This window comes from Diorhabda sublineata, chromosome 1 (genome assembly GCF_026230105.1).
Source record: "Diorhabda sublineata isolate icDioSubl1.1 chromosome 1, icDioSubl1.1, whole genome shotgun sequence".
NCBI classification, from domain to species: Eukaryota; Metazoa; Arthropoda; class Insecta; order Coleoptera; family Chrysomelidae; genus Diorhabda; species Diorhabda sublineata.
In genome coordinates this window covers 28,633,661-29,143,913 of record NC_079474.1, presented here as the reverse complement: position 1 = coordinate 29,143,913, position 510,253 = coordinate 28,633,661, and the positions used below count along the sequence as shown (strand labels likewise).

General features: G+C 31.4%; 28 protein-coding genes across 55 annotated transcripts; 15 read left to right on the top strand and 13 right to left on the bottom strand.

The window, feature by feature from the left end:
• Positions 1-23,599: 23,599 nt before the first annotated feature.
• Positions 23,600-63,523, bottom strand: LOC130447461 (Bardet-Biedl syndrome 4 protein). Its single transcript, XM_056784295.1, has 10 exons — positions 63,424-63,523; positions 63,204-63,370; positions 59,216-59,328; positions 55,547-55,641; positions 53,294-53,456; positions 36,473-36,626; positions 32,184-32,306; positions 29,884-30,055; positions 25,816-26,012; positions 23,600-23,848 (listed from the first exon to the last, which is right to left on the bottom strand). The coding sequence occupies exons 1-10, from the start codon at positions 63,464-63,466 to the stop codon at positions 23,714-23,716; spliced, it is 1,362 nt and encodes a 453-aa protein (XP_056640273.1). The 5' UTR covers positions 63,467-63,523; the 3' UTR covers positions 23,600-23,713.
• On the top strand, positions 43,950-44,825 carry LOC130447470 (alpha-soluble NSF attachment protein-like). Its single transcript, XM_056784308.1, has one exon. The coding sequence runs from the start codon at positions 43,950-43,952 to the stop codon at positions 44,823-44,825; it is 876 nt and encodes a 291-aa protein (XP_056640286.1).
• On the top strand, positions 63,458-70,885 carry LOC130447454 (solute carrier family 35 member F5). 2 transcript variants are annotated; one of them, XM_056784273.1, is made up of 8 exons: positions 63,458-63,981; positions 64,614-64,898; positions 65,246-65,431; positions 66,342-66,524; positions 67,764-67,920; positions 68,411-68,570; positions 68,649-68,894; positions 69,074-70,885. In XM_056784273.1, the coding sequence occupies exons 1-8, from the start codon at positions 63,874-63,876 to the stop codon at positions 69,144-69,146; spliced, it is 1,398 nt and encodes a 465-aa protein (XP_056640251.1). In that variant the 5' UTR covers positions 63,458-63,873; the 3' UTR covers positions 69,147-70,885. The 2 variants fall into 2 exon arrangements, with proteins under 2 accessions (XP_056640251.1, XP_056640261.1); XM_056784283.1 differs by having other exon boundaries at positions 63,535-63,981; positions 69,080-70,863.
• A 12,790-nt stretch (positions 70,886-83,675) lies between these two features.
• Positions 83,676-84,624, bottom strand: LOC130452672 (40S ribosomal protein S17). Its single transcript, XM_056792061.1, has 3 exons — positions 84,511-84,624; positions 84,199-84,398; positions 83,676-83,918 (listed from the first exon to the last, which is right to left on the bottom strand). The coding sequence occupies exons 2-3, from the start codon at positions 84,391-84,393 to the stop codon at positions 83,718-83,720; spliced, it is 396 nt and encodes a 131-aa protein (XP_056648039.1). The 5' UTR covers positions 84,394-84,398; positions 84,511-84,624; the 3' UTR covers positions 83,676-83,717.
• A 155-nt stretch (positions 84,625-84,779) lies between these two features.
• LOC130452670 (3-hydroxy-3-methylglutaryl-coenzyme A reductase-like) lies at positions 84,780-92,117 on the top strand. Its single transcript, XM_056792046.1, has 5 exons — positions 84,780-85,204; positions 86,336-87,568; positions 88,062-88,290; positions 89,590-89,891; positions 90,052-92,117. The coding sequence occupies exons 1-5, from the start codon at positions 84,922-84,924 to the stop codon at positions 90,501-90,503; spliced, it is 2,499 nt and encodes an 832-aa protein (XP_056648024.1). The 5' UTR covers positions 84,780-84,921; the 3' UTR covers positions 90,504-92,117.
• A 27,496-nt stretch (positions 92,118-119,613) lies between these two features.
• Positions 119,614-124,939, bottom strand: LOC130444379 (sulfide:quinone oxidoreductase, mitochondrial). The gene is made up of 7 exons (XM_056779478.1): positions 124,632-124,939; positions 123,666-123,805; positions 122,934-123,124; positions 122,143-122,340; positions 121,633-121,842; positions 121,153-121,339; positions 119,614-120,032 (listed from the first exon to the last, which is right to left on the bottom strand). Exons 1-7 carry the CDS (start codon positions 124,715-124,717, stop codon positions 119,704-119,706), a joined length of 1,341 nt encoding a protein of 446 aa, XP_056635456.1. The 5' UTR covers positions 124,718-124,939; the 3' UTR covers positions 119,614-119,703.
• A 398-nt stretch (positions 124,940-125,337) lies between these two features.
• Positions 125,338-126,056, top strand: LOC130444641 (probable 28S ribosomal protein S16, mitochondrial). The gene is made up of 3 exons (XM_056779895.1): positions 125,338-125,572; positions 125,629-125,788; positions 125,844-126,056. The coding sequence occupies exons 1-3, from the start codon at positions 125,456-125,458 to the stop codon at positions 125,948-125,950; spliced, it is 384 nt and encodes a 127-aa protein (XP_056635873.1). The 5' UTR covers positions 125,338-125,455; the 3' UTR covers positions 125,951-126,056.
• Positions 126,057-127,873: 1,817 nt separating this feature from the next.
• LOC130447093 (guanine nucleotide-binding protein G(f) subunit alpha) lies at positions 127,874-144,248 on the top strand. Its single transcript, XM_056783754.1, has 6 exons — positions 127,874-128,196; positions 131,594-131,768; positions 132,987-133,084; positions 136,459-136,791; positions 140,088-140,271; positions 141,021-144,248. Exons 1-6 carry the CDS (start codon positions 128,033-128,035, stop codon positions 141,213-141,215), a joined length of 1,149 nt encoding a protein of 382 aa, XP_056639732.1. The 5' UTR covers positions 127,874-128,032; the 3' UTR covers positions 141,216-144,248.
• Positions 144,220-146,813, bottom strand: LOC130447105 (coatomer subunit zeta-1). The gene is made up of 5 exons (XM_056783765.1): positions 146,708-146,813; positions 146,361-146,606; positions 146,171-146,304; positions 144,511-144,601; positions 144,220-144,308 (listed from the first exon to the last, which is right to left on the bottom strand). Exons 1-5 carry the CDS (start codon positions 146,723-146,725, stop codon positions 144,261-144,263), a joined length of 537 nt encoding a protein of 178 aa, XP_056639743.1. The 5' UTR covers positions 146,726-146,813; the 3' UTR covers positions 144,220-144,260.
• A 1,310-nt stretch (positions 146,814-148,123) lies between these two features.
• Positions 148,124-166,098, top strand: LOC130446336 (uncharacterized). Its single transcript, XM_056782534.1, has 5 exons — positions 148,124-148,633; positions 148,905-149,062; positions 149,111-149,301; positions 149,361-149,588; positions 152,859-166,098. Exons 1-5 carry the CDS (start codon positions 148,347-148,349, stop codon positions 153,312-153,314), a joined length of 1,320 nt encoding a protein of 439 aa, XP_056638512.1. The 5' UTR covers positions 148,124-148,346; the 3' UTR covers positions 153,315-166,098.
• Positions 166,099-170,677: 4,579 nt separating this feature from the next.
• On the top strand, positions 170,678-192,344 carry LOC130451838 (protein lingerer). 14 transcript variants are annotated; one of them, XM_056791200.1, is made up of 15 exons: positions 170,694-170,723; positions 171,537-171,666; positions 173,627-173,814; positions 175,584-176,294; positions 176,390-176,716; positions 177,310-177,606; positions 177,941-178,177; positions 178,955-179,192; positions 179,521-179,736; positions 181,091-181,242; positions 181,671-181,955; positions 183,700-183,948; positions 185,065-185,247; positions 187,632-187,661; positions 190,738-192,344. In XM_056791200.1, exons 2-15 carry the CDS (start codon positions 171,582-171,584, stop codon positions 190,831-190,833), a joined length of 3,294 nt encoding a protein of 1,097 aa, XP_056647178.1. In that variant the 5' UTR covers positions 170,694-170,723; positions 171,537-171,581; the 3' UTR covers positions 190,834-192,344. The 14 variants fall into 14 exon arrangements, with proteins under 14 accessions (XP_056647214.1, XP_056647159.1, XP_056647178.1 ...); XM_056791157.1 differs by having other exon boundaries at positions 170,702-170,723; positions 181,608-181,955; XM_056791228.1 differs by having other exon boundaries at positions 170,713-170,762.
• A 1,098-nt stretch (positions 192,345-193,442) lies between these two features.
• LOC130451830 (ubiquitin carboxyl-terminal hydrolase 34) lies at positions 193,443-218,791 on the bottom strand. Of its 2 annotated transcripts, none has more exons than XM_056791126.1 (41): positions 218,596-218,791; positions 218,399-218,495; positions 217,599-218,095; positions 216,956-217,090; positions 216,615-216,886; positions 216,209-216,427; positions 214,623-214,796; positions 213,864-214,053; positions 213,192-213,425; positions 212,856-213,096; positions 209,620-210,054; positions 209,205-209,453; positions 208,041-208,360; positions 207,742-207,955; positions 207,462-207,669; positions 206,930-207,061; positions 206,634-206,822; positions 206,189-206,489; positions 205,648-206,030; positions 205,073-205,249; positions 204,479-204,799; positions 204,108-204,345; positions 203,776-204,047; positions 203,210-203,723; positions 202,419-202,680; positions 201,869-202,125; positions 201,488-201,812; positions 201,213-201,415; positions 200,656-200,966; positions 199,741-199,996; positions 198,911-199,167; positions 198,568-198,758; positions 198,197-198,374; positions 198,009-198,128; positions 197,589-197,705; positions 197,066-197,300; positions 196,282-196,514; positions 195,990-196,193; positions 195,015-195,152; positions 194,511-194,751; positions 193,443-194,172 (listed from the first exon to the last, which is right to left on the bottom strand). In XM_056791126.1, exons 1-41 carry the CDS (start codon positions 218,636-218,638, stop codon positions 193,913-193,915), a joined length of 9,843 nt encoding a protein of 3,280 aa, XP_056647104.1. In that variant the 5' UTR covers positions 218,639-218,791; the 3' UTR covers positions 193,443-193,912. The 2 variants fall into 2 exon arrangements, with proteins under 2 accessions (XP_056647104.1, XP_056647114.1); XM_056791136.1 differs by having other exon boundaries at positions 209,620-210,033; positions 218,596-218,789.
• Positions 218,792-220,422: 1,631 nt separating this feature from the next.
• On the bottom strand, positions 220,423-223,656 carry LOC130451818 (zinc finger protein-like 1). Its single transcript, XM_056791099.1, has 5 exons — positions 223,390-223,656; positions 223,222-223,333; positions 222,970-223,163; positions 222,161-222,402; positions 220,423-220,715 (listed from the first exon to the last, which is right to left on the bottom strand). The coding sequence occupies exons 1-5, from the start codon at positions 223,489-223,491 to the stop codon at positions 220,520-220,522; spliced, it is 846 nt and encodes a 281-aa protein (XP_056647077.1). The 5' UTR covers positions 223,492-223,656; the 3' UTR covers positions 220,423-220,519.
• A 251-nt stretch (positions 223,657-223,907) lies between these two features.
• LOC130451803 (zinc transporter foi) lies at positions 223,908-254,729 on the top strand. 4 transcript variants are annotated; one of them, XM_056791069.1, is made up of 8 exons: positions 223,908-224,021; positions 233,952-234,100; positions 241,143-241,471; positions 247,438-247,709; positions 250,000-250,388; positions 250,454-250,772; positions 251,767-251,990; positions 252,077-254,729. In XM_056791069.1, exons 2-8 carry the CDS (start codon positions 233,962-233,964, stop codon positions 252,298-252,300), a joined length of 1,896 nt encoding a protein of 631 aa, XP_056647047.1. In that variant the 5' UTR covers positions 223,908-224,021; positions 233,952-233,961; the 3' UTR covers positions 252,301-254,729. The 4 variants fall into 4 exon arrangements, with proteins under 4 accessions (XP_056647047.1, XP_056647066.1, XP_056647056.1 ...); XM_056791088.1 differs by lacking the exon at positions 223,908-224,021 and adding an exon at positions 224,340-224,359; XM_056791078.1 differs by lacking the exon at positions 223,908-224,021 and adding an exon at positions 230,572-230,592.
• LOC130453223 (zinc finger BED domain-containing protein 5-like) lies at positions 253,410-257,487 on the bottom strand. The gene is made up of 3 exons (XM_056792888.1): positions 256,840-257,487; positions 253,554-253,730; positions 253,410-253,478 (listed from the first exon to the last, which is right to left on the bottom strand). Exons 1-3 carry the CDS (start codon positions 257,485-257,487, stop codon positions 253,410-253,412), a joined length of 894 nt encoding a protein of 297 aa, XP_056648866.1.
• A 1,519-nt stretch (positions 257,488-259,006) lies between these two features.
• On the bottom strand, positions 259,007-260,090 carry LOC130443266 (proteasome subunit beta type-6). Its single transcript, XM_056777817.1, has 5 exons — positions 259,936-260,090; positions 259,816-259,883; positions 259,632-259,763; positions 259,302-259,576; positions 259,007-259,182 (listed from the first exon to the last, which is right to left on the bottom strand). The coding sequence occupies exons 1-5, from the start codon at positions 260,008-260,010 to the stop codon at positions 259,055-259,057; spliced, it is 678 nt and encodes a 225-aa protein (XP_056633795.1). The 5' UTR covers positions 260,011-260,090; the 3' UTR covers positions 259,007-259,054.
• A 7-nt stretch (positions 260,091-260,097) lies between these two features.
• Positions 260,098-271,160, top strand: LOC130443250 (ribosome biogenesis protein BMS1 homolog). Its single transcript, XM_056777790.1, has 12 exons — positions 260,098-260,492; positions 260,551-261,399; positions 261,465-261,957; positions 262,039-262,361; positions 262,443-262,636; positions 263,162-263,654; positions 263,798-264,087; positions 264,736-264,871; positions 264,923-265,069; positions 265,180-265,355; positions 266,154-266,309; positions 270,893-271,160. The coding sequence occupies exons 1-12, from the start codon at positions 260,441-260,443 to the stop codon at positions 271,094-271,096; spliced, it is 3,513 nt and encodes a 1,170-aa protein (XP_056633768.1). The 5' UTR covers positions 260,098-260,440; the 3' UTR covers positions 271,097-271,160.
• Positions 266,561-269,929, bottom strand: LOC130443259 (uncharacterized). The gene has a single exon (XM_056777803.1). It carries the CDS (start codon positions 269,831-269,833, stop codon positions 268,232-268,234), a length of 1,602 nt encoding a protein of 533 aa, XP_056633781.1. The 5' UTR covers positions 269,834-269,929; the 3' UTR covers positions 266,561-268,231.
• A 769-nt stretch (positions 271,161-271,929) lies between the features above and the next one.
• LOC130441299 (V-type proton ATPase subunit G) lies at positions 271,930-273,282 on the bottom strand. Its single transcript, XM_056774919.1, has 3 exons — positions 273,089-273,282; positions 272,694-272,893; positions 271,930-272,192 (listed from the first exon to the last, which is right to left on the bottom strand). The coding sequence occupies exons 1-3, from the start codon at positions 273,171-273,173 to the stop codon at positions 272,124-272,126; spliced, it is 354 nt and encodes a 117-aa protein (XP_056630897.1). The 5' UTR covers positions 273,174-273,282; the 3' UTR covers positions 271,930-272,123.
• Positions 273,283-273,511: 229 nt separating this feature from the next.
• Positions 273,512-280,396, top strand: LOC130441565 (dymeclin). The gene is made up of 10 exons (XM_056775298.1): positions 273,512-273,790; positions 274,089-274,235; positions 274,618-274,871; positions 274,925-275,083; positions 276,686-276,883; positions 276,942-277,123; positions 278,519-278,644; positions 278,722-279,021; positions 279,602-279,928; positions 280,054-280,396. Exons 1-10 carry the CDS (start codon positions 273,651-273,653, stop codon positions 280,192-280,194), a joined length of 1,974 nt encoding a protein of 657 aa, XP_056631276.1. The 5' UTR covers positions 273,512-273,650; the 3' UTR covers positions 280,195-280,396.
• Positions 280,397-281,196: 800 nt separating this feature from the next.
• LOC130441573 (mitochondrial GTPase 1) lies at positions 281,197-282,291 on the top strand. The gene has a single exon (XM_056775309.1). The coding sequence runs from the start codon at positions 281,290-281,292 to the stop codon at positions 282,244-282,246; it is 957 nt and encodes a 318-aa protein (XP_056631287.1). The 5' UTR covers positions 281,197-281,289; the 3' UTR covers positions 282,247-282,291.
• Positions 282,292-291,271: 8,980 nt separating this feature from the next.
• On the top strand, positions 291,272-323,060 carry LOC130450052 (phosphoenolpyruvate carboxykinase [GTP]-like). 2 transcript variants are annotated; one of them, XM_056788217.1, is made up of 9 exons: positions 291,272-291,577; positions 307,939-308,056; positions 313,890-314,035; positions 318,458-318,705; positions 318,770-319,098; positions 319,192-319,607; positions 319,668-319,866; positions 320,288-320,573; positions 322,556-323,060. In XM_056788217.1, the coding sequence occupies exons 1-9, from the start codon at positions 291,543-291,545 to the stop codon at positions 322,726-322,728; spliced, it is 1,950 nt and encodes a 649-aa protein (XP_056644195.1). In that variant the 5' UTR covers positions 291,272-291,542; the 3' UTR covers positions 322,729-323,060. The 2 variants fall into 2 exon arrangements, with proteins under 2 accessions (XP_056644195.1, XP_056644192.1); XM_056788214.1 differs by lacking the exon at positions 291,272-291,577 and having other exon boundaries at positions 307,621-308,056.
• A 2,090-nt stretch (positions 323,061-325,150) lies between these two features.
• On the bottom strand, positions 325,151-386,018 carry LOC130443299 (uncharacterized). 6 transcript variants are annotated; one of them, XM_056777878.1, is made up of 7 exons: positions 385,830-386,018; positions 342,013-342,247; positions 338,054-338,279; positions 336,444-336,607; positions 333,334-333,466; positions 328,685-328,804; positions 325,151-325,392 (listed from the first exon to the last, which is right to left on the bottom strand). In XM_056777878.1, the coding sequence occupies exons 2-7, from the start codon at positions 342,238-342,240 to the stop codon at positions 325,307-325,309; spliced, it is 957 nt and encodes a 318-aa protein (XP_056633856.1). In that variant the 5' UTR covers positions 342,241-342,247; positions 385,830-386,018; the 3' UTR covers positions 325,151-325,306. The 6 variants fall into 6 exon arrangements, with proteins under 6 accessions (XP_056633856.1, XP_056633864.1, XP_056633859.1 ...); XM_056777886.1 differs by lacking the exon at positions 385,830-386,018 and adding an exon at positions 368,046-368,095; XM_056777881.1 differs by lacking the exon at positions 385,830-386,018 and adding an exon at positions 367,970-368,060.
• Positions 342,891-459,108, top strand: LOC130443292 (salivary glue protein Sgs-3-like). Its single transcript, XM_056777858.1, has 3 exons — positions 342,891-342,902; positions 452,659-452,742; positions 458,008-459,108. Exons 2-3 carry the CDS (start codon positions 452,697-452,699, stop codon positions 459,024-459,026), a joined length of 1,065 nt encoding a protein of 354 aa, XP_056633836.1. The 5' UTR covers positions 342,891-342,902; positions 452,659-452,696; the 3' UTR covers positions 459,027-459,108.
• Positions 405,624-442,099, bottom strand: LOC130443272 (sodium- and chloride-dependent transporter XTRP3). Of its 3 annotated transcripts, XM_056777847.1 has the most exons (12): positions 441,946-442,099; positions 438,681-439,045; positions 431,009-431,241; positions 426,757-426,978; positions 424,842-424,952; positions 424,156-424,397; positions 420,365-420,509; positions 417,072-417,273; positions 416,629-416,951; positions 415,203-415,403; positions 413,278-413,365; positions 408,026-408,130 (listed from the first exon to the last, which is right to left on the bottom strand). In XM_056777847.1, the coding sequence occupies exons 2-11, from the start codon at positions 438,967-438,969 to the stop codon at positions 413,279-413,281; spliced, it is 2,055 nt and encodes a 684-aa protein (XP_056633825.1). In that variant the 5' UTR covers positions 438,970-439,045; positions 441,946-442,099; the 3' UTR covers positions 408,026-408,130; position 413,278. The 3 variants fall into 3 exon arrangements, with proteins under 3 accessions (XP_056633808.1, XP_056633817.1, XP_056633825.1); XM_056777830.1 differs by lacking the exon at positions 413,278-413,365 and having other exon boundaries at positions 405,624-408,130; XM_056777839.1 differs by lacking the exon at positions 413,278-413,365 and having other exon boundaries at positions 405,624-408,130; positions 438,681-439,034.
• Positions 459,109-461,817: 2,709 nt separating the features above from the next.
• Positions 461,818-472,911, top strand: LOC130449199 (transient receptor potential channel pyrexia-like). 2 transcript variants are annotated; one of them, XM_056786880.1, is made up of 4 exons: positions 461,818-461,893; positions 462,141-462,257; positions 466,006-468,892; positions 472,600-472,911. In XM_056786880.1, exons 2-3 carry the CDS (start codon positions 462,255-462,257, stop codon positions 468,847-468,849), a joined length of 2,847 nt encoding a protein of 948 aa, XP_056642858.1. In that variant the 5' UTR covers positions 461,818-461,893; positions 462,141-462,254; the 3' UTR covers positions 468,850-468,892; positions 472,600-472,911. The 2 variants fall into 2 exon arrangements, with proteins under 2 accessions (XP_056642858.1, XP_056642862.1); XM_056786884.1 differs by lacking the exon at positions 472,600-472,911 and having other exon boundaries at positions 466,006-472,136.
• A 547-nt stretch (positions 472,912-473,458) lies between these two features.
• Positions 473,459-485,034, bottom strand: LOC130452661 (venom serine protease-like). Its single transcript, XM_056792033.1, has 9 exons — positions 484,886-485,034; positions 482,261-482,499; positions 482,064-482,190; positions 480,484-480,611; positions 478,930-479,128; positions 478,519-478,719; positions 475,847-476,017; positions 473,611-473,754; positions 473,459-473,532 (listed from the first exon to the last, which is right to left on the bottom strand). The coding sequence occupies exons 1-9, from the start codon at positions 484,887-484,889 to the stop codon at positions 473,510-473,512; spliced, it is 1,236 nt and encodes a 411-aa protein (XP_056648011.1). The 5' UTR covers positions 484,890-485,034; the 3' UTR covers positions 473,459-473,509.
• Positions 485,035-493,101: 8,067 nt separating this feature from the next.
• LOC130453136 (protein Cep89 homolog) lies at positions 493,102-504,864 on the top strand. The gene is made up of 8 exons (XM_056792774.1): positions 493,102-493,261; positions 495,156-495,564; positions 497,847-498,118; positions 501,283-501,489; positions 501,551-501,731; positions 502,960-503,127; positions 503,204-503,435; positions 504,643-504,864. Exons 1-8 carry the CDS (start codon positions 493,102-493,104, stop codon positions 504,862-504,864), a joined length of 1,851 nt encoding a protein of 616 aa, XP_056648752.1.
• Positions 504,865-510,253: the final 5,389 nt, after the last annotated feature.

The window sequence follows — 510,253 nt, the reverse complement described above, 5'->3', positions numbered from 1 at the left end:
TTACATTTTTACCAGAAACATATCTTTGTCTCTTCATTAAACACAAATAAAATAGTTAATGATGGATGGAAAACATTTGTAAAATAGTTGTATTCATCATCTTATTAATTATAAAAAAGTTATCAATGAGATTTTTAGCGTAATTTTGTGGAATATTTTTTTCTATTTCAGCTATATATAACATCAGAGACGATCGTGGCCATTACGCGGGCGAACAAACCAACTGACGGTCGCTGGCCACAGGTCGCATGAGATTTTATCAAACATGCAAATTTTTTTATGTATTTCTTTGAATAAAATTACTTGGGTCGAATAAATATGCTGAATTATAGATAGTTATTGAAATATGAGAGTATCCTAGTCCCATTTTCCGACATTTTCAGTTTTCTACAACGATGTGAAGAATTTTTTTGAAATATTGAATTTGTTCATAAATAACTAATGAACAAGTGCAGTAAAATGTTGTTTATAGGCAAATTTTAATCATTTTATATTTTTTTGTTTCAGCTTCTCCAGTGGTGTTGTGTTAATTTTTTTTACCGGAACGCGTATATATAATTATATAGACAGGACCGATCCTGGGTAGGCGGCCGCTCTGTGGGGTCTCATGTCCCAAATTTAACGACGGGGGGGGGGGATTTCCCCCAATTTTCGCCAGTCGCCAGGATCGGCCGTGTATACATGAAAACACCAATGGTTTTTATAAAATATTCCAAATAGGATTATGTTCAGGATCTTGTTGAATTTTCCTTAATTTGTTGTCATCTGCTGAACGATTAAACCTTAACCAATTATTTCAATATTTCAATACGTCAGCCAATTCTCGTTATCAAAAATCATCTTTAGTTCCGGAACGACGTTCCGGAGCGTTCCGGCTCGACAACACCACTGAGCTTCTCATTTCATTGGTATAATTCCAAGGAGTAGGCAGATTGAGGCCTTGGAATCAACCAGGAACAAGGGTGATTCGTTGCGTGGAGTAGGCAGATTGAGACCACGGAATCGGATCACTTCTCACCAATGATTGAATAATCACCATATCCCCACCCTTCTCTTGATAATAGTTGCAAAACGGGAGCAGTAACGTTGAGAATTATATATATATATATATATATATATATATATATATATATATATATAAACGGTTTCTTATTGGGAACGTGGCAATGAAACACCAAAGTAAACTAACTTTAATAAATTTTCCGAGCTTTCGATTACTTATGTATTCATCCTCTGGGAAATAACTAATTGAGATTTGTGGTGGCAATAAGTTGTATAAATTCTAGTAAAAAATTTAAATTCATAGAATTCAAAATTTAATATTCGAAGTGACGTTGATAGAAATATTTCTAGTTAGCCTACTTTGGTGTTTCATTGCTACGTTCCCAATAAGAATATGAGAAAACGCTCACGTGGCAATGAAACACCAAAGTGGACTAACTTTATTATATTTTCCAAGCTTTTGAATATTTATTTCATAATCTCGGACTCAAATTATGGTCAAATACAATATAAGAAATTTATATAAAAATAATAACATTTTCACTAACAATAATTAATTAAGATAATCGATGGTTTTGAATTGTATTAATTCTTGTAAATTTTTATTAATTTTTAATTGGTTAGATTATGAATGTCGTCGAATTTTCATAGGTTAGATAAGGATAAGTTATAGTGAATGATGCTCAATATTCATTGATTAAGTAACCAGTGAACGACGACTTTGAGTATGTCGAACAGAGAATCTGTAAATATACTAATTTCATATATAAAGTTTTAAATTCATTTGCTACTGTTTTCGCAACTTGCTATAAAAGTAGTTAAAACAATACTAATCTCATTACTCCAGTTGGTTCGAAATAATCATGTTATGTAAAAGTTTCATAAATACTAGTTGCGACTCGACGAGGCTTGTGATTAATTTGAAAAGAGAAGACCAAAAAATATGATAGCGCGGCTAATTGATAGTATTAAAATTAATAGTATAAAAATCGATGTAAATATTGTATTCAATATAAGGACCAAATAAAAGATTATCGTCCCAGAAGGCTATAATTGTTTCAAGAATATAAGTTTTCCATCCCCTTCTTCGAAGTCGATTGTAGTATCTGTGGATATGGGGTTTAGGTTTTGTATTGTTCAATTCAATTTAAAAAATATAACTTCTCGGTTCACTCTTTATCTACAGTATAACAAAAAAACAATTATATCAAGATAATGATTCAATAACGCAATAAAGAGATTTAGTACATTACGACCTCTTCTAACTATGCAAGTTTGAAGATGTTTGATGATTACTGGATTGGTAATTAGTTGCTGAAAATGTTAGCGTTATTCTCTTTCTAATACAAACTCTTGAAGACTTAGAGTATCCTTACATCCTCGAACTGACAAGGATATATCAACTTTGACACTCTTCTTTTAACAGGCAATAGAACATTATTTTCTATACAATTAATTGGATTCTCAATAAATACGCGTAATAACTCATGTTTAGGTAAATTATGTGTTTAAAGTACAAGGCTCTAAAATTATTCTGGTAGTTTTATATGCTCTCAAGCTCACTGGTCCTGCTAATTTGGACTCCCCTTTTTGATGTTGGGGAGCTGTTGTTCACCATTAGTATCAAAAACTCGACTCATGTATTCGTTTGCGAGAAGTAGCAATCAAGATTTGGCTTATCAAAATCTGTAAAAAATTTATAACAAGAGCTTTTAATGACATTGTAGGATTGCTTAGTATAAAGAGTCTTATATATTTCCACTCGAATATCCGTAGAGGTATGCTTTTTTTGTTACGAATTAAGTACATTGTGAATTGATAAAATACTAATCAAAAGTGAATTAAAAATCTTATGATGCAAAACTTTTGATATAAACTTGTACATTTTTTATCATGTAATATCAAATAAATGAATAGACAGGTAACTTTTATTTCTTATAATAATCCATATGATGATCCAAAAACGTAATTTGATTATTGAGGAACCTTCTTCTTCTCCAAAATTTTCTGTTAAGAGTTAACATTATTGTCTCCCTATCATTACAGTACCCTACTCGTAGGGCTCTGAAACCATATCAATACAATTCTAAGTTTTCTTGTTATTGTTATTAAGCTTTGTAATCTCACTAGTTGCCATATTCCTGGAGTTCTGCTTTTTTCGGTTTTTATAACTTGTAGGCACCTTCTCTAATAATCTAATTCCACCGTTCATGTTTTGTCTTTTATTATTGTTGTTATTGGACATATTTCTACCCAATATAAGGTGATGGTCCTCCAAGAATAGAAGTTTGAGGCCTAATACTTTATATTTCACTAAATTAATTCACTACCTAGTCATAGAGCTTCACAAATTATTAACTAGCTGTTGAGGGTTACATATTTCATTTTTACCGTAATATCGTGTCAGCTTTATTTTGTTTTCATTAAAAGTCTGGTTGTTAATAACGGGAACGACAACATAGCGAAAATAACAACATGCCTCTCCTAAAATCATGTAAACGCAAAAAATTTTAGTAAACCCATTACATGGCGATTCTCCCAAATAGCGGCATTTTAAGGAGATATCGTGAAGACATCGGCGTTGTGAGGAAACTGGATTCTTCCATAGGCGACCTGGAACAGGCAGAAGGCGATTTATAACCGCTCGTGATGATTGCTATTGTTTCAACAACATTAAGAAATCGTCACCTTAATGCCGTTCAAGGACAACGACAGCTCGTGAGATGCGAGGAGTGACTAACCCCTAAACATCTGCGATTGATCCAAAACTTATTCCAGCTCACCGGTAAATACGTTTGTGTTTTGCACAGGATCATCTGAATTTGACGTTGGAACAATTGGGATCTGTTCTGATTTCAGATAATAACTGTGTTCATATGTAGTGGCTAACATGTTCACAGAAGAAGAATCGTGCAAGATTACATTGCAAAATTTGGTTTTTCGGGTTATGGAGGCGCCAGCATACAGTCCTGGCCTGAATAGAACATTTATAGAATGAGCTAAAAAGAAGATTTTAGCTAGACTAAATTCGATCCCAGAGCTTATTGCTGTAGTAGAAAAGAGTGGTTTAACATCCCACAAGAAAAAATAGCTAACGTGATTAGATATATGCCTAATCGTATGGGAGATGCTGTTAAAACAGAAGTAGGTCATACCCATTATTAAAAAGTTTGAAATTGTTAATGACCCTAATCGTATTAATAATATAAAAGTTTTATTTGCTTAATGAATTAATTTCATTATGTTAAACATAAGAAGTCGAAATAAGTTTTCATAAATTTATACTCACATTAAAGCATATTCAATTGTTTTTCAAACAACATATTTCTTTTGATCTGATGAATAATTAAAAAAATATATAAATAAAGTCAAAAGTTTACAGTGGGACGATTTCTATACAAGCAAGTACAGATTAATTCGAAAAAATTTCCCTATAAATAGTTTTCTTATATAATTCTTTTTGTGTAAATGCAAAATAACATTCATTATTTAGAATTTAATGTTAGACAATTTTATATTTTCAAGTTTTCAACTTATTTCTAGCGTTTGCAACATAACAAACAATCCTATTTCATTTTACAACTCAATTATCTTGGAGTTCTCCGGCAGGCACATCATGCTAGGAACACTCTACTGCGGAGATTGAAACAATAATATTATAATTCTAACACGTATAAACTAGCTATTTACAATGGAAATTGTACAATGACTTCCAGTTATGAAATTGTTTGTATATTCATCATACGATTCAGTTAAAGAAAGGCGATAAACTGCTTTGCGAAAACTATAGGGAAGTTGCATTAAGCTGCAATAATAATCAGATTAGTTAGACTAACCTTAGATAAAACAAAAATTGGAGTGAAATGAAAAGGTTATAATTCTGCAGAATTTCATGTCAAAAAAGACTCCGACAAGGTGACCTGCTCTCCACTGTATTATTTAATATGGTTTTAGAAGTAATTCTCCAAAATTCTAAATTAAAAGCGATGGGACAATCTTCAATAACGAATAAAGATGTTAACCGAAATTGTGAAAAGAGAAAAATTGGAGTATCGAGCCATCATCAAGTACCTGTATTTAAAAGGGTTAAGAGGTAAGTAGATTTACGAAGATATGCTTAATACCCTTGGTTATCAATTTCCTTCGTATGCGACCGTGAAAAATTGGACTGCAAGCTTCAAAAGAGGTAAATTTTCCATTGAAGATGGGGAATAGGGAAGGCCATTTTCTGTGTCAGTCCCCGAAAATATCGATGCAGTTCATGATATGATTTTATCAGACCGTCGAATTGGGCTAAAACGGATATCTGAAGTACTGAATATTTCATACGAATGCGTTCATCATATAGTTCACGTCAAATTGGACATGAGAAAAATTGCTGCAAAATGGATCCCCAAATGTTTGAATGTTGACCAAAAGTGTGCAAGGGTAAAAGCATCGCGTTCGATCTGTGCTCGATTTGAAAACGTTGTAGACTTCTTAAGCCGAATTGTTACTATGAATGAGACTTGGGTACATTTCTACGAATCAGACACAAAATAACAATCGATGGAATGGCGACACTCTGGTTCTCCAAAACCTAAGAAGTTTCGTGTTCAAAAATCTACTGGAAAAGTACTTGCTTTAGATTTTTGAGATTGACATGGAGTAATCATGATTGATTTTTTGGATAAGGGTACAACAATAACTGGAGATTACTATTCGACATTACTGACCACTCTACGGAAACAAATTAAAGAGAAAAGACGCGGAAACCCATTCAAAAGAGTTTTGTTTTTGCAGGACAACACCCTGCAAACAAATCTCATGTTGCCATGAAAAAAATTCGTGATTCAGGGTTTGAATAACTAGAACACCCCCCTTATTCAGCGGATTTGGCTCCTTCTGACTATCATCTCTTTCCTCAACTGAACAAAAGTTTAAAAGGTCGTAAATTTTCTTCCAACGAGGAGGTAATAAAAGCTGTAGAGGTCTGGTTTGTAGAGCAAGAAGAAACATTTTTTTGAAAGGTCTAGAGACGTTGCAGGTTCGCTATAATAAATGTATCCAATTAATAGAAGAATATGTTAAGTAATAAAATATTTTGACATTGAAATTTTGTTTGGTTCTATAAGAGGCTAAGAATTTTTCAATATATCCTCGTACGTGTCAAGAAAAACAGAAATAAAAATATATAAAACGGTAGTAAGCCCACCGCAACATATGCATATGAGACATGGATATTAAAAAAGGCAGATGAAACCATGTTGGAAATATGGGAGAGGAGGATACGAAGATAAATCTACGGAGGAGTACACACAGAAGAGGGCTGGAGGAGAAGAACTAATAAAGAATTGGAAGAACTTTATGGAGAAGCTACAATAAGCCCGTTTATTAAGAGACAGAGAGTGAGATGGTTGGGATATGTTGAGAGAACGGATACCAAAATTAGTACTGCAAAGAAGACCAATAGGGAAAAAGAGAAATGGGCGACCAAGGAAGAGGTGGTATGTGTAATGGAAGACCTAAAAAATAATAATGTTGAGAATTGAAGAGAAAAAGCTGTGAACAGGAAGGAATGAAGAAATATTGTGTGGAAAATGCAAAATAGAGGATTTTGATATATAATATGTAAAACTATGTAATATTGCCATTCTTGCCTTAGGCCTACATGGCCTGTAGAGCATATTGATATAGTTTCAGTTAAATGGCCAATAATATAGAAAAATTCCGTCATAATTCGCTGTTGTTTTATTCTCCAATTACATATAATTACAAACGGAAATGTCCTGTGATAGTTGGCAACATCACCTGCAAGTAACAATGGATTTTCGACAGATTGCTTGTGATTCATTTTTAATAAGTGTCAACTTCAATCTGTGACCTACTTTTGCAGTACTTTCAAAACAATTTTTTTTATAAATCTCAGTGGCATGAATATTCGTCCCGAATCGGTATTTAATTTTGCTTGAGTCGAAAATAGCAACCAAACCAACTCACAACCGTAATTAAAAAGCGAATCGCCCGTAGCGATCATTCAGATTACTTTGGAAATATCCTGTATATAATAAGTAAGCGAGTTATTTCAATGATTGAATTACGTTCTGTTGAGGCACAAGGCCTTTTTTCGCAAGTAAATTGAAAATTTGAAAACTAGTTTCAGTATTAAATTATTGAGTTGGTGAAGCTGCAAAATATTTTATGAAAAACAAAAAGCGTCAATTTAGATGGAATAAATCAGTTAGAGAGAAATACGAATACAGAAATCATTTGAGAACGTCCGAGAAAGAATTTAATAAACTCCTTGTGAAATCTCAGAGCCGTCTAAGGCCCTTTTCTCAAAGGACCCATCAGTGCTGATGATCCCTCCACCCACTGTTTTTCGGTTATGACTGGAGCTATTTTGTAATTGAAAGCTTTCACATGCAGTGTATCATCAGTTGCGGTATATTTTTAAAAATTTTAAATGATACATTTCATTTTTTCACTAGAGAAATCGAAGCTCTGTACGGTCTGGATATTTTAGGTCATGTTATAACTGCTGTACATCTCATCAAAGTGGATGTTCTCTTACATTCTAATAAAGGGTGATCTAAGTGTTTTCGCAATTTTATTTTATTCTTCGTCTCTCTATTATTAACCGATTAATTACGCACACAGCGACAACAGATTGATGATGCGGTCTTGTCAAGAACAAGTTGTCGACTGACCATACGCAAACACGAGAAAACAAGAATTCGTGAGTTTCTAAGAATTTCTATTACATACGCTCTTGGTTATAATGCTCTGAAGTTACGTAGTTTCTCATGTGAATCTAAATAGAGATTTCCTAGAGATTCGAATCTGCACGATACATTCTGTGCGTGATAAATTCGTAAATTGTTTTTTTATTAGATTGATAGATTCAATTCATCTTCTTTGGTTATAGTTGATCTTTTCCTGTATTCCCTGTAGATTATTTCAATAACTGGTTTCATTCTCCTCTAGTGTTTTCGGTATTGTACTATAGCCGATTCCACAAAAGGGTTCAGGTTCTACGGAGGTTTTATCCACAACTACTTTAGCAAATCTGTCTGCTATTTCCTTTATCTCTTGTCTAGCGTGTTCTTTAACACATTATAGTGTAATTTTTTTTGCTCAACTTATTTGAATTGTCTATGCTTGTTTTAGTTTTATAAATACTTGGTGTATTGCCTAAGCTGTCGGTTACAAGGCATCGCACCCTTATTTTGTAGGTTGCAAGTTGAGTGTCCCACAATAGGTTCATGTCCTATCATAGGTACACTCACCTTAACATGATATACTAGCTATACCAAACAGTCATGATCAGCAGCTTATTTGGTGATTGAAAACTGAACAAACAACAGCTCAGAAAAAACTGAACAAGATCCAAAGACTGATCTATCTGGGTATCACAGGAACTATGACAACTTTCCCCACTACCGCTTTAGGAGCGTTGCTGAACTTGTCTTCCCTACCTCTTATAGTGGAGAGAGAGGCATTTAACGACGCTCATAAGCAAATCCAGACAAAAAAATTATAGCCAGAAAATCTCACAGGTTACCTGAGAGCTCTAGAAATGATGAAGCTAGAAAGCTCGACAAATCCATGGACCAAATGCACATCATAATGGGCACATATATCTCATTTGAAGTGGTAATTAATAACCGCCAATCATAGTTCTAAAAAAATCTTAGACATGTTAGAGGACGAAAACTGCAGATTCTCTAGGCAAGCCATGGAAACAGTAGAGCATCTTTTCTGCGAGTTTCCTGCTCATTTCGCTTAAAGGCTTAAGTACCTTGAAGGAGTAGTACCAACATCCCAAAAAATAGCGTATACATATTTTGGAAGCAGAACAATGAGATGTAGAGTCTTAGAAAAAATATCTTCTAGATATGGGTGCAAAATAGCTGTAAAACCAAAACGACTCCCCAATTTATTGATTTTGGGCACGTCCACTCTTTTGTTTTGGAGACATCCGTATGCCATTTGATGGCATTTCTGTTCATTTTTGGTATAATGTTTTAATCTCATTTACTTCTACAGATTAGTTTTGAGGTAAATTTTTTCTCATATCTAAACTTTTCCAGTATATCATCCCGAGGCATGTCATATATGGAAGGATGGAAGTTTTAGAATCACATTTTAGGTATATCGGTTGTACATATGCAGACCAGTCTTTGTATCTTCGAGAAATTGATTCTTGTGATGTTCAGGCAAGTTCCAGTGCTTCAGACCATTGCCACATACTAGATTATTGTTATCACTATAGTAGAGTACATTCACAGTAAAATCTTTGGGTTAGAGTCCTAAATCTTTTCTGCAAAGTTTATGCATACCAAAACGAGAACGAGCAGCTGTTAAAATCTATAATCGAAGAAATAACGTAAATTTATCAAAGGAGCACCAAATCAACTTAACTAGTTTTCTACTAAGCAGCTTAACACTTTTCATTTCAACACAATTATTTCAAGGTAAGTTTACTCAAAGATATATTCTGTGGAACAAGAGAAATGGAGGAAACAATCGAACTCTAATAGTGAAGAACATAAATATTGACGCCTGAATCATTCACTGTATTTTTTACATTATTATTTTTCATATTATTTGGAAAGTACTTTTTCAGATTAAATGCTTATCATTATCATTATTTCAAATGACCAGAATGCAAATATACTCTTCAAAAAGAAGGTATTCACAAATTAACTTCGATGTGAAGACACATTGTTAAACTTGAAAAATCTCGGACTATACACAGGTGTTTCATTCCGAAGATCATATGCAAATATTGTTTTTGGTTAGCGCAATCGGTGACGGAGCTTTAAACCAGTTAGGGGAATAATGAAATTCAACCCCATATTATCATAAAATCATTTTTCCCCATTCAATTTGTTCTCAATTTTATGAAATAATTAATAAAGCTAGCGAAATTCGCCAAATGACACGTCCTGGATTCATTGAGGTCCAAAGGTTATGGTTGTGTTTGGAACAAAAATTCTGTTTATTTTTGTGCTCCTCGGCCGTTTTTAGATTATGAATATTCTGGCATTCATCATAATTTGCATCAAATCAAGATTTTACATTGACTGAAGTCAAAGGAGTAAAAGCATTAAAATGATCTTTGCAACAATACAAACATTTCTTTTTTGTTTTCTCATGTCGCTGAATTCTATCGAGTTTCCTTCTGATAGAGTTTTAACACTTGAAGTAAACAAATACTGGACGTAGCAATTGACGTTATCCAAAATCCATGTATAATAGCTACGTCCACAACAAGCCAAATACTTTAAATATTATTTTAAAAATTATTTGGCCTTTTTTGACAGAATATATATTTGTTATATTGATCTGTCTATCCAAAGAGTGAACAGAAAAAATTCATTCATTTCCCAATTGCTGGAAGTTATATTAATAAAAATATTAACAATTCAATGAAAATAAGATTCTAAACAAAATGAAAACACTCTCAGACGAGCTTTAATTATAATGAAAGACCTTATACTAGCTCTAGTGCCTCTTCACCTCCAGCTCCTGTTGTGATTTAATTTAATGGCGCATATTGATTAATATACTGTTGTACTAATTTTGGTTTCATTCAATTTCAGACAATGAATGTACTTTTTACTTTCGCAGTAATAACCACCTTTGTCATCCTTGTCTTAAAAATTTTTAAAGCTCATTTATTCAAGAAAACATAAAAGAACGTGAAGATTCTTCAATTAATCTTTTTTTGGTCCACTAAAATGTTAATCAATTACCTGCCTTCACACATTGTACATTAGGGTAAGATAGAATCAAAAAACGAGATTGATAGTCCTTATCGTGCTCACATTTGAAAAATTCCGGATAGACCCATTTTTTTATCTTTATAGCACTTTCTATGTAGAATCAATAAGTCTCACAGAATCTTGTTTTTTTGTACTTTCAAAAGACCAAATACGAATAATTTTTGTCTCAAAGATAATATAGGGTAGTTGCTACGATACATTGGATCGATAAATTTCAGTATATTCAAACTCTTGAAAATACCCTCAAAATTTACTTTCGCATGTCGATACGTGAAATGTAATATTTACACACAAAGGGGGTAATTAATTTTAAGTAATATAAAAATTTGTAAAACGTGTTAGGATAATAACATTGGCTATTACATTGTATGACTCGCGTTTCTTTAACATCAGAGTTATAATCCCCCCAAGATGATGGTTTACCTTTTGTATGAATCAGTGTAATTGTAAGTATAGTTGTAGTATACTTAGATGTAGTAGACAACAGATGAAATTAACAAAATAGAACAAAGTAATAATAGAAAGTGAAATAATGGAAAACGATTTAGTACTTTTTAATATTTTACATTCATCCGATGACGAAGATGTAGTGCCACCGTTTCAAATTACACTTATTGCACTGCACTAGCTAAATTGACTCTAGACCCAGTGCAAGCAGTACGGTGGATTGGGTGAACTAGTTCTCTTGCACTGCAACTAAGAACAGCGACACTAGCACTAGTTCTTCTACAAAGAACGCTTTAGTGTACACTTCCTGAACTAGTTCTGCCAGTGCAGCTACCAAGAACAAACTATATAATAGGACTGTTAAAAGTGATGTTTTTTTTTGAGAGTGAAAAAGTGCACAGAATAAAATCCCACAAAATACAAATGTCATACAATATTTTTTGTTTGCTCTATTTTGATTATAAAATACGCGAATTTGAAATGACATTACACTTCAAATGCATTTTAATATTCATATAATTACAACACTGTGCTAAAAACATTTTTATCACTCTTTCACGTAAATTTTTAACACTGTTAGTTATTCTTAAGAGTGGCATTATTAATGTCAGTTGTACAAAAAAATATTTTCATATAGACGAGACTATATAGCTCACACTCGGTGTACGCTAAGCTGGTGCTGCAATGCAAGTAAGACATACATGCAAAGTCCAACTCGTTTGGGTGCCCTGCCACTCGGGTAATACGGCAGACTGACAATGATCATCAAATCCAACAGTCGACCCAGAACCCATTCTTGTTGTAATGGTTACACTAAAAGTATCTCGCAAGACAAACTCTGTGAAGATAGATGGAAAACCCCGAGGTGAGACATCCAGTCTTGTGCGTGTCTGAGTAATCAACTGTTCCAGTTAAACATGCGCGAAATTCCACTAGTGACTGGCCTTCTGACATAACACTCATACTGCAACCATGTCATTGATGAGTGCCCATCACTCACATCTATGAGAAGCAGCAAAGAAGCCTGAGTAGTACTGGAAGGTCATCGGCTTCTAGTAGTGACACGAAAGTCCATGTGCAAATAGTCCCTTATTCCAGCGGTTATCACCGACCTTTGTTGTTTCTTATTGACTTTAAAATCGAGCTATTGAGTCCTTATGTTTTGATGTAATAGTAAAATTTGATTAATATTCGCATCTTCATAGTTTGGTTATTTTAGAAGCTTTTCCATTAGAGTTTTACCCTTTCCTGAAAAACCTTCTATAAATGATATCCAAGTTTATAGTTCCGTATGATTCAGCTTTCTTTCAGAAGACGCAAAGTCAGGGTCAAAACTGTCTTAAACCATATCCGTTTCTAATGCGTATTCCACTTCTTGAAATTATTTGTTAGACGGAAGAAACAGTTATCAAAATTATTTGAAAGTATCCATTATACTATAGAGACAGCAAATTACATAGAATTTTTTGTCTTGTTATGATGAATGTGAGTGATTTTTCTATAGAACGTCCACAAATATAACATAATTATCAGAGGTAGTTCTGAAATATCTACGCTGTAAACGTGTTTTCCTTTTCGATATAATCTACCAAAAAACATTTGACCTTTTTCTCTTCTCGAAATGACCAGGGATTGCGAAGTTGGGTTGTCGCGAAAATAGTAAAAAACAGAGAAAGCTTCCATTTTCTTTTATACAAACAAATGAGACGTATTGAATTACTAAATTTTAAAAATATGTTGGTTGTTGTGTGTATGGAAACTTATGAAACCATATCTTCAAAATCGCAGGTTGATTTTTAACTTTTAATACACATTTAATAACAACTAACAGTATCTAACAACTTGTCGGTGACCGAGTACGTATGCTTGATACAACTGTCTCTCGTTTATTATGCTGAATAAGATATTTATACGAAATATCAAGTACTTCGATGTTACTTATTCGAATGTTGTAGAGACAATGTTTGTTATTAGGTTTGTTCTGTCGTTTATAACGTTAGATATTTGTTAATCAACTCGAATCACACGTTTTTGGCCCACGAAGCCCACAATCGATGTTACTATTTTTAATTACCTTCTGGTTCAATAACCGTTACAACTGTAGACTAGAAGTTATATTAATTGCGATGAAGATGGAAAATGAGAGTTTGAAAAAAAATAGAAATTATTTTTTATCGATTTGCTGAAATTTCTGCTTTACACTCCATAAAAAAGTTATCCAAATTTCCCTATCAGCTTTTTTCAACTATATTTTTTTATTGATTGTCTATGTTTGTTCTAGGCGCACAAATAATTCTGAAAGTACATTTCTTTTATATAAGTGACATGTTTCATTGAAATGTAATGTTTCAATCAAACAGAGTTTTTTTATGAAAGCAATATTTTCGAACAAAAAGATGTTATGCTTATCAATTTTGTGATTAATTGCTTTTCTATCATGTTTATCCACTCACCACATAACGATTCAATAACTGATTATCTCTTTGAAAAACCCAATATTATTTTACAAAGCCGTCTATACTTTACTTATATTTTTACACATTAGAGAATAATGTAAACAAATATCATATTCATTCAATCGCACCCCACAACCCTTTACTTAATATCAATGTCAAAAGCAACCGTACAAATTATAAGATACAACCCCAAGTTAAGTTATTGCAGCATGATTTTGTAAAATGATTAGAATTGACGATTCAGTGAAAATTTGAGAAACAACACTGGGTATGAAAAATAAATATTAACCTATCAAAAACTACATAAAAATGACAGTGGTGAAAGCTTTGGTTACTCAATTAATATACTGATGGGATTGAAAAAAAGCTAAAAAAACAGGACACGAAAGTATTTATTATAATGCACTAAAATCATCAATTGAAATCACGAAGAAAGAAGTTAAACATCAAATACATCGTACGAAAAACGGAAAGGCGCCTGGATCTGCGTAACTGAATAGACAACAGATAAAATACTGAAATGGCGGGTTGTATAGACACTTTAATCCAACAAATACCTTCTAAAAAAAAGGCGATAAAAAATAACTATGTGATAATTACTATGGCATTGCACAGAGTGTACGGTAGGATCATAAAATCAAAGATTGATAAAGGATGCCGAAGAGCAGGCGGAATAACGACTTTAGAATTCAACAACGAATCACTTATAAAACAATTTCTAATAAATAAAAATAAGTCTGATAGAAAAGAGCGAGAAAATCTAGAATGTGGAGAATCATGAATGAGAGGATACATATTATGGAAACCAAACATACAATACTGATTCACTGGTCTGATTCACTATATGAAGACATTCGCAGATATGAGACTACAAAAAAATGTCATCGAATGGAAACGGAGGGAAAATAAGGCGAAAGAAACATAGAGACATAAATGAAGAAATCGAGAAAAGAAGACTTGATGGTGGAGACTAGACGAATAGAAAAGTTTGTTTAATAGACATAGGAAGATACTGAACGTTGTAAAATCGATTGAAATATATACATACTTGTACTAATAAGTGTAAAATAAAGACGGTTGGTGAATCAAGAATAAAAAGTGACAATGAGGAAACAATAAATTTATTGTATAAAAAAAACAAGATGAAATATAGGGTGAATTATGGAGAATGATCGAATCCTAACTAGAGACAGAAAGGTGTGGAAATGGATGGAGAAGGACACAGAACAAATAGGACTCCATAAAAGGCAAAATGATACGCTAAAAATGAGAAAATTGATATATAGAATCCTCTCATCTTGCGTTAATATTCTTACATTTCCTCTCTCCCATATGCCATGCTCCCACACAAATTCTCCGCATGATTTTCAGAGAAAAAATTCTTCGATATTTCAAATATAATTAATGTAATTCAGGTTTCGTAAAAAATCGAATATCGATCTTGTAATCAAAAGAGGAAAAAACCAATAAATAATTTCCATGATTTCTTAATTTCGGCACATTTTTTACAGTTAATTAATGATTATACAATTCCTTAATATACATAACATCATAAAATTAAGAATTGATATTAACGAGTCCGTTAGTGAAACTTTTTATCCTTAAAACGATACCCGGAACAAATTTCAAATTGTAAGGGTGGAAGAAAGTTTTTAAACATTGGGAATCTATTGAAACTTTAGAAGTCGTTTATGTTTAAATTGTTTTCGTTACTATAAACTTGTTATTCAAGTAGATCGAAAGTAAGTTCCTAAAAAGCATAGACCTAATTTTTCCTTTAAAGTTATCATTAGTCACAAAGTTCTTTGAATACGATCAAGATGGCATAACGTTATTTAAATAACATGTTGACTTTCGTGATCCCAGAAGTTTTTCACTTCCGAATTCACAATATACCAAGAAGAATATATGATAAATAAATGATACAAGGAGTACCAAAAAGTTTTGTAACCATCACATAATATAATGTAATATAAGTATCATCAAAAATTCATTCTGTTGAATTATTGTAGCCTCCGGTATGAGTTGAAGGAACGGGAGTTTTTTAATATTAGATATTGCTTTTTTAAACCATCCTAACTGAGAGGAAGTCGATGAATTAATTTCTTTTAGATATCGGAATTGACTACAGTGTCACAATAATTAATTAACGAAAAAAAATAAGAACAAATGTGTACTTGGCGTTCTAATTGGGTTGTTTACTTTCTATTTTTAAAAAGTTTTTGAAAGAAAAATATGAGAAACGATTAGATGACGATAACTTTGGAATGTGAAATATAAGCATAACAATTCTTCTCAAGCCCTGCAAACTGTTTATTTTTCATTGAAGAGAACTTGGAGAAAGGGAGAAATCTTATCGACAGGTAAACGAATAATATATTGACCTACTAACCTAAATAAAATTAAGAAATATATCATTATCGGCAGGTGAAAAAGGCGTGACATAAACTCAAACAACTTTTCCATTATATTCATTCTCAATGTTTTCAATAACTTTATCATAAAAAAGCGAAACCCACTATGCTTATTCAGCAGATACACAAGTAAAGTTTACAAACTATACTAGGAGAATAAATCAATCTCTCAGTACCCCTAACCTGTCCGAAAAAACAAAGGGCATTCCAAATGGAATGAAAGAGGTAATACATGGAAAGAGCAAACTCAGATGCAAATAGAATCAAACTAGAGCTTGAATTGACAAACGGAACACTCACTATAGAAGTAGAGAGAACAAATAAAATATCCATGTTGAAAACAAGTAAAAAAGTCGTACCTATCTTAATTTTAATTTATAAAGGAAAGTTTCCATGAAAAATTTGACGTTTTGACCTGTTGCGGATTTTATCAAAATATTACTTGACATTGACTCGGAAAATTATATTGATTAATATGTAACCTAAAATCCCCGGCAGGAGACTCTTCCTCAGGAAGTGGTATTCGGCCTCAGTTAAATAAATAAAATAAATAAAATAAATAAATAAAAACTGATACTCAGATGGGACGGACAATTAATATTAAATTGAACGCCACCAGCTATTTAACGAACGACGTTAAACATCAATAAAAGCTGGGAAACACCTTCTGAATTAAATTAAAATAAAAATTAGACAATATAAATCTATTCCCGGACACTTCTATCCAAACTAATATTTGTTGCTAAGAACAATAAAACAAGTTTCAGCAACGAATAAATGTATTGAATAAATAATAGCAGTTATAAATTAAGTTATAAATTAAAAACTCAATTGGATTCCAAGATGTTAAAGTTGAGGTTGAGTTCGTAGTCTGGAGACTCCCTAGCTAGCAGCTGTAGAACTGCGGGAAAAAATATAATAAGGAAGGAAACGGGAACACAGAGGGAAATTACGGAAGAAACAACGAGTAAATAGAACAGATTTGAACAAAAGGAGTTTATAGCTAACATATAAAAAAACTAAATTCATATTTTTTAAAATATAAAAAAACAGGAATCTGTTCTATTCTATTCGTTCGGTTCCCCAAATAATAGAAAATACGAATTCACATGAAAACTATCATACAAAATTTGCTTAAAACGAAAGAAAATCCAGAAAGATAACTGACATTTTGGTGAGCACAATAAAAAAAGCAAAAAAAAATTTACCGGCGAATATAATGAGGGAAATCACCACAAGTTTAAAATTTACTTTTGCTTGAAGTTTAGATGGGTAGAGTAAGAATTCGAATCAATTTCGATGTTTTATTAAATTTTTCGATGGAGTGGGAAGTCGATAACAAATCAATTTTTTCAAAAACTCGAAAGCAATAAATCCGAAGTGACTACTATACCACAATACGTGAACAAAGGGATATTCAAAATGTATGAAGAAAAACGTAACAAGCTGAATGACATGCTACAAATAGATAACCTATATCAATGTAACTTCAAAAATTCAATTGATAAAAAAATTCAATTGATATCTTTAACTTATTTTTGATAAATAACAACTGATAAAAAAAATATTGTTGTTAAAACAGATTTCTATTTTGATATATGATAATCCTACTCAAGCAACAGAAATCTGTACTTAGTGACAGTATGAGTCTTTTATCTTTGAAGATACACGCGAGCAAAATGTCACTGTTAATACCACAAGCTATGTAGAGATGTTGGAAAGTTTTTTGAGTCCTTGAAATTTCAAGGAAAATGAATTCTAGAACTTGATTTCAACAATACATTCACACAAAATACTTCATGGTGGTTGTGAAACAAACGTCCCTAGGAAGATTGGTTTCAAAAATATGTGATATTTCTTTTGTGAGAATACTTTAAAGGCAAAATCCTAGGTAATAATTTAAAAAATAGCAGCAACTACATCAGTAGCACTGAAGAAAGTTTTCAATAATTTCCGTTCGTCGTAGATAAGTTCACCATATATAGAAAATAATCTTTAGTTATTACTTCAAAAGTCTTTGGTTTCATTTTAAATATATCTTTTGTATTTATTTTTTAATTATTTTTAATTATACACGTTCTATTGCGCCACCCTGTATTTTAAAATCGATCAGTCATTTCGTAGACAAAAATTCAAATCGCAAGACGGTTATTATATGTTAGAAATCCATCAGTTTCTTTTCTTCGTTCCCTGCATAAGGGAATACATTTATCCCTCCATTAACAGGGAATATACGTTCCAGGCCAAACCGATTAAAGCATAGTCTTCGATTTTGCTGTGTAAAACGAAAAAAAAATCGAATATATGCTTGTTAAATATACTGTGTGTTAATGACTTTTTGAATTTACTTTTCCAAAACTTGTTTTCGAAGAGCAAGGAAAGGATTGCATAGCGGAGTAACAAGACTATTATCAAAGCGACGTTGCCACGTTGTCTACAAAATAATATTTCTCACTAAATAAAATAACATTTGAAGCGTAAACCAGTTTATTATTTTGTGATTCAATGATTTATTTAAATGAAACACTTTCAGAAACTACCAATATTTTTTCCTAATTGGTTTGGTATCACTTGAGCTTTCCTAGTATAATCCTGGATCATCATTCGGAGAGATTATATAATGAAAGGACTTCGTAGTCAAATCTGTAATTAACAATGGCATTTTTTCTCTAATTCTTTAAAGGCGTCCCCATATCGACTCAATTATCTATCAATATTTTGCTCGTTCAATATTTGTGTGCCATTGTAGAATATGATTTTTTATTTGTCTTCCCAATCCAGATCCCAAGCTAATAGCTTTAGGCATGAACGTAATTTCTTCACTTCCTTCTTCATTGGAATCATTGTCTTCGTTTGGTTTCTAAACTATATCATCTTCATCTGCCATTATTTCTTCAATATGTGCTTGAGCAAAAAGCAGAAAAAGCTTTTCCTATTCTACAATGAATGGTTTTGCTTCCAAATAAACTACTGTATGTTTGTCCATGCACTCCTGTATATTAAGGGTATTGTATTATACTGTTGCTTAATTGATAGAATATGCAAATATGCAGCCAAATATAAATTTTTGAATATTTATCAATATTGGCTAAGTATGTCATTAAAAAATCGTATGAAAGCGGGAGATAGGTGTATTGGATCTGATTAGTTAATCCCCAGCCTCCCTCACCACCGCAGACTACAACAACATTTACACTGGTCCGTGTGCACATGAAATCAGTGCACTTGTAGTTCGCGACTATAATAAATTACATTGCCAAGGAATATTTAACGACAATTGACTATTTTAACCTTATTTTAGAAAAAGAAATAAAAATTAGAAGTGTTGAGCATCCGAAATCAAGACTATTAATTACAAATATAAGTACTATATATAAGTATATAATATAAGTACTTTAGAATTTATGTGAAGTTAAGTATCTATGAAGACCCCAAAATATTGAACCGTACGCCACCACTGATCACGCTAATGCTACAAGATTCAAAATTTGGCGAGATTTTCAACGTGGGCAGTATCGACAGTGGCAATTATGTACCTCACGGAAATATTGAAATTATTTCACAGATTTTATTTATATTCGATTGTACTATTTCAGTTGAATTCAGCTATACAATAAAGTTGGTAGATGCTCGATTAAAACAAATTTATTGGTTCAGAAAGTACTTGAAATCTTGTATTGTCAGTCACGAACATTTTTACACATGATGAATTTATTTGAGTGGGCATACAATCAATTTTTTTCTGTTCAAACCATTACACCACACTCTAAAAAGGCTTCGCAATCATAGTCGAATATCAATGTCTCGATAATTATTTTGTTCTATTCTCAGAGCTTAGTAATCAAAGTACGTTCCAAGAGGTATGAGTATGAGCTACGAAATTCCCAAGGGGGTATTGGAATAATGTGCGTAGACAGAAACCTTGGTCAATGGTTTTCTACTTCATCAATACAAGGCACCGTAGCGAAAATCAATGAAAAGTGTGGTCGAATTAGCAGACAGTTCAAAAATTTAACAATGATTCTAAACTAAACTGGAATTGATAAACAATCGCAGGTAGCAAAATGTCGGTTGTTAAAGATAGATCGAAAAAACTTAATAATTCACCATTATTTGAAAACTCACTGGAAATATTTATCAGATCATCGAAAGCAGGATTTGAAATACGATAGAATAAAATCAGGCTCATCTACCAAGATTTGTAGAATAAAAGGCTCCCTTATCAAAATTAATACTTTCCTAGTTATCATTCAACTTTAGAATAATACAAGAAGCTTGTGGATTATGTTTAATCGTCAAATGGATCTAAAAAACTGTCACGAAGCTTCCAAAATAAACTAGTATATGACTGACCGTGAAGTAAGTTAGGTCCTTTTGTAAAAAATACTATGTTTTAATGGAATCTTAGCTTAAATGGATATCAGTCTAATTCAAACATAGTTTCCGTGCTCCACTCCATTTCAATTAATTCGTATTTAACAACACTAATCGAGATAAATAGAGGAAAAGAGCCAAAATACGTTGATGTTCTTTTAATTCCTTGCCAAACGTATTCTTAGAGCTAAGTATTGCATCGGGAATTTCAATCATTCGTGATTAAGTAAACTTATCAGCAAAATACCGATCCACCCGTTCTTCAACACAATATATTAAAAATAAGACTTGATTTACAAAAATATAATTTGGGGATAGTATTCTTAAAACTCATTTTCACCCAACTAATGTTGTTCTAAACAAACCGAATTTACACATTTTCACGTCAAATTATTCCCTTATGAGATTGGTCCCAAAAGAACCTGGCACAACAAATAAACCACAAAAATTTTGACGTAATCTCCTCTCCGTTGTTAGAGAAGCTATTTTTTCTAGGAACACAAAATAATTCGAGTGGACTAAATCTAGCAAATTGTATGCATGAGGTAGCAATTCAAATTGTTGTAATAAACATCGTCAACCTCCTCAAAATAATCATTAACAAGCGTCATTACCTCTTTCATTTAATTCATTAATTTTGTCCATTGAAATAACGGATATGTGAGCTGGTGGATTGTCTTGATGAAACAACACTTTCTTCTTAGCCAAATGCGACAATTTTTGCTTGATTTGTTTGCTCAAACGTTGTAATAAGTTCGCATAATACCCACCGTTGATAGTTTTCTCTTTTTCAAGATAATCAATGAAAATTATCCCATGCGCATCCCAAAAAACCGACGCCATGACCTTGACTGTAGATGGAACGGTTTTTGTCTTCTTTGGACCTTGTTCTTTTTTTTCAGTTTCCACGTTCCATTCATGGTTATGAAACAACGCAAAAATTCGGCTTTATTTGTGTGAAACATTGCCAAACACTCGATGGAAACATCTTCACGACGTTGTTTCAAACTTTAAACATATGCAGTACAGATTATATACTTTCTGATACAATGGTATTTTTCAAGGAACTACCACCATCTCTAGATCAGGCCAGGTACGTCTGAGACCATCATCGTAGTGATATCTCCACCAGAATTTAATTTTGAATACTGTTTATAAAAATATATACTTTATTAATTATTCAAAAATTTAAGGAAGAAAAGTTTTCAACAATGTTGATAGGCTTAAAATAAATTATCTTGGACTGTGGTTTTCTAATTTAAAACAGAAATATCTTTCTTTGAAACTCTCACCAATTTTCATATTCTAAATTGGTTAGTTTAATTGTAAAGTTTCTAGATCCAACCATCTCTTTCTTGCAAACAAACGAACACTATCAAAAACTATATTTTTGCTTACGTCAACTAAATGAAATCTGGAAAAACACTAAATATACGACATGATTTATGAATCCAAAGATCTGATTTTCATACTAAGTTTTACGTACCTGTTTTGTTCCGTTTATCATGGAGACATCACAAGTTGGAATTTTTGGAACCATTGGTGATATTCACAATATTATTGTTAAACATACTGAAGTTGTCTCACTGGTAAATATTGTTATGTCGAAAAATCATCTAACTCGATGAGCAGTAAAGCGTTCTTAAACACATTTTAAGTCCACAAAGTCATAATCCCTTATTACACGGAATCTAATCGCATTAACTCGATCCTGTTGAAATCCATACTAGCAGAGTTTGCTGCTAAGTCCATAATATATACTGATGGATCTAAGACGAGGGTTGGAGTTGGATGTGCAGTATACATTCAGAATACATTTATACGAATCAAATTACCCGCTATTTCTAGCATATATACTGTGGAGCGGTATACTATCTTACAGGGTCTTTCCTGGTTGAAGTCAAATGAAAAAGATGGGGGTGTGATTTTACCTGACTCTAGATTACCATAAAAGAAACTCATCTTGAAAGAATGAAATATCCTATTTTATGTGACATCAAAACTATATTATTAAATTGAGACATTCATTTGTGTTAAAGGACATGCTGGAATACAAGGTAATGAAATAGCTGATCGATTAGCAAAAGATTCAGTATTAAATAGAGTGTTTTGTAACGTATATACAGGAAGAGATGCGATCAATTCAATAAAAGATAAAATGTACGAATCATGGAAGAACTGCCTCACGATCCTCAAATAACAACTATTTTCAAATTCATCATACTTTATCCTCCACCAGAATTATATTTTCAAATATACAACTTCGAAATTTTACTCAGCAAGTATTCTTAGAATGATAACTGATCATGGGAGATATCACGCCCATCTTGCCAGGCTGGGTATTATACAATCATCAGTCTGTACCTGTGATGATAATTCTTGTGCTGATCTCAATCACATTTTTTTCGGATGGAGCAATCATATTCATAAAACAAACAATTTGTTGCAGTTACTTGTTAAACAGAACTACTCCCTACCTCTAAACCTCACACACCTTTTAACTTTAGATTTATTAGTAATTTTTATCAAGGATATTAAAATTAATATTTAAGTAGTATCATTGAAAAATTCTGTGGCTGATGGATTTGCTTCCAAACCATTTTCATTCACACACACTTAAAGACAGGAAGCTTTTAACAGATGATCGGGTTAGAGAAGAAATTGAACAACTTTAGAGCAGAATACCGCTTCACGATGCTTTCAAGATTGAGGAATATAGACTTGACTGGTGTCCAGCTGTGTGCATGTGAGTGAGTAGACTTTACATAAGTTATTTGCAGAGAGTGCACAACTTGGGAGTGGCTCAAAATCAATCCCCAAGCATTGCTAAACGCATCGAAATTTGCTCAATCATCTTGATTTGGCACTTAAAGAATGGAGGATAGTACCGTTTTCAAATTGGTGTAAAATCAACTTTAATGGAGACAGTAAGAACTATTTACACGAAAGTTTATTGAAAAACTAGTGTATTTTGGATATTTCGTGGATTATTCCTGACCATGAGGTGTTTGAGCATGTTCATCCGAACACCAATACGATCAATGAATGGGAGCGGCAATACAAACTAATTTTTTTTAGCAATCAAATATATTTTTATTCCAAAATCGATAAATTTTAACTGATTATATTATATGTGTATAAAATAAAAAATTGTTACACTGAAGATTCGTCTATGAAACTGGAATAAATTATAATTCCAATTACACAAATTTATTTTATTTGTGATTAAAACATTCGGTATTTCATTTTCTCATTCCTCTGTCTCTAATTTCGAATATTCAGCTTGCGTTTTGATATCGCCCTCACAGACTGACACATCACATATTTCTTTGTTCGTATCGTGTAGACTCAAATACGCAATTAGTTGATCTGCCAAATAAATCAACTGAAAAATTGAAAACAAACAGAATTAAATCGAATCGAATACCAACAATTGATAAAGGAAAGTCCTTTATTAAATAGTCTGAATAAATCTACACGAGCAATTTTTTAATATTAAAAATAAAAAATATCTCTTCCAATAAATGTGATATTTTTCAAACAATGCACTATATTGTACTCCTATGATTCACATATACGAGGGCTGATTCGTTAGAGATGTTCCACATGACAATGTCTTTCCAGTATGTTATTTGATACTATAGATGTATCGACCAAATCTTCGTGAAGTAGCGTTGGGGTGAATTCATCTTAACCCATGTATTCAGTCCCCGCTCATTGCTCGAGACGATCCTGAGTTGTGACCTGAAGCTTTTATTGTATATATGCTTCAAAAACTTCAAATATAACGTAATGATAGTCATACCATCTATTTACTTGTCTAATAGTCATCCATTTTCGCAAAAATTCATACCGGCCAGGCGATGAATTTATCAACTAGTCGTTTGTAGATGGGACTAGACAAGTTTAGGAAAGTATTGATGAACGGAACATTACCGTTATTGCTTTATTTTGATAAACGCGATATTGATGATTTTGGAAGTTGAAAAAGTAGATACGCTTCAACAGCGCTAACCTTCTTGGTTTCTATTATGAGTCTATAAATACATAAAGTACATAATAGGTTCAAATGTGAGCCATGTCATTAATACTTATTTGAACTTCATTAAGCTTAATTCCACGAGATGGTTGCTGATTCCTCACCGAACGCTTCCCCAGGTGGTGGATAGGAGAACGCCTTCAAACTATTAGTAGCGTCAGAGAAATTTTGCTTGAGATAAAACCAGCTTTAGGGGGAGGTTGATGTACGAATTTAAACTTTTATCCGACTAGCCCCTGTAAAACGAGGAGGGGTGGTTTAGTGAGGGTGCACGACTTTACTCATAAAGCAAAAGATTTAGATTAGGTTAGATTACATTAGGTTAGGTTAGGTTAGATTACGTTAGATTACGTTAGATTAGGTGCGGTCAGGTAAGGATAGGCTAGATTATGTTAGGTTAGGTTATGTTCGATTACGTTAGGTTAAGTTAGGATAGGTTAGGTTGGATTAGATTAGGTTAGTTTAGGTAGGTTAGGTTAGATTATATTAGGTTAAGTCAGGTTAGGTTGGTTAGTTATTAATAACTTAGTCCATAACATATATAATACAGAAATAAATCTTTTTGATGATTTTTTCGCATTTATATTGTGATTTTTAATAAAAATCTTTGGAGGCATTAACTTAGAAAAGCCTATTTGATTTAACATAAAACAGCCTACAACAGCATCCATCCATTTTGGTGAGCTTACAGCTCTAAAAATACTGCATTCATCGATCTGTAGTCTTCTGATCACACTACATGATATACGGACCTTATTTGATTAGGTTTTGTGTACCTGACTATGTTTGCTCTGTCGTAGAGTATGGTGAGTTAGGCATTGAAGAGACTTTTCTATTCTCCAATTTTTTGATTCCAAATTATATTGACAGGGTAAAAGGCTCAATATCCTTGATGCTTGATATGACTTTGTATATTTTGAATGAAGCAAGCCATATTTCATGAGTTGAAGAGTACTTCGTGATAGAGTAAAAACCTTTTTAATATAAACTTGAGTTATTATTAATGGTTTCATAAGAAAAAACTATTGAATCCTTCGGCTGTTTCCGATTTTTCTCTTTCTCCTTAGAATTTCTTCACTCATACTCATGTTCATAACTGACTACCCTCAAAATTTAAAACAGTCCGTGGTTATCGTGTTCATTTTAAAGCTTTTAGTAGAATTTCATCGTTAAACGTTTTTCAAATATTTAAATATCTCATTAGGTTACCATCTTTTCCATTTCTCATTTCTTACAGTCAAATCCCCCATCAAATATCTCTCAATTGCGAAGTCTTCCTTTTAAAAATATATATTCACACAGAACATACTTACCTCATTTGTATAAACTGTGTTATTCTCCATCAACCTTCCATATCTTTCCATCAAACCTATCGCCTCTTTTTCACTACCAAGTAACACACAACATAATGCCATATTAACAACAATGTAAACATCATCTGGACACAAACTTAATGCTAATCGGAATGCTTTAACAGCATTGTCTGGATCTTTCAATTCCAATAGAGTAACTGGAAAATAAAGTATATCGTTTCTATTTTTCTCTTATGAAATAAGTAGTTAAAAAGTAAGAATTACAGTATTAATTGAGTGAGGGTTTCATCACACAACCATTTAACCCTTGACCCGCAAGTCAAGTTTTGTTCACATGAGTTTTCTCACACATATGACCGCGCACGAACCCTCTGCATAACGATATATTCATAAACGTATTACGAAGTTCTCGACAGTTATGAGTCACCAAACTTTCGACAGACAAGTCTTGAGCAACGTTTACATTGGTATAGTAAATGGATTAGTAGTTTGTACCAATAACTTGCAAGAGAAATACTCATAACCAACGTGAATTTTGAAGATAAGTGGTAAGTTGTATAAGTAATTATACAAGTAGCGAAGACTGGGAAGTAAAAGTCTAGTTACATGTACGAGTATGGTCCTAGAAGTACTTAACCTAACCTAGAGATAGCGGTAGTTCCTTGAAAAATACCACTGTATTAAAAAGTATAAAATTTATATAATACAAATTTGAAGATGCCAAGTAGTTTAGTATTTGTGTAGCAGCTATAAATAGTGAACGATTTCAGTGAATTTGTAAACATGGAAATATCGTTATGTGTTACAATACTTTTATTTGAAAGACATTTGCCCAACCAATATAAAAGCTGAACTAGAATCTACTCTGAGTAATACTGCTCCTTTGTTATAAACAGTAAAATATTGGGTAGCAGAGTTTAAACGAAGTCGTATGTCCTACGAATTCCAGCTTTGCAGTGGTCGAACAAACGAAGTGACGACTCCAGAAATGTTGAAGAAAATTCGTATATGATCGTCGACTGAAAGTGCGCGAACTAGCAGACATAGTACTCTATTCAAAAAGTGAGATACATCGCTTTAAATTGAAAATTTTGACATGAGAAAGCTGTGCGCAAGATGGGTGCCACATTGCTCACAATGAAAAAAAAAGAGCGTCTTGAAGATGTTTCCATCGAATATTTGGCAATATTCCACAGAAATAAAGCAGAATTTTTGCGCTGCTTCATAACAATGAAACGTGGGTTCATCACTTTACACCCGAAACAAAAGAACAATCAAAACAATGGACTGAAAAAGGAAAACCGGATACAAAGAATGCAAAGACCGTTCCATCTGCAGGCAAGGTCATGGTGTCGGTTTTTTGGAATGCGCGTGGGATAATTTTCATTGACTATCTTGAAAAAGGAAAAACTATCAACAACGAGTATTATGCATACTTATTGCAACATTTGAGCGAAGAAATCAAGCAAAAACGGCCGCATTTGGATAAGAAGAAAGTGTTGTTTCATCAAGACAATGCACCAGCTCCCATATCCGTTATTTCAATGGTCAAAATTAATGAATTAAAGCTTGAATTGCTACCTTCTACCCTATTAAAAAGAAATGGCTCGGTGGTCAAAAATTTTCCAACAATGGAGAGGGGATGTTGGCAGTTAATGGCTATTTTGAGGAGCTTGACTATTCTTATTATAAAAGGATATTGTACATCGCTAGGAAAAGTGTATGGTGCTAAAAGGAAATTACGTAGATAATTAAATATATGTTTTACAAAATTTATGTTTTCTTCTGGGACCATTCGCTTACGCCTTTCTACAAAAATTCATACTAGCTAGACGTTAAACTTATCAACGAGTAGGGTGTAGATGAGACTAGACAAGTTTAGGAAAGTATTGATGAACGGATCGGTGCCGCTGTTTCTGTATTTTGAAAACTGTGATATTGATGATATTGGAAGTTGTAAAAGCTGCTGAAAATTTCTGAAACCATTTTCTATTGCTAAAAAATTAAGCAGCAGCAGCATCTACAACAACATTTTTACAAAATAAACAGCCGGACAAGAAACTACAGTAACGGAAAAACCCTACCATACACAGTCAGCGTAAATACCTCAAGGACTCACCTACAGAACACATATTAGTCTAAGAGCTGATCGCCACTTCGACTAAGGTACTTTCACAAGGCTGAAACTTTTTCTATATGTTATTTAATATATTTAAAGTAGAAAAATGAACTTGTGGCTTTATTTAAAAAAATGTATCTTCACAAATCTGGCTTTCGAGTATATTTTAAATTAGACAATTTTGAGTATAAGAAAAAAATTGCAAATAGATGTAATATTTTCTTTAATAGTTAGATTTTGAAGATCGTACCAGCCGTCTTAGCAGCTTTCGATCCATTTTGCAGATACTTGTAACGGAGCAAATCATCTGGCAATTTTTTATACTCAAAATAGTCTGATTAAAAATATATTCGTAAGCCAGATTTGTGAAAATACATTTTTTTAAATAAAAAACAATAGATATTGTTGCAAACGCGCTAATCCTGCCAGAAGTTGATTTTTCTACTTTAAATATATTAAATAACATATAGAAAAATCTCCGACTATATCTTTACCAAAAGTAAACGACTAGAAATTGAATTCAGCAAACACTATTAGTTACTAGGAAGTCAATCATTGCAAGCTAAAAAATCTTTTTTAAATGTGTATTTATTTAGATTAAGTTATATTAGTTCCTAAATTCATCAAAGAAAACAATGAGGAATGATGTTTTTTATATGGGTACTGATTTACTGATTGATTAACATAACAAAAAAATTTTCATTTATTAATACTATATATATTATAATACAATTCAATCTGTCACTGATTTGTTTTCGTTTGTAAAGAAAGGTTCAATAAGGCAGGATTAACGTGGACATTATTCTATGAAATTTCATTCCAGCTAACAAAAAGTTCCTCCAATCAATAAAACAGTTGATGATTATCTTTCTTTATATATTATGAACGATTTCACTTTCAGTGTTATGACACGGCGCGCAGTGATGACAAAAAAGAATACCGTTAGCCCATTTTTCAATGTTTTTTTCTTCGTAAGCAGTTTAGCAAACATTCCAGTATCCCAATGGCCCGATTAAACGAACTTTTCTCGAATTCTGGTTTTGAGGTCGAAGGATTTGTTTTCAATTTTGAATCGTCCATGTCGGTTGTAAATCGTATTCTTTGATCGCACCTCGTATCGAAAAATTAATAAATCAATTGAGCGACACTATGCCAAGTTAATTGAAATTTCAAAAGATGAGTTCATAGTTATAGGGATGAATGTGAATGCTGAAATTATATTGACGAGCATCGCAGATATTGAGTAAATCACCAATTTAAAAATCTTATTACAGAAATATAAATCGTCGGTTTGGACCTAAAAGTCATTTAGTAACAAAATAAATTTTTTTGAGGACAAAAAAACGAGATTACTTTCATTAAAAATAGGAAAATGATAAATCATTCAAAATTTCCATACAATTCCATTTTTTAAATTAAGTTATCTCATTTTTTTGGGTAATTTTATACTTTCGCGGTCCCCTCGTTTTTTTTTGTTCTAGTAAATCGAAAAATCATCCGATTTCGATAAATTTTATTTCAAAATATTCGTTTCTACGGTCTTTTTACGGTACCAAGTGCTCTAACGTTCACAATTCATGTAATGATAAAACTCATCAAGTAACTATGATGAACTTTAACTTTGATGAAGTTTCTCAAAAAGTTAAATAGTGAATTTTCACATTCTCTGATATGTATTTATAGCAGTTATATTCACTTGGTGACTTTTTATACTTATGGGAAATGATGATATCAACACACAATGACTTTTGGAAACAATGGCACTTTCACCTCCAAGCCAACGAAATTTTCAGTCGCTGAATCGGACTTTTTTTAATACTATCAATATGAAACCTAAAAGGTATAAAGATACTTGAATTGCCTGACCAGGCAATGTTGTTATTAAAATAAAAAATTAGTTCAAGTAACATCAATTTATTGAATTTACTGAAAAATATATTTCTACTAACCTCCCAAAATGGTGAAAGAGTCTGCTATATCAGGTCTAAGATTCACAGCAGCGCACGCGTAATTGAAAGCTGATGCCGGCTGTATGGTTGCTAGATGACAGAGGCCTAAATTAAAAAGAACTCTCCAATTCAACGGATCAAGCCATAAAGCTCGTTTTAAGCAACTTATAGCCTAGAAGAGATAAGTAGTAGGGTGTTATTTTTATTAAAATGTATTCGTAATCTCTTATAGTCTATTTTCATGTACAAGACAGTCATAAAACCCAATTTCTACTCCAAAACTTATTCCCTTTGGGTTGGATATGATTTTTTCCTCAAATTTCCATAAATTCACCTCAGCTAACATAAGTTTCTGGTCTGTTACTGGTCTTTTATGAAGACAAGCTGTATAGAATAATAATTTTACAGGCTAATAGCCATGTATATTAAAGATTACATAGCCATATTCATATATTCAGATTCAATAAGTACCTATTTGCCAATAATGATTGGAAATTTTGTTTTATTTTAATTCCAAGTTTTATTTTATTTAGTGAAGAGGTCCAAGACGTGTATTTTTAACAATTTAGTCCAGTTGCAACTTAAAAAGTGCAGTGTGCAGTCTATAGTGCGTTCCATGTAAATATTATGGAAAATTTGGTCCGGGCTACCGAGATTTTCACCTCCGATTTCCATGAACATGCATAGATTCTAATGAAATTTTGACAGCACGTAGGGAATACTTTAAAAATAAAATCTACCCTATGCCAATGTTTGCTTTTGCCCTAGAGTGAGATATGCGCAAAAAGGACATTCGGATCATTCAATTTGTCAATGCTTTTGAATAGATATGGTACTCAAAATTAAAAGAACGTTAGCTGAACTTTATCGTTTTAGTATTATTGAAATAATGAAAAATATGGCATCGCTTCAATTCTATATAGAATAAATCATTTTTGTTTAATCAGATAGCTTTTCGATTCAATTATTATCAAAAAGTTCAAGTCTAAAAATTTCATTCATTAAATGTTTGATGATCAATAAACTTCCATCCTATTTGTAATTAAATAACCCTTCTCTATGATTTTCATTCGCATTCGCGGTATCTTCTACTTTAGTTCGCAATTTTAGAGGAGCATTAATTTCCTTGTGGAGAATAATGTAGTGGTTATCCGTCGTTCCGGAATCTCAGATAAGATGCACAACTTGTGTTAATTAGTTAAAATGCAATTGAAACAGATTTAAATGGAGTGATACTTTAAAAACTCTAATTAAAAGAGCAAGGTGAATCTTAACCTCAAACTTATGCTGAAAATTATTCTTTTATAATTAACAGATAATGTGTGTGATAGAGATATGGACGATTGGCACCAAAAACATTAAACTACTAAGAAGAACCAAGGCAATCAATCATTGATTTAGGTAGAAGTCATTCCAAATGTTTATATCTTAGAAGGTCCAATTGGAACAGCACCTTACCTCAACTTTTTTATACCAATAGGTCGACTGATTTTGCTATAAGAAAGTAAATTGTTAATAATAAGGAAACTAGATAACAGAGCACTGCGAGCGAGTTTCCAGGGAGTAAACGTAGAGGAAAACCAATTCCAAGATGGAAAATATACATGGCGGAGATAGGTAGAAACCCAATTTAGAAGAATGGAATATAACAAAACTGTGGAGGACAAAAATAATATTTTGATACAACCAATAGATAGAATTATTGTAATTGAATCTTACGACATTAATTGTCAGTTACATCCGTATGTCTTTCTATTCTTAAGGATGTAAGACGTGTAGTTCCTTTACTCTTTTCTCAGTAGGTTTGTTGATTGCGTCCAACCAGGTCTTCCTCTACTTATGGTTCTCAATGTTCTGGATTTTAATATCCTTCTTATTATATTTTCCCCACAATATAATAAGGTATGGGAGCTTTTTCAAGAGAGTTCGAACTTCTTATAAAGAGAGAAAAAACTTCAGTATACCAAATACCAATGCTCTTTGTCTCTCTTCCTATAAAACGATTTCACTTTCTATCTTCAATATCAGCTCTATGTATTTCGATTATGACAAGAGAGTGAATATATTATTTTGATAACAATCCAGGACAGTCGTTCTAACACACACTTGTTAGTTTCGAGTACTCTACCCAATAACACAATTGAATGGAAAAACCGTTTAAACTAATTAGAGGAAACTTGAAAGGCACAAAAATTAAAAAATTAAGAGTATACGAAAAATTACATTCGATACAAAAACCTTATATATACCTACTATTATTCGTACAATGTTTTTACATCCAAGTTTACTTTATAACTTACCGCGACATATTTTTGTTTGGCATAAAAACAAACGCCGATATTGTTCCAGAGCGCAATAGAATCCGGTTGATAATGGATGGCCATTTTATATTTTGACAATGCCACGTCGTAGTCCTCGTGTTTCTAAAAAAATGATGAATAAAACTCATATATAAGTGACTAATGTTATATTTCTGAAAACAAAAACTTTGCGTCAAATACAGATGGAATATAATTTGGAAACTTCCTTTTTCATGCTTACAGTGAACGGCCAAATTATGGAATAAAATTATAAGTTTGGAAAAGGTGGAATTTTTGCTAAAATTACGAGAATGTATTGATATCTAGTTAGCCTAAACCAGTTGCATGCATGCAACAAAATATTGCGTTACCATAGCAACCAACAATAACTTATTAGAAGTGTCAGTGTAAAATTTGACGTCAAAATTGTAAACCAGTGTTACGCAATAAAGTAAAAGAAAAAAGATGTCCACTGAAATTCTGAAAATCGAAAAATTGGAGTATCGAGCCATCATCAAGTACCTGTATTTAAAAGGGGTAAGCAGATTTACGATGATATGCTTATTATCCTTGGTGATCAATGTCCTTCGTATGCGACTGTGAAAAATTGGACTGCAAATTTCAAAAGAGGTAAATTTTCCATTGAAGATGATGACCGATCGGGAAGGTCAGTTTCTGTACCAGTCCCCGAAAATATCGATGAAGTTCATGACATGATTTTATCAGACCATCGAATTGGGCTAAAACGAATATCTGAAGCACCGAATATTTCATACGATCGCGTTCACGTCAATTTGGACATGAGAAAAATTGCTGCAAAATAGATTCCCAAATGTTTGAATGTTGACCAAAAGCGTGCAAGGGTAGAAGCATCGCGTTCGATCTGTGCTCGATTTGAAAACGATGTAGACTTCTTAAGCCGAATTGTTACTATGGATGAGACTTGGGTACATTTCTACGATCCGGAAACGAAGCAACAATCGATGGAATGGCAGTACTCTGATTCTCCAAGACCTAAGAAGTTTCGTGTCCAAAAATCTGCTAGAAAAGTTCTTGCTTCAGTTTTTTGGGATTGACATGGAGTAATCATGATTGATTTTTCGGATAAGGGTAGAAGAATAACTGAATATCACTATTCGACATCACTGACCACTCTACGGGAAAAAATTAAAGAGTAAAGACGCGGAAAGCTATCCAAAGGTGTTTTGGCTTTGCAGGACAACGCCCCTGCACACAAATCTCATGTTTCCATGCAAAAAATTCGTGATTTAGGGTTTGAATTATCTCTTTCCTCAACTGAAAAAAAGTTTAAAAGGTCGTAAATTTTCTTCCAACGAGGAGAGGTAATAAAAGCTGTGGAGGTCTGGTTTGCAGAGTAAGAAGAAATATTTTTTTAAAGGTCTAGAGACGTTGCAGGTTCGCTGTAATAAATGTATCCAATTGAGAGGAGAATATGTTAAGTAATAAAATATTTTGACATTGAAATCTTGTGTGGTTCTATAGTAGGCTAAAAATTTTTCAATATATCTTCGTACGAAGAACCTCGATTTTTCTTCTAATATATCTATGTTCTGAATGACATTTTTTAGATCGGCGATGATATGTTGTTAAATGTTTCAGTAGAGAATGAGCCTACTATCTCCCTCCACTTCATAAAATGTTGTGCTTCTACGTCCCATTGCAGGACTAAAGTCTATTGCGACTGCATCCTTCCTCGTCTTCTGTCTTCCTTGATTTTTCATATTTTACAAAAACTAGAGAATCACCCTACATTTCAAGAAGCGTTAACGAAGAAATGTTTTTGACATCAACAAACTGAATAACTTCAACTGTAGATTCGATTCCATCATCTTCAATGCCAAAGTATTATTCAATCAGCTACATTCGAAATTAAAAATGGCAAATACATCAAATAAGTTCCGGAAATTAACAAAGGCATTTCTGCTTGAAAGACCTCATTATTCTGTGGCAATTCACCATAGAATCAATAGACAGGCATAATTTAATTTAGTATGAAGTAAATTGTGTCACTTTGTCCATTAAATTGAAAAATTAATATTTTCTGATAACAATAAAGCTTAAAAAGACGATTTCATTGTGTTAATCTCGACCTTCACGACAAAACTACTCATTTTTATGCCGCCGGCCATTTCTCGTATTCCAATGAAAATTAAGAAAGTCAGTGGTACCAGATATTTCATGCCACTATTTCAATGGGTACCAGATGAATGCAAGCTATACTTTCAATCAAGAGAGAGAAATGCTTCATTGTCAAAAAATTGTTACAATAACAACAAAAGCTTGTAAAAATTGAAAAGCAAACATAAAAATAACGAAATAAAGATACAAATAAAACAAAATTTCAATATAAAGAAGAAAACCACAATAAGTAATAACATTATAGGTTATAGTGATATGTAATAATTAGTATATAAGTCCTTAGCAAAAATTAAACCAGTATGCAGCATGCCCAGAATTGAATATTATTATTAGAATGGAAGTCGTTTACTTTCCAGTAAATACGCCCTCAAATTATTGCGGAATGCGGGAAAAGATGATATCGATTTTAATTCAATTAACAAGTGATTGTGCATTTTTTGCATTGTAAAATATTGAGCCCTCAACTAATTCTGAACGTGGAGTAAGAAGGTAAAAGTCGTGCTCCGCGTTTCTAAGTGTATAGCCGACAACGTCATTTCTGAAATATCTAGCAGCTCTCTTTTATTTGACTCAAATTGAGTCGCAGCACACGTACCCCTGAAGGGTAGGGCATATCGGAGATGCGATTCAATAAGGACATAATAAGGGGATGGATAACTTCAGTTCTTTGGAAACTGATCTCAGCGTAAAACAGGAGAAACTTAATTCCTTAAATAAGGCGGCAATATGTAACTCCCATTTCAAGCCCTAAGAATTTTACAGATTCAACGACGCCATTGTGGTGTCATTGAATAAAAAAGGCAGCGATGTATTTCCATATGATAAAACTTTAGTTTTAGAAACGTTGAGACAAAGAAGATTATGTGATTAGGTCACTAGATATCTAGGGAGTGCCGTGAGATCAGGGTTATTCCAAGAAAAACTAGTGTCGTCTGCAATTTTACCACTGATGACAGACAAGTTGACTTCTGTTTGTAAAGTATGACTTGAACCATAGGTGTTCCCCTGAAACCGTAGTACTGTAATTTGTTAATTAAATTATCTTGATTAACACAATCGAAAGAAAAATCACAAAAAGTTGTTGCAGTGGAGGGATGGCTGTTTAGGCTAAAGTAGACATTTTTTCGGATCCTCTAGTTCACCAATTTTTCTATGATCTTAGATCTTAGATCCCTTATGGTATGAATAAACCTAACTTTCCTGTGTAGGAAATTTTTACGAGCTGAAGGAAATCTTGCTTGTTCTTATTATAAAGATTATAAAGAAAATCCACACTATCAAGGTAGATACTAATTATGTGAGTCTTCAAGATAAATCATTTTCAAATACAATTGTTAAATTTTCATAATTATGGCCAATGAGTCAAACGTACATGAAAAATGAAAAGAATTACTGTCCAAATTGTTGGATCTTTGTGTTACGAGTTCTGAAAAGAAAATGAGCTTTAAAGGTTTTGGAGTTTCCTATAAAGTTGATTATTTCTGTCTTACTAGCTCCAAAATACAGATTTTTCATCAACAATTTCGATTTGCAATACTGTACTTAGTAATATTGAAAACAGTGGCAGAAATGTAACGATTTGAAGCCAATACAGTATTTCTGTGATTATACATACAATCCATCAGAAGCCACTATTACCCCATATGCAGTTCTAAATTGGTTTATCTCTTCATTATTACAAAGGAGAACTAGCTTTTTCCATTCAATAACAAAATCTTTATCACAATAAAAAATTTCATTCATTAAACGATGATTAGATTAAAATAAAAATAATAAATGTTGAAGCAATGTATCAATTATCCCCGATTTGCTCTACTGCGAACAAATATTGACGACAACGTTGATATCTCCTAATAATTAATATTCTGAATGCTCAAATTTATATAACTCTGTGTCAATTATACTTTCATTCATAATTCATCCTTCAAATTGTAATCAAACTCCCATTTCGTCGTCAATCTCGTAAATCCAAAATTAGTTTAATAAGTAAAATACCGGAAAATATGTATCCGTTCCAAATGACAAAGGTCCGTTAATTCTTTCAGAATATTTATAAACGTTTAAAAACCTTCGTAAGGATTAGGAGATACTTTTAGTCGGGAAATTCTAACTAGAAAATTTCAGAATACCTGTATAATACATCCTATCGCCAACAAGGCTTTCGTATGAGTTGGCTCCAATGCCAAAGCTGAACTTAATCTTTCAAAAGAAAATTCGTTCTGACCTATTTTCAAAAAAAGAAGTCCCGATTCAGTTAACATGCTCACGCTGTCTGGACAGGACCTGGAAATAAATAACGGATTTAGAAGAGAATAACTGATGAAATATGATTCGGCGGGTAGATCATTTTATGACAATCCTCTCAATCACGTTGTAATATTTTTACGTTTTTATTTTTGTACACACCTTTCACTCTCCATAACGTTTGCAGTTTTATAAAGCTCTAATAGGTGATCGATAAGTTGATATATTTGAGAGCCAACTGATGATATTTGATTTTGTCAATCGTCACTGTTAGAAAATAGAAGGTTGTAATGAAATTTTTTAGTTTTTTATATAATTATTTTTCAATGTTCGAAAAATAGCTTATTCTTCTTTACTTTGTAACTAACTCTTCACCCATCTGAATAACCAGCTGTCGAATAGTCTGGAAGTACTCTGAAGAACATTCAAGGATCTCGGAGGCTATAAAAGTAGCGAACAGATCTTAAGTACTTTTTCAAGAAAACTGAAGGATATCCACGGAGGAATCCAATTAATTTTCGACAACGATAAGACAATTAATGACCCCAGAACGAGTCACAAAGATTTGATATAGAAAACTGTTCCAGGGGGAATTTTGACGATGTTCCCCCGTGATACTGTTATTTGTCTTCAAGTTTGGTGAAGACACAGCGAGAGAACCTTATGCTTATATGCTTGTGAAGATCCTGTTCGGTAGTATAAAGACATTTCAGTGGACTTGATGTACGGCTACAAGATGCCAATGTAGAGGTCTACAGGTCAGATCACAGTGAAAGTCCAGTTCGGTGATACAGTGCAGACCTTTTGCTTACGGTCGCACGAAAGTTTAGGATGAAAAACCGGGGTGTATAATCGCTGGTTTCCGACGCTATTATCTAGAAGATCAACAGTGGGCTGCTAAAAGATTGGAGGATCACTGTTCGTAAACTTGTTGAACGCATTCCTGAAGCTTCCATATGACACAATGATAATGCACTCAAACATATAATGTGAAACATTGACCAAATCAGGCGTGAAATTCAGAATGCCGGAGAGGACAACTGTCGGAGTGAGTAGTGCTTCTTCACGACAGCGCTCTACCCTACGTCTCCTGTTCAACACAGGGACTCCCTAAAGAAATTTGGGTGGACTATTATGCCTCATTCCCTGTACGGCCCAGACTTCCAAAGTAAACAGCACTATAAGCTTTTCAACAATTCTTCAAAAATATTCATACAGGGCCAAAGAATATCAATAGTATTAGAATGGGAGCTAATCTTTTGGAATCAGTTTGTGATAAGATACGTGATTCATCATTAAATTTCTAAAAAAAAAACAATTCAGGTGAAAATGCATCCAAAGAACAAGCGGTATATATCTAAGGAAGAACAAATGCAAAGCAAATTTTTCTGTACTATGTAATAGTCATTTGTTTTCTTATTTGAGAACAATATTTTTACTGCATGTTAACAAAACTTAAGAGGGTAAACCCTTTCATAGGCTTGCACTTCTCCGTCCCAATAAATTGAAGTTCTGGGCGTCTGCAGGCGAAGTCTACGTTCATGATCCGCGTCTGCCTGTCGAGTAGGTCTAGCAAAAACTGCTATAGACGGAATTATTTACCGTGGTAGTATCGGTAAAATAGATTCAGCTCAGTGAACTCTATGCACTAAATTGACCAAATTTCTGCTCAAATCTAGATCGCCTATAAGTCATATTACTCTATTCAGTATTGAATCGAACATCTTCAGAGAATGCTCCAAATATGCGAACAGTATTCTAAAGGTAGAATAATCTGGACATTATAGAGAATTAAAACTTTTGCGGACTATATAGTTTTTTGGTCTTAAAGAGGGCTCCAAGCTTTTGTGAAACTGCCTTGGTTAAATCGACCACGTGAGTATGCCAGGACATATTGCTTCCAATCTCAATACACAATAAGCGAATTTGTAGTGATGATGATATTTTATGTCCAGTCTTTGTTGCATTAAACTCAGTCAGATTGCTTCCACCCCATTCCAAATTGTTTTCAAGATCGGTATTTATGATGGTGATCGGCGGCAAGATGCCACTGTAGAGGTCTACAGGTCAGATCCTGTTGCTGCCTACGGATTTGGGTAGTAGCCGAGTTTATTGGAGTGGTTGATTTGAAAAACGACACAACTTTTTTTGAATATATTATATCTGGTTTTTATTGACAATAAGGTTATCAACTGTTCATTCCATTTACTCATCCAGTTCACAACCTATTCATCAATATTATTCACCTTCCATGTTTCCACTCCTTCTTTCCTAAACGATTTTTCGTGCGATTTCCATTCGATCTGTGTCTAATAACATTTTAGCTCATGCTTTCATTGTCTATTCGTCGTAGTATTATTAATGTAGCCCATAAAAGGGCTAAAAAATATTTTCATACTTTCAGCATAGATTTAGTTTTCTTACATTATATTAAAGAATGATAATCTGACAAAAAATTTTCATTATAATTCGCAAGTTGAGTGAAAACCGAATAAATTCTATAATAGAAGCCTTTTATTCCACTCATACTTATTGCTTGACACATTTTTCGTATACGGAATAAGCAACATTTCCGGAGAGTGAATCTCATATTCAAAAGACGTCTCTATGTGACCTCTTCGTAAAGAAGTGTTGTCATACATTTTTAAGGAAATTTCTGAACATGTTATTTATAGAATGAATTTGAGTTGAGAAAAATTAGTGTCGTGATGTGAGAAAATCTCTTTCAAACGACGAAAACATTTGTGCTCATTTTTTAATAAAAAATATGAAAATATATAAAAGTAGAGGATAAATCGTAGTCGAATTTTCTCTTACATGAAAGAATAAATCCAAGAGAAGTGAGATTATTTACAAAAATGATTTTGTTACGGTTGAGTTTTGCGTTGAAAAATAGCTACAGAACTTATCAAGGTACAATACATATAATTGTCTGTTGTAATCTTCGACCTCAGATAGTAATTTCTACATTCACTGAATACTTTGTAAATCAAAAATAAAGTATCAATATTTTCTAGCTAGAATTTTTGAGAATTTCGGATTTTACTATATATATATATATATATATATATATATATATATATATATATATATATATATATTGTAATTATTTATTTCTACCTCTATTATTGTATTTATTTTTCTATTGTTGTCGCTAGCACGTTATTTGCCGGGCATGAAACTCATTCTCTCTTTGAGTTCTGGCATAAATAAATAACTTATGGATGTTTTTCCTTTTAATCAATAAAAGTTTTATGTTAAAAGTTAATTGTATTATTTTTAATTCAAATAAAGTTTAATAAAATGTAGTTGAGTACGCCTATGAGTCTAACCTGAAGTTAGCCGTTCCTCTAATTTGATAATTCTACACAGTTCTCTGTTATAAATCGACTCAGATGAATATTCTATTATTTAGATGTACAATATAAGGAAAATACTAAAAAATTATGTCAATTTTATATGATATAATCAAGAAGTTCTATTTCTGTGGAAGGATTACATATGATACATTGAACAAAATTTAATTATACTACACAATTCATATTATTTCTACGGAAAAAGGAATCTTAACCTCACAAATAAGGAATTTTATCCATTGTCAACGTAAGTATAGGTAATATTCCTTTTTTTTTTAAATTATTTTATATTGTTACTATTATTATTATTGGCCAATAATACGTGAAGGAACTGACCTGAGATGATAATATCTTGCAATATCAGATCTAAAACTTGCATTTGCTTCTGTGAATTGTCAGTAACAAATCTTCAACTCATTGGATTTTCTTCAGTCCAGATATTTATCTTCCATTCATCTTTAATAATTCGCAATTATTTTGTATTTTGATTCAAATTTAACTTCTATTTCTTATAACTTTGTACTCCCCATTCTCTTTTTTGCTGATACTCTTTTTCCAAATAATGATCCTCCCTTTTTTTTCCTTAGCAACCATATAATATGACTGACTAGACTTTTGCTCTTGTCTCCTAACGATGTCCTTCACTTTTCAAACACTTGTCAGTTCTTATATTTATGTTTTTAAATAAACTTTTATTTCATTAATAGTTTATGAATTTTCACTATTTTGGGTCATTTTGGCAACAGTTTCATATATTTTTTAAAAAAAATCAATCTTCCACTAAGTTTTATATTAATTTATAATTAATAACATTATTCTATGATACAAATTATGATTTGTACATATGCAATCCTTTTAGAATATATCATTTTTAATAAATAATTCCTTATAAATAAAATAACTATAATTAATTAACTTACAAATATTAATTCAATTTCTTTTATTTTTTTTTATCGATTTTCTGCCTTTAGTTTAATTATTATCTTTAGTAAAACTAATCTCAATAAATTATAAATTTTCATTGCTTTTAGATTTCTGATCATTTCAATATATTTATATATATATATATATATATATATATATATATATATATATGTACAGCTGAGAGTGTCTTTTTTTATTCATGCCGAAATTTCCGCCACTATTTTCTATTTCCATCTTTTTTCTTCACAAATTTCGACAATTGTGTTTTCTCAAGTCCTCTCTTATCGCTTCGTTTCTTATTCGACCTTTTCTTGTGACTCATCTGACTCTGTTTAAGTACTTTATTTCTGCTAATTGAATTTTGCTTTTAAGTGAGTTTGTGAGTATTCAGCTTTTATTAACATGTTCAGAAAATGGTCGATATATACACGTTCATTTTGAATATTCTCTTGTTATTTCTCTTCTTTCCATATAACTTCTGTTTAACGCTCAATAAAGTTTAATTGCCACGCCTATTCTTCCATTCACTTCTTTTAGATTTTTATCGCTTTGTATATCTACACCTAAATATTTGAAACTCTTCACTCATTCCAATAGCATTCATGCTCGTTAATTTTAATTCATGTTTCTGTTTTGTTTCAATTCCCCTTCATTATTAGTGAACAATACTAAATCGTCCAGTTTTCAACTATTTCCATATTTCACTTTTGTTTTCACTTTATGATTAGCGCCGGACTCAGTATTCCCCCTCGTTTTAATCTTTCTTTAGTCGTGCAACCCTCCAATTGGTCCTTATTTTTCCTCCCTAGTTCCTTGTTGTTTTATACATACATTTGACATTGTTCCTCACCTTGATTTCCCTTTGTTGTAAACTATTCAATATTTAATTTCTCGGACGCTGTCATCTTGTTTTTCTTTTTTTATCTGCTGGATAATAAACGGTTGAATTGCAATTTTTTGAGACAGACATTGATTCGGAACGGTTACAACAAATCCCAAATTTCTAGGAGCATCCATAAATTTTCATCTCCAACTCTTCCATCCTCCTCCACTGGTTTGAAAGGTCAACTGTGGGTATCCTTTCCTTACATCTCAGGTGTAACAGACAAAATTTGCAGAATCTCACGGTATTCGCTCAACCTTCAAATCCAATCAGAAACTATCCCATCTAATCAGACAAAGTATCCAATGAACAACATAGAGTGTATGAAATCCTCTGCTTGGATTGCCCGCGTTCCTATATTGGCCAGACAAATCGACGTACTTCCGTTAGAGCCAACGAACACTTGTTGTTGGTTACTAATTCTGACAGTTCCTCCACCCTTGCCCAGCATCATATCCATACTGGACATACAATCGATTTCAATAGAACCACAACTATCGCCCTACTTCGCTCCTTCCAGTCCAGGGTTATTCGAGAAGCTATCGAAATAGAGAAATGTCCAAACCTATCTGAATACAAGGGACGATACCAGAGATTTCCGGCAACTTGGAAACACCTTCATCATCCACTTCGCTCCGGCCAACAACAATATTTCCTCTAAAACCCCCCGAAAAGCCGATACCCACACATTTATTACCCCTCTCGCCAATTATACCACCTATAATTACAAGTTTCAGGGGACTAGCTCCCCAGTTAGCTCAAAACCAGCAGGGAATGTGTTAGTGTCAACAGTGTTCTTGATGGTAAGAATATTATTTTTATTTTCTATTTTAATCATATTATATTTTTCTTTCAGCTTTTCATTTACTTTCAAATTCTGTAGATTCTATTTTAAAACCTCAAATCTTAAAAAACTTTGTATCCTTATAAAATATGGTGGTTTTTAAATAATCTACTGCTGTGAGTTTTTTTGTTATAGCTTCATTTGCTCGCCAGTTAATGTTCTAGATGACTTTTGTTAAGTATGAATGAACATTTTTCTTCAGTTTTTCCTCTTCATTTCTCCATTAGAAAGTGGCTTCATTATCACTAGTGATACGGAAAATATTGGAGATATAAACATAGTCAAGTATTGTTGAGAAGTTGATTGAATTGAAGGTTTCGAAATAGTTGGCAGGTTGGCAATTTCATTAGTTTATAGAAAGCTGTTTCATCTTTGTCGTCCCTGGTGCACAATCTACTTTTAGATCCAACCTCTATAGAATCGAAAAATATTAACGGCTTGTCCAAATGAAACCACTTCCAAAAATGCTTTGCCGATTAATCCACCAAAAACATCACTTTCCGTAGCTCTGTAATCTTCTATCAAAAAGCTGCAATCAATGACTATTGTGGTGGTAAGCTCGAAAAGTTGATCTCAATTTTCTTTAAAATGGTCAATATATTCAAGAAAGAATCCTGAATTTTTAATTCGAGAACAGTTTCACGCAAACATTGGAGTGCTAGCACAAGAGAACTACTATATGATTCTTTGCAGTAATTAGATAAGTCCCTTTGCATATCCAGACTGCTGTGAATCACCAAGAGATGTGAATATAGAATCGACTGCCAACCATTTCCACAGAGTTGCCTCATTAACTTTTGTAGACTTGTGAATTTTTTATTGTCATCACTCTTTTTTACACATTTTAATAATTCCACTGTAAGCACTAAATTTTGATGGCTTTTCGTTTTACGCAAAATTTAAACAGGTTTATATGAAATTTTATAGGAGAAAAGAGTCCGTACTCTTTCGATGTGAATATGATTAAGCAAATCAGGCTCCTGGTAACTCAGACAACAACTAACGGCCGATTTAGGCACTAAACTAACCTTAATAAAATTGTCTGAATAGAACTCAAATCAATTAATTTCATTTCAAAAGAACAGTTTTCACAAAATAAATGGTATATCAACGTAAAATCAACTTTCTGATAAAAGCGACGTTGCTGGATGACTTTTAAACAGATATCTTGAACTGTCTTTATCATATGTCACTTCAAGTCTGATTTAAGATACTGTCAAAAGTCGTGTCATTACAACCTAATTACTGAAATGTTGCTGAACTTTCAATTCATAATAATTCTTGAATAATCTAACTTCGAAAAGTATAAATAATTTAAATGTAAATCAGTAGAAATATTGCGAAATCAACAGATTATGTCTTCAAACACAAAAAAAGCTGAAGAATTGATCGCCGAAGCCGAAAAGAAAGTGACTTCAAGAGGATTATTCAGTTACCTTTTCGGTAGTTCTAAAAAGAAAGATGAAGCATTAGAATGTTACCGAACAGCTGCAATTCTGTTCAAAATGGCGAAAAACTGGAGTGCTGCTGGTAAAGCTTTTGTCGAAGTAGCGAAGTTATCTGCTAAAAACGGAGACCGATACGATGCCGCTATAGGTTATGTTGATGCTGCGAACTGCTATAAAAAAAATGATGTTCTAGACGCTATTAATTGTTTCATAAAAGCTATAGAGATATATACAGAGATGGGACGATTTGCTATAGCAGCCAAACACTATCATACAATTGCAGAATTGTATGAGCGTGAGATCGTCGATCTTGAACTCGCCATGCAGTATTACGAGCAAGCTGCTGATTACTATAGAGGAGAAGATAATAATTCTTCGGCCAATAAATGTCTTTTGAAAGTAGCACAATACGCGGCACATTTTGGAAATTACGAAAAGGCTGTACAAGTATACCAAGAAGTAGCTTATTTAGCACTAGGAAATGCTTTATTACAATACAGTGCAAAAGAATCTCTGTTTAAAGCTGCGCTTTGTCATTTGTGTATCGATGTATTTAATACACAACAAGCGCTAGAAAGTTATGTGAAAAAATGTCCTTCCTTCCATGAATCTCGAGAATATAAATTTTTAACAACTCTTATTCGTCACATTGAAGAAGAAAATGAAGAAGGATTTAGCGTTTCAATAAAAGAGTATGATTCCGTTTCTCGACTTGATCAGTGGCATATATCAATTCTTCTGCGAATTAAGAAGCAACTTTTCGACAGTCCTGATTTACGTTAACGTATTTTCTACAGATGCTATTCGCAAAATATAAAAGAAATTTATTAAACTTTTATAACCACATTACATTTGATATTACATTACGTACGCCTCGAGAACTTTAACTGAATCTAACTGCAAATAATAACGAAGCTTATGTGCCATGTGTTTTTTTTGAAACAACATCTTCCACACTAATTATCACTTGAAATACAAAACTTTTCAATCACCTCATAATAGATACGAGTATGATTATGTTTAAGGTGCATGCAGGTGAAAGCAGATAGAGAGAAATTCTTAGGGCCGCGCGGACTGGTTGCAAGCGGCAGGTTATATGTGACCAATATGCAAGCCCTTTATCATAACAGACGCTCCTTTTGAATTGTAGCCAATGTAGCCTAACCGTTTATTAACAATAGAGTACAAAACAGACCTTGAAACGTCTGGAAATTCCGTAGACAAAGCAGTAATGGTGAATCTGCGGATTTCTTTTAACAAATTACAACAATTCGTTGAAACAGATCATCTGAAACGACAGATTTGCGTGTTTGGCCCCCTTCATCATGCACATCATTACGGTCATCTGTAAACTTTCGACACCATCAGACATGAAGTTTTCCCCTTACATACGACTCATTATCCTATATATTTCTGCACCACTATCGCCTTCAGCCTGTAGAAAACGAATCACATTTCGCAATTCACACTTTACGTATCTGTAGGAGAACACCGACTGACGCCTGAATGTCAACAACGGCGGAGTGTGTGGTGCGAGAGCTTCGCAGTCGCTTACAGCGCATGCCCGCTTTCTTCTGCCCGCGTAGCGTCTGCACGGAGCGATCGGAGGTTAATTTCTTCCATATACTGGAAATAGCTATATAACAGGCCGATTGGTATGTTAAAAATATTCCTAAACCAAGTCACTATCTATGAAGAATTTGAAAAGTACAAGGTGTACAAACAATTTTTTCGCATTCAAAATAGTTTATATTGGAAATTTAGGATAAATTTATGAGATCAACTCCTCGCTATTCATTGTTAAAAACTAAATCACGCTGAATAGAGGAACAACAATAAACAGAACAAGCAGCTAAAACCAGAATGTCCTAGTTACTATTACGCCTATGCGTATACTATTATGCCTATCCCAGCTTCATAACTCAGAAAACCAGCGTGTATTTTGGACGTACCTCATCAATTTCAAACTTACCCTATAAGAACCAAAAAATTCAATGAACTGTTTTTTCTTGACGAATTTTAGAATTCTAGATAACTAGCAGAACTCGACAGACGTTGTTCCGTCTTAACTATAAATATTGAATTCGAATTTTTTATTATTTTTTTCTTGATTAAAATAGTTTTGAGGGTATTCGGACACAACAGACGAGTTATAACTGGCCAAGTGAAAAATATGGATTTTAAAGATTAATTTAACAAACACTTAGCTATAACCAAATGCTAAACACACTGGAAATTGCGAATCGAAAGGTATCGGTATAGCAAGTCGGATGCCAACATCATATTGGTTAGTAAGAGAAATGATCGATTTGTATCTATGCCATTAAATCGTCAGCTATCTTATTTTGAAAATGAAAATTCATTTCGTTGACATCATCGTTTTTTACGGCCAATGTAACTCTTTCACTCAACCATACAGTATCTTTGTAATTTCGAGCAATGTTGGAGAAAACCTTCTTGATGAGCTTGGGCTTTGTTTCCATGAAGTGACCTAAATTGATAGGAAGTATATTTAGTCAATGTGTTAACAGGTTTCCATGAAATTTATGACTTTTAGCATACGTTAAGTTCGTTGACTGTATAATTCTTTGCAGTAATTAGATAAGTCCCTTGGCATATTCAGACTGCTTTGAATCACCAAAAGATGTGAATATAGAATCGACTGCCAAGGGTTTCAACAAAATTGCCTCTTTAAATTTTGTAGATTCTGCTATAAATCTTTTATTTTCATCACTCTTTTTCACACACTTTTAGTATACGTTAAGTTCGTTGACTGGCGTTAATCGTGATATTACTGGTAATGTAGCGAAAATCACCTGCCAATAGAATCCCCACCAAACCGGTTCTGATTATTTCGTAAACCTTGCAACGTGCGGTCTGATACTTCTGAATATTTTTTTGTGTGCCATCGTATACTCATTCCAAACCATTAATTTGCTCTGCGGCAACACTTTGGCTAGTGCAGAATTTCTCGAATGGTTACAAGTTGGTAAGGTAAGTTTCATGTTCAATGGCAACTTCAATGCGGAATGTGCTGTTGAACCGCCTTCAAGCAACTTAGCTGCAATACCTGATCAAATAAATGATATTAAAAACGTTTTCTCTGTTCCACCGGGAGCATCTAAGGAAAAAAATCCGCCTGTTTCATCGTTCACTACTTTCATTAGCGTACCGTAGGCATATTTTTGTTGCTCGTTCAAAATAAGAACGTTTTTTAAAACAGTGTCTTCTAATGCCTCGGAATTATATTGGATTTCGTTGTCATTCCTAATTTTATTAATAATTTGTTGGTATGCATCAAACACATATCTTCAATTAAAATTTATGCTTCATAGTACATTTCTTCGTTGATTTGCAAAATTGTATTTGATGTTCTTAAACCCTAAAGATAGTTAAAAATTCTTGAAGTTTCTAATTTTTCGCTCAATTTTCATAGAATCGTTAAGTTTTAAGCCATCATATTATTTTTTTGGGTGGTTCCCCTTCTATCATAGTCTCTATTGTGATTTTTCATAATATGTTCAAGTACTTTTATTTAGTTCTTCTGGTGGTTTTCATAAAATTCAAGTCCTTCTTCATTCCTTTCAACACTAGTTTGGAGTTTTTTTTCTAGCCAAGAAATCCTTGGTATCACCCATATTTTGATGACTTTCTATATTATCTTTATTACTATGGTTATTGTTCATGATACCTTTTGATACAAAAGTATTGAGCAGCTAACGAAATTAGTTCCGACATGGGAGCTGCGACTTTTTCATAGTTTTTTCACTAGAGTCTGCTTGAATCTTCTCTTCCATTCTTAACAGAATTCCTATAGTTCAAAGATTTCTCTTAAGATGTCTGATATTGAATTTGAGCGGATTAGCCTTATCTAACATATTGAAGGAGATTATAGGCGTTTTTATCTTTAATAATATGCAACACCTCTTTTTTATACATTCATGCAAAAACAAAAGTTTATTGAACTCTAATTAGTGGAAAAACTAGTTCTTCTCGACTTGACTCATCTGCCATTTTACTATAGCTTTTTGTGAAATCATCGTCAATAAATCTGAAAGCTTGAATAGGTAGTAGACTGTCTTTCCTGTCATAAATACGTTTCGTCAACTCTCCTGTATCATTTATAAGTTTTCTCGAACTTTCCTCATCCTCTTATGCACATTGCACTCAAATCAGCTTCGTGAAAATTCCATTTCGTGTCATTTACCTTTAGACCAGTAAACTTGAGTAAAATATGAGTTTTAACAAAGCTTCAATAAATTTTAAAAAAGTTTTCAAATTGAAAGATCGGAATTTTTCAAGTTTTTACGATCTGAATCGTGCACAAGGGAAATCGTCGGAAACTACAAAAATACGATAAAATATGAAATAATGTTATTACAGATGCTATTGAAGAAATAATATTCTGCAATTCTTTTAGAAACGAGTCAAGCTGTCGAAAAGACATTTTATAAATTTAAATAAATAATAATGATAAAAACAAAGCACTAAACCAAAAATCGTAAATAATACCTTTAATCACCACTATGAGCAGCCAAAACCAAACAAGATCTATCATTTAATGCAAATAAGAATACTAAACTAGTGAAATTCTCTATTTTGGTCGCGGTAATGGATATTATAAACGATTATTAATTGATGGACTTTCTTTCTTTCTCTGAAGTGTATTTCGCACTCTTCACCTCGCCGCTACGCAATAACAAGTGCGAAATGTACCTCTTTCCAAACTCGTTATATAATATACTCACATGCATTTTAGAAGGTAAAACTTTATATTTAAATACAAAGAACTGAAAATTAATATCAAGAGGACAAACTTGGTGAGAATTTTTTTTGTCGGAAATGAATCACTCTTTTATATACGTATATTATTCTTTTGTTGCTAAATTGTCTTGATTTTAGATCTTTTCTTTTTCTGTCTGTCTGTCTTTTCTGAAAATTAGTTTTAAAAACAGGTGAAAATTTGACATTATCATCTATTCCAATTTTGGAAACTAATGATCAATCAGAAGAAACCTAAAGTCGGTACAATTTAGGGACAAAAGCGTATAAAAGAATCTAAGAAGTAAGAAACTAATGAAAATATTATTATTACATATCACCTTGTATAGTAAATAGACTAGGTTATCTAGACATCTCGAAACTATCATATAAGATGTACCTTTCGCAAGGATAACGCTATTAAATCAGATTTAAGTGTTTTTTCAGTAATTTATGAAAACAGTATGAAAGTACTTACATTAGTGGTAGGTATGTATATCAAATTTGTTTAATTTATTAATAAGCTAAATAATTCAAATTTTTGTAACTGCGAATATCCTTCACAGACTTCGTTACGTCTAGTTCCTACTCTCTTTCTCTTTGGTTTCTATTGTAGCCCTTATTGATTCATAGATGTACTTCCAGGACTCCTCTGATTCTAACAAGCATTCTATCTCGTTGGCAATATTGAAACTTCGTCCACGTTACTGGTTATACACTTCTTCCCCTCTGAAACAGTGGTACAGTATATGCTCTGCATCGTCTTCTTCAGTGCAGTACGTGCATTTAGGAGTGTCTAATTTGCGCCTGGTTTAAAGGTACCTCCGAAAGCATCCATCGCCTGTGAGTCCTTGTGTTAAGAGATAGTCAGTTTCCCCAGCTTCCCTTCTGTTCACCTAGACTTCGATAATAGGAATTAGTCGGTGGGTCTATCGGCATATGTTCTGTTGTCCCATTTCACTTGCTACCTCTGGATAAGATTTGTTCTTGGGTCAACCTTCGACACTCGTCGTACCTCTCTTTTAATCGCCATAGGAGCCAGTCCTGCCATTACCGCAATTCCTTTGCAGATATAGTCCGCATATATATATTTTACTGATAAGAGACTTGGCTGGACAATGCCAGGTTGTTCGTATAGTTCTTCCAATATCAATTACAGAAGACAGTTATGCAAGGAACAATCAATGTTTCATAAATACGCACGGCACTCATACCAAATTGAGAAATAAAAAATAATGTTTACTACCTGTATAAAATACGGTAAACATCTAAACATCGTCAGTCCAGTGGACTCATCATCTCCACTGTTTACCAATGAAAACATCGAATCGTAAACATAAATGCATTTCTATTCGCTGAAGCCGTATGTACACAATTTCATAGATATATTCCTGCAAGAAAGTCTGCGATAAACATTGGCGTGGCTCGGTCGGTTAATTTAATTTATAAATTTCTTCAAATAAATAGAAATATAGCGTTCTTTAAATAATGGTACCGTCTGGTACCCTGTTTAAGCCAAACGCCTTTACAGGTGGGTACATTTTACTCGTCTATTTACGTTTTATAATTTAACATTCAGTTGGAGCAAAAAAACTAGTTGTAATAATAATTTATTTCCAAGTTCCAAGTAGGACTACAATTAAGTGCACCTGTCTAAATAACGGCGTATACTGCCGTCCAATTTATAATGAATCGATTGCCTTTCAATGAATCGCATAAGATATACATAATTTTAAAAGTATTTATAAAAATATTATATTTATAAAATAAGGTATCTACGCCTATAGTAAATCAAGCAAAATTGTCGGCAAGGATTTTCATACTGTGCAATTAATATTTGAAGAATTATAACTCTTAACTGAACTAAGCAGCTCCAAAACTGTTGAAAAATTAAATAAAAAAGGGGAATACGTATCAGAACAGTACTAAGCTGAGAGATTGAACAGATCAGGGAAAAAAGAAACTTATGCTCTAGCATGAATGTACAAAATATTCTAACAAAATTATTTTCACTTGCATTCGTTGCCAAGTAAACATAAAATAGGAATTTTTACTGAAATGGCTAGGATTATGCTCCCAAAAAGATTGAAAATAGTTGAAACATCAAATTCAGAAATCATCAAAAAAAAAACTTTATAAAAATTTTATAAGCACTAAATATAAAAAAAAACTCGAAATATCTTATATCAGAAACACCAACTTTGCAATCTTAAAATTTCGGTCTTTTGGTATGTGGTAGTAGATAACACTGTATATTCGAAATTAAACAATACGAGGTATTTGTCGTTAAAACACTAAATCAAACCGAATAAAGAAGCAAAAATAAACAGAGCAAGCAAGTGAAGTGGTGAACATATCATTTTTTGATTATGTGGAATTAAAAATAAAATACCAAATGCCTCAAGATTTTTAAAAAAATTGAATGGTATTTCAAAATTTGAAACTGCGGCGTATGAATTCCTGTTATTATAATATGTTGCTCCGATATTATTTTAAAAAATAGATCTCCAGATGTTTATAAAATTTTTATTTTGACACGTTCATCTCTATTTATCCAATATACTATTATTTTGACTTTGATGTATTTATGGTGGTTGCAACTGCTTGTATCGAACCTTTTTGTTCGATTTTCCTTTTTTTGTCTCGAAGATACATTCTGGAAAAATCTATTTGGCGCAAACAAATAAAATAAAATTATTACGAATGGCTGGTTACGCAGATAACAGATTACAGAAAAATGAAAATTTATAGACTTGTTGCCAATATTGGAAGCGACAATTAGTATTTTATTTTATTAAGATTAATGTGTCTCGACTGCTTTGGTCATTGACACATCGCAGGAATTGCAGGTATTAATTACAGTAAATTTAAATCGCTTACAGTAAATCAATGTCTCTCAGGATCGAAAAAAAAAGCTGTCGACGTTTCTCTACACTTTAAAATATCGCAACAGGATGATAACATTAATTGAAAATCAACAAATTGCGTATTCATTTATTGAATTTATAGAATACAAAAAAAACATCCATTTTTATTCTTGATAAGATAAAATATATTTATGTTTCTAAATGTTCTTGATTTTAGGTACCTATCTGCTGTTAAAAAATTAGTTTTTTGGTAATTTTTAAAAGATAAATAAAAATTGACGTTTCAACTTTTCTTTAAGTATTTATCAAAATATGATATAGACATAGACATCATGAACATCAAAATAAGAATAAAATCAAACTAGAACTTTCTTCACGACCACGATTATTCCCGTTCCACTTAGTCCAAATGTTATTTACGAGGCGTTTTGAGATAAATATTAAGGAATGGGAAAACGGATAAAATGAAGCGAGAAGATTTAGGACTTTAATATAATGTGTAATTTATTGAATTTTTTAGTGGAATGCTTAACTGATTCATTGAATTTCTTCCGCGATTATAGTAAAATATTTGGTGGTGCGTCAAAAGAATGCTTCAAAAGTACTTATAATATCCCACACGACATCAAATAATGAGATGGATTCTCATGGTTGCAATCTGCGTTGCAGTCATAACGTCGTAAGTGACGTTCTAGCCGCGAGCACAACGATCTTAGTGAACCAAACAAGAATTTCAGGTGCTGTGAACGCTTAGTGGAATGCACCCCATGTAGTGCTAAAACCATCTGTCATCAGCATCTTGTGCTATACGTGCGTCATATGTCACCATCCATCATCAGACCGTCATTCGGTCCCAACGAACTTGTGCGTCATCTGTCATCAGACTCTTTCATGTCAACTACGTGCCATCAAGGTTACTAGAATAACAGAGGGTTTGTGACATGCGCATGTTTTTGTAAACAAACGATCAGCTGTTAGAACACCAGCTACGTCATTATGTTTACATTTTTGTTTATATTTTTATGTCAAACAGAAGCTCACTAACATTTTGTTCGAGTTATAAGGATGTTTGTTATCTCTTGCTGATCTGGATATACAAACGAATATATTTCTAGCTAACGAATTTATTGAGACTTGTTGCCGTTCTCACAGTTGTGAAGAACCGGTGACGTCACTTGTCTACTGCACATCTTGTTATTGTCACAAACCTTCTATTCTAGTAACCTTGCTTGCCATGAACGCTTTTCTGTATCCGTCTTATATATTCTGTTCTAGATTAGAAATTTTTTAGGGAACATCAGACCTTTTGTTACAAAGTCAACAAGCGGATCTTCACATTATCTAATCATTTTATAATTGTATATGGTATGGAAGTGTAAATTTTTTAATAATCATGTTGTAAATTTCATAGCTGTCATTTTAAGCCAATCAAATGTCTTATCACATAAGTAATAATTTCCTTTGTTTGACAGTATAAAATTTTCGAACCGAATCTCCTACGAATTTGAATTAATCTACGTAAATTTGCGGAAATATTTTAAGCTCTAGGGAATTTATAAATGAACTTTTTCTTATATTTACCTTGTTTTCTCAGAAAATTATAAAAAATAAATTAATACTCACTCTACTGCTGCGTTTGAAACAGCCACAGCTGATTTTATTTCATTTTGTAACATCAATATTTTTATCAAGAGCTCGTAACAAAGTTCATGTTTTCCAACTTGAACCGCCTTCTGAGCATACTCTTGAGCTTTGTGCATATCTCCCAATTTCAATAAGCATTGTCCTGAAAACACACTCGGCTAATTGTTCCCAAAAAATCATATTCATGAAAAGTATATTTGCAAAACATAAATTTCGGTTACTAACTTACTTAAATTAAAGCGACTTTTTTAAGTCACCATTTTCGTTACTTCAACGATCTTAAGTTTAAACTTTCTAAATGCACTTTGGCTTTTACACTTATTGTTTTCGATAAATTACATTCGAAGCCTAATGTAACATTGCAACATTTATTTTAGAGAAACTGACAAAAAATGAATTACTGCAAAAAACTACAGACAACGCTCCAACTACGTTTACGTTTAGATAACATAACTTTTTTAATATGCGAGATACGGAAAATGTACAAGATACCAGAAATTAAATCTTATAGATATTGTCCCCATCACACATGATTATCCTGATTATCCTTCTTGTAACCACTTTGTATATGACCAAAAAAATCTATCTTTCTCCTCTATCGATTGATAAAATTAACTTTACCCATCGAAGCCAAAATATGGCGTTACATGTAGCGCCAAATTTTGAGTTTAGAATTATTTCCTCACCTCGGTAGCTATATACAAAATGGGCATACACCTAACAACACTACTACGAGCCCCCCGGTGCAAATCGGGGCCACTATCGATGGGTTAGTGGGGGAGACCCAAAAATATTTCGAAACTAATTCAATTAATTCACTCAAAATCATAAAAATTTCTAAAAATTATTGCTTCAAGCTCAATATTTAGCGGTTCCTGGACGCCACCCAAAGTGGGGGAAATTTAGTGTTTCCACATCAATTACTAGGTTATGTCAAGACGATTCGCGCTGGCATAGCGACGTCCCAAAATGACGGAGTAACCAAATTTTCCAACCCTATTCAGAACTTTCTCCCACGAATTTCCCTCCATGTATCCCCTCAAATTTCTTCCATGAGATTGTGGTTATTTTCGAATAAAAAAATGGACAACTTCTCGCTAGCTCAAATAATAAAAACGTAGAGTTCAGTTACGCCCTGTAGGGGGCGGAGGGAGTAATTGTCATATTTTTTTTCTGACGGCGTTCACTCGTAGGTATTTTTTTTTGGAGGTCTCATATTCGAGGCTCTTTCTCATTCTCATTCTGAGGGTAAGTTTTGGATACAAAATTTTTTCTCCAAATTCGATTCTCTATCCATCTATTTAGTATTTTCGACAGCTAGCGTATTCAAAAAACCGGTTAGGTTCGTTATTAATGGGAGTTTTTGAAACGGTTCATACTGAACATACTGTTTACACAACCACTACACCAACACTCACAGTCTGACGCGCGTTTCGATAACCAAGTTACTGTCTACAGAAACTGAAGATGATCTAAAACCTATTAACTTAACTTACCTACTCTATACTAATTTTTGCCACCAATAACCCTTCTTAATGGCAATTAATTATTGGATACATTTTCTAACAATTTTATATTATCAATATTTACGTCATGATTGAGACTGGCAGCGTGATCAGAAATACTCTAAATAATACTATGTGCTCTTTAAACCGGACAACAACGGATCTCTTGGTCTGCCCAATATACTTCCCGTCACAATCACTAAATCTAATTTCATATATACTATTCTGACAGTCACAATCATTACATAAATATTAATAATGTAAAATTGTTAGAAAATGCATCAAATAATTAATTGCCATAGCTAAAGAATAAATTTGAAGATTGGCGCCAAGGTGGTTTTCCCGCTGAAATTAACTTTTTGCGGGAGAAATTTTATTAGTGGAAAAATTTAGTATAAAACAGGTAAGTCAAGTAAATAAGTATTAGTTTACCTTCAATCCCTGAAAATGATAACTTTGTTATCGAAACGCGCGTCAGACAGTGTAATTGTGAGTGTTGGTATAGTGGTAGCGTGAACAGTGTATTCAGTATATATTTATCTGACAATAATTTCTAATAATGTTCTTTTTGTGTTTATTCTACTCAAAACTTAAATGAAACTTTTTCTAAAAGTCATAAGTGTGGTTTCTCAAAACATGAGCCAAAAGATGTCGGGAGTTTTTGATACAAGATACGAAGTTATGAAATAATAATAACTAAATAGACTAAAAATTCTCTAATTTTTACCTAGATAATAGTAAACGTGCCAATCCGGATGATTTAAAAAACGTTCAGCTTCCAAATATACTTCCATAGCTAACTTATATCTTTTCATTGCAAATCTATAATGGATACTATATAAATAAACTGTACTTATGTACACTAAAAAGTAAAAAGTGAAGTCGAAAGTTTTCGTTAGGATGGTGAGTTACAGAAATAATATGAAAGTTTTTCTAACTTTTCAGCTCTTAGACCATTTTTTATGTTTTTCTTGACAAACATTCCTGTTTTAGTTCTCTTCTGCTAGAAAATTAGTGATACAAAACAGCTAAAAATTGATATTTCGATCTACCCGTAGCAGCCACAAATTATTTAATTGATAATTTATAAAAAAAATTTATAAAATGGAACTACAAATTTTACTTAAACTATCTTTTTTCTATGTGAACCATTTATAAAAATTCTCTTTTTTGTGTTTAACTCCGTTCTAATTTTGAATTTTTATAATTGAATTTATTGTTATAATCTTCTTATTTATTTATACAGTTTTTTCAAGTACGAAGCGGAGGAGTGAATTTATACACTTTATACACTAAACATTCACATATCTAATTTATTTCACTACAGCACTTGGTTTTTCACTATTCATTATCAGATATTTTGAGATCTCTAGGACCTCGTAAATAAACAAAAAAAGCCTTCGAATAAATTGTTTTTACAAAAACAGATACAACATAATGTAAACAGGTACCAAAAAATATCTGAACTAAAATAATACATGGAATTAGCCGCCGTATAATTAGCGCATTTGCCAAAATCCTCTTACATATATTTCCATAGCACTACCATTAATTTGTTTATATATTTCATTCTCAAATTTGAAGAATATTGGCGATGTAGAGCATCTTTAAAAGATCCAAAGCAGTTCGATAATCGGCAAATGCTGTTATTAGATTAAAAGGCTTACCGTTCGCCTATTAACTGTATCTTTCGGTTCACAGCTGTTTCAAACTTTTATTTCCAATAATGTCTTAACAATACAGGAATTTCAAATTTTGTTGTACTCTATACTATTTAGAAAGAGAGAATGTTAAAAAAACGTGAAGCATAAAATTGGAGACTGTTTTCAACAAATTACGACATATGTAAAGTGGAGCGTAGACATTTTCACATATGAAAACCGACTTATAAGACAGACCTTCAGTATAATCATCGCATTTTGTGAAGAATAGTTTTGTTTCATCACATCAATGATGCGCATACCCAAAATTAACCAAACTGTGTTAGAATAAATTGCCTCATCCACCATATCCACCTGATCTGGCTTCCTCCGACCACACCTTCTGTTCCCAAACAAATGGTGATAGTTGCAACAAATGCCTATTTCGCGAAGCTTGATGGTTTGAAAAAATTGTTGAAAAAGTTCGTTGAACCGTATATGTAAACCGTAAAAACACCCTCTTATGTACGTGAAAAGTTCACAATGGATGCTTTTCATCTCGGAAAACGATCAAAATCCGATTTTACAAAGGACTATTCACTAACTAGCAGGTATGCGTAATTAGAAATTCACATTTCTATACATATTGCTACGAAAAAGTTCGCGAAATAGGTCCTCAAGCCGACCCTGTCCGGCTATTATGGAATTCTAAAATCACGCATCCAACAATTTATTGTTGATTGTATCAAATGAGTTTAAAAACCTAACTATCCAACCAAAGAGTTTTTCAGTAGATAATTCGTTAGAATTTACCTAGAAAGTAAAGAAATTAAAGATGGGGAAATTTTAATCTCCTTTGAGGTCGGTTCCTCACTGCTCCACGGTCTGCGAGATCGTGGGGTATCTCAAGGACTCACTGAACTCTATTAAATTTGGAGCTAATATGATGGAAGAAAGTCTATAATTGACAAAAATACGTATAGAGCAAAATTATTTTCAGCCGATCTCGCAGATCGTGGGGTATCTCAAGGACTCACTGAACTCTATTAAATTTGGAGCTAATATGATGGAAGAATGTCTATAATTGACAAAAATACGTATAGAGCAAAATTATTTCCAGCCGATCTCGCAGAGCTTGGGGTATCTTAAGGACTCACTGAACTCTATTAAATTTGGAGCTAATATGATGGAAGAATGTCTATAATTGACAAAAATATGTATAAAGTACAAAAACGAATTTTACAGACACGAAGAAACAGCTATGAGCAATTTTATCTATCACCGACCGTTGATGAACTGTTCATAAGTCACTTTGAAAAGCAGATTAGTCAAAAGAGTTTTAGTATTTTCCAAGTGGTACATGTGTGTGCACGATAGCAAATTAATGTAGAAGATTTTATTTTAAAACTCAATTCAAAATGGCCATCCATTCTGTTACTTACGTAAGAAAATTAAAAAAAAAAGATTTTTAGATATTTTAGTAATTGAAAATAGTAATAGACTAGAATTTTATGTATTTAGGTGCAGGTATATCCCAGATACTTATTCCTATTTCCTAGTGCATCGTTTCATTCTTCTTCCACTTAACATCGAGAGATACAAGAAAAGAACTTTTATCGGGGATTTGACCCTACTTAATGGTGATGGTAAGAGAATTGTAAATAGAAAAACATACAACCTATTAATCCTGTTTTTACAGAGGGATTGGAAAGAATTTTTGACAAAGTGGACAGACTAAGAGATACATTAATGTTCGATTTAAAGAGCACATAGCACAAATCGAAAAATCGGGTATTGCTGATCACGCTGCTATAAAGATATATAATGTGAAATTTTTAAAAGCATTGTGATTGTTAATTGTGAGAACAGTTTATATAAGGACAAAGGGCCCTATTCATTACAGCCCACTCTATACCTTAATAGTTAAGGAATGAATGTGCAATTTACAGCCCGCTAGAATTGTTGTTCGTGATGAGAAAGTTTAGTATAGGGCAGTTAAGTCATGTTAATAGATTTTAGTTCACTTTCGGTCTCTGAAGATGATAACTTTGTTTCGAAACGCTCATCAAACAGTGTAATTGTGAGTGGTGGTATAGTGGTAGTGTAAGCAGTCGATGTATTTCTTTCAGATTTATTTTCACTATCTTATTGTGTCGTTTCTGACCTGACCTAACTTTGAAGTTCTAGTTATTCTTCTTAAGGCGTCCATTTCCTTCACTATTATTTTTTTCTTTAATTCTTTCAGTCTCTACTAATCATTGCTTTGTAGATTCTCAGTTTTCGTTGCTTTCCTATTTCCTCCTTTTTTAAATCAAACTAAATACAAAAGTTAAAAATTTCAGAAATTATGTGATATTAATATAAACCAAGGACACAAAGGAAAAATATTTCAATCTATCACCCATATTACCGGGTAAATTTATCATTAGAAATGTAATTTAGGGAAAACGTGCTTATAACAAAAAAGTACTCATCGACCAACTGATATCAAAATAAGAAATACAGGAAATCTTGTTGAGCTAAAGCACGATTAAAAAATGATTTTATATTAATTTCGTTACCAAAAATGGTTAGAGCTAAAAATATGAAGTAAACAAAATAACCAGCACAAGAAGAGACATCCAAAATATTACCTAGTAAGGTGAAATTATTTTCTTTCTATTGAATACTCTTTTATAGTTGGTTCTTATTGAATTGAATGAAATTTAGATTAAAAAATAAATGAAACTCATACAGAATATTGTTAATTCTCTTACAGACATTTTGCTACTTCTTTCAAATAATCTGCATTATTGGGATTCAATCTTAAACAAGCTTGAAAAGATTCTAATGCCTCTTGAAACTTTTCTTCTTCACAAAAAATTTCTCCCTGAAACGTAATTTTTTTCGGATGTTAATTACTTGATATTTAGATATTTAGGGAAAAAATCATGTAAAAAAACTTTTCGAAAAATATTGGCGTGATTCTTGGTTTCTAATAATGTTTTAAAGAAAAGATGCTTATGATGAAAAAGTTGAAAAAGTATATAGTGAACATATACGAGAATTGTCCGGAAAAACTAATAAAGACCACACATATTTTTTCAATAATTTTTATTTTCCAGCATAGCTTCTTTTTAAGTCTTTATTTTTTCCTTTGACATTTTCAACTCTTCCAAATAATAGTCCAATTTCTCAAAATAGGTGTGTCCGTAGAAGATAACGTCCTCGTCTGATGAAAATCCCTGCGAAGGAAACTTTAGGATTATTGAATAGAAAAAGTCACGTGGACCAGATCGGGGCCATAAGGTCAACCAAAGCGAAATGCTTTTTGTGAATGTTAACCATGACGATGGAAAACTGCCTAGCTCTGATAGAAAAGCACTTTCTTCTTAGAATGTGATCGCTTTTTGCAATTTCTCCCTTCACCTTATCAATCAATGATGGGAAATCCCTCCTAGGCTTTTTGAAGATAGTTGATTGAACCAATCTAATGACTATCTCAAAAAACTGTCACCAACACTTTTTCGGTTGATGAAACTCTCCAAAATAAATCCAAATATACAGAAAAAGATCGTCTGTCTTCAGGATAGAGACGGGGGTAAAACAAGGAGATTGTCTTCATCCTCATAATAAAATAAAAAAAAGAAAAGAACCATGAATTGTGGAGACAATAATTGGCTACAGAAACCTACAATCGGAAAAATTGACAGATTGACGAGTTAAAACGATCTGTATTTGGCAAAATGCTTCTAGTAAAATCATGAAAATTTCTATGTTTGGGTTTTCGGATACGAATACGAAACTAAAATATTTTCAAAGATAACCGACTTCCGAATCTACCGACTGTAACTTTTATATTTTATATAGAACACCCTGTAAATTAAAACATTTTTGAAATCTACGTAAAATTTTTTTTAAAAAAATTTGACCACTGCAGACCCATAAATTATTTTTTTACGAGGATACTTTAAAGATATGAAAATGTTTTCTGTTCGGTTGCTTTTAGCAGAGTCAGACGTATTTGAGTCCATGTTGAAATATTTTTCATTTTATACAGAATGTGTATAAAAAGTGTTCAAAGTTTAACTTCATAAATATCAATTTTCTTTATTTTTTTAAATAGAACAACCCATTTTTTTTCTGTTTTAATGCATTCAGGGGTAAAAAATAAGGCAAACTCATGTAAACTTTCCTATACCTAAAACTTACCGTTACCTAGATATTAAATGTTTTCTGTAAATTTTTAGAGATGCAGGTGCGGTCTAAAATTTATTTTTACCCGTTGATACAAGCACTAAGAAATAAAAAAGTATTTTTCTTTATCTTGTCAAGGTCTGTAAATAAATCAAATCAAATTGTATTTACTAATCCTATTCCAAATTTTAGTGTTTTCCGAGATATTTGAGGTTTTAAATTTTTAGTAGGTTTTGTAATAACTGACACTTATTTAACTGTCATTAGTCAATTGTTGATACAATTTAAACCAGATCAGCATCTTCAATATTTTATAGAAAACATTTAATATTTGGATAACGGTGAGGTTAGGTATAGGAAAGTATACATGAGTTTGCCTTATTTTGTACCCCTGAAAGTATTTAAATAGAAAAAACCGGGTGATTCTATTTAAAAAAAATAAATAAATTTTATATTTATGTAGTTAAATTTTGAACACTTTTTATACATATCCTGTATAAAAGAAAAATTTTTCAACATAGATTCAAATACGTCTGACCTTACTAAAAGCAACCGAACCAAAACCATTCTCGTATCTTTAAGGGTATTCTCGTAAAAAAATAATTAATAAGGGTCTGCAACGGTCAAATTTGTTTAAAAAAATTTTAGACAAAAGTATACTAAAATTTTACGTAAATGTCAAAAATGTTTTAATATATAGGTTCCATTTAAAATAACAGAACCGGAAGTCGGCCATCTTAGTTAAAAAGATCCGTATCCGAAAATCCAAACGTAAGTATTTTGCCATATACAGTTAGTTTTAACTCGTCGTGGGACACCCTGTATACAGCCGATATAATAACAGCAGCAGATATATTTAAAAAATGGAAGAATAAGTAAACATTAGGATAAAGGCAATAGAAGACCTGGGAATGGAACTAAATATAAAGATATATAAAAGAATGGAAGTCATTCACAAAAGAAAGCACCAATTCTCAATACCTGGGACTCATTTGCACAGAACACGGAAAAATTGATATAGAGAGAGCAAAAAAAGTAATAAAACCAAAGCAAATCTAATATGCTCTAAATAAGACAATTTTCGAAAAAAATAATTAGGTGAAGACATAAAAATAAAAGTATACAACTATACTCACGTTATATATATGGAAGTGAAACTTTAGTAATGCATAAAAAGACAGAAAGTAAAATAGTAGCAGCAGACATGAAGCACCTAAGAAAAATAGCTGGGAAAACGAGAATGGATAGGATGAGGTAACTACAGAAAAGCTCAAACACTAACCAATAAGAAACAAAATATTTAATCTAGTACGGACACATAAAGAAAAGAACGCCACAAAACCTAATAAAAGAAGTTACAAAAGCAAAAAGTTGTAAGAAAAGGAAAGGAAGAAAAAGAAAACCCAGAAGAACTTTGATACAATAAGTAATACAGAAAGGAGGAAGACGAGAGAAAACAATAAAGCAGATGAATGAATTAGCATAAGACCGGAAAGTGTGGAACAAATGGATAAAAGGACAATTAAAAACTAAAATCCCAATACTCTGACGCTCGAAGGGACATGAAGAGCTCTAGAGGACAAGGAAAAGAAAATCAAACTTATTTTGCTTAAGCCGCATCATTAAGTTATAGAAAATATTCAGTCGAATATATTTTATTGACAAAATTGCGTAAGCGCAGCACTCTTCGCGCGAAAAGTTTACGAATGCATAATTATTCAGTCAGTATATGGCAAATAAGTTCTTTTTATACGCCGATGGCCCCTTCTATATCTCTAATTTTAATCCGATGATCGTCCAGTACCACTTGGTGAATTTTTTCGATGATATAACTGGCTGTCGCAACGTTTGACAGGCCTTAAAGCTCATAGTTAATCAAACTGAAACGGCCACATTTGAATACAACTACCCAACATTTTACTATCGTAAATGATTGTGCATAGTCTAACCTCTCTTTCATTTGCGTAAGTGTATTGCCTACTTTTATTTTGCTCACTTATACGTTTATCAAATAAAAACTAAACGTTGAAAATAACTGAAATTTTAGTGAGAATATCTCAATACATGTGCAAATATATTCCCTATGTCATACTGATAAAAGCCAACATCTTTAGCTTGAGTTTGGAAACTTTTCAGACAACCCTCATATTCTAACCCATTTGACTGAAGGCTCAAATACATGAATCATTTTTAAAAAAATCGATTGGTAAAATCAAGCTAATTAATTATACTGTTATAGAATGAAAAATGTGCAAACTTGAACTCGCGTTCATTTGACTGCAACTCGTTCATATATGCATTTTTTAAGAAAAATTTTCAACTCAATATTTATTCACGTTTAATAAATATTAAAAAATAGAAACATAAACAAAATAAAAATTTTCAGTTCATAGGAGACCCAAAAAATATTTGCGACCAATATTAAAGCCAATTTCTGAAAATGCACTGAAAAATATTTGGGTTAAAATTTTGTTTGTTTTGGTTGTTTAAAATATTATTCTGTCGGAAAATTTATATTTTGAATTCAATAATAGTTTGAGAAACCAGTTAGTACAGATATTTGATCACCTGTTTGAAAAGAGCAAATTCATTTCTTCCCTTACTCCTCTCAATTTCTTTTGATATTAAAAATTTACAAGTTTGTATCCCTCCTGTGACATGTTGTAGGTGAATCAACCAATTAAATTTATCCAAAGAATAAAACTCGTCCTCAAAAGGCTTCTTCGCAGGTTTGTCTAAAATATCGATATTCACGTGAAAATATTTTTCATTAATGCCAATTTTTCACCTTCTATTTTCGTAGAAAATGTGAAATGACCATTAGAAATCATCGTTGAAATTTTTATGTCTGTAAATTTAAATGTTGTAATTGTAGTTACCTAGGAAATGAATTGCTTCTAGTACTATTGACATAATTGACAGTTGACAGTAACAAATATTTTAAGAAATAGTTTATTATTAAATTAGATGCTTTTTGATGCAAATTTCGAAATTTTTACATTCTACCATTCAATTAAAAATAATGATAACGTAAAATTAAACTGTTTTATCGCATAAGCTCCATCAAGCGGTTTAATTTTGTTAAAAGCTCTGTTGATATACCAGTGTTTATAAAACGGTGCATTCAAGAATGTTTATTTTATCAATAATGTAGTTGATACGACCACCTACGGAGAATTTTATACAAAATAGTAATGTCAAGAAGTAATAAAAGCTGGAAAGCGTGGAAAAATATAGTATGGAAAATGATGACCCCATGTTAACCAAAAGCCAAAGGCTTGTTTTGGGATTTTTAGTTTTGATTTTAGTTGATGTTATTTGGGTTTCATCTTCAGAGCTTACTAAGGTAAGTAATATGCTTAAATAATGTCCATTGTTTCTGGGCATTTTATTTGAATTCAAACATTCTAATGACAAATACATTTCCTTTATATATATATGTATTTATAACTTTACTATGTACAAAATATTGTGTTAGTTTTTATTAATTTTAAAATATTATTTTTTTCTAAGTAAATCTTACAAAATTCAAAATGTCAATTGAATATTATTACAAAATCAAATAAATCGCTATTATTTGTTTTGATATATGAAATCAAACAATAAAAATAATTTTCAATTGAGTATTTAGTAACAATATAGATTAAAGTAAACAATACAATCCAGCCAACTTGAACAATTCATAGCCAGATTACTTGCATTTCGTTCATATTTGTCTAATTTCTAATTTTTTGGTAATTGAATCTATCAATTATTCCAATTAATATAACTGTCTTCATGAAAGAAGCCAAATATTGCTGTTTTTATTGTTGGCAAATAGGAAAGAACGCGTGAGAGGAGCTGTAATTTCTATAATACTTTCCCAGGTTAATGATGAATCCTTTAATTTTTCCATTAATATTTAGAGCTCTGGACTTGGGTCATTTATTTGCAATTTATTCCCAACCATTCATATTTCATATATTCATATTGTTTCAGTACATCTACAACAATGAAACATTTGATAAACCATTTTTTTGTACATACGTTAAAACATCAATGTTCACTCTGTACTTAATGGGTTTCCTCTTCTGGCCCACTTGGAAAGACAGTTGTTCCAATCCTCCTAATTATGTTTACTTGCAATCCGAAGAAGATGATGATAATTACATCAATGATGTGAGCTGTGGAAGCAGCCTTAGTAATCCTGTCTTTATTCCTGTTAAAACACCAGATAAGGAAAATTGGGAGAGAAGCTCTGGAACAGAAAGTGATGACTCCACAGTGAGTACCTGTATACACAGTATTGTTTTATTCGAAAGGAAATAAAAACTCATTTACCCTATTAGCTTATGTCACTGTACTAAAAATCTTTTTAAAATGTTACATTTATGTTATATTTCTTTATTATATTATCATGACTAATTTTATTTATGCTGATGTCCATTTTTATAATTAACATTAACTTGTTTCAGCTAAACAAATTGCCACATTATTTTGTTTTATGTTTGTCCCTTTTTTCTATATCTAAGTGCCAAAATTAAAGTACCAAATCTTATAAAAAGCTTCTGAAAATGTCTCATTTGAATAAATTTAATTACTTCTTGTTAATTAATTATTTTCTATTATAGGTTCGTTCGGTAAGATTCAATAAGTTAGCTGAAGTAAGGCACATGTCAGAAAATGATGCAACAGAAGCTTTACTTGCTAGGCTTTCATATCAAGCTAGTATGAGAGCTAGCGAAATAGCTAAAAGGGCAGCAATTCGTTTGCCTGTAGTGAGGGTAGCTAAGATTGCTCTCATTTTTTGTTTATTGGTAAGCTCTTCTAGTTTCAATAATTTAACTAATTGTACTATGAAGTTAAATTAATATATCTTATCTTAATGGTAAACTGCTTTGTAATAAAATATTACAGAAAAAAAAATTATGTTAAAAATTTGAATCAACAATTTTTATTTACATTTCAATTATAACTCTATTTTTAACTATTTTGCGATTGCTATTTCAAAATAATATGAACAATAAGCTGATAGCATTTACTAGGCATTTCTTATTAGCATTAGTTAACATAAGTTGTAAAGGACTATGGTTTATTGTATATAGGATGATGGGTATACTTGACCTTGAAAATAATTTACAATTCAATAAGAAAATCGCATTGATTATTTACAAGGATTCTGATAGTCTGGCCTATTCTTTGGTATCATTAGAATTATTTTTATTTAAGATTTCATGAAAAAAGTAGGAAAAGAGCATTTGTTCCTAAAATTAAATAAATGCTCTTTTTTAGTAGCATATTAAATTTTTTTAAATAAACTTCCATTCTCATGCTAATTTTCACTAATATAACACTGATTATTATTGATTAAAAAAATGAATATTTTCTTCATATAGAAACAATGATAAGGAATGTATTTTCAGGAAGTTCCCACAGGAAACATAACCAAATTGATGTTGATAACATTTGTATAAACCTATAAAATTTAATATTCATAACCAATTTTTTTAACAAAGCTATAATATATTATCTTACAGTAGGGAAGCTTAGAGGTTAAATTTCGATTTTTTCAATCGTCATGGAGATCTGTTAAAAGTTATTCGCTAGAAAGAATAGAAACAATCTACTGAAAATATATCAAGAAAAAACAATAAAAATAGTGAAAATATAAATTTTTTTAAACAGAATGTTAAATTCAAAGATAATACCTTACATTAATTTTTTTAGTGGTTTGTAGCCAACTACACATACCAAGTAGCCCTATCAGAAACAGAAGCTGGTATTGTGAATGTTTTGTCATCCACTTCTAGCTTGTTCACACTAGTTCTTGCCTCAATTTTTCCATCAAACAAAAGCGATAAGTTCACGCTATCCAAACTTGTTGCAGTTTGCCTCAGTATTATTGGAATAGTGAGTATTTTTTTATACCATGTTCAAAAAATACTAGAACAACAATTTCTTTGATGTTCATTCAAATAATAAGGTTAATTTCATAATACTCATATTTTTTGTAGAGTAGATTTTTTCCATGTTTTATTACTGAATATTAAATTTAGTTAGCTGCCTCTACCTCTTCATAATACAAAAACATACTCAACTCTTTTATCTGCATTAAGTGTTCAATATTTAGACATTTTGATGCTGTTTGTGATCAAAACCCTATATGAATTCTTCAGTTACCTCCTTTGGTGTATCTTATTAGATTTAGGAAAATTCTCGTGTTTATTAATAGGTAACAGTTCTAAAAATATTCTTTTTATTATTATATTGTACTTAACATTTAACCGAATCCATCCATTTCATACTCTGATTCTTTGTAATATTAATCTGAATCAAAACCACAGCATGCTCAGTTCACAAAAATGAGGAATTGTCAACAATAATAATACTTGCAAAAAAATGGATTCTAAAAACTAAATAAAATGAATTCAAAAAAAAACATTTTTCCTCAATTCCTCTAGATCTAAAGCTTTTTCAAACCCTCGTTGATAAAAATTATGCAATAAATCTAATTATCTTCATATGAAGAAATTATTTTATTATTAAAAGTAGTTTTCAAATAGTTTAGAACGATTTTACAAGAAGCAAATTGCCTCATATCTAATAGGAATTAATAGCATTTTAGGATTGTTTTAATTTAGTAGAACTTCCAAATATTTATACATTACAGCACTTCAGATGTTGAAAGCCCATGGCCTTGGCTAAAAACCCTTTGAGCTCTGTTTTGTCCTTCTTATTGTACTGTTTTTATTATACCTCTCCATCTGTTGCGGTCCTTTGTTTTTTCTCTCCACTCCGTTATTCCCACTCTCCTCAAATCTGATGTTATCTCTCCTATCCGTTTCTTTCTCGACCTGCTCCTTTTTCTAATTCCCTCTTCCTTCATTTCTGCTGTCTTGACAATTTGATTTGTATTCATGTCCCAACCACCTGACTCTTGGGCTATGACTACTTACACCTAGTATTTTTTGGATTACTTTCTTGTACCACACTTCTATTTTTTCAGCACTCTTCTGGGCTAGGACCTAGGACATGCACCCATTTATTTCCTATTAAATTTCCATATTAACCTGTTTCCGTGAGTTTATTTTATTTCAGGTTTAGTTTCTGTTTATTTTCTGCTGTTAAATTTCTTTTTTGTATTTTTAGGTATTAGTAAGCTTCTCAGACCTTGCACTCGAATCTGCCAAGCTGCCATTCGGAGCAGTTTTATCACTATTTAGTGCATTTTTCTATGCTACTTACATTGTGTTTCTCAAAAGAAAAGTGGATCATGAAGATAAAATAGGCATTCCACTATTTTTCGGTATGTAATCTTCATTAAGTTGGATCTATGACTATTACAGTATGTAAAATTAAATTAAAATCAAATCCTTAAGTCTATGGGAGTCTTTTCAGTTTCAAATAAAAAAAGGAATAAATCAAGTCAATTTGTACAGAATTTGTTTACAAAATAACTTAAAAAAACCCTTATTGGTGATACTAATATATTTAAAATCTAAGTAATTGGTTTTTGAAGAAAAATTGATAAGATTCTATTGTCATACAATTTTTCCAACATATTTTTTGACTGTAATCAGATGATTGCAAATTGATTATAATTATTGTAATATGAAAATACAAATATATAATGTGAATCAGTAACATAGAATTTATATAATTGCTGACAAATGTAGACATTCATAATGAATGAAAATAGAAGGTTTCTGGTTTTTTCTTATCTTTGGCTCACTCTCACCTTAAATAACACAAAAATAAGCTGTTAAGATAGAAATAAATGTATATTTTCTTTTCAGGCTTTGTGGGTTTGTTCAACCTCATTCTGCTATGGCCGTTTTTTTTCGTTTTACATTTCAGTAAACTGGAAACGTTTGAATGGCCTACAAGGGAGCAGTTGCTACTGTTATTCTTGAATGGGTTATTAGGAACAGTTATATCGGAAGCACTCTGGTTATGGTAAAACAATTTTCACTAAAATTATAGGAAATTCTAATATTTTCTGGAAAAATTATGTTATTTTCAATTAATTTTTAGGGGCTGCTTTTTAACGTCTTCTCTAATGGCAACTGTTGCCATGAGTCTGACAATACCTATGACAATGTTGGCAGATGTACTTTTAAAAGAAGTACCATACCCAATACTCTTTTATACGGGCACGTTACCTGTCCTTGTCGCCTTTCTAGCTGTTACCATTCTTTCTCATTATGAGAATTGGGACCCCGTATTTGAATTACTACAATGTGCCTATCAACGTATATGCAAAAGGAGTATAATAATTCGGTGAGTTCCAATAATATTTATTAAATCAATCTTAAACTATTATCTTGTCTCTTGATTTTTTAATACATGAAGTTTCCAAGTATTAAGCATAAACTATTATAAAAAAAATTGTAAGAAGGAAGGTAGAATAGATGTTCTTGAAAATTTAATCAATAATCTGTTGTATTAATTTTCTTTAGTTCCAGATTCAAGGAAACTCCTTCTGAACAAACGGAAGCTCTAATAGGCATTAATAGTGAACATGAAGCATAAGAAAATACAAAAAATTGTCAACAACATTTCTAATGAAATTTAGAGTCGATGATAGAACACTTTCATTGCTTGTTTCAAAATAATATATATTATTTATATCTTAATAATTTCATCTTCGCACTCTAATTTCCCTCTGTGATTTTATTTTACTTTCTCGGATAATTACATATGAGTACCACAGGGGAAGAATGATTTGTTTACAAAATAGCTGGTATTCTAGGTAAAGAAAGGGAGTAGACACTAGCGATCTTATTCATTTCTTCTACACAAATCAAATTTAAATCTTGCTATACTGATCGAATTAATTGGGATAATTGAAAATGACCAATTTTTTTTCCAAAACCTTAGCTTTTATCAATTATTTACTGTAATCATATTTAAAAATCTATATATTAGTATAAAATATGTCCCCCCTTTGGCAGAAATGACTTCAACGTGTATTTGAATTGACTCCACTAGTTTAACGCACAAATTCTTAACTTCATTATCACATTTGTTATCATTCTCTCTTTTTCATTGGAATCAATCATAACTAAACGTTTCTTGAGAATTTGTTATAATGTCTCAATTTGATATATGTGGATCCATCAAACACTCATTTATTTTCTGGATTAAAGTCTGGAATAAAAAGTGGTCTCATTTGAAAACATTCTGTGAAATGTATATATAATATAATATTGTGAAACCTAAAACATGTGTAGAAGGATGTTAATATACGTTTTCCTCGGAGAGGTTCACCTTTACATGATTAATATCCTTGTACAAATAAATGTGTTATATTTCTGCAAATCAACATTTCAGAGGCGTCAACAGTCTATGGTGGCATTTTTGTGGACCATACCAAGCATTTGTCAACATTTTTTGAGTTATAAATTGTTTTTTTTTTTGTTTTCTTCCCAGTTTCCAAAAGTGTTATCCTTACAGTTGACAGTCAACACCACAATCCTGCAAATCTATTCAAAGGTCTATGCTTGTCTTTCTTGGATTTAGTTTGTTACATTTTCTTACACTAACTGTGTCATATTTGTATATGTGGATTCATTAAAAGCAATTATTTTTAGGTCATAATATTATTACTATTGACTGTTGCACAGATTCCATCACAACTGAACTAAAGACACTATAAAACGAGTTTTCAATATGCATGGTCACTTCTGCACACTGCCTTTAAATAGATATGACCAGTTTGAGGATCCGAGACAATACCAGCAATCCCAACCTAACACAGATAAGAAAAACATGTTTTTCCCAATGAATTCGAACAGTATAGAAATTCTCTTGTGATAGGAACAAAGACCATCCTTCCCTTGTTCGTTTTCTATATAACATCACTGCATTTTTTGCTATATTCACTTAGTACAAATAATTTTTGTAATGAAAGTACTCGATCATATTCTTGTTTTCACAATACTACTAATAAATTACCAACAATGGTGCTTTAAAAAAAGAACAAACAAATACATGTGATCGTCTATATTATTTTTGTTATAAAATTTAAAAATTCTAATATTAGAATCGTATATATATATAATATTATGTTCCAAGTGTCGAACCTATTTGATTTTATTATGTGCCCCTCTCCTGTTTTAATGTTTTAATCTGAGTTATTAGATAATATTCCACTTGAAACATTCCAACTTTTTGTCATTTATTAAAAATAAAATGTGATTTAACGAAGTATCATTTGTATTTATTGTAAATGTCAGGATATCTCAAAAAAAAACTATAATGATTATATATTTTCCATTTTTATTAATCCATAATCTGGCAACGGCGCTTTTGATTGCATAGAACACCTAACCTTTCATGTTAAAATATGACAATTCAAAAGTGTCTATAGATTTTGTTGAAAATATCAACTATTTATATAAAGAAAGCAAATTTTATCGCTTTGTTATAAAAGTTTTGATGTTTTCTTAAAATCATTTGTAAACTTTCCCTACAGTTGAGAACACTCAAAAATATTCGATAATCGCGTAATCTTATAGATCAGTGTTTCCCAACCTTTTTTCCTGGCGAACCAAAAGAAAGATCTAAAAATATTTGCGAACCCCCTATGTTGTCGTTAATGACAGGTATAAAAGCAAAAAATTTGATAGAGTATATATGTTTCATATTGCAGATTATATTCATCGTCATATATTTCAATAACACGTCAATAAGACTAAAATGATGGCTATAAAAGTTAAAAACAAGATAAATTTCAGAAAACTGGTTCTTATGGAAAAACTCTTAATGCGATATTTGTGGCTGTTTGATAGAACAAAGTAATTCAAACTTGTGCTCAATATCTGACAATTTCATTGAGAATTTCTTAGATCAGTTTCTGCATTTAACCTGTATTTGTTGAAAATCCTTTCTCGCATAGATATCTTCAAAATGGTATGAACTTCAATGACTTTTTTGACAGAATAGGGTATTTGGTATACTGAACCAGAAGTAAATCAAAGATTGATATTTACAAATAGCTTCTAGAGAACTGTCACAAGATAACTCTACTGAACACATTGTTTACACCAAATGATTTATCTTATGTTTACGATAAGTTTACATTATAATAAGTGCTTTATTTAATGCTCTATTTTTCTTTTCCTTATAAGTATAACGTTCGTGTAGTGAACTCAACATGTTCTGGAGTGGACGCCATGCTTCGGAGCGCTTTTAATTTGTGCTAGGTAACGGTAGTGGAACTGGAACGTGAGAAAAGTGACAAAAACTGAGACAGAACAACACCAGAAAGTTGTTAAATAAACTGTGATTGAAAGTTGAGTTGTAGCCTTCTTAGAAGAAAATTATTGAATTTGGTCAAGAGGATGAGAAAATAAATTGGTGCTCAAAGATTTATTCTCCATAATTTTGAATTATAATGTTCGTTTTTATATACATATAAAAGTGAGTGAATCCTGGATATACTTCGTAATTGTAAAAGAAAAACTAGACAAAGTACCACGCATAATGAACACTCGTTAAGTGTAATAAAAATAATTTTGTTTGAATACATTTAATAAAAAACAATTAACCTAACCCCTATTTGAAAAAAAAAACACTTGTCAAAAACTAACAAGTTACATAAATTAAAAACGACTTGCCAACGAACGTTCAACACGTTCCCCATCATTACCGCTCTCTGTAGGTAGCATTCATATTAAGAGTTTCACCTCGGAATGAAAGATAATAAGCTGAAAATTAGTAAACCTTTGTTTTGTCGTTCTAAATATTGTCTCAACAGTTAATATTGCTATCGTATCCGCGTCTTAAGATATTGAAGGTCAAAGGTTTTTGCGAATATCTTGGTTCCTATTGATCAAATGAGATTTGTATTTATTATAAAAATTGTAAAGTATACAATTCTTTGCAACTTTTATTTAAACTTTTTTTCCAAACAACCGATCATTTTTGGGGTAGAACGCGAATAGTGCTCAGAGTATAGTCATATATGGGCTTATGCAAGGTCAAGCACAAGTTATGGTTATCAGTAGGTTGTATAAAGTTAATTATTACTAAACATTATAATTCTTAACCAATGTTCATTATTTATGTACTAATTATTAATTATTTATATTTAACCATAGTATATTATTAATTCTGGATTATATATTTTGAAATAAACAGCAAGGAAATAGATTTTACCTACTACCAATATGTAATATCAAACTTTACGATAGTAATAAGAGTTTCGTAATGAGATACTTTACCGCACTAGTGGAATGAACTCATGAATAAAAAATTAAACCTCATTTATTATAATAATTAAACACAACACAACTGAGATTATAACTATTGTTACTACAGGTAAATAAATATTTATGAAATAGTCCATCAAATAAAAATTAAGCTTTTTGTAGCAATTTTTATTTTTTTAAAATATAAAGTAATAAAGATATTTTTTATATAACCATGTAATTGTTACTAAAACGTCAAAGTTGTTCAAAACGTCTTGGAAGTGACCGAATAAGTGCAATCTTCTTCTAAATTAAACCACATTAAACCGAATCCGATACAATAATATTAATGGATTCATCCGACGAAGAACTTCCCGAAGCCATTTTAAAGGCTGCAAATGAAACTAATTCCTAGCTGTTACCTGCCAAATGACTTAAAACCGTTGCCGTCATCGTCATCTTTATGCCACCTGCAACCGATGCCATCCTCATCGACATCATCTACCTTCCAGTTGAAACAAAATAACTCCACTGGACCGGCAGTTCTTACTACTCTACAGAATACAACAAGTTGTGTTTTCAATATTAATATTTATAATGATTAGTAGTTTTTAGTTAAAGTTTTGTATATTATTACGTTTGTTGGAATAAAATAATTTTTGAAAAATGGGTTGGTATACTTTTTTGTTTATACGGTTGTAAAAAAATAATGTTCCTAACTCATGCGGACAACTGCAGTCGCGTGCGGGAAAGTATCACTTTCCGCACTTGTTAGGAAAATAACTATTTAACACGGTTTTGCTATTATTTGAATAATAAAATGTATTTTGAATTTTAATGTCATTCCAAATTCTCCTATTTTATTATCCAATAAGGCATCGCCCCGCTCATTACACGAACTTATAAATCACTGATAACCCCCGTATTATAAATAACTGTTATAGTAATGACATCAATCAATCATTTATAATCGAAAAAGGGATGAAGTAGGTATATGTCAGTTTTATTTTGGAAGAATTTTACATCTGTTGTACATTTTGATATCTTCTATTTTTTTAAAATATGCTATGCTAATTCAGAGTTGCTGATGTCCAAAACTCTTTATTCTATGAAATCTATTATTTTTTAATATGAAAGAAAGTGAAAACCCAAAAGTTACAGGTAGCTACAATAAGTCAAATTTATATTCATATTATAAATCGTCCGATTTTTAGTGAATGAAGACTATGTAGATTTGAGAAACTATAATATTGATGCACCAAAAAAAACATCAATGTAAGTTAATCTAATTAATAACAACTGATTAGTTAAATAAGGCTTTTGTATGTACAACGAGAAATAATTCAAACTAATATTAATTTGAATTTTGGATCGATCCACTTAGTTCAGATAATTATTCATTCACTTTTCCAAAATTTTATCGCAGTATTTCATCCCATCTAATCTTTAGGGTTAATATTATAAAGTTTCAAATATTTTACAGTAGAAAAAAGAAATCACCTAGAAAGAAAAGTAAATCTCCACTGCGTACCTTCCGCATTAAAAATGAAGGTCCGCGTTCCGAAAAAGAGTAAGTAAAATTGGTAATATATTTGAAATTAGAACTACTGAGATTTAGTTCAAATAATTCCAGGTTAATAAATTGCGGTTTGAGAAACCTGGTTACTTCTTTCAACGTAAATGCTGGTATGTACCAAAACCAAGCGACGCCTAGAAATAAATCATGCTTAAGTGAAAACTCAAAAGTTGATTACAGATCTCGAAGGTAAGTCAATCTATTATCAAAAATTATATATTTACAGTTTATGCAGTGTGTTTATATAAATATGCATATAGTGAGAATACGAAAAGCATATTTATATACAGTATAAAAGTTGGCAACACACGAAAAATGTTGGAAAGAATGTATGGAAACTGGGAGAATTCCTGATATGTGGAGCCAAGCAACTGTAATCCTTATATTCAAGAAAAGAAATAAAGGTCTAGCGTCAAACCATTTATAGACCAATTAGTTTGTTTATAGACTTTTCATCAGTATAAAGCTATGGAGAAGATAGTAGCAAAGAAACTAACAACTTTCATAATTTATAATGACATTGTACCCAAAAGCCAACATGGGCTTATGCCTGGTCGTTCCACAACAACCAATCTTCTGGCATGTCTAAACCAGTGGGCCACTGCTTATGATAATGGAGAAGCTACGGATGTCATATACCTGGATTTTGAAAAGGCATTCAACAAAGTTACTCATAGATGATTGTTACACAAACTAGAGCATCTTGAAATAAGAGGCAATCTTTTGGCCCTAATTTCATCCTTTCTCCAGCTTAGGCAGTTCCAATTGAAAGCGAATAGTACTTTGTCAACCAAGCACGAGGTTCTTGGTGGAGTACCTCAAAGGTCTTCTCTTTATGATCTACATTAGTGATCTTGCTGTAAACATTAAAACAAATATATCATTCTTTGCTGATAATACAAAGATTTTTACAAAGTCTGCTTCTGAGCGGCAGTTACTCCAAGACGACTTGCACACAGTATAGGAATGGACAAACACCTGGAAAATGAAGCTCAATGAAACAGAATGTAGTGTCCTACACATTGGTTTAAACAATCCCAGAAGAGCTTATACACTAAACGGTGAGGAGATTATTATAGTGGTCTTGGAATTATAGTGAACAAAACCTGAAATGGGATGTACATATTAACCAAATAGTCAAGAAAGCCAATTCATTCTCTTATTTGGTACAAATAGCTTTTAAGGATCACTCAGTTGAGATGATAAGACTTCTTTACAAAATCTATATAAGACCAAAGCTTGAATTTGAGCATTCCGTGAGGAATCCATATTTTGTGAAGAATATTAAACTTCTAGAACGAGTTCAGCGAAGGGTAACTAAAATACCTCCTCCGCTGAGAGATTATGCTATGAATATCGCCTAAGAATATTTTCCCTACACATTCTCAGAGAAAATCGCTTTATAAGATACTTAATAGAAACCTATAAAATTCTTCCACATATCTACACTTGTGATTTGGACATTTTCCATGTGTATACAATTCGGCAGTTAAGAAGGCATTCAAGAAAACTATCTAAGGAAAGAAACTGCAAGTTGCCGCGGAAGAACTTTTTGACAAATCGTATAGTGTGTATGTGGAATGGATTAGAAGAAGAGACAGTGACTGCTGCAAATACAAACATTTTCAAGAACAGACTTGATACTGAACACAAAGCTACAAACAATCAAATTGTGCACTACTTTTAGTAGACTGAAAAGTGCGAACAGTATTTTGAAAGACTCTCATATTTAAATTTATAAAACAATAGTTTCATCGGTTTTTTAACCGCCTACTATTGTCAAACAATAATGATAATAATAACTTTTCATAATTAAAATTTCGATATTGTTTCAAATATCTTAAACTTAATTCTTAAACTAAATACATATTTTTTGACAAAACCTCTATGCTAACGTGTTGACATCTGGAATGTTTTCGAAATATAAATCAGTACCATGGCAAGTCATATATCCAACGTTATATTGAGTACGTTCTACTTCACATCCGCACTGCAATTGTCTGTAGTTGCTGAAACTTCCGCTCTACTCACTATAACAGAGCGTGGGCGTTGTAGACAAAAGTTGTAGGTGGAACGCACGCCTTCGCTGTAGAGTCACATATGGCAGCGTGGCAATTTAAAATATTTCGCTTGGACATGGGTAAAATTCAAATCAACATGGATTTCCATGAATTTATGGTTGAATTACTGTCAGGTGTTGATCAAAGCCCATTTTGAAGCTGCAGTATTGTATAGGCTGTAAAGGCGCGACATCATCTATGGACCATAGATACTGAGGATGTTGGAATCGTTACGTGCCTTGAAAGTAACGTACTCCGTACAAGTGTGATCTAGTGACCATAGATAACCTTTGTCTGAGGAGTCAGTATTTTGCCGGATAATAATTGTGAATTATTAAAATTTCTTATGTCATATGACAAAAATCGTTCAAAACAATGGCGGGTAAACGAGTGGAGAGTATAACGTAATATTTTACTCCAATAAAACTATATTTGTAGAATTTTTAAAATAAAAGAAAACGAAATTAATCTGATTTATATTGTACCTGAATAAAGTGGTGTAAAATAGCATTACAGATTTATTTTCTGCAATTAAGTAATTTTAATAGAATTGAAATGATTAGAATATTCTCTCAATGTACAATTTAGTTTCAAAACCCACTAAATTCGGATAAAACCTACAAATAGACAAAAATTTTAGCCCAAAATCCTTCATGTTGAAAGAAATTCTTCAAATCTAGCAGCACTGCTCGTAATTATTTGAGACAGCGCGACCGTTTGACATACTTATGACATAAACTAAATGTATTTCCGGATTTTTCGTAAATTATTCATATTGTTTTATATTTCTCGTAATTTTACGAACGTCGCTGATATTTGAAAAATTAAGATTAAATTAAGAAGAGAAAAAAATTCAAATAAAGGAAACAATAATATATAGTACAAGACATATTTATGAAAAGATAACATGCAGAGTATCACACGATTTTCTGATTTGTTGATCGAGATGGAAAATGCTCGTGATATTTCCGAATTTTTCAAAATTAATTTACGGAGCAAGTGCGAGGAATGATTGACATTTCGTATGACCTCTTCGGAATTACTAACGGAGGTATCAGCTGGCGACATTGTATAGCTCTCGTTACGTTCGCGTGGCGAATTCTGAATCAGTTTAGGTACCGATCGCATGCATACTATCAAAATTGACATTAACGGGGGAAGAAGTCATTGAAAGTGCGCATGCGATCGGTCCCTAAACTGATTCGTAATAAGATCCGCGAACAAAGCTAATATGTGATGTGATAGTTACAATTTGAAATTGTAGACGCTTACATTTACTAATTAATTTTAAAAGCATATCCATATTTAATAAATGTGTATTGGTTTTCTTTTCTTTTAGAGCTTCACTCGGCGTTCATGATGAATGTCTAAGTTTAAAGTCCAAATCAGATTTATCTGTATCCAATAAAAAGATATCAGTTGAGCATGTATGTTCCAGCACCCCTGTTTTTCGCAGGTATAATTCCGTATATAAGTATAATAATTGGACAATAAATTAATTAATGTTATAGCAAAAAAACTAATGTCGTAAATGGAGAACGGGTTGAACCACATAAACATAAATGCACGATGACAAACAAGGACGATGTGGAAAATGCAAAAATTGTTCTTCCTCGTAAACAACGAACTCGTGTCAGATCCAGATCCAAAGATTTTCACATCACCGAGTGAAGTACATCAACTAAAGCAGTGACGTGCTTTTTAATATCTTGATTTAACTGATATAGTTGAAGTAGAATTGAAAAGTATTTCGAAAGATTTAATCTCTTCTGACGAAGCGTTAAAGACTGCGTAAACTTTGCACTGCATATCGTACATAATAAAAAATTAAGTACATAGTAGATAGAAGGTTTTTGAATAGACATTGTTGTTTATTGAACTCTTTATTTTTAAGTTCTAGTTTTAAATATATGTAGCAAAATATTCATTGATTACAAAATAAAACAAAAAATTAATTAGATTGTAGTACCTCAAAGAATTTTTATATCCAAGATCGTGAAACATTCATAATGACATATTTTTAAACTATTTCTTTTAATATAAAAGTTGCTTAATAGGAAATATTCTTTGAATGAATAAAAAGCAAAAGACTGTTCAAAAAACACAATTGATTTCTAGAGAAGGATATACCTTTTAGAATCAGAAACTCCAGAAGCTCTATCGAATCTAAATAATAAAATAATCCAGAGTGAACATATTTTCCCGGAAGGACTCAATCTGTAAATTAAAACCAGCCTCAGCTACAGAACAATATTTTATCATACTCAGAGAAACGCAATTTTAGTGAAATTTCGATTTAAACATAGTCTATACACTCTGGAAGTTCTTGCAAGGACTCGATATGTAGATTAAAACTATCTTCAGCTACTGGAAAATATTTTATCATAAAAAAACCGATTTTAGTGAAATTCCCACAATTAGAACAAATCAAAATAAATATACATATAAAAGAAGTTCAAAAGAAAGCAGTGTTGATTTACATATACCCTAGACACTAGGGAGGTTTTTCTAAGGATGAAAGTGATTTACATTTAATTTCTAGACAATTTATTGATAATAGGAAACACTTGCTAGCAAATAGATTTGTTTATTAAAAACTTATAGCACGTCACTGCAGATTTTCCTCTTTTCCCTCCTTAATTAATAAGGGTTTGTTTTTAGTTCCACACAATGTGTTGTTGATACTCCATATGAAAATGGACGTCAATCGTAAGTATCAAGTAATTTAAAATAATTATCAATTAAATTAATTAAATATAAATTATTATATTTATCCAAATTTCGAGGAATTATTTGATGACTTAGTTAGATCCTCATCGTCGGTCATTTAACTGGTGAACCAGCTCACCACCAGTTACAGAAAACCTGCAACACTGACAATGGACCTTAAAGTGTAAGGAGTCTATGTATATATGACTCATTGGCTCCGCCTTCTTAGTTTTTTGTGGATAAAATAGATAATTTTTTACTACATTGCAGGCTTTTGGGGGAAGGTAATACGCGGATACCATATGTAGTAATTCGCGGAGTAAACTAACCAAATTGAATTGGAAAGGCGCAATATTTTTCATATAAGAAAACGAGGCTACAATAACAAAAGCTTGAGAATCGCTGGGTTAACTTCTATCATTGATAAAATAAATAGAGAATTGGAAACGAGTGTTTATTAACTTTGTTCGTGGGGCTGATTAAAAATCAGTTATGAACCGATCGCATGCGTACTTTCCAATTTGTCATTCGTGGATCACTTAGCTCTGAATTTTTAAGAATTTTCCTAAGTTTGCGGATCCCATCGATTACGTTCACGGTAAATCAACATACTGAATGGGTTCGTAATCAATCATGGGCATTACAGCAATCCTAAATTAGTTACCAACTGATTCGGAATCGATTCTATCAGCGTTGTTCGTGGATCAAGTCCGACTCGTGGCCGATCGCGTACACACTTTCAAATTTATCGTTCGCGATTGGCTCAGTTCTGATTTTTAGTAACAGTTCCGTTCTTGGGGATTACATCGACTCACTTAATTATTAATTACGAATCAGTTATAGCAGATCTCGGGGTTTTGTTGTTGGGTTGCTCATCGTTCGCGTTAATTCAACACCCGCAATATATTCGAAATGCGCATTAGAACAATCCGAAATTGGTTTCAAACTGATTCGGTATCGATTCTAGACTAGAATCGCGGACAAAACTATAGATTTATTTTTAAACTTTGTTAATTTACCTTCTTTTAATTATTATCCACAATAAAGGTGTACAAAAATAATTATTATTTTCAGGAAAGAGCATTTAACTATGTCTGTGGATCCCCGTCTGAAAGAAAAATATTCCATATTGAAAATGCCCTGTTGGAAGAGATCGTGGACTATACCGGTATTTTCTAGAAAAGGGAGCATGCAAAATTATAATAGTACTGACAATTTTGATGCGCAAACGTATTTGTATGACGAAGGCAGTGAATTAGATTCCTTGTTTATAAAAAAGAAAAGTTTCTTTTCTAAGGGTATGTAGGATAATTATTACAAATTGTTGCTGTCATATAATATTTTCAATAACCTTGAAACCTGATTTATGACGTCCTCAACAACTAAATAATATGAAATTTGGCTTTATACTTATTTATTTTAATAGACAATAAATTACACAAAGCACAATTAATTTAGGTATGAATCCATCAATTCATCTGTAAACCACAAGAAAATTAATTAATGAATCGGACAACATCGCGCGTTCACTATACAGTGACGTCATTCGCAATTTTTCTGATCACATGATCCAATGTTGAACTTTAATGAATATCATTCATTATAATCTTGGTTTTCAACAAAAAATGAAAAAAAATTGTTAAGGGTGAATACACACGTTATTACATTCTATGATTTACTAACTTCAAAAAAACATATGTTAAATTCTTCTTTTTCTGTTGACCACAGAATTATAGTTGTTAAGCATTAAACTCATAACAAAAATGGCCGTTTTAGAAATTTCTTAGACTTTTAGGGGTGAATATTAATCAATATACTTGATTAATTAATTTTTCACCATTTTCATATACCCTATTGTGACCTGTGAAATAGATCAGCATAGTAAATGATTGGTTTAAACTAGAGATTAGTTCATAATTTTGCCTCTAGTTAATCTCCAAGTTTACTCTAGGTTGTAAAATTGTGCCTGAATTGTAAAGAGTATTAAAGTGAAACCTAAAATATGATGAGGGTCAAATATTATAGAGAAAATAGGTATCATTTTTGCGAGAAAGGCCTCCCTATTCAATCACATTTTAAATAAATGGAAAATTTAGTTAAATAATAATATTTTAACTGAAGTTAACAAAAGCGAGGCTCGAGAAAAATGTAGCACACTGTTGTCAAATTTTCTTTTAATTTTAATCAACATAATTTCTTTATTTTTTTCCTAAAATAAAATTTAACACCCTAGGAATTATAATAATTGGACATTTAATTTCAGTATTTCCAGTCGAATGCCTAATTGTTTTATCTGTAATGGGCGCTGCTTGTGGAATTCTTTTAGCATCATTACTAATTTACATAATATATGGTAACAATGTACTGCAAGTTTTCTTCAAACCCCGAGAAGTTCCCGAATCTTCAGTTAAATCGTACATTAAATTTATAGGAGGAGGATTAATTTATATTATAACGAAGCTTTTTAGAACTCTAGGAGATATCTTGTCCATACCGGTAAGAACAGTCATGTATATTATAAGCATTACAAGTTTTGTCTTGGTAGATACTGGTAGATGTGTTTCTCTACCCGCTGTACAAAATAACTAAAAAAGGTATCTGTTTAAGTGCTAAAATTAAATACAGAAATTACCCAGACACATTTGAAGATTTAGTTAGTTTTTCATTTATTACAAGATCTACAATTTATATTTCATGTATGTATCACTAGTAAACAATAAATTTCTTATTTCTCACAACTTCTTTATGTCACATCAATAAAATAGTGTCATAAGTCAAAAAATTATAAAATATCTTTTATTGTACGATTAGTTGATGCTAGAAAGCTTCAAAATCTTATCTCATCATTCTCTGCTGCTATTATTAGTTGTTTTGTGGTTTCTGTGTCTTGCTATCAACGCCACATCATCAGCATGATGCCCTTTCTGTTGATACTGGTTCTTCTTATTATGTTTTCCAAAGCTAGATTAAATAGTACCGTTGATATAGGGTCGTATTGTCTTAATCCTTGTTGTTTTTAAAATTTACTTTTCTTGTTATCAATTTTTACTCTGTTGTGTCCTCTAATATCATCTTAACTAGTTGAATTAGTTTGGAATTTCTAGTTCTTGTAATATTCTGAACCCTCCTTGGTACTCTCCTAACAATTTTTCTGCATTTATCTCTAATCTTCTTTTCAAAATTGATGTGAATATTTTGTATTCATATTCCTCTATAATTTTCACACGATGTTTTGTCCCCCTTTTTGTGAATGGATAATATAATTGCTTTTATCAATGCTTACGGCATTTTTTAGGTTTTCCAAATCTAACAAAGTAAATTGAAAATTTCTTCCTGAAGCTGTTCACCCCTATGTTTTATTTGTTCTTATTATCCTTTTGAAATATGGGACAAACTCGTCCAGATTACCATATCACTGGAAACTTACCAGATTTTAATGAGACTATAGATAGGTAATCATATGGTTTTGCAATGTACGGTTTCATAGTAGAAAGACTGGTAAACCACCAGGATGAGATAAAAAGTTTAATTATAATTTTGAGGCCATTTAAAACGTAGATTTACGTCCAGAATTAGACACGTCAAACTTGCTGGTGATGATATAGTAGAAATAAATGACTGTTCCTGAGTAAACTGTAAGGAGCAAAATGGTTAGGTTAGGTTGAATAAAAAAATCTAAGAAAAATAAATGACTGCAGGCGTACAAATGACATTTATAATATTTCTATCGTTAAAATAAGAAAAATGTCTCGTTTGTCTGTCTCGCGGACGTTCGCTTAACAATGAATTTACGCCCCATACTTTAGAACAGACTTTATCTAAGACATGTTTTATTTAACTGTCTTATTGTTACATAAAAAATATCAGATTGCAATCCTATCGCCCGATTGGAGCCGCTTCTGGCAAATTAATTTTGTGTGATAAAAAAATCTGATAATTTGCATAAGTTTTTTAAATAAAAATTATTTGATACAAGTTGCCAAAAATAATTTCACTGTTCACTTTCTATTATTCTAGGTACATTATGCCGAAGAAGATTTCTTTAGGACATAAACATGTATTGCAAGGTATTGTAAAACATGAATTCTTTACAAAAATATTTTTCCAATATTAAAATAATCAACTAAATTATTATTAATAACACATTGAAACAATATTTAAACTCTATTAATCAATTATTTACTAGAAAAATATTAAGATGATCAAAAACCAGTAGCGGCTTCTCAAAAAGGGCAAAGTAGATTAAGATAATGACTGAAAATTTTTAGTTGTTATATCAACAATAATTTTTCCCATATTCATATTATTTATAGACTACATATTTTAGGTCCAGCAAAAGTATGAACCCCAAGACCCTTTTAGGTGGAAAACAGATACTTGGTAGGGCAAATAGTTTTAGTTTTGTCCAAAGTAAGGTTTATCCTATATGGTAAACAACAAAAAGCCCCAAAATATAAAGTACTATTATTAATTATCCCTTATATTTCAAGATTAAATGTCAATAAATAAACATATCTAAAAACACTTTGTATTTATTTTATTTAGTCAATTACGTTATAAAACCTTAAGAACGCCTATTGAATGTATTTGTAGCAGGTTGTGTGAGTTGAAGACCATTAATGTTATTGAAATCCAGCATTTTCAACATTTCCTTGGTGTCTGGATCAACTTCAATAATGTCGTGTTCCAGAGCAGAAACTTCTGGTACATAGTTATCACGTCTTTCACGTTCTTCTTCTTGTAATTTAATAGAAATTCCACGTACCTGTAAAACATAACAAATAACTTACACTGCTTAGTAGTTATTAATTAGGTCAAAATGATTCCTTATACATAAGAATTACTCAAAAAAAAGTTTTCAATCAAAATCAAATTATACATCAAAACCAAAGAAAACCTAACATTTTTCTGTAGGTAAATGTTTTATCAATAAAACCCAAAATATATTAAATAGCTATACTTCAAATAATATTATTCAAATATAAATATATAATAATATTATTCAAATATAAAAAAATTACACAGCATACAGATATATAACTCACTTGAGAATGTCTGAGACGTTTCATCAAATGTGTAACAAATCCGGCAATTTTGTTACGAAGGGGTTTTGTGGGAATAATAGCAATTTCCTCACAAATACGTTTATTGGTGTGGAAATCTAATGTCAGGCGAGTGTAGTACTTTTCAATAATTACTTTAGAAGCTTTTTTCACTGTCTTTGTACGTACACGACCCATGTTTTCTAAAATATTTAAAAATATAAGTAACTGGTCAAATTATATGTATTAATAAAAAGTGTCGCTATTAGGTATCAAATATTCAACATATTCTTTGAAAAATAAATATAAACTTACCAAAAGTTAAAAACTTTGATTAGGAAAACGTGGTCTAAAGAATCGACTCCTTCAAAAAGAAGGAAAGGTGGCGCTGGTGATACATGACAATTGACACATAAGTATGAATACCAACATCTTATTCAATTATTTTGTATGTAACAGCCAAAAGCGGTCACAACATTTAAAAAATGATATAAAAATGGGAAAACAAGTTCTGACTTTACCAAAGAACAAACCCTAATTGGATGAATATACCTAGTAATCTACTGAAAAATTAAATACATTCTAAAGGTTGGCAATGATTTTTCATTCACTTTTTGAACGTCATAGCAGAATCTTATGACAATTGAGTCGATTCTGGTTACATCATTTAATAGTTATACAATTTAAATTTTATATATATTATGTGCATACAGAAAAAATTATTGCATGTTGATAATGTATAAGATATTTTCTTTATATGGAGAATTATGTGCTACGCATCCATGGGAAGTTATTTTTACTATTATAGCATTTACGACATGTTTTTTAACATTGGATAAACCCCATACAATAAAACCTAATACGTTATCTTCATCATGTACTACATGCACCGAAGACCATTTTGTAGCTGCCGATATAGTAGTAATGACAATAATTAGATGTCTTGCTATTCTTTACAGCTATCATCAATTTAGAAATCTGCAGAAATTAGGATCAAAATATATTTTAGGTTAGTATTAAATTCAGAAAAAAATGTTTCGCTCATTAATTTTATAGTGTAGTTAAGTTGTTGAACATAATAATGTATCACTAATTGTTTCTGCTGTTGATTGCTTTTGTACTACTTTGGGGAATTTTATTAATTACCAAAAAATATTCATGTGACATTATGAATACAAAATATTAATTCATACAATATTTTTGAAATTTAAAAAAAAGTGAAAAATTTATGGCATATTCTCTTATAAGAATAATAATTTTATAGTTTTTTATCAGTAACTTATTTATTGAGACGTTTATCTACTTTATGATATCTAAGAAAGATAAATCAAATCCTCAAATGCAACTGCCCAAAGAGTGAAATTGATAATGTCTATTGTACTTACAATTCCTTCCTCAATACTTTCATACCTAGCACTCCAATCAAATAGGTATAAATACATAAATTATAATTACCTATTTTCAATAAATATATATGTGTATATATATATAAATAAATATATATATATATATATATATATATATATATATATATATATATATATATATATATATATATATATATATGTATATAATATAATTTTTAAATTAATTTTTAATAAATACCTATATTAAAACAAAATTAAAATGCTCTGATTGATATTTCCCACATGCATTTTAAAAATGTTTTGAACTTTTCTAAATATATAGAAAATAATTAATCATTGTACAATTAATAATGATTTATCCCAAATAGCAATCAATCTACTATTAAATTCTAACTTTCAATGTAAAATATTCTACTCAGACAAAATATTTTATTTTCAACTTACATTTTATGAAAATAATTATAAGTTTTCTAATAATTTTCTGCAAATTTTCACTTCTTAGATCATTATATTTGATTTTCTTGATAAAAACTCGCGATTTTAGATCATTTGATAAAAAATTAGTTTTAAAGATAACAGGTAAAAACTGTTGTGTCCTTTTAATTTGATCTTTATCTAAACATTTTCATATTTTGATTGAGAACAAATAATTTTTTGCTTACCCAATAATCAGATAAATAAAATAGTTGTCTAATATTTGTATGAAAAGACATTAATTCAGTTATTTTGTCTGGAAGAAAAACAGGATTCTATGAATCACCTTTTTGTTTTAGGTTTTGCTGGACTTTTTGTTGTATTTTCAAGCTTTGTTTTTACATCTGCAGTACTAAATACACTCCACATTGAATTATCAGATTTAAAAGATGCTTTATTCTTCTTTTTATTGATGATTGATATGTCAAAAGCTGCCAAATTGGCTCAATATGCACTCTCTGCATCCAATCAAAGTGAAATTAAAACTAATATATCACGGGGAGTTGCAGTTTTGGGACCTACTATAACTTTGGATACTATTGTAGAAACGTTGGTAATAGGAATGGGTACACTATCTGGTGTTCACCGCTTAGAAATGCTTTCCTATTTTGCTTGTATGTCAGTAATTGTTAATTATGTTATTTTATTATCATTTTATCCAGCATGTCTTGCTCTAATGTTGGATTTAAGTAAAATTACTGATAATTACTTGCAACATGAAGACAGTAATGTACTGGTAGATGAGAAAGATAAATCAAATCCAGCTGCCCAGAGAGTGAAATTGATAATGTCTATTGTACTCACAATAGTTCATATTTACAGTCGTTGGACAATACAAACAGAAAACTTTAATGATGTTAATGGCAACAAGACGGATACCCCTTGTACCGAAAGTAGTTCAATTTATGGGTTTTTATTAAAACAATTTGCATTAAGTGCCGACCATATAGTAATTTTAGTGTTATTAATAACTCTGTTAGTTAAATTTATTTATTTCGAAAATAAGGATGATTTTGAACACAATAATGAATTTATAGTTGATACACATAAAGATAACAGATTGGCAAAAAGGCAAGAAAGAACGATTTCTAGTAGTGTAGAAGTCCAAACTGATGAAGATATTGAAAAAATATTTGAATCTTCAGAACCAAATTCTACTCGAAGTTTACAAGACTGTCTGCAGTTACTGCGAACTGATAAAGCTTATGAGCTTTCTGATAAAGAAATTATCAATCTAGTAGATACTAAACATATTCCTGCATATACCTTAGAAAAAGCACTGAAAAATCCAGCAAGGGGCGTTAAAATTAGGAGACAAATACTTCAAAATATGTTGAAGTATAAAGAATCTATTAATTATTTACCTTATCAGAGTTATGATTACAGCAAGGTAATGGGTGCATGTTGTGAAAATGTAATAGGTTATGTTCCTGTACCTGTGGGGATTGCTGGACCTCTTGTTTTAGACAATAAATGTTTCTACATTCCAATGGCAACAACTGAAGGCTGCTTAGTAGCTAGTACAAATAGAGGTAAGCAGATACATGTTTTTGGTTGTTATTCTATCAGACCTCAATTTTTATATTTGTGTGTATTATTTTTGAAATATTTATTCTTTTTGCCTTTTTATTTTCTAATTTGGAAATATATATATTAAAAATAATTTTAAAAATTCTTTAGTTTGAGTTTAGAAAATATGTAATTGATTGATAGGGTAGAAGACTTATGTGATTTGAAAGAATTAATTAAATTGGCTCTATAGGAATTGAAAACAAAGTATCCTAATGTAATAAAGCATGAAATCTGCAGGGTCAGCTAGTCTTCAATAAAATTGTTTCTTTGTTCGGATAACTAATAGTTTCTTGTTATCATCTTCATACTAATTTTTTATTTTGTCTCATTTAACCTTACAGACTATTTTTGCGTATTTCAATATGTGTTGCAGACTATTGGGAAAAATTACTAATGTAACTATTGATATTTTGTTCAATTTTTAAGTTACATAACCATCTGCTTTGTTTGAAGGCTGTAGGGCAATTGAAAAAAATGGAGTAAAAAGCAGAATAGTAGCTGATGGTATGACTAGAGGACCTGTTATTAGATTTAGATCAATAGTAACTGCCACAGAAGCACTACAATGGTCCAAAAAGGAAGAAAATTTTTTGATTTTGAAGAATGCATTTGATTCAACAAGTAGATATGCTAGACTTCTTAAAACTACCACACATATGGCTGGACGCTATCTTTTTATTAGGTTAGTATAATATTTGGTAAAATATCTGGAATAGATATTAGGACTCAACATTAATTACATGGTCTCAAAATTATAGAAAAACGTGTAAAATAAAAGAAATATGTGAGAAAGTTGTAAAATGGCTATGAACGATGCAGTATTTGGAATAAAGTTGCCAGCTAATCTACAAACCGACTCAGACTTATCAACATGCCTGCTGAAGTCCAGGCAGCAACATTTATGGCAGTGATAGGCTCTGAAGCAATCTAAATATTCAACAGTTTTAACCTTAGCGACGCAGACAAAAACAACTTTCAAATCTTTAAAGACAATATAACGTTTAAAAGATATATATTTTTCCAAATAGTACAAAACGAAGATGAACAATTTAATGAATTTTTAACTAGCATAAAAACTCAAGCATGCAAATGCGAATTTGACAATTTACTTATAAAGTAGACTTGACCAAAGCTATAACAGTTCTAAGGTAGAAATAAAGTAGATAAAGTATTAGCAGTGAGAAATGAGGTGTCAAAATAAACAAAATGAATATTTTGACTGCACAAAACATAAATGCAGAGAATATCCAGCATTTAACAAACCGTGTACAGAGTGCAGTGTACACTTTGCCAATATGTGCCGCACTAAGAAGAAATATCCCAAAAAGAAATATATATTGAATATATTAGAAGAAAACTCAAATAGTTCTGAAAATATAAGTTACAAGTACCAGAGAAGAGAAAGACTGGACAGAAAAAATACAAGTTGGTAAAGTGAAATTCATTGTCAAACTAGATACAGGAGGACAATGCAAAGTGTTACTGAGACACTAAATGAACAAGTCTCAAGCCAGGCCGAACAAAAAATTTAATTAGTTACACAGAAGATAAAATGGGAGTTCTAAGTAAAGCAGAGCTATTTTGTAAGGTAGCTGAAGAAACGATTACACCTATCCTAGAACTAGATACCTGTGAAAAGTTAGAACTTATTGCACAAGTAGAAACATTGAAGAAAAGTGAATGTAAAGATAAGATCTTCAAATGGTTAGGCTGTTATAAAGATTTTGAGTATATTGACCTAATTGAAAACCTAAAACTAGAATTTAAACCGTACAAAAAGAATCCCACTTCTGATACCATGTAACGTTGTAATTATTGTTTTAACTACGATTTTAAAGAAAATAATTAAGTGCCTGGCGTGACATACGAAAACTATATTATAGATAAGATTTTTCTTTGGCGAATTTAAATATCTGTTTATTTAAATTAGTTGTTGAAAGTTCAAAATAAGTTTCCAATATTGGTCGTTAAACATTTTTAGATTTGTAGCTGAAACAGGAGATGCAATGGGCATGAATATGATCTCGAAAGGTACTGAGAAAGCTCTCAGTGCAATGAAATTACACTTTCCAGATATGGAAGTATTGAGTTTAAGTGGAAATGTATGTACTGATAAAAAACCATCTGGGATAAATTGGATAGAAGGCAGAGGAAAATCTGTAGTTTGTGAAGCGATTATTCCCGATCATGTTGTTTCATCTGTTCTGAAAACAACCAGTTCAGCAATGGTTGATTTGAATATTTCAAAAAATTTAATTGGCTCAGCAGTTGCTGGTAGTATAGGTAAGGCTCCACAAACATATTAGTACAAAAACATAGGGCTTGATTAGAACATAGTTATAAAAATTGTTTTTCTTTTAATTTTATTGTTTTTTTTTTATAAATGCTATAACAGTTTATTTCTTTTTTATTGGGATATGGTAATACAGTAAAACTTTTTTAGGTGGTTTTAATGCCCACGCAGCTAATATAGTAACTGCTATCTTTATAGCTACAGGTCAAGATGCTGCACAAAATGTCTCAAGTAGTAATTGTTTGACGATTATGGAACCTTGGGGTGAAAATGGCGAGGATCTATATATATCGTGCACAATGCCTTCCATAGAAATAGGAACTATTGGAGGTGGCACAATCCTACCTGCTCAACAAGCCTCTCTAAAAATATTAGGCGTAGCTGGTCCCAATGAAACTTCACCGGGAGACAATGCCAAACAACTTGCTAGAATAGTATGTGGAACTGTATTAGCGGGAGAATTGTCGTTAATGGCGGCATTAGCTAGTGGACAATTAGTGAAGAGCCATTTGAAGTACAATAGGTCTTACACCAGTAGAGATAATTCAAGTTTAAGTAGAGATCTTTATGGGAGCTCATGTGATTCGACAAAAATAACTTAGATGTGATACTGATTTTATTAAATGATTTATTTTTATTTCAAGCTATTTTATCATTTGTTCTATTTTCAGAGTGATGATAATAAATTGATGGTGCTAATTCATCAACACATAATCTTTACTTTGGGTTTCTGAAGTTAGAAACTTGATTATCGAAATGAGAGAGTAATTGTAAGCGTTAAAATGTAGTGATATTGTCCTTATCGCATTATGTTCTTTTGTATAGTAGAGAATTTCGAGGGTCTTTTGGCCCTAAAGTTATTAGATAACCTATTTTATAGTGGAATGTAAGTAGGTGGCAAATTGGGTAGTTTATTATCGGGTTTTTCCATATAAGGCAATTGTGACTGTTGATGGTGTTCTACCGAATTTTCTCAATGTTAAAGCATTTGAGATAGATGGGTGCCACTTTTATTAATTGAATTGGACTAATATAATTTTTGAAAATGAAATTAATTCATTTTCTAACATATGAGAATAACAGTTATATAAACAGGTCAACTTGTATTCCATTATTATTAAAGTATTTATCAGTTGATTATGTTTTTATGAAATTATGTCAACAAAATTGATGAATTTCGTGTTTATTGATTGTAATTCACTTAATTGCTTAACCTTAATAAGCATTATAGTGCAACATACTATGAGAGTGTAACGATGTATTATAAACCAGTAAAAATCAAATCTTACTGTTACTTGAAAATCATTTACAAATGCGGAAAATTCATCGGTTTGTTTCCTTGGAATTTAAATACAGCAAGTTTCGGAAATATCGTACAAAAAATAATAATAATGTTTCTTGTGCTAATGGGATTGTTTGCTATTAAGTATGCGCACAGTTTTGACAAATCAACGGATACACAAGATATTTTTTTCATCTCTACAATTTTAATAAACATTGAAATTATTCTTTTATCGGTGTTGTTTGGATTACTACATAATAAAATTGCGTGGAAAAGTATTTTCAAAATCATCGATATGGAAAAAACTGATAAATTCACTAAAGATATACGCTATTGGTTTATTTTTGCTTGGATAATTTTGGTAATTGGACGGAATGTGGTATTTTTATTGAGAGCTTTCTCTTGGATTAGATTAGTACAAGAAATTATCATAATTTTTACAAATCTTCAATATGCAGTTGCTCTTACAAGCTTCGTAGAAATCACACGTATAATAACTTATGAACAAACCATTTTGCTATCAGAAATTGGAAAAATATCAATTAATTACAACCCATACATTTTAGTTCATATTAAAAAAGTCAAAAACACTTATAAAGATTTATTTTTCTTGGTTCAAAATGTTAATAACATTTATGGAATTTGGTTTTTCATCTCCCTCGCATCATCATTTATTCTGTTCATGTATGATGTTAATTTATTGATCAACTTAATTGAAAATTCTGGCGAACAGTTAACAGTCGATAAACCGTCAATAATAGCGATTTTGGTTTCATATTCTGTGAGTAAAATATTTTTTAATAAATATGTATCATTATTTCATTAGTTTTAAAATTTACACAAACATGATTCAATTATAAGTTTGTATTAAATTTATAAAACAAATTTACCATAAACGAATAGTTTATACATTAAATCTCCAAGTACCTTGAAACTTTTATTATTTTTCAATTGTTAAAAAAATAGTATTAGTACCTCAACGAACTGTGGTATTACCATATGTACATTATTTGCTTAATTCTATTTTTAAGATATCGCCTCTTTACAAGAGCAACGTGACATCTCATAAAAAAGTTTTTTATTATTTGATATTCAAAACCGCGATATCGTATTTCATTTTCTACAAAACGCGGCATTTTAAAAGTGAATGTTCGAGGAGCTATGAGTGAAAGAGAGTACACCACCGTGGCAAATGGAGTTATCAGTCTTTTTCGATGTGACCATAGATTGACCACATCCTATAGATAGTCAAGTCGAGCTCTCGTTTCAGCTCCATCTCTTGGTTCATTAGCACTACTAAACATACATAAAGCAACAAATTTCTTTCTGCTTTTGGCGGCATACTTCAAATCCAAATTTTAGATTAAAAACTATCATTTTGAGTGATACAATTAAAGGGAATTGTTTCGAAAAATAACTGGACCAAAGGTAGTCTTAAATATACTCTCATTTTTAATTATGTGGAGAATGGAGTTTCAGAAATGAAACAGAAAAATAGACAACCGACAGTTTTTTTTATTACATTTGAAAAAATACAAAATAAACATAGATAAATACATGTACGTACGTATACCATTGAACATCGTAAATCCGGACTTTGAAAACGCGGAATATCTAAAATCCGGACAGATTCGTTCGTACCGCAATATTTAGCTTCTGTTTTTTACACTAGATTGCGACACCATACATAAGGATAACACAAAATCCGAATTTTTTACCTTTTCCCAGTTATAATTTTTTTTAATTTATTGTTTCTTCATTATTACTTTTATTAAAGTTATTTTAACTGCTATTTATAATACCTCTCCCTCGGTTTACATTATTATGTAATTCGATATGGTTTCTCGTTAGCGCGACCATAAATGCATTCAAATGTTCGTATGATCTAAAATCTGGAACCGATCCTTTTCCAGCGATTCCGGATTTACGATGTTGTACTGTATATAAGAGTATCAGATACTTACACTTAGAGAGAGTGTGGATAGAGGTTATGTTCTCTGCGCAAAAGAATCTGCAGGCTGCATTATCTCCTAAGTCTAGCGTCTTTAGGTGTCCGTTGAGGTGACAGTGACTTTGATAAATACATAATCATTATAAAATTACCACCACAGAACATATCAGGGTATGTTCTGTGACTACCACTATACCATTTTTTTATATTTTCTTGAGTGCTTGTTTGCTATTGTAAGCAAGAAATCACCATCTTTTAATCTTTCATCTGCATCTTTCAAAACTCATTAATTTTTTTCACGTAGATAATTGAATAGAATTATATTTATTATAATAACTAACAAGTCAGCTTTTCGAGCGTATTATGGTTATCACAAAAATAAATTTATAGTTGTTACATGTTTTTACCTTTTGATATTCCTACTAGAAGGTCTAGTACTTTCCATTTAAAGTGAACTCAGACACTCAGTAATACTGTGAGTATTTTATACTCAGATAATGACGTCACTATTCAGTGAATAAATATAAAATACTGGCAAATTTGAATTCAAGTGAAATGTAACAAAACGGGGTTTGGAAGAAATATGATAATATTTAAATTATAATAATAATTTAAACAAAACGTAATATTATTTATTAATATAGTAAAACTGAATCTTGTAGAATGTATGTATTTTAATTTAAAATATTCCATACAAACTTAACCAATTAAGATGTAACATATTAAGTAATTATACCTAAGTTTAATAATTTTTATACTTCATACAGGGTTGCCCAAAAAGCAAGAGCGGGAAAATCTTTTTAGAAATAAAGAAACATAAGGTTAAAAAAATAACCTTTAAAACGTACTTTTTGTAAAATGTATTATCTGGACCTTAGTATTAATATATGAATGAATATTAATTTTTTGATCAAATTATTAAAATATAATAATATATGAACGAAAGTTTGGTGTAAATCAACTTGATTGTTTAAAATAAAGATTAAAGTTACTTTGATCAAAACAGTAATTGAAAATAATAAAATAATAGTGTCATGGTAATATAACTTTACATTGTGGCATACATTTTTTGTAACTTTTCATTTAGTTTTTCTAATTTTGTCACTCGTGGAAGTAAAATATGGGACAAATAGCGTCCCGTTTCACTTTGTTGCGGAGCGCGGGACATGTTAGGGAAATACGTTAATTTAGTATTGTTTATAGTCGACAGCCGTCTATTTACTGTTCTAAGTCTCTATGAAGATTTGGGAATAAATCTATTACACTAATAGATCCGTAATGTTACACACAACATTTACTGAAAGACAGTTTAAAAAATTAACAACTAACACTATACATAATCAAAACGACACAACACAACAACAATAACATCAAGAAAAAACTGTAGAACTAAATATTTTTTATCTATGCTGTAAAATGCATACCAGCATTAAATTATTCAGTTTTGTGTCATATATTCGCCAGCTTCATACATATTTATTCTAGCAGATCCATTTAGGGCTCAGATCTTTAACTACAAAAATGATTCAGCCCTGGGCCATCTGTGTGAAACGTATATAAAATAGGTAGTTTGTGCTGTCTAGCCGTAAATAAAATACTTATTGTATATTACATGTTGCCTGGTTTTACATTCTTATGAAAATAAAGTTCAACATTTAGCTAAAATGAAAAATAAAATACAGACCGAAATAAGTCGAAACGTCAATTTTTCACCTGCTTTAAAATATAGTTTTCAATCAGAAGAATCCATACAATTTAGCAACGAAAAGCTAAAATGAATATATAGACGGATATATTTGTGTCCCTTGTATAATATATCTATTATTTCCAAATACTTATGGAAATTAAAAGGCTTTCATATGAATAAATTACTTTGTGTAATGAATTGTGTATTTATTGATTGTACTAAACATAATTGCTTATCTATTATTGTATTGTCAACATTGGTTTCTTGATTGAGAAAATAACACAAGCCATTCGTTTTAATTGAAAATTCTTGACAATCGCGTGCCGTATATCCTAAATTACTACTAAACAGCAAGGTATAAAAAAGGTAACCCAATTCAGAGTATTATGATAAAATAAGAATTCACAATAGAATAATAAAAAAACAATAATATTATTGTATTAAGGTGAGGGTCTTCTATAGAAACGAATTAATATAACTAATGAGTTATTGATTGTTTCTCACCGTATTGCTTTCTTTCTACGAAGTATTATTCGACTTGGTCTTTGTAACTGTGATGATGTATTTCAAGATACCAAACATAAAAAGAGATTCTTTTTATTTAAAAACTATTTACAGATACGCAACTTTTGTTGGTTTGTTCCCCTGGAACTTAAAAAAAGAGAGCATTGGAAACATTGTACAAAAAATAGTGATAATGTCTCTTATCCTTATAGGTTTATTATCGGTTAGATATGCCGCCATATTAGATGAATCAACAGATGTGCCAGATATTGTTATGGTGTCTTTACTTCTATTACATACTGAAATTATACTTTTGTCAATTTTTTATGGATTATTCAATAGTAGAACAAAATGGAAAACTATATTTGAAATACTTGATAAAGAAGAAACTGGAACTCGGGAGCTTTTAAGATTCAAATATCTGAAACACGGGTTGATTATAATTTGCATTATTTGTGGAAATGGATTTACTCTGGCATATCTAACAAAAAAATTCTGCTGGATCCGATTAATACAAGAAACTCTACTTATAATCACAATAACTCAATACGGCGTCGCTGTAATGTGTTTTACAGAAATGACTCATATTTTATTTAACAAACAACATTATTGGTTATCTGAAATTAAAGAATTATCGTTCAATTACAATCCAGATATTCTATTTCACATTAAAAAATTAAAAAATAGCTATAGAGATCAGTTTTACGTGGTTCAGAGGAGTAATGAAATTTTTGGAATTTGGTTTTTCATCTGTATTGCAACTTGTTTTATTGAGTACATGTACGAAGTAAATATGCTGATGAATTTAAATGCGCACAAAAGCCAGGAGATAACAGAATCTAAGCTGCCATCTTTATTATTTTTAATAACGAGCTCTGTAAGTAAAATAGAAAAAATTATAATTAAAATTAATTCGTAACTATTTTGCAATAAATAAAAACAAATATTTATAATTGGATATGGCTTTATTATTTTTCAAAATATTGTATACTAAGATTAATTTACTTTTGCATGTGTTTGAAACCAACTGTCGAAGCATTTTTTTCATCGATTGAAGTACCACCAAAGCATGTGATATGAACGCATCAACCGCTTCTTTGGGTGTAGAAAAACGTTGACCTCGCAATTTATTTTTAATCTGCCAAACAAGGACAGTTCGGCGGATGACACATCGATTTCAACGTTTTTGTTTCACCTATTGGTCATTTGCTTCGAAGTACTTCGAGCGCGACCAACTTTTGTTGGATTTGGCTCGGTTTCAAACACCCATAGATCCAATCATTGTTTACTTTCGGATTCATATGCATAGATCCATTAATTTGTCGCCCATCACGATCTTATAGACGTCTTTTGAATCACCACGATTGAATTTTTTCAGTACAAATCGACTCGAGCTTTTTTTTGGCGGATTGTCAAATTATGCAGTATCCAACGCGAATTAATCTTTTTGATAGCCTAGTGTTGATGTAATATTGAATGTATACGAATGAAACTAATGCTTAAGAATGGCTCAATCTCAGGGTATATCACATGACGATTTTGTAATATCAGTTTACATACAACATCGATATTTTCTGGCACAACAGTCGATTTTGGACGACCTTTACGAAATTCATCCTGTAGCGGAGTGCGATCACGATTAAATTCGGAAAACCAGACCAGCGCAAAAAGTGGCTCGAGATGATGCTTCATCACCAATAGTCGAAGCGCGTTGATCGCCACACTACTGTTGGTTTAATCCACGTCCAAGTCATAGGAAATCATCACACGAAAATGTTTGCGATTTAATTCCATTTTTTTATCAAGATGAATATTTTAAGTATCTGTAAACAACTCAACTAGCACTCGCATGACAACACGTATTGAGTACGTTCACCATTAAAAATGTCAAACTTTATGATAGCAATGACACATTCACATCAGTGTCGCCATATCTCAAAATTTAACACATAACCCTCGTAGACATATTGCAAATTAAAACCATTGGAAGATATTTTATAATAGTATTGAACATTTTATTAGAATGAGATTAGGAACTTACGTGAAATAATTGACATCTAATATACGGCCATGCTTGCATCCTAGTCGCTGCGACACAAACCAGGTCGCAGTGATGTATTGCATTGTTTGTTATGTAGGTGGCCATGCTTGCGACTAGCGACCACGACTGATTTTGGAAACCCTTTAAAGAGTTTCTTATGTCGATGGTCATGTTAACGTTGTATTCGACATTTTAACAGCAACGTATATAATAAACAATTTGAATAATTTTGACATATTTTCATTTTATAATGTTTAAACTTAACAATAAATGTATATAATAATAAAGACTTACTTTAAAGTTACTGCAAGCTTCTTTTCAACTTAACGGCGTTATTAAATCTTGTTGTTTGTCTCTGAAAACCTTCTCTAACATACAAACAAAGTAGGAAAAAACCTTGATTTTTAAGAAGACCAAATAATGTGTGAAACTGTTCACATGTAAGTCTCTTTACGTTAACTGTGCAAAGAATTTACAAAAAGGCGACCTGGACGCAAGCATGATCGTAGACATAGCGATCGTTAAGTGCTCAGTCTAAACTGAACGCATAACCGACAAGCCACGGATAGCATTCGTACGCGCATATGCATTCCCGCACGACAATTTGTCATTTTACTCACTTCAGCAATTTTACGCGCTTTATATTTGTTTGAGAATCAAAACAGTAGACGTTCGAATCCATCGTCAACATGGAGGTCTCTTCGTCTTTGGCAACTGATTTCAGGTCTTATTTTAATTGAAAATTAGTTTTTAAATAGATAAAAATCTTGACGTTTGGACCTATTTGGATCTTCATCAAAATATCAATAGAAACATAAAAAAAGGCCGCGAAGTAAAAAATAGAACAAACGTAGCCGAGCTAAGAATCTGCATTAATCTGTACTCGCTAAAGATCAATTCGTATGCGCAAATGCGGGAATTGAACATCCTTACCTATATATTTATAGTTAGGTTAGGTTAGGTTATAGTAAACAGAACGAGGCATGGCCGATCAAAGTTATGCTAATAATAATTAATATTATTATAAATAGATATCAATATATTCAGAGGATTTGGTAAAACGTTTACACTTCAATATTAATTAATTGCAGCAAATAGTGCTTAAATACAAAATTCTAGCCGATATAGCTCGAGTCTGTTCACTAAAACCTCATATGAAATCACACGTGCATTTGGATACCTCAACAACAATGCTAGTTACCTATCATTTAGTTATTAATTTTATCATCACGTTTGTATGCTTAAAATTTCACTAATCCGATAAGTATTGTTCTAGATCATTACAGTGATAACCGTGATGTCATGCGACAAAGTTGAAAAAGGAGCCATCCGACTAGCAAAAGTATGCAACGTATTGCAAGCTGGTGTTCAAGATCCTATTCTATTCGAAGAGCTCGAAGGATTATCTGTATTTATAAAGGAGCTTCGACCAAAATTCACCGTCTATGGTTTTTTTACTATAAATCAACAAACAATTCCAGTATTCATATCAGCACTTGCTACGTATTTGATTATTTTAGTACAATTTAAAGCACAGACAAATCAGACAATGTAGTTTTGTATATTAGAATCAAGATGGAAAATTTGAAAAATTATGGATTCTCTTTATTCACGAAAAATGTTCAGGATTAACTGAAAACTACATGTTAAAAAATTAATACATTTTCTGAAACGGTATTCTCTCACCTATCTTTAAAAACATCAATGTTAAAAATGTTGCCTAGAAATAAATTGTATCGTCTTAATCGAAAATGAATCGTCTTTTGAAAACGCACTTTTCTTAAAAATACTTATTAACTACAACTTTTACAAGAAATTTGAAAGTATGCACAATTAACAATATAATAAGATTTAGATTAACAGGTTTGCTACTTTACCGGTCCCTGAGGATGTAATTTCTTCAGATGAATCGGATAGTGATGTAAGTACCGATGATGAGAGTGTATCGGAATCTGCAAATGATGATGAAAATGAGTGACATGATATATATGGGAGTTACAATGATGCTGATGAGTTGAAACAATATCAAGACTCGCCTTTATTATATATATATATATATATATATATATATATATATATATATATATATATATATATATATATTCGTAAAATACTACTCCAAAAAATGAAAAAAGAAGAAATTTGTGATACTCGAAACAACACCAAACGGTCCGTTCTAATGTTAAGTAATCACACAATCACTTTTAAATCAACAGGAAATCGAAACTGGCAGGGGGAAACCTATACTTAAACCAAAAGTAATCATTGATTACAATAAAGCAAAAACATGAGTAGATTTTTACGATCAGATGAGCTCTTATTCCGTATCAAGAAAATCTTTGTAACACTTGCTACTATTCCCAAAAGAGTTCTACATATCTTTGTTAAACCGTCCCAGCCAGGAAAGAAAAGGAGAAGACAACGCCAGGGATGCCATAATAAATTAATAAAAACCCATTCCAGCAAAAATGCAAGTAACTTGGTTATAAAAGTAATAAGTTACTGCAATGAATGTCCTGGACAACCAGGAATGTGCTTATCTTGCTTTAATAACTAAATTGTTTTTTTTTCTAACAATATATTTAATTAACAATTTTTTTTATTCCAAAACAGCATTCATACTAATGAACCTTTATGAAGTATTCCATGTTGTTTGACGTTTTTATCTAAATCTGTAAAAAATAGTAAGTTACCTGACACATTAAAAACTCTTAAATACGACAACTGATTACAAAACGGATGATAACAGTAAGTTTTTACACGTTTTTATTTTTAATAATTGATCTTAAACCTTTTATAATTTATATCATAGAACTATAAAAATTGAAAAGCTAATATCGTATTTACCGGGCCCCAAAGACTGGTAACGCACGATGTCCGTGTCAAACCACCGGTCCCAGGGGACCGATAATACATAGTTATATATTTCAGAAACACAGTTAACCTGTTAAAGTCAAATTGAATGCTTGATTCATACAGCCAAAATGAAAACTAAATTAAAATTAACATTAAACTAAACTTTCTTGGTGGTAATTTTTTGGTTTATGCAGTAAATTCAGGATAATTATAAATTAATGGTATGGTTCCTTTTGGTCATACAAATGTTGAAAGCTCCTCACACTATTTATCAGTGTTCCATCGTCTAAAGGATATTGTTTTCACCTATTTTTTATATCAGTTTTAACAACAAAACTTCACCATAATATTATGTTGACTATGTTGATTATGTAGACTAAGTTGAAATTTCTAACAACGTTGGTGATATTCATACCGGATACATTCACAATTATACTGTCTGACGCACATTTCAATAACCAAGTTATCGACTTTAGAGACTGAAGATAAGCATGAAGGAATTAACCTTCAGTCTCTGAAGACGATAACTTAGTTATCGAAACGCGCGTCATACAGTGTAATTATGAGTTGTGTAAACAGTGTAATCAGTACCAATGCAGACTGATCTGACGTATTCTGTGCTCATAACCTCACAAAAGTAAGGAATTAAGCTAAGAAGTTAAAAGTTGGCGAACTCTACCAACAAAAACAAAACTTATAAAAAAACAAAGTCTCACAATTCAGTCTCAAGACTGAAGGTCTTCGTTTATTGTTCCTAAGATAAACTAGGAGTGATATGAATTCAATTCATAATCTGTCCTGAAGGTCAAGGTCAAGGTTGTATATTGTCGCACCTCCTGTTTAATATATACTCTGAAGCCATCTTTCGAGAGTCACTTGAAGAAAGAGACATTGGGATCAAAGTCAATGGAGTCAATGGGTCAACAACATACGTTACGCCGATGATTACAGATAATACAGATGACCTACAACAACTAATTAATATAGTAGGCGGACATAGCCAAAACATGGGATTAAATATCAATATCAAAAAAACTAAATTCATGATTATCACTAGGGAAGCGAATACGTTTAGAAAATCTAGAGTAACATATAATGGAAAACCTATAGAACGGGTAGAAAAATTTAAATATCTAGGAACATGGCTCTATGAGGAAGGGTCGTCGGACGGTGAAATAAAATGCCGAATTGAACAATAAAATTTAAAAATGTATTTACATGTACCGACTTTGATCTTGATCTTAGACTGAGACTTGTGCGGTGCTACGTTTGGTCAGTACTTCTTTACGGGATGGAGGGTTGGACCCTTAAGGTGAAAAACATCAACAAATTAGAAGCATTCGAAATGTGGGTATATAGTAGAATCCTGAAGGTACCATGGACTGCCAAAGTGAGGAATGAAGATATTCTCAGGCGTATCAATAAAGACCGTGAACTCTTTAACATCGTGAAGAAACGAAAGATTGCATATCTTGGCCATATAATGCGAGGCCATAAATATCAATTCCTTCAGCTGATAGTCGAGGGCAAGTTTGAAGATAAGAGAGGATTGGGACGGAAGAGGATGTCATGGTTACGGAACGTGAGGCAGTGGACGAGTATACAAGATATTCAGACATTGATCCATACCGCTAGAGATAGAGAAGCCATGAAAAATGTGGTCGCGAACATCCATTAATGGATAAGCATTAAAAGAAGAAGAAGAATCCTGAAGGACTTTGGCATATCGAATGATTTTGAACAGCAATGTCCATTCAAATATTTGTACAATAACTAAGCAAAATATTTAATGCAAATATACACTGTTAAATCATAGTTTAAAGGATAGTATGTGCGTTTCATTACGTTATTTTGTGACACTATCTGGTAAATAACAGCTATAATATGTTGACAGGATGACGTTAAAATCATAGAGTTAATATTATTAAGATAGAGACTTCACATTGCTACGCTTAACATTCAATGTGGGCAACTTTCATTTCGTTATTTTGTGATGCCATCTAGTAAATAAAAGCTACAATTTATTCTTGGTCCATGTAGCTGAAACTATTAATATTAAAGATAGAGAGAGCGGTAAGAAAGTGGAATTGTACTATTGGAAGATAGAGAAAAAGCATCGGTTTACCACTATTATCTATACTAGATTTTAAGATCAAAACTTGTCATTCTCCTCTTTTGCCTTAACCCCTACTCGAAATTTCGACATCAAGGTAATACAATCAGATTGAGTAGAGAGGAATAGAAAGTTGTATGCCGATGCTCTTTCTTTCTCTATCAGCAGTTAGGGTCCACTTGAACAAGCTACCATACCATATAGCTAACTATATGGCTTAAATTGAATTCATAAAAATATGGAAGCAAAATCATTTAAGCTTCACTTTATCTTTGTTGGTTTCATCAAGTACTGTTGTTGTCTGCTTTTCTCTCATATTCTGAGTTTTAATAAAAATAATATTGTCAAATATGACAGGAAAAAGACGTTTTTCGATAATATTGAAGATATTTGAAAATAATGCTTTTTGTTGTATTAAGAAACTTTCGAAAATTTTAAGTAATATCCATGCAGCTGACTCAACAATTAATGATTAATGTATGAACCCAGAATGAAAAAATTAAAGAGAAATGCAAGAATTAAGAAGCACAATTCTGAAGACAAAATAAAAAATACCAATGAAATGAAAAATTGTTCTACACCACCACCCCTGCCACCTTATGGTGATGAAGAAGGTTGGGAATTGCAGTTCTGCAAATGGTGGGGATGGAATTGGGTTAGAAAAGAAAAAAGATGTGTTAATAAAATAGACCACGAATTTCAATACGATGCTCGATCTTTGAAAGAACAAACTATGAAAAATATGCAAAAAATGCGAGGAGCTGGGTAAGTATTAAACGTATTTTAGGTACATGAAATCTAAATTACCACTACACTACATGCTCACAACTACCCCATCTGCCACTGTTCAGAGATTGAAAGTAAACTGTTTAACAACAAACTTTAATTTAAACGTTGCCTGCGGTGTGGGGGTAGTTTAAACTTTAGTATAATTAGTAACCGAGAATTCCAACATACATTTTACGATATTACCTTGAGTAAATAGTTTTGGTTTTGCTAAAATAGCTGAAGATATGCACATGACATTCGATGAACCCGACGATGCTTATGAAGAAATTATCAACATTGTCGATTTACTTAATTTAATTCTTAAACAATTAAAATTTAGAACCAATTATAGCGGTTTTTTTTATCTTGGAAAAGTTAGTTTATAATTCCGCAAGGATGGTTACTGACAAAAAAATTTGAGTTCAACTGTGATCTAGAAGATCAAACTTTTTTATTTTCGATTTAAGCTAGAGTTTGATACATAGTTGCAATATTAGTTTCTCTCAATATTAGTCGTAAAGTTGTGGCTTAAGACAATAACTTAGTTATCGGAACGCGCGTCAGACATTGTAATTCTAGTGGTGTAGTGATGGTGTAAACAGTGTGTTCAGTATGAATATCACCAACGGTTCCAGAAATGCCAAATTAATAGTCTTATCTGCTATTCGGTTCGTGTAATGTCATGCGTACTATTAGTCTATGTTTATTGATTTCGAATCGTGTCTATTGTGTCTAAGCTATTGTAGATGGATAATTTTACGTTAAGTCATATATTTGTCAAAACCGCCTAGTTTTTGTGGAACTAATTATTGAATTTTAGACCTCATTTTCCACAGTTTTATTGCGAAATGGCTTCTCAAAAAGTTGCTAATTAAAGAAGTGTGAAAATGTTTTTTTCTGTTGTGCTTAATGTATGCAAGCAGCAAATTTAATCCTAAAAGCAAGTATATATTGGAAATTGATGGAAAATATCAGGACTCTGATCAAAGCTCTTCTTACCTAATGAAAAGTAATTACCTCCACATAAAGCTTTGAGTATCTGACTAAAAAACTGGAAAAATACTGAGTTTCCGCTTATCAAGCTTATACATACAGAAAAAATACCAAGCAGCAAAATGTTATTTTCAATTCTTGTATGGAAAATATGACCTTTTTTGGGAAATGGGAGGAAAGCTGAATAAGTATTCATCTGTAAACAGCAAATTCTTGTTCGAAGACTCACCAAACTAGTTCTAAAATAATTTAGTAATTATAACATCTGAAATTCTTCAAAACACGTGGATAGTGTTTGGATACTAACAAGCTTTTATTATAAGCCTCGCATTTCTATTAAACAATCATGTTCGAATCCTAAAATATTATATTAACTAAATTAAAGAAAAATATTGGTGTAGACGTGTTTATATCCATCCATATTTTATATGTATATGTATTTATTATTCCAATAAATAATTACATTTTATGATAATTTTCTTCAGAATGTCTCTTTATGTCGAACAGTTTATAAAATATATTTAAATGTAAGGAGTCGTATATCTTAGCATTATTTTCCCGGTGGGAATGTTTTTAAAACCGTTACACTAGCTACTACAGCGCCACCTTAATTTGATCCCTTTCAACGAAAAGATAATTGATATGAATATCAGAATGGAATCTGTAAATGATAATGTGTAATAAGAGGTTAGTTATAGCCTGCTAGTCGGGACCGTATACTTGAAGCGGCTGTCGAAAGCGTTTATAGATATTTTCTGCGCAATCTCCGGCTATACACAGTTCTTGTATCAGTATTTGCTATCAAAAGACCGTCCCGGAAACGGTTCATAAACGATACCTAAGTTGTTGCAACACAAAACAGAATCGTTCGTGTAACGGTAGATGTTCGAACACGTAATCTCTATTGCGCAGAATCGTCATCGTACCAAGGACGGTTTTTTCATGGGTTGAAACGAACCTATGGTATCAGATTATTTTATTTAGTCACAAATATATGACATGCATTTGTTTCTTATTGCAATCTACGTGATCTATATTGTCAATGTTGAATCTTTTTCTTCTCACGCCTCGCAACATAAAACAATTCTCCGATGCTGAGATTTGTCCACTTTCTTATATTACGGAGCCAGGATTTCTTTTGTCCTGTCGATGCCTTTCTTTCCCTCTACTCAGCACTGCATTATGTTCTGTAGCAACAGGTATTTGTTGTCGTTGCGTAAGATGTGTCCTATGCAAGATGTTTTTCTTTTCTTAATAATTTTCAGCAGCTTTCTTTTGCGACCAATGCGTCTTAGTACTTCGTCGTTGGTGATTCTGTCAGTCCAGGGTAACGTCAGGATGCGTCTATAGAGCCACATCTCATTTGACATGTGGCTCTATGGAGAATGTTTGACATGAATAATTTTATATTGTTATTATAATTTATTCAAATTACATAAAAATATGATTCATATTTGCCCTTAGAGATGTTCCTTTACAACCCAAACACGATAAAAATCGCTATTTCAAGCATATACGTAACCTTTTCCTTAAATTAAAACACACGTCGAGTATTCAAAAGTTTTTTAACACTCATTCGGCTAGACATCGTTGCCAGTGTACTAACTGCAACTACGGAATGAAAGAAAGAACGAACATACCATTTGTTTGTAATAAGAAATGTTACTTAGATGATAAAGGACATAAGCACATTTGTATAAAGGATCAAGCAGATGAAAGTTCTGGAAGTACATCTATAGACTTATGTTCATCGTTGAAGCAAATTTGTTTAGGAAGTAGGTAAGCATTTTTAGTACCACATAGTAGTAGTAGTAACAAATTCTACTTTTTTCATCAAGATAGTTCCCTATTAGAACATCACAATCATTCTATTGCTTCTCTAATAACGAATGATTTTTTTGCTGGTATCTTTTTGGCAACACTGTTTTTGACAGAACACGCGTGAATCGTGACTTGTGTCTTTATCTAAATTGTTCAGTTTGGTTTATAATTTAATCGTGAATCAACTTACGAACGAACAACGCTTGGAAATTATTGAATTTTACTATCAAAATTCATGCTCGGTTAAGAGAGTGCATCGCGCACTTTTTCCAATCTATGGGCAGTTTGGTTGGTCTACTGAGGTAACTATTTGGAAGCTTGTGACTAAATTTCGAACCCAGTTTACACTATTGGACACGATTGGACGCCGTTCGAAACAATTGAGCCTCTGTTACTCCACTACGTGGAAAATTTTGCGAAAGGATTTGGATGTAAAACCTTATAAGATACGGCTGGTGGAAGAATTGAAGCCACACGATCTCCCACAACGTCTAACATTTGGTGAATGGGCGCGGACAAAGTTGGAGGAAGATCCACTTTTTTATCGAAAAATTGTGTTCAGCGACGAAGCTCATTTCTGCTTGAATGGGTACGTCAACAAGCAAAATTGCCGCATCTAGAGTGAAGACCAGCAGAAGTATTGAAAGAGCTACCAATGCATCCCGAAAAAGTCACTGTTTGGTGTGGATTATGGGCCGGTAGCAAAAGCGACGATAGGATATTTTTGCTCAAAATAGAAGAATTGGACATGCCTGACATGTGGTTTCAACAAAACGGTGAACAGTTCATTTCACGTTTGGGGCCCACCAATTGGCCGCCTAGATCGTGTGATTTAACGCCTTTGGGCTATTTTTTGTGGGGCCATGCTAAGGCTAATGCCTACAGGGAGAGAATGTGCCAAAATTGGACCTTGCGCATGTGCTATCTAAAACAGAGCCGCGGCCAACTTTGCATGGAATTATCTTCGAACGTTAAATTATACTGATATTTCTATCGATTCCAATAAAGACCTCATCAATTTTTTAAAATTTTTTGTGGTTTTTTTCAAAATCAAATCCCATATCTCTTAAAAAATCACTGATTATTTAGACACTAATCTTCAGGGACGTTTACCTCCTAATTTGAGGTAAATTTCACTATGCTAACAAAACAATGTTGTTGGGGGTCAAATCTAAAAAATAACGAGTAGAAAAGCAATTCAAAATATAGTTCAGCAAAGTCATTATATAGTTACGTAATTTATAAGAGATAAAACCTAAATGTTCTTTGATAGGCTTATAATATTAACAACCTGTACACTGTAACCAGTTGTTCCACTAAAATCCTTTTAAAATAATGCGATTTTGAAGATTAGTACTTACTAGGAACATAATAATTCTGTAGCAGGCTAGGAATTTATTTATGAAATTTCGAAATATAAAGTTCCTCATATCGTAATCGCATTTAGCGCGAATTTCTTCGTCATGAATGGTTTCCATGTATATTAAAGCGAAAAAGAAAAACTATCCATTTATGCAATTGCAAAATATAGTGAAGTTACATAACGTACATAGTTAATTTTCAGAAAACAAACACATAATGATGTATTAGTTACCAGGACGGACAGTTTTCAACAAACTCAGGAAATGAAAAAAACGAAAAAGAAAAAATACTATCATCTTGTTTGTAGCGGCTGTTATCCTCAAATATGCTGCTGCCGTTGTCACAAACAAACACACAACAAAGAAGTGCAACATTGCGGTCTGCCTCTACAATCAAATGCGAAAGTAATTTAATTAATAAGTTTTATTATACAGGGTATGTCTCATAAGTAATATTGGTTGTCATATGTGAAAATTCTTACGCCCCTTCGTAATTTGGTAAGACTACTCCCAAATTCTCTCTATGTTTAGTAAAGACACAGTACGTTTTTATAATAAATAGTATTAAGTGGCATAAATATGAAATCCATGTATTGTTGAGACATTATTGAGAACAAAAATTAAAGCAACCGTGACAGCAAGGAAAATATGTGAAAGACACATCTAATGAGCGAACGGCACAGCATTGGTTCAATCATTTCCATAGTGAAATTTTGGTCGAAGGTTACCAAGGAAGCAATAAAAAACCAACCTAGTACTAGCACTCGATTACCGGACTCTCTTGAACCCTCTAAAAGTACCGTACATCGCCATTTGAAATGAATAACGTAAATCTATAAAAGTTGACGAATGATGCCGCACGAATTAACCAAGATTAAAAAGAAACGTCGTGTAGCGGTGTGTAAAGAGCTACTTGTTCTTGTCGAAATATGATCGTTTCATTAAACTTTATTATTATTAGATATTACCTGCATAGAAAAAAGGATTATCTAATCAATCCAAACAAAGAAAATCAGTAGTTAGACAAAGGACAATTACCAGAACCCGCCGCAAAGATTGATCCATTCGAGCGGCGATTCTTATTGGGTCGAAATCATTCCAGATAGTCGAGCTATCAAGCCAAGATATATAATAGACAGCTGATGCGAATGTATGAGGTTTAATCAGAGAAATATCCGGGTTTAGTTAACATAGGGTTCTCTTACAACAAGATAATGCTAAACTACATACAGCGAAAGTTACGCGGAATCAGAACACCAAAAACATCCAGCAGACCTTGAAAAATCAGATTACTTTTTTTCAGTGGCGAAATTATTTCATGGGAAAAAAATTTGAGTCCAAAGGAAATTTGAAAATGCAGTACGACAATTTTTTTGCATTCAAGTCCTAAGAATGGTTTTACCAAGGTTCCTAAGAACTTGCTGAGCGTTGGGTTTCCATACAATACGAAGGGCCATACTTCGAATATAAAAGTTTTGTTTTGAATGGTTATTTAATAAACAGAGTGAAAGGAAATCGACATTATTTATGAGACACCCTCTATATTTATGCATTATGAAACAGAATCCACAATTAGGCGAAAAGAATATGCTAGTATACACAACCGAATTCACAAATATTTAATTTGAAATAAATTTAAAGTTCTTATAGATTTTCTTCAAACGTACATCATTTTTTACACACAAAATGTGTACAGAATGTCCCAATATATAAATATAAATGTTGATTTTACACAATTACAAGAAAAGTAAATTTAGATGATAAGTACCAATAGAAAATTCGGGGACTAGATATTAAACAAAAATGGCGCTGCTGTGGTGTTTAATAAGTTAACAACTTTCTGAACTTTAAAAATATTGATTATTAGACAATTCAATTCTTTTCGAGAAATTGTCTAATATGATTTAAATAGTATAATGAGGTTGAGTAACAAAATTTTAGGATGGATCAATCAATTTTTTATAAGTCTACAATTAAATGAACCAAATTGTCGATATTGGAATCTACGCTGGATTGGAAAGGACCATACATAATTTCACGAAAATTAGTAACACTTTCAAGACCAACAACCAGTACCAATGGTTTTGGTACTGATTGTTAGGATTCAAGAACAAAAATTTTTAGGTCTAGGCATTACACTTTTCAGCGCCATTCCGTATATTTTATTTCCGAGGCAACCCTGCAATATAAGTAAAATGATGTCTTCATGTTTACTATTCTTCAGCCGTGTATATAGCCCTGCTATAATAATTTTCCAAATTTTCCATTTGTAAGATATTTCAATCCTATATTTAAGTACAATTACCTTCAATTTCACAAATTATCGCCCAAGAGTAAATTCTGTTCCATAAGCAATGCAGCTTTCTGTTTAGTTTTTGTTTTTTCACTGAACCATATTCTTTAGGACTCTTCACGGGAACCAAAATATTCAATATACAAACCTAATGATGATAAGCATAAGATACCCGAATTGCCTCCAGGTGACTACACATACCAACAATTACGTCAAGACTCATCTAAAATAAAACGACATCTTCCAAATCGTCCGCGATATAGGCCTCTAAAATATCACGTACAACTTCACAGATGTAATGAAAACAAAGAAGAAACAAATTACGTAGAAACTAAAGGAGAAAGACACTTCTACTGCCATTGCTCCCACTTAGGAGACGTGTGCGATCAAATAATCCCTGAAAAAGAGAATCCTGATCGTTTAAATAACAAACAGGTTAATATCCACTAATAACAAATTTAGTCCAAACAACAGAGGTCACCTGGACTTAATAACTTGTTTAGAATGGGTCTATTTCACTTTTCTTTTTGTGAAAATCCAAAATCCAGATGTATGGAAAAAGTCTTATTATTTCTATTTAATTTATCAGAAAAATTACCTATGTTATGAATAAAACTAAATGGTGTGGTAATTGTGGTCCGGGAATTTGTCAAAACTGGCTACAATACGAAACTTCGTCGACATCTGCCTAGTAAATCGTCTCTTCCTATCAGTTTTACTTCAAGTCTGCAGTAGATAGTATGTTTGGTTTCTGCTTCATACACAAATTAATTGAGCAGCCTAACGCGATTTGATTATTAATAAAATATGGGGGAAAATCCATATTATGTACGAAGACAAATGTCAAAAAGACACCTGTTTGAATGGGCAAAAAGTGTGACGTGAATTGGTAGAAGTTGACCAGCTCTTGTAATTCATACATAGTCTGATAAATTGGTTATAAACGAAATAGTATATATTACCTTACGAGTTTGGAAAGTGATACATTTCATATCAGTTACTGTTGTGCACGAGCCGTGTAGCGGCGAGTGCTGAAACGTAACTACACCATTTTTCCTACGAACATGTAAAAAGCAATTTTTTAAATAAGAAAGTCTTTTTAAACAATATCACACATGTGTTGAAAAGTATATAAACTTACCTGTTAGTAAAATCAAGACAGTTATGAAGAATGTTTTCCTTCGCTATGCAGAATAGATTTTCATTCAATTACTTTTACATTACCTAGTAATAGTCATAGCACTTAATTTTAACGTTTAAATTATCATGCAGACAATAGTATGTATTTGAGCACAAATCACAACAAACTTCCAATTTTTATTGTAAACAATAATATAACCTTAAAAAATCATATTGTCTACCTCTTCAGTCTTCTTTAATCTGGCCTCTTGCTTACGGCACCCAGCCAGATTCATATTGTAGTCGCGTATTCCCTCTATCATTCGAGACCATATTTAACATAAGAAAAAGAAGCATTTCAATACATGTATGTTTTGTTATTTTTGAGTACATATATGAAATAAGCTATTTTCTTAGGTAAAAATGAGTGTGCAATATGTCATTTTCATAAGTGGTCGTAGGAAAAAATCGTTTTCAAGATGTTATATGAAGATTCAAACATGTGAAAATTTTTACCCCTCAAAGAAACAAAGGCGAAAAGATATCTACAAGGATTTGTTGTGACGAATACAGAAGCTGGATGATCAGTCGGTAGAAATGGATGAAGAACGTCTAATCAAAGTAAAAATGTCCAAATACAGATAGAAAGAAAAGGTTTTGCTAGATTCCAACGATGTCGCATCTACCTAATAGTTCCAATTTTGGAGAATTATTTTTATTGTTGAGAAGAAGTCACATCTCAAAGGAACGTATCGTGGTGTCGTAGAGAAAGTAAAAAATCAAATAAGCTGTAACCGTGTATATAATCTGTTAACTCCAGACGATTACCAAGGATGAGTTGATTCGCGGGAATTATTGTGCGCAGTTGAATTTAGGGTATTGTGAAGGTTGTTAATAAAATTTTTAATAAAAGTAGTTTTTATTGATAAATTCCCGGAACTCAATTCCAATAACAGTAAAGAATTCTCGATTTTCCCCTCATAATTACTGTATTTGTGAAGTGAAATCGTTAATGAAAGCTCTTTGAAATAATAAAATAACCAGGAGGTTTCTGTCCTTTGGAATAACTATACCTTGTTATAGATCAATGAATCGCCAAAAAAATCTGTCAATTCTAAACGACGGCAGTCAGCCCTTCCTGTATTATCTGAGTCATCATATTCAGATAACGTTTCGGAAATACCTTCTTATTCGGTAAAGAGAAATTGTTTTGAAACATGCGCTTATAAAAACGAAGAAGATTCGAATGTTGGAGTCAAGGATCAATTGTGTCAAGAGAGATGGGAATCAACGTATGATCGCCCGGAACAGAAAAACATTCGTTCTACGCAAGAGTCTCACCGACGTATGAGATGTCAGTCTTATCCAGGGTCACCAAAAGATATAGGTTTGTTGTTTTATGTAAAACGGATCATTTCCATCCAGAAATCAGTTCTTCTCAATTAAAAAACTATCTTTCGTTATATCTTGCTGGAGCCGGTCAACTTTTATTTTAATGCCGACTAAATTACTTCATTATGACGCATCCTTCATGAACCCGCTAAAAATTATCTATTTACAAATTTTCAAAACGCGTAATAAAACGACGTCAATTTTTATGGGGTTGTTTGGCGTGCGTGGTTGAAGTTTCGTAAGTAAGTGGTGACATGAAAATGATTTGCTTAAACAAACTATATTAGACAAATACAGAGGCGGATCCAGCTGTGGTGGTTATCATCGACTGTTAAAGGAGTTCATCAGGTTATAGGAAAACCACAGAAAACCGGTTACATCTACGAGAGGAGAGGATGGAGGTTGAACATTTGGGTTTCACCTAATTGGAAGGCAAAATAAGTTAAACATATAACTAAATCCTAGCGTGGAAATGGTGTGTCACACCTATAAATGACGATAGAAGAGGGACTATTTGGAGCCTTGTAACTTTTTTGTTTGCCCATTTAGTGGTTCAAATAAATAATGTATCAATCTACTCGAAATGAAATTTAGAAATTCATTACACGTCTATGATAGTGCATATTAACCGGTCCTGCCCCACTTCAAATTACTAGAGGCCAATGTCCTCTGAATAGCCAATCAGACACCTTAACTTGAACCTTTTAAAATCACTGCCAAAGATTTGAATATCGCAAGTGTCAGTTCTTCCACGCCACTTGAAAGAAGAAGATTACATAGAGTCGTTGCTGCAAATCTAATAGGCTCTTAGTGCCATACTTAAAACTACCAAAGGCCGATAAACTTTGAGAAGCTAATCAGGCACTAATGCTTGAAAATTCGAAAGTAGGCAAACTTTGAGGCTTGGCCGTATGATTGAATTCCGTGTGAATGAATGGGCACTCACCGATGACGTGGCGTGAAGTTTCTTCCGCCCTCCTCCATTCACTAACACCATTCTAAATGACTAAATAAATGTCTCCAGTGAGAAAACCAGTGGCCAGTCTAATTTAGCGTCAGTTTTAGTATATCAAGTAACTACGCTAAACGTAGTGTTAATAACCGGCTGTTCAAAAAATTCTTAACACAAGAAAAATTCATAATATGGTTACCCAAGATCGATTGATTAAAATCCACCATGATCCTTCATCAAAACAAAACTTGTGTTCCAAAACCAGTATCAGTTTTTTTGATTCAAAATAAATTTTACTTATAAATTATCTTTAAACTTGTCTCGCAATAAAACCAGACCTCATTGTAGTATTTGGTATGTTGTAAAAATTCTTACTTATTAACTACTTGGCTGGCTCTATAGTGCATGGAGGACCTTGGCCTCCTTTATCACATATCTTCACTTCGCTCGATTCCTGACCCACTCTAGGTGGTACCACCTTGTGTGTGCGTGTAAGATCCAGTGGGATATGCCGAGCAGGACACCAGACAAAGAGTAACACTCTGGTTTCACCGGTTGGCGAATTGGACTTGGGGTAAACGACCCCACACTGGAAAATCTATTATTACGAAACATAAAACACTGCAAAACCGGATGTGAAAATAACAGCTCAAAAAACAATCGCGAGACTCAGTGATTTGAAGTATGAACTATTGCAGCACTTTATTCGCCAGACTTGGCTCCCTCTGAATTATGGCTGTTTTCACATCTTAATAAATTCGCGCGTGAAAAACAATTTCCATCACTCATCCACCACCAATATGATCTCAAACCATAATTGGGTTTTTGTCTTATCGAACGACAAAACTTATTTTAACAGGTTACTTGTTTTGCAGGTAAAATAAAATGTAAGGTAACAATTTATTTTTATAAATAAACAAATGGCTACTCGCGTAGTCATGTAAATGTAATTTTTATATACATTCTTTGAAAGCAAAAAGATCGTTTTAAGCAAATCATCATCGCGATTTTTCTTATCAAGCAAATTATTCTATCAACGACTAACTATATTTAAGCTGTTTTACAGATTCGCCTAATTGTTCCAATTGGTATCCACCACTTCACACCAGTAAACCTTCAAATTATCGAAGAAAACTATTCGACCGTAACAAATTTCTACGAAAATATCAGAATTTCCAGAAGCAGCAACCTCACAAATCAACCAAAACAACAAATCCAAAACGACCATCTAGCCACATTAACAATTATCCTCATGTTCCATGTAAGAAACCAAAAATAAGTGATACGCAAGAAACAGAATTTCCCTATAAAATTTATCGTGACTGGAACATTTTTGGGAAAAATATGCTCCCTAAATTTGGATCATACAATCGAATGTACCATCAAATAAAAAATACGCGATCTGATATCTTTGATAGGCACTATTCTTTGAAGTTGGAAGAAGAATTCCCTAGCCCAGTATTAGGAAAAATGTATAATCTATCTCCAAGATCGATCTTAGATCCGAAAAATTATACAAGATCCTCTTTACCAGATCCCATAGATGTAGATAATGATTTTAAATATTTAGAAAAGGTGAAAGCTTCAGTTAAGGTAGATCACAATACTAGGATTATGTTAGATGCTGCTTGTGACGCTATTTTATTCAATAACAAACATCAAACCGCTGAAAGTACTTTAATAAGAAAATTTTCCTATCCCGATGTTGACGAGGTTAGTAATTTGTAACGTACTCTATATAAATTGTTAATATTTAATATGCTTTTAGTTTTGATTTAATTTCCTACAGACTTGATTGGCACAAGTAATTTAAATACATAAATACCATTTTGTACAATACAAGGCAGTAACCAGAAGGTTTTGCTGAAGATTCTTAAGCTTACTTTGAAATTCCCATCAACAAGACAGAGGTTGTTAAGTTTTTCTTCAAAAATTTGGATAATTCCTTTGTTCACATATTGTGGCGCACTAGTCACTTCTGATTTATTTAGTCTAACAATCAAGTTTTTGAAGAAATTAATTTGTTAGTGTAATTTATTGAAAAAAATCGCATCAATTGTGTGTCTAAAAGAGCACAAAGCAGTTATAAATTAAAAACAAGATTTATATATATATTAAAGATAAGACTGCGACTTATCTGTGGAAATCCGGGATGGTTGCAGTGCTCAACTGAATTTTCAGTTGTTGGAGTTCTATATCCTTTGTTGAACTCTCAACCTGGCAGCTGTAGAGCTGCGGGAAACAAATAAAATGAGAAAGGAAACGAGAACACAGATGGAAATTACTAAAGAAGGAACGAGAAGATAGAATAGATTTTAATAAAAAGGAGCTTATGCTCTAACATATAAAAAACTGATTTTTTAAATATATATAACCAAACAGGAATCATTCTGTTCCCCAAGTAAATAGAAAATACGAATTTACACGAAAACTATTATACAAAATTTTTTTAAAACAAAAGGAAATAAATAAAGATAACTGGAATTTTGTGAGCATTATAATAAAAAAGCAAAGTTAAAAAGATATTAACAACCAGCTTACAAATTTTTATCTGGAAGGAAATAACATATTTAAATAAATTACGTAAGAAAGATTCATCGTGTGTATAAATGATTAAAATCTGTTTACATAAATAATAAGAACATTAGATTATTACTATTACCCAAAAGTGGAACAACAGATATTAAGATTTACAGTTCAAAGTATTCTAAATCCACGACCTGCGAAGACACGCATCGCCACTGGTCGACCCAGTGAGGTAACAACTCCAGAAATGTTGAAGAAAATCCACAAAACGGTACTGGATCATCGTCGACTGAAGGTGCTCACAATGGAACCAAAACAGCGTCCGTTTTTTGTTGCCTATCTTGAAAAAGGAAAAACTATCAGCGGCGAGTATAATGCGAACTTATTACAACGTTTGAGCGAAAAAAGAAGAATAAAGTGTTGTTTCATCAAGACAATGCACCAGCTCACAAATTCGTTATTGCAATTTACACGAATTTACGAACGAATTATCAACTCTATTCACTACACTTTACACCTGACTCAAATTTAAATGCACTTTTCACTAATTGTTATGTAAAGTTCGAAAAGTCACTACTCTGATGGTGGCACCTAATTTTAAATTACCAATTGTATTTATTTCATTGTTTTCAGGATGTTTGCAATAAATTTGACGGGTCTTCTCGTCAACTTTTTCCAATTAGTTCAACACCACAAAAATCGGATTTAGTATTTATGGAAAAATTAGAAAAGTTGGTAGAAAGCATTTTAAACTCTAAATTGGAACAGTGCAAAAAACGTAACGACGATATTAATGACTCTCCAGTTTTATCGGTACCTAATAAACTGCCGGAAATAACCACTGACTCGCAACAAAGTACAGGATACAGCATTTCGGAACAATTTAATAAGCTTAATAATCTTTTCGAAAAAATGGATCAAGTCACTACACAAAACGAAGCTAATATTAAAAAAATTCAAGACGCGATACAACCACTTTCTGAGAGAAAAGAAAAGAATTCAAACTTGGAAGGTGAGTACAGTTTTTATCATTGATATTAGTGTTTAGTGTTAGACCTGGATACGTTATTTAAGCGCAAACAGAATTTGTTTGGAGGCGTCCACTGTTTATATAAGGGATCCATTGTTTTCCACATTCATTTAGTTCAAACAGAAAAAATTATAGGATTATTGCAAGTTTTCCATAAAAATTTTCCAGGATGAAATCATGACTTTCAAACCAATGAAAATTTATTAATAAATATGGTTGATTAGAGACTGGATAAGAGCAAGGTTTGAATTATATCAAATATTTGAATATTTTTCCGTCTACATAATACGAGGACTGTATTATGTAGCATGAAGCTCTCGCACTACACACTTCGCCATTGTTGACATTCAGGCGTCAATCGGCGTTGTGCTACAGCCACGTAAATATGTCCGCTATTATTGATGCTCCCGCCAAGTGTGGTTCGTTTTCTACAGGTTGAAGGTCATAGTGCTGCAGAAATCCATCGGAGAATGAGATCCTGAATGGTTAGGCTACATTGGCGGCAACTTCCTTTGAAGGGGGTATTGAAAAGCTTGTCTACAGATATGACAAATGTCTCAATCTCTTATTGGTGATTATGTCAAAAAGTAACCGTAATTGTACCAATCTTTTGGTAATAAAATTATTGTTTTATATATGCCAGTTATCAATTGTGACATTCAATTTTCTTATCCACTTCCAAGTTTATTTGTTAGGAGGAGATTAATTTCCTTAATATTAGTTTATACCTAACTCAACCGACAAGATCGGGCAAACAACCTAGAGTAGTAGTTGGCACTATGATTATTTACATAATTATGGTAGTACAGTAGTGCCAAAATGAGAAAATCATCAATCGTTATCATCCCCAACAAACAAAGTATGTCAGGCAAAGAATGACCAACTGACCACCTTCCATCTTTAAGACTGATGGCCCACTATTTGCTTACCGAGCCGAGGCCTTACGACTAGGTTTACTACGAACAGCTGTATTTCCCGATCGGGTTACCAATTGATATTCAATATTTACTGTATGCTGGGTTTGCACTAAAAATTCGTATTAAAACACTTAAATATTCTGGTGGGCCAGGGAAGGCCCTCATTATTTTAAGTTAGGGATTAAGGAGCCACCCACATTTTTCCTGCCATACCTCTACCTTGAAATGAAGAAAAAAAATACACAGTGTTATCTAATAATCTTTAATAAAAGTAGAAAAAAAATGAATCCAAACATTTTGTTCTTCCTTCTTTTCTTACGTCCACCCTGTCGATCTGGTGCGCTTCTGAGCCACCACTTACGAAAAATTATGTCCTGCAAGTGATGTCCATTTTGAACAATACATTGTTATAGTCTTTGACGGAAACTTAAGTCCTTCAAAGTACCCGGTTTATTGTTGTACACACGCGATTTCAGAAACCCCCACAAAAATAAATCACAACTGCTCAAGTCGGGGGACCGATACTTTTTACTATGATTTTTTTTTCTTTTAAATACGGAATTTGTGTAAAAACGCCTGTTTATGTATTTCAAATGTTTTAAGCGCGTAAGCAAAATAACCCTGACCTTCAATACTTAAAAACTAATATCAAACATAAAACATATTATTCGGTTACTTATCTTAATCGCACTTCGCTTCACTTTAAAAATAAAAATATGAGACACTAAAAGCTTCAGGGGAATCCCAAGTCAATATCAGGCGTTAGTTAGGCAACTATAGATACGTGAGCCAGTAAGAGTGCATTCATGAGGGAGGTTCAGCATGTTGTTACGACTTGCTATGCCTGACTCGCTCACTTAAAATTTCCGTCGAATCCCCGACTCTGCGAATTTCTCGTCTTTTCCCGGTTTTCAAATATCCTAAACACCCTGTAGTTGTATAATAGATTCTATATGTTCACCAATCATAGTTTCTGAAAAGACCTCAGAAAATTTATCAATAAAGCACGGTTTATATACGATACCATGGAATTTGCGTAAAATATGGCGGCGTTTTAGAAGATGCGTAGAGCATGACCAAATATCATCCACCCACAGAACATACCACGGTTTAAGTGATATTGTTATAATAATAATTTATTTCTATTGCAGAATCCACAAACCAACCTCTTTCTGTTAGTTTAATAGATAAAATTATGTCCAGCTTTAATAAAAAAGAAGAAAAACATTCTACAATGCCAGAAGACGTTCGTAGTTTACCAAAAAATAATGATAAAACTAAAACTCCCTCCAGCAAAAATGAAGTTTTTCCAGAATCTTCAACTTCTGCAATTAACCGAACGAAAAATTTTAATATTCAATCTAGCCATTCTTATGGTAATCAACAAGAAGCATCCAAGTTTGTTTTTAAAAATGTTAGCGACGTTTCTGTAAAATCCAAATTACCAGTTTTTCAACATATTCTAAATAATACTTATCCCGTGTCAATATCACGCAATAGAAAAGGTTTTAGAAATAGAGATACTATCAAAAATAGAAAAATGAGAACAAGAATTCCAGTTAGAAAGAAAATTTAAATGTTTTTATTGAATAGAGTCAACTAAGTTTTTTTAAAAAATATACTTCAAGAGTAAAAAGAGTTTTTATTTATTTACATTGAAAAAATTATGATGAAAGCTACACAAACGCCATAATTTTTTTTGTTTTGGCCATAGATATAGTAATACTAGACCGTACCATTCATGTACGTTCTATGTTGAAAAGTTGTACTTACGCTGTAGTACCAACACCTCCCACATTTGATAACTATAAAGAAACTTCTATGTATACCATTCTAATATTAGAACACGAATTTCAATGCATGCACAGTCTAGTACAAACATCACCTATATTCAGATGCTTCAAAGACAAAGAAAGACTAATGGACACATTGGACTCAGCTATTGCTAAGTATTTGTTACCAAAATTAGACGGACACCATTTTATAGGAGCCAATATTTTCTTATAGCTTGTATTTATTTTTGTGAAAATATATCTTGAAAAAAAGAGAAACCAAGATAAAACTGGGAAAATACGTGTACTTGGACAAAACAGAAACAAAAAGTAGTTTCTCTAAAACATAGATTTGTATAATTATAAAATTTAATAATCAAATATCAACAATAACAATAGTAGACACAAATGTAAAGTTTCAGTCCTAGGATTTCGCAGGGGGCTTCTTATCCACAAACTGCAGATGCATTATCCTTCTAAAGAGAGCAGGTCCATTCCAATAACCATTCAACATCAAATTCCAATATAACTGTGGCATAAATATTTTCTTCAAGATGTACATAGATCTTAACTCTTTATCTTGGTCAAACGGAAACGTTTCCAGTGGATTTAAATTGTAATCGAATTCGGCTAAAATGCATTTATCATATCCTGTAACCAATGGACAGGATGCATACCCATCATACGATAGAGGTAGGGATTGACCATTCATGACTGCACTGAGGTTTCTAAAAACCACTTCGGTTTGAGCAGCTAAAAAAATTAAACTATGTTAACAATTTTTAAAAACTATTTTTTAATTTTAATGACAAGCCGATGTCATCATAATTTATGTTTCGAAAATTTTAAATTTCTTTCAATAAAATGCATAAAACTCTTTGAACATTGTATTATATGAACTGTAATTTTCTCCAGCAAAAGGAAAGTGGCAAAATATCTATTAGGACTAACGTCAAAGATAGAGAATTTTCAACTAGCTTTCTTATGAACGGAAATTCAATTTTCCTAAATTCATGCATCAATAATCAAAAGATAAAAGAAACATTACACATTCTTCTAAAACAATTAAAAATGTTTTCAATTATTGTAAAAGAATCTATAACCATTTTTCAACCATGTATTGAAAAGTCATAAAAACCAGCAAAGGAAATATAGTCGTGCAAGATCATTTTGATTTTAATCCTTTTAGGGCTCTTTAGTTTTGCCACTTTCTCAGTTAAATAGTTATGTAACTACATGGCTAAAGAAAATAAGTAATGCTTCCACGAATGATGTAAAGTAAGCAATCTGTATTTTTATGTATTAAATGTAAGTATATAAAGTACACACATTTAATTAAAACATCATTTAACTAGTTATTTGATGCAAAAAAATATTTTTATGTCAATACCAAAGGCAATTATTTAAAGCTTTCATATTAAATATTCTTGGAATTAAAATTAAATGAAAAAAAAAAAGATATTTTTCCACTCTAAAAGAGTAAAAACATATTTACGTGCAAGAAAGAATCAATATAGACTGTATTACTGTTTATTGAAGCTCAACTAGTTAAGAAATTAATTATGATATAGACATTGCAATATTTCTAAATATTACAGTTGTCAGAAGAGGTCATAAAGAATGTTTGTGAATAAACACTATGAGATCATAATAATGCATCTAAAGGATGGTAGAATGGAAGACAAAGTTACATGTCGGTATCTGCTGTCATGTAGAAGAATATATAGTTTGTGTTTACTTATGTTAAATGACATCAGATCAATTTAATAGAGTGTACAAATGATGCTTCAATATAGAACTCAAAAATGAATTGTACCTTTTCTAGACAAGTTTTATCGAAAATTTCATTTATTGCTTTCGAAGATAATATTACCTGCAGCAGCTGCCGTTTTTGAGTTCGGGGTAGACGCACAATCACCGATACTAAAAATATTCGGGTATACAATATGTTGCAGTGTATGTTTATGGACATTCACAAATCCCGCTTCGTTTGAAATTTTCTTGTTACTTGATAGCGAAAGTGGTGTTGCCATTGGGGGTACAACGTGAAGCATGGAAAACTGAAAATTCAATCACAATTATAACATGAAAAACAAACATATACATTTGAAATAATTCATATAGGTAAAATTTTGAAATTAAACATTGATAAGTATTAGTTCTGCATATTGTTGATTTTTAGGTGAATATTAGTTGGAATAATTTTTCTAATGAATAAAAAAATAATTATATAATATAGAACAACTAACTTAACTATGTACGCCAAAAAACAAAACTTCAACCTAAATTTAAACATATATAAAGAACAGAATTCAACTTCAATAAATTTCAAAGTACTACATCATATACTAACCTTAACAGTTTTTTTCTCATCAGGATTATCCAAATTTTGAAAAGTTGCTTCATTATTAACCGAATTTACGTTTACTAAATTAGTTCTCAAGTTTACGTCGATATTTCGTGACTTGCATAGTTTCCAAAGAGCATCTGCATATTTCTTCACACCAAAAATTACAGGAAGAGAGGTGTTATAGGTTATATTTACGTTGTCTCTTCTGTTTTGCTGAAAAAACAAAAATATAGCGCTTGTTATTTTTTCTAAATTCAACTTTCGAAGGCACCTAATATAAACAAACATGAGTCTTAGGTTATATCTATTGATTCTGTTGTATATATTGTTAATAAATATCTTATTAAATCCCAAAGAACAGCTAATTGTAATTTTACATTATCATCTAAAATTTATTGATGCAAAATAGTTTTTATTGTTTTTCAACTAAGTATTGTAAAATAGAAACAAAATGTAATTTGTTACAGTTAATATTTTAATTTAACTTTTATTTTAAAAAATCCAATCGCTCACCTTTCTTAAATAATGATCGGATATATAACAAATTTTTTGAGGCGCTCCCGGACATTTTACTGGTGAATTAGGAAACGTAAAGTGTGCATCTCCATCTTTTAAATTCTTCAACACTTCGAAAACATGCGGGGCATATTTAGGTGAATATATTGAGCATACGTTGCTGGGTTTGTCCAAAGCTTCTTGTAATCCTGGAATCTGGTCAAGTACTTACGATATAATATGAGAAACAGTTTATTTCCTAATAAACTAAAATTTCTTCAATAACTTTCAAAACCTAAATCGTGCCAGATTATTTAGCTTTTAATGTATAGAAATTTAGACAAAGATAGAAATGTACATAAGGGCATCTTAATACTAAAATGAAGTTAGATAAGTTGTTCAATAAGTTGAATTATCGTTCTTTCCCCTATAACTATGCCAACATTATCACGCAGTTATCAAATATTCTTAAAGATTCTATATTGTTCTGACTGTTTGAACAACAAAAGAAAATATTAGAAATTTCAAATACAAAATAAGCATTCAATTCTGAAAAACCTTTGATAAATTAATAAAGCCCCAGAAAAAGAAAACAAAAGTGTTGGATCTGTAAATGGATGATACCAGTGGTCAGAGACACAGAAGAAGACTTGAAAAGGCACATCTGTGTTGGATGACAGCATTGTAAAGATAAACAATATAGCAAATAGTCTATAAATTGCCTTTTAAAAGTGAAATATTTGTTTAGGTTCACTTTAGTGAATTTTTACTACTCTAGCTTTAATCATTCAAATGGTAAAAAATCATACCAGGTCGTATCTAAGTTCCAATCCTACTGCAATCAACATGTAATCATATTCAATGACATCTCCTTTTTCTGTAGTCACAAAACTTTTCTCGGGATCATACACAGCTGCTTTATCTTTTATCCACGTACAATTTTTGGGAAGTACATCTGATTCTTTTCTCCTGGCTTCCTGTAATGTGGAGGTTCCACCACCTAAACACTCACAGTAAATAGTGGGAAACAATTGCAGAGCTACATAATTATCAATGTTTTCTCATAATTTTGCGGAAACGACAAATTTAATTGCAACTTTCAACAATAGCATTACAAATACCATTTTATGTAACATAATTAGATCAATTTTTAATTTATTGAACATTATAACATGTTGTTCGGATGATTAAGTTACTCTTCTTTCTCCTATAACTTGTACTTTGCCTAATAAATATGCAGTTGCCAAATATTTTGAATGTTTTTTAAAATATTCTATACAAATGGATTGGCTATAAAAGGAGGAGGTAAGTCGGCAAATAGAATTGAGAAAAAAGTGAAAATTTTCATTACAAACTTACAAACCTTAACAGTCACAACACAATTTTTAAAAGATTTAAAATAATAATAACTTAGTATTTCAACTTAATTTATGTTGTATTCATTAAAAAAATGGTCAAAAATTCTAAACATTCATGACTATAAAAATATCAAAAAATGTTTTTTTTGTATGAAATAAAATGTGAAATATATAAAATTATACCTATTATTGTAAACAGAGGCTGGTAGTAGTGATATTCACTTGGTTCCAATACAATCAACTCATTTTTTTTCAAAGTTCTTGCAAATTTTGCTGCTGTTGAACAGCCTCCTGCACCACCACCAACAACCAATATCTTACAACTTAAAAACATAAAGGTATCAATAAAAATTAATTTAAACTATTTTAATCGTTGTAAGTAAAATTATTGATGAGATATCTTAATTAATTAATGGAAAAAAGCATGCAATTGAGACAAGATAAACAAATTGAGAAAAAAGTTTCAAAAGCGACGATTTTATGATAAGACTTTCATTTTTTGCTCCGCCTCAAATCAAGGTAATTCTGTCCCTAACCAAATTCTATACACAAATCAATAATTACAACAAAATTACAATTTAAAAGTTTTATTTTTTATTAACTTTCTTTTTTGGCATACTATAAACTTATTCTATATTTTAATCTAATTGATATAGGATACATTCCAGACGAAATTGAATATATTATGACACTATTCTAACAAAAGCAAATTATATATTGAACAAACATCCACAGGTACACAAAAGGCAAGTTATTGTACATGCAGAAGACTCAGGTCTGCTTTGCAGTTTGTATTCTTTATGGTAATAATACAACATAAATAAATCACTAAACAAATGGTAAAGACGAATATAATAAAAATTATTGGGCAAACGTAAACGTAATATTTCCGTATTTCACTTTCATGCTATATTAAATATACACTATTATTTTCTAGACATATTAATAATAAAACATTAAAAATTCGGAATAAATAAAGTTTTGATAAATTTTCGATTGTCGATCCGATCCTGTATTGATAAATGTTATTTTAAAATTTTCTCAAGCTCATAAAACTGAAAAACCTATAACATCCAATAATGTAAAAACATTTTATTCTAATTATTGAGTGCTGAATTGTTAAAAGTAGTGGAGAAATAAAATATTTACCTATACTTATCCCTGTTTACAGATGTTGCCGAAAAACGCCTCTCTGATATACGAAAATTTCTATAAAGATGTCTTAACACAACCATTATCGCAATAATAATAGCAGATAAATATTTAATTTTTTAAAACAAATACAAATTTAGGTATCACAAGTCATACAGATAAGGAAAATATATAATGCACGTCCGCAGATATTGTTGTTCGCTTAAGTCATTGTATATACAATTCGTAATTAGTTATAAATGTTTTAAATCATATGATCAATTATTGAGAGAGTCAAGGTTTAAAGTCCTTCGCCGATTCAAAGTGAAAAAATCATTTATTTTAATCTGTCAACTACGAGCATCTCTGTTCAACACACAGAATACGTTTTTCTACTAGTAGGCAACCAGTATTACTCATGACCCATTGGTATCCATAATAACCCATATTTAAAACAAATTCAATATCAATCAGTCTAATAATATATGAATATTCATCAGTGGAAATGATACTTATAATATTATAGTTTATTTGTTAACCTATTAATAGCTAAGGCAAAATTCTAATGTATAGAAACTGTTTCAACACCGACTTTGTTCAATGTATATAACTGAAAAGTGATTTTTTGTTTCGGAAAAATTTTTATTTTTCTATTATTAAAACTTGTTAATATTTTACACGTAAATATACTACAATTGGCAACGTGGCCTCAAAGGAATCGATCTGATAACTGATTATACATGACATGTGTTTAAACTAGGTTAGCTTTACAGTTAATAAAAATTAACATTTACTGCTTGTTTACAATATCGTATTAACGCTCAAATATATTAATAGAAAACATGTCAGGTCCTGCTGTAAGTAAAGCGGGTCTACCAGTGCCGAGAGCAACGAAAATAATTAGGTTCATGAGAAAAGGTTGTACTAACAGGCCCTTTTATCACATTGTTGTCTCAGATGTAAGTAAAATGACAATAATTTTTGTATATAGACAAAATTGATTGAAATATTGTAGATAAGAACTGACCAACATGATCCCGAAATAGAACAAGTTGGAACGCACGATCCGTTTCCAAATGAAAATAATGAAAAACTTACTTCTTTAAACTTCGAGAGAATAAGATATTGGTTATCGAATGGGGCTACAGCTTCAAATCCTGTCCTCGAGCTGTTGGGTAATAAAATTTTTTCATTGAACAATTTCAAATCACACTTTCATTAAAATTGTAGGTCTTGCAGGATTTTATCCAATACATCCAAGAAGTTATATGACTGCTTGGCGCAATAGAGAAAAGGCAAAACAAAATGTAGAAACAGCAAGTGAAGATAAAACTTGATAAATGGAGTTTATTCAATATCATTGAATAGTATGCATTAAGAATATACATGTAATATACAGAGTGTATTAAAGTTTTAAGTACATTAAAATTTGTTTTAAATTGACATTTTTATGAATAATATTCCATACAATAAACTACTTCATTACTTTCAATTTCTAATTAGCTAATAATCAAATAACATTAAATATTGGAACAATGGAATGTATTAGGCATCTGTAGTGCTATAATATCTGACCTTTACTAAGTATTCATAAATGTAGCCAGGGACAAATGTATTTGATGAAAATAATTTCAAGGGTAATTGTGTGAAAAGTTACCACAAGTATTGTTACAAATTGGTTAGACTCTTAGTAGCTGCTAATTTGTAGATTTGAATTTGAAATATACTGCCAAAACCAGAAATGAAACTATTGTTTCCATGTATGTTTAGTACTGCTAAGGAACAAAGAGATGGCGCTGAAACGGGAACTTGAGTTTGCTATCTAAAGGAGATGGATGATCTGATATTTACCAACGATATACAAAAATAGATTTCAAAGACCTTAGTAAAATGATAATTGATTTTATAGAAAAATCGCTCACGGTTAGGCTCCGTTTTCATTTGTACTACTACAAATATACTATTAAATAATTTGCACCCCTCCAAAAAGCGAAGAACATATTGTGCTTACTGCAAACGTATACTTCTGGGAAAAAAATGGAAGGAGTAAATATCTTTATTTTAATTTGTACTATCTTAATATGTCAAAATTTTTATTTGCATCTCTCTAAAAACAAGGAAAAAACATGATTTTTTAGGGCAGATTAACTGCTCGGATTATTATTAACTAATTTGTACTCTCAGGAGAAAACATAAAAGAACGTTGATTCTAATAAATTATAATCCTCACAGAATAAAAATTAGATTGTGGGAATACATAGAAAAATATTATTTTCATATGCTAGACCATATAAATAGTAATAGTAGATTGCGCGATTCATATACTACCCATATATGTAATACGATGCCGATAATATTCATTTTCTCTCTCATTTGAGACACTTTATCTATACTGCGCATGCTTGAGAATGCGCAGAACCGAGCTGAAACCTCGGAGAATAGAGAAATCGTTGTCATTCTATCTTCCTTAGTCGGAACAGTTTCCACTTCTAGAAACTGTCCATATAGAAGTATTACATATATGATTAGGATGTGGTTCATCTATGTATTCAGCACATTTTTAGCGTCTGCTAAATCAAAATAATCTAACATATTTTATTCATTCAGAATTTTATTATTTGTAGCAAAAGTGATATCAAATAAATAAATATTTATTGGTTTACGTGAGAATCTATAGATTTAGTAATGAATAAAGAAATGGTTATATTCTAACTGCTCTAATAGTTTAAAATGAAATTGAGTTCACTGCTCAATTCAATTTTATTATTGTCGGATTATCTAATCCTAGATTTGGGATTTTTTATTGCTCATACGTAGAAGATACGGCCATTGAAGTAGTCCATCATTTCTTTATCGGTTTTTAAAGGGGTAATCAATAAACAAATAGAAAATTTGATACTACAAATTGAAATAAATCTATTTTCGGAGAGAACTGTATTTTCTTCGCATTTTGAGGGATGTAAATTATTTTACTGGTAGTTTGCAAAACCAATATTATCGAAATAAAGTAAAAATAATCATATTTTTAATAATAATTGAAGTTTTGGTAAAACAATGCGTTGGAATTTACTAAATTTTACAAGGTTTGGAAAAATGTTTACAAATACTACTAAAGATTTAACAAAAATACAAATTTTGTATGTTTTTATGTGTATTTACATATTTATATTTCAAGGACGAGTATAGGCTGAAATTCTGACGGATTATTGATATTGATTACACCTTAAAAAGAACAAAACGAATTGCAAACTTAAGAGACCGATTCAAAATGATTTCTATTCTACTCGACATTGATAAGATTGATAAATAATAGATATAAATAATAAATTTTTTAGATAAAATATTAAAACTAGATTAAAGATTAATAATTATTTTGGTGATACTGAAACGTTGCGTTATAAAAGGTAGGTAATCAAAATATGGTTTGTGGTAGTAGTACACAAGAAGATAAAAATGACCATGAACGATATACCACGAAATTTTTGGGCACAAATAAATTATTGTTACTGGGTACTGGAGAATCTGGTAAAACTACTATTATTAAACAGATGAAAATTTTGCACATCAACGGGTATTCGAACATGTAAGTATGTCTTTCTTTGATTTCCTATTGAGTGATTTTTTCTAAAAGATTTTCATATCTGATACATTTATTTAAATAAAGAAAGTATTTCATTATTCTCTTTAGCGCGAGCGCTTTAAACAGATGGTTTTTTTGTCGATTATATCTATTCAATGCATTAATCGTGATGCAGTACGTATACAGGATAAGTTTTGCAATAAACTTAATTAATTGCAAGTCATTTTTTGATAAAAATGAATATTGTACGTTTTTTGGTATCATGCAATGCTCTTGCTATTGCATAATGACTGTAATTACAAACTAATTCTTTTCTCTTCCGTTAGTGAGCGGTCGGGAGCCGTTACGCACGTATGCCTTCTGAAAGGCCCGTCGCCTCTCATTTAAATCTAATCAGGCACCTTGTCTTAAACCTTTAAACGCCACTAGGCAAACTGTAAGGCTTGCTCAAATATTTGAATCACACCGAGTCGTCCGTGATGCCTATAATATGAAGATTGGCCAGTAAGCAATCGAATTTCGCGCCTGTGGAACAGTTAATTAATAAAAGAGTGCATATATCTATGCCTTAGTTTGTCTTATCTCAGATTGGCTATCTATGTATATGTGGCAGCTATCCTTCGAAAATTAAAAGTAAACACTTTAAATAACGAAAATCACGAATCACAGAAAAAAAAACTCAGTTTTTCGAAAGTGCTTCAATTGTTTAGCTAATCCGATTGACCTGATTCCAATCAAAAATAACTATTGGACGACGCCATATGAAAGTTGTTCGTTCTGTATTCATTTACATACTGAAAGTTGCATTTTGAGTGTTCCACGTAGTGAAAGTGACAGTTCCGTACTGCAAAACACTTTCGGGACGCTCTGGAGTAGACAACTTAAACTTCCTTAAATTCTAGCCACTTCAATGTTGATAGTTGACAGTTTCACTTCGATGATTTTGCATAATTTTCTTACACTACAAATATGAATCAATTAACAAATTCTATCGAAGACACAAACACATCTACAATTTGTATAGAAATCGCAAACACATCTACAGAGATTCTATCAACATCTAGTAGAGATATACATCAATCCAATAAATATTAATAATTGTCTTGGAGGTACAATCATTTGCAAATAATTAATAAATTAATATTGACATTGCAAATATCATTAAGTACATTATATTGTTCAATAAATAAAATGTTTATATTTCTCTATTATTTATTTTCTTTCCTCAGTGTAATTTAAAAAGTTTTGGATCTTATGCGTCGTCTAAAAAATGTTGTGTACGCCGCGGCTGAAAAACTCCTTTGTAAGACTCGTCTGTTTTTTCAGACTCGTCCTACAAAGTAGCACTTTCAGTCCTTGGCGTAAAAATAACTATTTCTCTATTGAAGTACATCTTGTATGCGATGAAAATAACAAAAAAACCGACGGAGTTGAATGAATGAATCAATCAGATGTATTTTTCCTGCGCTTACTGTTGACCATGATTTAGCATCTTGCATCGTACTTTGTCTTGGTCTCATTGTCAAGTGATCTTCAGAAAGACACCTATATGGGTGTTGGTAGAAATTTTTCGTTATCTAGGTATCTGTCCGGTTTAGAACACACTAAGTTGGCGTTTTCGAAGTAACAGAATCTGTTTATCGAGGTTCAAGATGTCGGAAATGAGTACATTCGCTTTTACCAATATTTGGATCGCTTGATTTCCGGATTTTTGAACTGGATTTATAAATTACACGACACCGTAATTCATTTTATATAAAAATACACTTTTCCTCAATAATCCACTAAATAAGATAGCGTAATCGAAGTTTGAATATACCTAACATCGAAGGTAAACCTAACCTAACCAGAAAATGGATCCGTTCTTTGGTCTGTTTAAAAACATTAGAGACAGATTACAATTCAAATGCGAATGGAAGTTGAATAAATAAAAACGTGGAAAATTATTTGTCGTTTTTTTCTTACTATTCTTTTTTCCCCTCTTCAGTCAAGCTCTATCACTAAAAATAAAATAAAACCTTTCATTCAATTCCATAAATCCAGCTCATAAAACCGAAACGGAAACAAACCAATTTAAAGCGCTAAACCGGAAACAAACCAATCTAAAACGCTAAACTGATAAATTAGTATAAATAAGAGGGAAATATCTCACAATATAGTTGCGTTCTTTTTGCGTAAAAGCTCATTTGATTTGTTTTTTGATTAGTGCCTAGCGATTAACATCGTGCTAGTGCATTTTGGTTTAGAATACAATGAACCAAATTATTGCCGGTTTTAACACTACCAGCGCCCTGGGCGTGATTTCTACGGTGCTCCCCAATCGCAATTCAAACCCATGCGAAAAAAGGGAAATGATATAATGAAATAACCATTTATCAAAAGAAATAATCATTTATTATAAAAAATAACCGTTCATTAAAACGAGCTAATAAAATTTTGGCCTTCCTAAAAGTGAACTCTTATAAGGTTATCGAGGTCGATGCTTTCAACAATTCATCTTCAATTGACAAAGTTGCTAAGTAAGACAACATGTTTCTTTGTGATAGGGGATTCCCGATAAAATAAACTACATGCAGTGTTCTCATCCAGTGTTGCCACCTTATCCCTTTTGGGGCCAGATCTAGCATTTTTTACAGTAGGTGAACTCGTTGTTTAATTATTTAGCCCGGAAAGAGTAATCTAGCCCTTTCACATTTTTTTAAAATTTTGCACCAAAATCTCAATTTTGCATTGCACCATCCTAACGAACTTTCGAAGTTTGTTTTATAGGTATTGATTTATTCATATTGTTGTGGTAGATTTGTTTCGATTATGGCAACTGCATCAATTTAGTTTTATTGAGATTTAAATTAAAAACTATGTATTAGAACAAATTGTTGTCTTATCATTGTTACAGCAAGCGTTTTTTTTTCGGTCATCATTTAATTTGCTCTCCATCTAGCCCGATCTAACCCTTTTTGGCTTTAGCAACAGCCCCCATTACTAAAACTGAGGTGGCAACACTGTTCCGATCGAACAGTTTCATTACTGCGTTTCATTCAAGTGTTGCCAACATAAAGATTTAGGGAATTTACGAGTAAGTAGACCTCGGACTATGAACGATGAGCCGGTGCCCTGGGCGATCGCCAAACCGCGCCCTACCCTAACACCGCTACTAAACTGAATGAATGTCTCAGTTTGTCATTGTCATCAGCTCAATATCATTTGAAAAGGAAAGCTAATTTATCTTAAATAAAGCTACAAGAACAACAAAGTTCTAAACATTTTTTTCAATTCCATCTATTCTACATCCAAAAAATTGAAGTTTTTTTGGGAATTTGGGAATCTCTTAAATATAAACAATTAATCAATTATTTTCGATACGTAACTAGTAAAATAAATATATTTTGGATTTTTGCAGTGAACGTAAAGAAAAAATTCCACTTATAAAACAAAACATTCACGAGTCTATATATGCTATAGTTAGTAATATGGATAAACTTGATCCGCCTGTAGATGTAGAAAAAGCAGAAACTAAAGAGTCCGTTGACTTTATTTTGAAATTAGGACCCACAGGACCTAGTGAATTTACAGAGGTAAAAAAATGTTATTTTACTAGCTTACACTCATAAAATATGAAATATACTTCAACTTCTATGTTTATAGCGTTCCTTTTGAATAAAATTTCCGATAAATTCAATTCATTTAACTCATTCAATTTCATTCAAATCAGATGAATTGAGATATTTACTTTACCTCTTACCGATTCAGCACCAAAATTTTACGAAAATAACTCAATTCGTCTTATTATCTCTGTAAGCCAGAGGTAAACCAATATGATTACATTTTTTATCACTTTTGAGATTTTTACTATAAGTGACTCATTTTTGATGGATCTTCATTGAGAAAAATAAGATGGTAGGTGAAATAATATATGGCAATTTTCATCTACCATCTTGTTTTGCATGTAGGATAGTTTTCTCTATGAAAATCCATTAAAAATAAGGTTAAAAATCTCAAATGAGAAATCATGATGGCTTACCTCTGACTTATATATCTATTATTTCACTTTTGTACTCAGAAGTGAATTTTAGGTTTGAATGTAATGAGCTGAGTGAATGTCCCAGTATATCATTCAATTTGACCCACCCTTATCAAAGAATGAGCTGATAATAGCTGCTTTCCATTTACACCAAAACTCAAATTATTCTCACTGGTGACATCAGTTCCATGCACGTTCCTTCTCAGTCTTAGAAGTGCAATCTGTACAAGCTTAAGACCGTGATGCTTTAGTGAGTTTTGTGCACTCAGATTGAAAGTGAGGTTGAGGATATCATGCTGTCAGATCTTGTCTTCAAAATAAGCAAGTAATTACACAATACCAACCAAGTTTTTGCTGTGAGTAACAGACAGTTTGATCACCAATGATAATTGTGAATTTAATGTGGTCATTGTGAATATTAACGCACACTACACGTTCCTTTTATTCACTGATCAATGACGTCATTATCTGAGTATAAGATACTCACATAACTGTCTCAGTTCACATGAATGTAACTTGTAAGCAGCTAATATCAGCTCAATTTGAATTAAATCAGATGATTGAAAAGTAATTGTTTTAAATCATAAAAAGGCAAGAAAGAATAGAAATTAAATAATATATTATTTATTTAAAAACTAGAAAGAAATATATTCATACCCTGATCGGTATTATAGAAAAATATTGAATAAAAATCCTTTCAACTTAGCCCCTCACTGAGTTGAAAGATGTGACTTGGAAATTTTGAGTTTTGTTGTTTCTACTTTATTTATAGGAGTACGTACGTCATGTAAAAACAGCTTGGAATGATGGAGGAGTAAGAAAAACTTTTGAAAGATCCAATGAATATCAACTTATTGACAGTACAGAGATGTAAGTAAAATTTTCCATTTAATAGCCATCGTTAAAATATTCATGTGTGCTTTAAACAAACTATACAATTAATTATACGTCGAATTTCAACAACAATTTCCGAACTCGCCGCTACCAAATCGTTCAATAGTGTAGAAGACGTACCAGAAATTCTCAAAAACGGACTCGCGTTGTTTTGGACGAACGGTATCTATAATATCTAACGAAAATATGGAAACAGTGGCGCTAGAGTTGAGCAGCCGAACCAATCTGCAGTGCAGCTATCGGGAGAACTTCAATTATCCAATCGTTCTTTACGTCGAATACTGAAACGCATTCACGAGTTATGATTTCGATCGCAGATTGGAATTTTGCGAGTCCAGTTCCAGCAATCCATTTTGTGGTCGGATAAAGCAACCTTCAAGCTAAATGGTACGGTCATTCGACATAACTGTGTGTGCTGGAACGATCAGAGCCCTCACGTCTTAGTTGAGAGGAATTAAACCTGCCTGAGGTGTATGTGTGTGGACAGATATTCATGCGTAAGGTCCGTACTATTTTGAGGACGTAACGGGCCAAAGTAATTCGGAAATGCTCGAGGATTTACGTGGGCAAATGAACAACGAACCAACACTCGCGAACATCCAGCATTTCATGCCGGATTCGCATTATGTATGCCGGAGTACATTAATGTTTATTTTGGAGAATGAATAGGCATACGAGGATTCGTTAAGTTGCTCGCACGGTCGTGTGAGGTGACACACTGTGATTTCTTCTTGTGAGGTCTTCTCAAGGACTGCATTTTTGCAAGAGGATCACGCACTCTTCCCGACCTCCGAACTGTAATTGAAGAAGAATTTGAAACTCTTTGCTGAACCTGTCTCTCCGTTGAGAAACCTTGCCGTAAATAGATTGACCAAGACAGGCATCAATTTGAACACCTTCTTCGAATTCTTTTTGTAATTTCCTGACGCTGCATTTTTTCCTCTTAATGCAAATGTGTTGTCTCACTTATGCCGATCTCTTTATTATATATACATAAATTTTTTAATTCTTAGAACTTTTTATATGTTTTTGCTAATAGATGGATAATTTAATGAACAAAATTTTTGACGTTTCGATCTAATTTTCGTCTTTATAAAACTATAGTCTGCTATTGACACATCCTATAATCTCTTACCACATAAATATCAAAATAAAATCTGTTATGATAATAATAAATTTCCTAATTCTTTAAATATTTATTATATTTTATCATGAATAAATTATCTTATCTGAGCGACTCGTACGCGATCTCTGTATTATCGAATACACGTCGTATCTGACCGAAATTTTCAACCAACTCAACTACTCCTCTTTTCTATCACAGAGTCAACACATATCTATCCAGTGTGAATCTGCAATTTCCAAATATCTATGATATATCATCAATAGATGTTAACCCTCCATAGACAATACCCCTCCCTACTACAGACCTAGAACTTGACCACCCCAATAAATTAGAAGCACCGACATACATAATAAAATTCCTAAGAACCTTAAGTAAATACAATAACTTTGACTTTCTAGTGCTTTCTACTCCGAAAACCTGTTGAAATTCTTTGTACTTCCTCCTATTGCATCTATCCATTCTAATGAACCTTTTGCCATTGAGGAATTTCGGAAAATTGGATCTAAAAATATCTTTATAATAACAGATTCCCGAAGTTCACTAAGATAAATGTTTATTTATTGTGTGTTCCATTCCACGCCGGAATAGAGGAAAATGAAAGAGCAGATGGATTAGCAAAAATGCATACAACATCGAGCAATCAGTAAAGAGTAACTATATAGTACATACCGATTTCAAAGCATTTTTTAAGAATAAAATCCAAGAAAAACCTAACCTAACAATAAAGTTAAAGTGAACAAGTAATACTCTCCCGTCTAAGACAAGGCGCAAATTAGGGCAAGTGTGACGCAGCACAGCACGTAAATTTGTAATCTACCAGATTGAATACATTGACGCAAATTGATGAAGCAGCGTGACCTGACAGACTTGTCCCGCTGTCATTCAGACATAGTGTGGGTGACTAGTAAGTCGTTCCTTTATTTTTTTACGAAAAAATGACAGAAGAAAGGTTAATAAAGGCGGTAAGGGTACACAGAGAGCTTTACGATACAAAAAAAGGTGATTATATAAAGACGAAGCTGAAGAATCGGATTAGGGCTGATATTGCAAATGATTTACATTTATAAGATGTCTTATCGAATCATATCATGTACTAGTTTCGATTTATTCGGAAATAATTAGCAAAATTAATATCACTCATTTTAGTTGTAATTGTAAATTTTTCATAGGTGTTTTATCTTCGATATAATAAACTCATTAGATCATCCGATCAGATTCAGAATTTAAGTTCAATAAAAACAATTGTTTTGTTCGATTGTCAAAATTGTCATACATTTCTTTTTGCTGACTAGTCACAAACTGCCAATCAAATCCAAACCCCACCGTTTCCTATTTGTGTCTCGCTACATCACACGTGCTATACGTGTCCCAATTTGCGCCTTGCCTAAAGGCCGCTTGACATGATGTTTCATGTAAGATCTTGACATTATCGGTTTTGTGCCATTTTTATTACGTACAAGTTGCACTTTTTACTTAACAGATCAGCTGACTTTTGTATAACTTAGCTTTGTTATTTTCATTGATAAATGGTACAAAATATTAGATCAAATTTGATGTTAGGAATTTGTTTACTTTTACTGTTTACAAATACTTGCATGCAATTTTTTGCACGTTGTTTTGCATGATGTGAAGCGGCCTTATGAATCGGACTCGTATCAGACATGACTACCGACTAGCAGGGTATTAGAAACCAATGTGCAATAGTGAGTTAACTGTCTTAATTGACTGTTAATTGACTGTATTCAACGGAATATCTACTTCAAGGAGATCCAAAGAAACTTATGAGCTACCAGAAAGACTGCGAACTAAGTAATTAAATCTAGATTTTAAAGATCCAATTTATTGAACCTCAATCAAGGCAACTTAGCATGGTGCAAGTCAACTTGCATATTTTATAGAGTGAAATGGAAATGAAAAGTGAAATAAACAAGAAAAAATTGGTCAGTGATGAACAGGTGGGTTGTACCGTGAAAAGTAACTAGATTTCTCCCTAGAATTGCAACTTGCACGAAATAAAACGACATCAATCCGGTAATGTTGCAAGTGCGACATCTTGCATGTAACAATCAGCTGAAATTAATCTGCGCATGCTTTTGATCAAGAAATATTGCGTCGTATTTTGTATTGCATCATTTCAATGCATCATCAAGGCTTTTAATCGCCAATGCGTGGTTAATCTTAATTTTGGTCTTAATCAAAAATTAATTTTTTATTTATTTATTAGATTTTTGAATAAAATAGACGAAATCAACGACCCGGAGTACATACCAACGAATCAAGACATTTTATTCTGTAGAGCTGTAACAAGATCAATTACAAAAATTGAGTTTGATATACCAGTACCAAAAAAATACGGTGGTGGTACCGCAGAATTTTGGATGTTCGACGTCGGTGGGCAAAGAGGAGAAAGAAAAAAATGGATTAAAGTATTTGCTGGAATACAAGCAATATTGTTTCTTATAGCAGCTAGCGATTTCGATATGACATTAAGAGAAGATTCCTCTGTTAATAGACTGAAGGAAGCCTTTAATCTCTTTAGAGATATATATTCGAGTGTGTAAGTTATATTTATGTTTTTAAAATAAAAAAACGGGGTCGGAAATTCTCATTTTCTATATTTTTGTGTAGGTATTAATAAAGGGCTTCATTATTCAGATCAAACGCTAGAATAATTTCATATAATTTCTACTTCTTCATTAGAAGTTAATACTGTTACGAACAAGTTTTCGAAATGGGTCCTTAGCCGGCCCTGTCCAGCTACACTGGAATTTTAAAATTCTGCGAATTAATGCGGCACCTTTTATCTGTTTTCTTTATAAATGGCGGACGAAACTATTTATTATAGAAGGCGGTTTGTTTATATTATTCCTCTTAAGTAATTTCTAGGCAAATCTATTTATTTATTTCTTTTTGTTCTAGAACTTTGTAGATTTTATTTATTAGTTTTAAAAATGATTTGTGTAAGCGGAGTCGAGTTTTAAATAAATAGTGGTACTGAAAAGAACGAATTAGTAAAAGTAATCAAAGAGATTGTTCAAGTGATATTTATAAGTAAATTATTAGAAGTTGAGTGTACTCTTTAGTGTGTAAATAAATTAAGAACGTAAAAGACATTGTTTATTACTTCACCCCACGAATAGAAAGAGTGTAAATAAAAACGAAAAACGTTACATTGGTGTCAGGTGTGGGGTATTGTAAATAAATAGTGACATAAACATGGCCAAGAGACTAAGTGACGGAACTGAAAGCCGAACTGGAGGATCGTGAGTTGGAAACGTCCGGTAAGAAGAGTGAATTAGTAGAAAGTCTCAAGATGGCACTGGTAAGTGAAGGCTTTGATCCAGAAACATATTTATTCAAAGACGTGTCTTCCACTTTGATCCCGTCATTTTCTACTAAGATAGACGAGAAGATTTTGACATTGAATTACGAAATTTCAACTCTGAAGAATGATATTTCGGCCAATTTTGACCACAAGATTTCCACAATGAAAAACGATATTACGACTAATATAGATGAGAAGGCTTCGACCATGACGAGCAACATTTCTGCCGAAATTTTATCATTGAAAGTCGAGTATATTGTATGGTGTATAAATAAATTAAGAACGTAAGAGACAGTGTTTATTAATTCACCCCACGAATAGAACGAGTGTAAATAAATACGAAATAAGTTATAATACCAATAAGGACATTTTGTAAGTTAAAATTGAAATTCAAACAAATTGAAATCTTTTAAATGCCGTTTAAGCACAATCTTATTTTTAGGTTAATTTTTATGTATTTTATTAAAATCAGGTGTATTTCTAGTCAGGCGGGGTTTCAGCTTCTGAATTTGGGGGATCACGAATTAAATTAAAAAAAAAATAAAGAAAAAGCAAAACTGTACTCGGAGCTTTTTATAGGTAAATTTTTCTGATTGAAAATCATAAAATCCATATAAAGAAATAAAATTAGATTAATTTATTAAATAGACTTTTTCGACATTATAACACAAATTCCAATCTTCTTTTTGAATATTTTGAAAATCTGTTCTGCTTCCACATCAATATATCTATGAATATTTAAAAGGACGAGTCCTCTGAGACCTTCTTCTCCCATAGATGTTCGAAGCCAAGTTTTTAACCACCGTTTGTTAAAAAGCTTCGTACATACTGGTAAAATTGTAAGGATACGTAAAATATTAATTGGTGGTTACATATGTTTGTCACATTCTATTATATTACGAAGTCAATGAGATATATCTGTTCCATGTGTTATTCCGGCTTTTCTTTGCCACCTCGCAATTCTTCCCCTAATATTTGTCCTGAAAGTCAAGGGGGTTATAACTCCGGTCCCCCCTTTAAACCGCGTCTGTTTCTAGTAAAATTTCATTAATTCACCTTGAAAGTTTAATTTTGTTGGTTTATAAGCTACCATGTTTTTGACATCTGTCACTCTTCTTTTCTGTTGACAATTAAGGAATACAGGAAAACAGCTGATCTACGTCAAAATGGCGGCGATTTTCATGTATGTACCGTGTTAGCTTTTATTGTTTTTTTTCAGGAATGAAAGTTAAGAGAATTCGACATACTTTTTACATCTGTCAATGCAATTAATATAGCTGAAACAGTATTTTTAATCAGTCTGCGAATAAGCTTTTCACTGTTACGTGCAAGTTAATCAAAGATAAGTGAGTACTTTTTAACTTTGCAAAGTGATAACTCAGTGTCAGCTGAAAAGTACAAGGACATACTTAGAGATTTAGGTGGAGTTAACACCATTTCATTAGCTGAGTTTAGTCAGAATCCTGCTCATTTTCCACAAATTTTAAATATTTTTGCTTCTTAAGCTATATTACCGTATACCTCCTCTAAGCACAACACTGCATAGTCCAAAAAAACCGACAAAGCCACGTTTCCAGGAGAAAATTTCGAACAGATTTAAGTAGCTTAGATATAAATATTATTTAACTAAAAGGCGCCACATAACTTTGAAGCTAGCTAATAGAACTTTCAAACCTCTAATTAATCCCAAGAACATAACTGAGTCGTAGTCAGTTATAGCTTTGTTCGCGGGTCAATAATGAATCGATTCCGAATGTAATCAATTGTAATCAAATCAAGATCGATTCAGGATATTTATAGATTTACCGTAAACGGAACCCATGTGAACCGCGAACACGGACTTGTTACTTGAAAATGCGCATCCTTCGCGAATAAAGCTACGAAATAACGGATTAAATGTCACCGCCTCACTTTACAATAAAATGTAATAGACCGGTAGGAATTGGATCGAAGTTGGGTACTGAAAGGGTATAAAAAATATTTACTTAAGTTCCCGCTGACATTTTCTTGGGAAAATTAGATTTTCCAAGAAAATGAAATGTCCTGCAGTGACTTTCGGATTTTTGCTGTTTATAGAACGATAGTTTATCATCTATTTTATTATCAAAATGATAAAATCATGGAAAATCGATTGTTTTACTTTCATTTCCAGGATAGATATTTAAGCCCTATGAACCTGGTATGTATCAGAAAATCGCGACATTTTGTTTGTAAAGAAAATCATATTTTCCCTGGTTTTTCAATGGAAACCCAAAAAAACAGCATATATATATATATATATATATATATATATATATATATATATATATATATATATATATATATATATATATATATATATATTTATATGGACTGATTAATGAATATATAATTCAACATTGATTCTCGTAAATTGATGTTTGCATTTTTATCAAAACTGATTGTTCCGTGGCCGTTTTGAAATTGACCCCGATTGACGGTTTTCTTTAATCCTACTAATATTTATCTATGCTCTTTAACATTTTCTTTTTGAAAATAATAATTTATAGGTCTGTGAAAGACGCTGCCATGATTGTTTTCCTGAATAAACAAGATGTGCTACAAAAGAAAATTGAACAAGGAAGAAAACTGGAAAAATACTTCCCTGAATATACTAATTTCAAGCCAAACGGGAAAGAAGAATGTAACAATGAATATGATAGAGCAAAAATATTTTTGAAACAAAAAATAATAGTAAGTATGGAATATATGGGCGACAGTTAAGCCCCTATCCGATTATTAATCCAGTGATTACGTTGAAAAAAACGGGATAGATGTGCATATTATTCAAATAAGCAAAAATTTTGATATTACATAGGAAAGATGATGCGGAATCCATGTAACGGAGAGCTGATGGATATATAGGACTCCCGTAACCTACCGACTAAACCGCCATCTTCTATCATCTCCGTCCAACCAGAGACTATTGTGATATTACTTCTAGTTGGTGTGTATGGGTACGTTTCTGAGATATTGTCATAACAGGCAACCGTCTACATTCTTTTGTCTAAGAATTCTCTCTGTATAGGTGGCAACCAGTTGCCAACATTCTACCTTGTGCAGCATCACCTGGATTATCAGGATTCATCATATCGTGAAACATCAAAAATATTCTTTTGGTAGCAGTCGGACCTCCGGTACTTCTCATTACCGATTTTGTGACTTGATGCTTTGCTTGCCCTTTTCTCATATGTTCACCAAGGGCCATCTTCTCAGTATCAGCATGGCAATGGATCGATAATATTGGGTTTCCTTTCTGTTCCTTTCATTGCTGACGGTAGCAATGTCGTCGGCATATCCTAAAAGATAGCGTCCTTCGGGTCGCCTCGGATAGTGTGTAGTGCCAGCATAGTAGAGCAAGTTCAGATTTGTCTTTTATTTTTTATGTGTTGTTACTTATTTAATTTGAAATGTATTATGTAACATTAAAATATTTATTTTAGGGAATTGCTCAAACACCTGTATTCATCGAAAACATGGGATTTGCACCAGGAAAGAATATTACTGAGCAATTACCGCCGAGAGAAGTTTACATTCATTATACTATTGCTACCGATACCAATAATATCAAAAAAGTTTTCGATTCTGTTCATGAAAGTATCCTCAGAAAAAGAGTTTCAGAAATTGGATTATATTAAATAAAATTGTTTGTCAAAATGTTTTTAAGCTTAGCTCAACCGACCTACAAACTCCTTTTATCTTGGTAACGTAGTTTATGAAAAAAGAAGAAATAGCATTAATAACCACAAATCACTACATATTATAAAACGAGAAAGAGCAATTTGAGGAATTTTGATCAAATTTTGTAGACTGCATGTGCAGTATTAAGTCAGCCACACCCTAGATTAAATACTACAAATATACAAGGTGACAAATGGAAAATTGCTTAAAGTAGGTTCGTTCCAAACCATCAAGAAACCGTCCTTGGTACGGTGAAGATTCTGCGCAATAGATATTACGTGTTCCAACCGAACAGTTACCGTTATGCGAACGATTCTGTTTTGTGTTTCAACCGATTTAGGAATTGTTTGTGAACCGTTTTCGGAAGAACCATACATAACCGGAGATTGCGCAGAAAATATCATTTGAACGCTTCCAATAACCGTTTCAAGAATGGTCCAGACTAACAGGTTGGAACAAAGCTAGTATATGCTTCCTCTACTCTACCGCAGTTTCTATTGAGACGCCATAAAGAGCAGTACCTGTACTTTAAAATGAGTGACTTTACTAACGAAGTAAAGGTGTATCTCATCGAGTGCTTTTATTCTAAAGGTAAAAACTATACTGAAGCATTTGAAGGGTTTCATACTAAGTTTGGAAGTAAAAAGTCAGTCAGTAAAAATACGCTTAGAAGGTAAGAATAAAAAAATATATATTCGACTTTATGATATTACGAAGTTTATGGTGAACGCGGTTTAGGATATCCCAAAGACACACATGTATAGAATGGCCCCCGTATTCACCTGACTTAAACCCGAGTGATTTATTCTTATGGGGCTTCACGAAAGATTACTGTTATGTAGAAAAACTCGAGACTAAAGATGATTTGAGAGGAGCTACTAGAAAAGAAATTTTTTGATTTGATTATTGTGCAAATACAGATGGGGATAACTTCGAAAATATTTACCATTAATGGTCAATCCCTAGCCAAGTCTCATCTTTTTTTTAAACTTAATTGTGTCTGTTGAAAATGTTCAATTGAACCGAAACCTATTTCAAATAAAAATTACTACTTCAGTGACTTCTCAATGTTTTTATTATTTTCCCTGCACCTACCTGAAAATTATAAGTGATTACTTTAGGCAACATCCCATTTGTCACCCGTTATCACTGTTTTGATCTCTTTCGCAACGCCTCGGACATTTAAATCGGTAATTTTTAGGGAATGTTTTGGTCGAGATATCGAGTCGAGGGAGCAGTCTTGATATCAGATTCTTTGGATCATTTTTAGGTAGTATAAGGGAAATTATGTTTATAGGAAGGTTTTTTGTAGTTGGTGCTGATATAGGAGTTGCTCCTCTGCAGAGCTGGGGTTCGGCTATGCTAGCTAAAAAGGAGGAAAAGCGACGACCATTGGTCAGAAGAAACGAAGATAGAGCTCTAGACAAGTTAGCTCTTTTCGGTTTGGGTATTTTGTATATTTTTTGTTTTTTTTTATTTTTAATTTAATTGGGGGCGGTTGAATACAGCTACTGTTGCATTATTCGTTTCTTCGCATTTCTGAGATATCTGTAATATTTAATCTGGAACCAGACTACATAATTCATTCGAATGGGAGGTTTTCCGACATCCCCCGTATAGTCTCTATTTTATGCATAGTTTCCGAAAACAACTGTCTAGTTTCTCTTTTCAAGATCGGACGATTTTATGGCCTAATATATTAGAAATCAAGGCAAAACTTTCATTTGACAATGAGGCAATGAAGTACTTACTACAAAAAATAAACCTCCTCAGTCGACTCACTTTTTTGCTTGGCGAGTGACTTTTTAAGATTGGATACCAAAAAAAGCCAAATTTGGAGAGTACAGTAATCGAACAATCGATTTGGAGAGTACGGTAATCGAATAATCGATTCCTCGGACCGAATAAATCGATTTTTTAAATAGATACGTTGTACTAAATCGATATTTTATCCTTGAAAATCGACATTCGATTTTTTCTCTTTTTGACAAAAACCATAAAATTATGTACAACTATCTGAATGTACTCGTAATATTACGGGGTTACTGGTCAATTATTCAAAAATTCGCGAGATGGTTGCGCGTTTAATTTCGGATGTAAAAAAGCAAATCTCCATACATAATACACTTGTAATGGAAATGGATTAAAAGAATTTAAACATCGCAGGCAGACATGCACTTAAATTTTGATCTTATACTTTACTGGCAAAAACAAAAAAACTTTATTCATTACTCAATAGCCGTGATATATATGAGTTTCGAGGGATCGTCTGTTCGCTCGGATCCTAGTAGACTTGTCATCATCGAATCCCCTGAACTATAAAATCCCAGATTTTACTGATAAGAGAGAGATTGTTTATCATGCAATTTTTCTTGTTTTTCACAAACCGGATTCATATTTAAATCATAAATACAAACTTAGGAATAAATTAATTTTTGGAAATCGATCTTTAAGACATAGATTTTTTTATGAACAATCAGGTTGCTATTGGAATCAATTTAGCCATGACGAAAGCTTAGGTGTGGACTAATGCATTATCATGGTAGAAGCGCACTTTTTCCTTCACCAAATGGGGCAGGTTTTCTCTTTAATTCGGCATACTACAACCCTTTGACCATTTTGCCCTTCACCGGATAGCCATCTACTAGAATGTACTACACAATAGTAAATTGAAATACTTATCGGAGTGGCCTTGTATAAATACTAGGGCCATTTGCCGTTGAATATATTGTTATTTATCTCCATATTTTTTATGTAAACTGTCAACATTTCATATAAATGTGACTGATTAAGTTTCATTGTCGCTCCTCCTTAAATCGCTCTAGTATAAAGGGAGCTTGTATCCATGGAGGGTCTTTAATCATCAAAGATACTACATAATGTGAAAAATATACGACTCTCAATATATATTTTACGAAACCCCACTATTAATACATACAAGGATTTGAAATAATTTAACACTTAGTAATAAACTTTATTAGAAAAAAAAATCGGTAGTTATCTTACTTTAACAATGACCATTTCAGTTGTTCTTTGGCAGATTGAAACACCTATAAATAAATTATGTTTCAATATAAAAATATAATTGTCTAAATACTGATATCTTCACAATTTGTATTATATCTATATAATATTGAAAGGACTTACAATACAATTTTTTTAAATGAAAACAAACACAAAATAAATTATAAAAATTTATATGTATTTTCCATACTTATTTTACCAAAACAAAGAATGTATGGCATTAGTTACCTGGGCTACTGTTTGCTCCCCTATAGGAATGTCGTCATTTCTTAAAGCAACCCTAGACACTACTGAATTTGGGTCAGCATCTATTATTATCCTTAGAAAAAAAAAATTAAAAAAATTAATAAATCCAAACTTAGAAATTCTAATAAGTTTTTATTTAATTACTATAGTTTTGTGTAACCAAGATGTGTAATTAACACATAAAAATCTAAATAAACTATTATAGCGAACACCAACATGCCAATGAATATCTTTTGTCATTAGTATGTAATTTTGGAATTCATTGTAATGTATATGAATATAAGGAAGGATTCTTGAATTATAAAATCTTTTATGAAGGATCATTCGATTAGGACAACTTATCAAATAAGTAGAAAATTAGACACAAATACTTGACCCCCTCAAATTACGGAACAGTTGGTTAACTAATTATTAAAAAAGTAACAAATTCAATAATCTAAAGATTTAAACATCATATAGGAGATTGGAAGGATAATAAGTACTACACTGGTTTAAAAAAATCAACTATTTTTTTCCTTTCAATGTAACTGATTTCAAATAACAAATAATTAAATAATAGACATAATCGCATCAAAAACCTTTACAGTACTTTTGAATACATTGAAATCAGTTTTCAATGCTTTCATTCGCTTTCATTTGAATCGTGCATAAAACATAAGTTTTTCTCAATGAATTTGGAAGGTAAAAAATTAGAAAAATCACGAAAAATATGTTGTTTTATGTTTTTAATACAGTTTTTTTGTAAAAAACTATAAAAGATTGTGAAAGTCATCATAGATTGTTTGGGTTGAACTTTAACTGTGAATAACTTTCTTGACTTTAACTTTAAGTTGGCTTAGAAAAAAATTATTTTGAACCTTTTTTGTTAATTTCCTACAGAAATATCTATTCCTTTTTACTACACAATAATTCATTGAAATACATTAAAATTCCAAAAAAAATTACGATGCGCCATTCTAAATATTAATATTAAGAGCTCGAGCTTTACCAGTCTTTTTTTCATCTTGAATGATATTTTCATAGTAGTAATAAAAATTAAGTTTTTTTGTCCCTCCCTTGTCAGTATGTTGTGATTGATCCAAAATAAGTAGTTTAGTTTTATACCTCTAGATAATGTCAATGTGGGCAGAAAATCTAATATCATTGTGAACCTCTATATAGATAAACTGTAGGTTCGAACCAAAAAGAATTGGTGAGAAAATACTAAAGTAATTTTCTATATATGCTCATAGGCTCCAAGTAGTAAACTATTCAAAGAAATTGTATTCAAAATATAAACTTGATAGGAGAAGTCCATACCACAAGAAGCACCAATAGTTTAGAGATATCAGAAATTTATGTTGTGTCAACAACATTTAGATAATAGTCAGGCACTCTACAGGTCACCCAAACTAGAAGATCAGAAAAGTAAATTTCAGATCACATGTTACACTCTCGATTACTATTTGAGATACAAACTAGGTATTTATGATTTTGAGTCATGGTTTTCCGTCTAATCTAAAGAATTTAGCAATTATGTGTAAAAGTTAAATTTAAAAAATTAAGTCAGTTGGTGATTCAATGGATAGAGTTCTATAACTTACCTAAGTCTTTAGTATATAAATAGGAATGATATAAGTAAATAAAATAGCTCTAAACATACCCTCCATCACAAATTTCATCCATTGCCAGCATAAGAATATCCATAGACTCTAAAAATACCTTTTTCTCCATGTTCTTCTTCAATATTTGATTAACTGTGTCATACAAGCAATTCAATACACTCATAAGAATGATCTGAAACGTTCATTTCTGTAAAATTCCAAAATATATTTTAAATAGAATTACCTTACCTCATTTTCATGTGAGCTACCCATAACATAAAAGAATAAATCTACATTACTCTTATAAACACATGTTAAACCATCTAACATGATAATTTCATTATTTTCTCTATGAGTTTTATTAAATAAATTTTTCTCGAAAGCTTTCTCCTCTTTTGTTGTTGGAAACACTTTTTTATCAAAGTATTTAGCTAATAGTCTGTTACCGTCATAATCTAATATAGCTATCCCTTTTATTGTATACAATGTAGGTTCCTACAAAAGTTTTCATTATAGAACAAAATTCATAACATGTATTGCATTTGAATCACAGAAGATATGCAATAAATAATCCATTTAAGTAGCATAATACATACTAGTAACGATCCCTCCATTATTAAAAACTTTATATATGTACACGTAAACCTAAATACTGTAATGTTTTTTCTTTTACTACATTGACATTGACATAATTATTCAATCAATGAAAATTGCAGAGCAGTACAAAGAGTACATTCCATCAAGCACGTTCAAGACCACGATCTTTCCCATTCCACTCAGTCCAGAGCGTTATAATCGGAAACTCAATGGAAATGGATTACGAGGCGTTTTGAACATTGAGATAAATCTTAAGGAATAACAATACAGAAAAAATAAAGCGAAATCTTTAAGAGCATATGTTATAATTTGTAAGTTATTGAATTTTTAAGTGAAATACTTAACTGATTTACATTAAAGTAAAATCAAAATATGTTCTGCGGCGATAGTAAAATGTTTGGTCGTGCGTCACAAGAATGCTTCAAAAGTACTTATAATACCCCATACCGCATCAAATAATGAGATAAATTCTCATGGTTGTAATCTGCGTCGCTTCAGTTTTGAAAATTCCGCTAATTCTTTCAATGCTCACTCCGACCCACCTCTTGACAAGGGTCGGCGTAAGCGTAAGTCATTCATGACGTCATGAGTGGCGTTCTCGCCTTGACCACAACGATTATACTCCCAAGAGTATTTCAGGCACCGCGCCGTGAACGCTTCGTGGAATGCACCCAAAACAATATACTCGAAACCACGCTCAAGACTGCCAAATTACATAGAGATATTACAGGTAATATCTCTATGCCAAATTACCGTTCAGTGATTGAGTACCACACTGTTTACAGGTTATAGAACTGTAAAAAATATCATTGATATTGTAAAGTTTAATTCTAATAATAGATGAATTTCTATATGTATTTTTTGAGGTACAAGATAGTTATGAAAGAATTTTTCACATAATCTATGAAAACTCATTTTGAAAATGACAAATCAAATTATTTTTCTATACCCTTATAACAACATATTAGACTCCGTTTTAAAAATAAATTTTCCCACCAAACTTCCCTTATGACCGACGCACACGACAACGATTTATATTAGCAATTTGACTATGCCGGCCGTTATTGTAATATTATTGAATGTGTATTAAAATTAGAATATTTTTACCGAAATGATGGAGCCTTATTACAAAACGTTTTCGATAAAATTTAGTCGAGTGAGATTGGAGGGAAAATGGGTAAATAATTCAGTTCGGTCTTAAAAAATTGCTGTAGGCAGATATTGACTACTATTGTGTTAAAATTGCAACAGAATTTGTAAATTATCGGAATAATTTAAATATCACTATGCAATATTTTCTAATAAATAAAAGAAGCAATAAAAAACTGCTACTTACGATAGTTACTCAATTATACTTAAATAATATTATGGTAAACGTAATATATGATAAATCGTTGTCGTGTGTGTTGGCCTTTAGGATTTGGCAGAATTAACCAGGCCGGTTAATAATCCGCGTCGTCTGCATGGAATAAACCACAAACCGTAAACATAGGTTAAATTGAGTGTAAGTTTGTAGGCTTAGGCTTGTTCATATTTGTACTCAAGTATCATAAAGACGAACAGTTATTTTATAAATAATAACATAAAGGTATAAAATTTTTCATTCAATTTAAAATAAATCATAGTAAGTAGTAAAATATGTCAAAAAGTGGAGTTGGTGGAAGAGGTAGAGGATGGTTACATTTAAATAAAAATCAAAATGCAGCTCCAAACCCGGCACCGATACAAGTAGCAGATAACCCAAAAACTATTCCCGTAATTGGAGACGAGTCTAAATTTGCCGACGTAAATGAAGATGAATTCAAAGATTTGATCAGTAAAATTAGGGAAATTAAAGTTACCGATGATGGAATAAAATTTAATCAAAAGATCAAATATATATTAGAGAATTGGAAACAAGATTGTCAGAACAGTGAAGAAGTAGAGTAAGTATAGATTTTACGCGAATTCACTATTCTATTTTTGTTACATATCTGTTCATTATTTTCTCGATCGAAATTTTATAACAATTACATTTTTCTATTTAAACAATGGTCATAGAATGTTTTTGAATGAAGGAATTTTAGAAATAGATCCAATAAATATGTATTGGCCCTTTTTGTTCAAAGGTACAGATATATAATGTATTTAAAATTGTTATTAATAAATTGGAAAAGTAATTTTTTAATTATGTTATCTTTATAATAATTTTATCAGGAGAAGCTTTGATGCACTGTATCAAGGATGTTTGAATGATGAAGAATTAGCTTCTAAACTAGTAGTAATGGTTTCTTCAAGATCTTTTATATCACAAGAAGTTCACGATCAAAATATACGTCTAATATTTTTGAAGAAATTACAAAATGATTTTGAAGGTAAATATATATTTGCTTGAAAATGAAATAGTTAATGACTATTTTCAGGGTGTAAAATTGTGTCCAAGACAAATCCAACAGCATTTAGAAACGGAGTGAGAATGCTAGGAGAGTTTTTTCATAAAGCTAGATTAGTAAATGGTCAACCTTTCACGTTTATGCTGACTCCATTATTATCTTACCTTGAAATGTTACTGGAATCAACACATGCTCTAGATCTGCAACAATTTGCATTCCAGGTACCTAATAAGATGAATAACTACAACTAATATAGTATTTTGAAATTGTTACATTTTAGATTTTTTTGAATGGTGCTGCAATTAAAACAGAATATTCTGATAAGTTAGCTGAACTATTTAATAAAGCTAGAATGTTTCTTACATCAGATAAAAAAATATCAAAAGAAGGAAAATTGTGGCTTCTATTGTCACTGGAAATATATAACAACAAATTTGGGATGTTGCCTATTGAAGTATTCAAATTTTATCAAGAACAACTTGGTGGATCTGCAATGGCTGGTTTTCAAGCAAGTATTTCATCAAGTTTCTTTGACTTTTTATTTCTTAGACCTTATTATATGTTTTTCTTAATAATTTGTCTTGATTTTAGGTCTCTTTTCGTAGAAAATTAGTTTAAAAAAACAAAGAGACCTAAAATCAAAGACAGTTTATCAAAAGAAAAATGTTTATCCTGTATCATGTAGTTGAGTTTCTGTTGGATAATATTAACCTGCAGAATTCCAGTTTAGTTCATCTTATATTTTTTATCTACTAGTTTATCAAGTGACTCATAAGGAAAGTTGACAATAATAATGAATAAATATAACAGTTGATTGTATGTGTATTCTTTTCACTATGTATGGACGCCAGTCTTAGGGTCGAGAATAGCGAAGGGGTAGCAATAATTAAAGTTTAATAACTAAATGAAATTACTATATATTCATATATACCAACAAAACTATATGCAGAATATAAAATTAAACAAAGTCGCGTGTGTAGAATCTCTAGGAGCAGCGTAGCTTCGTTGAGATGTAGAAGTTCGAGATCTGCCTATTTCACTGTCCTGAGGAAGACTGTTTAACAGTTCCATCCAATGTTTTACCTGGGTTCATGTAATGATTAGAAAGGGTGTCCTAAAAAAATGTAAAAGGTAGAGGGACGTTGATATGTTGGTTTTTCCTAAAACGCGCCACCAGGTTTGGAAATTAAAGTTATAATAGAAGAGGAACTTGGAATTCCCAAAAGAAGGGAATCCAAAAATTGTTTTATTGAGGAAGTTGTTCAGGTAAACATTTGAGGGATGAAAAATGTGGTGAATGAAAGTGCACATGTATTAAATGATGCGAGAGCCCTTGGCGTGGCCGCCACATAAATGTACATATACACTATGAAACTTTATTTAAACTCAGGTTCATCAATCAATAAATGATTTTATCATTTAATTTTATTTTGATATGGATTTTGTTGATTACATAGTAGATTGTGATGAGGACATTGATCTTGTGAAATTCATTCAACTTCCTATGTAGTAAGAGAAAGAGTCGATAATTTTGAGAAATAGGATGAGCATGATTTTAATGCAAGATTCAAATGAATAAAGACATTGTTTTGTTAATATTAAAACTAATTCACTCGATATTTTCAACATAATATTTAGATTAAGAGTATTAGAAGGAATTCTGTTCTCCCTTTTCCAATTAAAATTGAAAAGGGTACTTTTCATTGATTATCCGAATTGTATCATCCACAAATCTCAAAATTTTAGACAGTGGTACATTGGCCAGGCTCTGCCCAAGATCAATATATATATAGATGACAATCAATATATATATTTGACTATCTGAAAATTAGATTTGAGAATTACCATTATTGCAGCTGCTAAAACTTCTGTTCTGCTTTCAAGCCTATCTTTAGGGTTTTCATAGGGTTCCATCAGTTCTTTTATTTTCAATCATATTCTTTTGTTTGCTTTAATAGTAAAGTTTTCTCTTCGAGAGTAAAATTACTACTTTGCTTCTTAGTATTAGTAATTTCCATTTGTTTAGAATGAATTTCACTCACCAGTTGAAATTATCAAAGCTTGCACAGACCAAAAACCAAATACATTTCACAAAATATAATATTTATATTCAGATGTCAGTTAAAACTAAGAGATAATTATCTCAGAATTTAACCAATTGATAAAAGTTATTATGTTATTGATAAACCCCATTTCCAATAATAACTGATAGTTAAGACTATCTTACCAGCAATAAAAAATTGTTTAGGGTGGCTGAAAACAAGTATTAGCTCGCCATTGTGATTGCTAATGTGAGGGAGACCTGACAAGACACAAAAAGAGGAAGCAGAAGAAAATAAGACAAATGAACGAGAAAATGGATCTAAATATCTTTTTGGAGACCAGACAACATTCTAGGACTACTAGGTAATTACAACCTGAAGATATCGGAAGAATATAATGCACTATATAACTATACTGGAGAGAATAGGAAGACTTACCTACAATTGAATTTATAAGAAGATTAAGAATAACAGAACTACTAGTGTCAGAGGGAGTCCTCGAAAACTAGTGGATGGATGTGGATGCATATATACACATACGTTCATAAATCTAATATGAATAACATAATTTTCCTCATAAAATAATGATGATTTATGAAAGAAGCTGTTAATATACAAAACAAAATTGTGTAATTAAAGTTGTAAACGATTTTAGTGGACAATATTATCTATTTCAGATGACTTATGGTTACTTAAAGTTTAACTGAAATCCAAAAAACTTACTATAGATATTGTGTACTTTGGTAAGATACTTCACAAAATACCCTGAAATTCTGAGAAAATTGATATTATCACAAGATACATTCTATTATAATGTATGAACTGAAATATTCAACAATCAGTATATTACAGAGAGTGTCTTACAAGAAATTGAAATCATTATAAAAATTAACATACCTCCTCATAATATGAAATAATTTTGCTAACTTTTTTTAGTTTTAATTATTCATTCACAGAATTAAAAGATTCGAACAAACCGAATCAATTTCACTTTCACAACTACTTCAATTGCCAATCTTATTTTAACACAGTCAGAATTAATTGTAATTAATAAACTGGCCCTGATTTATTCTTCAATTTACTTGAATTATTGACAACACTGAATTCCATTTTCTTGAATTTTTGCAAACAGTGCTTATATATGAGAGACAATACATGTTCTGGTGCTAATGAGAGACTCATTGCAATATTCTGTTATATGTACTCAATAGTTGCGGATAATGTAAAAATTTAGTTTTAAACATTAATCATAATCTTATGGTTCCAGAACAACAATTATTACTTTGTTAATTAAATTAAATAGTTTTCTTTCCTTATTTTAATGCATGCACTCCATTTTAGAAAAAAATATGATACATTGTCGCATCCAAAAAAAACGAAATTAGATACATATCTAAATTGTTATTCAAACAATTTTTAAATTTTTTCCAACTTTCCAATAGTTGATTTTGTTAAGTTTGCTTGAACTTTATTGCAATTTTTAAATTTGTGGATATAGACTTTTTTCATGAAAAGTGTTTTGTCAATAAAAATAAAATAATCTAAGCAAAATAAATTTCCAAGTGTAATAATTAGTTTTTATTGGATAGGATGTAATTTTCAATGCATAACAAGATTTGAATCACTCAATAAAATAATATATCAGGGATTGTTTTGTACAAACTTTTTTACTGAAGTTATACATCTTTATGGCGATCTAAGTGTTTGAATTGAACTAAAATGAATACTTGTTTTAGGGTACACAGCATACATTAAGTGTTCAAACTCCAGAAGATAACAAAACTTTAGAAAACTACCAGAGTAACGTTAATGTTCTACAGTTGTCAACCAAACCTGATGTTACTACAGACCAAAGTAACTCTGCGGTATCTTACTCTGACACAACAAACTCGAGTGGTTTTATATCAGATTCATCGAGTCATAATAATTCATCAAATTCTATTCATCGAGAAAAATCAAAAACCCAAAATTCTGGTAGTAGTTCTACAAAATGTGGTCGGCCCATATTAGGAGTGGGAGCGCGATTGAACAAAAGTAAGTCCAATGACTCGTCCAATTGGAGAGATAGAGACAATACTACAAATTCTAGTGGGTGGGGTAAAAAGTCAGGATGGGGAGATGGAGATAAAAACTCAAAGGGCAAAAAGAAAGGATGGGAACATGACGACAGATTCGAAAATGATTATAGTTAAAATAATTTATTTTATTATAAGAAATCGAGAGTGATTTGTATTTTTAAAGCTGGTTGAATATTTAATTTTAATTTTATTAAATAACCATTATCCATAACAATAGTTCCACAGTTATTTTTTTTTATTCTTTGAAATTTTTTTTCCTTTTATTTTAACTGTAAAACTTCCAGTTTTCTTCCTAATATATTTAAACTTATTTTTGACTTTCTAATTTAATATTAAAAAAGTATTCTACGGCTTTAAAAGTATATTTTAACAAAACAATGACAGTTTGTAATCTTTTGATAAAAAAGCTAATGATTCTATAACGTATGTAATTTAGGTTTGAATTACAAGTAAGGTAATTTTGTATCACACTGTGAAAGACAAATATCTCGCAGGTATGAACATAAACTGATAAATGTCTATTTATTCCATAATGTTTTTTTCTGCAACTTTGTAGGTATATACAAGTGGTCCAGAATTATCTATTGTTAGTGGTACGGGTACTGTTTTATATATACTTTTTAAATTGATAATAAGGCACACACAACCCTTAAATAAGTTAATTAAAAACTTTATCCCTTTAAATAACTGCCAAATGATTCTAATTATGTTATTTATATTTTGGGAGTAATAATAAAACATTATGATAATCTATTTCAGGTCACCACCTACTTCTCCCTTATAATTACATGGTATTTTTGTATTTTCTCAAACAAATTTGGATGAAAAAATCCTAAAATTGAATTAATTAGGACAATAATCATTGTTTTAAGAAATTTCAGCTTTTAACACTTTTTTGGAAGCTTATTCGATTCATGATGATGATTAACGTTTTTTAAAAAATATTCACATTACTGGTCGGTTTTGGAGTATATATATTAGTTCAGTCCGCGGAGGCAATTTTTTATCAAGACAATAAATTACAATCAAAAAGTTTGATTTCTTTTTTGATATGTACTTCAAAGTATACTAATTGATTTAATAAAACTTTAGAGGTCTATCGATTTCCCAAAGTAAAATAAAATCGAAAATCATTTTGATTTTCAAAATTTCCTATTATTTCAGTCTGTGATGAAGATAGAAGAAAATAAAAAATACCACGTCACAATTCTGGACCATTTTGTATAATTATAAAAAATATAAAATTAAGTATAAAAATTTGTCTGCACATCTAGAGTTTTTGTAAATAGTTTTGGTTACCAGGTTGTCTGCTTTTTTTTTTCAAGAATACAGAGTTTTAGAGACACAAACGTTGGAACGGTTATGTAAATAGTGGCATTCATCAGTCAAATTCGAAATCTGTAGTATTTGTTTCACTATAAAATCTCTCGGAATTTTTCGAGCTTTTCTGTGATATATTTTTTATTTGAATATTTTTTCATAACATTAATTATTGGGGTTATCCGAAATATAATTTGAAATTTCATTAAAATATTTCAAATTTTGTTGGTTATTGTTATTTTCTAATTGAAATGAATATGCATTGACCCTGGTTTCTATTTTTTTTTTGTAGGAAAATCATTTAACATAATTTTAGTCTATTATAAAACTTTAAATAGCAATTAAAAATTTGCTAAAGTATATATTGTAAATTGATGAAATTTTAGAGAAATTCTGCTCTCATTAATGAATTCGTGATATTTCAGCATGTAACATGCCATTCGGCATCTGATTTATTTTGGTGAATTTTAAGTACTAAATGACGTTTGTCCATTGTTTTTGTACCATAAAAAATGCTATTTTATATTGCAAAATGACTAAAATCTTGACATTCATTCTTCAAAAGAAATTTTTTTCTTCAGTGGGTACTATCACACTATTTTTCGACAAAGTGTAACTGAAATTTGAGCTTTTAATTCGAAAAATTGAAGAAGTTATAAATTTTCAAGTATAACAAGTCATTTCTCGAAGTTTTTTGCAAATTATATATTTTTTTTCAAAGAAAATTGAACAATTTTTGCATGGCACATTATGTCACAAACGTCCCAGTATGGAGTCTATCTCTACTGTAACCAAATCTTCATAATTTGAATCTTACAGTTTGCTTAACTTGAATTCAGAAACACTAGAATTTTGTACAATTTGATTAAAAAAATTTATAAAATAATGTAGAAGAAAAATAAACAATGTGTTATAAATACACATGTTCATGACTTTTGAATTATTTTCAACAGTGTATGTTTTTAGAAGCATTATTATTGAATACTTCCAGAATGGATAAACATTTTCCTAAAATTAAGGAAACTGCTTATAACATGCCATTTGGCTTGTTACGTTTTTCTTCAATAATTTTGGATATTCCTTTGTTCACGTATTGTGGCATAGTAGTCACTTCCAATTTATTTATTCTAACATTCGAGTTTGTGAAGAAATTAATTTGTTATCGACATTCCACATCAATCAAGAAATTCAATAAAACCTTGAAATTGATTCGAAATCCACCTCTACCTATCTACACTCCAGTTCAAATAAACCAATGTTTGACGCCATTTCCTAATCTCACTTCTCCGGCAGGAGACCCTTCCTCAGGAACTAGTATTCGGTCTCAGTGAAAGTACCTATATAAATAACTGATACTCAGATGGGGTGAATATTTAATATTAAATTGGACGCCTCCAGCTTTTTAACAAATAAAAATTATTGCTGGAAACAATAAAAAAAGTTTCAAAAACAAATAAATTTATTGAAGAAAAAAAATAATTTCGCATTAACTGCGTACTCAAGCAGTTATAAATTAAAAACAACACAGATTTATCTAACAATAAAGATAAGACTGGGACTTATCTATGGAAATCCGGGAAGGTTGCAGCCCTCAACTGAATTCCCAGTTGTTGAAGTTGTATTTGTTGTTTGTGATGGTGTACCAGTTGAATTCCGTCTGGATCAAACTCCAATCTGTAGAACATCGAATATAAAGAATTATATCACCACAAATTTACAAAATTTACTTTAATTCGAACTGGAGTGTAGATAGGTAGAGATCAATTTCGAGGTTTTATTGAATTTCTCGAATGAAATGGGAGGTCGATAACAAATTAATTTTTCACAAACTCGAATGTTAGAATAAATAAATCAGTGACTACTGCGCCACAATGCGCGAATAAAGGAATATTGAAAATGTTTGAAGAAAAAATAACAAGCCGAATGGCATGTTATAAGCAGTTTCCTTAATTTTAGGAAAATGTTTATCCATTCTGGAAGTATTCAATAATAATGCTTCTAAAATCATATACTGTTAAAAATAAGTATCTGATTAAAAAAATAAACTGACTACATGCTAGGATATTGAACATGTATATTTATACCACATGTTTTGATTTTCTTTTTCCTTATTTTATAGATTTTTTAAATCAAATTTCACATACAAAATTCAAGTGGTTCTGAATTCAAGTATATGTTGAACAAACTGTAAGATTTCAAATTATGAAGGTAAAATAGTTGGTTACAGTAGAGATAGGTCTTTAAGGATCGCTTGATTAAATTTGAGTAAATACAATGGGAATTATCACTGATGGAATTTCTGGATGGATTTCTGATTTACAATTATCTTAATGCATAGCAAAATTAAAACATAAAAAATATAGCATGAATATTTTACAGATTTTGAAATTCAACCCTTAGCTGCCACACTTCTGTCGCCAACCGTAGCTTCCATACTGGGACGTTTGTGACCCTAACCACATAATCGTCTATTCTGAGAAAACTAAGCTGTAGTATTTGGATCTAAATTTTCGTCTTCTTTTTTACTATCTTTTTGGTGACCAAAATTAATAGATTAAATTGTCTCATTGTTTTATTCTACCTATTGATCTAAATCTAAGATCATACTGTTTCACACTTTTACTAGTATCAAGGGTATTTCCAATTCTTCTAAACACTCCCATAATTTCTTTATCTCAATTCTTGTCCTTATTGGATTTTTATTTCTATTTTTCTTCTGCGTACATGTATACATATTTTTTCGATCTTCCTTCCAAAACTATCAAAGTTTTTGGCAGCACAGCGACAAGTTCCAATGAAGGTTCTTTTTTGTGTCAATATTGATTTTTTTTTCAAATTATTCCAAAAATTTGATCTTATTAGTGATATTAAGAGAGAAGCGTCAAATATCCGTTATGATGTAGCCTTAATTAACAATACAGTTAAATATTTATGAAAAAGAAAAAGCAGAATTTCTAGAATACTTACAAATTGGTCTTTTTGTGACTAACATTATTTATTTATCTAACAAATTCTGTTTTGCAGTGTAGTTTTGTATTATCAGATCTGGTACATAGTCTTTTTTTTGGTATCTGATGTTTACATCTTTTAGTTAACTCAGACAAAAAATTCTTTATTTAATATTTGAATATTTTTACTATTACTTTTTACTTCTATTACTTTGAAATATATCTGTCAATATTCACAAATAGTCCGAGAGCCAGGTGAAAATTTGGTTAATTATTTCTTCTCGATAGATAATTGGTGATATGCATCAGACAATGGTATCATAAAGCCTTATGACCGTCAGCTGCGGCGCAGTGGGGGGATGAGCGGTTGTAACCTCCCACGCTTGAAGAAAAAAAAATACATTCACTCATTTCCTCTCGGCTAAAAATTTATCAAGTTATAGCTAACCCAATATCTCAACAAAAAAAAACCAGCTGGCTATAACATAGTGTATTGTTCGCCAGCTGATGTCTCGATCATGGAAAAAAAATCTTCAGTTTCAGTGATGTCCTCTCAAATAAAAATTTACCTGATGATAGCTTATATGTAACTATTGATAAATATATACGTCAGCTGGCTGTATCTAGGTGGAAAAATCGTCAGCTGATACTTTGAAGGTAGTTACATAGAAGTTAGCCAGAAGCATTTACTGACTATTTAAAGGCATCAGCTGACCAGGTTTCCCTCGAGTTACTGCTAGCTGATTTTTTTTATTTATCACATAAGTATATTCAAAATCAGCTCACAAATTTTCATGCGGGAGGAAATGACGTCTCTTTAATTATTCGGCATAGCACTCCAATATGAGTGTTGAGGTGAAACAATTATTTCGTATCAATATTTTTTAAACTTATATGTATATAATCAAATAATTTTAAATATATTCCAATATTTAAATAATCAATTTGCTTAATATAAATTAACTAGTTACTTGATAAAAATATTTATTATAAAAAAATTATGAAAAATTACAATAAGAATGAAAATGTTATTTAATCATTTTCGCTTTGGCTTGAGTCATAACCATCTCTCTCTGATCCATTGTCCGAGTCGCTGTCAGAGCTGTCTGCTCTAATATTTTCATCGTCATCATCTGTACAAAAAAAAATTTGAATGCGTATTTTACCATAAAATCATTAATTTGATAATAAAATGTTATCTTTTTCGGGCTGGATAGTTATTTCATCAATCGATGTTGGCAACTGACTTCCAAAGAACCAGGTGAAATTATATTTATTGTCGATTTCTTCCCAACCATAGTCTTCCGGATCATCAGAAGTTGGAACCTTCAAGTGTGCATTTGACCAAATTTGAGCAATGTAACATGCTCTAAAATTACTGATATAGCTCTGATTTGCAAAGTGGTAGAGAAGAGCCATCAATACCTTTTTTTGGTAACTTGAATGTCTCAGTATCCAAGAAATTATATGTTTTTTCAAACAATGCTACTCTTGCCTCATTGACTTGTTTCAGACGATTTGAGGCGTGGCATCGCAAAACTCACTATATCCATTTTTGTAATATTTTCAGAATTCACGAAAAACTGTTATCTGGGTTAATCAGCAACAAATAAGTAATTACTTTTTTCCAAACCCATCCATCACATCTAAATAGCGATTCTGACAAGAAAATTTAAACAGGGTCGCTGAATTTTTTTAATTATAGCACTTCAAAGTTCGGAAAAAGTGAGTTTTGCAGCGAAACTGTGGATATAGATATTTTTGCACCGTCATTAGATGGATATAGCAATTTTTGCACTAACACAACTGAAAATGTATTAATGCAAAAATGTAACACATGATTGTTAAATTTGAAGGGAAAATATATAAATAAATAAGTCATCGAACAAAGTTAAGTTTATTGAACAAAAGAATTTTTTTTTAAATAATTTTTACAGTATAAAAGCACTTAAAAAATACAAGCAGAATAAAAATTGATAAATTTGATTATTGATAAAAGTTCTAAACTCTTACTGCATGATCCTCCTCATGACCTTCACATTCACACTCATCTTCAAGTCCTAAATTGTCAGAAATTATTGCATGATCAACAACGGTTTTATAAAAATTGCATTCTTCTAAATCGCGCCACTCATTTCCAAAGTGCTTGGTTAATAATTGTCGAATATCATTGATCTTGGCTGATTTCACAGGATTTCCTTGTGGGATTACTACAGGTAGTTTAAGTTTTGATAGGTTGATACCCTTCTTAGAAACACTCTTGAATTGGCCTACATCTGAATTGAAGAAAGACTCTCCAGCTATTAATATATTATTTCGGGAAGATTTCTTGAATAAAAAGCGTTTTGCTTCATTAAATTGGAAATGCCAACTAGCAGGCCTCTTGAAGTAAGCAGCATTGAAACTTTTCCAGTCATATACTTCAACTTCTTCTCCCAGTTTGAAAACTGTGCAATGTTCAGAAAAAATTGAGTAGTACTCAGACACCGGGAGACATCTGAGTTTTTTTTCTATTAAAGCGAAGACTCTATCGGGTGGTAAAAAAGAGTGTCCTGTAATAGGAAACACCAGTTCAATCGACTTAATGTTGATTGGAGACGCATTGCAAAAAAAATGTTAACATAGCTGTCATTATCGAATTTCGGTTCTGTCCTCCACATCCATCAGCACAAAGCCTTATCCTTGAATAGGAAGTCAAGTCTAAATATGTCAGAAAGTGAAAAACTGCCGATGCGATTTCGTTTGAACTTTTCCTGTGTTCATGTTCCATCCAAGTGTAGCAAAATATGTTGCCCGGTGTCACGGGGCCTTTGGAAGATCCCGTCACAATGGTGAAATTGTAAATATACAATTGTCTGCTGTAATATGCACTTTGGTCTTGAATTTTTGGTAAAACCAAATTTTTTTGACAGTCAAAGGACATAATAAGTAGGTAGCTTTGTTCGCCTTTTAGCTTCTTATAAAAAGCTTTGTGAACAGCATGCTCGATAATCAATTTATTTGTTTCTTGAACATCACGTCCCCTCTTTATTTTCCCTTTGATGCATTCAATGCATTTGGAACATGCATCAGTTATTGGTGAACCGAACCCTATGTTGTATTCCTGCTCAAAAATTTTTCTGAAAAACGTTCTCTTGGCTTTCAGTTCATCAGGCTGCTGATTATTGTACATACGCCAAAGCTTGAGCAAATTTAGGTCTCCTGATACGTAATACCTTTGGATCGATTTACCACGAGAGTAATGATTTTCGACACAAGTTAGTTTTTCAAGAAAAGCCTTAACTGCTGCTCTTTTTCTTAGATAGACCTCCTTTAATCTAGGTCCTCCTCTCCGCTCTACCGGTAAAGTTGCAGACAGTAAAAATTTTTTTGAGAGGAGTTTGACTCGAAACGGTGAAATTTGTAAAATTTTGACAAACGTAGCTTGACAAACACGAATCAGAAATTTTTGAGTTCCAGCTTTTCTAACACCGTTTTCGATGAAACGTTTTTTTTTACAGGCCGGGATCGTTTTATAGGAAAAGATTGAATATATTTCAATATAAAAGTATCCTGCTGGATTTTGTCTTTATGGGCGTAAAACTGTTGGTGAAATTCTTTGATGTCGTTCATCGTCAAAGTCATGCACTTGAATGTTGACGTCTTTTTCTTTTTGGTTAAACGATGACCACATGTAGGAAAATCAGGTAGACTTTTTGGAGTATGCCTAAAACAATGAAAATAACAAATCTTGAGAATAACTGTGAAGAAACAATATTATCATAATTATGTTATACACTGTGATTACCCCTGTCTTACCTCTCAGCTTTTTGAAGAGATCGTTTCCATTTTGAAGGGTCTTTTGGCGATTTTCTTGATTTTTTTGGTGCAGCAGGGGTCACACACATTTCCATGACTTAAAAATTAATAATATGAACGCTTCAATTATTAAAAACGATTAAATTAAAAGAACTTTCCAACTTTGCTTTTAAAATAACAGACTAAGAAAACAACAGGTTGCTACATAATAACCTTCTCATTGACATTGCAAAACTATCATTATCCACAACGGTAGAGAGTTCGCTGCCGTCACTGTAATCTTTTTGAGCGATCTCATTGGCTCAGTGGATATAGTTAGTACTGCAGCGTTAATGCAGTAAAATATCATGAGTTTTGGAGTGACACCCATTTTTATCGTCTGAATTTAATAGGGATAAAATCATTTTTGCAACGACAACACACTGCAGTTTTTGTGAGGAACATGCATAGATTCAAATTCCACCGTTACCTTGATATTGGAAAAATATGGATATAGTGAGTTTTGCAATGCCACGCCTCATTTAATCCATACATATGGCAAACAAACTCTTCTATTTTCTCAAAAATATTGTCTCTATCCTCTAATGATTTTGACATTTGGATGAAACACTTGATGAAATTATTCGATTTAGCCATTATTGAAAACGGTCGTTTTTTTCCTTTTCGAAAAAAGGCCGGGTTAAAATCACACCCTGTGAATGCGTGAAATGCCGGAAGTGCTGCGCTCAAATCAGATCCTAAAGATTCATATAATTGAGTAACGTTAATAAATCTTTGGGCTTTTCCAACTCCAACTTCCATGCAAATGTGGATATTTTCTGATATATTAGCCATGTTAGCTAACATAATTATTAACACGTCAACGAATCCGCTTCTTCGTGAGCCGGGCACGAAAATTCTTCAACACGAGTTTTTATAACTTTTGAGTTATCAACTATGAATCTAAAACAAGTGTCTGCACTCACATAAACAGTTTTATCCTTTATATACGGCCACATATAATCTTCTTCCCAATTTTCAATAAGAAACTGTACTAGTGCTTCCTTAAAATTTACGTTCTTCAGTTCAAGAGAAAAATCTTTTTTTCGCACTTGGTCAGGGCCTTCGATATGGAAGTTTGCTTGCTCCATGCCTCGTAGTTTGTGTTCTGTATCTTTTATTGTTGGAAAAATGTATCTATGAAAGACAATGTATATTATCTTAGCTGTGGTTGCACATATCATTTGCAGTACTTTTTTTGAAATCTTTCCAAAGCTAAGAGGTACATCTTTCATCTGATGTAACATAAAATACCCGTCATACACTATAACATCTGTATTTTCTGGTGGCTCAGAATGTTCATACTTTTCTAATAGAGCCATTAATGCGGATTTTTGTGTTTTACATATAGTGCCATCAAGGTGGAAGATAGACAGTGGTATCGGTGTTAAATGATACGTGAGAACTTTATCTAAATCAAGTTCCTTTTTTAAAGAGATTTGAAGTAATTGTCCAAATAAATCACGTTGCATTCGCAGCTCCACGATTCCTCGAGCAACTGTAACTTTTTTTTTCTTCATCATATCTACGAAAGTATGACATTTTACCCTAGAAATAGCCTTCTCAAATTGGTTTGGGTCATTTACACAACTGAGAATATAATTTTCTCGTTTTGTATTACCTTCCTTTTCAACATTGAGCAAGAAATTTTCAATATGCTGAGGTGCTCCTTCTCCAGTAGAAATGTTATATAACTCTTGTTTATTTAAATTTTCATCAAACGGATTAATATTATGCTTAATGCCATCAATGAATCCATGAAGATGTTCTGTATTTTTTTTTATTCGACTATTTTTCAGATCGGCGGTCACGTCTTGTACTTTACTAAGTCCAGATTCATTCATTGTATGACTGATGATAGTTGAACGAATAGTATGACTGCGACACCATCGTTGCCTAGCTGAGATTGAATTAGTTATATGCGAAATTCCCGTCAGCTTATTCGCAGCATCAGCGTTAATTGTTTGCTCAAGAGTCAGATCAATTGGTTGCTTTGAGTAAGATTTTTTTGTCCGTTTTATACCGAATGATCCTTTTTCAAAGTTTTCGCGTAATCCTGGATGAGCCTCGTCAACTTTTATTAAGTTATCAAGATACTTAACTAAACAACGGGCATAATTTGGCTGATTGAAAACGAAAAACAAATTAACTATTTTCAGTAAGGCTAGTTTATAGATTTCGAAATTACTGGAACGGATGCTTGTATTGAGTAATAAATAATAATCAATGAATCTTACATACATCATGTAATACTGCGCTGTCTTGCCGTGCGTGCCTTCCAAAGTATGTATTTTAAATTGCTCATATCTTTCAAGTAGTTCCGTTAATCCGGTTAATTGTATTGTCGGTTCAACCGTTCTTATTTTTAAAAACTGGACTAAATAGTTTTTGAATTCATCAGGTACATTTATTTTTTCATGTTGAAGGAAGCTTTCAAAATGCAACATTTTCAATGCTAATGCAATCATTGGATGTAAGCGTTTACATCTATTAAAATGTTTGCCACTAATAAAACCATTAACTGATCCATTGGCGAGTAATTCTTCATTTACCATGATATTTGTGAGACCAACAAACAATTTGCTTGGGAGAAGGGTCTTCATGTAATAAACCAACCCACATCGGTATGCCGGTCAAATTTAAATAGTGTGAAAGAACCCATGCAAAATCGATATGCGTTACTGATTGAAGATTGACAGTATTTAGTTCCGATAATGCATCAGGTGGTAGCATACACTCAATAAGTCTTGGTTTTTTGGTAAATTTCGTAGATTCACGAGTGATAATATCAAAACTACGCCTATGTTTACGACTTCGCACTGTGCCAACATTTTCCGCATCGGTATTTGACTGCAAACTATCGTTCTCAACTGCTTCTTCTACGTTGACAGAACTCTCAAAATTTGACTGTACATTTTCGTTAACTACTTCTTCATTGATGGTCAAACTGTCAATTTGAAAATTTAGCTGAACTTCGGAAAGTTCACAAGAAGTTAATGTTGCCTCAGTTTCAAGACCTTCCAATGTACTATAGCTACAACAATGACCGTACCGATTTACAATATCGACAATTTTTCTGCTACTTGTTAAGCTCTTTAATGTCAAGCCTAAGCAAATATGTTTCGATAACTTATTCCGGCCATTAAAAACGGCATAAATCAAATCTTTGGAAAATGATTTAGCTAGCATTTTAGTTCTCTCATTTTGTCTTCGTCGGTAATTATCATCAGAAATTATAAAAATATATAAAAATTCATCAAAATTTCAGGTACTTCGCATTCGCCGTCTATTAAATCTTTTGTTTTTATTTGATCTGGTAATTTTTGTGGCTGAATTTTACGCATTTCTTCGTTTAAAATACATGCAGCTGTATCTAAAATATTAAGTTTTTCGATTTCATTTTGAATCATGACACCTTTGAAAGGTTGTACTAAACTTTGACCATTAAAAGAGATTACGTTAATTTTTTTTAAAAATTTTTTTAATAATCTATCTTTTAAGTGGTATGGTTTGTAAGTGTAATTGGACACGTCTTCCTTATTTTTTTAAGTGTTCAACGAACATATCATTTAAAAACTTAAAAAAAAGACTGTTCTTGATTAATAATATTCTCAATGACAAACTTTTCGACGACATCGTAAGCTTCTGCACGGATGTTTCTTGTAGAATGCCACTCGATTTTTCTTTTCCTTGTTGAAGTATTGATTCTCGCGAAGTAATATAATTACTTTTACAGTATTTATGGAAAAATAACTCTTGATTTGGCCGTAAATTTTGAAGCTTTTCGATCATATCCATATCGTTGCTCTCAATTGTCAAATTTTTGATGGAATCAAGCCAATTCGTAAAAACTGATAGTTTTTCTTCACGGCCTTTAATTTTTTTCCGGGATTTTCCGCAAAAAAAAACATGCAAGGACTTTTATCTACAGAGTTATCTGTACTTACATTTTCATGGATATTTTCAGGAACTATTTCGGGTTCAGCAGCAAAGCCTACGTCATCAGTAACAGGTAGATCCAAGTTAACCTCACTTGGGTCGACGTTCTCACCAGGTAAAGCATTGCAGGTATCGGTGATTCCACTTGTCCCTGCCAGTGAATTTACATTTTCATGTTGTCTAAAAAATAATAATAATCATTATTATTATGATAATAATCATCATTAATAATTACAATAACTACAATAATAATATTTTCAAATTTTAAAGTATAGTAATGTTATACACTAGGCACGTAATATCCTACTAAATAATGTACAGAGTATTGTATGATGATTATAAAAATCGTAGCCTAAAAAATAAAAGGAAAAAAAAATTAATTTAGATACATACTGTAATCTCGCAGTAGATGTGTCTTCTGGTGTTATTTTGCGATACTTTGGGGGAAAAGCCGTAAAGCGTCTATAACACTCACTGTGGTACAGCTGAAAATTGTTTTTTTCTGTAGGAAGTACAGCCTCGTGTCCACTTAGTTTATTATTTTTTCGAACACTCAATATAGCACTGCACTTAATGAGTTTTTCTTCACTGAACGATTTTAAATTGGAAATAGATTTTGTTTTTTTACAAAAAACGCAAAATGGCGTTACATTAGACATTTTTATGGTTTTCACAATAATGTTTCTAGAATATTCTTTTCGTCTGACTACGATTGCTCGTCTATTCTAAACGTACATTAGTCCCCTTCTTTTTTACTTCTAAAAACGTACGAGCATGCGTACAACTAACCCCCTCCAAGCGTACCTTAATATTGTCTATGCAATGCTGGCGTGTGTTGTTTGAATCTTTAAAAATAACAAGAATAATTAAAGAGACGTCATTTCCTCCCGCATGAAAATTTGTGAGCTGATTTTGAATATACTTCTGTGATAAATAAAAAAAATCAGCTAGCAGTAACTCGAGAGAAACCTGGTCAGCTGATGCCTTTAAATAGTCAGTAAATGCTTCTGGATAACTTCTATGTAACGACCTTCAAAGTATCAGCTGACGATTTTTCCACCTAGATACAGCCAGCTGACGTATATATTTATCAATAGTTACATATAAGCTATCATCAGGTAAATTTTTATTTGAGAGGACATCACTGAAACTGAAGATTTTTTTTCCATGATCGAGACATCAGCTGGCGAACAATACACTATGTTATAGCCAGATGATTTTTTTTGTTGAGATATTGGGTTAGCTATAACTTGATAAATTTTTAGCCGAGAGGAAATGAGTGAATGTATTTTTTTTCTTCAAGCGTGGGAGGTTACAACCGCTCATCCCCCTACCGAGCCTTAGCTGACGTTCACGAAGCTTTATGGTTCGATTTTCTGCATTTAACTAATTATCACTTGAGAGGAACTTGGTCATATATATATATATATATATATATATATATATATATATATATATATATATATATATATATATATATATATATATATATATATATATATATCTGTTACTGGCTCTCGGACTAAAATTCTATACTCACACCAAATACTATGTTAGCCTTTGAGAAGCCTTAGAAATTATATACAGTAGAATTTTATACAAGCATTACAACTAAGATTAAATTTTGTAACTGATAAATATGTAATATATATTGTGAAAAATCATTGATTTTGAAGTTTTTTTAGTTTTAAAGAAAGAATTAATGAAATTAGTCAAGTATGACTAACTATGTAAATTATTGTGTACACTAATCATTGATGCTCTAATTTTTCCAATATATAAAACTATTAACTCCGTCTTATAGAAGATGGTTTTAAAAAACCCCAAAGTTTGGGTGCTAGTCTTTTAATTTCAGTTCAGACATAAGATAATTCCAATCTGAATAACGAACATACCAAGAAGCATTTACAGCATTCATTAATATTTTGATTAACTGAATGGTATTTTAGCAAATATATCTGAATCTCATATTCTCAGGTTTAGGAACTGGTTGTATCAGAGGAGTTTTATACAAATACTTGTATTTAAGTGCAAGCAACCGATAGTGAGTTGTGTTCAAATTTTAAATTGAGCTGCTAAGATGAATATTTTGCTCATATTATTTGTTAAATATTAATCTTTAAAGTCAATGATTTTTATGTTATTATAGGATTATTAAACTGACACTCATTTTACTGTATTTTTATATTTTAGTCGTATATTATTTTGGTACATACTTGTTTAGTGAACAATTTCAGGTAATCTACCATAAAGTATATTTATGTATAGGATTCATCAGAAATATAAAATGTTTTTTCTGAGTGATCAGCTAGAGAATTGGTGTCTATATTTTATCTCTCTAGGTCTCGGCCATAACAGAATCAACTGTGTTGTCCTTATTCTCATTTCCTTCCTATTAAGAGTATTTTCTGCTCAGTTTGGTGTTTGTATATTTCTGTCTTTTATTCTTTTCTTTTCCAGTTTTTGAATTTTCTGTACCATCTTTTCCTTTTGACGTTTAAAAGTACTACTATCTGTATTGATCCCATCATAATGTTTCTATTATATAATCCTACTTTTGTAATATGTAACATGTTGAATTCTGAACTCTTACCACACTTTATCAATTACACATAAATACCACAAATTTAACATAGACATGGAAATTGCTTTTACAAATACAAATGAACTCATTGCCAAGCACGTTTTATGAAATACTTACATTAAAGCACTTCCTGTGAATACTTCTAGCGATATCAACAATATATGAATTCAATAAATTATATAAAGAAAAAATGCAAAGAAGTAGCTCTAAAGATATGATATTAAACTGGTTATTAGCAGAGTTAGTGTTTCATTATTACACACCATATCCTACTTCAGGAGCCCCAGACTATAAAGGAGATGGTAAAATGTTAATTCAACCCTGCTAAGTGCTAACTCTGAAATTTTAAGAAGCTTTCTTGATAAACATTTTAGAGTTCATTTCAACACAATAAATAAGTAGGTACTTAATGTAAATATTGAACAAATGATTCTATTTCTTGGCTTTTTTATATTATAACTTTTTCAAATTATTTGGCCTTAAATAGAAAAATTAGCATTTTAACAAGGTTTTTGATGGAATAGCTTGAATTTATTATAGTATAGTTTTGCCCATTGTAGCAAAGAATTGATTTAATACTGTCTATTGACTCCACTTGCTTCATATCTTGTAAGAATATTTAAAATTACCTAATTCCATATTTGCTGGTAGTGCTTTGGCATTAGTGTGTTTCTTGCACAAAAGAATTATATTCTCACTAGCATTTTAACTTTAAAAATTTTACCAATGTTCCAACCAAATTGACTAAAGAAATCATAAATTGCATTTACAGGAAATTTTATCAAGTCATAATTTTCTCAACATTGTGAAAAATACTCAACACAATAAATGTGTCTCAAAAAAATATCAAAGAAACTCATCAGCATTAGTTTTAAAAAATATATGTTGACAGAAAACTTATTATATTGATCCCGAATACATGTATAACACTTATTATCTCGTTAAGTTTCATTCATTTAATAATTTTTTATAATAGAGACCGCATTGTGAATACATCCAATTCCTGTAAAGGAAAGTCCGATTTTAATTGTAATTTCCTTTTTTTCACTTCATTATCACATCATTTTTGTCTCTTAAAAGTTTTTACGAAATGAGATTCAATGAATCATGTTTAATTTCCACTTGTGTGAAATTATCCTAAAATTATGACTAACATTTTTTTTAAATCAACATCATGGTGAAATACAAAACTACATTATTTTATGTGTGACTTCTCATTTTTCATTATCATTATTCATATTTTCACCTTTTTGAATTTTAACTAAATGTTATAAATTATTGGTTATTTGTCAAAGGTTGTAATTTATTAAAAATAATTATTAGTAGAAAATATGATAATGTAATTTAAGCTTTAGATGATAATAAAGTAAAATTTTAGTTTAAAAAACTTAGTTTATTGCTTTTTCCATATAAACATAATGTGAGTGTTCCTGAATGTGTGGTATTTGCAGTTTTTCATTAAAAAAAGCTGGCCAGTAATACATCAGTGAAATACAATGGTTATTTAATGTTTGATTGAGTGTTTATTGAAAGTGCTAGTTTCAATGGATATACAGTTTTTAAACAAATTTGGTCACAAATAAAGTATTTTATTAAATTATTGATCTCTCGCCTATTGCAAAAAAACTAAAATTACATGTTTTTGCCTCCCAAAGTGTCATTCCAAAGCTTGTTGCTGATTTCCAAATAATAAATCCAAGTCTCATTAAGCCAAATAAAAACCCGTTTCATCTCCTAACCATAATTTATTTTAAAAATTCTTCCTTCATTCCCATATTTTTTTTTATTTTATTTTTTGTAGTTTTTCATAGCCGATCAGAATTTCAATCATTTGAAATTATTAAATTGTTCTAATTAATTATATTCACTGAAAGCAAAAAACTTAACTTTCTTTGACAAGAATTATTCTCATTGATTTACTTTAATAATCTGACACTTTTGTTTATTAGATTTCATCGTGTAGAGGTTAATGTCAGGTTCTGTCAGAAATTGGTATTAATTCACAAATAGTTTACACTATTTTACTAGATGTAACTCATACCTTTAGTCAGAAAATGATTTAAGTTTGAAAAGCTTCTCTATATGAATGAATATATTGGACACCGTAAATCTTTAACATAAAAAACAATATTTTATAGAATAATATGAAATATTTTATTATACGACAAAAAAAATTATATAAAACAATTGAAAACAAACAATATTCCTAAGTGAAATGTGACGTCATATAAAAAAGCCATTACTTGACGTTATATTAATGTTACCAACTTTAATAAGAAAACATAATAGTTTACAACATATTTTAAACACTTATATTAACTAAACTTAAGAGTCTTCCTGCAGCCATAAATAACAAACTAGGTGAAATATAAGAAATCATTTTTTTATAATTCTTGTAATGAATGTACGTAAAATAAAGCTAAAAAATATCAAATATTTTTAATATTCTATATTATAATAATCGTTAACACTATGACGTCAGTATAATATCTATATAAGTTTGACAGATCAAAATTACTCGGGGAAAAATCTTTTACTTTATGTGAATTCATTTTTATTAATAGAACTAAATATAATAATACACTTAAATTTTTGAAGCCAAGCAAACCACAAAATAAATCAAAGATATTGCCAACTTATTCCCAGACACTTAAATCTTTTGGACACATTATGTTCATTAATAATGAAGATACACCTCGTACTTATTTTCAATAAAAATACAGAAGCTAGTACTTTAAAAAATGTGGAACAGAATGATTTTAATGTGTTTTTACATTATTATGCCCAAGTATGGGTCGTGGCAATTTTAAACTTGGCGCCATATTATATATACATAAAGTTGGTTACGCTGGTGACCCCTAGCGCCTTAGCGCTTTTGTGGATTGTAATAATCAGGTATGGTTAACGGCATTACGTTTCTAATAAAAAACAATTGTGGGTGAAAGTGATATAATAAGTAATTGTTAAATCAGTGATATATTATTACATATTGGCAAAAAATATAACAGCCAAGTTTGTTCTGATCTCAGGTATTTTATATGCATTTGTCCAAGCTTCTGTAGCTTGTCAGTTTCGGAAATGGCGTCTTTCCACATGGTGATAAAAATGGTTTAGTGACTTGTTACTAAAATTTCTAACAAGTCTTAATGTTATTTAGTAACAAATGAAAAAAATATCTGAAATTAGATCGAATATAAAGCAGCAACATCGGTTATTTCATTCTTCATTGAAATAAATGCGATGTTGCCGTTATATTTTTGTAATTATTAATTCTTGTGCAAACCCAAATAATTTTAATAACAACTTTAAAGTATGTACTTTATTTTACGACACAAGTTAGTTTAGTCACAAACTTTTGTCCCGTTATGTTCAACTCGGGTGTTTACGCTAGCAATCAGGTAGTTTTCTCTATATAAAAAAAGCATTTTATTGCATATTTGTTCATTTTATTTTGAATAATACACAAATAATCGTACGTTAGTTGGCAGTTTTAAGATTTCTCAGTAACATCCGATAAAATTATATTTGCCAAAGAAATGACCCACAACTTCTTTAAAGTCTCATATTTTTAATATACTATGCTACAAAATATCATTTTGTAGTTGGCTGGATTAATTGTGTTTTAGAAGGAAGTACAGATGACTTTGTCAAATTTGATTTGACTCATATTTGTAGATAAGTAATGTTTGACATATTTGCTTTTTACAGTTAGCTTGTAAATAGTACCTCTGTACATACTGTACAAAGAAAAAGATGAGTTCAAGTAACAGAGCCACCTCAAAAGGTGGCAAAGTGAAGCCTGATAAATTGCAAAAATCAGAGAAATCAGACAGTAAAGGTAAGAATGTTGGGTTCCTACTTCAATATCTATCACTCTTTCCTGTAGAATTGTACAATGTATTATGTTTATTCCCATTTCTCCATATCTAAATATATATATTTTCATTTATAATTTAGATTCATTAATGCTGTATAATACACTTTTGAACAGAAATACTATATCCAATATTTTAATGACAGAACTGATGATTTATACATACAAAGACAGGTATTTTCTTGTTAATAGTTCCTCCTTTAATTGATGGCTTGTTCATTATACTAATCTGAGTAAATGTATGTTTTTCCTTGCTTTTAATTTTCAAGTATGTAGTAGAAATTGAAATCAAACAAATCATATAGCACTAGATGTGAACTGATATCATTCAAATGAAAAAGAACACCGTTATATTTTGTCGAATAATGCCAAAGGTGCAGAATGTAATGAGTAGAAGGAACTTTTTAGTATCAGATGCTCTACCTAAACTGTTAAGTACAGCTAATCTATATGATACCACTAGTTTGGCTTTTGGAAAGAACACTACAGCTCAATAGGCTTATAGAATAATTTTCCAAACAAATGCATAATCATCTAGTCACAATTTTTTAAAATAAAATCTGTTGCCCCACAGGAGAACACACTTGGATTATTATATGTTACGAACAATTTTTACTAACTACAAGGCAAATATAACCACAACAAAGAGGTCAATCCAAAATACTGTATTTGATAGCAGATAATCAAAGTATGAGACAAATAAACTTTGTGAAGTTGTTAGAATCCCTTTTTTTGAGGATGTAGTTACTGTACAAAACTAAAAAGTTAAAATTACACAGTAACAACTTTATTCCAACCCAAGTTTGTGAAAACTGGCCAGATGCCTCACAGACTAATAAATATGATGTAAAAATGCATTAGGAACAAAATTATTACAAGAAACAAAGAAATTGACATTAATGTCTAAAATCTATTATTGGTTGTAAAGGAATTACTACTAATATAGGATATATTTTATTTGTTTAGAATACAAAACTGATAAGTGGATCAATTTATATCAAAGAATCTTTCAAATGTTATCAAAATGCATTTTTAGATAAAACTTTAAAGTGCTGTTTTCAATGTGTTATCTTTATTTTGAATTTGGGTGGTCAATATCATTAATAAAATATGTAATCCATTACCATAAAGTATGATAGCAAATATGAGTGTTTGATAAATATTCTTAATATATTCTGGGACTTTTATTTTTATAAATTTAATTCACCATTTGATTTTAATATTTAAAAAATATATACTTCAGGGAGCATGCATCATTCAGATGTGTGTCCATAATTTTTTGGGTTTCCTACTACTTGTATGTATGTTGTGATTAGGGTGTCATGTGACCCAAAGAATCTATTATATCCTACTTAAATTACTCAAATAATTTCTTTGAGCAACAATGAAGTAGGTTTGGGATAAAAAATAGCAGTTTCCTATGTTACACTACTTTATTTTTAAATACTTCTTATTAATTGTAGATCATAATATCCTTGCAGATGTTTTATCTTCAATTATTTCAGAATAATTTAGCTCTTATTACCAAGGTTTCCTCTTTTGAAGAAGAGAAATTATCACTTAAAAGTTTATTTGTTTTATCATTGCAAAATATAAAACAAAGTACTCCATTATATCTGTTTGTCTGTTCACGATATATTCAAAAATTACATAAGGGATTTTCATGAGGTTGTAGCATGATAAAAGTGCATACAATGTGCCAAAGTTTGGTAAAGATTAGTTTCTTTATAACATCTACATAACAGAATACATTAAAATATTTCAAGTAGTATGAACATTATTATAATACATTTAAATTTAATTCCCATCATGTTGATAGGACAACACATGTAGGTGTAATATGTTCTTCTTCAAGCAAAGTCTCGATAATAATGAAATTATAGATTCTTCATAACCTTTTGTTACCAGGCTCTGATTATTTTAGGGAAAGGAACTGATAAACAGCAGCAAAGAGATGCTAATTCTAAAAATGAAGATCCCAGCATGAAAGATAAAGTAAAACAATTGATAGAAATGTCTCATAGATCTGAAGAAGAAGTTTGCTTGGCTCTACATGAATGTGACAATGATGTTAATTTGGCTAGTAATATGTTATTTGAGGAAATGCGAATTGTAAGTATTACGCAATAGTTGTTTGGATAAATCTAAGTTCTATTAAATAGTGCAAATACTGTTATTTTCTGCTAATTACCATTTTAATGATTAATTATAATATAAAAAAGCTTACAGTTAATTGAACAGGTTTACATATATCAAATGTGTGTAATGGATTTTTAGTGATAATTATTGTTAAGATTTTCATTCTCTGTATGTTTTTAAATGTAAAACAGTAGCTGTATGCACAAAACTTGATTGTTTAACCCATGAGAGCCCAAATAACTTTTTTGCTTTTCTTCAACTGTAACTAGTGTTTTTTACCAACATGTTACTAAACTAAACAAAAAGTAGATTTTTTTTCTATATGAACGTTTATTTTTTTAAAACACATGTATGGCCAAATGGCAATGCTATATAGAATTCTAGAAGCTTTAGTGAAAATAAAAAACTTTGTATGAAAAATAGGATAGCATCCTTCATCTGCACATCTTTTCTTTGTTTTATATGGCACATTTATTAGAATGTGGTTGAAACTATCGTGTGTGATGTCATCACTTATCCTGTTAAGTGTAATGCTATTTATTGAAGTACTAGGTTTTCTGCGCTCCTCTTTTATATTGTTTACTCATGATCTTTTTGTTGGGCAACGGACAGTCCTTTGTGATCCTATTATCGCGGATAGTACCTATTCCTGTAAAACCATTCTCCCTAAGATAGACTAACAGATTGAAGTTTGTAAAAAGGTTATCAAAGAATAAGTTTTATGGCAAGTGTTTCTCGTTTGCTATTTCTGCTAACAGTGAAACAAATGGCTGTACACTTTCCACAAAACTGTTCGTATTCAGATCTAAAATGTTTAGTTTTAACCTGGTACATATCACAGAGAACAAGAGCAGCATTGATGCACCACATTTTAAAACCAAACCTTATTGCTTATTTGGATGACGGTCAAAATTGTTGATCATTGATTTATTAAAGGGGTTGTTGATACTTTGCGAAATGTATTAGAATTCTTTTATGTTTTTGTAAATAATGTTTGAAAAAAATAGTTTTATATCCAATCTTTTGTTCCTAAAATTAAAATTGATCATATACTTAAATGATTTGATTTATTATCAACTTGTAAAATACCTACAGATAAACTAATACTAAATTTTTGTATTAGACTTCAATAAATGTGAAATGTCAGTTTTTATTATAACTTTTTGATAATTAGTTGTATACATTATCAACAATTTTAACAGCTAACCTATTATAACTATATAATTCATTGTTACAATCATGGTACATTCAACTATTTTTGAATCACTTTCCAAGAATTTACCAAACTTGTGTTGATTATTTGCAGTGGTATATTTATAAAAAATGTATGTGCATACCATTATTTACAGTCATTATGATTTTAGTCACGCCTAAAGACAATTATTATGGTATGAAGCAAAATGTTGTAGGTACTCATAGAATTGTGATTACAAATTCAATTAATAATCATTTGTTAACTTATTCTAAATATAAAGGGATTGCTTTATAAAAAAAGTATTAGTTTGAAAAATAAAAGCTAATTAATTCGTTCAGTAATCAAATTGTTGTTTCTTCTATAAATAAGTTCACAAATAGATAATTCATATAAAATTCATTGACAAATCATGGCTTCATCAAATTATCGACATTTTGCTTTCAGTACCCCCTTATCATTTTTTTAATCAACTTACAATAATATTGTTCAGTGTTACTATTTAGGTTAATATAAACACTTGCTACAAATAATGAAAAAAATTTCTTAGGGTGAATGGGAAACTAGAGTAAAAAAGAAAAAGAACAGACAAACATCTACTGGTAAGCAAGAAAAATCTGATGACGCTACTCCTGTTGACGACTGGAACGAGTCTGGGCTACCTTCTACAAATGCTGCTAGTGGAGATAAAGACAAACCTAGAGGAGGTAATAGGGGCGGTAGACAAAATAATCGTGGTTGGCGAGGTCGCGAACGCCAGGAAAATGACCGAAATTTGGAGGACCGCCCCCGAGGAGATAGAGAAAGACGGGGTCGCACCGGTGGCGGTCCAAGAGGTGGAGGTGGCGGTCGTGGAGGAAGAGGAGGTGGTAGAGCGGGTGGACGATACTTACCGAGAGGTGGTAGAAACAACAGTGGAGGATATAATAAGCCCATTGACACTTGGGATAATTCAAACACTTGGGACAATAGCACAGTTGCTGTTACTAATCATAACACAGAAGAAACTTGGGATGATTTTCCTGGTGCCGATGAATGGTCTACAGAAGAGTATCAAGGTAGTTTGGCAGATACCAAGGTATTTACTCCTAGTAATCCACCTCCTATGGATCCCATTATTGATCAAACAGGAGCAATGAACTCATTGCAAGATCAAACATTTGGAGGTGATCAGTTGGTCCAGCATAGTATACAATCACAAAGTCCTGTTCCACCTATGATGGGCAGTCTTACTGCTGCACAGACCCAATATTTCTCACAGGTTAGTACAAAATTGAAGATATAAAATCCATTTTTTATTAGAATATATTATGATTTCTGAGTTACATATAAACATTTGGTATTTCCAAATTACAGCTCCAACAAAATAATGACAGTCTCAATAACCAGTACCAAAATCCATCGTACCAGAGCCAAACATATGAAAAGGCTACCACCAATCAATACACAAACAATACAACTCCTTACAATAGCGCTACTGCAAATCAATATGGTTCTAATGTAACTGCTCAGTCATATGGTACCAATACCCAGCAGTATGGAGCACAGACCAGTTCAAATCAGTATGGCGCTGATAATAGCGCTTATCAAAGCAGTGTGTATGTCGGAACACAGGAGACACCATCTGCTCAACAACCTGCTAGAACGAAGACTCAGCGAGCAAGGGTGCCGCCTCCTTCAAAGGTGAGACTCGTATATATTTCACATCTAATTATTCTATAGTTACCGCGGTTAATGTGTGTTTGAGATACCTTTACCTGTAATAATGATTTCTGATTACCTCCTGTTCCTTGTATTTTTTTCACAATCATTGTTTTCACTAATTGATGTCTATTTGTATGCAAGGTGACCTAGAAAAGTTGTTTTTCTCGTTTTAAGTAAGTTTAATTCGAAGTCAAGTTTTATTATAATATACAAGTGTCAAAACTTTCCTTGATACAATATTTCATTATTATCTTAATACTCTCCAATATATTTATATGTATTAAGTATTCACTACTTTCATATCAAATATTTTAACATTTCTTCAATATTTTTATATTTGTTGTTATTTCAAAAGTTACAATTTAGATATGATGAAACGATGACGAGAATGAAACACAAATTGGTTAAAGTAACACTACTGTATGTAAGTTTTTTACCAACATGTACGTTGTTGCTTAAAAATCAGTATGTATTTAAAGATTATTATGGGATCCTGATTAATCCCATAATTTTTTAAATTTTCAGCAATGTGTCATAATTTTGCATACCTTTTATGATTTTCTTTATTTAAGATACCTGCAAGTGCCGTAGAAATGCCTGGAGACCTTAACGCAAGCATTGGTTATTTGGATGTACAGTTTGGTGCTTTGGATATCATAGATACAAATTCATCATTCGATAGTGGAATGGATACAAAGTACAGTGGTACAGCTCAATCAAATAGCTTAGAGGTACCATCAGTAGTAACACCTGTCGCTACTACAAATCTAGATCTCACTTCAACTTCTGTCAATCAAAATTCTAACTTGGATACATACTCGCCGAAGACGAATGCACAAAACAGTATTAGCTCTGCTATGTCACAGAGTGTAAGTAAAATGTTTCTATATGTAATTGTTATCATGATATTTAAAAAAGGTTTTTGCTAAAATTACCATTTTATGCATAATAGTAAATATGTTGTTTCTCTAATCCTTAGGTCTAAAATTTCATACTCTTATTTATGATGAAACGATGACGAGACTGATAGATTTAGTAGACTGCTAACAGTCATTGTCAGCAAGTTTTTTGCAGATCTTGTCAGTTTGCGTGTTCTGCTATTTCTTTAAGATGTCATTGGCAATCTGAGATAAACTATATCAGTTTCATTAAATTATGCTAAACGTCTGATTGTCTTGATAAATGTATTTTTTAATTTTTCAGCTTTCAAATACAGACACCATTCCACAAACAAGTGATCATTTGACTAACACATATAATTCAGCACCAAGAACAACAACACAAGGTAGTACTTCAACTTCATCATCAGTAACTGCAACTGGTCTAGATTTGAGCAGTAAACAACCACCTGATACACATTCATATTCACAGTCATCTACATACAGTTCCTACCAGCCTAAATCAAATACCTACAACTCTTCCACCTATAGTGGAGTAACAGTAAGTAAAGTTATTTATTATTTTATTAAATATTCAGAAACCGTGAAAAATAGAAGATTTACAATGTAGCAACAAGTAGAAGAGATTTACTTTGTGCTTTGCTATTGAAAGATGTGTGTGATTATCAGAAATGGAATATGTTGAGTCATCCTGATGTTTCCTATGCCATTGACACAAAGTTGAAGATGAAAATGCAGAAACAATTGGATAAAATAGAGAAAAAAGTCTTTAGTCTGTGTTTCTGATCATACTAAGGCTCAAAGCCCAATACTCTTGCTGGAAAAGGAGCACAAATGCCTTTTATTGGTCAGAAGCCTTTTTGGAAATAGGAGGAAACTGAAAGAGAATCAGTATTGGAGTAAATTCTTCTAAATTCTAAATATCTCCAAAAAGGAAGTACCTAATAGTTTGGCAGAAGTACCAAAAATGCTTTGGTACTTCATAAGAACTCTAAAACGGTTTTATCATGTCCAGGGGTTTGGATAAAATTTTCTCAAGGTTTTGGTTCTTATCTGGAAATTCTAGTTTTTCACTAGGAAACATTCAGTAAAAGTTGAAAATATTACCATGTATTTATGAATTATCTATCACCCTCTTCAATTTTTACGTCTATAGTGTTGGCCTATTTTTCCCGTCAAGTTTTTTGTCCTTGACCTTGATATTTTATTCTGATTTTCCAAATTTTTTGCAGCTTTTCTATTCCTCTCTTTTTACTTTATCTGTTACTCTAAACTTTTTAACTTTTAAGATAATTGAGCTTTTATAATATATTTACAGACAACTGTGAGTTCTTTTGTCTCAAATCAAGCAAGTACTTATGCAACTAGCCAAACAGTAGCTGCATATAACGCCCCAAGTGGAAACACGTATCCAAGCACTTATTCCTCGAATACTTCATACCAATCCAATACAAATTCGGCGGCGTTTCCATCGATCAGTCAGGCTAACACCTATTCTTCGAATACACAGTCTTATCCACAGAATACTAGTCAATCAGTCTATGGTGCTAATACAGGTAAGGTTTAATTAAGTATACTCAAATACAATTGAAGAACTACAGTTTGATTATTATAACGCTTCAGAATAATTTGGATGAATAAATTATTCATGTTTCATTCCAGAAAATAAAAATTAAACTGTGATAGAATAACACACATTAAAATTTTTTTGTTGTCATTTAATTTCAAATTATTTCACTGAAATCATCTCAAATTAGGTTATGTCATAGCACCAACATAATATTTTTATGGATCCTCAACTTAATTTTGTCTTTCTATAAATTTTGTACAAGTCAATTAAAAAATATGCGTCAAAGAGAGTACTATATATTTTTAATTGTTTAGGCTTGAATAACAGTTCGAGCTATGGAAATACGACGACCAGTCAATATAACAACTATGGTTCCAGCAACAAAATTGGAAAAGAATCGAGCGGTTACGATAATAGTTCGAGTACGTCCAGCAGCAGTCAAACGACATCTACTAGCAGTGCTACGACAACAACACCTTTATCATTATCTCAAGCTGGAGTAACAACCAGTAAAACATCTACAACATTAGGTAAGTAATTTATTCAATATTTAGTAGTATTGATTATTGAAACAGATTTTCGTGTCAAGCGCTATAACAATTAAAAGATTGTTCCAATGAGGGCTAGCGATTTTCAGCTCACCAGTTGGTGCAACTATCGAAAGAAATCTAATGTAACATTTTATACACATCTCTATTTCCTACTGCATTAGCGCTTCTAGAGGCAAATTCAAAATATAGTAGCCCTCATTGGTAATATCAGATCTTCTATTTTATTATATTTAGGGACCAATCACAAATAATAGATATTAAAAAACTATTATAACAATAATGTATTATTAGACAATCCAAATGAACATTTTAAACTATTGTCGTAGAAGTAAGTGGTAATTTTCTTTTAATATACTCATTCAATGAAAATTATTATTGTACAATATCATATTCTTTTCAATGATGATACGATGACGAGACTGATAGTTATGGTAAACTGTAAATAATCATTTTTGGCAAGTTTTTTGCCGATTCTGTTTATTTTGCGAGTATGACCATTTTCTTCAAGATGTCATTGGCATTCTGAGATAAGAAATAAAATTAGTTCAAAAACAATTTAGGATAGGATTCGTTTCATATCAACTGATAGTTCATTTATAAGCTCATTTTTTGCTATATTTGCTAGAAAAATCAAAGCCATGCTTTTATCATACAAAAACTGAAGTTGTATGTTTTTCTCTTGTAATTTTCTCGTTGATGTCATAAATTTTATTTTATTACATTTATATAAATTTCTCCACTAAAATTAAGTGAAAATAGGTTGACTATGTGTAGTTTTTGACATACTGTTTCAATTGAAACGAAAACACCGGAAGTATTTATAATACATTATTACATGAGTACACAAGTACTCATGAGGTTCTTTTAGGGTAGAAAAAGTCAAAAACGATTTTGTGCAGGGGTTGCAACTATTGATTGTCCAATTCTAGATCTTTTCATGTTTTCAGCACTATATCCACAGATAAAACTTTAAATAACACTTTTACTGATTTTGAACACATCAACAACTTTTTGAATACTCATTCAAACTAATAGTCAGTCACAGTAAAATGTTTCAAATTACATTTGACTGAATAAAGTTGAATCAATAATATAAGATGTAAAATTACCAAAAATTTAAAAGAAAGCAACAGATAAACCAAGTAAACATAGAATATTCAAAACACAACAAACATACTTGAGTGTAATGAAATAATTTTAGTATTACTTTATAGGGTTCCATAACAAAAATTCGTTTCCTTAGTTCTATGGTTCTTATTAAAATTAATTTGTTTGAAACTCCGATACTAACGTTCTTGATTAAATTTTAATAAAAAATTATTTTATCTTGTAGCTGCGAAAAATTCCAACAGTATTGTGTCAAATATACCACCAAGCGTCGCTCCTGTTATGAGTATGCCATATATAGGACAGGTACCATACTTCCAACAACCCGTATACTCCTATGAAGAAGTGCAGATGTTGCAGCAAAGGCTTCCACATATGGTAAGCTGGAGATTAAATGTTCAATGAGTGTTGTTCGAATTGAGCTTAATCCGAGTGTTTCTTTACTATTACCTCTTCAGACTTCATATTTTTTATTTATATAAAGGTTATGTAATACTAATTGAATTTACTGAATCCTCATTAAATTATAAAATAATTTCCAGCATGTATTGCAGTTGAAAATAATAAAAAATATGAAATCTAATAATCACGTTCTCCGCATTCTTTTCATTTTAATATCACATCAAACCGACTCACCTCCTAAACATTCATCATTTAGTCACGACCAATCATTTCGCTTAAACAAATACCAGCTTTCTTCTCACAAAAATTTAACCCCAATTGAAACTAAAAAATTTGGAAAGTTCTCGGGTGAAGTCGATTTGGTACCAACGAATGTGACGAACCTATGTATTTATCCTACACAGACGACACCCTACTATGATATGAGTTATCAGACACCAACCACGCTGGCAGCCGTAAGGGATGCAGCTACACTCGGTAACGTTGGATATTCGTTATCATCTGATGGAAGGTTCGCTAGGACGGATAATAATGCTTCACCAGTTCCAACGACGCTGTCGCAGCAGACTAGTACTCTAACTCAAGGACATCAAGCGCAACCGATATTGGCCGGTACAGGGCCGCCGTACTTCTTTGCCACTGCTTTCAATACCATCGCCCCAAATTACCAATTTGGAGCAATGTATACGGTAAGTAATATTTTATAAATTATATTGTGATATATTTTCAGTTCCAAGTGAGACGTGTAAGCTTAATATTTTCATGATGATCAAAAATGTTTCTTGAACTTTTGGCATTATTAGATTTTCGGGCCAATTACTTTTTATTTATATTAATTTCTCTACAATCATGTCACTTATGACTTAATTTCTTTGAAACCTTGATTATATTTTATATATTTATATTGTTCCATCATATTAAAAATGTTGCAGTACATAGGAAGAAAACCATGTAAAGGAGAGCACTGACCTCCAAAACCACGTTCCAAGACAGAGAATATTGCTTTCCTGTGTGCCACCAATTCAAATATCTTAGGGTATTGATAACTTATAGATAATGTGACAATAGAGATCAAGGCTAGAGTTTCTGCGGGGAAAAAGGATGCTTCTGGGCAGTTCTAAGAGCGCTCAAATTTAGATAACTCTCACGAAGGTCAAAGCTCACGATTTACAAGACAATAATCCGTCCCATAGACACATATGGATGTGAGACTATGACGACAAGTGAGCTAATTTTGAACTGCTGGGGACGTAAGATCCTGCGAAAGATTTTTGGCCCTGTTTGCGTGGAGGATCCGGAGGAATGATGAGCTAAGACAGATGTATGGAGTGCCAGATTTGGTGTTGTTCATCAAGCTGGGTCACGTGAATAGGATGCCTTCTAATCAATACCCGCACAGAGCCATCTATGGAGCTTCTGGTGGACGGCGACTGAGACGAAGAACGTGCCTTTGCTGGTTGGGGGACGTTGAAGCGGACTTGATCCAGCTAGGGGTTCGACGTTGGAGGCACTATGCACAGGATAGAAAGGATTGGCAGTCGATTTTTTCAGAAGGCCTTATTTCGCAAAGGACCGTAGCGCTGGTTAAAGAAGAAATAAGAAGATAGTGATAAATTTTAATAAACTACTCCACAGCATTCCACTCCATTTTTTGACTCGATCAGCTTTGAAACAAGGGCGTTGAGACAACAAAAATGATAATTAATTGAACAAAAAAGGAAGAATAATTCAACTTTTTTTTTTTCATAATAGCCTGAATATAATAAAGTATTAAAGGATTAAAAAAAGTAATAACAAAACTTCTAAAATAAACTGAACAATAATTTAAAAAATGAAAACAGATGATATAGTGATACAAATAGTCCACGTCTTCTAGCTGCGCAATGTCAAACTTAGTATACAGGGATAGTTTTACATATCTCTCAGTTTTCTAACTGAAAAGATTTGTAGGTCTTTCAAAGCCATATCTAAGAAATTGTTTTAAATAGTCTCAGAGAAATAAAACATATTGGAGTTTATTCCAGATATCTGGAAGGCTACTTGATCGCTTCACATAAAGAAATATTCTTTTATTAAAAATCTTCTATTATCATGCATACTGGTAGATTGTATTTACTTTGGTTAGACACCTTATGTATGTTTCATAATTTTTTGCAATACTTTGTTAATGGGATTTTAGGTGCCAATATTTTTGTATACAATGTGAAGCCAGCTCCTCTTATATTCATTTTAATCGTTATTTGATAGTTCACAATTTTTATGACTGATAGACTAAATTATACAGGCATCAATAGGAAATTTGAGTCAGCCGTGATTCTTATCTAATGTAGACATACTGAAACAAATTAAAAACAATATTATCTATTTTAAATTAGTACTTTCAAATCCGATGATGTGATTATTGATTCTAAATATAAAAAACTGTATTTTTAGCAACTGCCTGCTGCTACCAATGCGCATGGTTCCAGTAATAGCACTCAGTATTCTAAACCTGCATCATACAACTCAGGATATGGCAACTACGATTCCCTGAATCAATCTCAGGATTATTCAAAAGGCGGTTACGTCAGTAACACGCAGGGTCAAAAAAGTAGCGGACCAAGCGCTTCTTCAACTGGATCTACAGGAACTGATCTGTCAGCGATGTACGCTAAATCTCATACAGCTTTAGGAAAAGTTAATGTAAGTAAAGTTATCAGTATATCCAATTCGATAAATGAATGTAATGAATAATAAAATATCAATTAATTCTTACTATTCATTTGCATATACAAATAAACAAATCACTCCATATAATTTCTGATAATGTTTTTTTGGTACAATTTATTTGGTAAGCAAAGTTAATCATCTAAATTATGATACATTTACATACATAATGTGACTTTTAATAATAATAAGTAGGCTTAATTATAGTTTATAATAGTAAACTAATATAATAAATATCATTTTTTAGCACAATCAAATGGGCATCCATGGATGTTCTTCAGCTTGCAATACTTACATTATGCAATATAATATAACTTGATAAAAGTAACATTAGAGTGTATAGAAATAACAAAAAGAAATTTGTCAATCAACTCATTTTATGCATAATGTCTTCATTATTTATGTATTATGCATCCATAATGGAGAAAGTTTTGGTTGGAATTATTAGTTTATCCTTGAATGGCTGTACTTTTGTAGTGTGTTATAGAGCTTCGATTAATCAATTTTTGTAGTGGGTTTGATTAATATCATTGTGGAGATATATCTGATGCTGATTATATTTGCTGTCATTATGTTGCAGTTTTCTTACTTATGCCATGATTTTGTATATTAACCAACAAGGGATTTTCTCGACTTTTTTTCTTTACTATTTCTATATTTCTGTTGTTGATAGCTAAACTAAGATACTTTACAGTTAATGCCTATAGTATTATGTTAATGGTTTATTATGTGTTAGTGCATATTCAAAGAATGTAAATTGAGGAGTAGGTTTCAATCTCCCTCGAATCATTTCAACGTTCTGTTCATTAAACTTTGCAATTTATGCAATGTTTTTTTCTGGAAAGGAAGGGAGGGGCTGAAGAATAAGATGTGCTGCGTATTGAAATATATTCCATCTCAGAATTGCAAATATAAAGAACATACACCAAAAAAATATTGAAAAACAATTCAAATATTGTAGTAATATTTTTATTTAATTGTAATTAAGAAGTGATGGACTACGTTACTTTATTTATTATATAGTGCTTTGTTTCACAAGCCAAGATTTTTGAGAACAACTTCAATGATTTAATCACTGTGTATTTTTTGCAGTCCTACGAAAAACAGGGTTTCCATTCGGGAACGCCACCTCCATTCACAGGAGGAATTCATGGCAATCAAAGTGCAGGTTTAGCACCAAGTGGAACTGGTTTTGCTCCACAAATGTATATCAGCACAATGGCTCCTCATCAACAGCATCATACAACACATCTTATTCAGCAACCACTTCATCAGGTAATGAATGTTTATTTTTCATAAAAGTTAAAATTTAGCATGTTTGGCTTATCTTCAAATTTGTGTGATTTTTTTTTAAATTAAATCAAACTTTAAACTAAAAACGTTTAGTTACCTTATATCATATTCTTATCAAGCGAATGTTCTTAGCTCCATAAAATGTTCCTTTTTTACATTTTGAGCAACTGCAAATTTAAGAATCAAATTTTTTAGACAGGAAAAGAGATTACATAATGTTTGCAAAATCTGAGCTATTCCAAAATGTATATACTAGGTATATATTGAAATATCCGAAAGGTTTTTATTCTTATGATAGAAACATCGATAGATTTGAAAGGAACACTGAGTTAAGTGATTAACGATCTGTCAATTTTAAATTTCCTAAATGACAAGTTGTAATTTGTATGACGATATTTTTTATGAGTGATAAGTAGTTTCCTAGATTTGTACAGAAAAAATTATGATTTACATCGAAAATGGCATTTATGTTGTGAATATGTTGAAGTTGGATCTATTTAAGTGAAACTAAAATTTTGGTTATGACTACGGTTTATACTAAACATTGAAATTGTCTTGAGCTTGCACCTGATCTTCATGTTGCTGTACTAGATGTAATACCAAGAATTGAAACAGGATTTTCATAATAGTTTCATTTCTTTTGCTTCCTAATAAATGAACCCATGTTAAGACTGTTTTTTTAAAGACTTTTTTGCTAAAAAAAATCAGCTATCAGAGCAAGTAGAGGTCTACAATCTGCAAATTTTAGTGGTTCTTGAACGTCATCCTGTTGAGAAACACTGCTCTAGAATATATTGCTTATAATTGGTATTCTACCATAGCACTTAGGATTTTCTGAATGTATACAACAATTTTGTGCATCACTACTGCTCTACATAGGAAGTAATCACATTAACAATACTATTATTAAACATTGAACCAAATTTTATTATGGATAATATCATGGATCTAAGAATTTTTTTAAATATGTTACATTGGGGTTACATTTCAGTTGAATACTACCATTTTTTTAAATTATATATACATTTTTTTATGATTAAAACTTCTAAAGTTCTTAGGTTGATTTTTATTTGCTTCTAATTAGAAGCATTATCAAAAGACTTATGATTAAAAATAATCAAAAAATGCTATATAACTTCGATAAAATATGAAATAAAATTTTTGTTAAAATAATTTTTTTTTAAATGTCAAAAAGTATGTCATAAAATGACAGAGAAGAGTAATATTAGATATCGGTTTACCTACCTTAGATACTCAACGATATGCAAGTTTGAAAATTTAACTGAAAAATTATAATAAATTTGACTCATGTTTTTTGTTTTTTAAAAAAATAATTTTAACCAAAATTTTATTTCATATTTTATCGAATTTATGTGACGTTTTTTAATTATTATTAATCATAAGTCTTTTGATAATGCGTCTAGTCAGAAACGAAACGTCAAGATAAAATAAAATCAAAATGAAAGTCTACCTAAGAGCTCAAAAAGTTTTAATAAAAAAATATATATTCATATTTACTTGGAAGGTTGAAAAAACAAATATGAATTCCAATGGTGAATGAGATGTGTAAAATATACCAAAATAAATGATATCTACTATTCACCTCTGAAATAATTTTGAAATTCAATACTGCTAAAATGTATTCTGCCGTTCTTTGAAGAAGAATATTGAATTACATGTCAAGGTATTAACCAGGAAAGTAGTTGTTTTCTCCTTTTATGAATGGCAGAATACATTTTCGAAATTATTTCAGAGGTGAATAGTAGGAATCATTTAGTTTGATATATTTTACACACTTCATGTACCATCGGAATCTATATTATCGGCGACTATCTGACCAGTGGTTCGCAGTTGGAAGTGAGGATGGCGCCAGTTAGCATTTACTGGGGAATGATGCTCTTTGACGTTGCCTTTATTTCGGATCTCAAGTCCGAACGAGAGTTGTTAAACCACTGATGAAACGTAATAACGTCGAAACTATTCAATGGTTACAAATCTCTCCTTGCAATTGCAAGCAATTGAGGATGTTAATATCGACAAAAAGGTCGATTGACATCAAGCTCTTCAGGGGAGATGTAAATCAATATTCGTCAAGGCATTAGCCCGGAAAGTAGTTGTTTTCTCCTTTGAAGAACGGCAGAATACATTTTCAAATTTCGAAATTATTTCAGAGGTAAATAGTAGGAATCATTTATTTAGATATATATTTTGTATTTTATCATGCGGTAATTCTATCGATTTATTATTATTAACATTCAATTATTTGTGAAATAGGATGAAACAGCAGTCACTTGAATACATTTTATATAATATTGACTTTGCATGCATCACTTCCTTTGATTATTTAGTTTTTGTTTTGCTTATAGATGGATGTAAGGCACCAGAATCGACGCATGGTAAGTCAGTGTTCGACTCACCATGCTTTTTGTATTTTGGCTAAAATATGGGATTTTGCATGGGGTGCTTCTAGCGCTGCCATTAATTCGTTTCACATACTAATCTGTACTGTTAATTGAATGTTAAAACCTAATTGTGTTGCTAATTACTTCACAAAATAGAAAAACTAATAAGAGAATTAATTGAAAAGTGAAATGGACAATTTGAAATTTTGTGCAACAATTAATAAACCTTGTTTAATAGACTTATTTTACCCACTTTTTTAATATTACAATTCTTAATACGAAATGGGCCTGAATTATCTTCAACTTGTTTTTATCAAAAATCTTGTAAATCATTAAAAAATAATTATAGGTGAAAATCACTCGTATTTTAATGTAAACAAAGGTTATGGCTTTTCAGAAGATTGACTTTTGAAATAGATACCCAATATTTTGATAAGTGTTACTCTATTTCCAATGGCTTTGTTTAGTTTCATCAAGTTATATTGATGTTTTTACTGAATTGGCATTTAAATACATTATTCTCTAATATATAATTTTGAATTGTTTGCTTTTATTCAGTTTCAAAAATTCACTGTTTATATTTTGAATCCCTATATATTTAATATAGTTGTGACTATGATGATAGCATAACATTTCTTTTAGTTTGATTTTTAAATGATTGTTTATAAGTTTTAGTCGATAGGTTTTATTCATATTGATTTTTTCAATGATTTTGACTGATGACTATAATAATTTTTGCCTACAGTACACTAATCGAATAAGCATCTTAAAGAAACTTTCTTGTAATTAACAGCTACAGTTTGAAACTTGTGAATTAAAGAATGCTCATAATAATTTATTGCTGTAACAAACGTTACTCTCTTTCAAAACCATTTGAGTGTCACACTGACACTGTAAATACTAACTAAATACTACGTACACACGCAAGTTTATGACAAGCAGTTGTCATTATGTGTATATGTAACTTCAGCAACATTCATATAGTCAGTTCACTAAAAATTTAAAACTGTTCCCAAATGTAACTTTTTATAAGTATCAATAATACTTTTTTCTATTTTTAATTGACTGTTTTGTATTGGAAGATAATGTGATAAAAGTAAAAAGTCGAAAAATTGAGTGTAGACGAAATTATTGTATGCATGCAAAGTTAATATGGAAATGACATGAACAAATGAGTGAGAGAATTGAAGTGGCAACAGATCACCAACCCGATAATAAAAACAAATATTGATATTTAGTTACATTTGTAAATATCATCTGGGAAACGAACTGGTACAATTTGCAGTTAATAAAGTAGGATACTTAATTAGCTGTTTCATCAATTTTTTTCAAATAAACAATATGAATGATCGAATGCTTTTTAAAGAGTCTGTCCTAAAACTTGTACTTTACCCTAAATGTTTGAACATTCCACCTTCTAAGTTTTTAGTTCTCATTAATTAATTACTAAAAGAATGTATAATAACAAGCTCAACTACAATGGATACTTGCATTTTTTAAAAGTATTTATTTTTTTGTTTATTTTAGATATTTTGATATGAAGTAATGTCAGAATGTAAAATATTTTATTAAAAGTAAAAAAAATATCTAAATATTTAATTGAAAATCGCAAAAATTTCAAATTTTCAACTACATTTTGGTTTTCAGTTGTGATGGCATAGGTTTAATTAAAACATTGAGCAGTCTGCTTGATGATCACGAGGTTATTTAGTATTACATCTCACAGGATCTTCAATATAACCAACACTTTCAAACCATTTTTGTTGTATATTCGAATTTCTTTGCATCAGGTGTTTTAGTCGTTTAGTCCTCGCACAAAAGACCAGTTATATACCATTTTTCAAATTAAGCAAAGTTTAATAAAAACGCTTATTTTAAAATAACTGTCGTATTAACTTTGTATCACATGTTCAGTGTTTATTTTATACCTATGACATCAGGCAATGTGTCGATAATCTGAAATGTTTAAACTAGTTACAAAATTGTTGAATCTTAAAAATTTTCACTATAAATATTGATTAAAGAATTAAAATAAAAATTATATTAAAAGCTGTACATAAACCATCCATTTTTTTATCAAACCATGCAAGTACTCTATTTTATAATAAAACTTGATTTGAGTCCAAAAATCAAGTAATAACTCTTCTGCTTTCCACAACTCCCTTTTTGTTCATGGATGGAGTAATTTTATATCTGTAATTAATTTTTATAACATCAAGTAATTGGTATAAACATTGTTTATGTTTTCATGGAGAAATTCCATTGCTTTTGCCTAAGTCTTTTGTGTTATTATGCTATGTAGTCTTTAAATGAAACGGACAAAGTGTGAACTTTCACTTTTTATTATCATAATTGATTCTTTCAGTGTAGATAAGTAAAAGTGATTTCTCAAAGATTTGTAACTTAATTAATTATATTTGAAATGAACACTAAGGTCATAATCCTACCCCAAATGGTGTGATATAGCTTTTGCATTGGCTGGAGAAGGCTTTTCACGATTAGAAATATCATAATCATCTATTCCTCGACCATTAATGTTTCGCGATTTGAGTCCTAAAAAACTTGATGATGGTATTGTTGTAAGGGCCACACTTACATTTGGATCACTGAAGAAGTCATTCTATTGCTCACATGCTTATTTTTGACGTATTAGAACCACCTTTTGCTCTGTACAAGAAGATATATTTTTTAATTACCTTTAAAGGATCGAACTATAATATACCTCCATGTAGTAATTTTTTTCTAAAGATAAAAAAATGAAAATTATATGTTAATTTTGTTGGAAAATAGTTTTTATCCAGCCCCAGTTTTCAATTGCATTCATATTTCAAATTGTCTTTATTGCAAAATCAAAATACAAAAAAGAAAAAGAAATATTCTTATTAATCCAAAACATTTATCGACCGTTTTCTATTAATATCTTCGCAACAAAATGATTCATTGAATGTGAATAAAACAAAACCTCAAATTTTTGAATGTTCTGCTAGTCCTTCATCCCAGTATTAAATGTTGCTTTGGTAATAAGTCATATGCGGATTTATTTGATCATTCATTTCGCTTTTTTTTTTAGGATACAGCAAATGCCGCAGGTCAGCGTACTCAGGGGACAAATCAGGCTAAAGCAAGCAAACAACCCTACCAGACATCATATTGGAATCAAGCTTAAAATACGGGTACATACACAGTTGCCTGCTCACTAATCGCCGCATCCCCCTCCTCTCATAATGAAAACCAGAAGCTGGTTCCGACTTTGTTATTACTATTATTAGCTTGTAATAATAATTATTGTATTTTTTATTAGAAAACGTGAAAGAGTTGCAAGTTATTTATTTTTAGTCGTAAAGGCTTTTTTGACACTTTTTGACCTATTGTGAAATTTTATAAAGTAAAACTGAAGCAGCCTGCTATTTTTTAAATGTTTAAAACTTTTTTTATATATATAGGGTAAACGATAGGATTGTTTTTACTTTAATAAATTTTGTGCAATTTTTTTTCTTTTTTTGGGAATTCGTGAGACTTAATTTTGGCCAATGTGAGCTTAATTTTTATTAGCGCGGTCAAATAGAGTTTGTTTATTTTATTTTGTATTAAAGAGAGGTCGGGTTTTTCGATTTAAATTGAGCAGATGGAAGTCAATTCAAGTATTTCTTTTTTTTAAATTTTGGCGATATATGAAAAATATTTTTTTCTCAAGGAAGATAAATGTGCTGCTTCAAAAATGATTTTATTTTTGTTAAAAAATAACCTTTTGAATGATTCAATTGTGTTTTATTTTCATTTTCAGTAGGTTAACTCTTTATATTTAAAGAAATTGATGTTAGATGTTGATTCAGGATAAAGTCAGTAATTCATACTTATATATAATTTTATTTTAAAAAATATTGGCAAGTTATTATGATAACAAGCGATCTCTGAGGCCTCTAATATGCCATTTAAAATAATTACTTCGATTGTTTAGGTAATTCAGCGATCCTTTTACGCCCTTCCAAATACAAAATTCTTTTTAGATATTGACATTTTATTCACTTTTTTTCAGATCAGTAATTTATAAATATTAAGTGGAAGACAATATTATACGAGATATTTTTAAGCAGAATATTTATTACGAATCCTTGGTACAAGTATTTGGTAACTACGGATCGGAGTAGGAAAATTTGTAAAATAAAATTTTGTACTGACCCCTCCCTACGCGAATTGTGAAGTTTTGTCTGTGCATATACATCTAGTGTTAGATGGAATTTAAAAACAAATTAAGTTGGTAAAAGGCTTACCGATAGTGCACAGTTGCATGACTGATCTTGTATCGGTCCATTAGTCCTTCTAAGGAAACTGTCAGACGGTACGTTAAGGCATCGCTTGTTCCCTTACGGGACTGTGGCTCGAAATAAGTTTTTAAATACATATAGTTAGATTTATTAATTATTAAATTTAAATTATCTGTACCTATTGCTATTTGTATAAAATATTCACTTTTATTATGTAAGCACTGTATATGTGTAGTTGTTTTTTTGTATTTGCCAATAACCTTTTGAATTGATAAGATACACATACATACATTTTCGTTTTGAGATGTGTATTTGTTCATTGTATTTTATATTTCTTTTTTTATTGTAGAGATCGACAATGACAGGTAATAAAATCTAATTTATGTACAAAAAGTCTAATTATTTTTTGTATTTTAACTTTGTCCTAAAATAGTTTAGCAGAAAATTGTAGAAGGTGCGAAACACTTTGTAATAGTGCTAAAGTGATTAGAATATTTCTTTTTCGTAGCAACAAAAGACACCTTTTTTAGTCTACACTTTTTGCTAATAACAATATATCGATCGAAAGTACTGTAAAGTATCGATGATAAACGTACTGATTTAGTGAGGTACAGGCGCGGTCGGTGAATCACAATATTTATTTGTAAAACTTTGCAAGAAATAATATATTAAAGTAATTATTGTATGTTCACCTAAAATATGTTAGTTGTGATTGTAATAAATGTTGTTTGTTATTATTATGGGTCACTTCCTCAATTTTTTTTCTTAACGAAAATTTATCGACAGGAAAGGTTCCATAATCTAATAACAACGCTAGATCAGCCATTTCACGAGAACTGAAATTTATAAAAATTCTGCAAATATTTAAAATGATCCATGCTGATATGAATACATTGCGGACTATTTTAAAAATTTCCGTGTGTACATTATGGAAGACAATATTTAACCAGTTATTATAATTAACAAACCACAGTTACTGAATTAACAGGCTGATTTCAATTGTTAATCGTGAGGAGATACTAAATTGAAGGACAAATATTTCCACCATCACATCAATTACTTCAGTACCAGTTTTTTTTTCGCAATTATGGATTAAAAAAGAAGCTTATTTCAAAGAAATTCTTAGGTAGATACAGTACGTGTAATAAATTTATTGATTGACTTCTGGTCCCGCTCTCTTTTAAACTCATTCTATAGATTATTTTATAGGATATAAAGGTCAGGACTCTGCTGGTCACTCCATAACAGTAAATTCTTCCTCACTCAGGTATTGGAAAATTAATGCACTATAAAACCGACGTATATTAGCATTTTCTGGATGTATCATTGAATGGTTTAATTGATTTTCTACTTATTCGAAAACAGTACCTTTGATACGCTCCCTTTACACCTAAATAAGTATTATAAAGCAGTTTCTTTGGTGAAATTCATGTAATAAACCAAAACTTAAAACTTGTTGGAATGGGGTAGTTGATGACGGATATAAAGGAAAATGATGAACAGTGAAACATATAAAAAGAATATTTTTTTATTCATATACATTTTCGAGAAAATAATTTTAAAGCAATAAACAAAGTTTACAATTTCATCATTTTTGGGATAAAAAATAATTTACAAATTAACCTAAATTATGCAAACCCAAATTCTACCGCAATGCAACTAAAATTAAAGCTCTTTAATTTACAATGAAACATTTATTCTTAGACTAATATTTTATAAACTCCGAAACAAACAAAAAAATTACATTTACAACACACTTTGGTCTTATAGTACATCGAAATTTTTTTAATAGACGCTCGAGTTGAATATTTTCATTTCTCTACTTTTTACAAACTGAAAAATCACAGTCAATGTCTTGAAATTAGAAATAAAGAAAAATAAAGCAATATATAAATATGTAATTTAAAAAAAAAACAAAAACTATATATATCCTTAATTTGATAAAATAATTTCGATGTAATATGGAAATTTTTAAAAGAACTAAGCATCCTTCTTAACAATTTCGATAAGTTCGTTTACTGATTTACTCAATAATCGTAAGTCGCCTACGGGTCCGAAAGACATTTCCTTTTTAGTTTCTTCTGAACTAGTATTATCACAAGAAGTACTTTGAGTTTCTGTATCACTATCACTTTTAGTTTTACTAATAGTAGAATCGCCAGAAGCGGTTTCTTTCGTCGAAGAACTCGGATCGGCTTCTTCTTTTGAATTATTTTTATTAGGCGCTTCATCGCATTTATCTAGAAATAAAAAAATACCAGCATCAAAATATGACAATTTAAAATTACTCTTAAATATTTTCTCGTAAAATAAGAAATTCAATTCGTTTGTTGGTTTAATTTCCTAACAAACCATTACTATACCAACAGACAAAATTACATTATCTGGTCTTTTGATATGAACCAGCAATGTAATGAAGGCTCGAAGGACCAGACACTCTGAAATTGTGTCTGGGCTGTAATGGTTCCATACCAGTAGCTATTAATATTTTTGGCTGTAAATGTGAGATATTTTATGTATATCTTTAATGTAGTTCATCAATGAATTTATTGAAATAATATAAAATGTCAATATTTACCATCTAATTCAAATTTGAGTATCTCCAATTTAATGCTACTCTGTACTTGTTTGAGAGTAGCAAGTAATAAGGGTGGAGGGACTGCTTCTGGACTATTATATACCAATATTAAAGCCCTAATATCACCTGTAAGTCGTTTGGCCATTTTTAAAACATTTAAAGAACCAACTTGCTCGCTTAGCGATACAACAGTGTTGTCTATCATAGTTAGTGTTTGTTCGGTAAGGACGTGGGCAGATACCTAGAAAAGATCAATTTTCAAATATATTCTTATAAATGAAGTCATTTTTAAATTAGTAATTGTCATCTATTCAATATCTATTTTTGTACTCCCAACAGTGTAGTATGGAGTGGAGAATCCACTTTTGAATTATTTCTTAATTCCGTTTTTTACAAAGAAAATTAAATCTAAGTCATACAGAATTCCATACATTACTCAATCATGCTTGTTATGGATATTGTTTAGAAAAATCTTCAAACATGAATCTGAAAATTGGAACTTACTTTGGGAAAAAATACAGTCAAAAACTCATAAATAATATCTACATTCAAGGCGGGTCTTTCATCTAACAGTACTGCATCCACGTAGTCCACAAAATAGTTACATGTTGTTAACATGTTTATATACTTTCGATCTATATTCTGAAAAAATATAAATTAGCTTATTTTATTTATAGTAGGGTGAATATGTTCTGTTTTAATATTTTTTAATAACTTTTTTGTAATTTTAACCACTATTATAGAAAATGCAGATATTCAACAAAATATGTACAAGAGAAGTTTGAAAGATAACCCAAAAATAATTATAGGGCGTAGTTTCCTCCTCCGGGTGTCAAATTCTGCTTGATTGATGTGCTTTGAATCTTTATTTCCGTTTGATTGAAAGCATTTCATATTTCCAGGAATCTAAGGGATATCTCATATAAATTGTGAAATGGATTTTATGAAGATTACTTACAATCTGGGCTATATAATGGTCATACCATTGCTCAGATAACAATTTCCTCAAAGCTATGTTAGATGATTGGAGTCGAGTATTGTTATGAATGAAGAAAACATTTTCTGATATAAATCTGTAAATCTGCACTTAGATTTTTATATACAAATATTTGATTTGGAACTGGATGTCGCTAAATTGGTCTTTATTTGCATCAGTGACCTAGTCTTTGATTTCTTTCTGTCTCTTCAAACATTGTTAATTCTCTAAATCAACAATAGTGGAATTTTTTATAGTGAAAAGTCTTCTCCAACTAACGTAATATCTGCAGCACAATCTTATAGGGCAAAATTATGATTTTTATACAGATTGGTTTTGATTAAAATGGCATATTTAGATAAAATGATTCACAAATAAATCATTTCCTGCATGTTGGAAGTATTGGAAGTTATCTCTTTAAAAGGAGAGAAAGAAACACTTAAGGATATAACTAAATTAAATCGAATATAATACAATTATAATTAAGAACATAAAGCACCTACCTGAGCTTTATAAATATCCAACCACAATTTTGGAAAATATGTGGAATGTAATGGTACAGCTTCAAAACCAACAATAGCGCTTAAATTAATCAGTACTTCAGGGACAGAATCATTATTTACAGCTAATCTAAATATCATATCTATGAAATCGTGATAAGGGTTATAGAATTTATCCAATGCTAAATCATAATCCGGATCAACGCCCTGAAAAAACAAATAGAGTGAATATACAGAAATTTTACTAAATAAGTGTAATACACAAAACAGTAAATTAAATTTTGTACATTCTTACCCTGCTACATTCTAGTTGATTATGCGGTACTGTCATTTGTACCATAGGCCTTAAAGGTCTGGCCCCTCCTTTTCCAGTCAATAATGGTAGCGAGTGTCCTTTTCTTGGAAAATACGGTCCTAATGGAACTGCATCCTGACTGTCTTGAAAAGCCGAATGACAATGGGACAACAATGGTACCAGTACTTGCATAGTTTCTGCCGTCATTATCACAACAAATTCTTTAAGTACGTCTAAAATATAAGTTACATGAGATTATTATATAATATAAATTAATATTACAAAGTGATGTAAAAAAGTTTTAAATGTTGCATCACGTAAATGCACTTTTCAAAATAATAAATATGAAATGTAAATAATTAGATGTTTAGGCACTAGCGACATATAAATGCATTAAATTTAAATAGAAGATATCAGGAGTTTTCATCCCCTAGGCTCAGTTGAGGTTTGGCCGCCGTCACCCTGAGCACCACAAATTAAACTAACTATCAACCATACCATTTATTGTCAATTTGTGTGAACAGTGTTGTAAATAAATTCCTAACTCAAGGTTGAGTGTATTTTCAAAGAATGTGAAATTTTAATTAAAATAAAAGGGGTGTATTGTATTGGGATACAAAAATGGCTAATTATAAAATATAATTGGAAAAAAATGAGTCTAATAGGAAAACCTACGCAACAGCAAACTAAACCATTAAAAATGGAAACAGACCCTTTTTAAATTAAAAAATACGGATAAGAAAGATATTGCATTTTACATAATTCAATGACAATTTTTTCTTACCTATACACAAAGTTCTCATTTCTGGAGGATTATAGGTATTCAATAATGTAGCCAGCTTCCTTAGAACTTCCAACCAGTCTTTTGTAGCCAGTAAAATACCCCGAGCATCTTTACTATCTCTATACAATCTTATACATTGCATGAGATCTTGCATTATGTTAAGAATGTCCAACATATCACCTACCACATGACATGCAGTAGCTTCGTGTAGCATCAAATGCAAATTTTGAAAACACTAAAAAAATATTTATTCAATTTTTTCATTTATAACAATTTTCAGAAGAGAAATTCGTGAAATAATACTAAAGTATTTTAACACTGCAGTTCAACTAAATGGTAAATATCAAGTAGAACAAGAGATAAGTTTCAAAGCTATAATTTTTGCGTAATTATTAGTACTGTTAATATTTTAACAAATTCCAATCATTTACTATAACTGCCATTTTTTCTCATTAAAGCTATACAATACTGTGCTTCAATGACTCCATTCACTGCATATTATATTCATGAAAGTAAAACTTACTTCAAACACAATTTGTAAACCACCATTATAAACGACATAAAGTTTGTCATCATTCGTTTCTAATAATATCCTAAATGCTGAAATTAATGTACCCCAACTTGTTCTTCCATCAAGACACTGAAAAATTAATATATAATGGAAGTAAACATATACAGTAATAAAAAATTTTTCATGGACATATCAATTTAATGTCCAGTGAAGTTCTCACTACACTTTCACTGTAGTGTATGTTTGCGAGGATTTGTCTTTGACTAGGATGGCTTTCACTAATTAATTTTAAATTACGATTATGAATAAAAACCAATTTTTCTTAAACCTATTGTTTAGGGTTGAATTTATGGATTCAGAAAGACTGTCACAATAAGCTTGAGTTTAAAAATTGTAACGCCAGTAAAATCCAAACACTAAAAAATACTTTACCTGTAGGTAAGTCATCAATGTATTCTTTCTAAAACTATAAATTTCTCTCTGTTCTGCTTCTGAAGCGTCAGGATGTTTTATTACCATCAGTTGCATTAATTTAAATAATTCCTCTACAGCCTAGAAGAGAATCAAGATAATACGCATTTACATCCAATTTTGTTATTTGAATTAATATTTATATATACCTGTGGATATTGAGTTGGGTGAGGAGTTATGTTTTTAAACGCCCATTGTAAATTTTGATGTTGGGCCAAACTTCTAGTAAAAGCTCTGGATTGTTGGCACATCATTCTAAGTAAACCATAGTATGCTGGTAACATGGCTCTATTATACATCACTATTTCTTGATCATCGTGATCCGCTCTAAAAATATGATTATAAAGAGATGGTTCTAAAGTAGATTATGATGTAATTTCGACAATTTCTTTTGTTATATTTTAGGCACAAATGAATTTTACAAGAAAAAAATCTTTTTAGTTTGGCTGTCTGATTTATTTCTTTTTTCTGACCTTTTTTTTTATTTCATAGATTTTCCCTGATTATAGGTTTTACTTACAAGATGTAATTAAATGCAATATTTTTAGTCACATGCGCGTTTTGGAGCATCAATTGAACATTTTCCGGACAGTCTGTACAAACGTGATTCCAAAATGCTAGTAAAGTCTGTTTATTATGGTAAGCTGGTATGGACGGTTCTGATAACTTTGGGTGAAACAAATGCCACAGCTGCATGAAATACTGTCCAAACTGAAAAATAAGTTCAATCCTATAAAATATATACAAGCATTCAACAATTTCATTTTGCAAATAATTTATATCTAAAACTTTGTTACGGATATTAAGGAGAGTAAATTCATAAAATTACATTTACTAGTTTGCAGTAGATTCAAATGACTCACCATTAATTTCTCAGTCCTTGAAATGCAGCAATACATCATTAAAGCAAAGTAAGTAGTCAATTTCATAGTCCCATGTTGCTGCATATCGGTATAATGTTTGGCAGTTTGTAACAGTCTTAAGAGAGCGATATAAATTTGATGCAACACTGTTGTGGCCTCAGGAGATAATTGTGGCTCTCTGTTTGATCTATGGGTAGCTCTAAAACCTTGTCTAAAAGGGGTACTCGGAACCAATGATACCAATAGGTAGCCTGCAGCTAGAAACAGTTATAACTTAAAAAATTATAGATCCATTGCTATACTTTTTAGTTTTATAATTTAGATATTACTAAACAAAATATTAAAAGCAAAGTATTATTTGTTTATCACCATTACACAATATTGTAAGAAAATTTAAGAAACAGAAATATCAGAGTGAAATCGTTAACATAATTGTGTAAGTTACACTAGAACGTCACGATAATTTATAATAATCTTAAATGTTCCATTGGATTCCCACTTTTTATTAGAGTATAGTGGAAACGTGTAAAAGAGAATGTCTTTTTTTCACGTTTACTTTCTCTAAGTTAAAGCGCTATGAGCTGAGATATTGTAATCCTAAGAAATGTATATAAAACATGAAAATTTTGTCTCTTCAAACTACAAGCTATCTAAGAAATGTTTTTCAGATAACATCAGTTGCATGAGTTTTTTTAATGTGTAATTCTATTAAATTAGAAAAAAAATAAAAGCAAATAGTTAAACATTTCATGGAATTTCGAGAAAATTTCTTACAATACTCACATATTTATAATATAAATGTACCTAAGAATAAAAATAAGATTACTTACTGTTCCGCACTCTCTGATTATTATGAGCAATTAAAAAATGTTCTAGCCAAGAATCCATTGAGCCAAGTACCCAAGAGTGAACTAAACGATTCCTTGTAACTTGTAGAGCAAGCCAATCTAGTGCTAAATATGGACAGCATTCAGCGGCATCCCAAACTTTCTGAAGAACTAATTGTGTAAAACATGGTTGTTGGGATGAATTCTGAGCACTTGTTTCGGTGAGAAGTGTGAGAATTTTGAAAAATGGTTGACATCCCTAATAACACAAAAACCTTTATATATATATATATATATATATATATATATATATATATATATATATATATATATATATATATATATATATATATATATATATATATATCAATCTGCTATTGAAATTTAGAAAACAAAAAAACACACTGGATATTTTGAGTATTGTTATCAGTATGTAAAATAATGACCAGTGTTAAATTAACTTACATAACTACTTTAAATATTTACGAATCTAGGAATAATTACAAAGATGAATGTGAATGAAAATATATAATACCTTAGTAGTACCAACTATAATAAAAGTTTCCTATTTAAGAGGAAAGATGAGTCAAAATAAATATTATGGAAATAAAATATCTGAGAAGTATGGATTGAAATAAATAATGGAGATTTTAACAAAATAACAAAACAAACATCAATAATAGAATAAGTGAATAAGAATCAGCTGCATTGGTATAGGCATGTAATAAAAATGAAGACAGATAGATGAACAATTAAAATAATAGAGACACTATTAAAAACGAAGAAAGTAATGGATAGATCATATAAAGGAAGGAATAAAAAAGGAACAATTTTAGGATGATTAGAGAAGATAAAGGAAGAAGTGGGGACAATCTTCATGTAAAAGAAAAAAGAGAAGAAGAATACAAACATTCTTACCTCAGAGTTTCTCGATATAGCCTGTGATATCATACAGATGATTAACTGCGCCAATTGATTATTCCCTCTACAAATTGAATGAATTAAGTTTCTAGTCTGTTGTAAATTGATGTTGTCCTTAATCTGTTGATAAAAAAATGTAAAACCTTTGCCACCAGCTATAGCTGCATAGTCTTTTTCGCTAAGTTGAAGTTTTCCGCTGGAATCTCGACTTTTTTCAACCAGTGACGCTATTAGCGTAATCATTTTATCTAGAGAGGCAGGTTTATATTTGTCCGTTGGCATAGAAACTACTTCTTCTTCTTCTTCACCTTTGAAATAAATGAAGTTTCAAATAAAATTTACACTTGAATTTAATTATTTATTTTTTTCCCTAATCATATCATTATTACAAATGCAAAGTAACAAATATGAAAAACCCATTTTTAATTTTGATTTATAATTATCACTTTAGAATTGACAAATATTCGCCTTTTTTCGCTTTAAGAGGGAAAACATTAGTGAAAAAACTTTTACTGTACACTACAATTTGTGAGGCAAACAACATATGTACCCACCTTCACTAACATCTACAAAATCGTTTGATTTTTGACCCAAATAAAAATGTATCATGGAATGGATAGCACCTACTGCTAACAAAAATTTTGATTCTTCCTCTCCCATTTTACTAAACTCATAAAGGAATCCAAAATATTCAGTGAGATGTTTCAAATGAGCTTTGGCGCCATGTTCCATTAAGGATAATAACGTTTTGATAAACCTAATAACAAAAAATAAAATAAACATAATCAGTTTTAAATTTGGGATTAAGAACTAATGGAGAAAATTTTACCTAGTAACACATGAAGCGTTTCCAATTTTGGCAGGATCTACATTTCCATTCTCCTCTTTAGTCCACTCTTTTCCATCTTCCAATTGAAGGTACAATTTCGAATGTGATTGTTTTAGTCGTTGTATTACATGAATGCAAAGCCGTTGGAACATCTGCCTCACCATCTGATTTGGACATTTTAGCAATACCTGTATAGGCCACCAAGTGTCCTGTGCCATATGATCTAGGAACCATATGCACGCTTCTTGACAAGCGTTAAATTGTTTTGTGACTAGTTCTACCCATTGTACCATCGTCGGTTTTTCCTTGGCATGAATAAATGTTTCTAAGCAAAAATAAAATCAAAATAAAAAAACAAAAAATATGCAACAACAGTTTTACCTATGAAAAATGTTGTAGAGAGCTGAGCAGCTTTTTGAGTGATATTCGGTTCTATTGGTAAAATAGTTTGAGGAATATAACCGCATATTTGCCACATGAAATTAAAGTACGTATGTTCGAAAATATTTTTATCTTGAATAAAATGCATGTTATCCTGCCAGATCCAATCTTCTAATTCTTTACTGAGTTCAATGGTCATGGTCGGAGTGGGGGAACTTGCAATGTTTTCGCAGCTATCACCTGTCGTTGAAGGACTCCTAAAAGATAATATTTGCATTATTTAAAAAAAGCTAAGCAAATCATAACAAAATTTTAGTTCTTAAAAATACTATATCCTCACATCTATAATGAAAAAGAAAAGCACTCAAGGTATATTGGGTTTCCCATCACAAACAAAGTAGTGGAAGGTGTAGCCTGTTTTTAATTTGATCCAAATATATTTTGAATCTATTGATTCTACAGAAACTAGTGATAATACGATTTTCCACGAGAAATTTCATGGAACATACCACAAATTGGAAAACATTTTTTAAATTAATTATATCCTTACCTTTGATTATTAGGTTCAGCAATAGGACACCTTTCATAAAATAACATGTAAGCACTATTAGTCTTTTCAAAACTAAAATCCATAAATTTATCTGTGACACTATCGTATGTCTTACTAGTCATTTCTCCTCCGAAGCATTCAGCTGCTATTTGATTAGGATCAAATGGTTTAACTTCAGCATCATTGAAAAGAAACCATTTGTCTCTTGAACCGGCAGTACGATCTTTAATAAAACTATAGTAATGACCACCATCGGCTGTACCTATGAAATATATTATATAATAATATACCTACTGGAGAATTGTAACTTTTACAGTATTGGAAAATATACTAAGCTTAGGAATATAAATATAAGATTCATAACCAGCTCTGGTTTAATTTACCAGTGCAAATTTATGTAAGTATCAAAAAAAAAGCAAAAAGATGTATGTCAAATCCAATAGCTTTGAGGTTTATTGTGAGCAAAATACAGATCTTGTTGAAATCGTGAAATGTCATAAACAAACATAAATTAAAATTTAATTAACCAAAGCAAACCGAGTTCTAAAACTTTCTCACAAATTTCTACTATACTCTCATATATTTTGTATAATGTTTTCCAATACTGCGAATAACAGCAATTAGAATTAGATAAATAATATACATATTGTGACCTCTTACAATAGAATATAATTATATATATATATATATATATATATATATATATATATATATATATATATATATATATATATATATATATATATATATATATATATATATATATATATATATATATATATATATCTTACCTGTATGAACTGTTACCCCTATAAGATCGTATTCATACTGTTCATTTTCGGTGTTCTCATTATCAGTATTTTTCTGTTTATCCTCTTGGTAATGTTGAGTCATTAACTGTTTTTCTACATACCCCGCCATGTTCAGTCTCAATGGGAAGGAAAAGTGTGTATTAACCTTTTCTTTGAGCATCGTCAACATATTAAAAGTGTATCGCATAGTATTGAAACATAAAATGTGTGGTAACTTTTTAAAACATGCTCGTTTTTCCGCTCTCACTTTCTTTCCACATTGAGAACAAGTATACATGTTATCACCTTCGAGTGTATCTTTCACGGTTACTTCGTCTAAAGATTCGTAGAGATTTCGCATGTCGGCTACTTGACATCTAACTGTGTAAAATTCTTCTAATGTCCTACTCACGTGATCACAGTCTAAAGAAACTACATTATTGCTTAGAGTACCGCAAAATAAATTTTTAATAACTTCTTTTAAGGCAGGAGTCATCTCTTCTAATTTACTAACCTGTAAATAATAGTAATAAGTAGTTTTCTTGTCTTATACAAAATTAACTAACCAAATCTATGAAAAATTCAGCCATATCTTTTTGTTCGGCCGTATTCAGTGGTTGGTGATCCATAGAATACACTTTGCAGAAACTTCTCGGATTATAAGCTTTCCTTTCACTCTCTAGTAAATAAGCAAACATTCTTTGAAGTTCCTTAAGAGTAGGTTCATGTTTTGCTTGTTCAGTATTGGCAGCTAAGATGGAAGCTCTGGTTTGAGGCATCATATAGAGATGTTGCATACAAGAAGCCATATAACATGTTGCTCCCAAATTTGTTAAACCTACAATAAGTATTGCAATTACAACATAAATATAGCTAGAAAGAAGTATTCAGTATTTACCGACATAGCCACACTCTGATCTACCGTCTTCGTGAGGCCAATAATCCCAAGGATAAGGTGAATTCGGTCCTGGTTGGTGCTGTTTCAACAATTTTTCATGTAGTATGGCGAATGTTTCTGGAGAGCCTTTTACTAATTCTACCAATAAATCGAAGGCAGATGTTCTGGATCTGGGAGATTTGCATTTAGGAACATGTCGTAGTTTTGGGTTCGGTAAGGCAAAAAGAAAATCAAACACCTAAAAACATTTTTTTCATTCCAGAAATTTACCTCAAGGCATGCACAATCCCTTATAATCTATGTACACAAATTTCTATATGCTTGATGTTAGAATTATAATAATAAATTTTAAAAATGTGTTACTTATTTACCTCACATAACAATTCTTGACCCAATTTGCTCGATTGAAAAGGCGGTTTGTGTTTAAGTAGATTTGTCATTAAATTTAATAAACCAATCAGGCCATCATCATCTACAGTTTGGTGTCGTGTTTCGAGATAATCTCTAGATAAAATTGATCTTGCGATCTTTTGTGTTAATTCGTTTATGTCTATTACACAATTTTGAGGATCATCAAGACTTTCTTTCACCAATTCATCTGGTAAACTATCAACTAGACGAGATACTAGCCAGAAATAATCACGACAAGCGGGTCCGTATGGTTCTTTTCCTTCTTCAGGAGCTTGTAAAGCCTAAAGACATGCGTTATTAATTGAGATACAGATTAGGAGTACTATTTGTTAGTCATTGATTTCCAAACTTAGGATTTTTTTATCTTGAATAAAATAAAATTAACAATTTTAATGTTGTACAAAAATGAGCTACCAGAGATTACGAAAGTCATTACAACTATTTGGCCAACACATGTTAATGATAAATAGCTGAGTTTCATCAAAACGTCTCAGAACCATAACAAATGCATACATCAAACCATACTCTACACATACTTAAACATAATATGTTACCTCCATCTTTTGAGGTCTCATACTTTCGGCAGTCTCCAAATATAGTAATAATTGTGATAACATTGGAGCTATAAGACTATTTTCAATAGGTTCACGACTAGAAGAAACTCCTAGACACAATCTATAAATTGCTGAGCAAACTTCTCGTCTTACAGCTGGTTCTGGATCTTCCAATACCTAAAAAAATTTTATCAATTACAAAAATGTTTGATTTGTTTAAAAGTATGTATTAAATCCGCTTTCTTCAGGAACATTTTTAATTGTAATACATAAATAGATAAAATAACTGAAGAAATTACACCTGTACAATGATTGTCAAAATTGACACAATAGCTTTTCACTCTACATTGCCAATATTTGTTTTTAATGTAATTTTAAAGATTAACCGGAGTTACAAAAGCCTCTTGGTCATTTGAATGCAATACTTTAATCTATTTATGGCAGTTACTTTGCAAATTTAAATATTTCAACTGATCATTGGTTTTATTAATGAAAAATAGATAAGAGACAATGTGTGTGTGATATTTACAATACTAGTAAATAATATTTTGCATAAAAATGATAATGAAGCATACCAGTCTTTGCAACCAATCTGAAAAATTACTAGATTGAAACAACTCCACCCGAGCCTCTTCGCAGCAATGTAACCAAGATACTAACAAAACCATCGCATAGTGAACCACTTGAGCTCTTCCCCAAAATCCTGTTTTATAGTGATTAACGTCTTTAGGTCTTGACGCTTCTTCTAAAATACTCGTTATTTGTGCCAGCATAGATTTAGTGTCTATTAACGCCAAAAAACAATCGTTCAAGTTGGGGATTATTATTTTTTCATTGCGAGATTTTACTGTATCTTGAGATGTAGATTCAACTCCCAAATGACAAAGAATTTTAAGTAGTGAGGCGAGACAATCTTGTTGCCAGTCTGAACAATCAGATCCGTCCCTTTGAAGAATACCTAAAAGAAAACAGTTTATTGTAGCAATATTCAGAGATACACTAAGAAAAAGAAAAGTTAGAACTTAAGGTTGATATGTGGAATTTGTTTTAGTATACAATATGATTAATACGAGTGGATTTTTATATATTATTCGTAACTAAACCATAGATAATTACCAGACATGAAAATATCAAACAAATGGCTTAAGCCACCATGTTTGACAAACTTTCTGGTCCACGATTCCTCATCTCCATCACCTTCATCCGTATATTTTCCTTGATACATTTTTGCACTTAATGATTCCACAATATATAAAGAATACATAAGTTTTTGTGCACTAGACGGGTCTAATAATTCAGACAAGGGTATGTCCAAATACTTAAAACCACGTAATAGTTTAGGACTAGTCGGAAGTAAACTTAGGATGTCCCATACTCTTCTACTAAGAACTTGTGCCTTTGTATGCGGTAGATGACGCTAAAAGACAAGTTTTTGGATAAATGATAAGAGCTATTGAGATTTTGGTTGGTTTTTCTTTCTATAAAGTGTCTTCAAAGATTTCACACAATAATTTTAATGTCAAAAGGTAATATTTTATTATATATAATTATAAAAACTTACCCCTCCTTTAATTTGAATTTTCATTGAACTTAATGTGTGCATTAAAGAAAATAATTGCTCAAAGTAATTTGGCTGCAATAATAGTAGTGTAGGCAAACATTCTCTAGGAGGAGGTGGATGTAAAGAAGGAGCATCCATAAATTCTCGTTTTTTCATATTTCTCGACATCCCCACCGAAATGTAGACAATCTAATAACCAAAAAAAGATTAAAACAATAATTTATTGACTATTGATAATAAAATTCCTATATTTCAAATATAATATGTTCAGTTTTAATTTTGATAGATAATATTACCTGATTATCTTTAAAGCCCATTTCAGCTAAGGTTTTTTCATCACAGTCTATCGTCACTTCTTGGCCTTGTGTTATTATTCTTATCCATGTTTCACCGGGTTTAGTTTTACTTTCAGCAGAATCTCCTTTCATCTGGAAGAACAACTAACAATTAATATTAATACCTATAGATGTTAGTCCTTCAGAGGATACATATTTATTAATATATAATAAAAATTTGGGTGCCAATGAGGCTTATCGCCTAGAGGTACTGGTGGAGTGAGGTCTCTGAAATGTCATGCAGAGGGAAGAAACTCTGTCCTTCAGAAACTACTTTTTTTGGAATAAACTGAACTGCACAACACTGAGGCACATTTGGTATTTTCTTCAATTGCACCATTAAGTTTTTAGAAAATATTTAAATGTTGTTAAGCATGTATTAATTACTTTTGAAATTCATACTCAAATACCTCGCTCGCTGATGGCACCAACTAGTTAACATTTAGATCCGACTACATAATGTGTAGAATTAATACTTATTTTATTAACTTACTTGTTGAATTCCCTCACACCATTTGACAACTTCCGCTCTGAGTTCGGCTATATAGTCGCTATTAAATAAATCCAACAAACATCTTTCGGAAGAGCTCCCTGATTGTACAACTAACCTGATAGGAGTGCTGGGACGATCTCCTAATGAAGCTGAATGACTACCTATACCCTTACCTTCAAGTGCCCATTTTCTTAAATGAAAAGCATACCTAGAAAAAAACAACTAATTATTAAATGAATAAATAAAAAAACATTTATGACTTCAAATAGTGTTTGATTACCTTCTTCGAAAAGTTTCAATGTGCGTTTTCATTAATAGCAAAGCTCGTTGAATACAGAGTAAAGAAGCTTCTTCTGCACCAGTACTGCTAGCTGTCACATCTTCAGAAGCTGCCTTTAGATGTGTCATACACTGCCAGACAAATTGACCTTCATGTTGTAAATTATACCCCATGTAGTAACTATTTATGTACTGTATTGCCGCCATGCTTACTTCTAAAATTTATATTGTCGACGTTCAAAATTAATACTTTTCTAACTAATAATATTGATCATTATTGACACATAATTCAAAATTTACCTGTATTAGAAGCCTTTAAAGCTATTTTCCACATGTGATCCATTCCGACATTTTGATTTTCCTTCTTGTTATCGTTATCATTAGTTAGTAAATTATTCAAACTACATAATTGTTGAAATAAACTAAGGCAAATCATACTAAATTTTTCCGGCGGTAGACTTGGTAAGTGGTGGATGTACAGTCTTTGTAGAGCTTCGATTTTAAGAGCGTGCAATTCTGTAGTTTTGGTTTGGGATAAAAGCCAACTAAACAATTCATCTGAACATTCAGGATCTCGCGCTAGACATTCCCATAAGGTATCAACTTGATCAATAGTTAACCTAAATATTATTCAAATTAACACTAAAATCTATAAATTGAGAACATTACATGCTAATAACTGAACCATATTTTTAAAAAAACAGGGTTTATTAAAAATCAAACAATATTTTTATTTATGAAAAAATGAGCAATTATTGTTACATTATTTAGTACAGTGAGTCATCCATGTTTCTAATTACTGCTGCTTAAAAGTGTACTTAAAATCAGGTTTATTATTTATCTTGATCCATCTGATTTGTACTACTAGCCACTTGAACAAAATTCCTCTAATGTAAAGGAGGCATATAGTACCATATGTGTAACCAAACTATTGACACCTGTATCAACAGAAAGCCAGGATATTGATACACTCTCTAAGAATAATTATTATTAATTGGACAAGATTATGACGCATCATTAAATAAAATATTGTCCAGTTGACGTTCTCTTCCACTTTTGGGTAAAACAGAGATGGTATGCTAAGCTAAGCTGGGAAGTAAATTTTTTTGCATATCTTGACTAATGCTGTAATTACAACTACGGGAAAATTCTTGCTACAGTACAGTGCTTATTTTTGCTATTGTGGACCATCTTAACTTATAAAACTTGGGTGTACCCTCTATCAAAGTACAGCATCAGTGCAACAAAACTTTGAAGAGATATCAAAAAGAAATATACGTTTAAATCACTGGCATCAACTTAAAAATTTGAGACACTTATTTTTTTCTTTCCGAAAACTTTGCATTAATTGTGAAGCACAATGCAATGAATTTTTATTGCATAACATTTCAAAGAAATATTTTATCAATAACTTAGATTTTGAGTCAAAATTCGATCACTAATATATTTGAAAATTTCACTAACTTAAAATTATTGGGAGACACAACTGGTGAGAAAACTGCAGATAGAAAGTGGAGCCTAACTTGAACTTGCATTTGATGAGTGTACATTGGCAGCGATTTACTGGGATTGAGAGTATACACTTTCAAATTATTAAAAAAGTGTGTCATCATGTGATGTTGTCTGTCTGCCCAATGTGTTACATGATGCATATCAAGACCTCGAAACGATGTTAGTAGTTTTGGCAACATCCGTAATGATACAACTACAGACCTGAAATAAGAATAGACTTAGATAAGTCAATAAATCTAAGCCCAGAAAACAAATTATTCATCATAAGCAACTCAATATTTCAAAAATAAACTATATTGAAATTATAAATAGTAATAACATAAATTGTATAAAGATTTATAGTTGTTAATAAATTTGTTACACTTACATGTTATTGGCAAGATTATTCAAGCAACCTTCAATAAACTTCATTCTTATTTCTTTATCAGGAGTATAACAAATTAAATTACACAATGTCTTTTCTGCTTCTAAGGCTAATCCTTCTCCTAATTGACAGATCTTGTCGTCCTGTAGTAAATCCCAAAGCAACGTATTTCCAGGCTGACAAACATTATCAACTTTAAAACAAGCCGATAATCTTAAATCTGCACGAACCGGAGTTTTTTCTGGCGGATGATTGAACACATGCAAATTCATACCTGCATGTTCTGTTAATCTGGCAAGTTCATCTTCACAAACGGAATCTTCTCCATCAAAATCTGCCATGTTCTTCTCGGATTTATTGCTCATGCGTGAAGAATAGCTGCCTTCACCGTCACCTTCTACTTCTGCTTCTTCTCCACTTAACATTTCCAAAACATGTCTAAATTATAGTAACTATTTCAACCCCTTATTTTGGGGAATCTGTCCTGATAAATGAAATGAAATACGGAGGAATTTCGAGAAATATATTTCATTTGATTTATCATGTATAAATTATACATATAAAAAGTAACTAAATAGGAGGTTCCTATAATGTAAAAAACAAATTCGAAGGCTGTATATTAATAAATAGCATTAACAATTTTAATTAAATACCTCAAACGTTTTATCAAAAGTAATCAGTCAAAAGAGATAACAAGTCTTAAAATGGAAAATAAATATTAGAGTCTAAACAAAATGTTATGTCTTCTACCTTGAGTGCCTATTCATGTGTGTTTAGGTTCTGGGTACCTCGATGTTGAACGCACTAGATTTAAAAATATAGTTAGCTAGATGTGGCAGTGTATAAGTGAATTATCATTCATAAGAATAGAATAATATCAATATTTCCAATTATTCTTTACTAGTTACTAGCAATGTAAGTTATCAGAAAAAAATTTTTGAAGAGAAAAAATCTTCTGATTATTTGTTAATTTTGAGAATCTATTCTTACAATTTTATTAAATAATTTGACTTCTTAGTGTGATCTCATTATGATTCCTTATCAAAGACAAGTGCTTGTGAATACAGTAAAAGTTCCTTATTCGCGCTTCCTTCATTCGCGTTTTCACTATTCGCGGAGTAAAAAAATGTAACCCAATTCCTATATTCGCGGCTGAAAATTTCTTCATTCGCGTATCTAATAAGTACATACATAATAATAAAAGGATTCCAATAGGTATCCAACCCAATATCCTTTGTAAATGCTATCAAATGGACTAATAAAAAAGTAAAATAGATGTTATAAAAACTTTGCCTAAAGTATGTTGTTGTTAAATGATATTGCCGACGACTTCGACATAAGCCGCCTTCGCCGCAATCGGTGTTTTTTAGAATGTAAATAAACAGAATGAAAGCAACCTTATTATTCAATTATGAAGTACATATACATATTTTAAATGTTGCTGTTCCGTTCTACAGTAAAAGTCGCTTTGCATGCTTTTCGTCTTTCACATTCGTTATAAAAATTGTGATCGAGGACGAGATGGATTCGAGCAGATAGAATCAAGTGACATTCAGGAATTGCTTGAATCGCAAGATGAAGATTTGACTGAAACCGACTTGGAGGAAATGTTAAATTCACAACCTATTGAAGAAGAGGTTTCAACAAGCACTGGGAACGTGACATTTAATTTGAAAAATCTTAGTGAAGGTTTAAGAATGGCAAATGAGCTTTGCGATTTCTTTACATTGATCCGTCTATGGAACGAAGTCTTATTTTTAAGAGGCAAATTGCTAATGCGACTGCTCTGTATCAGTCTGAATTGAAGTAGCTTTTAAAAACTGCCAAGCAAGAGAAAATTACAAAATTCTTCAAACCATTGCCTAAGCCTAAAGATAATTAATCAAAATGTTCAATAACTTCACCTAGGAACGTATCTCCCATAATCCTATACAAATTACCATTCCGTATTCACGGTGTCTGTATTCGCGGCATATTTTTGGAACATATACCCCGCGAATAAAAAGCTTTTACTGTAGTTAAAAAAAGTAAAAGTCTGTTGAGATGTGGTAGAATAGAGTATCTGAGGAATCAGACAACAACATTCCCATAAAATTTCAAGTGATTGGGCATTATTTATCTCACAATCAATTTCTGATCGAAAACTTTTCCTAAAACTCAACCCTCTCAAAGTACCTATTTTCAGTCAGAGAATTTTGTATTTTTTTGACAGATAAACACAAAATAAAACTAAATTACAATGAAATAATAATGAACACCTATATATTAGTGGAATATGACCTTAAAATAACCTTAATTTGTCCTTTTTTTCCATAAAACTTCGATAACCAAGTTATCGTTTTCAGAGACTGAAGGTAGAAGTTTACCTTCAGTCTCTGAAGATGAGAACTTGGTTATCGAAGTTTCATGTTGTAAGAAAATTATTCGTAGAGCAACAATAAGAATTTAAATAGACAGTTCTTGGAGCTTTCTTTAAGTTGAAACCTCTTTTGGGCACAGGTTAATACTCTCCTTAAAAGTTACTTTTCCATTGATAATAAAAATAAACTCATTCACCAAAGGAAATATATTAAAAATATTTTATTTCTATGTAGGAGAGTGGCAAAACTTATTAAAAACATTAACAAAATACAGCATATATATATATATATATATATATATATATATATATATATATATATATATATATATATATATATATATATATAAAATGTTGAAGTATTCATATGAAAGTAAAAATAAATTATTAGACATAATACAAATTGAAATATAAGTTTTTAACATTATCAGCTACAGTTGAAGTTGAATACTAAAATGTGTCTTTTCCCAATTATTATCTTCCTCTTTGGTCCTCTTCAATTGTGCTCCTGATGAGCTGAGTAATCAAAATTTGAATCCTTATAACCTCGATGGCATGACTATGTTATTTTTCAACACTCTCATATATAAAAATGGAAAATAATTTCACTTTTTCTTCATATTCTAGCAGTATAGGAGAAAATTTTTCTTTACATATTTTTTGGATCTTAGGAATCAGGAATATCTAACATTACGTATATAGAATTAATAATTTGCTGACCAAATCAGCTCATAACTTGAATCAGGAAAGTGATACTCACTCAAACTATTAATGTAAATCAATACAGAATAAAATTTTTATGCTTGTTTGACTACTAGAATATGCCGATATAATTATTCAAATTCCTTCTACTTACTTAGACTTTTCAATTTGTACATACCCTGATGTTGAATGTATTGCTAAAAAATTTGGGCAAGCTCCCTCTTTTCCTAATTCACTACAAGAAGAACTTTCTTCTAAATATACAGCTTGCTTCACATTTACATCAAGGTTATTAATTTGAGATACATGAACATTGTGACTAATAATCTTCAAACGATCTTTTATTTCTTGGTCACTGTCAACCTCCACGTCGTTTAGAGCGTCTATGGCAGATATCCTATGGATGCGTTTGTGATTCCCTGTTTGAAAAAAAATTATCATTACATATAAAAGTACACTAGTTAATATCACTATTCTATGGTTCTGGAAATTTTGTGTGAACATATAGACACACCTTTTTGTCTTTTGGCTCTACTTTTTCTCAGCAGTTTTCTTCTTTTTCTCAACTTTGAAGGAGAATCCTCAGTATCAGCTTCATCCTGAGAACTACTAGATGGCATATTTTCGTCAACTTCCGGTAATATGTTAATATTTGACTGATTTTTTTTCCTTGGAAGTATTCTTTTTTCAGTTTTATTTTTACCTTGTCCAGACCATTTTGCATCAGGTGATGATTTTATACTTATTCCTAAGAATTTAATAAAAATATCTGTTACAATGTCATAAATACAAACATTTTTTTTTTCGGAACTTTCAAATTCTCAACTAATAATGTTCCAAACACAATTATACTATCTATTCTTCGTCAGATATGAATGGAAGGCTCGAAGGACCATACAGTGTTTAAACAATAAAATACCAGATAATATTTATTGCTAAGTTAATTTATTGTCTTGAATATGTTATTATGTGCAATAAGTAATGGAACAGAAAAATATAATTCTGACTAATATTTTATAAAAGGTATTTTTGTTATTAGTTTTATTGTTCCATACAAACATTTCTGCTTGCTTTGAATTGTGAAAGTATTTTGCATATTGTATTCAATAGTGAGCATTTGTTAACTAAAATTTACAGAAATTCTAAACAATATATAATTGTCGTAGATCTATTATGAGTACATTACCATCTAGTTCTGAATCTGTACTACTTCCATTACAGTGCACTCTTTCTATAACCTGTTTACGAGCTAATTTGCAAGGTGGAGGACCGCTATTATCAACTACGATTTGGCCATTTTCATCTTCATCAATTTCTACTCCATCTATATCTTCACTTTCACTTTTCCGGCTCTCGGATTGTGCTGAACTTTCCCCCTAAAAAAATATGTGATTCACTTAGATGATGTAAGAAAGACATGTTTATAAATCTGGTATTCCTATTCTTCTGAGATTCTTTTTAAATTGACAATAAACAATTTAAAAGACAAGAACTATTAAAATATTTATAATATGTAAAAATTTTTATATTTGTAAATTATCAGGAAGTAATAAAATCACAGTATGGATTATATATATCAGATAAAGTTTGACACTTTGTAAGTTCCTCATTCTATACCCAAAAACTTCCTGCACTCATTCAAGTGCGGTTTAATCACTTGGGCAAGCCTCACAACTTGCCTAATGACATCAAAAGGTTCAAGCCAAAGCATCTAATCAGCTTCTCCAAAGCATTTGGTAACGTCAAGTGGGGCAGGACGGGCCTATTAGAAGGCCTATGTGCTCAATGGCCCCTTGGTCGCCCAAAATTAACTATGAAGTATGAAACCAAAAACTTTTTGAAATAAGGAAGATGCAGTTGTAAACAGACTACATCTGATTTGGAAAGATAATTTTTATACCAGATTTGTAGTAAAGAAAACTTGTTATAATATAATTATACTTACATGTTCTTCTTCGGAATTACTGGGATCGAGACTAACACTGTTTTCAGAAGATGTGGTACATTTATGTAAGGGTATACCTGCATTTGAAGCAGCCACATTGATAAGACCTATTTCTGGGGCACCACCTCCTCTAGACCAAAGAGCTTTTATCAAAGCTGATGCAAGATACAATGTCTAAAAAAATTCAAATGCAAATAAGCATATTTAAAATCTAAATGTTTTTAATAATCTCAATCAAAACTTGAATCTGTTAATTAATAATAAGAAACAATTATGAAAGTTAGAAGCACATAAAAGCTGGAAATGTAACAAGTTTTAGTGTCCAACAGATGAGTATAGTTAAAAAAAAACAGACTTAAATACATTTTCAGGATTCTTCTAAACCTAAAACTATGTACATGATATTAAATAAGAGAAGTGATTTTAAAAATCATACAATCACCATCTTGATAGGATAAAAATCCAACTTATAAGAGTCAAATGGAATAGATTATTATATAATAGTCAACCACTTATAATAAAATATAGAGTAAAAGGAATACAGACAAGCTGGGAAAATTGGAAGAAAACAGTAAGGACATTAAAAAGTTTTTCATAAAACCATAAAAAATGAAAGCTAATAGAGCAGCAAAAAAAAGAAGAAATGCTAGCAGATGATAGTAAAGTAATACAAAGTTGGAAAGAATATTTAAAAATTTTTCTGGACATAACTCTTATGAAGAAAATGTTGAAGAAACATAAAATTTAGCAAGTGGCCATATCTGGATGCAGGTTACAGATGAATGTCCAATCATTTTAATGGGCAGTGGCACTTTCTACAGTTAATAAGGGCTTGAAGGCACACATTACTGACAGAGAACAGTTGAAGGAAGACTCTAAGCCTGAAATACTAAATAATGGAGCTATCTAATACATGGATACCTAAAAGATGAATTATTTGGCCAGAGTAGGTTTCTGCAGAGGACCCCTAAAATAAATTAATTTTTTGCACTTGTGAACAAGCTAACATGCCGGCGGGCGATACTCAATCGACACAATAAAACATAATAATTTCAGCAAGAGCAACAATTAGGCTGATTAACGATTCACTCGCCAGACAAGGATCAGCAAAACAACAAATAGACCCAGAACCCATTCGTGGTGTAGCCAAATGTGTAGTTAATGTGTAGTTAACACATCTGTAGTCTGCTAGCAAGAAAAACATGAAAATATTTGGCACATCACAAACTAAGGCACTTGGCACTGACCAATCAATTGCTCCACTTGTCCCGCTACATTAGTTGGCCTAGTGACGATCAAAGATTCAAGCCAAGGAACCTGATAGTTTCTTTACATCAATTTTGGTAGTTTTAAGCGGGACATAATAGGCCTATTAAAAGGCCTATGTTCCTGACAAAGAACTATGAAAGAATCTGTCTGGTTTCATTCAATTTGATTTTGATACAATGGATTTTTTGGAAGTATGTAGTATATCCCCAATCTTTCAACTTTATTTTATTGACACATTGCTGACTATTGAATATATTTTAAATCGAGAGAACTAGAAGATATTTATATTGTTATACATTTTGAAGAATTAAACTTACTTGTTCAGTGTGATCTTTAGGTTCAAGTTTAGTTAAGAGGCTGTATAGATGTAGAGTAGGTGCAGCTGCTAAATGTTTCACAAGTCCTGGCAACAAATCGTGGACAGGTTTTGAGCAATGTTTTAATTGTGCAGCTGCCCAAATTACATCCATATGTTCACAAGTTATCCTTCCTTCCATCGCAAGGAAATTTAGGATTATATGACTTTGTTTAATTACCTAAGAATAATTCAAATATACACATATACATTAGTATTAACAAGAATTTGTGATGATTGTGCTATTTGGATGATGTAATACATTTTAGATTAAGAAATCTATTTTCCAAATATAAACCTGCATATGTTATCTTGAGCATTTTTTAATTTAATATTTCTCTTTTTTTTACATAAAACTATGAACAAACCTCTACATGAAGATTCGGTCCAAATATATGAGAAATTATACTATTATTTATTAACCAATCTGCCATTTGTCTTGGAGCTGCTTCAGCTTCAGGCAAAGATTCTCCAACACATATTTCTGCCAATAAACCAATTTGGTTATTTATCTGCGTTATTCCTGCTAGTCTCATCGTTAGTGTACTTGAGATGAAGTATTTAAAAGCCAGATCTAAACCATCTATGTCAAATGCTACATGTGAGTCTAGAGGATCTTTGATAGCATTCCACATGAAATCTACATAAAAACAATAAAACATCCATGATTAGACTGGAGTCATGTATTTGGGAAAGAAATTGATTTTACCTGCCATACTTTTTATTGTTGTTGTGCGAAGATCTTGATCTGAAAGTTTGCACATGTACCTTAGAACACATGATCTTAATGGAACTAACATTGACACCATACTTTTGTAATTCATCCAAAGTTTTAAATTGCAAACTAAAAAGAAATGTGGTTTAAAATTCATTTAATTATGAATAATATGCAAAAATTTTAAATTATATACAAACTAACAATTTATTTCATTTAAAAAAGCTTTTAAATTTTTATTCAACTTTTGCTCTAGTTGCCATGCAATTTACAAGCAACCAAATTTCAGTCAGAATAAACGTTCTCATTTCTGTGGAAAAACTTACTGTCTTGTTATTTATGATTTAGTTATTAGAATTTATTTATTTCACTTTTAAAATTGAGACAATTGCAGCCCAAAAAGGTTTGATTGGATATAATAGAAAACAAGCAATATTTTGACTTTGCATGAAATTACATGTTGCACCAAGTGGCCTTTAAAAAGCAAAATATTTGAGTCTTAAATTGTGAAGGAGATAGCAACATGTTTTGAAGAAGCTGATAAAAACTGTGCCATTTCAAACTGAAAATTGATTGTGTGGGTATTGATAAAAGAGAAATGATCTCCTATATATAATATAATAAAAAATTAACTCACCTATTGATATCATAGCATGTGCAGTAGATATTGGTAATAATTCAGGAGATAATTGAGTGAAGCAGGTAGTCATTGCCAACAATCCTCCCAACTTGCAAAACCAACTAACATTTTTCAATAAATAAATAGGAATTTCAGAATCATGTAAATCACAAAATAAATTTAAATTTTGTATTTCTTGTTGGGTTAATTCATCCAACTTTGCTTGAATTGTGTGCTTATAAGCTACATATAAAGGAAAATTTAATAAAAATATTTTTGCAACCAGTAATAATAATTTATCACGTTCTAAAACCTCCGGATTTTCTTTTTCATCCTCAGGATTTTTAACTGTTTTAGCATCTTTATTTTCCTGATTATTTTCAGATTGTTTATTACCTTCTGTGGATTTTTCTGCCAAAGTTTTCAATTGACTAGCTGCCATATATATTAGCCCTTGTGTAATATAACTGAAGCGTTCAAGATTTTTTGGATCTCTGTAGCAGCACATACATTGTCTGAAACATATGTCATAGTGTGAAAGTATTGATATATTGTTATTTCATGTACTACAAGGTTTAAATTAAAAAAAGTATATGTGAAAAAATCAATATATAACAATTACAAAATAGACATTCTTTCATTTTCAATATTTTAGTAATAAAATAATGTACATAATCTTAATGCAATTTGAAGTCATTACTGTCACAGAATATTTATAAATAAAGGCAGGTTTTAAAAAACTTTTTTCAAAATTGAAAAATTTGGTAATATCAAAATATAAAGTGATTTCAAATAAATTTCTTCTAAGTTATTATTACCTCGCTGGCCAAGTCTGAGCATAAACATAAACAGTATCCACATCTCTGCCTGTTAAAATAGGTTGTTCACTGCTTTCCGCACAAAATTGAGCTTCATCTAAAACGTATATCGTGAAATTTATATGAATTTAATATCATAATATTTTATTTTGTACTAAAAAAATCCCGAATATTGTAAAAAGGTAATTTCTGCTTACATGAAACTAGCAATTGTAGAAAATCAGAGCATGCATCACACATTTTGAATGTTGTATATGAATTTCTGTCGACTTTTAGCCTAAAAATAATTTATTTTGAAGTTGCTTCATACATATATCCACTATTTTGTTGCATTCTATATCATCAAAATATTTTAATACCAAACGTCCACCATATTAAAAACGTACATAATAGAAACGTCAAATTAATTACTGACAAATGACATAATCAACTAGGCATTTTTGTCTGAATTCCAAAATATACTGACTGATGCCAAATTGTAATGGTTAAAGAATTAAGTAGTGACCATATCGTCGAATGTGTACCTATGAGTGGTAATTTTTGTTAGTAGTATTAATAAAAAAGCATTTTAAGAAACTAAACAATGCATCTCATCAATAAAAGAAATAGCTAGTCAATTCAACATGCCGGCCAATATAATTTGAAAAAATGAACAGTACGGCGTCGATTCATGACTTCATTACCGGAAGCCAGTATAAAATATTACATGGTATACTATTGCTAAAAAATTGTCAAAATATTCGAATGTGAAGAAACATAAGGAATAGTTTGTTATTTTATTAGTTTTCTTATTTATTAGAAATACACAGTTAAGTATTATTAGTATAATAAAAATAAAATTGATTTGGAAAATATCGATTTGGATATTCAAAAGTAAATATAGAATATTCGAAATTAGAAATATTTACCATATTTATCCATTATTTTCTAAAAAATGTCCATACTTTGATATATCAACTAATATTTGGTTTATTTATTATCTTTGGGGATAGAAATAAAATTAGGGTAAGTTGAGGTTTTTATAAGAGGCATGTTGTATAGTATAGACCTCTGAAATTCGATACCTCAGTTCTCAATTATTTGAATTATATTTGTTATCAATAAAATTTCAACGTTATAATTTAAAAACCAAATAGGTGTTGAAGGACATTATTTGAAGCAAAGGAAATTCAATCATGTACTATTGTTTAAGTAAGGTATGATGTGTTGTAAAAATATTCAACAATTATATTATGTTTTTATAAAATAACGTTGATACATTTTTTTCTAATCTCACAGTTTAATAAGATTAAAATAAATATTTTTGTTAATTATATGTTGGCATTATAGTTCAAGTTTATTATAGAAACATTGCAATAATTTTTTTCAGGCCTTTGAATTTGCAAAATCAATAATTATATTTATATATAAAAGAGCTAAAGTATTGAGAAATTATTCAATTTTTATTGAATTACAATTACAAGCATGTAATTGTTTTAATAAATCTTATATTGGTTTGATTTCAGTGTTACAGAGTTTGCCAGTACTATTAGTGTACTAAATTTTGTATGTGCCTTAGAGTGATTCATTTCCGAAAAAAATTTTTTTCTGTGTTCATGCAAAATATTAATCTACATTTACAAAAAAATCTCACGAAGTTTGAGCTCTTAATATCAATTTTTAGGACTTACAATTAAAATATATGTGGGATAGTATTTTTAAAAAGCAGTTTTTGAAAAAAATAAATTTTTCCATATTGGTGTACCAGTATGAGTTACAGAAAAAACTCTAAAGCAATTTCAAAGAGTCTAAAATTCCCCACAAGGCCCATCAAACTGATTTGCATTATTGTAAAAAGTGACAAGTAGAAATTTTTTGCACGTTAAATGAGTAACCCTCATTATTTTTTTAAAATCTTTTCATGCTAAAATATGTTGTCCAATATGATTGCCAAAAATTGTACTTTATTGTATTTTATTGAATATTCACGGTACAGAATAGATGGAGAACTATAAGTCATCATATCCACGAAATAAAACATTAAATCTTGAAAAATTTCGTTTATTAACAATATATACATAATTAATAACCTTAACTTAAATATCCTAGAAACAGCATACATAATTTTTTTAGAGGAATTAATTATTGTTCTCCAACTTTAACAAAAGCATTTTGTCCAATGTCTAAATTTGGATCATCATCTATGGAATATCTACGAAGTTTTGACATTAAAAAGAAAAACATTACAATAATAAACAGGGCCATTATTGCCAATATAAAATAACGACGACATGTTGAAACTTTCCCTCTTGATCGTAGTGGAGCACCAAAAGTTATCCTACAAAAAAAACTCTTATATATATATATATATATATATATATATATATATATATATATATATATATATATATATATATATATATATATATATATATTTGTTACATTTAATACCACTTAAACAACGTTAATGTAATTCTATATTACAATTCATTCAATTACATATCAACTGAAAAACAAATGAATATTTTAGAAATTTCAACCCTGTGAAATATTTGTATATAGGTGTTTCTACCATGAATCACTAATTTTATGTGTGGTAAAGTACTTTTCTAGCAAAGTTGCAGCTCTGTTGTAATTAAACTATAAATTTATGAGATGATTAAGAACTAACGAAAAGGAATTTGTTGATTATTTTTTCAAACAGAACCTCTTCATTGTACTATTGTAGCTTTATGACAATTTATAGGTTTCTCATGCAGTTTATTTAAAAAAGGATTATACTATGAGTAAAACTTTAACTCATGCTAATCACCAATTATTGTACTTTCATCTATTGTCGAAAATCCACTGTAGTTTCCTGTATGTGTAACTGGATCTTATAGATTGTTGGCCCTGTTTGTGAGAATGATAAATAGAGAATCTGGAGGAATGCTAAGCTGAGACAGATGTATGGCAAGCCAGATTTGGTGACGTTCATGCAGGGGGCGCGTCTGAGGTGCCTTCTGATCGATACCAGTGTAGATCCATATATGGAGTTCCTGGAGGACGGTGAATGAGAGGAAGACCGTGCCTTCGGTGGTTGGAGGACGTTGAGGCGGACCTGAACCAGGTAGGAGTTTGAAGTTGGAGGCACCATGCTCAGGACAGAAAAGATTGGCAGTCAATTGTTGAGAAGACCCTGGTTCTCAAAGGACAGTATCGCCAGAGAAGAAGAAGAAGTAACACATGATAAAGACTTGTTCACTTTTATTTCCATTCCACAATATTTTTTACAGTATATGATTCATCTATGCCTCATTCATGGAATAAATTTTTATATTTTATTTATTATTCAATTTAATTAGTATTAAATTTCCGAATTTCCTTTTTTTTCTGAGATAACTCCTTGTCCATATTATTATTTTGAGACATTAAATTAGAATGTTTTTTAATTGTTTAGGACTAATCTAAAAATTCAGTAACAAAAATGTATCCAAGAAGCTATCTCGCAAATAAAGAAAAAAGGTCTCAGAAAGTCTAATTGAATTTTTGGAAATTATAAATAGTCATTTAACCAGTATACAATAATATTGATGAAATAATTCTTTAAACAAGAATGACATCATCAAATATTAAATTATGTTTATCCATAATTTCTTTAACAAAGAATGGACTGCTTTGGTTTTGTTACACTCCAATTTAGGAAAATAATATTTAGATGAGATCATTATATTTTCAAATTAGGTCTTATGATTTCCTAGTTCAACTATAGTTAGATTTATAAATTAAGACGTATATACTCACTTGAACCAATTTCCAACAAGTTCAGATAATGGTTTTCTTTTGTATTTGTTATCATCGTGATCAAATCGATCAGGTTTAATATCTCTAATATCTTGAAACACTCTACGATTAGAAAAATTCTGAAAGTTGCCTATTCTATTGTCCTCATCCATGGAAACAATGGAATGGGAAGGACTTGAAGTTATACGCGGGGCCATATTCATATGATTTACTGTGGCTTTTACTTCCCTTTCTTCAGACAACTAAAAAGATAAATTTATGGAATATTTGTACTAAAATATACAATGTATATATTAAAAAATCTGAGATATTGCAAAAAGTGAATTAACTCCTGCATATAATCAAATGTACTTGAGTTTCATGTGTTTCCATTTCCATATATTTAGATTTAAACTATTGAAATATAATTAACGTTTTGTCAAAAGCAGACATTTTAAGCATAAACAATATGTACTGTATTCTTGATTTTGGTACATTCATCCAATTGTTTGAATCCTGTTTTTTCTTATTATTTGTTCCAGAAAGTTGAAAAGATCAGTGGTTAGGTTAGGGTCTCTGTGCTATTTTTAAGGTTGTTTTTAGCATGTTTTCATGGTTCCTGTCCATCTGTGTGTTGTGATAAAATTATATTGTTTTATTCTCTTTGTAGTAAATTTCCTCGATCCTATATTTAAGTTTTTTTTGTATGATGATTGTTCTCCTTTTGAACTATATAACTCTTACTCCGCAACATTCTTTTTATCTTAAAAATTCCTGCATAAATGCATGTAAAAAAAATTGAAATGTTAGCAATTTCTAATTTTACTTACAAGTGGCAATCCTAAACCAGCCCTAGCCCAATTGACTCCGGCCAATTTTTCTTTGAGAACATCTGCAACAGGGCTGATTAAATTAGAAGCGGGAAATAAAGGGCTTTTACATGAGGGGCATGTATATCCTCTGGGAGCTGTTGTTGGTGGTAACTGTCTTGAAAAATGATCCAAACAAGACCAGTGGAATACATCTAAATATAAAGGAATTCAGAATACTTTAGCATATTTTTTTAATTTGTTATTACTTACGATAACATGTTAATCGTATGCAGTCTTCACTATTCAAATCTTTACTGCACAATTCACAAATTGAGTTATAATCACTATCTTGTAGCCACTGTAGATAAGACTGAACTATACACTGAAAATATATTGATATAAAATTATACAAAGTTTATTAAGTATCATAAATCTTACAATGGGGTGATTTGTTACCATACAGTTCTCACAAACACAAACTCTATGTTCGAAACAAAATTGGTTTGTTACACGTCGCTTTGGGCATTTGCATAAACCCATTGTAATATATATATTTAACAGTTTAGATATGAATTGAATACCATGGATTAATATGACTTATTTAGTTTCTTGAAAACATTAGTTCTTGGGTGAAAAGCAATAAAAGAATGGTAGGCCACGTAAAGTGACAATTGACAGTACCTGCAATTGACAACAATGTATACTATATATACGCAGCCGACATAACGGACAAAACAACAAAGTCAAATGACAAATACTCTTGCCAGCTCCATAGAATGCATAATTCACTCATTCTTTGATATTATTATTTTCTAATGTACTCGTATTTTCAGTTATACTCATAAAAACTTGGGAAATAGTTCAATCCCTTTTGTATATATCTATTAATTAATTTGATTTGGAAAAAGTTTCCACGATTTTAAAATAATGACGTCACAGCCCGTTTCCTTTTTATGGACGAACCTTTTTTAACCGTGTGATACCATACATGCGAAGAAAATCAGAATGCCTGCACTTGTTAAGCTGGTTAGTGACGGTGTGAGTGTTTAGTGTCGTCGGTGATATTTGAGGTAAAGTTATTAAGCTTATATAAACTCTAATTAGAATAACAGTATTCTGAACCCCGACATAACGTAGAAAGTCGAAATACTTATATCTTTTCACTTATCAAAAGTAAAGGTATATAGCATCTATTTACCTTACAAGGTGTTCCACATTTTGTAATACCTCTATTTTTGAAATATACTTGTCATATCTTATTTCCAAATTTACAATGAACGTTGATAAAGTAGAAGTATGATTCACGCGTTTGGTTTGTATTCGAGTTACTAATAATTCGTATTACAGAAAAAACTAATTTACATTCTAAATAAATATGTGGAATTAACTCTGCTAGCATAATAACTTGGTAATAATCACTTGTTTTATTATATATTTACAGAAATAAAAATACATGTTAATAATTAAACATTCAAACTTGTAAATATCATAATGGGTTGATCTAATTATCATAAGATATTTTTCATATTACTATACTTATTTTAATATTTAATGAATTATTATTAGACAATTTAAATTAAAGTTCCCAAAGAGGAAACAATTCAATGAAAAATGTCAACACATTTCAACCTATTCTTAAAATGTTGACATTTTTTATGTTACATGAATGAAATAGTATGTACCCATGAATGTAGTTAAATTCAGTATTTGGTCATCATTATCTTAATGCTGGATTCATTAGACTGAAAAAAATAATATTGTTCTTTGGGTTTTTTATAATACTTGTTTCTTAATAATATGGTTAGGTTAGAGTACTGGCCTGCCGAACTTTTTAGAACCAAAGAACCAAATATGAACATTATAATAATTTGAAAAAAAAATTGGGAGCCAAATCTTCTTTTATAGTAAACTTTTATTATATCGAATAAAACTAAATTGAATCTCCTTGGAAAGTTTGAGTAAGTCAGGTTTGTATATGGTCATTTTTAATTTTAGTCAAGATTACAAGTTCTCATCAATAAGACATCTTCCAAGTTTAGTATTGATAATGTTCATATGTGAAAAAGATTGTTTCAAATATATATATATATATATATATATATATATATATATATATATATATATATATATATATATATATACGTGTGTGTGTGTGTGTGAACTGAAAAGGGAAAGAAGGAAAGAATAGCAAACACAAGCTTTTTCAGCTGATTGTAGGAGTCGTCAGGAATACTATTCCAAGTATTGAAAATGATCATGTATTCCTTCTCCAGTACATTCAAAGCAGACCATTTGTGTTGTGAACTAAGATCACACTTCTCCAATATTTTCAATTCAAAACAAAGATTTTCCAATTTAGAGCGCCATATCTCTTTTTTTTTAAATCCAGCAATTGAATTTCAAATCAACCATTTCAAAAGGCATAAAATTTCAACTTGTTTATCGTAGCATTAAGAGCATTTTTGACAAATGCTAGAGTTGTTCTGCTGTTTTAAAATTCCCGAATCCTGCTGAGAAATCCTTCCCTTAAAATGTTGTTTATAAAACAGTGTTTCTTGTATCTATTTTTTCGTTCAAAATAGCGACAAACCCTATTCTTACATCTGTCATTCTTTTCGCCCAATTTATTGAAATCGAAACATGTGGTTATCAAGTTTAATATGATGTCAGAGCTACACTTAAAGAGCTAAAGAGCCACATGTGGCTAAGGAGCTGCACTGGGTTAGAGCAAATATTTGAACTCAACTAGTTTAACTAAAAATATTATGTTATGTATCTATTAATAGATTTAGTTTAAATTTCAGGAACTATAAATTATATTCATATTGAACATACTGTTCATTATAACTGCCCTAACACTCACAATTACACTGTCTTGACAGGCGTTAATAACCATATTATCGTCTTCCGGGACCAAAGTTGGTGAGTTTTGGTGTGGAATTAGTAAACAATGTGTTCACTAGATAGATAGATAGATAGACCTGACATTTTTAAAACCCCTCTAACAGCATATCATAGAGTCAACAATGTTTTAATAGCATTATCTTGATAATTTTCAACTATCATTATTAAAATAGTATATTATGACCAAAATCGAACTGGACTTTAAATTCTTCTATGAATCTACATTTTTAATAATACTATGTGCTTTTGACATCATAGCATAAAAAATAGATTATTCACTCTGAGAAATTTATGATAATCTAAAGTGTATTGCATATTGCTTCTTTGTATGCGGTATAATTAGCAGTATTCTTTAAGTATTGAAAAAAATAGATTATTTCAATATCAGGAGGACAATATATATATATATATATAAAATGTATAGAAAAGCAGTAGTTATTTTTTAAAACAACATTCATATTGTAATGAGCTAATTACAGTTAACAAGAATGTTGAAAAATTCAATAAAAAGTAGTAGTAGTAGTAAATGTTCAAAAAACATTTTTTATAGGCATATTACTAATCATAAATTTTTGAAGGAGCGAAAAATCGGGAGTGAGTAGATAACGCAAAAATGATGCTGTGACATAAAAAAATTCTCATACGACAAGTCGTTACTGAGTTATAGACGTTTAAAGTTGCGAAATCAGAACTTATATTTTTAAGTATATTTTCTGAATTATAAATTTGAAATTATGAATTTTTATGTGTTTGACGGAATAAAGAATTCTACACTATGAAGGCCAGGGGCGGCTCATGCCTAATGGTTAACGATCTGTACCTTTTACAGGAACAACCTGTACAATCTAACAAAAATAAAATTTTCAATCGATTTTTTAACAAAAAGGTACTCTATAAAATTGATGGTTCAGGAGATATGTAGATTTTTAGATTGTTTTACATGCCAAGGAAGGTGTTTGTCATAAAGAGACATGAGGAAAAATATCATAAATTGTAATTATTCAATGAAAATACTTGAAATTGTTTTGAAATTTATTGAAATACAATGAAACATTTTTAATTAAACTGCATAGTGTCAAATATTGCCCTATTTACAAAAGGAAAAAATTTTAATTTAGAACAATTTAACTTATCAAATAAAAACAAAAAAAAATTATAATTAATGATCGAAGTGGGCACCTTGCATTTTGTTATTTAGTTTTGGTTTCATATGCATACATTTATGATTCGTCGCCTGTCACGATCTTATAGACATCTTTTGAAGTACGGCGATTGAATTTTTTCAGCATTTTTTGCACCAATTGACACAAGCTTTTTTGAGCAATGTTTTTGACAGTCCAATGTATCGCATTTATATTCCAGTCACCGATATAAGGGACACTATGCTCTGGTCTAATCGCGGTTTATTCTTTATTAAAAATGATTATCAATTCCTTTTATTGTATAAAATATAATATATTCTACGTATAAAAAGTATGGATGTCATGTAGCTAATAACAATTTATAAAGTCGCAACACTTGGAATTATAAGTAATAGTCCAGCAATGACTTGGTTCCACTTGAACCTAATTCGCTATAGTTAGCCATCAACCTAAAAATAAATAAAAACTTGATTATGAAAAGTTGTCACTCTTATTACGTAAAAATCTTTCGTGTGTGAAGTGGTTCGATCGGTTGACTGACATTAATATCGTCCCCAATATACGGGGCGTCCCGGAAGATTTATTCGTCAATAATACATGCTTTAGAATTCAGTGAAATTCCGTTATAATGAAGCGACGTACCGGTGAATCACAAAATAAAGACCATACTGAGAAAATAAGGTTTCGATAAGTTTCCTTCAGACTTCCAGATTGTGAAGCATTCCTGTTCCCGTTTCATTAAATTTTGTTACAATTCTGCTTACTTCTGACAATTGAAAGTCTTTCATAATATGCTTCGTTAAAAAATAAAGCACATGCTTCTTTATAACTTCGAAGTCTATTACTGTAACGTACCATCATTAGTGTTTTTGGATAGGATTGATATGATGCTTATTATAAGAGTGAAACTAACCAACAGTTGATTTATTAAAAAAATGAGCATATGTTCTTGTTGTGTAACTTTAAGTTAAGACATAAATCCCAATTTATTTTTATGAATTCTGTCAGTTTTTACTTTGTGATGTGTTTTTGCATTTTTTTTTAAATGAACGTTGGACATTTTATGAATTTTTGTATTGCTTTCCCTCTCTCTCTGGGATTGTGGAAATCAAACACTAAAGTGTGAAGTCACAAAACAAGCTGCCATTGAGTAATTAATTCGAATTGCAATTGAAGAGAATTGGAAAACAAATTTAGAATTATTTGATAATTTGGAAGAATCTGAAACGACTATGTTGAAATAAAATTATGCGATTCCGAAATTTTTTATGAAATTACTTATGATGTGGGACTTGGGCCAAGATGTTTCTAACAAGCTAGATTTCATTCTGGGTGAGCACCAGCCTAAAAGCCCTGCTTGAAAAATATAAGCCTGCAAGAAGACCTAATGGGTCTTGAATTAAAAAAAAAAGATAATTGCGCCATATGTACTACACAGATAGCAAGCAGACACACACATTCAAATATGTTATCTGTAAATGGAAGCAGTGATTCTGCATTGGACTAGCCGATATGGAACAGCCTCTTAATGCAATATATTATAATTTTTTCTATTTGTAATTTTTCAAATAAATAAATCTGATTGGATTACTATACCACTATTATACTTACTTTTGACAGTTATTATACATTTTAATTTTGGTCAAAGGACGTGCAATCTCAGATAAAGCGCTACTAAAGACATTGCGAATCACCACGCGCCTAACCGAGGGTTAAATATCCATGTTTGTCCAAAAATTCGGTCGTTTATGACGAATTTCTTCACGTAGCCGCCTCAAAACGGCCTCTTTTATTGACCGTTTGACTCTTTGGAAACGAATTCATGTTGAATTATACCACGCTAATCGAAGAAAACGATGAGCATCATAAATCCACGTCTCGCCACCAGTATCGATGCGTTTGATAAATATGGTGCTCATCTACGTTAAACTTTGCCACCTCTACTGGATTTTGGTTTTGTAAAAGGGTCATTCTTTTTGGAGCGACACGCTTCATACCCAAATCATTAATCAAAATATTTCGAGTTGATTCATAAGAGATGTTGAGAGTTTCTGTCATATGTCGGATGCCGATACGACGATTTTCAAACACCATTTTTCTAACTTTTTTAATGTTATTGTTATGGTGGATGGACACGATCTTCACTGAATGTTTTTTGCCACTCAATTACTTTCTACCGTGATAAAGTAGACTCAAAACACTTCTGCAGCTTCGTCATTTATTCCTTAGTCGTAATTGCTTTGGAAACACAAAATTCCAAGCACACTTGTTGCACAATGTCTAACCTAAAACTTAATTTCTAATTTTTTCTTCTTTAACCGGCGCTACGTCCTTGGAGAACCAGGGCTTTTTCAAATATCGACTGCGAATCCTTTCTGACCTGAGCATACTGCCACCGACGTCGAACCGCTAGCCGGATCAGGTCCGCCTCAAAGTCATGCAACCAGCAAAGGCGCCTCTCAGTCGCCGTCCTCCATACATGGCTCTGCACGGGTATCTATCAGAAGGCATCCCCTCCACGTGTCCCAGCCACCTCAAGCGCGCGCCCCAGACGAACGCGACCAAATCTCACTCGCTCGATATACATCTGTCTCAGCTCAGCATTCCTCCGGATCCACGCACTGTTCTCGCAAACAGGGTAGGATCAGCAGTTCAAAATCCGCTCACTTGCCATAGTCCATGTATCGCATCCGTATGTGACTACGGGACGGGCTATTGGCTTGTAAATTGTGTGCTTTGACCTTCGTGAGAGTCCTCTAAATTTGAGCGCTCTCTGGACTACCCAAAAGCATCTGTTTCCCTCAGCAACTCTTGCCCTGATCTCTGTGGTCACGTCTTTAATCTTCAGTTATCAAGGCCCAAAGAAATTTGAATTGGTGGCACATAAGGAAGCGATGTTCTCTGAGTTGAAACGTGGTTTGGGAAGTCAGAGTTCTCCCTTAGGTTCTCATATACATGGTTTTCTGTTCATCGATTTTAAGTCATCTTGATTTAGCTGCTCGCTCGAACTCTGCTCCTGAAAGAGCCGAAGTGCTTAGTGCCATAATGTCAATATCATCCGCATAGGTGAGGGTGCTGTGTGAGCCTATTGCAAATAATTCCTCCGGGAATTGTTCGAAGATTGTAACGAGCTGATGTTACCGATTCGATTTACGCGTGCAGCAAATTTGATCAGACCAAGTATAACGTGTTGAAATGAGATAAGCCTGTGGGACAACCTGTATTATAATAAACTATAAATGAAAAGTATGAAAGATGGTATTTCCTCTGCTGCAATTTGACCTTCGTTTCAGATAAATAATATTCTGTTTCTAAATTGTTTTGTCAGCCATAAAAAACAAATAATAAACAGTTGGCAGTGTGATTGTAAGAAAAATTGCTTTATCATCAGTCTGACCCAGAGATAACGCAATAAGGAGTAATTTATTGCCGAAGCGTTCTTAAAATGTTGATTTAAACAATTCGATTTCAATAATTTATAATCGAAATGCGATCACGATTCAATAGCGAGAAAGTAACCTTAAGTTTTAAAGTATGCTAAACAATTTCTACTTATATCGTTTAAATAAAATGGAGTAACAGTGAGAATGTAAAGGTTTGTTTCATTTACACTTTTTATTGTTCAAGGATATTTAAATTGATTTTTATTTATGTAAAATTAACTGAAAACTAATTTAAACCGTAGTCAAAAAATGAGATCGCAATAAATCTATGTCTGGTCATTCAAATGGCCGTTGCTCACTTGAAAAGTTTCGGTACAGCTTGAATGAATGTCAAGACCTTTATCATATTGAAAAATCAATTCACAATCATCAATGAAAGTGGATCATGAAGAATTGTCCAATATTCTTATTTATTCATGTACCTCACTGCACAAACCATTTTCATCAAAATATTTGATATTAGGTGCTTTCCAAGTTGATTTTTGACATACAGGGTATTTCGAAATTTAAGCGAAAAAATTTAGGAGGTGCTTCCTATTATAAAATTTCCTCAGCTCACCCTTTTCTGAGATATTACTAAATTTGGATTTTTATTTTCTTTTGTACTAAAATTTCAGTAAAGCTAGAAACTTGAAATTCTATAATTTTCGCGCACTCGCAAAGTACTAACTACGAGTATTTTTTCAATACTCCTGTTACATTATACGGGGGTGAATCGTATCACATTTTACATTTTTACAGACTTATAAAATATGGTGTTAATTTTTTTCTGTGGTTATTGGTTTTGAAAAAAAAATATTTATAAATAAAACAAGGTTTTCAATTTATTTTATTTCATAAAATTTAATCTTGAAAAAAGTTTTGATATGAAATAAAGTAAGGTTTGGTAATTTCACCCCTTTACAATGTAATAGGAATATTGAAAAAATACTCGTAGTTAGTTTGCGAGTGCATGAAAATTACAGAATTTCAAGTCTATAGAATAACACTAATTTTAGAGAAAAAAAAAACACAATTTGAGTCACCACCTTTTAAGGGTGATATCTCGGAAAAGGATGGACTGAAAAAAAGACCTATCTTAATTTCATACGAGCAAACACCTCCTGAATTTTGTCGTATGAATTTAGAAATATATCGTCAAGATAAGTTCCATTCCATATAGCACTTATTTGGCTTAACTTCTACATAAATTTCTGGTAAATCAATTTCAATTGCTTGAAATTGCTTTACAAGTTTTTCTTTGAATGTTGTTAAAGGGCATCAAATGGGTCCTAAAAATGAATGTGGTCCCTAATTTTTTCCGTCCAAACCTTAAAAGAGATGTATAGGTGGTGAATCGTTGGCATGAAGTAACACCTTTCTAGTCTGAGCTTACATTGTTCAAATCACACTATCTCCTCAATCTGTGATTACATTGGTTTCATCACAGCCAATTGGTACGCAACGGGTCAGGTCCGGACTAATCGGTGAATTGTGCATTAAGCAGAACACATGGTTTTAGGCTGGGGTGCAATAAAATATTAAAACAAATTTTTTGACTATTTTCGCTCCACCTTTTTATCTGTGTTGCTATGATACCGGTCCGGTAAATTTTACCCACCTGAGTTGGAATTTCTGGAACCGTTGGCGATATTCTTACCGTTTACACCAACACTTACAGTTACACTGTCTGACGCGCGTTTCGATAACCAAGTTATCGTCTTCAGATACTGAAGGTAAATTAAAATCTAATGACTTGACTTACTTGTTTTATACTGAATTTTCCCACCAATAAACCTTTTCCCGCGAAAATCAATTCTTTCAGGAAAAAACTCCTTGGTGGGAATACTCACATTCATTCCTTGACTAGTAAACTATAGAGTGGACTGTAAGAAATTGGCTCTTTGTACCTATTTAAGCTACTCTTACATGTAGCAATTTCAATGCTTTCAAATGCATCCAACAATTTATTATTGTATACATATTTTACGATTTTCCATTATTAATATTTATGTAATGATTGTGACTGGCAGCGTGATCGGCAATACCCGATTTTCCTATCCTTCCATATTTCAAATGAGCTGTGTGCTCTCTTAGTCTGCTCAATATACTTTCCGTCACAATCACCACACCTTATATCATATATACCACTCTTTTCCAAATTTGGTATTTTATTCTTAGAATTGCCCAACAATTGTTTTAATGTATTGTTTCATTTATAGAACAATTTGAAACCCACTCTGCTAAATATTCCTTCCAACCTTTTGTATAAAGAGGATTGAAAGGTATCAGAGCAAATTTTTCTTGTTTTTCACTTTGGGTTTGGAAAAAGTTGTGTCACATAGAGATTTCTAGAATTGTAAATAGGTTAATCAATCGTCTAGCTTTAAGAAATCTCTATGTGAAACCACTCATTTTCAAACCCAAAGTGAAAAACAAGGAAAATTTGCTCTGATACCTTTCAATTCTCTTTATACAAAAGGGTTGGAAGGAATATTTAACAGAGTAGGTTTTAAATTGGTTTATAAATCCAACAATATATTATTATATAAGAGATCCGTTATTAACTGGTTTAAAGAACACATAGCTCATTTGAAATATGCACGGACAGGAAAATTAGGTATTGCCAGTCACAATAAATATTAATAATATAAAATTGTTGGGAAATATATCCAATAATAAATTGTTGGATATGTTGGCTAATGAATATGAGTATCCTGCCAAGGAGTTTTTTCCCGCAGGAATGAATTTTCGCGGAAGAAGGATCTTGATAGGAAAATTTAGTATAAAACAGGTAAGTCAAGTTATTAGATTTTAGTTTACCTTCAATCTCTGAAGGCGATAACTTGGTTATCGAAACGCGCGTCAGACAGTGTAATTGTGAGTATTGGTGTAGTGGTATTGTTTACCCACCTGGTCAGATTAAGAACCATATAATTTAAAATTGTTTTATAATTTCGACCATATCAATATGATACATGGTTCTGATCGTTACTTTCGCTACCATATGTTATAATTTATAATGGTAGGTAAGAAATGAGTTGGTTTAAGGTTTTATGTTGATATTCCTATCCATTACCACATGATTAAATAATTATTCAAGTTCTAATATCCAGCGGCATCCGGCCAACGGAGCTCCCCGATAAGGTCAGGATCGAGCGGAATGAACATGTACTAAGGGAGGGGATATGTTTGAGCAACAAGTTATGACAAGTTATTTTCCTTGCGTTTATATACCTGATGATTCTAGTATTCAGAGACGAGTGCATGTGAGGTGTTACTGAACTAATGAGTTTCGAGGACGAAAATCTATTTTTAAAAATGATGTAAGTGAATTTGAACAACAAATAACTCAAATAAAATGTTTCGACTTTACATTTTTAAGTTATTGAAACACCTTATTGATAAAAGTGACTACGTTTAAAAGGTAGATCACGATTAAAATGATTGTTTATGAATTGTATACTTGTTTTTTTATTCATTTCCTTTATTGATCATAAGTGTGCTAACTATTGTTTCTTTTTTTGTCTAGGGCTCCAAAAATGTCCAACCACGTGTTGTCAGTATGTATATTCTGCTTTATATGCGCCACACATACGCCTTGTGCGTCGCATGCAGCTGTTAAACACCACTCCTTCCACCACAAGGAGTATAGCGATCCTATGTATTCACCGCTTATAGGTATGTAAATTAATATAATATAAATAATAACATATGTCAATGTCATTAAATTATCCTCGATTTATTTCGTCGTTCTCTAACTCTGTTTTTATTGAAAATTTTATCACAATTAGTCTGAACTAAAGTTAGTTTTTCATTGTTGCTACGATAATTAGTTATATTCTACTTGAGGGAGCAAAAAATCGGTAATATGCAGCGGTGTACCATTTGTATATTTAGTTGTATTACAATAGACAGAAATTATATATTACTTAACGTACGAGGTCTGACTATTAAATATCGAGACGTTACGAAAAAGGGTTTTATTATAAAAATTATTCTACATTCGAATGCTCGTCACACACACCTTTCCATACGTTTTTACCATTAATCGAAGCAGTGCTGAAGTCTTCTTTGGTGAGGGCCTTTAGGAGCTCTGCCGTTTTTTGCTTTACCGCTTCCATAGACTCAAATCGGGTCTAACCTTTCAAGGAAATCTGAGCAGACCCGTTGACGCAAGAGCTTTTGGTCAGAAGTCAGATTTTTTGGCACCAACTTCGTACAGACTTTTGTCATGGGTAATTCCTCGTGTAAAATTTTTCTAAACGTTTCTTTATCGGCATTTAGAGCCTCTGCAATCATCCGGATGCTGATTCTATGACATGCACGTACAATTTGGTTGATTTTTGGTCACTGTTTCCGGAGTTGAAACTTTAACAGGGCGACCTGGGCGCTGGTTATCTTCAGTGCTCTCTCGGCCCTCACTAAAGCGCTTACACCATTCAAAAACACGCGCACCAGATAAAGAATGTTCCCATAGGCCTCTTGCAACAATTTATAGCACTCAGTTTTTTCCAATTTCACGAGAAATTGAGTTTGAAACGTTCGTTTCAAATTGCTACTGCATAATAGTTACGCAAAACGTGTTTTCAGACCCGTCTAGGGCGCTCTCTATGCGCGCAGTCTCGTTATTTAATAGCCAGACCTCGTATATTATCATTCACTACCGCACTTAAAATGGATAAACCATTATATTTGCATTGTTTTTCTTTTGTAGTTAATAAACCATTTTGACAGGATTAAAAATAAAAAATACGACTATATCTCAAGAACTGCATTTTTGACCATATTTAAAGTCATAAAACCATATAAAATCTTTAAATGAGATATTTCCTAAAAAAATTCATCGAAATCGGATGATTTTTCGATTTTCTATAGCTTTTATGATGATTAAAGTCAGAAAACCATATGAAATCTTTAAACGAACAATTTTTTCCCAAAAATTTCGTTTTTTTAGTAGTGTAGATTAAAATATACAGTGCTTTTCAGATAAAAGTATCCACCTTTAATAACTTTTGTAATACTGGTATTACTGGTATATACTCCTCTTTGAGCTGATTTCAAAAATGTATAATATTTGTAGGTTAAAGTGGTTAGTTTATGAGATAAACAATTTTTCTTTTAAGAGCACAAATTTTACTTATTATTTACTTTCACCTTATTTGCCTGCACTAAAATGGGTTGTACAACAGTTTAAACTCTTTAATCTTTTTAACTGTGCTATTTATTCTACTTAAAAAATCCAAACAACAAAAAACTCTACTTTTTATTAAAGTTTGACATTGTCAACTAGAATTTGTAGTCACTATTGATAGTGTAATTTGATACATTATTTATTTTGTTTCTCTGAAATGGTTTACTCTTTGCAAGAAAGAATTGAAATTGTAGGTTTATACTACCAAAATAATAATTGTGCAAGAGCTGCTGCTAGAATATTTAACGAATTACATGACGGAAGACATGCAACTCATAAGTATGTAATTCAACTGATGGAGAAATTTACCACAACAGGGTCTGTTTGCAATAAAGTGCATAAGCGAGAGGGACTCGTAAATAACGAAGCAATCCAAGTGGCAATTTTAGGGCAAGTCAGCTTAGAGGCTCAACAACCCCAATCGTTGTCAACAATAAGTAGAGCGATTGGTGTTTCATCTTCTACAGTTTTCCGAGTTCTACATAAATTCAAGTACCACCCATACAAAGTTAAGTTGGTGCACGAGTTGAATGAAGATGATTTTGATCGTCGTCTAGAGTTTTGCGAATCAATGACGCAAATTATCAATAACAATCCACAATTGTTAAACAATATTTGCTTTTCTGATGAATGCTCATGGTCATTAAATGGCTTAGTAAGTAGGCATAATTGTAGATATTGGGCTGAAAGTGATCCACATATTATGCGTGAATTCCATACACAACATCCCCAAAAGTTAAACGTTTGGTGTGGTATCCTAGGTGACCACATTGTCGGACCTTTCTTCATCAACGGAAATTTAAATGGTGAATCATATCTTGAGTTACTCAGGGAAGGGGTTGACCCACGTATTACAACAATAATAGAAAATGATGATAACCTTTCCGAAGATTTACTGGTATTTCAACAAGACGGAGCTCCCCCACACTATGCTATACCTGTCCGACAATTTTTAAACGAAACATTCCCCGCTCGTTGGATAGGTAGAAGGGGGCAGATGATGGAGTGGCCACCTAGGGCACCGGATTTAACACCCCTAGACTTCTTTTTATGGGGGTATTTAAAAACAAAAGTTTATGCTACCCAACCAGAATCTCTGGATGATTTACGAGAGAGGATAGAAAATGAATGTCGACAATTAAATCCAGCCGTATTAAGCAATGTCAGAGAGGCATTTCAAAATAGATTATACCATTGTATGGAAGTGAATGGTACTCATTTTGAACACTTATTGTAACTTCATAATAAATAGCACAGTTAAAAAGATTAAAGAGTTTGAACTGTTGTACAACCCATTTTAGTACAGGCAAATAAGGTGAAAGTAAATAATAAGTAAAATTTGTGCTCTTAAAAGAAAAATTGTTTATCTCATAAACTAACCACTTTAACCTACAAGTATTATACATTTTTGAAATCAGCTCAAAGATGAGTATCCAAATTTTACATAAAAAATATGAAATTTAAAAAAATAAAGGGGATGCTGCTAGCGGTGAGGGGGTGGCTTTTCTAGTAAGTTTAAATAAGCCATAATGCTTGCCCCTTCCAACATAAATTGACGTGTTTTTGGATTTTTTCTAAATACCAGTATTACAAAAGTTATTAAAGGTGGATACTTTTATCTGAAAAGCACTATATATATATGAAATGCATTTGATGCTCCGTAAAAAAGTTATGAACGAAGTGCGTTTATGATCACATTTAAAGTCATAAAACTATATGAAATTTCCAGGTGAGATATTTCCCATATTTTTTTTCTCACAAATCCGCCGTAAAAAAGAAGATTTAAAAAAAATCCAGGGGACGGGGAAAGTATAAAATTACCAAAAATATAGTGGCATGTCCTTATCTCTAACAAATGCTATCAATAACATGACAATTTTTCAAATTTTTTCTATTTTAAAACTGATATTAAGAATTTTGCCTAATATTCGGGAAAGAGTGTGCCTTAACATTTTGCAAATATGTGGTCTTGAGAGAGATAAGCTTTATTGTCATTAGAAAATTTTAGAATTTTATAACAATTTGACTTAATATAGTAATTATAATATATCTTACTTCACACTAAATTGAATTATGTCATTCTATAGTAAATTGTAGAATTCTGCCACAGAATAATAAGGTCTTTCAAGCAGAAATGTCTTTGTCAATCTTCGGAATTTATTAAATGTATTTTCCATTACGAAGTTAGCTGATTGAATAATTTTTTCTGCACTGAAGATAATGGATTTTTTACCAGATCAGAAGTGGGTATAGTTAAGTAAATGTTCAAATTCGTTCTTCTAGTAGGATAGGCATGAAAGGGTCTCTGAGTTGAGTTGTGAAAGAGCTTGCGAACAGATTCTAAAATGAAAAGAGCGGGGAGAGTTAGACTTTTGTGTTTTCTAAAATAGATTTCGCAATACGTTCTACTAGTCAAACCAAAAATATAACGAATAGCTCTTTTTTGTAATTTGAAGATAGATTGGAAAGGTTCAAACTACAAGACCACCAGAAAGGCGTACCACATCGAAGATCCGATTCGAACAAAGAGTAGTAAGTTGTTAAAGCAGTAAGAAAATCGAGCTGTTCAGAAATAGATTTAATCACAAAACCATTGAAGGGCACCGTCAATATGTAGCTCCTTTATAGGGTTTAAACAGATACCGTTCACGTCAGACCAGGACTTAAGAGTAATGGGATCTTTGCCTATGGTAGAATGTGAAGGTTGTATATCTGTTTCTCTTATAATATGAATAAAATCGATTAACATATAATATCAGGTTTATCGACTCTAGCAACATAAAACATTCAGTTTCAGAATTTTTCCTTTTTCTATTCCGAAATCCCTGAAAATAACTTAAAAAAAAATTAAGGTTGCCATAAGAACAACACAAAAGCCGCCTTAAACTAAATAACATACTTCGGCTTGATGATTCATATTTTTCTTTTGTTGAAAACAACAATTCAACGTTCCATAGTTTGAAGTTAATTGTCAACTAGACATGTATATTTTCAGAATATTCCTAATTAAAACGCTGACCCTATTTTAAAAATGAATTCTGTCCCTTCCAAATACCCCAGTGAGTCTGCTGAAGACGGTATATTCTTTGTTATTTTTTACTTTAACCGTATTTTTTGCTCTTTTTAGTAAAAATAATATAACCACACTTGTATTTTGAAATTACTGTCGTAAAATGGGAGAGAAAAAACAAAATATATTGGTTATCTTTGGATGTAGGTATTTAGAGGCCATTCACCGGCGATGTCGACATTTGCCGGTCATTCGCAATATGAAATACATCGAGTTCATACATCCCGAACGAAAATATAATGCCAAATCATCTAAATTATAATAAATTAATTTAGAATTTGTCTTTAAATCTTATTAATTTTTATTTAACCGGTAAAGAAAAAGGAAATTAATTTTCTGCCATTACTTTTTTTATCATACAAAATTAAAATAATTTTTTAGATAATTAGGACATAAAATAATGGGAATAATGCCTTTAAATTAAATAAAATATGACTTGTTATTTCCAAATTTACCTAATTAAAATAAATGAAGGATTAGGAATAACTTGTTCAAATTATTTAAAGGGCAATTAAATGTGACTGTGTATACGATAATGGGAAATAAATTATCTTATATAATTTAGAGGGTGTCCGAGCAGTACTTGAAAATATGAAACCAACAATGTTTTTCGCAAGTTTAAAGAAAATCTAAACCCAAACATAGTTGGCGTGGAATGCTCTGCATAATGTCATTAACAATGCGGTGCACCACTGATGTGATTTACTGGAATCTAGATTAGATGTAGAATCCATCATTTTGAAAAACTTTTGCCACTCGCATATTGCGAATAGAATAAGTGGGGATTGCATTGCTCTCAGTCGATTATTAGAACTCTACGTTTAATAAACCAAAGAAAGAAAAAACAAAAATTTTGGGAAAAAATATATTTATTTTTCCAATCTCCTTTTAGCTCCATATTAACTGCCGATGCAAGCTATTCATTGTTGAAAAATCTTCGGCCACAGAGCCATTTTTTCAAGTCTGGAAACAGAAAATAATCCGAGGGTGCTAAATCTGGCAAATAGGGTGCATAAGGTAGCAATTCAAACTTTAATTCATAAGTTTTGGCTATATCACAACGGATGTGTGAGCTGGTGCATTGTCTTGATGAAAAAACACTTTCTTCTTATCCAAATGCGGCCGTTTTCGCTTGATTTTTTCGCTCAAAAGTTTGTATAATACTCGCCGTTAATAGATTTTCCTTTTTCAAGATAGTCAATAAAAATTATCCCACGCACATCTCAAAAAACCGATGCCATAACCTTGTCCGCAGATGGAACGGTCTTTCTCTTCTTTGGAGCCAGTTTTCCCTTTTCAGTCCATTGTTCTGATTGCCCTTTGACTTCGAGTGTTAAGTAATGGACCTACTTATCATCCATGGTTATGAAACGGCGCAAAAATTCGGCTTTATTTATGTGAAACACTCGATAGAAACAACTTCAAGAGGCTGTTTTTGTTCCATTGTGAGCAAACAGCTTTCTCATATCTAAATTTTCAGTTAATATGCAATGTTCCGCACTATTTGAAATGCCTAATCCATCATCCAGTACCGCTTTGAAGAGTTTCTTCAACATTTCTGGAGTTACCTCATTTGGTCAACCACTGCGATGGTCTTCGCAGGTCGTACGAGCTCTACTACCCAATATTTTACTGTTGACAACAAAAAAGCAATCTCCAGCGGGGTGAAATCTAGGTCAGCTTTTATATTGGTTGGGCTAAGGCCTTTCAAATACGAGTACTGTATCACATAACGATGACCAATTTTTTCCATGTTTACAAATTCACAAAAAACGTTCACTATTGATGGCCGTCAAATAAATACTGAACAATTTGGCGTCTTCAAACTTGAAACATATGCTGTATAAATTGTGTACTTCCAAATACAGTGGTATTTTTCAATAAACTAACGCCATCTCTAGATCAGGCCAGGTACTTCTGCGACCATCCTCGATTGAACAATACAGTCGATGATTCACTTACAAAATATGTATGATGTTATTGTTAAATAATAGAAGGTATTATTTGATCGATCTGGGAGGTTTTTGAAACACTTGTATAGACGCACTGATACTTTGATCTATAGTGTGGCAAAACATCTAAAAGGATTAAAGTCAAAACGATCTTGCCTTGCTATGCACCAGTCCTGGATGCTTTAAATAGACAAACATTTTGTATGCTTTATGATTCCAAGAAAGTTTTCGATGCTTCTACAAGAATTGAAAACAACTTTAACTATTTTAGAAAAAATAGAGTTCTATTATTAAAAATAACCAAAAAATGATAATTCTATTCTCTTTTGGAAACTAAAATCGTATCAGAAATCTCTACTGGTTGAAGTTAATCCTAATAAATGTTTTGCCACATTCTTTTGCTGGGGAGAATACGAGGAGTAGCAGTACAGATTTTATATAATTGCTAAAATTGGAATATCAAAGTGTAAAATTATAAAATGATTTATTTTATTTTTGTTATTGCAGAAAAATTCCACGATTCTCACCGTGACAACATACCGAATCTCGGTAAAAACTCTAACAATATTAAAGGAATAAATCATCGAAAAGTAAAACGGAGCAGTGACAGTAACAATAAAAGCGATAGTGTAAATAATAGTGATAGTGATCAAGATCATCTTAGAAAAATATTTTTAAAATACGGCGACGGGGATTTTATGACGAAAGAAGGTTTCAAAAAGTTCCTAGGGGATTTGAATTTGTCACAGTTTGTGATGAAGGACGAAAATCACCACCAACATGAGGACCACGATAATAAAGATACACACGATTATTTAGAGGAAAAAAATACTACTGTAAGTAATATTATTTGTGTATAATTGTGTGAATATTTTGATACGATGGCCTGAGGTCTTATGCACTGCATTGACGTAATTAGATTCCATCCACTTGTTTGGATAGAATTTGCTTGCTTAACTCGTTTAATTTTTCTAAGCAATTCCAAATGAGTTTGTATTTTATGATATTGGAGTTTAGAGACTTTCTTTTACAGTTTATTATGGAAGTGAAGTTTTTCTTAGAGCTAAACTTTTTCGTTGCAACGTCCCAGGGTTGGTCATTATTTAGTGATGTTTTCTCTATCACGCTTTCTAGTACTTTGTGGGAAATTTAGAATCACTTCTAGTGTAGCTTTTGGGCAAGATTTATGGACACTGTTACCTAGTCTATAATCTACGTGTTGAGACTTGAAAGCATTTATCTTGATTCTATATTTTTCTAACCATTCTTAAATTTGGTCCAATTGGTTTTGAAAGATGTTCGAATGTTCCAATGGTCGCCTTTGCAGATGCCATTAGGTCAGCTATATAAAGGATGTAGAGTATTGGTTCCAGAACACTACCCTGGGAGACTTCTGTTGTTATGGAAAATTTCGTTTCGTGTTTTTCAAAGGGATATAAGAGATTCTGAAGTATTTCAATTATAGATTTCTTCAATTTTTTAGAGGAGATCTTGACATAAAACAATAATACCATATAAATCTACATTGAATGAGAGAATTCTAGTTTTATAGTCCAGATAGTATTTTAAAAAAATGTTATATTGCTAAAAACTAAGAATAGGGAGGCCTTGTCAATCTTAATTTCCCGGAAATCCCTTTGCAATCCCTTTGGTCGCCCTAGCTTATGACATCTTCAAGAATTGGAAACTCCTCTGGATGTCGCTGACTTTGAAGTATCGCTCTTCCACTAGATCAAATGTGTATAAATAAATAAAAAACAAAAAACCTTAAAATCAAAGAATTATATTTGTTATCCCAGATCATATTTAAAAAAATGGATATCAATTCTTGGGATAGGTTTTATTTTTATTAAAATCCTTATATGCCATTTTATTCCAAGATATTGCTAATTACATAAACACAAAACACAGTAAATTAGCTTAAGTAAATACGACCCATATTGATGACAAATTTTACTAAACATTATAAAAGAAAACATAATTAGTGAAATTAATTACATTTATGTTTATAGTTTTGATTGACCTATACCATTTCGATGTAACATTTTTGTGAACTGTTACATATAGGTTTGATATTTACAACTAAATTATTTTGTAACTTTTTGTATCCTATTCAAAATCTTTGATATTCATTTAAACAATGTAATATTATAAATATATAGAAATATTTATATTTCAAAATTTAGAACAGAAAATTCCCTTTTTTATTTATTCTTTAGTATTCTGTAATGATTTGTCCATATGTTTAGTTTTTTCAATTTTTTTATTTCTGTTTCAGCTGCATTAAATTTAAAGCACTGTTTCTAATTCAGTATTTATTTCCACTCGGAATCTTTGGCAAAACTGTTGATTAAAGATTCACTAGATACACACCATCAAAGAGAATTGGTCAAAAAATTATCCAGAAACAAATCTAATTCGAACTCAGTTTTAATGTAGAGCGTTCTCTATCTATGATAGTAATGAATAACTATAATCATATTCATATATTTTTTACATTTAATTTATAAATCTATTTGTCATTGCCTCATTTAACTCAAGATGTTACGTGTTATAGTCTTTCAAAAGTCACTGTGAATATGTAGATGATTTTATCAGAAGCATACAAATTCTATTGGCACTTTAAAAACTTTACAAAAATAATAATATATCAACATTGATAAATGCCATATCTATTTATTTCTCAGGGGAGATAATCGTATATTTCAGTGCCTGCCAACGTCCTAATAATATCTAATATATTTGAAATTCAACCTAAAAATTAAATTTGGCAACTTCTATATGCCATAATTATTGGACCAGAACTAGCCTTACATAAAATAACTATATGAATATCTAAGGAATCTTTAATATATAGTATAACCTAAATATTAGTTGTTGTTAATATATTTTTCATATCAACATTTCACCTTGTTTCTGATCTGGCACTACTATTAACTATAATTAAAAATGGATTTATTATAAAAGTCGCTTGACATGAAGCAAGACAACTTGCAATGCCATACATGGCTCTGCGCGGGTATCGAACAGAAGGCATCCTGTCCACGTGTCCCAGCCAACTCAGACGCCTCTAAAACTAGCTTGCCATACATCTGTCTTAGCTTAGCAAAAATCTTTAGTAGGGTCCTAAGTTCCCAGTAGCTCAAAATACACTCACTTGTCATCATCATAGTCCATATCACGTATCCGTAAGAGACAACGGGACGGATTATTATCTTATAAATTGTGAGCTTTGACTTTCGTTAGAGCCTCCTAAACTTGAGCGCTCTCTGGATCTCCATTGTCATGCCATTATTATAGCCCCAAGATATTTGAATTGGTGGTAAACAGGGAAGCGATGTTCTCTGACTTAAAACATGGTTTGGAGGGTCGGGATTCTCCTTTACATGGTTTTCAGTTCATTGATTTTGAGTCCTCTTTCTTCAACTCCCCAACCGCTCCTGAAAGAGCCGAAGTGATTCGTGCCGTGATGTCAATATCATCCGCATAAGCGAGGTGCTGTGTGAGCCTATTGCAAATAATTCCTCCGGGATTCGTTCGGATGCTTCTTGCGGCATCTTCGAGTGAGAAACTGAACAGTGTTGTCACTAGTAGGTGTTCCTAACGCAAGCCTGTGTTCACAGTAAAAACTGTGCCTAGTAACCCGATACCTTCACCCTATCACAGGCGTTCCTCATTGTCATTCTTAGCATACACACCAGCTTCTTTGGGACGCCAAACCTCACCAGGTCCCCATACAGCTGGTTTCAGAGGATAATGTACGCCTGGCGGAAGTCATTGAAGAGGTGCTGATAATCGACATTGTACTCTAGTGTCTAACAGAATGTAAATATGTGAAACCGCACTAATACTCACCCACCTCTTTCTCCATGTACTCTACCAGGTTTTGATTCATCCAGCAGGTAAGTATTTTGTAGGATGTACATAGCAAAGCGATGCCCCTGTAATATGAACTAGAGACTATCTCGTCCCCTTTCTTGTAGATAGGGTAGATTCCTGCAACGCTTTACTCATATGGCATCTCTTCAGTGTTCCAATTTAAGAGGATTAGTTCGTTGAGGTCGTTCCATACATCCTTCCCGCCGTATTTGAGGAGATCGGCAGGAATGTCATCTACCCCGGAGGAGACTTATTATTTTTCAGCTTTTTGAAGATGCTAAGGGGTCGGAGGGTCCATTTGATCACTACTCTGGTCGTCGATCGCCCCAGTTGAAATGGGGGTGTCCTGGAAGCAGCTGGTTCATCTTTCAGCTATCTTTTGAGGGTCAGTTAGTAGATTTCCATCGGAATCCTTACACAAGGTGAACTGAGGATTGTATCCTGTCTTCATTCTTTTTAGTTCGTCATAAAATTTACATGATTTAATTTGCAATTTTATGCAAAAATCTAGTCACTTTCGACACCAAATATCACTCTGATCAGTTGATTGGTGGTAAATCTAATCTTGTTGCTTCTTAAATTTTTCTCTGGAATTTGAAAATTTGTTTTCTTGTATTGTGTACCTTGCAGTAGTATCAGAAGAGAAAATGGCAGCAATGATGCAATGGCAAAAGCCTTTGGCTTTGTTGGTTGTTTTGATCCATGACTCTTCATACTTTTCAATTCAAAATTCGTTTCCAAGATTTACTAAATGTAAATTTGGTTGCTTCTCATATAGCCTGTATAAATAGATTATAGTGTAGTAGATTAATTTCTTCAGATTTGAAAATTTATACATAAATAATTTTATATGTGAATGTTATATAGTCATAAGAAAGGTCAAAGTGTCAACTAAATTATATCTATAAAATTCTTATTGATCCCATATCTAATATTTAGTGTTTTAAAAGTGAGTCAATTGAAAAAAATTTAAATTTAACTTTTAACCTACTTTCCTCCACCATTTGAAAATGCACAGATTTAGAGATTAAAAATCTAAATATATCTCCAGCATTTAAATGGTTTTTGTATATTTTTATAATAAACATTGAAAGTATACTATTTTTATTAAAAAAAAAAAAATTCTCGTATACTTACAATTGTTTTCAGTTTCTGTTGTTCACTGTTTATTCTAGAATAATAATGATTAAGATATTTATAAACATTCCACCAACGTTTCATTACATAATTAAGAGAGATGATTCAGTAATAGCAGTTTTCTTTTATAGGAAAAGTAGACTCCAGACTAAATTGGCCACTTATGATAGTTCTTCTATAGACATATACAAATTCTTCTGATTAATACAGAATATAAGGGAGGTCCCTTTTCTTTCCTTCTCAAGATTACAGTCTTTGAAGGTATAGTCACACAGAGGAATTTTCAAATGACTGAAATATTTTTTCAAAGTAGAAGTGTATTTTTTAATTAGTCATCTGTTGTGAATTCTGTATTATATGAAACTGGATACAATTTAATTGGATACATTTAGTAAACTCCAGGATAAAATTAACGCATCAATCATATTTTTCTCGATATTCTTTATTTATTGATAACTTACTGTACTACAAGTAGGCCATAGACCTTGCTTGACAGTGACAGTTGTTATTTGAGTTAACTATAGTATCACATAATCTTGTTTTGATAGTGTACAAGTAAATCTATGTCGACATTTTCTTAAAAAATGCTGATTAAAGCAAAGTTTCTGTTAGAAGAAAGCTGTTGATTGTAATTGTTTTTATCATATGCATGTTTGAGAGTTCATTTGGGATTATATCAAGTAAAAAATAAACCCCCAAATAAATTTGTTAGTGGAGGTGGCAGTGCGAGCACCGACTATCCTGATTGAAGGATATTCAACGCGATATGTTGGTGGTTGGTTAGAAAGACATAATTTCAGCATCAGTCGCGTCGTGAAAACGTTGCACCAATTAAATTAATGATCGTTTTTTGAGACGTGTTTTTAGAAACAGGAGCATCACCAGCAATCTGCAAAAAAATGAATTATCAGATGCTCGAAATATCAATGTATCGTCTCAAACGGTCAGAAGACGTTTACATACAGCAGGGTTAAGCAATAGAAGACCAGTCATAAAACCCTTGCTTACCAGAAAACACAAAGTTCAGAGATTAAATTTTGCGAGACTACATCAGAATTGGATCAGATTGGATCAATGATAGAAAACGGGTTCTGTTCTTTGATGAAACTACAGGTAGGCTTAAAGCTCCAAATAGACGTGATCATACCTGGTGAAGGCAAGGAGAAAGATTTGCCAGCTGTAATATCTCTCCTAAAGTACCTTTTGGTGATGGTTCTAAAATGTTTTGGAAACGAATTTGCTTTGATGCTCGTACGGAATTTGCCCCTATACGTACGAGGTCTATGAATGCCCAATATTACTTAGACAACATTATTGTCGAACATGTAATCCCTTTTGCTCCGTTTGTTGGGCCTAAATTTTCATTCATGCTAGACAACGCTCGTCCCCACGTGGCTAGTCAGATTATTGTCAATATCCCTCTATTAGACTGGCCACCTAACAGTTCGGATATGAATCCTATAGAACATCTAAGTCATAGAGGTCGCTATTGAAGAATGGGAGAATAGACCTCAAATTTTTTTTGAACATTTGATATCAAGCATGCCGCGACGCGTGATTGCTGTGATAAGAAGTAGAAGAGGGTCTACTCTAAAATGGACCCATATACATTTATTCTCTTTTACTGATTTTTTTTCTTTTTTTTTTTTAATTTTTAATTTAATTTTAATTTATCCATGCATTTCCAGCAAAAACAAAATTTTATTGAAAAAATAAGGCAAATTAAGGTTATGTTAAGGTTATAGTTTATATACAGTTGTACATATGAAATTTATGATTTTTTCAGTGTTTTGAGATCCAACAAATTGCAACACCAGTAGCATTAGAATCTTCAGATGAAAAGATTAATGAAACATCTTTCTACAAAATGTGCCCCATTCTATTGTACAATTTAGTAAATAAAGACTGCATTAAAATAATTGATGATCACCATATTATGGAAGACGAAAATGCCCCAGTGAATAATAGTTTTGTATGGATGTGTTCCATACTCGCTATTGTAATTATAAGTGCGTGTGGAGTTCTATCGTTAGCTATCATACCAGTTATGCAGAAAAGGTGAGTTAAATGTAGTCAATAAAACCAACCAATTTCGTGTCCATTCATAAGACCCCCTTTCCTATATACTTTTTTTCCTTACAAATATGTAAAAGCTCTTTTTAATATATTTCAATCTTCGTGATATTTAATAATTTGATAATAATAGACCAGATATTTTGAAGGAAGTAAAAATATAGAAATTATTTAAAATTTGTCACAACATTTGAATTTCGAAGAGTAATTTCAACATTAAATGGAGAGCTCAGATTGCAAGTGGACCAAATCCACTTTTTGGACTGAGGAAGTAGTATTTGGCCTCAGTTAAAGTATATAAATAACTGGTGCTCAGATGGGGTGAACATTGAATATTAGATTGAAAGCCACCAGCTCTTTAATGAATAATAATTATTGCTGGGGACAATAAAAAAGTTTCAGCATCAAATAAATTTATTGAAAAAAAAAATAAACTAACATTAACTGTGTATCCAAAAAAGCACAACGAATATTAAGCAGTTATAAATTAGAAACAACAAGATATCTATATATGATAAAGATAGAACTGGGACTTATGGAAATTTGGGATGGTTGCAGTCCTGAACTGAATTCTCAGTTGTTGAAATTGAGTTGAATTTGTTTGTGGTGTACCAGTTGAGTCTTTTGGGTGTGGTTGAAACTCCAACCTGGTCTGATAATATCTGCTAGGCAGCAGCAAGTGCTGTTGTTTAGTGACAGATTGTTACTCTCTTTCAGAATACTATTGGTTAAATAGTATTCTAAAAGTTCTGAGGTCCAGTGAATCTTTTTTGCGAAAAGTTATTTCAAAAAATCAGTTCTGAAACTGATGAGAAAAGGACAGCCGACCTAAAGGCAGAAAGATAATTGCACTTAAGGTGAACAGAACAAACGCACGCAGAACTGGAAAAAGTTTCTATGGAAGCTGTGCAGGATTCAAAATATATTTACATTTTTGATCTTCAAAGAAGATTGCCATTCCCATAAGAGAAGTCTTTATATCTACAACTTTGGTATTAATTGCTTTACTAACAGCACTGCCTATATGCATATCTGAGATGAGACTACTGATGGAAGGGTCCTGAAGATCTAGTTCCATGCCTTAGGACAAATTAAAAAAAGGTCTATTTTTTGATTGATGCACTGGCAAAACAGGAATATACAAACTACCCTGACTATACTGAAACTTTTTCAAGATCCTCTATTGGATGTAGAAACAATTGATATGAAATTTATGATAGCAGATCACTTATTCCTTCCCATGAAAACTGTAAAAATGAAAAACCCTCAGTTTGACGTTTTAATAATACAGGGAACAGAGTTTTTGAACATAAAATCGCTTAAAGATTCAATAACAAATAAGAAAGAAGACACTGAGGGTAGGAGCATCAATTGACATTCAGTCACAAACAAAAAAGAAAATACTTAAGGTAGGAGCATCAATTGTCATAAGATACCTTGGTTGAGGTTTGAAAAAGGAGGACCCTTCCAAATAAAGATAGATAAATCTATTAGTGAAATTTAGGGGTTCCAAAACTTAGTCGTCTCCAAATAGAGCAATAAAAAAAGTAGGCCGGGAAGACCCGTGGAAGTACCAACCTTATTGACTGTACAGTAGGGTCAACTTTACCCAACCAGAAGTCAAATAACTTTCACAAAAAGGAGGACATGTTGTCCTTACAAATCCTCTATTTATCATGAATACTTTAGAACCAAGGAATCAGACAAATCGTCAAACCCATGATAACGGGCAACTGAAGAAAATGACACCGATGATGAGTTTTTTTTATCTCAATTAAATTTTCTATTCAACTTAGAAATGATATTTTCTAGATATTTCTTATTTGATTTCTAAGTAGATGTAAAAAAATGTATCAAAAACACTTAGAGTTGGTTTATTGTATGCCTAAAATTCTTCAGAATACATCTTAACCAAGTTCACTATTTTTGATTTTTTGGGGTTATAACATAAAATTTGGTCAATAAAACATATGTAAAGTTATTCCTTGAACTTGAATTGAATATATACTTTTTAAAAATGTTGATAGATAATTTTGTTATGAGGCTTTAACTTCAAACTAGTAGCTCAAAGGTCGCTAAAAAGGACTTGGTTCACTTGTTTCCTGAACCTGAAAAATTTAAAGAGCTGTATATCTATAAAACCCGTTCTCTTTTTAACAGTGTTAGTCTGATGTAATTGTTCAAAATATCAAATTTCAATTATTCTTTTAAGTAAGTTATTAGTAAAAATTGATATAAAACGATGACAAAAGTTGAAGCATAAACTTTATTTAAGGTTCTACAAACCCCTCATTCAATTCCTTGTTGCCCTCGCTGTCGGTACTCTTGCTGGGGATGCTCTTCTTCATCTACTTCCTCATGCTATGAGTACGACTCACGGCCGTAGTCATAGTCATTCACATCACTCTCATTTGGTGGAGGATAACAGTCATGATGAGAATATACAGAAAGGATGTGTAGCTATGCTGGGTCTAACGTTTTTTTTTGTCATGGAGAGACTGATATCACTTTGTGTAAAGTGGTGGAAAGGAAAACAGAAAAAACATTCTCATGTTACCGTCATTGATGATAGAAGAGAGAGCATTGATCAGAAAAACGAAACTCAATGCATGGATAAATATAATTCTTTTCCTTATTGTTATAAGGATATAATGGATAATCCACGTAGGTTTTTTTTAAATTTCCAAATATATTCATTTAATTATTAATGAAAGCTTTTGTTCTTTTAGACAATAATTTCTGTGAAACAGATAAAACGGCTACAACAGTATTGGATCCTGGTTCAAAATCTGACTCACAGAAAGTCGCCAAATCTTCCACTTTAGAGAAGTTGGAACCGAATAATCAAAACTTAGAGTGTCCATCAGAGTTGAATATTTGCACTGAAGCTAATAAAATGTTAACACCCGAACATAAAAACGACGATTATACTGTGATAGTAACAGAACACAAAAGTGAACATCATGGACATTCACACAAACACGGACACGTTCATTCTGCGCCAAAGAATTTTTCTTCAGTAGCGTGGATGGTCATTATGGGAGATGGGTATGTATTAATTATATGATATGATTACTTTTCGTGTGTTATAGTCTGTTCATCTTATATAAATAGGCTTATATGCAGACTATTTAGGTCTATAGCCTTGTAATTTCTCTCCACTTCTTTCGGTCCCTTGCTTTTTCTCTCCAACTCTGAATGTTTTTGTATTTAAGGTCATCTTCCACTACTTCTCTCCAGCGTTTTTTTGGTCTACCTCTTTTTCTCTTGACATCTAATATCTTCCATGCAACTCGTTTCAAGAGTCTGTCTTTGTCCATTCGTGCAAAGTTACCTAGCCCATTGTAACCTCAACAATATTAATTTTATTAAATTCTAAAAAGCCTGAAAAGTGGTACCAAAGATTCATGAACTTTTATTGTATAGTAAGGTTTTTCTTATTTATTTACACATTTTTTACTGTGGGGTGAATTGATACACAAGTGTATATTACTTACTTAATTTCTTTATACCTTAACACCAAATACACTAAACTAAATCACTTTTCACTAAATTAAGCATAAAGACTTAATATTAAACATTTATCTCTAATTCTTAACACACTAAATTATTTAAATAAACTGTTTACTTGTCCATTCTTATGTCTTTGGGATGCAATCAGATTATTAACTGACTAGTGTGGCATAAACGACACATAAAAATACTTTCTTAAAAATTCATTCTATAAAAAGAAGAATTTGTCTCCACTTCCGCCAGACTAGATTCTATACATAATAGAATATAACCGGCTTCACGGTCCATGTCGCGGACGAGTTCGTAAGAGTATCATATTTTCGAAACATCCTGTAGTCACTTTTGTCTGTAATTATTTACTGAAGTGTAAAGTGAATACGTTTGTAGTTTAAATACTTATTTTGCTTTAACTTAATTCGTAAAATTTAAAATCTATTCAATAGGAAGGACAGACAATTGAATTTGGAAATCATTTGTGGCAGTGACTCAGAAGTTAGTTTGATCTGTAAGGTATGTTTATTTCTTTTAGGTTACACAACTTTACTGACGGAATGGCAATCGGTGCAGCGTTTTCTGGAAGTTTAGCAGGTGGTTTTTCTACAACGGTTGCTGTTTTCTGTCACGAACTTCCTCATGAACTTGGAGACTTTGCAATGTTGTTGAAAGCTGGAATGACCATTAAACAAGCTATGTTTTATAACATACTATCCAGTGTCTTATGCATATTTGGCAATATTGCTGGACTTATACTAGGTATATGGTAGAAATAAACAGAATTTGATACTTTTTCAAAGAATTTTTTGAGTAAAAAAATATTTGGATTAAATATTTTTTTTTAGGTAATACAGAATATGCCAGCTCATGGGTATTTGCAGCAGCTGCTGGCATGTTCATTTACATCGCCCTTGTCGATATGATCCCAGAATTGAGTTCAGCCCATGAAGATGAGGGTAATGTGGGTCAAGCGATTTTACATTTGGGCGGCTTACTAAGCGGCTTGGGAATAATGGCCCTTATTGCATTTTATGAACACGATTTAATGACAGTGTTCAGTGAAAATTAAACTCGAGTGATACATTTTTATTTTCTACTTATTTTATAGGGATAAGAGTGGAGTTTAACAATCATATTGGTTAGTTTTTAAAGATAGTTGATGTGCTTTTAGTTTATAAATATAGATACAAGATAAACCGTATATTAAATTTGTAGATAGAATAATTTGAAGTTGTTTACATAACTATAGATAGAACCATCATTTTGTCCATAAATATTAGGTTTCACTAGTTATTTTATTCTGTATTAACCTTCTACTGCATAAATTATGAAAAAAAAAATATTTGATGGTCGTTTAGGCTTTATTTGGTAAAAAATTTACTTCAAAAATGAAAAAATTCACTGAAAAAAAAGTACAGTCTTATATGGATTCATATAAAGAATAAAAAATGAAATATAAATTTAATTGTTTGTCGTAACATAAGAAAACCATGCATTTTCTACACTTTGTGTAAGTTTTTTGGCCACAAAATTGACATTTTTGTTGGTTTTTCATCCATTCAAGCATATGGTCTATTTTGTCAGTTCTCACGGAGTTTAAAGGTACATGGAGCAGGACTTCCGTGCCCAGAAACAGGTGTTCCATCTCTTCTGTGCTTTACAGAACGCACTCTTTTTTGTGCCATTACATTTTTACCCGACTTTCGTAAGTGTTCTGAAACAGCTTGCTTGAAATCAAAAAGAGACATGTAAACGTCTGAATTGTTTTTGCACAAAAGTATCCAAGCATACACAACACACATGTCTATCATATGAAAAAAATATTCGTTTATACCATTTCTTGGATCTCAAATGAATTCTATACAAACCACATATAGAGTCCAATAAATTAGTTTAGTAGTCGTTGGTTCACTTCTCACTTAAATTGAAAGCATATTAACTGGTTTATTAGCAAACCATGTTACGGCACCAACAATCATCAATGGGAGCAACCTTTTCAATGAAAAATCCGCGTTCTTGTTTTTTCAACTCCTTTTCTTAAGAACTCTGCTCAGGTGCACTATACCTAGAGGCAAAAATGTGATCTTCGTAGGATGTATCTGGAGCTTAGTGTTATTGAACCAATTATCAAAAAAGATCTTTGATTAACATTTCTTAGTACTGTTTCAGTAAGACGAGTCACGACATTGCCGCTAACACCCATGTCTGGTGCATATTCAGCAAAAATATCAAAATCGTAACTAAATCCTGAAACAAGAACTTGATTTTTATATCCCCATTTATGAGGCTTCGCTAGGTTGTATGGTGGGAAGGTTATTTTACTATAGATATGAATATTATCATGCCAATCAATTGCTCCATTTCTTGTTTGGTTATGTTAGCGGGTTTGTTTATGTTGTCTTGTACGGACTTAAAATTAGATTGATTTGTTATAGTTTGTATGAGATTCTCAGAAAATAAATCTGCCGGTGTTTCAAGTTTTTCAATAAACTCTGGTAACTGCGCGACACCAATAAATTAAAAATTATTTTCATCAAAAGCCTTTAATGTTTTGGATTCCCATTTTATTTTTTTGCCTTAACTTTTTTCTACATGGCTGATGGAGGGTTAGTTTCATCATCAGAGCAATCACTATCTGTTTTGGGTATAACAAGAGATCGTTGATGACGTTGAAATTGTCTAGGGGAAACATATTCACTATCAGAATCAGAAGCTAATTCATCACCACTAAGCGAGCCGTCCCCAGAGATAGTATTAACATATTTGTGAGAGCCATAAAAACGAACAGGATCCATTCTCCACCTCTCCGGATCTCTTTTGAAAAATGTGTTTATAGACACTGATTGAATTTCACACAAGCGCTTAGAAAACTGAGGTTATATCGACAATGACGTTAGACCATAGACAACAAAAAATATTTTCGTAATGCCAACAAAATAATTATAATGTTCAGCAAGCGTGTAGTTATTGCTTGTGCGAAATAACGTGGAAAAAAATATTAAAACTGGTGAACAATATATGGATTTATCTGCGGTAGAGGGTTAAGACATATTTGCAGATTCTAAAAATCAGAAACAATTGTTCCACATGTCGTATACCTCAGCTTATAAGAAATTGCACTTCAACATAAAAACATGGTTATAAAAGCAGCACACAGGATGAGTTGTTGACTAGGATTTTAGAAAAAGTCAAAATTTCATTTTAAGGGAAAATATATAACTATCTTTAAAAACTTTTTTTTTAAATAAAAGTAGCTTGCGCATGTGGTTATATGTATCAGTATAAATAAATTAATTTCTTACAAATTATTGCCCTTTGTAGGTGTTTTTAAGTTATGGACTGTGTTTATAGCATTAAGACTTTTTATACTAGCAATGTTGACTATTTCTAGGAATGTTGGTTTTCTTTTGCCAACTATCAGTTTTGAAAGAAAGTTAATTTTTTATTATTTCTTTGAAATAGTTGATTTTAATTGATTTAATAAAAAACTTGTATTTATAATTATGTAGTTTAGTTTAAACAAACTCTTGAGTTTCAATGTGTTTTTGGAAACCGGTGCTATTCTATTCAGGGAGTATTTAAGCTTAACTTTTACATACCAGAATTATTAGTGGCAAAAAAAAAACCGGTACCAAATGAGTATTTGTTAGTAAACATCAACAGTAGAGTGAGAGAAACTGAGAACATTTTTTTGAAACAAAGTCTACTTCAAGTTTATGTCAAGAGATTAATTTGAAAATGTAAAAAGCCACAAATACAAAATATAAAATGGCAAATTCCTGTCAGAGATAATAATCATGTGTTGTGATCAAAAAGGCAGGAACTGCTTTATTTAAAAATATGTTCATCTAAAGCAGTTAGATAATTGTTCCTTGATTATTATAAATTTAACCTTAAAAACATATTTGTTTGACACTTTGCAAATAGAATTCTTAATATTTGACATATAGTAGACATTTTAACCCGGCATCGGTAAGATGGGGTATCATATAGCCTAGCTAACTTTAAAATGCTATAACAATTGGCTAACATACATAAGCTTCGCGATTTGTCGAGTGCTTATTTCGGTATACAGTGGATTGTCATAGGAGATATATGCATGTTTATTACCGCATCCACCTCATATCCCACCGTACGTTTAGTGTTTATAAAGATTTTGGTACCGTACCTTCTATTTTTATCTATTAGGCCATTATTTTTAAAGGTAATTATTTCATATTTACTATATGCTTTTCAGAAAAGAAAGTTTTTTTGTTCAGTATGTCTAATGAAAAGGAACAAAAGCGAATCTGAGGAACACGATAATGATTTTATTTGCATAGATCAGTGCTCCGCAACGTTTTTTTATTCGTGGCACACCAAAAGCTTTTTCTGGTTTTCACGGTACACCAAATTTAATAGGTATAAATATAATAAAACAACACGTATACACATCAGAAAATAATACATTAATTAATATTTTAATTCGTTTTATTTTACATATTTAAGGTATTATATGTACATAACATATATAATTAATTACAAAACTACAATAATACAAAAAAATAGGCAAAAAGGGTAATTAATGTGATACTTGAGCTTGTTTCAAGGAACACAAGTATTTTATATTGAGCTCGATATTTGATAGTCCAACTCGAAGTTCTTGATCGAGATTTTTTAAGCAAGATCGCTTATCATTTTGAATTAAAACAAGTGTCGAAAAGCTTTGTTCGCATGAATATGTTGTTGAAAAGGGGATTAAAATTGAAATAGCCTGTTTTGAAATTTGAGGATATTCATTCTTAACCGAAATCCAGAAAACATCCAATGGAACTTCTCCAAAATGTAGTTTTAACGTCCCGTCGTTACTCAGTTCAATAAACTCTTCTTTAAATTTAAGAGAAAATGCATCAACAGATTTTTTTGCATTAGTTGCAAAAGGATTGCGAATCCAATCATATTCTTCACTTTTAATCGAATGAAAATAGTAGTCGAATTTATTTTCAAGTGTCGTTAAATGGGATTGGGCCAGATCGATAATTAATTGCATATTTTCAATTATTGTATTATGAACCCTTTGAAACGTTTCTAAAGAGTTGTTACTTAGTTCATTCTGTCAAAGTTCCAGTTTATTTTTGAACCCTTGCAATTTGTCGGAACAGGTTAATAAGTTTTCATTCGGACCTTGCATTTTTCTATTAAGTTCATTAAGATGGTCGAAAATGTCAGCCATATATGCAAGTTTGGCGATCCAACTGTTATCTTCGAAGTGCTGGCCGAGTTCGGGCATATTTTGATTTAGTAAAAACTGATGCACTTCACAGCGAAGTTCAAACAATCTAGCCAACACTTTTCCTCGGGATAACCAACGTACTTCAGTATAAAATAATAAAGATTTATGTTCTGAACCCATTTCTTCACAAAGCATTTCGAAAATTCTTGTATTTAAAGCTCTGGATTTAATAAAATTTATAATTTTGATGCATTCATTCATAGTTTTTAAAAGTTGTTCTGGTAAATTCTTCACCATCAATACTTCCCGATGTATGCAGCAATGTGTAAATTGTATTGCCGGTTTTTTACAAAATAAAAAGTTTTCTTTTATGCAATCTTCGTCAACAAAACGTACAATTGCAATTAATTGTGCTTGATTTTTAATATCCGTTGACTCGTCAATTTGAAGAGCAAAATTGTTAGCTGCGATCAATTTCAAAATAAGCGTGTTCAAAATATCTGTTGACATGTCGCCAATACGTCTTTTAATAGTTTCAGCTGACAGTGAAACCTTACTCACTTCCTGAACCTCTTTAGGTCCAAGCATAACTCGCACAATTTCCATACATGCTGGTTTAATAAGTTTTTCTCCAATAGTATGAGGTTTCTTTTCACGAGCTATTAATTTTGCAATGTAATAGCTAGCTTCTACTACTTTATCGGAAACAAATACGGTCGACATCATAAATTTTTTTTGTTTTAAATTTTGAGCCAAAAGCCTTTGAAAATATGACATATCCTTTTTAGCACAATTCGGATGTTTTGAAGTTAGATGGCCATTTAGTTTACTGGGCACCATTGAGTCGTTTGTTAATTGTTCGTTGCAAATTACACATAATGGTTTCGGAGCCGCTTCATCGCCGCACCAATAAAAGCCATAACGAATGTAGTCTTCGGAGTATTTTCTATTCACAATCTTTCTTTTCTTAGCAATACTGCTTGTGCAAGGTTCATCATCTTCTGCCGTAGAAGTAGATTGTTTTCCAAATAAAAATTTATCCATATTGAAATGGGCACAAAAATAAATCACGTTAATAACAAACACGAATGGTTAATTTATAAACTTCTGCGATTTAATTTATAGGGGTAAGAAGTGATCTGGTTGTATGTGTCCAGTAGAAATTCGTATCTAACACTGACAATATTATATTAGGTTCGTTCTAAATCCTAAACAACGCTGTCTGCTGACTATTGAATTCTGCGCAATCACTATTTTTCAGGAACAGTCGATATAAACATTGTGCAGGTGGTTAGGAGCGTTTCTATTGGTTGTGATGACATTTTTAGCTAGAGCCGTATTCGCAAATTTAATCTACCACAATACAAGTTCGATCTAGTTGCTACGGCGTTTGAGCTTTTGTTGTAACATTGTATTTATGCTTGAAAATGTAAAGTTTTCAGTACGACCCACACTACAGAGTCCATCTTCTATTTACTTCTATTGACATCCATTTCTTCTATTGTGTGAATACATTATAGCAAGTGCTAAACAATTGTTATTTTGTTTATGGTTTTGCATTGAAATATAGTAAGTATATACAATTCGTTTTTATAAATTGTAAATTTGTATTAGAGTACATTGCATTAAAATAAATATGTTGTGTAATTTCAAGCGGCGACACACCTGTGTTTCAGCGGCGGCACACCGGTTGCGGAGCACTGGCATAGATGACTCTACAATGTGGCATACAAATACAAAAATTTAAATGTAAAAACAAGATCAGAAAATATAATTACTCATTTGCTAGGCGTGAAACGTCCTTTTCGATATTTCATGAACCACTTGAGTGTTGGCAACTCCTTTTTACAGATGCCATGCTATCAGATATTGTGAAATATACCAACCAAAAACTGAGGCAAAAATATTTAAGCTATAATTGGTAAAGAATAGGACCTTAGATGAACTGAAAGCTCTACTAGGGCTTCTATATTTAGTTGCTGTTCTGAAATCGAGAAGGCAAAATATAGACGATTTATAGTCCACTGATGGCTTGAGATTTGATATTTTTAGAGCAACAAAGGCCAAGAGGAAAGGTAACAGAGCTTGCTCTGATAAAAGCAATATTTGACATGTTTGTGCAAAATTGCTTAGAGGTCTATACTCCAAGTGAATATCTTACAATTGATGAACAATTGGAAGCACTTTGAACCAAGAAGTTTTGGAATGGATGAGGGATTGTAGACTGGCAGAGGAAATAGCGAGTCAATTGGCTTAAATTCATAAAGGCAACGCGAGGGCACACACGTTAATATATGTAATAAAAAAATTATTTATAAAAATGTAATAGCTTTGTAATATTTGTATCTAGAGATAATTTATAAAATTATATTTTGTTTATAAAGTCAGACATCCTACAACTACTGACACTGGACCTCCAACTCAAATCATATATAATATTTACATCACCCCCCTGGAATTATGCAATTTTCCAAAATGGCCCATAAAAAACATGGAGTTATCAACATTATTTTGAAGGTGTTACTGTGATAAATATTTAGGTTTAAAAATTAGTTAATTCTCATTGGATTTAAAACTTATATATTGAAAATTTTATTTTATTAAACATAATTTAATCTTCATAGAACTTAGGTAATTCATTTCCTAAAACTACTCTTCTTTCTACACCGGCTTCTGTGATGATTCCCAATCTGATTACCCCTCCTGAAGAACCATCACGTGACATTGCAAGAGCCAAAGCTGAAATTACATAAATATACAGTAAATATTTTTAAACAGAACATAAATATCAATAGATTAAGCTGCTTAACATGTACTATAAATCGCTATTTGTTTATTTTTTATTTGTAAAAACTTACTATTTGTAACAAATTTAACACATTCTTCTTTGCTCATGTTTTGTTTGAAATTTGCATCTACATAACCGTAAACATAACTTGATCCAGATCCACCAATAGATACCTCTTGCCTAACACACATACCACCAATTGGAATTGAATATACTTGTCCCCCTTTCTTGTTATCCCATCCAGCAACAAGTATTCCGGCCATTAGAGAATCTCTGTAGTTGTAGCAGAGCTCTCTGAATATTGCAGCACCAACTTCAACTCTAGGTTCTTCACCTAATTCCATACTAGAAATGTAATAGTAATTAACAACTATTGTTGAATAAATGAAAATTAACGTACCCGTGGAAGTTCAGGTGATATGCAACAATATCTGCAATTGCTTGGGTGTCTGCAGCAGAGCCAGAGCGACAGCAGTAAATACGGTCTGTGATTTTAGTAAGTTTGTCGGCTACACGATTCGCGATATATGCTCTATAAATAATTGTAATATAATAAGTTTTTTATTTAATTTTATGTAACTTACCCGGTAGTAGTACGAGAATCTGCTCCAATAACTACCCCTCCATCAAATTCTGCTGCCATTATAGAAGTCTTAAAAATATAAAAGAATAGAATGTTTTCGTAAAGATGAGTTAAAACTTACTCCAGTACTGTGGGCAGCATCTCTCCAATCATCTGGGTTATTCATCGCTGTATATTCATCAAAAACGGGAGACATTTTCAAATTCTATAACAAACGAATGCTTACAAAAACTACTAGTAATCGCCCAAGTTGACAGAATGACATTGGAAAACTTAGTGACACATATTTGACAGACATCAGTTATTCTTCTTGTTTTATTGGCGTTTTCCCGCTTCTTATTTACTCGCAATAGTGTTTTAAGCTAAAAAATTTAAATTAATGATGTTGTTTCGTCTCACAGTAACTTGAACTGTTGTTATATACTTAAATGGCCTGATATAATACGCTTATTTATATGTATATAACGGTTAACCAAGGATAATACCCAATGTCAAATAGGGAATCGCGGAACGCGTTGTCTTATACAAAAACATTAAATGTAACCTCACTTTTTTCACGTTGTATTGATACCAGTTGATTTGGAAAAGTATTAATTTATCAACGTTTATTTTACATTAACTCCACAATGGAAGAAGAATATTCAACAAAAAAGAAAGCTCATAGGGATCGGCATTCGGGTAAGTGGATAATTGATATTCTTAAAATTTTAATTTAAATGCTTATATTTCTTCGAAGGGAGAAAATCGGAAAAGAAAAAAGCCAAGAAAAAAGAGGAAAATGCTGATATGGATCCCAAGCAACGAAACCCCAAAGCGTTTAGTTTTAATTCTGCAGTGAGAGCAGAACGTAAATTTCGACGAAAAGAAGATATAAATACTAAAAAGCAACATATTCCCCTTGTTGATAGAACTCCAATTGAACCTCCACCTATAGTGGTTACAGTAGTAGGTCCTCCAAAAGTAGGCAAGAGTACTGTAATACAAAATTTAATCAAACTGTTTACAAAATTACCTTTAACTGAAATTAAAGGTCCTGTTACAATCGTAACAGGTAAAAAGAGAAGGATTACGTTTTTCGAATGTAATAATGACATCAATTCAATGATCGATTTGGCTAAAGTATCTGATTTAGTGCTTCTGCTATGTGATGCAAGTTTTGGTTTTGAAATGGAAATATTTGAATTTTTAAATATTTGTCAAGTACATGGAATGCCTAGAATAATGGGAGTGTTGACTCACCTTGATTTAATTAAAAATAGCAAGACATTAAAAAACACCAAGAAGACTCTCAAGCATAGATTTTGGACTGAGGTTTATCCGGGAGCTAAATTATTCTATCTATCTGGTATAATCCATGAAGAATATTTAAGAAATGAGGTGAAAAATTTGGGTAGATTTATTTCAGTAATGAAATTTAGGCCATTGCAATGGAGAACAACTCATAGTTATTTGATTGGAGACAGATATGAAGATTTAACCAATCAAGAGCTCATAAGACAAAATCCTAAATGTGATAGGAATGTTGCATTATATGGATACATTAGAGGAGTACCATTGAAAAAAGATAGTTATGTTCATATTGCAGGTAAAAATATATAGAATATGAGTAAATTGTTGTGTACAATCTTAATTTATTGTTTTTTTAAATAGGTTTTGGAGACATAAAAATTCATGATTTGTCTTTTCTCCCCGATCCATGTCCCTTACCAGAAGAACTAAAAAAACGAGCTTTAATAGAAAAAGAAAAACTAATTTATGCACCATTTTCTGGAGTTGGTGGTATTGTTTATGACAAAGATGCAGTTTATATGGAATTGGGTGGCTCTCATAGTCACAATAAAAGAGAGGATGATACAGATAACATTGTGACTAATTTGATAAGTGCAAAAGAAACTTTAGATGAAAAATTAAAGCATTCTGAACTTCAAATTTTTACTGGTGGTAAGAAATTAACAGCAGATGATGTGGCAGACAGTGAAGGTGATCAAAACAGTGTTGAATTGTATGAAAAAAAGGAAAAAAAAGATGGACCTTCAGAGTTGGATGATGAGTTGGATAAATTAAGAAAAAAATGTGTTGAAGTTGAGGATAATGGTAGAATAAGGAGAAAAGTAATTTTTGATGATGTCCTAGAAGATATAGGGTAAATACAAATTTTTATATTCCTTTCTTGTTGCTGTTTTTTTATTGTCCTATTCTATTAAAACTTTAATATGATTTATAGAGATAGTGAAGATGCTGATTCCAACACTGATATAGATGATGGAAAGGATATTGGAGAAACTTTTCATCCAGCTCACAACAAGGATATTGAAATCCATTCCAAGGTTAAAGACATTCTGGGTAAAATGGAATTTAGTGAAAAGAGAAAATTGGAGGACCAACAAAGTAGTGAATGCTCTGATGATCAGGATAATGATGATGAAGAATTTGATAGTGAAAATGAGAACAATGAAATTAAATGGAAGGAAAACCTTATGGAAAAAGCAAAAGAATCTTTCTTGCAAAGGCAGAGTACCAATAAAAATTTAATGAGGCTTGTTTATGGTAATTAACCCACTATTATTTTTTAATAGTATCAATAAGTTCAAAGTTTTGTCTGTTTTTTATATTGCAATTTTTTTGAAGACTTTCAAGAAGAAGAAGAAGATTCAAATAACAAAAATGATGAAATCGACGATGAAGAAGAACTTGGTGGTCTTTTTCGAAAAGTTTCAAAAAACCAGCACAATTTAAAACAGAGTAAAGATGTAATGAACTTAACAGAGAGTTCATTAACATTACCTTGGAATGTGAATATGAAAGACTGGACTCATCCAGATGTGAGTAATTTGTTGTATTTTTGAATATTCTATATGCAAAAAAATATAAAATAAAGACATATCAATGAGCAGTATATTTATCTGTAGATAAGAATAAACCATTATGTATGTGGATAGAACACATGACTGTGTTAATATGATATTCAGTATTTAAATGATAAGAAATTTATTCACATAAAATTTCATTGTTTAAAAACGAATAATTTACATGCCACCCTCACTTTAATTAATAAAAAGTGCTTCAGTTTACTAATTTAACTATCGTAGCTGCATTCCTGACTTCTATACAAAAACTGCTAAAAACATCAACTTGCTAATAAACTGTCACACGAACATGACACTCTCCAAAAAAATTTCATCCAACTAAATAACTAACTAGTGAAGTGAGATTTAATGTTGCAAATAATTCACCAAGTGTTAATTACTGTTTCTGTAAAGTCTTTACCATTTATCATACCACAGATTTAATTTAAAAAAATGTTGAATTAAAAACTAATTTTATTGCTTTGTATAATTTCTTCATAGAATAAGGAGCTCATAAAGAACTGTTTTATTACTGGAAAATGGAAAGATAGTGAAGATGCTAGAGAATTGCTAAAACTCGATGAAGCTCCAGATTTGAGTGATGGAGATTCAGAAGTATTTGGAGACTTTGAGGATTTAGAAACTGGAGAAACACATACTGCTCAAACTCAATTATCCAAAATTGACAAAGGAGAGAAACGAAAAAGAGAAGAATCAGATAATAAAGAAGACGTTGACGCTCTGGCCGAAAAGAAAAAAAAGTTGAAAGAAAAATTCGATTCAGAATATGATTCTCAAGAAAAATTAAGTTATTATGATGAGCTGAAACTATCTGCAGAAAAACAAGCGCAGTTAAATAAAACTGTATTTGAGAATGTACCTGATGATATTAGAGTACAGATTGAAGGGTTTAGACCAGGGATGTATGTACGGATGGAGTTTCAAGGAGTGCCTTCAGAGTTTCTAGAATATTTTGATCCCACATATCCACTAGGTTAGTTATTTATAAAAATATTTTTCATAGTTGTAAAACAATTTAATAATGATTGGAAGCTTCATTTAATATGAATATTATTTCCAATGAACAACTCTTCATTTTCACAGAGTACTTGAATTCTAATTTATAATTAATTTCAGTTATTGGTGCTCTGAACATGGGAGAAGAAAATGTTGGTTTTCTAAACGTTAAAATAAAAAAACATCGTTGGTACAAGAAAATTCTTAAAACCAATGATCCTTTAATAATCTCTTTGGGCTGGAGGCGCTTCCAAACAATACCGTTGTATTCAAAGTTAGAGGATGATTTGAAGTTTAGATACTTGAAATATACTCCTGAACATTTGACATGTAATGCTCACTTTTGGGGTCCAATTACACCCCAAGGAACGGGATTTTTGGCATTACAAACTGTTGATTCTCAAAGTGGTGTAAGTCAAATTATTTTTAATGTATAATATCCATACACAAAATTAAGAAACACAAATACAGAGCTCTTAAACATCTCATAACAAAAAATATCAAATCCCGAAGAAAAACTGAAGAAGTAGGTGAGTAGTGGTGGGAGCCAATTTATATTAATTTTTAATTAACACATTACGAATGTTTCAGTGAGTAATTTGAACAATTTTTTCTCGAAAGATGAAATTACTGTCAAAAATTAGTTGCAAATTTAATAGAGAAGGTAGATTCATGTGGGGTTTGTTAACTATAAATATATAAAAGAAGTAACAGAATTGCAGGGCTGTTAGTGAGGTCCTTAAAACAAAGATCCTAAAATAGTTCCCTCGTGAAACTCTTGTTTTATATTTCATTTTTTTACTTATTTGGTTATTTATCCGGACCATTTGCTCTCTTTTTAATGAATAACTGCCTATTAAATCTAGCGGCACTCTTCATATTCGTATATCCTCCAAGACACTGAGTAGCTGAAACTTATTAACAGGATCAAGTTTGCAAGATCTAGGAACGCAGCTAGAGCTTTGATATTATTGTCTAAAAGTATATTTTATTTTGCAAAACTAATTTTTTAATTTTTTTAACAATATTGAAATATTAATAACATATATAAATTACAGATAATAAAAAATATTGGATTTAGGATAGCGGCAACAGGGTCAGTATTAGAACTGGATAAAAATACAAGAATACTTAAAAAACTGAAACTTATAGGACATCCATTAAAGATATACAAAAAAACTGCTTTTATAAAAGGTAAAGATTATATAATGCTTTGAACTTAAGCAAAGATAATTATTTTTGTAGGAATGTTTAACAGCGCCTTAGAAGTAGCTAAATTTGAATCTGCTAGAATTAAAACTGTGTCTGGAATAAGGGGTCAAATTAAAAAAGCTGTGAACAAACCAGAAGGTTGCTTTAGGGCAACATTTGAAGATAAAATTTTATTAAGTGGTAAGATTTCAGTTTCAGTAACTTGATTTGAATTGTTCATTTCATGGATATGAAAATAAGTGAAATATGAGTTTTTTATTGTTAAGAAAAATGTAAAATTTGAATTTCAGATATTGTTTTCTGTAGAACTTGGTTTAAAGTAGATGTACCTAAGTTTTATGCACCTGTAAATACATTGTTATTCCCTTCTGATAAAAGGAATTCTTGGCGGGGTGTAAGGACTACTGGTGAAATAAAACGAGATAAGGGCATACAAAACGAAGCAAACAAGGACAGTCTTTACACTGTAAGTATTAACTAATAGAATATTTAATGATCATAAATTTTGTACCATACATACCATTAATTAAAATAAACAACATATCTAGTATAATAATAAATCCTCTCTAACACTTCAGATGAAAATGTTTTATCCAAAGCCAAATGTTGTTTATTTGTAGTTTTGTATTACATGCGAAGTTAAAACATTTGAGGAAGCCTTACAGTTTGCCTAGTGACGTTAAAAAGTTGCCAAGATGCATGATAAGATTTTCCAAAGACATCAGTTTTGTAGCAATGGTTCTTGGCCGCCCACTAACTAACTATATTTTATTGACACATCTGTTTTTTCATCTGTTCACCAATAATGTTATATTTAAATTTATTGTTATGTTTATTCCATTATTCTCATGTTTTCTTTGCTTTAGGTTTGCATCAGTTGGTTAGATTAGATTTAAATTAAATTTATCATCTAAACTAAATACTTTTCTAATTAGAATAAGCACAGTAAGCTATCCTTAAAAGATAGATATATGGAATAGCAGAACATGCATTCTTTTTTTATATCTTGAAAGGATTAGGCATCCTTTTCGATGAAAGTTCCCAAGCGGCAAAAGATGTAACATATTATATCCTAAACCTTCCTCATAATTCACTTTATCTATTGATGAAAATCAATTCAGTAGGTTTTGAGTTTATTACAAATAGATAGACAGACGTAACGAAGGTTTTTTTTATAATTTGTAAAGATTAAACTGTAATGAAAGATATTTTATTAATGGTATATGTATAAATTTAACTAGTAATATAATTATTTCCTTTTCAGCCCATCGAAAGGGAAGCAAAACCTTTTAAACCTTTGATTGTACCTAAAAAGCTTCAAGAAGCATTACCATATAGGGATAAACCAAAACATATTAAACCATCAGATAAAAATCCACTGGACAGAGTAGCGGTTATTGTTGAGCCCGAAGAACAAAAGGTAATTTTTGTTTTGATCTTAAAATATGGAAGATTGAGCATAAATATGAGACCAAACTAGAAATTTTTTTACTTATCATATTGGTATGGTTCAACAATTATAATTCATTACATCGCCAACTTTCTGGTTTGTATCTTTGATATTAATCTAATAATACACTGGTTACAGAAGGGTGTTGCCAGGCAGTTTGTTTCTAGATTGGTAACTTTCAACTGTTGAAATATAGTTGGAGGTTGAAAAATAATTTGAAATGCTTGAAAAATATAATTTTATTGAAGTAATGAGAAAAACATGTAACAATCAAAATTTAAATATTTTGTGTAGAATCATCAACATTGGGTCCCCCACATTTTCATTCCAACAGTGTATGTATGTATCACACCAAAACTGTAAATGTGATTTATGAAATAGACAAAATTGGTGTATTAGAGACTAACATTTAAAATAGTCTATAAAATTTGGTATTAAGAAGAATTTTACTTATATTAACAAGTTTAATTAAATTTATTGAATATGTGCTCTTGATTTTTGGTCCATTGTTTTTATAGAAATGATTTTTGATGTTTTGGTCCAACTGCTGTCTCTATAAAAATATTACTTGGCATTTAAAATTCCCATGAATAAATAGCAAATCTACCGAATTAATATAAAATTTGGTTTAACTATAAAAAGATTTTATGTTCTTAATAACCCAAATTTGAATATTTATTATTTGAAAAAGTACCGATTATCATTTTATATTATTTATAGTTCATTGAAATTTAAAAGGTAGATTTATAAAAAAATGGTTTTATTTTGTTTAAGGCTTTTAGAATTTTTATAATTGAATGTATATTAATTTATAATAATGATGATTTTTTAATCTGGAACTTTTGGAATATTTTGAAGATGATAAATATGGAAACAGAATAATATTTCTATGATACATTATCAAAATATTACTGTAATATAATATCTAAGATACAAAAAACAATGTATTAGATTGCTTATTATGATGCTATTTAAATAAAAATGATCAATCAATAGGTTAAAAAAATAAAACTGCTGTAACAAATTCTGAAATAGAAAGAAACTAATTTTTAAATATAAAATTTCAAAAATCTTTTAAACTGATACAAATGTTGAAGAAAAAAAAAAGATTTCAAATTAATACACACAAAATTCAGCAGTTTGGACATTTTTTTTTCATATATAAAAAATTAATTTTTGACAATTACGAATACAATATTTTGTATTATATGAGTGAATTGTATTTTACTATTTCTATGATAATACTTTATACGGGTCAAATCTCGATATAATGAATTCCTTGATATAACGAAATTTTTTAAATCTCCTCTTTATAACATACAATGTTAATTGCACTTCTACATAACGAATTTTTTTAGTCAAAATCAAATACTTCTAATATAATCTTTATACGACGAATTTTTTAGTAAGAACTTCTATATAACGAATTTTTGTCGATCCTGGTAAAAAAACCTCAGTTTTACGAATTTAACTGCTAATTTATTGAACTGTCAGTGCTTCCATATATTGAAAGCAATAAACGTAAAATCGTGTCAACACGTGTCCAGACATCATGTTATGGCAAATTGAATTGTAGTTTTATTTTATTTTCTATATATTTGTTAATGTAGTATAAGCAGGTTATACATTGACCAAAATTAACCAACGTTGCCTTTGAACCTCGTAATAACGAACCTCGCTATAACTTTATCCCAGATTCATTATATCGAGGTTTGACTGTATATCTGAATTAAAAATGTAGGGTAATGTCTTGATAAAAATAAGTTAGTTAGGTGGAATCATCAAAAATCATTTCAATACATTAATAAAATAAAAAAACCATCATTTATTCAAACAGACCTAAAGTCAAGAACATGAAATATAGAAACATCTAAGAAGTGAAAAATTTATTTCTATTTGTTCTCAAATAAATTACTAAATTCATTTTCCAACCTAACTACATTTAATTTTGAAGTTAAATGCCATGTTTCATCACCATTTATTTCTATCTGTTTATAGGAACTCGAATAACTTATTATTTCTAAAGAATTGTCAAAATCTAGATCTGCCACAGATATAGAATTTTCTTGATTTTTATAATCTGGTTGACAGTTATTATGCTGAGGCCCATTACATATTAAGTAAATGTCTGTTACACTTACGTTTTCAATTTGTACGTCATTTTCTTTTAGTATGATAAGTAGTATTCTTTCGGATACTTTATTCAAATGATAAGTTTCATTATGTACAGGTATGTTTCGTTTGTATATTCGAGTCACAGGTGATAGTTTAACAGTTTTTTCTTCCCAGTACCACATTTTCAATATAAATCCACTAATGAATCCTTTAGAAGAATAGATATTGGGTTCTATTACCGGAAATTTAAAACATACTGGTTTCATGATTACTGCGTTGTCGAATTTTGAGAAATTTAGTTTGGTATTATTAGAACTATACAGAGTAATTATGCTTTGACATTTAGGACATTGGTTGAAATTTTGAACAGTTAATTTTTTGTCACCTATTTCATAAAATGTTTCAATATCCTCATTGATCCCTATGTTAAGTTTGATGGCAGCACTAGAATTGTAAAATTTTGATTTGATATCAGCAATAGAAACTTCATAAGTAACTAATGTTCCTGGCATTTGTATACATTTATAGTTGATAGAAAATGAATTACTTGAAATCAAGTTTATAGTTGAGCATGTCGATGGTAATTTGATATTTGATAACGCTTGACCAGTTCTTCCTGATATTATTAAAAATCCACTTTTCTTATATACTGCTAGTAATTCATTTATACCATCTTTATCCAAATCTTCAATCTTAACAGGCATATCTAATTCTGGTATAGATTTTTCTTCTAGACTATGGGCATGCCATAATGCTTCCCCGGAAATAGTTTCTACCACTTTCAATCCGGTATTATCTACTACTAGGCAATCATTGTATCCATTGTTGTCAACATCGATTATACTGCAGTTCATTTGTAGTGGGTAACTTTCCTGTTGAAAATCCCAAGCTATAGCACCATTTGTTCCCATTATAGAGAGTATACCATTTTTAAATGCTTTTTTATCAGTAAAACTACCTTTATAAATTAAAGCAAGATTCCAGTTCTTCTGAAAAACACCTCTTACTAAATTTATGCTTCCTAATAATTCTATATTTTCATGTATTGATTCCCAGTTTGGTATTTTCAACGTACAGGTATTGAAATCATTGCAGGGTAGTATCCAAAGAAAAGTAATTATAGGTAAAAAACAGAATATTATAGAAATTACTAGAGCAACTTTACGTTTAGTGGAGAATTTGTGATGCAAATTTTTGAAACTGTCATCTTTAAAATCACTTATGTGACCATTTCTGGGTTGAGAAAAATTCACTTTGGGTTGATTTACACCATTTGTTAGATAATGTGAGGTATCTTCGGATCTCTCTTCTTTTTCTGAATCGGAATCACTTAACGATTGCGGTAAGGGAACATAAATACCTTGCGAGGAATGAGACATTTTTGTTTAATGAAATACATGTATTGATTTACATTTTCGGCTTTCGGTATTTATAGTAGATATTGATTTCATCCAAAAAATAAATATTCTTAATACGTCAACGGCAGATGGCGCGGTTTGTTGAAATCTGCCGAGGTGCGTTTTGCTGTTAATTTCACCATGCTGACACTAGAAGCGTTCAATACACTAAAACGGTCATAAACTTTTATTATAAATCTCGGTTAAATTTTGTTAAGGGTAGAAACAATGTTAGCATTTTAAGTCTAAAAATTGTGCTGACATGGTCCAGAGATTTCAAGCTTTCAAGGTTTCGCATGTGCTGTGCATGACGTTCGCGAACTCAGTCGAATTGTCATATTTCGCATTTTGATTTCAAATAATTCAAGTAGTGTTTAAGGAGAGTTCACGTTTATTTTTGTATCCAGTTCAAATCAAAATACGGCCTTAACCTAAAAAACTGGTGCAAAGGCGCATGAGCAAACAAAGTCGTTCGCAAAGTTTATTCGAAATAGGACAATTTCACATTGAATTGCATGCCACCTCGCCCGCAAATTACATTAGAAATGTACCTTAAAGTATCTAATGTTTTTTTGTTTATTTCATCCGCCGTAAACAATAAAAAAAATGCATATTCTAATAATGAGAACAATTTGTGTACATAAAGTGTCCGTCGAAATTAAATAAAGGTGGCGCCACAGTAACGTCTGGATAAAGTTTAAAAAAGTGCAAATATTATTTACGATCTGGACAACTTTTCACCCTTTTGTACATACAAGTTGTTAAAATTTTCAATAATCAGCTATGATATTAAGTTTCTTAACTCTGAATACTTCAATTTATCTACAATTGCTACTTTCATACCATACCCTTTGTCTTCACAAACGCCATTCTGGAAGATTTGTGAACTGTTATGCATCATATAAAACTTTTCTCCCATATGAAACACTTTATATATTTACAGTTTTCATAATACATTTTTATGAATGCTTTGATTGTTTTTAATGCAAAATTTCTGTTGTGATTTGCTTGTTTAAAATTGTAATATTTAACATTTGTTAGATTTCCACTATGATGAAAATGTTGAGAGCTTCCTACAATAAGAAACAAGAGAAGATAAAACAAGAAACTAAAGAGCGTTTGGAAAAACATCGTCAAGAAATAGAGAGCGTAGAAGCTAATAGATTGAGAAAATTGAAAGATATAAAGAAAAATGTTCATAGGATGAAGAGTAAACAAGCTAATAGTAAAGGGCGCAAAAAATGAAATATTATTAATAAAACCTTTTGACAACACTTGTTTTAATTTATATGTGAAATAACATAACAAATTTCTTTTTCTATAAGGTACCAACCATTTCCATTATCAACTTTTTTCCTTTTATTGTTTTAGATTATAGTTAAGATCCCTCTTATATCCATTTCTTCCTGTCTTGTCATCTTCCTCAGATTTTTTCGTCCATTTGACTTGATTTCCTGTATTTGATCCTCTCTTGATTTCCATTCATGTTGTCAGCCTTTTTTTCTATTATTGCTTTTTACTTTTCCAATATATTTGGCCTGAACCTTCTCCAAACCCCTCAATACATGGAAGAAGACCAAGAAGAATTTAGCATAAATATAAATCCCAAAAACTGAATAATGCTCAGTATAAGTCACCAATCATTTACTTAATTATTGAAGTAGATTGTTAATTTGAAAATTAACTAAATTTTCAAGAAGTAGTAACACTGACTATGAATTATAAGGTTTGTTCCAACCTGCTGGTCTGTACCTTTTAAATGATATTTTCTGCGCAATATTCGACTATACATGGTTCTTCATACAGTACTTGCTATCAATAAAGTATCAAAAAGTCCCATAAATGGTTTTTTGATGGGTTGGAACAAACCTATAACTTAAAGATGATTAGATGTGATAAGGTTGTGTGTAATGACTCTGGTGTTGTTGAAGAGTTGAATATTTTAAGAAATACTGGAATTCATAATAAAGGGGCCCTAAAAGAGATCAGTGCACTTTTCCCAATTAAGTTACCAAATATTACCATAACCACAGAAATCTGCATGTGTATTGTTGAAGATATAAAAAAATATGGAGAAAAACATTTAAAACTTATATTTTTAATAATAAACCACTTAGTACATTTAACGAGATAAGTATCTGTAGTTTTAAGATTTTTTTTATGTTAATAGTCTAAATGGCTACAAAAAAAGTACATAATGGAATGAACATCTATCTATTAACAATTAAGTGATACAAGTTTTGGAACCTATTAATATATTGCACATATCCAACTACTGGCGGTAGTTTTTGTGAATCTCTGGCTTGATATCATAGACCAATTTTAAAAACTCTTGAATCACCTGGAACATGAAAGTTAACAAATGAACACATTTTAAGTACCACTATTCCAATAGCTGACGGAAACAAATGTAATATACTAGTCCAAAAAATTGTGTGTTACACACCAATACAAAGTAAATGCCTGATCCCTGATTGGAACTATTATAGGCAATGACCTTTACATATTGACCATAGAATTTCCATTAGCTAAAGAGGGTCCAATTGTGTAGCAGAATTTTATCACACATTAGTACAAAAAATGCAAACTTTCTGCATATGTTGAATAATATTCAACTAACAATAACATTATCTAAAATATTCTTATGTTTGTGAAAAATAATTATTTTCATACATACTGTTGGTATAATTATTACTTTAAACATACATAGCAACTGATTGATAAAAAGAATAGAAAATGAAAATTATTAATTAAATAATAAAATAGCTGATCAATACATGAATAACCTTGAATGTTATAATCATGTGACTGGGGAGTTATACAATGTTTTTGAGAAACTCACAGGTTGTTTCTGGTTCAATACTGTTTTGTTCATCTCCTCAACCCTTCGCTTTGTATCTTGTTCAATTTTAGCAGCTACATCTTCCCGAGAACCCATGTGCTTAGCCTCAAATTCCCGGAATTGGCGTTCACGTTCTTTACGGTATTTCTCAATTTCATCTTGAGCTTCTTCTTTAGCTTGCTTTAGCCTCCTAGCTTTTCCTGAAATACAATTATTTTTTACAGTATCTCTACTGTCTACCAATCCAAAAATAAAAAATTTCAATTCAATTATTATCAATCAATGTTCTAAAACTGCTAATTTATTTTCGAAAGATCGTAAATCTAACTATTTTTTATGTCTCGTGACTGTCAACACCCTAAATTCATGTTTTTTCTAAATCAATTTCAACTTACGCTTGCGGGCTTCTGTGACTTTGTCTGCGGCACGTTTTTCAGCTGCTAGAAGCTGTTGAACACCTTGGCTTTGATGACTAGCCATATTTTTTTAGCAAATTATATTTAAAAAAATTCAACTTTAGTACCCGAAGATGATTATGAACTGACGAAGTTGAAGAAAGGCAAACTCTGGTCATATGATAATACGTCAAATAATGTAAATTCTCATAGCTACCAACTTAAGAATAATGCAATGTTGTCTGATCTTAATTCTTGGAACCTGTAAATATTCGTTTCCTTGGTCGATTTTTATTTACTGTATTCTAATCTTGGAAAATATATATTAAACTGGAGATACTCTCATTATTTCTAATATCTATATCTCATTATTGGATTCCCATTGTTCAATTATGTCCCTCTGTTGGCATTAATGTTAACTGAATAAATGGAAACGTCAAAATCTTATACGTGTTCAGGTTATAATGTTTAGGCTATGTGTACTCTTCTCAAAACATGTATATATTCCGATTTGTGAAAAAAGTTTAATCAAACAAAGATTGCATGAAATTTAGTTGTAGTAATGGGTACAGCTGTAAGCAAAAATTTGGAACTATCAACCAATGAATATTGCGTTAAGTATGTGGGAAAGGAACCTATATCCATAAATAATCCTTTTTGGAACACCTTTCTATCTTACAACTTGGTTCCTCCAACGACAGTGTAGGTGTTATTACGTAGATTTCAGTTTTACAACTTATGAATTATATTTGAAATAGATTTTGACAAAATTACTACCTTTTCAAAATATAGTTACACTAGTGTGATTAAAATTGTTTACCTAACAGTAAAGTATATTTGCATATCGTTTATGACAATATAGTATAAGAATAATCATCTTCAACGATACATTTACATTTTGGTATATTTTAAATATTGTAGAATCTATACTGTGATCTCACATTTTGAAATATATTTTAATAATATTAAGTAAGTTATAAGGAATTAATTTGAATTTTAGAAATGAACAATTGGCATTTGAATCAAGAATAGAGTCTTTGTTACAAGAACTATTGAAAAATAATCCAAATACTGGAAATTTTGGTATATTAATTCAAATATTTATTGAAAAAACTAATGAACTATTATCTGCTACAATAACAGAATCGTAAGTATTTATTAGATTATCAGATAACTAAACTAAGTGCACTTATTGACATTAATAAGTAGAATCAAGTTGAAAACTTTTTGAATTTCTGTTTATTCCTTTCCATACAGGTGTCAAGGAATCCAAATATAAACTATATTTGATTTTGTCTCTGTATCTAGTTCACATCTATTCAAAATATTCTTCTAAGGGAGCTATAATTTTTTCAACTTCTTTCTATCTACATCGCTGTATATAACCATTTTCTATTTTATGAAGTTTTTCTGCCCTTAAAATTTTTTTTCATAATCATTTTGTTTAATGCATTCTATATTATCCTTCATTGTTTAGGTATTTATAAATATGTATAATATTTATATACATAAATACATTTTTTATCTAGGAACTTATTCAATTGGCAACTTTTTAATACTATATTCATAATAAGATGTACCTTGAAATTTTTAACGGAAGTTCTAAAAGAAGAAGATTTAATGAAGCATATAGAATTAGGGAAAACGAGAAATGTCATGGAAGACTTCTTGGGATCATTAGTTGGAATAATAGTTGATGTACCTATAGATGATTACACATATCCGATCCACTTAGAGTCAGCAACATGTCTCTTACTCTGTCTTTCAATACAATATCATTCAGGTAAAATATTTTTTCCTATAATTAGATTTTTGAAATAATTTTTTTTCGTTTAGGAGGTAAGTCAGATCATAGCACCATTTATAGACTTATGATGAGAGGAAAACATGTAATACATGCTCCTATACTAGTTAAACGTTTGATAACTAATTTTATTGAGCAACGAAAGATGCCTTCTGGATATACTGGAAATGATGGACATAGTATTGTTTTAAGTAAGTGCATCAGTATTTTGAGAAAAAGTATTCTTTCTTTATTTGCTCTGTTAATTTCTCTCTGCTCCCTCTCTAATTCTCTCTATCTCATCATTTCTATTTTGTCATTTTTATTGTTAATATAATTTTTTATGTTAATATATCTACCCGGTTATCTATATGTTAATATATCTACCCGGTTATCTATTTCTCCATTTACATTTGTATCTACTGGCAGTACATCTCAAACTATTCTTATGTTTTATTATTATTGTATCACTCTTTTTGATATGCCACTAAAGTAAGCCGAGCAATATGAGGAGACAGATAAAACAATAAGCAGAAAATAAAGTGCTAATTAAGTGCCATATTACAAAATTTGTGCAAAATCAATAGATAATTGAAGTAGAATGCTTCCAGAATTAAATACTCCGTTGTTCAATGATAGAAAAAAGTTTTTTCTATTCTTGGACACAACAAAAAAATTGCTTTTTTGAGTTTTCTCAGCAGAACAATGTCATTGCTGAAGAATTATAGACTATTGTGGTTTCGTTAGTGCCTGTATAGTTAAATTCTTCACTAATGCTGATTAAATGTTGCAGGAAAAATTAATTTTTTTGGAGACATCACGAACAAAAATTGATTTAACAGCTAGCACATAGAGCTGAATCGGGCATTTGTGCACCAAAATGCAAGCTTTCCAACCCACTAGGAACATCATTCTTTATTTTTCAGATAGAGAGAAACCTCTTTAAGATAGTCAATTAGCATTGAAGGACCTGAAAGTAATTGAGTGCATGTGGAAAATTGCAAACAAACTCTAAAAGCACTAGCTAACAAAAACAAAGTAACCCTATAGTGGCTACCAGGCTACCAAGGTATACCAGGCAATGAGGAAGTAGACAGCATTATCAAAATAGGGCACAGATTCCATACCTAGGACCAGAGTTCTTTTGTGGCCTCATGAGATTCCATATCGATAAAGGACTGATTAGATGGCTAAAGAATCAGATGGAGTCTCACTGGAGAAATACTCTAGGCCGAAGACAATCCAAAAGATTCATAACCATAATTATCACCTAAGAAGTCTGAAGACTTCTCATGATAAGCAGAAACTATATCAAACTGGTGATGAGTCTTCTGAAAGATGACTGCCCACTGAAAGATCACTGCCCCATACCATAAGATGATAGGCATATCAGAAAATGACAACTGCAGATTCTATGAGGCTTAGATAGCTTAGAGGAGTAGTGTTACGTATTTTGGAAGCAGAACAATGAGATGTAGAGTCTTGTACAAAATATCTTTTAGGTATAGGTGCAGAGTGGCTGTAAAGCCAAAATGGCTCCCCAAACAATCTACAGTATACCTCAAAATATTCATATGTTAAATTTTCCAATGTCTTTATGTACTTATATATTTTTTTATTCTATATTCTATATAAAAAAATAACAAATATTTACTAAATATGTTACATAATTCCAGCTGTTTAGTTAATGAACTTGAAAATTCAATTAAAATAATATTCATGAGATGTACTGTCAAATCTATCTAAATATTCAATTAGATCTCAGTTCTAACTTTTCCTGTATTAGTTATCATTGATAAAACATGTTTTTGCAGATTTAGCTTCAAATATCTGGTCAGTTTTAACATTCAATAAAAAATCCAGTGAAGAAACAAACAACACACACGAACATCCTTACCAAGAATCACCTTTAGCAACTCAAAGTCTATTATTACTGTTAGTTTTAGTTCATCATTGGACTACACAGTCCAACCCATACAGAAATAGTTTATTTTCTTGTCTAGACAGTGAAGGTAAGTTCGTAAACTACAATTTTAGTGATATACGATTGTAATTTTTCATTTCTTGTAGATACAAATCCAGTACCACCATCTAAAGTGGCATCATTATTCAAAATAGATTTTAATTTACTGTACTTAGCACTTTGCAAAAAAGCATCAGGTGATGCAGCCACATTATTGTTGTATTTATTGTTACATAGAAATCAATCATTTAAAACATATATTCTGAATAGGGAAGATTTGGACCTTTTGGTAAGTAAACAATTGGTCTATTGATAGATAAAGTAATTTTAGGTAAATAAATTAGACACATTATTTTATATATATAATAATACTCCTGAGTATATGATCAATTTTTGTTTTTGTAAAATTTTTGCATATCTATTTACCTTAACCATTTATTTATTGTAATGTATTTATTATTCTTCTTATTGTTTGTTCAATCAAATAAAAACTCAACATCTCTTAAATTTTGTCAATTGCCAAGATTTTCTATGAAATCATAAACTATTATATGAATAAAATTTTAAAAAGTACATTTATTGTAAAAATATTCAACCAAATATATTTTTTATAACTTAATCTCATTAATACTTTTATAAATCATTGTATAGATAAGACTTTCTAAATACACATCATTATGAGTCTCGTAAAAAAAATCAGAAGGTGTCTACAGCATCCTTTTGCATAAATTTTATTTCAGTTTCAAACTAGATTGTTGTTTATTTGTGGCGTTAGGAGGTCATCTATTTGGTTGCACTTTCAGTGTTGACTATATATCTTTTTAAAACGAATATCGTCTTGATTTTAGGCCTCTTTTGTTATAAAATCAGTTTTTTTCTAATTATTGAAAGACAGATAAAAATTTAAAGTTTTGAAATATATATTTTGATGAAGACTGTAGTCAAAACGTCAAATTCTTATCTGTCTTTCAAAAATTATAAAAAAACTAATTCTATAACAGATAAGGCTAAAATCAAGAAGATTTAGAAATATAAACATATATAAAAGCTTTAAGAAATAAGAAATTAAAGAAATTTATATTTGTATCGAGCTATTTAATCTATGATGAAAGTAAATCATAGTTGAGATTATTCACAGTTCAATGTTTGTTCTGACTTCAATGAGGTTAGACTATCACTTTTACAAGTTTTTTTGAGTAGTGCCAGCAAGGCAATTAGGTGATCTAGCGTTTCTTTCTCTTCCTTATAGAACCTGCAATTATCAGTTTCTGCTGTATATAATCCCATAAGGTGTATCATATATTTACCAAAAGCTAGATAGATATTTTTTATATTTTACTCTATTAAAGTTACGAGGAAATTGTTTGATGTCACTCACCTGTAAGAATATGCCAGAGTAATTCTCTTTCAGATACTTTCTTCTCCTGAAACACTTGTAGGCACATTTCCCTATATCTTAAAGGTGTCAGGGGATTGCACTCCGTTTCTGGCATGTATGGTGGCCTCCTCGATTCTCTTGATTTCTGAGTGATGAAGAACTCAAACCAAAAACCTCATTGTTTTTGCTTAGATCTTTCTGAGCATTTTGAGATTAGCTTTAAATTGATTATTGATAGATTAAGTTTAATTACATAGTACAAAATGAACTCTGTCAGTAATTATTTTGTTTTTTTTTATATTTCAGATTGTACCTATACTAAAAAGTTTATACAATGCTCCCAATAGCAATTCCCATCATATTTATATGTCATTAATTATCATATTAATATTAAGTGAAGATGATAGTTTTAATGAAACCATTCATGATTTGGTAAATATCCTTATTTATTTTATTTCTTAAACAATTTCTAGTGAATAATTTTAATAAATATTTTGTTTGTTTTCAAGAAATTGAAAAATGCCTCTTGGTATGTTGAACGTGCTTTAACCGATATATCTTTAGGAGGTTTGTTAATACTTATAGTAATACGAACTGTGCAGTACAATATGCTCAAAATGAGGGACAAATATTTACATACAAATTGTCTTGCTGCTCTTGCCAATATGTCAGCACACTTTAGAAATCTTCATCCCTATGTAAGTCAAAGACTGGTGTCTCTCTTTGAAACCTTGGCAAAAAAATATAATAGATTGATATCAAGATTGAAGACTGAAAATTCACATAAAGACAATACAATAACCATAGAGGTAAGCAGGTGTTTTTAAAATAACTTATAAAATGTTACAATGCTTACCTTTTAGATCCATCAACAATTCTTCATAAAATTGAAATTGTTCTTTCTCCTTAATCTTCTCAGATGTTGAATGAGTGTACACATCTCTCTCGTAACCATTTCTGTCCTAGCCATTATTCTCGTTTTGATTTTTTTCTAATATCCCCATTCTGCATCTTGTCACAAACTATTTTTTATTTTTATCTTATCTTATTTCTCCTTAGGGTCCAATTTTATGCTTTTACTCTATTTACTATTTTTTTATTTCTGATAAGCAATCAGTCAACAAATCTTACAGCTTGCTTAATAACATCAAAAGATTTAAGCTGAGCGCCTGATCGACTTCTCAAAGAATATTGGCCTTTGGTAATGTCAAGTGGGGCATGACGGATCTATCAGAAGGCCTATGTGCTTAATGGCTCTTGATTTATTTAATGTTGCTATATCCCATTACATCCACTTACTCACATTTGAAATTATACTTCAGCCTCTGAAATTCCACAAATCGCGACTTAATATGTATATATTATGGTTCTGATTTTTTATATTTTTAGGCTGATCAAGAATCGGAAGACACTGAACAAGACGTATCCGTTTTGGAAGAAGTATTGAGAATGGTATTGGAAATATTGAATTCGTGCCTATCTACCCAACTAAGCAATAACCCCAATCTGATATATACAATGCTATATAACAAAAGTATGTTTGAAGCATTTAAAGATAATGTTGTTTTTCAAGATATCATTCACAATATAGATATCATTCTCAAGTATTTTTCACAACTTCTACACGATAAATCGTTAGAGCATGAAGTAGATGCTCACCAAGTGTTGTTAATAATACAACAGGGAGTTAGAGGCTGGCCAAAGGAGAGATTAACCGTAAGTTATAAAAAAAACATTTTTTTAGTTGATAATTATTTTTCTTTGTGATAGAGATTTTAAACTAGATTATTTTAGGAAAATTTAGATTTTAATGGCGATTTAATATATTTATTTTATTTTAGAAATTTCCTGACCTCAAGTTTAAATATGTAGAGGAGGATCAGCCCGAAGACTTTTTCATTCCATACATATGGGCTTTAGTGGGTCAGCAGTCAATTCTTCATTGGGTTAACGATAATTATCCAACAATTATGTTCGTTTAAATGTTTTGAGAACAATTCAATGAATCATGTATAAAATATATATTTAATGTAATAATAATGTGTATTTATGTACAAATTTGTAAGATTTATCAATATATTTTATGAATTAAAATTTTATTCAGACTTGTCCATCATTGATAAGAAATAAAAAAAATGTGATGGAAATATTTTTGGTTGAAGATACTTTGTGATGTAGGTGCAATAGACACTTCCTTTTAGTAAGACCACAGATCACCTACATTTAGATGGTTCATGACAATGTTATTTATTTTGTCAGGTGTACAAAGTAACCATCTAGTAGTGTAAACCTGAACTACTAGTTTCAGCCTTTGCAAAATTTTATTAAATCCGTAGATTATTTTATCATAGTTTATACTGGTAATGGTTATTAAATTTTCAAATTTCAAAGTTGTACATTTTTAGTTATATTATCACAAAACAAATGCATTTCGCCAATGCCGAAGTTAGGGTGCTTGCAGCCCTAGGCCAAATTAATCTAAACGGCTCCTAATCTGGCCGCCAGCGTATTAGGTGAAAAATTGAAATGTACCTTATTTCAATCTTACGTTAAACCAAGAGAATAGTTGAGATATATTTATATAAACACTGAAGCATAAATTCGAAAACATTGATTGGATATTAACAATTATATTATATCCTTTAACTTCACGGTGAGGAATCAAAGCATTTCATATTAATAAATAACGTTTATTTTAATTTTACTTCTCAAAACGCTGCGGGCTCCCTTTGCTTGCGGCACAGCGGTAAATCCGGCACTGGATTTCGCAGAACTAAATGCAAAAAATGGATATTTTGAGGTGTAATGTTATTATGATTAGAAAATATCGTGAAAGCATTATTTTCGTACAAATGAAATTCAATCAAATCGATTTTTTAGAGTGATATATTAAAATTAAATTTATCCATCAATTTTATTACGTTAAATCTATGTATTACTGTAGAACGACAGGCATATACCTCCTAACTTTATATGTGTACAAAAAAGAAGAAGAATTATTACTTAAAATTTCAAAAGTGCGGTTATAGTTGTTAAAATGTATTTACTTTTCACATTCGTCTGAAATATGCTAAAAAATGTCTAATAAAGTGGTAACCAATACTTTTCGTAGCGTTTTCAAAACTGTTGATAAAGAATTATTAAGATGGTTTCCGGGTCATATGGAAAAGGGTTTGAAACAAATGCAAAATAAAATAAGGTCCGTAGATTGTTTAATAGAAGTACATGATGCTCGAATACCTTTATCTGGTAGAAATGCAGATTTTAAATATACAGTGAGCGGAGTAAAGCCTCACATTCTGGTTCTTAACAAAGTAGACTTGATAGATCGTCATTATCAACATATTATAGAAGAGAAATTGAAAAACGAATATCAGCATATAATATTTACTCATTGCCGAAATCAAGATTGTCCTGGAATCAAACAAATATTCCCTTTAGCACAAAAATTGATTAACCAATCAGATAGATTCAATAGAATTGCAGAAGAAGATTATAATATTATGATTATTGGAATTCCTAATGTGGGAAAGTCGTCAGTAATAAACGCATTAAGAGTTAAATATTTAAATAAGGGCAAAGCCACAAGTGTTGGTGCTACCCCAGGAGTAACAAGGAGTGTTCTACATAAAATAAAATTGAGTGACAAACCTTTGTTTTATATGTTTGATACACCAGGAATTTTGTCACCTACAATTTCCAGTGTCGAAACGGGATTAAAGTTGACATTATGTGCTACGATGGCAGATCATTTTGTAGGCGAGAGAATATTGTCAGATTATCTTCTTTATTGGTTAAATAAAAATAACCATTTTGACTATGTTACGTATTTTGGACTAAGTGATGCAAGTGATAATATTTTAGAAGTTTTAACTCATATTGCTAAGAGCAAGAAAAAAAATATAAGACTTAGAGATCAAACAAATAATTATATTATTAGACCCGATTTGGATGGAGCTGCACAAATTATGTTGAGAGCATTTAGGGTAGGGAATTTAGGAAAAATAATGTTAGATGAAGATTTACTTGTGTAACAGTGTTTATAGTAAATAATGTAGAATATTTTAATAAATGATTGAATCATTTTTTTGTTTTTTCATCAGTTATAAATAATTTAAAACCTATATGTCTGTAGCAGATATTATAATATTATATTATAGTGGAAGATCAAAAATGTTTCACTAGATACCTAGATTGAACATTTTTTGATGTTACTTTTTAATAAAAATCTTCAAAATTTGACACATAAGACATACCTCACATCTCTGAATGAACTTATGTAACTAACAAGCTGACTTAACACAACTTCATCTGTGTCAAATAATAAATATTAGACCCTAACAATACAATTCTAAATCAAGTTTTCTTTGTTTTATCAGTGATTCACTTAAGTAGCATTGAACAAAATGTAATAAAATTTGGTAGTCACCACTTATATTATGTGGATTAAACCAGAATACACATTATTTGTATTTCTGGTTTGATACGTAAGATAAAATTGGAACTATATTAAAAAATGCTCAAAAAGAGAGAATATCAGTATTTCTAAAATATATTATTGTACTCTTATGAATGGTAAATAATTATTGCTCATCTACTTAGGTAAGAAATAATGGGTACTTGGTATTATTTTGCTGCAGAGTTATTGAGAGATGCATATTCAAATAAAACGACAATTTTGTTAAAAATTAAATACTTATAATGAATAATCCATCGTTCGCTAGCGGCTCGATCACAACATTCGCACAAGTATGAAATGTGTCATTTCCTTCTATCATTGATATAATATTACAACCATTACATTTACTATCTGTATTATTAGTTGATCCTCGATATTAATTCCACCCATACAGCATAAGACGGAACTTCATATATCTAAATTTTAGTGTTTGAGATAATGGTTAACCACTATAATATCCTAACCTACTGTTAACTACTGTGTACTACACGATGTGTCCAACGTTTGCGCCAATATTCGCGTTCCAACGTACAACTGAACATTAGAAGGAAGGCTGGATGCAGTGCTGCAATTACATGATGTTTACCTAAAAAAATAAAAAACGTGGTAAAAAAGTGATGAACTGCATAGAACAGATGTACTTAAATTCTTTTAAAAGAAATTGGATGATACTGGTAACTTGGTTTTTCAAACAAAACACGTAGCATTAACTCGCAAGAGAATAAGAACTGTGTGTAGTTGTGCCGGTTTCCAACTTCGTTTCAATGTTGGGTAGTTCTTTGACGCGGGTCAGAAGAACCGACTTTTCATGGCCAACGTCTGAAGAAAAATATTCGCCGAATGACGTGCGCACTACGACAACACGATGCATCTTATCATACCAGCGTCCAACGTTAGAAGCATTAGACGCACCGTGTGGTACCGGCTTAACTACAATGTATTTCCAGATTACTGTGAGCTTGTATTTCTTAAATCTTGGTAAATCTTCTCTATACTGATTAATCTCAGGTTATGAACACCACACATGACAAGTTGTTGTTCTATATGTGGCTTTTCCGCTTATAATGTAGACTAATGACATTAGTCAATAAAATATTACCTTAAATAATTTTTCATGGTTTATTTATTTCTTTTAGTTTGTTAAACGACTTGTAATATTTGATCCAAGGGGTAAAATTCATTATATTTCTAAATTCCAAAGTAATTATTGTTTAAAGTAATAATTATTTACGTGATGTTTGTTTGAATCCGTTCCTGGTTCTGACGTCACTTGTAACATTCTATTTTATGGAAAATTGCATCAGCTGTTAGTGAGTAGCAAATATCCAACACACCTATATTGTGAACCAATCAAATTAGAGTTCGAAGTCGGGCCCGTATCGGTGACCTCGAATATGTTACACAGAATTTCTCAATATTTCAAAGGTTGAAAACGATTTCTTTAGAATAGAATAGAATTTTGATTCTACTTGGAACTAGGTTATGATTTTAAAATTAGAAAAGATAGTTTTTTAGGATTGGCTTGTTGTTTTGAAATTTTCAGACTTTGCACTCGCGTGTCTTAGAAATATATTTTTTTGGTAAACAAACGGTTTTTAGAAGGTTACAAATACACGTGTCGGTAACTTATTCATAATTAGGTATATTTTTTTATTACTTTAGAAACATTTGAGAATTTGGTTCTGGCAAACATAATTTTTGATGGCGTTTGTGAAAAATATTTCAAATTTTTTGCTTTCTGCATTTTTCTGTTATAGTATAATTATATAAATATTACAGTTTTGAAGACAAATAATATATTTTACTAATGATGGCAATGACATATTACACAAATTATCTCGCCACCCCTCTTGGAACCCATTTAAGATCTGTTACCCATAAATTAAGTTATACAATGTCTTTTATTTTATGATCCATTAACGTATAGTCTCGAATTACCTAATTTCTGTCTTATATTAATGTGGCTGTGAATATTCATAAATCTATCTATTCAACTTCTACTTTCTATTGTAATCGTATTACATTGTAAGATTTATTGTATATTGGCCGTCCTCAACATCTTACTTAAGCGGTTTCATATGTCCCTTAGACACTTGAAGTTCCATTAACTTATCAAATTACTTATCCTTATATTTTTATTGATGTGTCGTGACGACCATAAATATAATCAATTATAGCTTTTGTATACAATAGAGTTAGTATTTAAGAAAGCATAAACATGCATAGATTGTCATATATAGTCTTAATATCCAACGAGAACAGTAGTCAGATTATTGAAACCATTTATTTATTTATATTTTATGTTAATATATAGTTTTTCAAAGTTGTGAATTCAGTTATTCAATTCACGTGTCAGTCTTTATAAATGTATAGAGCTTCTCGTACTTCGAGATGTAGCTATGGAGGTTTTCGTCTTAAGTAGATGCTTCAAAATTTAAATATTGATATAAAAATTGTAACATAAATATATTATTTATATTATTATGATTGTATATTTTAAAAAATATTTGGCAATAAAACAACGTAAACAAATAATTTCTTAATTTTAACATGGTTACCATGATATTTTTCTATATTCTTGGATTTTGTGCAATGTATTTTACGTAACTTTTTATGTTTTATAAACGATAATTTGTATCTGTAAACAATGAATATTATGAAAAATAAAAACATCAGTTACTAAGGAGACTGTTATTTATTACCAGAAATCGGAATATTTTTGATTTAGATACATAAATAGATTTTCAATTTATGACTGTACAATGAACAAGAGTTTGTTGATATCTGATACTTGCCAGTCGACTAGCTTTAGGTTAAAGGACGGGGTGGATCCTTCAAATATTGAAAGTAATCAAAAGAATACCAGAAACGTTTTGGCAGCTATTTTTTTTAATTCTTAGAGATGCGCCATCTGTCTAACAAGGCAATAAGCAATTGGTTTGATTTGTTACTGACATGTAGAGTCCCATTCCAATGAGTAAGCTCTTCAATTACATACCTATATCTGAATCTAAATCAACATATGCTTCTACTAAATATCACCGGGCAGTAAAAGTTTCACTCGTGTTTAAGCGATTACTCAACGCATTATGATGTACTGAGATGTCGTATGTTGTTGGAAACATAATAAGTAGCACCGACAATGCCTTTCAAGAGTTTGTGACGAAATCTCTAAAAGATGGCTGTGTTGGTGCTGCTGGCAGTGCCCCATAATTTTATGGGGCGATAAATATATATTTTTTCTAATGAGGCGTTTGTTTAAATATATACCAAGGTATTTAACATGCTGCTCTTGCGGAAGTTAGTAGTTATTAACGCCTAATGGGGAAAAAAGTCTACTATTCACCGTGAATGTCTTCTTTTTCTTTATCATCTCTGGTTCAGGTATTGTCCTCATTTTCAAATGAAGGATTGCGTACTTGAGATCTTTTTAGTCTTTTTGTAGCTTTCCAGATTGAGTGAGTTCTCTGTGGCCTCTGTTGTGTAAACTCTCCAACTATACTTGGCCCTGTTCTTTTTGTATCAAGTCTTTTAGCTCTTTTGTGGCTTTATTTAGCTTTCTTCTATTTTCATCAGTTCTGCTTTGCTGACATTTTTTGCGCATGTATCTTTTTTCTGCAATTTTGTATTCGACTATTGGTGCAATAACATTTTTCCCTTGGGGTATATCGACAACAGATGTAGCAAACTATGAAGCCAATTAAATCTTCTCTGTTAACTGATTTACCAATGTTTGTCTTCTTTTATCTTTAAAGGTTGATCTAAAGAAATTTGAGAATTTAGTTTATCTCTAAATATATTCCACTCTATTTTATTATTATGTTTAATTTACTTGAACTTTATGCTTCTTTTCTGATGGTTTTTAATTATCATTCATAGAAAAATGAAAATATGGCTTGAAGTCACTTACAAGAAACATTTAGAGAGGTAATATAATTATGCTAAACTCGAACGGTTTTTAGACGATATGTGAACAGAACTTGAACTATTAAATTGTGAAGTTATTAATTCATAAGACGATCTGATATTTTAGTCTATATAAGAATAAAATGAATGGCCAGTGAATAACTATGTTCTAAAAGCGACTAAAAGCTACATTTTTTTAAGCTAGTAATAAATTATAACAATATTGAGCCCCACAGGCTTGTAAAACATAGAAAATTTTATTCTTATATCAAGGATTATTTTCAAGTTCAAGGATAGTCACCGAAAGTACCTAGAGATGACGATGAGTTGCTTGAAAATAGATACGTATTATATACTTGGTTACACCATGTACGCCTTAAGATATACGAGGATAGTCCCAGAAGTAGCTGGTCTGAGTTAGAGATGGCGGTTGTTGCTTGTAAAATACCACTGTATAAGAAAGTACACAATCTATACAGCATATGTTTCAAGTTTAAAGATGCCACGTTGTTTAGTATTTGTTTGGCAGCCATTAATAGAGAACATTTTTAGTGATACGTAAACATTAGTCATCGTTATGTGACACAATAATTTTATTTGAAAGGCACTAGCGCAACCAATATAAAAGCTGAACTAGATTCTACTCTGGGTGAGACTGTTCCTCCTTATCAACAGAAAAATATTGGGTAGTCGAGTTTAAATGAGCCCGTACGACCTGCGAAGACCTTCATCGCAGTGGTTGACCAAATGAGGGGACGACTCCAGAAATGTTCCAGTACCACGTGGTACTGGACGATCTTCGACTGAAAGTGCGCCAGCTAACAGACATAGTAGGTATTTAAAAAAATGCGGTATATCGCATATTAAATGAAATTTTGGACATGAGAAGCTGTGACCAAGATGGATGCCGAATTTGCACAAAATGAAAAAAAAACAGCATCGTGAAAATGTTTCCATCGAGTGTTTCACAGAAATAAAACCGAATTTTTGCACCGTTTCATAACCATGGATGAAACGTGGGTCAATCACTTTAAGGGAGTGAAAGGGACTGAAAAGGGAGAACCCGTTACAGAGAAGACAAAGACCATTCTATCTACAGGCAAGGTCGTGGCGTCGGTTTCTTGGGATGTGCGTGGGATAATTTTCATTGACTATCTTGAAAAAGGAACTATGTATATTTAGTAAATTCTTTGGTTAAATGAAACTGTTCATATATTTATCGCTTTATTTTGTAGCTCTCTCAAGGGATGTAGAATATAAATAGCTTATTTTGCATCATAAACTGATTTTGTAAAGGATTGGCATTTCCTTAAATGATATATCTTTACATAATTGAACGTCAGAATGTCACAAAATGTTTATCTAAAAAGATATTTTTCAGCATAAATCGAAAATATAAGTGTTTTCTGGTCTAGAAAATTTGTTGTCAATTCATTTTAATTACTTTGATATGTCGATAAAGTTTTTGAAATCGGGCTCTCTTTCTTATTTTAATACGTTTATGAGATGTTTATTTGTGCATTCCAAGGTCAAGATATTCTTGCATAATGTTATAAATAAAACTATCTATAAAAAACTTCCTCGTACATGTCTCAATAGAAAACAAAGAACTAATGTCAGTGGCGCCGAATATTATAAAGTAGAGGGTCCGATTTTTCTCATTTCATGATTGAAACAGTAAAATTAGTAACAAGATCTTCATTGAGAAGAAATTTTCGATCTCCAATAAATATTATTGAATACAACCGTGTTCTTCTGGACATCCTTTTTTATTTTTCATGGACAAAATTTACGACCACGAGGCATGTTTACAGTTTGTAGAAGAGCACTGATCAGTTTAATTTAGTTATTAGAGTCTATGTAAGACATTGGCATCTTTATCATAGAGCTGTATTTCACCGATTCCTAACATTGTTTTTCCAATTTTCAGCTTTCATCCTCTTTAGGTCGTATTCTACCTAATCCAATCACCTTTATCTGGAGGGTCCAATCCCTTTTCAACCCGCTTATATTAACTTCATCTGTATGTGAGCTTGCTTCTTTATTTGTAACTCTCCTTTGTGGCTTATTACTGTTAGTATATCCCAACTCTTTTATTGCGTTTGAGCGGGCTAAGACATCAGCCTACGGATTCGTCGGTTATCGGTTCAAATCCCGTGTAAAAAATTTTTTTGTTAGAAATTATCACTGTAACTTTTCTTTTTACTATACTACCTGAATCAGAATTACTTTGGAATTTAATTACTTAAATTTTATTATGTTGTTCAAGAAGAATTTTACATTCTTGAACCCTTTGATAGAGGTTTACAATACTAAAGACTAAAAAATGATAATAAATCGAATCAAAACGTGGATAATAAATATAGTTTAAAAAATAACTTAAAACAAGCTTTTATAGCATACGAAACTAAAAAGTGAAAATATATCTAAACAAAACCGAAGAACACTCTTTTAAAGCACATCAAACTACAAAGTTAAGAATAATTTTTTCAAGTAAGCTTGAAATAATAATGAATACTAGTATTATTGCGAAAAAAGTGTAGAGCAGCGCTTTGTTCGATATTTCTCGTACATTGAGCCCCCGACACTTTTTCCACGATAATACTAGTATTTTTCATTCATTATTGTGTTCAGCTTATTTAAAAAAATTATTTTGCTGTGTTTTTTAGTCGCTTTTAAATTATCTTCATTTCCTTCTACTCTTTCTTTATAGATCTTCATTGTTACTCTTTCGTCTTTTATTCACTACAGATACGTTAAATTTTTATAACGTTTATATACTTTTTTTTGTAAAGCTTACTTCTATTTCTTCGAATATATCAATTCTTTAGTAGTCATTTATTTTCTCTAAATTTTTCTTTCAAAAGTGATAAACATTTTTTTTCTGATTTTGAGTAATAGTTTAAGCTTCAACTGTATAAGTGACAATGGGTCTAATTATTGTTTTATATACTTTTAGTTTTAACTTTCTCTATAATAAAGAGTATTTGATCTTATGAGCTGATTATTGCCGGCAGCGAGTCTAGCTTTTATGTTCATTAATTCATTTCTTTTAATAATGATACTTAATGTTTGTCAACTTTTATCTGTCTGTCTATTACAACAAATTAGGTTTCTCCTGCCTTCTTCTATATCTCTGCACCAATCAATTAGGCATTTTTCTATTCTTGACATTAAGTCCACATCATCATGTCAAATTTTCATCTCCTGGACATTAGAATCTCGTCGGTACGGCGCCTCTCTGTAGAAATTAGTTTAACACGCTGAACCCCAACCAAACTTGATAAACTTTCTCTTTTCCCAAAAAAATTTTTTTACACTTTATATGGGGTGTGAATCTAAGGAAAAATTTATTTGAAATAAAAATTTTGCCACTAAAATTTTCCCCCGGGACCAGAGCGGTTCTATGGACCATATACAAAAAACATATTTTGCACTTTTTACTCGAAATAAATCTATTCTTTATATTTCTTTGAAATTCCACCTTACTTGAAGTATGAAAAACCAAAATTTTGTTTGCTTTTTTATCCTTTGACGATGATTTATGCTTTTAAGCGTACAAAAATGTGCGATGTTTGAAATGAAAAATTTTAGTCAAATGGACCAAGTGTAGAGTAATGTTTCAAATACGGCCCAACCACACTGTTACACATATTCAAATACAGTCCCTTGGGCCATGGAGAAGGCTTGAAATAGTTTTTTAGTTCATAGGACAGCTCTGGGCTGTAGAGAAATTCAGTTGCGGACTTATGGATCGCACCGGGACTCAACGTGTTGTAAGACCGTGTTGAATATTTTTTATCTATCAATTAAAATTATTAAAATTAGTAATATGAATAATTCGACAACCTTGTTATATGATTTCTCAAAATAGTACGAAAAATACCGATGTTCAATATTTGGAAAGAAATAATTAATTATTATAATCAAAATAAAAATGAAATACACTTCCAATTTTGTGTTTATAAATCACATGTTTTTACAAGGTTTATTTTGATTTTTCAGCGTTTTCAACACCTATACTAGACTATTTTTTACAAAAGTAAATTTTTTGAAATTGCTACAATATATTTTGATAAATAATCGATGTTTCATACTTTTTTATATATAATTCTAGTTATTTTTGATCTATTAGTAGTTTTTTGGCAGCATTAAGGCTGCTTGACTTGGTGCACGACAACGTGCATGAAATTGCATGCTATTTTTGTTCAATATTTTGTGGTTTATCTGCAATAATTATATCTGCTGCTGTCTTACTTTTGGAGCTTAATAGACAAGTTGGTTGTTAAGCCAAAAGTAACTAGATTTCTCACTAGAGTTGTAGTTTGCAAGTGCGAGATCTTGCATGAAACATTCAACAGCTTAACTTCATCTGCGTATGCTTCTGATCAAGAAATATTGCGTCTTGCATTTCATTGCATGTTGTCTTGCGTCATGTCAAGCGGCCTTTATTTTTCGAATTTGGAGACACGAAGACACTGATTAAAATTGAATGCTATATTTGCGATATTTATCTAATGTCAACAATAACATCATATTATTTCCTAGAACGAATGAACAAATTCAATTTAATGTTATCTTTTCTCATCGACATAAACATGATAAAAAATAATTGGTTTCGTCTCACCCCGCCTCTTCTCCGCGCCACTGGAAGGTATTATGTCCCCTCCAATATTGCAGGAACGTTTTTACATATAAATAAAGACAGTAATATTGCAATATCAATCTTATTTAGAAACTCAAAAATATCTTGTCTAAATACCTAATTTGATTTTTATTTTCAATCAGTTTACCAACAATTCTGGCTAAGTTTAGAAAAATTGTTGCAAAATTTCACAGACGAGACTGTTTTGTGTCTAAGTCTGATAAAATATATTTAAAGTATATTTTTGGGTACTATTCTATGTACCATAAGTCTTATACTTAATTTTTGAGTTTTTTATTTTAAAGTTTTTTTTTTTGAAAATGCCTGTTCTATGTTCTATAGTTGGAACTAATAGGTAAGTTCACAATTTTTATATGGGTAAATCATTGTCTTTAAATTGTATTCATTTCACTAGAATTTCTGAAGGTTACTGACTCAAACTATCGACTACCTATATATTAAGATGGTTTACCACAATGTTTTTCGCTTTAATCAGTTTAGCGGAGTCTGAGGCTGCAAATAAATCTACTAATTTCACAAAATATTCAAAGTTCATTGTTGGTATGAAATTTGAATGTTATTTTATACTATTTTATCCCAAATTTAATTTTTTCACGCCTAACAAGTGTCTAAGTTGTATGTTCTTGAGGTACATTATGAAATTTTCAAAACTAAATTTAAAAAATATAAACATGGAAATTTTGAGTCGTAATATCATCATAACAATAAGATCAAAATAAATTATGAAAGCACTTATTTTCTCACTCAAATGGAATCATTTTTGACGTAAAAATGATCATAATTATTCAATTAATCATAATATAAACTAAGCATTTAGTAGATACTTGTAACGTAAAAATTTAATTATAAATATTGGTATTTGAATTGGCAACATTTAACGAGTTAAAAGTGAACATTTACAATGTTGCTTGAAGTCGAACTAATTGTTCCCGTTAAAATTTTCACTGCGGAATCCATTTTGTTTTTTATCGAGTCGTCTATGTAACCCTCCACAACTGTGTTGGATTTCCACCCACCGTGCTTTTTTTGTTTAATTATATCACCACCGGAATCCACTAATATAAACGCCGAAGAGCGTCGAAATGTATGCACAGTGTAGTTTTTTGAATTAGGTAAATTCAAATTTGTTGCGATAAGCGAGGGAATTTTTGAAAAAGTATTTATACCTACAAGTTGGGTTTTGCTTTTTCCATTTCTCTACTGCAAAAAGAAATGATCTGTTTTGACATTTGTGGGTCGTTGATTTTTATATTTTTTATAAATGTTTACCAAGATTAATCTATTGTTAGATATTTCACCAATAACAGTAAATCGACGTTGAACATGAGTTTTTGTATCAGATAATGTGATAATTAAAACATTTCCGATATTATTAATATCGTTACATTTCATTTTATATAATTCCTCCTTCCGCAGAGCTCCTGCGATTCCGAATATTAAAGCAACCTGAAAGATGTTACAAATAATATCTAAGCTTACATTAAAATCTTTTGCTGTTATACCTTATGCATGAGATAATGATCGTCTGGAGCTTACAACAGAAACTTATTAGTCGAATTTTTCAAGGAAAAATTAGACTATTACGGTAGGCATGTAGGCATGACTAGAAGAAAAAAAGGGGGCACATCATTTTTCCCATGTTTTGAGACCTCCTGAACATGATTATGATGGTTTTTCGAATGTCTGTAGTTTATATATATATATATATATATATATATATATATATATATATATATATATATATATATATATATATCTGTTTAAGGCTAAAATTCTTATTTTCGTCTCTCGAGCAATTGCCACGGGTCCGATTTGGTTCAAAATTAGCATACATGGCTTTTTTGGCGGCGGATTGATGTTATTAGAGTTTGGTCGAAGACAAATGAATATTTCGAGGGGTCGCAGTGCAAAAAAGTGGTTTTTGACCTTTGCTCACCTCTGCAGATCAAACGAAAAGCGACTGAAAAATGAAATTTCACATGTAGGTTCAATTAGTTGCGAGATGATTTCCTGTCTAAGGTCGAAACTTCCCATCTCCACCCCTCTCCATTTTATTGTCATTTTTGTTATATTTTCTTATTTTTTGGCCAGAAAAAGTTTAACTAGAGGGTTCGAAATTCGCATGCAACTAGGGGTGATGTTGAAGAATTGTCTTTGTCAAGTTCAAAGTTTTCTTCTTCAGTTCTTTTAGCACAAAACGCCCGAAATCATTTTGATCGTTGTAATTGTTCAACTGAACCGCCTCCTATTTAATGAATAATACGAGTATGATCGTTGCTAGGGTGATTTTTTTTATTACCCATTTTCGAAATTTCTTGTCATTATGACAATTTTTTCTTTGTTGTCAATTGGAATTGAACAAGAGGGTTCGAGACCACCGGGTCTATTGAAATTATGAATTTTCATTCGAGAGAGAGTTAACTTGTGAAATGAAAAGTTATTGAGGAATAGCAAATTTTCTATATAAAGAAATAAGATTGAGAATTGATATCATTTCCAAGAAATTCATTTCATGGAAAGATTTGTTTGTGTATTAGTTAAATTCTTCATTCGACGAAAAATTCGACTTTCGTGATGGAGCTCTGCTGCTCACGGCTTTTATTAATTTCTTCACGGGCAAATGTTTTAGATTTTTTGGGTCTATAGCCAACTGATTTATTTTTCAAATATGTAATGAGTTTCGAGTATTTACTGATGTCTACGTCGTTATTTACCATTAGGGTGCCTTTCAGTTTTGAATAAGTCGTTCAAAGTGATAAGACATTTTCGATTTAGTTTCAAAGTAAGCTAGTAACACTCTTTCTCTGTAGTTGCCGATTTAACAACATCTTCTGGTGTGCTGTTTAAACTTTCTTCACTATTACTCTCTATTAATATAAATATCATTCTAATTCGGGTAGCCGACGAGTGCACACGCATATTGTTCTATCTGGATAAATATTGTTATCTTCGTGCTAATTTCATATTAACGTTTTTATTCTACTGAAATCTATTAAAAACCAAATATCAACATGTGATCATTAAAATTCAATTTGCGACCGTTTATTTATTTTATTTTGTGAAACTATTGACTGCAAATAAAACAAGAAATCCACCAGTGTCGTAGGAGTGCAAAAGGTAACTGTTATTTTCCTACTATTTATTCCACAGGGTCCTTCTCCGACGCCTATTCCTTTCTGAACCTGAAACTTGTAGCTTTGGTATCTAGAGCTACTAGCAAAAATGACTACATTGAATAAAATAACCCAATCATCTTTATCTAATCTAAACTCTTCTCATGGTCCAAAATCATATGTTGATGCAACGTTAACAAAGCCTCCTCCCCTTACTTTTCCTAAACGCGAGCAAGCAATTATTATGCATTCTATCCCCAACACCGTTTTATTCGAATACATAAAATCTATAGGAGATATCGTTTCCCCAAAAAACATTACATTCGCATCAAGAATTTCTAACAACCGTATTTGCATATATCTCTCCTCAATAGCAATTTTAGATGATCTTCTCAAAAGTCACCATAACATTTGCATCAACTCTACAATAATTCCTATTCGAAGACTAATTTCACCAGCTAAACGCATTTTAATATCGAATGTATCCCCTACTATCCCACACTCTGTTATCGAAAATGCTCTCAAGGATATCGGACTGCAAATAGCTTCTCCTGTTTCATTTGTGAAATGTGGCGCGCAAGGAGATGAATATGCTCATATCATGAGTTTCCGTAGAATTACTTACGTCATCCCTGAAAATGATAACTTTAGCATAGAAACCTCGATTCTGATTACTCACGATGGTACCCCGTATCGTATATTTGTCTCTACTGATAAATTGGTGTGTTTTCTCTGTAAACAGAGTGGACATACTGCTGACTCTTGCACCAATCCCACACCATCTGAACCTCAAAATGACATATCCTGCCACTCTCCTTCACTACCACAATTACCAGCTTCTACTTCACTCAGCGGTACCTCTTCTTCCCCCCTGTTATCTTCTGAACCTCTGTCGAATAATAATATCAATATCTGATCAAACTAATGCTGAATCACCATCTAACCCTACACTTCCTCACTCATCTCATGACCAAAAAAGAGCTATATCCTCTGACAGTAATGTTGACACCCCCAGCCAGCTATCCCCCACAGAATCTCCATTACCAACAGACAACCAAATGCCCCCCCCCCATCATATAAAACATCACACAACACAACTAAGCCTTGTAAGAAAAAACCTAAAACGCTAGTCACCGAAAATCCTAAACTCACTCTCAATTCTCAAATCTCTATTCAGAACCTTTATAAGAACAATCCGTCCAATCTCACGCTCTCTGAAATCCAGTTAACGGCATTTTTAGAAAACTCGTACGGTAGTTCTGATCCTCTCAACGATGCTTTAGAATTTACTCCTAATATCCAAGAACTGTTAAATGATTTATCACTTCTTTATGCCGAAACAAAAGAGCGATCTCTGAAAAACCGTCTCACTCGACTCCAGAAAAAACTTAAGAGACAACTTAATCCTGAGGATCTATCTGATAACAAAAGCGTTTCTTCGGATAATCAAACAGATGATGAACACCCTAAACTATTAACTCCCTAAGTCCCCATTCAAAATTATTCAATGGAATTGTGATGGGTTTTTTCCTCGCCTGGAAAGAATCCAACAATTAATATCAGATATGCGCCCTGAAATCTTGTGTTTACAAGAAACCAACTCTAAAATAGATAAACTCCCTAAATTAAAAAACTATGAAGGATATCATTATGTTCGCACCAACTGCGCGAGAGCTAGCGGTGGCACCTCTATTTTCATTTCTAGTGAACTATTTTCCTCCCCTCTCCAAATCGCTACAGATCTTGAGGCTATTGCAGTTTCCACCTGGTGCCCAAATAATCTTACTATTTGCAACTTATATATTCCTCCTAATTACCCTTTAAAAGAAATAGAACTTTTCAACCTAATCTCTCAACTCCCCCAACCATACATTCTTGTAGGTGACTTTAACGCCCATAATACAATGTGGGGATCCAATATTACCATGGGAAAGGAAAAAACCATCGAAAACGTGATCAATTGTACTGGCTCATGCTTGCTAAATACTGGATCAAATACACACTTGAATTTCTCATCTGGCACCTTCTCATGTATTGATCTTAGCTTTAGTGACCCCAAACTTGCCCCTTCACTAAATTGGCATACCGCTAATGATCTATATGATAGCAATCATTATCCTATTATCATATCCTCCAGTATCCCTAACCAAAGTGATACTTTATCCAGAAGGTATTGGCGCTTAAACTCTGCCGACTGGACTAGTTATACGTCTCAAACGAAGTCCAACCTATCGGAATTATCTCTCACAGATGATATAAACAATAACATACTGAGGATTACAGATGATATACTTTCAGCTGCTCATCAGCACATCACATCAGCAAATAATATCTGTCCTAAACAAAAAACTGTCCCTTGGTGGAACTCCAGATGTGAAAGTGCTATAAAACAACAAAAAATAGCACTTAATTTTTATCGTAGTCATAAAACACAAGAGAACCTTATCAATCTGAAGAGAACCAGAGCCAAGGCTAGATATATTATAAAGCAAAGTAAAAAATGTTCCTGGAGAAACTATGTGTCTTCCATAAATGTTAATACAAGTCCCACCCAACTTTGGAATAAAATAAGACAAATTCAAGGTAACAATTCCAATTTAAAAATTCCGACTCTCTTATATAACAATAAAATAGTGAGTGAAAATGAAGAAATCAGCAACATTCTGGCCAAAACCTTTGAATCAAAATTTAAATGTAAAGTTAACATCACACCACCCTCTATAGACAAAACTACCTACCCATGCTCTACGACTATAACGCAAGATATCACCTCTCTTAACTGCGCATTCTCCTTCTTAGAGCTTACCTCAGCCCTCAGTAGCTGCAAAAATACTGCCTCCGGTCCCGATGACATCCCGTACATATTTCTTAAAAAACTCTCCAATACAGGTTTACGCAAGCTTCTAGAAATTTACAATTTTATATGGAACACCAATCAATTCCCTAGCCAATGGCGTACTTCTACGATAATTCCTATTAAAAAGCCTGAGCAAAATGTTACCTCCCCGAACTCTTTCCGGCCCATATCACTTACTTGTACCATGTGCAAATTATTAGAAAAGATGGTTAATAAGCGGCTTCTATGGTTCCTCGATAAACATAATTTATTCTCAAAAGAACAGTCGGGATTCCGAAAACATAGATCGATCCAAGACAATCTGGTTCTTCTCCAATCCCATATTTCTGTTGCCCTTAATAAAAAACAAGAGGTCATTACAGCTATATTTGATATCGACGGTGCTTTTGATTCTGTCAGTAGACAGTCAATTCTAAATAAACTAACTTCACTAAATATCTCCGGACATATATTTCATTTTATTCGGAATTTCTTAACTTTAAGGACATTCAAAGTCTTTGCTAATGGAATTTTCTCGTCAACCCGTGCCCAGACTGATGGTGTTCCCCAAGGATCGGTTATAAGCCCCACTTTATTCAATCTAGCAATAAACGATATTTGCTCTGATCTCCTGCCTCCCATCAAGTATGCTTTATATGCAGACGACTTGTCTATTTACTGTCCTGGCACGTCTACTCCTACTACAACTAATCTAATTCAGTCAGCAGTAAACACCCTAAGTAAAAATATAACTCGCTTAGGATTAACTTTTTCACAAACAAAATCCAGAATTATTAAATTTAGTAGACGACCATCTACATTATCTCCTACTATCCTCATTAACAATGACCGCCTTCCTGTTGTTGATCACTGTAAAATACTTGGTCTAACATTCGACTCTCGGCTCACCTGGAAACAACATATTCGAGAAATCAAAGGCGAATGCGGCAAAAGATTAAACCTTATTAAAATCCTTTCGCATTACCACTGGGGAGCAGACGAAAACTCCCTTATCAAAATTTATAGGGCCATCATTCGCTCGAAATTAGATTATGGCTGTCACATATATATCTCGGCCACAAAATCTGATCTCGATCTCCTGAACTCGGTGCATAATACAGCTGTACGCCTCTGTTTAGGTGTTTTTCGATCTAGTCCTGCAGAAAGCATTTACTGCGAAGCTAATGAGCCCCCTCTTTGGATCAGACGGCAGCAAATTACACGTTACACAACTCCTCAGCCTTGCCATTATTAAAACCTATCCCTTTAATTTTATCCCAGCTGCTTGACGGCGTCAACCTCAAACAAACTAGCCCCCTTCCTATCCCCTCTACTCCCCCATGGACTATCAACATTCCTAAATTCAACACATCCCTTATGAGATACAATAAGCATGCAACACCCAAACAATTAATTATAAATGATTTTAATGACATAATAATGAATAACCACTTTGATTTAGTGTTATACACAGATGCATCCAAAAATGAAACAGGAGTAGGCTGCTCTGTTACAACGTCACAAATTGCAATAAAATCTTCCCTTATCCCATCAACCTGTAACGTTCACACAGGTGAACTATTCAGCATTCTACAGGCCATCAATTCAATCTCTCCACCTTATAAGCTCGTCGCCATATGTACAGACTCACTTGCCTCTATTTTATCCATCCAAAATATATTTACCGAACATCCTATTGTCCAATCAATACATGACTCCTACCAGCTTATCTCATCCCAAGGAATAGCAGTTACTTTAATTTGGATACCTTCCCACATTGGCATCGAAGGCAACGAACTAGCAGACAAACAGGCAAAAATTGCAGCTACATATACCGTCACCGACAATGTAATTATTGGAAAGGATTTAAAATCACAGTTCAAAAGAAAATCCAGAGTTACATGGCAGCAGCATTGGGACACTATTAACACATCCCTACGTCAAATACAGCGTTCAATTGGTAACCAACCTATTATCTTCGCTGGTCTCTCAAGGCAAGACTTAACTGCGATTAGAAGAGTAAGAATTGGCCATTCAAGACTTACTCATGGATATCTTATGACTACTACTGCCAGACCATTTTGCTCCAGCTGCAACTCGTACCTAACCATGAAGCATATTTTGACCGAGTGTCGCAAATATACCGTCGAAAGACAACAGTTTCGGCTTAGCCAGAACTACAATGAAGTCCTTAACAACTCGGAACAAATTACCTCTCTACTTCAGTTTCTCAAAGATGTACAGCTGTACCACCAACTATAGAACAATTGTGTTACTGTGTATTCATATTGTATACTTGTATCAATGAACCATTTCATATTTAATGTATTATAACCGCTCCCGTGCAAGTGGCCATAGTAGCCGAGCACGTTAATTTTAAATAAAAAAAAAATATATAAATAATAATACTACACTCCTTTTAATTAGACACAAAACAGATTTTCATGAACGAATATCAAGATATAAAAGTGTGATAGTTTATCGGAGAAACGATTTGACATGAGAAACAATTAAAGCGTTCACAGCTAACTATTTTGATAAAACAATTTTATAATTGCGTTAAAAAATGACACTTTTTTCAAAGCGTGAAGAAATGAGCCGCTTCGGTACTTTTTTACGTTTTTTGACCGATTCAGAAATTACATTCTTTATGAATGCAAATGAACGAAAAAAAAAAACGTTAATATTATAACGGACGTAGAAAAAATAGATTTCCAAACAAAAGATTGCATAGAAGCATTCGATATTGTTTATATCCAGCAGTGGCGGCTCGTGATAAAAATTTTTAGGTATTTTGAATTGTTTCCAAAAACACTTTTTGTTTTGTCGGCTTTGTTAATTTTGTATTGATTTTATTGGCTTCTTTATTTTATAAATTGTTGGAATGGATACAATATAAGAAAAAAAATTGAAACACCAAGCACTATTTCATCTCTTCATCGAGTTTTCAGTATAATTTACTTTTATTTTCTTAAAAAAATTCGCAGTTTCAATTTTGAAAAATGTATTGAACAGCTCAAAGAAATTTAACATTTCAAGTAACTTAAAAATGTTGAGAGATTTTTCACTAAACTAATTTATACTTCAAGACTCACATCTAATTCCTTAGACAAATTTTTAAATCGCTTTTACTATGTTCTTGCAGAGTCAAAACCAATAAACAGAATTTAATTAAGCCATATTGTTTTATCCCAATTACACATATCTCATAGAATTATATATATAGATTTTGGAGTTATTGCGTCTTTTTGTCTTTTAACTTAAATTCTCTAGATTGCTGACTCCTAGTTCCGTCTAAATTTTATCGCCATTAAAAAGTAAGCAGGAAAATAGTATTATGAATTTTTTAAGACGCAAAAAGTTGTCCCACTACATTTTTAACATCTCTTTTGGATTCAAATTCTGAATCTGAATAAATAGTGATTTGATTGTACAAGGTCCGGACTAAATGTTGTGTGTGGTAGGAGTTCAATACCACCAAGTACGAGGATGGTTCCAGAAGTACCTGGCACAACAATAAAAACAAACCAACAAACATACAATAAAAAAATATTTATTTCTCAATGTAATCTCCTTTTAGCTCCATATACTTTCCCAGCCGATGTTCAATAATTTCCTTTTTATAATAAGAATCGCCAAGCTCCTCTTCATTGTTGGAAAATATTTGACAACCGAGACATTTCTTCAAGTCTGGGAATAGAAAATAATCCGAGGGGCTAAATCTGATGAATAGGGTGCATAAGGTATCAATTCAAACTTTACTTAATTAATTTTATTATTGATAACGAAGGAGTAGTCTCACCCAGAGTAGATGTTTACATATTCACTAAGAATGCTCACTATTGTTGGCTACTAACCAAATACTTAAAAACGTGGCGTCTGCAAACTTGGAACATATGCTTTATAGATTGTGTACTTTCTAATACAGTTGTATTTTTCAAGCAACTACCGCCATTTCTAGGTCTATTCCGCAAAACTTTTCCAGGATGTGGGTGAGCGTTGTTTTGTTACAAGCGAATCTGCTTTCGTTTAATTAGACCTGGATATTTCTCCAATAAAACAATCAGGTGTCTGCTATATACCTTGGTATTGATAGCTAGACCATCTGGAATGATTTCGAAGTACATTAAGCCTTCATAGTTCTACCAGATACACAAAAAGATTTTCCACTCGAATGGAGGAGCTCTTTTTGAGTCGGGCTGTGGTAATTGTCCTTTGTGTAGCTACTAACTTTTCATGTTGGGGTTGCTTCCATTTTTCGTTCTTTCGGTAGGGCGAAGAACTGTTTACACACCTCTACTTGACGTTTTGCTTAAATTTCGTTGATTCTTGTGGCATTATTTTTTCAACTTTCATAGATCTTTCCTAATGATTTAAAATGGCGATATTTGGTATATTTAGAATTTCTAAGGGAGTCCGATAATTGGTGAAAGCTAGTACTAGAATGATAATCTGTGACTTTCTTCATAACCTCAATATCCCTCGCCGGTGTACGACCTGAGCGCGGAGGATTTTTAAGAGTCATATCTCCACTATTAAAAACGATTAAATCAACCCTGTGCCTTCGATCATTAACTGTGTTGTCCTCTTAAATTTAACATATTTTCCTTGCTGTCTCGGTTGCTTTAATCTGTTATTTTCAATAATTTCTTAACTATACTTATAAAGGCGTACTGCGTTTTCACTAAACAAAGAGATAATGATTAATAGAAAGTGAAACTATTGTACTTTTAATAGAATTAGAGATTAGTCTTAACAATTTACTACTGGTTTAAATCGAGACGTAGGAATTTTCATGTCTGGCAACCGATATTACTTATGAAAGACACCTCTATATATAGGTACTGCATATTTTTTACTTCTTGTGGAGATAAATCCACCCCCTTTTTCGTTTTGTCTTTCTTTTTTTGTTTGGTAATCTAAACCCAAGACATAATAATATTGGTAGGCACAAAAAGTTACTAAAAGCGAGCAACTGAATAGATTGAGAATGTGGATGGCTAGCATTCCTGTCATCTCCAGTCGCCAAAACTCGAGCCGAAAGCCTCTAGGAGTCGCGGCGAGAGCTTGGAGCGGTCATACAATGTAGTATTTTACTTGCTTACTTAAATTAACATTTTTTAAAACTAATTACATATATTTATATCTATATTTATATTAAAATGCTATATTATAATATATGTCTTCATATTTTTATATTAGTAAATACGTATATAATTGTTAAAAATATTTACAAGGGAAGCTCCAGTTTTCGAAATTTTTTTCCTTGAAATGAAACATTGTTGTTGATTATAGTGCTATCAGAGTTTCGTAAATTATCAGTTGATATTGCATATATATACTCACAGCAAATTGTTTAACTAATCAAAAAGTGACGTCATCTAATTGTACACAAACTTGTTATCCAAACAGAATCTTGTTGAAAAACTACCTTATAGAAAAGATTGTACATTATCTTGTTAGATATATTTCAAATTTATGCAATATTTAAATTCGTTTTTATATTATTTATTATTAATTCACTGTAAAATCAGTTTCGCAAAATTTAACAAACCTGAAAAATAATAAGTATACTAGACTATAATCAACAAAACTTTGCATAGTCCTCTTAACCTCGTTTTGATCTCTTTCACAATCTGAACCTTCGGTCGTTATTTAAACTAGTTCATCTCTTGACCCGGGTGAAATATTTCCATCAATAAATCTAGTATTGTGAGCTTTGTACCATCATAAGAAGTTGATTTATATAATAAGTTCAACGGTTTTCCATTCTTTTCTGTCTAGTAGTCGCTAGGTGCTAGTTATAAAGAATGTGATGCTTTGTGGAAACAATTCTAATATTTGACTATCGTTTTTATCAATTTGTGGCACGGTGTTTTGTATTGGTAAAGGCCACTTGACATGATGCGAGACAACGTGCAAAAAATTGCATGTAATTTCTTGCAAGATCAAAATATTGCCCGACGTTTGACATCTTCTTGTCATAGAATCATGGTTGCCACTAATAAAAATTTCCTAGCTTCAAATTTTATTTAATGTTTTTTTGGCGCTTTGGAAATGAAAATAACAAATTTAGGTAAAGTAAACAAGAAATAAGGGATCAGTACAACACTGGTAATCATAATATCTTCGGCTGCCTTGCTTTTGGAATCTGATAGACAGAAATCAGCGAAGACCTGGCTAGATAGAGCATAGGGAAACGTGAGTTATAGAATTAGAAGAAAAAATATACGATAAAGAAACATTTGAAAAACTCCTAAAGGCCGCTTGACATGATGTAATACAACGTGCAATGCAATGCAAGGCGCAATAATTCTTCATAGAAAGAATGCGAAGTTCAGCTGATTCTTTGATGCAAGATCTCGCACTTGCAACATCATCGGTTTGGTGCCATTTTTATTACGTGAAATCTGCAATTCTAGGGAGAAATCTAGTTACTTTTGGATTAACAACCAACCTATCCATGCAGTTCCAAAACCAAGGCAGCAGTAGATATAATTATTGACAGTGATCTACTGACCACTTTTTCACTTCGTTACTTATATACTTAGTTTTGTTATCTTCATTGTTAAACTGGTCACAAAATAGTGAATAAAATTTTAGGTGAAGTATTTGTTTAACTCACATATTGAATTTTTATTGGTGGCAGCCATGATGCAATGACAAGAGACACGCGACGTGCAATATTCATCTATGCAATATTTTGACCTTGCAAGAAATTGCATGCATGCAATTGCACTATGACAAGCGGCGTTAAAGGAGTATTTTTGTACAGTAATAGCTATTTTTGTTTCTTCCTTTTATAAATAGTCGGTTAACAATATATTGAGTGTATATACCCTATCAACCGTTTAATGAGTTTTTGCTGGCTTCAAAAGTCTTCCTCTGCGCCCAATCTACTCAGATTATTGTCGTAAAGTTTCAAGGGTGTAGACGTAAATCCAAATTTCTTGAATAAAAAAATCCTCTTCATTTTACCTAAACAGCTTCTACATAGAGTTTTGAATAATCAATGTGGAAAGAAGCTTTTCATGCTAAAACACTTCCATATGATATGTAATGTCAACTAATTTCTTTCTATTCCAGTTTCAAGTTTTCCATAATGATTTTCGGAATTTTTTTTTGTTTTCTTTCTCTTTTAGATAATCCGAACATTGAGAATCTTCGTTGTTTTGTCATGGATTCTAACGTACATTATAATAAAGTTGAATTGACTGGAAAATGGTTGTATGATAAAGTATTCTCACAGTAAATGAGCACGTATTTATCAAACGATAACACTTTAGACCATTACTATGTTTATTAACTATATTTTTGTTACAATATTTTAATTTTATGACATTGTATGTTAGTACGAGGGTTTCCTTTAAGTTTGCAAAAAAAATAAAAATAGAAACGAACAAGTTCGAAATAAGTGCTATACTGCTTTTCGAAATATTCGCCTTAAGGTCTATAGTTTTTTGCATATGCTGAAACCAATTCAGGAAGCATTTTTTCCACTTTGAAAGCTTATATCATAGAAACATGATTTCAAAAGTCTTCAACAGCTTCTTGAGGTGATGGAATCCATCTGAAACATATCTTTCTAACATGCAAATGTTTATGTAAAATCGATTGCATTGTAATCCGTGATATTATAAGAGACGCCTCTATCTGAGTGTGAGTCACCTCTTTAATCATGTTGCGCACAGCATCGACTAAGATGAAATTCTGTAAACTCATTGTAATCTAATGTCTTTTTTGATGGTGTTACATTACCAAAAGCTGCACGAAGGTATTTTTTAATATCATAAAAATCTTTCGACGTAAGTCTTCACGAGTGATTTCCATTTTTGCACAAGCTTGATTCTTTTAAACATGCACTATTAACAGACAGACATTTTCTAAATTTCCACTAGCTTCGCAGTAACAAACGTCAACGTTTATAAATACAGTGGTACCACAACTCATTAGCGCTACCTATTGATCTATAGTACATACCTAAAAGGCTACTATCGTATCTATAACAATGAATTTCAACTTCACTCAATAGCGAATTTTCCAGCTAATTATTATAAAGTAATAATCCATGCCCAAAAATTAGTTTTCTATTTTGTTGTGCATTTCAAATATGGTTAGGTTAGGTTAGGTTAGGGGTGTATTTTTTAAGAAAAATTTATTCTAATGTGTCTTATGAGATTAGACCGCGTTCACGAACTATTGAGCTATCAAAGCTATTTTACATTTGAAACTTTATTTGGATAAAGTCGTGTATCAATGATTTATTTTCAAAACCAAGTCATTTATGTAAGGAAAACTATTAGGAACTATAGTTCCAAAATATTATATTTTTTATAAAAATTAGTGGAATTTTTATATGAAAAAATTGATCGTCGAAGTGTGTTAAATAGGGGTGGCAGCACATTTGCCTCAGGGTAAAATTTGAAGGATATGTAAATATTGTTTAGTCCAGGATTCTTGTAAAACGCAAATTGTTAAAATGTTCAATAATGAATTATGATATCATGATTTTAACTCGATATATTTCAATTCATATACAATTGCTACCCGTTGTCTACACGACCGCCATTCTGGAAGTTTATTGAACATTTATTTATCGTATATATCTAGACACTTTGTGAACATCTCTTCCATATGATATGCTCTTTCTCTTCAATAAAAAATTTAAAATATAATAATACTGAATAAACACCAACACTCACGATTACACTGTCCAACGCGAGCTTCGATAACCAAGTTATCGTCTTCATAGACTGATTATTAACAGTTCAACTTCAGTGTAGTGGTGGTGCAAACAGAGTATTCAGTATGAATATCGCCAACGGTTCCAGAAATTCTAACTTAACATAACATGCTAAAAAACGTGACTTATTTTATGACAAATCGTATAATATATTGCCGATATTTAGGGGCATTACTGTTTTATTCAAAATGTTGATGTTTTTATGTTTTTTAATTTGATTGCAGTTATGGAAATAGAACAAATAAGTCCTACCTAGATAAAAAGTTGATTGTCATTTGATTAAATTGAGTAAATTTGAGTTTTCAACATAAAAATTGCGAATTTGCTATTAGAGATCTTGTTACGTATATATTATTGTTTCTACCTGAAATGTAGACAGTGCGACGGTTGACTTTAATGAATATTCAAAAGTGGGGCTCCACACGAAACGAAGGTACTTTGAAGGTTGGGCAGACACATATTTTCCGTCATAACAATCACTATCTTATACATATTGAACGCCAATAATTATCCAATTATATCAAAATAGGCGATCATCTACAGTAATAGCACATGAGTCTTAAAAATAAAGATTAAGGGACAGCAAATTACTTCTATTGTGTCAAATTTTGAGCTGGTAGCTCTGCTCAGAATTTGTCAAGATGGGAGGGGATTCCAAAGGGCCTAGCCCCTGGGGTCTGAAGGCACAGCCCTCAGTGTACATTATAACTCTTCTCTTCTTCCACGAAATGTATGTAGTGTGATGCAAGTGATATTCCAAAATATGGCCCCCTTGATTATCACCTGGATGGTTACATCGCGGAATATCTGTTTAGACGCCTTTATGCTAATCACGCTGATTGCTTGCATGCGATGGCTACAGCGATTCGCGATTTTCATATTAAATGTAATTGTTAATTATTCTGTTATTGTTAATAATTCATAATAATATAACTCTTCATTGATGTATAAAAAAGTCATGAAGCAGCAAACAAAAATAATGTTAAAATATGTTAAAAAAATATTTTTTTCCCGATCACCACTTAAAAAAATGTTTTCACCATCTTAACATAACTTATTTTACTCCCTAAAAGAATCTGAAGTGCAGCAAAAAATTTTTGGAGTAAGGTTGGGGTCGAGCCCCACTTCTAAATATTTACCTTGACATTTACTGGTATGTGGTGTGCACAAAAAATTTTAACAGTAACTTTTTCATAGAAAAGTAAGTTTCAATATTATTGTTTATTATTTTGTAATTCTTGATAATTCATAATAATAAATAAAATTACTTTCTATTGATGTATGAAGAAATCAAAAAGCAGCAAACAAAAATTATGTTAAAAAGGAAAAATCACTTCTAAAAAATATTTCCACCATCTTAACGTAACTTATTTTACCCCTTAAAAGGATCTGAAGTGCAAAATTTTTGGAGTAAGTTTGGGGTAGAGCACCACTTCTAAATATCGTTCACTTTTACTGGTATGTGGTAAAGACAAAAAAATTTTTGCAGTAACTTTTTGTAGCATAGTTTCAAGATTCGCTGCATGTATTTTTGTGATATTTTACAAGAATAACCCACTGAATACTATTATATTTTAAGATAATTAGAAATATCTCATGTATACACCGGAATTTTCCATTTTACTTATTACTTATATAATGGAGATTAGTTTATGTACCTACTTAATATAACTAATCAATGATATCTAAGTTTTAGGTATTTAAGGTGAACGCGTACGTTTTCACATGAGTTTTCTAAAATATCAAATGAAATTAACCGACGTGTTTGTTCATTTCTTTCGATGCTTGTTAAAAAAATAAGTGATAATAGATTATTTTCAACTAATTTACAAATAACATCCATATCTGTATTTCGATTGCACATTAAAAATGTTGTAAATTATCTCTGTTTATCCAATATAAGAGGTTTTTGTGTTATAATTTGAATCACTGTGAAAACTTCGTTGAATGAAGATGAAACCGTTGTTAGTGATATTGACAAAAGGAAATTTAATTTTTCACAGATTTCCAACGGAGTTTGGAGCATTGACTAAAAATGGGAGACCGAAAGTTTCTGTTTTTGGGAAACAGATTAGAGGAATCGGTGTCGTCCACGGGGATCTTCAGGATTTACCTGAAAAAGTAAGTTTTTCATTAACGGGTGTACAACCGATACAATTTTAACACATATGTATATTTGTTCACTTTTAATAAATACCCATGAATAAACAAAATATAAAATAATAAATAAAAAAAATATAAATGTGAATGTTTAAATATTCTTTTCTTTCAACATATGAAATAATGCTTTTTATATAATCAGAAAATTTTTGATTGATTTTTATTATTAAACAGAATCATTATAGTCACAGTACAAAAAGAATTAATCTCCTATCCAAACTATAACATCAATAATTACACAACTACAATCAACTTAATGGAGCATTCTATAATGTAAATTATAAGTATGCTTCGGTTCGATTTTGACACAAAAAAATTAATTAAATCTATTAGAAAAGAAGGGAATCTAAGTAAAATTAATCCTAGATATATAATATATGTTAAGAGTCAGATATTAACGGCTTGACAAGCTTCAAAAGTACGTATTTGAGCAAAAAATATTCATTTCCACAAGGAAATCATGGTGCTTATTTATTTATTTATACAGTGCTTTTCAGATAAAAGTATCCACCTTTAATAACTTTTGTAATACTGGTATTTAGAAAAAATCCAAAAACACGTCAATTTATGTTGGAAGGGGCAAGCATTATGGCTTATTTAAACTTACTGGAAAAGCCACCCCCTCACCCCTAGCAGCATCCCCTTTATTTTTTTAAATTACTTTTCATATTTTTTATGTAAAATTTGGATACTCCTCTTTGAGCTGATTTCAAAAATGTATAATACTTGTAGGTTAAAGTGGTTAGTTTATGAGATAAACAATTTTTCTTTTAAGAGCACAAATTTTACTTATTATTTACTTTCACCTTATTTGCCTGTACTAAAATGGGTTGTACAACAAGTAGAGCGATCGGTGTTTCATCTTCTACAGTTTTCCGAGTTCTACATAAATTCAAGTACCACCCATACAAAGTTAAGTTGGTGCACGAGTTGAATGAAGATGATTTTGATCGTCGTCTAGAGTTTTGCGAATCAATGACGCAAATTATCAATAACAATCCACAATTGTTAAACAATATTTGCTTTTCTGATGAATGCTCATGGTCATTAAATGGCTTAGTAAGTAGGCATAATTGTAGATATTGGGCTGAAAGTGATCCACATATTATGCGTGAATTCCATACACAACATCCCCAAAAGTTAAACGTTTGGTGTGGTATCCTAGGTGACCACATTGTCGGACCTTTCTTCATCAACGGAAATTTAAATGGTGAATCATATCTTGAGTTACTCAGGGAAGGGGTTGACCCACGTATTACAACAATAATAGAAAATCCGAAGATTTACTGGTATTTCAACAAGACGGAGCTCCCCCACACTATGCTATGCCTGTCCGACAATTTTTAAACGAAACATTCCCCGCTCGTTGGATAGGTAGAAGGGGGCAGATGATGGAGTGGCCACCTAGGGCACCGGATTTAACACCCCTAGACTTCTTTTTATGGGGGTATTTAAAAACAAAAGTTTATGCTACCCAACCAGAATCTCTGGATGATTTACGAGAGAGGATAGAAAATGAATGTCGACAATTAAATCCAGCCGTATTAAGCAATGTCAGAGAGGCATTTCAAAATAGATTATACCATTGTATGGAAGTGAATGGTACTCATTTTGAACACTTATTGTAACTTCATAATAAATAGCACAGTTAAAAAGATTAAAGAGTTTGAACTGTTGTACAACCCATTTTAGTACAGGCAAATAAGGTGAAAGTAAATAATAAGTAAAATTTGTGCTCTTAAAAGAAAAATTGTTTATCTCATAAACTAACCACTTTAACCTACAAGTATTATACATTTTTGAAATCAGCTCAAAGAGGAGTATCCAAATTTTACATAAAAAATATGAAAAGTAATTTAAAAAAATAAAGGGGATGCTGCTAGGGGTGAGGGGGTGGCTTTTCCAGTAAGTTTAAATAAGCCATAATGCTTGCCCCTTCCAACATAAATTGACGTGTTTTTGGATTTTTTCTAAATACCAGTATTACAAAAGTTATTAAAGGTGGATACTTTTATCTGAAAAGCACTGTATATATATGAAATGCATTTGATGCTCCGTAAAATAAGTCCGAGGTTTAAAACGACGCTGTCATCAGGCTCTGCACTTGCAAAAGCACACCTTTACAGACGAGTTTATTAAACTTTAAAATGACCTTGTTATTGGCAAATTTCAAATTATTTTTGCTTGTGATTGGTAGTAGAACGTCCAATAAGAATTGAAACAGCTAATAGACTGTTACTGATTATATTTATTTTTACACTATATTCTGAATAAGATTTTACATTTCCTTGTAATGGCTCTAGCAGAAAATAAATCGGAAAGTTTTTATCAGATCTGAAGAAGGGTGTGAAATGAAAGATGCCAAAAGATATATAGAAAACAAAATTTATCAGTAGTTATTTTTCTGCCACTATTTTATCAAAAATAGAATATCAAACCCATCAGACTTCGAACTGACTCAATCGATAAATAAAAGATCTAAGCTTTTTTATAAAATAAACACAAACAAAAGGAATCCTTTTATTATTATTTTTGATTAATTACACATGATGTTGCTTTCTTACAAAACAGAGTTTTCCTGAAATACTGGTTTCAATTTGATATTAACAGACACACACAGTTATAATACAGTCTGCTGATCAATTTAAAGCTTTCTGATAAACTATATTTTTTGCTTTGTTTTGTGGTGCGAAACAGGGAAAATCCAAGCTAATTCCGCATACTTCCAACGACTAGACTTGCGATTTATTTATGGTCATCGCAAAGGCTAGACGTACCAAAAAAAGTAAACGTTTAAAATCGAATGGTGAATCCGTTGGAATCATCAGTATAAGCAGGATCAAGACATCCTCTCCTTTCTATTTTCGCCTTGTTCGCAATTCTAACAAAGCAATACGACTATTTTCTTGATCTCTGGTCATCAGCACGGTTAGCACGTGAGGTAGCTCTTCACACATTTGATTGACTGCGACGACCTAAGTCAGGTGTCTTCTCCTCTGAATCGAAAACTGAATTAATCAAAGTAAGGAAAATCCTCGCGCATTTAGCAGTAAAGTGTCACTATCAAGATCAACCATAAAAAAGAGCACATAACTTGAAATGTCACTATCACAAAGTATCACCGAAGTAAAGAAATTATCGCGCACGTAGCGGTAATCGTCACTCACATAGATAGATAGATAGAAGGATGAACTCTTTGTCTAAGGTATCGACCGACCTGGTTGCGTTCAGAAATTTAATTTGTGACAAAACGTCAAGGAAAAACAAAATCGTTGTTTTTATTAAGTTCCGAGCACTTTTATATTCATTCACCTTTTAAACCTTCTCTAGACTTCCAAATAGGTCCAGACGTTTCGAGATTTAACGAGACTAACGAACAGTAATTGTAATAAGATTGTAGAGACCTCGTGAGTTGTAGGTTTTTGTTTCGTGTACATTTAATCAGTCTTAGTTTTATTGAAAGTGGAAATTATAGCACTTTCACAGATGTTACCAATGAGACGAGAAGTGGCCTTATCATCAATTGGAGTTATATTCTGATCGAGCCAGCCTCTTAGCAATTCGGTCAATGTGCCCGAGCCATATGAAGAACAAGACCTACTTCGTGTCGATTTAGAGTGTTATTTCGTGTTTCTTCTTTGGATATCCTACACCGGCAGTACAACAATATGTGGATTGGGGTTTTATTTTCACATTTGCATCTTGGATAATAAGCAAATTGCGTGATGCCAATTGTCTTGAGATGTAATCAATTCGACGATAAGTTATAACCGATTTTGTTCTAGTTAGAGTCTGAGACTGTCCAGCACCTTGGATGACATTTTGAAGATGATTTTGGTATGTCACATGCCGGTGGTTTTCACTCACAAGTTCAGACAGCACTTGTCTGGTGTCTAGGGACCCATATAAACTGAACTTGCAGATTCGGAACAATGTTATACCATACCAGAAGTGATTACTATTGTCCATGTGATACGAGAGTTTATCCTGTCGAAGAAGATATGAATATGCTTGGTATTTCTATGCTTTTGGTTGATTATGTGATCAGCACGGGAATAAATTATAAGTATCTCTGCTTTGAAGATTGTAGTTGAAGGACGAGCCTTCCGCCGTTCTCGTACCTTCACTACAAAAAGCTTCCAGTTGTGTCTTGGATATATGTGTGTACTTAGAATCAACCTTTTGGACGGTTAATTTAAAAATTTTCCTTGGAATGTTAATTGTGATTTTTATAAATAAATTCAAAAATTAAATCCCATTTTATGATATAATATACATTAACAGAGATATTATTTTTATTATCAGGTACTAACAGAAAATATCGTTTCAAATTTTGGATTATTGACCATATAACCTTGAATTACGTCTTAACATGACCGGAATTTATCAATTTTAAATTGGATTGTGAACCATTGAATTTATATTTTTGAAAATCAGGCTTGTCTTTATTCGGATAAATAGCTACTTACTCTTAGTTAGATGCGTAGGAGACAGTATTTGTTGCGATTAAAACTTGTTTAAAAATAGATTAAATTGATGTGCGTCATTTTGTTACGTGAAACGCATGGGATTCCAATTGATAAGCCAGATAGTAGGACATTCTTGATAAAAAAAAGCAAATGATATTTTTAATAGAATATTAAACAATATTTACATAAAAATATTATTGATTTTGAAAGAATACTTTTTGATTTCATTCTACAACAGAATATTTTTACATTTAGTAAATTAAAATACAGGGACTACCACAATGAGAACTCAGCACTTGAAATTAAGTTGGGAAATATACTTGAGCATTCTAAAATTTCAATCATTTTGAATGTTTGGGTTCCTGTTTGACAATAGTTTAAGTTAAACATTGTTAATATTTCTCAGAAAATGGAAAAATTGAGTATTCAGGGTGATTGATTAGTGTGATAAAGTTCAATGCCTCTTTTATCGTTTGAGATATCATTTTTTAAATAAAATACCCTTTTTTATGTAAAAAGCAAGCACAAGATGGCAAAGCCTTTTACACTCGATTAATTTGAGTGGTGCCTGCCGTGTGAAGATGTCTTCGGATATTGATCTTGAATTTCTGAAGGTTATACTACTCGAGAAAGACGTGCTTTGGCAGCTGATTTCACAGGCTTTCACTTCTCCAAGAAATGAGTCCCGATAAATTGCTTTAGGCGGGAGTATGCTAGACAGCTCAAAAGAGCATTTGCTGTCCAAGTTTCTGGTCAACTCTGGATCGCTCAAGTCGAACCGATATCTTCTGTATTGAGTTTAGGATCTTCAGAGTATGCTTGACGACGAGCTCCAAATATATTTTATTGCTTGGACTTTCTTATAACAATAATAAAGGGTCGTGATGTGTTCTACGGGGTATTCGGAAATTTATAACCGATTTTCTATAAAAATCGTTCAAAGTTCAATACCCTGTACAACGTCAGAGAAAATAAAAAATGAAGAAGTGTTGCGGCAAAAGCATTCTAATAGTAGTAAAAATTTTTGAAAATTATTTATTTCGTTAATATTCATTGAATCTAATACAGGGTGAATCAAAATACTTCTTTTTTTATTAAGCATTCCGTATACCTAAAATTATCAGTTTATGAAATATTTTGATTTTTCCATGCAGAACAATGATTATGTACCTGTATCAACTTATTTAACAATTAATTGGCTAAGATTTATTTGTCGAAAACTGATATTTGACAATGACATAACATCATTGTTAGACCATTTCTATTTTTTCTGTTGAAGTAGAATTTGTCTGTAGATTCGGTACACAATTATTTTCTTATTGCAGGTAAAGTCATATGTGGAAGACAATGTGAAACTTTGCAAACCTGACAAACTCCACATTTGTGATGGATCTGATGCAGAAAACCAAAAGTTGATCAACATAATGTTGGAGCAAGGAACAATTAAGCCTTTGCCAAAATATGAAAATTGGTGAGTTGTTTATTTGCACCTTTTGATGATAGGAATAAAGAATCTGAGTTTTGTTTGTGTAATTGTATCATTATGAATATTATTTCTAAGAAACGGTCTTCTGAAGTGATTAGAGCTTTTTATTAAAACTTATTTAGCAGGAATGTTTTCTATTTATCTATAAACATGAACTGAATCTACAAAATAACTGATTATTAAATTAGTTCACTAGATTTATGATTTCAACGATACCATATATTTGAGTTATTCCCATTCTTAACAAACAGAAGTTGTCTATAAAGACGTGTGGCAGCTGTCGTGTACATTTACTATGATTGGTTATTACACAGATTTCACGTGGAATGCCACCTGCACCCCTGCCTTGATTTGTTATAGATTTTGATGAGCTGTGGCGAAAATGCCTTGTATCGATTTCGCTAAGTGTAAATTTCACAACCAAAGGTAGAATTGGAGATTAATATAGAGTTTTAATCAAGAATAAACAAAATTGCTACATGTTACAGGTCATAGTTAAATAGATATTTTTCTATTAGTTGTCACTCATGTGAAAATAAAACTTCCGATATTTGTTTTAAAGTTGATTTGCTTAAGAAAGTTGTGTAAACAAAAGAGAATAAAGAACAAAAAAAGATTTCTTAGAAAATGAAGTAGTGCTTTTGGCTAAGCTTGTGAAGAAATTTAAAGGAAGAGTCGAATGCAAAAAAGTGATGCGGTAACTTGGAAACAGAAAGAAAAAGTTTGGGAGGAGTTGGCAAGGGAATTTAATAATGACTATTTCCTTCGAAAAATTTAAGCCAACCAAAAAGCTGTAATATTTTATGTTTACCTAGCAACGATCAAATTTCAGCGATAATACTGCACTAGTGCAAATTATCGATAATTTGCACTAGTGCCAAATTTTCGTCTAGGATTAATAAACATCATTTGGTTTTAATTTTATATTTTAAGAAAAGGAACAATTATTGTTTATTTTAAATTAAATTTTTCTCAGGAAATAGTCTGCCAAAATGCCCTGTCAAATTGTCTCATAATTTGACATGCACAAAATTAAATTATCGACAATTTGACATGCACTCGGGACATTAATATTGAAAATAACAAAAAATGACAAGTTTTCGATAAAACCACAAAAAAAAATGAAGTGGACAATTTAAAGATTTGCTCTAGGACGAATAACTTTTTGTTTTCTCGGCGCGTCGACGATATTGATAATGTGTTCATCATCATTATCGAGTTCATCAAATATAAAGTGCAAATTTTCAATCATTTTCCCAAAACGCTTTATAATATCGTAAAAATATGAAAAATTTATGTTCGGATCCTATGCTTCATGTTAAACTGAAAGTTTAAACGACCCCTTGACCGCTGGTTAAACTAAAGTTTGTCGGTAAACGCCATCTAAAGAACTTGAAAAATAAACGGTATCTTTGGTTTAACGTGACGTTTGAGGTTTGAATTTTGAATCGAAGGAGCTCCCGAATATATATATATATATATATATATATATATATATATATATATATATATATATATATATATATATTCGGGAGCTCCTTCGATGTTCTTAGGGAGGTACATCTCCGGAATTACTGCACTGAGCATAACATAAACTTTCATTAGCTCGTCTTTGCTTAACTAAATGACTCTTTGGATCCAAGAGAATAAGAGAAAAATACATTCGCCTATTTTAGAACTATTCTGTGTTTCTGATTTTCCTTTGTTTTTTTACGATCGTATCTTGAAGATTTTTTTGGAAAACTTATAAAAGGTTGTGTGCTTCTTCGCCTGGTGATCAGCTTATTCATTGCCGTAAATTCCGATGCGGACGGGTACAAAGTTATTATTTACTAAGTGATTCTCCATTCCTCTTTTCAAAACGCTTCAACTTATTTCTCTATGATATCACTCATTTTTTGGTTTTCTAAATGTTGTTATCGACGATTATTTTTGGAGTCTAGCATAACTTATTTATTGTTTAAGGAAAGTATCTGCTACCGCTACTAGGTTTAATAAACTGTTTTGATATTTTCCACGACATATTCCAATTAAAAAATATCAATGAGTTTACGTAACATGTCAGAGATTGAGTTATGACCTTTATTTTATTTTTAGAATTTCTCGTCTCACCGTATTTTTAACTTCATTTTACGAACTTCTACTTGAAAATTTATATAAGAGGATTATAAACAGCACTTTTATTTTAATACTAAATGTCAGCGTTTTGAAAATTCATTTCAACAGCTCTCTAAAATAAGGGTCTACTTATACATTTTAACAAGTTTTCTAGCCTGAAAAAGTATAATATGAAAAATATTTTAAGAGTTAAAAAAGGAAATATGTACATTAAAATGTAGAATATTCAAAAATAATTAATTAACCATATTAATGTTAGGCGGCTTACACACTATAGCTATAATACGCATGCTTCATTTCCAACCGTTCCAGGATTATCGAAAAAATATACTTACTACTCTTATATTTTTTTTCATTTCTACGATGATTCTTCAAAATTAAACAGTAAGTGACTCTTAATGATACAAAAAATCAGTTAATGGAGTCGAATTAATCTCTATACTAACACTATTTAGTATTGGGCATAAGTGAGGCATTGAACTTTTAGTCTGAGACTATCCATAATTAACGAAAAGAAACAACACTCCTAGAAGGCTAGTATATTAGAGTAAATAAATAGAGCTAGTCACGAAGATAGAGTGTGATAAGAAATATATGCATTAACCAGAAACGTTAACTTTTGGAACATCAATGCAATAATTAGTAAATTGTGTATATTCAGGTCATGAATAAAATCTTTATTCTGATGCGGTCTTCATCTTTCATGTATTGAAATTATGGAAGGTAGAGAGATGGAGAACACTCTGTGTATATAGGAAAGTGTCCGTCAACATAAGTTAAATAAAAGTGGTGGTACATTAGCATTCACATTTAAGAAAGTGTCTTGGTGCGAAGTGATTTAGTACAAATGGAGAGGTCAGGGCATAGACACTTGTCTAGGACCAATTGCAATACAGTAATTTTATAAATTGGTAAGATTATTCCAATCAGGATCACCAGGAGATAACGTAACGGAATCTTTGGATTCGATTTTTACCGATGATAATACGAGTCTCAATAATTTTGACTCATAATCCTTATCAGGGTTAATGATTTCTTTCCGGAGTGTCGGCCTAAGAAGCGGAGTCTAATATACGACTGGAGTGAATAAATAAGTAATCTCCACTGCCATAACATGGCATTAATTTAATTAAAAAATTATTGATTGATTCAGATTCAAGTGATCCGACTTTTGTACCTCTTTACGTCTTTTCTGTTAACCGTGTGTCAATCGGATTTGGTGAATATCTTAAAACATCTGTGTTCACGTCTTTCAAGCAACTGACTTTTATCTAATTATTAGAAGACCCCTCTTAAAATGGATTATCGCGATGTCGCCGACTGACACGAACGTTACATTGGGTACTTAGCTGAAAGAATATGTATGAGAGAAAACAAAAAACGATAACTAAAGTAATAAGATGTGAAACTAGCAAATAGAAAAAAATATATTTTCCGACAATTATGCTGTCGTTTATCTAGGACCTTGGCTGTTTGAGGCTGGATAACTCAAATGGTAGCATTTAGCCGCCCGCAGTCCTTTGATGGTATAAGAATAGAAGAGTTTGACTGCTAAAAATAAACTGGCACAGCTCCGTATAACGCTGAAGCATTAGATGAAATGATAAGATTGCCGAATAATTCATAAGGCGATCCGATAATCTCGTTATATATAATTTAATAAATGAATTATAGTTGGAAACATTGAAAACACGCTTTTACAGTTCGTTGAAGTAAAAAGCGAAGAAGTAAAAAACATAATTTATATGATGAATAGATATCTGACAAGAAAATTCTTGTTGAAAGCTTTGTACGACATTTTTCTTACAAAACTATTCCTGGAATTGGGATTAAAATTAGTAAGAAATTAGAATTATTAATATCAAAGATCCCCTGCTTTTAGAACAGATTTTTTTAAAGATAATTTTTTGCTCTAATACACTGTAGCCATTGTTTTCCTCTTGGTGAAACTCTTTGGTTTGTTGGAGAAGTGTTGATTTAACTGTTCTTTGGTTTTCAGATTGTTGTACAAGCCCTATATACCATGTGACAAATGTTGCACTTTGTGGCCCTCTGTCAACGTTTTTGGGACCTAGTCGGTACACTGTTTTTAGTATTTCACCTCAGTTGTCTGTCATCTTTTGAAAATTCTGTAGAAAGTGTGGTGATTCCAAAAAATTAGATACATGCTGGACTAAGTACCAATATAAAGTGAAAAGGAGATTATGTTGAAAAATCAAATTTTTTGCTATTTTTTCATTGGATACCATCACACTTTATTCATATTATATCTACTATTTTATATTTCAGTTGGTTAGCAAGAACCAATCCAGCAGATACAGCAAGAGTCGAATCCAAAACTTTTATTTGTACTGAGAAAAAATCAGAAACGATTCCAACACCTAAAAACGGTGCAGTTGGAGCCCTGGGTAATTGGATGTCACCTAACGATATGGATTTAGTTGTAAAAGAAAGATTTAACTCATGTATGACGGGAAGAACTATGTACATAGTACCTTTTTCCATGGGTCCTATTGGATCACCGTTATCAAAAATAGGTAATTTAATTTACAGTTTTTATAGAGTGGAATATAGATTATTAAAACGCTTCTGTTATTCTAGGAATCGAATTGACGGATTCTCCTTACGTGGTAGCTTCAATGCGAATAATGACACGAATGGGTTCTAAAGTGATGAAACAAGTTAAAGACGGACAAGCTTTCGTGAAATGTTTACATTCTGTTGGAACTCCTAGTAACGGAATCGTAGAGGATCCTAGTTGGCCTTGTGATCCACAAAGAACTATTATCTTACACAAGCCTGAAAATAACGAAATCGTATCTTACGGAAGCGGCTACGGAGGCAATTCTTTATTGGGAAAGAAATGTTTTGCTCTAAGAATTGGATCTACAATTGCCAAAAAAGAAGGCTGGTTAGCCGAGCATATGTTGGTGAGTAAACAATTACAAAGAAAATCAAGTATTCTACATACCTATTGTATAACGGTATTGTATAACACTTAAAGGCTCATTTTCGCTTTTTAGATTCTGGGTATCACCAATCCAAAAGGGAAAAAACGATACATCGCAGCTGCTTTCCCTTCGGCCTGTGGAAAAACAAATTTAGCCATGATGACACCGTCTTTACCCGGTTACAAAGTTGAATGTGTAGGTGATGATATAGCATGGATGAGATTCGATAAAAATGGGCAGTTGAGAGCTATCAATCCAGAGAACGGTTTCTTTGGCGTCGCTCCAGGTACCTCAAGAAGTAGTAACCCAATAGCCATGGATACTATTTTTAGGAATACCATTTTCACTAATGTAGCATCAACTAGTGACGGTGGAGTATATTGGGAAGGAATGGAAAAGGAAATTGGAAGCGATGTTGCCATAACTGATTGGCGAGGAAACCCCTGGTCAAGACAAAAAAATATACCTGCAGCTCACCCAAATTCAAGGTAAATTAATGAAAGGGTAATTCATATAGAGAAACATTAGTTTGAGTATATTCTTTATAGATTCTGCACTCCTGCGGAGCAATGTCCTATAATTGATCCGGCATGGGAAGATCCAGAAGGTGTTCCAATTTCAGCTATTTTGTTTGGGGGAAGGAGACCAGCAGGTGTGCCATTAGTTTATGAGGCGCGAGATTGGAAGCACGGTGTATTTATTGGAGCTTCTATGAGATCAGAAGCTACAGCAGCTGCAGAGCATAAGGTTGGTAACAGTTAGTTTATCACAATTTTTTTTTTGGTAGTTGGTGTCTATTTATGTGGCAAACAGTTGAATGAAAAATCTTGTATGTTAAGTTAAGAAGAAATACAGTTCATCATTATACTACAAAGATATTTCAGAAAAGGCAAATGAGACAGCGAGTAGAATTTATGGAAAGGCAACTTAGTAAAAAGGCAAAATCTTCTGCAGAAAATGTTTTAGCTTATAGTACAATGAGATATAATAAATGCATGCATGCAATAAGTGTGAATGATTCATTTGAGTACTTGTTGCGTAATGTATTATAATTTTTATTATGAACAGTACATTTTAGGAATCCGTATTTCTTCATCATAAAATTGACGCTCGCATAGTTGCAATTTTCTCCAATTATTTACAAAGACAAACTTCTCAATTATTTCAGGGTAAAGTTATCATGCATGATCCGTTTGCTATGAGACCTTTCTTTGGCTATAATTTCGGCAATTATTTGGACCATTGGTTATCAATGGAAAATAAATCATCGAATTTACCAAAAATCTTCCATGTAAATTGGTTTAGAAAAGACGCAAACGGAAAATTCTTGTGGCCAGGTTTTGGAGAAAATTCAAGGGTACTGGATTGGATTTTGAGAAGATTAGATGGCGAAAATATTGCTGATGAAACACCTATTGGTTTAATTCCTAAGAAAAATTGTTTAAATTTGAAAGGTAGGATAAAATATTTTTATATAATATTAATGAAAGTTGTGTAGAAAATTTTCATTTTTCATGAATAACAAATAAAATAGAAAATTTGAAGCAAGTATGAAGTTAGAGATATGCACTCTGATGATAACTGAGCTAGTTCAAATTATTCGATCTATTTGATCACGAGGTGATTGCTCATGAAATTAAGATGAGTCTTTGTTGCATCAAAATTATTTCAGCGCACCCCGAGATATTTGCCTTAAAAGGTGGTGACTAAAATTCAGTTTTTATTTTTTTTTCAGAATTTCAGTGAAGCTAGAAACTGTAATTTTCGTGCACTCGCAAAGGACTAACCACGGGTATTTTTTCAATATTACTGTTACTATTTTATTTCATATCAAAACTTTTTTTCGGGATTAAGTTTTATGAAATAAAATTATAACTTTATAATAAAAACAATAGCCGCAGAGAAATAAATCAGTAAAGATATAGAATGTAAAACGATTCATAATAAATGCGGAACATTACCAAATTAGTCTCTTACGAGTGCATGAAAATTACAGAATTTCAAATTTCCAGCTTTAATGAGTTTTTATAAAAAAAAAAAAAAAAAAATAAAATAAAAACTCGCTTCTAGTCACCATCTTTTAGAAGTGATATCTAGGAAATTTTAAAATAGGAATTGAATTTAGAATATAGATTAAGGAAAGTGAGCTACAGAAAGTAAGCAGTTGTCCTGGTGATTTGGCAACATTTCAAAGTATGACTGAAGGAAACAAATTCAGTTTACTAGTATTTACATAAATAGCCTATTTACTTTTATTCACACACTCAAGATATAGCCAAAAGAGTTTCCCATTTCTCACTTAAGCTTTAAACATTTTTTCTTTTTTTCGTCAATCACGTACGTATGAATTATTATTGTCCTTGCCTTTTTTTCCATTTTCCTATAATTATATCGATGTAGAGCTTCTGTAATTTAGTGACAAACTTTGCGACAATATTTTCGACGTCTCTTTTGTTAAGCAATATGAGAAAACAGCGATCTACGTCAAAATGATGTTACTGTATGTAACTTGGTTTTCTTCGGTAATTTGCTTGTTTTGTATTATTTTTTTGTATTATGGTGTTGAGAAGACTCCGAAAATATTTTTTAGGCTTATTTCAGTGAAACTAATGCAGCTGCAAGCAGTTTTTTAGGGGGTATGGAAATAAACTATTAAGAAATTTAGAAAACTTGCATTTATTTTGTGCTGAAATTACGGTAGTTTTTGAACATTATTTTCATTGTTGCATTCAAGTGGAGTTAGCCCCTTTTCAATATAGTTTCCAAGTTTCCATTATATTTGCTTTTCGATTATATTTCCGCTAACCTACACTAAGTACAACTCTGCATAGTCGAAAAAAATGGACGAAGCCACGGTTAGCAACTCTTTTGGAAGCTACTTCACAATAAAAATGGGAATACTGAGGTCTAAAATTCAATAAATAACTTCAAAAACTACAAAAAAACTTACGGCCAAAAACATTTGTTTTCTCTACAGAGGCAATTTTTAAATGGCCATCTGCTGATTCTAAGAGTTCACTAGATTCCTCAATTGACCATTTTTTTTCATATAGAATATTTTGTAAAGATCATAACGAACGACAATTAGAACATATTTTGGTTTAAGGTTCATTTTAATAATTTATTCATTTTTCAACGGGAATGTTTTTGACTTTTTGATCTAATTTAGGTCTTTATTTCTAAAGATATCAATATCAGCTTTCGCAGTTTCGCCAGAAAAATTTCTTCTTTCTTCAATCTGAATAGACAAAAGTAGAGTGATTGTCAGTTTATTTAGTGACAAACAAAGTTCGTCACACTAATTTTTGATGCAGACTTTGACTTCTTATCCTACTAGTGTGGCTTCACAAAAACTTTAGCCTTGAATAATACATTTTATGTCATTTGTTTCTCAAATGATTATGTTTCATTTTTTAAATTAGTTTATTTGTTTTAGGCATAGAAGAAAATGTTAATTTGGATGAGCTTTTCAGCCTACCTAGAGATTTTTGGTTGCAGGAAGTGAAAGAGATTGAAAAATATTTCAATGAACAAGTTGGAGACGATTTGCCAAAAGAAATTTCGAACCAATTAGATAGTTTGAGGAAACGCATAACAAAAATTAATTGAAAATGTATCAGTATTATTTGAAGATCTTATTATTACTAGTTGAATTAAATGTTTAGAATCATGGAATACTTAAGATCGATATTGTTAGGATTTATTTCATTATCGTTATTTGAACAAATTATATATTTGCATAAATTGAATTTTTTCTCAAACTACTATACTTGAAATGTCAAAACTGTTCGGAGAATACTAGAAAAATGCCAAAATTATTACTTTTTTATCACTATTACGAGCAAAGCACTATGTTTATTTTTCGAGCATATTGATTTCTTAATAATTATTAATGTAACGTGTGAGAATAAAATAAAGTTTTTATTTGATATAATCACTGATCTTATCTGTATTAAAATTATTACCTATACCTCTATCCACATTCTCTCGAAGTGTGAAACAAAAAGGAAATCCAGAGCCCTTCGCCTGGGAGAGTATGAAATAGAAAACGACAGCTATAGCCATCCCACATTCTTTTTAAAGTAGTGGGATTAACATATCATCTGAAAATACTGGGCTTCCCAGTATCTTAGCAAGAAAAGGGTAAACAATAGATACCCCAATATCCACATAGATACATCTAGCGATTGATGGTTATTGAAGATAGAAGATATTTAAAGTAGAGTGAAAGAAAGTTAACGCGTAACATCATTTGTCATTACTTTCCACGCTGGACTTTCCCTCTCAGTGGCATTTAACCTATTTTGAATTAACAAAGATAGTCTGAAACAATTTTAGTAGCAAAGATTTCCAGCACGATGGTGCGGTGATTCCAAATCTTTAATTGTTTTCATAAATTTTTCATTATTGTCTTTTAAAGCATTCATTTTGTTAAATAATAGAAATCTTTTGGCATTTACACTTTGGGAGTCCATTCGCGTAAACTCTGTATATATTTTGGTTTCATTAAAGATATCAGTAGCATTTGGGAAAGACAAAACTCTTGTTGAATTTGTGGGTGTTAAATAAAGACGTTCAAGGGCCGAGCTTGTTGAAAAATGCAGCCGTGTAGTCGCAACCCGTATAGGCGTGAAAAGCGGGAGAAACAAGACATAAAGTCGAGCCTAATTTTATTGTTTTTGTTTATTGTTATATAAACTTCATCCTTAAAAGCATCGTACAGCAGGCAATTGCTATCCTCGTCTGACAAATTACTTTACGCGTTAGCTTCCTTTCATTCAACTTTAAATATTTACCATCTTCAACAACCCGCAACCCCTCATTTGCGGCCGGATTTAATTAGACAACCATATATAGTAATAAATAGGAAAAAATTTGCTTTAATTCCAAATATATAACATATATACCGTATAAATGTATCAAAATCATACCTATTTACACCTGATGCGGCATCAAAATGAATTTATTAAAAGAAATTACGAAATGGATTCGAAAAAGGGTTATTGAAAGTGAACAAATCGATTCTCACCTTGATCGATGCATTTACGGCAACGTTTTTCAACGGAGAGGTAGGCCCGACGAAGCATATCCTCTATCCTTTCTCGAAAATGAATATTAAATCTTCGAGCAATTCCAGATGACTCTGAATAGTCACGTGACCCTCAAAAAAGTACGGACCCACGAGCCCACCTGCTCACACACACACACACACACACACACACACACCAGGCAGGTTTAATTCTTCTTCAATGAAGATGTGAGGATTCTGGTGGTTCCAGTGCACGCACTTATGCCAATTGATCGTACCGTTAAGCTTAAGGTTGCTATATTCGACTACAATGGTGGAATTAAGGATCATCCTGACTGCAGCCGAGGTACCACTAACAATATTCCAATTTTCCATCGAAATCCTCCTCGTGAAGTGAGTGTAGGAGACGCGGACGATAAACTCGATAGTGCATTCGTTTCAGCATTCGTCATAAAGAACGATTGGATATTTGGAGTTCACCCGATAGTCACACTGCAGATTGTTTCGGTTCCAAAATTAATGCCAGCGCCACTGTTTCCATATTTCGTTAGTTGTTACAGATACCGGTCGTCCAAAACGCAGCGCGTCGGCAACAGTGCCCGTTTTTAAGAATTTCTGCTACGTTTTTTACATTAATGAACAATTTGGTAGCGGCGAGTTCGGAAATTGTTTATGAAATTCGGTAAACATAGTTTCGTAATACGAGTATCAGTTATTCATTCTGAAAACGAGTCTACTCGACGAGCACGTGTTATCATGACACAGATACAATTGTTCCAAGCCATAACATGCTTCATTCTAATCTTTTTCGACAGCGTTGCCAGACTTATGAGCGTTGCTGGACTTATGCCAACCTCTGTATTTGTTAGTAAAGTACCCCATGTAGTAATTTCAAATTTTTAAAATTTTTCCTTAATCTTCCTAAAATTCTTCTAGATATCTAGATCTTATGGCCAGTATATTAACTAAAGAATAGGGAGTATTGATATAAATAAAACTAAGTTTTGTTTTATTTAAAATAAAAATAATAGACTTTATTGTTTATAAACGATTTTTCAAAAAATAATAGGACTCATATCAAATATTATTTATAAGTTACCTAAGGAAAATCACACAAACAACGAACACACAAGGCAATTGATATTCTGATGTAGGCATTCACCATTTGATACCCATACTTAATTGCCTCAATTTTATAGCGGTTCCAAATACTTTGTCCCATATTGTACTGCTAATACCGAAGCCTGAAAAAAAAAAGAATAAAAATCATGAAAGATGTGTCTACAATTATGTACATTCATTTCTAGACGTGATACTTTGTTAAAAAGTAAGGATACTCATTTTCTAACACTGAATAATAAAGGAAATATAACATAATAATAATTGGGCGAATTGAAATTCTTTTCAAATTTCTACTAAATGACGTTAATATTTTGAGAGTGATTATTAGAATTTAGGATAATCAGTTTCAATCACGACGGATCCCATTTATTATGTAAAAACTAGTTTTGAAAATTGAAAGTTCCCACAACAAATTTTATGAAAACTATTTTAAATAATTAGACTTTAGACTCCGATTTTATTTTGGCTCTATCAATTTCGAGGGTATTTAAAGTAAATAATTATCCTATATTTACACCGGAAACAAATAGATTAGAATCAGTTGCAGTAGCAAATGAATCTGTTTTAGGAGACGAAATTGGTATTCTGATACCAGATATATCTGTCGTTACTACAAATTCAAAAAAGTACCCAAAAATCAGAAGGACGGAAAAATGAGAATAAGCAAATGAATAAAATTAGATCTAAAATATAAGGAGAAGAGAAAATGAATACTCAGAAGACGATACTCCTAAAAAGAAGAAGAAAAGAAAATCTAGAAGTAGAAGATCCAGTAGTTCAAAAGATAGCAATTCGTATAAAGGAAATAGAAACAAGAAAAAAAAACAGAATAAAACTAAAACTAGAGCAAAGAGAATTAAAAAGAGAAAACAGATACAACTGAAATTAAGTTGAAAAATAAGGACAAACCAATATATAAGACGAGTAAACAACTTACTCGTACATTAAATCAATGTTCTATGGAAGATGTTGAGAAAAAGCCTAAAAAGAAAATAAAAAAAAACAGGAAGAAGCAATTAATAGAAAGTCCAACAAAAAGGAAGCTACTCCAGAAAAAACTCCAAAACAAAAAAGAGTTGTAGTAGAAGATTCTTATGGTAATTCAGAACACAGTAAAGGTGAAATAATCAGTGAATATCAAATACAAAATAAGGAACAAATCAATATAGTGATAAAAAAAGAACCTGAAGATGAAACTTTCTTTAAATTAGCAACTAATAACGTCACCAAAGCACTTGATACTAACAACTATTGTATAAACTGAGAAAAAGGCGATCAAATTTGGGAAATCGAAGATGAAAATATACCAAAAGAAAAATACAAATTAAATTCTTCTTGCTGCGAAAGTGATGAAAAATTGTATGAAAAGAGATTGACAGAGAAGAGACCCATTGAAAAGTTCATAGAAACTAACGAAATAAATTCGAGATCTGGAAATACCTCTTAACATAAAACCTTTTAAAAAGAGGGAAATCTAAGTGGTGAAATTTGATAAACACCTGTATAACATGAAATTAATTATACCAATTCACCTTATTTAATGAATGCATGTCCTTAATTTTCCATTTCAAAATAAGTTTATATAATCTAATACAACTTTCTTTAATTTCTTAGATCCTTTCATGTATTTTTGTGGCTAAAACCTCTTGATTTTAAGTCTCTTCTAATAAAATTCAGTCGGAAGAGACCCGACATCAAGACGAATTTGTAACGTAAATACAATATTTTACTTTTGGACGTATTGCCAACAATAATGTAAATTATTCTAGATCACCTTGTATATTATTTCTCATTGTATAATTACTCACTAAAATAATTAATTGCTTGAAGTATGTTTAGAAAAAATTCATTCCTGGTATGTATTATGAGAAAATAGAAAATGTTTAAAATAAATACTATAGTTAATTAAACCATGTACGCTTTAATATATACAAGGATAGTCCCAGAAGTAACTGGTCTGAGCTAGAGATGGCGGTAGTTACTTGTAAAATACCACTGTATTAGAAAGTACACAATGTATAGAGCATATGTTTCGAGTTTAAAGATGCCACGTTGTTTAGTATTTGTTTGGCAGCCAACACTAGAAAAAATTGATTATTCTTATGTGATACAATACCTTTACTTAAAAGAAATTATCCCAACCAATATAAAAGCTGAACAATAGTAAAATATTAAGTAGCAGAGTTTAAACGAGGACGTACAACCTGCGAAGACCAGCATGGCAGTGGTCGACAAAATGAAGTGCACGAGCTATCAGACATTCAGACATAGTAGGAATGTGTGATTCTTCGCATATAACTGAAAATTTTGACATGAGAAAGCCATGCACAAGATGGGTGCCGTATTTGCTCATAATGGAACAAAATCAGTGTCGTGAAGATGTTTCCATCGAGTGTTTGGCAATGTTTTACAGAAATATAGCTGAATTTTAGTACCGTTTCATAATCATGGATGAAACGTCGGTCCATCACTCCACAATTTTCATTGACTATCTTTAAAAAGGAAAAACTATCAACGGCGAGTACTATGGGAACTTATTACAACGTTTGAGCGAAGAAATCAAGCAAGAACGGTCGTATTTGGTTAAGAAGAAAGTGTTATTTCATCAAGACAATGCACCAGCTCACACATCCTTTTTGCAATGGACAATATTAATGAATTAAAATTTGAATTGCTACCTCATACACCCTATTCGCCTGCCTTAGCCCTCTCGGATTATTTTCTGTTCTGTTACTTTTTTCCAAAATTTTTGTGTTTTTTTTGTTGTGCTAGGTACTTCTGGGACCATCTTTTAAAATATTGATGATCCATAAAAGAGGAACAATTTTTTTTCGCGCAGTTGTTAAGTGATTCGTGAAATTTTATGGATCCTATGAATAGTCACTTCTATTTAGTCCCAAAATTATGAGAAAATAATTTGTCAAAAACATTCAGTTTCTTCCTCCTAGAGGCAAAAATAATGTATAATATCCTTAGAAGGTCCAAGGATGTCCGATAATCGACGAGTGCTGATACTAGGTTGACTTTCTAATGCTTTTCTTGAAACATCAATATTCCACGCCTCAAATCTTAACTATTGAAATGATTAAACCAACGCTGTGCTGTTCGTTCATTAACTGTGTCTTCTCCTTTAATTTCACAAATTTTCCTTGCTGCCACGGATGCTTTTGTTTCCAGTAATGTCTTGACAATACGCAATAGAGAGAATGATTTAAAGAAACCAAAACAATTGTACTCTTCATAGAATTAGAGCCTAGTCTTCCCAAGTTACGAATTGTTTAATTTGAGGCGTGAGAGTTTTCGCATATGAAAATAGAAATACCCTTTGTATAAGATTTAAATAAATTAGATATAAGGAATTATTATAATAGAAAGTGATTTTATAACAGAATTTTCAAAAAATTTTGAACTTACCGTTGTCATGGTGAGCAAAGTGATGCTGATTGTGATATCGTTTTAAGTGATAAAAATAACTGTTTTCTTGTGGTGAACCATGGTGAAGATAGAAATGGATCATATCATAAATTACGTATCCTAAAATAAAAATATTATTTAATTTCAATATTTTTAATTAAATAAGGGATATTATTACATATTTTCATAAAAATTATTTATATTCATCATTAAAAAAAATTAGTGAAAAACATTTCTTGCTTATTTTTTATAATTATTAGTTTTATAAGAATAATTTTTTAAGAATATTTTCTTTTTTATTCACGTTCCTAACAATCATAGAATTCTAAACCACGTTTATGAACCATTGAGCTTTTGAAACTATTTTACAGTTTAACCCTTATTTGGCATAAAGCTCATGATTTATTGTACAAAAATTGCTTAGGAACTTGTAAAATCCAGTGAATTAAATTAAAAATACCATTATAAATTAAGAAAAATTGAAAATCGAACATTTTGTTCCATATAAAAACTAAACTAATTATTTCCCGCGATACAATAGAATATTTTACCGATTTTAATATTGAATATTGTATTGTCATAACAAATAAGGAAGTTTGATAAGTTAATTAAAAGTTAATGGAAATTTGATCAGAAAATGTAAACTGAAAAATTAACAGAAAGTTAAACGGTTCTTAAAATATACGCATTCTGTATAAATTTTCATCCTGAAAACAACATTTTTTCGATCAATACCGGAAAATGAACATCAGGGACCGGCAAAAGCTTTTTTCATATTTCCAATTGCTATTGGATAAAACAATATGAGTTTGTAATTAGGAGTGAATTCAAATACTATTTTTTTAATTCACGAATTGGTCGATAACTATTTAGAGCGTGCGCTGGATGGAGTTGAGTGTGCAAAATGTGAGGACCGCTTTCGGTGTATGGTTTTGGACTCAGAAAAGCATGCAGATTATGATTTTGGATGTTGCCAGGAGCCATATTGGTCAATACATCCCACCCCCTTAGAAATCCAGTAAATGGACTGAACACATACTTTGATATCATTATAACAATTGTTTTAGTGAGAATATCCAATTGATTTTTATGATTAAAGATACTTACAGATAGTCAAGTGAAAAAACAACAGGAAAATAAAAATAAATATTATTGATAAAAAAATTTTTTAATTCAAAAAAATTATAAATTATAAATTATAAATATTATTATATATAATTATAAATGAAAAAATGATAATTATCAATTTTTTTATTCCGATAATCTTTATTTATGTATTTGCATAAAGAAATACAATAAATATGTAATTTTTTACAAGAGCAAGCCATTGTCTTACAATTGGATGCACATTACACGGTTGAATCAACAATTCCGGCAGTGGATGTTTGGACATTTGTCGTGGGTACAGATTACCATCCTTCCTTTCTAGCCTAAGAAGGTGTAATCAATTGGCTGTAGTTGAGTTTGGTCAGCATTTATCCATACATATGTTTGTGCTGAAGCTCTTAATAGATGTAAATGTAGAGCATCTGATGTGCAAATAACTTTTAATAAATTAAACACACAGAGCGTTTAATGCTGGCAAAATACCACAAATATTTTCTCCAAGGGATTGTGCAGCCAAATGACATCCTGAAATGAATTTCTTCTTATAGGAACCGTCGAACCATAAATCTAAACAGCCTAGACGTGCAAGCTTGTTCCAGAAATAAATTCCGAGAATGAAAACATCTGTATCAGCACTAATGATTATGATATGGTCAAGTTTGATTCTCACTGCGTGCAATATGCGACAAAACATCCTTGAATCCGCTTCTAAATGGTTAGAATTCAGGTCAGGTACTTCAAAAAATAAAGAACCTTGTAATTTGAAACATTTTGTTGGATCATCAAATCCTTCACAAATATATAAGTCGCAATCTTCATTTATTTGTGCATATTTAGGGGCAGCATTACATAGAAATCGAACTAGCTGTAACTTATTTTCGGTGCTTGAAAGTTAGAAAGAAAATTACAATTCGTTGGGATTTTGGTGTGTTCATTTGAAATGATAAAATTTTTCATCATTTGACCTTTATTCCGTAAAGTTGATTCCATGTATTTTATTGAAATATCATCATATCTGTCAAATACATTATGACACACATACATATACACACAGATTATGAATTCTATTAAGAAATGCCTCTGCAAAATCACCAAATGTGCTGAAATTTTTTAATTAAATCCAATGAACAAAAAGTTATCACAAAACAAACACGACAATTCATTTATCTTTCGCTTCTTCACATTTATCACTTATAGTGACATTGTCCGCGCTTTTATTTAAATAAATTACACTAATAAAACAGTCGACCGCGAAAAAACTTAAATATTATTACTTAAATACGTAAAAATATGGGCAACAAATTTTTTTCTACTGACTACTCCAAGCGCTATGACTCAGCAACGTGCCGAGCAGGGAGAAACGGAAAGGGAAAAGGACCAGTACAGCTGCCGGCAACATGTGATTTTCTATTATTTAGGGTCTCAGATAAAAGAATTTGAGCATAGTTGCCGGTCTTCACATTTTGCATACTCAACTCCATCCAGCGCCTGGACTAATTTCCAGTATGCACCAGGTCCGAGGCTAGATTGCACGTATTCAGAAAAAAATCAGCATTAAAAAATTGTGCTTTACGAACACGACTTTTTAATAATAGAGGTGTTTTATTAGAACCGCAAAAGTACATCGAATTACGCACGAATCTGAAAACAGAATATGTTCAAGATCTCTATCTCTTCTTTTATTTACCAGTTGGAAACTTACACTATTCTTACATGCGCAGAAAACAACAACAACTACCTCAATGCAAAGATATTTATTTTTTACCAGTACTTACTATAATAAAATTGAGTTCACGCTAGTATGGGTATATACAAAATTTTTGAACTCACTGGGAGCAAATAACAAAGTTACTCTAATATGGGTCTATTGCCACACCGGGAATGAACAAGCTGATTACCTGGTGAAAAAAGGTGGAACAGCTCCTTTCATAGGACCACAAGTTTCTCATCAAGTCAGGGTTATAAAAAAATAGGAAAACAAGAAATCAGAAACATGGTGTAATGTCCTAGGTCTGGAACAACCGAAGATATTTTTTCTTATTCTACCAACTGGTCTCAAAAGGTATTTTAATTAGGTAAAGATGAGCTAAAAAGAGTTATTGGTACACTCACTGGACACCATACCATCTATGGACCAAGAGCATTGAAATAACACAAATGCTGTATCCTCAGGAATTACAATATGATAGAAGAATGTAAATTTGTAAACAATTATAGACTAGACATGATAATGCACTCTCTTTAAGTGAAAACCTAGAAACAGTATATGTTTGGAAAGGAATTATCGGAAATCAAGTTATAGGCAAATATTATTAACCGACAAAACTCTTAATGTAAGACGTTTTTTCGAATTACAGCAAGAAGACTAAGGATCGTAACTGTCTAATTTGTTTCTTAGCTTTTTGCATGCCAATTTATCAAATAGAGACATCTGATTTCAACAAGCCTCAAAGCAAAACCTGTGCGTGAGTAACTCAGTGCTATATTTCCAGTCTTACGGATTTCTTTTTAGGGAAATACCTGGAAAGCGAGTTTTTAAGATCAAACCGGCAAATGTGACAGTGAGTTGATGTTTAGTTTGTTGATGAACTTGTTTCGTAAGTTTTGGAATGTCCGATAATTCTAATGAAATTGTAGAAACCGCAAAGGAAGAGAATAATTTATTATCAATGAAATTTAAAGCTAAAAGTTATAAGAAATCATATGATCGGTTTACAAATTAGTAAAGGTTAATGTAAAGTATCAGTTCAGATACATTTCCTCTCGGGATATTTTTGTAACTTCATAAATGTAACATTGATAAATATATTTAAAAAAAGGGATTATCTTCAGTGATACCAAATATTTTGTTTCATTTTTTTGGATCATATTATTAGATGGAACAAAATAATAAATAAGTGTCGGTTTGAGAAAAGGTACATTAGAGACCTTGGAATCTCCTTGCCTCGATTTGCAAAACACGATTTTTTAGCTTTGTAAGATCACACACACTATCCCAAGGTTACATTATAAAAATTAAATGTCACTTAGAACTTTTCAGAAACACTGCTATGCAAAAACAAAAAAATTATACTTGTAAACTCGTATGATTTCGATAATATATTGGATTTTATGTACTTTGTAATGCAAGCTTTGATAAACTAAGTGTTATGTACAAACATAGACATAGAAATACTAGACTGAGCAATCAACAAAATTCGTGTTACAATATTAGCCCCAGATACAAAGAAAGTTACGGTATAATTATTTTTATCTAATGTTCATTCTAATTTCTTGTATCATATTCCTTCCATCGTACTATTTCTCTACTTCCTTATCTAATTTCGCCAATTACTGCATGGTGGAACAAAGATAGCTCTACTTTAGACCCGAGGCTGTTTCTTTTTAAAGTTGGCACACCTTTCCAATATGGAGAGTATACGAATCGGACAGTCTAATATAAATATGTCTATGTGTACAAAAATAAACCTTTTCTCGTCTTCTTTTTAGTTTTATCATTTAGTACTACTATTATTCAATTTTAAAGTAACGGAAGTACTAACCTGCTATTCCACCCGAAAGTACTAAAAGGTGTTTAGATTCTGGAATAAAAAGTCCAATGAATTTATATAAAATGTATACGATTATGGCGGCAGGAAACGGCGGAAAAACTAATCTTCTTGAATCGAATGGTACCTAAAACGAAAGGTTTGAAGAACTATAAATTATCTATGAAGTTCTTGTTTCATCTTACAACACCTCCAGATAATTTGTACGTAATTTCGAGGAGGTGGCGGTCGTTTTTAAAGGAAAATCTCATTTTTTGATAGGGAATCTAAATGAGTGTATTTTAGATATATACCATTATCTTTTCTGATTAGAGCAATTGTATTTTTTATACTATCCATAATGTTTCTTGGTAAAGACCTTGTGTAGTGTACGGAATCGTAAAAATTACATGAATTCTTCATCATATAACTTGAAAACAACGGAAATCATTCAGGAACAAGTTGTAATGAATTATATTGGTATTTGCGAGAATATTGATTAACAAATAAATGAAAAGGGAGGCCAAAAAGTCAAGTTCCTTTCTTAAATTGAAATCCCATCAATAAATTTTTGAATAATTCTAAATAATGTAATCACTTTCATTATAAATAGCAATTTGTCATCTAATTCACAAATTTTTAAAGCCGGATCGAAAAAATCAATTTTTTTTGGGGAAAAATATTTTCAAATCAAAAGTTTAGCGTTAGGATTGAATTGAAATTTTACGGTGTCGTATCGAGCGAGTATTGGCGGATGCAATACATCCCGCTTTAATTTTTTTATTTTTTCCAAAGTTTGTCTTGCACAATGAGGGCTTGCATTGTCGTGTTGCACATTGACATCTTTTCTGTTTTGTATTCGATTAAAGAGTGGCTCAGTCCATCCAATTATTCACAATAAAGATCTGCAGTTGGTTCAGGTTTCACTTCAATATAAACAAACTCGCGTAAATTGGTTGGTTCGCAGTCCTTCATGATGATTCATTTGGAGAGAGTAACAACAACCTTTTCGTCTTCAGGATAAGCGATCAATAAAGCGTTCTGTGTTGTAGTAATACGATGGATTTGATGGCTTTGTTCTCTTTGTACTCATTATGGAGGACCTAATCAGCTTAATTTTCTAAGCTTCTTGGACGTTGACCAAAGTTTTTAAAGAATGCTTCGATTACCTGACATGAATATATGCTTCCACTTCTGCCCTTAATATGTCGTTGTTTAATGTTGATAAGAGTCAGGAAGATTAAAATTACCAGATGGAAACTTAGAGAACCATCTTCGGTTTTTACAAACGTTATATAAACCTCATATATGTATTTAGTAATAGTATTACCATTGTGAAATTGAACAAGCATACAATGTCCGATATGATCTTTTGGTTTTTTTGCAACTTTTCCCCAAATTGGATAATAGTTATTTGTATACCAAGGACTGAAAGTGCTACTTTTTTGGACGAGTTTGAAAATTGCGAGACGAGTGAAGCGAGGTGAGCAACAGTCGAGTCCAACTAAGTAGTTTTTTAGCCGCGGCGTACACAACATTTTTAGACGACGCATAAGACCCAAAACTTTTTCAATTACATTAACTCAACATTACTTTTTGCAAATAATTAACAAATTAATATTGACATTGCAAATATCATTTAGTACATTATATTGTTCAATAAATAAAATGTTTATAATTATCTATTATTTATTTTCTTTCGCAGTGTAATTGATGAATTTTCCGTTGGGTTTTTCTCCTTTTTCTGATGACACCACTCCATAAAGAGCTCGTACTGTTTTTCGTACCTTGCATGAGATTTATCCTGCAACGAATTAAGAACGGCCACATTGCTTTCTTCGGTAAGATCAGGTGGCGTGGATTCGAGTAACTCTTCATCGCTGATGTTTTCTTTTTCTTCATTCATTGTTATTCAATAATTTAGACAAAACTTCGGATAAAACAAATAATTTCAGAAAATTAAAAATTTAAGGTTATGCAAAATCATTGAAGTGAAACTGTCAACTGTCAACATTAAAGTGGCCAGAGTCAATACAGAACCAAGACTCCTTTACAAACTGTTAAAAATCTTCCACAAAACTAAAATTTGTCTAAAAATCAAATCGTATCTAATGAATCGTTCTTGGTAAAACAACAAGAAACTCGCTGGGAAATATTCAAAGTAGACTCGCGTTCCACAAGGTAGCGTAATTGGACCTCAAGGGGTATCTTCAAATATACAAGATAATTCCAAATCAATACAAAAATGGTTGCAAAGATGGAAAATAAAAGCAAATGAGACAAAATTCACTTGTAAGGGATTTACATTACGCCGAGGGACATGTCCAACTGTCTTCCTAAACAACTAGAAGAAACAGACTCTACCAAATACCTAGGCATACATCTGGACACAAGGTTAACTTGGAAGAAACACATAGAACTAGGAGAAAAGAGTTTCGGTTCAAAATGTAACATTGTACTGGATAATAGGCAGTTTCTTATTTACAAAATATTATTAAAACCTATGTGGATCTATGGCATCCATCTATGAAGTTTAGACAGTAACTAGAATCTAGAGATTCTACAGCGGTTTAAAAAAATATAACAGCCGCTCCATGGTACTTCATTTACAAAATAATAAAGAGATTTGAAATGTGTTCAATAGTCATGCTGAAGTGGGTAGATTGAAGCGTTTCAAACAAAGCGACTTACTTTCCATATTCTACACGTTTTTGTATAAACTTGTCACATTTACCATAGTTTCTCATTGTTCGGCAAGTGGCGCATGTATATAATTTATATAAAATGATAGATGTTACTAGAAAATATATTGAGAAGAAATTCTAAGTAATTAGCATTTGAGTTTTTAGAATATTTAGTTTTGTCACCTCAACAAATAATATGAAACTATACTAAACAGCTTTATATTATTTTTAAGCTTGATTTTATATTTTTCAAATCAGAACACCATACGTACACAAGTTTGTATTTGATGTAATGGTAAATCAATACTTTTATGAACATAGGAAAGCTTGACAAGAAAATCAATGAACTATAAAGTCTTTTGTTTTGATTGTCCAAGCTTTCTAGTATGATTTTTTTTCCATACGAATTATTAATGACATCGATTAAAATAGTTTACTCACTTTATGATGCAGTCCATGGATTGTAAAATGAAAATATATCATAGCTTTGGAATGGCCAGAAGGTTCTATATGAAAAACCCATCTATGCAAACTATATTCAATCAAGGTCCACATTAGGCCACCCTGTATAAAAGCTAATACTACTGGCACGTATGGACTAGTATCTAAAATAAATAACCAAAGTTAGGTTATGGTGAACAAATTTAGGATTTAAAAAAACAAATCGTGCTAAAAAGGGTTTTCCTCTGACCACTTATGAAAATGATAGATTGCACACTTATTTTCACCTAAGAAAGTAGCTTATTTCACACATGTACTAAAAAAAATATAAAACATACATGTATTGAAACGCTTCTTCTTCTTATATTATATATGGTCCCGAACGATAGAGGGAATACCCGAATACAATATGAATCTGTCTTGGTGCCGAAAGGTAAAAGGCCAAATTTGAGAAGACTGAAGAAGTAGACAATATTATTTTTTGAGGTTAAATTGAAAGTTTGTTGTGATTTGTGTTTAAATACATACTAGTGTGCAAGATAATTAAAACGTTAAAATTAAATGTTATTACTATTTCTGAGTAATGTATAAAGTGGTTGAATGAAAAAATAATTTTTACGATTTTTTAACTTTTCAGCACAGGTGTTTATATACTTTTTAAAATATGTGTGATATTGGTTAATTGACTTTTTTATTTAAACTATACGTTTTTTTGAAGAATTTTTTACGTGGTCGTAGAAAAAATAGTGTACACAACTCTTTGGAAAGTGTATTTCGCACTCGTTATGTTTCAGCACTCGCCGCTACGCGCGTTGGTCGAAGAAATGATGAAAAAATTCAATCGCTGTGCTTCAAAAGACGCCTAAACGAAACTAAACTGCACACGACTGTATGAGACGACTCAAATCTAACAAAAGTTGTTCGCTCACGAAGTACTTTGAAGCAAATGATCGCCTGATTATTCGGAATAACTGCACATATCGTCATCTTTTCATTAGAGCAACACCAGCATTTTGCAAGAAATGTTCTAGAAAATGAAGATAACCAATTGCACCACGACACTGCGAACTCTCACACATCAGTTCAAACAAAAACGTTTTTGAACAGTCAAAACATGATTGCTTCTTATTCCGGCAGATCAAGAATTAATTACGATGTCAACGTTTTTCTATACCTGAAGAAGCGGTTGATGTGTTCAAATCACATGTTTTGAGCTTGATTGAGATATTATGAAAAACAATAAAGCCATATCCAATTAGAAATATTTGTTTTTATTTGTCTATCTCAAAACTTAAGTAGTAACTTTTGTAAATATGTAAATATCAAGCAGAAATAAAAACAACAACAGAACATGGTGTCGTATACCGAACGGTACAAACAAAATATGCCAGTGGCCTTCAATGTAAAAAAAAATGACTTATCGATAAACTCAAAACAAAATAATAATTTTTCGCCACAGATCATTGAATCTTTCATGCCATTGCATGGGAGAGTTGTATTGAAAGATACTTTTGAGTGCATGCGAGTAGAAACAGAATTATAGAATCAAGCTCAATCAAGATGTGATTGTGAAATGCTTTTTTAAGTAGTTTTCGAAGTTTCATACATACCATTAGTAATGAGAGTGTACTGTTCTGCTCCTTTTATAGTCAAATATATACAGATAGGTACCCAAACTATGGGTACTATATACCAAGGAGTTATGGTCATATATTCCAAAATTGGATTGCCGAATAATTGTAGATGTCTATCGACTGGCGACGTCACCCATTCATAATATTTTGTACCTAATTTTCCAACTTGACTAAACATTGGCTTGTCCCAATTAACTAACCTCTAAAACGGAAGATATTTTTTAGTTAAAATTAAGGTACATTACTTAGTGAAAATATAAATTTTAGTATAATACATTTGTTTAAATCTTTGCTGGAAGTTGGAATTTCTGGAACTGTTGGTGATATTCATCACACACCGTTTACACCACCACTACACCAACACTCACAATTACACTGTCTGACGCGCGTTTCGATAACCAAGTTATCTTCTTCAGAGACTGAAGTAAACTGTTATCGAAACGCGCGTCAGCCAGTGTAATTGTGAGTGTTGGAGTAGTGGTGGTGTAAACAGTGTGTTCAGTATAAATCTTTGTTGTTAAACTTCATTGTAAATAATTTAGTTCCATTATATGTTACTTATAACACATCTAAAATATCATCGAAAACGACAAAATCAAAAGGGTCACTGGAGTAAGCCTCTGCTGGGTACTTGGACACTATAAAGTGTAAGGGAACTTTAAGGCAGATAGACTTGTTGGTGGGACAATGGAAGAGAATATAAAATGCTATTGACACAGGAGTCAATTATCGCATGATATCCAGAGCGATTTCCCTAAAAATCAATGAAGAAAGTACCAAAAAGATTACAAGGATCACGAAATATTGAATCCAGAAAACTATTGGAGTAGTCACTGGACATTGTACTGTGTGCAAAAAACTTCAGAAAGGGGGAATGAAAATAGACAATTATTGCTAAGAGTGTAAAAGAGAAGAAGAGACGATCGAGCATCTACTCTGCCGGCACCCTACATTGTCGGAAAAATTATGTTAAATGCTGGGTGACGACATAATAGATTGTCTCGAAAAAATAGCAAAATTAGAAATGGAAAAAGTAGAAAACTTCATTTTGGGTTTGAAATGCTTAGAAATGGGTTATAGAACGGGTGGTTAGCTAGTTAAATAAATTTACAAATCGTCTAAAATAAACGCCTCCCAGTGAACCACGAACAAGGGTATTTTATTTGACTTTGTAAGGAGAAAAAAATTAAACAATGTGTATCTCAATAAAAGGAGAATTATTCAGGAATAATTAAATTTATTGGGTCATTATAAAACTTCTGATATAATATTTGGAACATTTAGGCTGAATGGGTTTAGATACCTTATTCATTAAAAATAGTAGTAGATATCCATTTCCTGGTATATCGTTTGATTACTTTTCTACTTAACATCGAAATATACAATAAGGAAAGGGCTTTTATTAAGGATGTGGCTGTACTTAACGAATATTATAAGAAAATTGTGGATAATTTAATTATCCGTCATCATTATCAAATCTTTCCGTGAAACATTCCTTTGTCCAGACTCAAAATGAAAAACAGGGAAAGGCTGCTCTTGGAACTTCCAATTCTGTTTATACAAAAGGGCTGGAAAACAGTTTTTACAAAGTGGGTTGGAAATTTGTATATAAATCCAACAATACATTAAAACAATTTTCAGGTAATCTTAAAGATAGAGTACTAGATTTGGAAAAGGGTAGTCTTACGACATCAGCTGTTATGATTGTGAGAAGAAGTATGTTGGGCAAACAAAGAGGTCTTATAATGTCCAGTTTAAGGGGCACCTAGCTCATTTGGAATATGGACGTACAGAAAAATCGGGTATTGTCGAGCATGATGTTAATCATAATTATCGAATAAATATATTTAAGTTAGAATTACTGAAGAATGTACCTAAAAATAAAATTTGGATGTATTTGAAAGTACTGAGATTGTTATATCTAAGAATAATTTAAAAAGGGGAAGCTAATTCTGTAGTTTATTTATAAGTTTTGGGAGGAGGTTCATTTGTAGGAAAATTTAGTATAAATAGTAAGTCAAGCTTTCTTTACAACTTTAATACTACTTCAAAGATGAGAACCACGACGTTAGCGTTAGTTAGAGTAAGACATAATAAGGCGATAGAAATTCTGAAAAAGTCATCTATATATGTTAAAGATTTACGCCTTATAGTTTAATCTCTAGTAGCATGAGATCGCTTAAGTTTAGTTTAGATCACTAAAGTTCTTCTGATGTTGAAATACGAGGAGGAGTAAAACAATGATGCATTTGGGTAAATAGAGTTATATACATGAACAACATTAGAAATAGTTAATACTATAAATCGACGTAAATAAGAATACTTTTGTAGTGTGGCACAACCTGCTAAAGTACGATAATAGCAAACATGGGAGCTAGCAATCGATAACGGTCACAACACATGAAGATGAAGAAGTAAGTCAAGTTAATAAGATTTAGTTTACCTTCTCTGAAGATGATAACTTGGTGATCAAAACGCCCGTCAAACAGGGAAATTGTTTAATATTTCATCACCTTTCTGACTACCTACTTCGAAAACTTATTCTTAAGGGACAAGTTCATGCTGACGTTTGTCGCTGGATTCGAGCGTTAAGTGCAGTACGTGGTACTAGTAGACAGATCGCTATCTGAAATAGATCTAGTATTAAATGTAAAGAGTCTCTAGCGTCAAAAGCAAGAAAGCAAAACAAATAAATAGTAATCAGTTCGATCAGCAATTCTCTTGATTTCAGGTTTCTTTCAATAAATTATTATTAACATTATTTTTTGTACTACTACGTAATTATTCAAACTGATTTAGGTTAAAAAAGAGATTTTTAGCTTTAACACTTAACGCTCTTTACATTTGGTACTGTATCTATTTCAGATCGTATTTTAATCTACTTTTTTCATGTGACTGCAATTGACGTTTGCATCCCGTGTGAAGCGAATAACACATGGATTTTATTTTTTATTTTATTCAATGGAACAAAATATTACGTTCGAAAAACATTCCATTTTCTTTTTTTTAATTTCTACTGTCAAATTACAGTATTCATATTTCTGATAATCTATAATCTGAAGCAAAGCAAATCCAAATTGTTCATTTGTGATCAAACGTTGGATTCAATGCAACAAAATAGCGTCTCGTAAATTTCAAATTAAGATAACCCAAAATATGAAACCCGTTTTCATAGCTATAAAATTGATGGTTAACTCATATTTGTATCAATGAAACCAAACGAAAATGTTGTAGAGGAGTATTAACGTAAGTATGAGTAGACCGTTTCATCAAACCGTAATCGGAAAAAGGAAGACAGAGGCCGGAAAAGCTTTTACGAGCTCTGATCTCCAATTGTTGAAATATAAGTAGAATGCATTAGTCAATTTCTTGGTATTTTGTGTATTATGTTGATTATGTGTTTACTTTCTGTTGTCTATATTACATAATGATTTTATAATTGAAATTCGACGGTGCTAGGTAAAATGAAAATAGTAACTAGACTCATATTTCGCATTAAATTGAAACCTAAGTTGTGTAAAACAATAAATACATAATTTCTGGCAAAATCAATATAAGAATGGATAGATGCACAAATAAAGAAATGAGGTATGTTAATAAAATGCAGTGAATCATAAAATCAAAAACTAAGTCAAATTTGAATCATTCTCTTAGTTTGCAATGCACTAACTTTGGATCTAAGACCCCGAGAAAAACTTTTCTTTATTTGAATGACTTGTATCTGTCCGTTGTAGCGAAAAACTTGCTTGAATGAAAAGTGCGTTGTTGTAATGAAGTTTTTTTTTTTAAAATCAATTAGAGTGCAGAGAACCTTAACTAGTGGACACAAACCCTCACTAATATATAATAGAAAATACTAGAGAGAAAGAAAAAAGAGAGGGAGGTAGATAAGTAGAAAAGCAGGGGAATGAACAATATACATATATCATACTTACTTCTAAGTCTTCCTCTGATTCATGACTTTTCCTCCTTCCTCCTTTTTTATATTCTTCTAAAAGGTAATAGGCAGCTTTTGAGTGGTCATAAAGACTCATAGGTTTAGAAACGTCTTTTTCTTTATAAGGTTTGACATAATTAATACCTCCTGGATGGTTATTTAAAAATTCGTATATATTATAAGACTGTTTGTTATATTTTACGTCAAAGTTCCCATCTTTATTCATTTTTTATCTGGAACAAAATTTTTAGAAGTTATTAAAAAGTTATCGCAATTTCTCTATGCTCAAGTTGTTGTAATTATATATTGAAATATAAATTGATTTAAGAGGTACTTCTCATCCTGTGAAGCACTTAAACCATGCATAAATCGTTTATAAGATATTGTGCTCCTAGGACGTTTTTAGAAGATAATGTCAAAGGCCAAATACTTGGGAATCATCCTCGACCAAGTACTGCTGCTGAAGAACCACGTAGTGGACAAAATAAGGCATGAGTACTGGGAGGATTCATCGGAAGAAAGTCCAAACTGCAGCTGAAGACCATGCTTCATATTATCAAGGCTACTCTTATTCTGATCATGCTGTACATATCTATAATGTAGTGCTGCATCACGACTAGCTCTTGAGAACTCCAAAACTAAGAAGAACAAGGATAGTAAAGATGAGGATTACCAATCTAAATGGATTGGCAAGATCCCGAGTAGGGACAGCTTTATCTCTCCAATGTTTTTCGACATGGTTTACTAAATTGTTTGAAATAATCGCCAATAAAAGAATAAACGTTATATATAAGTACCTATGATAATTTGATAGGGATAATTCAGATATTTAAACAAATATTTTCTTCAAAAGTATGAAAATGGTTAGCATCATTGAAAAACGTATATCTTCCTGAGACGTAAATACATTTTTTATCAATCAAGTCACGTGCTAAACGGATTGACGTCACAAAATGGTGAATAACAACATAAGTATTTTGATCGTTTCCATATTTTGACACGTTCGAGTATTTCAAAATGGTATCTTTAAATTTTCAAAATTTGCATCTTAATCATAAGTCTTTTGAATGGGAGATTTTGTTGGCTTACATAACTTCTTCTATAAATAGCTCGAACAAATTTGTTTGATTTCTATTGGTTTCGAATGAAGCATTTCTTAACATTTTAGTAGCTCTATTTCAAAAAAATATTTGTTGTTTTTTCTACAGTTGCTGGCAACGAAGATATAAGTGTACAATCTTTTAGTCAATGATTTGAATAATTTGTTTCGGAATACGGAAAAAGATATATCCTCAAATTAATTTTTTGCTAAATAACTACACGTTATGTTTATATTATCTGTTCAATAAGGTCTCTAACGGCTAGAACATGTTACCAACGTTGGATATTCGTTGATATCTCAACTTGTATCTGGATACATGTTGGGAACAATTTTGGACTACCACACCAAGATAAGATTTGTTCAAAAAATTGAGGAGACTGTTGCTGTTGCTGCATGTGCCGCATTCATAGTTATGGATGTAAAAGATGAGAAGAGAAAGTTATGACAAAGAGATTTTTTGAAACACGGAACATACTATGGCGATGACTTGATGTTTGAGTTTCTTTTAAACGATGATAATTCTGATATGAATAACATATGAAAATAATAATCTATCTTATATAAGTAAGTGGATGTTGCCAACATGTGATTCGGCGAAAAGACTGAGCATTTAGAATGGGATACAAGCAATAGTCAACAAATCTGTTTGATACCAAACCGCTCGATGTTACCGTGATAACCGTCAATTTTTGCGAGTTATTGGGATAAATGTTATTAACAATTTTGGCAACATGTAGTTGTATGAAGTATGAATCCTGATCTGCACTAGAGTTCACAAACCAGTATATTTGAATTTAGCCCGTTACCTATACATATTAGTAAAAAGAGTGAATTTTGATTTTAAAATCACCTGTTATCTGTTAAGGAGTACGAAAAACCTTGAAATATTACTTAATATTGTTTATATTCTAAATGATTATATATACACATTTTATAACGTGTTATATACCGGTATTTAAATAGCGTAAACCGTACGACTTGATAACGATATGACTAATATTAGATTATTTGGAGTATAGATTACAGCAAAATGTATACGAATATCACAGTGACTATGTCATCGTGTCCTTTAAGTAGTTTTAATAGAAAATTTGTGCTACTTTATCAGTGGCGCCAAACTCAAATACAAATAACAATTACTTTTGATATTTATTAGTGAAACATTGAATAAAATTTATTTTCACAACGAAGTTAGCTTTGAGGTTGTAGAATTCGTTTCGGCTTGTTACGTTTTTCCTCAAACATTTTGAATATTTGTTTGTTCACGTATTGTGGCACGTTTGGAAGAAGTTAATTTGTTATCGGCATCCCATTCCATTCGAAAAAGTCAATCAAACTCCAGTTTCGTTGCTAAATCGTCTTCTACCTATCTCAAGTATTCAAATCAAACTAAATTTTAGTACATTTGTGGTGATATTATTCTTTATATTCGTTGGTAACTTTTTCAAATATCTTTTCATTTTGCTTAAAACAAAAGAAAATTAATCAAGATAACTGGAATTTTTTTGTGAGCATTTTATTAAAAAGTAAAGTTAAAAAGATATTTGAAAAACTTACCGGCGACTATAAAGAATAATATCACCACAAATTTACTAAAATTTACTTTGATTTAAATACTTCAGTGTAGATAGGTAGAGGACGATTTAGCAACGAAACTGGAGAATAAATAAATTAGAAGTAACTACCGTGCCACAGTAAATGAACAAAGGAATATCCAAAAACGCCATGGCGTGTTACAAGGAGGATATCTTTTGATACAGAGTATAACGCAATCTTATCCCTTTTATAAGCATCAAATTTATTCAGTGGCTGTACATTAATTGCGTCACATGTAAAGAGTCTAATAATAGATTTTGAATAATTTATTTGAAATATGTAGATGCATCGGATTTGTATTGTTTGTTAAAGTTAGTTGGAAAAAGTGAAATAAAAAACAAAGAAATCCTTTCTTGCAAGATATTGAGCCGAGCAGTGGGAATGTAAATTATTAGGAATTCAATTCCATTATTATTACCTTATGGGAAAACGTTTTTTTAAGCAAGAATTGGCGAAATTATTTCCAAATTTCAATAGGGAAACTTATTACTAGATTTTAAGTTTTACTTTAATTTTAAGTAATTTACGTAATTTTCTCTTGAGATCGTCAAGGACCTTATTACATTACAATTACAAATAACGTGTTTATAAACTAGACAGAGTTAAAAATTTTTATGCATGTATGAAAGAATAGATAAAAATCTAATAATCAGAACTATTAGCCCCGAATTTAGGAACACTATGTAGCTATATGGAATTTTCTTCTCCAATACTCCATAATTGTAATCTACCAATAACTATTATGGAAACAATAAATTGAATTAAAATAATTGGAAAATATTGTATGACATACTTTCCGCGACATTGATAAACACATAAACAAACGTTTTATTTACATGGAAATATCATTTAGATGATTTATTCGCTTTACATAGTATATATCATCAGTAAACGATCCTGAAAAAGGATTATAGACTTATCGATTCGGGAGGCACGATCGGGAGTGTATACTGTGTGTAAACTGTAATTACTTTGTCTGGAATGGTTTGATTTGGAATGAACAAGTTACATTATTAGAAATGTTCCATATTTCCAACTACAACAGAAATCTATTTCTCAGTTTTATTTTTTGAGTAATACCTTTATGAATATTTTTACCTATATATGCACATTCCAATAAAGTTACATTTCAATAAATTGATCGGAACATATTTTATTACATTCTTCACGTGACATAAACACATGTGTTATTTATATAGAAACACTATTAAAACTGATTTATATACTTTTTATGGTATAGATTATCACTAAATGAACCTGAAGTGATATAGATTTATCGATATAATACATATGATCAGGAATGTATACTGTTTGTAAATTCTAACTAATTTGTCTAGGAGAAGGCGGACTTCACGCTAACTATCAATCTTCTGGATAATTCCGATGATCAGAAAATTGACTATTCGCAAGAACAACTGAAATATTTTCCTTGTTATTATTTCTGGATAATTTTTTTTAAAGAAAAGAAAAATCTGTAGATTAATTTAAAACTAGATATTGTATAAACGGTTTCTAATGGAATTGATTTTGATCCTTCTGCCCCTGCAACTTGGTGACCGTATCAATAAATGAGACTTTATTCTAAATCGGTTACTGACAAAAAATAATTGTTCGTATACAAATTCACCCAGATGATAATATTACTTATACTATCTGGCAAAAAATATCACATAATCAAAAATTCCCAAAATGTAAACTACATAAAACAGTTGCGTGCATTATTCTTAATATTAATACCTATTAATACTGTTTTTTTAAGACACCACATAAATTCCCATTTCTGAATATATAGTAAATCTTCGAATCTATTAGATAAAAGCTTTCGTTATTCATATGGGCTCGATGTGAATACCTGCCAGAGGAATAGAAAAATGATACAATAAAGGGCACGGTCTAATGGTATAATCTCGATTCCTAATATTAGAAATAGAATCCAAAAAGAAGCAAGGTCATATAAGTCACAATGAAAATAAAGTTTTAGTTTATAGAGGATGTTTTAGGACTTGATGCCTATAATTTGGGAGACGTGAAAATAATGCTGCGGCATAAAAAAATTCGTTTCTGGGTTATAGGTTTAAAAGTTACGAAATAGGAACTTATATTTGAGTATATTTTCATAATTTAAATATTTGAACATTATCAATTTTTAATGGAGTGTGTTTGACAGAATAAATAATTCTACACTACTATCTCAAGGCCAGGAGTGGTTCATGCCCAATGGTTAACAATCCGTAACTTTTCTGCTTGAACTGCATACTGTCGAACATCGTGTTATTTACATAAGAAAAAAATTAAAATGTAGAAAAATTTAGTTGGTTAGCCTATAACTTATCAAATGAAAACAAAAAAATGTACGAAGTGGGCACCTTGCACGTCTTAAAGCATCACAATGGAAGTTTATTCTATCGATCATTTCGTTCCTTGTATTTACCGGTGTTGCATGTATCAAGCTCTTAAGATATTCCCAAAAAAAAAAAAATCCATTGCATTAAATTCAGGGAACCGTAGTGGCCTTGCAAATGGACCTCCCCGCCTAATCTACCTAGTAGGAAAAATGTTATTAAGAAGATTTTTTATATTAATTACGAAGGGGCTTTTTTTATGTGACAGTATTATTTTCACATCATCTACTCACTCCCGAACGTTTTGTCCCGGAGCACCCTGTGTACAGAGCGCGGAGAAATAAATTCTTTTGCCAACAATTTATTCTATATAAAAATCCTGTAAAAGGTCGATTTTTGAACAGTGAGCGCAAATAATATCAGTTTTGAGCCGGTGAATGAATTGTTGAATCGCAATATGTGTCTTAATACCTCATTTTAAAGGTCTTTCAAGAATGTATTCAGCAGTATCATACAATTTTCACGTATTCTTGAACCTTTAGACGTCCTGTGATTTGAATATTTTTCACATGAACAATTTTTCTAAATTTTTTCTCAATTTTATTGATTGTTGATTAGGTGCTGCATCAAACAAATCGCATAACTGTTACTGAATTCTCGTTTAATCTTCAAATATAATCAAAAAGGAAATTTCTATGCGTTGGGTTTCACTTAGAGTAGCCACAATTTATTCCTAAAGCTTTTTTACAGAAATCATGTGTATATGAATAATTCTTAAAATGATACTTTAACTGACACAATTGCTATTGCATTTTTTTTTAAAGAATAAGTTATCTAAAATAATGAACTACAACAGCTTCATTTTATTAAACGATCTATTTCGGGATTTTTGTAAGAAATAAATTGCTTGAAAAATAATGAATTTATTCTGAGTTTATTCGCGATCTATATAATCTAGTCCACAAGTTCAAATCGGTGTTAATCGATTACTAAAATTATAAAGTTAGCTCATTGGATCCGGACTGATGGCTAGATCATTTTGCGTGAAAAGTTAATTAGCCCATAAAAAATTTCAAAATTGTTTGGTTTATCGTTTATAGTATAAATAATTTTTGAATTTTTAAAAAAAGATTCTTGAAGAGGAGAAAAATAGTTTTGATTTCCAGAACTGTACGTCAATTGTTTATAATTTTAAATCAACCCATTAACGCCTGGTATCTTTTTATAAAGAAATAGTTGGTTTTTTTTACTTTTTCAAATTATCACCTCAAGAAAATTTGAATTCCGATTTTTTTGTTTCATATTCCGAACTCTTCGAAATACAGGATGTTACCTTTTGGTAACTCTTAGCGCCTTGATTACCTACTTGTTGATATTTATCAAAAAATATGTATTAATAATTCTTGAATCTTGTTTTTTAATTATAGACCATAAAACCACCTCCATCTTAGGTGCTTAATTGTTTCTAACGAAATTTTTTATGAGCTAAATTTTTTACGCAGAATGATCTAGATATCATTCCGGATTGAATGAACCAATCCAAATAATTTGACACCGATTTGAACTTGTAGACTAGATTAATATATTTTTATCAATTGGTTGAGAACTCATCATACTCAGAATATTTTGAATCCCAAGAGAGGCATTTAAGTTTCGACTTAGTGATGTAGAGATATTAACTGGTGGTGTGTCTAACTGTTTCAATTACACCGAAAATAAGTTTGGCGGAGTACAATAAAACGAAATGAAATATTAAAACATATTTACGACGCCCAGCTTTAGATAGATTTTTATAAAGTCGCACTGTAACTTCTTTGATTTTTAATTTTATCGTATCATTTCGTATTATTTCTCAATGTTTTCTGTCATGAAAGTCCTTCCACTAATCTTTTCCCAGTTGAAGCTTTCTCCCACGCTTTTTTTATATTCTCTCATTTGTCTGTCGTCTTAAATAGTCAACCCAATGCACTGCAGAAACATCTTATCTTCTTATAAATATTAAATTTATTTCTTTTTGTTTTCGTGTCTATAAAAGGTCTGTCAATTTTTCATAGGATGCTTTTCAATTATTTAAAGAGATTTCTTAGCTTTTATGGTGAAATCCATGAACCACAATCATACACAATAACATGTCATATGACGTATGTATAGATGACGTTTTTCTTGTTTCATTCCTCTTGTTCCTGATTCCTCAAAGTTCTTAGCGCTTTATGTTCAGAATGTTTCTAAATATTACAAAAACTATTCAACTAATTCGAAGATTTGATATGCCAGAACAATTCTTGACGATGATTAAATTATGTCTAATAGTTTGCATCCGCAAGGAACTAAAGGCGACATATGCCAGTGCTGCTATTTGATGTTGATAATTATCCAGCAGATGTTCTATTGCCATTCTCATTTCCGATTTAATCGAAATTTGATAATCTACGGATTGAAATACTTGTTTGAGATTCTAAATAGGAAGTGAGGATAGATCTACCAAGCTATTGATGGTGGCATGTATACTCGTGCACCAAATGGTAGCGCTGGCTGGATATGTCTTGAAAAGATCCAGCAATCTAAGATCCCATCTTTATTTAAAGGCATTAAGGTTTCTACTACTTTCACTTTTTAGCAGGCTGTCTGACAGGAAAGTATTTAAAATGACTTTGTTTCCAGAGAAAATTGGTTTCAAATGAAATATTTGCTGTCGGTAAATACATTTGGAAATATTTTTTCAAAGATGTAGGTATGTAGCTCTTCTATATTCTATAATCAAAATTAATGATTTTCATATGGTGGATTTACATAAGTTTGCATGTCAGTTCTAACATATTTTTTGATAGATATTGTAGAACAAATAAATATTTCCTGCCAACCTAGATTAGTAATCACACTCAATGTATATGCTTGACCATTAGTAAATCGATAATACTTTTAGTATTGCATGAGTGAAGTTTGCCAGGATATCATGCCATACAAACATCGTTTTCTTTGTTAACGGTCAGAATGACAATTGAACTAATAAAAAAATCAATACGCATTGAGGTGAACAGAAAACAACACACCTGAGTATAGAAGAAATCACTGTTTTTAAACAAAGCTTTATAAAATTTTGAGAAAGAGATTTTTATGAAACTAAACAAATTTAATCGTTAACAATAAACCTTCCCAGCGTGCAAATTTTTTTAAAGTAACTAAAGTAACTAAACTATTTGCAAGTAAAAAATATGGTAATTCTACTAGCGTTTTACAGGTATTTATATCTATATATATATGCACACTCTCAGAAAAAAACAATACCACAGATAAGATTACAAAAATTATGGGCATGTAAGACGTCATATCGACAAAAGAATCTGAAATCGGTGCTTGTGACTAGTACAGCTTCTCAAAAATATTCTTTTCTACGAATAGGCGCAGTCAACAAGTAATATGTATTACATGTCAAATCTGTATTAAATGAAGGAATATGGCTTTTCGGAAACTATGATCGGATTAACCCAATTATGATGTGAATGGTCGGAAAGTAATTCGGATCACGTTCACTGTCGTTTGGAAAATGAAAAAAACAATCGTGTCCTAACTATATGATATCCTTTCTACCTTTAGACAATAAACATAGTTACATGGATTATAGATTGTTACTTTAGCCGAGAAAGTGACAAAAAATCTGAAAGGACTGAAGTTCTGAATATGATTACGAACTTATCTCAGTTTTGGAGCCGGTCCTGCTTCGATATAGTGGAATTCTAAAATTCGCCTTTTTCGAAATACCCTGAATTCGTTTGATCTCTGTTTTTATAAAAGTTTGCTTACATTGTTTCTTTGGAATAATTTATTTGTTTTGTTTCTTTATTTATCGAGATATTTTCAGAATTCTTTTGGGATATTTAAGAAGTTTATGTAGCTTACTACAATATTAATAATAATAAAACGTTAGGTAATTTTTTTAAGCCACATACATCAAAAAATAAAATCAATCAAGTGAAAATTATTTAAACATGTATAAAGGATTAAAGAGTAAATAACCGTAGTAAAAGTATTATATGTCACCTATTATTTTAGTCTTTCTTAAAATCTCATTAAGATTTACTCCATTTTTAATAAAAATTGTTTTTCATTTGTTTCCTAATTGAAATGAAATTGAAAATTTCCTAACCAACCTTAGGTTATAAGCCTAGTTAACGAACCATTGAGATATCGAAGCTATTTTATCTCATTCAAAAATATATATGGTTTATTTTACAAAAAATCATTATAAAATTTGTGAGATCAAAATAATTTAATTGAAAATACTAATATAGAAGGAAAAAAATGCAAAAAACCCATGAAATTGCTTCTTGTAGAGCCATCTATCAATGAAATTTTAAAGTGTGATACGAAAGTTTTATAACAAAATATTTCATATAAAGTTAAGTTAATTAATTCAAGCGATATTATTGGATTTATTACCAATTCTTTTATTATCTATTATTGTCATCAATAGCAGGAAAATATTAAAAATCATAAGTTTGATTGAAAGTTAGTAAAATTTGATTAGAAAATTCCATCTACGAGTACACAGACAAACTAACTGAGTAAATTACATAAAGTATGCTACATAAAATACATTATCCTATTCATTCATAACATACAAAAAGAATTTAAGAAGTCATTGGATATTAAAAATTGATGTTTCAGAAACTTTGCGACAAACCTGCATTCAACAATAATTAATATAATTTGTCCCAGTTACATTTTAGACTTTAATTATTTATTCACTAGTTGATTAACTCAATTCATAACTTTGAAAAATGTTATCTATTGAGAAAAAAATATAAATAAATAAAGTGGTTTCAATAAACTGACTACTGTACTCGTTGGATGTCAAGACTATTAAGAACACACTATGGGTGTATATGCTCTCTTAAATACTAATCCTATTGTATAGAAAAGCTATAATTAATTATATTTGTTGTCGTTAGAGTCACATCAATATAAAATGGAAGTGAGTAATTTTAAAAGTTAATGGAACTTCAAGTGTCTAAGGAATATATTCAATATTTTTTATTGATTCATAGCTTGAAAATCGTCCTAATTCATACATTTAAGTGGTGTGATTCTCTCACTTTTTTTGTATATTCGATTAATTAATTTCTTCCATGTCTGATAATATTTGAGGTCGAAACAATTTGGAAACATTAACTTTATTGGTTAAATTACTGAATATATATTTGAATATGATGAATTATGTATCGAGAAAAACATTAGTGGAATTAAAGAAATGGTATATTCAAATGGAGGAGCATTACTATTAGAGTTTTTTCCTTACATGGTCTTAGCCAATTTAAATTGTCATGAATGTTAAAAGTTCATTTTATTGTTAATAAAATCAATGCGATTTCTTTCGTTCTGTAGTACCGTCTATTTGAATGTATTTTCTCCCAGTTCACGTTTTATATTTTAATTACATACTTTTATCCTTTCGTTGCTTTAAGGCAGCTTGACATTCGCTTTATTTGATGGTATCCATGTTTTTAAGTGCAACTCAGGACGCGGTATCAGACCATATATTGTTATAAAACAAAGGAACAAAACTTTAGAATCTAGTAAAACATGATGTAGGGGCATTAAAGGATGAAAGTGTGGCGAAAAATTTGGAAACGAAATGAGCAAAAATCTGAAAACCAAACAGACGGAGATTGAGAAAACAATGAGAAACAAAGAAACCAAGCAAGATAGAGAAGTTTCAAAGACCTAATGAACGAATAAAAACAGGAGTACGGACAGGAACGGAAGAAAGCAAAAAAAATTTGCAGAGATAGAGAGAAAACGAAATCAACTGGAAGACAATTTTTATCAGGATGCAAAAAAGAAGTAAAATCAGATAGACATATTATAAAGGCAAAGACGGCTCACTCTTGAGGGAAAAGGAGCAAAAATTGACAGGTGGAGGGAATATTTCAATGAACAGCTGGATCATGAAACATGAGAAACGAGGAAGACGACTTTGAAGAAGAGGAAACAACGAATAAACCAGGCTTGGATAGTGGAAGCACCATCGAAATCAGAACTAAAGGAGGAATAAATAATATGAAGAATGGCAAAATGCTGGTAGGAATGGGATTTCAATAGAGGTGATAAAGTATTGTGGAGAGCCCTTGATGGATCGAATATATAATTTGAATAAACTTAGATTTACCAGGTCCATAAGGAGGGGGATGTGACAGACTGCGTGTTTCGTTTTAATTTCAGGTCTCTTATGTTTCAAAATTAGTTTTTTTAATAATTTTTAAAAGATAGATAACGTTTACTTTTCGACTTTTCTTTAAGTCTTTATCAAAATGGGATATTAACACTGACAATTTGCGTATTTATATTGATCAATAACTCACCTTCATCATAAACATCAAAATATGAATATAATCAAACTACAATTTCGTTCTAATAAGAAAAATTCATTTTTCCCTATTCCTACATCTCAAATATATAGCAGTAGTCGATTAAATTATTTTTAGTTTTATTAGAATTTACAAAAAATAGCTATACATCTTACTTAAATTATTTTGGTCTTTTTTATCATTCATATCTTTTTCGTTCTTATGAATTTCTAAAAATTCTTTTTCGTGTATTCCGTTTCAAAAATTTTTGAATCTTAATAATTAAATTTTTGTTTTTTTTTTGATAGTTCATGGTTCGTTAATGCAGTTTTATTTTTCTATCGTATTGATGACCTTTTAGTCTATTTTCTAAATACTGAGAAGTCTGCCCTATGTAGACAGCATCACAATTAGTACAAGGTACTTGATATATAATATTACTTCTTTTGGTTTTTGGTGTTTTAGATTTTATGTATTATGTCCTTTATGACTTATACTAATATCATCAATATAAATAGGCAAATTGTTAGTGTCAATATCATATTTTGATAAAGATTTAAAGAAAAGTCGAAACGTCAATTTTATCTATCCTCCAGAAATTATTAAAAAAACTAATTTTGAAACAGATGAAATTTGAAATCAAGAAGATTTAGAAACTTAAATATACTAATAAAAATACTAATATTTTTTTAAATGAAGTTTAAATCAAGATGGAGGATAATAAACTTCCCCTAATTCGTGCCAACTCGAAGAATTGACTCGAAGACAATTTATTTTCACTGTTCATAGCAGAATACGATCTACTTCTTACGTATATATGAGAAGAAGGATTGTTTCAAATTATTAATAAGAAAAACCCATGTAGACTGAAAATGTCCAAAAATATTCTTGAAAGTAAAAATTTTGATTTTTGAGATAATGTAGTGCCATGGCACGGGGGCACTTATTAACAAGCCGCCACCGATTCCTATCATATTCGAAAAGTTGGAAAGTATACTTCGTGTGTTATTTCACTCTTAACACCAAAGCTTTCATTAGTACAATTAAAATTCCATATCAATATAATCAGATCTGACAATTTTGTGAGCTACAGTCAAAAGAGTATATACAATGAGAAATGTGAATCTAACTAAAATAATTTACAATACGGATAACACTTTCTATTGATTATAAGCTTTAATTTTAAGACTGTTGAGTGCTACTACTTAAATTGTCAATATTTTATGAAGATTTCACTACATTTTGGATAGTAAGATTATTTAGACGCTATTCCTCGCCCATATTGCGCTCTCCAGGTTTTAATTGAGACATTTCCTGGTCGACGAGCTATTCAGATCATCCAATTTAACCCAACTAAACTTTTGTATATTGATATTTTGCTTTGGATTTATTTGGCTCTAAATTTAAGATGGCGTAGCATTTACTAAATACTGTGGTATTTAGCACATCTGAACGTCATTATTACAGTCAATTTTAAATATTTTCTAGGACTAAGTAGTATTAATCTTAAATAAATAGTGAGTATTTGACAATAGACAACATAAATAACGTTTGCATAAACATTATCAATTTATAATAATGGAATTATTGGGAAGGAAGAAATATCAGAGATAAAAATGAAGAATCTGAAATATCTCGAAAGAAAATATAGCTTCTCATCAAAGAACCAAAAATAATAAGAACAGTCTAGTATTCTGTATTCGCCTATAAATTATTTTTAATAGTGCAACATACCTTTATCTGATTATATCCAATGATGGTAACCACTCACTTGAAACAAATAATTAACTTAATATATTGGGGAGTTTTTGAAAAAATATTTATGCTAAATATGATCGGCGGAATTTTAATTTGAGTTATGAAACCTTTATCGTTATTCTAATTATATCCTAGAAGGAAGTCTAGGTGATATGGAAAAAATAACACATATACTAGCCAGTACAAAAACCAAGCAATCATTATAGTAAATGATTTGATTATAAGATAACAACGTTTATCGAGCCTTAGAACAAAATAATTTTCTTTCGTAAAGTTTTATATGTAATATTTTTTATTTAGTACAATCCGCAATCCAAATTGAAATATTCTATGAGCTAACCTGATACTTGAGTGCTATAAGATTCAATCCATTGATAAATTCTCCCAGCTTCCACTTGTTTCAAGGTAGTCATTATCGATGATAATCACCCATCCTTTCATTGAGGCAGCTGACTATTGTAGATAATAGTGATGAGAGATTTTTTATTTTTTCTAGGTGGTGTATACTGGTGTATATTTTGATATTTTCTCTACAAATATTAATCCAAGATTCTGGTCGTTTGGGTACATACCAAAGTGCTTGGATGCGCATACATTATAGTTGAGCTAAATCTTCTTTTCAACTATGTGCTTTTTCCACGTAATTCTTATATCTACGTGTAGACGGAGGTAGTTTTGTGTGGACACTATTCCCTTCTTAGTGTTAATGTTGAAATTTGCTAGCATTTGAAATTATATTGAATACATTTTTGGCATCAATTGACTGTCATTTTAGATTGGAGACTTTAACTAATCCATATTTAATAAAGTTGAATTATTTAAATATTTATAAATAAATATACTGCTTTATTGATAAATTACTATTTCATATTGTCTTTTGGAGTAGCATCAAATCATAACTATGACTATTGCAACGAAGAATACCACGGCAATAGAAACTTTTACATCGAATTTAGTTTAGTAACAAATAAATCAAATGATTTCAAATTAATTAACTTATTGATGTTTTAATTCAACGTCCGTGCAGTCAAATTTTGATGGTTAAATTTATATTTATAATTATATAAGAAAAAATTATAATTTTACAATATACTTCTCATAGAAATTGGCAAATATTGAACGGCCTCATTTTTTAAATGTATGTTACTTCGTTAGAATTTGAATTTTCCGATCAATAAATTTCACTCCAGAAGCTTAACTATATTTGCTGAAAGACCTTTTATAGATCTTGTGATTGTTACATACAATTCGTCAATGAAATTTTCAAGCAACTATTATCGAAAAGTGTCTTTATCGAATAAAAACATCTAGATCAAGTCTAGATAACTCGGATGTATAGGTTATTGATATCAGATTCAGAAGATGAAATCCTATTGACTGCGCCAAATACAAAAGTTACGAAGAGAGTGAATTTGCGTCCTATGTTATTTGATTGAAGTTTGTTACTAGACAAGTTATATTATCTTATCGAAGTAGAGATGAATCATGAAGAGGCAGAATGATCTCATACTGGCTCTAAGTAAAATGTTGAAAATTATTGTATTTTCACATCAGTCAATTTTATTTTCCGGAAATGATTAGGCTAATTTGTAAATGTATTCTAGTGATTGGATAATAATATATGGAAATGACTTAGAGTACATTAAAAGCAGAACTACGCAAATATAATCGTTTAACTACTTTAATTATTGCATTAGTGATTAAAAACCGAGATTTTTATACAATGTAATGTGTAATGAGCGCTTTCAAGGTGGATTTAAAGAAATGAAGTGATAATCTAAAGTTGTTTTATTTATTTGATGTCAATTTTTATCCTTGGGTTGTGTAGGATTAGTTCAATCAAAATATAGAAAGAACTTTATTCAATAATCATTTGCAAAATGATTAATAATAAAATGAAGAGTCAATGTCATCCATATTTTGTGGTTCACTCACTACTGGTCTTCCATCTTTCCCTCGAGGAGTACAAAATGGGTAGGGCCGGCATAGCTCTGAATGATAGATGCATTATAAATTGTATGTAAAGTATCAAATAAATTGTGAATACGAATAATTGATATTCTATGTTTCCTCTATAACAAAGAATGTTGATGATGACAAAAAATCATTCAAATTAAAGTTAGTCTCAGTTACCCTATGAAAACTTCAAATCATTCAATTTTTTCAATACCAAAGGGAATTATGAGCGAAAAATTATTATATTTGCATACTAATTTTTGAAAAGTTTTAATAATTTTAATAATATGGAATTGCATCCAATTAATCAGTGATTTGATTATGGGTTTCTTGGTAGTATGGCCAGTATGGAACACATTTGTAAACGATTGTTTATACAAGAAAGGCGAGATTTTAAAGAAACAACACCAGTTGCGAGTAGGGAGCTTTACGCAAAAGTTTTTTGAAATGTTTGAAAGCATACATTATCATGTGCTAAGAAAATAATAAATATTCAGAAAATTGGGTAAATTGAGTAATTTTTTATTAATTTATTGTTTTATTGCAGTTCATACATAACATATCTACAATATTTCACTTTTTCCTGAAGTATTGAGAAGAAGGAGCAAATACGAGGGTTGTCTCTTAAGTTTTTAAAATAAGTGAAAAATAAACGAACAAGTTCGAAGCAAAGTGTTCGATTGCTTTTCGAAATCTTTGCCCTCAAGGTTTATCCATTTTTGCATACGCTCACACCAAATCTGATAACATTTTTCCACTCTGAAGCTAATATCGTAGGAACATGGATTTGGTAGTCTTCAACAACTTCTTGAGGTGACGGAAATAGATGTACGCGCATCTTTTGTTTTACAGTACAAAAAATAGTCTTTATGCTAGAATTTGGAGAAAACGGATATTGAGATATTAATTCGATGTGCAAAAAATCGATTATATTGCAGTACGCGATATAAAAGAGTCATCTCTCTGTCTTGTTACTCATATAGCATCGATGTTTCTCGTTATGACAACCGGACGGACGCACAACCATGACGGAATTCTACAAACTAATTGTAAACAGTTTTCTCTGATGGTGCTTCAAAATTATATGAAGCGATTTTATGCATAAAAAATTATCCGGGTGATTTTTATTTTTCCACAAACTTACTTTTTTTAAATGTTCACTATTAACAACTCTAAACATAACAAACGTGGTGCCACAACTCATTAACGCTACCTAGTGTTCGATTGAAAATATTTAAAAGGCAACACTGGTCTCTGCCATATAATATGAGGTAGTTGAAGCACTGTTAAAATAAGCTATCACTCAACCAGTTCTATTTGTTATTTTAGAATTTTTCTACTCTTCCACTAGAGGGATAATGGATAAACCCTACAAAAAATTAGAGCAATGTGTAATTGCATATTTGTGGGAATAGAGGGTGCGTTTTTACATTGACACCCTGTAAGTAAAATTAGTTTAGCGATATTCACAATCATATTTATTTTTGACAACGAAAATGATAACAATGTTGTGAATAATCAATAGCAGGTTATTGGCAAGGTCAGGACCAACAAGGAAGTTTATACAAATGATTTTACCTTGGGTTAAGACTTATCTTTATAATCTGGTGGCCTCAACGGTAACCTTGGAGGACTATTGTGGGTTATGTATTCAGAACTAACAAATATAACCTATTTTAATCTCATACTGTTTTATTTTTAAATTTGAGGTAACAACATGATTTAATAACAGTAATCCGTTACTAGATTTATTGTTGTGAGAGTAGAAATGTTATCGTTGATAAAAGTCAGAATCCAATGAACTCTGAAAACTAATACCAATACCTCAAAAATATCTTCCATCAGAATTGGTTAGAGTAGAATAGAGGAAAGAAGGTATTTTGCATTAGAGATTAGAGTAGCGTTGAAGAGAATTAATTTGGATTTATAAACTATTACGCTCGACTAAGATTTCGCGTTGGAACCTATTTATAAAGTTTTTGACTTTCCTTTGTCGACGGGGATTTAATTGGCTGGATCTATTAGGACTAAGTAGAAATGTGATTTCACAAAAAAATATTTTTCGTATTCAGACATTTCATTTGCATGGTAGAAGAAAAACGTCGTCTCTGTTCCATTTGTTTCAAGTTTCAGCTTGTTTTAGATTTGTTAATGTGGTTTCTGTCCTAGTTATTATCGATGTGGTTATTGCTGCTGTGTATGCGTGGTCATATGACCTGTTTTCATTGACTAGGCGCTAGAACTTCGTAATTTGTTCAATTTATATTGAATGCGAACGAAGGTGTCAGGGCAGGCGCGAGCGTAAAAGTTTATAAATTAACCTTTAGAACCCCTGGTATAAAATGACAAAAATTAAGAGATTTAAAAATTGGTAATAATTATTATTCAGTATATCGTTTTCAGTTATTCATATCATGATTAAAGTATAAGTACCTAATACTTTTTTGCACCTATTGATTATCATTACGGAATTTTTGAATAATTATACTATTTGACGTTTCGATATGTTGTGGTCTTTATCAAAATATCAAATTTTTATCTGCTTTCAAAAAATTATAAAAAAAACTAATGTTGAATCGGAAGAGACCTAAGATCAGGACGATTTAAAAATGTGGTGTTTTTGTAGTGGGAATGTGGCAAAATTATGTATAAAAGTATAACTCTATGGTTGGGGCTGAACCGGGTTGAAATTTTTAAAATACTCCTTGTTTCGGCTTTTACTTTCATGCCATTTTCAAGAGAGGGGTGAGGACAGGGGGTTACTCATTCATTGGTAAAAAGTGACCGGTTCCGTGGTCTCAATTAGCCTACGCCACGAAACGATTACCCCTTTTGGATGGATTCCAAGGCCTTAGTCTGCCTACTCGCCTACTCCTTGAAATTTCACCGAAGAAAGGGGAAACTGAAACAAAAATGATTAAAATAAAAAAAAATATTATGCTTACCATGGAGAGCATCGTGGACACTAACACTATCAATGCAGCAGTCATAGTATCCACGGTATTTCAGATAGTAAGCATATTACTTTTTTTTCTATTTTAATCATTCTATATTTCTTTGTTTCAGTTTTTGATTTCCTCCGTGAATCGGGAGATTGCGGCCATGGAATCAACCAAAAAAGTGGTGATTAGTTGCGTGGAGTAGGCAGATGGAGTGCACGAAATTGGATCACTTCTTAGAAACGAAAGAATAACCACTCTATCCCCACCCCTATCTTGATAATAGCTTCAAAGTGAGAGCCAAAACGTAGAGAATTTTCAAAATTCCAACGTGGTTCAACCCATGAACGAAGTTCTTCTGTTCGCATATGGTGATTTGATTTTGACTTATTCCTTTTTACAAAAATTAAGTGTTCTAGATAAAAATTGAATAGTTTCTAATTAATTGATATGTAATTTTATTTTTTCCAATTATTCTGATACATGGCGAGAATATAATAAACATATTTGCAAAAATTTAGCACAAAAGTCGGTTATATATTTACATGAATAAAGGCACATATTATATTTAATTATTTTTACTGCCGATTAGAGGTATGTCTGTAAATTTCATGAAGTTATAGAATGCCATTCCTAACTATTAAAAATTCTTGATATATTTATAGTAAATAAAAATGATATGGATAATTTCTATCTGCAATTAAAGAAAATATTTCTAATAACTATCGTTACCTTCAATATAATATTCCGGACCAAATTGTTCAATTAAGAAATCTATAGAATACGGAAACAACAATTAATTGACAAAAAACTCAATGATTTACAAATTTCATGAATCGATCCAAAAACGACGAACATATTCAAAAATTTGCCGTAATTATTAGATATTTTACACGCACGGTATTGTTGTATTCATACTAATTACCGTACTGCAAAATAATGTTATCAAAGCCGTCAACGACGTACTGAATTTAACTACATGACTGTTGTTTTTAAAAACCAATAGAAAATAAGTAGTATTCAAGGTGTAATATATAAAACGAACGTTACAGAACTGTTGACTATTTCAATAATTTACTATAAACTACTTCCCATAATTGTAAATAGGCATACACATCTAATTTGTTAATAATTTTGAGGTTAGTTTAGAATATAAACTGATAATCCACTTTCTATTTTGAACTCAAATCCCAAATTTCCTACATAGTGTGTTTCAACAAAAAATGATCCCGCTTATAGGATAGGTAGAAAGGTGAGAAATAATTGGGGTTTATTCAGTAAAAATGTTTGTATTTTCATCGGTTTTCACGATAAACGGCGTCGAGGAAAAAATTTTTTCATTTTGCACGATTTTGCCGAAGCTACTGGCAACATTGTAATAATATTATAATTGGTGTTAGATTAAAAGTAATAACCTGGTATAAAAGTTACTGATTAAACACAACATCACAAGAAGAAAATTAAAAGAAAAACTAAGAACATAGAATAAAATGTAACGACTTTTTATTCAAGAGAAGACCACAATTTGTAGTCTATAAGATTAAAATCACATGACCTAGGAGGCCAATGGATCGCAGCTTGTACATCTATACCAATATATTGATTCAGAAAATGGTTACTTAACCAACTTTTTACCAAAGTAAGGTGGAACTCCATGGTTCATAAAAAATAGAAATCTTCTTTCGTTTAGCTTTAAATCTTCTAATATCTCCAATAAGTTTGTTTGTTTAAAATGCCAGAGACATATTACCATTTAAATTTCTAGGAAGAACGTGATAACCTATTAATTGGTTACTTAAAGCTGCTGTCCAACATTAACTTTAAATGAGTGTTGGTAATTTAATTTCCTTTTGACTTGTGGATTGTTATCACACCATTAGTGTGCATTATTGGAGTTAAACATACCTTGGGGGCTATCTTCTTCTAATGCACTTTTACAGGTAAATCGTTTGGAAAGAGCTTTTGGACTTATATTGATAAGGGCTGCTCTTTAAGTATCCTGCAAGTATTTGAAGAAGACGTATTTGTTTGTTGTTGGCCTATCAGAATAAATGTTTTATTGGTCTCACTTTTTCAACAACATCGTCCAATGACACTAAATGTATTTTTACTTGCTAAGTTTCTTCCAAGACATTCTTCTGCATAATGCGTAACAGTTTTAAAGAAATCATGGTTTCCAAAATCTATTTATCGTCATAACTGTCAATAAATGATAGTTTTCCATAGTAAACTTAGAGAAATTCAAGATATCTTCTTCATTACTTTATAATATCGATTATTACTTCATAATTTCCAAATCAAAATATTCCGAAAACCGTACTCAGCATAGAGCTTTACCAAGAGTACCTTTTCGAAAAATATTTAAATTTACTTGATTGACACATCTAACCTTAAAACAGTTATGTTCAATATTACTTAGTATGAAGTACGGTCTTACATAGAGATTTTGAAATGAGGGCAATAGGGGTGATTCATTTCACGGGTACTTAGTTATCTCACACAATGTCCGCCACTATGTCGATGTCGTTGGGATCGAGGAATGGATAATAAGTGAATGCGCAATGCAGTTTAACAGTGTTAAATTGTGTTAATCTAAATAATATTTATTCTTATTTTTATTAGAAATGAAGTATTATGAATAAAAGTTAATTTGTAACGAAATATATAAAAAAGTATTTTTTGATATAGGTATCCATTCCTAGATAGTGTGCCGAGTGCTGAGCTATGGCTATTCCAAACACTTCATACCAGCACAACATGAAAATACGCTACTCTGAAGATATTGGTCTCGGTTCCAAAACCTGTATGTAAGACCCTGGTAAGAAACGTGGAGCTAGCTCCCTCAAGAAATTTTAGATCCACAAATTCAAAAATAATAATAAAATCTCAGTAATCATGTTGACTGTTGAGTATATAAAAATATCCTAACCGTACTGATTTTTTCTAATAACGTGAGGCGAAATTAACCTTTATTCGAGCACTAAACTACTCAATATTTATTAGTTTGGTCCTAAAAACTTTGCTCTCGAAGAGAGAAGAGTAAGCGAAGAATTAATAAAGATAGAGACCGTGCCTTTGGTAATTGATAGTAGAAAATAGTGAAAAATCATCTCCCTATTTCCTCGAAGGAAGATACAACTACTTTCCTAACTTAGTATTACGTCTCCTTCGAAGAACGTGCCGTCGATTCTCCATTACTGTTAATAGCGACATCTCCTTCGAGGGTCAGCAGACCCTCACTTATTAAGATTAGAAACAATATTAGAGATAAAAGTACTAATTATATTTTATAATCTCCGTGACTGCGACTCGATTTACCTTACACGAATGGAAATAAGTATGCTACTAGAGATCAACTGCAAAAACCAAATAGCAGCGTTACCTGTTCTAATGGGACCTATTGTGGTGTGCAGTTTTATAGTAAAATATTAAATTCATGCAGTTCAAACAACTTTCAAAATGGTATCGGGCATAAATATTAAGTTTATTGTATTTTTCAATTTCTTTTGTTTTGGAAATTGACTATGTTCAACTAGAGGTATTTGCGAATGACATTGAATTTTTCTAGAATTTGTTTTTTGAAAATCTAAAAGATATGGATTGCGTTATTTAATCACTTTTTTGATACACATATCACTAACACCTAAAGTACTGATAAAAGTAATGGAATTATAGTCGATAATAGATTTGTACGATAATAAAATTTATATTGATTTGAACAAATAATGACTAAAATGATAATTATTTTGTCGCCAATGAATCATCTAATGTAACTTGAGCCAATTCTAATGTATAATATTTCACGAGGTACACATGCATCTTCTTCAAAGATTAAACGCACGAACTGATATTTTCCGTTGATTTAAGTTAAATTAATATAGAGAGCAATTGTGCATACACTCAAGAGTATTCGGTATTCTAAAGAGAATTACTCATTACTCAAGTGAGTAACTATTCGAATGAAGCGTTTCCTGGTGGTTGGATAGGAAAAAAGAATAAAAAGTATGTATGGGAAGTCCTTTTAAGAAGTATGTCTTGAGCATCTATGCCAATATGGGAATTAAGAAAGTAAACAGCGTATGGATCAATACCACCAATAAATTTAACAGAAATTAAATCACATACACATCTTTTTGAAAGAAATTGCAATCGAGGACTGTAATTAAACATGTAGAGATGAATTTTTATATAATATTTCCATCGAAGTTGACTATTCTGGTTTCAGAAAAGAGCAAATTATTCACATCACTTTATAATAAATCACACCGAAACAGAGTATGTTTAAACATTGCATTTATTGATATGGAGAAGGCGTATATTAAAAGTAATTAAAATATATTAAAGAAATCGAAAAAATGTGTAATCAGCGAATACAAAATTAGAAATATTCCTCAGAAAAGAAGGACTCCAGTGCGACCACGTACAAGATGGTATGAAACCTGGTCTTCATCATCTCAACTGCAGCTAGGCAACCATTGATGCAAACACAGGACTAAGTCCTAACATACGATGAAGAAGAAGATAATCCCTGTCCAACCAACAGCGACATTCTTTGAACTCTATTTGATGTATTTATATTATCTCATCGGCTCTAATACTTGTATCAATGGGTGAAATTAAAACCAACTGTCATCATTGTATCTAATGTTGTACCTAATTCATTTCTGATAAAAATGAAGATCTATCACTAACATATTAGGTGCACTACAGTGGAACACTTGTAATTCCGTGTCCCCATTGGTAACATGCTTCTGGCATTTTTCATTGAAATTATTGTGAATACTTCCAGACGTTTCAAATTAACAATTTTTATAACTGTCGAATACTAGATATTTCTATTCAGATGTCTGTTGTTAAAAATAGCTGGCGCTTCTCGATGGGTTTTATAATTATCTCCCACAATCAAAACTATTTCAATTTTATTCTCGCAGAGGCGCCATGTCTTAAATTTAATAAAATAGAGATGTTTGTTATCAAGGCATTTCAAACTAAATACGAGGTCTGGACATTAAATAACGAGACTGCGCGCCTAGAGGGCGCCCTAGACGGGAGGGATAAAAAACGAGTACTGCGTTAGGTACCTAGATATCTTGTCTATGCACGTTTCAAAACACGTTTCCGTCACTATTATAGTATTTTTGTAGTAGCGGATTGGAACGAACGGGTTTTTTCTCGTGCCGAAAACCATGTGTGATGAAAAACGGGAGCAACGAATCAATCTCAAATTTCTCGACTGAGTGCTATAAATTGTTGCCAGATGCCTATGGGGACAATTCCTTATCTCGTGCGCGTGTTTTTGAGTAGTGTAAGCGCTTTAGTGAGGGCCGAGAGAGCACTGAAGATGACCAGCGCCCAGGTCACCCTGTGACTTTTCAACTCCGGCAACAGTGACCAAAATCAACCAAATTGTGCGTGCAGATCGTCGAATGAGAATCCGGATGATTGCCGAAGCTGTAAACGCCGATAAAGAAACGCTTCGAAAAATTTTACACGAGAAATTACACATGACAAAAGTCTGTGCGAAGATGGTGCTGAAAAATCTGATTAATCACCAAAAGTTCTTGCGTCAACGGGTCTGCTCAGATTTTCCTGGAAGGTTAAAAAAAGATCTGCTTTAAAAGGGACCCGATTTGAGTCGATGGAAACGGTAAACCAAAAAATGGCAGAGCTTCTAAAAGCACTCACCAAAGAAGACTTCCAGCACTTCTTCGATCAATAGAGAAAACGCATGCAAAGGTGTGTGGCGAGGGGAGGGGAGTTTATTGAAGGCGATCATTAGAATGTAGAATAATTTTGCTAATTAAACCCTTTTAATAGCCAGACCTCGTATGTATTAGTAAATGAGCAATGTTGAAATAGAGGAGGCGGCAGTTGTATAATATTGGGTACAATAGTTTAATATTTTTTCACAGTTATCAATATTGTCGTATTTCACTCAATTGAAATTCATATTTCTGAACAAAACTTTTATAGGGCTTAAAAATTTGATGTTTCCATATCGAACTTAATTGGATATAGTATATAAAAAAAGGAATAATAAGGGGTAATATAAAAATTTAGTGCTACTTTTGTCTATAAAATTAACTATGGACACTTTTCTAATTGAAACAATAAAACTATGCCAAACATATATGGTATATGTTTCATACAATCCCAGAACATTTGTACTATCATTTGAGACGGTTCTATTTTATTCGCTTTTTCTCCAGCAACTCGTTATATAGAAAGCAAAGGATCATACTTATTTAGTTAGAAATTATATATAATTTGCTCAAAACATGTAGTGTTCTCTCCCATGCGTGCTGCAAATCTTTTAGTGTGCAGGTAGCTGGACACTAGATCATGTGGTTCACAGTCTTCTACACAATTACTCTATTCTTGTTATCTTCTGTTCAAATTTACCATTTTAGCACTGAATCTACCAGATCCTAATCTCAACCTATTTAGAAAATTTCACGACATCTTTACATCATAATGTTCTTTTAGTTTTCCAGAATTTCAGCCTGGTATTTTCCTCGGTGGTTGTGAATTACTTTGATGTTCTTATTTTTGTTATTGTGGGTATAGTTTGTGCGCATGTTCCACGTTCTTTTTTCCTGTTGTTTCTCTGCGAACATGCATGGCCTGAGTTCCACCAAATAAGCCATGCATATTCTTCTGTGGAAAACCATAACGCCATTGGGGGAGATCTGACGATAGTAGATTGGCTGCCTCGCTATGATCCAGCTAGTTTTCTGAAGATACTAACACTACTGGAGACTTTCAACTTCATGCAATGCTTCTGTGTCGAGTTGTATTGTAATTAAATCATTTACCAAACGATACTAAGCTTACAAGTGACTGCATTATTTCTTAAGTGGAAAGAACGTATTTGCGTTTTTGAAGGACTAGATTTGAGAGAATTTTAAGATTTTAAGGGTGATTTTGAGATTGTTCTTCATTTATCCAACTTGTTTGACTTGTGTGGCTAATTAAGTTCATGAAGATAAAAATTAGAGGTGGTTGTTCTTGAGAAACGACAAGAAGTTACGAATGTGTAGAGGAAGTCATAATGAGTTTTATCAATTTGGATCGATAGAGGAGACTTAAAAATCAATAATTATACTCGTTCGCATCAAGAACTGATATACAGATAATTTTTATTAGTATAAATGAATTTTGGAAAAATTGATTAAGATAATCGGTGCGTACTGAAAACACTTCATCATGATCTCAAGGTAATACCAGAGAAGCCTTGAATAAATAGCATTTTAACTGTAATTCTGACAAGGTCTATCATAAATTGTTCCAGATCAGTTGAAATATCGTTAATAGTGAGTGATGCCTTTAATCAAAGGCCAAAAATAATAACATTGCGCGCGCGGCTTGATAAACATTTAAAGATTGTGAACTTTATGAATGAATGGATAAACGGTATCTACCCGATTTTTGTAAGATTATGAGAAATGTAATTACCGATGAATGTTATTCATTGTTGAAAGAGGACGTTGAATTATTTGTTAATCGATAGAAAGGATAAGAGAGAGAAGAAAAATTGTTAGAGAATGATTATTTCAATTAATACTAGGTAATTACCTAACCTAACCTAAATCAAGGAGCAAGCACGGAGTTATTAACTAATTGTAATAATTGTACTGAATAGGGTTAAGCTCAGTTAGGTAATTATTTATTATTAATTTGTATAATTACTATATAACTATGTTTTCCTCTCTAATTCTCTCTAACGATTCTTTAAGGATTAAAAAAAATTAATCGTCCAAGTCTATTTTTACAGCACCAGGGAGTTGCATTGACTCTTATCCTTTCTAACGATTATTTAACAATAAGTATTAACGAAATTTTAAAATAAATAAATCAGGGGGCTAACTTCGCGGATATGTATTAGCGACATTAATGTTAAAGTTAAAAGATAACTTACCTATTCTGTTATTATAAAAACTAAACATCAATTTACACAAGCAATGACACGTATTACATAACAACTATATACCTACTTTTTATTAAATATCGACAAGGTACCCTATATTCCGGCATTATAATTCTTATCAGAGAAACACAAATTGATAAATATTGTTATCTAGTTGATAGGAATTCGCATCTTTTTGTTGGTAGATTAAAGTTGATTGCATTATACAAGAAACGAATGATATTTCGGAAACAAGCAAATCGTTTCTGCCACAAGGTTCATAAAGACAGTGGGATTATAAAGTAACTCAACTTGCTAACATTCCGATTCCTGTTCAGTAAACGCGGTTACTCTAAAATAGCCTATTAACATATTTTTGGGCATCGCAGTTGCCGAACGTTACATCAACGATAACATAAATAGCAAGTTAGAACGAGGAAGAAAAAATTATAAGACTAACTGTACCACACAAAGTGCAGATGAAATTACAACTACCTCAGGAAGTACTACTTATAATTCGACGGGTAAAGAAAATCCACATTTAACTTCTAATAACCGTAGTAATAATTATTATTGTATTCACAAAAATTAATTATACGTGATTAATCATTACCGGTCCGTTTGATAATTTACTATGACCAAGCAGAAAAGAAACGATTCATGTTAGGTCAAAATATGTATTCAAATTGCAATCAAATTACCTGAAATGTACTTTAGAGGATTGTGAAACTAGATATAACTAAAACGACCTTATAACCAGCGAATCATAACTGAAGATGAGGAAACTCTAGGCTGTATCTAATGAATTGCAGAACATCCTTGTACATCCAATCAAAAAAGTGTATTAGAATGATATTCATATAGGATTTTTCTGTAACATTATAAATAGATGGAATGAATTTTATCCTCGGGCAGCTAAAAAAGCCCAAGAGGAATCTCCCCTATTCGCCTTTCCGGCTGCTAGGAACAGTATACGAAGATCTCTCAGGAGTATACCTTCTTCTAGATAATTCCTCCATATCCATCGGATAATAAACCTTTCACATATAATTTGTCTATCGTCAGTTTTGCAGGTTTTCTGCGGTTTCCCTTTAACCTGGTGAACCGGTTTCCCAGCCCAATGGCCGACAATAGGGAACAAGCAACCGCATCTGTACCACTAAAACTGAATTTGAAATAGAAAAAAATATATCCAGACCGGAAAGAGCGGGTTTGGCTTAAACCAGCACTCTCTTTTCGTCTTCCTCTGGCCAATTGTGGTTCGCTTTTCTTCCTTCCAGCCAAGGCAACAAGCACAATCCCATGCAACCACCACAACCACAGTCCTGCAGAGGAGCAATTTCTATATCAGGGCAATTCCAACAAACCTTTCTTCTAAAAAAAATTTCCCTTATCGTATTTAAAAGTAACATTCAAATATAATTTGTATCTTTCTGTTTTTCGGCATAATGAATGAGGAAAATCATAAAATCAAATCCGTGACCTATAAATGTGGGTAGGATAAGTTTTAAGGATTGGATTTTAAAAACAAATGGATAACCAATAGAACAGATTATCAAATTTGATTAAAAATATTACAAGGAAAATAGTCGAAAAAATGTTTTTGGTGAGTCATAAACAATTGATTTGGTAATGGAAATAAGTGTTTTGATATAAAAGATTAATTGATTAATAGGTAAATTAATTACAAGTATTTTTGTATCAGGTGTTCATTGATTCAAATTAGGAATAATTTTCAATAATTTACATTAGATAAAACAACCACTGAGTTTTCCATTTTTTCGTAACACCTATTTATTCTTCTCATTTTTTAAAAAATTTAGTTAGATTGAGTTTGTGTTATTTGTAAAGGTCTAATGAAATATTCGTAAACAATGGATAAGACAAAATTTTGTAGTTTATTTTTCCCTAACTTCTTAGAAAGTTAGACCAATTGTTTTAGGGTGTTCTGTTGAGTGGTTCAAGCCTTGGATTTTCTGTTTATAAGGTTATAAGGTTAAAGTACAGGTTAGTAAAAAACTTGGAGATTATGGCTCATTCTCTGTTAAATAATTTGTTTTATTCAAAGAAATCGTGTGAACCACGTTTTTCTTTTCATTATTGTAATAAGTATGCGTACCAAGCGTTTACAAACCTTTGAAGTTTATTATTCCCTAACCACAATAAGCTTCTTAAGGAATTGGATTAATTGTTTCTGGGGATTGATGCAAACGTTAGATCTGCGATTTTTTCATTTATATTGTGATTTGTTGTTGCTATAGTAATGTATTATGTTGAGATAGAATTACCCTTTTCCAGAATGTAAAAAAACTTTATTTTTCCCTAACTTTAATAAACTTCTTAGGAAGTCATACCAATTGTTATTAGTTGTTCTGTAAAGTGGTACAAGCCTTGGATTTCTTTTTTTTTAGTTAAAGAGTAATTTCTTATCTCTATTGTATTGAAATAGTATACCGCTTTCTATTTCCTTAGAGTGTAGAGGTTACTGAAGAACCTGTGGATTATATTCTCCTCTTTTATAATTTATTTCATTTATATATTAGAATAAAATGGATGTTTAAATCTACTTCGGAGAAGAGAGTTATGGAATTTGGTACTGGAAAGGAGTAAGTATATAGTGGGGACCACTGAATCGATTACAGCGCGCAATGTGGTCAAATGATCTTCAAATCATGCTCTTAAAATAATGAATGAGAGATGGTTTAAAATAGTTGTTCAAAAAAAAATACAGACAGAAACAGTGTAGATTTTACATATTTCCAATAGTTAAGTAGAAAGTGGATAAAAGAAATAGATTAATTCCGTGAAGAGAAAAAAGTGAGTAATGTATGGCCTTATTCTGTTATATGTTTATTAGTTGACTTTAAAGCGTTTAAAATAGTATATAATTATAAGTTTCACGAGCTGGTTACACGTTAGTATTCACAAGATAACTATTGATGAACGAGGGAATAAAGTGATCTGATTAAATATTTGCATTGGTATAGAACATGTCCTCTCCTATACGGTTCGCTGTATCGGGAAAATGATTAATGATTGTGTGGTCGTGATTTGTATTGATTTAAATACACGCAGTAGTATATATTTCTATTAATTGTTTTATTTAAACAAAATTAGATAAATTTCAAAATTATAACGCGGTTCAAACCCAAAACCTAGTTTATTATCTCATAATTCACAACGAAAAGTATGTATTTGTATCCACTGCAAGCTTTATCAGATAAACACAAGTAAGAGTAAAATTGTAATTGAAATAAAAATTATATAGATATAGTAAAAATATAATTGTAAAATGATTATGAAAACTTAAGATTTTCATATTTTGTTTATCAATAATCAAAAGCTTATTACGTATAAATCATTTATTTAATTATTTAACTTTTGATAATATGTATCTCGAATTAAGATTTTTGTCATTCTAAAAGCAAATTTATGTTTTTCATTTTATTTGTTCAAAGTTCATGATATGATAATATTGTGACCATTTCTTCTATTTTCTAAATACTCTAAATAGTGATTCCCGTAATTTTTTGGCAAATTGAATATGTTTATAAAAATATGTTCTGGACCAAGATATTAACTTTTTATAATGCCCGTGCATTGTAGTGCACGTTAAATGACGTTAAATTTGGACAAATAATTAATACTTAATAGTGTCTGGGCATTATGACAACTAAGTAGCAAAAATAAGCAGAAAGTCTTTCATTATAATAACGTAAATAAACAAGAGGAATGATCATTGTGTCTTCAAAATGAGTAACGAAATTTATTCTATTGTCAAGTATTTAAGCTTATGATCAGTATTAATTTATACTTGTTTATTAAAGCCACCTCACAATTCTTAATCAATCAATCAACAGAAGTCTGATTAAGCTTGCCTAGTCGGAGACATAGAAAAGGCTCTTGACAGCAAGGATATTGCTCTGACAGCATTCATCGATATAGAAGGAGCTTTTGACAACAATTCACATCAGTGCATCGATAGGTCGCTAAAAGAACAGGAAGTAGAAATTCCCGCACTTCCACTTCCACTGTGCTCATTAGTTTTGAACCAAATAATCAATAAACTTTGCAGCCGTGGATTTATAGCTAAGCGCATGATCTAGTAGTGGTAGTAATGGGTAAGCATGAAGCATGATCGGCTCTAAATACAATCAAAAACTGGGGTGATGAAGACCAGCATCAAATCCATGATCACATACGGATGGCTTGTTTGGTGGTTGAAAACTGATCAAACAACAGCTCAGAAAAAAGTTTGCAAGATTCAAAAGCTAATCTGTCTAGATGCTACAGAGGCAATGTTCACCTGCCCCACACAGCTTTAGAGGTGCTATTAAACCTGATTATTCTTTACCTTATAGTGAGAAGAGAGGCATTTGTCGATACTTATCGATACCCACAGGCTAATTAAGACAGTAAAAGCTAATAAAGCTAGACAGCAGTGATAAACTAATGGAAGAATGTACAACATGCCGGACAAAGATACCCCATTCTAAATGGTAATTAACGACCGCCAATTATGGGCAAATAAAAATCTTTCGCAATTTCGAAATATATCTCTATAGTACACAGACTGTTGGAAGCTAGCGCAAGAAGCTGGATAGGGCATTTGTACTCCATACCTATAGGAACTTCAATCACCATTTTTCAGGTAAAGCTGCTAACAATAAACAAATGTGCTCAGGAGTGTTTGGATAGAAACCTTCTAAAAGACACATCCACATTCTTTCATATAAAAAAACGGTCTAATACGGGAGTGTAATCAAACTCTAAAAGCACTAACTAACAAAAACAAAGTAACCCTAACGTAGCTACTGGACCACCAGGGTTTACCAGGATATGAGGAAACAGACAGAGTTGTCAAAAAAAGGTTCCGTATCTAGGACCAGTGCCCTACTGTGGCCTCATAGGATGCCACATAAATAACGAATTGATCGTATGGCTAAAGAATCAGCTGGAAGTTTTACTGGAGAAATAATGCAGGCCTAAGTCAATTCATAACTATATCAGCTAAGAAGTCTGAAGAACTTCTCGTGATGACCAGAAGTGACATGATACTGGTGGTCGGTCTTCGGACAGGTTACTGTTCCATCAGATACCACTTTAAAGCGATAGGCAAAGAATGACAACTGTAGATTCTGAGAGCAAGTCATGGAAACAGCAGAGCATCTACTGCTAAGTACCTTGAACCTACACCTGTGGGACACACAATCCCCCGAAAAATAGCTTCCTTTGGGAGGATTCCATGTATTTTGGAAACATGACAATAAGATATAGCGCCTTGTACAAAATATCCTATAGATATATAATTAGTATTCGGATTCACTGAACATATAAGAATGTATGTTCGACATTGAAATAAAACAAAATACTTATTAGTTTTTATCACATTGTCTACTCATATTGGGAATTTTTCAAATTGTCTGGTAATAATGATACACTAATCCTCATATATATTCAATGGATTTGTTTGAATAGTTGTTTTTAAGTTGCTACCTTTATAAAATTAATATTTTGTTATCAAATGATTCAATTAATTTGAAATATATTTTCTTTTTATGCCAATGTAGCGTTATCGAAAAAAGCTATCTCAATTTCATATGAGCAATCATCTCCTGAATTTTGCCGCATGAATTTAGAGAGACCCCTTATATAGTAGCAAGAAAATTTATTAAATAATCTGAAATAAAATTTCAATTGGGAAAGATAAAGCTGCTTTTCTTAGAGTTAATCATTTCTCTACAACATCGTTTGATTATTCATGAAGCTCATTATTTTCGATTTTGATAAATTTTCCCACCAAAAAATTTTCATTCAAATTTAATACCTCGTTAAAATATTAACGTTTGTTTATACAGTGTAAAAATAGTTCAATCTATATATACTTCTTGATGGGTGAATAAATTTCAGTCATGTTTCTTGAATATACCTTATAAAATATAAATTTTACTCAAAATTGATATACTTTGTGCAAAGTTAGTTACTTGATGTACTAGTATTCTCTATTTCTAGAATTCTAGTGTTTACAATATAATCAATTTTGTAGAAAAAAATAGAAATATGTGTGTCGCTCTTTATATTTTTCATCGATATTTAACTATTGCATCAATATGTAACTTTGTATGATCGATTCAAGATGTCAGCACAGGAATCATTTTTAATGGTATTCATGAAAAAATCTCTGAGTATAATATTTTAATAGACAGAGTTTAAATTTAGAAAAATAAATAAGCCTATGAACATAATGGAATCGCCATGCGCTATAGAAGAAATTATTTACACCTGAATTGGGAAATACAAGACAAAAATTTATCTTAATGAGACTTGGTTCGATAGTAGTCTAGCAACCTTGAAGGCACTGAAAACTACTGAGTACACATCCAAGCTAGTATAGGTGTGTAAACAAACTTTAAAAGCATTAGGTACTAGGCATAAAGTCACCCTAAAGTGGTTACTATGCCAGCAGCCATCATACAACGAGGAAGCACACATTTTTGCCAAAAAAAAACAGGAAAACGAACAACACAACAACTAACTGAACGGATGGCTTGAGGATCAGATTGAATCTTATTGGAAAAACACTTCAAGCCTTATAAAATTCAAAAAATACATGACCATATCAGCTAAGAAGACTAGGGAACTGTGTGAGGTATTCAGGTATTAGACTGGTGTTCGGTCTTCTGATAGATACTGCTAGGTTGATTACGACTTTAGGACGATTGGTCTGGCAGAGGACAATAACTTTTGCCCATTTCACCGAAAAGTTTAAGTACCTCTAAGGAGTAGCTGTAACACTTTTGTAACTGGAACAAAACAATCCTGCTTTAGGGAAGGGCTTATGTATTTTGATGACAGAACAATTAGATGTAGAGTCATGCACAGACTATAATGCAAACATTCTAATGGCTTGGTAGATAATTCAAGGAATTGTTGTATGCCATAACCATATTTTATGCGTAAACTCGTAATAATAATAATACATGTAAGTAGCGAGAATGGTTGTTTCTTGGTATATTGATGATATCGCCTAAACAAAAAATTCTCAGCCGGTTAAAATGGAGATATGACTGCTTCATTATTTCCTTCCTTCCAATTGAATCATTATGAACAATGCGTTGTACCATTAGCGGCGAAAGGTGAGAATAACCATTAATTAAACGAAACATGATGACTTTTCAACATTTATGACTTCCATATGTATATATACCTAAATGAATAGTTGATTGAAATTACTAAACGCTATATTTCTAAAAATATATTAATACAGATGAAAAATTATCAATATTAATGTCCCGAGTGCATGTCAAATTGTCAAATTATGAGACAATTTGACATGCACGAGAGGGCATTTTGGCAGACTATTTCCTGAGAAAAATTTAATTTAAAATAAACAATAATTGTTCCTTTTCTTAAAATATAAAATTAAAACCAAATGATGTTTATTAATCCTAGACGAAAATTTGGCACTAGTGCAAATTATCGATAATTTGCACTAGTGCAGTTTTATCGCTGAAATTTGATCGTTGCTAGGTAAACATAAAATATTACAGCTTTTTGGTTGGCTTAAATTTTTCGAAGGAAATAGTCAATATTAATGTCCCGAGTGCATGTCAAATTGTCAATAATTTAATTTTCTCGAGTCCGCGAATGCGCACGAGAGGAAATTATGAGACAATTTGACATGCACGAGAGGGCATTTTGGCAGACTATTTGCTGAGAAAAATTTAATTTAAAATAAACAATAATTGTTCCTTTTCTTAAAATATAAAATTAAAACCAAATGATGTTTATTAATCCTAGAAAATTTGGCACTAGTGCAGTATTATCGCTGAAATTTGATCGTTGCTAGGTAAACATAAAATATTACAGCTTTTTGGTTGGCTTAAATTTTTCGAAGGAAATAGTCAATGTATAACTCTTTGGTTTCCTAACGGAGCTAAGAATTCACAACTAGACATTTAGATGTATTTAGTTTTGGTTATAAAGATCTAAAAATATTTAATGGATATAATATGAATTCTTCATGAAATTTAAATTATTTCTTATTTATCTATATTCGTATAATTTCGTACGTCACTCGTCGTCTTGACATTTTGCAAGTCACCAATTCAGTGTAAACAACCAAAATCACAATCATCGAGACCTGCATTTATTAAACCTTTTTTATACAAATCCTTTTTTATGACTTCCAGAATTTTTGCAGTCTTGTGATAAACTGTTGGTACCAGTTGCGATTGACTCAAGCTAGTTGTATGAATTTTTCATTGTCAGATTTCAACAGAAGTTGCATAAGTAGTTACATGCTCCAAGACATTGAACATAAGCTCTTCAATATATTTAATCATTTAATAACAAAATTGTTCAATATTATCCACCACATTTTCTATATCTGACATCCTTTACGACAACAGGCTGTTTTCAGGGTTTACAAAAATGCTCCAAGGAGAGAAATATGTTTCAAATGAGGAAATTATAGAAGTTATAGAAAAATAGTTTCATTGAAATTCCATAGAAATATTGGAAAAGCTTTGGACTTATTATATCATTCATGAACAAAATATCTTAACGACTGAAAAAATGTTTTTGTTTATAAATTAATTAATCAAAGTGTCATTTTTCGGGAATTATTTTACAGATTTACGGTATATATTTAAATAGCAATTCAACTGAACAAATCAGTGAATTCATTCTATGGTTGGATGAAATTAGAACACAGACGTCCTTCACCTTGTAACAGCTATAATATTAAATTATTCTTTTTTGATCAATAGCGTACGTAATGCAAGGACATGAAATTGGTATAGGAAGTTAAATTTGCATTAACTGTCGTTACATACAGAATGATTTTTATGTCGACAAGTTATATTTTCATATTCAAATAGCTGTAATAACATGAATATATACTGTGCGTCCATTAAGTATCGCAATAATTCATTATTATCTAAATGAAAAATAGAATTAGAAATTTCCCCGACAGGCCGAATTCAATTTCCTGTTGTTTTGGAAAAAATTGAACATGATATGAAGTTTAAAATATGTGTTTTTTTGTATACTTATCATTTATTCTTCTATTTATTATACACAATGATGTTAGGTATAAAATATTTCAATTTTTCCGACGATATGTATTTTTTCTTCTTTGTTAAATGAACTAGCAAGTGATCTTGAGAAGTTTTGATCCTATCTAAATATCAATAGAAAAATTATTAGCATACCTAATAGCATGTTCTATAATATAGAGTTTCTTGACTAGCCAAATGACATTGTAAATGTTATTGCTGATTATTTTCCTCCCGGACATACTGTGACATGTGTTATTTCCTCTTTTACAAAGTCTAAAGCTTTAACTAACCTTAAAAATTGAAACCCAACTTTTGCACCTGATGGTTCACCAGCATTTCTACTACGAGACTGTGCAGTTATTTGGTTATCAAATCTGGTAAATTCAGAGTGATATAGAAAACTAGTCGAGTTTATACCATTTTTAACAAGGATAATAAGGTTGTTATTGAGATCTATCACCCTAACACAATTATATCTAGCATTTTGGATTTGGAACTCTGCTTTAAGACGTTGTTTTCCACCAGGTGAAACCATCGATATGTAATTAACAACTTTATTTTTATCATGGTAAATCAACAATCACGAATTTAAGAAGCTTAACGCAATATACGACAGCACATTTAAATCTATACATATTTTTCCAAAGCCTTTCATAGCTTAAATCATGGCATTTTTCTCATTAAGCTGTCTAACATTGGTTCAACTGATTCATTCACCAATTTTTATATACATAATTCCTTACGGATAGAAAGCTTACAGTTCCTTTCCATGGTTTTAACTCCATCGAAATTAATGCCCAGGGCTCACTTACTGGGACGTATTATTTTTAATATTCATAATTGTCTTGAGTCTACAGTTCTCCTTAATGAAGATGAGCTAAAGCTGTATAATTTGATGATGAACATCGGTGATTGTCACTTACTTAAAACTGATATAGATATAATTTGTGAGTGGTTCGATAAAAATGAGCTTATTATCAAAATGTGATATGTCATCTTTTACAAGGAATCTTATCCCCATTTATTGTAATTAGTGCATTTCTAATAATGTGCTGAGGAGATCTGCAACAGTCAAACATGCAAACATTGACAGTAAGCCGAGTGGACTGCACGTGATGAACCGAATCCAAAGCATGGAAAAACGGAAAAGTCAACTGGCAATATTTAGGTATATTTTGGTTTGCGATTTATCAAATATCTTTTAAGCCACAGCTAGTATTACGTATCGTTATCGAAACGTTTGGAAGAAAAAAAGCAAACGGAAAATGGCTTCATTTTAAAAAGAAAACGGTGTTGTTTCATGAAGATAATGCAATGGGTCACGAATCAATAAAAACGATAACAAAAATGCATTAATTGGGTTCGTATACATTGTTAATACTAAAGACAATCGTACCTACTACAAAAATGAAAACAAAAATTTTATGATCATTATAATCGTTTTTTCTAACACAACTGTACTCATTAATACAATCAAATTCTATATATGAAAAAGATTTTTTTCTACGTTAACCTACGAACTTTTCAGCCCACTTGTAATATTACTGCTTACAACATTTTTATGCAATTTAAATCTATACCTACCATAATATTGCACTGTCGTTTTATTCTTACTTGAAAAACCAACAAATTCGTTGAAATTTACCGTTTTTTCAAATTATAATATAATATGACGTGTGTGTAGACATTACCATTTGAATTGCCATATTTCCCTTAATGAGCTGTTTCGGAAAAAGTATAATACAAAAGTGAATTCACAGGTGTTTCAATTTTTCTCAATTGACCTCCAGATAATAAAAAAATCGCGTATTGAATTTTTCTCCCACATTGTGGAGCATAGTGGGTGTTATGTTATGCATTCCTTGCATAATTCGGTCTTTTAACGGATAGTTCCAGGTGTATAAGTGTTAACTTTAGATTTCAACTAACTTCACAGAAAAAAATCCATAATGCACAGATCAAGGGATATAGCGGTCTGTAACATTGATCACCTGATCTGAGCCTATTAGACATCTTTTAATGGGGATATTTGGAATTTATACTAACATACATGCAACTATCTATCCACTTTTGTAGGAATATTTTGTTTTAAAAATCATGAAAAGCGTAATTTGACGGTTAACCATCATGTTGAAATCTAGATTAAATCAGTATTTTGCGGATAATTCACATATAACACATCTGTTAGAATTTCATCAATATGTGGTCTTTGCGTATGGCATCCATCGTGGATTTTCATCAAACCCATAATGGGTATTTTGCCCGTTTAAATAATACCTGACCTAGTCAGAAAATAGAAACGTCATTTGAATCATATTATCCCACAATTCAATTTTTCTGTAAAAGTTGTTTTCAGCCAATTCATGCTTAAGTCGTATTTTATACGAATGGTATTTTTCAATCCATCATCACTTAACTGCCCCATTAAAGTCATATTTATGTTTCACAAGGTGAATCTAATACTGATTTATACAGTCTTTGTTACAAATATAAATGAAAGAGAGAGTAGTTTTGTCCAATAAGCACAAAAATTATATTGATAATTACTGAAATTTTCCACATATGTTCCTTGTGTGAAAATTCCATTTGGTTTTCATTTATATTTGTTAATATTATAGTCCCAGTGAATTTACGTAACGTGTATTATATATTAACTTCGTTAATATTGTTTATAAATATTTATTTTATGATGTAACAGATGCATAAGCCTTCTAGTAACGCAATTAGGAAATGAATGTGTGCAATAAAATAATTCACTTCTCAATTTATTTCATCAAATACCCAAAATTAAAAGGTGAGTTGTAATCTCTGATATTTCATACTAATCCCATTTTATTAGTACTACACCAACATTAGAAATTACCGACGTACGATTCGATAACCAGGTTAGCGTTTTTAGAAACCGTCAGTGAAGTTGTGTACCTAGATTAAAATCTCTTTCCGAATCTATATAGTCTGGTGAACGAGATAATAAAACGAGAAAAATAGACATGAAGCAAGAGGTCATTAGATTCGGACGAACTTAAAAATTTCGATAGTTATGTCATAATAAGATGAAAAAATATGGTATTTAGCCTTTTGTTAATAACCTAAAAGCTATCACACACTAGATGACTACACCTAAAAGGATTTTTGGGGTCTCGCAAGGGAAATGGGTAAACAAATTTTCAAAAGCCACTTCTTTATTATTTCAATTATCTTGACTTTTTTAGTCCAATAATTAGATGTAATAGGTTAGGGGGAGAATAATTTATTTACATTAAAAAATAAGTTCAAAAATCTTGAGAGTTCTCTACATTGGTGTACGGAAATCGGATTTTTACCTCAACAAGATATTGCAAAAACCATAGGAAGAATATAACAACGCTGGATGAAGGAATTTTTTCTGTCATAAAAAAATCTGAATATAGGCACAAAATATCAGTACCTGAAAATGCTTGGTTGGATTAGGTTAGGAAAAAATTTTCTCATCCCCTTTCCTTGCGAGACGCCAAAAATCCTTTTAAGTACAATCATCTAGAGTGTGATAGTAAAAATTTGGAGCCAATCGATGGGTTCCTGTTTTTGGACCTCCAGCCATTATTAACATGTAAGAAATATTAAAAAAATTCCTAAAATAGGAGGATAGTTCATCTCTATTATGTAAAAATTTCAATTCAACAAATATTCAATAAAAAATTTGCAGAAATTATAGTATCATGTGGTCACTTGAATTAATTGACAATAACGACCAAATATATGGCTGCTGTCATTTTGAATTATACGAATTTAAGAATTTAAGAATTTAAGAATTTAAGAATTTAAGAATTTAAGAATTTAAGAATTTAAGAATTTAAGAATTTAAGAATTTAAGAATTTAAGAACCAAAATTCTCGTTTAAATAGTTCCCCGTTGATAAATACATAGGTATTCGATAGCTTCGAATATGTTTAAAAAGAGTACAGTTTGGTATTTCACTTCCACAATATCACATTCGCAACCTAATTAGCAAAGACTTCATCGTTTCACGAAGGTAGGTATATTTTGAGATGCCATGAGGCCATGGGGAGCTAGAGCTGACAGCACTGTATTTTTAAATGCCAAATAGGATTATCCATCAAAATATGAATTTGTCAAAAGAACAAGTGATTAATATGATCTATTATGATTCAAACATCCAAGTGAACATTAAAGTCTTGAATTGTTGCAACGCACATTTGGTGATCGATATCGCTTTGTGGGTTCTTTTGGTGTTCTTCTATTACTGTTGGAAATATTGAAAAAGATCCATAATACCTATCAAAACAAAAATTGTTTCTTCTCGTTTGGTGTCAGCTACAATTTCCAAAAGGCATAGCAAGTAAGAAGCGCGTGGTAGACGTTAGTATCGTTAACAAATACTAGCAATTGCGATAAAACAGAGGTATGCCAAGAAAGTTCTTTGTGCAGTTTCCATTCGTACTACAGGATTAGTGAAATCAATTATACTCGTAGATCAAGGTATGGTTACAACTAACTGGTACACCACTAAATGTTTACCTGCAAGTCAAAAATCGCGGGTTACTGTTGCATCACTATAATACATCATAGTTGGAACTACCCTATTCGCCTGATTTGGTTATATATGATTTCAGATTATTCTTTAACCTAAAGAAGCACTTATATTGTCGACGTTTCGTAAATGAGAATAAGATTAATGAAGAATTTCATCAATGTTTTGAGATAATTCTAAAATATGACTGGATACAAACTGTTATAGAACGTTGAACAAAAATAAATTAATTAATTCAAAAAAACTCATTGTTTTCTCGTATCTCAAAATATGTAATGTATATATGTTTTTTGTCTAATTACAGCATTAGCTTAGACTCTTTTTGATTTCATAATGTACAATAGAGATTTTATTGAAATTGTGCTAGTTTTAATGTGCTCTGGTCGTTCGCAATTATTTATAATATGTTAGCTATTATTGAAAAAAAAAAATGAATTATGTAACTAAGCGGGAAATTCAGCTACTCATATGTTTACACATCAATTTAAATTGAAACGATAGAGAATTTTGTGTTTTATAATGTAACTGTTTTAATCATTACTCAACATGTCTAAACAAAATTGAATTATTTTTTTAACGATGCACAGAATCTTTCTGTTACGAAGTTCACCAAATGTTATTCAAGCTTAAATAAAATACATGGAAATACGATATACAAAATAACCCAAAGTAATTTGTGGCGTTGACAGTTTCAGAGACGTAAGCTGAGGATTACGATCTTTTATTTAAGTCAGCTATTTTAATACAATGTTTTTAGTATTCAAACCACTAAATCTCAAAAAATGTTTTTCAACTATCTCGTTGGAAACGTAATTTGTATGAATAAATTATAGTACAGGGTGGCGCAATATAACGTACATATTGCATGATCTTTTTTAGTTTTAGTTCGGACGATTTACGAGAACGGTCGTTCATACGTCTTGACAAGGCGACTGTATGGATTAAGCCACATTACTAAATCTCCGAGTGCAAATTTAATTAAAATATGGGTTAAGCGTTTTGAAGAGATCAGTTCCACGTTTAAACCACCAGCAAAAGGTCGTCCAAGAACGTTTAGGATCACAGAAAATAATGATGCATGTGTCAACTCGGAAGCGATCAGTTACTTTAAACTTGTCGCGACGAAGCTAACAGCGAATTTTGAAGTGGGTTTCAAACTGCATCCTTATAAGCTCCAGTTAACACAGGAATTAAAAGACTTTAGAGCAAGATTGCCATTTTTTACGATTTTGCCTCAACTACTGGCAACATTGTTTATTGTACTGTAATCGAATTCTATTTAGGCCTAAAATTACTTCGAGGTTATAATTAACGTTTGAGGTGATATCACACATTTGAGGTCACGGTTGTTTTTCAGTTGCTGAGGGTTTTTTAAGTGATAATCACAACGAAAAGATTTTAGCAATAATAAAATTTTTGTGAGTTCTTGAATATACAAACTGGGTATCATAATTATAATAAAGAATAATTAAGAATAAACCTAATCAGATTGTAGACCTAATATTACTTCGAGGTTGAAATTACAATCAAGGATAGTTATTACATCACTTTCAAATTTTAAATTACAAAGTGTATTCCTATTTTATATTTGTTTTATAGCTACAATAAAGATAATGATTTAAAAAAGATTTATTTTATTAAATGATTGTAGGAACAATGTAGAGTGTGTTACGAGCAAAAAGTAACAATGTCGCTTTCGAGTAATTACCACGTTCCACTTTGTTAATCTCAACTAATAATGTGTCACATCTCGTTCACGATACGTATATAACTATTTATTTGAATTAATTATCAAAAAATATATAACAATTTCAAAACAGATTACGAATATAAAGTATTTACTGCAGCTTAGTTTTTTATAAAGTAAGGAATGGTTAATATGAAATTTGGTTGATTATTCTCTGCAGAGCTTAACCTATTATTGCGCAGAACTGTTTTTTGAAAATGTTTTTTGATTGATATTACGACCAATCAACTAAATAACCCAATTGAGTTACTTCAGATCACCAAGCAATTCAGGATTTAAATTAGGATAATGACATCAAATAGTTTTGTTATTATATTAATCAATGGAAAAGTTATTAATTTATTATTATTAAAAAAAACTAATACATTTCATCAATTTTTTCTTCACATGTCAACAATGGATTGTATAAAGGAAGTAAATTTTAGATTTTCACACGTTACACACATTTTACATTTAGATTCACTTTTCATAACTAAATGATTTAATCGCACCAAGTCAAACTTATCTCTTCTGAATAAACTAGGTGTGGTTAAGACCATAATTATGAAGAATGTACAGAACTCATTCCCTCTGGAATCGCAAAAGGTCTATTCTTGCAGCGATATTGGGGAATCCAGTGTTGACAGCTGATCTGTTGATCTCACTCCTCTTAAAAAATTCAGAATGTGTGAGGGCTGGAGATCTAGAGTCATTAGAATCGAGATTCTTTTTAAAATACCGATTCGCGGATTTTCGTCATTTCATCGAACCATATTCAATTTCTAATTGGAAATCAATTGACATTTACGCCGCAGATATATCCTGTAGAGGTAGTCTTCTTTAATTTACTTTATTTCCGCGTAATGTCCCTTTTCTCACAGGGCTTCTAGATTAAGTTCATTCAAGTTTTATTCTCAGTGTATCAAAAATATAAATTTGTGTCATTTATTTTCATTGTAAATTTGTAAACGCTCACTGTGTATAATGAAGATATAGCAGAATCATAAAAAACTTCTCAGTTTTTTCGGAAAAAAGGAACAACTTCAATTGCATCAAAATTTGAATATTTTTTGGCCATAATAACAGAGAAGTTTCATGAATATGAAAATAATAGCTCTGTTAGAAAGAAAAAAAATTTTTCTTAATGAATTCAAGCAGGTTACTGGCGAAAAAAAGTTACGGAAAACAACTTTTTTTCACATGATATTGTCAACTAAACCCCCTTTTCATTTTTTACTTATACACTTTTAACATTAAAAGTTTGTCTAAAAGATGGAAATTTTTTATCACTAGAAAATTTTCAACTGTCATGCAAATTTAGTTGCAATTGGTCACAACAATTTCTGATGAAATGGAAATAATTTTGGGAACTATTCAAAGCTGATATGCAAAATTTCTTGATTTTGAAGAACTTTATGTTCCGTTTACATAATCAGAAGTACAAAAAGCATGTATAGAAACGATAAAATAGTAGAATAAGATTTCGTTTAGTATTCGAAAGATATTTCAAAACCTCAAATTTCATAATTAATCTATTGGTAATGTACAAATCATTCCATAGCAAAAGAAATAGCGAAATTACAGAAAGCGGATTTCTATAGGCCACTGTTTCCGAAGAAGCATATCTTTTAAAATGACATGCCATGCCATGGACTGGAAATTTACTAATGAGATTGAATTCTATATCTACAACTTGATTGTTAACAAAATGATAATTTAGGAAAATAAGAACTTTCAAAAGATAAAAATTTCTATTGCATTTTACGATCCTAGTTCGTAGAGAGACTACAGACATTGAGGGTAGAATATCAATTTTCTTTGAAAGTTATAAATCATCAACACATTTTTTCCTATCATTGAGAAAAAAGTATGTTTTCTGACCATAAAAAAAACAATTTATATATGACCAAATAATTAGTAATAAAATTAGCTTTTAACTAACTACGTGAATGTGGATTTTGCTTTGGTTGATAATAAATAAATACATTAGCTGCTGTCATATCTTTATTCGGAAATTGACATTGGAGATGGGGTAACTCTATTTTGAATGAAATTTAACTAACTAAGAGAAGAGACGATTCTGTTTTATTTGTAGCGTATTGAGGAAATTACACACCGTATAAGGTTTAACTAACACAGGATTTTGTTGGTGGTGTTTAAAAGTGCATTAAGAATGGACTAATCTGCTAAATACTTATTTTGGAAGTTCTAACTAGGAAGATAGATAGCTTCAATTTGATATTTGGTTCAAAATATGAATATGAGAATGGCGTAACTTAACGAAATTATATGTCGCTGGATATAGTTAGTTAATTTTATCTTTTTGCATAATTTTGATTTGATTTAATATTATAACGATGAAAGAAACTTAATTATTGATTGTTGTCGTAGATTCATCGTAATTTTACTTGCTCCAATTTTGTAATCAGGTTAAATTTATAATGCGTTATCCACGTTAGGATTATAAATAGTTATACTTAATAAATTATAGTCTAAATATATTTTGTGTTTAGTTTTCGTCAAAAATAATATTATCTATTTATATAAACTTACCGCCAAAATCAAAAACCGTTCACGTTCGTCACTAATAAACAATCAGGCACATTGTTTTCAAATAAAAACAAAAGAAGTTTCCCCCACTGGAACCATACACAACACTAAACCACTTGAAACAAAACACGAAATAATTTAAAAAAACTTCTCGGCGGAAGGTTGTGTTCTAAATGAAAAGCTACGACTGACAGCGTTTTTGGCGCGATTTTATTTCTTGTGCGTGCGTTCCATGGTCATGGAAATTTGTGCGCAAACTTAAAACTAATATAGTCTAGGAATTTACATTGACTTTATATGCGATATAGTTAATGAGATGCTTATTTATATTCAAAAATGAAATATTGATCGTTATATTAATGTAAGGACGAAATAAAATATTTTTTTCTTCAATATATTTAACAACAATCCTTAATCCTTAAAAAAATCCTTACCTTACCAATTGGCGCTACGGTTCCAGAAGAACCTTGGACTTTTAGACAACTGTCCTCCATTCTTCTTTATGTTGTACTTTTCTCAGCCAGTTTCGGACGCCTAGTTCTTTTAGGTCTTGTTGCCGGTATACAGGTTTGACTCCTCGACCCTCCGGCATCCGTTCAACGTGACTAAGCCATCTTATTCTCGCACTTTTGATCTCTGCTACGATACTGGACTCTCCATATAGGTTGGAAGTCGCAGCATTAGTACGGATACGCCATTCTCCTTGGTCTTTGAATGAGTCATAGATGCGCCGAAGTATAGATGACAGGTTGTCTTAGTACTGTAAGGTAGATACTCTTTTTTGTGCAGTCTCGTTTAAAAATCCATTTTATATAAATCTTTAGGTGAGTATACACTTGAGCAACTTCTTTGGTTATGTTAGTTAAAATTTGTATCAACGGGAAGTAACAAATATAAATATTTCGTATCTACCAGTACAGTGCCACAAGAATAGCAAAATACTGGAGTTGGTTTACCGTTAATTGAGTAAAAGTCGAAAAAAATCTACATATCTACATATCTGAACATTTATGTACACATTTTAAGAGACTCGTAGCTCAAATCAGAACTACAAATTCAGAAAATCTCTACATATATGTACAAAATTCTTGTAATTTAGAAGTGGTTAGGACGGGATCTCTCTCAGACAGGATAGTTGTAAATACGAGAGAATGTAACCATTATTAGTCGATCATTAGACTTTTACAATAAACAAAATATAAACTAAATACAGTCATTATTTAAAAGAATCGGTCCTTCGAATTCAAGCAAAAGAATAAGCTCGCGAAATAGGTCCTGTCCAGTTACAATGGAATTTTAAAATTCGGCGAATTCGCGCGGCGTCTCTAATATTTTTTATAAATGTCGGAAGCGCCTTTGATTTGTCCTTTTAGAACTTTTTAATATAGGGGGCGGGTTATTTACAGTATTTCTTCTAAATAATTTTTATTTATTTATTTTCTTTGTTTCCTTTTCTTCTAGAGCTCTGTAGAATTCTATTTGTGGTATATAAATGAGTTTATGTAGCGTATAAAGTTAGTTTTAAATAAATAGTCGTGAATAGAACGAATTAGTAAAAGTAATATTTATAATGAAATTATTATACGTGAAGTGTATTGTATAGCGTGTAAATAAATTAAGAACGTAAAAGACAGTGTTTATTAATTCTCCCGTACATTAGGTGCATGTCTACTAGTATTTGTTACATTTTTGTTTCTATTTGGTTGAACAGCAACCGTATTCACCAGATCTGTCACAACCAAGTTATGTAGAATAGTCCTGTCAAATAAACCTTAACCGATTAATTACTTGGACCTAATTGTTAAATATAGTGTTGTAGTGCAACTACAACGTCGCAACTCAAACTTGTCAACCCATATCACATCAGATTAGTTGTCATTGTTACTAGGGGAACTTTGTGAGACAGAAATACCGGTGGATACCTTTATATCTGGATGTATAATCAAATATTTTTTAATAAATGTTTCTATGTTTATAAATCCATAGTAGCTTGTTTATATTGAATCTAATTTACTTGACGGTTAGAAATCCCTGTAATGATTGATGCATTTCCACTAGATAAAAACAAGTAATCTGGAATCGTTTCAAAGTAATTTTTATATTTTTGCATAAAATACATAGAATGTAATATTAAGCGAAAGAAAGTAAGGGATAATAAGTATACCAACAACTATCCGAACCGACATGACTCGACCTATTTACGCGTAAATCCATCAAACGGTTTGCTATTAATTTTATTTGTCGAGTGTAAAATCTAGGTTAGAAGTAACCGAGACTTTCCGTCGCCTGGGAGGTGGGTAACATGACAACTAAGGAAACATGAACCCCTAACCTCGTTGGGTTGTGCGAGTGCGTTCTACATTAACATGTAGTTTTTAACGTTTTGTAGTCAGGGCCATGCGATGAATGATGTAATTTCAGAATAATAGTTATAACAATACAAATCCAATATCACAATCATCCTTCGGTTCTATATTTTAATTTGGATCTTTAGAATTGTTGTATTTGAACTAGTGCATTTTCAGGACTTTTCAGAGGTAATTATTCTGTTATGTTATATACGAATAGTCTTCAGCTTACTGAATAAATTGCTTAGCTCATTCAGTATAATCTTCTATCTGCAACTATCACATAATAGGTGGATTAATAAGAATATCGACAAGTAATGACAATTAAATAAATGACGTGACGATTGAATAATACCCCATAGAATTGTCAAAATCATTCAATTGACAAGATTAAGAACTGTTATCAACCAGATACCGCGCACAATTACATGCAGCTGGTCAATACATCCTGCCACTGGGATTTGGGTGCGCGAGTTTTCAGCTTCTAGAACGATTTCATTGCTACCAGCACCTTCTATTTGCCGGATCTATCACTTTGCAATTTTTTTTTGTTTGGCATTAGAAACGACGTAAAAAGAACGCATTTTGAATCGGTTGAGGACATTCAAACAACTGTGGCGAGAATACTGTCGGAGGCTTCAGTCAGACTTTCAAAATTCCGAGGAAGATTGAAAGCCTCTACCTAATAATTTTATAATAATAGTCCTTAACATAAGATTTTCGGGTGAAAAAGTGTATAATAGGCAAAGTATATGATAATTAGTCATTGAATAAAAAGAACGTTTACATCTCCAAAAATACGTTTCTGTTGCGCAGTTCAAAATTTTGTTGTTGCGAAGCGTTTTCTCATAATTCATTGACCAGAAGAACACGAATTTGTTCTTTTTTCCATGTAGAGATGATCTCAAAAGATTAACCGGATAAGATGATTGCAATTCTTCTCTTGTGTCAACGATTATTTTCTACAAAGTTAGTGAACTTTCGCATTGGAGTGATAATAAGATGACAATCTTATATCCTGGTTTCCAATAGTATTTTGTGAGGAAACGATTAATAGGACGCGGAAAAGGCAAGAGATCATTTTTGTAGAAGATTTTTCATAAGAACAGTTTCGTCTACAGATCTAATAACGCAAGAGGCAAAATTGTTTTCATTTTTAGAGTGAACCATCATTGACTTACATGGAAATGAGCTTCACATAAATACATTCTTCTATTTGTTGACAATGATAATCACTTCTACTAGCATGTTTTACGCACTTTTCCCGTGTGGGTTGATTGTTTGAAGCATTTATAAATAATGTGTTTGGCATTTTTATGGATGAGCTTTTACTCTGAGGCACTATACAGTACTTGTAAAACGTAAGATTAATTTTTAGAAAACAGTTGACACTTGACATAGATGTAAACCGTTTTGTTGTGCAGTGACATCATTCAATACGCCATAACACTATTAAAGGTTTTCGAGGGAAATCTAAATTGTTCTTTTTAAATACAACATACGTAATGTAAATATTACTTTTTTTAAATATAGTTTTTTTGGGAAAAAGTTGATATTAAAGAATATAATTAACCATATTTTCAAATTTAGTCAACTAGCCCATTAACGACATAAGATTATTACCTCGGCTCAATTGAAATATTCACAAAAAACGAAATTGTCTATAAAATAACTATAAAATGTTTTATTTATGGTAAAATTGGTCGATAATCAATACTCATTACTTGTTCACAAACAATGTTGGAGCGCTTAGTTGCATTTTCTCGATGAAGTATTTTGTCTCTTTTGTTATTATGTCTGGGGTTTTGTTCTAAGTGTCTTGGTATTCAAATTATAATCAATCTTACTAAGAGAGTGTGTCCCAATTTTCAGCATGTTATAATATTTTTCACAGATTTGGCTATTTTTTGTCTTTTGTACTATAAATATAATTCGTAGAATCAGTCTCATTACTTAATTGTCAAACCGTGTATATTCAAATAGTAAAAATATTTACTTCATTTTGAGATTCTAAAGTTTTTATTTATTTATTTATTGTATATTTAACATGACGTCAGTGTAAATGTAAGTTGGATGTGGAAGTATACAACATGAGGAACTTCTAACCGATCGTTTAATATACAAACTACTTTTCCTAGTGCTTTAATATAGTATGTATAATACATGAAGAGTTTCTTACCAGTTAAGTATTTACACAATACTATTGAAAGAAAATCGAATATTCCATATTGTTCGGATATTTTTTGCATATGATTGTTTTCCAGAAGTTGAAATAAATCCTTTCCGGCATTCTATAATTATTTAATTATTCGAAGGCCGTTTTTTTTCAACCTCCGATTGCTCCGTGCAGACATTGAGGTGTCAGTCGGCGTTCTCCTACAGTCACATAAACATCTCCACCATTATTGATGCTCCGATGGCCATAATGATGTGCATGATAGCCAAGGACGCAAATCTGTTGTTTTGGCTACATTGGCGGCAATTTTCTTTGAAGAGGATATTGAAAAGTTTGTCCACAGATATGACAAATAGTATATCGGAAGTTGAAACAAAAACGACCCTCATATATTATATTATCTTATTAACTTGTCTTTCAACGATAAATGTTTAAAAAGGAATACGTGGGGTATGGGTTAATGAGGAACATAAATTATTTCGCTGCATTTTATTTCTAAATACAATTCTTTATCTTTCTTACAATTTTACTGAAACCACAGTCTTTGATATCTTATTAATTTAATATCTATATAAATATTATAAGCGATACTAGAAATATTTTATGTTTCAAGGAACAATATTGTGAACTAAAGGTACTTTCGAGTTTGTGACGGTTCGTTTCTTTTATTTGTTGAAAATATATAGGGAACATCAAAATTTTATTACTATATAAAATGCGATTCCATAAATTTTTATTACTTATCAAGTGATGATGAAATTGTGGACATTGAGATAGTAATTAATTAGTTAATTAATAATTTTTAGTTACAATTCATTGTAAAGCCACGTTTTTTGTCTGTTTTTGCTTATAAATCAGCGAGGAAATCGCTACGCTGAAATAAAATGATTTGTAGAGAATAGAAAAATCTACAAAACGAGGGGTCAAACTGTTAAATTCTATAATTATGAGCGATTTGATACTAATGGGAATATTATAAAGTGATAAAAATTTGAGTCGGACATACATTTGAGAAAGGTTACCTTTCACTGATATTGCTCATTTTAAGTCATATACTGCAACGTTGTTTGTAGACTGATACATTTAGGAATTTCTTGTCAATTTCCATTTTCTACAAACGTTCCACTCTTTCGCGAAGATTAGTTTACTTTACATCGTATTCATATGTTCGTTTTTGTTGACTATTTTTTGTATAAAAACTATATGGAATATCGAGAATTTCTTTGATTTTCAGATTTTTCACTCAGAAGTACAAAATTTTAACATGAAAGCGCGTAAACTCAATTTTTTGAAATTTTGCGCGTGTCTTTCGCGTCCAACTAATGCATATTTAATGAACAGTTAATGTATTACTAAAAATGATATAGCGTTTTAAAGGATTGCCAAAAACCTTCATTTCCCCTCCGGTAGAAAAAGAATTTATGAATTCATACTACTTAGGGATAGTTTCTACTACCGCATAGTCAACCCTCAGGATGGATTTTTTGATTTTCTGTTTTAGAATGTCTATTACTATACAGAATTTCAGTTTTCTTCTAGCTCAGATAGATTTTTGGTTTCTACCGATTAGGTTAACGATTTCCAGGAGGATGTTAAAATCGTATCGATGCATTCGAGTATAATTTTTGAAAAATGCATCTTTTAAATCATCTAGAATATTGTTTATAATCTAGTTATCAGATTAAGACGTCCGACCACTAATTTTGTAGAAAATTTTATAAATAATTTTTTTTTATTTCATTAGTTTCAAAGACACACTTAAATTTCTTTTTATTGCATCAATAAGGACCGGTACAAAACATATTAATCTGCTCATCTTCTTTTTATACTAGTTTTTATGTCACAATAACGCCATTTCAAATCTCTACAACTTAAGTTGAATGTATATTTATATTTTTAGTGACAAAAACCCTAACCGAATCAGTTGTGAAGCAAAAAACCATAGTCATTCATATTTTTTTAATATCTTTACCGAGCAAAGAATTTGGTTTTGCTTTTAGTGAAATATCTTTCTAGTGTAAAGTATAGAAATAAAACTGCTTTGTGCTATAACCCACTGAAATCTCATAGAATTTTCAGTCAAGATTATTCAATTTAGTAAATTATTGAAACAGGACACATCGAAAATTTTTTTGTAAATTCCAGCTATAATATTATGATATTGAGTATTTATTTGTGTACAAAAAATACAATAATTAATTCATTTAAAAGCAATTGTAAAAAAATCCTGTACGTATCTATATGTTTGTTGTCGTATCATTATTAAGTGGAGTCAGATCAAAATAATTAAAACAATTTATTAACTTAGACTGTAAAAACTATAATTGAACAAAGCCAATTAGGAATAAATATAAATTAAATGTCAAATGTTTGAAAAACTTTAGAGAGTTGTGGTAATTATGAATTTTTATCTAATAACAGGGAAAATTGGTTTTTGAAAGTGTTAATAGCTACAGATTCAGCAATAAATGATAATTCGGTTACAGTAGGTCTAAAGGAGTAAAGGACTTTCTATTATAAGAGCTGTTTAGTGGCATAAGTGACATTTTCAAAAAGATGAAGTTTATGACAATAGTGATTGCAGTTTAGAAGTTTGAAATTAAATTGTTCGAGAGAAATTCCAATTTACAACAATGATGTTTATTTTAATAATTGCACACTTCACCGTTTTCAAAAATATTAAGGTCGCAACCCAAAAATTGCATACTTATTCTATATATTTTTCCCAGTAATAATTTTTATAAGTTGTTTTATAAACATCAATCAAAAATTTACAAGCCTAAATAATAAAAAAGTCACAGGAAAAGGAAAATTCAAGATTTAGATATATACTGTGTCCCTAGACAGGCGGAAGGACTCGATTTAATTTTTTTTTAGAGTCTAGCCCTGCTTGGCTTAAAAGTAATTCCAAACATTTTAGTTTTAAAAACTAAAGTATTTAACAGTTTCCAAAAAAAAGTGCATTTTCTTTAATAGTTAGGTGCCATTTATGCGGCAAATAGGACAAAATATTATAGTGATAACTTGTTTAGAATCAACATTAAGATCACTGGCGTAAAAATACCCTTCGAGGTCAGTGGCAAATTAATCGGATGGGGCCCTTTCTCTCTCAATACAAAGAAGCTCAATCAACGATAAAGTATTTTTTTTATTTCATAATAAATTACTACCTAAAGGAGGCTCATAAAACGCTATTATAATTATTGATTTTCTAGTAATTTTAGTCTAAAGAAAGTACCTAATTATCACAATTTTTGTTAGTACACAATGTTTATTATGAAATTACTTTCTATCTGGCTTTCTGTTAAGCAAAAGTGCTAATGACAAAATCAAAGTTCATATTTCGGGCTGTGAAATGTTCAATAAAAATTGCAGCAAGTATTTAATGAGAGTGATGAAAATTTTTTGAGCTTATATACAGCCATTTCACTTCTATTGTCAATTACGGCCACGTCAAGATTCACAGTTTTTTCTGTGATGAATAGCAAATGGCGAGACGAAAAATACAAAGCTTTTCTAAATTCATTCGCTTATTTAATTTAATTTAAATATAGGCTGAAAAGATGTGCGATTATTCAGTAGATTTAATACTAACTTCAAACTGCCAAAAAATATGTTTTTAAAGATAATAATAAATAAAAATTGTACTTTATTTTACCTTTAACAACAAATGTACTTTCATTGCAGAAAAAAAAGTGACAACCATGTAGGGAACACAAGTATAATAGGCTTCGTTGTTAAATTGAGTGAACGTTTGGTGAAACTTTCAAGAAATTCGAGAAAATGATGAAATCATTATTTTTAATTACAGTCCATAAAAATTGTTCATATCTATCTGATGTATCATATTCGTCAATGTGAGCAAAATGAAATATTTCATTATTTCATATCTTATCTTTAATTTTATTCCCACATTAATCTATATAATCTCTAGTCTACTAGTCTGGTGAAAAATATGACGGCTTCAAAAAATTGACTTAATTACTACGTAGAAAGTTCTAGAACCCTTAGTGATTTTTATGTTGAAGATACTGTTAATGGTATCAATACAACACTCGCAATTTCATTGCCTAACGCTCGTTTCGATAAACAAGCTATCGTATTCAGAGCCGAACGGTTAGACAGACAGACAGTTTAGTTTTGAGTGTTGGTATGATAATGGTGACACAAAGAGTGTGTTCAGTATTAATTAGAAATCTTTCTTTTTTTAAAGGATACCTGTTCAATTTACATGTTAATAAATATTGCTTTATACTCATGTTTCTATAGTTGAGCTTAATTCCATATATATAGTGTCAATATTTCTGTATTTGACTAGATTTTATACTGGCACCTTATAATATCCGAATCAATGAGAATTGAAATTACTATTCAAAAGACAATAAGTCATTCCATCATAAAAGAATATGATTCTGTTTCGAATTGTTTCTAAAATTTCTAATATCAGTATTTGGTAATAAAAAATTGAACAATACTTTGTTATTAGTGGGCTAATTATCTACGCTCAAGATTCATACAAAAATATTTGTAATAAAAATGAACCATATGAACGAGAATGTAGCATTTTTTGTCATTTTTCAAAGTATTTAAAAAATACGTTATTCAAAATAAGTACTTTCATCTATCAAATTTGTACCAATTTAAATTCACATTACTTCTTGTCCTAGGTGAGTAACAAACACGACAATGCGATGTTAAAATCAAGATAATTTCTGTACGAATGTCTAGTCTCCATTGTCTCATTAATCTGTATATATGCAATTAGTCCAATTCCACACTTAGCTGATCATTGTTTAAACGACACCGGTATCTTTGATCCTTTCATGTAGATCATCAAGAATTGATATACTCATTCTAAAATAGTTAAAAAACTTGTTCCTATCATATCTTATATCTTCAAGAACGTCTCAACCTCTTCTCTTAATTGATTCATTGCATGAATCCAGTCTGTGTTTTATCCTCTTCTTCATCATCTTCTTCTATCATCATCGCTATGAGGTAATTGCGATTCATCACTATACGCGAACCTGTATCGAATGAAAGATTCCGCGTCAGCATCGGATACATGTCGATTAGAAGTTGTTTGGACATTCAGATAAGTGTGAAATTAGCCTTAAGCTGCGTTTTTTCTTCTTTTGCCGGTGGTTGTGACTACGACTGAGTAGCAGCAATTGGTTCGCAATCATCTTTCTGTTTAGTGGGATCGAAAATTTAGGTTTATATACGCAAGACAAAAATTCTATTGTTGCTCAATTATCAATGTAAAGAAATTATACAGCTCAGGTTAGTTCAAGAACTCCAAAAAAGGAAAGATATTCGCGTTTTAAAAAATAATGCATGTGCTTATTTATCTGTCTGCTTTCAACGTCAGACATTGGCGAACGACGGAAAAAGTTATTATAGGAAAACAGTCGCTTCTAAAAAAACACTTCTCACTGCTACTCGGTCATAATTACTGTCGACCGGTGACCGTTGAAGAAAACATGGCTTTAGTTTTATATTGTCACGCCGTTTCATATGTCTAATGTCAAGTTTGTCGCTAATCTAGGACAACCTGTTACAAAGAATCAAGCGCGATACACATAGACATCGAATATTATACCTAACCTAACCAAATTACAGATTTCTCTTACTAGATAATGTTACACTCTTTTCAATATTATTTGATCTGTTATTTTAGTAGCTAATAAACAAAATTTAATTCAAAATTTTGAGTTTCAAATTTTAAGAGCTACGTAGAACATTCAGTTATGTTGCCAAGTGGTAGACTAAGACAAACTCATATCTATATTATACATATTTGACATAGAAATTAGAAAAGTTATTTAAGTAAAGAAGTATAAGAATAAAGAAGCTGCTATGAGACAATATTGCATTGAGATTGTCCACATCCAAGTTAATATACATTTTTAAATATGTAAAACCATGTAATAGTCTTAAAAAATTTAACGTAACGTAAATGTAACGTTTACTCGATCACAATCGTACAACGTACAATATAAATAAGAATTCATAAAATATTCAGAAAATACGAGTATAGCCATAAATATTACATATTCAATCATCTCACAAAAGACCACAAGCAGAAATAATTAAAAGCATGTCGAAATATCTGGCAAAAATTGAAGGAAGCTACTGATTTATTTACTTCCTTTGATTTCATATAAGAGTTTTCGTGACTCTCACAATAAAAATGGACATTCATAAGAAAGCAGAAATTAACGTTTGGTGTAGCATTGTTAATAATAAAATTCATGTCCCTATAATTTTTGGCTACATAAATAAAATGAATATCTTTTGATTGGCGATAAAGAATCTATTATATGATCATTGTATAGTCCGGATTTAATATCGTTGGATACGTTTAGGACGTCATTCCTGGAGAATTAGAATCATTAAAAACAAAATTGTATCATTGTAATCATAACCACAATGAAGCGATGATAGTTGATATTGTTGATTTCATGCCACCCTCTATATATTTATTTTTTTTCATTCTTAATTGTTTCTGTAAACTGAGAATGATGAAAAATGTTATATTATCCGAATATATACAGTTTTGGGATAATTTCATATGTTGTTTGTGAGTATTTCTTATTTTTACACGCCTCATATTAGCTTCGACTTTATTTATATATCTATCTATTATTATTAATATAATAATATTATTAAGAGCCGGTGACATACAATCATTTCATAAAGTCATGCCACTATCATACCACATTTTTTATAATTCTTTTTTTCGAAAAAAAACTTGACATGTATACGTTTTTAAAACTGAATATTACACGGGTCATTCATGATCATCAGCAACAGTATGTATAATTGAAAAAAAAAACTAGTAATAAACCGCAGTCGACGATGGTTACATCGACGCTAACATAAATAACAAGTTAGAACAGGAAAGAGTAATTGTTGAAGTAAGCAACAAGAATTACGTAATTATAATAATCATATTGACGCTAGTTATTAATATATTACGTAGTTGTAGATAAAGTAGTCTATTCGCAAGGAATAGCTATTATTCGCTCATTGAAAAATATGCAATAATAACAAATTATGTCTATGCGTATCGTGGTTTCTAGGATACCCATTGTTTGTTTTTTATGTAAATCAAAAAATGGGCATCCAAATATTTCAATTGCTTTGTTGTATTTTAAAACACTGAACTGTTTATAAACTAAATTTAACACAAATAGATACTTAATTAATTGTAGCCTATTTTAGCGAGACCAATTAAATCCTTATGTCCAAATCTATTAAAATAAATGTATCAATTAGATATTATATACATTACATAATACGTGTATCGATTAGATTTGACATTTATATCGAAAAAAATTGCTCTAAAAAGTCTAAACGACATACAAGAGATACTTCGTCAGCTATCCAAAACTGCTTCTTTGGGTAATTACATCGACAAGTTTGAAACAGTCTCGTATTCTAATAAATTATATACACATTGCGGGCATTAACACAAGAAGTTTCTCTTTTTATTAATTTCTCCTAAATAAAAAAATTAAATATGTTTGTTATCAGCGTTTGAAAGATAATACTACATTTTTCATTTGAGTTGATTGTACCATGAGTTTGGAAAATTCACATTTAAAAAATATTGAATTTCATTTTTTTTAATACTTGGAATACATAAAAGTATAATAAGAAAAGTTTGAAACACAGAAAACGTAGGGATTGGATTTTTTAATTGTCTTGGATAACTTTTAACGTATATTTACATTTACAACTTGAGTTGTTAATATAACTTTTGCATAAATTCATAAAAAAATAAATTATAGTTCAAGAAAACCCAAAAACACGCTTTCATCAGTAAACAATTCAAAAAGTTAAAAATTATTTTTGCCATTAGAATACAATTACTCATTATAAAATCAATGTCAATATTATTAAAGCGTGGGGTGATTTGTATGACAATTTTAAACTAACAAATGATCTAATGTATCCTTAATGCGATACTGCGAAACCCAATGTTTACAGCTGATCTGTTAATTCGGCTCCTTTTAGAAAGTGTAGAATGTAAAATGGCTGTCGCTGCCAGAGATCTTCTATTTCAGTGTACTGTTCTAGAGTTTCGTAGTGTTTCACACTTCGAGAAATGTGGAAAGAGGTTTCGTCCTCTATGCAACAAAATCTACACGCCGCATTATTTGCTAAGTCTAGCGTCTTCAGGTGACCATTGAGGTGATAGTATCCCGATAGGACTCTTGTTATTTAATAGTTAATAGATCTGCCCGATTCCTAGCCCGGGAACTTACTGAAAATTATTCCCTGACTAGTAAAGATGGAAAAGCTCCTGGTCTTGATGACCTACCTGTAAATGCGTTAAAACAAAAATATCTAGATGAAATAACCTTATCCAACAGAAGCAATACCAAGGGATTGGATAAATTCAACATTTTTCACAATTCCAAATACACATAATGTCAGAAAATGCAAAGAACACCTTACTATTATAATAATGAGCCAGACGCTTAAGGTCTTTCTCAAAGTTATCTATTGTAATATTCATAATAAGCTGAAAGAAGATAAACATTTACACAATTCGGCTTTAGAAATGGTTTCGGAAAAATGTCTTAATGTCAACTGAAATGTATATGTCTGTTTTATCGATTATAATAAAGTATTTGATAAAGTGCGACATGTGTGTTCTTTCTCCGCTTCTTTTCAACGTCTACTACTTTTAGCGGCACTCTACTAAAAAACAATCTATGTCGTGAGACTACACAGTACTTCTCGTCGAAAACATGTTAAATAATGTGACCAAAGTTAGTCGAGAATATGGTCTGACACTTAACGTTGAGAAGATCAAATATATGATTGTCATCAAAGCTGAAGAGCCCAATGAACAGCTATAGGTGGAAGACGAAAGACTGAAAAGAGTCGAGTAGTATGACTACCTGGGTACTAGTAACTAGTTTAAAATAAGTCCGTACATCGTTTATGAAGAGCAAAAAGAGCTCTATAGCCCAGACCCTAGCTTGGAGCTGAGAACACGGATGCTCAAGACTTATGTACTCCCAGTTCTCTTATATGGCGAAGAAGCTTAGACACTCCACGCATACTGCGAGCAAAGACCATCGAAAAAAGTGCCTTCCATAGGATGATAAAAATATAATGAACATATCTTGTGACCAATGTTGGGAGAAAAATAAGGAAGGACGTGGAAAATTATTCATGAACTCAAACGAATAAAATTTCAGTATATTGGCCACATCATAAACCGTCCAAAATTTAAGATCCTACAGCTCATAATAGGGTGAGATTGTAGAAAAAAAACTATTGAAAAAAGAAGAAAATCTTGACTTAGAAATCTTGGAAAATTATTTAACGTCACATCACCTGAATTATTTACCACTGGAGCTTTCAAAGTTAAAATAGCCATTTCTCTAGGTTTGCTTGAATTATAAATGGTGATAATGAAATTTAGAACACGATGTCTCACGTTATTTTTTACTAGTTTCATTTCAAAATAGGTTAAGTTTAAAAATGTCATAGAAAGCACCGACGTTTTTATAATAATGACATTTATTTGATCAGTAATTTTATTCTTATACCAAAAATTATGTTTTACTTTTTAGTTCGATTTATAGTTTTTTAAACTATAATTTTTTACTTTTGAATCGAACTAACTCTAAAAGCGTGTATTTTAAACTGTATTAAAACTTAGAATAAATAACTCTAAAAGCATTCTGAAAGTACCTATTCAGATTTGTTGATGGTTGCATCTTGATTTTGTATATTTGGGACGGCGCGGTTACGTTGTCTGTTCACAAGCTCTATTCTATTTTCATGCAAAGAATGCAAAAAAAGTTCACGAATCCGGTTAGTATAATCAGATATTTTGATATTCTTATAAATTGTCGTCAATTTGTGTCAGTTATGAACATACAACATACTGATGAATCTATGAAGGATATAGAAAATTTATCATTTAAGGGAAATATTCAGTTTTGTTTGAGGTAGTCCTCCACTTAAAAAAATGAAATTCAAATTTTTTTTAACAATATCCTTAACATTTACTTCTCAATTAACATTGAAAAAATAGAGTTTTGCTTTTTAAACTTTTACTAGATTTCCTATTTTATTGGACTATTTGAAATATGGTACAGTGAAGACGAACAGAAAGGGATAACTGACGAGGTGATATTAGACATTCAAAACTTGTTCAGAAATTCTGGCATATGAGTATACACTTCTACTTGTGAAGGTATAGAGGTTCGATTGCACAGAAATGTATGTGATAGCTCTTAAAAAGTGCATGTGCATTTATAATAAATAACGTATTTCTTATTTGAGGGATGATATGAGACATAGAAATTGATTTAAACAGGAATAATTCAAAGATTTAGTTGGTTTCTCATTTTTGGACACGTACAATAATGATATACCTACTTAATAGTTATAATATTTTTTATCGCAATTGTGCTAAATCACGATATTTTTTATATAATTCATTAAGGAAAATTTTTCTATAAATAATTAAATATCTCATCTAATGGTACTAACTAATATCACAACAGTGTAATATTACGATATTAATTATATAAAGTCATCCAGATTCAAAAAATAAAAAAATATTAAAAAAAAATCACTATCAGATCAAGTGGTTCGTTTCGTATCATTAGTGGTGCATGCCACTAAGCGTTCACGGCGTGGAAAGAATTTTCAAAACTCAAGCGGCGCAGCTTGAAACTGTCTCATTATTAGAAACGGAATGGGATATTATAAGTACTTAAATTGAAGTTTTCTTGTGGCACACCATCAAATATTCTAATATCGTCGCAGAAGATGTTCTCATGTTACTTTAATGTAAGTTAGACATACTCCACTAAGAAATTCAGTGACTTACAGCTTGTAACATAACTTCTTAAAGCTTTTGCTTCAGTTTTTCTGTTTTACAATTTGTGATTATTTACCCCAACGCTCAAAACGCTTAGTAATCCATTCCACTTTGGTTTACAATTATAACGGTCAGAACTAAGTGGAACGGGAAATACAATAGTAGTGAACGTAATCATCGTGAAGACTTTGTAGAATGCACCCCTATTCTAAACTTCAGTATAATATTTAGTGTACCTGACAACATAGTGTATTGAAATTAGAATATTTAATATAATTAGATGTAGAATTTGTGAATGAATAAGAAGTTTTTGACACTGACAATAATAGTTTCAGTGGACTTAGATACAATAATCGAAGTAATAAGTAGAAAGGTAATCAAGAAGTGGAATTTTCGAAATTTCGAGGTTTGTAGAAATAAAAATTATGAAATAGAAGAAGAATACAAGAGGCTAGTGCATATGCGATGTTGTGCTGCACAGCTCTTAGAAGAATCAGAATCAAAAAAAGAATTACATAATTTAAATGATAATAATCTAAACTAACACAACATTTTCTATTACTTATCAAAAACAACATTTTTTTATTTCACAGTCGTCTTATGACACCCTGATAAACAACTTAGTTTAGTCATCTAGTTGAAAGTCTATGTATCTTTGGATTCTGCTACTATATTTATCTGAAATAAACGCGAACTGTCCAGCTCTTTGAACTGAATAACCATGTAGTATAATAGACTGTGTACGATTTAACTTGATAAAGAAGTTATTTTTAATTAAATAAATGATATTAATTACCAAATATTATTATAAAACCAACTGATGTTATTAGGAAAGATACGATACAAGAAAAATGTACTTATGTCAAAAATGATTGGAAATGTGATTGTAACAGAAAAAAATATATTATATTGTTCTCCCTGTCTACATTTTGGTGGCACTATAGTCATCCATGGATTAAGATCAACGAATATTATAGCTCAATTATATTTTATTATTGGTTGAATATATATACTGTCAAAAATTATTTGTTGTATAAAATTTCATGGAACATTAAAATGCGGACATGACGATTCTTTTTTCGGCTGAATTGGATGAATAGCGTTAAATCTGTTCAAATTATTTACGACATTTTTGAAAATTGAATAATTGCATTTTTTTAAAGACTATAAAAGTAAGTGCGTGAATTTTTTGTTGAAAACGAGCCTCTGCTGACAAAGATGCTATAAAAATATTATATGGAATTAATAGAAGAATAGATTTCCGAAGAGTAGACTACAGAGTAGGTACTGAGCAAGGTCTTCTTACCTGAAACGCGCGTCAGTGTAATCGTAAGTGTTGGTTTAGTGTAAATAGAAACAATGTGTTCAGTGTGAATATCAACAACAGTTCTAGAAATTCCAACTTAGGAAGTAGGTAGATAAAGAAGTAAAAGAAAAATCACAAATTTGAAAAAAAAGTGATGAAAAGATCGTAATGAATTTACAAGACAAATTTAAGTGAATTAATTATCAAATTAGAAAGTTTGTTTATCTTAATCAAGATAAATTTATTAATGGGAATAGATAATGAAAAAATTTAAATGTCTATTGATTTTTTATCAACAAAGAAACCTTTGAACCCAATACAAGTTATATGAATGATAAAATTTTCAATTGAATTCAAAGACATAGTAAATGATTTACTTAGTTTCATTGATATACGAGTATGGCCGATTTATTCTACAAAAGTTATTGATATTATTGTTTGATTATATGAATAAGAAAAGGCATTCACAATACACAAAACAGTCATGATTGAATATATCATAAGAATGCCAGTAGGTTTGTCGAACGAAAACTCTAATAAAAGAAATTAAAATCTCCCTACAAAGAAAATTTTTTCTGATGCTGAAAATATTTAGCAGCTGCAGAATAATGCCTCAGCAAGTCAACAAAAAAACTATTACTCAAAAAATATATTCTTGCATTGAATCAGTATATTTGAGATTATTCCACACATATAGAGCATAAATAATATTTGAAATGCTTGAGTATTTGATACTAACTTATACCATTTCAATAAGATGATCTGATCTCTCAAAGACCTAGATCATTTTCCTCATTGCCTCATATTCCAGTTTTCACTAGTATTGTCTACCATTTTTTCATCATATACGGAATATTTAGTGCATACTTGTATGTAGTAGCCAAGTTTTCTACTTAATTAAAAAATTCGACTTAAGGTTGTGAAATAATTATCGACTACTGATATAATAATTATCGCACTTTGTTTTATTTGAACCAATTGAACTGATTGTAAGAAATTACAGAAGCATTTACGTCGACATTAAACAATTTTCACAAATATATTCCAACATTTTCAAAGAACGTTCTAATTTCTTAATCAGATATAATATTTATTAAGCCCGTTTCACATACGACTGATAATTAGTGACTGCTAAAAAAATCACGGACATCTCTCACGTAGCGTGTACAGACCATCGCTTAAGGTAAGAACGACAGCTGAATGCGATGTTGGTTAATTTCCGGCTTCTTTAAGAAAGTATTTATTATTTATTATTATTATTGTAATGGAACAAAATCCCGCACACGCGAACATGTGAAAACAAGAATTGGGGCCGACGATGGTTTGCGATTGATCACCATCACTGATTATTTGTCCTTTGGGAAACGGGATAGAAGCCTAAATAATTGCTGTGTGCTTTTATTATCCTTTATTATCTATATCCTATTGTTGGGAGTATCTTATTTTACTAATGAAGTTATATAAAAGTTTATTTGAATACTGCTCACATAAATTTGATTGAGATTCAGTAAAAACGAGTGTGAGAAAAACCTATCAACATATCAAGTTTATTCCAAAAGTATCGAACCATTCTTTATATCTTCGATCCAAGACTTTCTAGCACTCCTATGGGGTATGAGCGTTAACAGTGAGCCTTTACCACTGGAAGTGTTCGTTAGTAAACGACATGCATTTGTTTACAGTGTCTTTTTTCTCTTTATTACATTTTGTTAAAAGTTAAATGAACAAATTTGTTTCAGTAAAAAAACTAAGAAGATTACGCCAGGTAGTGATTCGGATGTGATCCAGAAACAAACTGTCAGTGTTAACATTAGGATTATTTTGAACCGCCAGTGCCAAAGTCGCAGCAAAGTGAAGAATAGTGTGACTGGTTTATTTGATCATGAATGTATTATGAGATGTTACCTTGTGCAGCAATATTTAAAGACGACCAAGTCATATAACTTCTATTGTAATATTGATTTCCTCCCTTTGATTTACCAGATTTAAAATGGTGATGAAAGAATAGCAGCTCAATAACAAAGAGAAGGTTAATTCTAATATGACTCTGCACTGACGGCAATAGGGAGTATGCATGTATTTTTTTTAATATTTTTAATTTGCTTTTTATATAGTTATAACTTGATAAAAAATATATTTTATGTCAAAAAAGTCCCAATACTTTTTGAAATAATATTTTAGGTCTCGATTAAATTTGGCTTGTTATGAACGACGCTTTTTTCATAGGTATTGTATAGTACCCGAGTGTAAAAACTCTAATAGAAGGATACTGATAAAGTGTTTTTTCAAGTTCCAAGACATACGAAAACATGATTGTAATGGTGTAAATGGTCTATAATAAATGAGTACATAAAAACGATGTCTACTTCATTATCAAAGATGCTTGATTTTTAAAATTCTCGAAAATGAATTTAGACATAATATACTTAAGGAAATGCCAATTACATGGCCTATTATTACTCACAAAACGTAATATAGATTATAATACAACAGAAAATTCAATATTTCGAAATTATTTATAGGTTATGTTTTAGTAATTAAAGCTGATTGTAGATATTTATACATAAAAAATATAAAATATATTATAATAATAATTACATTGCAACTTTTACTCCTAAGTCAATGTAAAATCTTGATTAGATGCAAAATATGCACACATCATGAATGCATCTATTTTTGGTAGATTGTCTGATTGTGCTTTCACAGAACCGCTTTGAGTCATCTTCGCAAATATTTATTAACGTCAAAATAATAGTCAGATTATACACAACAACAATTTCTCTCGCTCAATTTACACTTTTTAATGATAATTTCATAAAATTAAAGACAAATGATGATTTTATGATAATATTGCGACTATAATGTTTCTGAGAAAAAAAATTTATACCACATGCATATTCCCTTTTGTGAAAACGTACTTTCAGGACCAATTCAGGAAGCGGAAACTTCACTAGAAATGTGTTATTTAATCAAATACGAACTACTTTGAATAACACCGATGTGGAAATAGGAAAGTAGCTTCGAGACTTTTGGAGAAACATCGTATCGTCTGTTCATATCAGTCATTCGGTTGAGGAGTATATAAATATTAAAAAATTAACAATTTCTACTAATATCATAATAATTTATTTTATAAATAAAGAAATTTTTATTAAAGGAGTTCATATAATTTCAGTAATAAGTACAAAATAATGTCGTTTCTGGATGATTTTTTACAGACTTGTTTTATAACAGAGTACCAATAAAGAAGTAAATATTCACAAGGTTAATTGATTTTAGATAATTTAGGCCATGATGCATGTACTTTATAGGAAACACAGATAAAAACGAATTAATTGTGTAGTTTCGACTTTCGACATTTGTCGGCACGTTTTGAGATCATTTACTCAAAAACTGTTTCATTATAGAACGTTAACACAAGCTAATAAAATTTAGTGAAAGGTAATAGTGGCGGTAAATTTGATTATATAGAACCAAATGGAAAGCTATTTGAATGCTCATCTAGGACAAAAAATGCTGATCCATTGTCAAGATAAACTTTTTGTCGAAATAGCATGAGCTTAAAATCTGAACAGCGCGTGCCATTTGCACAATACACTCAGCTCGCGTAATTTGTTTGTCAACTAAACTATATCTTCATTCCACCATGTGTTTACAATCTTCTCATTTAAGTTCCATACCAGATCCTTACCAATAATGCAAATTTTGCTAAAATTACTATTCCCAGTAAGTACACTTTCGGAAAGTGCGAAATTTTATAGTTAGTCACAAATTAATGGAATAGAAAAAAAGGAATTGTGTTATCACTTCCTATTTCCTTCTACATATTCGTCTCACGCAAAATCTATCAACTAATACGACGTCATTTTTAACTTTCAATTTACGTTGCTGGAATTTCTTAAATTTATCTTTAAAATTCTAAAAAATGGAAGGTAAAAGATTCGCAGTACAATTCGTATACATTTACGAACTGGGATGCGATTTGTATAGATTGGTGAAAGTGCGCGCTTTCCGCTTGTTTCGAGCTGTCGTTTTTTTAGCACAACTCTTTGTACGTTCGTAGGTCAAATTAGGAACCTATCTCACTGGGACGTTATGGCGACGTTTCCAGTTACGTAGCCATGGCTACCTCACCAAATGGAGTAGCCGGAGGCGACCATATGTCAGTAAGCTCTTTCAGTCCTCATATCGAGAATGGACGTGTCGTGCTTAGAAGAAATTGCACTTATTTATTATATGTGTCGCAAAAAGTTAAAAAAGAAGAAACCTAGGACGTTATGGGTCCAGCCTTTCATATCAGATCGAAGCTGAAAATATGTTTTTTCTAATATGAAGATTTATGAAAATATGCTTCACGATAATGTCAGTATCATCGTTTGATGACTTATTGAAATTATTTAGAAATGAACTGTCAAAAAAAGATATAGTTTTAAGAAAAGTCCAGAAGAATCGTCATCTCGTCTTTTTCTTTGAATATATTTACGATTTAGTCCCAATACTTTTTATCACAACACTTTCATTCTACGATGAATATTTCTGCATCGAAGCTCATTATGGGTCCGTCTTGACGACCGGTTGAAGACTGAGTGATTGAGACGCATCTTGCTCGTACACATTTTCCAGACTCACACAACGTGCCTACAGTCGCTTCCAAATTGGCAACGTTCCGAATTCGTCGCTAAATGAATAAAGGGAATGTACATTTCAATACGAATTATTTGGATACGTAGCCGGCGACGTCGTCATGCCTTTTTCTGTGAAGTAGGACCGTTAAGTGACGAGGGATGAGTTTTATTGTTTTCATGACGCTCTGTTATGTATTTTTTAGTGATTAAGCTCATCGAAGTAAATTTCTATTGTGGGATCCTCGACATAATCACTTCAGGTGCTCGAAATTAATAGTGATTTTTTCCAATGACTATTAATTTCACGAGTCTTCAAATCCATCATTATCTCCGCGCAAGTATGTGATCAACAATGTTTGAGATTTGAGATAATTTGTACGAAACACTACTATTTAGTTAAGCTAACATTCTATATGTATTGGACGTGTTTCTAGTCCAGAATGGAAAGAAAAACTTGAGCACGTGAGCGTGGACTTTATAGTAGAAAGTTCATTTTATGAACTTTCACGCTCGCGTTCGCGTTGAACCTAAATTAAACAGATTACGGAATGTGATTTACAAATACAAATGCCCGCGTTCGCGTCCCAATACCTAGCCGTCAACGCGGACGTGAACGTAAGATTTGATGAATCCAACTTGAATTTTGCTTCTAGTACACAAATTCCTCTGAGTTCTTATATTTCAGATTAGTAAGACATGATTAACGCCTTTATTATCATAAATTCAACTGAGAGAAATTCATGTAAAAACATTGGGGATTATAAATAATGACTTTGAGTCATTAAAAATTATTGAATTATGTGTACCCTGTTAACAAACAGCCTGTGTCAACTACCAACAATAATTGTACTCAAAAACATCTTTTTATTTTTAAAATCTAAAGCTGAATGTGGATTTTTCGGCCTATTGATGTGTCCAGTTGAAGATCGTCATCATCTGATGAATCGGAATCGTGATACGGCCTTAAATCATCTACGTCGTCTTCATAGAGCTAAAAAATTCACGATATTTAACAACATTAAAAATATACACGAAATTACCCAAAATCTTTTTTGATAAAATGACGAAATCAATGGTATAAATTTAAAACAAGCTTATATATTAGCTTGAATAAAAATAAACAAATATATACCGAAAAAGACCTGAACACAGAATAGTATTTAGAAGAATAAAGGAAAATAAATGAAACCGTATAAGCAATAAAACAGAAAAGCTGTATGGAGAGAAAATGTTAGTTACAGACTGATGTATTGCAAATTTGCTCATATAAAGGAAAAATAAACAGAAAGAAACGACATTCACAAGTTTGCTAACTTGAAAAAAGACAAAAAATATCTATATAAGTGGCTGGATGAAGTAGATCAGGAATATGTCAAATCTCAATATGTTTATTCACACTTGAAACTATAGTATTCATTGAACAATAAAATAACTATTTCATTATTAGATGATCGAGGCCATGCAAGCGTTCTAAGGTCAAACTATTTAATGCGCACATCAATTTGTGTCTATTTTTAGAGACACACAAATTGCACTAAATTGTCATTAAAAAATGTATTAGAAAACATGCTTTTTATACAAAAAATATGAAGCCTCTAGATGCAAATAAATTGGATCGAAAACATGGTTTAACGAAAATTATTTTAATAGCCAAAAGAAAACAATAACTACAGTTTTAACAAGCATAAATGATATAAGTCCATTATACAGCAAAAAGGCAAAAGAGAAATGACTCAATTCGACAATATGACAATTTCAACATTAAGGTTGGAGAAATAGTAGGAACCAGAAAGCAAAGACTGAACAGCTTATTAGTGGATAAAGATGGCAAAATAATCATAAACACTCAAAGAAAATTAAAAAGATGGACATAATATATACAACTTTTTGATGATAACGGAATAGCAAGATCAACATCAGAAACAAGGAATTTGGAAAGTGGATTAGATATAGAAGATATCAAACATGCACTCAAAAATACAAAGAATAACAAGGCACCTGGACCTGATGAATTACCGATATAACTTAAGCTGTTTGAGGAAGACCAATTACAAATTTTTTCAATACTATTTATAAAACTATCTAATAAGATCGGCTAACATCCGTTTTCATAACAATCCCCAAGAAAACAAATGCCCGAAAATGCGAAGAATATCGAACTATAATATCACTAATGAGTCACACGCTCAAGACATTCTTGAAAGTTATACACAATAGAGTTTATTGAAAACTGGAGGTGAGTATGAGTGACACTTAATTTGGTTTTAGAAGTAGACGTGGTATTCGGGATGCCCTTTCAAGTTCAATGTATTAATCCAACGTTGCTTTTATGTTAACAGTGAAGTTGATACGAGCTTTATTGATTACGAGAAGGCTTTTGATAGAGTCCGACGTGATGAATTGATACAGATACTGAAAGAAAAACAAATATATTATAGAGACCTCAAAATAATAGAATCACTTTTTCTTAACCATACTGCCAAGATGAATATAGAGGAAGAAATAACTGAAGAGATACATATGAAGTATGGAGTTTTAATATATATTCGTAATTATACAGGAAGTACTAGCAGAAGAAAATAGCGGGGATTCGAGTAAATGGAGTTCAAGTTAATATCATAAGGTATACTGACGACATGTCTTAATAGTGGAGAATATAGAAGACGTTCAAACAATTACAGAAAAGATAAGAAATGTCAGCGAGCAATATGGGATAGAAATGAATTTAAATAAAATTAAATATATGTACTTCAAGATCAGAAATCACAGTTACAAATTGGAAATAATCACTGAAAAATTACAGAAATAAAAATATCTAGGGACTTGGAATTCGAGAAATAACAGCACTAAAGAGATAAAAGTAAGAATTGTAATTGCGTTGGAGTTTCAGTTAATAACATAAGATATACTGACGACACTGTCTTATTAACGGAGAATATAGAAAACCTTCAAAGAATTACAGAAAAGGTAAGAAGTATCAGCGTGCAGCATGGGCTACACATGAATTTAAATAAAAGTAAATACATGCACTTCCCGGAAATTCAAGATCAGAATTCTCAGTTACAAATAGGAAATAACCACCAATTGAAAAATTACAGAAATAAAAATTATAGGGACTTGGATTAATTCGAAAAATGAGCACTAAAGAGATAAAAGTGAGAATTGGAGTTGCTCGCAGTGTATTTTATAAAATGAAAAACTTCTTTCGATGTTAAAACTTGAATAACGAATCGAAAAAGAGAATGATAAAATATTACATATACTCGATCCTTATGACAGCTAGTTTAAATAAAGCAATAATGAAAAAACTGGAAGTCTTTGAATTGTGGATATTGGGAAGAATACTACGAATATCATGGACAGATAGAATCGCAAATAAAGTGTTACACAAAATGACAACACAAAGAGAATTATTTACTACCATAAAAGCCCGCAAATTAGAGTACTTCGGTCATGTAATGAGGGGACAACGATACGAATTCCAGGGATTGATTATGCAGGGAAAGATAGGAGTAAAGAGAAGTATAAGATGACGAAGAATATCATGGCTGCGAAACTTAAGGGAGCCGTTTAACTGCACATCAAACCAATTGTTTAGAGCAGCTGTGAATAAAATACAAATAGTCATAATGGTCGCAAGAAGAAGAAGATACGGCATAAAACCATCTGTATCTGATTAGAGTCTACAGTTGATTTCAACTGGACACTAATAATTTATGTTAAAATGAGATAAATAATAATCGTGTATTTCTATTAAAATCAACTTCGATTGATCACTACGTTCCATTTCAGTTTTGACAACATAAAAAGTAGCCCGGTATCAATGAATGAAAGAAAAATAATATCGTCGCTAAACGTACAGATAAAAGTTTTGCGTTGTGGAAATACTATTTTCCTATTGAATGGACAGTAGATCTCCTGTTAAAGTCAAACAATTTTCTGTGGGTATATGGGAAGGAATATTTAGATTTTAGTTTTTGTGTGATCATATTTCAACATTAAGATTGTTGAATTTCGCGATATTAAAAGCAAACATAGTAATTCATCAAGTCATAATTGATATAAACGACCAAGAATAATAGTTTCAATTGAAGAAAATCATTATCAAAATATTGTGTATCTAAAAATTAACTATTACTTCATTAGCTAATTATTTTTATCATAAATATACTATTTCTCTTCTAAATTATGGTGATCTGGGTTAAGTAACAGTCTGGCACTTCAATTGTTGAATTAATTTTTAGAAAGTTCAAGACCTTTTTGAATTAACACATGTTAATGAATCGATACTAATTAATATTATAGAAAACAAAAAAGAAGAAAATACATGCGGCTATAAAATACAAAATATACTAGAAATTCAAGAGGATTGCCAATTCAAATTAGATTTGTTTAGTGTACGGTATCTATATACGAGTAGATTGCATTGTTTTATCATGAAATTCTGTTGTATATATTTCGCTTTAATTTTTAAATTAATTATTGACAATTCTTTTGTTTAGTCATGTTCTAATAATCCCCTTAAAAACTGAATTATAATCGCAACAAAGCACAATTTACAGCAACTTTATTTTAAAAATGATTCATTGTACTCGTAGATAACTAGATGCCCAAATAACAATATCACAGATAACATTAATTCCCAACAGTATGTGAGAAATAACTTTTAGTGAAATAAGATTTATTCATAAGGGTAGATTGATGGAAGTGGGTGTTTTAAATGACTATGTAGCGAAAAATTCTACAGGAGTATCCAATTTATTCAAAAAACAAACTTGCAAATGCTCTGTTAAATACGCGTTTGTTTCTGCCATCATGTTTCTCTGAAATTGTTTCCATTTTTTTGGAAACTGATAATAGTCAAAAAGAGCAAGATCAGTTGAATATGGCAAGTATGGCAATGAATTTTATACGCAGTTCTGTTAATTTTTTTGTAACAGTGACGGAAGAATGTGCAGGCGTATTTTCGAGGTAGAACAAAACTATATTCTTCAATAAATGCGGTTATTCGGCCGCAACACTTGTCAGGAAATCAGTATAATATTTGCCAGTTAACTTTCTTTTCTTTTTTCTTAATAATTAATAAATAGAAACTTGAAACATGACCCATGATCTTTTTTTCCGGAAAACATAATTTTTGCTTCCTTGAGAGCATGCTTCTCAAATGAAATCCGTTTTTCTGTATAATAATGGTGTATCCGATAGTCATCTACTGTGAGGTATCGATATAATAATACAATTCACTTAAATCGCCTTTGAATGCATTCAAACATTCCTTTGATTTCATGTGCCAATTTTAGAAGTAGAACGGAGCAATCTCAGAATAAAATTCATGTAACTTCTTCTCGATCTCTTCTATTGTTTTACCATATGACCATATGATAACTTATTTTGTCCATACCTACCCACCAATGAGAAGGGTTTTGTATTTATTAATGTTCACCGAAAAGATTAAAAGCGCTCTTCAGCAGAATATAACTATTGATCCTCGAGGTATTTACTAGTTCCATGCTGAAATTTATGAAATTCTGTGTCGTCCGAGAAAATTGCTTGTCAAAAACCGCTGGTGAATAGACTACAATGAAAAACTGTGAGGAAATTAATTCTTACTAAGTTCCATCCTCGTATGTATGGAACTAAAGTTTTTACAATTTTTTTTACTCGATATTAAATTGATATAGAATTCTATAGAATTGTTCTAGTAATATTTATCACGAACAAAATTACAATTATTCGGATGTTTTTTTATTAAATATATTTTTCAACATTTCTTGTCATTTGGGCATGTAATTCTATAAAAAAATGAGCATACAATATACGAAGGTCATTTTTTTAAAATAAGAATCATTTTGTAACTAGGTTGGGCTATGAGAAAATTGACTTATGACGGTAAATTACATTTCATGCTAAAATATGCACATTTTCCACTTTTTAGCATTTGCATCTATTAAATATTTAATAAGTCGTGACGCAAAAAATGACTTTAAAAATGACCTTCGTATTATAATTGCCTAAAGGTACAACGCCTATAAATATCAATGGACTGGATAACGGTTTAAATGCAAACGATCAATTATTTATGATTCCTGCGATGCTTTTAGAAACAACTAAGCTATATAGTCAATTCTATATACTTACTCTATACTTCAAAGTCTCCAATTGTGAATTTATTTTTGAGCGTGTTCGCAGCTGTGAGGCAAGGACCTTCTGGACTAGTTAATTGCTCCTGAATCGAATGAATGAATAGGTACTAGTTTTAGCGATACATAACAAAATACGGAACTAATCGAAAGTTATTTCAAATACACACTCATTCATAGTCCTATTTCATTTATTATTATTATCAATTATCAAATATCCCAATATTTTGTCTCGTTCAAATTATAAAATTAGTTTCTAGTAGGTCTTCGAACTTTGAACCTTAGACGTCGTTCTTTACACTATCTTCAACCGTATTTCAGGTGATATGGGCGAGACATAACTTCCTAGATACTTCGTTGATCTGTTCTTTCAAGAGAATCAACTATTATGTTTCTAAAGGCAAAAGTCAAACTCTTTATCTTTGTTTTCTTTGATTTTTGGTCTACCAATTCACTACTATTTCAGCTAATGACTTCCGAGCAAGAAATCTTATTATAATTGCTTCCTTTGATTTCAAGCACTTTGTTTTTTAACATAAGTTACTCACATTTTCATTTATTGGTGATGCTACTTTGCAACTATAAATTGTCTCACCTTTATCGTAATTTATTTCTGACTCACGAATTCAGTTTTCATAATTTTTGGAGAGAACAATTAAACAATGTAATATATACAAAAACATATCTTTTTATGAGGATAGTCTCTTCCACTTTTCTTTTGCTACTTATTCTTCTTCAATTCTAGTGGGTGTTTTTTAGGCGATGGAGCTGACGATTCTCAAATCAAAATAGAATTAGAAGAAGATCTGAAGATCTAAATTTATGCATCATCGGCGGTAGGAACTGAAGTTGTTATCATCCACTACGTGGAAACTTATGCGTGGTCATCGCCAATATGAGTTTAGTTCCAGAACTGACGCCAAGAGGCAATTGTCTTCACAAAAACTCAATAGTGTAGTAAAAACTTTAACAAGTGACAAAGCTTTCGAATAGTTTTATTACAGAAGCAAATAAAATAGCGGAATATTTAAAATGTGCTTAAATACAGTGTGAGCTATCTAGCTAAATATAATTACTGATAAGTTATTCTCAAAATTAAAGGACTCATAGAATGAAATCATCTTCTAATAGAATTAAACGTTTCCTTGCAATTGGTTGATGTAGTGATTTGTAAGTTCTTTTCTATTCAATCATCATACAAGAGAGATAATAAAGTCTGTAAACGTAGACCAATATGAGGCTCTTGATGACTGAGCTGTCAGCCTTTATGAGTTATTGAATGGAACCACAACTTTAAAAAGTTGAAGTTGGTTCTATTTTTTTTTGACCGCGTAAAAAAAAGAAAGTAGGGTAGAGAAAAAATGAACCAGCGCATATAAAGCTTAAATAAGCAATATGAACGCTATATTGAAACTTCCTAAGGGTCTTATTGATTTGCATTTGCAACAAATTCAACAAAACAGATGTTGCTGCGTTGCTGAAACGATATTACACCATTCTGCTTTTCAGTGCTTCTGTACTACGCTCAAACATTCGCTTTGAAAGAAAGCACCAATCGTAGAAGGTATGAAAAGATATCAAAAACTCGAATGCGCCTATTATGATGATTGGAACGTCACAGTTGACCATCACTGCAGTACCTTGCAAAATCGCTAGCATGTTGATAATTTTGACAAATTTGTGATGATTGAAATTTATAATTTTTTATTGCTTGTTCGGTAACAAAATGGGTGAGTAGAAAAGCCACTTCAAAATTTGACAATTCTCAATCATTTTAATCTGAGACATGGACAATAATACTCATTGAAGAAGATTAAGAATCACAAATAATCATGTATGAACTACTGTTGAATAAATATAGATACCACAAATTCCTATAATTAGAACAAAGACCATTAAAATAATAATATACTAATTACTTACATCAACATCTGTGATCATTTCTTTGGTAGAAACTGTTGTATCTATTCTTCGGATAGATCCTTCATGAATATTAACGTCTAGTTTCAGGATCTGATACCTCCTCAAGAGAAATACTATAGGAATAGGTAGTATCCCTGCCAATATCATGGAAATAGCAATAGCCATTACCCATGTTGGATAAGGTGTAGGTTTAACGTCACCCTGTGAAAGATTAAATAAAAAAAGTCGTGATCAAGATAATGATGAGATATTTCTTACATATCTTCTTGGGGATATGAATTATGATTTAAAATTTTTATATACTGCATTCTGTTCAAAAATATTGAATAATTTTGAAAAATTTTGATAATCCAAAAACCAAGGTGAACTTTTATGTTGTCAACTTGTGGAAACACTTTTATCTAAAAAAATCTTCACCAAACTTCCTTTCTTGTACACATATTGTAGAAGTTTCAATGAAAACTAAAGGAAACTTATCGTACTTGCCTTACAACTTTTTCTTCTTATGCTATGGAAATAATAATTTTGACTATACAAAGTTAAAAGTGAACCAGAAAACGATGATACGTGCAATGCTCAACATCTCCTTGAGATAGATGGAGAAGTTAGTTGTCACTAAATTGTCATTTGGGCTGATACAAATAGTAGGCGAGTCAGATCAAAAAGCAGGTAAAAACAGGAAACAGAAGGGGTCTGCGGTTTGAAATGAGTTTCTTTAATTTCATACAATTTATTCAAACTAAATACGAATATTTCAAACGAACAGCATATTTAACAAAAGAAAGGTTGCGTATTCAGAAAATGTATACAATTACTCCAATGTTGTTTTGGTATAAACAAGTTGATAAATTGTCTTTAATTCGAAGGACCTCGTATTACGAAATGAAAGTTATAAATATATGATACAAGAAAAGTTTACAAATCTTTGATATCATACGAATTTGTTATTACAAAAATGATGTTTTTTAGTTTTTTGTTCATGTTCAAAAGTTGGAATCGTATTTTTCTTCAGTTTCATATTTTATAGATGTTAATGTGTTAATTTTCCGATATAAAATTTGTAATTGGCGCAGTCAATAGAATGTGTAATGTTGTGAAAATACATTTTCGCATCGTATCGGTTTTTATTTTTATTTTATCTGGTTTCAATAGAATCCCAAAATAATTGTAATGTACAATTTATCACTAAATTCAATGAAGGCAGATGTAGGAATTCTAGAAGCTCAAATGTTTGTCAAGCTGTTTATTTTTTTATTTATTTTATATGTGGAATTTAGATACTAAACAAAATGTCGAACAATTTAGAGGATTTTATTTTGGAAATGAGTAACAGTAAGATAAAAATTCACTCGAATATGCTACCAAAATATTTATTCCACATTCCTGGGTATTGTAGATATTGATATTTTAATAAACATATACTCACTTCTTCTTTACTCCACGCTTGATATTTTGGACTCTCTATGAACATTTGCACAATTGACGAACCCAATATAATCATCATTATAACCGGAGCTAAATACCTCCAAGTAATCTGCCAATATAGTCCAGGTTTAGTACCGGTCATTTCAAAAATGTCTTTAGTAAATTTTTCGTGACCGTAAATATATGTAACTGCCATCATCTCCAGAAAGGCGACAACCACCAAACCAATAGTTCCAGCGAACGAATCGAACATACTTAACCAATATTCGCCGGCTCCTGTTGTGAATATTAAACCAACGGAGAAACATATCAAACAGAGAGCAGCTAAAAAAGTAATAATTTAAATGAAGTATTATTGTTAATGACGAACATATAATAGAATAATAGTTTTTTTAGTCCTTGTGTATAGGCGTTTGTATGATTTAATCTGCATTTTATTTTTACCTGTAACGTAAATCTTGCCGACTCTTTTAAATATTTCTATATCAAAGACAGTACACAGCATTCCTTCCATCATTCCGATCTGAGACCCAATACCAAGAGCTAGAAGCATCATAAAGAAAATTATTGCCCAAAATGGTGCTCCTGGTAATTCGACGATCGCTTGGGTAAACACGATAAAGGCCAGACCTGTACCTTCTGCCGCCTAAAAATTATAATCTAGATATTTATCTTATTCTATAAGAAATATAAAATCTATGAATATTTTGTTCCCTCCGGAATCAGAAAAATGTGTATCTCGGTGTATCGAAAAGTGTCTATTGAAAGAAAGCAGCAAATTAAGGTGGAAGAATTTTAAAAAGAGCGCCACAAACTAATAGTATAGGATCGTAAATTAAATTCTTTTTTGAACGTCATAACTATTTCCAAGAAACTATTAATATACAAATTCATTCGAAAATTGTACATAAAATATATAACTGCTAAATTCATATCATTTCCACTTGCTACACTAGCGCTATTTTGGCGAGTCTTCGTATTATAATTTGCTGTTCACAGACACTTTTTCAACTAATCCCCCATACAAGACGGTTCTCCTTACCTCTACCCTCCATAGTGACATTTTAACATACTATTGTGGAATAAATATCTATCTAAATGATTTCGAGACAAGACCTTTCTATTAGTGACAATTTAATGTGTTATCATTTTATCATTTTACTCTAGCTTGATCAGGTTAAGTCAGTGGTCCTCAAACAAATTATTTCAATTAGTGATCTTTTTTTAAATGTATTTTGTGTCTGATTGATTATGGAAAATAATAAATGTAAGAAGCTGTAATATAAACAATAGGGTAGTTTATGGAGGAGATTTAATTATGAAAATCATTTCTTTGTTCACGAAAAACATAACCATATATTCAACGTACAGACAAATTGTAAGGAAAGTGGTTTGATTATTTACCTCCAATTTGACATACAAAATAATTATAGTAATTTTTTTATAGTAATATTACTTAAAAGTTTTTAAATTTTCAAATTTTCCGCTAAAACCCACATTACTATGTGGTGGTGCACTGACGTCAGTATTTAGTAAGCTTGTAAATAGTTAACGACATTCTTTTAACCCACTTTCCCGCACGCATTTTAGTTTTGAAAGTGTCACTTTCCCGCACTAGTGCGGGAAAGTAAAATTATGCAAATTTTGACCTTATTAGATAGTTTTTTACTTCGGAGGTTATAACTATTGTTACTAAATATTTTTTATATAACCATGTAATTGTTACTAAAACGTCAAAGTTGTTCAAAACTTCTTGGGAGTGACCGAATAAGTACAATCTTTTTCTAAATTAAACCACATTAAACCGATACAATAATATTAATGGATTCATCCGACGAGGAACTTCCCGAACATGAAACTAATTCCGAGCTGTTATCTGCCAAATGACTTAAAACCGTTGCCGTCACCGTCATCGTCATCTTTATGCGACATGCAACCGATGCCATCCTCATCGACGTCATCTACCTTTCAGTTGAAACTAAATAACTCCACTGGTCCGGAAATTCTTACTAGTCTACAGAATGCAACAAATTGTGTTTTCAATATTAATATTTATAACAATTAGTAGTTTTTAGTTAAAGTTTTGTATATTATTATGTTTGTTGGAATAAAATAATTTTTGAAAAATGGGTTGGTATACTTTTTTGTATATACGGTCGTAGAAAAAATAATGTTCCTAACTCATGCGCAAAGTGTCTTTCCCGCACTTAACCGCTTGCCCGAACTCTGTCCCCAACTGCAGTCGCGTGCGGGAAAGTATCACTTTCCGCATTTGTTAGGAAAATAACTATTTAAAACTTATAAGTAGTATATAGTGCTTATGAAAAACTATTCATTCCCGCACCTACAACAATAAAGGAATGAAAAAAGTGGTAACAACTTGTTCGAAGAGATTCAGAAAGTTCGATCAATATCGACTACAACTTAAATTTATATTTGTCTAGATCAATTTAGTGTTAAGTGTAAATTGTGTAATGCAGATGGAACGGTCTTTGCTTTCCTTGGAGCCGGTTCTCTCTCCCGGTTCAGTCCATTGTCTTGATTTTCTTTGACTTTTGTTTCGGGTGTGAAGTGATGGACCCACGTTTCATGCATTGTTATGAAACTGCGCAAAAGTTCGGCTTTATTTCTGTGAAACATTTCCAAACACGCTGTTTTTGTTCAATTGTAAGCAAACTTGGCACCTATCTTGCTTACATGTTTCTCATGTCCAAATTTTCTGTTTATATAGGATGTACCCACTTTTTGAAATGTCTACTCTGTCTCCACATTCAGTCGACGTTCACTCAGTCCCGCTTTGTGGATTTTCGTCAACATTTCTGGAGACGTCATCTCATTTGGTTAGGCTAGACCTCACTTCTCACCCAGAGTAGAATCTAATTCAGCTCTTATATTGGTTGGACTAAGACCTTTCAAATAAAAGTATTGTATCACATGAAGATCACCAATTTTACCTCGTTTACAAATTCACTAAAAGCGTTCAGTATTGATGGCTGCCGAACAAATAATGAACAACATGGCATCTTCAAACTTGAAACTTGATGTATACATTGTGCACTTTCCAATACAGTGGTACTTTTCAAACAACTACCGTCATCTCTTAGTCAGGCCAGGTACTTCTGGAACCATCCTTGTAGCATTGACAAGATGATACTATCCATTTTAAACAATTCGCTTTCTGTTATAAATATTTTTGATTGAAAAAGAAAATTCACAGAACAAAATTTAATTTTAATAATCAAATTACTGTTGCGCAGCTAGACAAAAACAAAGTAAATTAAAAGGCGCGTACCTTATTGGGCGTTTAGCATTAAGAGACTTAATATATTGTGTGAATTCAAACGATTTATTTCATTGAAATTATTATGTTTTTATGTCAGTTACCAACTGAAGAGTGGTTTCCGCAAATACCATAGCGTATCTCTGTATTTGTCAAGGGCAGAAACATTCTCGAGAAATTCCCAGAGCTTTTTTGAGTTCTAAATTCAAATTATTGTGAGCAACAACTATGGATAGTTATCTTATAAATATTATTTTAGATATCGTTTACACTACTAACTACTGACGCGCGTTTCGATAACCAAGTTATTATCTTCAGATACAGATAGTGTAATTGTGAGTGTTGGTGTATTGATGGTGTAAACAGTGTATTCAGTATCGTTTATGTAGAGACTCTATTTTAAATCGACGAGTTTACTAATTTACTTATTATACCGGTTATGATATACTCAACTTACCGCATCTAGTTCTCTTGCTAAAGAACAATCGGTGACGTTGAGGGTGTTATTAGCATGAACAAGTGCGTTTTGATAAGCCACATCGGACACCATTTCCGGAGACATTTTTCTCAAAATTCCATGAGTCATTAAAATATTTTTATTACTAAAAAAAAAATAATTACTGTGTTGAAATTTATGAAAATCCCACAAAAAAGTTGGATTACAAATTCTATTTATATGTCTAATATAGGTCGAGGCTGCCTACCAACTAGGACCAACCTAACATATAACCTATTTGTTCCATTAATGATCTAATAGAGTGAAAACTTGTTTATGCAGGGTGAAAAAATCTATAACTTTCGAAACCTATTTTTTTTTTATTAAACAATGTAAACCTGTCTAAAAAAGAATTAATAATTTTGTAACTAATTTAGATATAGATATTGTACATAACCCCATCCCCATTATAATACTTTCTAGCTTATTTGTAGTGTATTCCTATTTTATTATTGGTCATTCTTTAAAATGAATATATCATATTATTAAGGTGAGGAAAGTTTATGTCATTTCCTGATAATGAAACGAGATCCTGCAGTTAGTCCTTTGCTCTATTACAGAGTTTCAAGTCTCTATTTTCACTTAAATCTTAGAAACTATTTTCACTTACCACATCTTAGAGGCTACAAATATCTCAGAATAAGATGCTCTAAAGAAATTACCACCAATAAAGAACAATTATATACTTTTTTTAACCATTTGTAATTTTTTTTTTAAATTTGTGTATTGAAAAAACTGGCTGCCCAAATTGCCCAAATTCTAAATTGTCACACAATGTACAGGGGAGAATTAAAAATAGACATTTCGATCACGGGGCCAAGTTTGCTTAAAATTCTTATTATAGTCAGTTGTGCGGAATCGGTGTCCATTCGTTGTTGATATAATTTCAGCGAACAATCAAGAAGAGCAATTATGGAAACTATAGGAAATACTGTTGCTAAGGCAAGTATTGTTCTCGTACCAAACACTAGATTTTATATAAGATAATTAAGTCAAAGAAAATGACGGAAGATTCGAGGCAGTTTCTAAAAGTAGGAAATCGGAATTCTAATCGAAAGATTCTGCTATAAATGTACTCGGCGATAGTAGGTCTGGATACAAGAGAAACATTCCTTTTAAATTGCATAGACTGGCTTGGATATGTACAATCAAGACCAGAACATGTAAACCGGTTGTTTTTATTGGGAAGCGTGGCAAAAAGAATTCAAAATAGGTGTCATTCAAAATGAGGATCATCTAGGAAAGTCTACAAAAAGATCAAATATGGGACATGCTTTAAGACGAAATAGCGGAAAAGTTTACCTCAAAACTAAACTGCCAGGGCCGGATTAAGCTAGGGGCTTGGGGGGGCTATAGTCCCGGGCCCCAGGTCCAAGAGGGCCACATCATTTGGAAAACATTCTGTATTTTTGATGTTTCGATACCACAAATCTAACGTATTGATATTATTTTTAAAATTTTAATTTATTGAAAATGCTTATTACTTTTATTACTCTTGTTTTTCACTATTTTAGCCCCGGGCCTCAAAAATCTTAATTCGGCCCTGTAAACTGCACATATAAATCGGATAAATGGCTCCATTAGAACAAACAGAACTGGAATAGGCACCTACGGACCCAAACCCAAGCACTAGCTTTTAGGCAATACATCAAATATTTTTCAAGCAGAAACAAATGAAAAATGTGACTAGTTCAGTTTGAAACGGAATTATAATGAGATCATAATTTTGGCCAAGTAGCTATTAACGCTTTTAGCTCAAATATCATAAGATCCAAGCTAGTTTAGGAACACCCAGAAGAGTTAATCAGTTGGGTGATAATAACACAGTTACCCTCCAATGGGTTCCAGTGGTAGAAAGAAGTTGAATAGCAGACGGACTTACTAAACTGCTTCTGAGGAATTGGTTACAGGACAATAGAAAAAACACTCAAAAAGGAGAATACTCTATAGTCGTTGAGGCAGGCAAAGATATTCCTGGTAATCTATGATTAAAAAAGATGATTGAATATACCACTCGAAGTAAGAGCAATTTACGATTATTTACTGGAGGGTCACTGTGGCCTCAATGGATAATGAAGGACGCAAAATCTGGATTAGTACATCAGTTGTGAATACTGAGCATTTCTGGTATCACAACAAGAAAAGGAAACATAATAGATCCTCTGGGTCGCAGTATATATCACACTCTGAACTATAAATATATACAAAAATATAGAAGAAATTTCTTGGCGTTGTCAAAACTACTAAAGAAAATCTGAGAAAGCGTTAAAATCATAAATTCAATACTTAAACAAGCAATCTCTCACACATTATGCAACTTAGTTTCAAAGTGATATTTTAATCGCAATAAAGGTGTATGTGTCGATTCTATTTTTAACGTATGTTAGAAATGTAATTGATGATACTTGCGATATATTAAATGAACGAACATATCCATTCATTTCAGTACGTCATAATTAACGCTCGAAATAAAACCATAAAACCTATAGAATATTTTATAAATAGGTATACTCAAGTTCGATTCATCTTTGCAATTAATTTCAATTTCATCTGACTCATATAGTACATGTAACGACAATTACATCAAGTGAACTCTTCTTAGGTATTCTTGACATTAATGAAACTAGTACATATCCAATTTTCAAGTTATTATCTTTATATTATAATTTTTTCAATTCAGCATCATATCACAAAAGAACAAACTTAAGCTCATTGTTTTAATAAAACTCTAGTTCAAATTTTGCTTATTACATATGAAACATATACAGAGTGTTTTTAGTGTGACAAAGGCCTAAGTATTATGTAAAAGAATATTCACAGAAATTTTAGATTATAATCATTATAGAAAGCTTTTTTCTCAACATGATTTTGACATACTTTGGTTGCAGCATTTCATAAATTGAACTATGGAGAGGTACATAATTGAGTAGCGCCTTAAAATTGTTATGTCATTTTAGGAAAATGTGTGAAATCGCATTCTTATGAACTTACACGACCAAAAGTGTTAATGATTGAGGTATTGTACGTAAATTTCAATAAATTAGATATGTAGGAGATGTAAAAACATCTGTACATGTTCCCCCAGTTAGTTCCAGGGAAAACACTACTATTCAGGACTCACTATTGTACTCAATAATAAAACATCTAACGCTCATTACTGACGCGAATTCTGAATCAGGATTTGAATTTACACGCTCACAAAGTACAATTGACTCTAAAGTGAATGGTGATTTTACGAAGCACGATGGGGCACACTGGGGTGGATTCGTTCATAAACAGAATTGCCGCATTTGCATGGGTGAGAATCCACGAGTGATTTTTAAAAAGCAACCACAAATAGGGAATGGTGTTTGTTATCATGTGATGATTATGTTTTTTGTGCTCATGAATTGAAATTATTGAGTTGTACGATATGTGGATCCTACAGACCAACGATTTTTTACATGGAATTTTCAAGAATCATATCGATGTTATTCTATGTTTCACAGAATTGTTATTAATCCTTATAATAAATCAAGATAATCCTCTGAAAATATTTTGTATTAAATGCAATTAACATCCTGCGTTATGGTTGAATTTTCCTTTAGATTGTGTGATAATATGCTTAGAAAAACTCTTTAAGCTTCTGTATCTTTCAAATGCTACAAAAAAGATTTTAAAGATTCATATATTCGCTGATTTTAGAGTAATAGGAAATGTCTCATTGGATATCATACGTCAATCGATGGAATGAAAATTTTAAAAATACTCACTCGATTATACATTTATCCACATTAGTAACAGCTTTGAATCCTAAAATAGCAAATATAACAACACTGGCATAAATTGCCGTAACAGCGTTACAAATCGATACCAAAATAACATCTCTAACACAATTATTTTTAGGGGTATTGTACGATCCGAAGGCGATCAACGATCCAAAGGCTAATCCAAACGAGTAGAATACCTGAGTAGCTGCATCGAGCCACACTTTCGGCTCCATCAATTTCTCAACCTAAAATTAAAATATGCACATCATTGAAATGAAAAACTGAAAAAATTCTTTTAAAATCACACAATACGATGTATTAGTGTGACTTAGAAGGTTAATAAAAGCAGTATCAGGGTTCCAAATACATCAGTTTAAGTAGAAAGAATATAAGTTGAGAGTAATTCATTTCGTAAGAAGTTTGAGGTCAGAAAATTATCTGATATACGCTTATCAAATCTAAAATATCAAAGCTCAAAATATTTATTTTGATTCTAATTACATTTAAAATCATAAACCTACAAGAAAGCTTATTTGTGAAGGTATTAAGCTCTTTTCAACTTATTTTATGTTTTTAAAACCTTGTTACCAAAAAATATTCATTCATAGTATAGATCAAAACTATTTGCAAATATATACAATTTATCGAAAGCATACAAACCAGTGTAGTTTTTCCTTGAAATAACTTACTTTCGGTGTTAACATGTGGGCTAATCCAGCGCTGGCACCTTTAAGTGTTATTCCACGTATAAAAAATATTGTTAGTACTACGTAAGGAAAGAGTGATGTGAAATAGACAACCTAAAAGCAAGTAAACTTATAAGTTAATGTGTTTTAATCGAACTCAAGTAGATGGCGGTGGAAAACATAGGGATGTATTGAAATAATCAATGATTGCATTCGGCGAACGAAACCGTTTAGAAACCTTTGTAATAATCTAGCGGTATTGTTCTGTGTCACATACGATATAAACTCAATATGTTCTGGAACAAACGCTATACTTCGAGGAGCTTTTAATTTTCTCGAAACTGAAACTTGAGACAAGTGAACAAAAACTGAGATAGACCGTAAATCGTGAAATGAATTGTAGCTGTATGAATTATTTTCCATAATTTCGTTCTGAATTATAACGCGCATAGACATATAAAAGTTGGTAGTGATGCATATACCTCGTAATTCTTTAAAAATAAACTGGACAAAGTACCAGCACGATTACCACTTTATGATGTGACAGTTATCAAGTTCATCAACCGGAATAGCCTCTATGTTGAAAAGACACCTGTCACAAAAAACAATTGAGAGAAAAAAAACAAAGGCTTGATAGAGAACGCTACCGCTACCGCTGAATGCTACCATTGTTTAATTCGTGACATTTTTTGTGAGATATTTTTCAGGATGGAATAAAATGCTTCATAAATTAATTATAATTTAAATTATGTTGAAGTTTTACAAAAATATAGTAATACTTCGAACATAAAAATACCAGAGCGTTCGCCAACTTATAGAATGTAAGTTTGGTTGCCTATTCTAAAATTCAAAAATTATACAGGGTGTTTCTATATTCTACCGACAACGCTTTACCGCAGAGAGATCTCAATAAATGATTCATTTTAATATAGGAATACAAACCCTTACGGGGCCTAGTTGCTGAGATATATGGTGTTCAAAATTTTAAATCAAAATCAAAAATTTGCCATAAATCAAGAACGCCTTCAATTTTTTTTTTCAAATTTGGTGACCAATATGCTTTTTAATAAAGTAATATTTTGACATAAACAAACTTTGGAAAAATTTAACCAGTGGCGCGCTGTCAGGATTAGTTGTCAAACAAATAAAAATTATTCATAATCTCAATTTCAAACAAAAATGTATTAGTAACAAAATTGGCAATGAAAATAATAATCGCACAAATTAAATTTAAACAACACTGTATTACAACAATAACAAAATTGAATAAATTACAGTGGTTTTTCAAACAATTGGACGCTTACTTCAATTACACCGTTTTGTCATTGAAAAACGTGAAATTGTGAATAATTTTTATTTGTTTCGAACTACTTATGCTTTTGGAAGAAATTTTGGATGAATTGTTGGAGAATGTATCGTTAAATATTAAACAACACATGTGGTTTCAACACGATTTGGCATCTGTTCATTTTGCTGCAGCGGCAAGAAATTACTTAAGCAGATGTTTTACAGAAAAATGGATTGGTCGGGATGGACCCAATTGTTGGCCTCCAAGATCACCTAACTTAGATCCTAACGATTTTTTTATATTAGGCTGTATGTCCTTAGTGTACGAATCATTTATTGAGATCTCTCTGTTGTAGAGCGTTGTCGGTCGAATATAGTAACACCCTGTAAAATAATTCTAAATATTTTAGTATATAACGCTAAACTGAATAATTTGGTTGATTGAAAATATCTAGAATTACTTTTTTAGATTTGAGCATACGGTTGAAAACTTGTTTTATTAAAAAAATTACGTAGATTTTGCCCCCTTATTCATTGAGAATAGGAAATTAAGTGAGAGAAGTATTTTTGATTCCTAGAAACGAACTTTATGAATAAAAAAAATGAAATACGTGAATTAATATTATTTTACCTTTCCAGAACTCTGTATTCCTTTCATCATGATAAAAAATACAACGAGCCATGATAGAAGTAAACATAATACTATCCACCATTTTGGCATTCCCGGTTCTTCGATATTAGCTGAAGCATCTAGAGTTACTCGGTACCAAAAATAAGCTGTTGCTGATGATTTATCACATTCGGCATCGATAGTACCATTATATATAGGACACGATTCCCAAGGAAGTGGATACTAAAAATATAACATCCTTGAAATAAAACACACATTTTTACAATTTCGTTATGATAAAACTGTCTTTAATCCTATTTTGAAATATAATGCGTTACTGTTCCACGTTACATCTTCTATATATCTAAAAGTGAATGTTTGTACATACTTTGTAGAATCGTAAACTATGCATTTGATGATTGATGATCTTTAGTAAAGTTATTTTTGATAAATGGCGCCACTATCAATAGTCTGTTCAATTGAATTGGATCAAATATGTAATATTCCTATATGGAGAGTTGGTATGGGAAAAAACATCCTTGCGTTACGGTGCCGACAATATTCATTTTCTCTCTCGTTAGAGACACTTTATCTATACTGCGCATGCTTGAGAATGCACAGAGCCGAGCTGAAACCTCGGAAGATAGAGAAATCGTTGTCATTCTGTCTTACTTAGTCGGAACAGCCTCCAAAGATAAATTTTCTTTAATTGAACGTTTCGTGATATGTATCTGTTTAATGGATTTGGATGAAAAACTTTCTAAATAATTCAATAATATTAAATTGAAGGGACATATATCGCGAGCGAAGTTACGACGCTAGTAACTGAAAGTTATACGTAATAAACGATGTATTCAATTAAAATATAGGGTATTCCGGGATTTAATGCAAACAATTTGGGAGTGAGTAGATAGCGTAAAAATAATACTGTGACACAAAAAATTTTCTCGTTTCTGATTTATAGGCATTATACATTCAAACATTGTGATTTTTTAAAGGATGATCTATCTGAAGGTCAGGGGTGGCTGATGCTCAATGGTTAACAATCCGTAACTTTTACAGGGACAACCTGTACAATCTAAAGATAGCAAAAATGAAGTTTCCAATTTTAACAAAAACATACTTTTTGTTACTCAATAAAATGTATGGTTGAGGATATATGTAGATGTTTAGATCGTTGTACATGCTAAGGGCACCGTTCGCCATAAAGAGATATTCTGAAGAAAATTATCATAAATTGTAATTATTTATTTAAAACACTTACAGAAGATATCCAGCAAGACTAGCCTACCCTTGTTAGTTTCTAGATAAACAACGAGTTGATAATACATTTGTTGGAAAAGTACTGTTTACTGACGAAGCTGGTGTCACACGAGACGGTTTTATTAATTCCTATAATTTACATTTATGGGCTGATGAAAATAAAACAGAGAATCAAAATCGATTTTGTGTTAATGTGTGGGAATAGTGGGTAATAATTTAGTAGGTCCATATTTTTTGATAAAAACCTGAATAATCAGCGATACTAAGACTTTCTCCAATATGATTTTCCACCCATGAGACATGTAGCTCTTGGATGATTAGGCCCCTTTCCATTTCCTAAATGATGTAAAAAATCATTTTAATACCATTTTTCCTGATAACCGTTTTGGTCGGGGGAGTCCATTTGCATGGCCACCACGTTCCCCTGAAGTAAATGCATTGTATTCATTTTTATGAGGATATCTTAAAAACTTTGTATATGCAACACCGGTAAACACAAGGAACGAAATGGTCGATAGATCGACCATTTGATCGATAGAATAAACTTCCATTGTGACGTTATAAGGCAGAATCTTCCAATTTCAAAAAAATATCCTGCGTGACTCCGGAAGTGTATAGAAGTGCTAGGTGCCCACTTCGAACATTTATTATAGTTTTTTTCTGTTATTTGATAAGTTGTAGGCTAACGAACTAAATTTTCCTACATTTTAATTTTTTCCCTATGTAAGCAAGACGATGTTCGACAATATGCAGTTCAATTAGAAATGTGGATTGTGTTCAGTTTAAGATAATTTTCTTCAGAATATCTCTTTATGGCGAATGGTTTACTTGGCATGAACAACAATCTAAAAATATACATATCTCCTAAACTAGGAGTCGTATGTCATAGCATTATTTTCACGTCATCTACTCAGTACTGAATTTTTTGCACCAAGTCCTACAATACCCTGTATAATCACATCACAATCACATGACATCACAAGAGAGTGGTTTTTAAAAGAATTTAGCACAGTTGAGTAAGAAATAATGATCAATTATTCTCGATCGCCCGAGTGGTATTCGTCACAATTATATAATGAATGATCCGATAATAATAATTTTTTTGTAATGTAATGTAATAATCAACAGTGATGTTCATTGCTTAATTTTATACTTGAGTGACAGATGAAAAATAATCAGTAATTTGAATAATTTTTTCTAAGTTGGCTCCATATTCTATGAAACTTGATTCGAAGTTAACAATAATCAATTGTTTTAATATTCGGTTTGTTTTTCCATAAAATCCTTTGAAGTAGATGCAGTGGACACTTGTCTTGGCATTCTTTGTTCGACATTAAACATTTAGAAGCTCTGCGCAGTTTTGGAGAAAGAAAAAATTGTTGTGAATCCAAAACCATTCACTATAAATGTTAACTTCGTTCTTGAAAAATTCTTCTTGACATAAGGTTGCTTCGTTACCACGACACGCGAACTTGACGGCAGATATTTAGTAGACATTTTTTTGTAAGCCATCCGATAGTTATAAACTATGCCATTAGCTTGCTTCATAGTGAAAGCACAGTCGCTATGAATACATAACAAATGTTAGTTCAAAGTTTCCTCTACAAAATCATATTTTCGCTTTTGTCCGAATGCCGAAAACTCCTTCCAAATATATTTCTGTGTTTTAAATGTGTGTAGAGGCATTAAAGATCCAATTGATTTGCTTATTTCTAATCTAAAGGCAATTTCAGATAGATTTATAGCGATATTAAACGGTTTTTTAACAAAATTCGCATCGCATAGGCAAAACAAAATAATTAAGCTACATTCAGATCAATCTGTTTGCAATATTTTATTATTTATGTCAATATCTTCTCAATTGTTACAATTTCGATTTATTTAAGGATATTTCATCTAATATTATACACAATCCAATTTTTTTATGTATGAAAATTCCATTTTATTTCATTTAAAGACGTCAGTTATTTTATTGAGGTGATCATTTTTAACATTTTGCAAAGTGGTGTTAACAATTTCAAATGTTTCATTCCGTTTTCCCAATATTATTTCTATGAAGTTTTTTTTATGTGAACTAATGGGTTGCGAATATTCATAGTATTTTTGTGCAAAAATAAGTGAAAACAAATAAATCGTCACTACAATTGCATTATCAATAAAATCTTACAAAACAATAAACAGTACCTTCAAAAAATGGTTGACATTATTTCTATATTTATCGTAAATTATATTAGGTTTGTTCTAACTTCCTAGTCTGGACCGTTCTTGGATAAATCCGCGGATGGTTGCGGAGAAGAACATTCCACCATCCCCTGTCATTTTGACAGGTCCTTATCTTCATTCACGTCGCAGTTTTGTGCGTAGTCTCCTTCTTCTCCCCTGAGTTCTATGGGGGATCCTAGGAAGTCTTATCTTTTTGTTAAGAGTTAGCCCTTTGGCTATCAACCAAGTATCGGAAAGAGCGTTCCAGCAATGGTTCCCAAACGATACCTAAGTCAGTTGGAGCACAAAACAGAATCGCTCGTATAACGGTAACTGCTGGGTTGGAACATATAATCTCTATTGCGTAGAATCGTTACTGTACCAAGGACGGTTTTTTAATGGGTTGGAACGAACCTATTATATTCATCCTAAGGGTGATGAAAGTTATATTACAATTACCTATGTTGTTTCAACAAAATGTTAATTTAAACATATTGAATTTTTAAGGAAAATTATACAACATCTAGATAAAATAGTTAATGTTAAATTACATGATTCAGGTCAAAAACAAATTTCATTACGTCTCTAAAATAAATACTTAATCTAGAACTAACGTTAAGGTATAAATTCAAATATCGATATTTTTGAAAATGAAGCGATATATCGAAAAATTATATTCGTTTTATTTCGGTTTATGTTTCGGCTATATTAATGTTTCATATTCTTCGTTATATCGTTTTCAGATGCGACTCTATGATATGCACAATTTTTTATTGTATGAAATATACTTGTGACGAATGATCCTTACCTGAAAACTATTGAAAAGATAATAAAAGCACCAAGTGATAATCACGTTATAGTACAGTGCTACAAAAAATGTAACTATACAGGAAGCCATGCCTATACCGCCCAACCACGGATGGATGGTACTCCATACCCCTAAGCATCCCAGTCTCATTTTTTGTCCGATTCCCAATTCTATAAGAAACAGAGGAACGCCCTCCATAACTAACATTATGGCGAATGGTATCAGAAAGGCACCTGAAATAGAAAAGTAGAAGATCAATAGATACAAGCTATATTTGAAAAATATGTGCAAAATTACTTATTGTATGAGAAGACATAAAAACAGGGACAGAGGTGTTTTAAATTTATATTATAAGTTGAATTTATTTTATATCGAAAGTACAATTATGGAATATGCAACGCAACCTATTTTAGAACTACTATTTACAATAACTGCTGACCTCCTTTTTTCCCCAGATTCTAAAACCAAAACTAAAAATGTAGCAGAAGGTATTCGAAATGATTAACCTGTATATGATTTAACATTTTCAGGTTGACGAAGATTAGCTACTGTTTAAAGTATCTTATAAAACTTCCTAATTTTTTGCTATAACATAGAGCTGAATAGCATTCTTACTATAGAATGCTAAATACGAAAATAGTCAGTAAAAAGCTGTAACACATAAAGTCTTTTCATTGCATTAAGAAAACCACATACAGTTCATCAATACAAATCAAAAATACTTATTTATAACACATTTTATTTTTTTCATTTATAATGAGTCATATATTGCCTCAAAAACCAAGAGTTAGTTGGATTCTATCGCCCTTGGTAACAAATTTCCATCGTTCTGATATTTTACAGAAATATTTCTCTTTTCCTATCACTGACAACTCTCGAATTCTAAGGAAAAAATGACAAATGGGAATTGAAAATGTAATTTTCCAAAGATATTCGACAGGCTAAAGATTATTGATTAGCTGTTCGCAGGTTGCATCTTTATTATTGTCCATAAATCGGTATGAGTTTCAAGCTCTAGGCTCTTACGTTGTAAGCTTTTCTATAAAATTATTATCGCCCAGCAACTTTCTAGTTTGTGGCCCAATAAAAATACCCTCCTTTGACTCTGAGCTGGGGAAAGATTTTTTTAGGTATGAATTCGAAGGAAAAAGATATTTTTGGATCTACATGGCAACTGGTGTAGATGATTTCGAATTTCGATTATGTAATAACACAGCTTTTTTATTAATTTCAATGAGTTTATGAACAACGACATTCACAAGGAGAGTGCTTCATATCGACTACCTACAATAAATCATCAATATCAGTACTGGCACAAAACGAATATTGGAAAGTGTCAAAAATGCGGTATTTCTAATAGTTGTAATTTTCTTTGTTTTTGATAAGTAATCTACTCTCTTTAAGAAGTTCTGCCTGTAGCAAATCACTTACTCATTTAATTCTAATCAGGCGTGATATGAGGTTGCTACACTATTCCTTGAAGCTTCCTGAAAAACCAATATTATGCTCATTAATTTCAGCACAATATCTTGTCAATCCAAAGGCGCCGTCGGTTCTGGTATGTCTGCATTGTGAAGAACAGGTATTTATTGATTGATTGCAAGTTTGGATATTTGATCTTATGCTTTTCTTTTTAGAATAACCTTCAGTTACCAGATCCCCATCCAGTTCACCTAAAGAGTGAACCGTATTGACCTATGTATTTCTGGAGAATATGCGAGGTTCACAAATTCTCACTTTTACACTCTAACACATTCCTCTGAACTCAACTTTTCTTCAATAGTTTTCTATTTTTGGTGTATAATTTTAGTTGGATCACATTGGCTTCAAAGAAAAATGATGAAATTTGGAATTACAGCATTCACTTATTGAATTTTTGAATATTGAAGCAAAAATAAATGGTTTGAAACACTTCAATGGTCTCTATTCAGATTCTGAGTCTCAATTAAGGGTTACTCACATTGTGATCTGTTGAATAATGGATTAATTATTAAAGGTGGAATGTTCTTGATTATTTTCCCCGAGTTATAATATAACACCAGTAGATAGGAGTGAGAAGAATCAGGTATAAAAATAGATGAAGTCGGGAAAGTCATTGCAAATGCAAAAAATGGAAAAGCTCCCGGTCTTGACGGCAAAGGCGTAATTCCAACGGATAGGACCTATATCACACTGCCTAAAAAATCAAACGCTAAGCAATGTAAAGATCACCAGCACGATAAGTTTGATGAGTCAAGTATTGAAAATATTTCTGCAAATTATACATCAAAGAATATACCACAAAATAGAGGAACACATTAGCAGTACACAGTTTGGCTTTCGAAAAGGACTAGGAACTAGAGATGGTTTGTTCAGCGTTCAGGCCTTAGTGCACACGTGTAGAGATGTCAACCGTAACGTATACTTATACTTTATAGATTTTGTGAAGGCATTCGACAAGGGCCGTCATCATAAACTAATAAATATTCTACAGGTAACTGGAATTGATAGCAAAGATATTACCTTTATAGCGAATCTTTAATGAAATCAAAAAGCAAATTTACGACTCAAAGATAAATTAACTCCAGATATCAACGTTAGGAGAGGAGTCAGACAGGGCTGTATACTGTCACCACTACTTTTCAATTTATATTAGGGACATATATTCTGAGAGGCCTACCGCGAAAATGTTGAAGAAGGTATAAAAACAGCTTCCGGTACGCCGATGACACTGTCCTCCTAGCTGACTCAATGGAAGATTTACAAACGTTATTAGATCAAATGGTTGAGAAATGTCAGGAGTATGGAATAAAGTAATGACGACGTTATGGTTGCAAATGAAAAAGGAAAGAGATTGTAAGATCTGTAGAGACCAGAAAATTATCTTACTTCGCACATTTAATACGCAATCCTGACACATATAGTATATTGCATCTTATCATCCAGCCAACATGGTCGCCAACGTCCGATAACGGACTCGGCACTATAAGAAGAAGAATAAGATAGAAGTGTTCATACTAGATTGGTTGATTTGACATGAAATGCTTTTAAAATTATTCTTCCATTGTGATTGTTTTCTAAATAAATTTCTAGCTTATCCTCAGTACATCTTATTAACTGTGTGAATTTCAAGTTCTATAGGGTAAAATTGCATTCGTAAGAATCAATCTCTCGAAATTGCAACGACTGGCAATGAGAACATACAAAACAACTGCACTAGAAGTGTCCTAAATATTTACTTAGAATGTTCAAAGGAGTAACCAGGTATAGGCCGATACCTCCCTTAAAATGTGCTCAAACCTCAGGTCCAAATACTTAAAAAATTTAGGTTTTGACAAACAATTACTTAAAAATTCAGCTGTGCGTATGAATAGGATCAAAACCCTATATAAGGAATAAACCGAAATATACCAAGTATTTTACAAGTAGAAATCAAGCAGCCATTAGAGTTCTGAGGATGGATAAGAAACAAATAAGTTACTGGCCTAATATACAGAAGTTGAGTCAGACAAAGACACTCTTGGGAGTCTTCAACCAAATAATATTTACTGAATGTACCCACTTAAGTAATAATAATTTACGAATATTAACAGGAAACTTGTAAGCACATTGCTGCCTTTGTTGACACGCTAGGTTTAGCAGAGGATGCAATGTACAAATTCTGTCACAGGTATAGGAATAGGTGTAGATATGTAAAAGACTATGGAACTAGGGGCCCATGGAATATAAAATTAAGATCCTCGGCAGCTAGAGCTATTTGACATTTTGAATGTTCTAAGAGGAATATTCATTTGTAAACACTAAGCATCCCTAGTGCTTCCTCAAAAGATCTTTTTGTAATTAGTTTTGTCATTCACTTTTCTACAGTTGTCACTCATACATAACACTATAAAGACTATTTTTTTGTGATGCTGTAGATGTTTTATCTTAAAAAATTAGTACAATATTTCTAGTTGTCATTTCCAAATAGATGGTGATGTTTTGTATATATTCAAAACAATTGAAATTGAATTTTCCAGATTTGGCGAGAGCTGTATGAGAGAAAACAGCATTCTGCAGTTTTAAGTCCTTCATTTTCTCATTGATAAATTACTTTATTTAACAATGAAGTTTTCAAAATGCTACTTTCCTAACATTTTGTTTTATTTTCCAAAACGAAGAAGCAACAGCGCAAGCTTATCGAAAATTGTACTGAATTTAGTAATGAGTGCTCAAGTTTCATAATTAATTTGCTCTATTTATTCCTAGATATTCTTCATCCAGATTAGTGAAATAGACGATGAAACTGTTCAAAAAATCGATTAACATCGACCATAAAACACTATTAAATCGTTTGATAAAAAAGAAGCTGGATATTCCTTACTAATTAACATCGAAAAACTTGAATCCTTGCTGGCACAAATGAGTACTGGAGATGAAATTGTATTACGTACGATAATAATCTGTGAAAGAAATGATTAAGCCTAAAGAAGCTTTACAAATAGTTACGACGCGAAGGAATCTTAAGTGTTTGATGGAATTTGATATATATCTATAGTTTGCCATTAGCCGATATTGAATTAACTATCAAGAAGTAATAGCCAAAATTTATGAACAGGAAAGACTAAATCATTCGACTGACGCTTCTAAGACAGTTTGTTTTAGAAGTTTTGTTCCATCCATTATATAACCCTTTGAAAACTTCTATCAGTAGTGTAGACTTCAAAAGAGGTTTATGAGAATCGGTGAGAAATTCTACAGTTACGAAATTGTGATTTAACCAAATAAAAAGTGAAAGGTCTTCTATCCAAACGACATATACATCATTGAACAGTATTTATAATTCACATCAATAAATCAACTTTGAAAAAAAAATGAATTAAAATGAGAGTAATCCTCAAAAAAATGTAAATTTGAGATTAAATTGGAAATAACTACTTAAAAGAGATCGAGCATGACATTCTGAGCATAAATTGAGGACTCTTCAACTTTCCCATGTTTTTATAAAGATTGATATTAGATTTAAACGTTGCAAATATTTTGTATAGATACATGAATTATTTATTGGAATCGACCTAAACTCAAGATCACTTATTCACAAGAATAAGAATGTATATAACAAGATCATGAGCAAAAACGGTCGAAATTGTTTAGGCATTATTTACACAATAATTAAACGTTGTGCAGATCACATAACAAACATATAACCTCTTGAAATTATTTTCGATAAGTAGTTATAAAAGTTTTCGAGTTTACCTACGTGATGATTACACCGATAACGCTGATTATATCGAAATAATATGTATCATCTGTATTCAAAGAAAAGTAGATAAATAGAATATTCGTGATCGAATAAATCCAAGTTGAATTTATACTGGATCACTACATAGAAAAACCAGAATAACAGACATTCTAGATAGTAAAAACGGCGCTAGGAGGCACTGGGTGGCACAAATGGAAATGCAAAATTCAAAGGTATAAGATGACATTCTCGAAACTTTTAGAATAAAAAAAATTCATAGAAAGACCCAGGAGATGTATAGACGACATTGTCGCTGTAGCCGGTGAACCACTAAAAACAGAAAAGCTTGGAAAGAAGGCAAAAGTACTTTATGAAGAAAAAAAGTTGGAGTCTCTGTAACGCATAAGTTAATTCCTTAAGTTTTGTAATCTGGAGAGCGTGTCAGATGCTAAACTAATTTCGTTATACGAATACAAGAGTACACTTCTGAGTCACTTCTTCCGATGTTTTTCTTTCAACGTCTCACGTAAGTTTGGAACTAAATTTGCATGATAACCATTTGTCATTGTGAAAGTTTCTTAGCCTACTATTGAACCAAACAAAGTTTAAATGTCAAAATATTTTATTACTGAACATATTCTGCGAATCTGCAACGTCTGCAGACCTTTCAAAAAAAATGTTTCTTCTTGCTCTGCAAACCAAACTTCCACAGCTTTTATTACCTCCTCATTGGAAGAAAATTTACGACCTTTTAAACCTTTTTTCAGTTGAAGAAAGAGATGATAGTCGGACGGAACCAAATCTGGTGAATAAGGGGGGTGTTCTAGTATTTCTTCTAGTTCTAGTGTTTTTTCCGTAGAGTGGTCAGTAATGTCGAATAGTAATCTCCAGTTATTGTTATACCCTTATCCAAAAAATCAATCATGATTACTCCATGGCAATCCCAAAAAACAGAAGCAAGAACTTTTCGAGCAGATTTTTTAACACGAAACTTCTTAGGTCTTTGAGAACCAGAGTGTCGCCATTCCATCGATCGTTGCTTTGTTTCTGGATCATAGAAATGTACCCAAGTCTCATCCATAGTAACAACTCGGTTTAAGAAATCTACATCGTTTTCAAGTCGAGCACAGATCGAACGCGATGCTTCTACCCTTGCACGCTTTTGGTCAACATTCAAACATTTGGGGATCCATTTTGCAGTAATTTTCACATGTCCAAATTGTCGTGAACTATATGATGTACGCGTTCGTATGAAATAATCAGTACTTCAGATATCCGTTTTTGTCCAATTCGATGGTCTGATAAAATCATGTCATGAACTGCATCGATATTTTCGGGGACTGACACAGAAATTGGCCTATCCGATTGCTTATAATCTTCAATGGAAAATTTAACTCTTTTGAAGCTTGCAGTCCAATTTTTCACGATCACATACGAAGAACATTGATCACCAAGGGTATTAAGCATATTTTCGTAAATCTGCTTACCTCTTAACCCTTTTAAATACAGGTACTTAATGATGGCTCGATACTCCAATTTTTCGATTTTCAGAATTTCGGTGGACATCTTTTTTCTTTTAATTTATTGCGTAACTCTGGTTCATTTTTTGACGTCAAACTTTACACTGACACTTCTAATAAGTTATTGTTCGTTGCTATGGTAACGCAATATTTTGTTTATGCACGGAACTGGTCTAGGCTAACTAGATATCAATACATCCTCGTATTTCCCGTTTGAATATCATCTACTCAAATTACGAGTCAGTTAGCATGACCTATCACGTTAAAGATTTTTTCAGCGGTGGTGTAGTTGCCTCAATAATTCCATTTCTTACTCTCCATTTTGATTTATACATTATAGTGATGACATCTTCACTCGTTACTAATCTTGCAAAAAAATTTACTTTGTTTTGTTTTGACTGTCTTTTTCAGTTTGCTTGTGTGCATTCGGGTCAGACAAACAATTTTTCTTGTTTACGCAGAACTTTCTAGCGGTTCTAGATCCTTCATTTATATGTTAGTCTGTAGAGAACTGTCCACCACTTTTGAACTCACGTTCTCACTTTTTTAGTATGTCAAAATTCCACTAATGTTATCACCAAATCTTTGTGAAGAGTTACATTATGGTCAACTTCTTGGAACGCAAGTGTTTGATCACAGCGTTTTAATCGATGCCATCAATTTTAATACTGAAATGTGCCACTTTCGAATTCGGGTTTCACTCTAGATATGCTTCAACAGCGTAAGACTATAGAAGACAGGTTACAGTATAACATGAAACTAGATATTTTGTTTCTATTTACAACAAATAAATATATTCGTTAACAATGATTTATATGATAATCACAATTACACACATTAAAATTCATTGCATATTTTAGGAAGAGCAAAAGAAAAGACTATGTAGAATACGAAGATGAAGTAGACCAGTTTATACTGATATTATTTTAGTATAATTTTTTATCATCCTTACCTCCACCATTCTGTTGACACAAATAAGGAAACCTCCATATATTTCCTAATCCTACAGAATAACCAATAATGGATAAAAAAAATTGCAGTTTTCCAGACCATTCCGCCCGATTTGGATCAACGTCGGCAGCCTGACTACCTCTCGATATTATGGAGCCTCTAGGGCCCTGTAGAACTATTGTAACTCCTTGCTTACTTTTTGGTTCTGCCGGTGTATTCACACCATTGTTTAATGGCGCTAATTCATGCCCGTGTTTCGTCATCTCTGATTTTAATGCTTTATCCGTCATGTTATCAGTCTAATGAATAGGCACTACTGTCCAAATTTGGGCACATAGATTCAATAAACGTCCAACTAAAATAATTCTATTTGAATATTGTTACGTAAATATTATAATAAATAAATAAATGTAAAATTTTTTATCGTAATTACTTTATTCTCTAAGTACTGGCTAGATACTTATTTCTAATACAAATAAAACTAATGTTCGATTATGACATAAATAGAATAATCTTGAGGGAAAATTGTACAGAACAGAAGGATCTAGAAATTATGCGAATTGTTCTGGTTACTTTGGAGATACAGCATATGAGAACAAAAAAATGAGGCACCACATTTTATTTCGCATGTGAGAAAGAAAAAATCGTAGCTTTATATAAACAACATTTAAATATAACAGTTTTTATTGAAAATTAAGCTTCTGTCATTCAAATAATGGTTTTCATTGATAATTATCTCTTTTCCATGCGGAAAAAGTTTCGTTTCCGTATAAACAATTATAGAAATTGAAATAACGTTTGGTAATCGATATCTTCGTAAGTCTTTAAATAAAAAAATAGACAAGTCAGTAAATATTTGAAGACTGATGATAGAGGTAGCCAGGAATTTGCGATCGTAACTGATATATTTGGTGGGATTCACCAAGATATAATCATTGGTGCATTTCGTGAAATTTATATGATGTAGGAATATTTTTTATGTACACACCCGTCGATAAGATTGTAAATGAATGATTTTTTTGTTATCGGGCGACCAAATTGAATATTTAAATCAATTTTGCAACATTATTGATTAACTTTTCAAATATAGTTTCATCAACATGTTTCAATTTAGTATTTACGTAACCAAAATTCTTAGCATTTATACAAAGAGTCCCAATTTTACCTGTTTGAAATTAAAATATAATAATATTATAATGCTACAATCGGTACGATGAATTTTACTAAAACAAGTTGATCTATTTTTTTACATTTAAGGTGGAACTGCAGATCGGAGAACCTCAGAGGCCACAATTATTGAAGGAAGAATTATAAATTGCATCCCATAAATATTCCACGTAAAATGAAATCAATTACTCGATTTTCTAAATTCTCAACCTGATCCTATCTTTCTGAGAGTATTGGTTTCACAATGTCGATAACCTATAATTTTAAGACGATCATCCCCCTTAGTAGAAGCTTCATAAACAAAAGGAATTTTCTATTTATTTATATATTGGGTCCAATATCAATAGTCCAATCTTATTGTATGTGATAATTTTTCCTTTCCCTTTTTCTTGGCCCAACTCTATGCGCCACCAATACACCAAGATGTGTACACATCGAAGTTGGCCATAACTACAGATTAGTAACAGTTACATTGCGAGTTTCATTATTTTCATCTGTTTTTCCATGACTAATGGAATTTGTACTTGTTCTGTCATGCTAGAAATTAATAACATTTGACGGTTTCTTTCTAAATACGACTATTCAATGCTTATTAAACTCCCTGTTATCTATTCTAAATCAGTGTAAAATCCTCGAAATGTCCTAACCGATTCATGAAATTGGAAGCACCAGTTCCTACGACAAATTGTCTAAAGATGCTAAACATAGTTAGAATCCTAAGCAAGGGCGGATCCAAGGTCTTGACAAAGGGGGGTCGTTAGTATTAGGACGAGTTAATTACGTTGTTTTTACGCAATTTTTACTTCAAACCTCAATTCCTCATCGACTTTGAAACAAAAAACCAAGTTAATTAATCAGGGTCTAGAGAGGGAGAGTCACGAACCCCCTGGATACGCGCTTAATCCTAAATCATTGGGCACCTAGTACTGATTTATTGAGCTAATTAGCTAACTCATACTCGTTTCACATGCTATCTTTGTTCTTCCAATCCTGCTAACTCGCTACTATTTTTACCGACCATCCAATAGTCATATATGACATGTACCAAACTATCTTTACTGGTAATCTAGATCTCACACTTGAAACGAAACTGCCAATAATCTTTTAATAATACTACAGAAATGTGAAGTTCAACGTCAAACAAAATTATTGACGCGATCGATGGAGCAACAGCATGACTCTACACCCTTTCACCTACTACTTGTATTGTGTGTCATAATTTTCATGCTTCTATGACTGTCCAGCACATTCTTAAACAATACTCTACCGCATACCAATAGTTTTATCTGAAGCCTAAACCTTAGGGAAACACTTAACAGCCTTACAGAGATTATGGAAATTTGAGAGCCTCTCAAATATCATTGTAATAAAACTCAAAAATCGAATATTTCTAATAAATTTTTTGAATTTGAATATCGGAATCAAATCTGAATAGATCGAATAACGGAAATAAGGAGGTGCTTTCATTTTAAATGATACATACTGTAGATAGTTGTGAACAACAAATGCCGATTGTAGCAAATGAAAAACGTTTGGAATCTTTGGATAGATACTCCTACCGAAAATTGACAATTCCACAGGAATATCTCGTAATTCCATAGAAGGCAAATGAGATTTATATAAAATCCGAAACATTCATTCAAGCACGACCTCTGTAGTGGACTAAACATGTAGCCGACATATAAATAGAAAAAATTGGCATTGGAGGCTCCACAATATTAGGGAATGAAAAAAAGAAATTGTGAAATTGTCTAAAGTCCACTAGTTGTTGTACTTCAATCTTTGTATAAAATTACGTAGTTTTATTATATAGCTCAGGTTATAGGTCACTCCACATTGAGAAATGGTAGGTCACAAACAGAAATGATACGATAAATTTGAATACAATGAATCAAAAATTTAACACATATATATCCGAAATGTGATTCTTAATATTGTGTTTTCCTCTAACTCATAACAAAAAATACATTCCTAGAAAGTATTCTAATGAAATTCTAAACTCTATAATAAATAAAATTGGGACACTCTATATATGTACTACCTATATGATGGACATTTAATTTGAACAATTTATTAAATTTGTGAAATCGATATACTACCAAGTAAACCAAATACACATGAACTTTCCAATACGCACTCCCACAACTTTATGTAATTTATCGATATTTATAACACTCTAATTCACTAAAAAACTCCGTTTGCTATGTAAAAATAGTATCTCGGGATTTTTACCGCACGTTTAATAATTTTCCACTAAAGTTTTGGGCTCACTGTAAATGGTAGTGAGAAGCACCTTTCCAAAAATCAATATGAAGCATGTGCTTGCAAGGGAAAATCACCCTTAACAGTTGGAAAGACCAATCAGAGTAGGGAGATACATCCGAAGGTTTGGAGGAGACTAAAATCGGGATCCGTTGGGGTATTTGGAGTTGATAGAATCAGGGAGAGCAATACCAGGGTGGGTCTCAGAGAGAAATAAATATGATATTTATTTATAGAAAATGTGTTTATCATATACAATGTGGCTCATTTATATTGAAATTTTGAAAATTCTAAAATTTCAAGCACTCAGAAATACAGAATTATTTAAAAAAATATCTATGTCATATTTTCCTGAACTAACACTTACAAAAGAAAACCCGGTGTCATTAGTTGGTTTATTGATCAATATTATTTAGAATAATTTACCATATATAGAAGACACGAATAATATGTAATATATATATATATATATATATATATATATATATATATATATATATATATATATATATAAATATATATTATTCGTATATATATCGTCTTTCGGTTTCTAACCACTATCCATCTCCATCTTGCCATAAGTCTTCTGCCAGTTCTTCTGCATTTTTTTATCTATGCCCTCCCTCCAGCTTCTTCCATGTCTTCTTCTTTGTGGTGTCTACTTTAGGACCTGTTTAAGTATTTTATTGCCTGAAATTTTCTTTATGTGACCATACCAGGTTAGTTCTTTGGTTTTAATGTCATCTATTAATTTATATCTGTCTCCCGTAAGGTATATAATAAGCCCAAATATTTCAATTTTAGTTCTCATAGAAGTTATATCAATGATTTCTCGTAGTTCTCATTTTATTCCGTATCATGGTTGAAAGATGCACATTAACGGAAAAAATAGAAAACTATAATAGAATTGTCAGAGAGAATATTTAATGCGAGACATGCAGACACTTTTTAAAAATTAATCCTGTGCAAAAAGGGCAGCAGAAGTGAGCAGTTTAGTTTACTTTTGATATGAGTGTGAAAATACCAATGCCATCCAAAACATAACAGAAGTTTATGGTATTGAAGCAATGAACTAGAGATATTTAAGATGTACGTATGAACGTACATATCAAAGAACGCTCAGGTTTGTCGTTCGTAGTGACTAAGGATTTCATCCTTACTCCAAGCAGTTATTACCTTTTCCTGCGGCTCCAAAACCATCTAGGTGGTTAGGGACAACGAAAAAGTGAATGTTACCATCCTCACTTAGGTGTACGAGCAGAAGGAAGACTTCTTTGAAGGTTTTAAAATTTAATTCAAAGAAATTACAAGTACGTCATATTCTAGGCAACTTTGTAGAAAAATAGGCAATTGTAAGTACAATACTAAATTTACTTTCATAATTAAGGGCATTCATCAATTTTTAACCAAAATTACGAATAAATCACAAAGAGTTCATCATTATTTTTTTCTCAATAAAATATTATAGAAATTTCAGACAAGTTGGATTTTCTTGCAATAATTATACTTATAATAATGTTGGAGCTCTAAGAATACACATAATATGTTATACATCATTAAACGTATCGGTATTATATTTATTTCGAGAAACGGATCTGCAAAATCCAAACGACAACGTTTACATAGTCGATGAAAACGTTTCGCCTTGAAATTGTTGGGCTTGTACTGAAGAAGTGGAACTCGTAGAGGGGTAAACTGGAGAGGTCAGTTATGGTGAACTGATGTTTGGGTTTCACTCAATTCTATATCGGGAAAATCAATTTTTTTATAGGTTCAATCCACTCTTAGTAAAAACATACATAATCCTTTCAATTATAAGTACAATGTTTTTCTGGATTGCTTTAATTATTATTATTCGGAATCGTAATCTCATTGATAATTAATATTATATAACTGCGAAGAAAATTGTATCACAATATCAAATATATATTTTGATATATATATATATATATACCTATATCAAATTATATATCAATGATCATCTCCAGCTGTTACACGCTTTGATTATAGTGGCCCTTTTTTGATTAACTACATTTATAGAAAAATGGCCTAAATTCATCTCTTTTTCTAACGTTCTTTGTGGTTCTTTGAACTACTACTACTTATGATGAGTTTTAAGATTACACTCACTGTTGACCTGCTTCGTATTGGCTACTAAATAACGAGAACAGCTGTAAGATTTTTGTTATGAATTCATACATTGTCACTTTGAATATCCACTTCTTCTCTGTCTTCACAACGCTCAAAGAGAACCTTCCATTGTTTGAAATAGTGCTGGAAGCCTTCTTCAGTCAGCTTCTCTTAATATAAATTTCACCTTGAGAACGATATAGAAATAGCTCATAGCAATAATGCAGATAAGTTAACAATGAGATGCTAGACTTGGCTTGAAACAGTTTGAGAGGCAATAAGGAATATTGTCCTGATGGAGAATGTCTTGCCTTTTTCTTCCGTACAGATCGTTTTTTACAGATTTGCAATAAAATTTTCACTTGCATATAACTGAAAGAAATGGGTTGAAAATGTTTTATATGGTGATCTCTATTATCGATCAGACCGGCGATTTACATATACTGGTATACTTGTTAATTTCAAAGATGCCATAACAAGTAATTTTAAAAATAACTTTGATTAGATTTGCATTGTTCATATTTTTATATCAAAACTTTAACGTAATAAATGCGTTTGTTATTTTGGATATACATTTCCCTGTGACCTTACAGAGCTTCCTGAAATTCACTGAATTATTGATTGTAATACCTCGGCATTAGTCGGAATTCATCGTTATAGTAGTACGGTCAATATTTACTCCATATTTCAATGGTTATTAATGAAAAAAATGAAATGAAAAATTTGCTTTTATATTATATAATACGTTAGTTAAATAAATTGAATAAGCTTCAAAGTGAAATTAGTTTCATGATATATATTTAGTGTCAAGTGTAAAAGGCACAATATCAAGTCTCAGAAGTATGTATGTGTTGAAAAAAATATTAATTTTCACATGGAAGTCCTACTTATTTTAATTAATTATTGTAGCTAAATTTTAGACAAAAAAGAATAATAGGAACACAAAATACATCTATTTCAAGTGAATCTGTCCAGTTTGGAAAGGATTTGAAATATTTTTAAAATTTAAACTCAAAATTTTTTCGCAATTTGGTGGATTCATCCGAAATGAAGAAAAAGGATATAATAAATAATGCTATCTACCTTCCCTATTTAATATAATAAATAAGAACTTGTGTAAGAAATTATGGAATAAAAAGAAGATAGAATAATGATAGAAACTTCACCAAATTCTTGTTACCCACAAAAAAGTGCATGCGGAAAAGAATGGTCTCAAAAACGATCCCAAAACTACCAGTGTAAATAAGTTTGTATCATATAATCTTGATCGAAATGGAAGAGGTTACAAAAATAACACAAAATAAGCATAACGAAGCTGAGGAAAATAAAAATAAAAACTGAAAATTACATATATTTCAATATATGGTGAAAACTAAAAATTATTACAACTGTAGTTGGCAGTTTTGATTAGATTAAGAAGGCTAGCGATTTTAAAAACTCAATTTTTGAAAGAACGAATTAACATATCAATGTTTCTATGAAAATTAGTTAATCGAATCTTTCACATATTTGTTTGAGCTAGAAAATCAGTAATAATAAACACGTATATTAGAATTTTTGAAAATTTCATCCCCTAGTGTATAAATGGAAAGAAATTGTGTATGACGCCATTAGACGCCAATTAGTGACCTTTAGGACCCTGGCTGGAGACTTTCCTCTGGAAGTGGTAATAAAAGTCCAGGTATATATAACTAGTACTCAAATGGGAAGAACAATTAATATTAAATTGCATGCCATCAGCTTTTCAATGTAACGACATGCCACCGTTTTTTAGTGAAATGAAATGAATATAAATAAAAAGGAGAAAAAGCTGGAAACCCCTTCGAAATAATTTTGTTTCCTAAAACAACGAACACAACATTGCAAATTAATAAAAATTCTTAGAAACGATAAAAAAGTATCAGCATTAGTATATTTATTAAAAAAGTAATAAAATTCACATTAACTGCGTATTCAAGAGAGTACACAAAACACAAAACAGTTATAATTTAGAAACAACTCAAATTCATATATGCTAGAGATAAGTAATGAAACTTATAAAAGGAAAGCAGATTGCAGAATCCGAAATTAAGAATGAAGCAGAAAATTTGCACATATTGAATGTTGTAAAGTGCGCATCAAGAATTTTTTTTGAAAAAATCAACCTCTCATAATCTCCACAAACAATATTCACTAACTTTTCACAACTACCCTCTAAAAGATTAAAATATGAACTTTATCAAAAAAATCAGACATAATTTTATTAAACTATGTTTACGAACACCACCTATCAGTAATTTTTATATTATTGTCTGAGTATTCAATAAAACTGTGTGCGCAAAACTGAGTAACTAATAACGAATATAAAAAGGAAATTGTAGACTTTCAAGGGGTATCAGAAAACAGAAGGTAAGCATAAAACACAGAAATTTGAGTTTTAAAAGAGACATGCTTAAAATATTTTATATATGTCAAAAAAACTCATCATAATGCTTTTCAATTTCTTGTAAAAGGTCCTGTCAATTATTTCATTGTCTAATGATTATCTCCAACTACCATATTAGCTTTGGAGGTTTATCGACTGAATGTTTAGTATCAGATTTTGTATCAAAATTCTCAAATTTTTATCTGTTTTTTTGTTCATTTTCTCATTTCTCCCTCTGGTTTCTGTGTACCTACTACTGTGGCAAGGGTCTGAATTAAAGATACTTCTTTTTTCATACTTTCATTATACCACAACCTTTATTCCCAGACCAACTTTACGTTTCTAGTAACCATATTACCTATTAGAATTTTGACATATATATTTTCATAATAATTTCTATTGTTAATAACTAATAAATGGTTAACGCACTAGATTATATTGTACATTGAGTTGTTCAATATTTAAAAATGTGCCTATTAATCTACAAATCTATACTATGGAGTGGAAATTCCTTTGAACGATTGCAAAAATGTATGAAGTAAGCTCCTGTCAACAAATATCGTTATCAACACTTAATCAATTAACATAACCGCTGATAAAAAATATGAAAATGATGAACACATAATGTGAATTTCTGTTCAATCAATTATCAATTACTCGTTCAGACATTAGTAGGTAAATGTATACCACCCAAAGTTTGGTAACTAGATTAACATATTATCATGAATATATGTGCCGATAAAACGTATGATCTGATGACAATATGTGTAAAATTATGGATATTTACAGAGCATTGGACACAAACTAAACGTGATTAGGGTAAAAAAAAACTGAAAAACACGCTTCTAAAGCACAACAAAACAAAAAATTGAAAATAATTTTTAAAATAAGCTTAAAACAAGGATGAATAAAACATACTGGTGTTGTTGTGAAAAAGCGTAGGGCGCTAGATGTACGAGAGATATGAAACAAAGCGCTCCATTTTTTAAAGCAAGAACGGGATTTGAACTCACGACTGGCGAATCCGGAGGTTGACGCATCAGATCGCTCGCCTAACAAACGCAATTAAAGTGGTAGGATATACTAACAGTAATAAATCACTTGCTCTTAATCCAAAGGAGAATTACAAACAAAAAAACCACATACAGGTCCAATATAAGCGTGTTAAATAAAGCTTTTTCAACTTCAATATACAGTTCTTCAAAAGCTCTAAACAATTAGTTTATTATTTGTTCATTGATTCTTAATATGATTAATTGGAATTAATGATAGCTAATACTTATTTTCATTGTAATATTAACGAATTGTCTTGCAGACCAACCCTATCCTTTTTTTTATCCTTTTATAATTTAAATTATATTATCGTATATTAACTTTTACAATTATTTACTATTTCTCACCTACGTTTTAATCTCTCTCCAAGATTTGTCATTGTCTTATAGCATTTTACCCATTACCATATTTTATGTTTGCCTTGATCTTCATTTTTTTCTTTTTTTCTCTATATCTCTATTTAATATATTCTTTTCACTCATTGATCATTGTCTATTCCCCCAATATTTCCATAGCAGCATGGTTGCCGGTAGTACGTACCTTCATTCTTCTTCTATTCTCGTATATAATAAATGGTGTTACATATCTTAATCTTAAGAAATTTTTTGACAACACATTTCTTGTTAATGGCCTATTACATCTCAATTCATTTTTCGACCATATAATTTTTATATGCAATTCGTTTCCTAGTTTCTCAAAACATTATTGCCAATTATTTCTTATCTTTCACCTGTTCTATTTGCACATTGTCTATTTCATCGTTCGTATTAAAATTTAATTTCCTCTTACCAGTAATTTGTGTTTTGTTTGTATTTTTTTCATGCATCTTCCATCACAGCTTCCCCCATAAGTTTTTTATGTAATACTACATCTTCTGCAAACACCTTCAACTAATTTAACAACATTTCTTCTATTTTCTGTTCACATTTGTTTGGTGATTTTGTTCTATATGTATATAGAACAATCTTAAGTCTATAGTTGATTTAAATTTATTGAATTTCAGTTTACTCTGCTTCATATATATTTGACATAATATCAATGATTCTATACTTTTAAACATATTGTTATTTCTTATTGCTCTGTTAGCTTCTAAATGTAGAAGATGTCCTTGAAGGCTTTTTACTGATTCAAATCCGCTTTGTGCTTCAGAAAGTTTCTCACTTTCTCCTTCATGTCATTTGTACTATTATTATTCTCATATATTTCATTACAATTATTCCAGTTTTAGCTTAGTGATTTCTCTCAATTACTCAATTCTCTATTGTAATACAAATTTATATGTTTGTGGTCATTTTGATTTATTAGCTGTGTTTCTGCGATTTTTAGCAGTAATTTCTAGGGATTGTACATGAATTCTTTCTACATCGCGACTCAAAAACAATTTACCATTAGCTTATTTGAAACATTGACATTTCTAATTTCTCTTCTTCATCTTTTTCCAACAATAATTACAATGTTGCCAAATTATTTAAGTCCATTTTTGTACATTTTTGTATTGTCCTATTTTCTATTCCATTCACCGTACTGTGTAAAGAGTAAGCTGGACAATTCCATCAAGTGTAAAATGACTATATCCTAGTGAACAAGAGATTTAAAAATTTAAGTAACGACATATCCTGGCGCAGACATTGTATCGGATCACAATTCTATAATAGCCGATATTAAAACCAAGCTCAAAAGAGTCCAATAAAATTAAAACTAGATATCACAGAGAACAACAAATCACAAATTGAAAAAGATATCAACAGCCAATTGAGACACTTTTTCAAAATAATGGAAAAACACATTGAAACGAGTCCAAGACACAAAAAACAACAGTGGATGACTGACGAAATCTTAGAGTAAAGAAGACGGCAGAAAAATATTAGTGAAAAATATAAACAGATACAGAATATAATCAAACAATATATAAGAGTGGCCAAAGAAGATTGGATGAAAGATAAATGCATTGAAATGGAAGACAAACATGAGAGTTACAAAATATTTTAAAAAGTCAGAGAAGTAGCTGGCCTATACAACGAGAAGACTCATCATACCTTAAGGGATTCAATAGAAAAAATTATTATAGATGAAGAAAAAATTCGAACAACTTGGTATGTGTATATCAGAAGAACAAACGGCATTTGATGAAGACGAAGGACCAGAAATAATAAAGTCAGAAATGATACATGCTATAAAACATGCAAAAAACAAGAAAGCTGCTGGACACGATAAAATTCCAATAGAGATGCTAAAGCTTATAAATAAAGAAAACATAGGAATATTAGTCAAACTGTTCAATAATTTTTATTCAATCGCTAAAATTCCAGAAGACTGGTTAAAATCCGAATTCATAACTTTACCAAAAAACAACGTCCAAAGCACTGTAGCGACTATAGACTTATAAGTTTTATGAATCACACTATAAAAATATTCTTAAGAATCATCCACGCTAGAATCAGAAATAAGTGCGAAGAAGATCAAGACGAAACCCAATTCGGCTTCAGAAGTAGGTTGAAAACATGAGAATCACTTTTTGCACTGAATATATTATTACAAAAATGCCAAAAGGCATCGAGTACAAACCGACAAGTTAATAAATATATTAAGGGAAAAAATAGTTGATTGACGTAAGAATCATCGAAAAATTAGCGCCAAAGAACGGGCGTTCGAATCAACGGAAATTGACAAAAGAATTCAAAATCTTAAGGGGAGTCAGATAAGATTGCATAACTCACCACTTCTTTTTAATTTATATCCAGATCTTTAAGCAAGCTAGACACAACTTATCATATGGAGTAAAAATTAATTGTAAACTTATAAATACAATCAGATAAGCGGAAGATAAGTTGTACTTGAATGGACGGCTACAGGTAGCTCATACAACATTTTTAAAAATAAGATCACTCTTTTCTAAGATAATCTAAGATAATTTAAAATTTCAACTCCCGAAACGGATGATCAAATGTTACATATGAACAGTTCTCTTGTATGGTGTCGAAGCATGGACGTTAAAAATATCTACCATTAATCGCTTGGAGGTTTTTAAAATGTGGTTATAAAGACGCATGCTCAAGATGTAATCCTTAACAGAGCAAATGCGGTTCGTGACTTGGTGAATAACATCAAATGCCTGAAAATAGCTTATGTGGAACACATAATGCGTGGTAGCCGGTTTAATATCCTCCAGTTGATTATGATGGGTAAAGTTGAAAGTTGTAGAGGAATTGGAAGGAAACAAGCCTCTTGGTTGAAGAATATTAGAGAATGGACTGGGATAAGAGAAGCAGGACAGTTATTTAGACTAGCTCAAGATAGAGATAGTTTTGCCATGCTAATCACCAATGTCAACGGGACTTGATACGGTACGCTAAGAATAAGTAGTGAATGTTATTACATTTATAAATGTTAACAAATTAACATACTTATTAATGTAATAATTAGAACATATGATTAATAGTACGAAAATAAAAATGAACTAGAAATAATTTGAGCCCAATATGTAATAAATATTCTACATATTAGAAAAATAGAACGTATTATAACTGAAGAAGAATTACAACATAATACTCAGTTAATTGGATTGTCGGGTTGGAAAATTAAGGAACTTGCTATATTTGAGATATATTGAACCATCACTTCCGATAAAACAGATCAACGTGTAAACGTAGATAGTTTAAATACGACAAAAATTGCCAGAAGAGACAGAGAAAGACGAACCATTAAAGGGCACAAGTGGAAGCGTCACGATTACGTCATACAACGCCCCTGGATCAATACCAGACACGCAAGCAAGAATCGACTTTTGGGGTTTCAAGGTAACAATAGTACGATATGGAAATTTGTTAGAAATTTAATATATATTTATAATTAATATTCATTTTAATTATATAGTTGAAGGTAGAAATCTTATTATAACAGAGAAGGAAGCAATTATCAAAGTATGAATGAAAAGCCGTATAAAACAATTTAAATAAAAACACATATAATGACATAATCTCAAATTGTACTATTTCAGATCGAAAGAACGAATTCGGCGAAATAGTGTGTTGAATTTCACCCAAAGAATTCCCAGCGACCTTGTGATCGTCTCGGCCAGGTATTCGACTCTCTCCAATCTTTTCAGCGGCGAGTAATCATTATATCCATTAACATGAAATATTTAATTCAACCAGCATTACATTAAAATAATATTCTTTATTAATCATTCTACCCTTACTTGAAATGTTGAGAGAATTATTTTCTAATTTGGTTTGGTATTCAAGCGTGTTTTAAAAGCTCATCCAAGTTTTTGGCGCAATATATGTTGCAACAAGACTACAGCACTACACAACATCCTTCCATCTACGTGAGAAGCTGTGACAGAGAAGTCTTCAGAGAATCTCCCAAAATTGTCCGTCAAGCACATCTTCATCGACTATATACAATACTTTACCGCAGATTAATCTGAAAACCAACCTCAAGGAAACACTCAAGTGTCAAACTTTCAAATAAATCAAGAAATTCTTTCTTGAGGTTACCCAGCTGTAACAGTCTTTTACCCTGCGCTAATGATTAGCGCTGTGGAGCCACATTAAACTGCAATAAAAAGCGTGTTTTTGTTTGTTTCCTAGAGTATTAATTATTTTTTTATTTAATCTCTATGATTTGCCGATTGTGACCTGAAATTAATTTACTGAACCTACATCCTATTTTATGCTACGTTATGTTATTCATGCTATTTTTAAAATTATCACAAAGATTATGATTTCCCTATTATTGCCCTGATTAATATTTGCCCCCTTGTTTGTGGAATTCACTCGTTAAAAAAAAAGACAGAAATTTAATTAGCATGGAGTGCTTCAAGATACGAGATACGGGATGATTGGTTAATTTCGATAATATCTCTTTCCTGTCGAATATAATATATATCAACAATATTATACATACATATTATCATTTATAATTGCAATTAGGTAGTGACAACATCTGGTAAATAAAAACTAAAAGTATATTTTATGTTTTCAATATCTTGCAAACAAAATGAAATTACTTGTAACACTATTTGTCATCTTGGTTATTGCAAAAGGTAAGATTTACTTTGAATACGAGTTTATTTTATTCATTGTACTCACTAAAATTATCACATAATATTAATAAATTAATAACAATACTTTATAATATTCTCCATTAATTAAGTGTTTTAGATAAATACACGCAAATCTAAGCATATACGCAATAAAAGTATGAGAGGGGTTGAATATAAAAACGTCCTTGGACCATTTTGAAAAATTTTTGGAAAATCGTGAAAATGAAATTATGATCTAGAAATTACAACAATTTTTTTAAAATTCTGGTTCTATAATATTTTAAAATATAAGAATAATTATAATTTAATATATTACCAAACATTTTAGAACAATTACACTCATTTAGACCTATGATCGCTAATATTTTCTGACATCATCAAAAAAAGTTTAATTTCTTTTGACAATTTTGGAAAATTTTTAGAAAATCATGTGAGTTTCAAGATGTACTAGAAATTCCAACAATTTTTTAATTTCTATTAAATTATTTCGTTTTAATTCCTTAGTATTCTAAAATTCATGAATAATGATACTTTTATATATTTTTTGAGTGATTATACCTTTTACTTTAGATAAGAAACAATTTGAAATTGAAAGATAGACAAGAGAGTTTTTGATTTTCAAATTTACTTTTCAGCATATTCGATTTCTAATTTCACAAATTATAATGTTCCGTTTAATAATGTCTGATGCGTTCGGACGTTTCATATTTCAATTTTCCGTAGACGTGTATATCTATAATACTTAAACGGATTAGAACTTAAGAACTTCCGCAAAATATTCTTTATTTTCATTAATTTCATTAATCAAATGCTTTGGACAAGCCTTCTAAAAATCAAAAGATGAGCAGCTATAAGCATGCCTTCATGGAGACGAAACAAAATTTTAGAATATTCTGAAAAAAAATATCTTCACTATTAGTTTCACGAGCCCTAATAGATAATAAATATTAAATCGACCAAACTGAAATAGAAATTAACTTGTCATATATTCAAAGTTTATTATTAACTCAACGATAAACAGACCAAATATTATGAATCAAAATTCAATCCATTCCGAGAAGTTACCAATTAATTTATTTATTTATTATTTTGACGAGATGACTAAAATGGTTGCATTGAAAATATTTACTCTAATATTCTTAAAAACAAATTGATTTGTGTCGTGATCGCTGAAGGTGAAGGCTGGCTCTAGTATTTCTCAATTTATTAATTTGCTATATTCGCTAGATTTTGTAAAATGCCTTATATATTCTACACACTTTACTTGAGAGGAGTTACAACCTTCACTGCGCTCTAATGTGGTAATTTGCGACGAAAACAATGGCTAGGATACTCTTGTCGATTACCCCGAATTTATGTTACCAATTTATTTATCCCAATGGCCTGATTAATAAAAAAGCACAATTTTCTGTCTTAAAAGAGATATTATAATTGAATATACCTTCCATAAATCCCAATGCACCGAATATTTATTAATGTAAAAGCAGCCCATAATTAAAATTCCTGTTGCACCCTAAAAACTTTTGCTAACATCTTCTGGTTCGATTTCTGGACCCTATCTTATTTTGGAACCAAAGTATCGGACTTACACCACTTCTTAGTCTCTTGGTTTGATAATGCGATAGAATCAAGTTTCATCTCTAATTATAAAATAATGTACAAAATTATTTTATTATTTCACCAAATTTTCTTTACATGTTTTTGTTCCAGTTTTATCGAATGCGAATACATTTTGAGCATATCCTTCTCTAATACTCTTTATCCAAAATATTCACACTGTGATCATATCCTGTTCTGGTTTTACTTCACGTAGATCATCTTCTAGGCTTATATAACCACTTCTTTCTTATGTTTGTATCGATGGTAAAGAGTCCTCATACACTCTATAATCATTCATGATTTTGTTCTGTTCCTAAACCTTCTCAAACTAAGAATTTTATTTCTGTATTATAGTTGTCAATTTAAACCTTTAAAGGGTTTAAAGGGTAGAAGCCTTTAAAGTGATAAAAAGTGGGAAAAAAATATGATAGTATGATTGAACCCATTGGAAAAGAAACAGAATATAATAAAAATAAAAGGAATTTACAGGCAATTTGAGGTCGAGAAGGAGGAGAGGGTGAGTTTTTACATGTAAAAACGGTTAATTTCAAATTCCGGAGTAAAGTCCAATGGAAAAAAGTCAAATAGTGAAGGTAAAAGGATGTATAGCTTTTGGATTGATACTTTTTTTAATATCAAAAGAGCACTCTAATTTTTAATTGAAATTCTTCCGTCAAAACATCTACTTTTTTAAAAAAATTGGTGAGTCTTGAAAGACTAAGACCTAAGCGGAATTTTTTTTTCATTATGTACAGTTTTTAAATATCTATTAAAATTTTATATAAAATCTATATCTATAAAATTTCAATAGATAACTAAAAATTGTACAAATGCTTAAAAAAAATTCTGATGCGAGCTATTTTGCCTTTTCCTAGAAAATTTCTACGGTAATGGTAATATTTTTTCACACCATAAAGAAAGTAGAGATTTCAACAAACAAAAATTTAACCGATTTTTTAAAAGAAGCTGATATTTTGACCGGAGAATTTTCGATGGAAAATTAGGTTGCTCTTTCGATTATTCGAAAAAATTATAAATAAAACAGTTGTAATCCTTTTTATTACCTACAACTCTGCCATTTGACTTTTCCTATATGACTTGTAGTCCTAAACCTTGCATTATTTTTATCAAAAAACCTAATCTAACCTAACCTTCCCTTTCCCTTCCCCTTCTTGAGCTCGGATCGCCTGTAAATTATTTTTTATTTTATTATTATTGCATTCTCCTATTGCAATGGGTTTCATACTATTATCATTTGACTACTACTTTGAACAACTAAGAATAGACTGAGAATATTATTTTATTTGAATTAGGTATATTTTATTTCGACATTAAAATTACTTCCTTCTCGAGGTTAGTGTGAACAACCCTTTCATAAATCAATTTATAGCCCCATTATTGCTTATTTCACACGTGTTCATAAGTATATACTTCCACGAAGTGCCATTCTTTAACAAACAAAAGAAATTATTGAATTGACATTTATTTTTCTGTAACTTAACTTGTTAGCTTTTATAAGTAGGAAAACGATCTTTGTTTTTTTTTTAATAATGTAAGGGTTAATCTCGCAACAAACTTTTTTTACTAAATCTTTCCCAATCGAGGTATTTTTTATAAAAATTTAAACCTATTTTTTCAGATGATACACTTAAGGGATAATTTTTTACTATACCTAATATGAAAATTCTGTCGAGTTAAATAAACGAGAATCGACGGAGTGAAAAATTATCGTTTGAAAATATTATTTTTATGGACGGCTTCCTGTTTTGATACTGATTGTTTTCGACATCAATGAAAATACAAAAAAGTAGAGTACTCAAATAGTTCTTTTGTAATTAAAACTGATATTCTTATATTCTTCTAATATTTATTTTACATATGTTTGTAACCAATCTCCATCTGTTTAGCGTAGCACATACAATAAACTAATTATTTTTATCAAAATATCGAACATTGATCTAGTCTGTGAATAAAACAGTGAGTTTAAAGCCTATCTCATCCACAAAAGGTTAAATTTAGTAATAATTGTTGTAAAGTGCTCTCAATATATCAAGTAGACATATTACATTGTGGAGAAATTGTTTATTTATGCTTTTGATCATATTTACTTAGTTTATGATACTATTTATCTTAGTGAGTACGTATTTTGTTTTTGTATAAAAGTTGTTTTCTCTTTTTAAGTATAGATTCATAAAAAAATTATGAGTATACGTAATTTCATAGTACAATCGCAATTTATTGCACAAATAGAATATCTAAAATAAAGCATGTTTGATGTGGTATTGATCGTTGAACATATTTTCGTGGACTGTCGAGAACTCTAAGAAGATGAATTCTCCAATGTAGTGAAAAAAAATCCTATAACTCTAGTACAAATACATTATAGACTATAATAATGTATATTGAATGTTAAATTGAAACGTTGAGTCAATAGCTATGAAAGCTATGAGATGAAAATGCACATTGTTTTTCTTCAGTAACAATTTTGGTATTGAAACGTGAAGACGACCTTTCAATTCAATGCAACTGAAATATAATTTTTTATTAGTTAAAATGTTTTTGGACACTTTCATTTTTTTCAAGGTTGAAGGACATTCCGACAATCTCTCATCCTTAACTCATTCATTTCCACTTTTAATAATCTGTTGAGGTTCTTGGGTACTTTTTCAGAATAAATAAAAACTTGTTGCTTCGTTTAAGATACCTATTTGTCACTTAACAGTTTCTATTCTTATATTATGACTTTTTTTAAAATAAATTAGTATATTATCTATGCACACTCTCATCTTATCGGTATCTATTTTTTAGATTCAAGAATATCTTTATCTATTTGATTGATGTGCTTAAAATTCAATTGGAAATTTATTGGCTATCTTCAAAATACTTATCTGGTACTACCTCACTTTATATTTCAGATTTTCGAAAAAGCAAACTATATTTCAAAACATTTTCTGGATCTACCTTAAAGGAATGAGTCTGGGTAGATCAAAACTCCTTTCCTGAAAGTTTAACCTTTTTTTCATATACTACTCTAATTCCATATTGAGGTAGTGATTAGGTGATTTATTTAAGCTGTCGAAGTACGACAATGCAGCGTCGTTCGACAGGATCGGACATACGTCAAAATTTTTATCATTATTGCTTTTTGTACTCGAGTCAAAGCACTCGAAATGAAACGAAGTTCAAAGATGAAGCATGTAACTTCACTAATCGACTCCCCTCAGTTTGCTTCTATTGAATGTGTATCTTGTTTGAGGATAAAGAGCTCTTCTTTGGAAAGCAGAAGATTAAAATCAAACAATGCCGTTCGGTATTTATAGAAATATTATCACTTGCACATATTTTCCGTAGAGCAAATAAAGAATTCGATCTAAATACGAATGAAATTTTGTCAAGATCAATTTAAAAGATAGAGAAATATATTATTCCTTCTTTAAAGTAAAGCTTAATGTTCTTCATAATATGCTAGATTTAATAATAACCATAACCAAGTTTTTTACTATAAACAGAATCATATAGCATGTATCTTATAGTATAGTATAATCGTTATGGGAATTGAAAGAGTCGGATAATGCGAAAGAAAAATCAAACAATTATTTGAATCCATATTTCTCTTATAATAATTTGAAAATAATTTTTAATAGATTTACAAAATACTTATTTTAGAGTCAACAACTACCACATCTAAGACTCAGACGACGGGGACAAGCTCTACTGCAAATGAATCTACTCCCACGAAATCAACGTCTTTTCCACCCACTGGCTCTGAATCAACTACAAGTCCATCTACCGATTTTAAGCCACATACCACTACTTCCGAGACCACTACCATTAAAACTACGACTACAACTACCAAGCCAACTACGACTACAACTACAACTTCTAAGCCAACTACAACTACAACTACTACTCCTAAGCCAACTACAACTACAACTACTACTCCTAAGCCAACTACGTCTACAACTCCTAAGACAACTACGACTTCTAAGCCAACTATGACTACAACTTCTACTCCTAAGCCAACTACGACTACGACTTCTAAGCCAACTACGACTACAACTTCTAAGCCAACTACGACTACAACTACAACTCCTCCTAAGACAACTACAACTACAACTCCTAAGACAACTACAACTACAACTCCTAAGACAACTACAACTACAACTCCTAAGACAACTACAACTACAACTCCTAAGACAACTACAACTCCTAAGACAACTACAACTCCTAAGACAACTACAACTCCTAAGACAACTACAACTAGAACTCCTAAGACAACTACGACTTCTAAGCCAACTACAACTACAACTACGACTCCTAAGACAACTACAACTACAACTCCTAAGACAACTACAACTCCTAAGACAACTACATCTCCTAAGACAACTACAACTCCTAAGACAACTACAACTCCTAAGACAACTACAACTCCTAAGACAACTACAACTCCTAAGACAACTACAACTCCTAAGACAACTACAACTAGAACTCCTAAGACAACTACGACTCCTAAGCCAACTACAACTACAACTTCAACTTCTAAGTCAACTAAGACTACAACTACTACCTCGAAACCAACCACGAGTGTAACAGAAGCGACAACAGTTAGTCACGCTGTAAGTACAAGCAAACTGTCAACTCTATTAATACTGTTTACTACTTCCATCATATGGGGTATAATATAGTGAAACATTTGTGTAAAGGTGAAAATGAGTACTAGGCTTTATTGTAAATATTTATATTTTTTTATATCGGTAGTTAGCAATAAATAAAACTATGTATTTTGTAGTTTTGGTCGTTTTATTTTTGGGAACCAATTATTTTTCAGTAACAATATAGGAATTTATTAAGAAATGAAGAATAGACGTTGAAACATCAAGTTTAGAACACCAAATGTTTGCTTTTGAATAAAAATAAAACAAGAGGTAACAAGTCGTACGATAGAAAAATAATAAAATTCTTAGGAATAATATCAGACAAAAAGATGAGCGAAGCGATTAATAACCAAGCTTGGCAAAAATGAATCGAGAGTATGATTTCGGAACGGAAGTTAGCTATAGTATACTGTTTCAATATGAATACTTTCAAAGAACAACCAAATTGAAAATAAGAATACTTATACTTGTTCAATTAATTCCCTGGCGCTGATACGTAGTTAATAGAAAGCTTGTAAAACATATTATATACACTTAAATTGTTGATTGCCACAGTCCCACAAAAATAACATTTTTCAACTAGTTGGCAAAGCCTTGAATCCAATATATAAGTGAAAAATATTAGACAAATTATATTCCCTTATTTAAATACATACCACGTTCGTTCTGAAAATATAAAGTCAAATCTAATTAAATTATATTGACAGTGATTAATGAGTGATTAACACAAAATTAATCAAGTTCATCAATACACACAGCAATTGATATAATAGAAAATATTTGTTTAAAGAAAAAAAGTTTGAAAATTAAAAAATCAATAAACCTACTGGCCACTTCTCGCTGACTCTGGCTTTGTCGCAATAGAGTGGCCGCTTGAGGGCGATTTATTTTTAAATATAATCTTCTTTTTGTTCAATATACTCAACCGAGCAATACTCTAACTTTCTTAACCCGCCTGAAATAGTTATTTTCCTAACAAGTGCGGAAAGTGATACTTTCCCACACGCGACTGCAGTTGACCCGAACGACGAGGAGCGGAGTTCGGGCAAGCGCATGAGTTAGGAACATTATTTTTTCTACGACCATATATACAAGGACACATTTTTCAAAAATTATTTTATTCCAACAAACATAATAATATACAAAACTTTAACTAAAAACTACTAAGGATTATAAATATTAATATTGAATACACAATTTGTTGCATTCTGTAGACTAGTAAGAATTGCCGGTCCAGTGGAGTTATTTGGTTTAATGTGGTTTAATTTAGAAGAAGATTGTACTTATTCGGTCACTTCCAAGACGTTTTGAACAACTTTCACGTTTTACACAATTACACGCCTGGGTTGTCATAGCAACTGATATCAAACCCGGGTGGTTTGATAGTTGTTTTGTGACACTCCTTTGAAGAATGTACAAGGTTATATAAAAAATATCTTTATTATTTTATATTTTCAAAAAATTAAAGATGCTACAGAAAGCTAGAAAAAGTTTAAATTTTATTTGATGGACTATTTCGTAAATATTTATTTACCTGTAGTAACGATAGTTATAACCTCCGAAGTAAAAAACTATCTAATAAGGTCAAAATTTGCACAATTTTACTTTCCCGCACTAGTGCGGGAAAGTGACACTTTCAAAACTGAAATGCGTGCGGGAAAGTGGGTTAAAACGCACGGTCGTAGAAAAAATACTTTTTCCCTAAGTCTGCTAAGTAAGCCTCCATTTGGAAGCAAAAAGAAGTCGCACAGTGCCTAAACTAGAATATAGACTAGATGGGGCTAGATTGGACAGCACTTTATATCCCATTCGACTTCGACCCATTTTTTGTTCCATGTGAGCCGGTACGGTATGATGATGAATCATATCAAATATGACCATTTTTTACTTTAATTCGCTTTCTTTAGAGCACCTTGCCGGGTGAAATCCACTGCATCCTTGCCTCTGAAATGGTTTCACGGTTGCGCTTGTTGTCCGGAATAAGCAAATGAAGCACCTTTGACACTGATACATTTTTCGGCAGGATATAACTCACGCACTCTTTTGAAATACTTACCAATGTCAGCGGTCTTGTGCACGCACTTTCAAGCTGCGGTTCTATTGTGGTTCGCTATCGAGAATATGTAGTATCAACACACTATTTGATTTCCAAAAATAAGAATGGAATCAACGAGAGATATTGCTATTTTCACATCATTCTATAATCCACCAACACACCCGCGTTGACACGAAATATCAACAGTAGCCGACATCATTTATATAACGTGTTCAACAGTAAGTTTGAGGTTTAACAATATGGTCAGTTATTTGATGACATCTGGTAGCCTTGATTTTATTTTGTGTAAACAATTCTTAATCTCCTCATCGCTGGTAGATTTTATGTTAAGAGACTTGAAGCTCCAAGAAAATGAACGCACCTTAATCAAAGGTTGAAGATGACATAATTGTTCAATGTTGTCGCAAATTAATTTATTATCATACCAATACAACATGGTAACTTTTATATATTCGAAAATGGTGATTTAGTAGGTATTCAGTACAGTAAATAATCACTGAAAGTATCTTCAATAGAATCTGTAGAGGTAAGTGAGTCTGTAATGTGCAATTACCAGTTAAATAAATTTCACACCTTTTGTTATATGCTCCGTATAATTGCAAATGAATCGAGTTAAAATTCAAATTTTATTTATTATATGTACTTTTATATAACATAAGTAACTTATTATTTGATAAGTAAAGTATGCTTAACGTTTTCTTGAAAATTCTAAATATACACAGCCATAAAGCTGCAAAAAAATATAATTTATTAGGATTGGGATTAACAACATTCGTATCTTTTACGTGCTAAAAATTTTAATATAGTTTCCATTTTAAGCAAAGTGAGGTATATATTTGGGGTAAGTAATATTTTATTCAAATATTACAAAATAATAATAGTTTTTTTTGTACCTAACTATTTTTTCCCATGACTAGAACACAACCAAACACAATAACATGCGTTGAGGGGATAATAAGATACACTAAACATTTATAACAATTCTTAACGATTATATTTATTTCGTTATTATGCTAGTTTTCTACATAGCCTCCCTTATTTAATAAAATGAATATGTATGTTACTTATTTCTAAAACATATTTTGCAGTATGGATTGAACCAACCAAAACATAGTGAATATTATGGAATATTATTGATGTTACTGAATGATTATCACACATCCAAAAACTGAAATGAATTGAAAAGAAAATCATCTGCATAAATGGTAAGTTTTTATTCATTTTATTTAATCAGTCTTAGAACTTGATCCAAATGCACTACACTACTCTTTATTTCGTTTCAATTATGCCAAGTCAGATGGTTTTGTTCTCTTCAGTCGTCTGTGGTAATTTACTGCATCGACCAAGAGTGAGGCACCACTCTTGGTATGTTCATGAAACTTTTCCTCGTGTCTTCCTGCTACTCTCTTGAATCCCCTCTTGCACCTATGCTAGTACGAAGAACTTTATTTTGAAATTTTTGATTGAGGTTACTCGGAAATTCATATAGGCTTCAATATTCAATATTTTTCACTACAAAACCATTATACGTCTTAATCACAAATATTGTGTAACAACCTCACAATGTTCTCTGACCATAAGAATGGTCGAGGAATTTAGAATTTGAAATTGCAAGGATATGCCTTTTTTTATTTAATATACTACTACCTGAATGAAAATATTGCATTCCTTTTGTGTCCATGTAAATATTAAATTAAACTTATTTCATTTCACCAAGAAAGATATTTAATATTTCCTTAGAAATGATTTTTTTACTTTCCAAATAATTTTAATATCTACGTAGACGACTATGTTAAAGAAACTTTCTATTTTATTATGAGAGCACTTCTCATGTACGAGTGCGAGTGGTTTTTTCCGCTTTTCAAATAAAAAAAATTAAATTAGCATGAAATGTTGAAATGAATCACAGCGATTATTGAAGAAAGAAGATGAATGAATTTGTGAACTTCTATAGAAGTGTCCGATACAACAAAGAAAACACAAAAGTTTTTGGAAACATCGATGTATTTTTCAACATAATCTCTTTTCAGATCTAAATATTTTTCCAATAAAGTATGATACTCTCTTTGCACTCTCTTTAAGCACTTTTTTATGTATTTGGAAACATAATACGGTCTACTAAGTAGCAATTCTTATTATAATTACAATTTTTTGACAGTTGTAATAATTAACTTGTGAGCTGGTGCATTGTGTTGACGAACCTTTCGTCTTTACCAAATTAAGGCTGTTTTTTTGTACACATGGTATTGATAGAGATTTCTGGAAACTTAATTTTAATGGTAAACTCAAGGTATCCACCAAAATTGAGCGTTGTGGAAATTTTTGTTATTCGACATCTATTTTATAGTTTAATTTGATCTCTATTTTTTGATTCGATTTATTTGGACTACTACCCAAGTTCCTAGAAGACTGATGCGCTTAAGACTGAACTTGTCAAAGCTGTCTCAGGAGCATATAACAAAACATTTCATTAGTGTGAACTTCAAAGATTAATATTGTGATAAATGAAAATAGAAAAAAATCTTGTTGACATAACTTCTGTTTTTTCTGGATTACTTTATTTGTATACTACAACTAACATTTGTTTCAAGTAATTAAAGTTTATTATATTACAGCGATAAGGGATTGTAAATAACATATGGATATGAATTTATTGTATTAGAATTTCCAAGCTATAGTAACTTATCATAATATGGATCATTAACACACACTACTACGTATAACATAGTATCTCCATAAAACACATCGTACGTACGCTTCTTGGATAATTGAAAGTATTCAGTGAATAAAATTTGTTGTGGATTTGAATCTTTATGTTTCCAAAAATTATTATGTCCATGATATGCTTTCGAGAAACCAGTAATGCAGTAATAACCTACAGAATTCCAGTCTCCTAAATAAATATATTTTTTCTAATATCTTCGCTCTAGGATTATGAGATTTATTTTATTTATTTATAACATGGTTTACACGAATATCTCTTAGAGTTATTTATTTGCGCATCTTCAAATGTTTGGCAAATGTTTTTTTCGACCAGTGGATCATAGCTCCGACAAACTCGAGGTTAACGCTGCTTTCTAGTCTATCTACTTAATGTCACTGTCATTGTCAGCCATAAATAATTCAATAATCATTTGAATTCAGTATAAGTGTACTTAATGCCTACTCATAGAAGTCCTATCGGAGCACTGTCGCCTCAGTACACACCTAAAGACGCTAGACCTAGCAGATAATGCAGCGTGCAGATTTTGTTTCCCAGAGGACGGAACATCTATCCACATTCTCTCGAAGTATGAAATACTACGGAGCTCCAGAGTACTACGCCTGGGACGTATGAAATAGGAGACGAAAATATCTGGCAGCCATAGCCATCCCATATTCTGAATTTTCTAATAGGAGTTACAGATTAGCTGGGCTTCCAAAATCGCAGCAAGAAAGAGGAATACAATGGATACTGTAGGTCGCAGTGTATATGATGCCCTAATGTCTAAATACACACATATATGCCCCCTCAGTTAAATGAAATTCAGAAAGCTGCCATTATTGCCATATTAGAAGATGGTTGGATGGACTGAAAGATTTGATAATTATGGTATGACGAAATTATTTTCTAAATTCTTACCAGAGCACTTAATATTAGTGAATAAGGCAACAAATGTCAAGTAAATTTACACAGCTAAAAATTATTGAAAGCTATCCCTAGATTTGTATGCTCAATGAACAGAAATGTACTGGAACTTTGGTATTACTTTCATAAATTCTAATTGGAAATTTGTATCTTAAATCTCTTTACAAATATTTTTAAGTGACCTGTTGTAAACTTTTTAAAACATCTCGTGATTTTATAGTGCGCCAAAATCAAATTAAGTTGAAGACACCAGCTTTTCAAACATAAAACTGAACTGGTATAAGAATTTACGTAGCGATCCACCTATAGTATTTTTCAATCATTATGAACATAAAAATCAATCGTCAGTCTTAAGTAAAATGCAAATAATAATATTAGACGACAATTGGGGAGGATTCAAATGGAAATACCGTATCATCAACAAGGCTTTTCTCAACTATCTGGTCATCATGAATAAACTTCAATATTAAGTCCCTTTCACCGTTTATATTCAATTTTATTTTGATTTCCAGTGTATTTTTTGTACAACGTCATATTTTTTAGATGTTTCACACGATTTATAAAAGAAAGAATACGAGATCACCAAACAAATGAAGAGGTTATTGTGGATGAATCCGTTCTAAACGCTAATTGTGAATTAGCGACTGTTTTGAGAAACGTTTACAACTACGTTCTTATCCTTTCCAGTTATTATAGACTCTAAAGCTTGCATTCTATAGTTGTTATAGTTTATGAGACTCGCTTTTTCGTTAAAATAGTTAGAAAAGTTAGAAGTTAGAAAATAATGAACCAGAGAACTTTTTACAGAAAGATGCTGCGCAGCCTAATTTGCATAATGAAGTACGCTATTGGATTGGTTTCAAGGAAAGTGATGACGAAGCTTGTTTTCCATGGTTTTTAAATCGGATGCCTTATGATTTGTAGTAATAGGCGATCATAAATAACCGTGTATTAGTACCTCAACTTAACTGAATTAAGAGACATGATTGAAGCAGCTATAACAACATTTATTCAAGAAACCATGTCAATGAATGGTGCCCACATTTAATAATTGAAGACTTTCCCGTGAAACTGTATTTATCGACTGATTTATCATGCACAACTGTTAGTTTAATTAAATCACCACCATTAACGCTTAAATATCCTTTACTTCAGTGATATTTTATCCAGTTAAAAACCAATACTCAATTGTCTTCTATTACAACTCCAAAATTTAATAAACTATAACAAATAATTGGAGAAATGAGTTATCATGAAATATTATTCACAGGTCAATAAGCTTATTAATGATATATTATACATATTCATTTTGTTTTATTTTTCAGGCGGCTAAATTATGGAGTGTACGAACTGCTCTTCTATTTCTTCACAGAGCAGCAAAATCCAAAGAAGCTACCGCAGAATTGAGGACCGAAGACAACGTTCTCCTCAATTTATTCACTCCTGCTCAAGATCAAAATAAACACGATGATGAATTCATTGATTGTGGTCCTTCTCCTCCCGCCGATGAAATTCCTTTCGTATTTGAGACATTCGAAGATCCAGGTTACGAAAATGAAGTCAAAATATGTCAACATACTATAGAGCAAAATATACTGGAGCACATGCAGAGCGTTTTTGGTAGAACCAGTCTTTTAGAAGAAATAAGTTCGAACCGAGTAGATACGAAGAATATTTTAGGGGTTTTTTTCGGTGCTTCACGTATAGAACTGAATATAACTTTCTTGTGGGCGTCGTTTGTGAAACGATGGGATCTGTTGGAGAGTTTATTGTATTTGGGAGCAGAATTGAATTATTTTGAACCGGCTCAAGGGTTGAGTGCACTACATCTAGCAGCTTTCAGCAATTGCATTAGTAGTATGCAGTTTTTAATATCCAAAGGATGCGATATCAACGCTTTATATAAATGTTATACCCCTCTACATTGCGCTAGTTTCGGCGATAGTGTTGAAGCTACTTTATTTCTAATCAAAAATGGCGTCAATATTGATGCTTTCACCAATACGTTATATGAAGAAAACGAAAGTGCGCTCCATTGCGCAGTTAGAGCCAATTCTATAAATTGTGTAAAAGTTTTGGTAAGACACGGTGCCGATGTTGATTGTTCTGATTACTCTCCAATACATTTGGCTGCCGATTTAGGAAATTCAGAATGCATAAGATATTTATTAGATGGCAAAGGTGCGAATGTTAACGGTAAAACTAAAGAACAAGAGCAATCTCCTCTACATTTGGCTTCAATGAGAGGACATAAAGAATCCATATTTGTTTTGCTTTCTAGAGGTGCCAATCCAGACTCAAAAGATCACATGGGACAAACATCTTTGCACCTTGCTGCTAGAGCTCAAGATATAGATTGTGTGGAATTGTTATTGTCCAAAGGCAACGCAAATCCAAATATAAGAGACTATGATCGTCGAACGCCTTTACATGCCGCTATAGGAAAATCTACTAGATCTAGTAAGATCATAGAAGCACTTATACAAAATGGAGCTAACCCTAACGTTGAGGATCAATATGGATACACACCATTACATATAGCTGCCCTAAAGGGTTTTTCTGAATGCGTAGAAACTTTAATTTCCCATGGAGCAGATGTAACGGCAAAACATAAATGTGGTTCAACTGCTTTGAGTGTAATTAGAAAAAAAGTTCCAGGTACTTTTGGTATGTTTGTCAAAAAATTGGATCAGGCTATTACTTTGCACAATACTGATACTTATAATAACGAATTAGAGCTGAGATTAGATTTCAGGGTGATATTACAGCATAACAACCCGGGAGAGATTAACTTTCTATTCACTTTAGTAGAGGAAGGTTACAAAACAATCTTACTGCACCCTTTATGCTCAGCCTTACTCTATATCAAATGGAGAAAAATCAGAAAGTACTATTTAGCGAGGATCTTCTTATATTGTGTTTTCATGTTATGCTTGTCTTTGTATGTACTGACAACGCTTGCTCACCATTGTTATAATTATGGAAAAAATTTCAAAGATTTGAATCCGGAAGATGTAATAGAACTGTGCGAAAAAAATTCTTTACTGGGTTCTTTTTTAAGAGATAGTCCTTTTGTAATGGAAATGCAGTGGTTTGTTTTGGTAGGTATAACATCCATAGAAATTCTCAGGAAATTATATGGTATTGGTGGCTACCATTCCTTAAGACAATATTTCTCTTTTCCTGAAAATATAATTGAGTGGTTTGTTATCGCTAGTGTGTTTGTTATATCTTTTATATATACTGGTAGAACGTATCTTTGGCAAAATCATGTTGGAGCTTTCGCCATATTACTAGGTTGGACTAATATAATGCTAATGGTAGGACAGCTACCGGTTTTCGGTATTTATATTGCCATGTATACTAGAGTTCAAAGTGAATTTGGTAAATTACTTTTTGCTTATTCCGGCGTACTCATAGGATTTACTCTAAGTTTCTGTGTCATATTTCCAGATTCGAATTTTTTTGCGAACCCGTTCATATCCTTGGTTACCATTATAGTTATGTTATCAGGTGAATTGAATTTAGATATTTTAGTCGATGATAATCCAGATAATCCTCACTATTTATTGGAATTTACAGCACAAGTAGCGTATATAATTTTTGTTTTGACTGTTACTATAATTCTCATGAATCTTTTGGCTGGTATAGCAGTAGATGACATTAAAGGATTACAAAAAACTGCTACTCTTTCTAAACTAGTGAGACAAACTGAGCTAATATCTCACATGGAGAGAGGATTATTCAATGGAAGTCTTCCTAGGTATATTTTAAAACGTTTACACGTTTCAGCTTTGGTATCTCCGAAACCTTCGAAAGTAGTTTTGAACGTCAAACCTTTGAACCCAAAAGAAACTCGACTACCTAAAGAGATAATTAAGGAAGCTTATTATGTCTCCTTGAAGCAAAATAATGCTCCTTATTACAACCACGTTCTAAGTGAACCTGGCGAAAATTATTGGTTTAATAACGACATAACTAAAAAGGAACATTGCTTAGATAAACATTCGTTATCTTTGCTCCAGAGAGAAATGAAAAAGAAAAATGAAGAGCTTGAAAATTTGAGATTATCTATTCAAGAAATGAAGAGAGCTTTTGATGATCACCAACAAAATATGGAACAATTTATGAAAATTTTAGTACATAAAAGAAAAAGCAGTAGATGCTAGCAGCTTATGCCTAATTTGACAAATTTCTCAATCATTTTTTCAGGTATGGCATAAAAATTGATAATACTATATTAATGTTTTGTCAACAAAGATGCCCTTACGCATATTTAGACGTATGGAAGGAAAATATAGAATATACAAAATATATTTCTAGGATTCGGGACTACCAAATAATTTAATTCCATAAAAAGATCACCAACCTTTATAGGAAAAATTCATTCATTTATAAATCGTTTAATTATTAATTATAGAAGACTAGCGATATTCCCAGGTCGCTAATTCCAAATATCCATATTCATTATGGTCAATAGAGAAAATAACACTCCCTACGAGAGTCGGATATTCGTCACGCTTGATCTTTAATAAACTTATCAGAGAAGATAGAATTTAAAAGTTCACTAAATGCCTATAGGCAAAATGGTTATGTTAGGTTAGCTTTTCTGCTCACTTTTTTAAATGCTCCGTGATTGTAAGCATCTTCCCTCCTGTTTATGAGGATCTCCGTTCCAATAGAGCTCTTGGCTTTTGGCATCACTTCCATGATGTTTCTCCCCTTTTCAAGACCTTGCCTTTGGAAAACGTAAAATTTTCGCAAACAATTAAACTTTTTCCACGTTCACATTCAATAACTGAAACCGACATTTTTCAATATGAAAAGAAAATGGACATGTTTATTTCAGATTTGAGGTATATATACCTAATAACTATTAACCTATTGTTCGGAACTAATTTTGTATCCTTTTATTTGAAGAGATTAATAATTTTCAATTGAAGGATTTCTAATTTGTATTTTTGAGCAAGAAAAGCAGCAATGAAATGATAGATAATTACGTAAGGTTAGGTTCTGTTGAACGATAGAAATATTACAGATAGTGTAAGTCTGATGTCCTAATTTCGATGAGAAAGAAAGAGACGAAAAGGTTACACTCGATTCTATATGTTTCGCTCTATGTTTGGGTAAACCTTTCACTCTATATCTCTCTCGTACGGACTGCAGTATCTTAAAGGTTAAACACACACAAAATATGTTTTAATGGTGAAGATTATAAGTCATATGTACAGCTTATTCTAACAACAAATTTTTCTTCGAAAAAAAATCGTCATTTATAACCGTGGACGGGATGACACAATTTTTATGAGTTAATAACCATGGCCATTATGAAATTAATTAAACGAACGACCATCTATCATTGCTGCCTTCCTTGCTCAAACATATAAATTAGAGATCCTTCTATGAATAATGAGTTGAAATAAATGGATAAAAATTAAATTTCAAAAATTCAAATTTACAAATTTGAAAAGCTTACATTGTTGTTTATTTTTCAATATAGTCTCAATTTTTTTCGATACACTTTTATAGACGGTGATGCATTTTTTGCATTCCTAAGTCGAAGAAGTCTCCCGCAAATGAGTTGAGGAAGCGTGTAAGCTCTGTTCGGACTTCATCATCCCTTCTCAGGCCACCGGGCTACGGGATAAATCCGGTTTGAACAGGGGATGGATCCATATTAACGACCTATGATCGAGCGTTATCGGGAAGGAGGACTATTCCCTCCGGCGATTCAGGATTGCTCACAGGAGTTTGGTCATAATATCTATCTGAGTTTATGGTCGCCCCAGATTCCATAACCTTTCCTGCTGACTCCGTTGGTTTGAATTTCTATGGTGGCGGTGATCCAGAGTGACGCCAATGACCAGATTGTTGTGTTGTTTCGGGAATTTAATGAAACCCCCACTTTTAATTTCCTGAAACAAATTCTTGTTGCCTACCCCCTCACATTGTTGACAAATCTTACGAGCACAGTCAAGGCGTTGATACTTGTCCGTGAGTCGGCATCCGAGGAATCCAACGAACATTCACCTCGCGATAACCTATCGTTTCTGTGAAAGTTCTTTCAATTGTGTCATAGGAAGCTTCAGAAAGGCATACAACAAGTTCACGAACAGTGACTATCCGATTTTTGTACGGTTCACTTATCATCTTCTGAACAATCGTATCCGAAACCAGCAGTCTCTCACACTGTTCTTTGTAGTGATCTTCCGTGCGACCATCCGCAAAAGACCTGGACCATTCGAATGTTTAGGATTTAATTTAACAGTGACGATATGTATATCGTCATGTCAATCATTACAAGTTGTACTTCCTACAACTCCTTGTGTGGGATCAAAGTTCTTTGTTTAAATTGTTTTTCAATAACCACATTCCCTTTTTTACTGGTTCAGTTCCATAGTTCTAAGTTATAGTTCTCCTACTTGGCGAAGATAACTGGTTTCACACCATGTAAATAAGTTGTAAAACATTGCAGTGTTTTGTGACCTACTCTTATGAATTCTATATTTCCATTTCTCTCCCGATCATTAAGCATTTGATAACTTAATTTCCCCCATATTTTGTAGGTACTCAATATTGTGTTTGAATGTTCATGTCATTTCTTTCGATGAAATGAAGGGTCGTTTATAGATAATCAGCAAATCTTTTAGAAGCTTGGCTTCTTAACTGATTTCAACCTAAATTCTTTTTTACTTTTCTCTGTAGCATATTCATTTTCAATTTGCAATTTGCAATTTGCCAAAATCTAATTGATCTGCTCTTCTTGTGATATGGTACCAACTCTAAGCAAGCAGGGGCTGAAATTTATAGAGTTTGTAAGTTGTAGAAAAGTTACCTCCTTTTTTGTTCTCCTTATTTTCGCTGTACCGGATTCATAACTATTTATTTGAGGAGATATTATCAACTCTTTACAATTTACTGTAATTCTCTCTGTTATCTTTATTGAATCTATATTTTTTTAGAGTTATTAGGTAGCCTTTCGTGCCCATTTGACCTACTACTTTTATACCTACATTACACTAAGTTTATTACTTCATATTAAACCTCAACCTCATCAAGTTAAATAAAGCTTTGGTGAAAAAATGGTAATACCACATCAATACAACAAAAAAATGTAGTTTTCTGACTCTAAGGAAGCTGATCAAAAAGAATGAGTTTATCATTGCAGAAACAAATTTAGTCCTTTAGAATATCATTATAGATATGAGCGTGAAATGAAATATACCGTCAATTGATATGATTAGCTGATTTAGCAAACATTTTTTATTTTATTATCTAAATCTGAGTTGGGCAGATATACTCAGTTTTTTTAATTGAATTAGTCATCGCATCTGCTGATCTCATCTCAGATTTAGATAGGATTGAATTGATAAAGATGTAATATATCGGTTAAATCAGATATGTACCTAAACTGAAACATCGTTTTTTGATTTTATTAATAAAATATTGAAACGAAGGAAATTTTTATTTCTATACTCAAACTATTCTCTTATCTCGAAGACCGAAAATAATTATTTGATAACATCAATCCATCGACATTTCGATTATTATATACATCATTCATAAAATGACTAGGATTAGTCATATCGGTTTTTTGGTGGAAATTAAAATATTTGTTGATATAGTAAGAACATTTTGAAATTTGTCAAATAGCTAGAAAAACTATTAAAGTCGCTATGAATTTATTCGGAATAGCTTTAGTTTAGAAACAAGTGGAAAAATTCGATTTTTATCGACTCTGACACGATGAAAGCGAAAAGCGAAAACACTTAACAGGTAGTCTTAAAGACTGGTCTCTTAATATGAATTAATTGCACCAATTATAAAGAAACGATTTGGAATATTCCCACAAAGTATCTACAGAAAAAGTATTTCCAATATTTTAAACAGAAAATATACTTGAAGATGTATTTTTTTAGGATGCTAAAAAGCACGAAGCTGATAACCGAAGCGATCGACAAAATTGTGGAAAACTGTGATGTCAAATCACCGAATGGCTTTAATGAAAAGTTGCATCATATATCAGTCTTCGAACTCACGTGACGTGGCAACGAAGTCTAGTAGGATTTTTCGAAAACGAAGTCGACCACATATGGTGAATTTATATACATCGATGGATACATCTAGGCTTGGCTAAACTGGTCTACAAGACTTAAGTTTCTACAAAGCTCGTATACCGTTTATATGGATACTAGTAAGAATACGCACACTGTACAGACAAACATGGTAGATGTGGGCATTAAACTTATATCGGCTAATGTTAGATATAATAATAATATAGCTGACAAAGACTTCTTTACCATTCATATATATATATATATATATATATATATATATATATATATATATATATATATATATATATATATATATGTGTGTGTGTGTGTGTGTGTGTAAGTGGTTTCTTATTAGGAACGTGGCAACGAAACACCAAGATGGAATAACTTTAATGTCGTCTGGGAAACAATCAAGATTTGTGATGGCTTTAAGTATAAATTCTTGTTGCTGTTTATAAAAGAAAAGATCAAAGGCAATATCAAAGGCATCCGCATTCGTCAAATTTTAGAGTTCCATTATAATCGTCTCCACGGTCTCCACAGTTGAAAAAAACTGCTATTTTAATTTTTATAATAACTCTTGAATTGTTTTATTTCGTGGCTGCAACAAAACTTATATAAAATCCGTTTCTGGTGTCTCCAATAGCTAATAATTTGAAATACAATTTTTTCACAAATCCAAAAATTTATCGCTCAGTTTGTTGGTAGAAAAAACAATGAATCACTCATAAAAATGTTTATTAAAAATCAACAAATTCAAAAACATATTTCCTTATTTTATACAGTAGCTGGTATCTGGAAAAAATGAAACAAATTAATAGTCTCAATTCACTTGAGTTCATATTTGTTTAGAAATCAATTATCTACACTTACTATTTGTAACTTGAATAATCCACGGTAAATAATTTGTAATTCGAGTACAAACCCCAGGTTTAGAAGTTGCACATCCGAGTCCATAAGAAATCACACCAATAAGTTGCAGTCTCAACGTCTCAGGATCTTGCCATATCACTGGTCCTAAAATTTGTACAAACAATGATGTAACAATCTTATTACATAAGTATTTTAACACAAAAGAGGTAGAAATGTATTTAACGATGATATTATCTACTTAAAACTGTATTTGGTCAAATTCACACAAAGGCTTATATACATTCTAGTTTTTTAAAAAGACAAATAAAAAAGTCGTTGCTCTCTTGGCTCGAGAGACTATAGTGCAATTTTTACATTTAGCAATCTGTAAATATTAACAAAAATTATAATTTATAAAAGGAAGTTCCCAAGGAAAATTCGATGTTCCGACCTGTTGCGGTCTTTATCGAAATATTACTTGACATTGATAAGTTGCAAAATTATATTGATATTGATAACCTACAACATGAAAATTAATAGCGTTCTCTCATTTTTGAGAAATAATAAATGAAGTGCGTAAAACTTTTCTTCAAGAACTAGTGCGTAAAGAAATATACATTATAAATTAGTGCGGAGAAAAACGTATTATGAAGGTCTCTGTCGTGTAGTGACTAGAGTACGAGGCTCACATGTTGTAATAATTTTAGATGGCATTTATACATGCTGAAGAGATGAGTTGAATTTAATAACACAAATTCATGTTCTTTTGTTAATTTGTTCTAACCTTGATAAAAATGTTCAAAATATTAGTAAATATATAATATATTTTATAAGGAAAATTACCAAATTACCAATACACTTCTGAATTTTCGCTAGCAGAAAAAATATTATATGCAATTCGTGTGTAAAGGCCTTTTTGAACTCATGTGATTGACAATCTTCTCATTCGTCGACAAAAGGCTACTTTACACACTTTACCTAAATAATTATTCGGTTAAAACTGATTTCTATTTTGATAGAGTTATCAATGTAAAGTAATATTTTTATAAAGACCGTAACATGATGAAACATCAAATTTTACATGGAAACTTCCTTATTAAAAACAGAAGATACTTCTATGTATCATCAGTAGTTTTTATTCGACTGATGTCGAATATCAACTAAAACCTAGCCTACATCTATCTTCACGTATTACTTCACAGAAAGAAAAACTATCAGTTTTTTTTCTTTCTTCCTACTTTCTAGCGGCTATTTTCTATGTGTTCTTGAACTAGATGACTTATCTGTGCTTGATCAACTCAAATCACTATGTACCGAGCTATACGGGTATATGTAAAGAGTGCAAGCTACTCGTCCTTAGGAACTCCGGGATAGTATAGGCAAAATTTCAGTATATTATTCTTGTGACTTACAAATTCAAAAACCAACAGTGACTTATCCTTACATTCGAATGTTCTGTTAATTGCAGAAATTATACGTGTTTTGAAATATTTACATGTGATAAAACTTCCATTCCATTCTATCTAAATTGCTTAGTGATGCCGGCATAAACTTTCTACTCTCTAACGATGGGAGCCAAAATGTGATTGAAGAAGGGGTCGGATCTCCTGCTGTTTGCTATTTAATTCTTATTACGCCTACGTCTATGCTCGAATCCAAACAATTGTGATGAACATGTGAGGTAAGGTGACATGTGTACACAACGCAATCAAATATTAGATCAGATTACAGAGTCGATTAAAATTAGCACCTGATCTTTCAACATATATATACGAGGCTAGGTTAGGTTAGGTTGAATTATTAGACGTTTTAGATAAAATGTTGGCACCTATCACCGAAGTTGATGATGAAGTCGGGATTTTCAAAAAATCCATAAAATATAGTCTATTATTGATATAATATTCCGAGTATTTCGTTATTCTGGTAAAATCTAAGCCCAAGTGAGGGCTCAAAAAAAAGTCGAGTGAATGTAGGTACAGCCCTGGCGCTTTGCTTAAGTCTTTGCTAGTCTTGGCAACTTAGAGATAGAAATAAAGTCGCGACAGTTCTTTAATTTAATATCTTTCGATATATGAAGTTTTATATTCAACCAAATTTATGGAAAATTAGGCTTAATAATAATCTACTTATTTAATATTTAATATAATCAAATATATTTTATTACAAAACTGCTCTTCCTTTTTATCAATGTAAAGAGAAACAAAAAACTAATTATTCTAATTCAATATCAGTTAATAAGGAATCTTTTATATCTTACCTCCAGAATCTTTTTGACAAGCATCTTTATTTTGAGCATAGGTACAAATTTGATTTGGGGTAATGATATTATCGGGTAATTGACTTTGACAATCCGAATTGGGTACTACCTGCAATTCAACTTTTTGCAATATATCTGATGACGGTCCGTTGAAAAATTCCTGGCCCCAACCTTTAAAATAAAAGTAACATCATTCCAACTCAATATTCTACACATAATGTTAATAATAAATTGATGTCAATAGGATTAAAATATTGTTTAGGGAAAAATTGATGAGTGGCGTAGCTAGTCGTAGGCGAAATAGGTTCTCGCCCACAGCCCGGCACTTGCAATTAAAAAGAAAGAACAAAAGAAAAATGCAGTTATTTCTACACTTGAAATAGATAATACAAAACATAACTCCCATAGTAGCCTTTCGTTTATGCAAACGTTGCGCATGTGTCTCGATTGTGTGAGTCATTTTTAAGAAAGTTTTTCCTTTCCCCGATTATTTTTTGAGCTTCGCCCGTAATAATTTTATTGTTTCATTATAAATGATATCTTCCGAGACTAATCATAAGACAAATATATTATCTTCGTTTACTTTTACTACTTATGAAATTGTTCCTAATTATCTGCGTCATTTAAAAGTTATTGAAAATACTGTGTGATGTACTTTTTTGGAATATTCCAATAATTTTTTGCCTTATCAAAACATGAATAATTAGGAATATTTTCCAAATAACGAGCTTTTCAATGGTTTAGGTATACTATTTCTAAATGCATAAAGCAGCCCTAGAATGAGTTTGCTTCGCGAAGAACTTTAGCCCTTAATTTCCCAAACTTTAAACAGATGATTCAATATATAATTACAAATAACTTGGTAGATATATGTGAGAATAGTTTCAGTAGAAAGAAATTAAAAATTATTGAAAACTACTTGAGACAGAATAAGAAGAAGAACTAACTTTCTGTTTTACTACTCTACTGTACTACTTATTCTAACATCTGCTTCTAACATATTCTGATCTGTAAAATTAATTACAAATCTTTACTAGAAGACATTAGTTAAGCAAAGATTATTACTTTTGTAAAAAATTATCACTTAAATAACTAGATAAAATCTTTTTCTGTCGCATGAAAACATGTTTGATGAAATAATTTTTTTGGATACACCTTGGGAACGAAATAAAAGGAATCTTGTAATACGACTTTGCCCATGTCTATATTTGTAAACGTAAAGTTTGATATTGATTCAATTAAATTGTGTGCACATTGTTAATCACTACGTGCAAATCCGAGGTATTAAGAAAATGTGAAAAACAGTAAAAGTTTCAAGATATCATACTTTTAGAAGACGTGGTTGTTTGGTCGTAAACGCCTTAAACATTCTATGTACACTCAGCAGCTTTTTCAAAAACCTATTCTGATCCTGGTATATAATTTTGTTCTCCACGTTAAGCAGGAAATTGCTAGAAGATTTCGTATTTTTTCTTCGACCAGCAGATCAGACATTGTTTTTGAAGATAAATCGAAAATGGATATACGATACTAAACACATTGTCACCATTTGGTAACTTCTGTAAAGGTAAACGTTTAAAATGTGTTGATAAAGTGATTGAACAGCAGTTTGGTAACTTCTGTAAAGATAAACGTTTGAGATGCGCTGATAAAGTGATTGACCACAAGTTGGGTAACTACTGTAAAGGTAAACGTTTAAAATGCGCTGATAAAGAGAGTGAATACGAGTTAGGTAACTTCTGTAAATGTAAACGTTTAACATGCACTGATAAAGTGATTGACCACCAGTTCGGTAACTACTGTAAAGGTAAACGTTTAAAATGCGTTGATAAAGTGATTGAACACCAGTTGGTAACTTCTGTAAAGGTAAACGTTTGAGATGCGCTGATAAAGTGATTGACCACCAGTTTGGTAACTACTGTAAAGGTAAACGTTTAAAATGCGTTGATAAAGTGATTGAACACCAGTTTGGTAACTTCTGTAAAGGTAAACGTTTGAGATGCGCTGATAAAGTGACTGACCACCAGTTTGGTAACTACTGTAAAAGTAAACGCTTAAAATGCGCTGATAAAATGAGAGATAAATGATATTTGAAGCTTTCCAATACATTCTATAACATCTCTGACAGCTCAATACCTGGACATACAAATGGACAAATGGACATATATAGTTTTCTCCTCTAATATAGGTACTTTAGATACATTTTCCATATATTTGAATGAATTCTATGTTAAATAGGTGCTTCATTTTGAGCGTTGCATTTCTTGCATCAAAGTAGAAATAAAAGTACATAATTCTATAGAGTAAATGGTTATCATATTTCATTCCAGATTATGTTTGTCCACCTATATTCCAATGTTTAATACTAACGGTGTATATAGCCTATGAACCACATCACTCGAATCAATAAGATCCCATCTGGATTGAACTTCTGGATGTTGGAAAGGAACTATCGAAGAAAAGTTTTAACAATCCTATCAGACATTCAAGCAGTCAAGTAGCGATCAAGTCGCAAATAATCAAATCTCAGTTGATCATAGAATTTTTAGAAATACTGTATGAACGAAGCAAGGACAACAACAAGGGTACACAAGGGATTAAGAAAGCAAATGATTTAGCAAAAAAGTTTTTAAAACATGGTTGAATGTTTGTGAAAAAAATAAATTACTCACCTAATATTGTAACATTATCAAAGGCAAATGTATCAAATGTATAAAGGAACGGCAAACAAATTGGTCCTACATACAAAGAAAATTCAATATTTTTCATGGTTTTTACAATCGCCAAGTCATTTGTTTGGGTGTCTGGATCGAAATAAGGATGTTCCCAATAATTTTCTGCTCGATAAAGAGATGAAGCTGAAGTATCAGTGCCTGTGGAATAATAAATATTTTGTTAATAATTACAATATCTTTGATATGTGAATTTAGACACAAGTAAGTGAAATGAGGATAATCTTAGAAGTTCACATATATAGGCTCTCGATTCAAAGCAAAATAATTGAATATAAGCTCTTGTTTGTATATGTAGATAGGATGTTTGTTAGCTAATTTATTCGTATATGGATTTAAACTCGAATTTACCCGAAGAAAGATCCCAATCTCCGACAAGAACTCCCATATTTTCTAGTTTGACATTTCTCATGCAGTGCGCCGCAGTTATCACGTATCTATTGGAAATGATCGTGGATCCGCAAATAACTTCGCTAACAGCAGCATTTACTATTCCCGCCATTGCAGGATACTCGTTCACGAGAGTTGGAACGCCTCCCACTATTTTAGTCTGGAAATAATATATATTGTACTTTTTACACTTTCTTCAGTAGTAGCTACATGAACAATATCTTATTTAAAGTACTTAAATCATATGTTTTAAAAGGCAACGAGAAAAGTCAAGTGTATTATAAATATCAACATTTTAATAATTCATTTGGCAGAAAGAATCAAATAAAATTACTAATATTTCAGAACTACTTGCTTTAGAGACCTCAATAACACGCCATAAAACCAAAAATTGTTTCATTTGTCTCTTGAAATAGTAGTGAAAATATTATTTCACTTTGTAATTGGTTAAAATACAAATCAAATTCTATCGGCATGAACATTGCAAATATTGGATAGGATTTTTTTTTAAATACTCTCATGTTCCCAATAGATATCTTCACAAATGGAGTTTCGAAACAATAAAAAATTCGTAATAACCATGCAAAATTTCCAGTTATTTAATTAACACAAATAATTAATGCATTTGCAGATCATAGAAAAATTTATCAACTTCTGATGAAATTCGGGAAATTCTGAATCCAAGTTAGTATGATTATGATTATCCATCAATGGTTGTATTATGAATATATTTTAGATTTGCATTTTATTCGTTTAAGGAAATTAAATGCTCGTAAAGCATTTAGCATTTAAACTAGGTCTAGCCGACTATCATACAGAGGTCGGTACAACTCAGACAACGCTCTGGAAAAATCGGGCACACTATGCGTTATGTTTGCGGAAGTACCTTAATGTTCATATTGGAGAGTGGACAGGCAGACGAAGATTGATTGAGTGGCCCGCACGGTCATATGACCTGACACCATGTGATTTTTTCCTGTGGAGTCTTCTCAAGAACCGCTGCAAGAAGATAACGCACCCTTCCCGACCTACGAACTTCAATTGAAGAAGAATTTGGAACCCTTCACAGACAGCTTGACATGCTTCGGCGGACCTGCTTCTCCGTTGAAAAACGTTGCCGTAAATGCATTGATCAAGATGGATACGCACATGTTTTTTCAAAATATATTTTATCTATTGGTATTAATTTACACAGCAATTAACCGCAGTAGTACTATCGATCTCAATTTTTGATCTCCACGAATTTTTTTTAAGTATATTGTTAACCATTTGATTCACATAAATTTAGTTCGAAAAGTATTTGTTTGAAAATCGAAGCAATATCGATTTCACTTAAAACATAACATAAAACATAATCCATCCCATAAAAATGCGTGTATAAATGGATTATTTGTTAGAATTACTATAAATTTAGACAATAGATAATAACAACAAGTTAGTTACTTAATTTAGTTGTTTACTAAAATATCGCAGTAGTAGTATCATTGAGAAATTTATTGTTGTCCAATTACTTACACCTCTTTTCCATCCACAATCGCACGTACTAGTTGGAGGACTAGTAGTTGATGGAGGTTCAAAATTCTGTATAGCGGTTAGAGAACAAACAAATCTACCACCTGCACTTATGCTGCTGGACACCAAACCTATTGAACAACACATTAATATACGTTTTAGAATAAATATTCTGTAATCGAAGTCAAGAGAATGGATCGCCATAGATGTCAAAATTGTCATTATGAAAAATCGATTAAGTACAAAGAGGACGTTAAGTAATTTTTAGAAAATACTCCTGTTGATTTATCTTTAGCTTACAACCGAAAATGACCAAGTCAGGAATTAGCTATTTGGAGTTGATATGACTAAGTCACTAATAAGAGTGGACTGAGTTACCAAAAAAATTTACCAAGTCTTGTATGTCATGATAAAGTCGACCACGGTCGGTTCGTCGCTCGCAACACGGTCTTACATACTTGTAGGTCTAGAAACAAAGCACGATTTTATATAGCGGCTTGGTTCTCTTGCTGTCCAGATTCTAAGTGCTTAAAATAGCCATGGTGGGTGCTGCTATCTAGAGATCCCAGAGATGGACGTGGGTAAGGCACGGTTACACGTGAGACAAAAATAAAAATGGTAACAACATGTTTACAACTATTATTATGTTAATACAATTTGACACCATCTCTTGATTACAACGCCGACCTGGCGGCAATAGAGTGAGGTAATTTAGCGCTCGTTTCCAGACCTGTATGTAAGACCGTGCTCGCAAAACATGCTGTAAAGATCTTGACCAATTGTCAAGCACCAGTTTTGTAACGTTTACAGACAAATGACGGACATGACATGACCAAATTAATATAGTACTCTCAGATAGTTATTGCAATGTGATTTTAGAAGTTTACCACAATTAATAGAACATGGAAAGTATTTAAAATATTGATTACCAAATTTACTAATACAATTACAAGATTGAAAAGTAGAAAATAATATTAACAAATTTAAAACTGGACGAAGAAGTAAAAAACAAAGGCAGGATAGGAGTCATGGCGGAACATGGTTGGTACGTATGTCGTCAGAAATAATAGAGTTAACAAAAAATATATTTTAACTATCTCAAAAGCATGGGCTTCTGAATTTTATTTAAATTTTCTATCTTCCAAGAATAGTTTATGTTGTGTTATATCTTCTCATAAAGCGCTCACACTTTTGGTATTGTTGTTAATTTTAAATTCTTTTCTCAACTCTTTTATTATCAATTTTTGACGTCATACGTACCAACTTTGTCCGCCACAACCCCTATCCTGTCTCTATTTCTTACTTTTTAGTGCACCTTCACAAAGTGTGGTTTTTTTATAATATATTATTTTGACAGTCTGAAGTTTATAGTGTGTCCAGTATGCATATCACCAACGATGCAAGAAATTAATTTATCAAATTTTGTGATGCATTAATTAATTTGAAGGAAGGATAATAATAAATGCCGTAAATGTTAATGAAAATCAGCTTGAAGGTGAATTCGTAAAAGATTGTAATTCAAATCACGTATTAAAATTTTTTGCTACTTTTCTATATTCTATAAAGATAATGAGAATTCTTACCGATAGCAACTAAATTTGCATTTGAAATCAAAGAAAATGATCCAGTTCCGCAGTAATTTCTTGAATCAGCGAAATTTACATCGCCACTTAAAGATATTCGCAATTTATCTCCACTGCAGTTTTTAGTCTGGAAAAGTGATTAAATATCGTAATTATACCACATTTTTGCTAAACTATATCTTAAATGTCGTACTTACACTGGGCAAATCTACATCTTCACACGAAACGACAATTCTAGTTCCAGGCTGACTTTGGCCGGTCCACAAGCAATTCGTATTTATAGTATATTTTGAAGGATACTCCTTGTTATAAATGTAGTATTTGGTTTTCACGGTCAAGTATTGGGAATAATCACAATTAGGATCAACAGCAACCGTTTTCAACGTTAAGAAGTTTAAAACTGATAATATATTAATGAGCAAGACGCCGTTAAGACCTACAAAAATAAAATATAATTTAGTAAAAAATGGAACTATTTAAAATTTGACTGGATAATTTGTGTAGTAAGCATAATTCCAAGGCTCTTTTCCTAAATTAAGTTGTTCATTTGTAATTTGTTTAGTCTTAAAAGCCTCCCTTATTTATCATATATTGTTTTTATGTTATGTTACAAAAGTTATCTTTGAAATTGTTTAGTGATTTTAGTCGATTGTAATGAATGGAGAAAGTGAACACATTTAAGTATTTCCAAACTCTACGTTTCCAAAATGACGAATTATATTGACGAAAAGGATCGGGAAAAGTTATTATCTATCCAAGGAGGACTTCAGCACTAATAAGAGAAGACAAATTTTTGTTCCAAACATACGTTAAGGACAAAAAATAAAAATAATTATAGATAGTCATGGAAGGAAGAACCTAATCCTGACAGAGTAGCAAGTTACAATTTTTTTATGAACGGTCTTGTACAAAATATACAGAACCAGAAGCTAATCGCGTTCGTATTATAAGTAGTTATTTGCTCATAAGTTACATTATGTTTTTTTTGGCACTTTTGTGTGCTAAGAGTATAATGAAACTGTACAGCTAAAAACGAAGTTTTTAAATACAAGAATCTAAATTACTACCAAGATCTTTCAGCATTTCAGAGGCATTTCACCAAGAGGCAAAAATTTAACAAAACAAAAATATTTATTTCAATTTGCAGACTTTTCCTCCGAATATAAAACTAAACAATGAAATAAGATAAGGGATCAGCATCTGAGAAGATCTCCACCTAACAAAGAAACAAGGTATACTTTTTTATAATCATTTTCATTTTTCATATTTCAAAAGTGTATATGCTACACTCAAAGACCGAAAACGGCCAGTAGCCATTTAAATCAGCCACAACGCGTTCTGTGCGCTTTGCGTTTGTCAAACAACGCGTTGTGGCTGTTCTGATATAGTCAGAACCTGAATGAAATTATTTTAAATTTAGAAGACGTCAGCCCACGTAATATAATGCTACTTATTAATAATCACGCTTTTATATGTAAAGTCAATAGTTAATATAAATTATTGACAGTCCATTTTAATAGAAAATCAATCTTCGCTGCATATCCACCTATTTGTTTTTGGATGAGGAATTGTTGTGTAGTTTTGAATTGCATTGAACTTTATGTTTGACGCAGTTAGGTTAGGTTAGGTTAGGTTAGGTTTTGTCCTCCCAGCGTACGACACTCCCGAGGATTGAGGAGGGTGGTTTAGTGGGTGAGAGTCCCACACAAACTCACAGCATTTGCACCCGTCCGTTGTGAGGAAGGCATAAGCTTCCACCCTACCTCTGGGCAAAAAAAAAAAGTTAAGTTAGGTTAGGTTAGGTTAGGTTAATTATATAAACTATTGACTACATGGATATAACACATATATAAAAACTTTGTCATTAAACATTTATTCAAATAATGAGTGTTGTACTACTTTGTTACCAAATGATTATTAATAAGCAGCATTATATTACGTGAGCTGACGTCTTCTAAACCTAAAATAATTTCATTCGGGTTCCGGCTTTATCAGAACAACCACAACGCTTTCTGGCAAACGCAAGGCGCACAGAACGCGTTGTGGCTGTTTTAAACGGTCACTGGCCCTTTTCGGTCTTCGAGCGGAACATATATACTCAATCCAGTGATGCTCTAAACTTTTGAGTCTTTCTACATAATAGTTGCCTAAATAGGCGTTTTTTTTGGCGTTCCGAATACTTGGAATTTTCAAATGGGAAAATAATTCCCTATTTATATTCGTACAAATTCTATCGGCCTTTCATTCAGAGAAGTCATTTTTCAGGGTATCTGCAACTACAAACTACACTAGAAAAGTGAGTTTATGCTTTTGACGTTCAGAGCGTAGAATGTTGGTGAAATTCGACGTCAAAAGCACGTACAAGTGCGATTATTGTGTGCGTTATTACATTTTCTCAACAAGTTGAACTATCTTTGACATTTATGAACGTCTAGTATCTCCGTATACAATGTGCAGCTCCTTTTTCTTTGCGTAGGCGTATTGTCTTTTAACATATCCCAATATTTGCTCAAATATATTCCCCAATTATTTTGATAAGTGCTGATAACTTTAGGTCGAAGTCGGAAACTTTGTAGATACTCCGATGTATAGTAAATAAATTGTAAGCGAATTAGTATTCTTTATAAAATACCAATTGGGTGATTGGTATTTTATTGTTATTGTTAATAACTCACTAATGATTGATAGAGGTCGCACTTTTAATTCCTAGAATCCAATTTTTCATCCCAGATAAATGTAACATTTCCCCAAATCATTTATTTATATATTTTAATAATTTGAATGATATATTTAGTGATCTAAAGTAATAGATCGAAACTTACCCATGTTCACTTTTTTTCTTCAACAACAAAACTATTTTTCATTATTGCCCTACAATCTTATATAGCAATACCTACTTTACTAATTACTTCACTTAAATTTATTAATACATTTTTTATCTTCAAACTAGCGTAATGGATCAGAGCTGGCATAATTAACAATTGACACTAATTTGGAAACTTGTAAAATACTTATGTGTCTTCCCCAATCATTTTTTTTTAAATTTGTCCGCCAAAACTAACCTTAGAAAATAATGTGAATGACTTATAAATCGAAACTAAATATTTATATTTAACAGAAACGAATTTACAAAAAACTGATTCAATAAAAGATTTTTTTTAGAATTATTTTTTTATTATACTTATTGTGGATATAATTACCTACTTCCAAACAATGTTTTCAACATTGTTTTTGCTGACAGATGAGATTACGTGAAATTGTCAGATGCGATGTAGTTATGACGTTAACTAAATCAAATATGTTTATGTATGTTTATCGGACTGAAAGATAAGCTCAATGAAACTGTTTAAGATTCCATTAAATATTTTTCACAAAATATTATTTTAAACCATGTTTGTTATTTTCTTAGAAAAAAATTTTCATAACCGAATATGTTTATCAACGAGAAAACTATCAATAATCTACAATAATAAAAATAATTATTAAATTATATTGGTTATATCTTGTCTGACATATATTAGTTAATGCTAATAATAAAGCGGTCATTACATCAAGGCAACAATTGGCACCAAGTAGCATACAACAGTTTTCGGGTAACCTAACCAATTACACCATCAAGTTTATTATGACTTAAGACTGTGTGTCCAGAAAGGGCGAAATTGCCGCGAATCCTTACGCATAAGTCTCTATGCGAGTTGGCGAATAATTGGGAGTAATTCGCGTTCACTACTCCGGACTCTGAGAGATACTGGTAATGACTTGTTTGTATCCATTTGGAATCACCTGACTGTGCTAATAGCACTTTAGGGCGCAGAGCTTAGGAAGAATTGGTTTTAATAAGATACAGATGATTCCGAAGAAAAAGAAGATACTTATTGGTGATTTACTATATTAATTGATTAGTTACCGATTCGTTCAACGTTCAACGACTGACTGAATCCGTCACCGAAAAATAAAAGATACGCGGCCAGTTCGCTCTTTCTGAATGAGGTCTAAATAACATAGAGTAAATCATTCATAAAAACGTAACTAAATGCGTCCAACATTCAGTACTAATTCCAAAATTTCCTCTCACGTTAGATAAACACTCAATAGAAAAGATAATCAATCCTATTAACAACGTTTCATCTGTTTCTTTATGAATTGTCCACTAGTCGTTTTTGTAGGTGTTTTATGTTCTTAATAAAGGCTCTTTATTATTTTCTTCAAAGTTGAAAATACTGCTTCCTAATTTTCCAAAAATATGAAACATTTCCCTGTTATCCTTGAAATCTCTCAACTATTGATTCCAAAGAAAGTCGTTATTCCGGTAAACTTCTATAAAAAATTACAGTTTTTTCGTTTGGCCATTCTATGACAACATCAAAAATAGCCATATCTTATATATATGGCTGCCAAAGACTTCTTCTATTCTTAATAAGCATCCATTTTTAGTTAATAGAACGCAGACAAAGAGTATTCGTGACGAGTGTATTTATTCCAACGAAAACTTTTATGAATATATTAAATTGATTGGATGTAAATTATTATCCAGTTACTCAGTTACTTATACTTAATATTAACTCTAGACCTTCTCATATGCAGTTAACTAGAAGTTCCTTAACGGGGATAAAAGAAAATACTGTAATTTCATCTTTAAATAATGCAACGACAACATCGATGTTCTTCGAACGTTTGTTTTTTGCTATTAACAGCACCAGTTGAAACACATTTACTTCTAGTAAAAGCATCCGTAAAAGAAAAAAATATACACGAAACTAAAGGTAGAAATTCTCAGTTTAGATAGTCCATAGTTACTATTAGTATTTATCATTTGATACTTACCACGGACGAGTTTGCTCATTTGTACCTGTACAGAGAGTATAGGGACACTAATTGTATTGTAAACGATGACCACTGAGAGTCACTCAATGAACTGGTTAGCGGAAGGGTGGTTGGGCTACCCTGGATCCATAAATATCGGGAAATAATATTGCCGACAACCTGGCCAAGTTTGGAACCACTCAACCGTTGACAGAATCTGAGACTACAGAAGTTATTCCTCATTCGCAAATTAATGAGCACCTTAAGTAGTGGAAAAGGAAAAAAACAAAAAAACAACCTTTATAGGTAAGATAAGCTTCTCAAACTGGGCAGCGAAAATACTGCAGCTGAATATATAAAAGTCAAAGACTTTGAAATTGTTAAGCTATTATAAAGACATGGAAGGAAATCCTAGGATTTGACCTAGTAATAGAGCTTCCAAGCTGTCGACACCATCATATGGTGTCTGACGCAACCGATCTGTAATGGTTCGACGATCCATCTGGACAAAATTATTGGCGTACGAAATCGGATAAGTTGGATTTCTTTCAACTTTTTGTCCGATATCATATCTACATTTATTAAATGATTAACAATTAATATACTATATTGCATAGTATAAAGCTAGGCATTGAAATGTAGAAAAAAATCTTCTAATTACAGGCTACAGACTAATTCGGGAATTTAAGGTTATGATTTCGTGCGCTGGTATTCAATTCTTCGTATGGATAGTTACTTTTGTTGGAATCGTGTCATCGTAAAAAAATTGCATGGCTAAACAAAATCAACAACTTGACAAGTTAATTCTGAAAACACATGTTTGTAAAAAATATTCATTTTTTTAAAGAATTTAAATGCACTCGAAGAAAAGCTAGCGGACTTTATCCTGAATAAACGATGTTTTTGTTATGATAATACAGTTTCATCAACATGTATCAGTTTCACTCCTAATACAACAATATACCATTTGAGAAATAGTTTAGATAGGAGAATCAGATAATAAGATATTATAGTTGTCTGATCAAGATTTTTTAGAATATTCTACATAATTTATTGGTAGAAAGTCTTCAATTGACATATTTCCAATTGAACAGAAAATAGTTTCATGTCAATAACTAACAAAGCACCACAAATACAACGGGTGAATGTATTAGTAAATTCTTGGAGACTGTTGATAAAACAATTTGTGAGTGTATAACTCAGTAAACGACGTTACGCTAGTTCTTAGTCTTAGTCAAAATAAAAATTCTAGAAAGATATTTTCACATTAGATTAAAATATTATGTCATTATAAAGCACTGTTTGTCGTCCCATGTTTATAAAACACTGAAGACCACTAGTCAGAAATAGTGATGTAATTGAAACATCCAAATATTATTTCAGCTCAAATTTTACTTAACTTCTTTTGTCTTTTTATATGTTGGTGACATGCAGCAAAATCGTTTTATTGTGGCAAATACGAAGTTGTATTCTTCAAAAAAGCACAATTTATTATACATAATGCAAAGATAAACCTAAATCGCATACTCATTCCATTGTGCGTTTACATATTATTTGAATGAGTTTTTGAAATTCTAATCATGTCGATGAATTCAAAGTACAGCTATCAGATAATAAAACTGATGTGGAACTTGTCTTTCCTGTAAACAAATCGATATAACTCTAGCATTCATTCGTATTAAAATTGTTTCTTCAATTCGTTGGAAAAATTTGACGATAATGTACGGTAGAGCTACAATATTTCACGTGCAACTGGGACTAATAATGTAACGAAAGAATATTTAACGTGCGCTCGTGTTTTTAAACGGTTTAAGCATTTTCAAAATGAGTAATCAGATTCGATCTGACCTTCGGTTAAGTACGGTAAGTTATACATGTCAATATTGAGCCTATCTTCAATAACAGCCAAAAGAGCTTGAAAGTGCAAATCAGTATCAATCAGAGATAACACTCTTCCAATACAAATCGTCACACTCAAGAGTTGCTACTGTATAAGCACTGCAATGCTGCAAAACAAGAACTAAAAGAAATTTCCCATTACTAGCAAAAAGTAAATTTTTAATTCTTAGTGGTCGGCTTGTAATATCTTGTTAAACAACTGAGTAAAGTAGATCAGTTGAAAAATCCACTTACCTTCCGACTAGTGCTGTTGTAGTATTATTATTAAACTTGGATATACAAACGTGATCTGCTCGCTCTTTTCATGATATAGGATGATCTTCGGTAGTCCTGGCAGTGTAGCCTAACGCGTAATACGGGAGGTATATTCCAAGTAAATAGTTTTATTCGTGATTTTTCGAACTTCTAGTTCTTTATGATGATTTGAACTGAATAACAATATACTGTAATAGAGGGTAAGAAAAGATAGAATTTTAAACGAAAGGTAATCTTTTACCAAATATTATCATAGAAAAACTGCTATAAGATTGAATTTGTAGTTGTGACTTTTTGTTTTCTCATAAGAAAGCTATGAATGAATTTACGTTTTAGAACCGAATTTAGATTCTTACAGCCTTACAAAGACTTCGTTTCTGTATAAATCTAATCATTATACGTAATATATTCCAATTTCTCAATTGTAAAAAAAAATTTACCAATTTGAGCCAGTTTATACCTGACCGAATATTATTTTTTTTTTCAAGGGTTCCGTTATCTATGTACATGGTATTATTTTTTAACTATTGGTGGTATCAGCATTCACTTATGGATATAATTTAAAAAACAGCGTGAGGAAAAATATCCTTTGTTAAGGAAGCTATAAATATCAAAATTGAAAGGTCACGCTTCATGAAATTATTTTAAAACGTAGTTATAAAAAAATTATAAACGTTGGGGCTAAAAGTTCAGTTAACCAATGAGCTCTAGTAAAAATTTCGTTATAAAAGAAGATGCGAAAAAACTGTTTTTATGATAAAACTATAAGTAAATGTGAAAATTTATTAATAACATATTTTTTCATGCTCTACTATTCAAACCTCAGTCTCTGAATGTAATTTTCCAAAATATATTGAGACTACTATGTTTATAAATCAAAACTAAATCAAACAAAAGTCTCATAATACTTTACAACATTTTTTTAACATTCCTTTTAGACTTATTGTCCATAATTTACTCTCATGGCAGACCATTATCGCGTGGATGAAATAGTTGCTAGTGGGTCCGTTTCAAGTTTCATTGAGAGTAAGCATTTTAACCGCTGTAGCTTTAGGACTACAAATAATGTATTGCAGATATTTTCTTACATCTAAAAATATTCAAATTTCTGAAGATATCAAAGAAGAATTGGAAAGATTACAAAGTTGTCAGACACCTTAATATTTTATTCACAATGTAAGCTTGAATGACTATGCTATTTACGAACAACAAACATTACACGGTGATCATGGCTAAACAGCGTAATTTTATATTATTCACAAAAACCTTATTATTATTTGTAACTAAACATGAGCATTCGTGTTGGCGACTTCAACTTATACCTTGACATTTTACCAAAAATTACGAATTCAGTTTTCATATTCAATCATCAAAATTATGCAGACCTACCCTATAGGGTTCAAATCGGGTAAACCCAATAGCAGCTTTCTGATTTTAATTAATTCAATACTTCGATAATGTTCTGACTTTTACATGGAAAAACTGTTCGATTTTATTTCTCGGTTTTTCATTTTCCTCGACAGAGAGCTTAATATTCAGTATTTATAAAAACCGATACAGAGCAGAGGGATATAGGGGAGCCCTAAATATAGGATGTGCAATTTATGATAAGACTGTCAGATATTGATTAAGGGTAAGGTCAGTTTTTGTGCGGGACAACCTGTATACTAACTTTTTTCCTGTATTAAAAAGAGCGAAACATACATTGCGTAGAAAATAAAATAAGTCAGAGATAACATTATTTCCATTAAAGTGAAGCTAGAATTACTTATAACTTTGAAGAATATAACACACAAGCCTTGTATGCACTTCCATATTTATTTAAAGCTTTTCTATAGCATTTTATATGGTGATCCATAACGAATAATGTACCCCTATATGTATTGTCTTGGCGTTACCATAGTAACGCATCGTAACAATCAAACATTGTTTACATGGAACTTCATAGTGCCAAATATTTAACAAAGACACTAATAGTGTCATCAACTTTTTCAAAGTGTTTGAAACTTTTCTAACAGTTTCACTCGATCTATTCTAATTGTACATGTAAGTATGAAGTATTTCACTGTTGAAAAATTCTATATGGTATAATATATATGTAATATGTTCAGAGATATTTAAATTCGTAGCAAGTTATAAATAAAATGACACATATAATTATGATATTAAATTAATGCTGTAAGAATTTGTAGTGTGGTGTGAATAACCTTCGATTGATGATGTCGGCAATACTTTTTTTATTTTTCAATTCGCGATATTTCTAGCTAAATTGAGTTATATCAATATACAAACGTATATTGATTCGAATTAGTACAATAATATGGACTGATACAGATATTTATAACAATATATTATTCGTAGAGTTTCGAAAACCATTGATGTCACCGGATTTGTTTAAAAAAAATAAGATTATTGGTTAATATCATATATTTAGATGAAATAGATTCAGAGATATGAATGAACTAGACATAATATCAACACTTATTGATATGATGAACCACTTAAGTACCTATGTCATATACGAGTAGTGTTCATTCAAACGCATTTATTTTTTGCTCGGGAAAGGACGCCGGTGCCTTACAGCATATGTACCGGTAGCGTCAGCCTAAGAGGCTGAGGATTAACCCAAGAAACTGAGCCACAAACTTAATTATAATGTTGAGAGAAATATTTAGGGATCACTCTGCAGAAGGACCTTCGGTTATACAGGGTATATTCCACCGATATACATTTCGATTGTTAAAACTCTTTCACATAGGGAATTATCGTGTGATGGTCTTGTATAGAAAAAGTAAAAACTAGAGTGCAGCTGAACAGAGTTAGGCGCCTCGGGTGAGGTATCACAGGCGTACGGTCCCAATTGAGAGCCTACCAGACTTTCCACCTAGCGATACAATCCGAAACTATGAGGACTTGTAGACACATATCACCGACTCAGGAGACTTTAAACTCTAAATAATGAAGCCACCTGAAACACGGATGGCTCCAAGGTAAATGGCGAAGTGCATTCCAAAATAAGTGAAATTTTTTCGCTTAGGGAACATGCTATCTCTTTCCAAGACGAAGTATTAGCTAAAAACAATAATATCAATCTGTTCAGACCTCAGAGCACTATGCGAGTGACCGCTATAAGGTCCAGATGGTGTCTGGTCACTCAGACAGACCAGAATCAGCAAAACCATCAATATAATCAAAAGTGTCATCTCCTTACTATAGACATAACGGAGAAGGAAAAAACTGCAGATCATATCATTGGTGCTCAGCGTGGTAGGTTCATTTTCTTTACCTAGTGAGTTAAAAGGTTCAAGCCAAGGTGTTTTAAGTAAAGCATGACGGGAAAATCAGAAGGAGTAACGCTCTCTTAACGAGTATCAACCGAACTATAGAAAAATTTTTATGTTAGTTAACTAATACGGATGGCGTCACCGGTGAACCAAAGGCTCTTGACATCATGAAGTTTTGGTAGTTGGATTTTATTTCTAAATTTCTTATATTTTGGAAAGTTACAGAATATTGAATGCAATGAACAACTTACAAATGTTATAATATTTTATAATATTTTTCAATGTTTCACTTTTTTTAATCGAAAGAAATTTCTTAAATATAAATGGTTTCTCTCCCAATTTCCTTTGAATAATAAGAAGGCGTTAAAAAATTATACTTCTCTTCCCCATTGTACTAATTTTATTCAATATACATTTGTGTGAAGTACTGTACCACAGATATTAGAAAAAATATGGTTTTTTAGCAAATAATGATTTTATTCATTACTTTATTAATATTAGCCGCCATTTAACATACATAATAACATACATGCTTTATAAAACTACTATTTAAACTGACTTTGTCATGCCAATTCTGGCAGAACCGCCCATCGGGGTAAATATGTAGGTGCTAAGTAGATGTAGATAGGCCTAGTATACTTTTGTACATGAAACATTGAATAGATGTCTAATTTTTTTTAAGACAAGTAGTAGAATCAATGAAAGTTGATATTTCAGAATCACTTCAGCTTTGAAATGCTGTTAATGAAATGCTTCCATTATTTCAAATAATTGCTTGTTCTCGTAACCAAAAAAATATGACTGAAGTACCTCCAAAGCCCAGAAGAACTAAAGCCAACGATAAAATTAATGTTCCAGTACATCGTGCCCAAGAACATGGTAATAATAGACTAAGAACTTTTTCTGGTAATTTCAATTCAGCAAAATATTGTAAAGAAGAAAAGCCTCCAAAAGTAAGTACAGTATCTGTTGCATTTAATGTATTTAATAATCATAATAGAATCTATTGAGATAGATGCTTCCAAAATTTATAAAGAAACAGAATAACTGGACATCATTGTAACAGATTAATTTTGCAAAATATTTTTTCAAACGTCAATATTTGTTACATCTTCAGAATAAACCAGACATCAATAATTGTCCTTCTATGTGTTTCTGAGTCTTTCCCGAAGTCTTCCACTATCAGATCTAGCTTTACATGCGAGCCTTTGGTCGAGGATTATCATCATTTATCCTTTTTATCATCATTTATCCATTTATCATTATTATCATCATTTATTTATCAACATTGTTGAGATGAGAGCTTTAAGCAGACACGTGGGATTCAATAATAAAAATGTTTCGGTTGCTAGTCTTTTTAGGTGTTAATCTCAGCAGCTTGCAGATTGGAATTGAATTTGCTTCCACATTTTAGGTGAAAATTGGACCTTAAACGGATCGAAAAGAGTCAGCTTTTATTAATAAGCCCTCTACTAATGAGGAATTATAGTTTTCTGTTACTGTAGCAACCCATCCATTTATTCTCTTCATCTTCAGATAGACTTGCACCGAGATACTTGAATTTATATATTTATTCTTATATTAGCGCCAAATTCTACTAGGGAATATTTTCTTTGTTCTATGTTTGGGCATTGAACGTAAGAGATGGTATTTTGGACATCATCCAAATTTTCCAATTATTTGCTATTCTAGCGATCGGAATGAATGGAAATCCGAGGGAGCGATCCTGGGCCAGTATTGTGGATGAGGCATCCCAATTCATTGATTATTTCCAAGGTCCGTCTGGCACAGTGGCGTGCATTACAGTATTGCAGAATAATGCCTTTTCTGGTGAAAATCAATACTTTTCTAGATTGATTCATACAATCTAATTGTTAATACTGAAAATCTGTATAAACAGTTTTGCTAGGTTTTAGTGCTTCCAAATGAATAATTTTGCTTGTTTGTTCATTTATTCATTCATCTTTTGTAGCATAACAGTACCCCGCAACTTGTTGTAAGGTATGAAGAAAAATGTTCTCTAATACATTCAATGAAGACTAAATCCCAGGTTTGAATAGCAGTTTCAATTGTCTTAGAACCTGGAAGGAAGAAGTATATTGGGAGCGTGTCTCCTCTCCCGTTTTTTATATTGCTTGGACCAATTGGACCAAAATATTCGATTTGTTTGCGTTATATTTTAATATTGGCCAAGCTGCGATGATAATGGTTCGAACAGATTTTGATTATTCACTTGGAGAGAGTCACTGTTTTTTGAGTTCTGGAATATCATACAGGACTCATTTGTCATCTCATTCAAAAAATAATTTTGTATGGTGCTGTTGAAGCAATACGTTGCATGTGATGAGACGGTTGTCTTTGTTTTCTTCGGACATAATATCATGGGGGAACCAAACACCTGCTTTGCTTGATTTTCTAATCTGCTAAAAATGTTCTTGGATGGTTAATTAATTGTAGCTAAGGTTGTTTGATAGTTCTTTAATAGTCTGATAACGATTTGCTGTCACTTCTTACCAAGCATGTCAATGTTTTTTATCTTCTTGATGGATAGGAGTCAAAGAAAGAAAAATTATCGGGTCTGAATAATCTTCTGAGTCTATTTAGTTATTTAGAAGTGAACAAATCACAATAACCTTAAAATATCTTTGACACTATTTGAATTACATAACGAACTGATAAATGACAATCATATATCGACATGCGCACAAACAACATTATTTTTGGGTCTCACTGAGATTTGGATAATAGAATAAGAGATTGTCAAACAGTATAAAATTCTTGTTGTAGTCAATTTCGGTAATTGATAATGATGAAGATCCGGTCCGTACCGAAATAATAGTGGAAACCATAGATCCAGGTATAAATTCCAAAATATCAAAACGACATTTAGCTAAAGACAATCAACGGCTTACCGAAGAAAACAGCGAATTAATTCAAAGATTTAATGAACTCGAAGAATTATCTGTTAGAAAAATAACGAAACTTAGAGAGAAGGTAAATATATTACAACTAGCGAATGCTCATTTTAAAAAAGACCTACAAGAAATAGAAGATAGTTACAATCAAGTTGTATCTCAAAATGAAATGCTGAAAAATGAAATAGAAAAATTAAAAACATGTGAAAAATGTGAGGAATATAGGAATGAAATTATTAAATGTAATCGTGAGAATGAGGAAAGTCAATATGATAAAGAAATTTTGGAAAATAAGAAAAAGGAATTGTGCGAAGATGTAAATATGCTTAAAATTGTTGTATATAGGTAAGTTAAAAAATTTTGTTTTAACTTGTAGTTTAATTATTGAGATTAGAAAACATTGATAGATAATGTGATTAAAAGTTAGTCCTTTAAGAAAAATAGAGAGAGAAATGATTTATTGTCAAAAAATTTTTACAATTTGTACATAAGAGCTGGTAAAAACTGAAAAACAAATATAAAACTAACTAAATGAAAATACAAATAAAATAAAATCTAAGGTAATAGTAATAGGTAATAATAATTAGTATATAAGTCGTCAAATTGAGTCGCACCACACGTACCCCAGAAGGGAAGGGCATATCGGAGATGCGACTCAATAAGGGCATAATAAACTATTAACGAGGTGGATAAGTTCAGTTCTTTGGAGACTGATCATAGCGCAAAACAGGAGGAGCTTAATTTTGTAGATTAGACGGCAATATGTAACTCTCATTTCAAGGAATTGAATTGTCCACAACAAGCCCTAAGAATTGTACAGATTCAACGACGTCAATGCTGGTGGTATTTAATAAAAAAGGCTGCAATATATTTTTATGCAATAAAACTTTGGTTTTAGAAACGTTGAGACAGATTAGAATCGCACCATGATTAAGGGGGGTTGGGTCACTATATATGGTCCTATGAAGTTCCGTGAGATCAGAGTTGCTCCAGGAGAAACTAGTGTCGTCTGCAAATAGACATATTTTACCACTGATGTCTAGATAGGCGATGTCGTTCATAAACAGAAGAAAAACAATAGGGCCTAGTATTGATCCTTGGGGCACTCCACTAATTTTAAAAAAATCTTACATACCACTGTTTACATTCTGAATAAAATTGGAAAATTCAATATATTGGACTGAACGCTAATAAAAAAAAAATCAATGGCACACATCGTATAATCAGAGATTTTCGATAAAGATTTAAGGAGAATTTTTGGAAAGTCAGTTATGTAAAACGCAGATATTCATTTGCACAAAAGTAAGAATTGTACGAGAGTCGGTCAGTCTGGTCCTTCTCTTTGCTTACCCTGCTGAGTAAACCTGTGAAGTAATGTTTTCCAGATATTACGAGATTCCATCTCAAACATCGACATAAATAAATCGAAATCGAAAATAGTTCAAATCAGGTTTTAAATGTTACATCATAATGAATATAAATAGAGCAAAGTTATCAAGTCCAAATTGAGTTTCAGTTTAATAATTGTTCATATAAAATATTATGTGGTGTATTGAGTGCAAATAAGTTAGAATCAACTTGTAGAAAGTGATTATATGTTATATAATTACAGTTTGAATTTTGTAAATATTTTCAATTTCTATTCTCAAGTATGAAAAAAAAATAATTACAAATATGAATTTTAGTTTCTATTTCTCTAAATAAGGTTCTGATTAGATTCAAAATATAAAAAAGATTCTAACTGGCCTCTCGGTTGTCAACTATACTTCCAAGTTATTATAAAAACACTATTAATTATACAGGTAGATCTAGAACTAGAAGCAAAAAATTTGAGAGTGAGCAGATGACGTGAAAATAATGCAGTGACACAAAAAAATTTCCCATACGACCTATAAAGTTGCGAAATGAGAACTCATAATATTTAAGTATATTTTCTAAATTATACATTATGAATTTTTAATGGATGATTACGTATGCCCATGTAGGTGTTTAGCAAAATAAATAATATTATCAACTCGTGGTCTATCTGGAAACCAAGAGCGTAAGCCAGTCTTGCTGGATATCTCCTGTGAATATTTTCAATAAATAATTATAATTTAGGATAATTTTCTTGAGAATGTCTCTTTATGGCTAACGGTTTTCTCGACATGTAAACGATCTAAAAATCTACATATCCTAAACCATAAACTTTATTGAGTTAAACAAAGAGTACCTTTTTGTTGAAGAATCGATTGAAAAATTTATTTTTACTATCTTTAGATTTTACAGGTTATCCCTGTGAAAGTTACGGGTTGTTAACTATTGGGCATGAGCCGCCCCCAGCCTTCAGATTGTAGTGTAGATTTATTTATTTCGTCAAGCACACTACGTGGACATACGTAATCATCCATTAAAAGTTCATAATGTTCGAATTTTAAATTTAGGAAATATACTTAAATATATGTTCAGATTTCGCAACTTTAAATGCCTATAACTCGGAAACGAGGAGTCGTATGAAAAAATATTTTTTATCTTTCAACATTATTTTTATGGCATCTGCTCACTCCCGAATTTACCGTTATATTACCGTTAAAAATCAATATCTTCTTATTTTTATATTAAATATTTCACCAAATACCCATTTTTAGGTTAAACTTGCAGTTAGAAAGATATCAAGATCTTTTACGTAAAAATCATATACCAAAACCTTCAAATGAGCTTCCTCACAAGAGAGACATTCTAGAATCTTCCAGTAGAGATATTCTATCAGAAGTTCACAGGGACCACAAGCATATTCCAATCATGTGGGGTGATGTTAATAGACATACTTTAGGACCGTTATTAGACGCGTACGAAGACACAATTAAAGAAAAAGATGAGATCATTGAAGAATATGAAATAGAAATGTGCAAGTTCACAGGTACCATATTTCACATAACTTCATGTAATTTTATTCCCTCCTGATTTTATTGGAACATATACGCGAGAAAATATTGATACATATTAGTCCTAAGTCCTTTTATGTGGTTTACATCAATAGATAAAGTAATGTATGAGAAAGGTTTTTGGAAATAAACTCGGTCCATTTCCTGTTATGATCAATCAACATTACTATAAAAAAGAAAAATAAGAAGTCAGTTATAACAAAAACAGAGGCTTTGGGTTAAATAAAATATCAATGAAGAAAATGATAAATGCATGAAAAGAACAAGAAAGTCTAAAAGAGAATGCCCTGCTTTTAATAAATAGAGTGAAGAGTCAGAAGAAAAATACGCCAGACAAAAAAGGAAACTATTTCAGGAAACCAAAAAAGGAAGCTAGAACAAGTTTAACTAATATAAATGAAAAACATTTCAAAAATTAAAAAGCGTCATCATTCATTAGAAACCATAATATTTAACTCGTAACCGATGATGAGGAAGTAATAGTTTTGAGAATATTTTTTAACTTGTTGAATGGAAAAGGAGATTAAGAAACAAAAATCCACCGAAACTAAAAAAGATAAAAGATACGTTGAAGAATATTATTAAGTCCTGGTAGCTATAACTTAACTGCAGAAATGTTTAAAAGCAGAAGTAACTAAAAAGTCAAACCGACGAAAAACTCTTTATATCTATCTGTTAAGGATAGTTCATTATACTCATTCTATTTTCTAAAAAATATTCATTGCGGTAATTGAAAAGGTATCTAAATGAATATAGTTTTAATTATCTTCAACATAAGTTAGTTACCTTCTTTATTCCTTCTACATTTTCAGTTATCGTGAAGGGTTCCAACTACTCTTCTCCCTAATGTTTCTCCTACTAATCTTCACATTTCAATTAGAGTTTTTCTTTCATTACCTCATATCTGCCTTATATTGACTATACAATTTTGTCTCGGTTTACATTTTCTTTTCCTGATAGTACCTCCTGCTTAGAAAACTTGATTTTTATTTCCGGAATGCTGGAAATTATTGACTCTTACTTTTTTATTTATCTCATTTCTTCATTATATTCATTTCAATTATAAATGTTACTATGAATATTGTTATCGTGTTGTTCATCTTCATTTTCCCTTCCATGTCAATATCTCTATACCCCATATTGGTCTTGTTTTGTGTGTATAGTATCGTTGTTTGTTTTTTTCTATTAGTTATTTTTGTCTCCCATCCCATCCTCGGTCAATATAGTTCCTAGATAGTCATACGCCTTTACTCCCACTCTTTCCAGTGTTGCATTCTATTTCATTTATATTTTGGTCCTAATTTGCTTGTAATTTATTACCACCACTTTGGTTTTGCGGGTACAAGCACAAATTTATCAGCTTCTGCATCCTATTTCTGGTATTTGCTAATACAACCTCTAGCATCCACGGACATTGTTATAATTTTGCACACGACATAATTCAAAAATAAAGCTTAAACAAAAATCCAGTGATAACATTTTCTTACTCTACATGTTCCGCAATAACAATTTAAATAATAAATAAACATCGACGTAAACCTTAACATTTCGCACACAACTCAATATTGATACAGATTCGATATCAATTAGTATAAGCTCGGAACATGAATCTTATTCGGATTCCCATAATTAATATTGTTATATACTTTTGACATATCCTTGTATCATTACCTTGCATTAGCTTAATGACAAACATATTTAGAAATATCAAATACTACACTTATACAAATATATTTAAATTCATTTGATACAGTTTATCAAATTTTCCAACAAATAATTCTTTTAAATATTTTTGGTGCACTCTACCGGCTTTCAAGGAAATCTGAAATTCTTAATCAGGATAAATATTAAAGGTACCTTTGCATACTGTTGCTGTTTTTGTGTGTGGAAGATAGATGGCGGTATAGATTTCAAAAAGCTAAAGATATGAAATGTATAATGAAATTTAAATAGTTGCTTTCCAATTGAGCACCCGATCGATTCAATGAGATCTATGTGTTAAGCATAGTTACATTTTCCCATTGCTTCTCAAACACCAAATAGATGTTTGGGCTTCATGAGCTTCAAAATTGCGCTTGAAACCCAACCCAAAGTGTAGGATTGAGAATATGTAGGCACTTTTTTCAAATTAAAAATATTATTCTCTTACATTATTGGATACAGACACGAACTCAGAATATGAACGATTAAAGAAGGTTATCTAGAGTAAAAATTATAATTCTGATCGCTCCATACAGACGCCACGCAGAAAGAAGAAAGCGAGCATGCGTAGTAGGCGACTGTGAAGCTCTCGCATTACGCACTCCGCCATTGTTGACATTCAGGTGTCAGTCGGCGTTGTGCTACAGCCACGTAAATATGTCCGCCATTATTGAAGCTCCAGCCAAGTGTGAATTGCGAAATTTGATTCGTTTTTTACAGGCTTAAGGTCGTAGTGCTGCAGGAATCCATCGGAGAATGAGTCGTGTGTATAGGGAGAACTTCATGAGTGATGGTGTCGAAGGTTTAAAGATGGTCGTAATGATATGCATGATGAAGGGGAACTAGGACGCAAATCTATTGTTTCAGATTACCTGGTTCAACGAGTTGAGAGAATGGTTAAAGAAAACCGCAAATTCACTATTACTGCGTTGTCTATGGAATTTCCAGAAGTTTCAAGATCCGTTTTGTACTCTATTGTTACTGAGCGCTTATGCTACATTGGTGGCAACTTTCTTTGAAAAGGATATTGAAAATCTTGTCCACAGATATAACAAATGTTTCAATCTCTTCGGTGACTAAGTCGAAAAGTGTACCAATTTTTTGGTAAAAAAATTATTGTTTCATATGAACTTGTCTTTCATTTATAGCATATCGCAGGTTGAAAAAAAGGGGCCCTCGTATAAGTACTCAAAACCCAAAGTTTGTTCCACTTATTTCTTTTCTGTCAGCTCATGAGCGTCGAATCCATGAGTTTCGTGCACAAAGTGCTTGATAAATTGGAAAGCATCTAATAATTCTAAGAAATCTAAATTATGGTTTGCACTGATTTGAGTGCATCTACGAATTAAGTGATTTTTATTCCATGAATCTTCAGAGTAGGGCGGAAAGTTTTTTAGGCTTTTTTAATATTTACAGCTTATTTCAATTTTTTTATTAGGTAAATTGCGTGAAATTGTTGACGAAAATGAAACTTTGTATAAAAAACTAACTGAGGATGAGACCTGTAGTAGTAAATTAAGCGTAGAACTAGAAAATGCGAAAAGGGATTTAAAAAATACGAAGGAGCAAAATGATGCTTTAATTAAAAAATGCTCTTTGAAACAGGACAAATTAGAGGAAGTTTTGAGAATATACGAAACTAAAGGTATAATATATACTTTAGTTATCATCTAAATTGGTATTTTATGTAAAAGTATATTTTCCAGTTGAACAAATGACCCGCGATTTTGATGTCTTACATGGTGAATATATTAAGTGCAGAACTGAAAATGCAGCTTTAAAAGAAAAATACAAATCCTGTACTGAAGCCCAAGAAGATCTCAAAAATAATATGCAAAATTTCATTCCAATATCTGTACATAGCGCCAGTGTCACTGAATGTAAAAAGTATGTACATTGCATAATTGAGTCTTGATTACACTATGTTTGATAAGGAATTCCTCTCCCTCTCTTAGATCTTGCAACACCTCTGCGTATCCTCTTTCACTTGGTCTTTTTCTTTTTTTTTTGTTTCTCCTTGTTCTATGTCCATTACTTTTTTGGTTGCTCTGAAAGATGGCTTTCTGTATGTGACCCAGCCACTCTATTCTTTTGGAACTTATTATTTTGCCTTGTTCTGCTTCTCCAAATGGATTCTTTATTTAATTATTTATTCTCCTCAGCCATAAATCTCCCGCCTAATATTTTTCTCTCCCATATATCTAGCTTTTCTTCCTCTGTTGGTTCTAGAATCCTTGCACCACGATACACATGCACGGTATGCCTATGCGCAGGCACGCACAATGTAACGTCACGTAGGAATCAAAATGTGAAGTATAATATATGCTGTATACCTGTTATAAGGTTTTAAATAGTGACAGGCTTTCTTATAGTTACAATATTTCCTAGTTTGTGCGTCATTCTTACAATTCATTCACTCATCTACATTACTTCTTTCGTATATACGTCTGCTTATTTTTCTTTCCCTTCTTTTCTTTTTATTCTTTAACTATGGCTTAGTTCCCAGCAATACCACATGTCTTATTCATGGTAGATATATTATTTGTTTGATTTTTTAAGCTTTGATATTTATGGTCATATATAGATACTTAAGTATGGCCTTCAGTCTGAAGTAGAATACCATTGTTGACGGTGGATGGCCTTGACGTACTTCCACTTCTATTCCAAAGTATTTTTTGACATTTTTTTATTGAGTTGTGTCTTGTATCCTATGTCATGCATAACCATTCCTTTATAATTACCATACACTGTTAGGTATAATTTTTCCTAGCCATATCTTGATAGTTTGAATATTTCTAATAATTGCTTAATTATTCTTGATCTTTCTTCATTATTGGGTAGTAATGAATCCCAAACATCTTCTTTGCATTCTCCTAATCTTGTAACCCATCTTCTAAGGCATTTATAAGCTTCCTTCAAATATTTTAACATTTTCATGTTTAAACTAACTAGAAGGTTTTCAACATTCAATTACTCAAAAATGATTTTAAGTGAAGTTGGACATATATTTTTGAAATTAGGCAAAAAAGATAATTTGACAAGAATCAAGTTACTTGAATAATTCCTCATTCAACAGCAATTTGAAAAGAAAATTAAACTAAAGCATGCATTTCAGGTGGTATGAGGAACTAAAAGTGCAGTACGAAGCCGAAAAAGAAAAATTGATGAAAACCATTGAAACGCATGTTAAAACTATTGAAGAATTGAATAGAGAAATTTCAAACAATGCAACCATTAAACAAAAATTCGAAAATAATATCAGCCATTTAGAAAAGCATACAAAGTGAGTTAAAAAAATTCAGGATCCGCATTTTTTTCAAAAATTGTCTCGAAAGATTTCTAGAAATATATATTTTCAGAAAATTAGAAGCAAAAATACTCGAATTGGAACATAACCTTAACGGTGTTCACCTATCAAGAACTGCTTTGAAAAAGCAGCTACACAAAGCGATGGAGTTTGCTAAAGATATGGTGGCTGAACAAGAACAACTTTTGAAAGCTTTAAATATGAGACATCAAGAAAATAAAGTTGTTAGGAAGATTGGATCTGAAATGGCCTCTAAAATGGATTTACTTAAAAGTCAGTTGAAGGTGAGAGGGCAGTTTTTTCCAAAATTTAATTTCTATAACCCAAAGTAGGGTTATAATTATGGAAAAACAAATATCCATATACATTACACAATTTTTTAAACTGCTATGAAAAATGAGGTATTTCTCATAGCTTAATTTCAAAAGGAGATATTGCTTGCACACTGTGAGAAATATTATTTCTTCCGACACTTTGCCCACACCACATACATTTATATAAAGAATCAACAAAAATCGACGAAAACATAGTTAGCTATTGTCATCTTTAAATAGTTGACACAACTGTCACAACTATAAGTTCTTTAATTTCTTAAGGTAGTTTTCATTCGTGGTTTGATAAAAATCGTAATTTCCATTAAATATTATTTTAGTAGGACATAATTATACCAATTTATAATAAATAATATGGATACTGACAGTATTGACGATATTAATAATACTCCGTCAGAGATATCGAAAAAGCAGCAAAAGTAACTTTAGATTTTTTGCCGGAAATTTCAAGAAAAAACTATGAAAAGCCCAGAACGTTCACTGTAACCGCAGAATTTTATGAGATATATAAAAAATATGCTGCTCTTCGACCGATTGATTTGCCAGAAAAACGTTTTTTTAAAACTACCAACACGGAAAATGTACTAGGCACGTAGTTGGCATTTATACAGCTTAAGATATTCTTCGGTAATAATTTTAGTAAATGCAGGAGGGGACATATTAACCTTGAAGTGCCATGGAGGATGGCAATTCTGTACCGTGGCAGGAGGATACATCGAAGAGACTATTAAAAATAATATTAACGTTGCCAGTAAAATCGTCAACTCCTTTAAAAAACTACTAAAGCCATTTACAGAAATGGAGACAGAAAATACAACGTATATGAACAATCAACATCTAAAATTAACATAATAAAAAATTTATTAAAAAGAAATGACTATACAAAATTGTAAAAATTTCCCAATCAACTACAATTTTAAATAATATTATTTAACAGTTGAGAGGATACTTTAGTATTATTTTGATTTTACTAATCATAAAAATAAACATTAAGTTCCATTACTTTTATTCTTTCAATTTGTGCAGTTGTAGAAAAAGTATAGTGTGCAAATGTGGGAAAAGTACTTTTCTCATTTGTTGCACAATATACTATTGTGTTACATATTTAAAGTGTGAAAGGGAAAGTTTTGCGTTTCTCTCAATATAGGGTGTTTTATAGGATGTGCAGAAAAATGCTTGGCAGGAGTTTGCAACAGTTGAACAAACAATCAAAGGACAAGCAGAAACTATCGAAAATATGAGGAGCCAATACGAGAAGGAAATTGAAGATTTGAAAAAGATCATTGAAACTTATGAAGAAACAAAAGAAAGTAATATTTTATTAAAACCTGAAAATTTACAAATGGCTCATTATTTCTTATTAAAAAATAAGTACAAATAAATATGACTTTTGATTTTACCAACTTATTTATACAATATATTTTTTTAATAATTCATATCGAACACATATTCAGAAAAATATGGCTATCCGATGAAATCTAATGGTAACCACATCTAATGTCATATAATGGTGCTCATGACCTTCCTACATGTATAAGCATACATTGTAAATACCTGTTTCAGTACTGGTATGATTTTCCTAAAGCGGTGGGAACTACCATCTTGAATAGCACCATGAGCTTATATATGACTTTTCTTGATTCGCTTGTACCTTTGGTTAGATCATTCTTTTTCCTCCCATAACTTATCTTTGGAATATTTATATAATTATATTCCAATTAACAAAAAAAAATCGCAAAAAAGCTAGAAGCTCTCCGAACAAATCTTGGCTTTGAACTAATTCAAACACGGTATGTCAAAAAGATGCGCTGAACGCTTTCTTTGGAGTTAGATGTAAACTGAATCAATCTAATACAACATGCAGTTGGTAGTGGTCTATGGAAGGTGGAGTTTCTCATATACCAGAAGAACTGAAAAAGTGTCCAGAGGTGTACGAAAATCCTTCCAGAATGTCGCTGGTATAGATAAAAAATATGGTATGATTATAGGAATTCTAGATGATTAGCATCATAGTTCATTATTGAAACCTTCAACAACTTGATTTGTACAAAAGTGTGAGGAGCGAACCAGGGAGCTTGGCGGCTTCTTTTACCCTGATGCTAATGTTGCGCCACCTGTATTTAGTACATTTTTATATACTCAGATTGTTCTCCTTACATTTTTCCCTTCATACATTGTACTTATATATTGTATCGCAAGTTCAGTAGTGATATAATTTTTAATCTTCCAATTAATCATGGAGACACTAAAGTTAAATTGTAAGGTAATTATATTTTGATTTTTGAAGCTCCCTTATTGGTCTATGTAAATTTTGCAAACAACCTAATCTAATCCTAATCTTCACTAATCAAATAGCTCGACATCTACCACTGTCAACTTCACTCTTAATATTGGTACCTAGATTTATTATAATCTCATTATAGTGTCACAATAACACTAAAACGAGGCCGTTAAATTGTAAGAAATTGATTGACAATCTACCATTTAATTATAATATCATTATTGAAGATGTTAATTTTTCAATTACTATCGAATAAAAATTATATTTAAACTACATATTTAATTAGTAGACAACTACTAGAACGAATTGGTACTGCCATCTATTACTTATAGATTGAACTGCTTTTAAAATAAATCTCTCCGATTCCCATAGATGTCGTTGTGTGAAATAAATATGTTTATTATTTGAAAAAAGTTCAAAATACTCGTATGGAAATACATATGAGTAAGATTAAGAAATAGTGTGGTCAATATAATATATTTTAAATCAATTTTCACAATAAATATTTTTTCTTGTTCTTTCTTACAATTTTACAGAAATATTTCACCTTTTCATAAGCAAATATCCTATCACGAATTTAAGACATTGAAATATCGACATACGACAGTTTCTTTTTTCTGTGATTTATAATAGTTTGTTTTTTATTAATTACCTCCCACATTACATTTATTATATGCGCTATTAGGTTAATGAAAGAAAAATAAAATTATTGAAAGGGCAATTTTGAAGACAATGATTTATTTTAACCAAGGTTAAATTAATAAAAAAATGTGATCAATTAAGTCGGTATTACACGATATGTGTGGTTGTAGTACGCATGCCATGTTTTATTTTCAACATTAGCCATGGAAAGTCCGTCAAAGGAGTATCTAACATTGGAACAAAGTTGGAATCAACTTGTTGTACAACTACACACACTTCTTGTCCTCTTGAATGTTAATGCTACGTGTTTTGTATGAAAAACCGAAGTTGCCAGTATCATCCACTATTCATCACATTTTTGCCACGTTTTCATTTCTTTAAATAAGTTTCCAGCCTTCAAACAATGTTGGCGCAAATGTTAGACGCATCGTGTAGTAGCGGCTTCAATATAAACGATATTACCATTCATTTACACATGATTCTAGGCATCGTTTCTACTAAAAGATTAATTTATAGTCCTATATAATAAATAGTATAATTAACAGATTCCTGAATATGTATTAACGGAGCCACTAAAGGTCGTATTATTTATTATTATAAATTACGTAATTTCAGTTTAAATTTGTCCTAGAATAATTGATTTATATTCGTGTTTCAACTATTGGGAACAAAAACAAACCTTAATTTAGGCAATATTTACGTGTAAAAAAATTCTATTAAAATAAACGTTCCTTCATAAAAGCAGACAAATATCAAAGAAAGGACGTAAACTGTCCCAACATTTTTTGTGAGGCTCAAGCAATCGGGGATCTAAATTCGGCCAAATTAACTACCTGACCTACTGTTTTACAAAGGTCTTAAATTCATTGGTAAATTCGACCAAAATAAAGTCACAAGTACATGAGTTCAAAAGGCAGATAAGTATCTGAAAACGGAAAAAGGACAATAGTTTTCAGAATAATCGGTACACACTAATTTACATTTTAATAAATAATATACTTAAAGCTATCCCTAAACTAGATTTTGATATATTAGATAAACGACTGGGAATATCCAAGTATAGAGGGAATATAAGATCAAAATTCTTGGAAAATCACTTTTGGGTATATAAAATTTTGTTTCTTCAGTTACTACTGAATTATTTTCGCTCTGGTGACAACATGGAGGTGGAGCTTGAAGAAATTTTTAGTCTTCTTCATCATCTTTCTAACAAGGATCACCATATTAGTAGGCTACTGCCTGTTCATTGACAGCATATCTTTCCCCTTCTGGATAGTTCATTTTTACGTTCTTAACTGTTTGTCCCAGAATTTTCGTCTCTGTCTAACCCACCTTCCTAGGTCCTGTATTCCACTTTGTTGTTTATTCCATACCGTATTATTTCTATATCTCTTAGTATTTTCATTTCAGCTGTTGTCATCGTCTGTTGTATTCTACTAGTATCTGGTCTTGTTTCAGCTGCGTATGTAATGATAGGTCTTACAGTCGTTTTATATATCTTGATTTTACTTGAGTTTTACTTTTTTAAGTTATTGTAGACTTTATCTTTCAGGCATTCCGTAATTCGAGACGCGTTTATTACTTGTTCTCTTATTTTGTTGAAAAGTTTCCATAACTCGTTATTTTCGCTTCCAGTAATTCAAATGATTCACTTGCTCGATCATTTTTAGACCGATTTCCAACTTACATTGTATCGGCTCTTTGGAAATCACTAGGCATATGGTCTTCTCTGTTTTGATAAGCATGATACCTGCTATCTGGTCGATTTTACTACCGCCCAATCAATTGCGTGAGTCTGGTAACGTTTACAAATTTGTTTTCAATATTTGAGGTTTATTAAAAGTTTTGTAGTATTCTGGAAGATGTGAGCAATACTTGGAAAATTTAGTGACCTTCTAAATCTTACGGCAAATGCCTTTCTTACATTTTTTGACTAGTTATTATAATCATATAATTTTAATTGTTGATGTAGTGGAAGTAAACGAGTTTGCTGAAAAATACTTTCGTATCTGCCCGGCATAAAATCAAAATAAAAATACGCACAAAAAATATCTTCTTTCTGGGTTATTGTCAATTAAGATAACCTAGCCTAAGCTAAGTAAACCTAACCTAATCGAGGTTAAAGTGGATCTAACCTAAACAGAAAATGGATCCGTTCCCGGTCAACTGAAAATCATTAAGATCAAATTTTTAATTTGAATGTAAATAAAAGTTGCATATAAAAAACTTTCACAGCAATTATTCTCCACTTTTTTCTGACTATAAATTGGTTTCATTCAAAAATCCAATTAAGGAAGCAAATCCGATATCCGGAACCCCCATAAATGGATTCTAAGATTTTTAAAATGCTAAAGCGGCGTGTTTTTATTACAATTCTAAACCGGGAAGATACGGAGGTAGAGCGTTTTCTGAGTTTTTTTTTAGAGTAATATGTAATACATTTTTTTGAAGCAACACTTATTCAAAATGCACAAAACTACAAACACTATTTATAGCTTCGCCGATGATAGCACACTGGTTTCGTTATTCAAATCCACCGTCCCATTAAAATCGGCTACTACCCAAATCCGACGGCAGCAACAGATCACCGCAATCAATACAAAACATTCTGGAATGAGGTGGAAGCAATCTGATTGAGTTCAATGCAGCAAAGATTCAGGCTTTTATATTTACAAAGAAAACTGGCACTGCAGCTCAGTATTTGGTCCTGTCTGGACATAAAATTTCACCATCACCGCAAATTCGCTTGTTGGGTATTGAGGCTGGTAACAATATGTTCTGTGATAGTGATGTGGCCAATTTAATTAAGGCCTCTCACAAAAACTTGAAGCACTCTTCAAGATCTAAAAACTATAAACCCCGCAACAGCTTATAATCGTCTTCAGGGCCCAGGTTCGTCCATCTTTAGAATATTGCTCGCTTATTTGGAGCTTGGCTCTCAACCATATTCTGAAGATGGCCGACTCAATGCAGAAGAGAGCAGCTCGACTTATAGTCGATCCAGAGTTGACCAGAAAGCTGGACAGCTTAGAGCAAAGAAGAAAGGTCGCTGACCTAACTATGTTTTACCGGTACTACTACGGCAAATGCTCTTCCGAGCTGCTTAACATAATCCCGCCTAGAGAAATTTCTGCAAAACCTCCTAGACACCGAGTTCGCCTGCAGACGCCCGGAACTTCAATTTATCGGGTCTCAATCCTTTGGAGATGTTCAAGTCTGTGGAATCAGTTACCAAGGCACGTCTTTTCCGAACATTACAACCTACAGAAACTGAACAATATGTCCTAGGATAGTGACGTAGCCAATTTCGCTAAGGCAGCTCGGCTCTCAAGCATATCCTGAAGATGCTCGACTCAATGCAGTATAGAGCAGCTCGACTTATAGTCGATCCAGAGTTGACCAGAAAATTGGACAGTGTTACTATGTTCTATGTATGTTCTGTGATAAATTGAATGGAATAAAATGAAAACGCAGAGTGATAATTACTTTATTTAATTGCAAGGTAAAACTTTGGTGATGTAGAAAATTCAACTAAAATATCTAAACTTAAGCATATTTATTAACTAGCAAATAACAAATATGGAATTAATCCCAACTAATGAAACAAAAACAAAAAAAACACTAATGAGATTTATGGAATTGTGATTTTTCACCGACTATTGTTTTGGATCTTGGAAACGGAGAAAATGATTCTGGCCGAAGGCTTCAAAGTTTGGAGACCCCTGGCTTAGAACATAGAAGGAAAGTGTCCGACCTGACCTGTTTTACCGGTATTATCACGCCAAATGCTCTTCCGAGCTGTGATCATAATCTCGCATAGAGCAATTTCTGCAAAACCTACTAGACA

Excerpts from the sequence above, each read along its gene's own strand:
- LOC130444641 (XM_056779895.1), top strand. The coding sequence starts at position 125,456 with ATGTCAGGTCCTGCTGTAAGTAAAGCGGGTCTACCAGTGCCGAGAGCA. Across the intron at positions 125,573-125,628 it reads ATCACATTGTTGTCTCAGAT|ATAAGAACTGACCAACATGA; the intron begins GTAAGTAAAATG and ends GAAATATTGTAG. Across the intron at positions 125,789-125,843 it reads TCCTGTCCTCGAGCTGTTGG|GTCTTGCAGGATTTTATCCA; the intron begins GTAATAAAATTT and ends TTAAAATTGTAG.
- LOC130443250 (XM_056777790.1), top strand. The coding sequence starts at position 260,441 with ATGGAAGAAGAATATTCAACAAAAAAGAAAGCTCATAGGGATCGGCAT. Across the intron at positions 261,958-262,038 it reads GATGTCCTAGAAGATATAGG|AGATAGTGAAGATGCTGATT; the intron begins GTAAATACAAAT and ends TATGATTTATAG. Across the intron at positions 265,356-266,153 it reads ACAAGGACAGTCTTTACACT|CCCATCGAAAGGGAAGCAAA; the intron begins GTAAGTATTAAC and ends TTTCCTTTTCAG.
- LOC130447461 (XM_056784295.1), bottom strand. The coding sequence starts at position 63,466 with ATGATTTCTAATGGTCATTTCACATTTTCTACGAAAATAGAAG. Across the intron at positions 30,056-32,183 it reads CCAAACAAAAATATGTCGCG|GCTATAAGTTGCTTAAAACG; the intron begins GTAAGTTATAAA and ends TATCTCTTCTAG. Across the intron at positions 23,849-25,815 it reads ACACAGTTTATACAAATGAG|TTGATTTATTTGGCAGATCA; the intron begins GTAAGTATGTTC and ends TCAATTTTTCAG.
- LOC130452670 (XM_056792046.1), top strand. The coding sequence starts at position 84,922 with ATGTTGATAATGTATAAGATATTTTCTTTATATGGAGAATTATGTGCT. Across the intron at positions 85,205-86,335 it reads AGGATCAAAATATATTTTAG|GTTTTGCTGGACTTTTTGTT; the intron begins GTTAGTATTAAA and ends TTTTTGTTTTAG. Across the intron at positions 88,291-89,589 it reads GGACGCTATCTTTTTATTAG|ATTTGTAGCTGAAACAGGAG; the intron begins GTTAGTATAATA and ends AAACATTTTTAG.
- LOC130444379 (XM_056779478.1), bottom strand. The coding sequence starts at position 124,717 with ATGGTTGTGTTAAGACATCTTTATAGAAATTTTCGTATATCAGAGAGG. Across the intron at positions 123,806-124,631 it reads GTAAACAGGGATAAGTATAG|TTGTAAGATATTGGTTGTTG; the intron begins GTAAATATTTTA and ends TATGTTTTTAAG. Across the intron at positions 122,341-122,933 it reads TGGAACTTAGATACGACCTG|ATTCCAGGATTACAAGAAGC; the intron begins GTATGATTTTTT and ends GTACTTGACCAG.
- LOC130441299 (XM_056774919.1), bottom strand. The coding sequence starts at position 273,173 with ATGGCTAGTCATCAAAGCCAAGGTGTTCAACAGCTTCTAGCAGCTGAA. Across the intron at positions 272,894-273,088 it reads AGTCACAGAAGCCCGCAAGC|GAAAAGCTAGGAGGCTAAAG; the intron begins GTAAGTTGAAAT and ends ATTGTATTTCAG. Across the intron at positions 272,193-272,693 it reads TATTGAACCAGAAACAACCT|GTGATTCAAGAGTTTTTAAA; the intron begins GTGAGTTTCTCA and ends TTCATGTTCCAG.
- LOC130447105 (XM_056783765.1), bottom strand. Across the intron at positions 146,305-146,360 it reads GTAGCTCACATGAAAATGAG|ATCATTCTTATGAGTGTATT; the intron begins GTAAGGTAATTC and ends TGAACGTTTCAG. Across the intron at positions 144,309-144,510 it reads GGGAGCAAACAGTAGCCCAG|GTGTTTCAATCTGCCAAAGA; the intron begins GTAACTAATGCC and ends ATTTATTTATAG.
- LOC130443292 (XM_056777858.1), top strand. The coding sequence starts at position 452,697 with ATGAAATTACTTGTAACACTATTTGTCATCTTGGTTATTGCAAAAG. Across the intron at positions 452,743-458,007 it reads CATCTTGGTTATTGCAAAAG|AGTCAACAACTACCACATCT; the intron begins GTAAGATTTACT and ends TACTTATTTTAG.
- LOC130451818 (XM_056791099.1), bottom strand. The coding sequence starts at position 223,491 with ATGGGTTTATGCAAATGCCCAAAGCGACGTGTAACAAACCAATTTTGT. Across the intron at positions 223,164-223,221 it reads CATACGATTAACATGTTATC|ATGTATTCCACTGGTCTTGT; the intron begins GTAAGTAATAAC and ends CTTTATATTTAG. Across the intron at positions 222,403-222,969 it reads CTGGTTTAGGATTGCCACTT|TTGTCTGAAGAAAGGGAAGT; the intron begins GTAAGTAAAATT and ends TTATCTTTTTAG.
- LOC130453136 (XM_056792774.1), top strand. The coding sequence starts at position 493,102 with ATGACTGAAGTACCTCCAAAGCCCAGAAGAACTAAAGCCAACGATAAA. Across the intron at positions 498,119-501,282 it reads AGAAATGTGCAAGTTCACAG|GTAAATTGCGTGAAATTGTT; the intron begins GTACCATATTTC and ends TTTTTTTATTAG. Across the intron at positions 503,436-504,642 it reads TACTTAAAAGTCAGTTGAAG|GATGTGCAGAAAAATGCTTG; the intron begins GTGAGAGGGCAG and ends GGTGTTTTATAG.
- LOC130451830 (XM_056791126.1), bottom strand. The coding sequence starts at position 218,638 with ATGTGTGATGCATGCTCTGATTTTCTACAATTGCTAGTTTCAT. Across the intron at positions 204,048-204,107 it reads ATCAGAGTGTGGCTATGTCG|GTTTAACAAATTTGGGAGCA; the intron begins GTAAATACTGAA and ends TACTTATTGTAG. Across the intron at positions 196,515-197,065 it reads AATGAGAACTTTGTGTATAG|ACGTACTTAAAGAATTTGTT; the intron begins GTAAGAAAAAAT and ends CTTATATTTTAG.
- LOC130451803 (XM_056791061.1), top strand. The coding sequence starts at position 233,708 with ATGAGTTTCGAGGACGAAAATCTATTTTTAAAAATGAT. Across the intron at positions 234,101-241,142 it reads TATGTATTCACCGCTTATAG|AAAAATTCCACGATTCTCAC; the intron begins GTATGTAAATTA and ends TTGTTATTGCAG. Across the intron at positions 247,710-249,999 it reads ATACCAGTTATGCAGAAAAG|GTTCTACAAACCCCTCATTC; the intron begins GTGAGTTAAATG and ends ACTTTATTTAAG.
- LOC130447093 (XM_056783754.1), top strand. The coding sequence starts at position 128,033 with ATGGTTTGTGGTAGTAGTACACAAGAAGATAAAAATGACCATGAACGA. Across the intron at positions 128,197-131,593 it reads ATCAACGGGTATTCGAACAT|TGAACGTAAAGAAAAAATTC; the intron begins GTAAGTATGTCT and ends GGATTTTTGCAG. Across the intron at positions 133,085-136,458 it reads CTTATTGACAGTACAGAGAT|ATTTTTGAATAAAATAGACG; the intron begins GTAAGTAAAATT and ends TTTATTTATTAG.
- LOC130447454 (XM_056784273.1), top strand. The coding sequence starts at position 63,874 with ATGGAAAATGATGACCCCATGTTAACCAAAAGCCAAAGGCTTGTTTTG. Across the intron at positions 63,982-64,613 it reads CATCTTCAGAGCTTACTAAG|TACATCTACAACAATGAAAC; the intron begins GTAAGTAATATG and ends ATATTGTTTCAG. Across the intron at positions 68,895-69,073 it reads AAAAGGAGTATAATAATTCG|TTCCAGATTCAAGGAAACTC; the intron begins GTGAGTTCCAAT and ends AATTTTCTTTAG.
- LOC130452672 (XM_056792061.1), bottom strand. The coding sequence starts at position 84,393 with ATGGGTCGTGTACGTACAAAGACAGTGAAAAAAGCTTCTAAAGTAATT. Across the intron at positions 83,919-84,198 it reads AACGTCTCAGACATTCTCAA|GTACGTGGAATTTCTATTAA; the intron begins GTGAGTTATATA and ends TATGTTTTACAG.
- LOC130443259 (XM_056777803.1), bottom strand. The coding sequence starts at position 269,833 with ATGTCTCATTCCTCGCAAGGTATTTATGTTCCCTTACCGCAATCGTTA.
- LOC130446336 (XM_056782534.1), top strand. The coding sequence starts at position 148,347 with ATGTCAAAAAGTGGAGTTGGTGGAAGAGGTAGAGGATGGTTACATTTA. Across the intron at positions 149,063-149,110 it reads ATTACAAAATGATTTTGAAG|GGTGTAAAATTGTGTCCAAG; the intron begins GTAAATATATAT and ends GACTATTTTCAG. Across the intron at positions 149,302-149,360 it reads TGCAACAATTTGCATTCCAG|ATTTTTTTGAATGGTGCTGC; the intron begins GTACCTAATAAG and ends GTTACATTTTAG.
- LOC130453223 (XM_056792888.1), bottom strand. The coding sequence starts at position 257,487 with ATGGATAAATTTTTATTTGGAAAACAATCTACTTCTACGGCAGAAGAT. Across the intron at positions 253,731-256,839 it reads AAGCACAATTAATTGCAATT|TTACCAGAGTTTATTGAAAA; the intron begins GTACGTTTTGTT and ends GGTGTCGCGCAG. Across the intron at positions 253,479-253,553 it reads TGATAATATTCATATCTATA|GATTTAGTTACGATTTTGAT; the intron begins GTAAAATAACCT and ends TTCTTGTTTCAG.
- LOC130441573 (XM_056775309.1), top strand. The coding sequence starts at position 281,290 with ATGTCTAATAAAGTGGTAACCAATACTTTTCGTAGCGTTTTCAAAACT.
- LOC130450052 (XM_056788214.1), top strand. The coding sequence starts at position 307,883 with ATGAAGATGAAACCGTTGTTAGTGATATTGACAAAAGGAAATTTAATT. Across the intron at positions 308,057-313,889 it reads TTCAGGATTTACCTGAAAAA|GTAAAGTCATATGTGGAAGA; the intron begins GTAAGTTTTTCA and ends TTCTTATTGCAG. Across the intron at positions 320,574-322,555 it reads AAATTGTTTAAATTTGAAAG|GCATAGAAGAAAATGTTAAT; the intron begins GTAGGATAAAAT and ends TATTTGTTTTAG.
- LOC130451838 (XM_056791157.1), top strand. The coding sequence starts at position 171,582 with ATGAGTTCAAGTAACAGAGCCACCTCAAAAGGTGGCAAAGTGAAGCCT. Across the intron at positions 171,667-173,626 it reads AGAGAAATCAGACAGTAAAG|GGAAAGGAACTGATAAACAG; the intron begins GTAAGAATGTTG and ends TGATTATTTTAG. Across the intron at positions 176,295-176,389 it reads AGACCCAATATTTCTCACAG|CTCCAACAAAATAATGACAG; the intron begins GTTAGTACAAAA and ends TCCAAATTACAG.
- LOC130452661 (XM_056792033.1), bottom strand. Across the intron at positions 480,612-482,063 it reads TGCAAATTTAGTTGCTATCG|GTTTGGTGTCCAGCAGCATA; the intron begins GTAAGAATTCTC and ends GTTGTTCAATAG. Across the intron at positions 476,018-478,518 it reads TGATAATGTTACAATATTAG|GTTGGGGCCAGGAATTTTTC; the intron begins GTGAGTAATTTA and ends TTTATTTTAAAG.
- LOC130441565 (XM_056775298.1), top strand. The coding sequence starts at position 273,651 with ATGGGTACAGCTGTAAGCAAAAATTTGGAACTATCAACCAATGAATAT. Across the intron at positions 274,236-274,617 it reads TCTGCTACAATAACAGAATC|GAACTTATTCAATTGGCAAC; the intron begins GTAAGTATTTAT and ends TTTTTTATCTAG. Across the intron at positions 276,884-276,941 it reads TTCTTGTCTAGACAGTGAAG|ATACAAATCCAGTACCACCA; the intron begins GTAAGTTCGTAA and ends CATTTCTTGTAG.
- LOC130443299 (XM_056777878.1), bottom strand. The coding sequence starts at position 342,240 with ATGAATAAAGATGGGAACTTTGACGTAAAATATAACAAACAGTCTTAT. Across the intron at positions 328,805-333,333 it reads ACTTTCGGGTGGAATAGCAG|GATACGTAATTTATGATATG; the intron begins GTTAGTACTTCC and ends TTTTTATTTTAG. Across the intron at positions 325,393-328,684 it reads CTTTGCTCACCATGACAACG|GCTTCGGTATTAGCAGTACA; the intron begins GTAAGTTCAAAA and ends TTTTTTTTTCAG.
- LOC130447470 (XM_056784308.1), top strand. The coding sequence starts at position 43,950 with ATGTCTTCAAACACAAAAAAAGCTGAAGAATTGATCGCCGAAGCCGAA.
- LOC130443272 (XM_056777830.1), bottom strand. The coding sequence starts at position 438,969 with ATGACGGATAAAGCATTAAAATCAGAGATGACGAAACACGGGCATGAA. Across the intron at positions 431,242-438,680 it reads GTGTCAACAGAATGGTGGAG|GTGCCTTTCTGATACCATTC; the intron begins GTAAGGATGATA and ends TTTCTATTTCAG. Across the intron at positions 415,404-416,628 it reads AAGCGTGGAGTAAAGAAGAA|GGTGACGTTAAACCTACACC; the intron begins GTGAGTATATGT and ends AATCTTTCACAG.
- LOC130443266 (XM_056777817.1), bottom strand. The coding sequence starts at position 260,010 with ATGTCTCCCGTTTTTGATGAATATACAGCGATGAATAACCCAGATGAT. Across the intron at positions 259,577-259,631 it reads TATCACCTGAACTTCCACGG|TATGGAATTAGGTGAAGAAC; the intron begins GTACGTTAATTT and ends TTACATTTCTAG. Across the intron at positions 259,183-259,301 it reads TGTTAAATTTGTTACAAATA|CTTTGGCTCTTGCAATGTCA; the intron begins GTAAGTTTTTAC and ends ATGTAATTTCAG.